We start from the raw sequence: 513,542 nt of genomic DNA on the forward strand, positions 1-513,542 counted from the left end.
ATTTGAAACGAGAGAATTTAGCTGTTTCAATAAAGATGGCCCTAAGTATTCCTTGTTTTAGATACAGAATACAAACAGAGGTGGAAATGTCTCTCTGAAGCAGTGGAAGTTATCAGAGAAACACAGGCCTCAAAATGAGAAAAATCCCAATCAAAATGCCATTGTTATTACCTTTACAGAAAAGCAAGCATGGATTCCTAAAAAAGAAGAATCTGTCTTGTGAATTGGGCTGCAGCAATCTATTACAAATAGATGAAATTAACAAAAAAAATAATATCTGAGCTAATTCAAGTATTAGTTATGAGAACATTTTGACTCACTTTAAAAACTGACTAATCTTTTTTCTGCAATTATGCATTTGCTGATGTTCTCTAATACTTCAGGAACTGCTCAGTTACCATCAGCATCCAAACCTTTCTGAATTGTGTAGCAGTTTGGTACTTAGGTCTTCTGAAAATTTCAACCTTAAATCAACATCTCAATGGTTTAAAGGAAAGTTATTTTTCTGAAATAAAGCAAGTATTGTAAGAGTGCTTCCGGCAGCATTATAAAGAGGAATGGATGCAACCTTGGGAGGTGATCTAATCAATCCCTCTGAACAGAACAGGAATATTGTGCCAGGTCTCCTGCAGTCTTTATTGTTGTTAATTGATTCTACTGTGATATTTGGCTTTTTCATAGCAGCATGAAACTGCCAACTCATGCTTACTTTCTAACAGGATATAACTCCTAGCTCTTGTTTCAAATTTACTTAACTGAAATACTGTATTTTTGCACTCTTCTTGCCCAAACATAGTATTTGTACTTGTATTTCATCTTTTTTTTTTCTCTGCTAATCTCTCAATAGGAATTTTGAGTTTTGATCTTCTGCTTCAGCATACCTATGGCTCCTTTTAGGTCTGTTTTTCCTCAGATATAATAACTCCATTCCCTCAGGTCCTTTCACTGGTCCCCACAGAGAAGAGAACAGTGCTTGCCCTTCCTCGACGATGAAGTTGTAACTGCAATGAAGTCTCTCCTCAGTCTCATTTACTCCAAGTGCCCTCAGTTGCTCCTTGCATGGCTTCCCCTCAAGGCCCTTCACCATCTTTGGTGCCCTCCTTTGGACACTCTCTAACAGTTCAATGTCTTTTTTATGTTGTAGCACCCAAAACTGCCCCCAGCACTTGAGGTGAGGCCGCCCCAGCTCAAAGCAGAGCCGGACAGTCCCGTCCCTTGCCTGGCTGGCCATGCTGTGCCTGATGCTCTCCAGGACAGGGTTGGCTCTCCTGGCTGCCAGGGCACTGCTGGCTCATATTCAACCTAACAGCAACCAGGACACCTAGGACCCTTTCCTGGCCCTGCTCTCCAGCAGCTCATTCCCCAGTCTGTCTGTACGTCCAGGGTTGACCTGTCCCAGTTGCAGAATCTGGTGCTTGCCCCTGTTTAACCTCATATGATTGGTGTGAAGCATTCCCCACCCAATTCAATTTACTTATGTAAAAAGCCACAAGAACTGAACTGCTTGCTTATTCCTCACTGCATCACTTATTCATGTGTGTGAAATTCAATCTTTAGACAGATCTAATGTCTTGTGGAAAATGCACATTGGATTACTGCACAGTGTTGCTACATTCGTGTAGTGTTCATTTCAGAATGTGTTTTACTTTAGGTAAACTCCCCTATCCTGAGTTATTTTGTTCATGGAGCTAAACATTACAGAAGAAGTCTTCTGAGAAAACAACAATGAATGGTACCATTTAGGCAAATGGTTAATTTTATCTTTGTTTTGCCAAGTCACAATTCATTGTCCTTCTTGATGGTGCACAACTAATTGGCTTTTATCACAGTTACATTACCTCCAAAGGCACATAAAATTAATGCAAAATAAACATCACCATGATCAAAGACAGACTGATTAAAAAGGAAATAGATTCACATGAAGCTGATGTTGAAACCTAGAACAGGCTGTCTCAGAATTATAAATCAAAAAGTTTTTTAGGTTATAAGCTATGGCTCCAGTTTATAATTTTGCATTTGCTTTAACCTTGGAACACCCTTAATGCATCTACTCTGCAGTGATTGATATGACTGATGAAAACAAACTATGGAAGAGCAATGTTATATTGCATGACTAATTACTGTATCAGGTTACTTGTTTACAGCTTTTAAAATGTTTTTGTTCATATAAATAAATCGAAGCCTGTTGAGCTCTGTGTTGTATGTGAAACACAACCATATATGACTGTGATACTTCCAAGGGTAGTCTGTCATTTCTAAGAAATTATACTTTGAACTGCAAAATCTGCAGCCTTTTATTTTCCTCCATTCAATCCCTCTTGTATTTGCTGTGTTTGCAGGAAGATCCTGTTTGAATATGTGAGTAATGTAATTTCTCACCTCAGAGTTCACATTGGAACAAATTTGTATATTAAATTCCTTCTAAAAAATCTCAAATAACTTTGGCAGTTGCTATTGAGTCTGAATGAAAGAAGGCTTATTAGGCATGACCACTGAGGGGCCAGGATCATAATTTCACTTTTTAAATTTAAAAATCAAAATGCCAGTGACTTTATGTAATCCCAGTCTTCAAAGAAGAGTGCAGAAACATTCTTGGAAAAACAAACATTTCAACTTGAAGGAAATAAGTTATATTTAATCAAAAGTGGCAATTAGTTTTATGTAAAGCAAGTAAAATTCAAGAAAAGTTGAAGAAAGATATATATTTATATGTGATTTGTATTTGAAGATTTGACAGTTACTCTGTACAGGATAATTGATTTAAAAAATATGATTCTTAATTAAATTGAATGGCTTAGAGACTGTTATTGGGGAAAATGTCAAAGAGCTGTTAAACCTCACACAGAAGTAGGATAAGTTCAGAAATCATTGTGGTCTACAAATTCATACACTGACACTTAACAACCAGACAAATATGTAGAAGACCACAGTAAAGAGGAAAGAAATTAATTATTCCTCACATGCACTGGTGATTGTACAGGGAGTCTGGAACTTACTTAAACTCTGAGAATGTACTCATTCCTGGAAAACAGGGGAAAGAGGAGCTTCTCTTCGAATTATTTCTGGTAGGGAGTCTGGAACTTACTTAAACTCTATTCCTGGAAAACAGGGGAAAGAGGAGCTTCTCTTCGAATTATTTCTGGAGAAGGAAAAGCCTTATCACCTTCATCACAGAGGATCCAAACAGGACATGTTGTTATCCAGTAAAGAATATATTGGAGATTACAGGCTTAATTAGATGCATCTACATTTAACGTTTTCTATAATACATAATATGTGTGATATTAAATACCTCAAAGGGAATTGATGTGGGTGCCTGAGTGAATCTCAAAATTAGGAAAAATGTGGATTCAGAGCTTCCATTATGTGTGTGACTGTAGGGAGCAATGGGGAGAAAGACAGAATCTGGGGAATGAAGAAGTTACACAAGGAATTCCAATATCCATATGCAATTTTCCAGAAGAACAGCCTGTAATTATTTTCAGTGAGTTCTGTTTATTTTATATACAGTTTTTCATTTCCAATGCTTCAAACCACAACTGAGGTATGCAGTTTTTTATGTTGTTTTACCAACAGCTATATCTATTTTCATATAACAAGGTGAGTGGGTTATGTTGCCATCAGTAAACCAATTGTGTTCTGTATTATCAAAGACAGAATTAATTCATAAATTGTGTGCAGGCAACCTGGACACAACTAAATTGTAGGGGTTATGCTTTCTAAGCTGATGGTCTGCACAGGATTCACTCATAGTTCCCAGAAAATCAGCATAGAGGTTACTTGGTCAGATAGTGACTTTGAGGTTCGTTTTTTTTGTTTTGGTTTGGTTTTTTTTTTGTTTTTGTTTTTTTTTTTGTTTTTTTTTTCTAGGCAAAAAGAATTGTTGCTTTTGTAGGTAACACTGAGTCACCAAACTGCCTCAACCCTCCTGCAAAGCAGAAGCAGAGAAAGTTTAAATTAGACAGGGCCACTCTTGTGGTAAGGATTACTAAGTACTGAAATAGATGCCATGGGAGGTTGTGTAAGCTTCTCCTTTAGAGGTTTTCGAGAGCAATGATAAAGTAAAATCTCTCTCAAGTCTGACAAGACACAGCTGACTTGTTTTTTCTGCCATAACTATTTTATTTTCTAAAATCCAGCACATACAACATTTTACAGAAAACAAAATGCATTACATTTAATATTGGTAACATGGGGCATTCAAAATACTCACTTCCAGTTCATTGCCTTTCTCATAAAACCATGAGCATGTGATAAATATCAACTGAGCTCTTGTATCCATTTAACTATTTTTCAAATAAATAGTCTAATCTTAGAGAGAAAAACTGCAGAACAGAATTAATTTGTTGCCTGTGTATTTGTATAGTCATCTTTTTATAGTCACAGAGCATGAACATCACGGTCTTTAAGAACAATAAACAATCACAGCTGCATTCCCTGCAGTTGAATCAGTAAACAGAAGGTAAAACTTTTCTCAAACAGCATCTAAGCCATCCTGTAATGAGGAAATTAATGTGGAACAAACGTAATTGAGGAACATAGCCATTTGAGATAAATATGTTTTCATCTAAGTGCTTGTAAATCTCTTATTGGCCCATTCCAAATCCGAAAATATTATTGTTGTCTTTTTGACATATTTCCCAGTTCTTTGGCTCTTCTACAGCACACTTGTAAGGATTAGAGAGCAAACCTTTCAGTCCCTTTCCATCAAGGTCAGCTCTTTATCTCACATAGAGAAGCTTTCTTGCAAGAACCAAGCACCAAAGCAGACCTTCCTATCGCCCTCCTAACAGACAGCTGAAGCCAGGTCCTCTGTGCTCCTCTCGTGGCCATCAGCCTGCTGGCACCATTTCACTTAAAGTTAGGGTCTTTGTATCATAGCAACACAAGGGAATGCAAAGCACAAATAATACAGCGGTGTTTTGTTACAAAGAATTGGATAGAATAGAATTGGAAAAGAATAATTGGAGAATTCCTGAATTGACTTTTATTTTTGAATGATTTTTATGTACAAATTCATGAAGTAAGTTTGATATCAGATACATAAATAATGGCATTCCAGCAGTAAGCCAGCTCATAGATGGTTGAAGCGGCCTCTTTTTTTCTTAAAATGTATGGCTGTGTCACCTGCTCCTCAGTCACTCAAGGAGAAACAAGTTCCACAATGTTACTGTGATGAGGGCAGGTCAGCTGGTTATTTTTAGCTTGAACAAACTCCCACAAGAGGAAACATTCTTTACCTACAGCTTATTAGCATGCAGAGCTGCACAACTCCATCCATTTGAGCATCAAAACAGCTATTTTAGTCTCATTTTTACAACCAAATGCTTGCTGTTCCATATTAAGGAAAAGGTGACTCAGAAAAAAAAGAGCATAATATGTTTCTGATCTCAAAAGCAAAATGCAAAGACTGATTACTAAAGTCTCTGGCAATGGAGTAATTAGCATATAAACATAAGGACAGCTACTAGCAGATGTTAATGACTATAGCCATTATGCTAAATAATTAAAATTCCCCATGAGTAGGGAATGGAATATTCATTGCATTTTTTTTTTTTTATTTTTCACATCTATGTACTCAAAATTTTGATGGAAGCTAGCATTTAGGTTCAAACCCCTTTATTTAGGTCTAGCGAGGATGATATTTTAGAATAGGCAGGATCTTTTCTATTGTGCTGCTTGACCTGGCTGCATAGGTTCACAGACCTAAGAGTTTATCTTTCTACTTTGCTAACTAGGCACAGGTACTCCAGAGGGAATTCCAAATTAGCACCTGGAAAGGTTTGGAAGTATGATGTACATTTTAATACTAATTCCATACTTATACAAAATCAGGTGTGGGAATGTTCTCAGAAGGAACAGCTCAAAAACTCCTGTTTGCTGTCATCGCCTGGATGTATTCCCACTGCAAGGTTAGATACTGCCTGATTTAGTAGACATATACAAGGAATCATAAAAAAAAAAGACAGAGTAAAAATACAATGCTTTCTTTAATACTATACAGCACTGGTGTTACAGTTGATTAGAAATATAAACTTCAGTCAAATTTTTAAGTTGTTCATTGTTTACCGGTAGAGAGCAGAACTTTCCTTGCTTCCAAAAGAAAGACAACTTTCTTAAAATTTATAAAAGATCTCCTTTTTAAAAAAAATTACCTTCAATTCTCCTTGTGGATATTTGCTGATAATACTTCTGACCATAAATTCCAACCTGACATCAAAGGGGCTCTGTCATTCAATTTGAATTTGCTGAAAATTCTGAGCATTGCATTTATCACAGACATCTTGAGGTCCTAGGTGATTCTTTCTTACCCTCATCCCACAGAAAATACTTCAGTTCCCTCATCTTTTACTAAGATTTCTCTTTTCCAGCTTCCCTCTACCAATTTTATTTGTTAGGTCGTTCAGGATGCCAGTGTTTACAAGCTGCATAGTACAGATCAATAGAGAGAAGATGAAACAGTTTCTCTGGAAGAGTTTACTAGCTGGCAAAACCTGAGGCATCCCTCTGTTTTCAGCTGCAAAGGCATTTGGAGCTGCTGCAAATCTGATCACAATGTCAGTATCTAAATTTGTCCTTTATTTTTAATATTTTCTCCTCCAGCTTCCATTGACCCCGGTAAGCCACTCAGGGGCAGAACTGAAAAGTTCTGTTACATTATGTACAATGGAGGAATCGGAGCATGTAGGTAGGAGACTGGCTTTGCTTAGCAAGCAACATCACTGCAACACAAGAATGTTGAGAAGTTCTCAGCACAGAAGGGATATACAATCTGAGACAAAAGGAAAAGAAACAACCCCACCCAACACCCTCATTATTAATTTCTTCAATTGAGTCTGGTTTATGGGCAGATATTAACTTTAAGCCAATCTAAATGAACCAGAAGTAGTAATTTTGTATGCCAACATGAATAGATCAAATAAACAGATAAACCTGAATCAGTTACTTTCTTCATGAAATAAGCTTTCCATTTTTTAAGGAGGAAATATACTGGTTGTCAGTATCTCAGTGTAAACTCATAAAAGCCAATAGAGACATCAATTGGTTTTCTTCCTTTAAGCATCTGATGTTGTATCAAATGCCTCACCGCAGTTGTGGATGTTGAAGATGTTGGATTGTCCTTTCCAGTCACATTTAAGGAAATGCATTTGGTTAATAGCAGTTAATAGTTTGTGAGGCTTTTCCTGTTTCTTTGGTGTCAGATTATTATTTTATGAGTTGTTTGATCTGAAACTGAGCTTTAGATGGACTACACAGTGAGGCCATTCTACCTCTCATTCAGGATTGTAGTGTGGCGTCGCTGTGGACACCCATTATGGTCAATTAACTGTGTAAGAAGGAGCCAGTAATGGTTGTAATTCGAGAGTAAGAGACTCTGAACTGGCAGTTAAAGAATATAATGTGTAGGAGTCTTGCAATTAGAATGGAACAGGTGGAGAAAGTTGCTCAATGCAAGCTTGTGCTCTTACTTGTCCAGCAAATCTTTTTCTTTTGGCTTCCAAATCCATTTCTTAGGCAAACTGCAGTCAGGAGGAAATGTTTAGCACATTATTGACCCCTCTAGCTAACAGAGGAGGAGTTTACAGTGTTCTTCCTCAAATGTCCCATGACTGCACAGTACAGATGTGCCAGGTGACAAACAATTCTCACCAACAGGGCACCTGGCAAGGGCAGGCCAGGCAAGAATGAGCAGGTCAGGACGGAGGATCCCCAGGACTTCTTTGTATGCAGCTCTGCTGCCATGTCTCCACTGCAGCCACCATGTATTAAGAAGTACCAGTTCTAGTAACCACACTTTCCAAAGTACAGATTGTTGTTGAATTTTGTCAATGATCCTGTTAATAAAACTTGATTGCTGGATTGTTTTCGGTGAATAAACACAGAAGAGCCATGTGTGCTGCCAGAGTGAGTTGAAGCAATACTGCCAGGGAGTGTCCGCTGTAGCAGCGGGGAGTTTTAGTGCCCTGTACTTCAAGAAAGTGCGTTTTAGTCATAGACCTGGTAACAGCTTGTGTACTACTGATCCATTAGGGCAGTTAATTGGTTATGCATTGGTTGCAATCCTGACTGCATGCCCAAGAGACAGGTCTCATTTCCCTCATCCAAAATGTTCTTTTAATTCTCAGGCCAACAGTTCACATTATGGGATGGAGGCATATCATCAACAGCTCCCATCTCTATCTTGTACAAATGTTTATGGTCATATTAAGATGACTATATGCACAGATTAATACTATGTAACATTTATCCAGAGTAACAGAATGGCAAATATTGGGGTACTCTTCTCCCTTTTTGACCTCAGTTCATCTTGTGATATTCAGAAGAGTGCTTATCAAAACCAGCTTGACATTCAGAAATTTTCAGTGGTGTCAGTAAACATCCTTTCTGTTAAATTGCTGTTGGTTTCCTCAAGCTAATCATTTTTTTAGTCTGAAAAGTTCTAACTGCTGTCACTGTAAAAAAACTGAAAAGAAAAAATGAACAAAAAAAATCCTTAAATCTGACTTGCAACCCCTAATGAGAAAAGAAAAAAAAAATCTGTCATCTCATTCAGAAGAAAGAAAAAATGCTAGCTTTTTTAAAGTGAAATAAATGCTTTCTCTAAACATGATCGCAGTTGACAAAATGCTGGATGTTTAGGTGGCAATTATAGCCCTTTCAGAGTCTGTCAAATCTTGTCACAACACTTGTTATAAATGAGGACAGATTTAGACATCCTTTCTGACAGTTATGTGTAGGATGTGGATGGTTGGCAGTTAAATTTCAAATGCAGGGAAATTTTCCTTCCAATAAATCTTTGCTTGTTTATTAAGAGGGAGTTGCCGTGCACTGAATCTTGTATCTACCATGTGCAGCTTTTCATCCTTACAGCTTTTGACATTTCACTTTAACTTTCTTTGTGACAGCCATCTGAACATTGTTTTAGGTAAAAAGTAACCTACGGTGCTCTGGAGATGTAAGAATTCTTTTGGTGTTTTCATATTGCGATGAGAGTAAGAAACATGTTGGATTATACACGGATGGATAGATAGCAAGAAAGCAAATAACTGAGATTGCAACTATGCTGATTGAAGGGAGCAGCTTCATGATGCACACAGAAAATGGGATAAGGTGCTAGCCCACATTCATCATGTGAGATGTGCAAAATGTTGACGAAGTATTAGTAATAATACTGTGCATCACAAAGCACAATTCATGTGATGATAAACTACTTCATGTGTCATTAAAGGCCAGACCTGACGTGGATTTCAAAATGTTTTTGATGGTAAGAGGACAAAGAGCATGGGGAAAAGAGAGGTAAGAGGAAACATATTGCCATGGACAAAAATCCTGGCTGGGTCAGGGAGAGCTTTTTTGGAAGCTCTGAAGGTGAGGGTGCTGGAGCAGCCTCAACGTTGCGATGAGTACAGCATAAGCCTTGTCAACTGCCACTGCCTAAATCTGCTAACTAGCACAGATAGTGAAAAGCTATGCATTCACCCTTTCTGCAAAGGCTGATAAAGAGGTGAGAAAGAGAGAGGCAACATCTCTCATTTAGGTGATGTCCAGCATATATTGCATTATATACCATTAATGGAGAGAAGGCGGCTACAGCTCCTTTAGTACCTGCTCCAAATGCCAATAATACCTTCAAGCTCCCAGAGGCATCTCCTTCTGGAAGAAACTGGTAAGAGGAAAAAAAATCTGCTTAGCCATTTTGTAGTCCTCTCTCACTGGAATATGACATGTTATAGCCTAACTTTTATGAATGGTAGTATAAAACCCCAGTCAATTAGGTAAGTGCAAAGCTAACGTTTCATAGAGACAGTGAGCAAGAGATGTAATCTATGATATCAGGACCTTGTGATTCTCTTATTTAGCTGTAGTAGCAGTTTAACATAAGACAGTTACTCACGTGCAAAGTGTTAAGCAGATCTATGAGTTGTTTGCTGGACCAGGACCAAAGTGCTCATTGCGTTGGAGGATGGAACCCATAAACTGGAACACTGTGGGCAGCTATACCTTTTGCAGAGCTCAAGTTTTAGCACTTTCTATTTTCATAAGAGTGACAGTGTTATGTAACTAGCATATAGATGAACTTGTGTTCATTTGTAAAGATCATAAAATATTCAAGAATATTTGTGGGATTCTATCTTGAGTGATACAGCTTAAGACCTTGAATTCTGAATGGGTTGCTCTCCTGTTTTTGTCTGGTTACAGACCATTCACTTAGCCTTAATGACATGCATTCAAATAAATGCTTGCTATTTCACAAATGTGAAAATAAATTTACTGTTTCTGTGCTCCAAGACATCAGCATTTATTACCTCATTTGGGAAAACAACCGAGTTACTTGCTTCATTTATACTCTATTCAAATACTGCTTTGAGAACAGGGACTATCATCGTGCTTCTCAGAGCTTTTCATGAATAGGGATATATATTCCCAGGTATCTTCCCTTCTATTCACTTGTATGAAAAAATCTTAGGGGGTAAAAGATTACAGGATGTCTCAGGTATGGATAATTAATTTGCTCATAAACTACTGAAATGTAACATGTCAACTTTTTTTTTTAAAATTTGTTCAGTTCCTAACTCAGCTGAGCTGGTATGTCTCTACTTGACTTAATGGGTTAATTTACTATGTGTGAATAAACTCTATGTGACTATGTGTGAATAAATTATGGTGTCTCTTCTTCACAATCATTTAACCCATGAATCTTAGTTGGCAATAAAATACTGCAAAATGTTTGCCTGTTCAAGAAATATTTCTGACTCTTTTTAAGGAAATGTCATATTTGCATGTATGCATTAAGAAATAACAAAAAAAGAATTAGCTACTTCAGAAGTAATCTTCACATTATTGGATTGCTACGGGAGTACACCATCTAATTTTACAGCTTTAAGCAGTAATACTGATTGTTATGAAGCTTATCAGAAAATTAGAAGCATCAACAATTTCAACTCTTTTTAGTGTCAGAAAAGTAATCTTTAGGATTATAATTGTTAGAGGTTTGTCTGACTTGTTCTCCTGTATCTACTCACATATTTCTAATTACAGTAAAAATAAGGAAAAAATATCCCATCAGGATAAAACAACAAACATGTTCTCACATAATGTCTATAAGGGAGCCACTGACTGGACCTAAGAAAAATTAAAATGCAATAACAAAGCATTCATGTTTAGATGGAAACATTTTAAGGCTCTTTTCAATAAATATCTTTTCTTCAAGGCAAATAGATCTGCTGAGGGATATAGGTATTTCTGTACTATACCTGTTCAAAATCCTGAGCTTTTCTTCAAGGCAAATAGATCTTTCACTGCTGAGGGATATAGGTATTTCTGTACTATACCTGTTCAAAATCCTGACCTCCAAATTCTTACGCTGGAGAACCACATAGGCCAGTTAATGGCACTGCTGTTGATGCTGAGGAGGGAAAAGGATATTGTGCCATTCTGTCACTATGTCTGCTCTGAGTGTCACAGGGGCCACATAGATCAAGATGGTACTCTTCAATGAGAGGGAAAAACAACTTAGGTGGGTACAAGTTCCTTGAAGTTAGTGCTACCATAATTAAATACACAGGTGTGTGGCAGTCCTGTTCTATTTTCAGGCACTACCAAACCTTACTGACTCTGCTTTCCCTCCCGTGGAGCTCACCTCAGCCTAACCATAACCCCATTTCAGCCACTTCTGAGGCTGTCATTCCTTTAACCCATGAGGAAATTACATGTTGTTCTGTGCTGTCACAGCCCTGCCATCAACTCCACTCCCCCCAGCTTTATCCCCAGGAGCCTGCAGCCCAGAGAGACCTCAGCCCATATGTCCATAAGGTTCCCTCCATTATGCAAAAAAATCCCAAAGGTGAAGGATCAGCAGCATGAGGAATCACATCTGGTCTCTGGCAAGCTCTATGTGAGCTACATGATGAAACCATAGAAAAAATGATCTGAACTAAAGTCACTGTATTTCATTGACATCAGACAGAAAAACATGTAACTGTCAATTTGGGTGCTTAGTTCTATGTTCCTGTATTTGAAAGGATAAATCACAAGATCATCACTCTGTATTGAAAAAATGACAGGATATCTCCTCCCGCTCCAGCTGCTGACAGCTGGAATTTGAAAGTTGCTTCTCAGCCTACCATTCAAAACTACCTGCAATTGCAGGTTTGTGCTTCATTGGCCAAAGCACTGGCCCAAACTTCCAGAGAATGTAAGATATTCATGTCCAGTATACAATCAAATGTTAATGAGTTGTTGTTTAGTATTCTGCAAGATTTGGGTAAAAATGTAGCAGCCATTCCTTATAGTGTACTGGGGGAGGCCAACAACTAAACATGATGCTTCTAGGTGATTTCTGGTAAAGAGAAGGTAAAGAGCAGTAGAGAAAACACCAGAAAATATGGTCGGGATGATTTGATTGAGACAGAGCAAAGAGAAAAAAGCAAATTCTTTGGACCTAATGATTGCCAAAGATAACCATGTTTGAATTGTTCTATTGGTCACTGTTTGAGGTGTCACAGGCAGATCTGACACATTTTGTATACTTTTACAGGGACTATTACTGATCACTTTTCATTAACAGTGAGAGACAGTCAATAATATGAAGAACCATTGAGATGCTAATTTGATACCAGTCCTCAGTTCCTGCTAAAAAAGTACTTTTCTACATGTACCAAAATAATTTACATTCAGATGGTTCTATTGGCACTGGAGTTCTGATGGGGTTCTAAAAAAAAAATGATTTTTGCATGGACTGATGATAAGGATCATCCCCTTCAAACTCAGGAGTGGTGCATCAACAAAGAGGAAGTCAAACAGAAACACCCAGAGAGATGCATGGATGAACAAGGAGCTCCTGGACAAACTCACTCTACAGAGGGTGGAAGCATGGACAAAGAACCTGAGGAGAATACAGAGAAATTGTTCAAGCAGACAGGGATCAGGTTGGACAGCTAATAGATTTAAAAATAGAATTAAATCTGGCCAGGAGCATCAAGGGCAACAAGAAAAACTACTATGGGTATGTCAGTGATAAGAGAAAGACCAGGGGAAAATGTGTCCTCCCAGATGGAAACAGGAGATGTGATTACTTGGCAGCTGGAGAAGGCTGAGGTACTCAATGACTTTTTTTGCCTCAGTCTTGACTGGCAAGTGCTCCAGCCACACCAGCCAAGTCACAGAAACCAAAGACAAGGACTGGGAGAATGAAAAACCACCTGCTGTAGGAGAAGATAGGTTCAAGGCCATGTAAAAAACCTGGAGGTGCACAAGTCCATGGGACCTGATGAGATGCCTCTGCAGGTCCTAAGGGAACCGAGAGATTAGGTGACTATGCCACTGTGCACCATATTTGAGAAGTTTTTGAGTCTGGTGAAGTTGCCAATGACTGGAAAAGGAGAAATGTAACCCTTACTTGCAACATAAAAAGGGCACAGACCTGTTGGAGTGAGTCAGGGGAGAGCCACAAAGATGACCAGAAGGCTGGAGCATCTCTCCTAAAAGGAAAGGCTGAGAGAGTTGGGTTTGTTCATCCTGGTGAAAAGAGTGCTCCAGGGAGACCTTACAGCACCTTCCAGTACCTAAAGGGGACCTATAGGAGAGCTGGAGACTGACTTTTTACAAGAGCATATAGGGACAGGACAAGGGGTAATGGCCTTAAACTGAATGAGGGTAGGTTTAGAGTAGATATTAGGAAGAAATTCTTTCCTATGGAGGGTGGAAATTGGAACAGTGAAACAGGTTGTCCATAAAATTTGTGGAAGCTCCACTGGAGGTGTACAAAGCCAGGCTGGATGGACCCTAAGCAACCTGGTGTAGTGGGTGGCATCCATGACAAAAGCAGGGAGTTTGGAAGAACATGATCATTAAGGTCTCTTCCTACTCAAACCTTTCTATGATTCTACAATTCTATGATTTTCCGTTCTTTGTCTGCTACCAGGAATAATGCTTCATCATTCTGTTTCAGCAGTGCTGACAGTATTTAGCTTTGTACTAAATCCTGCCAGACATCAGCCATGGCTACAGGCACAGACACAGAATTATAATAGCATGACAATTTTTATAGGATACAATAGTGAAAAAAACTCCTTTTAATTCAAGATAATCAAAAGTTTGGTCATTGCTGACCAGTACAACACCTTTAAAGACAAAATTGGTTTGAGTCATCATCATGAAGTAGTTTCCTCATAGATTTTTTTATTATGCCAAGAACTGTTTGTACTCCAAAATTTTAATGGTAGAACATGTAACAACCATCAAAAAAATGCACAAGTACCTTTGTGAGGCATTGGCAAATGACCGAATTGTGGCATTCTAGAGAATGGACAATTGTCCTGCTTTGTATCCTAGACAAGAAGCTGTACAAATTCAAACTTACTAGGGTAGGTTTGGAGAGAAAACTGGGAAACAGAGTACTTGAATTTTGTCTTACATATATGCTACTGACAAATAAGTAAGATAATAATTGTTTCATATTGTAATAGCTTTGACACTTTATGTCATATATAGCCAGCACATTGACATAGAAATAGGTACATATTATTGTTGCATATAGATAAAACCTTGCAAAAGGAAGACCTTGTAAAATCAGCTAAGCAGAAAAGGACTATGGGAAAGTGACTCAGCTGAATTAGAGGTAGAGAAACAAGTTATGTAACCATTGTGTGTTCACCCTGGTGTATGGTGATTGATTGAATCCTGTTTGCTATGATTTAAATTATGTAACTGATAACCAGCTAATTGCTTAAAAAGGCTGGGTTCTGGGAAGAAAATGGCTCTCCTTTGCACCTGCATGGGGACTCTGCATCACTACAGGCCCTCACCTCACATATTATGTTTTGCAAATAACAGTAAATAAATAGAAACTTTTAAAGTAATAAATCCTTACTTAATATGAATCTTTATAGGTGAGTTTAAGATTTTCTAGGGTTTTGGTTATAGTGATTACTTAGGTTGCATGGTCTTAACCCTCAAGAAAGACTGTCATAACACTTTTCATTTGAACAGACTTACACAAATAAATGTGTGCGTTAAAGGAATTCTGTAACAAATAATATTACTACTATTTCATTAGTCTCACTTTTTAAAGTAATTGAATGCTCTCTAGTAGCTACATTGTATGCAGAAAAGATTTAGGGCAGAGATCAGAGTTCCTCTCCCTTACATATAAAGACAGAAATCCAGAAAGAACAGCCTTTGTCTACTTCTTTTCATATATAATTCTAGTACTGTGACTCAGTGGAATAGAAGGAGTTCCAAAGGTTATGTACAGGTGAAGTTTGTTATAATCCTAAATTCTTTTTATACAATAAAAAGACTGCAGGAAGTTGAAATAAAATTTTTCACTTTGTGTAGGGGGATGAAGAGGTAGCTTTCAGCTATAACCTGGAATATATCTGTATGTTCATGCTTAAATATTATACATATGTTTATACATACTTATGTATAAATATGATACACCATTTACATGATACACCTATATGCTAGAGATCATATGCAGACATGCATATATATTTATATTTATGTATGTAAGGTCTTATGCTGTACTGCATAATTTTTTAATAACCATTAACACAAAAAATGTATAAGGCTCCAAAATGTAGAATATGTCACTCCTACAGAATAGGTGGTATTCAGTGAACAAGTACTTTTTTTTTCTTTAGGGTACAACAGATTGTGTGAAAGCTTTCAAAAACTGGGAATTCATTCAGTAAAGTGACCTCAACAAAGTTATTCAGTTACATGAGAAAGAAATAGTAGGCTCTTTTCAGCAACATTTCCCCAATTTCTGTAGCTGAGAGATAATAATCATAAAGACTGATGAAAAAGAAAAGAATGAAATTGTGGAGGACACATAAAAAACCACAGTGGAATATTTGAAACAGACTAATTACTAATAGGATTTTTTTTAAGTAAAAGTAACCCCTTGTTAAATCCCATTTCTGACTCTTCCCCTGAAATCACCCTCAGATTTTTTCAGGACCCTATCAATTTAGAGACCCTGTCTCTAAATCAAATGTATTAGCATTGTTGATGTCCACTTCATCCTGTAGTGTTAAAATTGCAAAACACTACAATTTTAGAAGGAATATCTGATATTCTTGAACACAATACATCACCTTGATGGCACATGAATTTGTAAACTAATAATAACTACAAATCCAGAATTTATGCAAGAGTAGACATGTGTCTCCTTGGTTGTCTGCAAATAAAATTTTTTCTGGCTGCTTGACTGGTAAAAACTCCCCTGTAAGACATAATTTAATAAAAAAGAAACCTGTAAAGACTGAGTAATAGACAGTAGACACTGCAGATGTGTTGAATGCAGTGACACACCGACAGTTGAATGAAAAGTTGTTCCCTGAAACTATTTCTCCCTATTGCTTGAACAGGGAGCTGAGAGCATGCAGTCACCTAAGTTAGGGCAAAAGAGTTTCACTCCTCTGAAAGCAGGATGCCAATACATATTGTGGTTTGGAGGATGCATCTGTTGGAGTATGCTGATCCAGTGTGATAGAGAAAAAAAATTGGTTTTTTTGCATTCGTTGGAGAATGAAAGGTTTGATGCTGCAGGCATTGAGGCTCTGTGACTCCCATTGGCTTGGATGAGTAGGGATGGTGTTTTTCCCCTCACATGACTACCGTGTCACCTCTCTGGGGTGTGCTGAGATCTGCTGTGAGGTGCTGAGCAACCTCAAACCTCATTAAAGTCATTGGATAGAGCCCTGAGCTATCTCATGAGATGAAGTTGCACTATTTATACTCTGAGAACATATGTATACTGTACTATTAGTGCTAATATTTTTGTCAGAACACTTTCTTAAAGCAAAATGTGAGAACATTTGTGGGCAGTAATCACAAAACAGGGTTGACAGCTCCTTCCTTCTCTTACTCAGTCACAAACGTTTTTCCTTTCAACAGATGATGAAATGTAAAAGGAACTGGTCATTTTCAGAGACTGGTGTTATTTTATTGATAATACATGAACATCAAAAGGGAGCTGGCAAGGCTGTTGCCAAGTAGAACTCATAATTGTAGGGTGTCTGTGGCCCTACCTTAAATTGAAAGAGGAGTTACACAGCCTGACAGTAATACCTGTAAGCAGGAACTGCATACTGCATTTGCAAAAGTTCATAAAAGACAGGGGGACTAAGCCCATCTCTTCCATTTCCACCAGATTAGCAGTTACATGTCAAATTTTATTTTACCAATAGCCTTCCATATCACAGAAGTCTATCCCTGTCTGAAAATCCAAGACCTTTCCTTTTGGCTGAAAACTGCAGGAAAAGCTCTCTTTCTGTAAACATCATGGTTCACACTGCCCTGGTACTAAGATGTGGGATTTCAGGCAAGAAACAATACTGGAAATTAGCAATTCAGAACAAGAAATTACAGGAAGTAATAATAATGTCACCAAATTGTTTTGTACCCCAGGAAATGGCTTGCTCAGATTCTTTCATGGAATTGTTTGTTGCACTTGATCATCAGTGAATCATCATCAGGTCCAGGCTGCCTGCATCAAGCTTTTGACAAAAGCTCCCAGCAGTAACTTCTGCCTGTTCTTCATCCCACCTCTGTCATCACTACAGAGTGTGGGATAATAACAACAAAAAAAAGATAAATCAGAAAGCTGAAACAAATCCTACCTGATGAATCATTATAGTGAGGAAGATTTGTGTGATTTCAGACTCACTCTTTCATTCAGAAGCACATATTATCTGTTATTGCATTAATTGTAATAAATGCATAACCAAACCTGACACAAGCATCCATTTGAACAAGCATGATCTGGACAGGTTTAATGACAGGGTGTTTCTCAAAGAGTTCCTGTTCCCAACCTAAACACAGTTTGTTCAGTTAGAGACTTAAGAAATTCACCTCTATAACATTCTTTACCCTCTAACAATGATTATGAACAAAAAATAAAACACATCAAGCGCAAACATCAGTCATTTTATTTTTGAAATTATTAAGCACTTTTGCAAAGACTAATGTATCTGGAATTTTATAAGCTAGATATATTTATTATCTGTGGGCAGTTCTTGATGTAGTTGTTATCTATCCTTCCATCCATGTTTTGTTTAGGGTGACTAAAGAAAACTTTAATGCCTGCTAGCTTAGTAACAGCAAAGAATACAAACTACCTTCCAAATTAGATCAACATAAGACAGAAAAAGGTGCTCAGTCTGTAAGCCAAGATAAGGTGTGAATACAAATGCACTCTTTTGCTGGAACTGTACATATTTATGCCAGGAAGAAGCAAGGACATCAGAATATCAAGGAGACAGTAAGAAAACACCAAGAATATGTAAACAGGGATGAAGTGACAGAATTTGCTGCTCTCCCTGAGCAAGACTCCAGATAAGATTATCGCTGGAGTCTATTGTCAGATGACTTTGAGAAAGACACCTTTATTCTTCAGAATGAGTAGAAGACAAGGTCAGAGATCAGAGCAGGGTTAGGATAACTGAGAGGTCCCTTGCACCAGTGTAATGGGACATACCAATGTCTTCAAACCAAAGTTCGGATAGTTAGGCAACATCAAAAATAGGAAAAAAGGATTTGGACAAAAAGTAGGCAAAACTGCAACAGACAGAGGTGTTTGTGATATGGGCAGAAGAGGATTCAGGATCAAGAGCAGTATAGGAAAGCAAGGACAGGACTCAGCTTCAGCTCCAGTTAGCCCAAAAACTAATGGCAAATCTTCCAACAGACACCCAAGCACTGTATTTAGATCCCCTTTTTATATGAATGTTAGTGAGTTCTGCGCTGCTCACCACAGCATTAGGGGGCACTTAAACACGCTGCTTGTGTGAGTAAAAGAACTACTTTGGGGGCATGACTGTGTTGCATTCTTGTCATTATGAGTGAGCAGCCCAGTATGGTCACTCATTTCATGACTTACTGCATTCACAGGAACAAGGTATGTCTACATTCTCTGCATACAAATAGGTCAGGGTCAAACACCACTTGACTTTATCAGGTTTTTTTTAAAAAAGCCCACAAATTTCCAAATATTGGCTAACCACTGGCACTAAAACAAATGTGTAATAACATGTTTAATTTTAACCACCTGAATAGTCCTGTTGAGTGTAGGTCTGTGTACACATTCCTGAAAGCCCAGGCACTGAAGAAGCTAATCACACATTAAATTATCTCCAATGTGTGGGAAATATATTATCATAATACATTTAAATATATATAAAACAATTCTTTTTTTTTAATGTTAGTCTGAAAAGTCCTATTGTCTTTAAAATGTTGGCATCTGTGTTAATTTACTTAGATTGCAATTAACTGTGGCAGTTAAGAGATTATTTAGGAAGCGTGTAAATCCAATCAGCTAAATGGCTGATCTTTTCCCAGGAAAAAGAACCCAACCTCTTTCTGTAAACAAAATCAACAATTATACCCAATCTAAAACATGTAAAAATGTTTATGAGCTACTGAGCAAGGTACTTGCTAAAAGACTGGAAGATGCACTCAAAAGAGCTTTTAATTAATTCTCAGTCTAACAGGCATGACAAGTAAGTTACACCCCTTCACCTCACCAAATTTTGGTGGTCTTCTTAAGGAAGACAAATCTTGAAATTTTAAAGGACTTAATACAAATTGTTTTAGTAAAAGAGTCTTACTCAGACCCACAATTTAATAAGCACATGTACATTGGAAGTCCAGTTTGGTCTTGTTGAATGTCCAGTGGTTTTTCTGTTCATCTTGATTGGTTTCACTTTTTGTGAACTGGATTGGAAAGGGATATAGCTGAATATCATCTTAATTTTTAATGGTCACACAGTACAGAACATCCTAGGTGCTCTCTTTCAATATCATGGTGAGAGAATTGCTCACCACTTGATGTGTCTTGGGTACTGCTTGATGAGCTGCTATACCTCAGGACCTTTTTAATACCTAAGTTAGTTTCCAGTGAAAGAACAGAATTTCCAAAAGCTATCTCTCCACAGTATTAACCGTATTAAAATATGTTTGTTACATATGAATGAATGTTACAGTGTTTTATGTATATTAGTTTTAAATATTTTCAGTGTTTCTATTTGACTGGGGAACAAAAGAGAAAAAAATGTTTATGTTTTTTCTCCTAGTGATTTCACTAGGCACTATGTAAAGTAAGGAAACATGGGGAAGACAATTTTTCTTTTTCAGTGTGGTTTCCAACACTGTGGCCCTCCCAGAAAATGACCATTCTAATGATCTGTGTGATAAATATGCAAGTTTTTTCCATTAAAAAAATCTGGTAATTATTGTAAATTAGAGAATATATGAAGGGCACTGTGGCCTTTAAAGTCAGCAGAGACCAGTTCACAATGTGGCAGAGATGAAGCTTCAAGGATGATGTGTGTCTCTTTTTAGGGATACAAATCTTTTAAAGATTTCAGCACCCCATCTCAAGTTTTATAAATTAAGCTTATAATGCAGGCACAGCACATTCTTTTGTCATCCCCATGACTTTCAGTAAGTGTTTGTAATAACTCAGAAAGACAGTGATAACATAGGGAATGCAACATTTGAATGAAGAACTGCACATATTCACTCCAGCAAGTCAGTCAAGCCTATAAATCATTTTTTGGTCTGTAGGACTAGAAGTAGATAATGAAGAAATGGAACAGCATGAGTAGATATAGCATAAGCAAGATAAAGACTGGTGAATGTAACTACAATGCATCACCACTTTATTATATTTATTAGCACTGAGTGGAAATAAGTGGGGCAAGCACAGCAGCATCCAAACATGGAGGTGTCTCAGAGATGCCTGTTATTTTCCAAAATAAATTCAGGAGTTCTAAATATAGCATTAGAATGGTGACTAGTCTTTTAAAACCTAATTATAATGCTGATGCTTCCTTTGAGTAGACAGAGGGCAAGAGTATATAATGAAACAAAAGTTATGGATCAGTTTGAAGTGTATTGATCTGTCAAGGAAACAGCGCTGTGTGATTTCATTAGCCAGTCTGGACTTGGGTCTGTCACACGGCACTCCATGACTTAACATCCAGCAATACCACTGAAACTGACTCCCAAACTAAAACACAAACCAAAACAAACTAATGAGATTCCTCTCCAAGTAGAAACATACTCAGACACAGTTCTATTTCTAGTTTTGAGAAGTGAGATTTATTTTGAAGGTCACAAAAACCACTGCTTGAGTTTTCACCTGTTTTATTCCTTGAGCAATAAATGACATTCAGGCCCAAATTCCAAACCTCATTTTTTATCAGCTTTACCTTCTTTCTAGCTTAACTAGTTCTTCACCGGTCTTGGAAACAACAATTTGAAGCACTTGTTTCAGAAAAGTACATCTGAAAATGATACAATCTAGAAAGAATAAATACAATCAATCTCAAAAAAAAAAAAAATCAATTAAAATGCAACATAAAGCTTCTAAAGACTTTAAGTGGAAGACCGATTTTTTTTTCTTTCTTTTTCCTTTGATTCCTTAGATATCCAAGAACTAAACTCCTAATCTTTCCCTAGAAGGGGAGAAATAAAAGGTGACACTTTCTCTCCTGAGAAATTAAAAGATCTATCAAAAAATTTAGATTAGAAATAAACGTGGCTAAGAGAGATTCCATTGACCGAAGTGCAATAAAAACACTATAAAGCTGTATAAAGCAATATAAAGCTGTATTAGGAAAAGAGAATTCTGGAGACTCTTGATCGCTACCAAAGCGACTGAGTGTGCATTCAGAAAGGTGGGTATCCTCTAGGTGAAGATACTAAGAAATATTGAGACCGATAAGAAGACCATGAGAGGAAGGCAGCACTAGAGAAACGTGCAGTCATCCCGGGCTGCGACAGCCCAGGGGAACAGAATCCCATTCACAGCCCGTAACACCTCCTTCCTCCCTGCGCCGAAAGCCGGGACGCGGTGGAAGCGGCGCGGTGCCGTCCCAGACGCGTGTCCCCGCTCCACCCCTGCGGGCCCGCAGCCTCGGCGCCGTCCCTGGGCCGGCGGGGCAGGCAGGTGTGTCCCCTGCTCCGAGGGCTGGCAGGGACCACCGGCGGCAAGGGTGCCGTGGAATAACCCAGGGCTCCGCCGCCAGCCGGTCCCTCGGCGGGCCCGCCTCCCCCCCCTCCCCCCGCGCCGCGCCGAGCCGAGCGAGCCGCTATTTTTAGCAAATCCTCCCCGCGTCGCCACGGGCGGCGATCGCAGCGCGCAGCCCCGCGCCAGCTGCCGCCGCCGCCCCGCCCGCCCGCCGCGCTCGGCACAGGCTCGCCCCGCCGGCGCGATGGCCACCTAATCACTACCTATTCGCCACCTAATCGCCACCTCATCGCCACCTAGTCGCCGCCTCATCGCCGCCGCGGCCGCCGCGGCCGCAACTTTTTCTCCCCGCGCCGCGCCGCTCCTTCCCCCGTCGCTCCGGTGGAAGATGGCAGTTGGGGGAAGCGCTGGAAGTTGCAGCCCGAGAGCGAAGAGATAAGGCGGAGGAGCGGGAAGGTGAGTGGCACCGGCCGGCTGCCCCTCCGCTCCGCCCCGCCCGGCTGCGGCGGGCTGCGAGTGCGGGGCCGGCCGGTCCCGCCACCCGGACGTTGTCCTCGACCTGCCGGGGCGGTATTTTTGGGACCTTCGGGGAGGTTTCGGGAAGTTGGACCGTGTAAAGGCTGGCGAGGTGGCGGGAGAGGGAGGACACAGCCGCCCCTGGCAAGTTTTACTTCGCGGGAGGGTGAGTGGAACAGCAGTTCCCCGAGCGCTTGCCCTGCCGGGCGGGTGGTGCGTTTCTGGGGCCGGGGGATCCTCTGCGACCCCCGCGCCCTGCGGGGCCGTGGGCGAGTCGCGGGTGCCGGCCGGAGAACGGCTGCTGGAGCTCAGCGGGCCGTGCCAGCTCCCCGCGGTCGGCTGGGACTGCCGAGCTCCGGAGGGCGCCGGGGGAGCTGCCCCGTGGCGGCCGAACAGGTGGGCGACGCCGGGGTGCGCCCTCCTCGGGCACCGCCACCGGGCCGGTGTCGGACTGCCCGGAGCAGGCGGCAGCCGGAGGGCGGGTGCGTCCCGTCCCGTCCCGTCCCGTCCCGTCCCGTTCCCGTGCCGGGTGGGTGGCCATAATTTTGTATAATTGTGTTTACTGTGCCAAAGCGGTGTGTGCATCCCGGCCGGCAGCTTCCCGTTTGGCAGCGCAGGGCATGAGGAAGGTAGTTGCCAGCAAAGGTACAGTTGTTTTTGACTCATCTAAAATGCCTGAGTTTTGATATGAAATGGAGCATAATAGCAATCAGAAATCATTCATGCTTATCACTCTTATAGAAAAAAAAGCAGGTATTACTCGTAATGCACAAAATGTGTATTCATCTTTTAATATCTACCCCGAGCCCACAGCAGTTTATATTTTTAAGCGCTCTGATGAGGTCTAAACCCACTGTTAAACAACATGAGAATTTAAGTGTAGACAAATACTTAAAGCAAGCCGATCTTTGAAGAAGAAGCAGTGCGGTGGATTGTGGAGACCTTTTGACATATGAAAATGCATGAATGTGCTTTTTTGATGCAAAAGTTGTTGAGATTTTCTGTCACAAACAGCACAGAACAAGCGCTGACACAGAAACCAAGGGATTTTAAACATTTGTCTTTCAACATTGTCAGCTTTAGTTCTTTGACATTTTGTTTTCTGTGACAGAAGAATAGTTTTGTGACAGTTATTCAGGATTTAATTTGCAAGCTCACAAAGGCCTGTAGCTGTGATGAGAACTCAAGAACAAAAAAAGGAAGGTATTTCACTTTAAGTTTTTCAAATGTCCTATCCTACTCAAATGTCTTGTCCTACTCCTATCTTCTCTCCCCACACACCTAGCTCAGCAACAGCATCTCTATATCTTTTGAAGTTATCTTGTGGCTTAGTGTCTCTAAATTTTCTCTCATGTCCATTTCTGTGTCAGTGGCCCCAGCTCATATGTGTTTTGTACCAGGAATACCTACTTTGTTCAGAAAGAGATGCCAGCTTGTTCTCTGTCATAACACCAGAGCAATCTTGGAAGGCAATTCCATCCCTTCATACACTTAAGTTGCATTGTTATTTGTGTGAAATAGCTGTGCCTCAACTATATAGAACTTGCTACCATGAACGATGCAAATAATATACTATTTTAACACCTCCTTGTCATGGAAAAGATGTGATCCAAAACACTGGGAATAAACATGTCATGGCTCCAGAGAGAAGCTGCAGGCAGTCATGTTTGTGTACCACTGGTGCAAGTTTCTCCATATAAATATTGAAATAGCTGTCTTTTAAACAAAAATGTAATTGTCAGTTCAGAACTCCAAAAAAGCAGAAAAACATGCCATTATACTTCTTGGTGACCAGCGTGATGCAAACACAGCACCATAGTTCAGCCTACCCAAAGCACTGGTCTCAGTGTCAGATTCCTCTGTAGGTCTGTGTAAATGTGTAATACGCCCAAATGTTTTGAATCTGACTTTAAAATGTTAGTTTTGAAAACAGTAGTGTTTGGTTTTCCATTAAATTGCTTTTCCACAAATGAAGCTTGGTCTACATGACTAAATGGGAACAGCAATTTGTAAGCTGTTGTGTATCTTCAGTTTACCAGCATCGTCCTGCTCCCAGGGCAGTTTAAAACCAAAAGCGAAATAGTGTCTTCACTGCTGGAAGTCAATACATGCTTCATTTAGAGCAGTTGTTCCTATTAGAATTTATTTCTGTGGAAAAAAAAAAAAAAAGATAATACTATAATTAAATGGCATATGTATATTCTAATTTCTTGATAAAAATAATATTAAAAAGAGATTCAGTTATAAAAATGATATACTTTCTAAAAAGCATGTAAACCGGAAAATAATTTTCAGTTCTTCATCTCACTACCTCAAGCCCCATAGAACTTGCTGTTAGAAATATTACTTGCATACTGAAAATATGTATCAAATTTAACTTTGCCTGTCCTGGAAATTGTATGAATCCTGGTATGAATTACCATGAGTACTGATGGTACATAAATGTAGTTGCAGTAGTTAGTTTCTTAGTATTCAGCTAATGGTTAGTAGGCGAAATGTAGCTTTGAAAGTAATCAAATCCTGTTGTGAATGAACAACTATAACCAATGAAAAATGACAAAAGAATTGGGATGTAGTCTAATCATCTCCAAATTGGTAAATTAACTACATATTTACCAGAGTGTTTGTAATATTGTTCATTTATATTCACCAGTATTCAGACTAGCTAATTTAAAGCTACTTAGGGTATGTGTGTTGAAACTGCAATAGAAAGTATTGTGGCTTGCAGCATACTCATAGCTGAGCCATTTAGCTGAAGAGCTTAGTGCATCACAGGAGTGAGGCCTTTTCCCTTTTACAAAAGAGTTCTGGGCCAGATTTGTTGAGGATTATGTGCTGTGTCCTATAAGCATGCTGTTTACATGAACTTTCCATATAAATTCAAATTAAAGGAATAAGTATTCATCAGAGTTTTCCAGTCTCCTCAAAAGTAAGAAAATGTTCTTTAAGTTGCTGTAATTAAGTAGAAGGTACATAATGCATCTGTTGAGTTAAATTAAAGATAGCTCTCATGTAAAGACAGAACATTAGGCTATTCTATGATAAAACATATTTGTCATCCTTCAAAGCCTCAGTAATGATTTCCAGATAAATAGGCAGAGAATGTTGCATTGCTGAATCACTTAATGTTATATTGTTTGTTGAAACTGATAGATGAGTAAGGCAATTTAGAGCTAGAATTACTTGATGAAATCACCTCTCATTTTCTCCTTTTGGTTTTGAGTTTTTAAATTAGGATAATCATACATGACCAAAGAATTTTCCCCTTACCCAATGTAACTTGTAATGAATGCATTATGTTGTGAACATCAGTGTGTGCTGGGTAAGACTGTGCTAGTGTTGAATTTATTGTTACAACTTTAATAATAAATTACAAAGTTTTTTTGTGCTGCATAGACTCATCTTCAAGCAGCTAAAAAAACACAGTGAAGTAGTGCTTAACTACTACTCAAAACTAATGTTTCAATACTTTGAGGCCAGCTTAGACCTTTCCTGTGAGGATATACCCACACGTCTCCATACTCACACTTCTCCATACTTCTCCATTTTTGTACAATAGATAGTTGTATAACTTTCTGCCAAAGAAGTTTGTCAATGCAAAAAGTTAACATGAGTTCAAAAAAAGATTTGGACCAATTCCTAGATAAAAAAAAAAGAAAAAAAGGAAAAAAAAAAACCCAAACAAAGTCTAGAAAGCAGAAATATAAAGCTTCTGAATCAGAATATCCCTAACCAGCAAATGTTCAGGAGGCTTCAGTGCATTTCAAGAAGGTACCATTCACATGGTTGCATTGCACTTCCTCACTTTTCCTTATGCATGTGCTGTTGGGCATCTGGGGAAAAGGTGTTGGATTTTGAACAGGTCTTTGCTTTGGTTAGATCCTACAATTCATGCATTCTTACCCAGTCAAGGTGGACAAGGTGATATGCAATTTAGACATTCCTTTATGGGGAAAAGTGATTGAAAACTTTTATTACTCAACATTCAAGCAGATGTTTACTTGCATTAATTAGCATTAACTCAATGTATGATGTTGATTATGAGATGGAAAGGTAATAGAAAGCAAATATTTGTTCCTATTTTCCAGTAATTTATTGTTAATGGTATTTTTCAATATATGTTAATGTTGGTCATTCACAAATCATGATACATTGTTGAAGTTTGTTTATGATATGTAGCAACTCTCCAGATAGTTTGTTTTAAATCTATTGCATAACTGTAAACTATTTTTTTTTAAGAAAATGAAATGCTTTTCAGTCAAAGTAGCTAAGAAGTGCCAGTAAGATGACTCCTTACAGTATGTCTTTTATTTGTCCCAGTTCCTTAGTTTTGAAGGCGATGGATTCTATATTTCTTCATTTGATTTCTGCTCTGAGACAGGCTTTTAGCTCATCTCTGTTCAATATACAGAGTGCTCCTTCTCTAGAATGGATGACTGTCACTCTTGGGGTTTTATTCAGACTTGAGTCTGGTTTTCTGGTTTAGTCTGAGCATGCATGAGCCTCTATTGTCACATTCACTGAGTCCAGCTTTTGTTTCCATGCTCTATTAACCTGCAAGAGACGTGAAGACCTGGTCTAAAGAGTATTTTGGAAAGGTGATGTCCAGTGCACAAGAGAAATTGGCAGCCATGAAGGATGCCAATCTTGTGTGCATACAAGATACGTGAACACTTGAGCCCGAACTTATCCATAAATGAAGTGGTGCTGCACAATGCCTTTGGTGTTTCAGCCTTTTACCTCACCAAGGATCTTCCATTTGCAGCTGCCTTTCCATTGCAGTTGTGTCACCTTTCACCAAAGCTTCTAGGGCAGTGGTTGCCTTCCTGTCCTCATGCTCTTGGTCTCACACTGTTATTGTACTGGCCTCGTACCTCCATACTGGGCTACTACTGTTATGTCACAGAGGGGATTGACACTGCTGTAAGAGTCCAGCCCTTTCACCAGCCTTTTCTTGAACAGTTTTTTGCAGCTTTTAGTTTGCATTAGGAGGAAGACAAGTGTTTGTCCAGCGTTCCCCAATAGCAGCTAGTTAGTTTGCAACACCAGCCTCTGATCAAAAACTACTTCATTTAGGGCTAATGGCATCATAAGGGGGGGACAGGCAATAGGGAATTTGAACAGATCATAGGGAAATTTATGTGGTTTCTGTGGAAAGGTAGTATGGAGAGGACACCTGGGAGAGGATGCTTAATGGGGAAACCTTGACTAGCCACAGGAGCTTTCCCTTTCCCCTTTTAATTTTCTCCCTTTGCTTTTCCAGTTACCTTTCTGATTTTTCAATGTTTTTATCTCACTCCCTGCCTTCTTTTTCCCTAAAGAAACTTTTATTGTTGGCTTTGATGCTTGTCACCAGCTATAAACTCTGCAAGTAAATCAGGAAGGGATATAGAGATGTTTATATAGGAGAAGTTTAGGTAAATGTGTGAATAGATTGGTACATGGTCAGTTTATACCTATGTAAATAGAAATTGTCTGATAACTTTCCTGATTTTAATTCTTGGTCAAAGAGAAGTCATACATCTGCTGAGTATTTACTTAGTTGGCCTGAATTTACTCTTCTGGTTTATTATCATGGGAGAATATCTCTATTCCATCAGATATCTCTGTTTCTTCTCTGTATCCTTTTCAGTTTGAATTTAGGTTTTTTCAGTAAATGTGATCAAAATAATAGTCTGTGCCCACAGAAGTCCAAAGGTCATAATACTTCATCTCCTTTTTTGAAAAGCTTCAGTGATGTGTCCTAGGTTGTATTAAGCTCAATCTGAAAATTTAATTTCCTGTTGCTTTTTGTAATGCTCATAATTACACTAGATCACAGAAGTTGGAAGGGACCTGTTGGTCAAAATACATAGAATTTAGGCTGTGTTGTTTAGGGGTTAGTTCAATTCTACCCTTGGAGCCTGGAAAAGCTCCAAGGAAAGCAATTCCACTACTTCTCTGAACAACCATACCCAATCCTTAGTTATCCTGACAGTACTTTTTCTTCTTTATGTTGAGTCATAACCTCCCAGTTTCAATTCATGAGTATTTTCTCTCATTTTTGTGCCTTGCATGGCTGTGAAGAGCCTGGCTCCATCTGTTTGGTAAAGCTCTGATAGGCTGGTGTTAGGTCCCTGCTAAGGCTGCCTCATCTTCAGGATGAACAGGTCCAGCTCTCTCAGCTTTCAACAGGGCAAGTCCTCCAGCCCTTTCCTACTTTGACAGACTCTGGAGGAAGCTTCATTCAGTTATTTGGAACACCAAGACTGGATGCAATGTTCCAGATGAGGTCTAGTGCTTGAGTAAACTGGAAACATGAAACTTCATCTTGGTAAATCTACCAAGTAGTAAATAGCACCAAATTCTAACAGTCCAGGAATGAGACATTCGGCAGCACTTTACTGTCTTGTAACCATAAAATGAATTCAAGATACTGTACGCTTTTAAGAATTTGTTATTGCATCTTACATGAAAACAAAGTTAATTTGATATTTCTTCTCAGGAAAGTAATTGAATCATGCTATTTTGGAGTAGGGAAATAATGTGATATTAGAATTTTATTTAAAAACACTTTCTGTGCATTATTATATCTCCCTTATAGAAGTGTATGAAGAAAATTATATGACACAGACATTCTGTATGTCTAGGCATTTAATGATACAAAATTCTAATTACTCAAGTTTTTGACATCAAGTTAACGTTAAGTCTCCAGGGAACCTAACTATTGAACTAAACCTTGCTTTGACAAGAGATGAGTGAACTGCAGGCATGAATGTAAGATTTACAAGGAAAAAAATTAACCTAACTCAAAATAGGAAATAAGCAACATGCACATAGTAACCATTTGGTGCATAAAATGTGTAAATTATTCATTTGTTTCATAGATGGATAGCTCTTCAGTTTTCCATATATAGGTTAAAACCAAAGGAATGTGTGGACAATATGAAATTGTTCACATATGGTTGCCATTCCAATCTTTTGTGTTTCCTCTTTTGGCAGTCAATACAATCAACATTGATTAAAAAGTCATAGTATTAGTTAAGCAGATTTTTGATATTTCATTTGGAGTTGAAGCTGTTTTAATTGGGATATAAATAATTACTCTATATATTCTCTGAAAAAGTGAATAGTTCAGGGAGGGAATCCAAGCCAAGGTATGAATCAGAGAAAGGTATTTTCATTTGTAAATTACATTTGTAGGTTTAATTTATGGGCACCCACTGCAGTACCAGCCTAGCAGTTCCTTCCTCTTGCATGTGTACATTCCATGCTTGAAGGTGGACAGTCTGCTCAGAGCACCAAGTACTGTGGAGCAGAGTGTAACAAAGAGAAGATAAGTAAAAACTTTAAGGGGTTCTAGCTCTCCTATTTCAAACATATTAATCTCTTATGAAGACTGTGAATGAAGAAATCACCTAAGAGAACATTCAACTGCTCTCAGTGTATCCAGGTTGCTTACTCAGAGTCTCTTGGAAGACTGTGAAGTGTTTATATTTGTTCTCTGCCATCACATACACCTTGTCTTCCACTCCATCTGGCTATATGCTTTCACCCCCCTCCAAAAAAAGAAATTCTGTTATGAAAAAGTTGTTAAGTATTGCTATCTTTTGAACAGTTGGAGCAAAAGTTCAAGGCTTCCTTTTGACTGGAAAATGAAGTTAGCAAGTAGATTTTTTGGTGCAGAGGCTTTCTTCAGAAACTAGTGAAAAAAGAGACAGGTTTAATGTGATTAAGGGGTGTTTAACCCTAGGTTTTTGTAGCATTTTAGTGAGATACATATGACTGGATCAGTATCAGCCTATTTATGTGATGAGACTTCCTTCAGGACTTCTGAGAGCTGATCAAGCATTCGTCTTCCTTGTGCTAATAATGCATGTCATTTATACTGATCCAAATTATGAAGAAAATGCAGATTTCAAAAGAAGGTGAAAGGAAATGACATCTTCTAAAAATTTGCTGAGGGTGACACTAACATTAACAGTATTAGGACCTTGATTGAAGAGGTCAAGGATTTGACTTGTCTGTGAGGAGTTGTGCAATTGACTGTAATGAGATCAGGATGTCACCTTTGCATGTGAAATTTTCACCTCTTTGATAGGCTGTTTGTTGTTTGTTGTTGAAACAGATCAGAGAAAGAGAAGAGCTTGTGAAAGCCCTGTTCAAGGTTGAGATCTACTGAAGACCTGCATGGAAGACTGTAGTATACTCATTTCCTTCCCAGCCAGAGCAGAAATGGCATGGAGCATGGAATCTGGGACTGGAGCTAGCAGCAGTGGATTGTTCTTTAATTCATTAGGGCAAACCATGGAAGCTGATTCAATTTAGACAGGCAGGCAAAGCAGTGGAGGATCTAGAAATGTGTATAAAAGATAATTCCTGATTATTCTTTGCTGCCATCTTTTCCAAATTACCTTTAAATAAATTTAGCAGATTTTGGCATGCACTCTGGGTACATTTTCCCTACATCAAACTGTCTGCATGCTTTTATTCCCTCCATCACTAGTTTTCCTTAGTGATGCCTAAATATAAGTTTGTAGCTTCTTCAGTGTACTCTGATTACATGCAAACAGAGTGTGCTGGTATGCGTAGGAGATTTTTCTGGGCGTCTGGCAAATGAAATAGTTTTTCTTTAGGCCACAGAGTAGCAACTGAGCTACTTCCACAATTTCACTGCAATTTTTATGGGGAGTCTGTATACAATGCCTGTGAGAAATCTGGAAGCGTTTTGTTGTATTGAATTTGTAGTGACAAATCAACTGTCATTTCTGACACAGCTTCACATGTACTTATCCTCAGAATGGTCATCCATGCTTTTGAAGAGAGTTGCTGGGATGTTGGCTGCCTGTGGAGTGCCTATGCATCATCTTTCCTCACTCTTTTTATTTCTGTGGAGTGTTTGTATTGTGTTTTTGTAAAAAGAGACTGAGCTGGGAGAGACAGCAGGAGACACAACTGCGAGTCTTTTTCAGCTGACATTTGGACCATAATTTAGGTTTTATGCATAGAAATGTCAGCTCAAAAGACACTTCTGTGTAGATAATGAAGCAACATAATAAATCCATTATCCTGTTAAGACAAAAAGATATGGATTTTTTTGAATGATTTCAGTCTAAGTATTTCAGGAGAGAGAATTTAAAAAGGCATATTTTTTGTATTTTAAGGCCATAAATGTAATCAAAACAAATTAAAAGTAAACCACATTTTAAAAAGGTTTTAAATTCTTACTCTGATTGAGGGTGATTATCTTGCATACAACTGATTAACTATGTGATATGTAACCTAAAGTAGTTTTCTTAAAATATCGTAGGATTGCCTCATCTTTAGGTTGCCATTGCTGTGTTATGTATATGGTCATTTTATATTACTCACCTCTGTGAAAAATAACACTATATATCTTCCTGCTCCAAGTAAGTTGAAATCAATATGATGAAAATAGCAACATCTGTCATTTATGGTACGTGAATGAGAAGAGTGAATTCCAGAGTGAATCGGAAATGCATAGATAGGCAAGGCCAGAACTGGGGTCTAATATATGTATCTTTTTTTGTTCATAATTGGGTTTTAAGTCCAACATCATAACGAGATGTGGGCTATGTGTTAAGCACACATAAAGCAAAGCAAAGACAATTATTTTTCACCCTTAAAGCAGTTACTGTACATCAGTGCAATGATCCGTCAGATTTCGTATGCAGGCTGTTATCCTCTTGTCTAGAGATTTTTTCCAGTGGTGTTGGTGCTTCAGTTAGGCAAAGGCATAATTAACTATACTGATCTTAACAGAACTGTTATTGCTGACACATATCAAGGGAAAAAAAAAGAGAAAATCTGACTTGCGTCAGGTTGAAAATGTGTTAGCTATTGGCTCAGTCTAATTATACTGAATTAAATCTAATTGCATACCATCATCCAGGCTCCAGAATTTTAATAGTAAATGAATTCTTGTAAAGTTATAAGGGTGCTTTAAAAAATAATGTAAATTCCATGGTACTTTCTCTGTAAAATTTAAATTTCTGAAAAAAACAAACACTGTTTAAAGAAAATATTTTGGTGAGGAAGTTTTTGTCGGAAACCAGTAATTAAGTATAGGGAATTAACATGAAGAGAAAATAAACCTCAAGGTTTTTCACCTGTTTTATTTTATTATCTAATGCAATAATTTATTATGTAATACTGAATTAGAGAAGTTTCGTTGTTTGTTATGAAAGAAGGTACTACTAACAATATTTCTGTTTTGAAAGATGAATGCTACAGCTGAATTCTCTACATTTACCCTGGTACAGAATAGTGTTGGCTATGGCATTCCTAGAAGTAGAAATGTAGATACAGCATTTGTGTAGTAGATAGCTGAAGAAGCAATCCTCTCTGAAGGAGGATTTCACTTGGTTCTGACCATTTTGCAGCTGGTTAATTGTTTAAAATGAAAGAATGCTGTAATGCATATGGGCAGACATAGCAGTTGGTACTTGAAACCAGTTACGTTTCATTCTGCATCATTTATTAGACAATAAAACCAGTGCTGCTAGAAGAAATAAAGGGTAGGTTGAGGAAAAAAAAAAAAAAAAAAAAAGTTCAACTTGCAATAGATGAGGAGACTCCTTAGTTTAGTCTTTAGTTTAGTAACTGCAATGTTATTCAATGCTGTGGTTCTCATTTCCTAATAGTAATAAATTAGAATTCTTTATTTCAGTTTACATTGATTTTTCTTTTGCAATGCATCTGAAAATTAATAGAAGCTTTGTCTATTTTGTCACAGTTCTGCAAAAAAAGGATGAGAAATAAAAATTGCATGTGAGGATAAAGCCAGTAAAATCTTAATGTTTTAAATGGAAGCATTTCTGGGAAGCAAGTGGAAGCTGTGGAGTTGAATATAAAGGCTAACACAGGCAATTGGATTAGGCAAGTTCATGTTGGCTGATGGCAGCTAGAATCACTGCCTCTAATAGAGAATTATCACTGGAGAGCAATGGGAAGTGAATATGCCATCAAAGAACTCTCTATCTCCATCCTGCCTGCCATACCAACACCTTTGGTACCACAGAAGAAAACATCCCTTTCACATAGTTATGAGATGTATGAGATGTACCATGAGTGAGAAAAATATTGAAAAAACTAATAAAGGCAGCCTCAAAGTGAAAAATAAGAAACCCAAACAAAAAAAAAAAAAATCACATTTTTGTTATTTGAATACCCATATGCCAACTGTGCTGGAAATGTATACAATATACAGACTTGAATAATTTATGCTTGGATAGACAATTGCATCAAATAATAGCAAAGCCTGACTGTTTCATTTTTTTTTTTTTTTGAAGGCCCACTCTATTTTGGTGCTGAGTTCAGAATTAGAAGGAAAAATCTTTCATGTTCTAATGGAAATAAATCAGTTTTAGTATTATAATAGAATTTATTCACTATTGAGTGCATAATTCCTGGAACAAGAAAGCATTGACAGGAGAGTCCTCCATTCTGTGTAAGGTTGTAAAATTTGCCATTTTGTTATGGAATGGGTGTGTTTTCCTTTTTTTCTTATTACTGGCTCACAGAAGGTAATTGCAGATTTTGTGTATAAGCACTGGGGACAGTTTGGGTAACTGAATTAAATAACTGAAGTAAAGAAGCTGAAAGAAAGAAGGCACATTCAACAGTTCACTTTTTGGAATAGTGAATTAGAGAGAAGCTGTGCCCTTATAGAACCTATAAGAGACCTAAACTCTTCATTCCTCTCTACAATAATTTCAATCTGCTGTTTCAGCAGCATGATTCATGCAGAAAGAATGTTTGTTTCTTACTCAGACTCCAGTAACCCTCTAGTTACTGTGTCCAGTGGGCATAAATTCTATTTAGGTAAAGTGGAGTACTGTGACTGTGTTTAAGACATAGAATTCTATGCATGATTGTTCATAAAGACTGGAATACATTTTCCTGCATGGAGAAATTTAGATGCCACTCTTAAATTGCGAATCTGAGTTTATTTGTGGGGAAATTGTTCTTGATGATTACACCAAGTAGGAACTTGCGTACAACTTTATATCCTCTAGATGCCCAGGCTTACATCCCAAGTTGTGACAGCTCCCTGTAGGCACATCAAGATGGCTAAACATTTTTAAGCATGCAAGGTGCTGGCTATATTGTCCAATAATCCAATCAATTTTCTACTTATTTTCTTTCTTCTTCTGTGCTGAGAGAACACAGCTGGCTGCTATATTGGCCTGGTGACTTTGAAGCTATGGGTAATCACAATGGTATTACCCATCCACAATTAGGGGACAACACTGAGCCAATATTGATACAGTCTTTGCTGATACAAGACCTTCCAATGCATGATGGTTCTTCCTTTTGTGAGTAAGGATGTTCTTCCTTACATTTTTTCCCATAGCTCTTTCCCACTCCCTGTGGCAGCCTGAGTTCCAGTCAGTCTCACAGCTCTGAATAGAAAGTCCTCTACCAACTACAGGTGGACAAGTCTTAGCTTAATTTTTTTCCTTAGACCAGGAGAATAGGTCTAAACATTGCCTGAGTTGTTTAAAATATGAGGAAGTGAGCAGGTGTTAAGAGGCAGTAGTTGAGATGTTTGGCTTTTCAGACTGATGAGCACACTGGATAGGAGATCTAGAGAGAAAAATAATTTAAAGCAACTTGGTAATGCTCCGTCTTTATTGTGTATATTTCTAGACTGAACTGAATAAGTGGCTTGAAACACTCAAGTTCCCTCCTTCACCCTGGAGTGGACACTTGAAATGAACAGTTGTGTGCTCTGTTTGTTCATTTCAATGATGCTTCCCTTGATAATCTGTCCCAGTCATAGCCAGGAGAGAGCTGTCATAGCCACACCATTAGTAGGAGGACTGTGTTTGGTCTGAAATCAAGCCTGGATGTCCTGCAGTGTAAGAAGTGTTCAGTTTTTTTTCCTTTTTCAAGTAGCTAAGTATCTACTGAGCAACAGACAACAATTTGAGTAGAGAACAAGAGTGTTGGGAGAGCTGGAGTGTCTAGGGCTGTGCTCTAGAGGCCGTGGTGGTACCTGAGTGCAGGGCTTAGTTGCCTGTCTAGCATGGTGGAATTACAAGTGATTATTTGTAGGTACCACAGTTTGTGGTAATTGGGAGTGCGGCGGAACCTCATCCCCAGTGAGCTACAGCTGTGAAAAGCAGGGGAAAATTATTAAAGGTAATGAGCCATGGAGTGCCCAGGTGCACTGACCAATCACCTGAGGGAACAGAAGGCACACAGGTGCAATGCCTGAACATGAGGGGTATAAAAGGCTGGGCTAAAGAATAAGAAGGGCAGATGCCTGTAGCCTTCTGAAGTGGTATGCTGTAATTTCTGTGTGTAGATGCTTGAAGTCCTCTGATGAGGTGTGGTGATACTCTGTGTATCATGGCCATCTCAAATATGGCATATGCTGCTACAATTATCTTCCTCTTATCTTGAAGCTGGGGAAAGCTTGTGTCTGCTCCTGTTGGATGCAGGTGGTATGATAGATCTGAATTCCCCTAATTCTCGGGGCTGGCTACTGGGTATACATAGCATGTCACATCTGGCTTTTTATTCTGCTGAATCAGATTAAGTTACTTTTATGTGAATCTAGCCTGAAATTTGGGCATTTTGGAGATGATTGTCATGTAAGAGCAAGTTTGGGAGTGATGAGTGGAAAGGGACTGTTCTGACTTCTTCAGGTGTCAGCTTCCATGTTTTTACTGCTTAGTAAGGTTCTCTAGGAGATATCTAAAAAAAAATAGGTTCTATCCTCTAGGCAGAACATATCTATCTTTATTCTCCAATTTCCTTTTTGCCCAGCTAGCAAAAATTAGTAGCTGTAGATGCAAACCTTATTTAGTTCTTCCTTGATATCTTAGGGGAAATCAGTGAGATCCAGGAAACTTGTCTGATGGTGCTGTGAATTTGTTTTTAGGATGTGCCTCTGGTATGGGTCTGGAAGAAGGTCCTGAGGCAGGAAGAGGTTATCTGAAAGTAATTCTTGTGCTTCACTGAAGATGACCCTAGGATACACTACTAGGGTTTGTGGCAGCTTCTCCATGCTCTTCATAGAAGAAGCAGGTGTTACATGAAGTACTCACAGTTTCTGGATACAGAACTTTTATAGACTTCAATTTGAATGTTTCCTTCTCCTGGAACACCTGGCATTATTCATGATCCTGATGCATGACCATGAAATCTTACTGTTAGCAGAATGATAAATGCAAATGTGGTCACATATGACTCCCAGACCTCCCCTTGCTATATAATCTGCAGTACCCAGACCTGTGCCAAGGGATTTCCTTTAGAAATGAAATGGCTGTTTGTCTCATTTTCATACACTACTTTTGGTAGAGGCTTGCTAAGGTGGGGGGGTGAAGTATGATGGCTTGGCAGTGTGATTGCTAACATTTGCAGTCTTGTTCCTTGAATGTGTTTTTAGAAAGTTGCCTTTTAAATGATATGTATTTCTTCTCAAATTGAACATTTGAGAAATTAGGGGAACACAAAATATTTGACAAGTGCTATGGAAAGTCTCACATCCATGAGAACATCAGTGAAGAGCTTGTTAATGTCACTGCTGCTTCTCTGTAGTTCCAAGGGGGTGGACACTGCTGTCTTGAAGAGATCACTTCTTTTCTTTGTTCAGAGTTATAACAAATAATCCTTTCTCCTGTGACATTTATGGATGCCTTCTGTCAGCTCTCATTTAGATTTGATACACCATCAAATGCTGATATGCGAGTTGTGATATGAAAAAAGACCACAATTTAGCCTCTAAAAATGGCATAGATAAGTGACAGCACAAAGCTTTCTGGGCTTAAGTCAGACTTATGCCTCTAAATAATTTAAGATTCTTCTTAACAGTTTTCTTAGATTTATAAGAGAAAATTAACCTACAGTTGCTAGAAAATTAACAGTAAGCATATAACTAGATTAAAAAGAAAAGTGCTGCTTTACCTCTTTCCTCCAAATGAACTTTTAATTTTCTGGATGAATGCTTTTTCTAGAATACAACTTTTGTCTTTCAAATTCCTATTTCTAACTACCTGTTTTAGAAAGTATCTTTCTGCCAAGTCATTTCTCCTTTGTGCTGTGTTGTTTCTTGAAAGGATTGTAAAAGAACTCATGCTGTGGTCACAGTTCCGTAGAGCAATTTCCATGGCATTTTGCCTTTATATCACAGTTGTTTCTCTGAGTTGTTGCACCAAGCTGGATTACTTTTTCAGTACTTGTGGCTTAAATACTCATAGAGATTTCACTTTTCTTCTTGGGTGCTCTACAAGGCCGTGAAGACTTTTTTTTCCTTCAGAATTAGTAAACCCAGTATTTTCTATGAAACTCTTTAGATATCTGCAGTTTTGAATACTGCATATTTTGTACTTGATTTATAAAAGTCACAGATCTATAAAATGGTTAGGGTTGGAAGGGACCTTAAAGATCATCTGTTCCAACCCCTCTGCCATGGTCAGGGACTCCTTCCACTAGACCAGGTTGCTCAGAGCCCCATCCAGCCTGGCCTTGAGCACTTCCAGGGTTGGGGCATCCACAGCTTCTCTGGGCAACCTGCTCCAGTGCCTCACCACCCTCACAGTAAAGAATTTCTTCCTAATATCTAATGTAAACCTATGCTCTTTCAGTTTGAACCCATTCCCTCTTGTCCTGTCACTGTGTGTTCATGGGAAAAGTCCCTCTCCATCTTATAGACTCCCTTCAGGCACTGGCAGGCCACAATTAGGTTACCCTGAAGCCTTCTCTTCTCCAGGCTGAGCAATCCCAATTCTCCCAGCCTTTCCTTATAGGAGATGTCTTCTGATGCCTCAAGTTTTAGCTTTCATATACTTCAGACTCTGTGCTGCCTGGGGGTGTAGCTCTGAGCTTCATATTAAGTGTTAGTAGGTTCTCTTCACAGGGTAAGTAGATAAAACAATCCTTTTCCAGCTTGAGACTAAGGACAACCCTTGGCAGCTTCACGTCCAGAAGTATAAACAACAGGTAACTGAAGAAGAGGCAAACAAGGAGGATGGGACTTCATAACCTAAAGCTATAATTGGACAATTAACTGCAATATGCAAATGAGCCAAAACTTATAAAAGTGTGAAACCTTGTGATTGGTCATCCATTTTGGGTCCATCTTGAGTGTAGCCCTGGCCAGGCTCTTGTACTGCCCAAGGTGTGTCCTTTAAGGCCTTTTAATAAGTACCTATTTTATTCTCTTAGCTCTGTCTGTGTTCCAGGTCAGCCTCCCAAGACATCACTTCCTTCTTTCTAATCATCTTCTTGGGCCTCCTCTAGACTCATTGCATCAGATCAATGTCCTCCCTGTGCTGAGCATCCCAGAAATGAATGCAGTATTCCAGTATTTCAGATCGGGTCTTATGAGACTGAAAGGAAGGGGCAGAATCACCTCCACTGACCTGCTGGCAATGCTTCTTTGGATTGATTTCACAGGCCTTTAAACTGACCTTTCTTCTTTCTAAGACACAAGTCATACCTGTTAAAAATCAAATTAATGTTATGGAAAGTAACAGTCTCAATAGCAAAGTATGCCTAAAACTGTGTTCATCAAAGCCACTTTTGCTAAATAAAATTTTTAAGCTGTTATTTATTAAAACATGTGGTGAGAAGCATTTTGTGGAAAGGATTAAATACATTATTACAATACATTGTATTAAAAAATATTGCATGTGTTTGTTTGTATGTACAGATCTTAATTTCTTCTCTGTACAATTTATTTTCGTGTATTTTTGCATTTATTTTAAATGCTTACATAGGTGAACGGTGTCATGCACCTAGCACCGGCAAATGGTATGCAGTAAGCAAGTTATAGTCAGGAAGTAAATTTCTTGTATACTGTGAGTTGATGTTATCAGAAATAAATGTCTGTTAAACCTAGGCATATACTCTGAAATTTGATCCTTAAAAATTTCATAATTTAAAATCTCAGTCCTGCTCAGTGTACATTAAAGTAACACAAAGACAAGCTACAGGCTGGTGCCTTTCAAAGTACCTGTGCAAGATACTAGACTTCAGCTCTCTGTAGAAGTAGAACTGTTCCTGCCTAAATTTAAAGATACTTTCCCTGCTGGTTTTGATCTTTTCCTGTCATTTTGATTATAGTGGTATTCTTTGAAGGCTTACTCAGTGATTTTGTTTTTTTTTAACTGTCGAGAAATTAAATGCATTTTCTCTAATAATCTTGGTAGAAAGTGTGTGCTCAAAGCAGAGACTGCACTGTTTGAGAATTTTTTTCTGTTTTTTCAAGTGACAAAGACCTGTTGAAGAGAACAATGATGACTTATCTAGATGGAAAGGTCTTAGATTTACGTTTTGGATTTCAGTTTTCTTTTATGCTTTTTCTTTTAGTTTAAGTGATGAATGTGACTCATGTGAGATGAAGGAATCCTTTTAATATTTCTATGTTTTGGCAACAATGGAAGTACAGTAGTGAATAAAAAAAAACATAGATGGGGCGAGGCAATTCTTAATGTTTGGTGACAGCAATAGTCAATGTTGAAGTGAGAGGATTTTTAAAAATCAGAATAACAGATTGGCAGCTGGGAAACACATCTAAAGGGGACTGTCTTAGTTGTATTATTAGCAAATAAATAGATGGTCAGATATCTGAAAATATTATAAGAAAAAATTATGTGAATATACAGATTTACTTCTTTACCATAGATGGACCTAGGTTGACATAGATAACGAGGCAAAATATTATCATGCTTGAAACAGATTAGAGAAGCCCAGGTATAAAGTGATGCTGGATGAATGCCTGGGACACTCAGCTGTTTGGATACATATAATCTATGAATAGATATGTGCCAAAGTAGAGAGAGGAATTAGGGAAAGTTGTTAAAGCATGACCTGAGGAACAACATTATCAAAATTAATTGATTGTGTATAAGGCTAAAGTTCTTTTTCATTTTGAGAAAATGGAGCTGTAGCTTTATATGCCACTTTTCCAGGATGGAGGTTTCGCTCTGGCCAGAAATAGTAAAATAGGAAACAGTAACAGTATGTATTTTTCATCAAAGCAGCTCCTGTAGTTTGTAATGCACTTTCTTTGGCAGATGCTGACATTTAATTGTGACTTCTGTGCCTAAACATAGGTAGTGAAAACATCTTCATTCCAAAGAAAAGGTGTCCTTTTCACTGACAGTACTGGCAGATATTCCTGACCTGAAAAAAGTCAAGAAATCCTATCATTTTTCTTTCTGAACATCATGCCCAATTTCCTTGCTATATGCAGTATATCATGAAAAAAAGGCCCATGATTGTAGTATCTTATCAGTATCAGGAGGAAAGACAAAGAACTTCTTCCTGGGTCTTGGCACATTGGCTGGTTTTTTTTGTCTGCATATGAAAATATTTTATTTTTGTTAAGGTAAGAATAAAAAAAGTGAACCTTTGAAAGAGGTACTGCTACTTTATTTTTTAATTGTCCAGCATTTGAACTCTGTCAATAAATATTAAAATGTTAGTAAATGGAAGCAGAAGGACACTCCTATAGATTTCAGCAGGACTGAATTTTTATTATTACATTGATAAATATATTTGGCACTTTCTTCTTGCAGAAATGGAAATGTTTGCTATCTTACATACATAGCATACAGCTATATGTATGCTGTATTTCAACTTAAAGTACATGATACTGAGAGTTCTTTGACTTTGATTTTCCTACTTCATGAGTTGCCTTGCAGCTCTCTTTTTATTTTCTATTTTTCTGTTCCTCTTGCCGCAAGCTGATGCTTTCAAACTTACATTTATTTCTGAATGGAAGTTCGGCTTTTCTGAAAAGGATTCTAACTTTTACTTAATGTTTCTTTTCCTTGTCTCTCTATCATAGTAATTGGCTATTTTTGCTGAAGGCATGTCTTGGGGTAAAGTTCAGTTCCTTACATCATCTTCTGGCAGCCTAGCAAATTCTCTTAACCTTTTCCATGTCTTGTTCTTTCTCCTGTTCTGTTTATCAGCTCCTGGGCAGTTCTTTCTTGACTGGCTATAACTGAACCTTTTTGCCTGCCTCTGGGAAACTGATATTCTTCCTACTTCTGCTAAAAAAGAGGAGTTGAATGCATATCATGCCAGTTTTATAAGGCTTTGTCAGTTATAGTGAGAGAGAAGCTTCTTTTTGATTTTCCTAGCCATTAATAAACCCCTAAAACCTTGCAGGGTGATTAAACTGAGCAGTGTTCATGGGCTAGTGCAATGCATGTGCTGCATAGCTGCAGCATCCGTACAGCTTTTTCTTAGCCCTGAAAAGTGAAAAGGCTGCGTGCTGTTGACTTTCATCTGGATAGGTTCAGTTGTGTGCTTATGGAGTTTCTTGTAGCAGTGCAGAAAAACAATGAACAACTAATAAGTCTTTTCTTTGCTTCACATTAGTAGCTGTTTTATCAATATTTAGGCATTTTTTTCTAAAAAACAAAAAAACCTAAATCTCAAGCCAACATCTATAACAACTTCAGATTTTTAGTGGAAGCGTCAACTGGTCTTTTTCTTTGCATACTCAAAAATATATGTAAATGTGAGCTTATAATCATTGAATGGTTTGAGTTGGAAGTGGTCCTTGAAGATCATCTGGTTCCAACCCTTGTGACATGGGCAGGGGCATCTTTCACTAGATCAGGTTGCTCAAAGCCTCATTCAGCTGGATTTTGAACACTTTAATGATGGGGCATCCACAACCCCCCTGGACCATCTCTTCCAGCATCTTATTACCCTTATTCTAAAGAACTTTTTTCCTTGTGTCCAACCTACCCTCTTTCAGTTTCAAACCACTGTCCATTTGCTGTCACTACATGTCTTGGTAAAAAGCTCTTCTGATTATCCTCATAAGTCTCCCTTAGATATACTGAAGGTCTACAGTAAGGTTTATCTTAATTTACTTGTATGTTATATCAATTCTGTGAAGCCAATTCTTCATTTTACTGGGAAGTCAGGTTGTGTACTAGTGCTAAAATAGCTGAATGCTCATTAATTGTTTCTCTATTGGCAAGCAGAAGGTAACTTTTCATTATTATTTTGGTTTCAATTTCACTACATCACTCATTTTTTTTTAATTGATAGAAAAATCTTTAGTCACAAATGCTGACTATTGCTTCCTAGTCTTACTGAATGTTTTGCTAGTCTAGAGATCCTTGAAAATAAAACTACATTTGCCTGGTTGCTGTTTTTGGAGCCTGAGATTTGGCTCAGGCAAAATTTGAGTGGGTTCTGAAAGGAGGTGACGTGACTACACTCATTTTTTGGGAAACCTCATCCGGTTTTATACAGGCGATTTTAGCCACAAGTTTATGGTCAGGGTTTTTTATGTTCATGAGGAAAGTAGCTTCTTCCAGCTGTGGGACAGTGGAGTTGTTCTATAATTACTTGCTTTAAGCTCAAATTTTATATTGCCAATAAAACACAGTTGAACTGAGAGCTTTCTTATTGTAAAAGCTCTTTTACAATTTATTGTCTGTGCCTTTATTTAAGTTGTCTGTCTTTATTAAATAAATGGTTTTAATTATTTAGTAACTAATTAGGTTAGGCATTTTTTATGTGGCACAGTAGAATTTTTTTTCTGTTTTGCTTTCTTTCAAATTTTGTTAGGTCTTATTTTGTGTAGCTCTGTTTAGACAAATCTAACCATGAGGATGTTCAAGTGTCTGAAAGTCAAGAGAAATTTAATTACTATGCTATTAAAGTTTAAAAATAAAATAAAAATTATAATAGCATCTTTATACTAAGTAAGAAAACCCTTGGTTATGCTGGAAAATATTTCAATGTGATGTCTATTTACCAGTCTGTGGTATGGCATGCATAATGTCCTCAAGCATAATGATGCAGCTTGTGTTGAAATTGTTTCTAGTTGAGTTTTCAGTATGGTTGGTGTTGTAACAAAAAAAAATGAATTAGGTATCTGCAGTAAGGAGTCTGCAGCAGGAAGTATGCAGCTGTATGAGCAGTCATGGAATGTGGACAGGTTGTTGGGATTTTGCCAGTAAAAATAACATAAAATCTTTTCCTGTTTGTGTATCTGGGCTTACTTGCTAAAAGAATTTGGCAGCAAATCCAAATGTAACAATACAATTTAAATTATATTCTCTTATGCTTCTTGTTGTGGGAAAAAAAATCTAAGGCTGCTTTCATTAACATCTCTTTTACTGTGGAAATATGGTTACCTAAGTGGCTTTTGCTTGAATGGGAGGTGACAGTTCATTTGGATACATGTGATTTCTGTACAGAAAAAGAGTGGAAGTTGTATTTCTCTCAGTTTAAAACTTGAGTTTTCTTAAAAGTGGACAGTTAAATTCTATACTGAATAGCTTGTAAATTCCTAAACCCCCTTTACTTTCTGGTGTACTCACAAGCACTGTATATGTACTTTTCTCTTAATTTCAGTGCATTCATAATGTACTAATATTTGTACTTGGAATGACAGTCTGTAACTCCTGTTTTGGTGGGACTTTTTTCTTTGGTTGGGGTTGTTTTTTTTTTCCCTACTACTGGAAGATTGCTCTTGCTCAAAGTTACATAAATGTAGAAAAGCTGCCTTTCACGTTCATTCCTTACCCCAACCATGTGCTGGAAGCCCAGTTCTGTTCCACTTCCCTCATTTATTGCGTCCCTTCCTGCCTCCCTGCCTTTGCTGAGCCATCTGTGCACTTTCTTTTGAGTCTCAAAGGCTTAAGAAATGTCCTATTTTATTTGACATTAGTTTCGCTTATATTAGTTTGACAAGTGATGGTTGGACTTAGAATTGCTTCTGCAACCTGAAAATATTTTTATAGGATCACATATTTTTCAGTTTCAAATTCTATTTGCCTCTTAATTTTATGCAGCAGTAATTAAAAATACTGCATTATCTAAGGTTTGTGATTAACATGATAGATTTGGATAAGTCACAGGCTTAGTGCTGTGTAACTTCCCTGCTAAGACAGGGATGAAATATTCATTTTTATGTGTAAGAAAATAGGTTTTGCTATTCTTTTACCTATTTCAGAGGTAGCAGCAAGAGAAATAGTCTCATTGGAGCATGAAATGAGTTCTGTGATTGTTTGACATCTGCATTTTCTGCATCTGGCTGACTGGTTGGCATCTGCATCTTCTCCAAGCTGAACAAACCAAGTGACCTCAGCTGCTCTTGCAAGGCAAGATTTACAAAGTCTTGCCCTCAAGGTCTTTTACCATCTTGGTCCCCTCCTCTACAGATATTTTAATACCTCGTTGTCTTTCTTATATTGAGATACTTAAATCAGCACACAGTGCAGAGCTTCATGAGCACCATTAACTTTTCCCATTATTTTGTCCTGCTACTAAATGACAATACACACTTGCAGCAGAGGTCAGAATTTTCTTAAAAGTTCTGATTTGTGAGTTGACTTGATCACCCAAGTGCATTAAGAAGTCTCTTGAATTACTGTCAAGTTCCAGTAGGAAAGATGTACTATAATATTAATTTATAAATGATCAAAAATATAGTGGTTTTTTTTTTTCCCCAGTGACCTTGGTGAAATCACAGAAAACAAACTGAGCATGAAAATAATTTTCAGTCTTCAACCTGTGAACCAATTTAACTGCCTAATACAGGGAGTCTGTTTTCTTGGTTTGTATTCCACTGCTGAAGATGCTGAAGTATTAATCAAACTTCCTTGTATCATTTAGTCTCTGCCGAATCCTACTCTTAAAACATTTCAGTTTAGAATTAATCCTTGTCTTGTGAAAACAAGGAAGGCTCTACAGTAAAGAAATCAATTGTAAAAGGACATTCAGTGTAAATGTTCTTCAAAGCATCATTGGCAGGGAAAGGTTTATTTTCTTGTAAGACAAGCTTTACAACATTTGTTACTTATCAAACACTGCAAATAACCATTTCAACTATTAAAGACTTTGTGATAATAGTTCTTTAGAATTGGAAAGACAAAATTGAAGCCTAATGTATCTAGAAGTTAGTGTAAAAGAACTTGTCAAATCTTTGATAAATTTCAATGGCAGCAAAAAAAAAGTTTTTCTTTTGGGGTAAGTTTTCATAAAAGAATTAAGCTTATATGTTCTTTGGCCATCTATATGCTCTTCCTGAGGAAAATTTGACTGAAGCTTTTTCTTTAATGAACAGAAAACTGCTTGGGTGTTTAGCAACAGAAGCCTATGGAATCTTGATGTTTATGAAGACAAAAATCATTTTGCTGCTAAGCAGATAAACCACTTTTCTGTCATAGATTTAAATGGAAGATTTTGACTCATCTCAGTTACTTTTAATGCATGAAATAACACTGGACATCAATCATCTCGTGTAATGAATCACAAATATGAAAGTTTTACATGGAGAGGTTTCTTCTACTTCCTTGCTGACAGCTTCTGTGTACCTCTAGACCCTCTCCTGTGTCAATTCTCTTATTAATATGACTTTATTACTTTGTAAAAATCTTAAAGATATCAGTCTCCACTCATCACTGTGCCTGGTGCTGCACTAAGCCCTGTTTCCCTCTTTGTCCTGTTTGCAAGGTCTTTGCAGGAGGAATTCCCATAAGTGCTACATAAACACATGATGGTGTTCTCACATGGGGTCTCTGTGTGTTACATAATGGAAGTAGCTGACTGATTCCTGTAGGTGATTGTCATGATTCCTGGCTTGTGTTTCACCTGTTTGTAGGTGTGTATGTTTCTTTGTATGCTGGGGATTCGTGACCTAAAATTAAGTTGTTGTGGGTGTGTATTTTCCGTGTCTTACTCCTGTCTAATGTTTGGTTTTGTGGAAAATCGTCCATCATGTACAAGTCAGAATTACAAACAGTCTAAATATACCTGCAGGTTTCAAGTTCTCTGCTATGTGTCTTCAAATATTTGTTTCTCAGATTTTAAGGTAACTGATAAAATTCAGAAACCATTTAAAAATATTTTTTTTTTTTCTTAAAATGGTTCCTCATATAGTGGCTAAGCCTTTCCCAAAATCAGAAATACATGTGTGCATAGGAGAGTAAAGTTACTTACCTGTAAATGATGTAACACTTCTACAGCTTTTTGAGTATACCTGTGTCACTGGAGTAATGCATCTGAGACTGGATACTCTTTCTTTAGAGAAGAAAATGGTACACATGAGAAGGTCATGTTTGAGACCTGTGTTTTGAAGTCCATAGAAATTTACTAATTCAAGGTCATTGAGGCATGCTGTTTCATATTTGACATTTGAAAAAAGTTTTGATAACTTTTAGAAGTCAGTTAAATAACAGAGCGTTGAATGTCTTATTAGATGTTTTGAAGCGTGGATGGGACATCTAGGTCCTAATTTAATGGAAGTAGCAATAGCGATTCAGAAGAAACCGAAGAGTTTTGTAGCCTCTGTGGAAGGGCTGGAGAGCAGCAGAATATTATGATGATTCACCTTGAGGTCTGTCTGGGTTTATCCAAACCAAGTGTCAAAGCAAAGCTTACAGAGACATATTGTGTTCTAAAAATATGAGCATTTTGCAAATCAGGTGCTCTTGAATATGATTATCCATGCTAATATCTATGTATAAGCACACAATCTAACAAGATTATGGGTTTTTCAAGGGTATTTTGTTATAACTTCACTCTAGCCTTTTAAAGGCAGTGATGATATTTCTAAGTGTTTTTGATCACATCAAAATGATTAATGATTGCATATTAAGGAAGGCAAAGTCAGTGAGGGGGAGTATGTCCTTTTGCTGTAAAATCAGAAAAAAATTATCAAATTCAAACAACTTTACTGGCAGTAAATTTTTGGGGATTCCAAATCAAACTTTTACAACGTCAGAGGAAGTTTATACATGAAGTTGCTCTTCTAAAATTTTATTGCATTTTTTCCTTTTAACTTAATCATCACATGCTCTCAAGTTTTCTTTAAGAGCTGGAAAGGAAATCTAGACTGATTCCTTCACAGAACCATTCAGATCACAGGGCAAGCATCTGAAACTGCCTTTGGAGGCTTTCCCTTCTAGATAAGTATTCTCTTCTTGTTGAGTCTGTCTAAAACAGACAAACTTCCATAGGGAGGCTGATAATTCTTGTTTCATGAGAGGTGTTCTGTTATTCTAAATAAGTACGATGTTGCAGAAATGCAAAAGTGGTTTTTTGCATGAAGGAGGTTTTGATGTTCTGATATGTTCTAGTTACAGAGTCCTGCTGTGGTAAATATTCAGGTGCTGTGCATCTCAGATTAAATTCAAAACATAAAAACCATAAAATAGTTGCTATACTGCCCTTCATGTGAAAAGACAGAGTAAAAAATAGGAATAGGGGAAAATTGTGTTGCTATCTCTCATTTTTTATGGGTGGCTATATATCAGTTACCACACTGTGCAACAAGGTCAATAACAGCTGAAATACAATTCAGTTTAAGAAAAAAGAAGGGGGAGTGGTTGAGAGAAAGTTAGTTTTCATCTGGTGAAAAGGCAAACATAAACCAAAGCTGAAGTACCGTGAACTACGTATTATAGGCTCAAAGGGTTTCGGAAGCGTTCTGTTCAAGGTCTGCTTCTTGTTCCTTTGAAAGAACAAGTTTGTAGTTCTAGTGCACTGAACTATATTGGTTTACCTGATCCCATGGGAAGTTATAATGTAAATTCTAATGTAATGTTTACCTACTTAATTTTTTGTTCCTGTATACAGCGATTTACTAAGAATGTTTTGTAGCATTTTTAAATTATTCCAATTATTCTGTGTATACAGACATATAATAAAGAGTCCACCTCCTTCTCTCCTTCCCTCTCCTGTGACACATTGTTAATAGTTTTCATGGGTTAAAATTACATTGTTAATTGTTTTCATGGGTTGAATTTACACTTAATCTCAAGCATTTTTAGAGAAATGGATGTTCTTGGATACACAGCAGATAGAGGTGGCTAAGAGTATGCACAGCAGGGTTGTTTCTTTTCACATTACTTGAAAGGGTGGGTTTGGGGGTTTTGATTTCTTTTTTGTTTTAGTTACCAGTGACTAAGTTATTAATGATGATTGATAATAAATTAATGGTTATTGAAGTGTGGCCTCCCTGAAATTAGGCACAGTATAGTTCCATAGTGCTGAGCTCACAGCGCTCCTGTAAATCTGTGTTCCAGCTGCCACTTAACTTTGCCTTTGCTCACCACAGAAGCTCATTTAAATTTTTTCAAAGGAAAATTTAGGAATTTGGAAAGCATTTCTAAATTGAGTGCATGAGTTGTCTGATGGTTTCTTACCAGGAGCTTGGATAATTAGTTTTCATAGTGCTGAGTAAGAGAGTCAAAATAAAAGAAACCTAGAATTTGTGATTTCCTTCAAAGTAATCTGGACTCTGTAATTTCTTGTTGTGGCTCACTTTGTCCAGCTTTTTGAGAAGTTTTAAGAGACATTCTTTCTTCCAGTTGTATTCCTCTAGGGGAAGTTTCTTCACAGCCTTGCGTAAGGGGAGAGGACTGTACCCACTTTCATGTGACCTACAAAGACTGTTCTTTGTGTGTCTTGTGTGTTCTTCAGTGTCTTGTGGCAGAATGGCTGAGACTGGAAAGCATCTCTAGAGATTTTCTAATTCACTCAGATGAAGAAAGCAAAGTCAGCTACAGTAGACTGGCCAAGGCCATTTTCATTTGGGTTTTGAATATCTCTAAGGATGGAGATGACGTCTGGACAACCTGTTGGTTTGAACGAAAAAGGGTTTTATTTCTTTCTTATGTGCTTCAATGAACTCTGAATTTTAAGTTTGATTTTTCCCTATAAGAAGTTTTTGTTTTCAGTACTGATTAAAAACTGGCATAATTAAAGAAAAAAATCAAAATGAGGACCTAAATAGGCCTGTCTCATATTTTCTTTTCCTGCTATGAAAGCACCATATAGGCCAGTTCCTCACCTGCTGTGGTGTCTGCTACTGCCTGGTTGTGTTTGATACAAGCCAAACCTTGTATGTCAGCTCTGCTTTGGGAGGGCACATCTGGATGTGCACCCTTTCAAATTCAGACAAGGGGCTGGCATGACAGAGGAAGACAGGACAACTTAAGCTGAAGAAGTAGTATTTCTGCAGTATTTCTGTGGTGAAAAAGTTCCAAATCCTGATTGAGGCTGAAAGAAAAAAAGGTTGTTTGGCTCTTTTTTTTTGAGCTATATTGTATTTCTAACTGATTTCAATGGGAAACAGGGCAGAAGCTTGTGCCAATTTGTTGTAACTGGCATAGCAGAAGTCCAGCCAGCAGCTTAGCAGCACATTATTTAATCCTGTTGATTGAGGCCTTGGATTCTTTTTTGGTGAAAGACATCTCTTGATTTTTAGAAAACTTATTTGCTTCATCTCTGTAGTAGGCAGTGAATGTAAAAGAGGTTGTTGAAATAGCGGTACGGCTTTACTGCTTGCTTTAAAGAGTTTCAGGAAGGAGGATTTGCTTTACTGGACAGAAGTCTGAGCCTCTCACAACTGTGTGAGCCATGTGCTCTCACAGCATGTGTGAAGTCTAACACTGCTTAATATTGCATATGAGTAATTGCTAAAGCGTGGTGATTTGACTTATTGGTCAAAATAAATATTTGCATGTTAGAAGTATAGCTGAGAATTCTTTACAGATTCTGCAAGACGTACTTTTCTGTTAGGCACGTTAAAAATTACTTTGTTGGAGAAATACAAAGAGTATGAAATTCCAGTACCTGCTGCTGGAGTGGTTCTTTAATATATTACCTTCAAAGGTATGTACTACAAAATTGTTACAGACTTCAGAAAGTCTTTAAGTAGATACCTAATTAAGAATAAGATGCCTGAATACCTTATGGCAAAATACTTAATCTTGCACTGAGCTCTGGATTCTGAAGGCTTTGCTGTGAAACCACTAAATTCCCACCGAAAGCAGTTATATAGCCCAGTGTCTATTGGACTAGGCTTTGGTCTTTTTACAGCACGTAAATCTGCACTGTATTTGCATATAAAGGTCACTGCTTAATTGCATGTGCTGCTAATGTTTTGGCTTAGCTTCCACTTATGGTACCTTTTTAAACCAATTATATAATTTGGTCTAAAATATAAATGAAACCAATTTTTTGAACTGATGTCTTTAAGTACTTTGTCTTGGAATTCACACCATTCCTTAACACTTTACCACCTTTTCCATATGCCAGCTTACCTCCTAATCAAATTTAGATGTTTGATAGAACGTTAGAAGGGTTTGATTTGGCACTCTGGCTTTGGCTTACATGGGTGCAAATCACTTCAGTAAGAGTTCATTGTGATTTGTCTTCCAGTCGTTATGTCATAGTGGATTTATGATTATTTTTTCTAATATCCATAGCTTGTTGTCTTTTTATTGTGATTTTCATTAGATCCTGTATGGATACCTATTTTGAAAAATATCTTTTTTTAAGTATCCTGCTGTTCATATTTTAGAGAGAACAACTATTGTTCTTTTGGGTTTTTTTTTGCTTTTAAGCTTTCATATGTCTTTTAATTGAGATTTTTGCTGAACTGTTCATTGGAAAACAGAATTTTTACTAACTTGTACAGCTGTTTTATATGTTTGGTTTAACATACGAGCTGCTAAGTGTGAGAAGTGAACTTGAACACTTGTGGCACTTAATGGCCTCCAGCATTTTAATCTCAATTCCAAACAACAATTTTGTTTCTAAGTAACTGAAAACTATTTTGAAACAATATATGCACCAGAGAAACAACTAGGTGTATTATTAAGGGTACTGACCTGTCATGTTTAGAATTTAATGAAGCGTATAATTCTATGTTTTTATCCACAAAATCTTTCATAATGATTTTCTAGACCCCTTTGCAAACAGAGGTATTTTAGGTAAAAAAATCCTCCTAGAAGAGAAAGATCTGAAAGATACCTCCAGGATGTAGTTGAGAAAACTATGGATTCATTTCAGAAGTTCTCATGAAAAATTCATTTTGGGCACAGGGAAAATAGAAGTAGAAATATATTTTTCATCTGAATTCTGTTAATTTTTATTCATTGCATCCTCTCTCAGAAACTCAATTCCCAGAAGAATTTTGAAGTATAGGCACAAGATAGAAAAAAATGTAGTCAGTGAATATAGTCTTGGGACAACATAGTGAGATGACAGTTTAAAGGGGTAGTGTTAACTTGAAATGCTTATTTGTGTTAGAAAATACTGTACCTACAAAGAAATCAGGAGAAACATAAGGTTTGTGGTACCTGGTGGGCATGAAAACCTACATTCCATCTTGCAGTCTTGCTTTGTAGCCATTTCAAAGGTGCATCAGTTGTTGAAGCATATGAACTGTTGAATTTCCTTTGAAGAAAAAGGGGAAGGTTTATGGTTTCTGGATGAGCAAATACAAGTTGCTAATGTGTAGCATCACCTCCAGTGATATGCATGAAGGTAGAAATTAATTTACTGTATATTCTGCTGTAGACTAAAATGCCAGCTTGATAATGAGTAAAGGATTAATTATCTTTCAGTTAAAATGTAGTAAAACAAACAAAAACCAAACCCTTAGAATTGTGAAATGTTCAAGTGTAATGCCTTAGGAAGTGCACTTAGTCTATCCTAAATCCTGGAGCCCCTTGCTGTACCTTAGCTTAGTATCTTCAGGATCTGACCGATCAGGAATTGTTTGCTGTTTTTTGTGGGTGGAGATGGAGCACTCATTCATCTCCCAATGAACAAAGCACCCCTCATGAAATTTTAATGCCTGTGCTGTGTTTTTTTAATTTTCAGAGCTAACATTAAGAAAAATGTGGCACTGTAGTTCATGGTGTCTAATTTGCACTTTGACATTCCTTCAGAAAAAGACAAGAAATGAAGGACTGTCAGCTTATCAGTAGAAGTGCATTTGAATGAGAGTGTCTGTGAATAGAGTGTTGTGAATATAATTCTGTACATGGTGATGTGGAATTTTTTGTGTTCTAAATGGGAGCTTTGACAATGTGAGCCTTGTATCATATTTACAAGGAGTTGTTAAAACTGAACCTGAACAACAACATTCAGCTTAGTGAAAGCTTTGCATTTACATGGCATATATGGAAATAGAGTATCAGGAAGGATGCCAGCTGCCACCTCATTAAATAAGACTACCAGTACAGTTAAATTTACAAAATTCCTTAACAGAAATCTTTTTGTGGGAATCACAGCAGAACACTTTCTTATACTAGAATTATTCTCACTGGGTTTAACTGGATTGAATATTCAATGCTGATGCTGTCTTTGGTGATCTTGAAAATGAAAAATCATGTAATAACAAGAGTATCTCCAGACCTGTGGCGGAGGTACCTAGTCTACCCCTCTTCTAGGCTAGGCCAGCTACAGCAAGTTGTGCAAGGCTGTGTACAATCTTCAAGGATGGAAACACAAAACTTACTGGGAAGCCTATTTCTTAGATGTTTGGCCTCAATAACAGGGGAAAAGTACCTTCTAATGTTTAAAGGGATTTGCCCATATTTCAGTTTGTGTACATTGCCTCTTCTGTCTTTGGGGATCACTGAGAACAGTCTTGGTCTGTCTTCTTTGCTGCTCTTTACCTAGCTACTCTGCAATAAAGCACTTCATTTTCCTCTGGTCTTGGGGCTTTTTCTGTTTCTCACTTTGCTCCCTGCCACCCACCCCAGCCTTGGCACACACATTCAGTAGATCCAGTTTCTCTAGCCCATTGAAGTCCCTCTGAATGACAGCAGAACCATCTGCTCTGTCAACCACTCCTTCCAATTGTGAATCATCTGTGGAATTGTTGAGGTTATGCTCTGTACCATGAGCCAGGTCCTTAATGAAAAGCAGTGCTGGCACCAGCATTGACCCCTGGGGGCTCCATTGAAGGGACTGGCCTCCAGCTGGACCTTGGCCTGCAGATCACAACCCTTAGAGCTTGGCAGCACAGACTGTTTTCAGCCACCTTGCTGTCCGCTTTTCTGTGTTTCACAGTTTGGGTGGGTGTTCTGGAGAACAGTGCTGAAAGCTTTTCTTTATTCAAGATAAACAATATTCTCATCTCTCCCCCCATCTATTTTCTAACTATTTAATTGTAGAAAACTATCATGTGGGCCAAGCATGATTTTCCTTCATAAACAGAGGCTGCCTATTTCCCACCACCTTCCTGTCCTTCACATGCTTGGAAATTGTTTCCAGGATTATTTGGCCCATCACCTTCCAAAACATTGAGTTGAGGTGGACTGGCCTTTGATTCTCTGTATTCTCCTTGTCCTTCTTGAAGTCAGGAGAGATGTTTCTTACAGTCTATTTGAACCTGCCTTAATAGTCATGACCTTTCAAAGCTGTTCTGGGAGTGGCTTTGCAGTGATGCTGTCCAGGTCCCTCATGACTTGTTGGGAGCATCCATCCCCTCAGGTCACATGAACTGATGTATAGCCAGCTTGTTTAAATCTTTCCTAACCTGATTTTTCTCCAAGGGTTAAGTGTTCCTTGCTCCAGAAGAGCAGGGAAGAACTAGGAAGCAGCTTCTTTGTACAGTTTCAGCACAGCTGGTATCCATGGCCCAGTACAGGGCTGGTGGGACCATGGTTTTGGGTACAGATTGTCACTCAAATGGAATATTTGCACTGACAGGAGTATGCCAGTCGTGTCTACTGATCTGTCTCACACACACAACTATCCCAATTATTAGAAGTTATCTTTATTGAGTGAAAAAAAGTGAAGTATTTTTGCGAGGAGAAAGCTTACCCATTTGAGAGTGCAGTCAGAACTGACCATGTGTTCTCTGCTCTCATATGAGCTTCAAATGTTTGCTTAGATGGGAGGTGTACATAAAGCAAACTTACACAAAATTATAGTTTTAGTTATGGGGATTATAAGTGAATTTTAAATATTAGAATATTCAAATCCTAATGCCCAGACTTTTCCAAATGCTCAAAAATGCTATGTTTACCTTAACTGCATGCTGAAAATTGACTCAAGTAAAGCCCACAGTCATGCATCAATATCCATTTTCTGCTTTCTGAGAGAAACCATATCATTCCAGCTGTGTCTAGACACCGAATGAATGGATGTTGGATTCACTGGAAAGTATTTTTTCATGATCTGTGTAACTGGTAGGATAATAACGAGATCAGTGAAATTAAGTAGAATCTTAGAACTCTTGAATTGTGTACTGGTTGTACTTTTATTAATAAATCTTACACCTCTAAGCCTGCTGCAGTAGATCCTTACTTGTCCAAAGTAAGGATCTGCCCAAACACATGTTTTGGATAGGGCTTAATGGTAGAGTCTGTTCAGTTTTATAGTGGTTCCATCTGATATTTCATGAATTTTACTGCATGAGGCAAGCAAGGGAAAGTAGGATTTTCATCAAGTATTTTGATGAAATTTTGGTTTTACAGGTGCTGCCTGCTGGAGTGCTGGTAGTGTCCAAATATCATGCCTCTTTGAGCAGTGTATGTCCAGCTTGCTTTAGGGGGCATAAAAGCAGAAGTTACTTATCTAAATGTGTGATTTTCCTTCCTTGAATGATAATGCTGCTAAACTTAAATGATTATACTTGGTTAAAATTTAATTTACTATCTCGAATTTGGCTGAGCTCAGCTTGAAACTAAATGTGCAGTTGGTAGTTTAAAAAAAGTGACAAAAGCTGCTAAAATATTCAGCACTAAGAATATCTTTGACTACTTAGATACTTCAGGAGCAGTGGCTGAATAGGATAGTCAGTCATAATGCACTACAACCTTCTCTCTCATTATACTGTTTATATCATGCTTGAATGAAAATATATTTTACTTCCCTGAAAGCTTCTCTATAGCTTTAAACTTTCAGCAGATGGGAGTATTAGAGGAACATTTTTGCCTCTGCTTCTGTATTGAACTGAGAATGCCACAGGACGGTGAAAGAATTTCAGCCAAATTGCAGAACCTTCCTTTCCCTACTCTCGAGCAGCCCACGCCATTAGCAGCTCTCTTTGTGGTGTCAGAGATGTCATTAGCTTGTCATGGGAGATCCCTTCAGCTGTGCTAATTATTTCAACTAGCTCTATTCATGAGCTGCTCAAACATTGGAGCTTTAGGAAGTAGTAGCTATTCCTGAAAGACTTTTCAATGCAGATCAGTTTCTGCACATTCATGTTTCGATGCTGACTGCAGTAAAACTGAGAATTGGCTGCTTATATATAAGGATGTAATCCAGATATTTGTGGAAGGAAACAATTCATCCTTTAATGTCTGGTATTCCTATGTGACTGTAGATGGGCTGTAATGCAAATTTCTAGTTGAGCTGCTTGGAAGCTTTAGGATTTCTGAGTTTTAGTCTTGTTTTCAGTGGTCATCGGTACTTGAATTTGCAGCAAAAAAATACACTATAGAAAGAACCTTTGGGGTGAGAAATTTCAAATGTTCTTCTGTCTAAGTGTGTTTGATGTAATTAAATTCTCTTAAAAATATTATATTGTCAACAAATAGTGAAAGGTGCTTCTTTATTTTACTCAGATTCACCCCACTTCCAGAAGAATCTCAAAATCTGGACAACTTCTGCCACAGTTTGCTTCACACTTGAACAGGATATCATTCCATTAAGAACAATGAGCTCCACAACACCAGGTCAGTTTGTTTATATTTATACCTCACTCTTGCATAAAACTGTGCCTTCTTAGGAAATGCATAATCCTTTGTGTTATGAAATGAATTTGGCAAATGAGTGATATGCAACACTTCTTATAGAACAGGACAATGGCTGTATAGGCAGAAAAGGCAATTTTGGGGGTACCTTATCACGTTTGAATTTTAAAGCCAGGATAATCCTACAGTACATTTAAAATATTTTTTTTGTTTTTTCTTAAGAAACTGATTAGTCATGATCTGACATGAATGGGCATTTTGTAACATTTTAGTTCTTAATATGTGTAATTAGACATTAATTTATTTTCTGCCTTTGCAAAGATTCTTCCTTTAAAGAAAGACTTCAAATGCTATTCTGTTATTTTTCTGTTTAGCTCCAATGCCATCTTTACCCATAACAGGTATTCTTTGCAGAGCTTCCTCCTTTAAATATGTGTAATTAGCAATGCTCTCTGAACCTACTTTATCCAATGCCTGCAAAATGAGTCACTGAACTGCAGGTTCACTTGATAGAAAGCGAACTATCAGTAGCTGTTAAAACTTCCAAGAAAACAGAATGCTGCATATGGAACATGCCTTGACTTCAGTTCTTTTGAGGAGTGAGAGTCCCCAATTCAAATCTCTGCAAAGTCCCATATGGTTCACACTTTGTTCACCCACACTTGAAGTATCTATTCCTAGTACTGTTGGTAAAATAACCCTTTACAGGTGGCTTATTTTATGACTGCTTTGGTTTTGTGCGAACGGCTTATAAAAGCATCAGGGGAAACACTGTAATACATTGTGAGCTGTATTTATCTGTATATACCCTATTGCATAGAAATTTAATTCAGTGAGCATTTTTTGAGAATTGTTGGTTGTAGTATTAAAAACTGGGAGCAGCTTTTGTATCAAATGGAGTCAAACATAGCTGTTTCACACTTGGCCTCTTTCTCTTACAGTGCAATTTGGTGCATGCAGTGAATTATCCATACAGAGCACAACAGGGCATTCAGCAGAAAGGCACATCTTTATCTTATCACAGTGGTGCTTAATAGGAAATAATCTTGTACTTCCCTAAGCATGCAGTTCAAATGCCAAGATACTCCAGCTGATTTGGTATCTTTCTAATGTTTCTTCTTTTGTGCTAAGTGCAGGCTGTGGAAAGAGCCAGAAATTAAATTGGCTCTCACAAAAAGAAAGTAAAATTTCCACTATCCTTATTGACATGAAGGAAGAAGATAACTAATGTGAATGCATATTTGTCTGTTTCTGTAGGTTACATCTAATGCAAGAGAGGGGAACCATTCAGTATAATCACATTACTTGTAAAGGTATTTAGATACTTCAGGAGCGTCACTTTTGGTAGGAGTTAGATGCCTAAATATCTTCAAATCTACTCCTTAGTGTCTCCCATCATTAGAGTTTGCCTCTGAAAACTGAGTCACTTCACCAACCATTTTAATATACCTCTGTGGCATGTACAGAAATGCAGTATTCAAGGGTAGTGTCGGCCTTGGAATCCTCATTTTTCTTTCCTTCAGTGAAACAAGAGGGAGGCAGTATTTATTTTTACTTTAGTCTTGCATTCCGCTTAAAGCTAATGCCATGAACTGGAGGAGGATGAGCATCTCCATGTGACATCTCTTCTGTCCCCCAACTGAGTGAGGCTGAGATGCATTTTGTGCAGTGCTTTGTCACCTTTTGGAAGTCACTGAAATTTCTGGTTCCAGTGCAGTCCCAGTAATAGTGGCAGGAGAAGCCTGCCATTTCTCTGAGCAGTTAACTTTTGATTGGAATTTCTTAGAAGATAAACTTCGGATGAAATAGGAAAATTTCAGCATAGTGACTGAGTTCCCCTTTTCCAGTCCTCTTCAAGTGCATAATTTTTCATACATGGCCAATGTCTTTGTCCCGTTGCAGTTGTTATTGCTACTTTTCCTTTTTCACTGAGTTTTTTTTTTTTAAATGAAGGTTAATCTTATGAGACAAAGAGATGGAAGGGCAATTCCATCCAACTTTAAATGTCCCTTCCAACCAAAATTATTTTGACTCTGTGATTCCTATGATTCAGCTTTCAACTTAGGTCTAAAATATGTATCAGGTTGTAAATTTTTCACCTGTAAGATGGTCCAGTAGTTGCAAGTGTCCCTAGTATTCCAAAAGAAAAATTAATGAATTGCCGGTGACATGACCAGCTTCTTCCTGTGATGGTGAGCCTCTGGTAGGCAGTTCATATATTTATGGCTTGTAATTAAAATGGCAAAAGCCTGAATGTTCAGTAGTGTTAGAGTTGGGAGTTTTGTGCTTTTTCTTTTTAATTCCTGATAGTCTTGAATTTCTTCAGGGAATAGGTTTCTATATTATGTTACATCCAGTAGTTAGGGCAGTTTGGAATAATTTTTAATCAGGACACTTTAAGCACATATGGTATACAGACAGTATTTATAACCCTTTTTTCCATGGTGTAACACCAGGATGCTATCTCATTTGAATACCAATCTGTGTGTCTTGTACATAAGACCTGTGAAAATCTTCATAATGTATGGTAAATGTTGATATTTTGGGTCATGGTTGTAAGTTACAACAAAATGGTGAATGTACTTTTTTTTTTTTTTTACAATATATCTAGCCTGCATATATATAGCTTGTGTATGTACATTCTTACATGCTGTTCACAAAGAAGATAAATATATTTAAAAAAAAAGCAAGAGGCCAACTGGTAAAGCAGTACTACTCTATAGATGAATGGTACAGGCCAGCCCACTTTGTGGATGGCTTCTGTCAATGAAAAACTCTGAAATGCTGTAGAAAGGATTGTGTGCACTGTGCTAAATTTCTGTGGTTTTATGATGAGATATGCTAAGTGAAAAACAAATGTTTTTTAGAATTGCTTTCCCTTCAAACCTAAATAGTCTGAATAACTTTATGTGGAACAAGTGAAAATGATGCATGTTTTATTCAACCACTACCTGAAGAATCTCTTTGGATAGAGTTTGTCTGTAAAACTAAAACACGTGAGTATTTCCTTATATTGTATGATGCAATGACTGAGGAGCCTCCAGCATAACAACATCTACTTGCAACAGCTCTGTAGCCTATTAAATTGATCCCAGCTCTTTGAACCTTCAGGGACCAGGCCCTTGCTAATCTGTAAAGCTATTAGGTGAATGCTGAATCACAACAGGGAGATTTTTTTTTTTGCTTTGCTTGTTATGAATGGTTAGATCATTAAGGAAATGTTTACATTCTGTAGCCATTGCATGTTCTGAACTGATTACTGTGCATAAAAAGCACTGGTCAGAAAAAGAAAATATTTATTTACAGAATCACAGAATTAGGATGGGAAGTGACATCTGGAGATAACCATGCAAATTCCTCTGCCAAGGCAGAGTCATGTAGAGCAGGTTACATAGGAACTCATCCAGATGGGTTTTGAATGTCTCCAGAGGGGGAGACTCCATGACCTGCAGCCTGTTCCAGTGCTCTGCCATACTCAACACAAAGAATTTCTTCCCCATGCTGAGGTGAAACTTCTTGTGTTATAGTTTATGGCCCTTGTTCCCCATCCTATAGCTGGGCACCACTAAAGAGTCTGGCTCTAATCTCTTGGCACTTGCCTTTAAGGTATTTGTATACTTTCATGAGATCCCCTCCCAGCCTTCTCTTCTCTGGACTAAACTGGCCAAGCACCTGCCCTTATAGAAAATAGTTAGCATCAGGTTTTGAGAGAGACTTTGTTTTTTTTAAATACTAATGCTTTCTAGAGTTGAATTAACATACTCACAGGTGTATTTTGGAGTTATGTCTCTCTGTCTACTATTTTGAAATACATCTTCTATTAACGTGGTGGTGTATTTGGAGATTGTGTCTATTGTATGCCTACCTGCTCAGTTTCCAAGGATTCCAGCCCTTGGAAAGGATGCTACTTATATACCCTGCTACTTATGAACGGGAGAGAAATTGCTTCATTTAAAGCATGCGTTGGTTTAATACAGTATTTTTTACTCAGATTTTTTGGAAGAAAAACAGCATCTATGGGGAACAGTAGATTATAAATATTTCTGTGAGGATACAGATCACAAGTTTTCTTTTTGTAACCTGAGGAGGGGAATGACTCCATAGAGATCTCATTTCTTCTCCCTTTTGCTTCTCCTGTCACCCAGATCTTTCAGATTTTATGCTCTCTTTATTGCTTAAAATTATAAGCAATATCAGAATAGTTAAATGAAAAAAAATTCTACTAAGAAACCAAAACACCAAAACCACTAAAGTTGGTCATGGAATAATTTCCTGTTAGGGTAGACAAGTTCTATTAATTCATGGTACTAATAAATCATGAAGAATGGAAAATACCTGAAACTCTTCATCTTTATGGAAGTTTTCCAGATGCTGCAACTATTGCTAAAATAGCAGTGTTTGGTAGCACAGTTTCCTGGTGGAAAATCACACAACCAGTTTATCCAGTTTGTTGCTTTTAATATTGCAAACAGGTGAAAAGCTGTTGTGGAAAGCTGGTCAGAGAGCTTTTACTGTCCCTGGTTTTCAGCAGCATTTCAACATGCCTGCTGCTGAAGATAAGTTCAAAATGTGTGTGGTTTACTTACAGGCACCCAGGTGAAATCAGCTCTTCAATCTCTCTGTAGTTACTGAACTGAAATTCAAATGTGGTATATAATATTTGGGAAATCGCTGTCCAAGTGTCTTTCTGCTCTTTAACAACATTACATATTTTTTCAGGTCTTTAGAGTCTTCTAAGAGCTGCTATAGTCAACAGAAAGTGATATTTCTTAGTAAACTGAGTGGGAGAGAAAGGAGCTGTATGCTAAATTCTGCCGGCTTCTACTTTTGAATCATTTTTCTGTCATCTTGATTCTGAATTTCTTTGATAGGCATTTGTTTGTTCCTCATGAGAAATAGCTTGTTTTTCCTTACTGCAAAGCTGATTCCCCCTGTTTTCTTGTTCTGCTTTTCTCTGCATTTTTAGAAATCATTTTCCTCATATTGGTAAATACTAAATATACAAAAAGTTCCAAAGTGCAATTTTCACTACTGTTTTAAAATGAAAATGCATTGAATGTTTATATTGCAGTCCTGTAACCATCTCTTCACCAGCGGTAGATGCTGTGAACAGATCAATATTTTGATGAATAATCATGTGTCTTACTTTAAAATGTATTTTGTCAACTTTTTGGTAAAAAGATGTAAGAGAACTTTGAGTCCAAAACAAAGAAGTAAATTAAATACCAGAAGGGTAAAACCTCTTCTTCACCCATAGGTCTGTTTTGTAGTGTTTCAGTTCCATTGAAGTCAAGTGTATGGATCTTTTTCAGGTTTCTGACTGTAGACTGAAGGAGTCAAATACATTTGTTCCTTGTGATGACTTTGTGATGAATTTTCCTTAGCCTAAAAAAGAATTGTGTGACAGGCTGGATTAGATATATATACAGAATTCACTGAATATGGCCCAATAAGATCCAGGATTAATAGATGTGTTATCTATATCTGTCTGTGTATGACAGAGTACTGCAGCTCTTTAAAAATCTCGAAAAGGAAAAAGAAAATCTACAAGCTCAGTCTTAATATAATGTGTGTAAAAGGAGTCTTGCCTCACAGCACTCCCTGCTCTTTTTAACTTTTAATGCAGAGCATGACTGAGAGGTGCAGCTTTGCAGATTTTGACCTCTTGAATCTCCTTACAGAACTCCAAAATAGCTTCAGTCTGACATAAATCTTAAGTTTGCCTTTATAAAATGTAAAAGATGTTGCTGTTTAGAGACTCTCTCTGTATTTTTCTCATAATAATTTAAACCTGACATCTTTATCTAGGTATTTCTAAGTAAAATCCCACACATTTGAATAAAAAATTTGGATTCAAAATGTGTTCTGCCACAGGGGATTTAATGTACAACACTACCAAATAATGAGTAAAATGCTCTGTGCATGCATTAGATAAGAAAGCACCATCTTGTTCACTTGCTATAATTAAAGTTTGTAAATACATTGAGCTACTTACTATGCTTTTTTTCTTCCTCTCAGAAGTAATTTGCCCTATTTACAATGAAAATTGGTAATTATAGCATTGAAATGTCATGGTTCTATTCTTATTTGTGCTTTCATACTTGCACATGTTCATGGAGTTCTATTATTTTGCATGCTAATTCTTCAGATTTTAAGTGAATAAATAATGACAACAACTAGACAGCGGGTTGTGGGATCAGTTAGTGCTTTCAGCAGATTTGGGTTAACTCAAGCAAAGAAATCTGAAGTGTATTTTTGGTATAACTTTGTGGCACTTTAAAATGATACATACAAACTTTAACCTATACTTGCATAAAAGATTCCTGTCTCTTCAAACAGATACTGTTCTTGACAATTAGAACTACAGTGCTGTTTTCTTTCAGGAGTCAGTTGTTAATGTTGGCTGCTGAATGGTTTTTGACTGGGAATTTGTCTTTCAAAATAACTATTTTTGTTCTGTATAGCTAAAGCACAGGTCTGACTTTTTGACCATTAGTACCTTAAAAGATAAATTAGTTTTCTGGAAATAAATCTTGAAATGTTTATAAAGCATGTAAAGATTCTTTAGAGTGGCTGTTTAAATTAGAGGTGAAAACTTTTTCTCATTTTAAGTATGTAATTTATCCTCAGTGCTCACTTAGAACATGTACCACTAGAAAGAGCCATCAAATTTATTGTCCAGGGGCAAAACACAGAATTCCACTGTCCCTTTTGCTTATTAGTAGTTCATTAAACCAAGGTGGCACAGTTATACTTGCATTGGAGTCTAGTGAACTTTAAATAGGTAAATGTGTATGTTTATATTTTCAGTGACCTTAGACAAGCAAATCAGAAGCTGGCATTCTCTCTGGAGAGTGAATATATGATGTGTTATAACAGTGTTGATAATTAACCACTGAAATATGCTGGAAAATAGTGGAGAGGCTGATTCCTCCTGTGGCTCATCATTACAAACTATGACTCCCAACAGCCACCTAGAAGTTGCTTTGTCACCAAGTGTATGACAAAATTTTCATGTGTTGTTACTGAATAAAGTCTGCTATCACTCTGACTGAGTTTGGAAAGCCTCCAAATTCAGAAGTTTGGATTCCTATCGCACAGGAAATATTTAACCAACTCTGCTTTTATTACTTTGCTCTCTGTAATCCTGAAGTCATTGTGCTTGCTGGAAGCTTACACGATGAGAGCATCCTGCATTTCCTTACGAAAGCTTGCTTTTACTTGAAGCAAACTCTTTAGCATAACCTGTAAAGCCTTTCCTAAGTATAGGAATTTTCTCTAGGAACAAAAATTGTGTGTAATTCTAAATCAAGTCAGAATCTGAACCTCAGCTCAAGAGATGTCCCTTCCCCATCTCATTTTAGCAGCTGACATGTGTCTTCCTGTGCTCTAATTCCATATGGTCCAAGCCTAGATTTTCATAGTATTGGAGGAAGGAGGGTTTCACTACTCTCTCTGAATTTCCTGTCTAGGCAGCTGGACTGTCATACATGCAGAGTATTCCTTGGACTGTGCCAAGTATAAGAAATCCTAGTGGGTGAGACCAGTCCTGGATAATTGCATCTACTTTTGTTGTTATTTTTAATTTTTTTTTAACTTTTTTTTTGTTTTGTTTATACTTCTCTCCTTCTCCCCAGCATTTGAATTCCATTCTTAGTCTTGTCATACCAAATAATCTGTTCTTCTACAGATGATATTTACTTTAATGTACTAACATGTTGTTTAAGGAGTGTGGCATTGGGGGGGAAAGTTCAGGGTTTTGTTGTGTTTGCAGTAAGACCAATATAGTTCCAAGACTATAAATAAAAAGTTTTGCCTCTGCAGGTGGTTCATTGCTGTACTCTATTTGGCAGATCAGTTGGTTTTCCTAATTCTTGTCTCAATCAATTCTCACATTTCTGTGTGGAGAATTGCTGTTGCAATAAGAAATCTGTTTACAATGTCATTATTAGCAGGGTTCTTTATATCTGAAAACACAAGTAGTGTGGAAGATGTTAATGCTTCCTGCTTTGCTGCAAACACAATTTACCTCCTGAGTCTTTTGGCTCATCAGATAACTCTTTCACTTCAATTACTAGGTGATGCGGTGCCAAGACTCATTGCTGTGTGTTTGTGTGTTTGTTTTCGTGGGGGAAGAAGACAGGACAGTGTCACCTCCAGGACAGGAGAGGCAGTGGAGCTGCACGGTTCAAAGAGCCGCCAGGGGTTGGTTACATTTTGGGAAGTCTTTTTCAGTAGCAGTGCCAGAATAAGCAACTCTGGTGACTGGCTGCCTGTTGTTCTCACTCCTCTCATCGACTGCTCAGCTGTGCCAGGTATACTTATTTGTGTGGCCACAGGATGAGATGGATTCAGGAATTAATCCAGGCTCAGCTGTTCCCAAAAGTAAGGGCTGTTTTTAGCCTGGATTTGTTTCTCAGTGTGGTTTACTACATAGCCACACAATGGTCCTGGCAAAGTTAGGAAGGAAGAGGGAAGAGAAAAAGCACATTTAACTCAAGTCCTACATTGGAAAGAAAGGATCACAAGTCATCCTTGAACAAGAGAAGCATGGTCAGCCTCAATAACTGTGGGGCTGCTTAACCGTAGGTAAAGCTGGAGAGAAGTGCTAGGACTTCCTCACACTTCTTCACTTTACAGGTCATTTCTTGTTTATGGATATTAAGAATTACCTGGTCTGCCCATGCAGAATTTGAAGCCTCAGTGAACATTTTTATAACTGAATGAAATGACCAACCAAGTCACATCATCAGTCACATTATACAGCATACCACTTTTAAAGTGATAGTTCAGCCTCTGGCTGCCAGGCATTCTTTCATATGCATCAAGACATATGCAATGCAAAGCAGTTAGACATATGTGAAATGTGCTTTGTTAAAAGAATGTAAATTTAGTATTTACCTATATGAATTTATAACATCTACAGTTTGTAAGGCTGTGTTTCTAAAATGTTGCATAATACAGAAAGTTAGATTAAACTCCATTAATAAAAAGTTCTTGGTTCTTCATGTATTAGGTTAGCTGTATGAACACTGGTTATGTTGAATACCCTAAAAAAGGCATGTTTGCTAACTTTTAATGTTTTCACACCCACACACCATCTCCTAATTTTGTCTCTGGCAGATGTGTTTCTACAGAATAAGTGTTTCTGCAGTGATAATTATAACACTTATAACAGGTAATTTGCAGATTTGGAAACTCACAAAAAGCAAGACTATTTTGTTGCACCTTAATTTTGAAGCTGGTAGCAATTTCAAAACTTCATTACAAAATCTAAAATGTTGGAGTGTATGGAATGTCTTAATCTAGAAATAAGGCACTGATTTGTAGCATTTAGTAAATTAATGTCTAAAGGGAGCTCAAGGTATGATTTAAATTGGGGTGGGGTGTGTATCATACTTTACTTCAGATGATGGTGTGCACAGTGTGGGTGGATCCAAGCCCTGCTAGACCAATGAAACTCATGCTTTGAACCTACCTCAGGGTTTGTTTTTTCTTCTTAAATTATCTCTAAGAAGACAAGATGATTTTCAGTTTTAAAAGCTAACTCCACAATAAGTTCCACAGTCCCCCTTGTTGACCCATTTCCATGTGTGATTTAGAAAAATACTTAATATATATTTATTTATATTTCTACTAGCTAAATCTATTTCTGTTTCACACTGCAGTTTAGATATGCAAGATTTGTAAACTCTGAGAATATCTTGTGGAAGTTGAGTGAGGCCTGAAACAGATTAACACAAATGATGTGGTTTTGGAGTGCTATTCTCTGCAGAGGAGGATTTTGATGTAATGTAATGCCTAGATGTTTGTTTTGGTTTGTTTGTTTGTTTTTAATAATGAGAAAGCTGGGCATCTGTCAGAGGTCCTGAAGTAATACCTAATTTTTGTGATGACTGTAGTTGGGCTGTGATGTGGGGTGTTGATGTTGTCAACCTCTATGTCTGTTCCAGAAGGGAGTCTCCTTCAGGTACTGACCTCTGGCAGGAAATTCTGACAGAAAGAGATGGTTTGAGGAAACTCCCATTAGTTAAACATAAGATATTTTGAGTTCAAAATTTCTGCTTTAACATTTTGGCAGTTTCTGACAAAGCAAAGCGCTGAGCTATTTCAGGATCCCTGAATTCCTGCCCAAGGTTCCCTTTGTTATCAATTGTAGTTAACAGCTGACCTGAAGACAAGAGAACTGGTGACCTCTGCCATGCTATTTTATCCTCTAACTTTTTCAATCTTCTTCTCCTAGGATATCATTAGTTGTTCCTTCCAGTCTTCTCTTAACTAAATTGTAAAAAATCTGTTACTTTAACCTTTTTTTAATAGATAACAATTTTAAATCTCTCCATGTTTTTTCTCTTAGATTTTTAAGATGCCACCTGGAAGTGAAAGTTTCTCTCCCATAAAATTAAAATTATGCAAGTACTTATTGTTTATTCATCTCCCATTGCTTTGTAACCCTCAATCTGACATTGTCAATTGTTTGGATTTTGATATAGATATTGATATAGACATTCTCATAGATAATTGATATAGACACTCTTAATTGTCTGGATTATGGATTAATAAAGGTTTGAACCCCTCAATGCTTGACTGTATGATATTGTCCTTATATGAGTAGTGGAGATGACCATTCCTTGCACGTGGCTTCCTCTGTGTACTGCTCTTTAAGGCTGCTTTGCAAGACTGCAGATTTTTCAAAATTCAATGTTGATGTCATTCATTTGCACAAGTTTCATGTTGTCTATATTTTTGATTTTCCTGTGTTGGGAAATGGAAAATTCACAGAGAAATTCACCATGGATTACTGACTTGGGGCATGGTAGAGCAAAAAAAGGTTTTTTGTAGGTATAGAGACAACGAGGTGTTGTGTGTGCTCTGTATTATGTGACTCACATCACTTCTATTAAAAAAGCATCCACTCTGTATTTTAAAACAGTGCTATTTTGAGGCAGTACCCCACAATAAAGGCCAGTACACAATACACAAACTTTAGGCTTCACGAAGAAAGCAGACATCAGATATCTTTCATGGCACCCCCTAAGGTGCTTGCAGCTGTTTCTCTAGCCTTGAAGTATATCTTTAGTGACTCAAAGTGAATACAGCTCATTTAGATATCCCCAACTCAGCTTTCAGTAGTTGCTGTGGGTGCAAAGAGCACTCTTTTATATTGCTCAAAAGCTGCCTCAGATCCTGATGAATATCTTTTTTTCTGTATTGAAGCATTCAGCAGTTGCCCTAGACAATTTTTTTTGTGGACAAATTCATGAGTATGTGTAAGCTAAGTCAGGAAGATCCTGAAATAGCCACTGAGCACTTTGTCTTTTCTGTTCAGCTATTTTTAAAGAGTAGAAGAAGAGAGAGGAACTCAAAACTCAGTGCTCCTATGTGAAATACTGCATCACCTTTCCTATGTGTTATTTTTGTGACTTCATAAATGTTTTAGCTTTTCAGTCTGGTACATTAGAACATGCCTTGCACCATGTTATTGGACACATCTGAGGGGTCTACTTGCCTTTCCTCGCAAACCACACAAGAAAGCTTGTTCCTTTGTGCACTCCTAAAGCCATTACCATCCAAGGAATCTGTGCTAGATGAAAAATAATGTTTTGATTTAAAATACTTGATAAGGAGTGCCTATAGACTTGTGGAGGCACCATTCATTTCTCTGGCAGGGAGACTAAACTGCAGTGGCTGTTTTGGGGTGCAGACCCCCAAAAATATATTGGCATTTAATAAATCAGTATTATCCTTTACAAATCTTTTCAGTAAGAAACTCACCAGCCAGGAAACTGAAAAATTAAGCAAGCTCAGCACTAGTATGCAGAGGATTTGGAAGAAAGGCAGTGACACAGGGGCTTGAAAGCAGCATAGAGAAGGGAAATTGAGATAGAGTGAAGATGTGAAGAGCCATGGAGGTGGGAAGCACTGGCCTTAGATGAAAAGAATCTAAGAACAAGAATGTAAGAACAAGGTATATAGAGAAGAGGTATGCAGAAACCTAAGAATACATGAGAATAAGTGTGTCTAAAGTGTTAGTGAGGAAAAGAAATTTTTTGAAAGAACTTCCTGGGGAAATAGCCTCCCTTCCTTTTGGCACTGGTCCTTAGTGTCACAAGGGAACTGGGACTAGCTTCAGTAGTGTTCTGCATGCCTAGATGCTGAAATGGAGATTTGTTTCAAAGTTCACTAAGATTTTACAGCTAGTCAGTACTTTATGGTGCTGAAAGCATTCTCACTGATAGGTTTCTAAGGTGTTTATCTGGCACTACTTTCAAGGCTGGTTATATTAGTGATGTAGCACAGTGGATATGGACTGGAAGAGCAAATTCCTTTAATGGCATGCTAAAAGGAAATCTGAATTACTTTTGCTGTGTTTTGTATTTTCTTACCTCTGGGAAGTGTTTCTGGAAGAAGTAAAAACCTTTTACATTTGGGATTAATAGTCCTTTTGGTATAACTTCCCAGAACTGCTTGGGAAGAGCAAAGATCTGAGATAGAGGGTGTCCCATATAAACACTGCTCTATGCAATACGGTAAGTTGCAAGTTAATGCAAAATGGAATTAATAATCAAAAAATTGAACATGAATTAGCTTTAGATTAGCTGTATTTGACTTCACTGTACCAGTTTATTTGTCTTAGCCTCCCTTCACTCCCCAGTTATCGTGTGGCAATTAAATTATACCATGGAATGAAAAAATAAGATACCTTAAAAAAACCCACAAAACATATTCTACATTTAACCTTTCTGGTGCATGTCTTTACCATTCTTTTGAGAGGGTTGTACAAGAATTATCTGATATTTTCCAGTCAAAAATCAGGTATAAACTCTGTGTGCATGTGTGTCTGTAAAAGACAGAAATATGATAATGCTGCCTGGACTTGCAGCATCCACTGTTCTGACATTTTCAGGGCTTTAGCAGCAGATTTCAGTCATCTTGAATTGTACATTGATAACTATTTCACATTAAAAAAAAAAAAAAGCTCTGGTTGGGATTGGGTATGCCACCTAATGTTACTTGGGAAATAAATCATCCTGTTGTCCTTCACTGTCTTCTTCCTGCTGTTCCAGCTGTCCAGGGGTGCTTTCTGCAGTCCTGTAGAGAGGCAGGAGGTGCACAAGGTCTCTTTAGTTAGAACACATGATGTTTTATTTAACCATCCATCTATGTTGCGCAGTGACTGTGCCACAAGAATTGCACAAAGATTTTAACTGTAGGCGGTTGTTCATTTATTAATGTAAACACCATGTGCCTTGGATGTGCGAGCACTAAAAATAAAGTTGCAGAGTTAAAAATAGATCTCTGGGAGTACTGAGATGCTGTTTAATCAGAACCAGCTGCAAGCTGTCTAGAAAATGTAAGTTATATGGAGCCAGATGGCTTTTGCCCTTTTTGCTTTAGACAGCATGTAATTTGGGTAACTGCAGCTACAGTAATGTATTTTCCTAGTCAAACTGTTTGATAAACATATTTGTTTCGAAGAGACACTTCCAATTACAGAGCCAGTAAAATGTTAATTTATTTTAATATTTCTCCATGTGGGTAAGCCAAAGGAAGGTTACATAATAACAAACTCAAAGGCATGCACAATTACTTCTCACAGCTGTATTCAGCAGGAGCTGGATTATGACTATGCATCTTTGTACAGGAAAGCTCTTATTCTGGGAACAATCCCACTAAAAGCAAGGGAAGAAGGATATGAATTAAATTAATAGTGAAGTGATCAGTGGGAGCTGTGTGAAGTCGGTTTGCAGGAGTAAGACATTACACAAAGTAGAGGAAGTGTGTCAGAATGAGATCTGGCAATTCCACGTCAAACAACAGCCCGTATGATTTCAGGAAGGCTTTCTTGCACCCTTGCTTAACTGACAGTATTAAAACCAAAACCTCTTCTGAGGCTTGGCAGTTTCCACAATTAACCAGCCTGCTGTTAGGGTCCTGTGTTCAGGCTGCATCTAGGCATCTCAGTGACTAGTCTGGGAAGTGGGAAACGGAAGCTCAAGTCTGCTTTCTTTGATTTGAAACCACTTGGCCTGGGGGATTATGCTTTGATTGGGAGGCTCAAAGGCAAATACCTCAAACTGCAGCATCATCCTAACTCTGTTCTTGAGGTCTACTGGTCTGCATCTGGAGGAGCTTAGTGAAATTGCCGTCTCAGATCATTGGAGCCACATGGGTATAAATTGCTGTTCAGTCTCATACTTCTATAGCTGGACTGGTGTTATGATTTTAGGAAAACCTGGGGGAAGCAGGTGGGATACATTTGAAGAAGTAGCCTCTTTTAGGTATTATTGTAACAAAAGCCAAGCCCTACAAACCTGAGAAGCAAGTGACCACCTTTCATCCTTTTCAAGCAAGGATGTCAGATGAAGTTGTTTGTGCAGAAGATTCAGAAAACAAGTCTTGGTTTAAGCAAAGGCTTTTGATAAACGGGATTTATTAAGGTGCCTGTTTAACAGGCAGATGATGCAAATTACTTGCAGTTGGCATAGTCATACTGAGTGATTAAATCTCTCCATGTCCTTCTCCCATCAGTGTTTTAAATTTTCTGTGAAAACTGGATTTAGTTACGGTGTTGATGTTCCTTTGATATTCTAGGTTTTTTTTTCCCCCAATCTTAGCACTATTAGGTGTAATTAAATGAATAATTGAATTTTTTGAATGAAATGCCTTTTTCTCTGTAATGTTTTCATTCTATTCAATAAAAATTTTTCTTTCTCTGCTGTATCCAACCTCCCAGATTCAATCTCTTCTATGCAAATTATCATCATCTTACAAATTTAAGCCTCCTATGAGGAACCACACAAAAATTCCAACCTGTTTCTGAAGGTAGCACTAGCTGCCTGAACTAGCTTAGTGGTGGGTTGGTAAGATGTGTTTGTTTTATTTTCCTAAATGCTTATATTTAATTGCATTTACAATGCAAATCTGTCTGAAATTGGTATGTGGCATTCTCTCCTCGACTTTAATTCTTTTGCACCTGTCATACCCATGAGTCATGAGATTTTTTTTTTAGCTGCAAGAAGTAGTTTAATCAGTTCTTTGTGGCCTGAAATTTTTTGTACTAATTGATGCCAAGCAGAGTTCTAGGTTACAAGGTTTTTTGGACACATTTCAGTATCAAAATGACTTTTTAAAGTGCTTTGAAAATACAATTATTGACTTTAAAAAAAATTGCTCCTGTTTGGTCTGTTTGATTATTGGCTGAAACTACTAACAATTTAAGAACTTGCAAATCTGTCCTTGTCTGAGTATGATTGCAGGTTCAATTTACAAGTGGTTCTTAAAATAGTAACACGTAGAGTCAGTTTCGAAGATGTTTTAGGCTGAAATCAAATGATAAGAATTTACTAGTTTTTGACAGCAGAAGTGATAAAGCTGTGCAGATGAATTTTTAAGTAGCTGTATACATGACATTCAGTCTTAAATTGATGAGTGCCTGGATTTAGATCATCCCAGCTGTAGGAAAAGCTTTGTGATGATCTGATTATTCCAGGCTTTCTTACTTAAATATTTTGTCAGTGACCTAAAAATGATTACTACTCTATTTGGGATAATTATGACCCACTCCTAAGGAGGAGAGCAAGAAAGGAAGGGGAAATAAGATTGCTTGAGCCCCTTGGCTAACACTTCAGTGTTTCCTTTGTTAGGAATATGGTAGAAGAGATAATGCATTGCTTATCTACTATTTTCCTCCCTTTCACACCTACCTGTGGAGGAGATTAAGATTGGACGCAGAATTACCTTTACATTGGTTGTGCTGTTCAGCAGAATGGGTATAAGCAAAGATGTCTGTTGTACCAGTAAAGATATTAGCAGTACCTAATGGGAGATAGTTATTTTTAAGGGAAAGAAAAGCAGGCAGTCATTCTTTGACCAAAGTTAGAGCAAATAATTGACTTCTGAATTTGGTGATCTGCTCTAACTTCTAAAATTTCAAGTAATTTCCTTTACAAATGCCTCATTAAATATCTAAATATTTCACTTAAATGGCATCACAAGGAAGAATTTTTCATTCCAATGTATTTAGCACAGGACACCTTCCACTAGACTGGAAAGCCGTATCCAAACTGCCTTGAACACTTCCAGGGATCCACACCCCTCTGGGCAACCTGTTCTAGTGCCTCACCGCCCTCTCAGTAAATAATTTCTTCCTAATACCTAATCTGAACCTGTCCTCTTTTGGTTTAAGCTGTTAACCCTTGTCCTATCACTGCATGCCTTTTCAGAAGATTGCTGTCAATAGTTTCAATATTAGGGTTTTGCTAATCTGGTACACTTTGACTGGAATAGCCTCAGAAGCATTTGTAGGAGCAGCCCACCATGCACCCAGTTAGGGGATGTAAGCCCCATCCTGAAAGGATCATGCCTGGAGCACAAGTGCAGACAGGTTACTAGGAGGTAGTGCTACCCTTCCTTTGCAGTCAGAATCCTCTGTTCCTCCTTTACTTCTTGCTGTGCACGGCCTGAGAGTTATCGTAAACCAGGTAATCTTGGTTTTCCCTGTAAAAGATGGATAATTTTAGAATATCTTACGATCTGCTTGAATTTGCACATTAAATGAAATGAACATATTAATTTGCCAGGTTTACGATTGTTTTATGCCTACGTATAAATAAGGGTTGAACACTGAATACAGCAAATGAGCACGTTATCAAAGGTTTCACATACTATCTGCTTGAATTTGCACATTAATGAACATATTAATTTGCCAGGTTTACGATTGTTTTATGCCTACATGTAAATAACACTGAATACAGCAAATGAGCACGTTATCAAAGGTTTCACATACTGCACCCTTTCTTTTTAGATTTTAAGAGTAAAAAACTGTGTTTTCCTGGAAAATGCTGAATTTCCTATATAAAAATAAACTTTCTTAAATGTGGAAATGCTGGTTTATTATGAAAATTTCTAGGCTTAGTTGGAAATCTTCCTCCGTGATTACTTTTAGTATTGGTCTAAAAGTAGATCTTTGTCCTCATTTTAACACTCCTACTAGAAGAGGGAAATTGGTTTACTACAGGAAAAAAAATACAAATTTAATAATTTAAACTCAAATGTCCCCTTTGGAAAAAAAAAATAGGCAGAGAAAAAAAAATAAAGCTGAAGAATAAAAATAAGAATAAAAACAAGAATATAAGAATAAGAATAAAAAATAAGGCTTACACTTGTTATAGAGGATCTTGCATACATTATGAGGTGTGGTCTTAAACCTACCACCAGGTTTTCCTGCAGGATAACATTTCCAGGATGTTTGGGTTGGTTTACACAAGGACAGGCAAAAAATTAATATACACTAACCAGATTTGAAGCAGATTCATTAAATTGCATTAAATCCTTGTTCAGAATGCTTTTAAAATTAGCTTCCTTAATTTAATTTATATAATTTTTTTTGGAGGTGACCTAAACTGTGTGGAGCTAATTTAATAATGAATGAGTATCCATAATGGGGTCGAACTAGTTTAACCATGCCTTTTTAAAAGTAAGTCTGGATTGTTTTCAAATATTTTGATATTGCTTTGAATTTCTTCTTCATTTTTAACATGAAATGTCTAGAATTGCTTTTGTACATGCATTTTTTTGGTGGCTGTGTTGTTTGGACTTTTTGGATTGTTTTCAACTCACTATGTTACTGTAAGCAAAACCATAATTTTTTGATTTAAAGTATGTTGGTATTTGTAAGCAAGAGGACCCATTATATTTATTCATAGCTAATGACCGGGAGACAGATATGAGAGTCTCTGGCTAGTTCTTGGAAAAGTGCTGAGCTTTTAATTCCATCTGGTAATATATTCCCTCCTGTGCAATGTGTCGGTTGAAGTGTATGGTTGTCTCCTTTTTTCTAGCTTTCCTTACAATCTTTAAACTCATACATTTCCCCTTTTGTGTTTGAAAGGATGTTGATCTTATGGCAGAATTTGTTGAGTGATTTTCATATCATTTGTCACAAAAAAAAAAATTAGGAAAAGGAAAAATAGATCTGTAAGGTTCAGTAAATGAAACTATTTTAATATTACTTTGGGTGGATGTATAGCTACTAATTACTCTCCAAACTAATTAACAGTGAAATAAATTTTTAATTAATCAGAGTCTTTCTCAAATATGTATCTTCAAGCCAAAAAAAAACCAAAAAACCAAAAAATTCCCCATACTTGTTTAATAGTATTAAATTTTTTAAACAAGTAAATACCACAAAAAAATCAGTGTGGACTTTTTCTTTGTTACCTCTGAGAATAAAGATACTATGTTTGTGATGGATGAGGAAAGTGTCATCCCTTTTCTGGCCTTTTCTATATGTGCTAAATAATTAAATTTTCAGCAATTTTATTTTGGTATTTTAATATTTGATTTGTAGCTAATTTCATTAATTGTGATGCTCTCTGTGAACATATTAATTCTGTGTGTACTGAAAGCAGTAGTTTTTAGTTCTAGGTTTGCTTCTGAGTGCTCTTCCACTCTGTATATCTTTATGTTATAAAAAGCTTAATGTATTTGAATAAATGATTGTTGCCACTTTTCCTGTCGGACAGAAATAAAATGACTGATGCATCTGCCAGATCTTTTTTCTTTTTTTACATAAAGTACGTCTCTGAGGAAAGAGAAAGGGGTAAAAGGAAGGTGCATGAAAGCTCACACATTTGTAGCACACACAAACTCTTCTCAGTCCTGAGTACACTAAGACATACCTGTGGCCCTCATCTTTCTTACATCATAAATACTTTATAATTTTAATTTTTTAAATCCCATGTTATTGTGTATTTGGCTTGTTGATGAAAAAGTTGTAATGTTTTGTTTATTTTCTGATACTTGAAAATTATTGTTGCTATTCCTGGACAGAAAGGCATTGTTACCCCTGTTGGTGCTTATCTGACCCCTGTATCCTTAGAAATTCTCATTTCCAAGCTGCTACACTAATATTTCTCTACATTCTCCCTCACGTTATAATAATCATATTGAAGTCTCATTGCAATTTTCTGTGCTCAGTATGTGTTCAAAAGATTTATTTGAATTTTTATCCTGAATAAATTAAAATAATTTTGTTGGAAAATGGTTTCATAGGGCTTGAGTTTTCATATCTTTCAATTCCTGCATACTTATATTTTAATCTGCTGGAAATGCCAAAAATTTAAAGGTAAAAGAAATGCAAATACTTCTTAAACATGCATTTAACATGTCTCCTGGATGCTTGAAGAGATAAACTACTTATTAAATTATGCTCATAATCAAACTCAAATATTTGAATTTTGTCACACCAATGTACTCTTTTTTTTTCTATTGATAGATTTCTTTACCAAAAAAATGCAAGACTTGCAAGAGTTAACAGTATTGATCAGGGTTCTATAACAGTTGAATATGAATTTACAAAAAGTTAGTTCTCTCTAGCTGGAAAACTAAATCTATTTTATGATGTAGAAATATACACTTAGAATGAATATATTCATACTTTATCAATAAATGTGTCATTCAAACTCCTAATACTTCTTTGCATGCCAAACTATGTTTCTGGTATCTGCTGAATAGTTTGTGATTGACAAATTCTTGGATTATTTCAGTGTGAATGTAGGACTGTGAGAAAGATTCTTTCCTTAATAAGCAATATTAATTTCCTGAAACATTTGTTTTACGTTACAAGCTTTTTAAAAAATATGTGCAAGAAATGTAAAGTACCTTGGGTTTGTGGTTAGATTTTTTTTACAGCATAAGAGATGTAATTACAATAACGTGTAACATAGGGGTTGAAACAGTACATATCTTAGTTATGGGATACATCAGGCTTTAATCTGAAGAATAGTTCATTTTCATAGCAGGCCAAAATTCATGTAAAGTCAAAGATCCTGAAGTGCTGTCTTGCAAGAATCAGAAAGTTTTGCTGTATTTTCAGAATTTTAAAGTGCCAGCAGAGCTGGCAAACAAAATCACTGAGGATCAGTTCTAGTAAACCAGGAGAGTGAGTCCCAGACAGGTGAATTAAATAATTATTAAAATATTCTAATGAGTTGTTGTTGTTGTTGTTTGAGTTTTTTATTAGTTTCTTTTGTTTGGCTTTGTTTGATAATTCAAGTACATGGAATTAGTCAGCTCTGGAGGTATTTTACAGTCTGGTTTTGGTCAAATTAACATTTCAGGTGTCAGATGTCAGGGTTTTGACTGGCACCCATAAACACAGCCAGGTCCTTTGCCAGTTGTGGTGAGTAGATCCTTACTGGGATACCAGGTGCCCAGCAAAGCTGCTCTATCCCTCCCCTCCTCAGCTTTGTCAGGAGAGGGAAAATATGGTGAAAGGCTGGTGCACAGAGATAAAGGCAGGGAGAGATCACTCACTAATGACTGTCACAGTCAAAATAGACTCACTTGGAGAAATTAAATTATTCCCAGTCACATCAGAATAGAATAATGAGAAAGTAAACCCCAAACCTTTAAAATACCTTTCTGTCACCCATCCCTTCTTCCAGGCTTAGTTTCACTCCTAATTTTCTTTTTCATGTGGGTACCTTCGCCCTGGGTGCTGTCCTTCAGGAATAGGCTGCTCCAGCTTGGCTCCTCTCTCCATGGCTCCCCAGGTGCTGCCAGGAGCCTGCTCCAACATGGGCTTCCCGTGGGTACTTAAGGGTATCAAGGGAAGCTGCTAGGGAACGGGTTCAAAATAAAATAAAGGATGCCTTTTTTAAAATTTTTAAAAAATTTTTTAAAATAACCTGAGTCTACAGGGATTGTAAACAAGTACTTAAGGAGAAATGCCTGAAGGTTTCTAAGCATACCAAAATCATATCTGCCTCAAAAAGTTCCTTGGTAAGGGTTTGGAGCACTTGAAGACTATTTGGGGGAACATCGTATATGTTCTGTTGTTACTTTTCCCTGGACATCTCCTTGAGAATACTGATAAAGCTAAGATATTGGTCATACCTTATATTTCATCTAACAACCAGCTGAAGTTGTAGCATGTTTCTGTTGACTTCCTAATTCTTAAATTAAGAAGTTTTGTGATTTTTTTTTTTTAAAGAAAAAAACTTGGCTCATCTTCACTTAATGCAAAGTGACAAAGTATTATCAAGGTATTTGAAGGTTCTGTTAGAAGCACAGCTTCATGTCTTTTGAATAATGAGTAGTATCAATGGCTGAACATTAGCTCTTTCAAGCTATGGACCAGAATACTTTAAAAAAAATGCAATCAGAAATGTCAGTCTAGAATTTTTTTTATTATATTTTTTCCATCAAATGCACTAAATTCAAACCAAGCTTTGATCCAAGCATGTCTGATGCATACTGAGGTAACATTGCTCAATTATTTTCCCTATTTTTAATCTTATATGAATTTACAGGAGAACCCATTCCAGTCTACAAGATCATTCGTGTACATGTAGACAAATATCTGCTGCTAAATGGATTTTTGAGTTCCCTTTTTGTTGGTAAAGTATTTCTTCATCATAATATGACCAACAAAGACAGCAGTGTTAAAGTTTCTCTTAGCTACCTATTAATATCTAGTACTGAAGAGACTTACTCTGCTAGCCAGCACTGCTACAGCAGCAAAACCATATTGTGTTAACCTTATGCTTCTGTGTGAACAGGATAATTTCCCAGTGGGAGACAGAGAGGGGCAAGGAATACTCCAGCTTAGCCATGTCTGTGTGGCTGCATGTGGTTTAATGATAGTGATTAAGTGATAGTGGCCCTGCTGTGCTGGGATGTGTCGCAGCTGACTCCCAGGCAGAAAAATTGCTACAATAGGTTTGTAGGAGAGAGTGGATTTCTGATGACTAAATCAACATGATAACTACACTTTTTTTGCTTTTGTTCTGATGGCTTTAAGTAAGCCAAGTAATTTACTTACCAGCAGCATGTGGAATGCCGTGGAGTATGGAAGAGGAAAACAGAAGGTCAGTACATTACTGCTGTCCCTCCCTGCCTCCCAGTGAGCAGCCTCAGCTTCCTTCTGAGAGCTTCTTGCATCCACACTGTGTAACGTGAAGCTCTCCTGAGCAGGAGTCATGTAGCAAATGTGGAAAACTCTGCAAAAGTAGCTTCTAGAACAGCTAATGTTGATAGGACAAACTAATGACAGGACATCTTTAAAAGTATAGTTTTATTTCTGGCGAATGTGGGCCTAACACCTACACTGGTCAGACCTTCTTGTGTTATTCCTCTTGGAGCAGTTGAAGACATGTTCCTGCTTCCAGGTCTTTTAGTGCTCCCCAGCTGGAGGTTGCTTCCCTTACAACTCATTTGTGTCCTGGCAGTTTTACTTAATGGCCACAAACAATTTAGGATCATTTTTCCATGGATAGATACACACATTTTGCCATATCTGAGGATTACAGGGAAAATAGATTAAAAACCTCTGATATTAAAAAGTGGCAAGATGTGCTCAAGGAAAAGTAAGTTCACAGCGTTTAGTAGATTGTTTATTCATGTTGGATGTCCAGAAACAGCATTCACTGTGTGATGAAGCAACTTCATTTGCGCTCAATTTTTAGACTTCCAAAACAATTTTTTTTCCCTGTAGCTTTAAGCAGTTCTTGAAAGTAGTGTGTTGCCTCTCAGAAAGTCCCCAGATAAATGAATTTATCAGGGCAGAGATTTTATAGCTTCCTGAGGGAGGAGTTACAGAGGAAGGTCAGTGGCCCAAATTCACCAAGCTTAGCAAGTCCATTTTAAGCTAAAAGTATTATAAAATTAGAATTCAATACATTTATGGGTTTAAAATTATATTTATAGAATTTCAAACTTTAATTTTTTTTAGATTAGAAAATATTTACCTCCCTGTATGATAAATTTCTGAGTCTGTAGATTTTAGCATTATTGAGTAGAATATATACAAATAATGTGATTAAACAAATGAGATTTTTTTTTTTCCATGAGGATGTATTACTTTATATGGTTAAACTCCATGTAATGTGGTTTAAAATAGTTTTCTAGGACAGGAAAGAAGGCCATAAATGTTTGGTAAGAAATTTATGCATACTTAGAATGAAAATCAACTAGGTTTTAGCCAGTACTAAGTTATCCTGCTCAATTCCTGTTTTTTCCCTATCTTTACAAATTTGAATCTATCATGATGATCAAAATGGAGAGGAAGACTGTCAATTTGTTTTTTACAGCTCTTAGGAAACAAGCTGCTGCTTCATTTTGAAGAATACCAAAATATTTTATTTCTATATGAAGTGTGTGGGGTGTCTCTATTTTAAGAAATACGTAGCAAACCCCACATATCTCTGTGATTGCAATAAGATACTTCTAAAGATAAAATAAGACTTTTTGTTGCTGAATTGTATGTCTTGTACAGTCATATTTTTGATTGAGGGAGGGAAGTGGCATTGGTGTGCTAATGATAACAGCTGATGCAAAAATGTTCTGGAAGAGGTAGTACTGTAGCATGGCTAAAAAATTTAAAACATGCAGAACATCTGAATAGCAATTGGTAAGGAAATGGTAATTAATTGAAAACATTTGAAATTTTAAGTTGCTGTAGCTGAGTGTGTCATATCAAAGCTTAGAAAGATGCCTATCATATTTGTGAACAGTGCTGTTAAATCTTGTGAATGTTTAACAATCTCTTTCATCCACCCTTTGATGAGACAATTGTGTGATTTGGACCACTACTATTTTCCATTCAGAAATACTTAAAATAACAGAAGAAGTCATCAGAGTTACTGAGAGGTCGGATATGATACTGTTCCTGTCTGAAGGACTTCTACCAGAGGGGAAACGTGCAAAAACTTGTGTTTTTTCCTCCCCTCCATCCCCTCTAGTCAATTGGGGACTGATAAACAACTGGTTTTGTTGCTCTCACCCAAAGCAAGCCCACGTTCAGTGGAGGAGGTACAGGTTTCATTAAGTAGTTTTTTTCTCTGTCATTAAAGTAACATGGAAACTAGCCAAAAAGGCACTAAGTTTATCTGAAGTAACACTTGCAGCTTTGTGGAAGTATGCAGCTGAGTAATAGTACAAAAATAGCAAGTTATTTTGAGGAAGAGCATATGTTCTGTAACAATGCGAAATTGGTATACAGATAAAAGAAATTATGTAGCTAAATATAAATTTCAGATGAGAAAGATCTGTAGCTTAATGCCCCAAAGTTTTCTGTAGATGCAGCCATTAAAAGTTGTTAATGCTCATTTTTCTAACATAGTTATTTAAAGACGTGGCATCATTGGTAAATTGCAGTACTGCCTTAGGGGTGCATATTTCATTGTCTGTAGCAGTACAGATAATAGGTACCTTTTATATTCCAGTGCACACTGATATACAGGGTACCACACAGTGATAATTGCAGGGGTTTTTTTCTTACAAGAAAGGTGCATTGCAGAGCCATGGTGTTTGCTTACTATTTAAAGGCACTGGCAGCCAAATGCAGCTGTCTCCTGTTAGAATTAAAAATTAAGACAACACTGACAGATTTTCAGGTGACTTGAGGAAGCAGTTAGGTATATAAGCCTAGACACAGGAAAACAATTCCAGTATCATCATTTGTGCAGCATCATTTAAAAGTTTTTATGGTTTGTCAAATAATAGCAAAGTTTGTTTAGAAGTTAAAAAGTATTGCTTTGAGGATTAAAACTTTCCCTCATAGAAGTTGCTCTATTTCATGGAAGAGATTAGCTTCCTTATAAAAATATGAAGTGTGCATCAGGTCCCTCAAAGTCTTTACCTTTAAATGCTTCTGCATCTGCATTTTTTGTTTAAGCTTCCCCTTAAACAATTAGAGATTAGCATATGTAAAAGTCATAGTGATGAGCAGAACAAGAGATTAGAAGAAGCTGCAGTTAGATGTTGAATAACTAGCACCTAAGGCATTACCAAATAAAATCTACATCAAACTCTGCATAATGTAAAGCTGACTGAATAGACTGAGCTGATTGGGCTTTGAAAGCCTCAAAAGTATTACATAAAATAAAATCTTCTTTGTTAAAATTCTACTTTTCAGGAGGTACCAGTCAGAAAATATTAGACCTTAAGATAGTCTTGGCAAAACAAAAATCAGTTCTTATTGGGTTGTCGGTAAGTATTTTTTGTCTTTTCTGAGCCACTTGCACTTCAAAAATCTACGTGCTATTTGCTGTCTGTAAGAAAGGCATGATCACGCACAATTTCTGTTTCAGAAGAGGAAAAGTGTTGGCAAAGGAGAAACATAAAGAATTTAGGAGTCATATAATCACACAATGTATGTATTTTTAACCTGTTTGTCTTCCTCCCTCTCTCCTAATCATTGAATAACCAGCCTTATCTCACTGTACTACAAAGTACCTGTGTTGTTGTTCCTGGGGAGGAATGAGAAAATGTTCCAAAATGAGAAGGTTCCAAAACTGAGACAAAAAATTATTGAGAAATGAAGAGAAAATGCTAAGAGAGAAATCCTTATGAGATTTTTATCCTCTGGATTTTTTTTCCCTATATGTTTTCTCTGTACTGCTGAAAGTATTGAGACTAAGTAAATATAGTAGCTTTAGCTCTTGCCTTTACAATTTCCTGAAAAAGAGGGATCACTTTCCTCTGAGCCAGCAGGCATCACTACACCTAAAATAGTGCCAAAAAAGGGAAGTATAGGAGGTAAGGTAGTATTTCTGCTGTTAAAACTTTAATGCACAAATTTGTATTTGGTGCTTGGAGCTGATTTCTAGAAATAAAAGCTAAAGTAAAAACAAAAAAATCCTAGTGATTTTCATGATCTTTCTGTATGTCTGGGATCTGTTTCATGGGTACTTACTGGTATGTTCTGCAGCTCCTGGTGGCCTACATACCCTGGTTTATTTTCTGTGTAACTAAGTATGCAGAGGAATAGCTCATACGTGTCCAGATCTCATCCTAATACTTCAGATAGAGCCTGGAAACTTAAATGATAGGTAAATTATAGACAAGAAGGCAAGAGAATACAAAAATATCACCAGCCACTACAATTGTGAAATCTGGGTGTTTAGGGAGCAGTCCTGTTGAGTCCAAAATCTGGCCTCAAATTCTGGCCAAAATCAACAGTTGGAATATTGAGTCTGGAGAGAAATTGGAACACACTTGTCTTTAATGAAGGAGAACAGTGTTTTGTATGGTGCTCCCTTTGTAGAGACGTTCCTAGTACTCTATTTTACTTGTTTATTCCTGTGATTTTAAAAAAAGCTCCTCACAAAATGCTTCTCATTTGGAGCTTTGTGCATCCATTCCATATGTTAAAAACATGATAAAGGGTAGTTGTAGAGCCACTTCAGCAACACTTATCCTTTATCTTTCTCTTCACCCACACTGAGACAACAGACTTATAGTCTGTTATTTTCTGCATCATTTTTTCCTCCTGCAGACATAAACTTTCTGGCTATACCAGGTCAACACTTTTCAAATTGACCAGAGAGTTTATATTTCTATTTTATTTTTCTGACTCAAGTTTTGAGAATCTATATTTAGGTTCTTTAAAGCACTGGACTGGTTATAAACTCAGAATTGAAGCCTTAATAGTGACTAAAAGTGAGTACAAAAAAAATCACTATGAATTTTTTGAAGTACTGCCACAAGCACCAGTTCTGTAACACATTTTATGCCATTTTTCATATTTTCAGCGTGTCATTTAGAAGTGAAAGGAAATTCTAAGAGGGTTTTGGGAGCCAACTTCAGTACTTCTGAATTTGTTTGAAAAGTGTAGTCTTCAGGCAGAAATAATGCCCAGTTTGACTTATACATGCTAATATCTTGGCTTTTTTCCATATCTACTGCATATTCCAAAATGTGAAAGAGAGAAAAGGTTCTTATCCTGCTTGATCTAATTTTGGTTAAATTTTTTTCTACTTTGAGCATCCTGTGACAGTCATTTTTAGCAATGGAATCACAGATGGACTTATTGCTTGATTTTTTTCATAGTGACATAAAAGGAAGTGTCTAGATCATGTGTCATGAAGTTCAATGTGTGTTTAAGCATGGAGAGCACAGAGCTGTTACACGAAATGTTACAAAAGGTGGTATAATTTCACATGAAAATGCCTGAGGGCAAATATGAAACTAATAATTTTTATTTTATTGCAAAAGTAATTATCACAGCATGTTAGGTAGAGCATGTCATCAGTGGTATGTCCTTGTACATAAGGTGCTAATCTCACTGTGTTTTGATCCATGTGTGAGAAAATATCCCCAAAAAGTATGTTTTGTAAATGAGTAGTAAATTTCACTGAAGACTTTTATTTCTGGTGTCAATCCTTTGTGACAGCTTCATTTATCTTGCTTTGGTCATCTTGTCTTTAAGTAAAACTGTGAAAAATGGCCCAGATCACATAATCAAAGGTGATGGAATATTGGACTCTAAGAGAAAACATTATCTAGGAAAGACGTAAAATCACTTTGGAAGGTCCAGCATGCTCAGAGTCTTTTCACATAGCGAGGATCCATGAGGTAAGAACAAATATGTACAAAATGAGTTTCTTTTCTGGCTTTGAACATGGGTAACATCAGAACGTAGAGAGATGCTGCTTTGTGACTATCACTCATGGAGGAGGCAGTGCTGAACCTTCTTGGAGTGACTCCATCCAGGAACAGCTTGAGGGGCCTGTACCAGCAGTGATCCAGACGTAAGTGGCATTTATCTCCTAGACTCTGAAACTAAGCCATCTTTTTAAAATAAATTTGCTCCTTGTGTAACCCTACACAGGATAAAGAGCATTCTCCTTTAATTTAGTGTTTGTTTAGTCACAGAGTCTTTGTGTGCTGAAGAAGCCTCAAGGTGTTCCCAAAAAGGAAAGCTGGCATTGATTCTCCTGTGATATGTATCATTCTCAAGCTTTCCTCTGATGGAGCTCTTGGCCTCAGGATGCCTGGACTCTGGGAACAGGGAAACTGGAAGGGTTTTGCTATTCAAAAAGAAACTTTGAGAAAACCAAAGTCCTCTGGGTAGCTGAAGGGCTACACTGTAGCATGTACTACCTTGGGATGTGCAGTCCTGGCATTGTAAAATTAATTAGAAGTGTTTTCAGTCCATTGAATAGACCAAATGTGTTCGGGTCAGTTTTTAAAAGATGCCATTTCTGTTTTATCCGTATCAGGACTTTTTTTAGATTCTGCTCTCCCCCCCCACCCCCGCCATGAAAAGATGTTTCAAAGAAACAGCTTAGGGAAATGAAACAAACTGTCCATATTTGTAAAAGTTACACTTCCTCATGGAATTTCAGTAATGTATAACAACCGGTCTAAATGGGGATCATAGTGGTTTAGATTTATTTATTTATATTTTTTTTTTGCTATTTTACATACAAGGAGGACTGTAATAATTTCCCACGAGAGCAAGGATGACATAGTTAACAATCATGCTGGAAGAAAAATAGATACCTAATGTATATAAAAAGTCTGAGTTTATAACGTTTTGTCATTTAAAGTGAAACATGTAGCTATTTTTTCTGCTGCAATGGTGTTCACCTACTAGAAACATCTGACCAAACAGAGCAACATTTGAACCATGTAGAAGTAGATTGACTGGGGTAGTAGACACTGTAGCTGATTATTCCAAAATGTGTGAGTTGCCTGGATGTCTGGCATGTTTGCCATGTGGTATACATATTAGTTGTGCATGTTGTGACCAATGGAAGAGCTTTTTGCGCTAGCTCTGGTACAGTAATTTTTATTTGCTATCAATATTTAAAGTTTACTGTTTCTTGATACGCCACTGTACAAATGAATGATGAGATTTCAGCAGATACCGAAAGGGGTTTTTAATTTATTCTTCTAGAGCTGAAGGTAGTATTTTCTTTATATGATGCAATCTGGCAATTTATCTCTGTTTTGTTATTTAAGTAACTATCTCATGCTGTCCTATAATCTGCAGAAAGGCACAAGCAGATTGAGAGGAGACTCACAGTGTGTGCTAATAGAATCTCCTACATGGTTTCTCTGATGAGTCCTAAGGACCCTGAATTTGTGGATTTTCATAAGAAATGTTGAAAGCTTTTCATGGAAGCTTGAATAATAGGTTTTTTATTTAGTAGCTAAAGATAGTTGCAGGCTGAGAGTTGGGGCTGTTCAGCCTGGTGGAGAGAAGACTCCAGGGAGATTTTAGAGCAGCTTTCCAGTATGTAAAAGAGATTGACAAGAAGGCTGGAGAGGGACTTTTTCAAGAGCATATAGTGATAGGAGAAGGGGGAATGGATGTGAGCTGAAGGAGAGCAGATTTAGATTAGGTGTTAGGAAGAAATTCTTTACTGTGAGGGTGATGAGGCACTGGAGCATGTTGCCCACAGAAGTTGTGGACGCCCATCCTGGCAGTGTTCAGGGCAAGGTTGAATGAAGCTCTGAGCAACCTGATCAAGTGAAAGGTGACCCTGGATAAAAACACATCCACTTGCCCACACCCAGTTTCCCTGAATATGTGTAGGGGAAAGCTGCCAAAGATGCTCCACAGCCTAAGATTCCTTTGCACCAGTGCAGTCATTACAAGTGAGGGAAAATCTGTCCTTAAGCTAAAGTTTGAGCATTAAGATGCAGTGATTACAGATGAGCTATGAATGGCCTGTGTGAACTACTCCAATGTATATGTTGAAATTCCATAAATGTTTTGACCCTCAGGTAAGTAAAACTATGGGGACAGTATCTTCATAGAGAGATAGGGGAAACGTACAGCAGTTATAATGTGATGTGTTTATCAACGTGATATATTTGCTTAATATACAAGGAAATTGCATTAAAAATAGGTAGCATCACCTAGCCCACATTTCTACTCCTGCTGAGTAAAGACTTTTTTAATAACCTACACAAGTTACATTTTTGCCAGGTTTTGGAGGATCATGTTTTCTCCTTTTTTTTTCTGTTTTCTTTTCCTCCCAGGGGAAAGGACATGATTCTAGAGTCTGCTTGGTAACTAAATATTGTAGAAATTAATACTATTATTGTAAAGTCTTTTGTGCTATCAAGCTACAGCAAATGGGGCTTGGTGATATCCAGTTGAATGCCAAGTTACTGGGAAGGTGCAACAATAATGATGTTAGAATTGACCTGTGGAAGAAGATGGCAATATTTCTGTCATAGACTTTTGTGGGTACATTCAAAGCTCTTACAAAATGTAGCTTCTCTGTAGGGTTAGATGGGCAATCCTTGTGGATGGGAGAAAGAAATGCAAAAGAAAGTGAAGTATGGTATGTTCTTACTGCTGTGTGGCCAGGTCATTCTTTCATGGAAGCAGGAGAGCTTCTGTAGCCTGCTGACTGGGAATGGTGTCTGGATCTTGGAGAGGGACACAGAGAGTGCAGTTCCTTCTGGCCTCAGTCACATGTTGGCTTTTGGATGTGAGAGTGGTTTTTTTTCGTAGGGAGAGAAGTTGAACTTTAGTCTAGTTTATGATTTATCTCAAGTATGCAAACCTCTGGGTGTAGACACTAAATCTCTGATGTACTTTACAAACACCACAGGAAAACACTGAGTAAACCATAAGACCACAAATGTAAAGATAACTTGGGCTCTTTCTGTGGCTCAGCTTTAATCAACTCATCTTAATCCATTTTATTCTGTTGCGCAGAAACAAAATGAAATATCTTATTTGTTTTTTCCACTGCTGCTAAAAGTGGAAATTCTTGGTGTTTAAGGAGCTTACTAAAGGAGGACACTGAGATAGTGTTAATTCTTTCAGAGTTCCTTTAATGTGTGGCGTTAAAAATCATGTATTAGAAAAAAAAATCATGACTCAGCAGTGAAATTGAAATGTGAAATAAGTTCAACAGGACCTGATTGTAAATTGAAACAAAGAAGCATGCAGTATATGCATGAAAATATGTTAGCAAATATGGCTTTATGGTAAAAATTAAACATATTAATTTTTAAAAAGTATGTAATTTTTGCTTCTTTTCTGTCTCTTGTTACCCTTGGTCACTTGAAGTGACTATAAAATACTGATTTTTCTGTTAGATAGCATGCTCTATTCAGGAACAGATGCATAAGAACCTGAAGTCCCTTGACTAAAAATCAGCTTGACGGAGGGTGTTAGTAACTTGACTGATGATATGTAGAGAATTTATTCTTCCCACTAATGCAGAATGTTATTATCTTCAGTCAAAGCAGCAATGAGAAAAACTATTGTAAGTAGATTTTTGATTGTGATTTTTTTAAAAAAAATTCCCTTTAATAAACAGAGATTGCCACTGTTTGGATGTGGAATCAAGTATTTATTATGAATATAGGTATTGAACATCTGGTTTGAAACACGAATAATCCTGCAAAGGTGGCATCATACTTCTTTTGGTTTTGTTTTTTAAAAAATAAACAAAATTAAGAACTGGGATAGTGAGCTGAATTATGACCCCACAGAGGTAGGTACTGCTGTAAGAAGTGGGAGGGAATAACAGAACCAGCTAGTTGACTAACCACTTCCCTTCATTGTTGCATTTGATATCAGAGCAGCCTTGCTAGCTTTCTAAACCACCATGAGTTACGTTAGAGAGACCATGTACACCCTAACTGGTAAGTTCCTTTCATTTTATATCTAAATTGAAAGTTGAATTGAAAGCGATCCTCAGTGGTTAAAAATTGAGTAAGATGTATTGCTTGGAGTTATTATAATCATTAAAAATTATCTTCTGTGTTGTTAAAAGTAAATCTGGATACATACCTGCCTTAGCAACAAACTTCATGCAGGGTCAGAAGGATATATTCACCCGACAAATTATAAGCTAATTACCAAAATAATAATAACAGTTGAAAAAATAGTGTAAGTTTGTAAGGTCTGCAAAGGGGGTTGATCGATGTTTTTTGAATGAGTTGAGAAATGAATGTCCATTTCTCTCACAAGTACTATATCTTGTGCTCTGCTGTCCTTCACAAGCTAAAGCCATTTATGTTGGTTGCTACTGCTATTTGGAAGATTTGTCTTTGAGGGTTTCTGTTACAGGTTCTGGTAGTAATAATTATTACACTTTAAGGTCTTAAATAATAGGCTAAATAAACAAGCAAATGCATTTTAGTATGGTGTAGTTTCATTTTTAAATACACTAAATAACCCGAAGTGAGGATTCTTACCGTGGAGATGTAAAGTCAAGGCTAAAATAAGCTTGGTTTATGATTGTTGTGCTCAAAAAGCTGTCAACCAGCCATGAAGTCTGTATCAAGTTCAAGCCTGGTGTCTTGGCAGCAGTACAATGGAAGGTTCTAGCCTGTATTTACTGGCCTGAATGGGAATTAGATTGGGTTCTTAGTATGCAGCCAAAAGTTGTAACAGGGGTTTTACTTGCTACAGCTACTTCTTTTTATTGTACTGATCATGTGTCTGATGTGGCTAAATATATCCCAAGACTAGGGAAGGGCACATCAGTTCAGAATCTGCTTTATTGCAGTCATTCAGTGGGATGAGCTAACTTCTGTTGTCAGTACATTTTTTTTACTTAATGGCTTTACTTGAAATGTATTAGAAGATTTTCAATGATGATTTCCCTAGCTATAGAAGCCCAAGACCAAGCAAGCAAGCAAAAAAACCCCAGTAATGGGTGTTATGGGAAGGCATAATTAAAAAGTTGTCAATATATCTTGGGTTCTTAATGAATATATTTTATTTTATTGCAAGCGTCTATCCACATTAGCACTCTACAGTTTCTACAGTATGTATTTAAGGAGTGGCTGCTATGTATTCTTTTTGTATTTGGATATTTACTTTAGAAAGATGAAAACATTAAGCCAAATGTTTGAGGAGCTCCATGAGGTTCACAAAGAGTAAGGATTTGAAATTATAGTTTTATTTATAATCTCACACTGAAAAACATTACAAGTAATTCCATTTGAATCACACAGAAGAAAGCATGCTGAACTGTGGATCATTCAGCTGGGAGTGACCTTGTGGCTGCCAGCCACTAGTGCTCTAAGATATGGCTGTGCTGTGATGAAAAGGCTTCCACATAACTTACCTTTAATGCTGATGCCTTTTAACAACCATCAAAGAGTAATTCTTTTTCTTCTTACAGAACTTACTGGATGTTAAGTCTAGCAAAGTGTTAGAGCAGTAAAAACGTTAGAGCAGTAATACCTGCAGGAAGTGTTGCTTTTTGAGGCCATCCACATCTCTCATCTGAGCAAAGTGAGCATAATTAGCAAGTAATTTTGTCTTACTAAGTGAAAAAAAAAAAAGCTTGTTTTGCAGACATTTTAAAGCTTAATATTGCCCTCTGCTTCTGTATACCAAATTTTGTTATTATTGTTATTCTTTTACCTGGTTCTCCAGCTACAGGAGATCCCCTTGGAGTTTTTCAAATGTTTCCCTCATTCAAGTAATTAACAAATTTCACCCCTTGCTTCAGCCTTTACTGCATTGCAATGCCTGCTGCTGGATCCTCAGCAAATTTACATAGTTCTTCAAAGCCTTGGTGGGCCTGTAACAAGATACATTTTAGTGAGGCATTTGGTCAATGCTACGTTCGTTTCCAACTGAGCAGGAATCATGAAAATATATGATCATCCCAGCTGTCATTAAAGGAAGCAGGACACTCAGACAAAACCAGTCTTGTCATTTCCCCACTCCACCTGGACCCTTGAGCAGCACAACTGCAGCAGCCTGGTCTCAGAGAGGGCAGGGACGAGCTCCTCTGTGTTGTCCCTGATGGCTAGCAAAGGCAGCTCCACAGTGGGAGTGCTACTGACATTCCCTTTCCTCTCTGCCATTTTTGGGAATCTAATATGTTTCACACCCTGTCAGACCTGGCAGAAATCACTCCATGAATTCAGAAGTTATTGTGATGAGGGCCTAACGGATAAGTTTCATTTCCTTAGGAAACCAGGCTAAAAATATCTTCTTAGCTCTTCTGTGTGCAGAGGAAAATTTTTTGAATGTTAGTACCAAGTTTGTTGCAAAATGGGAGGCAAGAAGTGATTAAAAAATGACATTTTAGTCAACCAGTGTGAGGAATCTGTTGTTGAATTTTTAAGGCATTGGGTTATCAATTATTTTTCCTTTTCTCTCTAGCATGGAAATATGCTTAGTGCTATTCCTGAGACCATCTATTTTTGGTCTTAGAAGAAGCCATTGTGTAATTATATGTGTTACCAGAGCTTAACTCCAGGGATCCTAATTCTGTCCAGTGTTTCAAATCAACGTTCCCAATCCAGTATTTAATCTCAAAGCAGTTGTTCTTTTATTCATTCCAAAATCTGTGGTGTTAAGAGTCATAACAAGTGTAGACTTGTTGTTCATATTATTATCTGTTCAACTGACTATCAGTGAAATTAATGAACTTCATTGGATCTTGAATACTGGGGTAGAGGAATCCTTTCAAGTCAAGAACCCCCCTTTTGTGAGATCTGTTTTCAAGTATAGCTTTCTCTTAGACAGCTTATTTTTTTTTTTCTCTTGCAGTTTGTTATAAGCAAAAGGGTGTGCCAGCAAATGTAAAATAATTCCAGAGAAACTTTCCGTGTCATTTCTGTGCTATGTGGCGTTAATGTTATGGAAAAGGTTGCTGCACACCCCCCACCCCTTCCCAGATACGTTTTTCTAATTAAAACAGTACTGTTTCTGTATCCACAACAGAGGCAAAATGAATAATGTTACAAAAAAGCCAGGTCAGGCCTTAAAATCAAGCTGCTGACTAGAAAATACATAGCGCTCAGCTACATTAAATGTCGTGCGAGTCACCACACTTAATATATGGTGAGGTGTATATATATATATGCTGGATATTTTAGCTAATGTTTTTAAAATCTGATCCCATAATACTTCTATAGGAAAGAGAAAGTCAGAAGGAGGAATGGTTGAGGGAGTCTTTGGTATCGCATTATCTATGTAGTTGTTTCTGGGGGCATGTGGAAGAAATGAAGCTGTCTCAGGTTTCACAGTTTATAGAAGAAGAGACTTAGCAGCTCCATCAGAATGTGTCCATGGCAGTTGCACATTCCTTTGTTTCATCTGTCTATAACCTCCCTGCCCATCATAGGTACTTGCAAGGTCCAGCCTGCATTTTTCATCTTCTGTAGTTACTGTGGAGAGCAAAGGACACGTGGGCAATGATTAGAATTTGAAATAATTTCCATGGTGCATTCCCGCCTTCAGTGTCTGGGTGCTTATAGGAAATGAAACTTCAGTTGAGTTTAGAGGAATGATGGGGTTTGACGGTTCCCAGCACTTCTTTTTTAATCCAAAACAATGATTATGGTTATGAAACCTAAAATAGATTTGAAGGGCTCATAGCTTATAGGAAGTAGCAGCATTTTAAAGCTTCTCTGAACCTTCTAAGTTGTGTCCTGTGTATCTCAGATAATGGCAGCATCATCCTGACAGTCTAAGTTCCAAGAGTTAATGGAGAATTTTGAATAATACAATTCACTGTATAGTATGATTTAAAAAAAAAAATCTAATTGTCTACCCAGTGTTGCTGGAAGATGAAATGAAATAGAATTGGTTTGAAGACTATATGGGAATTCTGTAGGAACAGAGCTGAAATTGTTGAGTAACAACTTGAGAATGTTTTAATAGGGGCTGGAAAACATTTGCCCTATTTGATTTTCTGTTTAAAGTAGCACCAATTGTGTCGTAAATATTAGTAAGTAATTTTGTTTTTAATCCTCATTTTTTCATCAATTATTCTTGTATGAAGCATGATTATTACACATCAGTGTTTGATAGCAGAGGAGGCAGGAGAGTGTACAAGTCTGTGAGAAAGCTCAAAAAGCCCCATATTTGCAGCTGATTTGATGTACTGTTGCAGTGAAATAGCAGATGCTGCCAATTATCATCACTCTGATGGCTCTTTAGTGCTGTTACATTTTTCAAATTATTCTCAGCTCGCTAATTTGATACTCTTACCAAGGCTGTTACTAGAGCTCTCTTATTTCATTATTTATAATTACTTTTGGCTTTGTAAATGAAAACAATCCTACTGCTGATTCTGTAATTTATAATTCAAGTAATTGTAGATTTTCATTAATTTCTTATTATTTGCTAAATCTTTGTTGTGCAAAAGACTGTTATTGCTGCCATTTATTTAAGAAATGGTCTTGGGAGATTTCTTTCTTTCACCTAGGATCTATTTGCAAATTATATGCATTTTTTAAGAAATAAGACACAAAATGGCAGGAATTAATACGTTGTTTCCATACAGAAGAAAATACTGAATAAAATTTGGGAGTAAGCAGTACAATTAAAGGAAAAATTGTGAACAGCATTATTCATTTCGTATTTGGTATTATGATTCAAGTTTCTTTCTTATCTGTCTTTATAGGGAGAGGGGCAAAGAAAAGAGGTCGTCAAGCAAACTATCTTAGGCAGATGAGCAGAGTATTTAGGAATAAACAAAACACTGAATTTTAAAAGTGTGAGGTCATAAAAATGTTTGGGAGATCACAACCATTTTTTACTCTTTTACAGATTTCTGTTTGCAGATATTCTAGCAAGATTGTTAGCTGAGTCTAACATGATGATTTGAAAGGATGAACTTTTATATCAAAACGTATAGCAAAGTGGGAGTAAAGTTTTGAAGTTATGCCAGGAGAATCTTTGAGTGACAGATGAAGATTCTTTTTCTTATGATTTTTTTTTTCCCTGTTGTAGTGTTTTCCCAGACTGTGAAGAAGATTTTAGACTGTGTGAACCAGATTTATCCTTTCATGTACTCACTCACTCAGAATTGCTGCATTTAGAAATGTTACAGACAGTTGAATGGTGTTTAATAATAAATTGGCAAAAGTTCTAAAGAAGATAATCTTTTCTCAGACATGTATTTTTCTGAAAAGGCCATGCAGTAGTTCCTTAATGAATATTTATAGTTTATAACCAAAACCTTCTCTCTCCAATGTCACACATGTCTACTAAGAATACTTAGTGTGAAGATTGAATTAGGAGAGCTGCTTTATTTTCCATGAAGGTATGGCAAAGCTTTGAGTCTGTCTGCTGAAGACTGTTCTCCCTTAAGTTAGTTATTTGCTAATTAACTTAGGTTATTTTTCTTGCGTGAACACATACTTGTAGACCAGAACAAATGGAAGACTACGTACTATTTTACAAAACCACATTTGGTGCCTTGAATTAACTCAAAATAAGTTAACTTGAGGGGGAAATAAAGAATCATTCCAGACTTTGATTTGGGCTTAAAAATAACATTTTATGTTATTGCTGTGTGACTCAGACACAAAGCCTATAGTCAGGTACAGACTGCAGGTTATGTATGTGAAGAAATATAAATATATATAATATATATATATATATATAATATATATAATATAAAGCAAACCTTCACTTGGACAGTAATGTTGAGTTGTGTGTGTAGGTAGGATGCACTTCTTTTCAATAACCCTCTTCCCTCAAGTACTCTTCACTGCAAGAAACTGCTCCTTCTGCAAGATAGCATTCTAGACTCTGTCACTAGTTCTATGTGACTCTGTGAGGGTCTTGCTTATGTACTCTCTGATTTGTTTGTAATTACATTAATAGTGACACAGGATGTATGCATGAAAGTGTGGTATTCTATTGCATTTTCCAGAAGACGCATCCTCTTTGACAAGCTATTTTCTTGTCCAGAATTTTTCTTTATTCTTGGAAACAAAAAAATACCCCAAAGCCCTGAAACCCTTCTGAAATAATAGACCTATCTTTCCAAATTATAGACCAAGAAAATCCCTCCAAACCCGTGCACAGAGTAAAAAATATCTTTCATTTATGTGAAGCCCTTGCTAAAGCACAGTTTGCAGCAGTTTGGCTATAGCACATTGCTAAATTTCTATTATTTTTTTTGGGTGGTAAAGGTGCAAATTCCTCTTGGGCCTTTCTAAATCTCGCCTGGTTTAGGAGATACTTTGGCCCTATTTTTAATTCCAAAATATAGTCCTGCTCTCCCCAGGAAGTTACCCAATTCTCTCCATCCATCCTGTTTTAATAAGTCATCCTTTTACATATTTTGTCTGTTTTCCAATTTGATTCTGCTAGTTCCAATCATCATTCCCCATTCAGCAAGATTTATAATCCTAATTCTGATTTTATAGCTCTAACATCAGTAAGTCAATATGTCCTTTTTGGACAGATGCTAGTTTACTGTTTCCATGATGCAAACAGCTGGGAGATGAGTCTTGCTGCATCCTGAGATTACAGAAAGCTGTGTTGGTACTATGCCCAAGCTAATTGAGCCTATTTCTTAGCAGCAAGGGTTCCATGGTGTTCTAATTGCAGTTAAACCCCTATCTGTTAGCCCAGGAGGCACACAGAGATTTATTGATATGTCTTCAGAGAGGTTAATGGTATTCCCATTCAAATCCATGGCAACTCCTCTCTTCTGTACCCATCCACATCTGTTCTTTGATTCTGAATTTTAAAAGAAGGCATGAAGATAATAATGGATATAATCTTCAGTTAGGCTTTAGAATAACGACCAGGAAACACACTTTACCAAGGAGATTCTTAATTTGGGAATTTGCAAAGTTATGGACAGGACAGAACATGCAGAACAGTGTGTAACTGGTGTTTGCTGGAACCTGAATCAGAATTGTCTGTTCTGAAGTTTGGCAGCAAAGCTATTTCTCCTTTTGTTTTGCTAATTCCTTCACTGTCCTTCCCCATGATGCCTCATTCTCCATCAAATCTACTCAAAGGTGTAATACACCTGTTGTAAATAAAACCAGAAAAAACAAGCAAACCTTGTTTTGTCTTATTGATGTTCTTCTAAACAAAGAACAAAATCTGAAGTCTAAGTATGCCTGTCCATTTGGAACTGGGGAGGTTTTGAATTCTGAAAAAAAAAAAATTAAACAAGTCAATCTTTGTGAAGTTAAACAACTACATATGCAAATAAAGGCATTTTTCTAATTAAAATACATTTGGTTTTTACAGACTGAATTAAAATGACAGTGAAAGAACAGCCTCAGGTGTATGACTGTGCATTTTAAAGTGCTACATTTAATGTTTATGCAGAAGGTTTTTATATTTTAGAAAGTGATTAGCACCTTGGCTGTACTACTTTTGGGAGATTTTTCTTTTTTTTTTTTTAACAGTGCATATGATTTCAAGATTTTCTTTCAACATTTGACCTACTTAGGAAAAAAGTTCTGATTAGCACCATGTAATATACTCCCTCAGTTTTGGAAGTGCCTTTGGGTAATGTATTGTAGAGAAAAGTAATCTCATCTAGTAAATGGACCCTATCACATTTTAAGATATAGATTTTTTTTCTCCCATCTATTCCCTGTGCCTAATTTAGTCCTCAGATGCAGCTCTGTTTAATGAATCCATGTTCAACTGTTGTGCTTTACTGATAGCTTAATTCTGTTTGCATACAAATTCTTTTCTTCCGTGGCTGATTAAAAAGAATCCTTCTCTTTGAAGTCAGGTGGCACAAAAAGAGACTAAAAAGTTTATTACAAAATTAGGTTCTTGGATATTTGTTATTTTCTTTATTTTATGAGTTCTGTAAAGCACTTTGTACTTAGCAGGGCTTAAGCAACTGTGTCCCCAAAAGGTAAAAGTGACCCATGACTGTGGATTATGATCCTAGTTAGGGAAAACCTGTGGGCAAACAGAACACAAATTGGCTGTAGCCTTCCATCTAGACTGAAGTGGGAGCAGGATAGTTTGGAAAGGACTCCACACTTCCCATTTCTTCTTTTACCTGATTCCCATAATGTGGAGCATTTGTTAATGAGGTAGTCTGCATTCATCTGGGAATTGTTGAGGGAGTTCCTAAATATTTCTCATCCCGTGTATTCAATAGCTGCTTCCCTGGAAATACATTTCAGCACCAAACATTTGCAGTTATTACATTTCTTTCCTTGAATTACAGGGCTGACAAGAGGAATAACTAATGACTTAAAAAACCCGAAAAAAAGCTATCTTCTGCACTGCTTTGCTGCTTCAGCTGAGGTTAACAAATGGGCATTGGTAGGTGAGAACCTGACTATTCCCACCAGAATTTGCCTGAGATGAGACTGGATAAATCCCTGTTAATGAATAGGTCATGTAAAGAGTCATAAAGTTTTATGTAATAAATACATGATGGTTCCTTTTGTAATTTGTGGCTTTAGAGGCTTATGAAGCTACAAAAGTGGAAACTAATTTTTAATGGTGTGAGATTCTGCCCAGCCCCTTTCTGAATTCAGGTGCCAGATGTGCTTATAACAATGTGGGGTAGGGGTAGTAAAGGATGAATGTGCTTAATACCAAAGCCAGAGTGAAGGCTTGGCAAAATTGAGTAAGTCAAAGTTGATGATGTAAAATAGAATGCTGCCCCTTCAGTCCTTGGTCTGTTTAAAGCAATGATTTCCAGTTTTCCCTGAATAATGAGTACCATTTTGGAATGAATAACACATTGTGGGCAGCCCTGTGCTTTGCTCTCTGTGTTAAATTGGTGGGGAACCCTGGGCACTTGCAGGACTTGGGTTTGTGTCCTGCTAGCTGAAGTCTCTTTTCTCTGCAGCATCAGCTTGATTATATTTTCTTGTGTATTCAGTGTGCTGCCTTCAAATATTCATTTCCATAATTATTTTAGTAATTAGTAACTTTTAAATGAGACATTACTTATAATTTTTAACATTAAAAAGTATTTTCAGTGTTGCATAGAGTTGATGCTTTTATCATTGGCTCAGAAAATTGTAGGTTGATTTACTTGTACTTTTTGGTCTAGCTGTCTATTTGTGTGTGGTGAAGGAATACTTCTAAAAGTTTCTAGATCACGTTCCTGATTCAATGTTTCTAAGAGTACCATCTTCCAGATTTTTAAAGCTGGTTGATAGCAATCATACATAGATATATTTGGCAATTTTTCCTCAAATTTGCTTCTTGCACTACTGTGATCAGAGTCAGATGGCAGATGTTTGGAATTCATATCACTACTCCTTAGAAGAGCTGTCTTAGTCACACCAAAGGAGTAGCAGCCTGCACAGAAGGGTTTTTATTTTTGGTTTGCTGTCTTTCTCCTTTATTCCCTTCATGTACTAAGGTGGATAATGCAATACTGGATTACAGTTATTCATACATCTTAATAAATCACATCTGTGTTTAACAAGTATTTCTTTGCATTGTGTTTGTCTGCTCTGAATCCCAGATTAATATTACAATTTTGGTCATTCTAATGATAAAGTAAGGAACATTCTTTCCTATGGGGCCTTTCTGTCATTTCATTTTGCCCTAATCATTTTACCATACTTAAAAATGCCACTTTGGTCACACCTACTTATTTTCTTCCTCAGTTTAATTGCATTTAACAGGAACTGATGTTGTAAGTGACTGTCATTTGTTCAAAAACCTGACAGTAAGCAACAAAAGTCTTATCTGGTTTGGAGAAGTTAATGAGCACAATGTCAAAGCATTTGAATATAGTATTACATGCTTCATGTTTATATTACAAAAATATTCTGAACAATGTCATGATTTTCGTGACTTCGACTATTTGTCAAAATAGTTTGTCATTTAGTAAAACTGCATTTTCCTTAATAGAATAACTAAGCCCATGCCAACAGGATTGGAATGCATGAACTGGTGTTCAAGTCTTGAAGTACGTCTGAAGGACTATCTAATTAATTCTGTTCTCTTGTAAAGTCATGTTCAGCAATAAATGTCTAAATGTTAGGCTTTATCAGAAAGTTTTTGTTTTCATGTGCTAGGTAGAGATTTTTCTAAATGTGGATCCATGCAGCTATTCAATAACTATTTATTGTAATGTCTTTTCAGTATTCAGAGTTGTAATTTCATAAAGCAATTTGCACAACTGAAAAAAGAGTTGAAATATTGTAAGAATCATCCGAATGCTGCCCCAACCACTAATTTTTTAATCTATTTGGGTTGTATAGCACAAGATAATGAAAGTGGTGGAAGAAGGTGAAAGAATTGGAATTTACAAAAATATTCTTTATACTGATTGTATTAAATTTGTGCATCTCTGGATTCAGTGTGTGTGAACAAGCATTTTTACTCTTTGGTACCTCACAATGTAGCTGGTCTGCCTTTTTTTTATAGTTTTCTTTTTTGCTGTAATTTGTTTTGAATTCACGTTTGTGAAGGAAATGTTAGATAGATACCAAATTAATTATTTCAAGTAATATACTAAGATTATCAAGATAGATTGCTACAATAACATGTTCCTGAATTATTTTATAAGCTAATTTACTACACAGATATTTTTCAAAAATGGAGACCTAAACTTTATGGAGGGCTTTTCAATTACTTAATAGAAGTGAAATATGCCTACCTATGGCAACCCATGTTGAAATCTGTCTGTGTATGCTGCTACCAATTAAAAATATGTGTGGAATGTTTACAGAATTATTTGTTACACAATATTTTTTGTGTGTCAGCATTATAATGAGTAAAGGAGGAAAAGATGCACTCATGCAAAAGAAATGGCATTGTATGCAGAACTTTTAAAGTATATATTTATATTTATATATACTTTATAATATATTTATGTGCTTTTAAAGTATATATTTGTGTAATAATTGTAGTGTTTCTTTAGTTGCCTATTTTCTTCAGGTTGTCACCTATCAAGTTTTTAGTCCTTTTTCAACATAAGTGCCATATTGGTGGTATCTGTGGGGCTTTTTATCAATGGCAGTGATCTGCTTATGTTCCCTCATTGAAAAATGAGATTTGTAGTATTTAAGTGCATGCTTTTTAAGTGTATGTTTAAAGTATTTTGTATGCTTATCTTAATTTCCACATCAACATAGTAGTGTAGGTGTATAAATGCATAACACAGAAAGAAATGTTACTTTAGAAGTAGGTATGCAATTAATTAATTATAAATGCAAATTATGATCACTTTTTTTTGTGGCTTACTGATGCAGTAGCAGTTTCTAAATCAAGTGGCTATATTTCAGTTGCTTTATTGACATTACAGGTGCCTACAAGGTATTGATAATGGTAAATAAACAGAAATAATTTAATGATGAAGAATTTGTGATTGAGGATGGCTTTTCAAGTCATGGACTCTCACAGTGAAAAGAAACAAATATGCTTTGGTAGTGTCCCATAATAGAAGAACGCTACACAGAACTTCCACAACAATTAGATCTCCTGAACAAAGCAGTCAGGTGCTGATCTGAATGGTGGGTTCTTGCAACAGTGTTTTCATCTGGATTGCATGAGACTCCCCAAACCATAGTTCTGCTGAATTCTTGCAACCCAGCTGACTCATGCTCTTGTGTGATCTCCCTGGCATGTGTGTGGTCATTGCTAGAGAGTATCTTAAACTATGTACAAATGATCTCCTAAGTAATCTTAACTTCAGAAAATATTGTATGTGACCATTTCTACATCCAGAGGAACAGGTTACTGTCTGTTTGCTAAAGTGTCTTATCTGTGTGCAGTTTGGTTAATTCTGCTGCAGAAACTGCATCTCTCTGAAATGGTTAGAGACTCCATTCAGGATGATAATCAGCACACTGAAACAGATGAGTTTATCAAGACGCAACAGGACCTGCCTGGGGGAATCATTTGAACCATCCAAAATTCCCACATGGCGAGCTCCTTTGGTAATTAGTCAAAATACATATTTGCAGGAAGAGTTGTAAATAGGTCCTTTTATTTCATCCCTGTAGAGAACTCCCTGGGGAGCTCCTGTGCCACCCAGGGAATTAAGGACTTACGTGCACAGGATGTGTGCACAGGCACAGCCCTGTTACAAAGCTGTGCAACAATTAGAATGGGTAAGGGCCTGGAGAGGAGAGGCATCAAGAAGTGCTGGTTGATTTCTCAAGGATCTCCCCATGCAAGCTCCATCCTGATGTGTAGACAGTCAAGCAAAACTGCTGGCAGGCCTGCATGGATAAACAAAGAGGTCCTAGCAGAAATCTGACATTAAAAGGAAGCATAAGGGAAGCCTAAACGTGGACAGGTGATTCTGGTGGAAAAGGGACATACAGGCTTTGCAAAGCCAAAGCTCACTTGGAGTTCATCTGGCAAGAGACATTAAGAACAAGAGCGATGAGAAGTACTTCTGCAGATGTATCAGCCACAAAAGGGAGATTATTGAAAATGCCATCCCACTTCTGATTGGCACAGGGAACTTGGTGACAGGGAACATGGAGCATGCCGAGATATTCAATATCTTCTCCATCCTGTCTTTTTTGCTGACCTTCAGGACTCAGGTGCATGGGACCTTTCTGGATTACATTAGACTTATCCTCAACAGAAGAAGATTGAGGCACAAAAACTGGACAGGCAGAAGTCCATGGGAGCTGGTGGGGTGCACCCATGAGTGTTCAGGGAGCTGGCCCATGTCTTTGTGAGGGCCACTCTTGATTATCCTTGAAAGAATGTGGTATTTGGGAGAAAGGAAATGTCATTCCTGCCTTCATGAAGGGCAAGGAGAAGAATACAGGGAACTACAGTCTGGTCATCTCTGACGTGATTCCTGTGAGAGTGAGGGACCAAACAGCAGAGGAAATCACTTCCAGACGTAAGAAGGAAAAGAAGGTAGTTTGTGATAGTCAGTGTGGACTTAGAAAGGAGAACCATGCTTCACCAATGTCATAGCCTTCTGCAGGGGAGAAGGGTGGGTGTTGTATATTATATACTGCAGAAATCTTTGCAGTGCAGTCTCCTATAACATTCCCATGGATGAAGTATGTGATAAGTGAGCAGGGAGGTGGACTACAAACAGGCTGAGCTGCCAGCCTCAAAGGTTTTGTGAACTGCAGCCCATGGTCCAGCTGGAGGCCAGTAACTAATAGAGATCCCCAGGGGCTGATAACTGGTGCCAGAACTGCTTAGCAGCTTCATTAGGGCCCTTGGCAGGTTGGAGAGATGCACCAACAGCAATCTCATGCAGGACTTTGCATTTCTCTTGGTTGAACATCAGCCTTGGGAGGAATAAACACATGCACCAATTCTGACGGGGGCCAACTGGCTGGAAAGCAGATTGCAGAAAAAGACCTGGAGATCTTGGTGGAAAAGTTGGAAGAGGGAGCCAGCAAGTGTGTCATTGCAGCAAGGGAGGCCAGCAGCCTCCTAGGCTGCACTAGGTAGTTTGCTGCTCAGATGTCTCCCTTTGAGAACAATGCAATACTATTAGTAATAGTATAAATACATAGTATTTAAAAAAAAATTGAATATCTATATAAGATGGGGTTTTCCTAATATAGCTGAAAGACTAACATGATGGTCTGTATGTTGTTTTAGTCCTGGTAGATTTTTTTTTTTTTTTTTTTTTAAGAATTATATAGCTATAAGCAGCTTTTCCAAGAGCTTAAATTCTGACTGCTTTCAGGGAAATTGAGCTTCTTGATTCAGTCAGTTATACTTCCCATTCCTCTTCTTCCCTCAAATATTATTCACAGAAATTAATGTGTAAGAATTAATAAGTTTAACAGAAAAAACAGTGTTTGTTGTAAGTTGCAAAAACAGATTAGCTTTATTGCATTTCTTCAAAATCTGCTGTATTAGATAAGTTATGCGTCAGTAGCAAAAATCCTTGTCATTTTTTGTACTGTTATAGTGAAATACTGGGAAAAGGCTAATCTAAATGACAGCTTCCATAGCTTGAAGGTCAAAGCCTGTTTCCATGGACCTTACAGTGTGTGGTACAGATTCTGTCTTCCTGCAGTCACTGAAAATGAAAGCATTGTTGGGCATGTACAAGCTGCAGTTCTCAGAGTGCCTGTTTGGCATGAATAACCTCAGCCTTTTTTTGGCTTTCTTTATTACTATGCTTCCCCCATACCCTCTGAGTGTGAAAGAAAACCCACAAATCCATACCCCTGGCACAGAGATTATGTGGAACAGTGCATGTAGAGATATGCACCATTAGATGTATTTCTGAAAAAGGGTCATGTGTAAGTTGTATCATCCAGAAGCTTTTTTTTTTTTTTCATAGTGCAATTAACGAGAGAACATCTTCTCAGTAGTGTTTCTCAAAGCCAAACCTGAGAATCCAACCTTTTTTTCTTGGCAGATTTTTCTTTACCCTTCAGGTACTTTCACAGATGCTTGTTAGAGACGCTGAGTATGTAACTATAGCAGTAAAAATACAGGGAAAGTTAAAAAATAGTTTCTAAAAGAAGAAAAAGATTATATGGGAAATCATACTGTATGAAATGGCCCTCTGTATGGAGGTTCAGGGAATGACTTTCACATCTACCCTGCCCGTCTTGACACATGGAAAAAGCTTTTGTAAAGTCCAGACTTAGAGATGTCTGAGGATTTCTTTGTCTTCAACAAAGCAAAAAAGTAGTTCTTCAATGACCATTTCACTCTCCAGTTTAGTTCTGAGGTGAATTCAAATGAGGTATTGATGTTTCAAGATCTGAAACAGGACTTCTATACAATTCTAAGGTATATGAAACAAATTGGGGAAATTTCTATTTCTTGGAGAGGACCTTTGAGGCCCATTTAAATGGCGTGCAGTAACTCCCAACCCTGCAATATTACATGGGAACTAAAAAGTCCTGCAGGATCCCAGGTCCACATAGGACCTGCTTTAGGCATGCTGGGCAGTCTCTGAGGTTTTTTTTTTTTCAATTTTTTTAAAATTTTTTTCTTTTTTTTTTTTTATTTTTTAGAATTTTTGGTTTGTTTTTTTTTTTTTTTTTTTTTTTTTGGTTGGTTGGTTTTTAGGTTTTTTTTGTATTTTATATTGCATTTTCCATCTTAGAAAAAAACTTGCTATTTGGAGAAGCAATAGCCTCAGCTGAGTAAAATTTTAGTGGAACAACTGACAGGTAGAGAGACATGGTCTGTTAACTAGACATGCTAACATAGCATCCACAGGGAACTGAGGCAACACCACATGGATTATTAAGATTGTTAGCTTTGGAAGCTGGTGGAGGTACTGGCTAGACATGGATATTAGCACAGGAGAGAATTGTAGTGAAACTGGGGTTAGTGGAACTTACCAGCAAAAGGGAGAAAACTGCTCTGCAAAGCAAGGTGGTCGCTCCTCTCCATAGTGTAGAAGATTCTCTCATATTAAAGGGATGTTGAAAAGGTAAAACATATTTCAAAGTTATTTTCTTCACCATTTTAGGGAGCTCATTGAAGAAGCGAATAATTTTGTTTTCAAAGGAGGATGTAGGTAATGTTTGATAAACTGCTTTTGGAACCTGAATCAGTGAATAAGGTGAATAAAGTATAAAAGCTTTTTGTTAAATGAGTAACATTCATCCCTTCTGTGAGGATCCTAAGAAGCATAGAAGCACTTAATTAAAATTTTTGCTATAATCCATGTAAGAACAGCAACCAAATTAATATGTCAAAGGCAACCCTAATCCAAAGTTTTGTAATTTCAAAATGCTGAATTTCGCAGCCTTAATATTCTTTAAGCGTTTTATGCTTGTAAAATATGTATATCAAAATCTGAAAGTAATGAAATGGTGTAATTCTGATTTTTGCTTTCTCCTAGTGGATAGCTGTTGAAAATCTTAATGGATAGGGTTTTTTATGGTTTTCTTTCCCGGGATTTTTTTTCTTTTGGTTTTGGTCATGGGGTTTTCTTTGGTGTGTGTGAGTGTTTTCTGTTGTTGTTGTCAGGTAGGTTTTCTGTTTGTTTGTTTTGTTTGTATTCTTTTCCTCAGGAGATGTAAATGAAAGGAGGAAGTCTGTCTAGAAGTATATATAGCTTCCATGAAGCACTTATTGTAATTTTCATTATCTAAGTTATATATGGTAAACCAGCTTTAGGCACAAAATGGGATCTCAGTTTTAACTGCCTATATATTTTGCGACTTGCATTAATCTATTGCTTGAACGGTTCTATCATGAATATAGCTAAATCCTTCAAACTCTTCTGGAAACATTTTGTCTCTTTGACAGCATATTCTAAGGAGCTCAGGGAGTTGGGTTTGATTTTAACATCATTTTTGCAATTAAATATTTTGACAAATTACTACCAGCTTTATTCTGCTGGCAATATTTTGACAGATGGGAGAAAATGTTTCAATTTTAGAAAAGTATTTTAAGGTAACAAAAAAATTGGAAAGACTTAGAGGTACCATCTTTGAAAACACTGCATTCAGACTTCCCTAATACTGGAATGAACTGGAACTAAGACTCAATATGCTTATTGTTTTGTAGAAATATATCATCTACTCAGAATAATTTAAAAAGAGAGAATGAAAGTAATTTTAAAAACTTAGATCTATGTGAACAACCTAGAAAAATCTGTAAGGTTGGTCTTGGAGATACCTCTGAGTGAAAAAAACTTATGTTGTTGTTTTTTTTCCTGACTGATACCCAGAAATGTGTACAACATACAATACATATACAATATATGTAGAATACACATATTATAGAATTATACACATAGAATACACAATACAATATAGCCTTTGTGTCAAGTGTAGGGAACAATGTCCTGTGGGATGCATAAACTTTTATTTACCTTAGCATTACTAGAAGCAAAGCCCACTGTGTTTGTGACATTTTGTTAGTAGCTTTGAGCATTAGATTTCTTTTCCCAGGTGGTAGCTATATTAGACAATGTAGTGAAAATTAGGTCACAAGAGGCAAGAAGCTGATGCTTATTTGTGGAACTGCTGTTGCTGACAGAATGGGCTTCCTGCTTGTGAAAGGTAGATGGTATAAGACTGCTAAATAAATATGTGTGTCCAAAGATCACATTGTTGTCTCATTAGTGCTTCACAGCTTCCTTTGCAAGGCACTAAAATAAGCCTTTTAAAATGGCCAGTTTCACCTGGCAACTGCTGAAAAGAAAAAAAATCTCTCGTAAGTAGTATTGCTACAAAAGCTAATGAATTCAAGTGTCTTTTTTTTTTTTTTTTTTTTTTTTGTTCTCCAAGAATCAATATTTCTTGATTTAATTTTAATTTGGTTTCAAATCCAAATTGGTGTATTTCCATATGGTTACTAGGATTACAGTTTCACTGTCTTCGTGAGCAATGTAGTAGATAAAATGGGTTAACCAGCCTTTCACAGGTCATTTTTTAACTTGGGTTAGAAGTGCAAAGCTAAGTGTGATATTATTGTAGAAGGCTCCTGAGGCATTCAGGTTCTCAACTTACCACTTCCTCAAATATCAGCATGCTCAATAGTTTTCAGCAATGAAGATATCTTTGCAACATGTGGTTTATAAGCTCCTGGGCCAAAAAAAAAAAAAGAAAAAAAAAAGTTACCATGATTTATCTTGTATTAAGAGAACAATACAAGATTGCTTTTCTCTTAATACAAGAGAAAAACATTTCCCTCATTTCCCTCCCTCTTTGATCACTTTCTGTATCTTTAGACAGAATTAGGTATTTTTTTAATTTAACAAATGGTTGAGACCTGCAGTAAAAAGTTGCAAGGAACCAGCCAAGCCTAAAATAGGTCTGCCACCAGCTCCTTATAGAACTGTTTCCCAGTACTCTTCTTTCAATGCTTTTTTGTAATATTTTGTTTCAGAGCCACGCGTGGGTGTCTGAAATAGTCATTCAGTACTGCCCTGGTTTAGATGAGAGTATTTAGCTACTTCATAATGGGCAAACTCTGGTTCCTGTACTTAGGAAATGAAGACAGCATTTATGCTTTTATAACATGGTTTCTTCTGAAGCTGTGCCTTTGCTGAGTGGCTTTTTGCTTCCAGGCAGCTTTCCAAGCACTCTTTGGGCTCTCGCTGCTCTGTGAACAAGCCATGTAATAGCAGCAACCCATACTTGATGCAGTATTTGCAAATGTTGTGTTAAATCCATGGATTGCATGAACAAAAGGGTTAGCTAAGTTCCAGGAAAAGGGATCTGATTAGCAAAGTCCAGTAAAAGAGGAATTTTAGAAGGGCAGATAAGAAAGTTGGGAAGACGATAGAGCTGGGCCTTGGCATGGCTGAGGGTCGGCCTCTGCGAGCATGGGGGGACCAGAGAGCAAGTGACAGGAACACATGACGTGCTGTAACTTACTTTTCTGTATAATCTAAAGAATGAGAAGAGCAGTCTTTTTTTTTTTTTTTTTTTTTCCTGATCACTTGTGTTTTCTTTGTCCTGAGTGAGTAATGCCCTGCTCTGGTGCTGTCCTTTGGCTGCAGTGATGGGCTAGGACGTGGCTCATCCTGACAAAAGGTGTTGGATCCTTGCCCAGTCCTCTTGAGTCTCCCTTATTTGATGTGACAGTCATTCTCTTCAGCTGGCTGTCCTTCTGCTCTATGCTGTGCTGCCCTCACACCCTTCTTGGCTATGGAGAAGGAGAGTCTCCAGTCTAGCTCTGTTCCCTCAGCGCTTCTGTACATTGAAAGGACTGGAGTCATTCCAGCATGTTGCTGTCTGTGGGATCAAGGTGTGCTAACTCACAACAAAACCAAAGCCAGATTTTTTTTTGTGTCTTTTATTGTTATGGTCATGGACTTGAATGGGAAAAGCAGAGGAAAGAGGAAAATTTATAGTTTTGTAAGTGTTGAGACTTCTTTTTTCCTACTTGAGCTGATCTTTGCTTACTACACAAAAAAAAAAATGAATGCTGGTGCTGAAGTAGCAGCGGCATAGAGTAAATGCCCTTATCTGTGTGTTCTAACTTAGAATTATAAGTCCTGTTTTCTAAAAAATCAGGCTGAAAATGGTATTTAGTTGCAGAACATTCTGGACAAATGGCAAAAATAATAATTTAATGATAGGAATTCTGAGGAACTGTCACAAAAATACTGGCCCATATTTTATGTATGATTGAGGAAGACATGTTTTAAGCAACGAATGAAAGTGTTTTGAATCTTTTAGAATCACACGTTTGTGGAATCAAATACTTTAATTTTGTTAAACTTTTATTATTTTAAAACTAAGAACACAAGAAAGTGAATTTACTGGCAAACCCCCTTGACCTGTGATTAAAAAAAAACCCACAAGAACCACCAGAGTTTTTTAATTGGAAATTTGTTAGTACAACAAGAAAAAGCTGAATGTATTTTTTTTTGAGTTCTGAAGCTCCTTTTATATAGGTTTTATCAAAAAGTAGGATATATGTAAACACTTCAATTTCCAAGGGTATTAGCCTAGTTTTTAAAGAGGAATTTAACACTTCCAGCTGGTAAGATTAGTGTGTGTGCATCTTTTCACCTTCTCAGAGGCTATGATTTATCTTCAAGTTTAGGGTTGAAAAGAGCATTTAGCATCTGACTTTTAAGTGTCTTTAAGAATTGCAACACATTTACTTGGTTTTAATTACCAAAGCGATCATTTAACAAAGATTTGCTTTCTTGCCAACAATAAGATTAAAAAAATCCCAAACAAGCAGAAATTAGACTCAGCATCTGAAGAGCTGGGACGGTAATAACTCTTCAGCCACTATTCTGCCGAATTCTATCCTACTATGACTAAATAAATGTGCAGGTAGCAGTGTTTGTATTTCAGCTGCACCTAATGGTTTCAGGATGTTGTGCCTGGTGCTAGGTGAGCATAGAAATGAAGTTTCCAAACAGTGAGCTCTTTAAGCACTTCTGGCTGCACAGATCTGTAAGGGTTGGCTGGAATTGCCATGTTGTCAATATCTCTATTTACTAGCATTGCTTTAGTATGAAAAAAGGATGCTGAAAGTGGCATAAATGTACTGCTGCTCTTCAATAAAAGGATCTGATGTATTTATTGCATTTATATGCCATGTAATTATTTGGTATGTCTACTGCTTTCCCATTTGTGCTAGATATATGATCAAATACTAAAGTGAAAACAATTCATACTTTTCATCATATATGTATATACATATATATATATTTCACTTACATTGCAAAAAGTATCTGGAAGCAACTAAAGGTTTCTATTACCACTCCACACTAGGAATTTTAAGTATGCAAACTGGAACTGTGCTAGGAGCAGCAGATCTCAGCAGTGCTGGCAGTTTTCTTCAACAGAGAACATGAGAAGGAAGAATCATGTTCTCTTTGGGATGCTTGCTGTAGACTACTCTAGGAAATGACAGAACCAAACAGAAATCCCAATGCTTTGTATCCCCATCTCTTACTACCTTCAAGCTAGGGCAAGGCTGCTGTATTTGTTGCTGTGTAATGATACAGTGTGAAAGTCTTAGAGCTATGGCACTCACTTTTCCTTAGGCCTAGGAATAGTAGCAAAGATGTTTTTGTGTGAGGTACATTAGCCAATGTGAATATCCTTAAGCAAGTGAATAACTCAGATCTTAATGACATTCAAAGACAAATCTATTCTCGTTTCATCTTCCATTTGAAATTGGAGGGTCTGGTGACCATTTATATATATATATATATAAAAAAAATAACAAAGGTGTAAAAAAACCAGTTTGTACTGGAACTTGCATAGCAAAGACAGTAAAAGTATATCATTTGGAGTGTCAACAGTAGTAGCACTGTGCAATACTCAGATATATCTAAGTTCAGTGCTACTCAAACCAGTTTTGGTAGAAGTATTAGGTATATGTCATAAATCAGCCACTTCTAATGAATTTTCCCATATACAGACTTTTTTTCCATTTTTATACAAGTTTGTCCAGCACTAGCTTGGCAGAGGATGAACCATTGTGTGAAGAGTGAAGAAACTCTTCTGCATATCAGCTTGTAAATATTTGGGAGTTATGAGGATGATAAGAACTTTTACCTCGCAGCTCCAAGCCTTATATTGACTGGCTCTGTGTTACAAAGAGAGAGACAAAGCAACTTGGAACATTTGGAACTAACGACTTTTTTTCCTTAAAATTTCTCTGACTCTGTTGACTTTTTATATCAACCTCCACATTCTGAGTATTTGCAAAATAATAATAAAGAACCTATCATATCACCTTTTCTTTGTTTAATTTTTTTTTTGCTGGTTGTGTTCTGATTCTGCAAGGAATGTTGAAACAAAAAGATGTCTCTAAAGAAATTTAGATTGTAGTTGCTAGAGATTATATTACAAGTGGTTGTGGACATGTGTATAGACCAGATACAAAAAATGTCTCCCACTTTTAACAGAGGTATTGCTATAGTATCAGTTTCTCTGGGTCTGCATTGAAGGCCCTTGAGACAATAGTTCATGTTTGGACTCAGTGTTTATTATTTCTCATCAGTAAAACAGTCTCACAACCATGACTTTAGAAGCTTTTCATTAGAAGGCACAAAATGGCTAACTATCTCTTGTTACAATGTCTTTTAAGACTAAACTATCTAATTAAGAATTGACACCTAGATTATTTTCCCTTTTAACCCAATAACTGATCCCAAAGAGCCTGCAGTGTGGACTTTTCTGCCCAATTACACAATGCCACCCAAACCTATGAAGAGGGAGGAAGAAGAAGCATGAAGAAGAAACTCAGGATGACACCCTGTGCTCTCCATCTTGCTTCCATCCACAACACACTAAAAGTCCCAAAACCTAAATTTCTCACCAAGTGATACACCTACACTACTCTCTGTAATCTATTTCACACATCTGTGGATTCTAGTCTATCTTGAAGTCTAGGAACCTTTCTCCATGAATGAGGGTCTAAGTCAGTGCTCCCCTGGGGGTCAGGACACCAGAGCAGACAGAGAAATATTCCCTGTGCCCTGGGTTCCCACACTATAGAAATTGTACTAGTTTCTGCATGTATTTGGTGCACTGTTTCTATTATTAGAGCCTTTATTTCTACACAGCACGTGGATTTTAGTACTATTCTGGAAGCAGTCAGCTTGCTTCCAGAATAACAAAAGACAGATTGGTGTGTGGTCTGAAGCATAAGTTTGTTTATGAGTAAATTCTGTTTGCCCTGAAGGGAGACTTTGCCAAATTCTAACCCTGAATTCAAGAGTTTCAGTCTCCATAGCTAACGTGTTCTTGAACCTGTTTTGTTTTTTGTTTTGAAATTCACCTAGTGTGTTAAGTCACAAGATAATATTTGAAAAATCTGTTTTCTGTGTCATATCTAGCTAGACAGAGTTTTGTCAGCTTTTGATGAAAATTGTGAAGTGCCTTGAGACTTGTAATGTGACAGACTCCATTTGTGTTGTACTATATTAAAAACTGTTGTTTTTTAGAGAAAAATAAATCACATTTTAATTCCAGATCTGCTTGAATGCGTTTTTAGCAGAAAGCAGACTAGAATTTTCTTTAACTTATTTTCTGGATTTAGAAGTCATAATTCATAAGCATTCAGTGCTGTCAAAAGATGTGCATATTACTGAAAGAGTAAGTTCTCCCAAATGTGCCTTTGCCTCTAATGGGTGCTGTAGATGTATGTTGTAGTCACGTGAGTCTACATGAAATAGGTAAAAACCAAGTGGATTGTGAATTTTGGGAGGGAGATAGGAGGTGATTTTGAAATCTGTTAACTGAGGGGGGAGCATATTTGAGTAGAAGGATAAACTCAGTTTAGGAAATAAGACTGGGAAATTATCTGGGTCTGCTTTTTCCTGTTGTGTTTCTGTTGTTGAGTGGTATTTAGTTTTGGAGTAGATTTTTCAGTACTTTATCAAAAGGTACAATTTAACATAAGTGTTCTGTACTGTGTATGTATATTTCATTTGCATGAAGCTATATCAAGTTTCTGTATTCATTTCTGCATTATGGAGAAACAATTTTTCATAGCTTAAAATCATTCACTAACCTAAGAAAACTGAAAAAAAACCAAACTCAAAACCAGACTGACAGCTGTCAACTTTTACTTTCAACTTTCTCAAAGAGATTATTCAAGTTTTTTTTTTTTTTTTTTTCCTGAAAACCAGGCCTCTAACTGCTATAATTTTCATTCAGTTTAAAATAACTTGTCAAAATTACTCATCTTCAGACTGCTGGAGCTTTAGACTAGAAACCCATACAATATTTTTTGCACTATCATTCTGCCAAGCCTTGTTGGACAAAGATTCTGTGCACTCACATGAAATCCAGACCAAAAAGACTGTTTCTATAATTTGCTAATTTCTTAATAGTAGGATTCTTTTACTCAAATAATTTAAAATTCTTTTTGAAATGAAGGTTAAGCACTAGACAAAAAAAAAGAATAATTGACTATTATTAAAAAAATATATACAGCATTTAATTTGGATCACTAAAATAATAATTCTGGCAAGATTTAAAATGCAGAAGAAACCAAATTCATTAGTAAAATGAAACATTTGCAAACTTTGTTTAAAGATAATTCTAAAAGGAAGAATATAGAATAAAGTGAATGTCAAAATCTCAATATTTGAAATAATGAGATGAGAGAGAAGTGAACGATAACATTATGTTATATTGTATTAATAATGCTTGGATTATATGATTTGTCTTCATGTATTTTAAAATTAGAGTGAGAGTGTACCAGATTGCTTCCAAAAATCTGCCCAGAATTAGGACTTTCTTCCTGAGGCCATAGGGAAGAATGAACTAAACATTAGTGTAGCCTTAGCATTGAAATTATTTCTTATGCCTGCTTGGACCCTTGCTTCTAATATCGAATTCTAATGCTCTGCATAAAAGAGAACATAGGAGTGTTGCAATTGCTTGATTTTTTAATTTAATCTGGCTGATGGGGCAGATCTGTCAAGCCAGATGAAAACAACTGGGGTTTGTGCAGCTGCCCTTTAAACCTTGGCTGCTGAGAATGGCAAAACCATTTTCCACTCACAAAAATAAACCAGTGTCACAGGAGGAAGAGGAGTAGAAGTAGTTCATCAATACAAGATCATTTATTTGTGGATTAAAATTGTGCTTTGTTGTACTGCCATACTTATGAACGTTGTGCTTTGCTTGAATTTTAGCTTTAAATGTTTTTCAGATCAATTGCTGAAACTTCAATTGAGTTCATCTTTCAAAGCAGTCTGCATCGTAGCTCTCAGAAATACATTTTATTATCCAAACCTTTCAATTTCATTAGTTTAGGTCTGTTTTCAGGAATTTGTTTTGTACATGCAATTTTTACATGGGTAGAGAAAAGTATTCATGTGACTGTGAAAACCCTTCAGTCCTGCATTTTTTAAAACACTCAGGAGAATTTTTCTGTCCTAATTATTGCTATGCTAGTGGCTAAGGAGTACATTCAGAAACCTGTAAATCTGCAGTCCAGCTTACCCTGCTTTGCTGTGAGCTAAACTATCTAGAAACTGGTGCTTGTGGCATTAAATACTTGAAAATTTTCCCCTGGGTATTTGACTTTAATCTTTCTGGCCTGAGGCTTTCCTGTGTTCTCTTAGCTTTCCAGAAAATACATGACTGAAATCAGTATGAGCTTTTCACTTGCCTTCTTGGCTTAAGCACAAATACCAGTAGGTAAGTAGGTGGGTTGGCATGTAAACATTTATTTTGAGGATGCTTTGCAGTTCATGTGAGCTAGGAATATTTCACACTTTAATGCTTGCTTCCTTTTTTTTTTTTTTTTTTTTTTTTTTTTAATCATATGGCTTCATTTGGGAGTTTAAATAAAGTGTGTGTGAGAAAGTGACCACACAAAGTTTAGTCTGAATGTCTCTGGTTAGGTTAACTGAAGAGACATATGGTTGTTTTGTATGAACCTACTACACAGTCTTGTTCTTATTGCACAAAGATCTCTGGAGAGCCAGGTGGATGTTATTCAATATTGATTCCTTTGGGGTTTTTCGGTTTGTTTCCAGCAAAGGTAGTGTTTTTGGTGTGAAGAATCAAAATTCCCTGTTGTCCTACAGGCCTTAAAATGAATCTCTATTGATATGGAAATCCCGCAAAGTTTCCCTTGTACAAAGAATAGGAAAAATAAATCCTTTGTGAGAAAAGATTTGTTGACAAAAATGGAATGCACCGAAGCTTGGAAACAAATGTTACAAAACTATATGCGTGCACCAGGAAATACAAAGAAAAATAGCTGTACAATAATAATTTAAATGTTTTGTTTCAACCATGAAGAAAATCCATTAAGTACTGAAAGCTTTTTCTTAACATATATGCTGCCAAACTGCATAAAGTTAAGCACTGCTCAAAGTACCAGATATAGTCCATTAACTGGGATGCAGTGGTGGTGAGTCTCATTCTTTATAGCACTTCCTTAGTTGTGTTTGATGTGTTAACTATTACTGCTAATAACTTTGTGGTGTATTTTTCATGCCTTCAAGTATAGGGTTCATTTAAAACACCTTTACAAAGGTGGTGCTGGTGCGAAGGTTATTTGCAGGGAATGTGAGAATTGTCTGTAGAATCTCAGTTGACAAAATTGCTTGCCAAATCTAAAGTATTAGACTGTCTTGAAGCTGAGTCAACTCAGGCTTGACATCACACTGACAGTTCAGAAGCAGAGGAAGAAGGAGGCTTTCCCATATTATGCCATGTGAATGTAGCCTGGGATTGTAGTGGAAACAGTTATATCTTTGTAAAATTTTAATTATGCATTCTAAATGTGCACATTGACACCACATCTGAATTACGATTTCATTGTCTAATTATTACCTTTCTTTCAGTTTTCTCGCTTTCCCCCCATATGTGCAACAAAAATAATAACAAAAATACCCTTAATTTCCATTGTTTTTAGGTACAGGGTTAGATTGAGGCCTATGAAAACCATAAGCAAAATTTAACTTTGCACCCCCAAGGCTGCCAGAGAGTAAGCATTTTTTTGTTTTTCTCTGTGACAGAAAATGTCAGAACCCTTGAGCTCAGCACCCTGTGCTAGGGTCTGGCTGCCTGAGCTCAGTGCCAGTTTTGACAATGTAGTTAATTGTGTGAAGTGATAGTGAGTCTGGAAGCCTTGCTTTGATGTGGGAGGAAAGTGAGGTTGATTGGTTGGTTGGTTTTCAAGGAGTCTTTCAGGGCATCATTCCTCTTCATTGATGCTCATTCTTTTCAGTGGCTGCCCTGGCCTGGCATCAGTGTGCACCAGCTTCTCAGAGTGCAGAATGCCTTCGGGGTCTGATCAAGGATTAAGGGACTCAAATTACTTAAAGTAGAGCAATAAAAAGGTTGTGGAATTTTAATCAGTGGGAGTTAGTGTCCCTGTGTATTGAGTCTTGGCTTTCCTGGGACTGAAGGACCTTTAAGACTGTGGGGCATGAAGGTAATTCAAAAGAGGTAGCATATAATAATAGATGAAAAGTCTGTAGGACCTTGCTCAGGAATGCTTTTGGGTGAGGGGGTCAGGAAGTATTCTTATGACACTGATAATGTTTTAGATTTTATGATGTCATTAGTGTGTGATCACTGGCTATGAGTCCTGAAATTAGAAAATTTTTTTGAACGGGCAAATCCCTACAAAATAGCTCAAATGCTTTTAAAAAATCCTGATGATATTTAATCACAGAAAACCAATCTTTCTAAACAAAATTAATTGTTGATGTCAGTTTTTAATTCTTAAGCATCCCAAACCAAAGGGCAGAATATGCATTACTTCCCTAAAAACAGAACAAACAGATTCTTAAGCTCTAAGAAATGCTCTAAAAATGTCTATCTTCTATTTGTGTTTTGCATTCCTATAGGTTAATATAGCCCAAATTATTTTCCTCCTGATGTTCTGTTAACTGAATTTCATCTGAGGCACTGTGTTCTGGTATACGCTATATTTTATCTCAGAGTAGATTTTTACATGCAAACTATAACTCTCATAAGCACACTCTGTTGACACCACTTTAAGTACACTTGCACTGGCAGTAATAGATCTGCATGGGAAGAATCCACTAAACAATAAAATTATGTAAATCAGACTATAGGAAGATTATTCATAAGCAAATGCCTAGATATAAGCTTAGCATCTCGTCTGTGGTTCATGGATTTTGTTAAAGTATGACAAACAATCCTGGCAGAAATCACAAGAGAAATTAAGATCAAAGCCTAAGCACAAACTAAAAGAAATGAAGAATTTTCTGCTGATCAATTAACAATGTGCTTTGCTGCCAGCCTGCAGTCATAAACCAAAGAGGAAATTACATTAGGCTGCTTATATAATCAGGAATAGAAAGAGCACTTATGTATAAAAAGAGAAAAACTCATTAAGTTTATCTCTGTATTGTTTTTTAATTGTTTTTTCCCCCCATCAGTGTTATTCCTCATCATTCATATTCAGATTAGATACCTAATTTTAGATGAGCGACCAAGTGTGTAATAAATGCATGAATTCCATTTGGTTTAAATATCCCCATCTAATTACCCTGTGCTTTTGTTATCAATCTCAGATGTTAACAGTCTAATGGCAAAAGGGGTTTTAGTAATTAAATTGTTAGTAGAATTATTGTAGAGCACACTGACATACCAAACACATGGAATCATAACTATAAATAGTCCGTAAAGGCTCTCAGTGGGAGCGAGATTAAAAAGCAAAAGAATAGCAATCCAATATTATATTTCATGTTCTCTCCCTGTGTTTGAAACTGCCCTATTCTTGTCTCCAGCCTTGTTTACCATTTTATGGGGTATTGAGCTTTTCCTATTCTGAATTTCTTTAGCATGTCTTAGATGCTGAAGAATAGGAAGGTCCTGCTGGAAATTGCATAGTAGAGCACAGAAGACTCTTTTCCATTTGCTCCTGTAAACCAACACTACAATAGTGGTAAATGCAAGTATTAAGTGACAATTGCTTTCTAAATATGGCTTTTTTTTTCTCTCTCAGAAGATGTTTTATTGAAAGAAAGATGTGGGAAGCTATGCTGTTGAAAGGACAGCCATGGTGTCCTTTCTTGTAGGATGGTAATGTCAGTATGTGTTTTTGAATGAGATGTGTGGAGTTACACCCAGTTATAAATGGTTGTATTGATTTCCATAGCAGCAGGGGACAAGTATGTTCCTTCTCATCTTCAGAATGAATATAGTGAGTTGAGTTGTGTCTTAGTTTTTCAAGTAGGAGGTGTAAGGAAAGAAAAAATAAATGTCTTCAGGCCAATGTAATTAGGAAGGTTTTTTTTTCCCCTCTGCTAGGCTCTAGCAGGCAGCTCTTCTGCTTTCCCTGCAGTTAAAAACAGACAAGAGAAAGAGAAACAAGGGATAAACTTTAGTGGCCGTGGCTCAAAGAGTGATATGAAGTCACTTCCCCATCTGCTGCCAGTCGTTTGCTGTGTAAATGTTCTGTAGGTAAAACTGGATGTCTTCCATGAAGTGCAGTCTTGCTGCTGTCATTTCAATCTCTGTGCCTGCCCCATCCTGCTACTGCCTCCCTCTGCACCTCTTCTTTGCACACCTTTTTCTCCCAGGGCTGTTTCATTCTCACATCCCTGCCCTGCCTGCCCTTCCTTGCCCTGCCCTTGGTCAGTGTGCTGTCAGAGGGTGGGCCAAGTCAGCAAGCTCAGTTTAGCTGCAGATCTGGCTAGGAAAAGTTAATGCCAAGGCTGGGTTTTGCTGAATGAGAACTGATGGTGTAAATCCTGAGTGCCAGGAATGTGGTGGTGGTTGAATAAACAGATAAGCTGAGGGACTTTTCCAAGAGAAGGGAGAGGAGGAAAGGCCAGGATCTGAAGATACTTGGCTGAATGGCAAGTCAGGGTAGACGAATTGTTTGGTTTTTGGGATAGGAAGGAATTTTCCTCTGAGTCATATTAGCAGAAATGAATGTGGTTCTTTTTCCTTCCTTTACAGCACAGTCTTGTTCATTTGTGAGGGTCACCAGGTTTGTTTTACCTAATAAAATTTCTTCAAGGCTATTGCACCTCCTTTTTTTTTCTCCTCCTTCCTTCTCTGTTTCCTGCTCTCCCTCTGTCTCTTTCTTCCACTAGTTCCTTTTCAGTGTACCACTGTTTTGAGGCTCATGGATCTATTCTGTGAAAACTCTGGTACTTGTTCTAAGTATTTTGAGGAAAATTCTGGAAAAAAAAATTAAATTATATTTTCCTTCTGATTTTTGGCATGTTGAAGGGCTGCATTAGTTTGGGTGTGCACCTACTTGGAAATAAGCTTCCATTAAATCAGTCTTTTTAGTTGTAAAGAACAGAATCAAGCCACCCAGGTGTCTATCTTGGATTCCTGTTAGCTACTTTTAGGCTGTTTCTTGCTCACTGCACCAATTTTGTGGTTTGTCCTCTGAGGTAACTAATTTTTCCATTACCTGGAATGCTCTGTAATGACAGAAGAGGGACTTAACACTGTGTTTTGCATTTGAGTCTGTTTACTGCACAAAATCTAGCTGTTACAATATTATTTTTTTAAATTGAGTTTGTCCTTGAATTTACTTGTTTTTCTTAGGTGTATATATAAAGTGAAATCAGAGAGAGGATGCTACCATACACATGGCATATCAAAAGCTTTTGATTTTGAAGACTTTATTTCAAACAGGAATACAAGAGTTACATTTTTGTCCCCTTTTTTGTTCAATTAAAAAAAATCTGGCTGATATGGTAGGAGTTGCTTCTCAATGTGTACAAAATGTACTATAGCTTACACCAAGGCATAAATCTGTCATAAATCCTAAAATCACAACAGCTGTTGAGTTGATTGAAATGTTCACTTCATGTTTGTTAGGACTTTTATAGTTATATTTCCTAATTGTTCATCATTAATGAAGTTCCCACATCTTGTAGAGGTCACTTCAGTGCCTGCATCAGGAGATGTTCAAATGGAGTTAGATCATGTTTTTCAGTGGGCTTTGAAATCTAATTAGGCAGTTAAATTCCACAGCTCAAAATAAACGGAGCTCCATCTTTCCTGTGAGCTATTTTCAAACAATGAAACCTGCTGAGTGCAGACTAACTACAACGTGCAATGCACAGATTTTGTTCATCAAGAATAAAAATGGTGCTGAAGTATGCTGTTACAGCCTGAGAAATGTTAGGGCCATGGTTTAAAAAATTGACGTTTAGCAGTGAAATGTATTGTATATGCACCGTGTAGACAGGGAGGTCATGTATTTTGTGCAGACTGCCATTTGTACTTGCAGGTGAATTATTATTATTATTTGCCATGAAGAATGGCAAAGTTTAAAAGAGTGTTTCACTTGCTCACTAAAGCAGGATTTTAGAGAGATTAATTTAAGAGATTAACTGCTGTAAATGAAACAATCTGTCTTGCAGAAATGTGAAGTAGGCGATTGCCTTGCCTTGACCTGTAAGTACCCAGAAACTTTAGCCTCTAAGGATACTTTTTAGCATTTTTTCTAAAGCTTACTAGCTTTTAAGGCTTATTAAAGTGCTAAGATAGACACTGGTGTTTTGGCAAATGCGAAGTCATTTAGGTTGTGTTTGGGTGTGTGTGCCCTGCCGTTGTGAAGGCACTGATGGACCTTGCCTGGTTGTGGTCACGGGCAGGCTTCACTTGTAATGAGCCTAAAATTCTTGCTTGCGTTTTGTTCATGTTCAGCTGTAGGGGAAAAATGTGTGCTAAGCACTGTGCTAGAAGGGTGATCTGTCTCTACCACAGTCCACTTGGAAACCACTGCTCAGCAGTGAGAACATTCTGCTCCAGGGCTGGAAGCTATCCAAGCTGCACCCGAGTGCCAGCTGTATTTCCATGTGGCAACAGAACTGGGTAGGCTCTCCTGTGAAGAAGCAGTAACTTTTGGTACTTCCAAGCTGTTAACCAGAGTAGCCATTGCAATGAAGTGGTGCTAGAAATTTCTCCCCATCCTTTTGCATCTAGAATAATTTCAAGGTGCACAGCTTTAAAATAAAAATGGAATTTCAGGAATAAATCATTAAAGATTTTTAGTTCTAGACTAAATTTGCATTGGCCCTGAAAAATCCCCAGATTTTTTTCCAGATGATGTTGTGCAAATTTGGATGAGGGACAGTTAGCGCAGCAAGCTTTCAAATGTCCTCCTTTTCATAGTTCTGTAATGTATTTATAAAATTGTTTCTCGCTTGATCCTTTTGCTAATGGGTGCCACTGAAAATGACCAAAACCAGCTTGGTACAATTTCTGCTACTACCAACCATGCTAGTCTCTCTCTTCTCTGACAGATCCTGCTAGATTCAGCTGAATGCATCACAAAAGCATATTTATTTCTAAAAAAAAAAAAAAAATACACAGAGAAACAGATATTGTCCAGTATAGAATTTCAGTATACTGTAAAGCTATGCCAGTCCAAATAACTTCATTATCCACAAGAAATTAAAATGGTGGGGTTTATATTTCTTCTTATTTAAGGAATTCTATGTGTTTTAGTTGTATGAAAGTGGCCTAACCTTTCTCATTCTGCCAAAATGCTCCAGTCACACAAATGGGCTATTCCTTTTAGGTGTAAAATCTTTTGAGAAGAAATTCATTGCATTTTTACACTCACTTGCATATTTGGATCATCTTTCTCTTTCCCATCCTTATTTCCTTGATTTTTTGTTTCCTATGGCACATCAGTCTCTCACTTTTAAATGTCAAAGAAGTTCTGCCTCTTGATTCCTCTTTAAAGTATGCTGGTTTAGTCTAGAAATTAGCTGTCTATCCCAAACCTCTCACCACTGACTGTTGAAGTATTGCATTATGTTGAGTGTATTCATGTAGGTAGCTGATTGAGAATTAATGCATCTTCAGTCTTCAGCAAAATTGCCAAATAATGAAGAGAAGGCTACAGATGGTGCTTTAAATTAGTATTGATATGATATTGAAAAAAAAATCTGGAGCACTGAGATTACTTTTGAGACTTCTCATTATCACCTAAAATCTCCAAAATTATAAAAAGATATTTTCTTTCCCACCTCCTCCTCCTTCAAAGCAACATCTACACAGATAATCTAGAGGTGAGGCTTAGTGCCGAGGTGGCCAAGAAGGCAGCTGGCATCCTTGCCTGCACCAGCCATAGCGTGGTCAGCAGGACCAGGGCAGTGATTGTCCCCTTGTACCCGGCACAGGTGAGGCCACACCTCAAATCCTGTGTTCAGTTTTAGGTCTCTCACTACAAGAAAGACTTGGAGGTTCTGGAGTTTGTCCAGAGAATGACAACGAGGAGCAGCTGAGAGAGCTGAGGGTGTTTAATTTGGGGAAAAGGAGGCTCAGGGGAGACCTTATTGCTCTCTACAATTCCCTGAAAGGAGGCTGTAGCCAGGTGGGGGTCATTCTCTTCTCCCAAGTAACAAGTGACAGGACAAGAAGAAACAGCCTTCAGTTGCTGGGCAGGAAGTTTAGATTGGATATTGGGAAAAACTTCTCCAAAAGGGTGGCCAGGCACTGGAGTCATCTGGACAGTGAAGTGGTGGAGTCACCATCCCTGGAGATATTTTCAAGATGTGTAGATGTGGTGCTTAGGACCATAGTTTGATGGTGGACTTGGCAGTGCTGGTCTAACTATTGGACTGGATGACCTTAGAGGTCTCTTCCAACCTAAACAATTCTGTGATTCTGTGATGGATTCATACTAGTGGGAGGCTTTGATTTTAAATATTTAGAGGCAGATTTTGGACTAGTCCTTTCTATGGCATGAGTTGTATGTGTTACTTCAGTTATTCTGATTGACTAAGTCAAGTATTTGGTGATGGCATTTTTAAGCCTCTTAAGAATGAGTGAAATCATGTTTACTAAATAGGATGTCTCCTGCTTAGCTTTAAGCCCTCCGTATTCAAAGATATAGTTTCTTTTTCTTATATAGTAAACCAAACAACTGTCTTATTTTCTTCCCTCTGCAAAACTTCACAAACACTTTTCTAAGTAGCTTTTCATGTTCTATTGAAATTTTGATTCCCTCTGAAATGACTACTGTGGAGATAAATTCTTAGCATATCTCATCTTGCTTTGTTTAAAAGAGCTTAATATGGCAAAGAAAAGAAAGAAAGAATGAAGTTCTGAGGTTTGTGAAAACTCCTTCCAGTAACTTTTAAATCCCTTTGCAAAATAAAGTCATAATATGGTAGTAATAAATCAAGAAAATGCTTGTTCTTTGAGACTGTGTATTTCAGCATAATTCCATTTGAAAAATCTTGTCTGTGTTAACAAGTTACTGAAAAAAAAAATTATTTCCCCAGCTTTTTTAGATCAGCACACCAAAATCTATTATTGCTGAGGTATTTTTTGTTTGTTTATTTAGTAGTTTAATCTCTGGCTTTTAGGACAGAGAGTTATTGTCACGCCTTACACTCTCTGGTTATCATTACACATTCTAGAGTCCCCTGCCCAGTCCCACAGAACCTGTGGTAGGTTTTGCCTGCAGTGCTCTGGCTGCTTGGGCAAGTGGTAAGACAAGGGATGCAGCAATGCCACAATGGTTAGTACTATAGGCACTATTTTGAGGAAAAAAGGCAAAAATATGATGGTGATGGAGTGATTGATGTCTTCCTGGTAATTTTGGAAAATATTTGCTGGAGAAGCTTTCTTAGCTTTCTTTCTCTCTTTTCCTATGTTTAGGCATTTTTCAATATATTGGAAAATATCTTCTCACCATTTCATATATGAAATAAAACAAAGTCAAACAGAAACTGCCCACCTTGAAAGATTTCTCTGCTATCTCAATGGTAAAGTGCCATCCAGTTTTTAATATTCCTCTGTTTGTAATTTATTTCAATAGATCTATGTCAAATACCATAATGTGGGCTTTTTTCCCCCTAATATCTCCAAAATACCTTCCAATACAGACTCCATCCATATCAGAACTTCTTCTAGGGAAGGTATTTTAGTAGTGCTAAAGTTTTTCTCTTGCTTGATCTGCCTACTTTTTGATTATATCATTATTCTTTTAGAATTAGTTGTCATATGTTTGTATGCAATTTTTTTTTTATTTTTCCTCTCTTCATTTTTTTAAAATGTCATTGAATATTCACTGAATATTTGCATTTTATTTACATTTAATAGTTATACCTGGTTTTCTTGTAAAAGAAAATTAGTTAGATGCAGCCACAAATCTGAGAAAATAGTGCAAGCAGCATTGGACAGAAATGTATTACTGGTGAGAACCCTTCTCAGATAGTGGGTTCTCAATATAGACTGGTTCCCTTTGCCATCTCCCTGATACTATTGCCAAGCAAAGTGGTAGCAGCCCCAGCTGTGGTGCTGACACTGCCAGATGAATAGTCTGCAGTCCTTAACTCCAGAGAAGAGACGACAGAGCTTGTTTAGGAGTCCCAGAACTGTTTGACCAGTCTGAAGAGTTCTATGATAGACTTTGGAGGCATCTATCAACAAAGAAGAGGAGGAGGGATAAAAGCATTATCTGCATTGTTCTTTAAAATGAAAATAAATTTTTTAAAGTTCCTTCTGCATTAAATGGCATTAAGGCAACTGCTAAAACAGCAGCCACACTTGCTATCTCATGAATTGTCATAGGAACCATAAGTGTTAATTATAATTGCCATTCATAGTGTTGAATTAACAGTCAGTATCAGAAACCACAAACATATGAGTTCAGTGTAACTGTAAATGTTGTGACCTTTAAAAATGCATCCCTCTTCTCTCTCCCCTCCAGTCTTTTTAACATTTTTGTTAGTGTTGACCTTAGCCGTAGGAGCATATACTTAAAATAAAGGAGGGAACCTCAGCAATCATTCTGCCTACTGCTGCCATCTCCTGGCTGGAATCGGCCGCACGTACGGACAATTCCTTCTGCGGTGCGAGAAAGCTCAGTCAGTTCAACCTCATGTGTTTGAGGAACTAAAGGCTGTATGGTATTTCCATGCCATATGTATGTGGGCAGTTGATGCTAATGGTGTAAGTGCAGCCACAGACAGTTAATTTGCTTTACATACCAGTGCCGCAATTCTACATTTTATTAAATATTCAAATTAAAAAAAAAAAAGGCAAACAAAAAGCAGCCAGATCCTTCCAATTTATTTGCATTGCTGTAGTCTTTTCCTTGAACAAAAGCTGTGATCAAGCAAAATGCTGGTTTTCATTTCCTTTTTAATTTCCATGGTTCTTGTTCCCACCAACAAACTTTACCAATTCGATCAGAAGAGAAGGTCATCTTTATCAAATATGTGTTTCTAGAATAAATATATACAACTTTCTGTATATTTATAACTATGTATGTAGGAGTGTTTTTTGAACAAAATCCTGTTGAGGCAGATGTCTGGAACTTTCTTTAGTTTTATGTCAAAGACACATGGCTCATACCTCATCTAAATTTGCGCTATCCAATTTACATTGATCCATCTACAAGGATCTGGTCAAAAGGTGTTGCTAGAACTCACAATGGCATTAGTATGGGAAATTTCTGATGACTACTAGTTATGGGATCACTATGGGGATTTAGTTCAGCCACACAGATATTACAGAAAAGCTATAAATTAATTTCCAAACTAGCAGTGTTGCTTCAAAAAGAAATTAAGATAAATATTACTTAAGGGATGTACCATAAAGGTCCAGTAATGATTGTTACAGTAAAAAGGAGAGAACAAGTTACAAGTCAGTTGCGACAGATTAAAATCATAAAGTAGCCTGTATATTATTGCTCCCCTCTCTTTTTCATTCATCTCTCTTTTGCACAACATTGAGGAGTTTTCTCCAGCATGGCCTGAAACTGCAAACTAACTCTGCATTCACTGCCAGCTAGCCTAGCATTTGGAGACTCTGTTTGAAGCACTTTGTTCATGGCTATTTGCTAAAATTCCAGTGTCCAGTTCAACTGCAGTGCGGGATGCTATTGGGAGTCAGTATTGACACAAATTAAAAATTTGTCGCATTAGTGACATTTAGTGGTCAAGCTAGGAGCTGAAGCAGCAAATATTACCTAATACCTTGTACTGAATTCTCATAATGAACTGACAAGTTCAATTTTGTCACTAGAAATGCAGATTATTGCTCATTGTTATAATAAAATAAAGGAGTATTGAGGTAGGGCTTTTTCTTTCTTAAATGGCTTTGATCTGATTAGGTGTTGCTTTGCCTTGATGGGCTCACTCAGTCTTTCTATTGTGCTTTTGCCTTCTCATTTCCTGGGATGCTACTGTGAAAGCATCAGGAGAAAGTTGCTGTCTACAACTTCCTCACGAGGGGAAGCAGAGGAGCAGGCACTGATCTCTTCTCTGGGGTGACAGGACTCTAGGAAATGGCCTGCGGTTGTATCAGAAGGGGTTTAGGTTGGATATTAGAAAAAGGTTCTTCACCCAGAGTATGGCTGAGCACTGGAACAGCTCCCCAGGGAAGTGGTCACAGCACCAGCCTGACAGAGCTCAGGAAGTGTTTGGACAATGCTCTCAGGCACATGATGGGATTCTTGGGGCCGTCCTGTGCAGGGCCAAAAGCTGGGCCTTGATGATCCTTGTGGGTCTCTTCCAACTCAGGATATTCTATGATTCTATGTGAGACTGATGTTTTCCAGCTGCTCTCTTGCATTGACTAGTGGGTAAGAAACACCAGGTCTGATCAGTGGAGATAAAACTAGTTAAACATTATTTTTTCAAAAGCAGTTTGAAAGGAGCCAGTTTAGAGAAGGTGACCACCTGACATCTTCCCTTTTACCAACTAGCCTCTGGTGGCACAAGTCCTTTGTCCTGCTGCCAAAACTGACACCGGACAGCAAGCCCACCCTCCAGCCATCCTTGGTCGCCCTGCTTCCCAGGCTGGCTGGTTAAGCAGGAATGGCAGCAGTGAGGGAGAATGGAATAAAAATAATCCACTTCAGAACAACAGCACAAGGCAGTGGGCAATGCACTTAAACATCCCTGTACTGGGCAGTGCACTTAAAGATCTGCAGGCCGTGGGAAGCCCTTGGGAAGGGAGCACATAGTGAAAAACTCCTGATGACCATTCTCAAACTGCCCTCTAAGCAGAAAGTTCTTGCAATTGCAGAACCGTGTGGCTGTTCCTGCCTTGTGGGTCCCTCTGCTGGCCTTAGTTGAGTGAATATTTTCAAATAAAACACCAATTTAGTTTTCTTTGTATTATCATCATTAGAGCTCCGGGCATGGTCAGACCAAACCCCAGCTGGCAGCTCCCCAGTCTCTTCTCCAGGTTCAGCTCCCTGGGTAGAAGGCTCCCTACAGTGCCTTTGGGAATCAGGGAGGAAACAGCAGGTCCCCACCAGTCAGTGGTTACATGATGGAGGTGTTAACAGAAGTACACGACACTTTGTTGAAGTACTTCTGTGTGTTAGGCCAGGAAGAAGATACCATTTTCTCAAACCAATCCAAATGAGTTTCACTACTATATAGAAAAATTTTGAAATACATTGGAGTTATTGTTTATTAAAGTTTAAGCTTATTCTGTTTGCCAAATGCATATTTATATCAGTGCACAAATGTGTGTGTGGCAGAGCGGGATGGAAATATTCTTTTGGAACTAATTAAATTCTGAAGATGAAAAAATGTAGTACACAATCTGTAGATTTTTTCTGGTAGGTCTGGGGGGGTGTTGGGGTTTTTTTTTACTTCCTTCTGTTCTCTTGTTATATTGATGATTATTTATTCGTTTTACATCTCAGTTCAGGAGTTGTATTGCTTCTTAATTTTTTTTCAAGTTTATATCTGAAGCTGGTGTCATAATTCTAGAATCTTCCATTTATGAAGTTTTCTTTACTCTTTTTCACTGTCAACCTGGATTGCATTCCTCTTTTCTACAGCTGAACAAACAGAAGGCCATATCCATCAAAAACATAGTCTTGTACCAAGTGAGCTCATATAAACTAGATACCTACACAGTACTGAATTAAAATTGATTTTTACTTATGGGATGAGAAGTAATTTCAGTTTTTCTATTCATCTTCTGGCATAGTTTATTAGTTACTTAAATTTAGTTTATATGAGAATGGCCTTAGCAAACTGAGTTATAAACAAGAAATTCCTGCCAGAAATAGTCGTGGTGTTTTGGTTTTTTGTCTTGGATGATGTTGGTTTATTTGGGTCTGGGGATTTTTGGGGTGTTTTTTTTGGTCTGTGTTTTTTTTCCACTTTTGCTCTTAAATCTTTCTGTAAAACTGAGGTGAGGAAATCCTGTCAGATCTATCTTCAAATAAGAGCATTGGGAAAAATCCAGAACTCAATCCCACAACTTTTGCCTTAGAAAACCTTTAGCATGTCTGTCACTTTTTCATTTTTATCAGTAAAACCACCGTCTGAGCTGATTCATATAGACTGCTGCAAATACATTTCAGTTGCCAAATTCTGATTAAAACCAACTCATGCCTGAAGGTAGGTTGAGATTTTCAGATTATCAGCTATCCTCGTGCTTTTCGTTTCGTGCTACTTTGCTTTCAATCTAATTTCAAGGAAATCTTGTAGAAAGAAAAAAGAAAAGTGGAAAGAAAAACCCTGTGACATTAAGGTGGTTTTAATGGAGCAAAGTAGGCTTCAGTGATGTAATGACAGGTCCCATTTTACATATACTGTTTATTTATCTAATAAAACAGCAATATCACTGCCTTGTGTTTAAATCCAATAGTTGAATTTGCATTCCCAATAATGCTGCAGTTCAGAAGGATCTCAGACAAGTAATTTTACCTCTTCATACCAAATCTCTCAGGATTCTGATTGTGCTCAGGTTTGTGTTCTCCTCCTTTGTCCTGCTTGTGGGGAGGATCTGGGCCTTTCCTATAAACAATTCACTGTCTGCTGCTCCACTAAGCCAAGATATTGTGCAAGCAAGCATTGGTAGTTCTCGAATACAGTGTGGATTTCTAAACTTCAAAGTGAAATTAAATCCCATGCACCAAAGAAACCTGAATATATTTCACTCCAGTCTTGTTTCACAGCTGAATTTTCATGAGAAAACAAGATTCTCATTGGTTAATATGGGCAGTAAAATATATTGATTTTGAAATTAATTATAGTAATCTTACATTCACCTTGCTGTACTTTCATTTATGTAATTATACAGCATATTCAAGATCTAATTTTTACACCCTTATTATGTAGAAATGATGAATGGAATTTATTTCTTAATTGAGAATTTTTTTCTCAGTTTGAAAAGCTGGCATTATATTTTAAAGCAGCCTTTTAATTTTATTTCTAATTATTAAATCATTTTATTTGCTATTTAATGTATTACATATTTTCTGTTATTTATATTATTTTGCCATAAATGTTCTGGCTATGCGAGAAACACACTTCATAAAACATATTATGTGTTTATTACACATCAATAGTGTTGATTATTAAAATGAATGGATTTTTTTTCCAGTTCCTTCTTGGCTTAGATATCTGAAGTTATTTAAAATCTCCTAGATGTCATAAAAGGATTCTACAGTTAGCTAGGGCACTACACTATGTCCCTGCAGTACATACAATATAAATTAACAGAAAAATATCAGATTAGTTATTGGGTGTTCCCCCACCTCATCCAAAAAGCTATTTTTCTAGATGCATGGCTCACAAGATACTGATTTACAGAATCTATTGTAAAATTATAATTCAAAAGACCCAGATTATTTCGATATGAAGTTTTAGTTCTATATTCCCCCCATTAAGATTAAGCATTTCTTAACTTCTGAATGATGCCCTCTAAGGAGAAAAGATATTTGAGAAACTATTGCTATTTTTAAGGCACGGTAAATAGTATTATTTCTAGTAACAGTTCTAGTAATTTTATGAAAAATACTATTATTATACAAATACGTTTGTATATTTGGTGTTTTCAAGTTTATGGTAAAGAATAAATAACTGTTTTTATACTGTGTTTTCATATAGATCAAACCTGTAATTGGGATCTGAGCATGAGTTTAAAGGAAATGTTGAGTAGAGTATATACAAGCTGTGGCAGGCAAGAATGCACTGCCTGTCCTTGTATTATAAAGAAAGATGAAAAGCTCGTGTCCTTCCTGAATCAGACCTGTGGTTTGGAGATTTTTGGTATTATACCATAAATATCTAATGAGGCATTTCTTACTGTAGTTCTAGCTGTGTAATCCATACATACAGTCTGCTATATTTTTTTAAGGTTCCTTATTTCACACTTCTTAAAGTCCCTGCTACTTCTTAAGGATTAAAAAAAAAACCAAAAAAACTTTATTGGTATAGCAGCTTTGAATTTCATTTCTACTTAAAACAGGAGAGAGACGTCCTGCCAGCAGTGGTTAGCTGAGCATGGTCTATTGCCATAAAGATAAACTGCATAGGTTTCCCAGCAATGAAGGTCAAAGGACACATGCACAGCTATTTATTTGCTTTTAAAACAGAAGGAATATGATTTATGCAGGATATTAGCTAATGTCATAGCGTTGAGCTTTGCAGGTGCGGCCATGGGAGCCTGACCCCCGCTAATCCCTCTCAGTGCAGCGGGCACGCATGCAATGGCTTTGTTGTTGCCGTGCTGCCCTGTGGCTCACTTTGTTCACTGGTTTGGGAGGTGAGGCTGCATTTCCCTGGACAGGCTTCCAAACTTTTGGTTAGATTCTAACTGAGCAGGTTACGGATTTTTGGGCAACGCATTTGGACAGAAGCGCTGGTACCCGGAGCTGCTTTTAGTCTCACTGCACGGGTTGGGTTGGAAGCTGCTTCTGCTGAGTTTTGCACTAAACTTTTGCTGCAAGTGCGTCATACTCACCCAGCCATCTGCTGATAGAAAGGCTGCTAAACACCCTCAGCTGATGGGCTCTATGAGGGATTCTCACAAACGGGCTGGGCTTGATCCACACACACTCGCTTTTCAGGGAGGGAGGTGAGCCAGTGCTGACATTTCCAAGAGCTGACTGTAACTGTCAGAAATGCCCTAATAATGCATCTAATAATTCAGAGTTTCTTTTAATTATGCATCATTACCCTGTCTTACCTGCATTCTGTAAGTTGCAAAGCGTAAATAGCAAGACCAGCACAGGGAAGAGGTGCACAGATTTTTGGGCCTTGTTACCTTGTTTAGCATATAAGTAGAGAGCATAAATGTTTTGTAAAACATTACAAAGAGCAATCTTATTGCCTCTCTTTCAAACTGTTTTTTCTTATTTCTTGTTACTCTTGGGCTTAATTTGAAGTGGAGAGCGTATTCCTTGTGTGCTAGCAGTGTGTAAACAGTCTTTATAGTTTCAAGCACAAGAATAAGCTGCAATTTTACTTTGAAACATTAAGTAAATAATGATGTTTTAACACCATTCAGAATAATAGTAATTAAAAAAAACCCCTGGAAGTGAGGAAGTGTGTAAATATATGACTGATGATTTTACTTAAAGAAAAAATAATGAATGATGGTTCACATCAGAGCTTGTCAGAAAATTATTATTATGAAGATTTGGACATAATTGCTCTGATTTGAAATATTTTCTCACAAACGTGTAGGAGGTTATGGTATTTTAAGAACAAATTCCTGCTGTATTTTTGCACTTAGGACATAGAAAAAGAGGGCTAATTATACATTTTACCTTTCCACAGAGGGACAGAAGAAACACCTTTTCCCCAAAATGGTTACGTGTATTATTTGCATGTGTAATTATTTCAGAATCATATACTTCATCTATACTTCATACCTACCAGATATAAGAAAGAAATGTTTGTATAGGTTATGTTTAAAAAGTGTGTTCTGTAAAGACAGACCTAGAAACCCCTAGAGGGAGCCAGAAGCCTTCCTTAGAACTGAAGAAGCAAACTTACATTGAGTTGTAAATTTTTTTTTCTCTTCTAATACAGTATTTATCCCTACTTTTTTAGTCTGAGTTTTAAGCATACTGTTTTGTGTGCTACTCAGAAATATACTTGAAAATTTACATGTCGAATTTCATAGCTATTAACCATGATAAGTGGGGGAATTTGCAGTAGCAATATTCACTGAATGAGGGAGGGGGCTGTGAGTGTGTCCTGCTGTCCTGGCATAGCAGTTACTGGTGGATGTGTGCTGCTTTGGATAGTGCTGAGGGAGATGTTCCCCTTCCTACCACAAATCACATCTGTTTCAGTTTTGAAATACAGTAGTAACACATTTCCTTCATTGCCTTACTTCTTTTCAGAAACTAAAGATAGTATGATTTGTGAATGTTTATAGTTTCTGTTTAGTCCAGAAATGATGAAAAAATAATATATTTCACCTTTTCCCTCATATATTTCACCTTTTCCCTCTCTATATAAGCAGAAGCAGAGGGGGACAAAGCAGTTCCGTCTTTCTACTTCTTTCCACCTTTCATAGTTAGCATCTCAATCCTCACAACCTGTTCACATGCTCTTTCTTGTGCTGAGAGTTTATCTCATGAATAAGTTTGTTGACAAGTTCACTATAAAATGTGTCTCCTTCTGGGAATGCCAAGCTATGCACTCAGCAAAAGTCTCCCAATACCCTAGCAAATCAGCAAAATATTTTAATAAATGCTTTACTTCTCTGAACTGAATACCCTGATGGTTATTGGATTTGTCACAGGATATAGGATTTCTCCTCTAGCCATACTGACCTTCATAAGCTATTGTGTTGCAAACCAAATCTTAATGTAATCAAATAATGAAAAAAAAATGCTTAATTAACAATAAATGACCCCACCTTCAAAAACAAGTAACTAATTTTGTGGGCCATATTAAATTTTGTTTTGTTTTTTAAAAATTGAGTTAGTTTAGCATTTTCATCTGTGTTTTGAAAGCACAACTGAATGTTGAACTATTTTTAATCAAAAAGGTATCAAACTCCTTTCAGCAGGACATCACATTTATGACTAGACTTAGATCTTGTAACTCCTGATTGCCACAGAAATGAGCAGGTCATGAAAGGCTTTTCTCCTGGGGAAAAAAATATATATACTATGCAGCCATAAATTCTGATATACTCTCATTATAGCACAAAGAATTGAAGAACACTAAGTAAATTACTTTTTCCCTCCTTCTGTGTGCTCCTGAGTCATGTTATAAATGCTGGATTCTGTTGTTGAGCTATGCAAAAGCTACTGTCACAGCCTTTTATTACCTGGGTGCTAAGCAGTCCTTTGCAATGTAAACAAAGGACATCAATGGCATTTTTTTTTTTTTTGCTGTATGATGCCTATCAAGAGCATAGAAGCAGGGGGAGGTGCACAGAACCAGTAACCTGAATGCTGAACTCCGATTGTGTGAAGGCTCATGTCAGTGAAGATGTAAGTAATTATTTAGTTTGGGAACCCCTTTGCACTGTTATAGTATTCTAACTATCGTTGTATGATGCTTAACATTATATAGTGTGTTTCTATCCTAAGCAAAGTAAAAATTCAAGATTTAAAAGACGAAAACATATTTCCAGAAGTGAGTGAGGCCAATACAAATTTAATTGAATTGAGTGTAAACTTTAAAATGACTTTAAATATGGGAGAACAATTTTTAATAATTTTTGCATTGGAAGTTCTCTAACTTGCATAAATTCCTTCAGATACTTGATACCAGCTCTGAATTAATAGTGCCTTGATTCAGTGGCTGGGCTCTGCTCTTCAGCAAACAAACTCGCAACATGTGATGTGGATGCTAGAGGGGAAATAGCCAGATTTGGAGTATAGCAATATGTTAGTCTGCATTTCAGGTATATAAATTATACTTCTAGCTTGAAAGCACTGTGCAAATGTATATTTTATAAAGACAGATGAAAACCTACCAGATAGTAAGAAAAAACAAGACACAAAAATACCCTAAATTAGAAGAAAATACAGTGATTTATAAAGCATGCTTTTAGCAACATTTCTAAGTTTCATGTGCTAAACACCTACTCTTGACCTCGAATTGACCTTGAAGTTTATGAGCTAAAGGTAACAATTATGCAATGGCTAAAATATGCAGACAGGACTTTACTACCTAAAAAGAATTGCTGTCCTGTGTTTTGTTTGAATTAGCACGCTTTGCTGTTTATGAATATTTGTCCTTTTGGGAAGCCAGGGTAAAGAAGCGCTGGTAGCCAGGGTGCAGAAACCTCAGAACAGAGTGGGAGGGTGAGCACAGGAGGGTGGCACAGGGATTGGGTTAGGTCACTTCTGCAGGAGAAGTCACCATCTCTTTCTTTGTGCCATTTCTGAAAGAGAGAAGTTATCCCACTGAGTGTCTCCCAACAGAGATTTAATGCTGGAAAAGCTCGGTTGCGATGCACTTTCAAGCAGGGTGAAATGAGCCTTTTTTTATACAAAGCACTCACTCAGAATAAAATAGCCTTGTCAGAGGCTTGGCTTTATTAATTTTTATCAATCTTACAGCTTCTAAAAGTTGTCATGGAACTTTAGCTTTTGAGTCCTGGTGCATTCATGCAGCGGTAAATGACTACTGCATCTGCTCCACGTTGCAGCTCTTTTTCTGAACACAGAAATTAGATGGAAGAAATAATGTGTTTAGACTGTTACTTGCACAGTAATCACAGGTATCCCTTATAACTTAAAAGGATGTCTCTGGTTTTTATCCTTTTGTAAATAGAAAGCTCATTTTTTTCTGTTTAAAAGGAAAAAAAAAAACAACCCAAACAAAACCACCTCCAAATCTATTGCTTTGTTCTTCTGTTCCTTTGAATAATGCAATAGACAATGATGTCACATTTGGAAAGTAGAGGCACCTAGACATATATGAGTAGTTTTACAAATAAGCTTTATTGTTTTTTCTACTTTCTAGCAGCATGAAATCTCAAAGTAATACAGGCTTTTCATGACATGCATGCATGCCACTAATTTTGGCAATAAATGAAGGATTCCTCAGATCCTATTTTACTCTTTGTGTTAGCCACAACCATCTCCTTTGTCATGAGAGGCCTGCTGAAGGTGCAGTTTCAATTTTACTACTGTTTTTCATCCTGTAAGACCTTGGAGCAAGTCACACAGTGTATTCATCAAGTGCACAGTGGCATTTTTATCTACTTTTCCTGTAGATGAGTTTAGGGAAGATAATGCTGTTTGAAGAGTATTTGTAAGATATAAAGGGCTGGAACCTCACAGTCTTTTCATCTCAGGTAAAATAAAATGTACTCTCTGCTGCTCCAGCTCTGCAACAAGGAATGAGAAATTCCAGGGCATTGCTTTGAACAGCAGGTGTTAGGTTGCTGTGTCTTTCCCAAACAGATGTTTTAGCTGCAAAAGAAACAGACCAAATGCACACACTCCAACTCTGGAAAAAATTAAATCTGTATTTTTAAATGCATGGAGTTATTATATGAAAACTAAAAGTACTTGAGAACTAATTATTATTGAAGCTGTGAAGTCCCTTGGGCATATTACTTATGTTTAGTGATAAATTTCCCTAAAAGCATGGGACAGCATTTTCCTTCACAATTTCTTTAATGCAGAGGTTTCTAATGGCTGCAAAATCCTCTAAGTAGTAATGATTCCTCTTTTTTTTATATTTTCTGAAAAAATATGTGTAAACTTGAATATTCATTAGAAAATTATGATAAAATGAGTCCCTTTTCCCAGCTGGCTTTCCTGGGAAGTAAAGGAGGTTTTTTAGACAGAATGAAATTGTTCACTCCAGTAGTGCCAGTGTGAAGTGCTGTACATCATTCTTGCTACCTTAAAAATATGTTACACTTCTGTTCTAGGCTTCATGGACCTTGAAGTAAATTATGACATATCAGATACCCTCCTTTTTCACAATTCCTATAAAAATATCTAGTTAACTATGTATGAAAGAATTTTCAATGGGAACAAAAAAAAAAAAAAAAAAAAAAAAAAAAAAAAAAAAAAAAAAAAAACCAAAAAAAAAAAAAAAAAAAAAACCTTTTTAGGCTCCTATTGGGGTGTATTCTAATAAGCTGTGAGACCATCTCTGACCACTGCAGGTTAAAGAGACTCCTCACAGCACAATGGGCATGCTTTAAATCAAACCCTATGCGCCAATTTTACTCTAGTGGACTACCTAGGAAATAACTTTCTTATTATAGAAGACGTATCTAAATGCAGTGATGACCCTCTACGTTATTTTTATGACTTTCTGCCTGCATCTCTTATTTGATAGATCTAGTAGGTGACTTTCATCCAGTGCTTCAGGTGTTCTCATGGATCCAGTACAAACTTTCTGTTTCAAAAGAACTAATTTAACTAACCCAAAACAAATCCTCAATTGGAAAGGTTTATGTTACATATTGGAGAAATGAAGGTTCAGGAGCCCCTTTGGCTGTGGTTACATCTGGGGCTGGCACTACAGTGTCCAGCTGTGCAGCTGCTCGACAGTTTGAGTCTGACTTTCTTTTTTTTTCCCTTTAAATGCTTCCATTTAATCCCTGGAACAAAGTGGGAAATATTTTTGAAGTCTAATAATTTGACAGTATGGCAAAATGCTATTTTTCCCCAGGAGAAGGTCTGCAAGGCTCTTCTCATTTGCACAGGAACTGTGTTTCAGAGAGGACCCCAGAGCCCTTTGCTCAGCAGCATCTGGCAGGCTTCAGTGAGGTTCAGAAGCCATTCTGCTGAGCCTTGGTCTTGTAATGCATCACTTATGCTCTTTAAGGCAGTCTCATAAATTATTAGTACACTGTGTGTAGATGGTGTTTCTTGTCCTTAAATCTTTAAGTCATTTACTGTCCTGGCTCTCCAGAACACATCATGTTTTTTTCATAGTTGAGAGTGGGGAACTTAGACATAATGTCAGTATGCTGTACTGAGTTTTACTAATATTGTAAAGCTGATGTACTAAACTAATAGTTTAAATTGGTACTATCTACAGTAAAATGCAGAACTTAGAGTTGCCACACTTATGTTTTCCATGTGAATGCTGCAACCTTGGCTTCATAAAGCCCAAAATTCCTTGCTGGCCCCAGGGCTAACTCCTTCCGTTTGTTGAGCATGATGACAATGAAACACATCCTGCAATTCCTTATTCAGAGGGCTTAGGGGAACGGGCTAGGCATTGGGAATTAAGATCAGTGCATCACCTACTCCAAGTAGATTGTAGGAGTGTACACTTCTGTGTGGGAAAAGCAATAAAATGTGCATCTAGACACCACCAGGTATAAAAGTATGTACAGATGAATAACATATATAGCAGCTATAGGGTTTCACATTTGTGTCCTCTGTTTTTCACAATAATGTTTTCATCTGCTGAAAAGCAATAATCTCAGTGCTTAAAATGGCATTTAGGAGCATGAATATAGTTTAGGGTTTGGGGTTTTTTTTATTGTGTATGTCAACTTGTTTTCTCAGCTTCACATATGATATAGCCTTAGTTTCTACTGCATATTAATATCACCACATGCAAGAAATAAAAGCCAGAGAAAGGATAAGGTTTTCCAAGACCACACAACAAGTCAGTAGCAGAACTGGAATGAAACCACAAGAATTTCTGGCTCCTTATTAGATTTTTAAGGCATTTTGGAGGGCCTCATCCAGACAAGTAGAGAACAGTTTATGTAGAAAAATAAATTTTAAACATGTCCAAAGGGTGATTTACATTAAGCTGTGTTCTATGCTATGGTATAAACAGGTGTTTGATGGTGCTGTCTACCTGCTGGCACTCTTCTGATTGATTTTTCCAGCCATTTGGTGGTACTGTGCTTCTGGTAATAAAGAAAGCCAAGGTAAAGAGGTCAGTAGTAGCTACAGTAAATGGTTAAAACACATGTCCTTAGTAGCATTCTCACAATTTGGTTTTTTAGAGGGGTTACTGTGAAAGATAGGACACAAAATCCAGCCACATGCAGTCCTGTGGTATCAGGTAGGTGGTACAGAGAATAAGTTATTTCATAACTACATTGAGCAAGTAATGGGCATTGCATCTCAGAAGCAGAAATGAACATAGATGCTGCTGGAGTTGCAGTTGTTTATTGAAACAAAGGATGATGAAAACAGCTCGTTCAAAACTTTTAATCACCTTTGATCTTCTTGAATGAGAATAATAGATTTGTGGGTGGGCCATAGTAGAAGTAAATGCTCAGCAACTTATGCCTTAGAAAAATATTTATTGTGCTTTCAAAAGCCTTCTATTTCTAATCTAAAACACTTGCATTCATTTACATCAGCACAAAATGATATAAAAAGTGATAGCTGTCTTTTTTATCCACTAAGGAGAATTAGCCCTATAATTTCTTTCTTTCTTGCTACTGAGTTCTTAAAGCAGTGTTATACAGGACTCCCCTAATTAAAAGCAAATAAATACACAGAGAACTGAATTGATGGCACCATTTGGAGTATCCCTGTGATTTGGAAAGCAGATTGTTCATAACCCAATGGAAAGTTTAATGAACTGGCCTCTTCCTCAGTCTGCTGCACAAGCAGCCTGGGAACTGGTGTGCTGTCACGACAGAACCTGGCACTGTTGTGTGCTTGGCCAGATTCACTGAATACTGAATTTATGCCTTACAGCTACTCTTTTTCTTTTTTTTTTCTTTTTTTCCTTTTGTAACAGCAGCAGCAAATTTAAACTGCATCCTAAAGTCTGAGACAGTCAAGCATGAGATTCTTCCTGCTGCACTTTTTACAGACTCTTAACTCAGATGCCTTTCAGCTGGGAAAAGGAAATCGTATGTTGTTTCTGGCCTGGCCTACCTGGCAGCAACGAAAACGAGGTCAGAGAACTCAACATATGTAATAATAGATGGATTTTAAGTAGTTGATACCTACTTTTTGCTTTTTAACTGAGTTTTGATTGTTAATTGAGCAAAATAATTTAATCAAGCTACTAAAAGCAATACTGCTCCCAGGATTTTTAGTTTGTCTATATTTCACATGGGCATTTTAATATGTGATTTCCTTTGCTATGCATAGAGAGAGGATTTTTTTTATCTATGCCAGTCCTTTACTGGGAGAGCTCTGAGCCAACTTCTCTTTATTCTTGAAAGACTGACTCCCTTCTCCAGCTGCTTTAGTCCCGGTGCAAATGCTAGCTCAGCGCTGGCAGGCTCCCCTTCGCGGGAATGCATTCCTTCCTTTGCGGGATTTGACACTGGGAGAGCAACTGGCGCTCTGGGCTCATCCCAGGGGATCCATAGCTCTTTCAGGGGGATGCACTTTGATGGTGAGAAAGTAGCCTGCTGTGTTAAGCTGTCCAGATGATCTGGTCAGAGTCTGGATTGCTCAGCCCACTGTTCATCAGGCCAAATACCTGCTTCTCAAAACCCTGACCAAAAAAAGTGGAAGAAATTTTTCCTGTCAGAAAAAATATTCAGAGAGTTATGGAAAATTTTGCGTGAGAAGTTATTTGTGTCCATAAACCTAAGCTTTATCAATATCTCTTCGGGAATTAGTATTTTTTCTTGGTGAGAGGTCATGATCTTTTGTGCCAACAGTAAGTCCTGTGAAGTGAATGATGAAGATGAGGAGCTATGCAGTAATTGAAATCATAAAGAATTTGCTTTCATGCATTTGGGAAGTTTTTATCTAATTTAATCTAGAAATAAAGAGAACTTACAGGAAGTAGAAGTAGCTGCTGTAGCTAAAATGTCAGTTGTTCCAGTTACTTCATCGTAGAAAAAGAAAATTTCATACTTCCTTGACTTCAATACTGAAGTAAGTATCTGAAATATTTTTTTTCTGTTGCTTCTTTTTTTAATTGGAATGTCAAGTCAAGAGTCTTGTATGACTGGAACAAACTGTTTCAGTATAATCGCATTGCAAGCTATATTTATCCCCTTCTTTGACTGTTGAGATTTTATAGCAACCAAAGTTTCCCTGCTCAAAATCCTAACAAATGTTCAAAAGATGTATGATACAAGATTTTAAATATGTGTTACAATTTTTTTTTAAGAAAGAAAACTGTAAGCCTGTTATAGGGCTGTGACAGTTTTTGAACTTCCTATGAAATAGTAAAAATAAAATAATCTTGAGGTTAGACATCAGGACCTAGATCTTCCCTCACCAGTCAGCCAGAGCCAGGTACCATTTTTTGCTTGCTTTTTACCTTGTGATAGCCAAACTCTCAAACTGTCTGAATTCAAGTAGGTCAGAAAGAAGTTGTTACATGTGGGACCTCCTCCAGCTGAAAAGCAAACTGGATCTACTGCTTCCTGCTAAACTGGGCTTTCAGGGGAAGCTTGGCCAGGATCTGCAAGCTGTACTACTTTTCTGGGACATCTATGCCTTGAAAAGAAAGCTGTTATGTCTGCATTTTGAGAGAAACCTAATTTTGTTGGGGCAGTTTAGTCATGCACAGAGCACAGCTACCCTAAGGGTGGTTGGGGTGCTGTTCTGCCTAGTGTCCAGGCTGGCCAGGGCTCGAGAGCAACTGAAGCTCTGCAAACCTTGGACCAAAGATGTGGTTTACACACAGACTGACTTCTGTGCACCTGCAGCATCCTCACCCAAAGGAAAGCACTTGGTGAGCTTTGGTGCTGCTTAGACTGTATGGCAGTTCAAGAAAACTTGCTTTGGAGATCTGAAATTTGAAAAACTTTAGTTATTTATATTCTGATCTGTGATATGGCTGAGTATTGGATTTCCCATATTGTGCAAAATAATTACTTGTGGAACCATATCCTGAAGTATTATGTACCCCCTTACCTCTTAAGTAGTTTTTATACCAGCTTGGGGATGAATTTCTGCAATTGCTGTCTCTTCCTGACCCAATATTCTTACAACAATATAATCTCCATGAACTGTGACTGCAGAGTTCAGAAGTTTTGCTGTGCCTCTGGAATGCCTTCTTAAAGCAGACTAGAAAATGCATCATATGATTACTGCAATTTCAATTAATGTCACTGTGTTTGGGATATTTTGGATCTGATACTTATTTTCTATGGATTCATGAAGTTCAGGACTAGAAGGGGTAAATTTATCACCACATTCAACTGCACAAATAAGAAGGTCAATGTATGTTGCTGTAAAGCATTTTCTCCAGCATGCCTATAATTTTCAGCACATAATTGTGCACATATTACCTTACCTGAGCTAATGCTAGTTTTGCTGTAAGGAAGTTATGTCACTTTGAAATGAGAAGTAACTGTTAGGTTGGGGACAGATGTGCATTGTGGCCTTCAATATTGCTGCAAACTTACTGAGAAGGCAGGCTGGACTGCAGTAGGCTTACTTGCATTCAAAGTTGCTCTGATATTTCTTTTTAGAGTGAAGCATAGAAAGACTTGCACTCCCAGTTTTTGCATTTTAGATAGGCTGGATAGAGCTCTTTTTAAAGGCAGGCAGAAGATGATGTCTTGTACTCTGTGGGTATTGAGAGATATTGTGGGTCAGCTGTGCTGGGTGGGAGTACATTGCTAGACTTATTTTGTCTTGCTGGCAATATACATGAAGTTGCTTGGCACATTTTACATAAAGATTGTATTTAGCCCACAATGGTTTGGCTGGTAAACCATCAGTCCTGTGGTAGGTGATGTTTTAAGCCCTTTAGTGAGATGTCAGGTGAATTGCAGTGGTTGGCACTGATGGATGGGGATGCTGAAGCACTGGTGAGGTGCTGGGGCAGGGCTGCTAAGGTAAAGGCCTTCTTCAGAGCTTCCTTTCGTTTAAGCAACAAAGCTGTAATTACATAAACAGAACTGCTTCAGCCAGCACAACGTGTCATTATGGATTTTCCAGCTAATCTGTCCATTCATCTTAATGGTGCAGAACTTGTGCTTCGTGTCACTCTCTGCCTTTGTTCCACTCCTTCATCTCTTGAAACGTCTGTCATGAAGAAAGTGTTTATCTTGAATTATGTGTTGAAGAAGGTTAGAGAGCACACTTCTGAAGCTTGGCATGAAATTTCCTAAACAAACCTTGCCGGTTGCTTTGTGAAAATAACAGAGGTATGGATTTCAGATTAACATTGCACATTAATGTTTTTGGAAGCACTTAAAAATAACGGCTGTGGTGTTGGTGACTAAAGGAATCCCGTTGAAGTGCATGTGACATATGCATTATTAACAAATCAGCTTATTCATTGTAATGAATATTATTATGATAAATGTTATCTTAATGCCCAATGATTAACAGTTATTACAGAGACTTTTTATTAACTGAAACATTTACTTGTATTATATTTAATTTAATACAGCACAAGATTTAAACACTTTTCTACTTGGATGTTTTTGTATTGGGCTAATGCTGGTATTGTGTTGCTGTACAAACACTTTCAGAACACACGTATGTGGGGAAGTGGAGAGTGCAGTGTGAAGGCTCAGGGACCTGCTGGAGCTTGAGGCATAAAAAAGATTATATTAGAAACAGCAAAGAGTCTCTGAGTCACAAGCAGCTCACAGCTGTGGAATGAAATTATTTCACCTTAGCCTCTCTGCTTCTCTTTTTCCAATAGCAGTCTTCAATTTAGGGTGTGATCTTTTCCTTACCCTTCAGTAAGAGATGGTCTCTGATGAATTTTTTTGAGTTACATGTAAGATTTCAATTTTTTTCTTCAGCCAATTATGCCTATTCTGACACTTTTTTTTCCCCTAAATTTGAGATATATATATATATATATTTATATTTATGTATATATAAAAATTTATATTAACTATATATATGAGTATTTTAAATATATATCTTGAATTAAAATGCTTGGACAATTTGTCATAGGGAATGAAAAAGCAGCTAAATAAAATCTGAAATGTATTCAGGAGACCATATGGATTTTTAAGATTGTTTTTACCATATTAGTGTATACAAACAAATAAAAGAGAACAGGTTTATTATATGCATCTGCCTAGTTTACTTTCTTAGAAGTGAGGATGCTGTGTTTTCACGTCACTTAAGATCTCTGGTGTTCAGTTTTCAGCAATTTATGGAAGTATATACTAAATCTTAAGAATATGAATACTTCTGTATGAATCAATAGAACCACTCATGCTCAGAACTGAAACTCTGTCTATGCACCATTCTCACAGGACCCTAAAAGGTATCATCCAATTAGCAATCATCTACTTTTTTCCTCACACTTTGTTTTTTCATTTCAGAAATAACATTATTTTTCCAGGGAATTAAGAATTTCTGAATGGTTATTATCAATACTAAAGTGAATTTGGAAGTGCAGGAAGTAATTTGTAATTCAGCTAGACATGGCAGAATTCATTAATGGAATACTCACAGTTTAAGTTTGGTTAAAATCTAGTCGATGATTCCTCTTTTTGAATGAATTTCTTACAATCCTGTTAAGTACAGTGGAATTGTCATCTTATATTTAAACTCAGAACTGGTTTTCTTTAGGGTTCAATGTTAAATTAAGCAGAATATGTGTAAGTTCTGCACCTACTCTAAAAATAATATCAGGGTCTTACAAATCCTCATTAAACCAAAAAAATTGATTAGACATTTGTGAGTTTTGAAATGTTCACAGTTTTTCCAGTCTTGAAATGTAATATTATGCAAAGCATGGAGTAAAACCAAGTGGTTTTTATCAACACCCTCTTTATATAAAACTAAACTGCATAAACAGCAGCAGAAGGCATAAATAATTACCCTCCTTTTTGTCAAAGGAAAAGTATTAAGAAAGACAGAACTGGAATTGTTTTCTGTAATAGAGTAGCCAACATCTAATAGCCAACATCAACATTGCTAATATCTAGGTATATTCAGGAAGTATAACGGTGTATTACTTTGGGATTTTTAGGTTTATTTGGATGTTTATGGAGCACTTCTGCTTAAGAGAATTAAAAGGGCAGGAACAGATGCTTTACAGGATGCTCAGGTGCCAATACTTGTCAAGAGACTTGATAACAAGATTTCTCACAAAAATTTGTGTATCTTTGTCATGTGTCATATGATTATTTTTGTTTGCTTTTTATTTCTTTGAGAAAATTGGTGAATTGTATAATTGCTTAGGAAATACACTGCTGCTGTAGTATTTGAAATGTCAATTTCAAATTTTATTTGGCACTAGACTGCTTGTGAGTGAAAAGTAAGAGAGAACTAGGGTGCCGTAAATGACATTTGAATAATCCAGGTCACTGACACAACATTAGATCTGAAAGGGATGTATTTGGTACTGCTCCCAAACTTTGAACTGTTGAAGTAAATCTCTTTTATTGATCACTAACATTCCTCAGCTGTTCCTTGAAATTCCAGTTATCTCTGGGTGAGAAAGATAGGAAATACATTATTTTTATTTTAGGATTATAGAACTTGCAAATAAACTTCCAAAACTGTTAACACATTTACTGTTGTCCATTGAGCTTCACTGGGCTACATTTCCTGGAAATTAACACATCATCTTTTTTTATACTTAGTATGAGAATCATTCTAAATAGTTACAAATCTAATATAAACCAAAACTTTAGAATTAAAAAAATAGTGAACGGCTTTGGCAGATTTCATGCTGCAGAATTCTCCATTCTGTGTGCTGCAGCACTTATCACTGAAATCCTTCTCTCAGCTGCTGCATACCAAATTAGATCTTCAACATAGTACTGAATTAAATGTTTATTAGACTAGGTTTTCCCCATGGCAATTAAGCATTGAAGCTGACCATTAAAAAAAAGGCCTGCATTTTGAGTACACTTTAGACTTAACAGTTTTTTTTTTGCTTTCTATTTTAGTCCATTTATTTGTGATATCATAGTAAATATGTTAGTGACAAGTGCCAAGTCTGTGTCATGAATAGCATATGAAAAAAGTGCTAAGTCCATGATGCTTGCTTATTAAAATACCTCCTGTACATGAAAACAGTTCTGTTGAAAGCTAGCTTACTAATAAAATCGAGGCTGTTTATAGCAGCTATCGTGCACTGCCTTTGCTACACCCTCACTCAGTGTGGATGACTTCACTGATTACCTTGGATGGGGAGTTCCCGTGTCTTTAGGACACGAAAATTTGCATTTACATATTTACATTGAATAGACACCTATCCTTACTATTCATAGTCCAGCCCATGTAAACACTGTCTCTTTGTTGACTTAGACTAATCATGTTCACTTTTTCTTGTGAAATTTTCTAGAATGTATTTCAACAAAACATGAATGTTCACTATGTTTTATCACAGAACAAGAGATCATACAATTTGAAATTGGTTTCAAATTAGTTAATGATTGTGTTAGCAAAATGAAATCACATTTGAGAAGGATCTGTTGGGTGTGGTGAGCAGGGACTGAGCTGTAGACTGAACAGTACTAAGAGGGCTGTCAGTAGTACTCTGCAGTTGTAGCAGCAGTAACCCAAGTGCTGCCAGTACCCATGCCTAATGCTGTCCGGGTCCCAGGTGTGCAAGTCACCAAAACAAACCTCTCTCAACCTGTGGATGGAATGAGATCTGTTGTAGTTTAACACTAGCCAGAAACAAAGCTGTTGCTGGCAGGTGTCAAAGCCCCACACAGCTGTTTGCTCACTCACCCCACAGTGGGGTCGGGGAGAGAACCACAGAATCTTGTCTTGGATTGGAAGGGACTATAAAGAACATTTCGTTCCAACCCTCCTGCCATGGGCAGGAACACTTTCCACTACACCAGGCTACTCAGAGCCCCATCTGGCCTGGTCTTGAACACTTGAATGATGGGGCATTCGCAAGTTTTCTGGGCAATCTGTTCCAGTGCCTCACCACTGTCACAGTCATAATTTCTTCTTAATATCTAATGTAAGCCTACTCTCAGTTTGAGGCCATTCCCTTTGTCATGTGTTTACATGCTCTTGTAAATAGTCCCTCTCCATCTTCCTGTATCTCCCTTCAGCTACTGGAAAGCTGCAGTCAGGTCACCCTGAGGCCTTCTCTTTTCCAAGCTGAGCAATCCCAGTTCTCTGAGATTTGCCTCACAGGAGAGGTGCTTCACCCCCCTAATCATCTTTATAGCTATTCTCTGGACTCGTTTCAACAGGTAAAAGTCCTTCCTGTGCTGAGGACACACAGGAAGGACATCAGTGAGAAAACTTGTGGCTTGAGATAAAAACTTGTGGCTTGAGATGGTTTCCCTATTAAAAATATATCTATTTTTAATAGGTAAAGCAAAAGCCATGCATACACAAGCAAATTAAAACAATGAATTCATTCACAAATGAATTAATTCACCACTTTCTATTGTCTTGCTGGTGTTCAGCCATCCTCAGGAGAGCAGGACTCCATCAAGTCACAGCAGGCTGTGGACCTTGGGGCTCCCAGGTGCAGGGAATGGCAAAGTTGGGCTCTGTGGGGCAGCAGATGGACCATGGAGCATGTGGGCTGGGACAGCTCCTGCTCTTCACAGGGCTTTAAATGTTTGTGCTGTGGCTGGTTCATATTTACTGTTTGGAAATGAGGGACTACAAATAAAACTGTATGACTAATGATGGTTTATTTTCTGTATGTTTAATGCATGAAAGTAACTAGCAGGTGACTAGAAAGAGTTTTGTTCTCTCCCTCATGTTGATTTACTATTATGAAAGCAAACATAGATTTCCTCTCTTGTAGACTTGGTGCTTGAGACTGCACACAGGGTTTTGTACAGCATTCCTGAGATGCCTGAATAAATGTGTGGACTGTCTTATATAAATAAGAGTGCACATACAGTAATATATGCATATATAAGATTTTTTTTTTTCTACATAGATTTTGTGAAAGGCAAAAAGAAATACAACATAATGCAAGCACAAGTGGAGAACTTTGCTTTTTGGTGAAAGATTTTAAGAGTAAGATGATCAGAAGATAATGTCTAATTAGAATAGAAAAAGTTGTTTCTCCCCATGATGGAGTTTCCTAAAAGATAGATTAAATGGCATCTATCTACAGGTACATGATTAAATATCTATTTGTAGGAATGTAGAATATTTTTGATTTATTGTTAGTACCTAATGAACTGTAATAAATGGGTTTTGAGGCCCTGCATTTGACCAATTTACAAGTGTAAGTCAAAGGGCAATAAGTTGTTGTCAAGCGTCTCTTGTACTTGGAAAAGCTGAACTGTAAACCTATCAGTGATTCACTTACATGAGTGAGGAAAAGGTTAATCTTTAGCTGCATTTAAAATTGGAGGTTTTCAAATGCTATGGCTTTAGCCACATAGGATCAATCAAAAATGTTGTGTGAGTTGAAGGAAAACTTGCTCAAACACTTAGAGCAAGTTTCTGATGTCCAGTTGAATGAATTCCAGCATGAATATGGTACAATATTTAGGGGGAATATGCTACAATAATTGCTCATACATGGGAACCTGGGAACTGGTTTCTTTAGGGTTATAATTATGTGTCAGTCTGTGCTGTATAGAAATGGCATGTGGCAGTAAATATGAATCTAAAATTTACATACAGAATATCTATGAGTATTTTTGGAGCACCAGTTTCAGGTATAGATAAGATTTTTCAAGGAAAAGGCAACAAACAAATTACACACAGCTTTTTTTTTTTCTTCAAGAAGGCTGTTAAAATCTTTAAATCACTCCATTTCACTGTTGAGTATTTTATATACTGACCAAGTATTAGGGAAACCAATAAACATTTTAGAAGGCTTTAAATGGTATTAGAGGTATTATTTTTGTGCTTATATAAGGTATAAGTACCTAAGTTCAAAGGTAAGGCTTAGAGAGTGTCATAAATATAATCCTAAAGGAACTAAAATAGATTTCTGACTCATAAGCATATAACAACTTTTAGAATCAACATAGTCAATCTTCTTAAGCATTCAAAATACCTATTTGCGCCTTTCACTGAGAAGTTTGGGAATGTCACATTTTCAGATGCAAAATTCATGCTTTGGGCTTGCTGCTGTTACACTGTACTATTAATACATCCTTTCAAAGTCAGGGCATATAACCATATGTGGGTGGATAAGGGAAACAGTTGGTGGAAAGCAGAGAAAAACATTTTGATTAAACATTTGAGTGTTTTGTTGGGCTTTGGTGATTTTTTTTTGTTGTTTTGTGGTTTTGGTGCTTGCGGTTTTTGTTGTTTTGTTAGGTTTTTTTTTTTAAGGAAGGAATGCAAATGGCCCTTTGAAGCTGCTCAGATTGTTGAAAAATATTTCAGAACTGGAAACCTCTGCACAAATCACAGATGAAATGCTTACAAAATATGAGATGCCCTATTGGTATGCTGAATAGATATGCGTGCACAAGACAGGTAGATTTATCTATGTACCGTGTAACACACGTAAGCCAACTCAGACGTCTGGAGATGTCTGTGTGATGGATCACACAGCCTCATGATAAATGAGTTCTCTCTCTGTGTGTAGCTGAATGCAAACAATGTGTGTGTTGTGTGTCCAAAAAAAACCATTGTAAGTTGCCCTTGAGACTTACTTTTAGTTAAATGGATTTCACAAAGGTAGGAATATAAGTGGGAATAGCAGCCTTCTGATACATCTAAGGAGGATGTTGCCATGAAGGTGGAGCTAGGATTTTATGGAGATGTCCAGCAAGATAACAAGAAAGAGTTGTCATAAATTTAAAATAAAAGGGAAAAAATCTAAATGAGGATAATTAAGCAAAGAGATTATTCAGGGAGGTTATGGAGCCTCTACCCTTGGAGATTTTCAGTGCCCAATGGGACTAAGCCCTAAACAATGTAATCCAAATTCAGTGTTGATCTGGCAGAGCAGAAGGTTTGGCTGGCAGTGTCCCAAGGTCCTTTTGAACCCAAGTGCTTCTGGGAATCTGCAATACTTACCATAAACTCAGTCATCATCTGCCTCCAAATGTATGCCTTTTCCTGCTGCAGAAGCTGATGATTTACCTTTCAACACAGCTTAAATAAAAGGTAGCTCTCATATTATAAAACAAAATACAAAACCTTTATCTTCTAGATTTAAGCATCACATTGAAGATAAATCCAGTATTTTTTCAGTGACTTGTCAGACGCACCCTGTTGAGACATAGTCTGTGGTATCAGGTTCTTTTTCATCAGAAAAATCTGCGCATGTATTAAAATGTTCCTTCTATCACTGGACAACTTACCTTTTAGTTCACCGTGCTTTTGAATTCTAAACTCTTTTTATGCTTCTCTTGATTGTCTTTGAATTGGCTGGTAGGGGGAGCTGTTGGTCGGAGTTCAGTCCATCCGGTTAGTATTGTTTTTCTTGGTATTATTATTCACTAGAGGACTGACTGTTTAAATGCTTGAGTGGAAAGACCATTTTTTCCCGTTACTGTGTTCAGAAAATATCCATTTGGGTACAGAAAATGAGAAACCAGGAAACATGAACAAGAATCTCTGATGTTCAGCTCCAAACTGCTACAACTTAATCCTTGGGAAGAAGTCATTACTAGTGTGTTTACCTAGTATTATCATAGCCCCTGAAAGGCTGGAGTGCTGTATCTGTAAACAGGGTGTAGCATTGAACTGATACCTCGATAAAGTTCATTGTGCAGATCATAAACCCAGCAGGGTTCATTTGTATTTAGGATTGTTCTCTGTTCCAGCATTTGGAAAGTGTTTGATTTGGCTGCAGTATCCTTCCCTGATCCCACCCTGGTTTAAATTGTGCTTTTTCTCCTTTCTTTTCTGTGCTGGATAGTGCAGCTGAAGCAGTCCTTCGCTTTCCATGCTGGGCTGAGAGCAGAATGAGAGGGTTGTTTCTTCCCTTAGGGCTGGTGTGGGAAGGAGTCAGAAATGCCTTTCAAAGAGTCTTTCAAAGTCAGGAGTAATTGATGCTTTTTGAATTCTCCAGACTGTGGTCTGTAGCTTACCAGTAGACATGTTATGTGGTTTTGTCCCCATCTGCTTGTTCCTGGCAGTTTCTAGGAGTTTATATGATCTTCACAACCAAGAAGTCTGTTGTCTTTTATGAAAACGTGGAAACTAGGAGAAAAAGGCCAAGGAATGCCAATATTCAGGACTCATAATACAAAACTTTCATTCAGCTCCTGTTCTGGTGCTGTTTCTAGTGTGTCACAATATAAAGGCAGGTCTGGAAGAAGCCTGAGTGCAATACCCAAGGAAGGCATCTGTGCATGTTAGATGTGCCTCACCAGGCTTGTGCAAAGGGGGAACAACTGATTTTCAGGGGTGCTGTTGAAGATAGCTTATCTTATTCATTCACAAACTATTCATGCCTCAGTCAAACCACCGACCTGTTTTAAGAAGTGCAGATACTTCTTAATATACAGGGTCTTCTTTATGGCAAGGTTCCAAATTGCTGCCGCCACATCGACACTAAAAATGCAAGCACTTCAGATAATGTAATTGGGTTAAAGAGAAAAAAAACCCACCCAAAATAAGAGATTTGTCTTAGCTTTATTTCCTAGCCATTAGAAGTGATCTGCTGTCTCGTGAATTTGTTTCCCACTCAGACACAGGGATTACATGCAATTATAAACTCCGAGGGTGAAATCTGCTGGCCAGAATTGCAGCCAGACCCCTGCAGAGGGAGCTGGCGCAGAGGACTTAACGCACTCCCTTCCCTGCTACCTTGGACTGCTGGAAAGATTTGGACTGTGAACAGATGAGCCTTTTCTGTTCCTATTTCCTCAATTTGAAATGTTGATTCTTTGCTTGCAGATAATCTTTCGATCCTTTTTTGTCTGGCCCGCAAACTTGTAAATCATGTCATTCATGTCCTCATGGTTGCCAACTGTATTAATCTTTAAAAATAAAGCAAGCCACTATATTTTCTTATGGCAGACATCCTGGAGCCCTCTGTTTTGGATGTTACAGGCATCATGCTACACAAGGGCCAACAGAAAATTCCTCAGCATAAAGCGATGGAAACAAATTTTTATATAAGATATTCAGTTTTAAAAAAGGGAGAAAAAAAGAGAATAAAGAAGGAAAGAAGACTTTTGCAAATTAGGAGACATTTTTGGGCAACAGACCTTCAAATAAATGGCCTTGATTCAACCAAAACTGCAGTGACTCATAATCGCATCAGTATAACATTTCTGCCTCCCACTGGGAGGTTTTGGCTTTTCCAACTGATTAATAAGAGTATCTGACAGTCGTCTTTATTTCTGACATACTGGAAATGTACTCAAGGATTTCCAAAAACATTTTTAATACAGGCATAGTATTATCAAAGAGCTCATGGGACCCAGATGCTATTTGCTGAACTATTTCTTTCCCCCGCTGTTTAAAAAAGAGCAACAAAGTATTTGAAATTAATTTCAGTCACTTGAAAGTATTTGACAGGCACTCTGCTGTTGAAACTCAACTAATTATTGATAATTTATTTTTCAAGGATTGTTTATTTTCAATTCTGAAACAGGAATTTATAAAAAAAGTAAGTATGATAACATATTTCTCTGTATCTATGTATGTATGTGTGTACAGATGTGAAATTCTGGATTGAACTGTTGGAGCCTCTATTGTTGGGTTGCCCTACTCTTCCCATTGAATATAATTCCACAGTACATTTTGCTTTGAAAAGCTCTTATACATCCCTTGCTTGCAACATTCTTTAAAGCTGTGCCAGACAAACATACTCATTTTTCTTTTAGCATTATTGACACTCTAAAGTATCAAAAATTACCTCTTGCTTTCTGCCAGCTTTAATGCTAAGGAAAACTGTGGGTGATTGAATAAATGGTAATTGCATGTAAGCATTCCAGAAGCCGAGGTCCAAACTGCTTTAGCAGTAGGAAGACCGTGCTGGAAGCAACTGGGAGCATGGAGCCACAGAAGTGATTGGGTAAAAGGAAAAGACAGCTAGCCAACCCATGTCTCTTACTACCCTCAATACCTGAGTATATCAGAGGTCTGCCTCTTCTTGGGGAGGGCACTTGGGACGTGACCTGTCCTCATTTCTGGGTTGTGAACAGAAAGCCATAACAGGCTTCCTGATTATTCTTTCAAATTCAGCAATTCATAGCTGTGGTGCATCCTCTTTGACCTGTGAAAGGACAGTTTTCAGTTGCAGGCCAGCTTTCTGCTCAGCCCCAGTGCTGCTGCGTGGCAGTGCGCTGAAGGGCTGACTACTCAGCTGGGTGGTATTTAGTGGGGTAAGGTAGCATGGCTGCATAAACCAGGGTTTATTTTTCCTTTTATTTCTGTAAACACATTCTTCCACATTTCATTTTGCTGTTTTAAAATGTGTTGTTTGCATTGTGAACTCATGCATGCAAACTGAGGATATGCAAGTTTTCAGGAGCTGCCAGAACCTTATATATGTTTACATATTAGATTGGTCTTTAAATGTATAAATATGCACTAAGGTTTCTGGAGGAATTACACTCTGTTCAGAGCACAGGGGAATGTAAATAGCTGTTACACATCTTTACATGTTGTGGTAATTTCACTTGCATAAATATCTAGTAGTGGACTCATAATTAACAAGATAAACTTACTGGAGTGTGCAAGTTGCTCCTGCACAAGTAAGTAATTGCAGACTAAGCTTACTAAATGTGCATTTAATTTAACTGTTATATGGTATGTGCGTAATTGAGAGTTGCAGGAGAGAGGAATATCCCTGTGAAAGTTTATTTCAGAAAACTGGGATTTGAAGGATAACTGCTTGGTTGAATCAATCATGACCTCATCAGATCAAAAACATATTTGTAGGATGTCTTGATTCACTGAGTGCATAGCCATGTGCAACAAAACCTGTAAAAATATTCCTAAACTTACTGCAATTTTTGTTGTCTTAGTAGCTTGTATTTGGATTTTGGACTACATTTCATGTACCCAGAACAATTAGAAAATGTTGCTCCTAGGACAGTTTTTACACAGTTGTAAAAGGTGCTTTTTCTGAAGCAGCATCTTCCAGTCTGTGACACTGTGATAGGATGTTTGGTTAGAGAGGAATCAAAATTGAAGGTTATTGAGTGTGATATTCTAATTAAAACAGGAGCATTATCTACTTCACTTCTACTTTCAGGTTCTTTCCCAGGCATCAGTTGAAAACTTAGGCTGGCTCTTGGCCTAAGTACCCTCTGCCCTCTGTAGATTCTTACTACTGCTTTAGTTAAGCCATCTCATCTCTGTGTTTCAGTTCTTTGCTTTTATTACAGAGCTAACATGCTGCTTCTCCCATTCTTTGACTTCTATGTCTGTTTTATCTCCATTCAACAGGGGCCTGAGTTTTCTGCCCCTGCTTTGTTTTATAAAGAGCCTTGGTGGTAATCACATCTCAGGTGGGGCCTCTAACTATTGCCATTATAAATCCATCTCACAATAAATAATCATATTTTAAAGCCACAATCCTCAATATCTACAGGATTTTACACTGTATCTGTGCACCCTACAGTGCAAAAAGAAAAAAGATCCTGCTTGCAATATTTCAACTAACTCATAAACATTTAATCACAATTTATGGCCATAACCATAACCATGGTGTAGTCTAAGACGTTTCTGCTGTGAATTCATTCAGTTAATAGTATTTCATTGTAGGTTTTACAGAAGTCTCATATAACTTAAAAATTGATTATTTAAAGATGAAAATAGATTATCTTCACCATATTATATTCAGTTTATTTTTTATGTGGGTGTTTTTTGTTTTTTGGAGGTTTTTTTTTGACTGCCCATGCATTTTCTGTTCCCAGTATGTCAGACTTTTCTGTGGCTGGACATAAGTGCTGCAAGTGCATTGTTGGGAGGCTCAATGCCTTGACTTTGTTGACAAAGCCTTCAGCAATGGGCCAGGATGTGGTTGGGTGTGGTGGCTGAGGCGGGGAGCGAGGTGAGGGTGGCAGGTGTCTCCCTGCTGGCCACCTGCAGAGCAGGGCACCATGCCAGCCTCCAGGGGCATGGAAGGTGCAGGCTGGCAGTGGTGAAGCCACAGCAGCTGCCTCAGGCACCTCTCATGCTCAAGAACATGCTGGGGAATTTCCAGCATGCTTTCAATAGGTGAGGCAAGTCAGCAAGTTAAAAATATTTATGTTTTCAGTTGAACTCTGCCTGGAATGAGGTGTCAAGTAAAGAATCCTGCCCACTGGTGGGCTTTCTGCCAAGGACAAGCTGCACAAGTATAGCTGGTAGATGAGCTTGGTCCTTCCACAGAGAAGGTAGACATGCCCATCCCCTAAGGCTCTTGTCATTCACCCTTACCCTAAGGCTCTTGTCATTCACATGACTCCTGGTCAATCCCAGGTGTCTGCTGAGCCAGGCTGGGCACTTTGTGTAGATCCAAGATTCTTTGCTGATCTGAAAGAATGACCTTATCAGGACTCTGGAACCACCCAAAAGACCCTCTCTCCTCCTTCTGTCAAAGGCAGTTTTGTTCCTCTTGAGCTCAAGCTGTTCCTGCAACCTGTCCCTGCAGAAATACTTACAGTTGTGGCATGATGGGGTGGACAATTCCACTGAAGGAATTCTGGGCGTGCCAATTTATTTTAAATTTGCTTCTCTGATATTAGCTGCTGAGTGCTTATTCATTTCATAGCACCATGATGAAGGCAGGTTGCATTTTTACCAGTGGAAATCATGCTTAATAGTGCTGCTTTCTGAGAGGTGCATGGTGAAAATCAGCATGAGGACATCATCGCTTTATTATCACTAGATAATTGAAAGAGCAACAAATAATTCTCTTTTTAAATGAATTATATTTTTACTCCTCCAGGCTTAATTAACCAATCAAATCTAACTGCCATTTCATTTGTGGTTTAATCCAAAACAATGACATGGAGATGCAATCTGTAGGGTAGATGAATTCTGGTTTCCACTGGCATCAGTGAAACTCCTACTAATTTAGTGGAGATACCATATGGTCCATGGCTTTACTTTCCTTCTTGGAGAGAATAATGTAGTTTTGCAAGAACAATGGGGATTTTGAATGGATGGAAGACAGCTCAGAGAACTGAAGTGTTTAATGAATTTAAATGTGAAACTGAAGAAAAATAATAAGCTGAGCATGCATAATAAATGAAACTTCTTTAAAAAAAAAAAAAAACCTGTTTTCCTGAATTATAGCAAAAAAAAAATAAAATTGTAATCCTATCGTGTCAAGGGCAACCAAACTAGTTTTAAATACAGTAATTTTGGCCTTCATTCTTGAGGCAACAGGGCTAAAATGGTAACACCCTCTATCTTTTCCCATCAAGCTTTAAATCTCATTGGAAAATTTCAGCCAGATTTAGCAGAAGAGCAGAAATCTAGAATTCACAATAGAAAGTCTGCAGTGCAATGGCTGTGTGACAGCTTGTCTTGCTAATTTTTTCCTGAAATCATTAGGATTTATAAAGCCATTAAGTGTTAGTTTTTTCTATAAGATTTCAATTAGTTCTTTTTTCAAGCATAAATCAATTTTCCCTACTCTTTTTCTAAAGTTCATAGATACACACAAGCCAAAGTAGCACGTATAGTTGGTACAATTAGAAACTAGTCTGGAAAAGAAAATTAATAATTTTTATGCGTATTTTTTCTTGCAAGTGGGGACCTGTATTCCTTTTTGCTTACGGTATTCTGATTATGTATATTTTGAAAGGAAAAAGAATATGCATGACGTACATAGCAATTTTGCCAATTTGTTTTCATGAATCTTAGGTAGATAATCATCCTGCCCTCTGTTGACACTGAAGTATACTGCAAACTCAGAAATTCATACCAGGTAACAACTTGGGGATTTCTTGCCTAAATGTATAAGTTACTTCTTGCTACTTCCAGCTGCTGAGAGCAGTGTGCAGAACTTCTTTCATGTTAATCATTAAAGAGAAAATAATATGTTTCATTTCTTTGGACCTAAGCATTAGTCAATTTGAACAGAAAATCACTATTGTATGCCTAGCTTCTAACTCAATTTTTAATTCTCCTCATTCGCATCAGTAACACAGTAATTCTTCTTGAAGAGTATTACTTTGGGTTTTTTTCTGAAAGTGCAGTACTTCAGTCTACAGGAATAAATTTTTATGTCATTATGAATGAGAGCTATTAAACAAAGATACTGAAGTATTTTTCTCTGGTATTAAAAATTTGGTTTTTGTACTAAAAAATTATATCTATTTTTTTTTACTCAACAGACATTCCACACAACATGTGTGTCATAAATATATCCCAGTACATCTAAACAGACAGTTCCAGTCACTAATTTGCATAGTTGCAGTCAAAACATTTCCCAGTTTGGTACAGATATTACTAACTAGTATCACTCTCTCTTATAAAAATATTTTGTTGCTATCAACTGACACACTCCTTTTGCTGCACATTTGCATTCTGAAAGCCTCTGTCTTATTTACTCCTAATTGTATGATGTGTTTTCTAAACTATTGTTTATAAACTGGAGTTTATCGAAAGATTTAATGACTTCTAAATAGTAAGAGATAGTAATGCTTTGTTAATATCCTCTAAACTAGTTTATACTTGTAGATTTTTTATACCAGTGATGAACCACAGAATAGCTAGGGTGATGCAAAACAATATACAGTATGAGGAAGTACTTATGCTTTATTTTTACTTCTTACGGATTTCTGTAAAGCTCAAATTATCCCTTGACTAGTGGAAGACAATCTGTTAATTGAAACCTAGGGTACTTTTCTCTTTCTCAAGGCCCAATTTAGACTAGATTTCAAAAACTAAATAAACAACAGTCTGCCTGCCCATTAAAAAGAAGTGTCTCAGGTTTCTGTGTAATTAAGTCTTTTAAATAATCTCCACTTAACCGTTCACAAGGGGCCATGTAATCTTTAAGGATTTACATTGCCATCCCCTTTTGTCCCAGAATGATGGGGATATGTTTGGGTGTTGCAGGGTGGGAAGGATTTGCTCACTGAAATACAGCTGCAGGTAAATCATCAGCATGTACTGTATGGCACCAGCACTATGTGCAATAAGGAACATTTAAAAATTGTTAGGGAGAGGTTTTGTCTACACTGACATTTTAGTTAATGCTAAATAGCAGATGCACTGACTAGTTAAACACAGGGTTTAAGTGGGATAAGCTGTCCCTCTGCAATTTTTCTGCATTGCAATGGTTACTTTAGTAAAAGCACTGCAAATGCTGGTGCATGGAGGATGTGTGACCCCTGTGCATTACAGCTTTGCCCTGCTCTGTTCCCCGAATCACAGGGGCAGGCAGGACTCTCCTGCCATTGTGGTCCTGCTGCCTCTGGTGACCACTTTGGTCATCTGGATGGGAAATGACAGTATGGGTTTACAGGGAGAAAAATCTGTACAGGGTGGCTTTCTGAACACACTGAAAAGAATCTAGAGCAGGGAAGATTAACAGACCTCACAGTGCACAAGCTGATACCCAAAGGGCTAGAAGGAGCAAGACATTTGATGAAGGGGAGCAGAGGTGTCACAGTGATCTCCTGGGCAGGAACACTGGCACTGTGACTGCAGGATTGCAGCTTGGCACAGAATAGATGAGGAGACTGGGACAGAAGAAAAATCCTCTGCAACACTTCACTGCGGGTGAAATGAAAAGCAACTGTACTTGGAATGCTGCAAGTGCCATGCAATGCTAACCACTGCTTGAGGACAAAGGAAATGTCACGTGTCTCGTCCCACATAGGCAACCAAGTGGCTCATCTAGTCTTCTAGTGCTGCATTGCTGCTTCAGTGGATCAGTACCCTGCTCCACATCTTATCAGACTTCACAAAACTAAAAATTGAGCATGTTGCTGCAGTGTGAATTGGAGGAAAACCTGTAAGGAAGTGTCAAGAGCCTGCAAAAAAAGTTTTTATATCTACATTGCTGTTCCATGCAAAGAATAAGCTGTGAGTATAGATTACATAATGATCAAAGAGGAGAGAGAAAAAGGTGTGATAGAGCAATGACTGCTGTGAGCAAATGTGTCAGAAGTTCTGTGGAAAAAGCCAGCGCACAGAGGTGTGGTTAGAAGTTTGGTTACAGCAGCCATGCACAAGGATGTTAAAATGAAAGTTGTGCCCTTGAGATTAATCTGGTATTTCCTGCCTTTTTAATCTTTAATCAAACCTTTTAAAGTTTGTTTGGATTACTGTCTATGTGTGGTCATATACTGGTGCACCTGCATATAGCATTCTCTCAATGTACCTGTACTGAATTATTATAAATCATTAGCATTTTTTGTGCAAAACCCAAAAAATGTATTCACAGGATCAAAATTTCCAGACAAAATTATTGAATATTTTACATGAAATTTTTAGTCTTGGAATGGTTTAAATATATTAGAAACACTGGCTCAAGGAGTTGAGCTGAAAATAGTTGGAGGCTGGGAAAACAGTATGTTTGTTCTATTCTTACCCTTTCCTATGTGCTAACGAGTTACTGCATCAGGCTGGGTGCAGAGCTAAACAAACCTGTACTCCGACCCAGGACTTCTGCTCCTGCATCACTATAACTTAATCATATAAATTAAGTAATAACAAATTCATTGAAATAGATTTTAAGCTTTAATGCAGGAACTATTGGTATCTTAAAAAAAAATTGTGCTTCTCAAAGTGGAACATGCATTTCTTTTTCTGTAAACAAGCTAGAAAAGTACATTTTAATTTAATTGCAGTTTTGAAAAATATGAAAGGAGGAATATTTGAGAGAAGATTCAAATATTCATGATGGTTTCTGAAAAGAGCAGTTTTTGAAGACAGTGCTGTGGTGCTTAGGCTGCCATAATACTATTTCTGGTTCTGCTTTGTCATGGGGGAGTACTGGGCTTGGTCAGGCAGATGGTCACTGAAGAGATTATTTAGATTATTTTTGGCTTTTGGGGTCAGTACTTCAGATCCAGGCTCAAATCTTTGCAGGTGTGGAATTTCTTTGAATGTCTGAAATGTTACTAAGTTAAAAATAGCTAACATGAGTGTTTGGTGGTTTTTTCTCCTTAAATATTCATTGAAAAAAATGCTTCTGAGTTTAGTCTTTACATGCCATATTCCAAGCAGATCTTTATGGCTGAATAATAAATCCCTGGAAATGGGGGTTTTAATGGAAAATTCAGCTTAACCTTTAGTAGAACAGCACCTTTCAAAAACACTTTTTTGGAATCTACAAAGTCCCTTGCTTCCAAGGGTAATGTTACAGTGAAAAGGAGTTCAATATCAATTCAATTTACCATAAATACATAGCATATTTTATGATTATTTGATTGTGTTAAAAAATTTCATCTTATAGATTTCAATAAAGCAACCTACTGGTAAACTTATTGCAGTTGCTTTTCTTTGACACAGATTCTCAGCAGAGTGAGTCATAAATGACTTCATGTTAGAAACTGGTTAATAAAAGGTAGATTTATTTTTCCTTTGACTTGTTTATGAAGCTGAAAAATGACGAGGCACATCACTGGTGTGTGGCAAGCTAATTTCTACAGTTATTAAACTGGCCATGTTATGGTCAAGCTGAATAACCCATTTTCCTTTGTGGACATGAAACACAATAAATGATCCAAGATATGCATATCAAAATCAGAAAATCCCCATCTTCAGCAAAACAGAGGAAACACATAAGTGTAAAAGGTGCTACCTTTGGGCAGACTGGTCCCTGGGAGTGACCCATACCAGGCATAGATCAGTCTCTCTTCCTTAATTTGCAGTTTTACATCGAGAGCTGCGTTTCTTGGCCATACTCTGCCTAAACTGAAGTGGTATCAAGGACTGCCACAAATCAAACCAGAATTCAGGTAGATGGTTTCCTTTCCAGGTAAATTCATGGTATCTTCCTAATGAAATAAGGATTATTGAATTTTCAGTTTTGTTTACCTTCCCATTCTGTGTAATGTCTAAATTAGAAATTGAGAAATAGAAGGTAGAAGTTAGGTTTTTATTTTACTCCACAATGTTGTATTTCACTACTATATTTGTATTCTCTAAGTTGTTTTAATTTAGAGGAAATAAAGGTGTTATTTGGCATATTTTTTCAGCATTGTTTGGTATACATTAGGATTGTTTCAATTAAACTTGGGAGGACTTCTGAATCAAGCATATGTTCTACACTGACACTGTAAATCGAAAATAATAAAAAGAATGGTAATAAATACTTTGTATGTAGAGTTATGGTGGTTACAGGTGAAGCTTAATACTGTATACCAAGCCCTTAAAACTTGAGAAAAAATTATCTAAAATTACTCGAATAAGCAGGGTAGTTCTGAATTAAGACTCTTATTGAACATTTAGGGAATCGGAAATAAATAGTATTGCTGGTGCCTTTTTAATCATTCTTCTGAGAGCTCTTTCCTGAGAAGCCAAGAATCTCTCCAAGCAATTCTTAAAATACCATTCCTACAAAGTGGGAATGCATAGCGATTTTTGTTGTTTTTACTGGAATGTGAATTGACCTGATGACTAGTAGTGGAGTAAGTGATTGATATTATAGTGTAGATCTAGAATCAAGTTATAAATTAGATATTTCCAGAATGTCCCTTGTGTTTTTTGTTGTATTGTTTTAATCTGCACTTGTAAATTACTTTGATCCCCTTTTCTCTATAATAATGAAATGAAAATTACAGTAGATAAAAATAACATGAAGTCAATATGTTTTCAGTTAGGGTTTATAGCCTATGTCTGAAAATGTTTGGCCTATGGACTTTGACAGAGATTTTTTAGTTTGTTTTGGTTGGAGTTTCTTTTCATTATAAATATTGATTTTATTGTAATCTTCACAAACACAGACACAAAGAATTAAGTAAAAAAAACTAAGTGGCTAGTCAGGAGTTAGATTTTGTTGTAGCTGGTTTTTGTTTTGGTTTGGGTTTTTTTTGTCTTAAAAAACTGGATAATGCTTTGATTATGCCATAAAGTCCACAGCTATTTCTTCAGTTAGTTTGTGATCAGGCAAGGGAGCACAAATGTGTTTCTGGGCAGTATTTCAGTTAATATTTCTTTTCAGTGGTAATGGATGGTGTTCTTCTGAGAAGTGATCTTTTAGAAGTCGATGCACAGTAACCTGCAGACCTAGACTGTAAATTGATCTGACAAAAATCACAGGAGTTTGAAAACTACTAACAATGCAATCTGTCAGATTGCTTGGTAGTTCATCATTGCCAAACACTTATCAGGTTCTGAAGCTTTATATATTTATTTTCTGCAAAAGCAGAAAAAATGGGGGAAAAGGGATAGAAAGAGGAAGAAAAAACCCAAGTTGAGATTCCTGTACAGTAGAATTAGTTCAAAGCTAAAATTCTAAGAAATCTTTGTTTACATTTGTCCCAATATGGGACTTCATGGAAAAAAAAGTAATTGCACCTCTTTTATAATGTAAATTTGGTATTTTTAGATTAATAGTGTTTATGTAAATTCTATGTGCCTTTCCTTCCTCAAGTTGACTGGAGCATTAGAAATCACATGAACCTTCATTCAGGGTGTTTCCAGGACTTGTGTAGGGCTATTAATTAGCTTCTCTGCATTGCATACACTAGTTTTGCATTTTATCAGCATTTTTGACAACCTGGATTCAAGTAATTTTTGACCCCAAGTCAAGGTGTAACTGCAACATTTGAACTTGAAGATTCCTTGTGAATGCAGCCACGTGCTCCATGGTAACCCTGCAGTCATTCTGCAGTATCTGCATCCCTGTGGTAGGAAGATCTCATGTAAATGCAACCCCTTTTCAATTTGTTGTTTAGTTTCATCCCATTGCCTGTAGGAGCTATTTTTTTGTTTTGTTTTGGTCGTTTTTTTTGCTTTGCTTTATTTTTTGGTTTGGTTGATTTTGTTTGTTTGGTTTGATTTTTGTTTTCTTTTGTTTTGCAAGTTATTTCACTTATGTCCTAAGCAGTCTATGGCTTCTTTCCTCTCTCAGCTCCCTTTTTGTCATTTGTTTTCATACTCTTCTTGGATAGCTCCCCAAATAACTTGTGTTAATTTCATGCAGTTCCAGGCTTGCAGTTCTAGCCACGTTCCACTAACTTAGAATTTCTCCTTTATCCCACTTATTCATGACATCCGTTCTCCAGTAGCAAAAATGTATTCTCACTTTGTTCAACAGCTTTGTTTACCAACTTGTTTTCTTCCAGATGGACATCTCTATCCTGTCTCTTTATGCTTTTCATATTTAGGAGATTAAGCACCAGTGATGGAAATGAGTTGCTGCCTATTACAGCTGGTGAACAATATTGTCTGTGACCTCTTTCCTGCTAATTTGCTTTAGAATTTCTTACTTTATCATTAAAGTTGTCAGAATTGGATCTAGGTTTTTTGGGTTTTTTATTGTTGTGGGATTTTATTGTGTTCTAGACTTATTTGAGGTATTCCTCAGTGCTAAAGATCTGTGATTAGCAATGGTAGTGCCAAAATATGTATACTTTGGTATGTACCTGCCAGTCCAGATCTACATAACTATTTTGCACTACAATTTGCATATTCCTGAAAATTATTCAAAAGCTGATACATTCTTAGCTGTTTTTTAAAGAATTGCTGAAAACAAAGGTAATGTTATTTTACGTCATTATCTTTTTAATGGAGTGTCATAAAATACAGTGAAAACTATTGCACTGTACTTCACACCTTGATTAACTCTTATTGAATAGGTGAGTTCTGCCCTTAATTTCTCTCTCTCCCTTGAGAGGAAGTATTAGAATGAAAGTCTCTAATTTTTTTCTTTAATCCCCACCCCTTCATCTTCTCTTAACAAATAACTGTTTTTTATCCAGAGCTGGATTTGGCAGGTCTACTGTCATACTAAGGAATTGATGAAATTTTTTATATAAAATATATTTATATTTTTCTCCTACTACCCAATTTTTTTTGTAGATTAGATTAAAACTCTGGCTAGAAATGTTGTGGAAATATTTTCTGTATTTTGTGAAAAACTCTTGGAAGTAATCAAAATATTCAGCAAGGCTGGAACTTTACCCAGTTGTTAATTGGCAGGTTAAACTTTTATGGGTTTCTGGTACCCTGGCGATACATGACTATTAAAAATTGCAGGTGGTTCAGGAGAAAGGGGGAGGTGAGTTCCTGTGCTAGTAATATATTATAAAACTATATATTTCATGTGCCTGTTGTGAAAGTGGGGACTTTAATACTTTTTCACCATATAAGCTGATTAAACAATTTTTATGGATCTCATTAACTAAAGTTTTTCTCTGTGAACATTGAAAAATGTAATGCTTATGGATAAGAACAGCAAAAATAATTAGCCTCTGTGGCACCTCCTTTGGTTTAACAAAAGCAATGTGGTATCAAATGTGCTTATTTGCTCTGAGCTTAAGTTTGCCCTTTTACACAAAACACTGTCAATTATTTGGCCATTTTCCATAATACTGGTATGATCAAGCATAGGAAGTGAAAGGCTAGGATTGTTGCATGCTCCAACTACAATAAAATACTACAACGTGTTTCACAGAGTCACAAAATCATGAAACTGTTGAGTTTGGAAAGAACCTCTGGAGATCATATACTCTCACCTCCCCGCTCAGAACAGGGCTGGCTACCACAGGTTGGTCTGGGCCAAGTCCAATAAGGTTTTGAATGTGTCCAGATATGGGGGCTTACAAACCTCTGTGGGACACCATGTCCCACTGTTTGGCCACCCTCGCTCGCAGGAAAAAAAGGTGTATTCTTATCTTCTACTGGAACTTCCTGTACTTAATGTCCTTCCACTGCTACTACCTAGATGAGTCCATCTCCATCCTTACAACACCATCCCTGCTCAGACTTTTGCAGACATTCATGTTTCCCCTGAGGCATCTCACCTCCAGGCTGAACAGTCCCAGATCTCTGTCTCTCATAGGAGAGGCTCCAGGCCCTTTGTAGACTGTTGCTGGATTTACTCCAGTGTGTCCCTGTCTCTCCCATTCTGAGGAACTTTATCCTCAGAACTGGACACAGCCTTCCAGATGTATCTCACCAATGTGGAGCAGAGTAAAAGGATCACCTCCCTCAACATTGTCCACCTCCCTCAGAGCTCCTGGGTGTATCCTATCAGGTCTTGTGGTAATGTTTGGCCTTTCCCTATCCTGATCCTCTTCTAGGATTGGTTGGTCTTTGCTCCAGACTTTCCCAATGGTCTCAGTGGTTCTCCTCTCCTGAACTCCATGATTTCGTGGTCACTGCAGCCAGAGTTTCCCATGATCTTTACCATCCTGACCTGTTTGTAAGTATGAGGTCCAGCAGAGCCCCTGCCTTTGTCATTCCTCAATTGCCTGTGTTAAGAAGTGACCACCAGTGCCCTCCAGAAACCTCCTGGATTTCTTGTGTCTCTTGCTGCTGTCCTCCAGCAGATTACAGGTGGTTAAAGTCTTCCCCCTCAAGGGTCAAGACGTAGCAATTTGAGGCTTATTCAAAGCCCAAAGTTGCCCAAAGATGACCTTATCTACTTCTTCAGCTGATGATTTCAGAAACTGTTTTGTTCTGCTTTAAATGAACACAGTCTTAATGTCTCATTCAGCTTTCTAATTCAGATTTTACATCACTTGCAGTGTTAAGGATAAAAATAGTGAATAGCATTTGCAATGACCTTACTGGACCTCTTTTATATAAAATACTGTTTAATAGCAATTTATATAAAATATTGTTTAATAGCAATTAAGGTTTCATCTTAAGAGATGGCTTTATGTCTGTTGCATGGTGTTTAATTAAATTAGTGTTACATTCGGTCAGATATATAAATTCTAATTAAGATAGAACAAAGATAGGCATCCAGTTTTTTCCACTCACAGTTTCATCTTATCTAGGATATGGCTGGTACATTTCTTCTCATCTAAGACAGATATCCTTAGAGATATTTCCTCTACTATGTAGCATAGGTATTCAGTGGAAACTATATCCCACATATTTTTCTTGAGAGTATTGGTATTGTTATTTTCTAATATTAATTTTGTTCCTGGTGTCAAGACCAAGACGTGTTTGTTTGGAGCAGTTCACAAAGACCACAGTGGTCTTGCCAATATTAGCCCACCTTCAGGGGACAGGTAGGTGTTTACTGGCAAAGGCTACAGAGGTTTATGCTTCAATTTTTAGAATGTTCTTGTTTTGTTGTGTTAGTCCTGGGGCTGCACAGCCCCTTTTGCAGAACACAGGATGTTTCCACTTGTGAAGAGGTGCACCAGGAAGCAAGACAGCCCTGAGCTTTAAAACTCCTCTAGCAGGCCTGCACTGAGCCCTGCTCATCTAAATTTGTCAATTTCTGAAACTTAGGGCAGGATCTCCCCAGAGGAGAGGATCTCCAAGGATCTCTTTCTCACTGAGGTGCCTGAGCCTTCTTGACATCCCTTCACGACCCATTGAGTCTGGGAGTATCCCAGGTTGGCTGGCAGAAAGATTCGGTTGAGAGAAGTATCAGTGTTTGGCTTTGTCTCCTCCAATAGGGAAGATGTCTTTGAAGTCAGAAAAAGTGTCTTGTACCTGTCTAGATAAGCATACGTATCCATCAGGACAGCCTTTTATAAAAAATTGTGGGATTTGTACACGTATTTCCTTCTTCTCTCCCTAATTACATTGAAATAAACACCCACAATCCTAACATGAAAACTTGAAATCCTGGTTGGTGTTTTTACACATCACTCTGCCCATCAACTTCTATGAATTAATTCACCTTTCTGATCCCAATACAGAGGGTGTCATGGGAAGTTTGCTGGGAAAACTCTTCGTGTCACTGAACCAACTCTGAAATTTAGTTTGTTCCTGTTTGTCTTTACTGAAATTCTGGTGATGAATATTGGAAACAGTAACCTGGAATGTGAAGAATGGCAATTCCAGAATGAAATAAGAATACTTTGATGGAAATATCAAGATATTTTGGTTATAGAAAAGATCTTGATCTTTCTCTCCTTTTCAAAACTTTTAGTATTTTAAATGCAGTAAAGACTTAAACTGTGTGTCTCCAAATACCCTTTGAAAACAAAAAAGAGAAAAGATAATTTATATTTAAAAATAGCTTTATTTATAAATCATAGCTTTTCTCTCATTCAAATTCAAATGCAAGATTAATATTCTGTTTTCATAATTTTAATGTTACTTAGTAATTTAAAATTCAATGACTACAAACCAAAAAGCAAGAAACTTATTGAAACATATCTGTGAGCTGTTACTGTATTGGAAGGAGAGTTCTCATGCATTAGCACAAAGAATCTCTACAAAATACAGCTACATGTTTATTTCTTGTTCTGTGATCTTCAGAAAAGCACGAGCAAGGAGTACAGTTAAAAATATAAAAAATTAAGGAAACCAATATCTCAATGCAGAATATCTCAATGCAATATGCTTGTGAAACACCATCAAGATACAAAAATATAGAGAATTACCTCAATACAAAAAGATAAGTTGCAAGGATGACCCTATAGGTATGTGCTTCTTCATGCAAATAAAAAATTTGAGCATAATGTTTTTACTTCAGAAAGAAACTATATACTTTTCATGGCATAAATATAAGAACAACTCCCAATATTACATGAATGGGTTCCAGAAATTTCAAAGTGTGCCACCAACAAAGCACTGGCTTTCATAGACAGAAAGAATAAAGCGGTTATTCAACAACTAGACACTCCTCAGCTATATTTAATACTAAAAAATAAATACCACTTTCACATTTATTCCATAGGGCCTCATTCCAGAAAACACTTCCATGAATAGAACTCAAAAGCACTGCCTATACACATGAAGGTGCTTATGAGTGTTTCCAAGAATTGTATTTGCTATCTCTGTATTTGAAAAGCTACAAGAGTTTAATTCATTCCATTTTGAATTATTATAAAAGCCATGCAAATGTCCCTAAATCTTGCCTGGCTTAATTAAATAATTATCAATGTAATTTTAATTTCATAAAAGAACTTTAAATAAGCCTTAAATTTATAATTTATTGATTTAAGTAATTATCAAACAAGTAATAAGTGAAAATGTATTATCTTTGTTGAGTTCAACCAGCTAATAGTTAAAAGATTTGGGATTTTTTTCCCCTTGATAATTAGATATTCCTTACAAAATCAGGGTCAAGTAAAAGAAATATGTATTCCATGTACACTTGCTTTCACTTAATATATGTTGAAATTATAAGGGCTGTAAAAGTAATTATAAGAATTTCAAATATGGGTAATGTTGGAACAGGAACGATAGTTCTAGGATCCTTATAAATGCTATTATTTGAGCAGTAAAATTTCCTCCTTGAATGATAAATGGCTGCATAGACTATGAAGGAGGAACACATTTGTATCTTGGTCTTTCACTAATAGCTTTCAGCTTGTTGTCCTTCAGATTGCTTTCAGTAGCAGCATTATAATTTCAATAGTGTGTAAAATCAGTCCTTCATTACAAAAAACGCTCTTAGGCAAGTGTAATGACACCTGCACATTACCAGCAAAGAACACCAAGCAAATTTGTAATGAAAGAGATCTTCTTGTGCTGCCACACATCAACAATCCTGGCTTGTTTCCCTGATTTTTTTTGCTGTTTAAATTCTCAGCATCAAGTCCCGAATGCTTTTGTTTCTTCATACCCATACAGAAATTACTCTTCTTGTTCCACATGTCAGTGCTGTGAATTTAAATGGGCTGTGAACTAAGTTCTTGGCTCCTTTGTCAGGTGATTTCATTCTGTTCATAATGAACTGTGCTATTTCTACATGATGGACTGCAGTACTGGAGGACCAGGGGAGAAATGATGACAGTCTGAGAGGGGACTTTCTGTCTCCTCTGTTTTGTCCTCTGATGCATGAGATGTATGCACAGCAGGCTGTGTGTTGCAGTTTTTACATCTGCTGATCCATCCAAGGAGTAGGAAAAATTTTTGCTGTCCGTGCTGCTCACTATTCGCCCCTCTGCTTAAGAGCTGGAAATGGAGGGTAGTTGTAGGATTAATAGGTAGTGATTCTCTTCTTTGAAAAACCAGAATAGGTAAGACACAGCTGGCATGCAGCTCATCACTGGAGTAGATTCAGTCTAAGTGAATTGCACATATATTCTTTATGTGTAACATCTTTAACAGTAGTCAGTTTTGTTTTTAATATGATTGGAAAGCAGAATTTTGTCTTCTGAGTCAGAAGAACAAGTGAAAAAAGTGGCATTAAGACACACAGAGCACAATTCAACTTGCATCACTTCAGCCATCTAAAAAAAGGCATCTGCTCCAGGATAGTCTGCTATGTTTTCCTTCACTAGTCATTGAAACTGGTGGTCTGAATCACACTCTGAGTGTACCTACCTCATCCCTCTTTGTGCTGTCTTGTGAAGGCATTTGGTGAGACTTATGGTCACCCTCCAAAATGGTGTACGTGTAATTCTCTGGTAATAGCACTGTAACTGTCGTATTGCTTTGCTTTCATCCTTTTAATTATCTGACAGTGTGAAGTTACCAGCAGCACATATGCTCATATACTGACTCCTAGAGATCAGTGTTTTAATTCTATGCAATTCATTAATAACCTGGTAGCTCTATGAAGGAAGTAAAAAATTACACACATTTACTGTAGCAGTCTAGTCCTTAATGAGATTTTTTTCAAGCAGATTGGGCTGTAGTCTGCTGTGGAAAGGTACAGGATCTCTGAGTACCTTAAACAGAAGAATGCTTTTCAAGAACATGGCTGTGATGGAGATCTCCTGAGTCTTAGGAGTATCAAGTTTTCATAATAAACTCATGTCTGGCATTCCTGTTTATATCTTTAGAAAACCACCCTTCAATTTCTGCCTGTATTTTGGCACCTCCAGGCAGTTATGTATAATATTATATGTTAGAACAAATGCTGGATAAAGCCATTGACATTCTGACAATCTTGTAAGAGGAGAGCTCTTAGGAAATTTAATAGCCTCACCCCAGAACAGGAAAAGTAATCTTCCAGGTTTCAGGAGATGGATGGCTGTATACTCTATTTTATTTTTCTACATTGAGCTCAACAGTTCTAACTATCATTAATCATTTCAGAATCTCTGCATTGCTATTTTTAGAAGCATAAAGAATTTCAGTATTATAACATGATATGTTCTAGAAAGATGTCAAATAAATGGTCAGCAGTGGAGATTTGCTGCTAGAAGTTTATCGGAATAAATCTGAAAATAACTTTATAGTGCAGAACTACTGGGTGAGTGTAAAGAAATTTACTAAATTACAGATTTCAGCTGCTGAAACATTTTAAAATAATATTCCTATTTAGTTTTTCAATCTGGTAACCTCAGAACACTGCAGTTTATTCAAAACAGGTATCCTGGATTTAACTTCTAAAAAATATTTTCTAATTTTTATGCATGTTTAAAACCCAGGTGCTAAAAACTATATATAGGTATTATGGCTTTCTCCCTTTTTGTCACCTATTATGAGACTGCACAAATTATGTCAGATCACTGAATGGAGGCAGCTCTGATTAGGGAGCAAGTTCTACTTTCTCTGTGGGAACTGGTCTTTTCAAGACCATGTACAAGAGGACTTCAGCTGGTGTCCCTCATTTGCATCCAGATGTGTCCATTTCTTAAGAAATTAACATCAGCCAGAGATAAATTTAGAGCTCTAGCTTTCATGAATTTACCTAAGAGCATCATGTATGTAAAACACATTATATGTAATATGATGAGACTAAGCATGTTCTTATAGTGTCTTAAGGCCAAGGGTAGCTCATTAAAAACTGGAGTTTGAGTGTAAAGACATCTTTGCAATGCAGAATTTAACTGCAGAAAACATGTTTTTAACCAGAGCATTACAAGTTAACTAACTCCAGGTACTTTTTGTACAGTTTAATAGTCAGGGGAAAAAAAATCACAGTGGTAAAAACCAAAACAAAACACCATAAATTTCTGCCTTGCTAACAGATATCTTTTGGGCTTGGATTGGGTCAACTGACCAGCTTTCTTCTCTTCTTTTCATCTAACTTTTTCTTCAGTACCAATCCTGCTGCTTCTATCACATTGCCATAAGTGGCAGTAGAGTCTTCTAGACTAGCAGTGCCTTATGCCTGTGTGAGTTGAATATACAATAAGATTTAGGAAAAAAAAGAGTCTGTGCATGTTGTTATTATTTTTATCACCTTAACAATATATGGATGGTAGCTAAGCATACAGATGCACTTATTGTCTTCATTAAATAAATCAAAAGCATTTTCTCCCTGAATGCAGTCCTTGGACAGTCTGTGCCTTTTTGATGATGTAATGAAGAACAGAACAATTCTGGGAAGGTGGCAGATACACTTGGACAGGGATATAGAGAAAGTCTTAATTTATCTTGAGTTGGGAGATCATTTTCTTGAGTAGCTTATATTCATAATGACTGTGTAAAATAAAAATAAACTAAAAGTTTATTTTAAAAGTTAAAAAAGTTATTTAAAATTTGTGTGTCAACACACACTTCAGCTGTGATGCTGTTAGACGTCATAAGTGAAAATGGCTTGGGATTGTGTTCAAATTCAGGGGCTGATCTAGTAATTGTTTTTCTGAAAGGTGGTATTTTGCTCTTTTGGGTCCCCACTAAAGCAGTGTTTGATCACATTACAGCTGCAGTTCTAGACATGCTTTTAGTTCTGCTGTAAAACAGAAACAAGGTGATAAATGTTTGGGACAATTAAGTGATCTCAGGAGTTGAAATCCTGACATAATAAAGTCAATAGCAGAACTTCCATTAACTGTAATGGGGCCAGGGATCTGAATCGTCATTTGGGACTTTGATCAAGGGTCATGACATTTAACCCCATTTTCATTGTAGGTAAAGCTACCAAGAAATAAGGTGATTCCTCATTGCTAATTGTTCAGAGCCCTGTTCATGGCTTGGAAAAGTAACATGTAGGCGTTTCAAGAATCTATTGAATTCTTTATATATGTCATGTTTTGAGATCTGCTGAAATGTCTCACAAGGGAAGAGAGGGAAAGCTGTTCATTGTTTCCCATATTGTTAGCAGCTATAGCTGTTATCACATGTATACATTAACATACAGAAATAGTATTCTAGACGTAAATGGATGTGTTATATTTTTTTCCTTTTCCCCCTGCTGTAATATGGTGTATTTAGGCTTTCAAGCTCAGATATTTTAAGCAGAAAAACAAAAGTGCATCAACAAACCTTACTGAAATGGCAAATCATAGGCTGCTAAAATATTTAAGATGCTGGGAATTTTAGTTCTAAAAACAACAGAAAAGCTCTTGCTATTGCCTTTGTTTACCATCCATGTCTTTATTTTAACTGTATGCTTTATAAATCTACAGATTATTGCCTTTATTGAAAAGTTTGTGTGTTATTCAAGATGACTTGTAAACTTGACTCAATCTTCCCTAGCAAGGGAAACAGGAAATACCAGAGAACACTAGACTCAGTAAACCTATAAAATTTGAGAATGCAGCCCATTATTTCTAGAGACTTTTCACATAACACTTTGGGAAGCAATGACTAATTAGTTTTTGGCTTTAACAATAACAGTTTGAGGGGATTTTTGGTTTTGTTTTTATAGCTTTCATATTAGGTAGAGGAGGGAAAGTGACTCTGAATGATGAAATATTGGCAGTGTATACACTTGCTTCTCAGTAGGAGCTCAGCTCTTTGATCCCTAGTACAATTACATTCATTGCCCAGGTTTTATTGCCATGCTGGAGAGTTAACAAGCAGCCGCTACGCTCATGACAGCATCCTAATAGATTTTTGTTCAATAGGTAATTGAATATTTAAAATTAATGTCTTAGATTCTCTGGATTCTTGGTAGTAATTAAATGTTCACAGCATTTTTTCTTGACTGCTTCACAGCAGTAAATAGAGTATTTATATTGATCGGATCCATCCAACACTTCAACAATTCCTCTGCGTGTTAACTGCAGCTAGAGAAACACTTTAGTTATTGTTCCTTTTTTCCTGTCTGAATGCTTTGTTGGGTGTTATTCTTAGAACTGATAAAAAGGCAAAGCTCAACTGGCATAAAGCTCCCCAGCTTCCTGAAGAATATTTAAATTTGTACTCATTTTGGGTTCTTCCTGTAAGAATGGACTTCTTATCAAGTACTAGTGAAATTTAAAAGTTACAAATATGATGAAGGTATATGCAAATGACAATTGATAATTTTCTTTCTTGTTATTAACTTCTGTTATTCATTTATTCCTTAATGATCCTTCAATATTTTAGTTGATAATTCAGCTAACTATAGGAAACATTCCATGGGTAGCTTTCTGAAATGGAGTGAAGGAATTATTATCCAGTAAATAGAACAAATGACTGGAAATCAGAAATACCTGATTTCATTTGCATTTTCTCCTATTTTGCTAAGTGGTCTTGGGAAAATGGAAAAACTACACCAGTTAAACTACAGTCAACATGCAGTTTTGTTCTTTTTAAATAAAGCTTTACATTCCAGAATATCTGAAAAAGTTTTCATGATTTTCCTTTCTATTATAAACTCATAATGGGACAATGTAAAAACGTGCATGAGCTAAAATATAAATAATTGCCCATGAATGTGAAGGGTTTTATCTGCCAAGTAAATTATGTAATGTCATGAAGAATAGGGTGCTGGAATTTATGCTACTAGATATAACTTGTGTCATAAGTAGAAGTGCAAAGAACTACCTTTGTGACAGAAGCTTTTTATACCATCCCAAACCAACAACATTTTCTTGTTTCCAGGTTCAACAGGCCTTACTGGAATAGACTTCTCTGCAGATGGTTTTCATTTTCAGGGTAGTCTAATGGATTGTGCTTTTCTGTGTTCTCCAAATCATCCCAGCATGATTATCATACCTTTTGGGGAAGAAAAAGAAAAGTAATATGCATATGACTGTATTAAAGAGATGCACTTTCTATTACAATGCTAAACCAAGCTAAAGCAAGACTGAGTAATATTCCATATGTTCTATTTGATCAAGATTTGTTTGATCAGTTGACAAGAAGAGATTCAAGGAAGGCAGTTAGCATCAATACAAACTCCTTTCTCCCAGATTAAAGGAAGTGATTGCATAATGTCAAGTTTCTTTGTGTTTTGATTATATGGAAACTGATTGCTTGATTATGACAATGGAAATATAAAAGCAGGCCTTGAAAAAAGGCCTCTCAGAACAATTTCTTTGCCTATCCTAACAAACCTTCATTTTGGCAAGTGAGGAGGATCACTCATGATACTGAACATGGTTTCAAAAGGCACAAGAAGATGTGGACTCCAGCTAATCAGCTGAGTCCATTTAAACCTGGGTAGGTTCAGAAGCAGTTTCTGATCAGTATATAAATCAGTGACTTCATTGCTGTATTAGATAGTGTTTAGAGCAGAGCTTACCAGCTGTGAATGCCCTAAATTGGTGCTGCCTAACCTTGGTCACCTGCAGAACTGCAGGACGCAGGTAATGGGCTACTCACAGTTTCCTCTTCCTGTTGGCTTTAAGGTCTTGGTTTTCTACAAACAGATTTAATAAATGTCTTAGTCAGGATGTTGTGCATATATTATGACTAAGTGGGATGACTGAGGTGGTAAAATTCCCTGACAGTAGCACTGTGGCAGGCCTTCAAAAAATTAATGTGTTCAGATTCAGCGATCGATATCTGCCTTATATTTCATTCCTGTATTTTACCCATTTTAAGATAAACACTTGGAGCTTAGCCCAAGTAATCTTTGTCCTGATGACTAATCCAATAATGCTGTTACAAATTACAAGTAGTGTTGAAATACTTTATGTCACATGTCATAGAAACAAAGAAATAACAGTTTTCGGTAATGAAACATTTTCTGATTTAAGATACTGTCAAAACGAGTTTCTCTGGGTAACAGCAGAGATAACTGAATAAGTAATAAAACTGAGTCATGCCTGTTTAGATGTATACTGAGAAAGAAAAGTGATTTTAAAAAGCCTTAGTTGTTTAAAGATTCCTCTGTCTGGTTTTATGTTTGTAATTTGCCTGTAGAATTACAGGAGCAAGAGTACAGGATGCTTGAAGTTTCTGAACTCCTATATGTTTGTAAGGATGAGATACCCCCTGTACTGAGAGCATGTCTGTCTTGTAATTCAAAACCTATATGGTTGAGCTTAGTTTCTGGATGCTGCCTAAAAACCCTGTCCTGTTTGCTGCACAAAGTTATTGAAATGCAGTCTGTTCCTGTGAAACCTGCTACATATCTAGAGCAGTTTACTTAGGAAACTACTGAGGTATTTATTTTTGTGGAACGTGAGAGGTAAAGCTGACATGATGGAAGTGAGTGGCTCCCTCATTCTGAAACCTTAGACCAGTTTGTGCTAATTCACTGATGGGTGTGCCTAAACAGCATTAATAAGGCTAAAATAGACAGAGGCACCAATGACGCATGCTGGGCTGGGGATAATGGACTAGCAGAGGGGTTTACTGAGGATCTGTTCCACTGGGAACAGAGCCTTTATATCCTAATTAGAGCCCTGTAAGCCTCCATTTAGTACTGGAAATCCAGTATCAGGTTTACTGAGCTGATTTTAATTAAAACTGATGTTATCCTCAACTTCATGTGGGTTTCTGGCCAAAATAAACTGGTGTAAGTAATGTGTGTGTGCATATCTACGTGTGTACATACATGTGTTTGTTGCAGAGTACTTGTGCTGGTGTTTATATTCTGTTGTGTTGGAATCTTCCATAATTTAGAACAGATCGTCCCTGTTTTTAAGCTAGTAATTGTCTGACTTTGAAGGAAATACTGACAAGTTATTTTTACTTCTGTTATCACCTGTCATGTTGAATCTAGTACCAGGTGAGGTCTCTGTGACACTCTGGCAGAGGTGGGAGGGACGTTTGTGCTTCCCTGGTCTATAAATAACAATCTTTGTGTAACCATTGCAGAACCAGGTGTCATGTTGTAGATGAATAGAGCACTACTCCTACATATAGAGAGGACTGTAATACCACAACAAAGGAAATAGGGTTAGGGGTTTTTTTTTAGCTTGATTTTAGAAACCTGGTGTATGAACACAGATTTAAAAAAAAGACGCCTATAAAATCTGAGGGAAGACAGCTGCTTTTTAATTTCTAGTTAGGTAGAATGGGAAATTCTTAATTAGAAAATGTATTTTATATATTTCAGTATTGAAAGTGTGTGTGAGAGATACCCACATGGAATTGAGGATAAAAAAAAAAGGGAGAGAAAAAGAGAGATAAAATAACGGCATGTTGAAACAGAAGGATAAGTCTGCAATTAGATTGTCTATATACCCTTAATTTTCCTTCTTTTCTCTTTGTGCACATTTCACTTTCATTGGCATGACTTTTTTTTTCCTCCCCTATGGAATGTGGCTTGTTTGGTAATACTTGATAGATGATCTAGCTGTATAGGTGGTTCTGTAAAGATGTCTCATTCTTTCTTTTTTGGGCAAAGCTCTAACTTTATTTTGCACCTTCCCTTCAATCCTGCACTGGATACAGAATTTTGTGTGTTTTCTAGCATTTTTGATAGTTGCTATTGACAATTTTATCTAGGTGTTTCACAGATTATTTTTGTCACATAATGGCCTTAAAAGATGAGACTGTGTTATTTGTATATTTCAATTTATAGCTAGAAAACTCAAACTCAGGACACTGCTGGTGAGTTACTCTGACTAGTTCTGGTTGATCTAGGTAGTACACCAAGAGCTGTATAATCAGATGTTCTGCACTGTGCTTCCCAACTTGTCCTGAGAGAAGAATATGTTTGTGCTATATTAAGACAGGATAGCTCTGACTTGCAGAGCATTCTGCTGTTCAGACATATCCTCAGAGGTTAGCTAAAATAGCAATATAGCTACCCAACTTGAAAAATTCTGCTTCTAAAAGTACTCAGTAATAGCATCACTATGTATCAGGCCAGATCCATTCTGCTTCCAGGCCAGGTATTCTGTAAATATCTCCTTCAGCAGAAAATCAAAACTTAAACCCCAGGGAAATGATATCAGAAAATTTGCTGGAAAACAACAAAAAACCCAGGTGCTGCTTGGCATAAATTTGGCTTGAAGCTTGCGTCCCAGAGAGATCCCATGCTGTTAAAGCTGCTGACTGTGCCGTCCAGCTCCAGAGCTCTCACAGCAGCATCCTGGGCACACAGACTTTGTTGTCTCCAGGGGAGACAGGAGTCCCAGCACAGGTACCTGAGGAGCAGGGAGCTCTGTAATGGGCTTCTCCCAGTTACCTACTGAGAAATACTAGTGTTAGGCATGCAATATCTGTTCCTCTCTCCTGCATTAGCACCTTATTTGATAATTCAAAAGCCTGCCTCAATCCACTGGGCAACCACAACACTGAGGTAGATGTCCAGACTCCGTCCTTCCTTATTGAGGATAATTTTGTTATTTCAAAGGAGAACCATGGTTAAAGGCTGATGTCTCACATAACAGTGGCAGCTTTCCTGAGGAAACATGAGCTCCCTTCCTGCAATCGACCTAAATAATAAACCTAGTGCAAACCCCAACAATTAACAGCTCAAAGGCAGAGCTGTTAGTTATTCTCTTCTTGCTGTGTGTTAATAGTTGTGCAAACAGCTAGCTTAAACCACCTTTAATTTAGTCTAAGAGTAAGCTTCCTCTCTTAGGAAGCCTACCCTTGGAATTTGTTAGGGTGGGGGTTACATTGTGGTGCTGCCACCACCAGAGAGACAGCTGGCAACAGGGAGGAGTCCTGTTGATCCTCACTGCTTAGCTGGAGAGTGCTGCATATCACATCAGATTTTCACTCTACTCAGTGTCATGCCAGTGTAAAGGGAATGGAAAGATCATTAATTTTCCTTTTCCCTCTAGAGAGAGAAGTTCTTACAGCCTGCTCCAGTCGGCAAATGGCAACCTGCAAACGCCACAGGAGAGGCTCCCTAGGTCCTGGGCATAGGCTTGACCCAACAACCTGTGTCAACTTGACTTTAGTCTTTCACACAGAGGGGAAGTGTCTCACATGGAAGCTATGGGGTGCTGAGCCATAGCTCTTTCCTTCCCTGGGACTTCAGGAGTCGCTGGTCAATGACTTTAGCAGCACCTGTGTAAAAGAGCAAGGAGAGAATTCAGATCTCATGAAGTGTTTAGCTTCTGTAATCCAGAGGAAGACTTGCAGTTTTTTCCCTCGTTCACATAAAATTTCCTAACTCAGTAAAAACACAAGGAAGTGTTCTTCAGGTGACATTCTCCAAGCTGAGCATGAGTAATGGGGAATTTGGAAAAGAAAAATTCTGTCTAGCACAATGCTCTGGCTTCAGACTGGCTAGACCTTGCCAGGGCCTGTGTTAATTTACCCATGCTGAACTCCACCAGTTGACAGCCAGCAGCCTGTAGCCCATGGACATTCTTATGGTCTGGTTCACATTTCTGGCAGCATTGCCAAACAGTAAGCTCAAGGAGAGTTCCAGTCAGCTGTGGGCTAGGTGAGCCTTTTTCAAACAACAGAAACAGTGAAAAATACACATTGGGAGGGACCTCCAGAGGTCTTCTGTGCTCATATCTGTCTTAAAGCATGTCTACTTTAGTATATGATCAACAAATAATTTTCTTATTGGTCCACTGAAAGCAGGTTTTTTTTTTCCTTTGCATCTTATTTAAATGGTGCTAGTCAGATCCATTCAACAAAAGATCGATTAGGTGGGAGCAGTAAAAGACACTTCTCTGGTGAAGTAATATCTTCTCTGGCAAGTTGTGTTATCTATTTCTAAGACTGTAGTAGTGTTGATTCTAAGGTAGTAAAATTGTTAGTGATAGGGATTTTATCTGGGCAAAATAATTTTTCCTTTTGTCCAGATTTTCCCTCCAAAATAGCTTTCTTAGCTGGCTCAGTTGTTTTATTTATTTTTTTCCTCCCCCATACCTTGAAAATTATGGGAGGCAAACAGCTGAGGTAAGGAACAGATAAAGTTATTTTGCAACTGTGAGAGCTAAATACAGGATAATATAATGAAACCACTGGATAACCTGAATGGTAGATTCTTCACTGGCTCTATTCCTCCAATATGGTTTAACATCATGGTTTAATTGGAGTTGTAGTCAGTCTCTGGTAAAGTCATTGGGAGTTGAAGGGGCTGAAGCCTCTCTTTATTGACATGGGGTCAGTTCTGAAATGGCTTAGGAAGAGGAAAATCTGTTTTGATTTACTGCAATCTACGTCATGCCTGTAAAAATGATCCTGAAATGTATTATTCAGAATGCATTTTCACATGACACAGCATGTACAGACTTTTTTACAGGGGGCTGCAAGGCATATGGATAGTATGGAACTCTCAAACTCTGAAACTTGTTTTTGACTCTTGTTTTAAAAACACATAAAAACATAATGTAATAGTCTGGACTCCATTACAAACTGATACATCTCAGGTAACTTTATGAACTACATTAGAATAACTGGCTGTATATTGTAAAAAAGACTAGCATGTGGGCTAACAACTTTAATGTTCATTTGTTGAAAAGCCTGGAAGAATTTTATCTGTGTGATATGGAATGCTGACCTAACTGCTACATCCAAGATCAAAGCTTGCTTGCTGTGCTAGATCAGCCTGATAAGAGTACAATATTTTTAATGATTATTAGATTATATATTCAGTTTATTTTACATAATAATAATAATAATAATAATCAGTAGATGTTTAAGGTTATAGTATGGTGTTTTGAGGTTTGTATTGTAGGGCTCCAGCAGATGGCAGAGGAGGCAGACTTTGTATAGGTGAAGGTCTCAGGTACCCTGTTAAATTAGTACAAGAAAATAAGTTTTATTTAAGCTTCAGCAAACCTGCCTGTTTCCCTTCATTTCACGCAAGTGGAACTAGTGTGTAGGGTTTATGGGGGCTCACATGCCCTTCATGGTTGTTGGACCTTAGTTTGTGAAAATAAAACTTACTGTAATAGGGGTTGACCATTTGGGATCTGGAAAGATTACAAAGGTCTTTTTTCTCCTGTAAATTTCAGTCATTGATTTTAGATTCAGCACCTGAAGGAAAAATAGCCTATGGGGACAGTTCTGCTTTCTAACTTAAAAATATTTCATAAAGGAAGCATAAACATAAGGGGCTCTGATGTTTGTAGGCAGGAGCCAAGGCCTGTCACTGTTCTCGTTTAAATCACAGTAAACCCCAAATAATAAAACTGACATAGTCCATATGCATTATTAAGAGACTCCATTTGGTCAAGATTCCCTGTCTAATTCCATAGAACACTCAATAAAGCAGCTGTAGAAATCTCTAGGTAAGTAAGAAATTGCCACATAAATTAGTAGCCCATACACAGCCCTAGGTAAAACTTAGAAAAGCAAAGAATTTTTCCTCTTTTGAAATGGTTTTTTAACATGATGTGTGCACACCTGAATGAGAATTACAAACCTGTTACCTGTAGGAAGAACAGCACAGACAGAAGTGTGAACATAACAGCTTGTGAATTGTAGTCTAAATTCTCTGAAACTTAGCATGAGGAGATGTGAAAAAAAAAAAAAAAAAAAAAAAAAAAAAAAAAAAAAAAAAAAAAAAAAAAAAAAAAAAAAAAGAGAACACTGAGAGAAAAGAAAAAATATTACAACAGTTATCATATTTTTCTGGAAGAACCATTTGTCAGTGAGATAAGAGAATCCATATTAGGTCATGCTGATATGAGAAATTACATCCTCAGTGTGTCCCCTGGTATATCTCCACTTTCTCACTTAGCTTCCTCATTAAATAACTATAAATGGTTCTGCATCTCCTGTGATCTTTTTTGCAAAGCAAGATCTGTGGCTGCGGCAGCGTTTTTCTGGAGGGCGCTCCCTTCCCAGGGAAGTTACTTTATTCATCAACTTGACAGCTAAGTTAGCAAGTTTGTCCTTGGGAGATTCTCTGCTACTTTAAAAAGAGAACAACAGAGCAACTCTGTTGAATTTTTTCAGGGACCATCGTTAAATAGGAAGTGCTGTTCAGGAGAATAGAATTGCTCCCCCTTATGTCAAGAGCTGAATTAGTTTTATCATTTTATTAGTTTTATCAGTTTTATGAAATGTTAACTTTAAATGAACAAAGAGAGGACTAACTTTTTCTGATGCATGCTGCACAAACAAGGCAAAGCTTGCCTTGTTTACTGAGGCCTTGCATTGTAGAAGCCTTACAATGATGGTGGAGAATTCCTGGCAATATTTAGCTGAAGAAATTGTTGTGCTGCTGGTAACCATATAGTGAATAAACAACATGCACAAGCAGAAAATTTAGTTGAAGGAACTACAGCTGCCACCTTCCTCAAGAACATAATATCTTAATTAAACTATTTCAAGTCTTTCTTTCTCTCTGTTAATTCTGATTGAACTTGTTAGTCTTTATTCAGTTAGTAAAACCATTTGTGAGGAACTTTGTTGCATGTTCTCAATGGGGAATTGCTGTCTAATCACTGTGGGGTGCCAGGGGTTTGTCAAAGATCCTTTGGACAGTAGATGTCATCAGCCCTTCCTGAACTGCTCTAAAGATCCATCTGTCTTATTTATCTGCTGCTATGTCTAATCTTCATTCATGTTTCAGTCTGAGCAATCAAATAATTTGTTATGTGAGTGAATGAAATTAAATGGAATTGTGTCTAGGTAATTTCACAGTTACCATATTTACCTACATCTTTCACAATACTTTAGTATCAAGGGAAGCCTCTGGAACTTTTTATTTTCACGTATTTTTGTGGTATTTTTGACTGAGATTGTGAAAATGTGAGTTTACTTTATAGTTACATGTGCTATGTTTGAGAACATAGATCCAAAATCCAGTTTTTCAGTCCTTCACAGAATTCAGTCCACAATGAGCAATGACAAAAATTCTTGAACTCTACACATGAGTTTTGCACATTATAGGAAAGTATAATAATGGATAAGTAATGGAATGCTTGGCAGTGTTGCTGACCATACCTGCTAAACAGAAATCTGTAGCTGCAGCAGAACTAATTAGGCATTTTTCAGAAGGACAATAATCGTGTCAGAGCCAGCAGATAACATACTTACTTCTAATCAGCTTTCACTAATCACAGAAGGTAAAATTAGTTATTAGTGTTGAAACACATCTTTCCTTAATTAGCAGTCTAAATCTAATTACCCTAAGTTACTTTACTTTCCACTTAATACTTTATTGTTGTCCACAAAGGTTTTGGTGAACCAGAGGCTATTTATACCTGAATTGATGATGTGCTGTCTTTTTCTTCAGTATATTGGACCAATTGATGTGGAGTGATCAGATACTAATTCAGATACTGATTTTGCAGCTGAAAAGCTCATGACTCTTATTAGAGTGAAGTCTGGCATCTTGATTAATCATTTGATGTATTTTGAGGTTGGTTTCAAATTTGTGTAAACTGGCATGGCCTCATGATTTTCCAAATTCAGTGAAACTCGTATCATTCACATTTGTAGGAAAAGAGGATTAAGCAAGAAGGGAAGAAAAAAAAAACAGTATTAAATTACTGAATTTTATTTCAGCAATGTATTTAATTTTTGAATTATTAAGGTGGCACAGCTTGAGAGTATGTCACCTTCTACCAGGTTCCTGTTGTCTTCAATAATGCTATGACTGTAGAGTCTTTAGAATAGCAGAACTGAAGTCAGTGGAAACAGAATTAGACCAATGCTGAAATCTTCCAAAAATTCTGTCCTAAAAATACTTGTGGTGTCTTATGAGTTCATTCATGTGGTGAGGTCATACATTTGAACTTGAACTCAATGCTCAATGCCTTCAGCTCTCTAACTGGGAGTGTTGGAGAGCTCACAGAAGAGGCTGCCTGACGGAGCTGTTGGTCTCCACCACACGCACACACACATCCTCCAGGATGGGCGGCTCACCCTGGCCTGGAGAAGCCTCTGTACCTGCAGTGCAGAGACTGCAGTGTGACAGGGTGGGAGCCTGGGACCCTGGGCTGTCTCTGCCAGCAGCTGCTGCCCAGCTGTGCTGATGGAGGCAGCTGTGCTATGTTGGGTACTGCAGCATGTGTTGGACTCCAAGTGGCATCTAAAGCCTGCAGTCCTAGGGAATGGGATACAAATAGACAGATCTGCTGCCAAGTCTATGCTGGGGATGGAAACCAGCTCCAGGCCTTTTAACTTTGGTGATTCTGGAGCAAAATCAAGATCCCCAATGTGTGACAGAGCCATGGCCTTGCATAATTCTGCTGCTGACACATTTGGACAAAATGAGCAGGTCTAGTTCAGACTGAGGGGTGGTGGGCTGAGGGGATGACAACAGTACTGAGATTTTCAGTTTTCCTACCTTTCATCTAATGTACATGACTTCAAAAGAACTTGGTATGTATTTGTAGTTCTGGCAGCAAGTGGACAATTTATCCCTAGATGTTACAGTGACATAAAGTAAATAAAACAATTTTATGGTTCTTAGCGTGGCTGTAGTAAATATATGCTGGACAAAACCTAGAAAGAAATATAAACTTTAAAAAAATTTTTTTTCTCCCCAAAATGAGATTGTGTATAGAAGTTCCAAAATAATTTTTTTTTTTTCCCCCAAGTATTTAATGGAAATTTGTTGGCTTTTGTTTTCTGGTTTCTTTTTTTCTTTCTCTCCAAAAAGCAATTTGTACTTTACATTTGAATATTACTTGTGCCAGCATTTGTATAAAAGAAGGTTAATATTGCTCATAAGTTGTGAGAACAGACACTTCCTGCATCAGTTCAGAAAATTGCTGAGCATTTCTCCTCCAGTCTTTGTGAACTTTATATGAAGTTGTATTATTGTAAGATTGCAAGCTCTGATCCCCACACATAGTTTACAAAAGCATGCTTCAACCCAGCTCAAGAAAAGTGACTATCCATGTGGCAATTTCTTCACTGAAGTGCAAAGGGTCTGGGTTTAGGTCTGTAGAGTAAAAAGGGTCTTTAAACCTGAACTTATCCTGAATTTAAACCTCTGAGATGTTGTTTGGCTTGAGATTTTTTAGTTTAACTGTTGCCCATGGTGCCCATGTCTGCTCTACAGGACACTGTGCTGGTTGAAGGCCACTTTATCTGTGCCAGAGACTTGTAACTTTCCATCTGGGGCTCATTATTTTCAAAACTTTGCCAGAATAAGGGCTTGTGCAACTTCTGCACTGAAGGCAAAAGCATCTAAGACATTCCAGTAGATCATGTGACTGGTGTTCTCCTCAAATGAAAATATCTTCTGCTAGCAGAGTTCTGCAGGCTGTGGACACCAGTGGCTGGATTGCAATGGGAGCACCCATACATCAATACCAGCAGGTAGTCTATTAATCGTTTGAATTTATTAGCCATGTGTTTAAATTCACCAAAATAGGCTGCTTAAATAAACCTGTCTACGTTTGACCTACCATCACAAATTACTTACGAAATAAATTATAAAACCCATGAACTTGTAAGTGTAGATGTCAGGCATAAGTCTTGCACTGAAAGGTGTTCAGGTGATTTCCTGACTCATGTGGGGCACCACAAAAGATGGAGAAATCTCAGTGTGAGCACAAAGGACCATTCATGCATGGGGTGTATCAGTAAGCTCTGATTTCATCACAGAAGTTTCATTTTTCCCATTAAAAAAAAAATATATATATATATATACACATATATTTATACATTGTCAGTTGCAACAGGTTGCCAGGAGTGTGTCCAGTCAGGTTTTGAATATCTCCCCAGATGGAGAATACACCAGCTGTCCTGACAAGCTGTTCTACTGTTTGATAAACTTTGCAGTATATGGAGGATATATTTTTTATTTCTAGACAGAATTGGCTGTATTTCAATTTGTGCTCATTGCCTCGTCCTTTCACTGAGCACCTCCATCTCCTTCTTTACTAAGGTATTTATATACATTCACAAGATCTCCCTAATCCTTCTTTTTCTCCAGACTAAACATTCCCAGCTCTCTCAGCCTCTTTTTGAATGACAGATGCCCTACAGTGTGACCCAAACTGTACTTGTAAATAGCAGACATTTTAATCAGCTACTAGGTAATAGGGTTTTACCTAAACTCTGCTTAAAAGGACTTACTGTTAAAAATTATTTAATTCAGTCAAAATAAACTACATTCTTTGAAGAGCAGAAGTCTGTGTGCTATTATTTCTGGTAAGACTTTTTTTTTATTCATTCTGTTTTCTTGTTTTTTGTATTTTTTTTTTAATTTACGTATTATTTTATTTAGTTTTACCTGTTGGTAAAAAGCTACAATAAACAGGAGAAAATTGTACCTGTTTTGCTAGTCCTCACCTTCATTCCTGGACAAGTGTGAGAAAATCTTTCATTGCTCAGTTCTGACTTCATAGTCCAGTTAAGGAAATGCATGAGAGAGGGTGAGGCTGTATTGCCACCCAGAAGAAAAGTCATGAGTCAGTCCCCAAAACTCAGTAAGCTCAGAAGCTATTTACTGAATAATTATATGTTGTTTGAGTATCTTTAGGACAGTCCTATGTTTGCCTTCTTTTTTTTAGGCTGAAGATTAATGTCATGTTCTCAGGCATGTCAAGTTCATTTGAACTTGTGAGAGTAAAGTAATTATACATATTACAAACAACATTTTTAAGCACTGCATTTTTTATTTCTGTATGTTTATATATGCATATATACACACATATATGTGCATATGAGGAAGTAAATTCTTAACTAAAGTTCTAACTGTTCAATTTAGGTATGTAGGGAAAAACAGAGATACTATGCAAGGAATCTGTGATAAGCTTGTATGACATTAAGTACTGCATGATGGATGCAATTCCATCAGCCAAAAGATGCAATAGCCAAATGTAATTATTTTGCTTCAAGATTATTTGTCATGGGACATTTTGTGGAATTTGTCTCCTTTTTAGGTTAAGTAATCCACTAAGTACAACTTTGTGGATTTTATTATTTGAGAAAATTTTGCTTACTTTCATGTCTTTTAGATTTGATTATATGCAGGTGTATATGAGGCATAATTTATCCCTCTAAACTCAGTGGTACAACTCTGAGCAGAATAAAACCAAGTGATTTCTCTGTCATAATCTGCACTTATATCCCCTTATCTCACCTTAGAGTATTATAAACCATGCTAATATTTTACAACCAAGAAATGCAGAGTAGAGAGGTAATTCTTTACTAACACCCAGTAGAAATTCAACAAGTCCCTGAATTACATTTAAGGGATTACAAAGGAGCATTTTTGATTTGTTTTATTTTTATTTGGTCTTTAATATTTTCCTTGTAATTATTTTGCAGGAGATGTGAGCATCCTTGCTACCAAGCAACTATTTTTTCTGGCTAGAATGTAAATGCACAATTCATTGTCCCTATGGAGCCTCAAGCACAAGCCTTTAATAGCATCACAGTTAATTATTAGTATAATGTTATGGTGACAGAGTTTTCCTTTTGTTGGTTGGGGATGCCATTAAATGAATGGGGATGGCTCACTTAGCAAAACTTGTTGAATGTTAATTTACTTTGTCTTAGGACATAGCTTATCTGAAAGGTGACATTGCAAACACTTCATTCAGATTACATTAGATTTATTGCATTTGTGAGGTTTTGAAATGCTACATACAGGTTGAACAAACAGAGCCAAATATAGCTGTATTTCAGATAAAAAAAAATCTTCCTTTCTTTTTCTTGATTTACACGTACATACACACACACACACATATATACATGTGTAGATATATAGATATTTTTTTTAATCAGACTGTAAATATTAGGTCATCAGCCCACATACTTTTTTATTTTTTGGCATGTGCTATGCATGTGATTTTTTGGCTGTACCAGATTTTGCAGCATGTAGACCTGTCCAGAGCCCACTGCATCACTGCATCCTTGGGAAAAATGAAATAAGGCAGGTGGGAGTGGACAGTCCCTAATGGACTAAGTAATCTATGGAAAGGAGATGCTTCTGTGTTTGAAGGCAGAATTAATATGTCAATATGCTAGCTAATTGTTATACTTTTTGTTGTGGGAAGGTCAATTATTGTCTTCCTCTATTTAATTTACTCTGTGATTTTCATCTGGACACACCTTCAGCTTACTGAAGGATGTTTTTGAGTTCTCAAGATCCCCTTACTAGGTGAGATTCATTAGTAGTGTGTTTTCTGGTGGGTGTTTTTCCATGTAATCTCTCTACAGCCTCTGAGGATTTAGCACTTTTTAGTGTCTCATTTATAGCTCATCTGTTCTTATCCTTTAACATAAATATCACATTGGAAAAAAAACCTAACAAAACAGGAAGAGGGAGAAAAAAAAAAATCTACTCTGTTGCCTTTGGCAGTAGTGTAGTTGGATCAGGTCCAGCCAGGACCTGGCTGCTCAGATCAGACAATTACTGTTTGTAGTTGCATCTGCTTTTGTGAAGTTTTGGTGTACCAGACTTTATACTTCTGTCTTTGCAAAAGCCACAGCTTTTTATGTTTAGGAATTCATAATATCCTTACATGGTGCTCTTCTACAAGGGATTCCCTGCAATGAAACTGTTCATAGGTGCAAGCAACAGTGGGACATTTTATGAGAGGTGAACTCTTAGATTACTTGGATGAAAAATGTGTTTTTCAATAACATATGTAATGTTTAAATGGTGCAGTGCCAGCTCCTACCATGGCATTTGCAGCTATGAGAAAATAAGTAGTGTATACAAGAAATGGCAGAAATATTTGATTCATTAGACTGAGAAAATAAGTAGTGTATACAAGAAATGGCAGAAATATTTGATTCATTAGAGATGGTGAAAGGCATGAAATTCAGCAGATGAGTCAAAATGGTAGGCAATCCATACATCCATTGCTTGGTTTTAGTGGCCTTTTTCTTATACTTGGATGGAGAATTGTAAATTGGCTGCATGGTAAAAATATGAAGAAGAGCTAGCTCTGTGGTCTGGCAGATGTTGTAAGTCTTTGTCACATTTTTTCCACTTTCAGGGATCCACCTGGTACTGAACTCGTGATACTGAGGTTTGGTCACTGGCTGCAGGTGACTGGCTTTCACCACACATTGCACCTCCAAGACCTGTATAGCCAGCCATGTAACCAAACCTGAATGCCAGGCTGCAGTGCTTTTACCTCAGTGGGTATCAGAGCTCAAGCCCATGACACTGGGTGTGTGATCACTTTTTATGGCTTGAGGCTATACTGCAGAAAATTTTGGATATAATTTTAAGGAAATAATATATAATTGGAAGTGTGTTGTTTTCTTATAACAAAAGAGGATTGTGCCTTGAGTTTGTGTTATGCTTTCTTATAGTAAGAAGGCCGTTATATCTGACACAAACAGCTCTTTTACCCAGACATATATTTTCCATATGGAGTCCTCTGTGGGACCCCAAGGCAGCCCTGCTGAAAAGGACTTGGGGGTGCTCGTGGCTGAGAGGCTGGACATGACCCTGCAAAGTGCATTCACAGCCCACAAAGCCAAATGTGTCCTGCCCTACACCAAAAGCAGCATGGCCATCACAAGAAGGGAGGGGATTCTGCCCCTCTGTTCTGCTCTGGTGAGACCCCACCTGTAGTGCTGCATCAGCTCTGGGGTCCCCAGCATAGGAGGAACGTGTATCAATTGGAGTGAGTCCAGAGGAGGGCCAACAGGATGATTAGAGGGATGTAGCGCCTCTTGTATGAGGAAAGGATGAGAGAATTGAGATTGCTCAGCCTGAAGAGGAGAAGGCTGTGAGGAGACCTAATTGTGACCTTCCAGCACCTGAAGGGTACGGGAAAGATGGAGAGGGACTTTTTGCAAGAGCATGTGAAAGGACAAGGGTGAATAGCTTCACACTGAAAGAAAGTAGGTTTAGATTAGATATTAGGATGAAATTTTCACTCTGAAGATTGTCAGAACAGCTGGAACAGGCCACCCTGCAAACATGTGAATGCCCCATCCCTGGGAGTGTTCAAGGCTAGGTTAGATGGGGCTCTGAGGAACCTGGCTCAGGAACCTGTGTCTCTCTCCATGGCATGGGGGTTGGAACTGAATGATCTTTAAAGCCTCTTCCAACCCAAACCATTCTATGATTCTATGATTTTGAAATGCCATAGCGTGGTAAAATCAGGCTCATACATTCCTTCTACTTCGTTTTAGTAATAAATTGTCAAGTTGGGTTTTAGCGGTTTTGATAAGCTTCTGAAACAGTAAGAGAAATTTACTTTTTTTCATTTATAACAGAACAGTTTATGTGGCAGAATTTATTGAAGCAGTAATTCAACTAACAATTGCTCTGTCAACTCTTATCTCTAGGTAGGAAAACAAAAGCAGTTATTTGTATTGAACACATATTTCATTGCTAAGTGTTATGTGAATTTTAATTTGTAACCTCTCAAAGGAAATAAATAACTTTTTTTCTCTTTTTCCTTGATTCCCCCTCCCAACCAATCAAATTTTCCCTTTGACATAAATTTTATTTTATTTTTGGAGCTATCAATTGTGGGTGGCAGCAGGCAATTTCCTATGGGTTCGATAGATGTGAAGTCTTTATCCTTTAAGTCGAATTGCAAGTGCAGGGAGGAGACTGAAGAATTTGCACCTTTTTCTTGGGAAAGCTCAAACAGTTAGTATTTGATACTTGACTCCATCTTGTCTGTGCCACTTTTAAGCTGGAACAGAAACATCTTCACCAAAGCTTCTCCCCTGCAGGTTCCTCTTCCCTAGCAGTGCACACCATGAGATAAATTCAGATAAATCCCCAACATTAGTACAAGAAGCTTTATAGTTTGAATGAAAGCTCAGATCTTGCCATAGTTGTGAGCCAAATCCTCTGAGAATATAGTTCAAATAACATATCTTTATGAAATATGTATTCTGATAAGTAATTAAATTTGTTGATTTTTCAAGTTTTCCTTCTTTGTCCGTATTGCAACTACTTTGAGCGCTTCTCACTATTCACTGTGATAACAGTTATCATAAATATTCACTAAAGTAAAATAAAAGAGATGTGTCCTGATTTTTCACTGGGCCTCAAGCTGTGAGACAGACATGTACTTCCCTTGGCTGTACGTGCCCTTTTGCATGGGATGCAGGGGTGGACTGCAGAGCTGCTTGAGCCAGTGGCAGGAAAGTCCAGTGACTCTACCAGGAAAAACAACTCAGGCCATGTACTCAGGCCATGTATCAGATACAGCTGCAACTTTCACAGTTTCTCCTGGAAGTCAGACATTTTCAGCTTTGGACATATGATATTCAACTTCTTGTCAGAAAGTGTATACTAATTACATTTGAAAGGCTTTGATGCAGTGTAATCTGAAGTAAACAAACTTTATAAAAAGAGTGATGGTAAGATGTGTTGCACATCTTATGTATGGCAAAAATGTTGTATGTCATAAATGTTCCATCAGTATATGTTTTCAAAAGAAATTTCATGCTTCATGCAACCACACATCCCCACTTAAACATAAGTAAATAAAATTTCTTTCCCCACAACTGTAGACAATTTAACTTGCTTTAAAATTGATACTGATAAAGATTTAAGTTTAGTGAAATATCAGTTTTCCTTTATTAATGATATTATGGTTATGAATTATTATATATATTTTTAATCTGTTGTATTGATCATACTGAGTAATTTGCAAATGGGGTTAGTTACTGAGGTGTGTGAAAAATTTTTATTTGAAGTGGAAAGACAACAGAAAGTAATGTGAAGTGTAACTCAAGCAATTGCAAAATAGCTGGAATTAGGAAGTGTTTTGTTTGTTTCATAGTTTTGACTTTGTTATTTTTTTCATATTTCAATGTTTCCCCCTCCCCCCCTTACCTTTGTGCTCTGGGATAATTTAGAAATAGCTAGTGATCTCATCGATCCTGTCAGGTGGTATAGTGAAGTAAATAAGGTCATTTAAGGCTTATCTTTAATATGCAATGTCATTATTTTTTCTGTGAGTCAAATCTGCAGGGCTTAATATAATTTGAAGCAGGTTTAGTCCTGTCAGCCACTGGCTTAGATTTTGAATAGAACTTTAAAAACTAAGAGTACATTAGTCTTTAAAAAAACATTCCCCAAGTATTGTATATAAATGGATAGCACTAATCCTGCCACTTTCTACTCTGTTTTTCCACAGTACCTTTCCTAAATTGATCTCTATTTTTTTTGCTTTTTTTTTTTTTTTTTTTGGGGGGGGGGTGCCTTTGGATGGCATGTTTGTTATTTTTTTCTATTTTGCTGCTTTTAATTTGCTATTCTGCATGCGAAATCTGTATATTGCCGAGAACCCTCAAACTCATTTTCCTGCACCTCTTGGAAGGCACTCAGCATTTCTCAAGGTTAGACTCAGTGTTAAAATCATCACAGTTGAGATTTGTTTCTAATTTTAGATGTGACACCATCTTTTGTGACATGATGTGACCATATATGTGAGGAAGAGGTTAGGACAGCAAGAGCCATATCTGTAGCCTTGTATTTAATATAAAAACAACAAAGATGAGAAAATCTCAAAAGAGGTGATTTTGCTGTCTCTTTAGTCTCATATAAATAAGAAAAAACACAGCAGTCCAGGAACTTTTGCAACTAAACTGTCAGGATTTCCCCAAAATAAGGATAGAGTGGAAAATCTACATAATATAAAGTTAATATGTGGAAATATGGAAAACAAGGGGACAGTTTGCGAGATGGCTGGTTTAGTGATGATGCTTTTCACACCAGCTCCACTAGTGTACTTGTAGAGCTCATAAAGGAGATCTTACAGCTGAAGGTAATGGTACGTTGTAGGCATTAACCAATCTTCACTGCATACCCCTAACATTAGCTCACTACAGTTATTTTAAGCTTTACTTTTTATATAACCTAGTAATTTATTTGCTATTTTTTGCTTAGTTGGTATAAAGCACCTGTAAACACCAGGACTCGACGTCCTGGTAGAATGGTAGACGTCACTCTCCTTTGTTATTGTTACTTCTAGAAAGTTTATTTTATCATGAAAACAAACTGAGTCACTCAGACGAGCTTTGTTTAGAAAAAATCCTTGTATGCTGATGTTATATCTTCTCCTTGAGCAGTTTAGCTTTCTACTGCTTGATATTTGTCAAGATTCAGCTAATAAGGGAAGGCTGGTGCCAGTCTTGAGATCCATGGATGACAAGTTCTGTGAGTTCTTTTCAGTCGTGTGTCAGTGTAAGTGCAAAGGTAAAAGCTGCTTCAAAATAGTCTCCTATTGTCTCCGTAGCACCATCCATGCACGTTGTCCTTAAAGTGAAAATAGAAAGTGCCCCTCCACAAGAAAAGACTCTTGAAATGAAAGTGTAGAGTTTAGTAGATTTTGATAGGAAAGAATCCATAAAAATGATGAAACTGTTGAAATTTGGAGACCTAGCTATGTTCAGAAAGCTTTGCTGTATACTTTGCAAGCTCATCCTCTTTGGTGACATTGAATATATGCTTTTAAGTCATTGTATCTTGTTCAGTCTCAGACTGATAAACAATGTGGTTTTTCCCAAAGTGCCATTTTTCTATGTTTGTTTTTCTAGCAGAATTCCAAGTTGCACAGTAACTGTCCCTCTTCTGCAAACACCTTCCACTCCTCCTTTTCTATTCACGGTGCAACTGCCTTTCTGTGCACAGCGGAAAGAGTGTTTTCTGTTATGGAATAAGAAGCCTACCTTTGTTTCATGTTTGCCAAAAATACAGTTTTATACCTCTGTTTTCCATATAACAAAGGTTAAAGCTGCCTCTGGAGAGATTACAAATGGTGAAAATTAAGTATACAGGCTTTATAGTATGTTGTCAGTGTGCTTACATCTACTTTGACATGGTGAGCCAAAAGGAAATTACACTTTTTGGATGCTTTCCTTTTCAGTTGGGATTGCACCAATTTATGACATGAAAATGCTGAATTCAAGAATAAACTCTGTTATTTTAGTGGGCGAACAGGAAAGGTTTCTACCAGTTTATTGGCTTTTAAAGAGCTAGACATTTCCAGGGGAAAAGAGACATAAGGTAAAGAGCAATGAAACTTAAAATGTGAAATGATTTCTGAATACTACAGCCACCATTGTCCTCTCCATAAAAAAAAAAAAAAAAAAAAAAAAAAAAAAAAGGATGTGACAAAATTGGACAAAATTGTCTGTGTTTGAAGTTTACTTTGAATTTGAGGACTCAGAGGGAGAATTTCAGTAGTTGAGACAACAAATCCTGCAGCATCTCTATAGACAGAGGAAAGATGAAAGTTTACAAGTACAATAAGAAAACAAGCAGTAAAGAACACATTCTGAATTAGATTTAATGAAGAATGTCCAGGCTGTTAATAGGTAAAGAAATTGCAGTGCACAATGACTATTAAAGGATCAAAGAGGAAGAAGCAAAGGTGTGAAATATAGTGATAAATATAGACTGATGAAGATTAAAACAAAAAATTAGTGATCAGAAGCTTCTGGGAGAAGAGATTGTGGAACACTCTTTGCAGAAACTATAGAAAGTAAATACAAGAGAAAAAAACGAAAATGAGAGAGGCATTCATCTATGCATGAAAAGAATGGCAGAGCTGATAAATGCTTGACATGAGCCATTTTTCAAGGAATGCTTTGCATCTCTTCTTGAGTTCAATATTCAGCAGAGATTATGGCAGTTAAAACCTTGTGAAGTGAATTCTGAATTACTGGGTTTGGAATAAATATGAATTGTAATGATTACAGGGTATTTTTTTTAGCTGGTAGCAGACCAGTGGAAGAATTTTTCTTGTAGAAACGCAGGCTGTTGGCAAATCTGTGAAATATCTCCCAGCACCTGGCAGTACAGGAAAGGAGCAATGGCAATGGTAGTACAATGCCGCAACCCCTTCTTTTATCTGATGGGAGGCACTTTATGTTTATCATCACCACAACAAGCCTCTTCCAAGTAATTTTTTCAGCCTGGTTGGAAATATCTTGGCTGTATGTATAAATCCATGCTCCGTCACATTGGGAAGAAAAGAACCATATTACCTGGTAATGCCAGTGATTTTCTGAGCAAAGGAGCTGAAATCCTTGTATTGACCTATGGAGGAGAGTTTTAAGCCATCTTTTGGGAGACTTCTTCACAAACAAGAGAATAACATGGTAGAAACCTCAGAAGTGTATTTTGTCTGAGAGTTTAGTAAGTGAAGCATGGAGGGAGTCACCATTTTATCAGTGAATGAAAGGTGGAGTTAAAGGAGAACAGTAGGATAGCCATGTTTGTGCAATAATGAACAAAGACTAATACAAGAAAGGAAAACTGTAGATTAGATGGTCCTCAGTTATTGTTTTTTCCCTTGGAAAACACCAGCCTTTTTGATGGGAGTAGCAAACAAAGAAGGAAAGGATTGCATTTATAAATGGGTCCCACAATACAAAGACTGTTCTGGTCAGTTTGAAAAGAACATGCTAACAGAAATATTTACCCTATTTGCAAATGAGATTTCCAGACTCATGAGAAAGGTATCAAGAGGACTGGTTAATTCAATGTTGATGAGAGCAGAGACAATTTATCATGGTCAATCATTGTTTAAATATTTTTATTCCAAAAATAGACCAAAGCTATCTGACCATGCCAGGTCTGGGCTGGAGATGAAATAAAAGGAGCAGGGTGTGTATGGCCACAGTTTCAGCTGAATGCAATTTTATTTTGGTAATAATCAGCTATCTAAAGTAATGTAGGCTCTACAAAACATTGACAGCCATGGGTAGTAATCAGTGTTGCCAATTCTCTGTGGAAGGATGCAGATTAGCAGTTGCTAACTGTGTGCTGAAGAAATAGTTTGGCAAAAGTATTTTAGCCTAGAGAAAGTGTATGTTCTCCACTTCCATCATGTCTGAGCATCCTTAAAGCACTTGTGTTCTAAAGAGTAATGTGAAACATACTGCTGTTTATTCCCATTGGACGGATTGGGAACTGAAACAGGCTGTATGGGATCTCTGATCACTGGAAATCTGTGATCAGCAATTGCAACTCAAGACCTCTCAACCCTAGTTCCCTAACAATTTTGGGGTTTTTTAAACGTTCATTAACCATCCCTCATGGGCACTTTTAACAAATATATGATGAATAAATACATAGATGTAAAAATGTCACATCTTTTTGAATGTTACCACAAGAAAAGTAGAAATCTGTAAGAAAGAAAAATAGTTAAAAAAAGTCCAGTAGTGTTTTGTATATATCTGGTAGCTACATGAATGAAAAGCAAATTTTCTTCTTGGCACTGCCAAACTACAACTGCTGCAGGTCTCGCTTTCTGCCAGTGAAAAATTACATTGCTTCAGGTAGAGGAAAAAAGGTTACTTTTTCAAATATGGGAACTGGTCATCCATGAGAGTCAGAAATAGATTATTTCATGCCCTGAATGACAGTAAATGGCACAAGCCATGTTCAGGCTGGTTTGCTGTGTTGTATGTGAAATCAGGTTATGATATTGTACTTTCCATACAGTACCCTCTTACAGATTAGGTAAGATATTATCACATCTTGCCTGTAAATTGAAAATCTGAAAACTATATTATTAATTTTAATGATGGACAAAATTAATGCTCTTCAAGTCTGTGTATTGAGCAGAATAGCACATAACAAGCCTTCCTGTGTATCGCTTTTCTCTTCCAGAGACAATAAAAACAAATGTGAACCTTATTAAATGGGGTGGCCAGATGATATGGATTGTTTATCAGCCTCTCCTGTGATGCCAGCAGTGTTGAGAATGTCCCTTTGTCTGCTCAGTGCATAAATGGCACACTGATTGCTGCCTCCTCTGAGACAGGAAAATTACAGGCTGGTAGGGGAGTTTTGCACACAAGTGTTTAAGATGCAGAGGAAACCAGAGTCCATTAGCTTCGTCTAAGTCCTAAGGTAACCTAAATTTCATCTGAATTTCTATGAAAAGCAAAGGCATCAGCTGAAGTCTTGTAGAAATTGTCTAACCCAATATTCCTTTTTCTGCATCATCAGAAAATAGTGTGGTCTGTATAGAAACTAATTAAAGAATACTGTTCTCCTTTTCAAAGGAGACCTTAATTGTTTCTTTTCCTAATGAAATTTAGATCGATACCAGCATGGCTACAAATTGTTAGAGCCTTGAGGCTCTAAAAAAAACCTGGTTTGAGTTCTAAGTTTTTCGGAGTTTTATATATATATATATATATATATATATAATATATATGTATTTATGTATGTATAAATATATATAGATATATATGTGTGTGTACATATATATGTATATGTGTGTGTGTGTGTATGTATATATATTAGCATGGCCATATAGGTTTTTAGGTTTTCTGTGATTCATCAATGTCTTTGATATGCAAATCTTCTTGAATACCTGTCATATCAGTTAGTAATAAGACTTCTGCATTAGTATAGCACTGTCAGGAGTCCTTTGAACTTCTGCCACTGTGCTTGGGGCTTGATGAGGCAGAGAGAGGATCTCATAAGGATAAAAAGTTCTTGCTTTTTGTGATTGGGCTTTTGGGGTCTTGTTTTTTTTTTTTTTTTTGTTTGTGCTTTTTGAGCCATACTGGAAAACTGATCTGATTTCCTTTCAAATAACATGTATAAATACGTGTAAAATCCTGCCATAAGAACAAGGACAGCAAAGTAGCAGGAGCACATAAGGAACTCCTTAACATGATTTTGCCACTGAAACCTGCATCCCATCCAAATAAACACCATTCTACTGATCAGCAGTGCAGCCATGCCAAGACTGCATTAATAGCTGTTTTGATTTAAATGTTCCAAAAATATATTGTTTAGCACACGTAGTCTTCTTTAGAGGATGGTCATATTCAGGATGCTGGAGAAATGGCTGTCCTCAGATTGATGCACAAGAAATACATTCTTTCCCAATGCCACTTGAGAAGGAGTTACTATGATCATTTGATCCAGCCCTCCACAGTTGCAGGTCACTCTGAAGGAGGTACATAGCCACTAATGATCTACTGATCACCTCTGTCCTTTCCTTCTCCTCACACTGCACAAACCCCTTTGTGGCATCCTGTGACAAGCCTGTGGTCTTTGGATCAGAAGGCAAAGTATCATAAGACAGCTGAGTTCCAGAAAAAGCATGTGAGAAATGAAGGCACATCTCAAACTTGTATGTTGTTGGTGCCTGCAGTGCTAAATAAGTTGGCAAAAAAAATGAAATGGGAGCCATGGACTGTAAAAGATTGACTGATGAAATATTTCTGTTGGCAACCATCCTGGTGTATTTCCAGCCTCACATTCTTTTTGGTAGGTAAGCCTTGGAGATTTCCCCTTACAAATATAGTTAGTTGCTCAACTTCTCAACTTATTCATTCTCTGTTGGGTCCCGGAATAGCACACTGTCTCTCTGAATTGCTGGCGGCTTTCTGCTTCATCTGAGAGGACAGTAAATGAACAAGAGTACATACAATGATTTAGGGCTCAAATCAATAAAATAGTCAATCATCACATGTTTTAAACGAGACATTTGCTTAGGTACCTTTTAGATTTTTTGTTGTTGTTGTTTACATTAATGTACTCACACTTTAGTATTTCAACTGTGGCGTGTGACACCAGTAGCTGAAAGTACTTTAAATCTGTTTAAATTTTTATACACACACACACACACACACACACACACATACATAGGAGGTTTATACATATAATGTCTTTATGAGAAATGTGCTTTGTATGCCTGTAAATAGTGATTGAAAGAAAACCGTGTGATTAAATAGTTTACAGTAGCATTTTATTTGAAGTTTCTGAATAAAACCAGCTCTGCTGTGTTACTTCAAGTAAATTATTCCTTAAATGCAAAGTTGTCACATTTCTGTACAGTCCAAAAATGAAGACAAGCATTTCTTTAGAATGGTAAGCAAATTAATATTATAAAACACAAGGATGTTATTTTTAGAAACATTCTTACTGGCAATTAAAATAAAAAATAAAGCTTGACCAAACTGAAGCCTGTTTCATCACACTGGTAATTAACTCATGTGGGGTTTTTCAACCCTATTATTACAGCACATCTATTTTTAGTTAAGGCGGTGCCCAATTTTGCTGCACCCCTTTTTCAGATAACACGAAACCAGTCTCATGGCTTTAGTTATCATCCTTTGTCTTCTGAGATGTGGAAAGCTGCTAAGTCACGGCAAGTAAACCATTTGCTGACTGTATGTTCAATTTTTAGTTGCCCAAGTTTTCTGCCTCCAGCTTTTTAGCTTTTCTTTTTTTCTGGAATTCTGGCAGAGGTAAGGAGTGAAGATGGAGAATAATATGAAAGACAATCTGGGTTGTGATTTCTTTACTCATTCCTGTGGACTAAGTCCACGGGTGATACATGCCATCTTGATCTGTCTAGCTTTTGTCCCTGGATACTTTTAGCCAAGACTGCCATTTGTCCTGCATATAGCATGATTTTGTGGGCTGCTGAAAATGGACTCTTTTTTTTTTTTTTTTTCATAGACTAATCAAAACACTTTGTTTGGATTATATTCAGATTAAAAAAAAAAATCCAAAGCTCTGTACTTAGTACTGAAATGTACCTAGCAGTTGATTTCACTGGCAAGTGCTTTAACAAGAGGAGAAGGGGCTGGAAATAAAGTGCACAGACCAGCCCATCTGTGACCGACAACTTGTGTGAGACCTGGCTTGTGGCAGTGCAGATCCTTGGATTTGTTGGCTGAAAGGTGTTATTTTCCTGCCATTATCACCTGCCCTGTCACCCTGTTCTCTCAACTACCAATCAGGAAGGTATGAAGTGCATGGAGGACTGCTATGATATATTTAGAACAGGCCTTGAGCCCAAGTTTGATCCGACATTTTGAATGGTCAGAAGCTTAAGGTCATCGAAAATAGTCTGTCTTCTCTGCTCGTGGCATTGGGAATCCAGCACTAGCTAGTTATCTTTCAGTTTTTACTTCATTTTTGGACTGCCCTTTCCCAGCAGCAATTAGGGTTGAAGCTATTACAAGAGCCTTCCCCTTCCAGATTCTTTGCAAGACATAAATATATCTGATTGAATTTTATTAGAATGGGAGTATTGTCTGAACCTGGATTCAGGGTATTGTCTTCAGGCTCCCCCACACTTTTAATGCAAATTATCAGTTCTGACCTGTGCAAGTTTTTAGCCATTGCACAATGGTTTGAGGCTCAGAAGAGTCTGGGAGGTGAACAGTTCTCATTCTAGGAAACTAGAGCTTGGGACCAGCCTTGTCCCTTGTCCTTGAGAGCTCGAGCACCCACATCTTTCTCCTTTAAGCCAGAGATGGGGCAGATGAGGGACACATGGAAGCAGCAGCTGCCCAAATCTGCCTGCTGAATTGGGAATTTTCTGGGAATTTGCTGTGGCTTCCCCCTCCATTCTGTGGGATCAAGTGCCTAGCAAACTGAACATTGCAAGATTTGGCTAAATCAGCTTGAAGGATGGATAAAAGTCTTCTTAGGGGTGGTTTGGCCTTAGGATTACCAGTTGGATGCCTGTATTTACAAAAATCGAGTTTGTGGCACATTTTGGCAGTGCCATAGTATGTACTGTACATAGCACATACTGCCTTTACATAGTGTAAAGGTATTTTCAGTTGCAGTAAGTAGCTGTATTAAGATTTTCAAAGGATTTTCACAGTGGTTTGCTCAGCTAAAGGGAGAGGTTATATTTACTTGGAAAGTGTTGTAATTTTCATTTCAGAGTTATGAAACCTTGCTTTCAATTGTATTTTGATTTTTCCTCCTCTTTTGCAATCTATAAATTTGTTACAGAAAATTAAGATCATATTGCTCCTCAGAAGGAATGCTGGTTCTGCTGAAGTCAGGCAAAATATTTACAGTTTACCCAATGAAGTCACAGTTTCATCCTTTTAACATTGCCCCAAATTCACCAGCAGTGTAAAATCAGCTCCCAAGCTGGTGAATATTGATTCCATTTTGGGTTGCAGATCTATTCCTTATGAAAGTTCAAGAGCATAAAGAAAATTAGATGAAAACTGGATCTGGGTTCACTGAAACATTTTGAAAAAAACCCAGAAGAGGATTGTTGCCATCCTGGCCCAGCTAACCGTGAGGATTTTGTGAGGTTTCATAACAGCATTATTGACCAGTATGAGACATGACCTTTTCAGAGCGCAGCAGTGGTCAATTTGTTACTGCTCTCAGGGGCATGTTTGTGCATCCAACGCTGTTTCTCCATGTGCTTGAATGCTCCCCTGTGAGGGGTGGAGATGCTGGCAGAGGAAGGAAATCCAAGCAGGCAGCACAGTGGGAGAAACTGGTGCGTGCCCACAGCCAAGCACATGGTCTGCTATCTCAGGTCCATTCTTTGGCCCACACTTTAAAGGAGACCCTTTGTAGTGCTGTATGTAAAATGTTTTTTTCTTGGCCAAGCTTCCAGTGGCTTGTAGTGACAGTTGTCTGACTTAATTTTAACTTATTTTAAATTTAAGAAAACATCTTTTTAAAAAAAAATTAAAAGAGTAATTGTTCCAGTCTACAAATTGGTATCTATCTGCTATAAATCTGCTATAAATCTGCTATAGCTTTATAATCTGCTTGTAATATATTATGTAAAGCCACCTCATCACTTCATTAATCCAAGCCTGTATTTAGAAAGACCCTATTTTTGAAATCTAATTATTTGATGTAAAAGGGCAGCTTTGAATAGCAAAATGAAACAAACATTTTGTGGGTTCTTTTTTTTCCCCTTAAAGCCTTTTTTCCCAAGTAATTTACAGTGCACTCCATTTTTCTACTCTTGTAAAAATTTTTCCAGTATCATAGGAAAGTGAACATAGTTTGGATAAAAATAAAAAAAAAGGACAAAACAAAAATTAAGCTTCTGCTTTTCAGGAGAGGATGATTTAAAATAATAATTTTTTTTCTGATGTAGGAATAATTAGTTTAGATTCCTATATATTACTATGGAATGTATTATTCCATCAATTTCATCAATTCAGCAATATTTAGTAGTTCTTACTAGTGTTGAAGGTACCTGAAGTGGGAACTGGCTGGTGGACTTGGACATATTTACCTTAATGATTGGACTCAATGATCTTAGAGATCTTTTTAAAGCAAAGCAATTCTATAATTCTACCCACATGATCTGACCTTTTTACACTCATGAGATAAAACCTGTCTTGGAGTTCTACAACAAAAGTTGCCTTAAGCTTGACATACAGAACTGTTAAAGTTTCTTTTCAGAGACATGGTCAATACTGATGTCAAGCTCATTTGGAAGTTGCTGCAGTGTTTGAAGCATACTTAAAATGCATGTCCACCTCTGGCTTGAATTTTTCTAATCAATGGATTTTTCTTAAGGCCTTATTTCTTAAAAGAAAGAACATTTTACTATCCCACTGGACATCTTGCCCTGTGTATTGTAGACAATGCCAAGCCACCCCTGAGCTTCATCAATAAATTTAGTATCACAGGTCTTTAGGTTTCCAGTTTTCATAGGTTTTCCAAACCTATTTTATGCATGTGGCATGCCTTGCCATACTCAGTTTTTCAGCATTCTTTTTCAAGTATTTATACTGGGAGAAGTTACAGTACCCCAAGATATTCTGTGATATCTATATAATCTTACTGCTGTTATTCAGTACAAACTTGTTATATTTCCAAGTATTTTATTAGCCTTTTTTGTCCTGGTGTAATCCTAGGAGTTTGTATTTGGTTGGCTGTCTTCTGCTATGATTCCAAATCCTTTGCATAGCCATTGGTTTCCACAATTCTCCAGGCAGCATGCATGGCCTATATTTCTTGTCTTAAATCCAAAAAAAAAAAATCACTCAAACCCGGGCATATATTACAAGCTAGAGATGGTGTTCGTATTGGTTTTCCAGCAATAGGGATTTAGTAGCCTATTGTCCAGGAACAGTGACCAGGAGATCTGACCTGCCAGACTACCCATGATTACCCATGCAGTAAAAAACCCTGCATGGAGGCACAGATTGTCTGCTCATCAGGTGTGCAACAAGCTTGAAACGCCTCGAGGATGCTGAACATATTGGCAGCTGTCCCAGGTGATGTGCTCCAGGGTTCCTTAGTGCATGTGCACCCAGGTGTGCCTGGTGGAGCCAGGAGCAGCAGGCACGGCTCTAGTGTCTCTCTAAGGAAGGTGGGCATAGCCATGAAGAGATAGGAAATCTCATATTGCTCATATCTTCTCTAAACTCATTAATGGCATAAAAGGGACAAAGTGCTTTGCTGGTCTGAGGCATTTATTTGTCATTTATCTGATGTTGCTTTGCCTTGTGTTGTTTATGTGCAATTTACCTCAGTCTTGCCACAAAATATGGAGATTTTTAGTTCCAACCTGATAAACAACTTTGTCAACAGAATAAATTAATTTTGTATGTTTTCCCTAACTTAAATATTTATTTACTACATAGCTCTATATTAGTGTAAAATGGTCTTTTTATTACTTGAGCTTTGTGATTCAGAAAGGTTTAATTTATGAAGCCATTAAGCATATGCTTAACTCAAGCCTTGTGCTTATAATAAACTATGTGCTGTTGAGGTGTCCTGAGTCTAAGACTTAATTTCTAGTAAATTTCTTTTTTTATGTGAACAAAAAATTGTACTTTGAGGAGAAAGAAGTGATGTCATCAACTAGTTACAAAACCCCTGAGCTAATTTGCATGAGAAAGATGCAAGACTCTTTGTATTCTTATACAAGAGATGATAAGAAAGCCATACATTTATCTTACATAGCACTTCTTATCCTCAGAACTTTGTGAAGTTTTACTCTCCCATTGTTTGTCACAAAATCCCCTAAAGCTACAGATATGCCTTTCTTTGTCCCAGAAAATTCCTTTGAAGCTTGAATTGAGCTAAAACACTAGAATTGCAGTTTTCTCCTCACTTAAAAAATGTCTATCACATGGTTTCCCAGCCCTGCAAAGAAAAGCACCATGTATTCCTGCACAGGCAATGCCAAGGCTTGCTACACAGAGAATTGGTTGGAAACATTCCTGTACTTGGTATTTCTAACCAAAGCACATGGATTAAGCAATCCATTTTAACTCCTCCAGGCACTTGGAATATGGTCCCTTAGTTCCAAGAGGGAGCAGGACCAGGCCATTACAGCATCTCCCTTGATTTCTTGCTGCTCCCAAACCATCTGCTTCTCTGTGGTAATAGTCTTTTGCTGTTCGTTAACATGGTTAATCCTCTAGCATAAGCTGTAGTAATTTATGCTGGATGTTTGGGTTTCACGTGGTACTAATGGTATCTAATGAACTGTGGCTTCAGAAACATCTGTTCTGTACAATAGTTAATTTTTTTCTTCCTTTTTTTTTTTTTTTTTTTTTAATCCCAGTGATTGGATACACAAAAATAGTTAGGAAGTCTTTAGGCTGCAAAGATTAGAACTCAAACCTTCAGTACTGAAATAGGCCAAATTTAATTCTACTCATGCAACCTTAATTTAGCTCCCACTTGTTTATGAATTGTTTGACATTGATGCATGTTATTACTCCCTGCCTTTTCACTTGCCAAATGAAAAGCAGGCTGAAAAAAGGTTGAATGGGACACCTGTAAGACTGCAATGTCCTCATTTAAGCATATGACTAGAAGCTAGAGAACATCTCTTTTTTTAATGTGTTCAATATTTATGTGTTACAATTGAGCAATATGATAAAATAACCTATGCAAGTATTCATTTACAATTAAGAAAACTGCAAAAGTTGAAACTAAATTATTAATATCAATGAAGGCAATGCTCCAGAATAACATGTGAGAAATGAGATATGGTAAAAACAATCAGTAATTTACTGTTTGTACTTTGAAAGGAAAATAAAAATTTAGAAAAAAGACAAAAGTATTACTTAATTATACTGTTGCAGAGTTAATAATGCAGTAGAAATCCTAGCTCTTTCAAATTGGACTGCTTCATTTCTTAGTCTTAATGTTGCAGTAATGTGGTTTCCAGATTTAATTTCCTTATATTTATTTGTTTTTAACAACTCAGAGGGAAAATAAGAGAAACACATTGTGAAAATGCTATAATGAGATCAGAGTGCTACTAACATGCCTTAAGTTTTCTATAAAGTGGCTGATTGCATTTAGAGTCACCTCAGCAGCACTCAATCATTTCAGCAGTTTACCTTTACCGCCAGCGTCATTAAACTTCTCCAAGTTTAGGAAATGCATTTGAAAAAACAGAAAAAATCCCCTTATGTTCCTGTATGAAAATGTCACCTTATAACGTCCATAGCTTTAAAAATAAAACCCAGATTTTCTTCAGGCATGAACCCTTTATCCTTCCCCTGTGGGACTCTTAAGGAGCTCTTTAAATTCACGTGATTGTGCAGTTAAAGTCTGGGCTGACTCAGCAAAGTGTTTAACTATGTGTTTAAATTCTATTGCAATCAGTAGAATTTGAGCATGTGCTTAAATATTATGTTGAAAAGAAATGGATTTACACGTGTGTTTTAAACCTAAGGACATACCAAAGTAGGCTTATACTATGTCAAAATAAGTCGGAAGAATTCAGGTTGTAAAAACCCTACCTTTGTGGTGACTGATTTCATAAGTAAAATATTTTTATATAGTTTTTATGTATCATCTAAAATGTAAAGCATAATGCTGTAGTTATTATGGTCTGTGAATTAGTGAGCATAAGACAGTTTATGTGTCTGTCAGTTTAAAATATATACGTCAGGATTAAGAACACTTGCAGCTAAATATCTAAATGTACATTTTCTGCTCTTGAATACAGTTTGCTTTTAGTTACTGAAGTATTTGAAGTCATTTAGAGCTGTGAACACTATCTTTTAAAACGCAGCTGCATATATAAGAAGTTATAAACACATATGGGTACCTAATACCAGATCCCACACTCCACAGTTTTCCATGTTCTGACCTGTTTTTAACTTATTCCTCCCGTGTTTCCCTGTAATATGAAACTTGATTATTTTGAGGCGCTGAATCACCAAACAGCGTCATGTTCTGTTTGGCTGAAGGGCATAAGCAATTCCACTTTTTCTATTTACTTCTGTCTATAAAAAGCTTTTTTTTCATTAGAGGAGATTTCTGTTTCTGCCAGTGATGCCTCTTGCACTGTGTTAAACTGCTCTGTACCGTGGAAAGGCCGCATATTTCCCACAAAACATTGGGGTATTTTTATTTTCCAGAGAAAATGTTTATGATACCAAACTGTCAGCAACTAATTATGCAATGGTAAGTGTTGTGCTCACCTGAAATCTTGCACTGTAACGCCCTACCTGCCACTGTGCTGCCAGTGCCCCTGCCCCTGCTCATGGCCCTTTGCAGAGCTGGGTGCAATGCCGTCTGCAGGGCCTCATGCTTCCTCAGTAGGGAAGAGAGCTGCCAAGGACAGCAGGGTAGCAAGAAGTGATAGGTACTAACTTGAGGATTCTGCAGGGAAAACCCAGCTGCTGCCAGCTGCTGCGGTCTCTCCCTGTCCAGGGGGCAGGACTTAACTCTCCGGTTAAGTCTCAGGACCAGATGATTTGGCACATGGAAGAAGAAAAGGTTTGGGTTGATGGGAAGACTTGAGCCACAGACTTCCTAGGTGCCATCAAGTAGCCAAACACCGCAGGAGTGTCACAGTACTTTGTTATTGGGAATCTTTTATTCGGTAACACAGTTGTGAGAAGTGTATTAAAAAATGTACTGCCCTTAGCTTTGATCTGCCATGTAAGCATACAGAAGATTCTTCACCAAAAGGCATAAGAGAGCCCCAGATACCGGGAGAATTCTTGTGTCTTCAGGAGCAAAATATTATGTTGATAGTTGAGAATTCTGTGGATTTCTAGAAAGCTCCAACACAGCTTCTGTGCTGGTTTCTTGATTATGGTGAGGAATCACATCCCAGTGGCCACTGTTGCTCCCATAGAGCAGGAACATGGGAGCAGACTTATAATTCTGGTAGGAGAGTAGTCAAGCTGCTGTAGCAATAGGCAGCAATAGGCTTTGGTCACTGTGTAAAAAGGGTTGTAAGGCAGAGTAGGACTCTGAGAAGTAAAGTACTGTCTGTAACACTGAAATGAAAGTTATCTGTGTATAGGTATATTAATGATCAAATGAGATGCAACTTTTGAAATACCAGTATGAAAAACGGGCTTCACATGTGTGAAACTTGTCAAACCACAGAGGAGCATGGTGCTGTTGTCTGATACGCTGTCAAAAGCTGCTCTTCTGAAACCACATCATCTTGAAGAACTGAAAAAGACGCTGTGTAAATTGCCTAATGCTTCTAAAAATAAGTGCGAACTACTCAGCCTCTCTCCAAATTTTAGCAAGTCAACCAAATAGTGCATAGTCGGTAAGCGTGTCTAACATGCTGTGCCAGAACCGGTGACTTACTATAAGAATTACATGAAGCATGCTAAATACGGAAAGGCTGCTTATAGCCGCACGTCCAAAACCCGGTCCGCACGGACCTCTGCCCCCGCCTCCTGCTCCCCCCGGCCCGATTAGCTGCAGAATCGCCTCTCCGGCGGCGGCTGCGGGTCCTGCCGGGAGCTGGCGGCCGCCTGGCTCCCTCCCCTGCCAAAGCCAACTGTGGCGTAGCCAGAGAAACGGGCAGCAAAAATAGAACAGCAGGATGGCTGCGCGTGGGCGAGGCAGAAACCACATCGCCAGCAAAACCTCCCAGCGTTATTTTAGGACCGATACGGGCAGAGGCCGTGGCGTTTTGCTCTCTTTTCACCAAACACTCCCCGGGGGAGGGTGAGGAGGGAGAGGGGCGCAAGTCCCGGGCGAGGACCATCCCTGTCCCACTCCTGCCTCCCCTGCCCCTTCCCTGGCGTATCCCCACTGACACGGGCTGGGAAGGGGGAAGGGGTTAATTGAGCCCGGGGCCGGGCGGCGCGCAGAGGACGGGCGGCAGTTTGAAAGACGGAGACTGGACAGCTGTGTTTGCTGTGGTATTTTTAAACGCATTAATGCAGGCTCCAATCACCCGGCCATGCTTGACCTATTTTTGGCTCAGGCCGGCCATTGTTCTATTTCTGCCGCCGCTGGGCCACGAGGGTGTCAATTCAAATGCAAATGAGTTATCGCTGCTGCTCCCGCCAACTTCGCCCAGCCGCCTGGCCGAGGGACAGCCGGCCGGGAGCGGAGAGGGGCGCGGGCACGGCAACGCGGGGCTAGCCTGGGGTCAGCTCGGTTAAACCCTCCGCGGCTCCGGGTCCCTGGAAAGGTGGCTTATTCGGTTTGATGGTTTGTTAGAGGCAGTTTCCCCCCCTCCCCGCCCTGCCAGGAAGCCCAAAGCGCAGAGATATTTCTTCATTTCTTCTTCCACCTGCCGCTGGCTGCCCGAACGCAACTGCTCAAACTCGGCAGCGCTCAGCCCCCCGCACGCTCACCGCTCCCTTCCTGCGGGCGGGGGCTGCCGACGGTGGATTTGGGCTTTTCCTTCTCCTCATAGATACTTGTGCAAATGCTTAAACACTGCTAATTGCTGAAGCGTATTATCTCACGACCCTCGCTGAAGGAGGTAGGACCGCAGAGGGTCGTGCCCGAAGCCTATGTGCAAGTGCAGTGATGAATCTCTTGTGTAGCTGAAGTGCAGACCAGTTGGAATATGCTGCAGACAATTTACGAGAGTGAATCGTGTTTTTCCTCAGATGGGGTTTCTGGACGTGAACAGCTCTTGGCTCAGCAAAGAATGCACAGTATGATCAGCTCAGGTAAGAGACAGCTCCGTGCCTTAGACTTGAGTGGCTGACCGGGAACATATAGCCTAGTATGACAAGAAAAAAACCCTTCCTTTCAAGAAGTGACTTTATTTTTGTGTGTTTTATCCAAGTTGTTGTTATATAATTTTGGAAGCATTTTAGATTGCAGTTGCTGCTGCTTTTGCGAGGAGTTTGTCTCCTTTGGTCTGCTGCTTTCCAGATGCAGCAAAATGCTCACAACTGAAGTCGAGTTTGGGTTTCCTTGTTTGTTTTGTTGCGTGATTGCAAAATGGGGCTCATGGTGGAGGCTTGTTCACAGGAAGAGGCTTCCTCAGACAGACCTTGTCAGGAGGCTGCATTTAGAGCCCCTCATAAGCAATTCTAGTCATATGTCTGTTGTAAACAGGATTTGCTCTTTCTGTGAGTTTCCTTTTCTCTAGTTTGCATATGAAGGGTGTTTTATAACAATACCTTTCTCCTTTCATTACAGTGCTATTGCAAAATGTCTTTAAACTGCATGGTTTATTTTGTTACTTTAAAAATATTTGTGAACCTGGCAATGCTAGTTACAGGTAACGACTCACTGAGATGTGAATTGGATGTGTTTTTTCATGGAGGTATTTCAAAGCTGCTCTGAAAGAGCACTGCATGTTTCCTCTTGTATGTTTCCTCACAGCTACCCCTGTGTTTTCTAGTTTCTTTCCTAGCTGTGTTTGACACCTGCTACTGAGGATAAATTGACTTGAAAGAATCATTGTCATTCAATTTAGATGGGCTAAATACATCAACATTTCAGGTTGTCTACTCTTGCCTATTCTCTCCTAAAGTTAATTCCAGTACAGTTTTCATTGGGATGGAACTCTTATATATTGAGGCACAGTGTTTTCCAGTTTATGTCTATTTAAACCTAGGTTTCTTACTTTGTTTTTCAGAAAGTGCTAGTTTTATAGCAGATCCATATGTGGAATGCAGGATGAATTATTTGCATGTATTTTAGTCTTAGTTTGTGCCTCTTTTTCTTTTTCTTTTTTCTTTTTCTTTTCTTTTTTTCTTCTTTCCTAAAACTTGAATGACCTCAATTTATAAAGATAATTATGTGTGTAGACCATACCTTTCTTCACATATTACCTCTCTCAGTACACTGAGCCTATGTCTGTTCATTTTTAAACTGTTTATTTTCCTCCTTTGTAGGAAAAGAGCTAGAAGTTTTACTTGTTCTCCTTTCTGACATATAATTTTAGGTTGTTGATCACCAATTTCAGCTCCTTTGTCAGGGACACAAATCAGATGAAGGCATGTTTATAATTTTGAACAGCAAAGCTCTAGCAAAGACTGTGGGTAAGAGCAAAAGTTTTTCTGGAAGTGTTACAGTTCTTCTGCAAAGCCATCTACAGTGTCAACCTCTTGTTCAAGAATTGTTGCTTTGCTTTGTTTTGTTTCCTTAGTTTTCCTGAACAGCTCAACAGGTGTCCAGTGCTTTTAAATTGGTTAGAGATAAGGCTGATTGCATCCTGTCCCTCCTGTTTTCCTTTTTTTTTTTTTATTGTTGTTGGGTCTTTTTTAGTACTAAGTCAAGTTGAAATTAATGGTTCACAAGCGAAAATTTGGGAGGTTTGTCTCACTATGCTACCCTCTAACTGCCAACTAATATAATAGCAATTTTTTAATTTGAAACTCAGGAAAAGGAGGTGATTTTCTGCAAGTTTATATCTCTGCTTGTCTTCATTGGAAATAGGAATATCATGTAACAGTTGATTTGTGTCTGATAACACATTAAGTAAGTCCATATAGCATACACAATTTCACCTGTAGTGCCAAGTAGAGTGGAGGGGAGGTTTAGACGAAAAGAAATCCTCACAAAACCTTATTCAATATTATCCAGATAAAAAAATGTTTAAGTATATATATATATACTCTGTGGAACATAAAACATTCCTCTGTGTTTCAGTTGGTCTTTAAAATATGCAGCTAGACTACAAGTAGTTGACATAGTCTGCAGTTTCAGTTCATGTCATATGAAACCTGCTCTTGGTTACCTTCATCTCCCGCATGTTCAGCATCTTACAGGATCAGTTCTGGTAACTTTTCATTGTTTCCATTTATGATACATATAGGGAAGAAAGAAATAGCTTTGGTATGACAGTATGCACTAGCATTTGGAGAAGCCAGAAACAGTCATTTGAATTTTCCTTTTCACAATGCTCTTACTTTAAAGTTATCTTCTCTTAAATGTACGTGATTTATACTCAGCTTAAAAGGTAACACGGAGTTAAGAAAATAACAGATCCATAAAAGTTTGTGATTTGCACCATCGATGTGCTTGCTCCAAAGTCTTCAAGAATAAGTTAAAACAGAAAACAACAGTCAGATTTTTAGTTTTGCTGGTATCCAGATACAATGCACATATATTATGCAACTGATTTTAAGCTGGGCTGGAGAGATCCTCAAAGAGGACAAGTTCACTGCTTAATGAATTGGATTTGCAAAGCAAGATGTCTAAGAAATTTCTGACAAGAGCAGACATAGGAAATACTTCTGACATGAGACTCAGTTCTCCTGGTATTCCCTCAATTACTGCCTTTCCTGTCTGTCTCCATCCTTGCTTGTAAGTCATACTATGAATGAGATGATCTGGATAGGTACCAATCAAAAGTCTAATTATGAATGGAGCAATCTAGATCAGCGCTGACTCAAGAAGCTGTGTAATTTGCAGACACCTACACCTTACTGCAGAGAGCAGTTTCAGTTGTCTTGAGAAGACTGAACTAAATTCTCCCATATGGTACTGTTGCTGTAAAATGCAGCAGCAAGCGCTCTGCATCTTTATATGAGAAAGTGATGTTAATGTATTCTTATTTGGTACCATAGTTATTGTAACTTCACATTTACAATATAAATCTGGTATCTAAACCCTCTTATTTACCTGGAATTAATATTTATCTATTATGTCCCTTTTACCTTACACAAAAAAGACTGAATTTGCATGTGTGTTCAGTGCCACAGTGGATTCTAACAATCAGTCTCTGGCTCATGGCCTCTGATCTTTTCACAGTACAAATAATAAACTGAAAGTCCTTGAAAAAAAGCATTTGGTGCAGCACAGTCCATGGGAAAAACACTCATTAAAATGTAGTTAATAAATAACTGATGCAAGACTATATTTCTTAAATAAATGGTAGTTGTGTGAAGGAGAAGGAAGGACCTACCCGATGCTGCTATCTGTAGGTGTGGGACTTCAGGAAGTAATGCCAACTTTTGGTGATTTAATATACAGCTCTGATTTTTCAAAGGGTAAGGTTGTTAAGTCTTCCCCACTGGCCATATCTTCATGCACAGCCTTGCAGTACCCTGCCTGAATTCCTCCTTATTGGATAAGGCATCCTCTGCTTCCTGCCCAAAGCTGTTCCGTTGAAAAACCAAGAGTTCAAGGAGACAGTGAGCTTAATGCTTGTCTTGTCAATGAGCTGACAGGTGACCTGAGCAAGTTACACAATCCTGCTTATGTCAGCTAATCCTTCTGTGAAACACAGTAAATGATACCAGTCAGAACCATGAATCAATAGAGCAAAACTATTCTGAAGGGGATGTAATGGTTCAGAATGATTAATTTGATTGGCTTCATCTACCTACAAGCTTGTAAAATACCTTCAATTTCACAGGTGTCGCAAGTGAATGTAGTGAGTGTTTATTCTCTGCGCCAGTGAGGAAATGTAAACTGTGTCACTTGAATATAAATGACAGAATTACTGCTGCATGCATCGTGCTGTACGTGGGTTGACAGGAGCTCATGAGCAATCTTCCCTCAGTAAACCCCAGTGCGCACAGTTTGTCCTGTATGTTCTCTCTGTCATGTGTCTGCATGACCTTGCATGCATGGGGTTTGCTTTACACATGGATTTATATTGCCTTCAGGGAAAGTTCTTTGGTATCTGCTCTCCCATATTTTTCTTCTTTTTTTTTTTTTTTTCCTGAACAAAACCTTTACCTGCTCACCTTTTCCTGTGGAGAACCTGGAAAAAGCAAGTTCATTTAAAGTTTTGCTCTGATACTCATGAAAAACTTGACATATTTGTGTATCTGAATCAGGTAACATAAACTTCTTACGGATACCAAATGTTTCATTTATGGTATCTCAGGCAGTAACACTTTGGAGAGAGCAGGAAGAATGAGAATAGATGTGCTGAGCTCCAGAGTAATGAAAAAATTGAGTGTGGAAATTCAGCATAGGGAAGTTTTGGATAACAACCAGAGCAGCTTTTTCAATGCCTTTTGTAAAGGCAAGGTACAAGATAATCTGGTTGGTCATAATAGTAGCAGAAATATTTTAATTAATTGTTAGGGAAGTGTAAGGCCTTAGCCATTACAGTCAATACAATGAGAAGAAACAAGCAACATAGACCTGCAGGTCTTGTGTAGTTACAGTCTCAGTTACAGTCTCACTGATTCTGAGTAAAGGCTTTGCCCTGCAATGTATGCTGGACAAAACTTTAGTTGTGAATTCAGTTGAACAAAAACATGCTAAAATGGAAGTAAGCTGCTTTTTCTGTTTTGTGTTTGAGACAACATTGAATACAGGCCAATGTTTCCAATTTCATGTGTCTAATGCTGTAAGAACTAATGTTATAACATTGCCTTTTCCTACTTTTGTGTTGGTTGCAGCTTCTGATGTTATGTGGTTACCTGATGGTCTTGCTTTGTATTAGGAGGTATATTTATAGGTTGTGAGAAAAGCCTGAAATTCAAAGTACAAGACTGACAAGAATAGCAAATTAGAAGAGCTGGAAAGTAAATAAAAAACTATGCAAAACATTGCTTCAAAACCTCTCTCAGTGCTTTTCAGAGACCATTAAACACTGCATTTTGTACAGATGTTCTCTAGTGCTGGTGCTAGGACACTAGCTCTCCTCTCTTCAGTGTGTTGAAATAAATCTCTTTTTTGGAAAACAGCTTTTTACTTCAGTCGTTTATTGCTTTAGCTGTTTGGCTTTATAACATGTATTGGTTTGCAGTGCACTCAAACACACAGCTCCAGCCAGTCTTCCCTTCTATAAAACTGTGTGCAGAATACATTTAGTTCATTAAGGTTGCACTCGATATTTGGAATGCCTGTAATTCTTCTACTGCCAGACCCATGTTTCTGTGCTGACTTTCCAGCCCCTCTCTTCTGCACTGTCTGCAGAGAAAGCAAAAGCTGGGAGAATGCAGAATAGATAGATAGCCTGCAAAATATGCACATTCATTTCAGCTTTTGGTGTAGATGATGGGGGAGATTTCGGATGTTGCATTTTAACCTTTCCCAACTACTGCTGGGGGGTAGAGTTTTACATGCTGGGTAAAAAATACCGTAGAGAAAGCAGTCGGCAGATATTATTGTTAAACACATGAAAATCTAAAATGCCCTGTTCTGTGGATCTCTTTAACAGGCTGACTCCTCTGGGTCAGTTATTCTTAGCCTAGTTATTTTCATCTTATGGCATTACAGGTCTAAGATTAGCCTGTTAGGCGTTATCATGCCATCTGAGTTACCTCCTAATATAACTGTACACCGGAATGATTATTTATAGACAGAGCATTCTGTCATTTTTGCTTTATTTCTGGTAGTTTAAATAAAGAAGAGCAACATTCAAGAAAAACCACAGATTCCTTCCTGCTGCCAAAACAACATGATAACTGCCTGCTGAGGGGCAGGGATATTGTTTAAAATGTGTGCTCACAGCAGATGCAAACATCTTACCTCTCCTACAACAAGATACCTCAGGGTACCACTGCTTCTGTCTGTTCTGGAGGAGGGAGAGGGGTGCCAGATTGATGCACCAAATGACAGAGCTGAGATGGGCTTGTGGCTGCTGGTGAGAACAAGGATAACCAGGTGCTATTTTTAGAGGTCGGCTCTGTCAAGCTCCGTGTTCAGTGTGAACATGTCACATATGCACAAAGCTCCTCCAAAATGGACCCATCTAGTTTTGTTACATAAAAGTGATATCTGCTGTACAAGTAGCCTTCTATGTGATTTTCACAAGACTTAACAGGAAGCTTCAGTAAATCAGCAAATTTTATTGAAGTGCTCTTCATGATTGCTACACAAACATTTCTTCTCAGTAGAAAAGCTTCAAACCTAAAACAGAGTTGTTGTTCAAGCACACAGTGACTCTCCTAAGAAAGTTTGCTGGGATCTTTGTGTTTGTGTATAACTAGGAGGAAGCTTTTAGCTTTTAGTGGCAGTTGAGTAAAGAGCAGCAAAAATAGGAAAGCAGCAGATCTTCAGCTGCGTGTCAGTGCAGCCTCTGCCTGCAGTTGTTGCTCAGGAAGCAGGCAGCTGACATAAAAGGGAAATATTAATGGATAATAATTATCTAATGAATTCCATCTTTTTTAGCTTTCTGCTGTATAAAAATGGCATGTTTCTGTCTTCGTGCAGATTTTGTGTGTAATCAGGGGGCACCTGATTTGTTCTGCTTTAAAATGTTACAGGTGTAAAAAGGCTGGCAAAATCGGTGGCAGCCTCTGCATGGTTGAACCAGTGCTGGTTTAACTCCCATTATATAATAAACAGGTGTTTTTGGTTTTTTTTGGGTTTTTTTTTTTTTTTTTTTGGCAGCCTGGCAGTTCTCTGCATGACTGTAAAGGTACTTTGGCATTTAGTATAATCTGAGCATAGCCAACACATCTGTTTTAATTGTTTTATGTCTCATGGTTGTAAACTCCTTCCAGCTTGTGGAGTATACAAACATGATGAGCTCCACGAATTCAATCCTTTTTGCAGATGAATGTGCTAAAAATGCAGGTTGCTTTATTCTAATGATAACATGCTCTTTCTAGTAATAAGACTGAATACCATCAAAAGGAGACATAAGAAGTAATGGAATGAATTCTTTGAAAATGCCAAATATATAAATCATGTTTTTACAATCAAAGACTATTGTTCCTCTTTCATGATCCCTGTGGTCAAAGGTATGCATGCCACAGGGAGGAACCACAGTTATTCAATTTAAGTGAAATCTGGAATGGAATAATGAGCGGGCTTAATGTTAATTTAATAATTTCCCCCAATTGTTCTGTTCTTAATCCAAGTTTCCTTTTTCTTTCTTGGTGCCCAAGGCCACCTCCTTGTTGGTGTTGTGCAGTAACAATATGAGAGAAAGCAGGGAAAACAGACTGTTAGTTCTTAATCTTACACAGAGACTCTTTTTGGAATTTTGTACTCATTTAGTAAAATGTTAGTGTTGGCCTTTTTATTTACCTGTTCATAACTCCATTTTTTGCAGAGCCAGTAAGTTCTTACTTCTCTACTTATACTTCCTTGATCTCTAGATAAATATCCCGGCTGAAAATGTGTATTTTTCCTAAGCCTTCTGAAGTCTTTTTTTTACAGACACAAAATGTAAAACTTCTGGACTCTTCAAATTTTTTGTATTCTAATTTGAATTTGACCCTGAAGTTTTGAAGTGCTTAAAAGGATATATGTATTGCAATATTACAAAGAATCATAAAGTAAAATACCTAGATTTTTTGAGACTTTATGCTAACATAAATAGTGATGGAATTAGCATGAGGCACAGAATGGTGTTAGAAATAGCAAAAAGAAAATCATCAGTATTCGTATTTTTACTGTCTTTATATTAGCATTTATTTATTTCATGTAGGCACATAATGCTAAAGGACTATATAGAAATTTCTAGGATGCTTCAGAAGGCTCATCCTAAAAAACCTTGCACAGCAGCTGCTGAAATCTAGTGGGACCTAAATTCAGGAGAGCATTTTACCTTGGTCTAGTAGCTCTCCAGCCTGTGTCATGCATATGCTCAAAACTGCTCCAGGCTCCAGAGAGACATCCACTCGTTCCCATGCACACATGTGAAAGTTTGCGTCCTTTTATTTGCTGTCAGTTTTTTCGTACAGGATCTATTTCAGAAGAGGAAGAAAGCTTTACTCAATTGTTTCTATTAAGTACTGTCTGTAGTTATCACAGTAATAATTTCATAGGATATACTTACTTTTGCTTAGGTTTTTTTCAAGGAATATGAAAGAAGGACTGGCAGAAGAGAAAGGTTTGAATAAATGATGAGGGAATTTTATAAATGGAGTAGTAGGGCAGAAATGAGCTATACAAGCACTTCCTATGTTAAAATGCTGTTGTGAGGGAGGGTGGGAAAGGCTCTGAAGATGTAAGAGAACTATGTGGGAGGTGGAAACCAGGGGATTTTGAAGCACAGTTCTAACTGTCCATGAACACAGGAAAAATATAGTTGAAAACAGTTAAGAAAACAAATCAACTGAGATGAGAGAAGTTTCTGTCAAAGAAATCTCTAATGCCATCATGAAGAATACATGAGAAAGTATGAATATTTTAGAATCAACAACCCAGCTTGTCTCTAAAAACAACCCAGGGCTGTGTTACTCTTGTAATGACACATAAGCTAGTATTCAGGGATTTCTTTTGCCATTATAGAGATTATTTTTCTGTTTTCTTGGTCTGAGAATGAGGTTTGTGAGAGGGAGTGGTATAGAACACCGATTTTGTTTATGCACATACTACAAATTCTGCTGCATCTCACTATCCTGAAGTCCTTCGTTCCAAATGTAGCTCAGCTTTCCTGGAGAACCTGCAGAACAATCTCAGCAGAGCTTTGCCAAAAATTTCCATCCCTGTGTCAGCTGCACCATTCCTGTCCTGCCTTTTCTTCTTGACCTAGTAGGCAATTTTCTGAGCTCTTTGCTGATTTTCTGGTTTGTTTGGTTTTTTTCTCCTTGTGCCAGTGTATACAGGGTGATAATGGGGCATCTGGAGAACTTACTAAGAAGGGAAATTACAAATGCCAAAATCAAAAGGACATAGGCAAAGAAATAAAGAAGGAGTGCTAATGTAGCTGAATTAAGTAATGGTGGTGCTACGAATGACTAAGGATACTAATATTGACACAGCTATTTTATTTAGAAAATATATGGTTAGAAATGGGAATATTTAAAAAAAATTACCCTTTGCCTAAGCATTTTAAACCTCATCTAAGAAAGAATGCCTCTCTCTGGTTACTGGTCATGCATATTTACTTGTCACTGGTATGCATTTAAATATATATATACATATATCTATATCTATATATATATGTATATATATATATGTATATATCCTTTTCACCAGGCTTACTCTGCCTCTCCTCCCTGAGGACACTGATATGGCTATATTAAAACCTGTCAAAAATTTTGGGAACTCTGGGTTTAACAAGTGAGTTGAGGTAGCCTTGAATGAGTGCCTGAGCCAAAGTGGTTTTCCTTCTGCAGGCCTAGTAGCCCACCAGAGGCAGATGCACATTCCATAAACCTCCTCATCTGTCTGCTGTTCTTCATCTGCAGATACCCAACGTTGTGCAGCAGCACGTTTGTTCCCAAGACCTCAGAAACTCATTCTTAAGGACCTGTCTTTGTTATTTCTTCTAGAGAGTACTGTTGCAGGTCTGTCCTGGTAGTGCTTAGGAGATCTAGGTGTAGGGCTGGTTTTAAAACATTAGCAGCCAAATAGTCTTTAATGTTGTCCTGTAGACTCAGAAAGACATGAGTGCAGAAATCTGGACTATTCCTTTCTTCCTTTCTTCTGGGCCCTCATTCTTCTGCTGGACAGTCACATCACTTGTACCAACACAGGTATTCATGTGTCCATTGGGGCTGGAGGAATGAAGAGCAGGTCTTGGTTAAAAATGTGACCCCCAGGCCCCTGTGCCACTGCAGTGGGTGCTGCAGTGTGAGAAAGGAGGGCATCATCCCTGGGGTCAGAGGGGCCATGAGCGGGGAAGGGAGGCACAACCATTCCTCTCAGCTTTGGCTATGGCATACAGCCGCCTCAAAATATGTTTAACTGCTGCCTGGGAATCTTCTGCAGACTTCATCTTGCTTCTCTCAGCATTTTGCACGACAGAGACTAAAATTTCCCACTTAATTAACACGCCATTAAACTCCAGTGAACTACATAGCACTTTACCATTAAGTATAATTTCTGCTAATTTTGTCCCTGTGAAGCTGTCAATAACTTACCTTTCATCATCCACAGGGTACATTTTATCTGCTAATGTGAAAGGAAAATCCCCTAAAAATGTACATTGTTTTGCATTAAGTAGAGTATTATATCTGTTTACCTTAGCAACCTGCACCAAAAGTGAATGTACTGGGACCAGTAGCTGTCTTCAACTCAAAGCTGTATGAGTACCAGTGCAGTGTCTGTTCCAGAAGAACCTTCATCGCTCTTGCACTCAATTTCTGGTCCATTCTTTATTTGTGGAGAAAATGTTTTGCCAAACATTTTCCCACTGTAGTCCCTCCTATCCTCTAGTTTTGTAACCTAAGTGTGCTTTGGTATGTCCTTAGACTTCCTAGACAATGTGGAAATCAGTAAAATTCAAGTTATGGGAGAAAAAATTTTCCTGATTGCTACTTAGGTACTGTTATCAAATACTTCCCAATGTAAACCAAAACCATAAAATAACTAACTGACGTGCTGACATGTTAGCAAACACAGATCAAAAGGACCATATAATTTTCCCAGTTGTTGCTATAAATTTCTTACTGAGTGCAGTTTCAAGTTGAAGGCACAGTTTGAGTCTTGTGGCTGGCACGAGGCTGTACAGACATTTTTTGGATCAGAACTCTTCAAAACGGCTGTGCTCTCCGCAGTAACAGCCAGAGTAGAAGATGCCAGATCTGAAAGGAGAGAAATTTTTCGCTGCTCTTGCTTTGCTGTGAAAGTCTGTGCATCTGAGCTGGTGACAGCCACAAACCGTGCCCCCAGTGGGGGGAACCAGAAGCATTAGTTAGTGACAATCATGTAGGAAATAACATGTTGTGTCCAGCTCTCAGGAGGTGGTGTTTGACTAGTCATCCAAACCCCCAGTACAGAGAAGAAAACTCATCTTTCTCCTTAGATAACATGGTCAGATGCTTAAACTTCATGATTCTGAATGCAATTAAAATGTCTACCTGAAAGATAGTAGTTACTTTCTGCAGGAGGAAGGCTGTATATATTAATCTTACATTTCTGCACTAAATCTACTTTGTTTTTATGTAACCCTTACTTGCACTCCCCAGAAGGCCCGTAGTTATGCAGATAATTCTCATTTATAATATGACTTTCCTCTTCCAGTATAGATGGATGGATGTTTAGGTGGATATAAATAGTATCTGTTCCATGCAGAAAAAGCGTAGTAGCACAAATGAAAATCAGACCCTTTCTACTTATGGAAGTCTTCCCAAGCTCTTAATCATCTTAAATCCAATTAGTGTTTTCCTGTTTCTGGCATGGCTCCCTTTGAGATGGGATAACGGAACTGGAATAATCCCAATGGCAAAGCCTCATTGATGAATATGGAAACTTACTTTTATCCTGCTTTCAGCACTTTTCAGTTTTGGATCTTGCTGTACATTGACCACATGTTGTCACTGAGCTCTCTGCAATGACAGCCATCTGTTTTTAAGGTTATATTAAGGTTAATGAAGCACAGTAAGGTATATTCAGCTCATTCCTCCCAGTAGAAATTACTGTGCACATGCAAAATATGAGTGAACTCTTGTATTTTGTTTCGATATCACAAAGCTTTATTAGGACCTCTGGCATTCCTCAGAGCCTTCCATGAAATATCCTGAAGAGATTTGTTGCATCTGTGGTTTTAACCCAATCAATCTTTTTTCCATTATTCTTCTTTCCAGACCTCTATTAAAATAGCAATTACTGTTGCCTCACTGCACTATCAACCTTTTCTGAAATTCAAAAAGAATATTTATTTCCCTTCTGCTTTTCATGTTTAAAACCATTTCTGATCAGCTGTAGAGTTCTTGTAACTTCACATAAAGTTACAGAACAGGACACAAATTCCAGTGAGACACCTTGTGAAGGACATTTTGTAAGTCCAGATAAGTCAGTGGACCAGATCCTTCACTGGTACCAAGTGTCACAGCACCAGTAAAATCCAGGTCCTTTTTCTGCCACCATCTTGTTAACCCTTTGAAAGAATTTTTTATGCTTTTGTATTTCAAAGTATGCATGCAATTAGAATTCAAAGCTCATAAATGCGTCTTAAAAAAATCAGTTTTCATCACACTTGATTTGTTCTCTAAATGTCTAAGATTAAAACAAATCAAGTTTAAACAAAAATTGGCTCAGTTGTGGATGTTAATGGGGGATATAGTTTCTTAAAGAACATGTGAGAAAAGAATATCTCTTTCCCTTTTTTCTCTTAAAATTACATGCATGGCTCTCATTTGCTTGAATAATTTTTGCTAAGAAAAAACATAAGAAATTTTAAATTCAATGTACCTAATTTTAAAAGTATTGTGAGATTAAAGCAATTACAGTAGTTTATGCATTTCAATCATCACTTGTGTGTTCACAATTATAGCAGTATAAACAGATCATATTTTAAATGAACATTTTTTTGTTTGTTTCACCACTTATTTGCAATCCTGTCTGTAGCTGTGGTCCAAAGAGTTTAAAATAAAAGAAAATATAAAGATTACAAATCTGATGTAAATACTAGAGGATAAAACATATGAAAAGGGATTAAGGGAGCTATATTTATAGCCTATAACAGAGAGCTCAAGGGACGTGGGCACTGGCTATAAATAACTTCAAGGTAATAATATAAATGAAGGAAGGGAATTATTTGTTCTCAAAAGATGGTAAAGCATGGAATAGTAGCCTGAAGCAAAGAAAAGAATAGTTTAGATGTTAGAACTTTTTTATCTCGGTAAGAGCTATGGAGAGCAGAGACATAAATAACTAAGGTAGGAGGCTGAACCAGAAGCACCAACTGCAGCTATTTGGCTACAGATTAAAATTACTCGTAGAGGAGTTGTGTTAGGGGCTAGACTTAGTGATGCAAGCATTTTTTTCTATTTTCTTACCTGTTACATTTTATAATGCCCACATTTCATGGTATGTATTAATTTCTCATGAACATTCCTTCCAAGATTATTGAGCGTCTTTAACTGGATTAAGGGTGAAAAATGTTATTATTCAATTATAACCTAATTTATTAGTAGAATTTAAAGCTGTATTGTTTTCACCAAAGTAGAGGAGTTTCCTGTTGTAATTTCTTCTGGACTGAAGGAAGAAGTCCTCTGTTCTCAACAGTCCCTAGATGAGATGGTGGCTGTTGAACACTGTAACCTCAATTTGCTGGGCAGGCAAAACAGCTTCTGTGAATTGTACATCATGGTGTCAGAACATAGGGCATTTGCTGGGTACTGCTGACTTCACTAGCATGCAGTAGGTTGGGTGCTGGCATGCTCCAAAGTGAGCTCTTGATACAGCCAGGACAGAATTAAGGAGACGTGGCACAAACCTCAGCATGAACTGGAGTGTTGTGACTATCCCATTGCTTACAGCGGTAGACCTCTCAAAACAATATGATTCTAGTCTAGGTCATCACTTGGGCATATTTTTCTTGTTCCTCCATTATTTCAATGTGTCTGAGGGGCTTCTTCATGCTGGACATTTTATTTTTCAATTTAAAAAATTTGGATGAGATTGTTTCAGTGTAACCCAGCCAAAAGAAGTCATATCACACCTGTCATCAAGGACAATGCAGGAGACTTGAAATACTGCAATTCTTTCAAGGTGGTGCCAGATATGCTTGATAATATGTAAGTGAGAGAGAGTGAGGGAGAAATCAATTGAGTGAGATAAACTGCACAGGTATATTTGGACCTCTACAAATGACATATCACTTTCTTGGTCTAACTTAGTTTGGCTTTTTCAGTGCTCAATAGGCATGAGAAATGCCTATGAGAAAAGTATGTCATGAGAACAATACAAAAAAACAAAGTGTTGTGTTGTTAAATGAATATGGCAGCTGTCTTTATCTCTGCTTGTCTTGCATGTAATCCACTGGGCAATTATAGTTTTGAGGGACTTACAGTTTTAGCTATTATGTGCAATATCCATACAAAATATTGTCTGAGTTAATATTGATCAAGTAATACAGATGTGTTTAGCATGCATACCTTCAATAAGTGTCTGTATTTTTGCAAGAAGAGGAATACAATGTCTACTCATTCCTGCCCAGGATGTCATACTCAATAGCCTTATACTCTTGTATTGTTGGCATTACTAGGCATTCCCGCTGCTGTTAAATCAGGCAGGGTCTCCTCTTGAATAACAGGCTTTTAGGCACACACCTGAGCCTGAGGTTTTTAACTATTATTGGATTGCATTCAATGTATAGTAGCTCAAAACGTGTCTGAAATTTCTCAGGCATTTAGTCAATATTTAGCTCTTTTCCCTCTCTTTCGTCTGTACCTCTTAGCTGTTCATTTTTGCAGCTTTGAAAAAAATCTGTCTTAATAAGGTAATTAATAATATTATTTCATGTGGACAATAGAGATAAAAAATGAAGATCCTGTATGGTAGAGGACAGCATTTGATTCATACCTACCACCTCTTTTTATCATCCCTTTTGTACCACACTCATACCCATGTTCCCTCTTGGCTAGATGAAGCACTGGAAGAATAACTTCTCACTCAGGGGCCAGTCTTTGAAATCTGGCGTGCCCCACATGCAAGGTGGCTCTGGAAGTACAGTGCTGTTAGGAAGACCTGTCATCTTCCTGGATTTGAGATATGTTTTTAAGAGAATACTTGTTGTAGCTCATGAATCAGTGGAAGTCACCTGTCACCTCTGCAGAGCGGGCACCAGCTACCTTCAGGAACAATTTGCCTCATTTCACTCCGTGGCCTTTGGATTGTACATGCCAGTGTCTGAATATTGGCAATTGTCTGGGTACCAATAATTTCACTTAAATGAAACAAATGTGCTTTGGGAAAGATCCAGCTTTTCTAGGAGATTAGACTTCTAGGAAACAAGAGATCTGGTTTAATTTATGAAAACTTCAGTATAGAGTTGTATGTTTGCAGTCTATGCAAAATATTGGATTTCTAAAATTTTCTTTCTTCATGTGGCTTGTCATGATCTTTTTCTCCGTCACCTTTGAGTCTGTTGTTCTTCTTGGGGAGGTTGCCGCTCATGTGCCATAAATGGTGTTTCTCATGGTTTTCCTTTACATGACCCATATAGTTGACAGCAGAGCTGCCTGATGTCTCTGCTTGGACTTCCCTGAATTGCATTGCTTTATTCTGTCAGAAAAACTCAGTAGTGTTGGGACATGATGACAGCTACACAATGGTCCTTGTACGAACAAATGTTCTCCCATAGTGAAGGAAATAAGGTGAAAGTGTTAATAATCTGTCTGGCTTGGGATTCTTTGGCCTGAAGAATGTCTTCTGTGTGTAGCATTTCTGTTAGTTATGAGGCCTCTATGCATTAAATTAACTTTGACGCCTGTTGAATATTGGAGTGGACTAAATTAAAAAGAAAATATTACTCTTAATTTCCCAAGATTATTAAGATGGCACTTGCATGCTTACTTTGATTTTCAGATAAAAGAATAAAGGAAGCAATCTGCAGCCCATCAGATTTCAATGAGTGAAAATGGCACTATGATGAAAAGTCTAGTTATTTGGCATGCATAGTGTCACATTTCAGTATTTAATGTTTGTTATGTTTTGAATGCACTGGCCATAAATACTTTAATACAGTTTTCTGCCAAAAGGCATCTGTCTTACACTGTAAAAGTCCTTCTCATTTTATTTCATCTTCTTGACTGACAGTATCCTAGTTTCCTGATGACTTTTTCAAAGTTAAATAAAATTTAAGTCAACTTTTTTCTTAATTTTGACTTCTACTGTCGTTTTCCCTTTGTTCTTTCTCCATTCATGCCAAGCTATGAATTTAATCACAAGACCTTTGAAAGGCTTGGATTCTGCCTTAGCATGGCATGTTTTTTGAGGGGAGAAATCACCAAATGAGAAAAAAAAATAGGAAATAATGTATGTTTTGGGACAAAATTATTTGCATTTTGTGTATGCAGATTGTGGCATTAATTCAAATTACTTGGATAATTTTTCAGAAAACGTGAACTGCTCTCAATTATACTGGTAACAGTAACTTTCTCACAGTGTTCCTTAGGGCATGTTTTTTGCTTGATAAAATGTATAGAAAAACTGTCTGTTTAGTAGATGAATGTCAGTTTCTGTCCACTTTGTATTTTGACTTTTATTTGGCTAAATAATGCAAAAATGTTTATTACTTATTCACCATGACATGAATAAATATCCAACTTGTCCAAAATCTAAACATTTGTTGCTGTTCCAAAATTAAGGATCTTAATTTCTATCTGATGCCAGTTGGTAAAGTCTGGGATTAAATTGCCATTTTGTTTCAATTGCTTGTCTTTATATATGGAAAAATATTCAGAAAAAGTTACTCTCTGATTTGAAGTTTCATTTGCTTGTACGTGGGCCAAAAGCAAATGTTACGCATCTGTGAAGGCTTACATACTTTTATGAACTTGAAAAGGGAAGCATGAAATTAAGTATTATTCTTACTTATTATAGAAAGAACAAAATCACATGCTGATGTTCTTCAGTCTTTCAGGAAATATTTTATCTTTAGAATGGAGGCCCCACGGCTGCCGTGCACAGCTGAGCCTGAGGCCTCTGCAGAACTATATATTCTTATGCATTTTTTTCTGGCACCTGTGCCTACACTGCCGTTGTTTTTGCTTGAGAAGTGAGAAAGTGATACAGGCAGTAAGGCTTTGCTGAGCTCCCTCCTGCTGAAGCTACTTGGCTATAAGTGAGCAGGGAAGTAAATGAAAGCTGTTGTCCCAGTTTCATTACTGCAGTGGGATCACGCCATTGTCAGGAGCCCCAGGACACCCAGAGATCATTGTGGGGAGAGAGACTTGATTCAGTTTTATTAGTCTGAAAATAAGTTATTGATAAGTAAAGCTATTAATACAATATGGTGTTATGCCTGTTTAACATTGTAAGCTAAACAGCAAGCTGCTGAGTCTTTGGGGTCTGATCCAAGAAGGCCTTATGTATAAAGCTCTGATGCTTAGACACACATGCCTTTTTTCACCAATATGCGTGTATTATACCTGGACTTCACCCCATAAGTTTGTTATAAAGAAGACCTTTTGCTGACAGATTCTGGAAGCATCAGGTAAAGAAAAAGTTCCTTATTATTAAAGATCTAGGTGAAATTAAAAGACTATCTAATAGTTTTTTAATGATTACTTTCTAAGAATGATTACAATGGCTATGAAAACTATGAAGTCTTACACTTCAGCTGTCATAATAAATGTCACTAGATCTTTACCTTAGCATGTTGAAAAGTTTTGTGTAGCCATAAGTATTCAAGATTTCAAATTAATGAGGGCTTTATCCAGTGGCATTGGTAGTTGGTTGGATGTTCATCTCCATCTTAAAATTGATTACAGCCTTTCAAAGTGCTTTATAAAACTTATGTGCCTTAAAGCAGAGGCAAATTTTTTGAGGAACTACCTTAGGTAGGAGAGGAAATGAAATTTTGGTTTCACGCTAACAAAGAACTTAGTGAAATTAATTTAGTGTTATGAAATGACAGGACTCACAAGTTTGTATGAGGTTTAACCTGAGTAGACTTGTGGTCAGTTACCTGGAACTAGATTACCCAAGCTTTTCAACAGGCAAGGGAAAATCCATTTTAGGATAGCCAGGTGAAATGATTATCAAGTCCCTGAATTTATGTTCTCTTTTATTTTTAACTATCTGTTTGTATGAAAGAACTAGTAACTCTTTTCTTTCATTGCAGGTAACTCTTTCATTCTTACCATTCAGTATTTTTTCCTTGTCTGCATGCCACATTTTATACCAGAATAGAGCAGAATCCTCATTGTAGTGGTGGTCAAAAATTATAAGGCTTATTTTAAACCAGTGTATCTTTGGGATTTTCAGACTAGTTTGATGTGCTATCAACATTTATACTTTTGTAGGAAATAGCATTAAATATTTGTGAAGCTTCTGGCAATGCTACTCAGCTGTCTGCTAAAATGTGACCTTTTTTTTTTTCCTCCTGTTATTTTTGGCTGAAACTATTCAATCATTTTTGAGAAAGGAGCTGGATGAAAATAAATCATTCTGTCCTTGAAAAGTTCTACCTGCCTTATTCTAGAGCATGAAACTCTGATGCTCTGGTGCTTTAGATCAGGAACTTAGCATGTGATACTTGTGGCTGAAAGATGAATTTTCATTTTCACTGTGCGAATCTATTTTGGTTGGCCAAATTTAAATTGCAGATTAAGTTTTACTTTGTGTCAAGGTCTTCTGTCTTCAATTAGCATGCTGTGTTCTTGTCCTTTTTATTCATCTTGGTTTTCAAGGCAGAGCAGCCAAAAGTGGCCCTGGTGCAATTCCAGGTGCCTCAAGCAAAGGCAGGACCTTGTTGTATCCCTCAGCTTGTCTTGCAGACTCCTCCACCTCCATCACCAAGCATGGTAACAAGTGGACTTTGATGAAAGGTCAGTTGGAAACTTGAAGCATAAGGGAGAGAAAGGGGAAAAAAGAAAGCTGAATAGGGAGGAACTGACTGATCAACCAAGGAGGCCATGTCTGGTTGAAAACCACAGGGAAGATGGAACAGGCTGGGAAAGATGGGGCTGGATGGAAGGTGGGAAAGATAGGAGCCAGGGACAGCTTGGATGGAAGTGGTAAAGGATGAATAAAGGACCTGAGAAAGGACAAAGTGCAAGAAGTCAGTAGGATTTAGGAGCTGTGTAATCCCATCACATTTTCTTCTTACAGAAGAAACTTTCATCTATGTGGATGAAAGATGAAAATGTTTCCATAACTTCATGCTGTTTGTACCCTGCTCAGGATGCTAAGTTTATTAAATTCTTCCTGAGCCCACTTTATAGAACTTTTCTAAATATGAATATATTCACACAACACCTTCTGTAAAACATAAGGAGTTGTTGTTGCTGTGTTATGGGTAGGAACTAAAGCAAACATTTAAAATACAAGCATACTGAATATCTGTGAATTCATGGTGGCCTCATTAAAAAGATAAGGGCGTGAGGTTTCAGCATGCTTACTTTATATAGAACTGTTATTCAAGGCAGGGTTTGGGGCTTAATTTTTAGTCTGACTAGTGTTTTAGTTTAATATAAAAGTGTTTCATTCATTTATTCATCTTTAAAAAACATAATATTTTTGTGAGGTAAAAGATTTTTCTTATCTTTATGCAGAGTGAATTGAGCTTCACTGCAGGCAAGGAATAATTACCTGAGCCCTCTGTCAGTCTTTGTGAAAGTGTTATATATGATTTCTCAGAGTCATAACATTTTCTTCCAGCATATCAGTCCTTTGGATTTTGCTAAAGCCTGTTCAGCTAAAAATTGCTGAGAGTGAGCAACTGATACAAAACAAGTTGGTGCTATAATATTTCTGAGAAATACTGTCAGTTCTTGTGAACTATCTTTAGTGCTACTTCTTTGTTTCTAGTGGCTTTTCTCCAACATTCAAGCTGTTGTTTTGCTGACTCACTGTTACAATTTCAGAAATATCCTGGATACAAATAGTATCACTCTGTATTCATTCACATGTTCTCCTTTGTTTTAGAATATCTTTGGGTAAATTATTGAAATGTCTATGGATACTTTGCCTTTGAATCCATAATTATCTGGCAATAGAGTAAAAACACCTAAAAAGAATCTTGAAGCTTATGAAGCTTGCAAAATTGGGAACTTGGGATATGTCAGAACTAAGCTACCAGTGCAGATGGGTGAAATTTATGCACCTGTTCCCGTGAGCTCCTAGAGCTTAAAGAAAGAGCAAGCATTAACCATGATATGAAGTTTGCCAAACACTCTAAACTTTGATTACAATGGCCACAGGTTTATCCCACACCTGCTACCTTAGGATAACAAAAGCTGTCCTTCCAGTGTTTTTGGGGTGACTACCATATTTCTGATTCATTCTGCAAGAACCCAGGAATTAGAAAATTCTAATCTCTCAGTGGCATTTCTTGGTAGCTTCCCAAGTTTCAACAAGAATGAAAAAAACAGCAGCTTAAGTATAATATCTATCAGTTATCAGCTGATAGCAGCCTGGACAGAGCTGTAATAACAGGGTAATGCTGAAGTGGAGTGAATGAGGAAGGGAGGAAAGGAGAAGGAGGAAGCTGTAACACTTCTCCTGTGAGTCTTTGGTGAAAATTTTCAAACAGTAATGAGGAAACTATTTACTGTCAGCCTCTCCCCAGTTAATCAGCTCAGTTTTCAGTGTACTGCCTGTGTTTGTAACTATTTTATGTTGCTCATAGTCAGGAGAACAGAGAAACAGAGGTTCACTATATATGCAGTTCTGATAGGTAGAAAATTTTTCTACTTTAGTAAATAAAATGGCAGCTGTCTACATTACCAAGATGTAAATACTGTTTATATATCTTAGAATTACTAATTAATGGAAGCTGGACCCTCAAAATCTTCCTCTGGAGCTCAGCAGTCATTTTTACAGTAAGGCAGAACAGAGGAACTCAGAGTGCTTCGGTGCTCCTCCAGAACACCAAGCTGACACTTCTCTGTCCCCTCTCCCTGAATGCTGTGGAGAGATCAGGCTTTCTTGCAGCAAAAACACTTAGTCTGGTAAATATAGATGTTAAGGTGTTGTGGAGGGATAAGGATAAAGAGATTTTGCTTATCTAGTTTTTGTTGGTTATTTGTCTTTTTTAAAACTTCTCTGTCTCCTTAGTTTCATGCAGAACATTGAAGCTTTGGGCTTACACATGGCTTACCTGGAGCCAGGAAAGTACTCATTCAAATGAGTGTGAGTGGAAACTCAGTGAAATGTTCCTTATTAGTGATGCTCATGCCAGGGGTAATAAAATACATTTGCTTTACAGCCACAGGTGTTCTGTTGCGGTCACTGTTCAAAGGTGCTTTGCTTTCTGAATTAAATTGAACTGTGCAATGAAGTTACCAGATTAAATTCACCCCTCTAAATTCTCTGATCACCTACTGAAATTATTAACTAAATGTAATGAAATCAATGCTTCCTATTAGCCAAGTGTATAATTTATTGATATGTGGAAGAGCCTTGGCTCACTCCTTCACTTGCTCATCCTTGAAACATTTACATTGGCACAAAGATTCCTGTAATGGCTGTGACATAAGAGTGACTATTCTAGACAACATGTTTGGAATCAATAAAATATATAATTCTACATCTAACTTAAGCATACAAATAAGCTATTTTATAACCCATATACTAAAATTTCTCCCTGATATTTGGACTACAGGGATGTCTCATAGCTTTACACAGGTCAGCTTAATTTATGGACAATTCTCCTCTTTCAAAGCAAAGCAATCAGACTGACAAATCCTTTTATAAACTGCAGTTTGAGTAATTCTTGACTTGGGGAATTAATTCATGTATTTATATCCCGCATGATTAGAATTTTACTTTAAGTTCCTGATATTTGTAATTTCAAAGGAATTTCAACAGCCATCACCAATTTGAATTCCTGATGTAGACTACAGTCATGATGCCTTATGATAATTACACCTTCTGAGCTGCAAAGGAAAGATAAGAGACATGGAGGGAAAGAAACTTCATTTTGTTCTTTCCCTCCCTTTCACATTCAGGTAACTTTCCACTGGGGCATAAACTAGTTATTAGTTTGTACAATTTTTGTAGTATGAAAGTATTTATTAATAGCGATGATAACAATATTAATAACCACAGTAGAAATAGTAATAGAAGCAGTAATAAATTTGGACTGTGTTGCTCTTCCCAATGGTAATAAGCCACAGGTATGAAAGGTAGAAAGAGAGGCAGGATAATGTTTGGGTGGATTCTAACTTGGAAGAGCAGTTGGAACTCATAAGCAGTTCTGTTAGCATCAGCTCCTTGTTGTGTACTTTGTGGCACACAGTGCAGAATGGAAAGTCAGTGTGAAAGACACTGAAGGTTAAGAGAGAGAACAAGGTGGGAGACAGGCTTCATTAGTGGGCAAAAATGAGAAAGTGAGAATGGAAAGAAAGGAACATTGCGGAAAGTAGTGTGTAGGTGGAGGTAGCTGATTGAAACTATGAGCAACCTCAAGCCCTTTTTCAGGAGGATGAGAAGACATGAAAGAAAATGAATTATTTCTAGTGAGTTGCAAACATCAGACTGGCAAAAAAGGGTTAATTAAGTTATATTCTGGCAATAGAAAATCAAATGTGAGATGACATTTTAACTGTGAGGCCCACCTTAGGCTGTTGAAAAATAGTGGAGTACTAACAATGTTCTATTTTTTCCACAGCCTCGAGAAAACCTCATGGCTGCAGTGTCGCTGCTAATTTGCTTTTACATTTCATCACACGTTAGTTTTACAAAGTGTGTTGCATGCCCTCCCAAAGCTCTTGTTAACATTTTCAAGTTATATTTTTCCCATTTTAAGGATGAATGGTGTTTGCACCTTCTTTATATTGTTAGTGTAACAGCTTACATCATGATTAACTGCCTTAGCAGAATTAAGAGTAAAGTCTATCTCCATAGAATTAATTCTGTAACTTACTGGAATTTTACTGAAACAAATACCACTAACAAAGCTGCAGAGCTAAATGGAAACATGTGCTCTGAGCTTGCTGTTAGGTAACTCGAGGGCACATCACTGCTGTTACGTTATCTCTTCTCTTGCATTTGGGTACAGGATTGTTTTCCTTATTCATTTAAAAATAAATGAGAGAGAGAAGGACGTGGCCATACTGAGCCTGTATTGTTTCTACAAGGGTAGCTTATAAACAGATTATCAAAACAAACATTTGTGCCACACTTCATTCCACAAATAGAGAGCTGTCTGATAGTAGTCAGCATGGTGTATCTCATGGAGAACTTGAATTTAATACCAGTGTTAGGCTTTATGTAAGAAGATAGCCTATAAAACTGGAGCCCTGCTTTGCTGTGTCGACATGTCTGGAGCTCAGAATAAAATTGAGTTTCCTGCTTTAGCTGTAGCTTGATCTTAAAATAACCTGCAGAAATTATAGTTCTGATTACAGGGAAAGTGAAGGACTTAGAATATTCTCCTAATAAAGTCACAGATGACACAAGTCTTAGTCATCTGTAGTCTGTCTGTAATGGGCATTTCAGAGAGGGGAAAAAAGCTTTTGAAATTAGATAATTTGATTTTCAATCAGGCCTAATTATTTTAGGAACACTGAAAACCTTTGTTTTTGTCAAAAATAACAATCTGGAATCCAATTAGAGTAGAACAAGCCATTTAAAATATAATGGATATCACACATAATCTATAGGAAAACTGCTGTCTTAGGGGAGAGCATTATGTTTGAAATGAACTCCACCTGTCATTTTTCTTATTGTCTTTTCTGAAATAAACAATTGAGCTCAAAGGACACATAACCCTAAAGGATAAATAAAATGCTTGTAACTGAAAGTACACTCAAACCCAATGCATGACAGACAGTAATTTACAAGTCCTAAGGAAGTCTTTCCATCCTATTTTGAATATTATGTAACTTTACAGCTGCAGAAAACACTTTGGAAAAGTAATAAATACTAGAAGAAAACCTGGCTATCCTCATAAAAAATGCAGATTTGAGAACACCACTAGTGAACTGAAAACCAATGTATAATTTGGAGTTAAGACAGTTTGTGTTAGCTAATATCATTAAAAGACCTTAGTCTTTTTTCTGGGGTTTCTTATTGCTTTGTATAAATTTGTTAAATATTTATAAATTAATAGCAATATTTAAAAGCTTAATCATTCAGCTTTCTGTGCTTGTAAATGAGTGTATGAAATACTGAGATGCAATCCAATTAATTGATCCTACTCTTCTTATGGATTCAACATGGGGGAAAGCCAGTGCTGCTTTGGGCCTAGATAAGAATCAGTATCCAGTACAAGCCTGAAGATTTTTTTGCCTATATAGTTTTGCTGGAGGGGGGCCAAAGCGCTGTATTATTTACAGAGTGAATAAGCTTTCCTCATTTGCTCCACTAAATGTGGATAATTATCATTCATTTTAGGTTTTTCAGTATAAATGACACAGATGTCCAGACAACATATTTATAATTTCACCCCATCTGTGCTAATTTTTCTATAAATGTCCTTTCAGTACAGCAAGTATTCTGTTTTATCAACAATATCTGCAGTGTTGAACAACATTCAAAGATGTGACTAATATTCAGCCCTCATTAAAAGAAAGCATACCCACCCCATCCCAGAGTCACAGCACAGTTGGAAATTCACTGGAGTTCCTTGTTTTCTTTTGCTCTTTTGGTTTTCTTGGTCCATCCCAGACTGACAGTGGTGCCAGAGGGCCACAGAAAACAAATCCCCACAGTTTATGTTCAAGGCATTGTGCAGCTAAATGTATTTGGTTATTCACGAAGAAAGAAATCACAGAAATGTGTATGCATTTCTTCTGAAAGAAGGGGTTTTCTTTAGAGCCCTTAATTACAGCCCCTTCCTCTACACATTGCTGGGTGAAGCGAGCTAGCTGGCCAGTGTGGCTCAAATCCTCAGACTGGGACCCAGCTTTGCATGGCTCAGACAGGGAGAGTGTAGTGTATGTAGGGACTGCTAAGCTGTCATTTGCTTCTAATGTGCTCTAGGTGGTTGTTTTTCCCCTCTTCTCAAAAATGTTTGCAGTTCACCACTTCAGAGGCAAACTTGCATTGGAGAAGACCCCGCAGTGTTAAGCATGAGACCTTTTTGAGGTCTGCTTTCATAAATCACCTCAAATTCATCAACCTTGCTCAGGCTCACCTATACAAATATTGTGTATATGTAATTATTTAGGAAATTTATGTAGGAAGTAATTAATGGTCATTCAGGGACAGTGTATTTTTAAATGAAACAACTTGGTCATTTATAATTTTTCTCATTGTGTTCCCCAATTCCTGAAAGTGACCAGTGCAGTTTACAGTTTAATGATTTAGGAAAATAATATTTCCAGAAGCATATTAAACAATTGAAGCAAAAGAAAATAATCCAGAATTACAAAACTGCTTCATATTCCCAGTCCCAATCTCAAAAAATTCTCTCTCAAATTTGCAAAAACAGTAGAGAAAAGAGGTCAAGACCTCCAAACTCACTCTTACTTAAAAGAAAAAACATCTGAGCAATAGAAATTCTAAGTAGGATAGAGCTTAAAATGGAAACAGTGTTATCAGAATCACAGGCGTCTGAATACCCTGCTACATAAAGATGTATTGAAATACTTCAAAGTAGCATTAAAGTACGCTTTTCAAGAAAAGTAGTAACAAGCTTTATAAGGTAAATTCCTTCTGCAGATTTTGAGGTTATTTGGTCTATTATGTATTCCAGCAGGTTCACTAGCACTAGCTCCTGTTTCCTCAGGAAGGAGTAAAGATAGGGTGGTTCAATCTGGTAAATAGTCACTCCACATAAATGAAGCAGTAGTAAAGAAAGCACGATTTTTTCCAACAACTAGGGTTGTGTTTGCACATTTCCAGTGTATTCTGAGCACTTACAGAAGAGCTCTACATATACCACCTTTTAACAGCCCCTGTGGAATCAGAAGGTTATAGGAATTCCTTCTCTAGGTATAGTAGCAAACTTGTTTTTTTAACACATATTACTGTGATAAAATAGCACTTAAACACTGCAGTTTCTTCATTACTTAAGATCCACATTTCAAAATTATTGAAGCATAAAGAAAATTGTGTAAGAAGGACCTTAGGATTCTCAAAAACACTTGGAAGGCAAATGACTGCTGACTCCTGACTGTTTATCCAAGGTCTTTTAAGGAACTAAAACTTTTTAAAAACCACCTCAAATTCTAATATATTATCTCTGTGTTGCTGCAAGTGAATTAAAAGTCCCAGTTTGTAAAATCAAACTAGTTTTTTGCATCCTGATACAACTCCTGTAAGCTGGTGCTTGTATACCAGTAAGATATCCAGCTTCTGCTTGATCTGAGTGCTAGAGGCATATTGCTGGAAGGGTAAAACTGCTTCTTCCTATTGTATCAAAAAAGCCCCCTTTCTATCAGAAAGTTTTGGTCTGCAATGGGGTCAGAGGAAATTAAAGTAGCCTTTCATTCTCTGTTATAGGAACTTCCTCTGAAGTTTCAGACTACCAGACTAGCAGGCTAAATTCAGCAGCAGGGATGCCTTCAATTAACTGTATCTGTTCTATTTGTAGAACAAAGGATATGAACAGCCTACATAGCTTAAAAGAAAGGAGGCTAAATAGAATTTAAAGAGGCATCCTGCATATAGCACTCTCAAAGGAAAGGAATGGGATCTCTGCCAGTCAGCAGTTTAAGATCATGGCTTATGCAAAGACCTGGCTTGAATTTATACAGGTGTGCTTTCTAGTCAATAAGACATCCAGGAAGAATTTCTCTAGAAGTTGCTCATAACGTAAAGCAAACTGCTGAAAATAGTGCCAAAGTGAGCAATGTGAATGTGTTTTAGGCAGAAATAGTAAATTCATTTTAGAGGAATGCATGGTTAGCTCAGGGGATTGGTAGTAATCTTGAGATCTTCATCACTTGAATGCCATTATGAATTTAACCTGGTTGTTGATGCCAATCAAAATACACTGTTATTTGATTGTCTGTGAAATGACTTTCCAGTGTCCTTGGAAGAAAATCCAGAACCTGCAATTTGCATATAAAAATACTAAGATAAAAAAATTTGACATAAAGATAATTGACAAAAATATTGAATGAGCATCATGGTGGTTAAATTACTACTTACTTTCTGCAGACTGACTCAGAGGATGGACCTCTTGCAGGGAGGCTGGCACAGACTGTGGGGAATATCATGTTCCTTACCTCTCTCAACTAGCATAGGTCTTCGTGCTGTAATCTGACAGTGGAGTGAACAGCTACTGAGCTCTTAATGAAAGAGAAAGGAAAATTAATGAAAGGAGTAGCTGTATATTTTGTCATCATTAGAATATCTAGAATCATCAGGAAGTGTAAAACCTCACTACAGTTCTCTCAATGATTGTTCCAAATTCCCTTGAAAGCATTTCTAGATTTGAGACTCTGGGATCTCTTACACCTTTTTGTATCAGAATAATATTAAAACAAGGTTACTCGGCTTCAAGTGGCATTAATACTTAGTGCCCCAGGTATCTTGGTGCTGAACTGTCATCTACTTTAGGATCATGGCAGAAGTAATTATTCATGATCTGGTGGTGTTTACTGGTGGTAAATGTAGATAGGGAAGACAAGAGATTTTATTTTGTGTGGGCTTATTCTACCCCAGAAGGTCAAAAACCCAAGGAGAACTCTTAGTTCATAAAGCAGAGAAAAGGCTGGCATGTAGTCAAAGTGCAAAACAGGACCACAGTACTCAAGCTTTAAATTTATTTCATTTTGTCAGACATCACTCACCAGCACTAGTGGTTTTGGAAGCCATTTAATATTGCTGCAAAGTGGAGGGATTGTGGATTCCAGTTTGTTTTCCTTTATCTAGCAAAATATTAAAGGTGGCACAGATTGGCAAAGTTTCCTTTTCAGTCAGCAGAGCTACTCTGTCATCTGGCTCTAGGCAACTAGATATTCACTGATGTCATTAGTTCTGACACATGATAAATATGCAGTAAATTTTCTGTGTATTCTGTAACTGAGTAAGGTGGGGTTTCACTCCAGGGTAAAATGATCCAAGATTAAATTAGCTCTCCATCAGAAAATATAAAAAGACCTTAAAATTTTTATTTAAACAGGTTAATATGACTATACTGAAAATAATTTTGCTTTGGAATAGTATTGGAATAGTATCATAAAGTGAAACCAACATTGTGTGTCTCCTTGCTTGGGAAACTCCCTTAAGTAAGTTTTGTCTATAGATGCCACTCATTTCAACTAAAACAATTGTCAGTTGATTTTAGTCCTTTGAAGAGTAGACTTCTCCCAAAATATTATTTTTCACTAGATCTCTGTTTTTCAGAAGTGCAGAGCTTTATCTTTGTGTAGGAGGAGGAAATGATTACCCATATCTGTTGAAAATGCAAGCTCTTACTGTCAACATCTTGGGAGAAAATGCACTGATGCTGCAAACTTTCATCTGATGCAGGCTAATTCCAAAGATTTATGCCAGCTAAATTCTCACTACAAAAGAGGAGAACTTTGGCATCCTACGTTGCCAAGCATTTCATTCTTAGAAGCAAAATTGCTTGTAACAAGTTACGCGATTTTGTAACTTGATGCCATGTATTAACTTGTATCCACAGAGATCTAATAAATGTTTCTTAAGAGCAGCTTTGTTTCAATTGCATTGCCAATACAATCCATTTCCTCTGCATTTTTTTTTTTCTGTTGATGTGTGCTTTTGGAAAAAAAAAATACCCTTAGTTTTTTAGTTGAGGATATTTGAAGGATTTAATTACATTCAAAATTCAATCCAAAATAAGTGTTAATATTAAGGGATATGTACATAGAGATTTTAAATATGTTGGATTTTGCTTCTCTGTATCACATTGGAATTTACTTTTTATTTTAACCGATGACAAAGATTTTCCCAAAGGAATAGATTAATGTATATTGCAAGAGAATTTCAGGAATTATGCAAATCAGATTTTCATCTAGACTAAGCACATCTACCTCCATATAGCAATTACAAAATTTAGGTTAAAAAACCAAATATATTTCTCTGGTGTTCTCATCTCACCTACTATACAATTCATCTTCCCCAGTGAAAGGGTTTCACTGAATTCAATGAAGCGTGACTTTTGCCAAATCAAGATCTCTGAATCTCAGTGGCATCTGAATTACATTCATTAGTCAATTATTCTGAGTCTTTTAATTTCTTTTACTCTGTTCCTTGATTTGAGATCATCTGCTTAGTCAAAGACTGATTTGCAGTAGCTCGCCCCTACATTCAGCAACAGTACAAACGACAGATGAGCATGGAGCTAAACAAATAATGATAAGCTACTAGGGACTGATGATATTACAATGGCAGGGGAAGAACAAAGTAAACCCATAAAGGGCCACCTTACCTGCTTTGCTGCCATGGCTCATATACACTGTTCATATTAAAATTTCTGCTGATCTTTAAGAGCATGCGGCCTGTACAGATTCAGGGGCAAAAGTTTTGGAAGTTGTTGTGGTGGTAACATGCTATTAGTATTATCACACTAGAAAATACATTTTATCTACTTATTCTGTTAAGATCTGGCCAATATAAAGATTTTGATAAAACTACAGTTTCTGTGTGATAGAAGTTGTAGAGCTGTGTAGATAACCTGAAGATTTCATCACATCTACATTTGAATGTGCTCCATTTCAGAGCTCAGCTGCTTTGGTTCTTGGCTGCTGTAGGCTGAATCTGAACCTGGATCCAAGTACTCAAAGGACATCTGTCATTCCTGTGCTCAGTTACTCTCCTTGCTTTCCCTGGGTAGGAAAGAGAAAAACCTGACAGGATAAACTGGAACACTGAGCTTGTATTGATGGCTAGGAACTGAGAATTAGAAGATGAGTGCAGGGAATGTGGTGAGAGTTGGGGAACAGATGAGAGAAAAAAGCGCTTTGGAAAAAACAAGCACTTGTGATTCAATGTTTGATGTAGACTAACAGCCATAAAACTACTTTTTCCTGTTCTTGAGTGTCTACTTGAAGTTAGTGCCAATTTAAAATCTAATTTAATAACCATATCCTATTTAAATATATATCTGTGCAGCTGATTAACATTTTCTGTTACATTCTCAATACCAGTTCACTTCTCAGGAAATAAAATGTTAAGATGATTAGCAGTATGAATAGTTAGTAGTGATAGCCAAAAAAGCCAATATATTGCATTAAATGGAATTATTCCAGATGTCAAAGAATTCTGTTGAAGAGTCTTTTAAAGCACATCAGCTGGATTCCACATGAATGAAGATACATTTCTGAAGGAAAATACTGTGTCTCCATGTGTTTTCAACTGGCAATTGATCTTTGGCAGTATTTATTATTTCTTAGTTCTCGTGTATGGTCTTCTTCTGAGGATTGTGGCTGTGGCATTTTGGCCAGTGACTGAAACCCATGAGGAGAATCTTTTTATTCTTTCAAGAGGTGTGCCTAATGGGGACTGTTCTGTGAATTCATATGAATCTGTGATAGCAGTCAATCTAGAAGATATTTCAACTGGTTATTAGGAATTTTAGGTGTAAATTAGACATCTGTTGAGACTTAGTTCTCTGGAAAACACTGATTTCTTGATGCTCTGCATATTCTCTCCCTATTTTCTTCCTGACGAAGCAAAACAAAACAAAAACAAACCAAAGGAGAATCAAGTTATATTATACTCTGAGTCCAAATCTTTGGTTTCTCCTCTGGAAGTCTGTCTATGTATGCTACATTGGACATTGGACACTGCAGTGGTAGAAAGTAGTTTGTACAGGTTTCCCACCCTTCTCCCTTTCTTTCTGCCTTACAGAAAGCAAAAGCAGAAGGAATGAGGAATAACTTACTAACTTTTGAAGCTCTGTGACTGAGAGAAGCAAGGGTTTGATATATGTAATATTTTCCAAGATTATCAAGATATTGAACTTTATGGCATGGTAAGATCTTTAGAACTATTAAAGACAGTGCCATCCGTAAGAAGTGTGGCGAGTATGTGAGTGTTTTCCTGTGGTTGGTTTGGCACCATACCCTCCTGTCTTAGTGTTTCCTTTAAAGAGAACTGGCAAGACAAGGACTGAAGAATGCTGTGTCCAAAAGATGAATCCCAGGAGGAAGCAGACAGCCAGGATGGTTCTTCTGTTACGCCTTTCAGGAAAGCAGTTGGCAATCTTTGGTGGACAGTGGTGGTCATAACTTATTTGGTGCCCATGCCAATCCAGATAGATGAAGAAGAGCTGTGCAATTAGGGTTCTCAAGAGCATCCAACCACACTGGGCTCTTTGGCATTTTCCTTGGAAAATTTGCCCTATTGTATACCTGAATTTTCCTAGTTGTGACTGTTTTCTAGGAATAGCAAGTCTCTTTTCTGTATAGTTTCTCAGCCAGTACCAGTAGTTATCAGGAATATGCAGTCTTCTTTTATTATAGGCACACATCACAGGTCTATTCACACAACTCACATTAAAAATGTTTCTGTTTTCTGACTTATTAGTCCCTTGAGATGGAAATATCTCAAGGAAGGCAACAGATCTGTGTCAAAGATTCATGCTGTGCTCTGAAATGACATGAGCTCATTCAGCACTGGTGGCAGCTGATTTGTATTGATGGAGACTTCCTACATGTTGAACACAGACATAATCTGTATTTGTGCCAGAAATCATTGTTTCCCACCTGTACAGTATAATCTGCTTCTAATGCCTATGACCTATTTTTAAATCTATTTCTTTATAGCTGCTCATGTGCCATATTTATAGAAACACTGCTGAAATGGTCAGTAAAGAGTGCAGATACCAGCCATGTACTTCTCCATATTTTGTGGTACATTCTTAAAAAAACCACAAACCAAACAGTGGTACAGCTATTTGTTATGCATACTTACCACTCACTGGAAGAAATGATATCTTTCATCATTTATCCACAAAGAGCTGTTGTGCTCTGAATTGTACATAACTTCTGCTGTCTCTGCATACCTGTCTAAGCAGAAAATATCTGCTCTGTGTCTTTACTTTCATGTAGAGCTGACTGCTCTGTTATCTGTAGTTTGCCATCAAAATTACAAACAAAAATGTGGCAGGGAAATACTGACTGCAGATGAAAGTGCTTATAAATTAAACATGCCATGCAACAGGACTTTCAGATTAAAGACCATTTTTTTAAGCTTTGAAAGCATTTTGTAATGGAGATGATATTAAATTGTACACAAACTGCATGGAAGTTAGTAAGACCCAGCAGTTTGCTAACAGCATAACAAATAACAAATGATAGCAGTTTAATCCAATGATGGATTCATTAATATGATCTGAAAAGCAAATTGTATGGTGGTTTACAGAAGGGAAAGTGGCATTGGAGAAGACTGTCAAAAGTAACACCACATTGTAGCATTTCTGACTAAAGGATTACATGATACTCACAAAAACTGCAGCACTAACACATTAATAGATTAAAATGGTAGCTGAAAGGTGCAGTTTAACATCCAGAAAGACGTTTCAGAAGATGATTTTAAGAGGTGGTAAATTCTTATTTATCAATCTAAATATTAAGATGTAGTAGCAGAGAGATTTCCAGTGTAATCAATCAGGTTTTATTATGTGTGTGCTCAAATATACGTTCCCAGATAAGAGAGATTGTAAGATGTCCATATGAGGGTGAGTATGCTCACAGTGTGAATAACTAATGGCTTCTGCCTGTAGATTTGTCACTGTCTTTCCCTACTCTGTCCCTGAAGAGTGTGGAGAGCAGAAAAGAGGCTCCAGCTTGGCCATGTGGCACATGCCAGTCCCCCTTTTCTGAACATGCCGAGTAGCATTACTTTTAGGGGACTGCCATGCCTGGAAAGTAGTGGCAGACTGACTCTAAGCAGGACTCTGCTGAAAGCATGGGTCAAAGGAGGCAGGAGAAAGCTTAGGAATTAACATGAAAGGCACAGTTTCTTTTGAATGCTTTTTATCTCTGTAAATACTCTAAAAACTTACAGATCTCTGGACATCCATTTTTTAAGGCAGTGTGGTTAAATGCATGACTTCCCTCAGTGCCTTTTCACCCATTTAAGATTTTCTCTCTGAAATTACCTGCTCTGTCATAGGTCAGCAAAATAATGTGAAATGCTTGTTGGGCTAAGAGAACTATTGTACAGGTGAGTAGTCTGGTAAGGTTTACCAGCCATTCGATGTTGACCAACAAAATCTGTAAGAAAATGAAAGCAACAGGTATTTACTTGTGATCCTTAGTTACATAGTTAGACTGAAGAGAGAATTAAAACTACTTGTCCTTTAAGGTGTGTAAAAGTCATAACAGAAAGATATTGGCAACAAGGCCATGGGTATTGGTAAACGGTTGGCAGACAATGGATTGTTTCAGTCCAGACCCAGACTTCTACCACAGTGCAGAGGTTCATTAGAGCTATCAGCTTTAGACCTGGAGTTGGCACCCCTTTTTCATTATTCTATCGTATTAAAATCTATGAGGTTCTCATGCTCCCTTCTTCTCCACCACACTGTTTTTATTGTATGCCAATATGAATCATGAAGGAAATGAAGAAATTATCTTGGTCATTCCTCTGTCTTACTACGTGTGCTGGTGCCACAAAGCCATCTGTAAACAGGAAAGTACGGGGAGAGGACCAAAAGCAGCCTTAGCAAGACCAAGAGCATGATTTCCACTGCTCTGTCCTTACCTGGCTGTTTCTGCCCCATATTGCATCCACTCATCCAGTGGGGAATGGCAGAAAAGAGGGTTCAACAGGAAAACCAGTGTGTCAGTGGGGGAGCAGAGCTTTGTTTAGCAGTGCAGACCCCCTTCTCACCCCACTGGCTCTAGTACACAACCCCAGTGGCAGACAGCCCCAGGAAAGCAGTTTAGCAGCCCTGTGGCTGTCTGGCTGAGTTTTCTTGTCATATGGTTTTCTTTACTTAGTTTGCAACTAGCTGAAGATTATTAGCTTCATGTTGGTAGTTCTGTGTTTGAGAGGTCACTGAGATGGCTGGAGGCTGCAAATGGAAGTTGTCAATATCAGTTATCATGGGCTATTTTTTGTTCTGAAGTGGTCCTCCTCTGCTGCAAGAGTTCTGCTTAATGTAAGAGTGGTTTTGTCATTGCTAAGTGAAGGCTGTTCCCAAGGCGCTGGGCTGTCCAACTTGACAAGTTTTTAAATAGTGTTCATATGGTGTTAATTGGCTTAATTTTATTAAATGCAGGATTATGTTATACTAGCTAAGAGTGGGGTGTAGGATTCATAATCATCCATGAAGAAATAATTCTTTGCAGTCCCTGCTTACTCAGCTTCTGCTTGTTTCACAGCTCTTGCACTTGCCTCTCATGGACTCTGATTACAAATACTGATATTTTAAGGCAATCAGGACTATCACTGGCTGTTTCTCATGTGACTTTAAGTCTCAAACAGCACATACACAGAGTGACTTCAGCCTGTGTCTCATCTCCTTCCCTAAAGCAAGACGAGGGAGCTCTTCCTTTCCTCTGGGGAGAGGATTATGGCAGCAGATCTGTTACAGCGTGCACCCTGCTTGGGAGGGCTGCCGGGAACTGCTGCGAGAGGAGATGTGCAGCTTATGCACAGCGTGAAGCAGCTTAGCTCCCTGAGGTGTAATTTTAAGCTCTTCTTGGGTTTAATAATGGTTATACTTGAACCATTTTTCTCTAGCTTTCCATACTAACCCTTAACTGGAGCATTATGTAAGAAGAAATACTCTTTTCTAGTATGATCCAAATGGTTCTTTATTTTGCAGCTCTTGGCGGGCCTTAGAGTGTCTGTTTCGTAGTCTAGCTCTCTTTGTATATCAATAGATATTTATATTTATATATAAAATGAAAATGTAAACTTCAAATTAAGTCAATGTTACTTTTTTCTTAGTTTTTCTTTTTTACTTTAATTGATTTATGATAGCAGAACCCAATGTTTCTATAGTTTTTGAATAAAATGTTTGTAGCATGTTTTAATGGCAAAATAAAATAGGATTAATATTAAAATTAAGATCAATATAAAAATATTTGTAGTTTAAAAAAAAAATCTAAATGGAACAAAATTTCAAGGGTTTCCCTTTTCCAAGATACTTTTCACTTAATATCGCTTTCACCTTAATGGCATTCAGGGATGCAATGGAGTTCATGTTGTGGCCAAAAAGGTGTTTTGAGAAGAAACCTTTGTGGGTTTTGTTTTATTCTAATCTTTTATTGCAAGCTACAGATTCCAAAAAGCCTAAGAAAATGGTTAGGAACATACTGTAGCAAATGCAGGTATTTCAATACATCAATCATTTCACTCAGCAACTCCAGGAGCATGTTGATACATCTGTACTCAAGAGACTGTGGTCAGTCCCTGGTGCCCTAGGTTGGGCTGAAGAGTAGAACCACAGTCATTTTGCAGGAAGTTTATACTGGTTCAGGCTGTGCCTTGGAATATTGGGTAGCCTACTGTGGGAAAGGAAACCACAGGGAAGGGATCAGAACAGCTCTACCTGCCCATGCCAACGTACACTCCTGTTTCAATGACCCTACCAGTGAAGTTCCACAGCAGAAGGAGGCACTAGCAAATGTTCCATAGTCAAAAGTAGTACCTGGAGACGATGGTGAAGAGCTTATAAAGTGCATGGGAAGGATCAAATACACACCATCTGTTCAAAGCATGCACAAAAAAAAAAAAAAAAATCTGAATTTCACTACATGATCTCCTTAAATATGGTTGTGTTTGGCTGGAGTTTTTTCCGCAGTTCCATTGCTCTTTTTACTGTCTGTGCTGTGATCTTCATATTCTTTCAGCAGGTTTCTATGTATTTGAAGGTTTTTTTCTCTGAAAATATTGCAGTATGGAAGAGGACGTAGGTAATTCAGTTTAAGCAGAAAATAATGAGACAAGATTAATAACTATGCACAGAGTGAATTTGTGGAAAGTGGATTCCTTTCACTCCGCTGGATATTTTTTTTTTTTTGAAAATACCATATATCATCTTGAAATTACTTTAACATGATGTCCGCTGTATTACAGGAAGGAAGAAGTGCTTGTAATCCAATGTGACAATAATGGTGAACAGACAATCATTTATCATGAAATAGTTACAGATCTGTTTCTTGGAAGAAGGTCAGTTTTGACCTTTGTTTATGAATAATAAATTGGAAGCCATTTATAGCACAATACATTTATCTACAATTACTAATTTTATCTTAAACACCTTTATACTTTGCTCTTTTTCAGCAAGATTAGAAAGTCTTGAAAAGTAAATTGCATTGAGGCCCATCTTTGAAGGTTTTGGAATTTTTTTCCCTCTGGAAAAACCACTGTACCTACATTAGAAAAAACAGCCTTGGTTTTGTTAGTCATGTTTGTGTCTTTCTAGCCTTTGCTAATATGATTCTCATTTAGAAACAGGAACTGTGAATTGTGGTGAGGAATAAATAGATCTCTTCTAAATAGACATTGTCAAGGAAGAGCTAAGGAAGTGAATTGTGCAAATTCTTAGAATCGAGTAACGCTTTTTTCAGAAAAAGACATATTTCTCTGCTCTCTATCAGAATGTTCTCTAAGATAAGGTGGAGCAAACTCTGTACAAGATGGTACAGATTCTGGAAATGGATGAATAAAGATGATAATGGACTGTAACATTTGGTTGTTGTCACATTTTTTTAAGAAAGATCATACACTAATTTTTTTAATAATCTCTGGTGTGGAAGTTGAACCATTCATTTTAACTGAATTTAAAAGGCAGTTAAGGTCAGAAGCTGTTTTACATGTGTGTTGACTAGCAACTTCAGTTTTCTTTTTTGTCTGGCAGATGTAGATGTGATTGGAAATGAAATGGAATTTTATGGCTGCATAAGCTAGCTCTTTCTAAACTAAGAGCATTCATTGGTCACTTTAGGACTCTGATTTATTGAAAAAGATAATTGCACTGGGTATCAGCTTTTCTCTGAGGTGTTTCATCAGGTGCATAGCTCTCAATTGACAGAATAGTACTCACAGAGTTGGAATCAGTGAAATCAGTGTCATCTCCATCGGCTGCATTTCCAGACATCCTTTCCTGCACATGGGCTGACACTTGGTCATTCTCTCCCTATTTATGCTGTGTCCAGACCCTACTGTTACTGTGAGTTCTGCAGAGTGCTTCTGTCCACAGTGATGAGTAGCTAGTGATTGTGTAGATTTTGTGTTAGTTCTGGGACGTGGTGGTTTATGCTGGTGAGCAGGGGGAAGTTCAGCTTCATGGGGTGTATTAATCACCTTCAGTTCCTAGGACATGGTGTGAAGCATGCTTTATGGATGTTACCATGGTCTAAGCATTCATTTAATCACTTGAATGTTACAGTCAGCAGAGAGAGTGCTTGGCTAAGGCTGGCTATTGGGAAATCCGTAATAGTGTAAAAATTTCAGTTCAGGTATGCACTATCAGATCCTAATTGAGGGGAAAAAGCCCAAACACAAGCACATCTAAAAATCAGTGAAAATAACCTCATTTGCTGAAATAAACTCCTGTTTCTTAGCAGCATAACTCTAAGATATAAGTGTGCATGGCACAAATATAAAAACCATAAGAAGGGAAGCAGTCAGGAAGAATTTTCACATTTCTGAGAAAAAAACCACCATTTTTCTGAAAGAAGAACTTACTAAGGTACGCTGCTGCTAGTGCAGCCTTTTACAGTACCTTGATGAGGGTAGAACCTTGATGTGGATGATTCAGGCTAGATTCCAGTTTGTCTCATGTCTAAGTGAACACATTAATAAATTCTTTATGGTAACAAGCCTACTCTCAGTGCTTTACCTTAAAATTAGTACTAGAGTTTTCCATGGGAAACCTTCAATTGGTTGTGCTGCCTTTTTCTTCCATTCCTTAATATGCAATGCCTGGTGCAATAATTCCATAACATGGAATGCCATCTCATTGATCACAAAAAGTTCTGCTTAGAGTGCAGAATTTAAGCACTTACTTAGTGTAATTTAGGCACTTGCAAGTTGCCTCTTGTATTGCAGAATTTTATCTTGTTGTAATGATGTTTCCAGCCAGGTTCAAAAGCTCAGTCAACAGGACTAAATGTGCTGAGAGTTGTTCATCTTAGGTCTGGTGAGAGGGAACTTCTGCTCTGAGTGATTGATGTGTTAAGTGGAGGGTGGGAGTTTCCATATGACTAGGATTTATTTAGATGATTAGGCTGAGATTCTCAAAGGACCCAGAGAGTTTCTTGAGGAGTAATTTCTAGTGCTTGACTCCGTTAGTCTAGTGTTCCAAACCTGATCTGTGGGTTTCCAAACCTTGAGTTTGAAATTTGAGAAGAATTCCCACTGATTTTTGTAGACTTCTTAGTAGGAAATTTCATTTCTTGCAAAACTTACTTGAGAAAGACTCTCATTTGAAACGGAAGAAATGCCCATCAGACTTTCTGCGCATCAGATGACATGAAGAGAGAAAAAACCAACCCACTAGAAAGAAAAATGGACCTGCTGAAATGTGGAAAAACAGATATGGGTAATAACTTTTGGCTTTTTCAGTTTTCTGAACTGCACTTGCTAAGTGGCATCAGAATTGCGTAGAAATTTTCAATATCTGTTGTTTTTTTGACATTCCAGATGATTTTTTAAAAGTGTTATATTAGTGTCTGGAATATTACAGAATGCAGAGCTATTTTTTCAGTGTTTATTTAAAATAATAGTCAGCGAAAATATCTCCAGCTAATGTACTGGGAAAGTTGCTGTCTTCGTAATAATTTCTATGGTTTGCTTTTCCAGTTCTTAAAAATTACAAAGGCAAATGTATATCAGAGTAAGGAGTAAATGTCTGTTTGTTTCCTATACTACCCATAGTAAATCCATAACTTTATTTACTGATTAAGTTGACTGAACCATATATAAATTGAAGAAAACTGTATTTTTACCAGCTATATTTACAGCTGGTAAAAAGACTTTTGAGTACAGCAGTATCTTGAACTTAAGAAAGAGTAGTAGCTTGAGTATAAATATAAGTATTGTTCTTACATAAAATATTATATTTTTATTTCTTAAAATGTTATTAAATGAAGTCATAAAAGAAAAGTATACTAGTAGGAATTTTGTTAATGAGCACTTGAAGTGAAAAAGGTGATTTTCTTATCTCACTGAAAAGAACCCAAATTAAACTCTATCTTCATTATGTGTGGTATCCACATACATTTGGACTAAATAGTGGTATTTGTTTATACTTTTTCTGTTCATTCTGATTTTGTAGTTGTCCTGAAACATCATATTGACTCCCTCTGGTGGTTGTAACCAACTCTCTGTATTCCAAAGAGACCTTTCAGAGATCCCTCCATTCTGGACAGGACAAATCATGAATAATATATTCTAAGTTTAGTGTTATATCATTATGTAAAACCATAGAAATAGTTTTAGTTGCTCTCATATACAGTGTGGCATTAGTAGTAGGTTGGTATTGCTATGTTTTGAATTTCAAGCACAGATTTACAGCCCTTTTTCAAGAAATCAAAGTAGATTGTCAAAATAAAGTAAACACAGAGATGGACAAAGTAGGCTTGACATAATTTACTATGGTGCAAAGTGAAAAAAAATTGGAAAGGTAAAATTTAGATAAGTAGTGTAATAGTAATGACACTAAGTGCGTCACACGATTACATGAACAAGGTCTTTTATACCTAGCTTGGGATTTTTTTCAGCTTGAGAACATTATTTGATTTTAAAAGTAAACATCTGAGGGTTTATCTTTGCCAAGACACCCTTTTAGTATAAAAGGAATAATTCTTCAATATTTGGGTTGCAGCTCTGAACCTGAGATGTCTGTCTCTGTTTTTCAAGTAATTCCCCCAAATCTCAAATGGCAAAATATGAGAGAGACTTCTTGTGATTACTTACTGCAAATGATTATGGTTTGGATCTATATTCTACAAAACCACAACTGTCTTCACATTAATGGGACAAAAATATAAGAAAGCATCCTAGAAGACTGGCATTTCCTTGCTTGTGAGTTCATAATACTTTTCATATATTTTATGTAATCTCTTTTACTGGAGTCCCTGCCTTATGTAAGGCCTAAGTAATGGAAATGAGGCCATCTGCACAGTAGTCAAAGTTGTTTTGTGAAAAACATACTCTATCTGCAGCAGAAAATAAATTGGATGAAAACCTTTAAAACTTTCACAGCCCTTTCATCAAGCTGAAAGGGACTTTCCTCAGTAACTCCTCCTTAACTTTCTGTAGAGCAGCCTGTCTTCTTTGCCTACTGATGTCATTATCCATCCAGCTTTGGGGTTTGACTGCTGCCTAATGTTCCCATCAGCTGTATTAGCATTGTTTCTACTTTACACGTTCTGACACTCCTGACTGAAAGCCAGCATCTAATAAACCCTACCTTTCCTTTGCTTTGCAGTCACTGGGACTGCATCTTTGCCACTCATTTTCCCTGCCATACCAACAGTGTTTTCTCTATGCATGGTGTCAACTCTTCTGCTGCTGGGTATCAGTAATCCAGCAGGCAGGCTTCTGAAAAACAGCAAGCCAGTGATTTAGTGTTATCTATTAATTTTATTTCAGTCCCTGTGCAAATATGCTTGGTGTTCTGTGTGAGCAGAGGGAGACAGAGTCCCCTGAGTGTGCTGCAGTTCAAGGCAATGTGGTACAAAGGGGAGCAGAGTAGGAAAAAATGTGTAATACAAACAGATGCATCTTTGCTAATAAATTTCTGCAACTGTTAATTCCGCATAGAATACGTAAGAGCTTTATTTCTGAGCTAGCACTGTAAGTAATACTGTGTTGCCACTTTCCAACTGGCATGACATTTACTATCTCATTAGAAAGGTTCTTTAAAAGGTATTCATATCCTTGTGTTGGATTTTTCCCCTTCCTCTGGGGGAGGTTTCTGTTCAGTCCTCCCTGTTTCTGTGCTTAGGATCAACACCATTTTTAGGCCACTGCTTGTCCAAGATCAAAATGTTCCATAAATATCTATAAGAAACATTGGAATAATACAAGGTCTTTCTTGATTTCCTGGGTATAATGTGCAGGTTGTAAGCCTAAGAAGTTATGTGCAAATGCTAGATTTTGTTATGCAATAAAAATGAGAAAAACCAAACCCCTAATTATTGTAGTGTTTTGGGGAGCACATACTTCCACAACAACAACAACAAAAGGAACTCGAAGGTACTGTTTTCAACACATTTTTGGGGAGAGTTGTCTTTTTTCCTAAAAAAACAAAGTTGCCAACAGTTCCTTGAAAGACTTGCCCTACATCTTGCCTTCCAAGGGTTTTGTTTGGAGCACTGGCTGTCACACCCCTGAAATAGCAACGCTATTTGGGGATACTTGTTTAGCAAACCTCCACCCACTGTCTTATTTGCTTGGAGCATGCTGTCCTATGATACTTCAGGACATACCTGCTGGCATGCCCAAATGGTAGCTGTTTTGATACCTCACTTCAAGGAAGAGCTTTTTCCCCCCCCTCTCCTCTCTCTCTGTCATCACCTTGAGATTAGAATAGTGGTAGCCTCATTGCTGTGAATTATTCAGCAAGTGTAAATTCAACAGTGTCACAAATGTGCCTGCAGCATTCACGGGTGGAGAAGAGATGAAAGAAAAGTAAGTGAAATCCTAAGTTCTGAATGTATTTGGTACCCTTTGTAGCAGCCTCGTATTGCTTACAGATCAGTGATGAGGCAAACACTGCAGGTCTCTAGAACCTTCCATGGTGCTATTTCAGTCATCCCTAGCAACCTGGGGGACTTGGTACACTGTCTTTTTATGTGGAATGATACTGATACAATTGAAAACATTGCCTTTCTCATGTGGGTGTGGCATTATAGGTGTTTTTAAAAGGGAGGTGAGAGGAACCTTTTGTACCATGTCTGCTCCATGATTTTTCTTAACATTTCAGGATATGATGCAAGAATTGTGTATGTATGCAAGTGCACAGACACAGTTATGTCACATATGCTTTCAATTCAAATAGTTAATTTTAAGTTTATATTGAAGTGACTGGAAGATACTGATAAACTGCTACTTGCCGACTTGGAGACATTGTACCTACATATTTCTTTAATCAGTTAAATGGTGCTGCCAAACTCTACTTGAGTTGGTATCTTCACAGTGCTCTCACTAGCAGTGATACTGATTTTTGCACAGAAGATCCACAGCCAAAAGAATGCTGTTTTACATTCTTCCCTGACGTTTTTTGTGCATGGATACCATGCAAAGGGCACAATAGTGTCTAATTGGTTAACCTGATTGCATAACTAACACTGATTTATTATCATTATCTAACGGAATCATCAGTATTTCATAGATTTTGGAACTGAGAATAAAGTTACATACAAATTATACATTTTAACTATATGTGCATTTATCTTTGTCCTGTTTTTATCTTGCCTGCAGCAGTAGTATCTAGAATTTAGGGTATTCATGTTCCTTATATCAAAAAGGCTTATTCTGGAAAGTGGAGATATGCCTGTGTGCTGATGGGTGTAGAGAAATGTGTATGTAAGGGTTCTTCTAGGTGAAATATAAATAAAGTAACTCAGAACCCCAAATATAGCTCAGCTTGGATTTCTTGATAACAGATCATCCCAGGTTTGAGTTTAAAAGTGTTTCGTGTTCTGATATGATTTACTGGGCACATTTGCCTTTATTCGTGTGACAAAGTGGTTGGTCTGATATTTGCATGAACTCTGGCAGGCTCATAAGTGGAACTTTCACTCATGTATTCAGTATAGAAGAAACAACAAACACTAACATTTAAAAATTTTCTGGAGATAACAAATGGCATTTATGTTTGTGCTTGTTACGAGTGTTTGATTCAAAAGCCTATTTGGAGAGAAGGAATCTGATTTTAGTAAATCAATATAATAAAGCCTTTGATTTTTTACAAAAGCCAGCTAACTGTAACTTCAGTGTTGGTATTTCAAGGCCTCTCACTGATATTTTAGAACTTTGTGGTTGTTTGAGCTTCCTTTCCAGGCCCTGGGGAAATAAGAGTATGGTAAATCAAAGCCTAGATCGCTGTTTGCATTTATTTTACTTCTCATTATGACATGTATGCAAACACTTAAAAGAAATAGGAAAAAGGTATAATCATGATAAGATCCCTTTTTTCTGAACAAAGGGGAATACTTTTCTAGTTTAATTTATTACACTTCTCCTTAATACTATAAACTGAATTGAGTGCCTCATCAAGTTTGACAGTTCACTTATACTTCTGATTCAGTGATAGTACTTTTTAAAATAATTACTGACTCTTGAGAGATAATCCAAGAAAATAACTCTGGAAAATACTTTCTCTGTTCTGAAATGTGTCTTAATTTCTTGCTTTTTTTTTTTTTTTTTCCCAAGTGAGGAAGTTTTAAAACTGCAAAATGCAGTTGAGTACTTAACTGCCAAAAAAAAGTTATTGTGCTACCTTTGAAAGAAATTTTCCATTTTCATTTGCAGTTTTTCTACTTTCCTTGCCCATGACAACCAAAATCCAGTGTAAGATTGAGGATATATAATGAGTCAAAAATATTTAATAGCATTCAGTGAAATATAGGTGACACCTTTTTCATTTTGATGCACTCTCCAACGTAACTGAGAGAGTGGAGAAAGAAACTGCTGATTTTATATATTGCAAAAAAGTTCTAGAGGTGTCATCCTAAATCTGGATGCTTTTGTCCTCATGCTAAAATGAGATGCTCTGAAGGCTGTCTTCTTTCATCCCTGTTCTCTTGAGGGAGGCTCTCTCTGCATCTAGCTTCTCAGGTGGCGTAAAGAAGCTTTGCCTATATTGAAGTTAACAGAGGAATGACAGATTATGCCAGCTGAGAATTGAGGTACAAGACTTTAGCTACCAGAGCTGAAATGATAAAAACATCCCATGGGAGGTAACCTAACCTTTCACAGTTTATTGATCATCTGACTTGTACTTCTGATGTCACTATTTATTCTTAACATTTCAGCTTCTCGTTCCTGCTGTCTGCCACGCAGGTCTTGCTGTGGCACCGCTTCCCCCAGGAAGCCGCCAGCCACCTCTCCTCCAGGGAACAGGCTCCAGATTAGGGCATTTTCTGCACTCTTGAACACTGAACAATTGCTGTTCAGTGGCAGTTTTCATGCCAGTCTCAGTCCTCTTTAGTCATGGCTATTCAAAACCACTTTGCTCTCTTTCCCAGCATCCTCACCATGGACACATCGCTCCAGTGTTAGCTCCTTATTTACACTGTGGCCTCCCTGCCACCTTATCACTGTGCCAGGGCTGCTCTTAGATTACAGCGTGAGCTGTGTCCCTCTAATGCAGCTTCTCAGAGCAGAAATTTAACTCCTTTTCCTGTGTTTCATCCTCTGCTCATGTCTTACTGCCTGGCTATTCCTTCTCTGTCCCATCTCCTGCCAGTTACTTTGTGGTTCACATGGCTGCCAAAATTTCCCTCTTACCCTCTGTTCTTTATCCCTGAAACTTTCAGCCTCCTACAGTATTTAATCTTTTCAGACTTTTCAAAGATTTTTTTCAATCTGCTTCAAAGACACTGTTATAGCTTTTCAGGTATCTGTGCTTTTCAAGTCCTGAATGAGTTGGCACATAAATCTGGTTAAAGAAATTCTAGGTTTAAATTGTAGAGTAAATTTAAAGTATTATCTTTATTGGTGAGGGGGTGAATCTTCCACTATTCTCGGCATTTAGGGCTCTTTCTTATAAATTTCTTAGTGCTCTGATTGTCATGACTGACTGATGGCTAATTCTGCAATAAGTGTTTTTAATTTCTTTATATGGAGAGACCAAATGGAGCCAGTTTCTTTTACACTAAAATGTGCAAAATTATTCTGGTTTTTTTTTCATTTTATGAAAAGCATATCAAAACTATGTAAAGTACTGTACAAGTTAATAATAACTTTGGGCTCTTTTTTGTAGAGCATAGTTCAAAAGAGTAGCACTGGTATGAACTCTCTTTTATTTGTAATACTTCACTAAGATTCTCTCTGGTAAGGTGTGGTTATTTCTTTTCATACTGGTTCTTCTAGATTTTACTTGGGTTTTGTGTGTTTTCAGGAATATGTTTTTATTACCTAATACTGCTGGTTGGAAAAGCTTGTCGTCTTTTGTCAGATATAGTTTTATTTTAGTGTTCCAACTTCTGTAGTCTTCCTTGTTTACTTTATAAACCTTAACTGCTTCTTCTGTATAAGTCTGCCTTGAACAACCACAGCAGGAGAAGGAGGCTCACCAGCTTTGTGCCGTGTTCTTGTCTCGAGCCTTTTTTACTGTCCCAGCCCAACAGTGTAACTGAGACTTTCCTTTGGGAAAAGGTTAACTTGGATCCCTGCAGTCCCAGCATTCCACACAGTTCCTCTTATGTAAGAATCATAAATGTACTAGACAAGATGGTTTATAAGCAAGTTGACTGGAATTCTTCTTGATTGCATCTCAAGTCAGGAATGATGACAGCATTCCTTGTTTCAATTCCTGGATTTAAAGGTGGCAGAAATGTTTGCCAAGAAAGGTAACTGCCAACAAAAAAAGGAATATTGCAAATCTTGGGAGATGGTGGTAAGAAAGCAGGCTGTTTTATTTTCTGATGTTTTCTTTTAGCATTTGTGATTTGGAAGATTTGTGTTCCTAATACATCAGGAATTGAAACCAGTCACCAGAAACACAGATTGAAATGCCATCTCTTAGTGGAAGACTTAAAAGTTTTTCAGTGTTCCCATTGTAAGGAATGGTTTCAAAATGCAAAGCCTGAGGGTTAAACCAAGCTCCTTTACCTCTTTTTACACATGCTCCAAGCATCTAAATCACTCAACAAGCATGCCATTTTTCAAGTGTCTTATTTTCTTTCCACAGAATTTCAAAAGCCCTGTGGGAAGTGCCATCTATGGAGTATAATTGATATGGACACTCTTTTGAGACTATTTTTGTTGTTATGTTTCAAGATAAAGGCAATTGAGTATTTATAGGAAAAATAAATACATATGCCTTTTGCAATGTGTTGTAACTGAAAATTAAATATTTTTCTACTCAAATTTTGGCATATTTCCTGGAATCACAGAGCTTTCAGGAACGTTTTTAGTTAATATTCTGCAGCCTACTGTTGTATTCACCACAGCTGACTTGAGCTCAGAGAGTTTGTCTTTATTTAACCTTAGAGAGGAATCCTAGGCTTGCTATGTAGTTGGCAGAGCTGTTGGGAAGGATCTGCTGTGGACTGCAGTGGAGAGAGTTGAGGACAGGGTCTGAACTGTGCCTGCTACAGCTTTACTCCATTGGTGATATGAAAATCCTGAAGAATAAGTGAAGTTAGCCTTTACCAAACTCTGATTAATATTTGCTTTCATTATCAATCCCTTTCCTTCTTTGTCTAGTATCTTTATGAACCCTGTTGCTTAGATCCTGCATCCCACGTATCCTTGTAATGTATGAAGTTGAGGGCATTGATTAGGACATCAATTTTTTACCTGTAGAATATATATATATATATTTGTGTAGAGGGGGTTAAAAAACATAAAAAGCCCCAATGAGAGTAATCATTCTGCATCACCTTTGCTCTCCAGACACTTAAAATTGCAGTGGTGTGGTGATGAAGGGAAGATGCTTCAGCTAAAAGTCAAAGCTTTTAAATTCTAATTCTAATTAAGTTCTAATTCTCTTCTCCATTACACATTTTCCACGCTGACATAGCTCCACAGAACTGCTTTGTGTCTTTCTTGTCAGCTAGTAACGAGTAAGAATGTAAAGGGCCTGTGGCATTAGGACTGTGAAACAGACAGTAGCAAACCATTCAGTTTGATTGGTGATCTTACAGTTACTTGTTTAAAATAATTTCACTGTTGAGGTTGACTACTGCTTAGTTCAGTTTTAAGACAGTGATTACCCCTAAAAGTTAATATTTGCTATGTCAGCAGTTACTAGAAGTATTGGTGGTAACATTTCTGTTAGCAATATTTATGACAGGAAATAAATGTTTGTGTTTATTTGTCAGTAAACATTGGCACTGAAATTATATTAAATATTATGTATTGGTTTCTATGGATTTAAGTCTAGAACTACCCTAATACCTTTTTTTCCCACATTAAGGGATGAGGTTAAGGTCAGCTTGGTGAAGTAGATATTCCAGTGCTAGATTTATTATTCGAGTGTGTGAAAATTCTAGAAAATGTTTAGCTTACCGAACAGCCTGGTTTCAGTTGCAGATTTTACTAATAGTGAAAGGAAATTTCCATTGTTAAAAAAATCAGAAGGCCTGCCCTCATGCTACGTTCTCTGAAAATGAAGAAACGCGATGCTGGTCCAAGATGGGAAGTATAATCAGCCTGAATCACCGTGCAGATCTGCAGAGGTTGATTTTCAGCTAGTATCTGGAAAATAAGCTGCAGGGTTCAGTTTGCAAACACTATTGTGAACCAAGCCCTGCGGGGCTCAGTTTGCAAACACTATTGTGAACCAGACCCTGCAGGGTTTGCTGAGCTCCAGTTACTGCTCCTAGTAAGGCTTATTATCCTGTCACAGAAGATGTAAGAAAATCCATCTCTCCCCTTTAAACCTGATAAACCTTTGTCACCTACAATGCAATTAATGTTAAAAATAGAAGAGTGCTGATGATAAGATTGTGACTTGCAGGCAATGAGCCATTGTCCAAGTACAGGAGACTTATCTGGCGGGCCAGTCAGCCTACACGGTTTGCTGTCAGTTTGCTGATTGCCATTTCTATCCGGGTTTGATGAAATATTCATGTCTTTGCTCTGCTCTCTGCAAGCACTATTGATTTCTTGTATAAACGTGGCTATATTTAGTCTAGACAAATGGAATGTGGATTGCTGCTGAATAAATGGGATGAAAGGCTGGGGGTTTGCCTGTCCGTTTCTCTTGGCAATTATTTATAATCAAGAGCAGTTTTTGTAAGTTAAAGGTGATTTTTTATAATTTAGTGATTAGTTTCAGAACAAAAGTAAGCACTTAAACACAATCATTCTGTTGGGATAGTGGGTTAAGAAGCAAAATTATGCTGCGAGGTTTACAATCACAGTTATTAGGACTTAAAAAAAAAAAGAGCCCAGAAAAGTGTATGTTTTCAGAATTTTGAGAATAAAAGTGCAATCAGTAGAAAAGATGTTATGCCTTTTCTCTTATTTTTATAAAATCTTTTACTAATAGATCATTTTACTAATGATCATACAGTTAGAATTCAGTCCTCTCCATTTGCTGCAGTTTCAACTTTTACTGCTCCAATTTTGCTGTCACTGCTTACTAGAATATTTCTATTTCATTTTGGATTTCTCCTTGGAAACAAATACAGCTGCAGCAGAGAAAAAGGAGAAAATATGCTTAAAATCTTGTTCCCGAGTCATTTCCGACAGCATGTTTGTTTTCAGTTAATAATCTTATTTTCCAGTGAAGATAGAGGAGGAATGGGAACTAGGGTGAATGTGTTTGTGTTTCACTGTCCTCTTGTGGATGGAATCAGAACTGCTGGGCTTTAGCAGAGACCTTCAGCTGCTATTTATTTTCCTCCTGTAGATATGCTGCTTGTTAGTCTTTTGTTCTTTTGAAATAGTTAAAGTTACACTCACTCTCTTCACTTGATGTGAAAAACAGAGCTTTACAAGTATTGTAGTGGAAGTGATCAAGTCACTCCGTTCTTCTGCCTTGTAGTCCCTTTGAATTAAATTAGGAGATAGAAAATACAGGATCCTCCATCAAGTACTTTAATGCTGGATTAAGAATTTATAACATCGCTACAACAAATCGAAGTAATTAATATTCTTAGTGGCCATATATAGTGTGCTATGCATACTGGTCACTTTCACAAAGGCTGCATTAAATCTTCTCATTTTGTGTGTCAAATTATTTCTCCATGTTATGTGTTATTCCTCTGTGTTTGCCAGGTATATTTATATGCAGTAGCCATGTAGCACTGAGTAGCTTTTCATGTGTAGCAGTATCCTGAGAAAAATCTACACATTAGCTTTGCAAAATCTCTTGAAGTGCAGTGTGAACTGCAACACTTTCATCTTATGCTGAGCAAGTGCCCTGAGTGTTTATTGTGTAGCATCAATAGTGCCTAGGAGATTTTCACTAAATATTGCTCCACTGGGCTATGACATGGTTTTAGAACCTGGGTCGTGTGTTGACCTGTTTAGCAGAATATTAATTTGGGAGTATTTTCGCAGAGAATGGAAAGGAAGTGCTGAAGATTGCATACAGCATAGATTGCATTAAATGTTTTGAAAGGTCTGTACATTGAAGCAGTCTTTGAGTGAAACGGGTATTTTTCCCTGTAGGAATGCTCTCTATTCTCCTTCTCCTGTTATATTTAATATGTCTACATTTTGTTGTTTTCTTCCCACAGTGGATGTGAAGTCGGAGGTTCCCGTGGGCCTGGAGCCGATCTCACCGTTAGACTTGCGAACGGATCTCAGGATGATGGTTCCCATGGTGGACCCGATTATGCGCGAAAAGCAGCTACAGCAGGAGCTGCTCCTGATCCAGCAGCAGCAGCAGATTCAGAAACAACTGCTCATTGCAGAGTTCCAGAAGCAGCATGAAAACCTGACCCGCCAGCATCAGGCCCAGCTCCAGGAGCACATTAAGGTAGCAACATTTTTCATTTATCCCTTACTTTATCTGCAAAGTCAATATGCTTAAGCAGACACAGAAAGGGAACATGCCTGAATAGTTTGCTGTGACTGAGAGATGGTGTTTGAGTGCTCTTTTCTCTGTATTGGGGTGATAAAAGCCTTCTAAGGCAAAACTGCTGGCAGTGACTTGCTCACAGCAGACCAAGGCAATACTGTGAGAATCATTGAGCTCATGAAGCCACCACATCCTCAAAAGATCGAACTACCTATTTCACCACCTGGATTTTCAGCTGAACTTCAATACAGCTGGTTTTTCGGTATATACTCTTTTCCGTATATTAAAATACTTCTTTTTTGGACTACTGTTTGAGTTTGACCCCAAATCAAATTGATAGGCAAGGGCATAATTTTTGCATTTGTAAAATGGAGGCAGACCCCGATAGTGTTGTGTTTTCACTCTTTGAGCTGCCTCGTATAATACAAAAAGAAAATGATTTATAGGATTGTATGAACTATGGCAGGATTGCTATAATGGATTTTGACTGGGAATTTATGATCTTGCCTTTCATTTCATTTTTCCCTCTTATCTACTTGCCATTGTGCTGCTGCACTAAGCTTCCACTCGACAGAGCTGACAAATGTTGCAGAGCACAGCAACCAGAGTTGGGTGATGCACAGGCAATGAACAGTCTGAAGTTTCCAGGCATCTTTGCCAAAAGAGAAAGAAGTGAAACCAGAGCAGCAGGCTGCTACCTGACACTAGAGTTCAATTTGGTGACAGCCAGTAATGCACTGTGCCGCTTAAAAGTCAGTTAAAAGATGAAAAGAAGTTTAAGCATAAAAGCAAGCACTGGTCCTCAGTTACTCAAGGGGGTTGTTTTAACCTGGACTGACCTAGAAAACATTGCAAACTGCACTTTCTCATGTCTTTTTGTTCTGTGCAAGTTACAACAGGAACTACTAGCCATTAAACAACAGCAAGAACTCCTTGAAAAAGAGCAGAAACTGGAGCAGCAAAGACAAGAGCAGGAACTGGAGAGGCATCGCAGGGAGCAGCAGCTTCCTCCCCTCCGAGGCAAAGAAAGAGGACGAGAAAGTAAGAGCCAATGTACCATGAATCCTAATAAGAAATGAATCTATTCCCCTTTGCATTCTCCCAGCCAAAATGAACTATGAACAGGAACCTGAAGGAAGCCTATTCCTGTGTGAAATACGCAGGTCGAGAAGTCAAGACTGTGCTTTGAGAAGGGCAGGGCCACCCACTGTACCTACAGAAACACATTTCTGGTTTGTGCGCAGACTTGGAAGACTGCAGGAAAGCACAGTTTGACAGACTCGTAGATATGCATCTCAAGAGTCAAGCTCTTTGTATAAAAAAAAGAAAAAATTTGAAAGCATAAAGCTTCACACGAGAACTTTCTGAAGAACTTATTTCTCAATACAGAAAGCACTACAAAACAGCCAAAAATTAAATTAGTTGCTGAGATTTGTTTCAAGACTGAAAATAAAATGAAATATTTAAGAATATCTTAGGATGAACTTCTAAATATTTTGCTAGGACTTTTTCAAACTGTCTTGTGTTTGTACTTGATGACATTTCTTGAGGCGTAACCAAGAGTTTTCTCTAGTTTACATATAGCTATAAAGAAAATAACTATAAATGTTTGTTAGGATTTGGTGCTCACTAGAGGGAGACAGATACAAATAATTCTCTTTAATGAGGTCAGTTGGAAAATCAGGTTGAAGTACAGTGTGAAGCTATTCAAAATGAAGCTGCCAGAAACAGACACTGTTACTTGCCCTACTAAATGAGCACAAGAATTAACTGAAAAAGACTGAAGAAGAAAAGAGCTTTTTTTTCCTTGGTTGGAAAAAGATATCACTTCAAGAGCTGTAGGTATACCACGTTGTAGGCTTTAGAAATTAAGGTGTCCATGGTGCTTCTAGTTCTTTGAAGAACAATGAGCCCATAAAAAAATTTCCATCTTACAGACCTAGAAATGTGAGGGTGTGGGAACTGCAGGAACGAAAGGTTCCTCTAAGTAGTATTAAAAAAAAAATCAGCCTCCATATGAACAGTTAGGCTTTATTAGTGCTCCTGCCAGAGGAAGAGCAGAGATGTGACCTCAATGGTTCCCTTCTCAATTTGAGCTTGCTGGGTGGCTGTTCAGGATGTAACAGCCAGCCAAGCAGCTTGTGACCCCTCCAGGCCCAGCTCCAGCCCCAGAGTTTGTTGGTGGTGATTATCTTTTTAATGAGTAGAGGAGGGAAGGGAGGTGTGGGCAGGGGAGCCAGGGTATGAAGCAGAGCAGTAGTAGAGGTATTTTGTGGGCAATGGGTCACAAGGGACATGCTCAGCATCTCAGCTGTGGTATGTCAGGGCTGGGTAACCAAATACTTAGAGTATCAAATAGTGCTGCACCTTTGAAAGAAATGAGGTTTCATCCATTTTTTTGTCACTGATTGTGGAACACCAAAATATTTTTTGTTTTCATACTTTTTTTTCCCTCAATGAACACTATTTTGGCTATGAGTAAAGAATCATGTCCCATGCTGCAGGCTTGAATTGGCAGTTTAACATTACAATGACATGCTCTACTTTTTGTTCTCTTTTGAGCCGGCCACCAAGAGAGTTCAAAATGCAGTGTCTCCTGTCTTCCAGACTTCGCACGTAGAGGCTCTTGAGGGGCTCCAATTAAAAGCCTCACTGCTGGCTCTTTCTGCAGTGTTCTGTTTGTAACCAAGGCAGTGTTCAGAGGACAATTTTGCTGTGTTACTACTACTACTACTTTATTAAAAGCAAAAAAATTCATTACTGAAAAAATGCATTACTCAAAGTGACCTTTTGTTACTGTCTTTTTAGTATCTATTGTTGGTTTTGTATTTGGATTGTTGGAAATTATCAGGAAATAATTTAAATTCTTTAGATACATCTGGCCCTGGATAAATGGCCTCATCTACTGTTGAAATATTCCTTATGACTTCACTGGATTTTTGGATCATGGCCAACTTCAGGCTTCCACAGACAAGCATTTAATCCAAATGTTATCTCATTTTGACTTTTTCTACCCATAGCTAGTTTATAGTTTACAAAACTTCCAGCAATAAGGCACAGACTCTGTTTTCGGGTTTGTTTTCTTTAAAAAGGTAATTTTTTTAAAGTTAAGATAAGATGCATTTAGCTCTGTGTTTCTTAGGGGCAGTGGCCAGTACGGAAGTGAAGCAGAAACTTCAAGAGTTCCTGTTAAGTAAATCAGCTACAAAAGACTCTCCAGCAAATGGGAAGAATCATTCCATGAGCCGTCACCCCAAGCTCTGGTACACGTATGTTCAGTATTAAGCTGCTTCCTTGTCTCCTTGAGGTATCAGCTAAAACTTGGCAGAATGCTTTTCCAGCAGGGGTGTTGAGAGTCTGCCTCCAGAGCAAGGCAGAAGTTCAACTCAAAGATTAGAAGAAAGGCAGAAGTGTTATATTTCTGGTTGAACTGAGGAGTATTTGGTGTTCAGTGATGAGAACTGTACAGAACAAGACTCTCTCAAAAATCTGTATAATTGTTTTTATTTCAGCTGCTTCATCTGTAGCATCTATATATGTTGCTATCACAAATTTTACAACTATACCTGTAATTTTTCCAAGTATCTCAATTTTTTGCAGTTAGAACAACTTTGTGTTTGAATTACTTGGATTTTGAATCAATCACGAAACATTTCCTCTTGAAGAGATGCTGCTTTGCTTCCAGTGAAGTTGCTTGAATTGTGTTAGTAATTCACAAGGGTTTTGAGAAAGACTGTGGTCATTTAACTCTTCTGACTCATGGATTTTAGTATCCAAACAGCATATTCTTATGATAACTTGGCCTTGACGAGAATCTGCGTAGACCATGGAAGCAAGTAATTCTGTTGAGTCCTTCAAATGGTCTATTGACATGTTAAGAGTTTACAGTTTTGCGGTTTTTATTCCCCACATAAATGAATCCAACAAGATGAACTCCATCTGTGTTTCTGAAAGACTTCAATGTCATGCCCGCATTGACCTTCAATAGGACAAACAGAAATGCATATGATACACGAGATTTCCATCTTTTACTTATTCTTTTTAAAAAGAATTGCTGAAGGTTGGCCCTTGGAGTTTGCATTCTGAGCTAAGCAGAGCATTTTGGTAAAATGATTTAATATATAGTTACATTGTGTTTGGTGGAGATAAAGTAATTAATTTTTTTTTTCCTTCCAAATAATGTGTAAACGTCTTTTGACTATGTAAGATTTCTGGACTAGTAATCTGAGCTTCATATGACTGAGTATGAGGAGCTCTGCAGAGGATGCCTTCTGCTACACTACAGAAAGTAGTACTTCCTCTCACGACAGAGACATATTATTGATTAACCACACTGTGTTGGAAAGACAAGGAGATTCTGTAAAAGGCCAAGTCAAATAATATTTAGATAAACACAAAGTTTTTTCTCCTTTCCCTCTCTTCCTCTAGAATAAAAAAATCAACCAAACCCCCTCCTCAACAAACAAAAAGCAAAAAACCCAACCCCTGTTTCTGAGCCACATGATGCAATTTCTACAGTTGTTCACAAATCTCTGCCCACATTTCTTTCATCCAGCAATTCTCAGAAAGCACTCTTCAGCTTGAAGTTTCTCTGCTGACATGAATGCTATGTGCTGCAGAGTGGTGTGTTCACAAAATTTACAAATTGAACTTAAAGTCAAGGTTTCAATTACCTTGTCTGCTAAAGAATTTTGGGGAGGGGGGTATCCAAGAGATAACAATTCAATATTTCTGGTTATTTTAATCAAGCCCTCCTGCCCTGAAAATCCCTCAAATTTTGACAGATAAGGCTTGATCAATACACATCTATTTGTACATGATAAACAAGCCTTAAATGGCTTTTGCTCTGTGTCAGCTGATTCATATTAAAAAGCAACCGCCTGAAATGGTCAATTCCTCAAACAGGAGACAGACCCTGTCTGTAGATCAACATGAATCTTATCCTATGTGACTTCTGTAGGGAGTGCAAAAAATGCATTTTTGGGAATCCCAAGGAGTTCCATAACTTATTGTAAGAGTGAAATTGGTTACATGAGCCTGTGGTTTGTGCACACTTATACGAACAAGAACATAAACACAGCTGAGACGTGTACAACATGTGTGGATAGTTACTGCTGGTCACCTCAGTGACAGCTAATTTGTGACCTCTGTGTCTGCTGCAGGGCTGCCCACCATACCTCACTGGATCAAAGCTCTCCACCCCTGAGTGGGGCCTCGCCACCATACAAATATACTTTACCAGGAGCACAGGATGCTAAGGATGATTTTCCACTTCGTAAAACGGGTGAGTTAGCGTTGTTTATTCGAGCCCCCTTGCCCAGCAATTCTCCCACCCTTTATTTTAACCAGGCTGTCCATCAGCAAGGCATATATCATATTCCATAAGTTTAAGATGATACTATGAGTAAGTTCAAAGTTCCAGACTGTATGTTTCCAAGGTCAGCCTGGCCACGTGGTACCAAGAGTCGGTGTTTCCTAGTGCTGACAGTTAATGCGGGCTTCAGTTCTGATAAATTTTGTTTCTAAACAGATCATCATTTCATGGATCTTTATTTTCTTTGCCTTTCTTCTGGCTTTAATAACTCTCTCTGCCCTGCTTGGTGGATAAAGTATCTTCAGATGGTATTCTGCTTTTAGACAATGTTTTTCAGGGCATTTTGAGGGGAAATCATGGGAAGAGGAGAAATCAGATTAATATTATATTTTGTGTCATTGATTGTCAGAGTTTGTATGCATATCATAGAATGTTCTGAGCTGGAAGAGACCCAGAAAGATCATGGAGTCCCACACTTCAGTGAATAGCCCATACAGGGATCGAACCTGTGACCTTGCCATTACTAGCACTATGCTGTGTCCATTTTGCATGTCTTCTGACACATAGAAAATGTTCTTTTGAAGGTTTTAGAATATTTTAGAAGCTCTAACAATTGAATATATTATCTTGACAGCAGGTGAACTGTAGACTTAGCTTTTTCTGCACCATAAAGAAAGCTAGAATGGCAGTGGAGTCCATGTGGCTGTTGCCTCAGGACCTTGGTGCAGTGACTGGTATCCTGGAATGCAGGGAGACACTCAGAGGAGGGGGGAAAAAGGAAAAGAAAACATTAGATCGCTTATTGCATGAGTCTGCTGTTGAGTGATATAGTTACGTTCAGAGAGAAAGTCTGACCCCCTACTGTGCTAACAGCCTTTGAATGCGATTTTGCCACTGGGAGATTGAAAACTAACTGCAAAACTGACTTGAAAAGAAGTGGCATTTGGAACCAGAAGATATTCAGAGAGAAAATCCAGCCTGTATCTAATACTTTGGGGCAGACTGTCTAAGCTCATATTATATCCCCAAATGTTTTCAAAGCAATGGAAGCATGAAAAGCAAAATGCTAATTTATTCTAGCTGAATTACTCTTTGTACAATATGGTGGCAATATAACAAGATTCTATGAAATCTTGTTCAGGCTGTTCAACGTAATAAACCCTTATGTGGTTCTCTGCTTAATACCACTGTATAACATATATTTTCTATGCCAGTAGATTATGCGTTTTCATTTTTTGAACAAAATGATAGATTCTACATTTAAATGCTGTGAATTCATCTACATGTATTTGAAATGCAAGCTTTAATTTTTCTTCCATGTTTATGTATCTTAAACATTATGATTGATATTTATGATGTGTCAGCCTGTTGATCTGTAAAACAAAACATTTTCAAACTTTGTAACAGTAAAGTTCTCGTGCAGCTGCTAATACTTTTATATCTCTGTGGGGGTTTCAAAATATTCCTTAATTCAATTCCCATTGTCTGCATAAGAGGACTATAATATAATTAAATCCAGATGTTTTCTATATGTTATTCCAAATATTTGGGCATGAAGTGCATCAGTTCCAAAATTGAACAAAGGACATGATGACTCTCTGAAAAGATATCTACAGAACAAATAGACAAATACTAATATAATCATTAATATAAACGTTTCTATGACATTGACATAGTGATTCTGATAAGCAAATATAAATGAAGTGTACAGCATGTTGTATGTTACCAACAGAGGATATTTGATATGTCTCCATATCCGTGAAAATAGCAACTGTTAATATCCTGTTTACACATCCAGTCTCTCTGTGTGCTAGAGATGTTTAATTCCAGTCTTAGCAACATCCCCACAAAGTTTTCAATGATTGTTCATCAGGTTGAGTGTAAAAGCAACAGGAACCAAATCGACACAAGTCAAATGACCCTAAACTGATCTGGGTGCCTATAGGGCCATCCTCCAGGCAGAGGGGACATTGTGGAGCCTGTGTCATCCTCACGGGACCTTACTAGACAAAGATGTCCCACGAACACTCATGTATGTGGACAGGCTGTAAGCCTGCAGAAATCTGACCTTTGCCATGAGGGGTGAACCTCTTTTCCTTCCCTTTAGGCTATGAACTCTTATTGCCACTGGCTCCTGGCAAACCCTCTGTGGTGCTGAACCTGAGTGAAGTCAGCAATTCATATGAAAGCAGACCCCACATTCCTTTCAGCCTTAAGAAAAGAATACCTGTTGTGACTTTTAATTACAGCTTTGTTTTGATTTTTATGTTACTTTTTCTTTTTTTAAAATATTTATAATAGAAGATACAGAGGTATATTTCTCTTCTTCAACTTTGTTAAAATGCTCTTGTAAGATAATTCTGATTGAATCAGGTACTCTGAGATGAGATTTAACGGGAAACAAAGCTGAATGATTCTTCCCTGACATCCTAATGTGTTTTTCAGTGCTAAGGGAGCACCAAGTGTCACACCGGCATGGTAAATCATGAATTTTGCTTGCTTACTTTTTTGTTCAGTAATCCATTTAATCTTTGCTTAATTAGTCCTGAAGTGACATCTTCTTTTTAACCTTCTAAAAATTAACTCCGAAAGAATAGTACAAAGGAAAACATTTTCTGCAGCTTTTACTCTTCTAGTATCTAGAATGGTGGAATGCTTAGATAACTAGGGAAAGACCTAAGAGTCTTGCTCTGTCAGTGTTTAGGTACCACAGTTAACGTCCTAGTGCAGTGACTGTGGTTACTCAACAAATCTCAGTGATGTGGATATTCCTTTCTGTACAAGATGCAGCAGAAGTTGTCAGCAGTGGGCTTCAGAAAGTTTAGCTGCATGGAGGATTGGGACTGTCCTAGGGGCTAGAGGCCAGGATATGCAACTCTTTGCACAGCTGCATTCAGATGCTTGGTGTTGACAGACTTTGAAAAGAGCAGAGCAAGGGGAGCTATTGCTTCACTGGATATAGATAAATACACCATGAGAAGCTACACATCTGTAGCTACAAGCAGAATTTAGTGTAAACAGCATAAGATCAAATTTTTAAAATCCCCAAAACTTGCACCATGGTTACTAGTTGTAATGTGTTTTTTGCAAGCACCCAAAAGCCTGAGCAGCACATGGCTCATTAACTTTCAATGAGACTAATGTGTCTAAATTACCCAGAGAGGTTTGAAAATACCTCCCTATTACTGAACACTTTTGAAATTCATACTGACTGTTTTAAGAGCTCTGATGGGAGCCGTGTACTTTTGAAAATCTGATCATTTAATAAGGGAAACTTTTGCTTGTTGAGCTCCTCTATTCTGTGACTATCTGTCCAGGAAAATATTATCCTCATTATGAGGTTACTCTAAAAATAACAAAAACACGATAAGCAACATGGTAGGGTAGAAGAGCTTTTCAAAAAAATTTTTTTTCTATTTTTTCTTTTACCTTTTCAAAATGCAGAAATTCTGGCAAATGGCTCTAACATTTGCACTTTCTCCAGTCTTAAAAATTTAATTTTTTGTATGCAAGTGTTGATAGAAACCAACAAAAGCCAGTAAGTTCCAACAAAGGTTAGCTCTCTGGCCAAAGCTGTATACTTTTTTAAAATGTTGCTGTAGGTGGAATTTCTGCATTTTGTTTCATGTTTTGGCTTTTTTTGGAAGAAATTCCTGGGGACATCATCATATCAAGTATGAACTGTTTTTTCTTTTCTGAGTTTAGCACAATCATGGAAGAATGGGAATGTCAATCAGTATTTCTATTTATTTTGATTTTGTGCCAGTTGAATCTTTCTTTGCAGATGGAGCTGTATGCTTACGACTTGCATTGTGCTTAGGGATCTGAAGATCTCTCACAATGTAACAATTTGAGAAGATGTTTGTAGCTCACTTTCCAAAAATTGGAAGTATATTCAATGGAAACATAGCATGGGGTTTTTTTTAATAACAAATAGTATGAGGTTCTTCCTTGGATGGGAGAAGTTGTGTAATTCCATACAGGAAAAAAGAGGAGATGAAGGATTGTTTAATATTGTGATGAAAGAGAGGAAGAAGGCTGTCCTGCACAGCCATGAAGATCACTCTGTAAAACCCACATTAAGTTAACCTGATTAGGCAGTAAAATAACAGTGCAGCTCTTGTGGAAATGACAGTGAAAGATTCCTGAATGAGAACTCGGCAGATGTCATTTTTTAAGAAAAGAAATTGATTAGAATATTTCCTTACAGTTCTTTGTGCACTTAGTGACTCAGTAATTTACTGGAGCAGTTGAAAATCAGAAGAAAAACATTTCATGTGTGATGGTTTTTCTCCTTCCCCCTTTTGTGCCACCAAATTTTATTTCTGTTCGCATTTTCTAGGAAAACACTCTTTTGTGATGTAACAGTATATGAAAAAGCTGGATTTCTTTAGGTTTTCATTTAAAAAAAAAGGCTTAGAGTATCCCAAACCCTCAATTACCATGTCTGCCAAAATGAGGAAGTCCAGCTCAGTGGAGAGAAGTGCTATTTTTTCTGAATTTATGAGGAAAACAATAAATGTCAGAGGCACTTTGTTTATTGAAGCAGGGAAATCAGGCAAACATATGATTGTCCTAATTTTATCCCATTTTCCAGGGATGCTAAGCATTCCTGCCTCTCCAGAGTCCTTGTTTTCCTGGGTTGGTGAACCATCTCGACACATTTGGACTAGATAATGTGCCCAGAAGAAATCAGTAACCTATCACAGTGAGAAGGAGGAAAGGTACCCTGATCTTGACTCCTCTTCACCAAACATTTTCAGCCTGCCCAAATTCAGTATCAATAACTTCAGAGCACGTAATTAGTTGTAGGAATTTTTAGAAAGAGAAAAAGCTTCCACCTGCAATTGCAGAGTGAATCAGAGGCAAAGCTTCCGAATTCACGTAATGAACAGGCCAAGCCAGTGTCCAGGCCCTGGAAGCCAGCAGCTCCAAGGAAATGTGATGTGGTTGTAGCTACTGTGTGGGGCTTCTCTTGTCTCCAGCCCATCAGAGCACTGCAGCCTCCCAAGCTGGGGCCAAGGAGCGATGTCCTGTCATTCTGATTGAGCTCAAGTTTGAGAAGAATTTATTTGACATATCTTAAAACTGAATAAAAATGAATGCTAGGATAGGCTTAATGACACTGTCAAAGAGAAAGGAACTTGTGTAGGTATGCTTTGGTGTCACGAAAGCTGCCAGGGCCTGCACCAGGGTTCAGCAAGAGTCATCCCCAGAATGATTTTCATGAAGACCATTATAGTCTTCCCACCAGTGGAAGGTTATTCCTCTAATGTATTTTATTTAACACTTACTTTTAATTGCAGAAAGCAAATTTTTTGTAAAAAATTTACTCAGTTTCTGGATTCAATATCTTTCTCTTTTAGCAAAAATCCCACCCCCTGTATACATATCATGTTCTGTTTTGCCAGTAATTATTCTATGATGCTACCAACCCTTCTTCATAATGAAACTAATTGTTCAGTCTTGATCAAAATACTGTCCTAGTTCTTTTACTGACCAGTGTGTAAGCAAAATTGAATTACAAAGTTCTGCTTCATGTGAGTACATAAAAGCTTTCTTACACTGTAGGTTTTCAAAAATGCTTTATAAATTAGCATTAAGAAGTACCTTGCATAGCTTTTTGATAAGCAAGTAATCAGATACTAGACACCTTTTTGACTTTTAAACTGAAAGAAACCCCCTCAATAAGCAACAAGGAGCAGTCCTAAATTCTAAAGCATTTTAAGAGCATAACATCCATTGAAAACAAAATGGAATGTTTTTAATGGGTATTTCAAAGCTTATTCCCTCTAGAAAAATAAGTTACAAAATACTGCATATAAAATTTGAGACTCTTTGAAGTCAGTAGAAACTGTACTGTTTGATTTCAGTAGGACTCGGATTTTTCTTCCGCTCTATCTAGAGCAGGGACAGTTGAAAACTTTTAGAAAAGTAAACAAGAACATCTAAAGATGAAAAACAGAGAAGAGAAAAGTGGAAATCACATGGTATGGGAACATCCAAAATAGAAGATATCTCAGTCAGTAAAGACTGCACTTCTCCAAAATCCTGCAAAACATAGTTTCACTGAAAAATCTATTCAAACCCACAACTCTAATTAAGGGGTTTAGCTGCCAAATAACATGTTGTGGCTAAAGCCAAGTGAGTATTACAGAGCCATTCATGAGCAAAGGCATAAGCTTTGTACTTTGCTTTTGATTTTCTCATGGGAAAGTAATATAAATGAGAGTGATACCTCCCTGTTGGCTTTAACTGTTAGAAATGCAAAGCATGCTGAAATTGTACATAATTCTCTTCCAAAGGAAAGGAAATAGCATTTCAATGGTTTTCCTCAGTGTCTCGTTCAGTTATGGTGGTGCACAATTATTCTTGTTAAATTACTCTACCAGATGGAAGGTTACATTGTGTATTTAGCTAATTAAGTTGTAGGGCACTGGAATTATATCCCAGAGCATAAAGAATCTATCAAAAAGTAAATTTATTTTAATTCCGTATGGTTGTGAAGGTGTAGTATGGATGTCCAACTAAGACTTCAAACGTGGGGATTTTCTTCTCACTTTGCTTAACATGAGGAGATGCTTTCACAAAGTTGGCCTTGCCTACAGAAGTTCAAGAAGACAAATGTGTCTTGAATGTCCAAACAACTTTGGAGCCAATTTTATCTTCATTTTTCTTCAGTGGGGCTGAATTGCCTGCCTGCTTTTGAGATGAACTTGGCCAATGGTTTTCTTCTGCTAGGAGAGCAAGATACACTGTGTTTTGTTTGCTTTTGTTTTCTTGGCACCCTCTTGCCTTTGGACAACTCCAGAGTACAATTCAGCAGTCTAGACCTAACCAGCTCACATTTACTGATGACACTGATGCCCTGTTAAACTGGGGGAGAAGATGATAGTGTTTCATCATGAATTTCTGAAGGTTGATGAAATATTGGACTGTACTTTTTGCCTGATGTCAGTGAGTTATCACTGCTGGATATTTTCCTAGATTAAAATCTGTGGGATTTAAACACCCTATGAACTAGTTCCTTCTTTATGGGGCTTGGGGAACAACATAATCATGAACATAATTATTCTGTAAAAAATAAATTGTGTATCTAGGGGTCAAATGGTGACCATGGCAAAAGCTTTGACTCTGGGGGCTAGGGGATTGTCTGTGACAGTTCTTAACTGAACAGAATATTTTTTCTTGGGATTCAGTGGATTTGGAAGGAGGATTTAAACTGAAGAGTGGGATTTGCTGTATTTGCAGAAAGTAGGATATTGTATTCCCATTACTTCTTTCCAGCTAGAACTGACTGGTGTAGATGGTCAGAAGAAAGGGTAAGAGTTACCAGTGGAGACCTAACCAGAATGACTGCCAGTCATGCATATCTTAATTTATTTATTGAATTATTAGCATTCAAATGAGGGATACCCTCTATACAAGCACCCGTTTCATCTTCTTTTCTCCTCTACATCTCCTGAGAACTCAGATGTGAGTTGACTCCAGAAAGTGCTATAAAGGTGTAATAAAATTACAAAATTTGATGACATGGAGAGAAGATGACAATTAATTTTAAACTGTCCTTATTCCTTAATTCTGTGGTTCAAGCCAGTATAATAGTATTTGCTTTTTAACCCCCTACTTATTATCAGAAAAGGATGTTATTTTACATGTAAAAAGATTAAGATGAACCAGACATAGTAGTGAAATGTCATGGTTTCAGCAGACTTGAGCTGTAACGAGGATTCATAAGGCCCAGTAAAACCACGGCCTTCTTGAAACTGCTGTAGAACCCTGTGGTGCAAATGCAAGGAGATGCTGTTTCTTTGCTAAAATCCAGAATTTATTAAAAATTTTATCAAGAGACCTGTTCTTTTGCCTTATAGGTTACATGAAGAACATGTATCAACAGGAAATAATACTGTTCAGATAGTCAAGATCTCCGATTTTAGCTAAATCCAAGCAGTACAATAAGTAATTTCTACATCTAACTCAATAAATTGTGCCTAGAAAGATAACACTTGTTTGCATGGATAATGAAACAAATATTTTGTGTTTCATACAGACTGCAGTGAATAACAAAGAAAAGTTAGATATTTAAAGTAACTTCAGGGACTATTTAATTTTTGAACCTGCTTTAGAAAATTAATGAGAATTTTCTAATCTTCTTAAATTGGTTTCCTTAGCCTGAAGAGAGCAGAAGGGCTTCAAGATCCCCTCTAATCTAATTAGCTCTTTTACCATGTGTTTCACTAAACCTGTTTTTTTATTTAGGGCATGGATATTTACCTTAGTCTGAAAAAATAAAGCATTCTACCTTTTACAGAAGTAAAATAAAGCAAGGACTAAAGGGTTTCACATATGACCAGCACTCCCCATAAAGTGAATGGTTGTACAGGAAACAGTTTCAGTAGATCCTGAAAACACATTAGGTGATGCAAGCCAGAAAAACAAAGCATCTCCATCCTGTACTGCTGTATCTGGTTCTCCTGCCTTATTGGGACCACCCAGCAGTCAGGTCCATGTAGTTCTTGGAAGAGCTTTAGAGGGCATGTGTAAATAACTTTCACTCTCATTAATCTAATTTAAAACTCTTTCGGAAGTGGCATTTTCAATCACCAGAATTGAGAAGTCATTGAACCCACAGAATTATACTACATACAGATTACTGCCATCTTCTAGTCTGTCATCCAGTGGGGAGAATGTCCATGTGTACATTGTCCAATATTGTCTTCCACTGAGATATGGCCTTATACAGCAAATGTCAGTCAGTCATGTATGAGGACAAAGAGGCTCTGCTCATCTTGCTTTATATAATCATGTGGAGGTGGCTGAAACACTGTGGCTGCCTACAGGAAGCCAGAGCAGTAATCAGAAACTTCATTCAGAGCAGGGAATAGTTACATGATTGTGAGAACCATGCACTGTAAAGGTTGTGAGACCACCAGATCTCTCAGGACTCATTCACAGCTCTTCACAAAGCAGCTTAGGAAGCTGGAAGCAGCTTCTGTCCCTGACCTGTGTCTCTCTCTGCCTCTCTAGCTTTCTGCCAGGCTTTGTTTGCATCCATGGTTTTGCTGAGGAAGCCCAGATTATCTTCATGTTTATCTTTTCTGGTGGTACTTAGGGCTGTCTTGTGCATTTGATTCTGTCTACCTCAATTGAAGGGGAAACTGAGAAGTTTCTCCTTAGTCCACAACTTTCAGACCAGCTTCTTAGGAACCTAAGATAGGACTGTTCTGGTTGGTTTTCTTGCAGTATTAATGTGGGATTTAATATTTTCCTTGGTCTCCAGACCCTGGCATAACATAGGCAGGCAGGCTGTTTTATTGTTTATGTACATTGCCAGGGTGACTGGGAGCCCACAGCACCCAAGAACCTGTTGAGCTATGCAATGGACCTGACAAAATGAGGATCTCTTCACAGTGGGGTTTTTTCCCAGTTCTGCCCCTCCTGCTTCAGGATAAATCACAACAAAAATCTCCAAGTTATCTCATTATCCATATGCAGCATCTTCTTGAAGATATTCAATTGCCAGAGTGCTAGAAAGAAACTTGACAAAGGATAAACTAGTGGTGTGCTGGCAATACCCTCATTGTGCTAACCAGTGCCATCTTAATGCTTGTTTTGCAGTTCTGATAGCTTGTACCCATGCATCATCATTTTGTGCTGTGACTTTGAGCTATCTTAGGCATGGAGTGTTATGGTTGTGTGCTGTACAGCACAAAATCCTTGTCTGTACATGAGTCTCGAGTACAATAGTATTTAAAAAAAAAGCAACCTGTATGGTGTGAAACAGATTTCTTGACTATGTATTCAATTACTGATACCTGTTAGATATGAGCCAGAAAAAAACCCCAAACTCCTGCATAGAGCACAGTGCAGAATATATTCAAGTCAGTACATATGACTCTCCACAGCTTAAAAAAACTATGGCTAAAGAAATAGAGAATACCTGTGAAGATTTGCTTGAAGATCTTGAAGTTTTTTGGTTTTAATTGATTCTGGTGACCTAATGATGTTAGGAAAGTTCAGGTTGCTGTTTTAAAAGTGATCTTAGTGACAACAGCTGATGCCTGGGCAACGGTGGACAATTGATCTTTCTTGAGTAGGGTGTCAGTTTTGCCACTGTTACTCATGCTGGCATTGGAATCTTTTTAGCCAGATTTAGCATTATTTACCTCGACTGCCCCACAGCTTTTCTAAGCCAGCCTGCTTGTGAGGAAGAGGAAATGCTTTCACTTTAGAGCCTTTAGGAATCTGGACAAAAGCTCACTTTCTGTTCTTCAGGCTTGCTATACAGGGCTTTAGCCTCAAGATGAGGACCTGCTTGCTATGCACCCTCTCCCATCCCCCATTTCCTGCCTGGCTTCATTAAATGCTGATTTGAAGTTGGCATACACTCTTCTGATACAAAAGTACTAGTGTGTTCCAGGAACCATCGGAAAGTAATGCATTATTGTCTTTTACATTCTCTTCATATATGTCTTCTCCCATGCGTAAAAAGGATTTTCATTCCTTCTTCTTAAACATCTCTGTATGTTTAATAAAAAGAAACAATGAAGAAAAGCCCTGTCAAGAAAACCTCAGCTCATTTGGGAGCAATCTGGCCCCAGGCTATATTATTTAATGCTAGTATCTGCAAATTGCTAATATTAAGCAAAGTGGAGTATAGGACGTAATGACTTCACTGAATCATTTTCCTATCTCTTGTGCTTATATTTGAGCTTCATGTTTTTTAGGAGAGACTAGCTTGTTTCACCTATCAGTGATAGCTCATGTGATGAAATTAATGTGTACCTACATAGAAGCCTGTATATTTTCTGTTTTTAACAGTGCAGTTACTTTATTCTTTCTTCTTCTATGAAGCCACTGTAAAGTATGAGAAAATTAATTCAGACAGTTTCTCCCCTTCACCTACAGCCAAAGCTCTGTAGACCTAATTACAAGTCATGGCAAAATGTTAGATAACCTATTCTTTGATTGCCTGTGGTATCTTCTGCTGTTGTTTAAACTAATTCTTTCTGTGTCTTTCATATCTGTTTCCCACTTAGAATAATTTAAAGATCAACACCAGTCCATAATTACCAGCACTAAAAAGAGAATAAGCCAGGTAATAGCAATAAAACTGAACAAGCCATATTACTGCAACATTTCATTATTCCAAATTATGCTACATCTACATAAAAAAAAAGTAATTTTCAGATTAGTCTTTCCTGAAATCCTCTGAAGTGGATCAATCAAATGGAGACCAGCTGATTCCTGTTGAGAGCAATGACATGGGCTTTGACGGCCTTCAGAGAAAATAGCTGTGTCTTTTTGTTTTCTTTGCAACTAAACACTTTCAAATAATGTATGTTCTCTTTCTCCATGTGTAAATTGATTTTTAGTTGTTCCAAAATGCAAAATATAATAGTGTAAAGTGTAATAATAATATGAAAGTGTAAAGATTTGTGGAGCAAAGACGTTAGCTAAACAGAGACCAACTAAACCAATATCAGCTGTATACCATTTCTTAGTAAGATTTTAGAAGCACGGCCCAACCAATCAGACTGCTGCCATGAAAATTTGCCATACTGTGTTCCTCGTCCTCATGGCCACATTCCTGGCCACGTGCTCTAGTTTTTCTCTTGTCTGTGGCATTTGGGCTCCTTGGTCAGATGTTTCAGTCCTCTACAGCTGGAGTAGTCAAACACAGCAAAACCCATACCATTCCATACCTCCAGCACTTAGAGAGGCCTCTTTTCCACAGGAAGGTGAGATACAGGATGTCTGCTATATGGGATAGAATTAATCTAATTTTGAGTTCTGGACCCCAATGAGATGGTTAGCGTATAGCAAGTTAGCCATGTGCATTAATTTTCTTGCTGTGTCAGTGTCTTAGTTCATGGTTGAATCACCATATATATTCCCTGATGGTCTTTTCAATAATTTTGTGGTATTACTGTAGCAAAAAAAGTTACTTCTTAGGGTCTTGTATTTGTTACTCTGCAGCAAGCTGGGGAGTAAATCTTTAAGCCTCAAAAGTTTTTTGGCATCAGCTCCCCATATGACAGTTTTCCCCATAGAGAATGCCTTTGTGTGATGAACATAGTCAGCTGTGGCAATGGATTAATTAAGCTGAGCAAAGGAACAAATAATGTGCAGTAAAAATACTTACAGGGTGGCTAATGCAAAACAGTTATTTTGAACATTACCCCTCTGTAGAAAAACTTCTAAGAGCCACTAGTTAAAGTATTGAGCCAAATACTCATTTGAAACATAAGGCAAATTAATTATAATAATTCTGGGCCATTTGCTACTAAGACTTTCCAAGTTTCTTGCAAATACTATGGAAATAATCTAATTAAAAAAAAAAAATTGAAAAAATTATTTTCACTTTTTTCACATTGCTAATGATCACATTTCAGAGTTTAAAGGACTAAACCAGTTTCTAATAGATCTTACTTATGTGCTTTAAGGCAGTCAGTGTGTATATATATGTATATGTTTATAATTGCAATCCACAGCTCCGTATTTGAAGATTAAATACTTAATTTTGCCTTTTTAACTGTCAGAAGAGAGTTGACAGTTATAGTTGTCTTATTACTGCCCTCATGCAGGAATGCACTGAAGCACATAGGTTTGCTGTGGTGATCCATACCTCTTGCAGTGAATGATAATTCTGCCCCAGCCTTGGTGGAGCAGGGTGGATCAGTGTTCTCTACACTCACACACCAAGCCAATGCCTCAGCCACTGCTGGGAATCAAGAAACCAGTGTTTGGTTCTACATTTCTTTCATTGCAGCAGATATCCTTAAATTGCTTAGAATTGTATGTTTTGTCCACTGAAACCAGAATTCATTTTGCTAGCTATTGCGTCTTAGTAAGTACCACGTTAGGTGTTAGGTTAGTGTTTCAGGGAGAAAATTCAGGAAAGCCAGAATTTGAAGCAAACACTCTTCAAACATTAGCTTTGATTTGTATTGTGGAGTTTATTTTATAATTTTAAAACCACTATTCTCCATGCCATTTAATATTAAAATTATTTCCATTTTTAAATTATTGCTGTTTTTCATGCATCTTCTCAATGGGTCATAAATTCATACACTGACTTTAAAATTTGTTTTCTGTGCTTATATGATGCATTCAGATGCAGAATATGATGGGAATTTGGTAAAAAAAGAAAGGGAATTGCTGTGACTAAGCATGAAACATTTAAATAGGAGTGGAGAATTTTTCCAGTGAGTCTTGCAGAGGATTTGTGTCACATTCATCTGTCATGGATGCACAGACAGAATATGTACAGACATATCTCTTCATTTTAAAAAGTACTGAATAGTAGAACTGGAAATAAATGTAAGTGCAAAAGGAGTGAGTGCCTTTTCTTTTAAATGTCATCACACCGGGTGAGATCTGTGGTGATAGCATATACTGAAGTCATAGCACATTATGGTATTTTATATTTTCAATTTCATTGCAAATGGTATCTGAGATAGTAAACAAGTCATCTGTACTTTATTGTTAGAACCATCCATCTTAACAGTGGTAATAGGTGATAGAAATAAATTTCTAGTTAATAGGTTTATTATTAAAGATTTCCAGTGCTGCTCCAGCCTATGTATCTTGGTCTGAAATGTATTTAAGGCACAGAGTTTTCAGAGGGTGGCCCTTGCCATGTGCAATGCAGAGCATGACAAAGGTCAGCGTGTGACAGCAGGTACTGCTGGTCACAGCAGCTCTGCAGTGACGTGCAGCCCCCTCGCCTTCCCACCCCTGAGGGAACAGGTGGGACAGAAGGAAAAAGGTTGTGCAGTATGACATGAGGAAAGGGACTAGTATTAGAAGTATAGGATTGAGTTCCTGCCCCACAGTGACAAATGGTATAATTCTGAATTGAGTAAATATGTAATGTATATTGGTTTTCTGCTAACTCTTGCTTTTTCTTTTAGGCCGGGTTTAAGTCTGTGCATAGGAGAGAGAGCTGACCCCAGTTTTTAGCTCTGTTTTGAGATATTGCTTAGCCAATCCTCAGTTCCAGAAAGGGAAATACAAACAAATTCTATTCCACAATTTTCTTTCACTAGCTCTTAGCAGTCTGTTTGATATAGGGTTTATTTGAAGAATAAATCAATGACTACATGGAACACTTTATCATGCTAAAAATACTACAAAATAAAAAGCACAGCAGAGCTGGCCTTCATATGAAAGGACTGTATCCATTAAGGAAACAAAGGTGGAACTTGCCCAATGTGCATTAAATATAATCCTAGGTTTTCTGGGAATCAACCCTACTTCTTCATTTTCAGAGCATATATTTTTCTCTGTAAATGTTCTTAGGACACTGCCATAAATCTAGCTGTTTGGTGTGTTACTCAGAAAACACTAAAGTTCTGGGCCTAAAATCGCTGACCAAGAAATGTTCTGCCAGCAGGGCTTGTCGTAATTTATATTTCTCAGAGAAATCAAAAGGCACCAGTGAAGGCTAATCTCTGTTTCTGCAATTAACCTTAATCCGGTTATAACATTCTAAGTTCCAAGATGTGTTTTCCAAGTTTTCACCTACAGGAGAGATAAAAATAATGTAAATTAGATTTGCATTCATTTGTTATTAATACATATGATAGTAACAATTATTAATGGGTAACTTCAAAGTTGCAATGGAATGAGAAAAATGCTGGGATCCCAAGCACTTCAGCTCTCTTCAACTCTTTCCTAACTTGCAATCTAAAATGAAGTTGTATGAGGAGCAACAGGATGACTGAGAAGGTTGGGCAGTAAAATCTCTGCCTCCAAGTCCTCCTTGGATCAGATGAGGTCCTACAGGGTCAGTGGTGTCTGACACAAGCCAGGAATTGGGTTTGTAGTCACATATTTTCTTCTCTTCATTTCCAGCTTCAGAGCCCAACTTGAAGGTACGTTCAAGATTAAAACAAAAGGTGACAGAAAGGAGAAGCAGTCCTTTACTCAGGAGGAAGGATGGAAACGTCAGTTCATTCAAGAAGCGTCTTTTCGAGGTGACAGGTGAGTAAGGATGGGGAAATCCTGTATCAGTTGCCACAGCTCACAGAATAGTGGTGTTACTTCAGAATTGAAACTGTTTGCTAAACAAAATGGGCATTTGCAGTATTTGGCCTCATCCTGAAAATTCTTGCTTTGACTTTGCATTGATATTTAGTAGATTCTTGGCTTTTTCAGTTGATCAGGCCATATCTTTATGCAATCAACGGTTACTAGTCTATAAGACATAAATCTGAATTCACTTGATATATCAGAATTATGTCACACCAAGATGGAATTAAAATACAGCTTGAATAAACACATTGATGTCCCTGTCATGTGTGAAACTGGAAGAGAGATGTGAATGTAAGCATGAAAGTTACTATTTTCCTGATAAATTACTTCCAGATTATAATTTTTCTACAGCTAATTTATTAATTCCATTTACTGAAGCCTCTATGAGATTCTTGATGTCCACTTCCTTAATTATAGCTGATTTCTTTACAGTTTGCATACTTACAAATAAGGTATAATGTGAAATATTTATCACTGGATGTATTTTCCTGATGACATTGAAGGAGCAGAAACATTAAAATAGATGCCTTCTTTTCGTAGCTCTGACAATAACTTGAAGCCTTTCAGGTTGCCGTTATAATTATTAATATTGGCTATATGATATTTTAGACCTTTCATAACCCTGGTTAAACATTGTTACCTGAAATCTTTTTCCCCTTGCTTTTTATTCTCTTAACTGAAAATGGCCCCTTATTTAAATGCCTATTTATAAAAAAATGCTATTTTAATTTTCAAAAAATGAGAAAAAAAGATTGTGTGTCTCTGCTTCTCTGATACAGATTGAAAATACAATGCAAGAACTTCTACATGGCCAGTTAGTATAGCTGGGTCTTGGAGTCACTTCAGTAAATCAAAGAGTGAGGGATCCAAGTAACAGCTAGGAAGCCTCCTGTCATGTCAGTCAAAGTGAAAACATATTTTTCCATATGAACTAAGGCAAAAAGAGTAAATAAGCAAAGAGGTAGCTATAGAATATTTGCTGCCACATTTAGATATTAACTACTTCAACTACTTGAGTGCTTTAATTTGAAAGCTATCCTTTGAAAGAGGTTTACCTCCACTAGTAGGTTAGTCTTCCATCTTTAACCTTCTTAATTGTTTCCATTACATATATATAATTTATATTAGTGTAGAATTAGAATAACTCAAAAAATAACATACAATGAGGTCATCCTCTCCCCCTTTGTCTTAGACAGATCTTGGGACTTTTTAAATCAAGATAGCATGCAGCCTTTGAAATACTATTTTAATGTCTTTACATACTGTAAATATTCCTTCATATTTGTGCCAAAGATGTAATGAAGATGTGTATTTTGCCATTAGTACTGTGTATATAATGACTGGTCCACAATGGGCTCATCCCCTTCCTAGACAGAAGGGATGGCAGTAGGCCTCGTCTCTCACAGAGCCAGGACTCTTTACAATTAAACAGGATAGAGTTTCTTTTCTTTAGTCATTACAAGCTCTGTGTTGGTGTCTCTGCCTGATACTGAGTATCATAACCATCTTTGTGGGAAAAACAAATACTAAATTCTTCTTATGTGACACAGACAGATCAGAAGGGGATAGATCAAGCATATCTTTCCTTCTTAGTTGTAAAAAGAAAACCAAAGAAATGGAAGATGAATCAAGAGTCTTTAATGTACGTAAATAGTGTAACCAATAGATATTTTTCAACAGCAAAAAAAGCCTTGTGCTATAAAGATTATACAATTAATCAAGATGATGTGTACCTTTCCAGAGTTAAATTCATGTATGTTTAATCTGTTTTTCAGAATCCTCCGTCAGTAGCAGCTCCCCTGGATCAGGTCCCAGTTCCCCAAGCAATGGCCCTACCAGCAGTACAACAGAAAATGACACCTCAGTTTTGTCATCTAACATTCAAGCTGAGGTAAGAGTCATTATTGTGTATTGTGCTTGGGTACCTAGACTGAAGAGGATGGAAAATTTGATTTGATCTTACTCACAAGCAGAGTAATTGGGATACCAGGACACTACAGGCTGACACCTCAGTATGTCATATATGAGATATATTTTTATGTATGAGATGCATGTTCAGTAGACTCTATGGTAACAAAAGTTCAGGGAAAAGCAGCAGTAGTGCTACTGGAAAAGTGGAGGGAGCTGTGAAAGGAACTTGGTTACAGAATATTACCTTCTGGGATGACCTGAAAGAGGTGCTCACTGCTGAATGCTGATACAGAGCTCCTGCATACAAAACAGTGGTTTAGGCATTGGTGATCCTAACACATAAGAGCTAAGGTGGTTCTAGGTTCAGGTGAATGCTGAAGTATATTTCTTTCATCACCGTATTTGAGTTAGGTGACTAAATACTTGTCACATCTCCCTTTTATTTTACTGTATCTCAGTTTCCTTATCAGGGCAGTACTTAACCGCCGTAAATGTCATGCCACAATTCTTGAATACTTGTTTTGTAAAGTGAGATTGTAAACGGAAGGAATCTTAACTACTCCTTATTCTGTTTCATACATACGTGCCTGTAACAACAGGAATGCAGATGGTAAATCAGTTGTGATAAACCTCATTTAGCACAGATGACATGCCCAAGTCATGCTTTCCATGGCAATATTGTAAAGGGACAGTAAACTAATTTGACTAAGAGAGACTCAAATGTACTACATCCAGCCTATAATTACTACAGTTCCTGCTTTGGTGGCAAGGTTTTCTATTAATTGTTTTATGCTGTTTATGTTAGAAAAATTGCATAAGAAAATGTGATTCAACAGAGTTTTAGTTAATGGAGCTGTTTCTCCAGGTCAGTGGCAGGACATTCACCTAAAAAAAGCCCTGGAATGGGCAGTTCAACCTCCAGCAGTGACTTTTCCCCATAATGAATTAATTGTGTGTGTGAACTATGATCCAGGGGGCAGGTGGGTGACCTCTGCACACTGATTAGTAGCCTCTCTCTGGCCCGTAACCAAAAAGAAAAAAAAAATTGCATTGATGGCTAACATGTGGTCTTGTCTCATAGCCCCCCATATGTGATTGCAAAGAAATTTAAATGAGGCAGAGTAAGATCCATCATTAGGATTAGATCAGATCCTAGTTGAGTGGAATGGTGTGTTTTAATACTGAGAATGTTTTAGATAGCAGTTGGTAGTATGTGGGTGTTATTATGGGCTGTATAAAACAGAAAATCTTATCCAATTGGATCTTTTATTGACTTGAGGATTCTATGGAAGGGCTAATGTCTCAGACTGATACTTGGTGCTCATGACTTTGCATGTTACAGTTTCTGAATACTCGCACCATCAGAAATACATCCAGGCCTGTCAGGCTGGTGGTCTCTGGGGAGATTTGGAAAGGTTGTAGCAAGAGCCAGCAGTTATATTCTGTTTGCTAGTAGAACATTACATTGCATATTATTTGCCACTTCTGTGCCAGACATCCAAAATTATAACCCCAACCTAGATTCAAAGAAGCTCAAAGGAGCCTAAAGCGTTCCTTTAGAAGTTGAGCTCTGCATGCTGGCGTCTGTCACTTGACTTGCTGAAATGTGCTAAGAAGCTGAAACTACAGGCTTCCACTTCTGGATCCAGTTGGAGATTTCTTTACCTCTCTGGTTACTTGACTGTCAGTACTGTGGTCCTGTGGGTTCAAACATTTTCCATAAATCTCAGCTTCAGTGATTTTTATTTCAGTGGGATTTTCTTTGTTAGTTTAACAGCAGCCAAATTTCTACATATCTCTTTCCTAGTTTAGTGTTAGCCAGCTCTCAAAGGCTATACAGCTAATCAATTTTTAATCCAATTCACAAAGTACAGAAGTTTCTAATAATAGTTGAGTGTTCCAAAATCACCCAAAATATCACTTGTTTTTCTGTAATCCCATATGACTCACATGGCTGTTGTTTCATAATCGTTGTTGTGACATTTGCAGTAAGTGTTGTGCTCATATCTGAGTGGGTGGATGGCCGCGGTTTTCATGGCAGCAAATAAAACACTTTTTGCTGGGGAAAAACAGGTTGCTATGACAGAGTCATTTACCAGTAAAACATGAGTCAGTACCGTAAATGATTACACTGCAGTGCAGGGACGGAATTAGAGCATTATCAGTAATGAAACTGCTTTTTAAAGTATTTTTACCACATCCATTGGAATAGTGAGACTTTTAAGTGGTTTACTCTCTGGAGCAGACCGTCTGGTGGGTAGACGGTTACAATTTTTTGAATGAACAAAGGTGCACTGCACATGCTGCAGCTTTGCTGATAATCTTTTACTATCACAGTTCCCTTAATGGTACTTTCACTACCATTTGTTAAAACACTGGTCTCATTATGTGAAACTTGAAAGTTGAACTCAGGATTTTAATTGCACCTTATAAATAAAATCCTGTTTTTATTAGGCACAGTTGTCTCCAGTATCATCAAGGTTCACCGCAGTAGCTATTTGTCTCCTGTAGCATGCCATACTCTTTCAGGTCACCTGCTGTGCTGGGGCTAAATCATACTTGCCTGAGAAATGCAAGCAGAATTGAGCCCCTGCACAGCATGTCCCTTGAGTTCAGAGGGACAACCTGCTTTAGTCATGTGAAATGATTAATTTTAGGCATTCATGGTCTGGTCAAAAGCCATTGAAGGCAATGGAAAGTTTCCAGTTGGTGTTACTGGGCTTCAGATCAATTTCTTTCTTCTATTTGTGATTTGGAAAGCAGTATTTCCTAGAATAACACCTGATTATACAGGAGAATAAATTACATAAGTGACAGATAAATGCGTATTTGCCTCAAGAAATACCAATGTAAGTAATTGTGAATACTGAAAGCTGTGACAATTAGCTCTGCAATTGACAAGTATTAAAGCTAAACCATTTTGTCTTCCCCCCTTAATCTATAAATGTGCATATAAACATGCACATGTAGGAGTTCCTGCCTCTCAACAGGTCCCACAGCACAACTGAAGCACGGTTGCTCGTGGTTACTTGTTGATCATCGTGCACTGTTACACTGAGTTCTTGTACTCTATTTTAAGAAAAAGGATAACTCTGTTGACAGGCTATTTTAAGCATCAGTAAGCAGGATCTATGGACCCAAGGAGCAGGTATGTGGAGGAGCAAGTAGGGCATGTTTCTCTTTGGGGTAATTTAGGTGCCAGTCCAAACCACCATGTCTGTGTGTAGGACGAGGACATGGCTTAGCCATTGTGCTGCCAAATGACTCTCTTAGCAGCTCCTGCATGTGCCACCATTGCAAGGTGTTGTTGACTGTGTAAAAAGAAAAGCTGCAGCTGGGATCACAAATTTCTGCCTCTGGGAGACCCTGCTTGAGCAGGGTGGTTGGATTTGATGACATCCAGTGGTCCCTTTGAACCCTACCCATTCTGGGATTCTGTGATGCACAGAGGGCCCTAATCTATGCAGGTGGGCTACTGCATTTATTTTGGGAGATGAGGTTAAACTGATGCTTGGGATAATATTACCTGAAAATATTTTTAAAAATCAATCACTTATCCAAATGAAAACTACAGGCTATTATCAGTATTAGACATTAAAGTAAGATGTTTTTACTAATAAACTCCTGTTTTCAACATTAAACTGTTGTGGTAGATAACATCACTGCTTCTGCCTGATGAAACAATCATGCCTGACCTTAGTGTGGTAGTGTGTTTTACTCTATACACCCTTCCATTGTTATTTTTATTAATTCAGATCTTAGAAGGTAATAGTGGCAAACCAAAAACCAAATATTAAACATAAATCTTTCGAGTGGCTCTGTAACAATGCTGCAGTTGCTACAAATTTGATTATATTCTAGGAGGCACATTGGAATGTCCTTTTTCAATTAAATATTTGTTGACTCCCTCCATAATATCTCCATAGTTTTGATACTAAATCCATACTTGGATTTATTCATGGTCAAAGGTGGATGTTATTGAGGCAAGACACTGTTAGCCAGGAATTAATGTAATATACAAGTGGAGCTTCTTTGTTTTCTACACTATCTGTTGACATTCCCTAGGTACCAAAAGAAAATTACAGGGATAGACTTCTACTGTTATTGTCTCAGTGATAGGTCGTATCTCCAAACAAACTGTATGAGGAAGGTTATATTTTGGAATAACATCCTGTGTTTTTGTGCTTAACCACTTTTCATTGATGGTCTGAAGTTGCATTGTATTAGCACGAAGTATTTTACAGAGTTAATTGATATTCCAGGTTTGTCTGGGGGAAAATCTACAGCTCCCCACAACATGCTTGACAAGTTATTATATTTACTTTAGTCAAAGCCCGAGTGTGCAGTATCCCTCTTGGAGGTGGTCTATTATTGGAGTCCCATATGCTTTTTGTTTGGGAAGAAAGCAGTCACTGTGTCATACTGTTACACAGGGTATTCTTTTTCAAGGATGTTGTTCCCTTGGGGACCATATCATGCCAGAGTTCCTAAGTCTAATAAGACCTTTGTAGCTCTTATTGAGTCAAAGTTCTGGGAGGGAAGCAAGAGTTAAACAGAAAATATATTTCAAGCAACTATACTAGACCACATGTTGAAAAATATCACTGTTCAAGCAGAAAGGCAAAGGCTTCAAAAAGATTCCTGATGTGGTAATCTTGTTATGTTTCTTCCCAATTAATCTATGGAAATAGAAAGGGTGATCTTTGTAGAATGTCTGTTTTTATTTTATAGTAATTAAAAATATATCAGCAGTTCCATGTCCCTGAAAACTATATCACAAGTCTTCAAAAGAAGTGTTAAAAATTTTAACTTGAATGGATTAGGAAAGCTGTGAGGGGTATCCCATTATCAAAGAATGACAGGGTGCTGGTTTTGTATATATGCAGACAGAGAGAGAAAGAGAGTCTATTATTTTAAATGGCAGATGCCATAATTTCTACACAGAATTTCCATGTTAATGGATGTAAATAATGTACCTGAAACATACCCATATCATAATCTGGCTAACAAAGTATACGGACTAGTTAAAAACCACATTTTGTACCTTACAGCTGAAGTCATAACAACCCTGGTGAAGGTTTAATACATCCATAGTCATGATTCAGCTGGATATAATCCTGAATTCACTGGATAAATTCCCACTGAATTTGTTGGAGTGACTGTCCAGTTGATGAAAAGAACTGACGTTGAGTTGAGGAGAAGTTGATAAGATGATCTAGGAATCCTCAAGATTTCAGCTTTCCATAGAAATTTGATTTACTAACCAAGGAATAATCTCAGACACATATCAGCTGTTTTCTTAAGAAAAAAACTATCAAGAGTGTTTTCACAGGGACAGTAAGTTTCCATATCTGAACTCCATTGGGTTGCAAACCAATGACTGGGACATAATTGGCTTTCTGTGTATTGGGATAAAAGCATAAAATAACCAAGATAAAAAGATTGGAGATTAACTTTCATTGGTTTTCCCCTTTATTCCAGCGCCTGGTTTCCCAGCAACGCCTTTTGATACAGGATGAATCAGTGAACTTGTTGAGTCTGTACACATCCCCTTCTCTGCCCAACATTACCTTGGGACTTCCAGCAATACAACCTCAAATCAGTGTAAGTGACCAGTCTCAAGCCTTTGTGCATATGTTTGCTTCCAGAAAACCTACTTTCTGATTGTTCTCTTTATATTTTTAGCATTTTGGAGCACAGGCAATTCAGAGCAGGAACCAGACCTCTCTATGCATTGGGAACAACTTGAAAGCAATATTCATTCTTGATCTCAAATAAACAAGTGCCAGTGTGGATCTTAGCTAAGTACAGGTCACATGCATTACATTTATGCCAGATAACAAATTTCAGATGTGGCAAGAAGTATGTGAGGATTATTTAGTATAAAATTTAAATTATATGATAATTTCTACCTGTAGCTTTTTTATGAGATTCCAGTAATGACCTAAACTGAGTTGGAACATTGTAGGAGAAGAATGTAGTATTTCTCTAGCTCAGTAAAACACCCGAAAATTTTTGCTACTTGCAAAATTTACAGCAGATCAAAATTTACCTGCTTTCCAACAGCAACAACAAAGTAAAAATACTGATATGTGGTGGTTCTATACAATAGTATGAGAATTGGTAACTTCTATGAAGAAATTAGGAGTTATAAGCACGGGTTTCCATGGATGTAAAAAAAAAAAAAAAAAAAAAAAAAAAAAAAAAAAAAAAAACAAAAAAAACCCAAAGGTGTTTATAAAAAAAAAAAAATTAAATCTATACAATCCACAATGGTTTGTAATAATGCTACTTAATTCCAGTGCTAAATGTAGTTTCAAGTCAAAGTTCCATGTTATTTTATGCTTTTTCAATACATTTACCATTCTTAGCAGTAATATATTGTTCCAGTCTAACATTTTAACATCAGGTACAGAACTCTGCAAAGAAAATTATGTAAGCCTGAAATCAGTTCTCTAGAAATATAAGCAAATTGTTGGTTTTGAAGGATGAAAAAATTGAACTTCATGAAAAGTAATGCTTACTTTCTCAAAAAGTAAGCATCATCAAAAATTTCTTAGCTATTTCACAAAAATATAACTAGCTTCAACTAGCTTCAAAGTAAATTTGTAACATTAAAAATAAATGAAAATATGTTTCATTTGCTCACTCAAATCTTATAAGCTTTTGATGTGGCCAACTAGCACCAAATATTACTTTTGGCATTAGAAAAAACAAAGGGATTGATTTATACAAGTAATGTTTATTTCTGTTACTAGAACAAGCAGTTGCAAATTGAAAGTAAAGCTTACTTTGGTGTTTGTTTTTCAGGGGAGGGAGATAGCGGTGTGAAGTAAGCACAAACCAAAAGAAAAAAAAGAAAAAAAATTGGTGAAAACGTTATTTTAGAATTTGCTGGAATTCACATTATCAGAGATACTGTTTTTACTATGACTTACCATAAGTGGTTATCTGCAAGCCTGCATATTTCTGTTGGGTTATTATTCTTGTTGTAAGAATTGTTATTCTGCTTGAACTACCATTGCAAGGTTTTTTGGTTTGTTTTTTTGTTTTTTTTTTTTTTTTAAATAGGCAAAGAACAAAGTAATATAAAGTACATTTGCTATGATGAAGGGCCAAAACTTCCAAAATATTTAAATGAATAACTGTGCAATTTATAAGGCACTTCAAAATGCCTCACACATAAAACATCTCTTGATGATTCTGTAGATGAGAATTTAACCGTATAAGTTTGCTTTGCAAAGGGTAAAACTTACATTTGTGCTGTCCTTCAGGGAGTCAGGGAGTGCTCCAGGAAAAGTAATAGCTTCCCACTACTACAGGTAACTATTTTGTTTTGCTGATTGGCTTGCTGTGTGATGGAAAGTTATGTGAAAAACCAAGCCTTGCCTATTTCAAACTCAATGCAAACTATTTCCTCTGATCCTCTAGTTTCCTGTGCAGGAGGCTGTGCAAAGTCTTTAGGAATTTTAAGGACAGGTCCCGTTCTTGTATTAGTAATGTTCTAACTAGTAATTCCTTATGCTTTGGCTTTTATTGCTGACTTTTTTTCAACTGGTTTCAGTAGTCAGTTTCTCACAGCATTATATTTAACTGGCATGTTCTTCCTTTTCATCTCATGGTCAAAGTGTAAGATAGGGATGTTAACCTTTCCTTCTATATGTGTTCATGAAGACATGAGACCATCTAATCAAGCAGAGTTATAAATGGCCACTTACTTCTCTGGAAAGCAGTTACCAATGCTGTTGTTCTTTGACAGGCTTCAACGTCATTCAAAGAAAAGCAGAAGGGGGAGACCCCACCACTTAGACAAGGTGTGGCCTTGGCTGGACAGTATGGAGGAAACATCGCTCCATCATCAACTCATCCTCACATTGCTTTGGAGGGAAAGCCAAACAGCAGCCACCAAGCTCTCTTGCAGCATCTGTTACTGAAAGAGCAAATGAGACAGCAAAAACTTCTTGTGACTGGTAATGACCAAAGCTCCAGCAGTACTGATTTAAGATGTTTTTAATGACACTAGTGTTCAGTTTAAACTAAATGCAGTAATAAAAATACCGCACATCCTAACTCTTGGGAAATGTGGAAGGGTGGAAGACAAAAGGACAGCATCTTTGTTTTCCCTTTTAGTGATTCTGTTCCAGTCTGTTAGCCTGAATGAATTCAATGATTACAGAAAAGAGAAAATGATTACTTCATCACATTCTTTTGTAGCAGCTGAACTTCCCAGCATGGTGAGGCACGTGATACACGTTCCACTGCATCAGTGCAGATGCAGAGTTCTGCAATATACACCCCTCTTCTCTCTGAAAATTTTCTTTCCTGTTAAAACTATTAGTTTGCTGTTTTTCGCAGGGGAGTGAAATGTCCCTGTTTTGCAGGAGCGGTTCCTCTTCATCCACAGTCTCCTTTAGCAGCAAAGGAGAGAGTCTCACCGGGCATAAGAGCTGCCCACAAACTGCCTCGTCACAGGCCTCTGAACAGAACCCAGTCTGCTCCTCTTCCTCAGAGTACTTTGGCCCAGTTGGTCATCCAGCAGCAACATCAGCAATTTTTGGAGAAGCAGAAACAGTACCAGCAGCAGATCCACATGAATAAGGTGAGTTCCCAAAGTAAAGAATTTCCAGTAAATTTAATGGTGAAAACTAACAACGAAGATTAGTTATTGGCACCATGTCATCATGGACAATAAGAGAGGTTCTTGCAGGAGTATCTTGTTTTTTGTTTATGCATAGTTGATTCATACATTTAGTAAGGATCTTAATTTTAAAGTTCTGAAATAGGCTACAATTCGACAAAATAGAGTTGCTTACAGTTTTACTTGACAGGTGTTTTCCTGTTGAATGGTAAATTATGTCTTAAAAATTGATGTGTACTTCTGAGCTGCAACAATGACTCCACTTGCTGCTTTTGAATTGTATTAAAACTTTTCTTATTGTGGACTAGAATGTTGCATCAATAGGTAACTCATTTGAACCCAAATCAGCTTATTAAATTGATGGGCTTATATATGAAGCTTACTAAACATCTGGAGAAATTTTTAATCAGTGTTTATCAAACTGACTTTTTCCCTGTGAGTAACACCAAAGTTTTTTACCTGTATGGTGATATAAAATGACCATATAAGGAGAAAGAGAAAAATTCCTGTTGCTGGTATCTGGCACAGAGTTGAATGGTGTCGTACAAGATTCCCTGTACAGTTACATCTTATTCTGAGCAGGGGCAAGGGAAAGAAGAAAAGGGACCATCCATTAATAAACAAAAAACAGATTCTAAATAGATTTATCAGGAAGCAATAATTCTACAACAAAATCAAGTTGCTACCTGCTCTGAAGTTAAGATATGCAAGTAATTGCATGTTTTTATTTGGAGAGCATTTTCTGCACTGAGTACACAGCTTTCCAAAATTTGTTTGCTGAAGCTCCACTAGTATTACAAAGATTTAATTACATATCTTTAGTTCTCTTCTTTTGTTTAAGTATTACTCAATAACTATACATAAGAGGCAATGTGAAACAAGAAAAGATGAAAACTGGACATGCAGTCTTTGTACCTAAGGAAAAAAAAAATCAATCCACCTTACTTACTGGGTGAATTTCCCAGGGGTTACTGATTCTTTGGAATCTACTAAGAATTCCCAACAAAATTAGAAACAAACCTGGAGTTTAAGTACATACTTTGTACAGTGGTTTGGTTATTAAATCTTGTCTTAATTAGGAAAAATGAAGACCAGAAAACTTCAAAGTTCAGAGCTGATCCTTGCATGTTAACCCCTCTCAGCTTGGGTGTTTTGATTACTCAACTAGGACTCCAGTTGGCTTTTCTTTGAGTATGCATTCCATATGTTTAATCAAGATGGCATATGTATATCTCGTAGCCTCAGGTTTTGAAAATATTTCACCTTCCCTCAATTGTCTAAAAAGACTTTTTAACTACTAATGTGCTGAGTCTTTGTACTACAAACCCATCAATTCATGCATTCCTCACAAAGCAAAGAACCCCACTGACGTACTTTTCTTAGATAATATGGTTATTCATATAAATTCTACCATAGCCTTTGGGGGTATGTGATGTGGCATTATAAGCGTTTGTCCCCAGCATGAAAATGAAACTTGAGGCACATAACCGTATATTTCTAGTCATGTAGGACTAGGAATGTGTTGCATCTTACTATAGATAGATGGGATAAGGAAGGAAAAAGATTGGAGTTGATTCATAATAATGCTTGTTTCAGTAATTTTTTTTTTCAGCTGAACTACAGTAAAAGTACACTCTAATGAGGATAATTCCCTCTCATATTTGAAATCTGCATTCATTCTCACATGGTTCTTTGTGATGAAGAGACAAAACTGGTGAATCTAGCTTTTATTCTGTACAGTGTAGTCCATATAGATATGCAGAGTGGCCCTACCCTAGGGCCTCTCTCTGCCTTGAACCTCCATAACCTATTTTTCCCCCAAGAGCTTCTCAGGCTCCTTTACTCCTACTCCCAGAGCAACCAGGCTTTCAGGAGCACAGTAACTCCTCAGAGCAGCAACTGCCTGAGGAGGAATGAGATCATGTTGCAGCCAGAGAAGCAGTGGGTTTTCTGAGGATGCATGTGTTTTATCAGACTTTAAGGTTTGGAGCATCTAGATTCTTCTCCATGCTCAGAAGAACCGTTTTGAAGAATAGTACTGAAAAATGTCAATGCTCTAACCACGCGTCTGTCCTCTGCAAGCACACAGAAAGCCAGGGGGCTTTGTTATGTACTTGCAGAACCTGAATTTATAAACTGGAATTTAAGGGTAGCCAATAGACAAGATCATGAAAAAAGACATAGTAGTTTTTAAATAGTAAATTTAAAGACATCTTCTTTAACCTTTTAGCTAAAGGTTCAGATTAAACTCCTGTGACTACATAAGGTTTTTGAACTCTGCTAGAGTGGTAGAATATACTTTGTTCAGTCTTAAAACTTGCCTTTCTTTGCAGCTGAAGTTATTTTTTCATTACATAATTTGCACAGCTTTACAATCAAACTCTGCAAAGCAGAGTTATAGTTATTTGAACCTTTAAATAGTAGATATTCTAGACCAGATAGGAAAGCAGCTAAATATTTTATTACTTAGGATAAGTTTGGGCATGTATGGAGTGACCTTGATTTTTCTGTTGTTCTGTCCTTTACTATTCATGGGCTGTATAATGAAATCTGCACACAGATATAAGTCCTGCCTTTTCAGTCATGGGAAATGCAGAGGTTTCATTTAATAAGGAATACTCAAGGACCCTAAAAGTTTTGGCAATAAAAGACCAGAACCATTTTAAACTGTTAAGACTGTGAAATGCTAGTTGACCAAGATCTTAGAGCAAATTAATGTCTTCTTTTTTGTTTTCTATTTCCCTTAGGATTTTTTTAAGGTTCCTGTGTTTAGGTCTTCAAATACTTAAGTCCTTAGTATTCAGCTGAACCCAAAATTTGAGTATTTGCCCTGAGCTAAGATGACAAGGCAAGTGTCAGCACTCCAGGGAGTTTAACCAGTAACTGGTTTTGGACTGATCTCTTTGGCTGACTTATAGGTGCAACAACAAAAAAAGGAAGAGAACCACCTTTCCTCACCTCATTGTTCTTGTATTTATGTTGTATTAAAAAAAAAAAAAACAACCCAAAAAAACCAAAAAAACAAAAACCACTTTTCTATTTCTCTCTCTCTTTTTTTTTTTTTTTTTTTTTTTTTTTTTTTTTTTTTTTTTTGTGAGGTAAAAATACACTTCAGCAGCAAGCCAGTGCTGCTGTGAGGGTGATAACAAGCAAAATCTAACATAGGTCAGAGGTAAAGGATTCCCCTGGATCATTTACATTCTGAAAAGAAACAAATCATTGCCAAAAGGTGTGCCTCTGTCCTTACTAGCAAAGAGGAGATCCCCTAAGGATTATTTCTGGTCAGCTGTCAGATGCCTGGCTTTTGATGTGGGAAATGGTATATGTCTCCACTGAAGTCTGACATTTATACCTGTGGGATCTAGTACACTGACCTTCTGAAAACATTCTGCAAATGTTGACATCTCTTCCAAAAGTAGGTAAAAACCCTTGTCCCAGAATTAATAATGAATGTGAAGTAACCTGAACTCAGCTTGTCTTAGGGAAGACCAGCTTTGCCATTGTCAGCTTTAATATACTTCTGTCCAAATGACAGCTTATTTCTTCATAACACCCTTTGATCACCATTGCAGATCTTCATTCTGCTCAATAAAGGCAGACCAAAGTCCAAAACCCCCAGTTAAAATTAGTGCAATTGGATACCAAAAGACCACTACTACAATAAAAAAAACTAAAATTTTGATATTGTTGTGTATATCTGTATCTAGAAAGCTTTGACCCAGCCACTTGAAGAAAAAAAATGAGGACTGATTTAACTAATCTAAATGTAAAGCCCCTAGCAGAAAAAGAAAAATCTCAGAAATCTACTGTGAAGAGTACATGAACAAAGCCATCTATCTTTAGAAGTTATTTTTGCCATATATGATTAATAAGGCCTGCCTCTATTGAAGCTGAAGTCTTCACTGGGGCCAAGATTTTATTTGATCAATGCAGGAATCCTATTTGTGTTCTTAAGTTGTGTATTCATAGCATTTTGGCAATTTGTTTTGTCTTGTAAAATTCTCTGTATTGGAGAAGTAAAGGGTAAAATAATGGGGCAGTTGGTATGTGGTCTAAAGTATGGGAGGTATATGGGTAATGGTAAGGCTTATATAAGAAACACCTGAATTTCAGTTTTCATTCTAGGATGTCAGTTGATTTAAAGCATCTCTGTATAGGGAATCAGTGATCAGGAAAGCCTGTGAAGTAAAAAAATATATAGGAAGTGAATATTCATTAGTACTTGGATGGTGTTCTCAGTTTACCAATATCTCTTAACAAAAAAATGAAAAATAATAAAGAAATTTATGTTGATGGAAAAATAGAAGTATTATTTCTTGCCAGTAGCAATATTAAAAAGATACCGTTAACCCCAGATTAACCATTCACTTCTCTGAATGATGTTTAATGGAATGTGGAAGACCAGGTTCAGCAGTAGTAAATCAATCTAGCTTCATTAAACATATTACACTGAGGTTTTGGCTTTACAACTTGCAAATCTGATTAGCATCTTCTATACGTGAGAGATAATCTTTCAAATATTTCTAATAACAGGGGATTATTTGGGAAAAATCTAAAACTGTTGTCTGTTTGGAACTGGACAACGCCCAGAGCATTTCTCCTTTATTGAGAGCTAATGTTTAAGTCATAATGCAGAAGAATGATTCTGAAAGATAAATACATCCCTTAGAAATATTGGTACTACATGAATAACAGAGACAGCAGAAAGCAAGTGCCAAGTTGTTTTCAGTGCAGCTAACAATGTACATACAACACAATAGCTGGTAGTCTGACTGCCATAGGGGAGAAGGGGAAAAAGGTGTCTTGTAAGAATATACATGAGCTCTTAGAAATTACTGCCATGTATTTAAAATGAACAGTTAATCAAGGATGGAAATGTGTTGTTTGGCTGCTGCAGGACTTTGTGATTTTGTCTCTTTGTAAAGACATCTTATTTAAAACACTGTATTTTAAAGGACATATAATTTCAAAGGAGAAAATGACAGGGTCTGCAGATGAAGGACATATAAAATGGTCTTTTGCAGTGTCCAGATTATTTAGTCTTCCATTTTTTTTTGTACAACCAAGCAGGTTAGGTTATGTTAGATGTCTTTTTCTTTGATCATACTCTTGCAGTTATACAATGGAGTTGATATCTGTAAATACTTCTCCTGCTGATATTATTTACTTTGAATCACGCATATCCCTTACAGCTTAATTTCCTGAGGATAAAAGCAAAAAATATATAGGTTATATTAGCATTAACATTTTTTTAGTGACCACTTAAATTGGAATAAGTAATAGCAGTAAAGTATACTGGTAAAATATAACCAATTTCCTTAATTTATTAGGGAAATAAATGATGGTTTTGTTATTATTTTTAAACACAATCCCACTAAAACTCAGATTTGGAAAAGCAATTACTTTTCTAAAATAAAAAGAGATGCATTAAAATTAGGAGGAATTCCTTCATGTAGCTACAGATAAAGCCAGAAAAAAAAAGGGAAGTGGGGGTTTAAAGTGAAAGATTTAAACATTAAGTGTGAGCAGAGGTATCCAGCTGTGCAGTGAAAGGACCTGAGCAGGATTTAATTCAGAACATTTTCTGTTGCGTAACCCATCTTTAGATAGAGAAGATAGAAGTACTGACTCTAAAATGCTATCTTCACATGTTTCCAGATACAGTAGTATCACTAAGAGATATAATTTAAAATGAGATGTGTCTGACTTAGGAGAAGTGTCCAGTAATGCAACTAGTATAATTACTGCAATAGGATTGGGCCAAGCTGTCTTTAAATAAAACGTCAACAAATATAAAAGCATTGTGGTGATACAGAGAAAGCAGTCAGCTGTGGCCTTGCAGTCTGAGCAATACAAGGGATTTTCAGGTTTTGGGTCATGTCCCCTCCATTCCATCCATGCAATTTGATCATGCTCCATCATATGAGAAGACATGACTGTAATGCCTCATAGCCCCTTGCCCGAGGCTTAGTTAAAATCACAGTGGAAAGGAAGTTTTTAATAAAATTTTGTAGTAAAGAAGGTAATATAAATGCACAAACTCTATTGAGTAAATATATAAAGACTTTAATTTCACAGAGCTTTAGAAAATTTAATTTGCTTATCTCCTCCTGTTGCTGACATCTAGAGCAAATCGTCTGCTGAGTTCCACAGCATGGGAGAAGGGTCCAAAACAGGAACAGCAAACTGAAATGCACACAAAATCCACTCTAAGTCTCTGCAGCCCCCTTAGGTGTGGTTGTTCTCTTCACTGATTGCATGCAAGAAGTGTCTGAAGGTGATCCATATATAATTTCTATACTACAGTCCTTAATGTGCTGCCTCAGAAAGCTCAGCAGCAGATCTGTACCCATACAGCAGTGTAAAGAAGAAAGAGCCTGACATAAAAGTGAAAAAGCATAAAAGAAAGGAGAGCAGTAATGAGCTAAATATGTGTCTTAACTTTGCTGTGGGGATGCACTCATTTTCTCTTGGCTTCCCCTGCAGAAAAACCCACCTGGTGTCAAGTAACTGGCACAGGGAATGGTTTACAGATGGATCAGCCTCAGTGATTCTTGTGGTTTATATGATTATCTGTCACACAGATGTTTCAGCTTGTATTTGCTCACTTGCAGCCAGCCATGCAGCCTTACCTGCTTTTCTCTTCCTGCCTGAGGAGTGGGGAAGGCTCCCCACAAATGGTAAACTAATTAACAGTAATAATAGTGATAATAATAACAAGTGAAAGGAGTGTACCTGAGCTGATTACATGCAGTTAGCTTTAGTACCTTCTTGGTCAGTGTCATCCCCTGAGAAACAACTGGAAAAGATTTGTAAGTTTGATCTGAGAAATTTTTCAGACACTGCGTAACGAAAGGAGACTCCACATCAGCTGAAGTAGTAAGGGCATGCCACCTGCAGCATGCAGGCTACTCATGTTGTGATTTGCCAGTTACTACAGTAATGAAGAGGGATTTTTTTATTTGTTTCTTTTTAGTAAGCCATTAAACTCCCATTACACCTCAGAAATGAAGGTTTGCTGTGACAATGGCGAGACAGGTTTCCTCTGAGGAATTTGTTTCTCCACTGATGTGAGGCATACGCATCAGAGCATCAATTGGAACTGTATAAATTGATCTTTCAACTCTCTTTGTTGACTTCATTGGATTTCCTAAATCCAGCTGCAGCTTCTTGAACACAGTTTACATGACAACCCAGCATTTTTCTATATGCATTAGCAAGCTGAGTGAAACTGTATGGTGCATGGTTTGGGACAAAACCAGACATCCTGCAGCCATTCATATACTCAGTAATTGAGTATATATCAGTAGTTAAAACTCGGTCTGGAAGAAGAAAGTATGTAAGAGTAGAGGTAAAAGGTGTTTTTACCCCTCTCAGAATATTTAATTTAAATGATACAAAACAGTATTTACTGAAATCGAGTGGGCCAGTTGAATAAATGATAATTAGTCACTGGACCCTGCAACTTCTTACTCACATGTCTGCCTTCTGGCTCTTTCAACAAAGTCGGGTTTTTTTCAGTTTAACTTTTTGGACTACATTTGGAGAATTTTGGAACGCATTGGCTTCATCTCAAACAGCAAAACACAAAGTGCACATGATTGCAACACTCAGGCATCCAGCACTTCTGCAGAGTTTTAAAATTGCAGTTACAGGGCTAGAGCTGGTGTTGCCTTGGGAGCTGTGTTATGTCATCACTGCTGGGACTGGGATAGCTGTACAGTGCACCACAAAGGCTGTAGTCCTTTCAGTCATGGGCAGACATGCTTGTAGTATCCTTGTGCCACGGGATAGGGGACGGACACCTGCTCTTTGTCACTTTGCCTTTGTTGTGTTTCAGTGCCTTCATGCTTTAATTGATAGAGATGTTTGTGTGAAAATTCTCTAATTTGCCTATAACAAAATGTTGACCAGATTACTAGTTTGCTTAGTGTTCCTTTATTATTTTGTGTTGTGGGTAATTAACTGTAAGATGGTATTTCTGCATTCAAGTTTGAAGAAAGACTAAGGAAGATTAATATCTCTAGTTTACCAGCTGTAACAATCTAACAGATGTGTCATGTTTTTCATTATCTATAAACATGGCATTTTCTGCTGCAGAATAAGAAGTGCCCTTTTGCTTAGGAACTTCTGTTCTTTTTTTCTGGATACATCAGTGTTTTGATGGTGCACGGCTACACGGGTATGCTGTGGACACTTTCATTTCATCCATGCAGATCTAGTACTTCTTCATGTTTGGCATCAGTGAAAGGAGTCAGTACTTGTTCTCTTCTCGTTCCAGATGCTCTCTAAGTCCATTGAGCAGCTCAAGCAGCCTGGCAGTCACCTGGAGGAAGCTGAAGAAGAGCTTCATGGAGATCACTCGATGCAGGAAGAGCGAGCTCCCGCCAGCAGTGCCAGCATTAGGGCTGAGAGCAGCAGTGCTGGTGTGGATGAAAGAATAGGACAGCAGGTGGGGGCTGTGAAAGTCAAAGAGGAGCCACTGGACAGTGATGAGGATGTTCAAACCCAGCAAATGGAATCTGGGGAGCAAGCTGCTTTTATGCAACAGGTAATAGGCAAAGATTTAGCTCCAGGATTTGTAATTAAGGTTATTATCTGAACATCACATGCATTTTCTAGGCTTTGATAAGCAATTGTGTTTTGATTCACTGAGCTAGGAAATCCTGATTTATTGTTTGAAGAATTTAACAAATGCAGAAGTGTTGTATGTACACTTGAAAACATAGTGAAGCTCATCCTTATGGCCACTAATTGAGAAAATATCTGTTGCAACCAATTATGCTACATAAATCTTTGAGTAATAGCTGATAGACGTTTTATTAGCCCAGAATTACCTTACATCGCTTAGTGCTAGTGAAAGAGAACTCGTGTCACCTAGCCTGTTGAGATCAGCAATTGATGGAATTAGTTTCCAGACCTGATTGATGAAACATTCTTCTGATTTTGAATCCTCTGACTTCTGCTTTCAGCTGTCTGTATATATTGTATCATACTATAGTCTTGAACACTGTTAATGTTAGGGTATTCTTTTCCCCAGTAGACAGGTACTGACTGCTATCTTGGTGGTCTCAGGCTCGTGTATAAAGTTAATTTAGAGAAAAGTACAAGGTGGATATAAAGAGGCAAGGCAAGGCACTGTTTTAAAATTGCGTTGTTTTCTTTTTTGCACTGCTTGGTTAATTTTTCATTTTGTCTTATTTGATGATAATGTCCGCAGAGACTTCCTTAAGTGCAGCAGATGCAAGTACATGGTGAGAAGCAAAATGCAGCATTAGGTGGTTCCAGTCAGTTATTAGGACTTTGCACGGCAAGCACAGAACTCTTATTGTTATCATCTGATATCCAATCACTTCTTTGTTGTTTTCAAATGATGACTAATTTTGCAATATCGCATAACCTTTACAACACAGTCTCATGGACAAATCCTAAAATAACAACTGTGCATTAAATGCCACCTTGACAAAAGGCAGGTTCAGCTAGTCTAGGAGCTTTAGGTGGAGTTGAAAGGCGCAGCCGTGTGAAAGCCTACGAGCTGCATCCCGGCCCGTCCCTCAGAGTCAGCAGAGCAAGGCTGGGTGCAGTGCAAGGCCCTGTTTATTTAAGTCGATACTTTGTCAGGTCCCTGCTGTTCTCCTGCAGAAAAGTGATTTTGGGAGGGGGGGGGCAGGAAATGCCTTATGGAAACAGGAAGCCCAAGTGATTCATGTGCTGAGGAATGCGGGGCAGGGGGGACGGGGCAGCGCTCCCTCTGTTTTTAAAGGCACTCTATGAATTGATTTATTGTCAAAGAAAATAACAAAGCGAGTAGGGAAATTGTTAAGGAAGCTTTCCAGTGAAACATTTCCTTCATATTCCCTTTTGATATGTTTACCTTGTTTTATAGGTTTACTTTTGTTAAGCTAGTTAAAGATTCATTGTATTAAGATCCCCTTTAATATGGATAATCCCAAACTGACCTGGACTCCTTGTCAGGTTTTTTTTCTATTAAAAATATTTATATTTCTAAAGCTGAAAGTATTTTAAGGTGCAGTATCCGGTTTCAAAAGAGATAGTTGTTTTGCCAAATGTAGAAATTGCTCTAAAATATGTTATTAGCATGTGTTGTTTACATTATGTTCCAATGCTATTCAATCTCTTCTAAAATGTTGCAACTTCTAAAGATACATTATCCTTTTTCCTAGAAGATCTCCAAACAAACTTCTAAATAGTTGCTTTTAACATAAAAGGCCTCAATAGATAGAAAAAGATTTAATTGAGAAAAACACAGGTGATTTTTATGTGGGCTTCATATTTGAAGAGAAATCTTTCTCCATCCTGGATAAAAAAAATTACATTTACGTTCAAAAAGTGAAGGCTATAAAAGTGAAATTATATGTGTTTCCCATTCTGTATATTTTTAATTTTCTTTTAAAACTGACTTTAGCTTCATCAAAAAGGGATAGTGCATCTTTTAAAATACATTTGGGGAGAAATTTGCAATTGAGAAGAGTTTTGTACAATATCACTTGAAAGACATGTGTATTCACAGAAGACAAAAGATATTTTTATAATGTCATTCAGGTGAGAAACCCCGATACATTAGTGTACTTTAATTTCAGAATCTTTCAAATTTGGATACAATTAAAATAAGAGAAACTACCTGGAACCAGTGAAAAGGAAAACTGGGTTTAAACAACCACATTTCTAATTGATTATTGTCTCTTACATTTTAAATCTACTGTATTTATTATAATTTACACCCTTAGAGGTGGTCTCGTTTTGTGTTGTAAATATATTCTGTTTGTATGTTCCCTTTTTTTGCCTTCTGATATAAGTCTTTTCCTTTCTCAAATAAAGTTTTTTTTTAAAAGATCCCCTTCCAGATATTTGACTTTGTGTAAATTTGGTAACTTAGTGGTGCTTTTGCTTTGTATGATCAAATATGTTTGCTACACAAATTGTCAAAACAATTTAAACTTTCAGGAGCAAGGTTTTTTATTACACTATTCTTACAATAATTACACAAAGTCTTTCTTTTTGGTCTCTTGTTTTATCCTACATCAGCCATTATAAGTTTTAGTGAATGTGGAATAGTATTGATGCATGCTCATTTTCCCATCACGGCATCTGTCTTGAACGTGTGATCATACCATACAGGAAAGGTAAAAGTGAATCCCAGTTCCTCAGCTTCTAATTACCCAAAATTCAAACAAACTGTAATCATTTACCTGACATTTCTAAAACCTGCCTGGACCCCTCATCTGAAAATGTGCTTGTACTCACCTCTTTGGTATTCATGAAGACCTTTGCAAAACCAAAGTCCACCTGTAAATAAGCTGCGAGAGAGGGAATCCATGAACTTGGCAGACTTTAAAGCAACTGCATGAGGCAGTGAAGTCCCAATGTAGAGAATTTCCATGAAGATGTTACATAACTTCGGGACATTTCCTGAACTTTGCTTAAGATCTACAGAGAGAGAGCTCGTAGTGCATAACAATCTCTGTTGCTACAGTACATGAGTTATTACTACCAAAAGAGTTTAGAAGATTATTGCATTGTAGTTCTTATAACTGTTCATTTTATTTCCAAATGCTTTATGCAGTTTTGATTCTGGTATAATTTTAACTAAAATAAAATCTATGTTTCAACAACATAAGTGTGTAAGAACAAATAGTTCTGTAAATCAAATTCAATTATTTTCACTGCTATAGCAGCAGTGTAATGTTTCATCAGTAATACAACCCCCAAAAATAGATAAAAGGTCAAGTTGTAACTGAGGATTAAAACTGCTAAAACAAGCATTAACAGTATAAGGTTGTACTTCTTGCCTTATTTTTTATAGTGTATTTAGAACTGTATGTCTTCAAGTAAATCATGCTTTCATAACAGGGCTTTTATTTAGTACCCTTTTGTTTAAATACCTGTGTTAGAATTAGAAGACTAGCCATAAATTTTTTTTTAATTTACAACATTCCTGTGTAGGAGACTGCACCTAGATTTCTTTTTGCTGAATTATTTACCATGCATCAAAGCACCCTTAATGAAGAAAATAATCATAATAAAATACAATTCACATATCTTATTTTCTTCCCAGGATGAAGTGCAACTCTTGTTTTTTTAACCATATGCTTTTATTCTGTCCCATTGTCCCAAAAAATAAAGCCAGTATAGCTGATAGGTGACAATTTAGAAGTAATTGCTAATAAATGAAGGAAAATCCATCATAATATTTGTATACTCAGACACACATTACTGGACTATAGATACTGTAACATTAGCCTTTTTGTCATCTTCTGGCATTAAAAAAATAGGATTAAAAGCTGAATGCCTCACCAAAGCACGAGCACTTCAGACACTACCACAACTCATTTGTGCACTATCTTCATTCCATCTTCATTATCATCAAGATCACTAAGACTTACTCCATGTTACTTAAGACAACTATACCCTGTTTTTATCTTCACTGGAATTCTGAGGTAAAAATCTATAAACATTAGTCCCAAGCAGCAATCTAAAATTGTTTACTTATTTCTCCCCCTTATGAACACTTCACAATTTGCAGCCAAAATTAGCTAAGCCGACTTAATTTCCTTATTGTATTCTGTCCTGCTAGCAGCATGTCCTACTTATCCACTTAAGAAATGTTTGTTTGATTTTCATTTATTTGTTTAGTTTCTGATTTCCTTATGCCGTTCCCATCATCTGGGTGGCAATGGAGCTTCTGTACCTCATTTCTCGGTGGAAGAATATAGTTTAGAACACCATCTGCTGAATTACTGGTTAGGCAAACAGAAGAAAAGCATCCTGGATGAAATTATCTTCCCTGAGCTAGAACAATAATACAAGTTATTTTTGTGGAATTTTACTGCTCTATTTTATAGGCTTTGTGCTTTGCATTTGCTATTTTTTTCTCCTCTAATTCAGGTTCATTTAGATTAAGATTTAAAGGTAAAAAATGGGATTAGCTGAAACTGCCTAGCCAGCAGAAAATCTGGGTTTCTCAGCCATGCTCTCACTCTCACACACACACACAGGACTGTGAAGGTGCATCCTTAGGCATGTCCCAGTTTCTGGTCCCCAGTTGCTGAGCTTGAGTGTCACACTCCTGCTTGTTTTGATTGTGGCCCCATAGCTCATTTAGCCTGTACAGGACAACTTCCCTGGCTACCTGTGGGTACACACATCTGTTTCAGCCACACAAGGATTACTTAGGCAGCAGCTGAGAGTTAAAAGGAGACCTTTTAGTAACTTGAAATCATTCAGCAATGTGATTTGCTTTGATAATGGGGGCCTTAGTCACTAGAGTTGTTTTGACAGACCAGATACTTATTTGTAAGTGATCCACTGCCTTAATTCACTGAATAAGATATTTGAATGTGGTTATGGAGTTTTTGTTGCATTTGATTTTATTTTCTATAGCTGTCTTGAAGTAACTGTGTTGATTGTTAATGGTACAGAACCCTGAAATACGAGGGAGATGGTTTGGAGGATATAATGTTAAAAGTATCCCTCTTTACACTCGCTCCTTCCAGGATGGTTACAGCATTTTTGCCCTTGAGAAGTGCTGGGAAGGGCAGGATAAATGGAAATGTAAGTTTTGAACAATGTCAGACTTATAAATAAACCTGCTCTCCCCTCTCCTCCCACCTAAATTGGTTTGCCACTGCAGTCTTAGCTCACTTCATCTCTTTTTTTTGTAGGCTGCCTTAGCTGTTTCCTTTAACTTTGCAGCCAGTAAGAGACACTAACCTTGCACCTTCCTGCCCTTCCTCAAGTCTGTGAGTGCACAGTCCCAATATAACTCCTACACAACACAAGCTGGCTCTGTGATTTCTGGGATCAAACATAGTGTAGATGGAGCAAGGAGGTGGAGTGCTGCATAGCTGGATTTGTTTTGCGAAAATTTTTCATTTATCTACAAGCAGGGAAGCCTCTTAATATTTAGCCTGCTTGTTCTCAACCTTATTCTTAAGGGCCTGTTCATTTCTATCAAGTTTCTAACTGTGGTCTTTAAAAACTGTGTTACAGGAAGAATAATTATTTTTTGTATGCTAATTCTATGTGAAAGTGCACAATAATGTGAATAATTACAAGTAACTATACTTTCCCATCCCCAGTTAGATGGGAAAATGATTTCTTTTTTTTAAGAAAGCCTCAAATCTATTAACTTCCCATTCCCAGTTAGATGGGAAAATGATTTTTTTTTTTTTTAAGAAAGCCTCAAATCTATTAACCTTAATAATTACCAATATTTTTTTTCTCCTATTGTAAACTTCCAGTTACAGAAGGCAACAACACTTATTTTATCATAAAACTAATTAACTGAATTGCCTGCCTGAATATGTAGTGTTAGAGTGTAAGAAAATTTAAAATTTAAAATTTAATTTTATTGATACCTTCATGGACTAATGTTGACACTTCTTTATTTTTATTTTTAGATCCAAGATTTTATGCTTCTTTTCCTCTTTCAAATACTTAAGATATAGCACCTTGATACTTTTCTTATTGCTCCCATTTGTCAGAGAAAGCAAATGTCAGGACATTTGTGTCAGTGGGGCAACACTAGGCAAAATTCATTAATCAGGGCTACATAACTAGCGTGAATCAAAAGCCTCCAAGTCCATACCCCAGTAATTTTCACTGCATATTTTGACAGTTAGATGATACTAATTTCAAACCTTTGGGCAATTTATAATTTCCTGTGTTCTACAGCACAGAATTTCATTAATATTGTCATTGAAGAGGATTATGTGTTCTTGGAAGGTTGCTTCTTTAAATGCTTCATTTTGGAAAGAATTCTGTTTGACCTCAGAATGTGCTTCTCACTGTTAGACATTTGTATGTGTGCACGCACGAGTTTTCATTTTTTCTCCTTCCTTTAAAATACGAGAGTGAGTTAATGCACTCCTCAGTATATTGCTGGCTAAATCTTCATGCAGCTACGTTGTTTAATGTCCTGGAAGTGCAGCTCAGCCCAAATGCCTTGCAGACATTGCTCTAATGCAGAAAGCAGTGCATAATCTGTCTCCTCTCATGTTCTGGCCTGTGATCCTTAGATCCCCAAGAGACCAAGGAAGTGTTTCTGTTCATCCTGTATTTCCTCAGCAAAGGGGCTTGTGAAAGTTACAGCCATGAGACTGCAGCAATGCAGCAACATCAAGGGCTTGAGAAGGCTTTGCTCAGGTTCTCTGTAAAGCAGCTAGTCCAGCATGGAGGAATCAGTCTCATACTCCTTCCTTAGTCTTTTCCTTTTGCTCCCATCAATAAGAGCAGCATGATAGTTTTTAGGTGGCAGCCTGCAGGTCTCTGTTACTGAAGAGACCCAGAATGAGCACAGGGCAGAAGCACTCTTGGGAAATGCTCTCCTGCTGTGCACAGAGGGACACCTATTGAGACAAGCTTCTTCTAAGGCTTGTTCTCCTAGATCTTGCTCTACTGAAAATAGAACCTGAAGAGTTACTACACATCAGAGACCATAATTCCACCACTCAACTACCTGACTCCACACAGGGACAGGTGGTGACTGCTTTCCCTCATTTCTCAGCTATTTTGACACCTTGTCTTAGGGTATCAAAGGCACCCAAACCCAATAGCACATCTCTTGGCACCTTCCTTATTTTCTAAAACTTCTTGGCTTTCACCATTTATCTAAATTTGTAGAGGTATTTTGTCATAGTTTCCCATAAGTTTCTGCATATATTTCAGTTTTCTGAAGCTACTGACTTTTTTCTGTTTTTACAGAGAGCTTCAAATCTCCTACCATTTCTGGCAGAAATTAAAATGGGAGTGCTCAATACAGGTGCCATCAGCCCAGGTTCAGTTCAGGGACACCTGACATCCATAGTTCTGATTTGGCCCTTTCTGCATGTAATTTGGTCTCATTGCTAATTATGCTAATTATTCATTTAAATGAATGCTAATTATTCATTTAAAATATGCACAGCATTACACTTTGTGCTCTCTGAGCAATTTTTTTTTTCATAACAATCCCTTCTCAGGCAGGCTCTGAACACAGAAACACAGGCAGCTCAGGACCAGCAAGAAAAAAGAAACAGGAGGAAGATCTGTTCCCACAGCAAAAGACAGAATGAGCATGGGGACTGTTCCTCACCTGTGTTGATGGATAAGGCACTAACTGTGCAGGCTGCTCATTTTCCCAAGTCCATTGACTGCTTTCAAGTAGATACCATTATATGTTACTGTTATAGTAGCTTGGACCCTCCTGTAAAAGAATAAATCCTTTCTTTCACCTCTCTGGCCCTTTCCCTCCATCTTTTAATGAAAGAAAATTACTCAAAGCCCATCAAGTCATTTTAATTCTCAAGTTGTTCTTTTAGTGGCTTTCAAAATGCTTTCAGGCTGCAAAATCAGTTGGCATGGAATGCGTGGGTTCAGCCTGGTGGGATGTCAGACCCACAGGAGCACAGCATTTGTGAAGCTGTTGCTGTAAAAGTGAGATGCAGGTGGTCACCACTGAGAAACAGTTCCACAACACAGTTTCCTTCATAATTTTGGTCATCAGAACCCAATCCTAGAGGCAACAAGTGAGTGGATCATCGAAAGGACAGGTGAGTTTGAAAGGATACTGTGAAACTTAGCTGGAAAGTGATTGAAGTGAGTGTTTGGTCTATCTTACTATGTGCACATTTAGTGTCAACCCAAAAGGCTGAATATGAACTAATAGACAGCTACTTAGAGTGTGTTAGGTATATTAGATAAGAAAAAGTTTTGAAGCTCTTTACCAGGATCAGGATCTTTACCAGTATCTTTACCAAGACCTTTACTAAGCTGTTTTACCAGGATCAGCTCTACTGTGCATGATTACTTCAGCCAGTACTTAAGGAAATCACAAGACAGGGCACTTAATATTTGATGCATAGCAACTTCTTGTTAATGAAGTTGTTCTGACATTTCCTTTTTTTTCCTTTCTTCTGCTTTAATATGTATGTTAAGTATTGAAAAGATTTTTCTGATGAGGGCTTTATAACTGGAGGAGGATTTGGCAATTTGGAAAGTAGGGACACAATTCCACTGAGATCAGTTGCATTAATCCTGTAAATGAAACAGAAATTGATGTCAAGAAGGACCTATATATATGTGTGTGTGTGTGTATGTATGTATTTTGCTCTTCTGTGTTAAAAAGTTCATCCATTAAACTAAGAATTTGGGTCTAACAAAGCAAGGAGATTTTAAGTCATGCAGCTGACTGCACAGCAGAGGTACTCTGTGCAAAAGGAGAAGCTGGAAAGCAGCACCACAACTTGACTCCTGTTAGAAACCAGACTCACTCCTCAGGCATTGCCTTCTCCACAGATCTCTGTTACAGTGCTCTGGCATCATCAGTGAACAACTAGCAGTCAATACTGGTGCTGCGCTCAATCCCTGTTTTGTATAGATTATGAGAAGTGCTGTGCTGGAGGAGGTCCTCAAGGCTTACAGCAGCTCTTTGGAACAAGGAATAAGAGCTAGAACAGAAAAAAATGAAACTGTCCAAACCCTTTGGTCTGAGTAGTTCACCAAGGGCATCGACAAGGGCAAAACTGAGTTTCTTTAATGTTGACAGAATCCACTGGACTGGATTTCATAGGTCTAAGTACAGGATAGCATTATAAGAGCAAAGAAATGCTACCAAGCTCTCTCCAAAGGCTTTATCTCCTCTATGCCACTGAAGCAGCTGTGGTGGTTCACAGGGATGGAGGCTCCTCACAGTATAAAGCTTGTGTCCCTAGAAGGGGTAATGCTGGAAAAGCACCAAAAGGTGAAAGGCAGAGCTGCAAAATCAAAAGAACAATTATACCAAATGCTACCACAGTGTTTCTCCCCTTCAGTGATTAAGTCCTACCCAGAAGTTTCTCCAGCTCCTTTTCCCTCCCATTTCTTCCAGAAGTTTCTCCAGCTCCTTTTCCCTCCCATGCCTATCCATGTAGGAATCCCCTGGGGTACCAGCCCAGAACTCTGGCAAGTTCTCCAGATTTGTCCCATTTCTGACACTCAGAAGGTGCAAGGGAAGGGCTGTGAGCCTTTAGCTACCGTTGCTTCACACGTGCTTGGCCAAGCCCTGGTGGGGCTGGCTCCAGGCAGGGAAGGTGCAGGGACTGGAGGCCAAAGGCCGGTTGTGGAGTGAGGAGGGCAGATGCAAGGGTGTCCTCCTTTCTCAGGCGATGCTGTGGGATGGCATGGTGAGGACTGCTGATGGGAGATAGAAGAGGTGAAGCAGCAGCAGTAAAACATGTTACAGACATCTGGTAGTTGGACTTGAGAGCCCTCCTCCGCTCAGAGAGCAACTCTGTCCTCTCCTGGGAAGGATGACATTACTTCAGCCAGAGGCTCCAGATTTCTACCTGCTACAAAGTACTTTTCCATTGTCCTTGTTCTCAGAAGGCAGCATGGTAGGAGGGTTTAACGTCTTTGCCTTTTAACTGATTGGTTTAACCCATTGTATAGAAACCAGGCGAAATAAGTTGAAGTGCACTGATCCTTTCAGGGAAGAGTTCAGACAGTTAAAGAATGGTTAAAAAAAAAGCTCTCTCAGCTACTACCAAAATGAGTTGTTAGTCTTTGCTGTCCTGCCATTGTTGTCTCCTTTAATTAGATTCACTGTTAATAAAAATTTTCCTGATCAAACAACAGAAATTAATTACTAAAGAGTGTATTCAAAGGAACAGAAGAAAAAAGTCTCAGTTTCTAATTCTCCATTATGACTACATCTTGAATCACACTTTAATAACTTGAGAAATACCATAACTGCTAAAGATTGAACCAAGAGTATCAATGCTTTATCATCTTTTACACTACTTTTCAAAAATAAAATTGGCATTTATTTTTCCATCTGGATGCTCTTATTTTGATTTAATTGAATAGAATCAATTAATAAACTTAATACCATAGCTCAGTGGTGGTTCTCAGATCAGAAACATTGAAGTTATCATTGTTTCATCTCTGCATTTTCTGGGTTAAGGAGAAAGATACAGGGAAGATGGAATATCTAAAATGCTTATGAAATTATCCAATATATATTTCATCAGAAAATAATGAGTTACATTTTTAATTTACTTTCAATGGACATCTTTTTGCTGAAATGGTTTTCTCTGAATTCTTAATAATCTTCATGTTAAGAGCATTTTTCAGTCTTCAGAGTTTCTCATTTATAGGAAGTGTTCTGTATGTCATCCCCTAAAAATCCCGAGGATTGAGCATTTAAATAACAGCTTCGATTAACAGCTCTTCCAAAGTGATTTGTGGCCTTTTCCCTATTGTACAAAATCATTTCACAGCAGAAATATCAGAGATTTGATTTGGCATTGTCAACCACTGAAAGATGAGTCGGAAATAGATTAGCAAATGTTCTAGTTGATCTTAATAGTGTAGTGACAAGTAAATTCAAGGATGACAGATGATCCCACTGACTAGCAATTCTTTTGACTATATGATGGCATGGATAAACATGTTGGCTTTTCTAACAGCTGGCCATGAAAACAAAGAAATTTGAGTTGATACTGCTGTGGAGAATAAAACTGAAACAAAAATTCCTTTTTAATGCATGACTTTAGTATGCACAGCTTGCCTAACTCTTGTAAAACACTGACAGGGATATGCTAGGATCTCAATGTTGAAGATAACCAAAATGTTCACTTCACTTAACTGGGAGGATTTTTTTTTTCCCCTGATTTGGAGCATCAGCACTGCCCTCCACTGTAAATCCAGTAAGATATCCCAAATGTTCACATGCTCAGGGCATTTTAAGCTGCACCTTCAGTAATAAATAAATAAGGAATCAACTTCTTTGACACTTTAGACCAGTGACCAAAACCAGGGAGCCTGTTGAATATGCTACTATATCCTTTTTATTTTTGTGGGCATCATGCATTTTTAGAATGGTTATACATTTCCCTGAACCAATGTAATATAAAAGATTTACTGTTACAGTTTGTGTGTGGCCAGGCAATGGCATATGGAAAACATGTTTCCTGCTATTTAATTTAATTACTCTAATCACGTGCCAGCCCGAGGCATGTCATTCTGGACCTCTGAGGCTCTTTGTCTGTCAAAGAGATGGACAATATCTTGGCTTTGTTTAGTTGCTCTGCAGGCTGCAGATAAAACCACTGAAATACTGACTGTTTGTTTAACCAAAACTTTGCATTTTAACCATTTGGCTTTGATTTTTTGTTTTACAAGAAAAGATGACATTTTGGCCTTGGTGAGCTGAAAAGGAAATATTAGGGATATGAAGAAGAACTGTCACTTTCAGGGCTTAATAGATGAAAAAGAATACTCTAGCCTTCTGGTCAGAAATCAGCTTTGTTAACAGAAACCTAAGACACACATCACTGTTATTTTAGAATTGCCTATTAGCAAGGGCAGCTGGAAAAGTCCTGTTTATAACTGCTCCTTTCTAATATGGTTAGCCCTTCATTCAGCAGTTTTCAGTAGATTTTTGTTTCTTTCATCTCAATAGATGAAACTGTTATGGGTGAAATTAATTAAGATTCCATGGCAAATACTTATACCAGTACTGTTGCAGCCAGGTATAAGTTAGCTTTTATGTTAACACTATACTGTTATTTTTATGTAAGAAATATCTGCAAGTGACACCTTTAAGTCTTTAGTCAAACATTGAAGAGCAGATAGAGTACTCCATTCATGTTATAAACCCCAAATCTACAGAGAAATTAATCACACACTTAGCTTTAAGTATATGCTTAACACCACCACTTCCTTCACTTGGTAAGCGAGTACTCTACCTTTTCCTGCAACCAGAAGTGATGCTAAAAGTATTTAGGTCTGTATGAGGATGCTATTTCTAAAAATCATGTTGTCAGAAGAGGAAAGAATAAGAACCATCTTTTAAAGAAATTCCTTCATATTACTAGATACAGAACGACTTGCCAACTCATATTTTTGGAAACCATTGAATAAACTTCAGTTAGTATGTTTACTAACATCAATAAATTAATGTACTTCTTTAAACAGTAGTGTGCCAGCATCCTGCCACAGTAGTTTTTGAATTATATAATGTGGAAGAGGGTGGGTAGATGGCCTATGAATATGCTCTGAAGAAGTCTGCATCATCAGAGGGTAACATTCATGGGATGACATGGGATAAACATTTGCATAAAAGCAAAATGTCCACTTAACAGTTTAATTAGTTCTGATATTTCTCCATCTGGCTTTAATTTTCTCTGTTTTCTAGCTGAATCAATGAGATATAATAGGTAACTCTTATTTCCTCTAAGGTGCACAGTACAGCAATGCAAGAATTAAAAATGTTGTTTACTATGTGCTGAATTACAGCTCTTGTCCCCTTCAGCTTTGAGCTAACCACTAGATGACACTACTTCCCACTTACTTAACAGGTGTGGGCATATCCACAGTCTCCTCATGTAAAGTTCACATACTTCTCAACCAAAGGACTTCAAAAAGAACATTATACAGAATTACCTTCACTACTATACATTTTGATGAATTTTGTTTAGATACACATAGGTATTTAGGTGTGTACATGAAGGTGTACACAAGCAGCACATGTGTCTTTGCATTTATAAGAAAAACATAACTCACTGTGTGAATCTTTAGATTGTTGTAACTTAGCAAGTGTCGATGACAGCTCTACATAAAAGAAATCAGAGGAAGTCCAAGAAAAACTTAAGAGGCTGGACTTTGTGGACAACATTCGCCTTATCCCCTATCTCCTCCCCTCCCCCCAAAAAAAGATAGTGTACTGGGTTTAGTAGTGTGATTCTGGAAAGACTGGGCAGGGAGAAAAATATCCCACTGAGAAGTCATGCAAGAGTATGCTGCACTATTCAAGTCCCAAAATGACAAAGTGTGAGGAGGAGAGAGACAGAGAAGCGCTGTCATGCATATCCATAAAGCAGCGTCTGCTGCGGTTTTGAATGAGGAAGAATGAACTTTCCAGAAGGATGTGTGGAAAGAATCCCATGTTTTTAAAAGCCTGATTTCCAGAAATCCAGAAGCTCCAGACTACTTGAAAAACAGATCCTCCAAGGTTACATTTATGCTTCTAAATTGCATGTATGAGAGAGCATGAGGATGTGTAAGTCGAGTAATAGCACTTCAGATACATTTTTATTTGTGCCTGTGTCAACAAGCATCTTGCTTTCTTAAGATTCATTTCAATGATTTATAACCCATTTTCTCTATATGTGCTATAACTCTAACACGTGTTGTGTGATATACTTAAAGATTAATTTAGAGGGCTATACTAAAGCTTGTCTTCAAAATCAGTTTGTCAACTGTTAGTGTGCCAATGCACTACCTAAATTCAAATTAAAAATAAGAATTACTTTTTGGTTTAATAATCTAAATGTGAAATATTATACATCTTCTTCATTTTCCACCTATTTTAATCCTGATCTCCCGCAGCTGTAGCAATGTAGGTTGGCTCCATCTTTATCTCCTATCGCATTAGCCATGTACTTCTGTACTCCTGTTGAAGGTGCTCTGGAAGCAGGGAAAGTGAGACTCCTTGCTTTGGAATTATGCCCTTCTCCATTTCCATTTCAAATTCTATCACAACTAATTTTTTTAGCCTTATTTTTTCTGTTTTAATACAAAAAACTGCTAGTAAATTGTACTGACATTTTAGAGTCATACGAAGTCTATTTAGTGTCTATCTAGCACTAGATCAGTGAGAAGGTATTTTTGCTAATAAGCTATTTATGTTATATCATAAGTATATTTCATAAGATACAGAAGTCAGATTGCTGATTTGTAGGGTTTCAAGAAGTTCCATGGCCTTAAGTGTCAGTTTTGCTGTCTCTGTGCAATAGTTCAGTTCATGCAATGTTTCCTGTAGTTCTGTTGAATGTTTTAGAATTGAATTTACAAATAAAACCACTCCCACTTACAAGTAATTTCTTCCAGCTTACAACAGTACAAGTCCATGCTCCCTATAAAAGAGTAACAATATACCATAAACAGCACTATACTTGCAAAATTATGTTTTTAAGTAATTTGTCAACAAAAAAGAGATATGTTTATCTGTTTGCAGCCAACAACCTAACTAGATCCATGGAAGAATTCAGATTTTTTCTCCACAGTTTAAGCATGCTCAAGTCCACAGAAACAGCAATGGCTGGAATCAAGGCTACCTAAATTGCAACCATAAGCAAAGTAATCAAAATCAAAGATATGGTTTTATCCTGCACATGTGCTATTTAGACAGGTTAATTTATTGGGGATTATGGATTTGAGGAGAAAATATAACTAATTTTAAACATAAAATAAGAGAAAGGCTGAGAAGTAAGATGTTAGCCAAAGGTTTTGCTTGTTTATTAAAATGCTGTCTTGCATTTAATCTAAACAAGTGTAATTGCTTTTTCAGACTTTGATTTCCTCTGCAAATCTGGTGCTTTTACATTTCATTTAAACAGGACATTTATGTGAATTGCTTCTTTTTCACCAATTTCCTACAGTTTCTTAAATTTGTCAGTGAATATGTTTGAGCAAAGCCTGCTTAGGAAGGGAAAAAGTTCTCTGCTATATTTTTGGTTAAGCATGAGCTACAGGAATTTTAGCTAGAGCATACAAAAGCAGGCAAGACAAGAAAGCAGCTTATCTTCAGACCAGAATCTGGAGCTTGCTGCAGTAAAAACACCCTGTTGATGCATGTGCTGCTTGAGAAGGGAAAAGTTCCCTGCTCAGTCTGATTATAAAAGCACACAGTGTGAACTTTTGTATTGCTTTTGAAGGGGGAGAGATAAAAAGCTGTTTCATGGCACTTTTGTTCTCTCCTTCGGACAAAAGGGCTTTAAGTTATAGTGACCCAAGAAATGCAGTACTGGGGCTAGTCTCTTCCCTTTTTCAGGGCTGGGAAGGGAAAGCTTAGGAGGAAAGCAGCTTGGTTATACCTGCTATGCTTGTGGAAAAGAAATTATGATTTAATGATGTTTCATTCTTGCCCTTTAGCAAAGGAATTCTTGTTAGCTGGATCTGACATGGAGCAGAAAAAATACCTTGCCCCAAGTAACTAGAAAGTAACAAAGTACAAAGTGTGCGACTAATCAAATGGATGTGAGGCAGATTCAGAAAGTGGAAAGTAACCTATGCAGCTTTGCACAGCCCTGGAAATGAGATATTAATAAAGTCCCCCCTCCTCTCTCACTCACATGTGTGACTGAGGCAGCAGGAGCAAGCATTTTGGAGCAGTGCAAATGCTGGTGGAGGGTATGAACAGCCAAATACACCTTTGTTGTGAAGCTTCTTCATGGCTGGAAGGACACTAGTGTGCCTTTTGACAGCTGCTGTGAAAGCTCTGGTCTCATAATCCAAAGTCACTGGATTCAGGTTATCATTTTAATTGCCTTGCTGAAACTTCTGGTTCCATACTAACATATTAGAAAAGTCTACCATGTTACAGACTTTATCATACTCTCAACTCTAATGTATAGTCTAGAGCAATGTAGTTCAGAAACACAGGTTTAAATGGAGCATATACCAGTGAAGTAGAAGTCAGTTTTATTTTCAGTAAGGAGAAAAAAAAAAAAAAAGTTATCCTTCTGTACACAGGTATTCAGGCAATTTATAGCAAGGAGTTGTTAGAAGGAGTTACTACTTCCCCACACCTTTTAAAATAATCTGAAGACAACACCATTCAGGATTAAAGAAAGCTCTATGATAATTCAGTGGGATTTTGTTCTCAATAGATATTAATTTTGTCTGCCATTTTCAAACCTACTTTTTACCTAAGACAGCAATGGTTAGGTTCTTCCTCTACGTAGAACCATGTGGTGATGTTTCTTGCAATGGTAAGGCATGTTTCTTAGCTCACAAGGAATGTCAAAGACCACACAGGAAAAACAAACAAACAAAACCATGAAAAAACCCTAAACCAACACCAACAAATTATCAAGAAAGAAAAAAAGCAAAGATACAGAAACAGAAAAAACATCAGCAGATACAAAAAAAAAAAAAAAGAAATGGCTTCAAGCTTGCTAGAGAGAAGCTTTTGAGTGTTGAAAAATAAAAGTTGGAGCTATATGAAACTATTTCTGTGAAATGTGTTACATCTACAGCACAATCCCTTTCTAGCAGTTGCTCATTTTACCAAGATCGTTGTAAGAGCTGGTTTTATGCACTTGAGGTAGCCAGTAGAGTCCAAGGCAAAAGATTTATCGTTTGCTCTGGGTATAATGGTATGAGAGGAACTAGCTGCCAGAAGGGACTGTGATTTGAAGAGGGCGCCTTTGGTTTGGTAGGTGGTGTATTTCTTCTGTGGCTGGAGTTCAGTAGACAAGTTGTTTGATGCACTGGCCAAAGATAACTATCTTGGGAGTGGGAGAAACCCAAATCCTCCAAGTTTCAAGGAGAGAGGAGAATGAAGTACTTAGGTATGTGGAAAAAAAAAAGGAGATGACAAACTCCATGGCAACATGAAGTAGATCAATTCATGGGGCACTTTGTGGTCTATCATTTAAAAAATTAAGATTTATTGACCCCCAAACCATGGTAATTTTTAGTATTAAATGGACTTCTTTTGAAGACTAAGCTGCTTGAGAAAAGGAGACAGTAGTTTTGGAATGGAGCCCTCAGCCTTAGAAATAACACTGCTGGTTTGGCTCTGCTTCCAATATTGTTGCCTAGTTTTAAAGCTTTTCAGCAGGACTTCGCTTCAGTCTGATGACCAGCATGAATCACTGTGGAGCAGATTAACACAGTGTTTTCCCAAGTGTCTAATCTCATTTTGAAATCAGAATACAAACAGCAACAAAGCATCCTTAAAACCCATGGAGTCCTAGGAGCAACCTGAAATTTAGCCCCAGTAGGCACTTACATTAACTCGGGCTCCAGGGCATCACTTGGACCAAAATTCTTGGAAAGTTCTGACATTTCTGCCTTGACCTAAAGTGTTACCTTTGCATGCTGAGTGCAGCTCTTGGCTTGCCTGTAAGAGTGGTGTTATATGTATAACATCTTATCCTCTAAATCCTGCCTGCTGAGTGGATTCTTCCTTTCAAGCTCGCTTTTTATTGCTAGAGGGAAAGTTTTTGGAGGAGCTGTGTCTCTGTTCCTTCTCTTTTGCTCCATGTTTTTTCTGCTATTTTAGCACTCCTGAAATCAGGGAAGAGCTTTGCACTTTTGAACCAGCGTCAATCCTTCCAAGAGGCAAAGCCTGAGAGACACAGATTGAAAGTTTGCTAAACAGTTTGCATACCTCTACAAGGAAACCAGGCTAGGCAAATGCAGATTAAAGTATTTTCAAGTTAACCAGAAAATTTTCTTCCTGTTTCTGGATTTGGCATTTTTTACATCAAGAGATTAATCAATATAATTTAAACAAACAAACAAACAAATCTGTGGTCTGTGTATGAAGATTAGGAGCTACAAAAAGAATTAGGAACTATAGCAATAAGTGATTTGAAATCACTGATACTAAAGAGAATGTGTGCAAAAAGGGACAAAGGTAAATTATGTGGCAGCAAAAAATAAAGCATGTGTGGATATGGAGAAGCAGAATTTAGGCATTAAGCGTGCTTCAACACAGTTCAGGTCATTGACCACCACAACAGACAGAAACCTCTGTGAAGTAATCTTAAGTAAAACCACAAAAATGCTCAGGCCTCTATTTTGAAGACACGTACTTGCCTGTAAGTGTGGGGGTCACTACCTCGGAGGTCCATGCAGGTGATGCAAATGCATTCTCTGGGATCTAACAAAAACATTTGTTTGTTTACTTCAGTATGCAAAAACAACAACAAAAGAGCTCATGTTTGAGAGGAGCCTGTGTAACTGCTGGGGGGGACTGCAGGCCCACAGACTGAGGGTGGAGGTGCATCACTATCCCAAAGGTACTTTATAGACTGAGGATTATTATATAGTTCTCCGTGTATTAAAGGTTGATAGATTTGTTTAAACAAGAAGCAACAATACTAAAATCATTATGAAAAATTCCTACCCTTCTGTAACAAAAGAATAAAGTGAGAGTTCCTTAAAAACATATAATATGAAAAATTACCAACAGTATTTTGAATGTATTATAAATTAAAATGAGCACAAATCTTTTGCATGTCACTCCACTGCCTCTTCTCATGTCACAGTTAGGTCAGAACTAAAAAAGATACAGGGACTGTAGTAAGTACCGTAATATAAAATTATATGTTGATTTTTCCATGGGCTATTAATATCTTGTTACTGTGAGACTGTACTGGTTGGTGGTTTCTGGCTTAGTGGTGTTTGGCTTCTAGGTAAAGGAAAAAAAGGAAAAAAAAATTAGAACAAGACCACCTCTGACATGAATACTGACCTCCAACTGCTATTTTATGTAACTTGTTTTTGGTTATTTCCACATTTTTACATTTAACAGAAATTAAATAGCACTATATTTTCTTAGTCTGTACACATTTTTGTGCATGCTCAAAATAATATGTGGGAAGTACTTTTATCTTGCTTACAAATTTCACCAGTATTAAGATCAAGACTATCTTAACTTCTGGATCCTGGCTGGAATTCCAAGGGACATTCCAGTGGGTGAGAAAGTAGAAGATGTACAATTGCAGGTAAAAAGGAAGAGAATAATTTTCTCTCACAATCAGTCACAAGGGAGTGTGGAGAAAGTAGTGTAGGAGTGGTGCCCAATGTGCTCTCCTAGGGCAATGCCTCTTAGACACTCCGAACACACAGTCATTATCCAGCCTGCTCTTCTTCTCCTCTCTAAAATATCTGAATTCCTAAATATCTAACAACAAAATGTTGAAGAAAGTCCACTTTAATCTTTAAGATAAACTCAAATTTCCATTTGAATGGGAAATGACTCAGAATTAGGAGACTGGAAATGTTACCATGTAGCTTGTAAAGGTTAGTGGTATTTAGTTATTGATATAAAATCCTTGGTGAGGGACTGCATTTGCAGGGGGTTGCTAATAGAATACAGAACATTTTGCCTTTGGGTCACTGGATCAAATCTGTCTCTTGTAGATAGTGACCAAAGTTCGCTACAATTTTAGTTTTCAGTGCCCTATATAAATTACATATGTAGAAACTAGAGATGGAAAAGATTTGTTACACCTTGCAGCCTATCCCCCTGCCAGTACAGAACTGTTCCCTCTAATGTATTTGCCTATCACAGATTTTCCAGTTCCTAGTTTGTCCTGTCCACCCTGCAGAGTAAAGCTGCTGGTATTAATTGATATCTGAGTTTAAATGGGTCCTGGTGAACTCCCCGCTCTGACACTGCAGCTGCAGGAGGAATTTGGCAAACACCCCTCTGCTACCTGCCTCCATGGGAGCACTGCGTGGGCAGCAGCCCAGCGAGCTCCCAGAGCCCCCGCTGCTGCCTGGCATGGGGGAAGTGAGCAAAAGTCTCAGTTCCTTCCCACCCTGTGCAAAATACCTGGAAATACAGGAGGATTACTGAATCTCATTTTCACTGCCTCGCTTATCCCTCTTTAAAGCCCTACCAGTGTCCCTTCCACAACCAAACAGCTGCAGGTCATAGTTCTAAATTGTCAGGCTGATGGATTAGTTCGGGTAGCTAAAGGGAAGGCCAGATATTAGTTTAGACATTGATATGGACTAAAATTTTCCCAAAGTTTGGAAGAGATTTGGAAGCTTGAGTAGGGCTTCTTTTTGATTTAAATGAAAAGGTTTGAACCCTATAATCTTTTACAGCTTCCATTTGCAAGTGATTAACTATGTTGCAGAATGCTCATTATGAAGTGCTAGGAACTGGGTACTGACAATATTAAGGTTAGTCTTGTGGGGTATTTAATGTCTACTGCTGGTTATAGTGTCATAGATGTACATAGTCTTTGAAGGCTTAAAAAATACAACAAAAACACACTAAAAAAGAAACCCAAACGAACCAACAAGAACCCCACAAAACCCAGTACACTGACCCATTCCAAAGCAAAATAGACATGTAATAATTAAAACAGTTTTTACTGTCTAAAAAAGAGTCCAAATGGGGTTACTTCTGGCTACTAAACTTGCCCAGCATTGAGTGCCTCAAGGTGCAAGTTGCAACACTGATACATCTAGAATTTAAGTGGGATTTCCTCAGCACTTCTAATTTTGGCCATATGTGCCTGTCCCACAAACTTTATAATCCAATGCTTCCTGCTAAAATTCTAGTAGTATAACTGCAGCCTTTAAAGTATCAGAGTATTTTTAGAAAAAAACCCTGAACTTTGTTGCTGTTGTTCCCTCGGTGCCCCAAATCCTGAAATGCCAGCGAGGGTGACGTGCTGGAGCTGCCCCCACACCCCAAAGTGCTGCTGCTGGCAGGTGCTGTTGGAGCTGGAGGAGCACAGCTTGCTGCTGCTGCATGGTCACAGCTCAGGACTCCCAAGTACCCCATAAAACACCAGTTTCTCCATTCACAGTGCAGCTAACAACTGCTCTGTTACCAGAGTTAACTTATTTCTGTTATTCACAGTGCCAAGGTTTCAGCTGCTGAAAAGTTCAAGCGATCCTAAAGAAAAATCCTTTGGGATTCAGAAAGTTTATCATCAGGTGGTTTAAAAGAGAAGAATTTAAAACAAAAGAACACCAAACAGGAACACAAGTAGTACCACAAAAATGGCAGTGAATCTACAAAAGGGACACTCCACATTTTTTTCCTAGGTAAAAAAAACCCCTCAATCCTGTGTTGTGAAATGTCTTCTTAAAGACAGATTTAGAGAATGAAATTGAGGGTTATAAACTTGTAGCCAACAAAAGCAAGAAAGGCTGGAATGTTGGTAACCAATTGCAAGCACAGGATCCAAGCAAAACATCTTGAATTGCTGGTATTGTAATAAATTACAGTTTTCTCTTTTGTATTCTGCAAGTGAAAACAGCACTAAGTCAAGCCTGAGAGAGGGAAAGCAAAGGATGACCTTTTTAATTCACCCTCACCCATTACAAGAAGAGGAACTGCAACATGGAGCAGTGAGAAATTAAAATACAACACCCATCATTGTGTGAAGGGAGAGATTCGGCTCCCATGAAATGGGGTTTCTGTGTTGCTGAAGAGTTAATTGTCAGGTAGCAGTAGATGAAAGCCAAACCAGGCTCTGGGATGGTCTGCTGTGGTGGCTGTTATCTCATTTTCTTCCACGGATTAATTTTCCCCTCTTTAACTTTAATTAGATAAAAGTCGAGGGGCGGGAGGTGGCCCTGGAGTGCTCAAAGGGCAAGAAATGGTCAAGAGCTGTTTTCTCTCAAACTTTGATTAGCCTATTTGATAAGTGATACTAAGCACCCCAATTGGTTAATGAATGAGGGGTGCCCTGAGGTAAGTGGCTGGGAAATTTAGCCTCCCCCACAAGGATGGTGAGTATGTAAACTTCTGTCCTTCAGTTAGGTGTCTACCGTGGTTAGCAGTAAGGGTGATTTATATCCTATCTGGGTCCTGGAGTGTATCTACATTGATTGACTCTCTTGATCTTGACATCAGTCACTTCAGCTTTCAGAGAAAGGGGGAACATAGGAGATAATGAAAGCTACATTAAAGAAGGCCTTAACATTTATGTAAACGTTATTCTATCTTCAAAGGCAGAACTATCTTTCAACAGAAAGGAGATTTATTTTCTAGTTGAAAATATTAGAAAGTGGCAATATATTTAATATTGAACCACTAACATTGTTGCTGGTCTCAGCCTTTAGGCTTTGTCTCTTATTTCTTGACTAAACTACATTATAGTCAATATTTTAGTGCATACTGCTTGCAAGTACTGATGCAGGCACACTAATGACTTGTGCAAAGATACACCATCCTCTCCCAGTGGAGAGAATAGGGAAGAAGAGAAAGACAAAATTAAGAATTTGAAAAATAGAAGCAGAAGTGTAGAGGAAATAATTTGGAAAACTCATATGTTACTTTGGATTGAATGTGGAGCTTTTATACAGGTAAACCCATGGCAGTATAAACCAGAAACATTTAAACATTTAAATAAAACTAAAATGCACTTCTCAAATGCTCTCCTAGGGAATATCACCTAAACAGTAAGATTTTCCTGTCTGATTGCCAGCCTCCCCTAGGCCTGGAGAAGAGATGTTGGATTTGGGGCATGCTGGGGCAAGGGAGCCTGGCAGGAGCTGGCAGTGTCCTCTCTCCACTGAGCATGTCATCTACCAGGCAGCTGCAGCACAAACACTAATCAAAGGACCATTTTCAACAATGCTGAGCAGAAAGGTAGCTTGTACAACTAAGAACCAAGGCCACATTATCACCATGAGAGGCTGAAAAAGTGCACAGACCCTGCTGGGTAAACATGTCTAACTCTGCTACAGAATACCATGACATTCACAACATCAGGAGGGCAGCAGGCAAAGTGGATGAGAAACTGTTATCCAGCAAATCCTGCTATATTAGATTTGAGAACTTTTGCTGAAATTATGAGGAGATCAGTTGAAAACATGCAACATCTTGGTGTGATGGGTTTTTTAGGTTTGTTTTTTTTTTTTTGGTTTTTTGGTTTTTTTCCTTTGCACCATGAGTAGTGAAATTCTGAAATTTGCTGCCATGGAAGATTTGAGAACGAGCAGTACAAAATAGGATTAGACAAATTCACAGACAACAGGGTCATAAGCAGATATTCAAGGAAAGAGGGATGTGCCTCTAACATCTACAACTTAGAAATTCTGGATGCTGGGAGGGTATGAGGGGAATAAATTAGAAAGAGTAACAATGCTCATGTGCTCTCACTAAATAGCATCTCCTATTGTCTGAGACATTATTGGCCATGATAGACTGGCCTAATGCAATAAGGCATTTCTTATGTTCTTATCATCATAAATCTGAGGGTCATCTCTTCCTTCAGTCATAGCCAAACTTAGATTCTTCGATTAAATTTGTGTACTAGTTTTCTATCTAGCTTTAGGGTAAAACACATTTCTGTTTCCTTTTCCTTAAGCCATGAATTATCTTATCTTTATCAACCAAATAGCCAACAACACAAGCCTTTTCTGTTTTTAGCTGTGGGTCCCAAAAAGCTTCAAATCTATCTTCACAACGTGCAAAATGCACTAGTATTCCTGAGTAAAATACTTTTGTTAAACACAACCTAAAAGTGCAATGAAGTGGTAACTTACAGAAAATTAAGAGATAAAGAATTTATAGCCCAGCATCCTCTTATTAAATATGCCAAGAACTAGGACTACTACGTAAGGCTGAGTAATTAAGGGGAAAAAATATATCTGTGGAAAGTTTTTGTATTAACTAGTATGGATACAGGCAGAGGGCATGCAAATAAAGCCTTAGTTGCTAAATCCTCTCTGTGATGTTTGGTAACCAGCAGATATAAGACATAACATTTGCACTCTAAGTGGAATATGATCCTCTGTCTGGGAGAAGTGGTTATTAATATGCAACCTGCAGAGCTGGGATATTTCTGTGGTAGTGAATAATTTCTTTAGTACAAAAAATACACAGCAAGGTGAGAAGGAAGAGGAAGTTGTCTTTCACTCAAACACAGAAATGCAGAATTACACAATCTAAATGAAAAACTTTATCAGTAATAAGAGGTCATGGAATGGGAAGTATGCTAATCAATAAAAGTATGGTCTTCACAATCTATAAACCATATATTTTACTCAGATAAAGGAAAACGAAAGGGCTGGTATCTTGCCTAAATCCAAAATGACATTACATTAAAACACCTGGTCAGAACAAGGTAGCAGGAAGTACAAGTTGTTTCTTGGACAGTATTTCTGGACAGATAACATCTACTGAGTTATATCTCTAACATTATGCTAGTTCTACTATATTCCTTCACACTCTTTTTTCTGCAGAACTCAAACAAAGCTGGAAGTGCTAACCTCTACACCTAAAAGCACCTTTAAAAAATAAACCTATGAATCAAAGCACAGTCAAGATGGCAGGAAAAAAATCCTCTGCAAGGAGCTGCTGCTGAGGTGTCTCCCCTGTGTTAAGGGGGTTGAGCTGTACTTGGCTTTGAGGTTTCAGCACTCCCACTTCCTCAGTCTTAAATAAGCAGTTCGTTCTGGCAAATCAAAGAAAACCACACATGACTTTACATTCATACCTGTAATTTCCTCAGGTCCACAGTGTTATTCTGAGAGAATAGGCAGCTCATGAGCAGAACTACCCAAAGGATTTATTGACTTATTCTTAGAGAAATAAAGAACCCTGATTCCTTCACTGGAGCTGCTGAGCTGAGAGATTGTATTTGTGCAGACATTACCAGCATCTAGATCAGATTTTTGATTCTTCGCTTAGTGATCAAAAGTCCAGACTCATAGAGCAATTCCTAAATTACAGTCCCAAAGACTCTTAATTGCTTGCTACAGAGCAGGCAAATCCCTGTCACCAGCCATCAGGACATCCACTGGGCAAACAGCCCAGCTAAGCAAATAGTTTGGCTTAACATACACACAAGCCCACAGCATTAGATGAGAACCACACATGTGCATAAAATCTGCTCTAGATGAAAATGCCTACAGAAAACTGTGTTCATGCTTTGTTAGGGTGTAGCAAGTACTCAAGGTGATAAATCATCTCTGTTTCTCCACCCATCCTCCCCCAGCTGCACAGTGACTAAATACCTCTATCAACCAAGCTTTAAGTCAAATCAAGCTTTTAAAAATTCCTCTTTCTTAATGCTCTAACATGCATGGGTTCACAAAATTAAATTACAAAATTTTTATCTGTTTGGGATCAGCCCTGTTTCCTCCTCCTTGTGTTTACTTTCCTTCAGTAGCTGACATCAAAATGTTTTCTGGAATGCTGAGACTAAGTAAGTTATGCTTAACTCAATATCTAATATAAATAGCCCTGGGGAAGCTCCAGCAGCACAATCATAAAAGCTACAGTTTCTTTTAATAGCTTGCCACACTTTGCTGATATAGTATTTCTCTAATCACCAATCTTTACGTGCCTTCCTGACCTTGGAGCTCCCTGTCCAACTGACTTTGTTGTATCAAAGGCTTGTGTCATTGGAAGAGTGAATGGCTTTCATTTTTCTCCCTGAAACTTCCGGTTCCTGGCATCTGCAAAGAATTATTCCAACCAGTGTTTTGCTGCCTTGCGGCCACTGCCCTGTAGTGGCCTGACTGATGGAAGTGACTTTTCCCAAAAAGGTTAGTGATTGTGGCGGTGACGGGCAGGCGCTGCAGCTGGTGCACAACCAGCCCTGCTTTCTCAGCTGATTTGGTCTGACCATGGGGCTACCACAACCACACATTACAGTAATTCATTTCTGGGGAGTTTTGGGAGGAATTGAATAAATAGGGTATGTAATATACTGCTTTATAGTGGACTAGAGCAGTAAACAAAAGCTTTCCAAAGCAACCACAGATTTCAAAAGCTTTCATATTACAACAAAGGTAATCTAAATTTAAAAGCTTTTATAGAAGTTATCATTGCACAGTGACATCAGAGTTTTCTTAACTGAACATCACACTGTATGCATATCCAAAACCCACACTTGTGGTGCTCTATTTCCAGGTGAGAAGAATCTTGGTGCCTGGATCCACAGTCTGAGTTATGATTTGTCTTTTTAAAGCTGGATTCTTGTTCTCTCTAGACCTCTCCCATCTTGTTTTCCTTCTCTCACTTTTTCTCCTTTTGCTCTTATTCCTTTTATTTACCTCTTTTTTCTTTTTTTTTTTTTTTTTAATAAGAAATGTAATTGGACCCATACATACTATGCCAAAACAAACTAAAAGAAACTCATCAGTTTTTCCTTTGGTAAGGAAGAGAATTTTTGAGGTAAGTTTTCATTAAGTATTATGTGCCTTAACTCCACAACTGCAGTCAAGCATCCCTAGTGTTGAGCACTGAACTGTCTCATTGCAAAGTGAGAACTGCCTGAGATCTCCATGGTTAGAAGAGATAAAGCCAGGATGAGATAAGGTGACTCAAAGGCTCAGAGACATTAGAAGACTGGTTGTTAGCTCATGCAGCTGATCAGTAACAGATAAAATTTGAAAATCCTGCTTTTTCTTCTAAGAGACAAGATCAGGACAACATTCCTCAGAGACGGATTATGTATTCTAATTACTTAAATTAAATTTTAATTCAAAGAATGAAAACAAAACATCTTCAGAGATCCAAATCCTCCCAAAGCAACCTAACTTGACCCAAACCTCTCTCGGGACTTTCAGGCCCTGGTGCAGCTCTTTCGGCAGCATGGCCCTGTAACCCTTCTTAAATGAAAAGGAGAGGCTCTCACACCCCCTGTGCCCCTGGGGAGAAGAGAGCCCCTAGGGACACTAACATTTCACAGCTGCAAAGAGCCAGCCATGGGCCCCTGCTCAGGGCTTTTCACTCCCTTCTTTCTCATTAAAATACAAACACTAGGTGAGACAACTCACACCTCTGGTTTAGAGTATGTGCATTGGTCACCCCAAGCTGTCTCCATGGGAATGTGCTGCCCACAACAGCACGGACAGTCGGTATTCCCTCTCCTGGCCAGGGTTACCTAGGCACCAACAGATGCCTGTGATGTTGTCATGCTTTAATCTCAGCTGGCAACTAACTACCACGCAGTTCCTTGCTCAGTCCTTCCCAGTGGGATGGGAGAGAAATCAGGGGAAAAAAATAAAACTCCTTGGTTGAAATCATAACAGTTAAATAAGTGAAGGAAACTAAAATGTAATGATAACTAGCTTTTGCCTTGGGTATTCCCTCGGTCTTTTTTGATTCAATGGGCCAAAAATCTCACTGCCTTCTGGTGGCAGCTACTCATAAATTAGCACAGCGTTTTCCTTCCTACCACATGAAGTTGGAGTGTATGACTTACATTGTAACATGATGAATTTTGCTCTTAGCAATCATTGCACAAGTAACAAAACTGTTTTCGAAAGAGTTTTGGCCATATCAACTTGGGTAACTCTACATAACACATTTTGTACCACGTCGAATCTCCAGGTTTTACAGATATTAGCCCAGAAATACATCCAGCTCTGAAAGGGAGCTCAGTAACCATTTACTGTCACACACACAAAAGGCTGGAGATTAAATGAGGTAGCAGATGCTTCTACCTGAATTTATATTGAAACCAGATTTTCAAAGCATTTTCTGGGGTTTTGTATCTGGTGAAACTCCTGGATGTACCTAAAATCACAATTCTCCAGCTAATTAAAAGTTTTATATAAAATATACTCAAGTCTTGCAACTTCATGATTCCTTCTCCCAGAGAGAATGAGGCCCAGGAACTTCTTAAGGGTGCAATAACACATAGGGTGTGCTGTACTATGACACTGGTGAATATTGCTATATGAAAGAAACAGTCACCAGGGCTTAAATCCAGGCTGGGGAAAAAAAAAAAAAGACAAAAAAAGAACCTGGTCATAGGTTAGATTGATGCCTCACAATGCACATGAGAAAAACAATCCTGTCTCTTATTTCCAACTGTACACTAAAAGCCTTTTAAGTTTTCTGTAGACTGATTAAAAATAAGCAAAGAAGGCCAGGTAGCAGCTGTCAGATTCTTATGAATTAAATTATATCCAAATGTAAAGTAAATTTCAATGGCCAAAGAGCAACTTGGATATTGAATCTGAACTTTTATGATGAAAACCAGGGATATTTCTAAAATTGTCAGAAAAAGACAAAAGCTCGGCCCCAGCCTCACATATTTTCTCCATATTTTTGAATGTTGCTATTGTTTAATTGCTCTAATTACATTTTTGTACCAAGAGTAGCAAAGAGAAATCCCAATACCCATAGTCAGAAGAGGATTTGGAAAGGGAGAGAGAGAAGGAGTTGAGAAGCTCACTGCCTGTGCCTGGGCCTCTGGACAGCATTAGGTTCTGTGGCTGGGCTCAGGGCTAAATCTCTCATTTTTAGCATATCTGTTGATACTGCAATCAGGTCGGGTTTAACCCCTGTGGTTCCTGGGAAGAAACCTTCAACATGCCTTGTCTTGTAGAGATCCAACAGGAACTGCTGGGCTGGCAGCACCCAGTGCCTTGAGCCCTGCCTCAAAGCTTTCAGCCCACCTTTGCAGCTCTGCCAAGGGTCTGAGATATATTTCTGATATATATTTGTCTGAGATATATTCACAGCATCCATTCCTTTTCAGAAGGTGCCTTGTGGCCAGCAGGGCTTCCTGGCATATCTCTTGGGACTCGCAGTGACCCCAAAAGTTGGCTGTGGCATGATGTGCACGCACATCATGATGTGTGCACCCACTTATGTGACTGCCATTCCTCCTGGTTTCTCTGAGTAGGTTTAATGCTTCCAGAGGTTGGTAAGAAAATGGACTGGATGTTCCCAGCAAGACTAAGGACCACAATGACCCCAAAGACACAGAAGCTGCGAAGTTCCATGAGCTCTTTCATTGTGGGTGATAGGGGTGATCAGCCTCCCTCTCCTCACCCAGTCTGCTCAGAGCCCTTTTGTACCCAGCTTAAAGACTTAGAGTAGGGATGCTTTAGTTTGTCTGAGCAGTACCTAAAAGCTGTGCTATTGTACAATTGCTCCAACCTCTTTTTCCTACCCTTTGTCAAATCCAGCACCATCAAACCAAAACAGCTTCTGACCATACCTCCACGGCTGTCAGTTGTAATAAGAAACACAGAAAGCCACAGTGCTGCATTATTTCATAATTAAACCAGATGGAAATCCAGAAATTGAGAATATTATAGATACAATGCAATTATTACTGATCCAGTAGTTAAAGAAAGGACTTAAAAATCAGGATTTCCAATCCTTGAGCACTTTGGATCTGTAATGTCTACACCTTAGCTTCTCCACACAAGAATACTGTCTATGTAGCAGATGAATTACAGAATATTTTCATTATAACTTCTAATAGGATAGTATCATGCCAGGTATATTTATATATGCATCATATACATCAAATTTATTACTGAGCAGGAAAAATAACATTCCTAGCAAAAACAAAAACTACAAAAAAAAATCTTAAGGACAATACATTACATTATAAATCTGTCTGAAGAAAAAAATGGACATTTACAAAATTATATCAGAGAAAATTTGTAACACCTACTAACCCACTGTCAGACAATAAACAAGCACGGCTTTGTTTTCAGCATGTTAATAGCTACACTTCTGCAAGAGAGGGAAAAAAATTATTCCAGGCACTGAAAGATTTCATTTGTCACAGGCCCCAAATGGAGAGCATTTGGGGACAGCTATAATGTTATCTTGAGTGAACACAGGGCCAACATAATTACGAATAAAGAGGTAAGAAGCAAGGGGAATTGTCTGCATAACTTCACTTGGTAAAATCCTCCCATAGAAGGTGGCAGGTAGGAAATCTGCATAATAACAAACTTGTCACAACACAAGGCCAACTAAATACAACAATTAGAATTAACATTTTGTTTTGACTGGTTCTCAGGATTCCTCCACTCTGTTCTCCTGGATTTCACTAGATAAAGTTATGGCTATTTATTTGGTGCAATATTCTCCAGTATATATATTTTTATGAGTGTTGTGTGGCTGCAAGAATTCTGTCTCCCTCCTTTGTGGGCAATGCTTTAAGATGCAGTTATTGAAGTGACAAATCCTTCTCTCAGATATCCCAGTGAAAACCCACAATAAATTTCTTGGTTCCCCTTTAGTTTATCCACTTACATCTGTGTAAATAATCCAAAACAGAGCTGGATGTTTTATAACTTATGATTGAAGGAGGTTGCTTTCTTCACTGACTCTCAGGTCCTTCCTTTTGAGTTACTGGAAGGCCTCTGCTCGAGGACTGCACCCAGACAGTTCTCAGGATGCTGTATTTGTGCATCCCAGCTGGCTCATCTGCCTCTTCCCCACTGCTTCTGGTCTTCCTGCTCAGCCACTAACTCCAAGACAATTTCCAGCACATGGATGTCCTCCCAAGCTGCCCTCAGACCACAGTTAGGGAGGTGCTTTAAGGGACTTCACCAGCCATGGAGTTGATCTTCAGGGCTGCCTTCCCCAACATAGGAATTGAGACACCACTATCTCAGCTGGCCTTTAAAACAAAGAGATAGTAATTCTAAATACTAAGCAGTTTTCCTTAAAAAAAAAAAAAAAAAATAAAAGATCCACTGGAATTAGTTGCACAAAATTTATCCTTCCCCTGAAACACAACAGGTAATATGGTATCTACTGAAAGTTACTTTGCACTTTAAGTTTGGAGGTTTACTTAAGGAATAAGAAATTGCATAATTTATCTTGCAGTCTGCATTATACAATCCGTGCTATGCTAGCATATAACATTTTCCTTTTTTCTTTTTAACCTTCTATTTGTTCTTAAATCACTAAACATAAGGATTTTTTCCTCCATTTTAAATCTACCCATTCTGGCAATTCTCCCACTTGTTAATAGCAGCAAACCCTAGGCTGAGAAAACAAAATGGGAAATATTTGTAAGTAAACTTTTGATGTTCAGTTCAATTTTTGTTCAAATTACAAATAAATGGATCTTATCCCAAATAAAACTAAAAAAAAAAAAATACAAGCTGTACTTGTTGCAGAAATATATTTATTCTACAAATGCATAGAGCATTCTACAACTATGTAAAACTCTAAGTATATAGAACAGATCTGAAAGGATTTTTGTGACAGTTTCTTTTTCCATCTGCAGCATACTTCCTATATTCAAATCCTTTATTCTGTAGTCTCAAGTTATATCACCATTTCCTTGCATGTCCCTATTTCCTTGTGTTCCAAAATCTGAAAAGTGTTGCACCGAAGAGAGAAAAATGTTTTTAAAATATCTTGTGATATCTGCAGATATGCATGTGTACATATACAATTTTCTAAGAAACTCTTATTTCTTACTACGTATGTGTTGGAGAAAGGAAGTCTGTGGGCATTTTAATCACACTGAAATAAGGTGTGAGATTTGGCAATATATCTCTCTGAAATCTTCAGAGAGGTAAAAGTCACAGACCCACAGAATGGCTTGGGTTGAAATGGAACTTGGAGGTCATCTAGTTCCAAACTCCCTGCCATGGAGAAGGACTTCTTCCTCTAGACCAGATTGCTTGGAGCCCCATCCAGCCTGGCCTTTAACACACCCAGGGATGGCGCATCCACAGTTTTGTGCAACTTATTCTGGTGTCTCACCACCCTCACAGTACAGATTTTTTTTCTGATATCAAATCTAAAGTTACTTTTTTTTTTTTTTTTTTTTTTTTTTTTTAAACATTTCCCCTTCTTTTTTAAATTCTTTTTGAAACAAAATTAAAATTTTTTTTTTTTTTTTTTTTTTTTTTTCAGTTTGAAGCCATTCCCTGCTGTTCTTACATGCTCTTGTGAATAGTCCCTCTCCATCTTTCTTGTAGGCTTCCTCCAGTTACCGGAAGGCTGCAATTAACTCACCCTGAAGCCATCTCTTTTCCAGGCTAAACAATCCCAATTGTCTCAGCCTTTCCTCACAGGAGAGGGGCTTCAACCTTCTGATCATCTTGGCAGCCCTCCTCTGGATACACTCCAACAGCTCCCTGTCCTTCCTGTGCTGGGACCCCAGAGCTGATGCAGCACTGTGGGTGGGGTCTCTCCAGAGCAGAGCAGAGGGGCAGAATCCCCTCCCTCACCTGCTGCCCACACTGCTTTGGATGCAGCCCAGGACACATTTGTCTCTCTGGGCTGGGAGTGCACATTGTTGGGTCATGTCCAGCCTCTCATCCACCAGCACCCCAAGTCCTTTTTGGCAGGGTTGCTCTGGATCTGCTCATCCCCAGCCCTGTGCATTAGACACAGGGACCTGCACTAATGCTCTGTAGAGAGAGAACAGATTTGGTCAAACACCCCAGTGATGGCTCTAATGTTTACTGACCATATGGTCCACTGGTGTTCCCCATTCTGACTTCACTGTACTTCCACAGAAGGAAGGAGGCATCTATACACCCTCATGATTTTATACTTAGGCACTGATGTGTTAGTGTGTCTCAACTCTATATTGAAGAGCAGGGCTTTCCAAGATTTTCTCCTTATATATCAGATCCAAGTAATTTTCATTAATTCTACAATAAAACATGAACTCAGAAGAATTGTCTATAAAGCCAAAGCAGAATCTGTTGAAATATGCAGAAAACACAGATCTTCAGCAGAACTGCTAATGAATTTAGCCTGGAGAATATTATTTTTCTGTGTGAAGGCCAAAGTAATGATTCTTCACTTAAATCATACAAGTCTGCTAAGAAAAGTAGTTCTGTTGAAGAGCAGAAAAATGGAAGTGGCTGAAATGATCTGCGTAAACTAACACCAAACTGATTTGCCAATACTGTTGAAGAGAGTTGGGTGACATTTCCCAGAGCAATGAAATATGTGGGACAGGTGATGTTATCATTAATTAGTTTTGGCCAACATATCAACTTATGGATTTCAGAAAGCTACTAGGATTAGGTGATTGTAACCATTAAATGTTATTATAGAGCCTACCTATTCTTTATGTGAAAGTAAAAGAAGAAAATACTTGTTAATTCTGAAAGCTGGGGCAAGACGTGAACAATTGTATTTTCCTTTTGCATTTATTCTTCCCTGCATTCTTTTTTTGGAAAGCACCAAGTGACTTCTGGAAAGTCATGTTTTTTCAGTAATAGCAATAAAGTAACAAGAAACCTCTTCAGAGGTTTCCTCGAAGAACAAAAAAAAAAAAAAAAAAAAAAAAAAAAAAAAAAGACCCGCAAGATATTCAGGTGGTCTGTTTTCCCCTTTATTGTACCCCCAATTACTTATACATTTGTATTAAGTATCTGGGAGAGTCAAAAAGTGAGGAAGAGATTCAGCCAGGAGTGAAGCTTTTGAGGAGGTGCTGCATTTTCTTTGGATGAGTGCTGTGCACACTGCAGTCAGCACTTTACCAGGAGTGACAGAAGTCAAGTACCTGCCAATGTCGGGAGCAGAGAAGGCAGGTCTCACAGGAGCAGGAACCAGGAGTGAATCCAGAAGCTCAGTTGGACTCCTGGAATTTCCCTTCAGTAGAAGTGCTCTGACTTTAGGGCAACCTTTTCTGTCACTCCTATAATTCCTTTCTTCTTAATCAAGCCAGGCTTCAACATAATGATTGCTTGGTTCATATTTCTTAACAAAGACAGCTGAAAACTTCTCAAACCCTGTGACCACCTTGATTCCTCACTTACATAGGACCAACATGGATCACATTTAGATGGTCAGGCTTCTGGAAACTTTCTGTCCAAGAGAGGTAATTTTTAACCTCTCTCCCTTTAAAAACACAGGTCAGCAGCCCATCCACCTCCTCATGCAACAGCAGAGGTAAAATGGAGGGTCCCAACTCTGCTATGACATCCTGCAGCCAGAGGCAAGGGGTGTGACTCCAGCCTGGACTTGCACATCCAAAATGCATCTTCTCCCATGTGCCTCGATAAAGGAGCACGCTCTGGTTATCCCATTAGGAGTCTTTGCTCTTCCCCTGTTTCATGGCCTAAAATTGTTGTAGTTTTTATAACATTTTTTGTCACCCCAAAGGCGCTCCTGCGCTAGAAGGGAAGGATGGTAGGAGAAGGACAGGGACCTCTACAGCAGCAGCTCTGCAGCTCCAGGAACGGAGGGGGAAAACAAAACTGGTTGAGGGCGATAACCATTCCTTGGGCTGTCACTGCAGCAGGACCCAGCCCTAGTAAGGCCCCCTAAGTACTAAGCTCTACCTTGGCAGCAGCTGGAATAAGCCATTCCCCAGTCCTTCAGAAGGGAAGGGGAAGACACAGGGCATGGGCTTATTTTGCTGTGAGAAGCAAAGGCAAATTTCTGCCTGGGACTCCAGGCAGTTTTGGGTTATAGCTTCCATCCCACTGCTCTGTATCTGCACCTAAGATTCAGTTGATAAGACTTCATTTCTGTTTACTGATTTTGTAGTCAATACTGTCCTCCTTGGATTACAGCAAGAGAAATCCAAATTCTATAAACATCCTGATAATATGTGACCTAATATATCCAGATGCCTCAAGGCTAACTGTCCTGTTTTTTCCCATCTATGCTTTTGCTTGCTCTAAATCCATTTCTACCTATTCAATCTATGTGTCTGCAACCATACTAGTAATTTACTTACTTTTCATAAAAATGCTGATTCTGAGTTTGTGGTTGACTGTATTTCAGATGGAGATACTGGGGTTTTTTTGAAAGTGATGACCATGGAAGTTGGTGGCTGCACATGTGATTTGGTCAAAAATAGAAACTGGTAGGGCTTCTTGGTGATGTGTTTTCTCCAAGTGACAGAGCAGTTAAAATATGTCTCAACACATTCATTTTCAAGGATATCTCAGACCAATTTCTATTTTAGGTTGTATATATTGACAGAGACACCTTTCCTACACTTTCACATTTGTTCACACACTTTTTTTTTTTGGAAGACCTCAGGACCTATTTTTGCTTGGTTTCTGAAGGCAACTAGTTATAGTTCTGTTTGAGGACAGTAGGCAAAACAGTACTTCACAAAACTTCTGTGTGAAAATTGCTAAAAAATCCACTTACCCACAGTTTTTTATCCCAAGGAACAAAACTCCTTTGTACATGCATTCACTGCTTTCTATGTTTTTTTTTTTTCTGTCACTTCTGAGTATAATCAAGGTCAAGCCTATTAATCTAGCCTATTATATCATATATTGTATGATATTTCTGAAGGACTGTTAACTACCTACATCTGCGTTGAAGGAGAAGTTTCTGGGAGACCAGAATTTCTGACTCAGTCAGACTTTGGATGATGCTGTCTTAGTTTGGGCCAAGACTGCCTTCACAGGGACCTTAAAGCAGGACTGAGCTCTGTTTGTTGCAAGCTGAGCCCTTTTTGCTGGATGCAGTCACTGGCTGGCCCTTGGATTCATTCAGCTACAACTGCACTGGGAAGGTGGAAAGCCTAGGAGGGTGGTAGAGAAGACAAGTGGCAGGATCTGAAGTTGCTCTGCTCCCATGTTGCTACAGTGGTCTGGACAGGGCTGAGGACTAGGGTCTCCAGCAGGAGCCATGGGGTGAGACGAGGCAGCAGAGCAGGCATCAGAAATATCCTTCAAAAGAAGGAGAGAGAGGAAGGTCTGAAAGGCAGCAGGTCTTGTTTTCATCCTTACTTAGGGCAAAACTTTCTTAGGCATTTGCATGTAGGTTTCCCCTTCAGGAAATTACCCATCCTTTGGGTAATTTTTCTGAAAACAATGTGGAAATTAGCAAAGAGACCACCAAAAATGCTTTGAGAGGAAAAGCTTTCTAAGATTAGAAGTGCTTAAGGTCTTTTGGGAGAGACAGGCAAAACATGAATAACTTTTACCAGTTAATAGACATTAGCACACACTTCAGCAGAATGCATCAAAGGCACAACAACAGAGGGATATAAACCTGGCCACAAATATATGAGAGTAGTAATCTTATTATTAAGAAATGTAAAATTTGCTATCCCTAGGAGGAAAAAAAAGCTCTCTACCACAATGAAAAAAGCCAAAGTACAAACCCTGAAGAGAGGTGTGAATATGCCCTTACACATGCAGGATTATGGTAAAGAAATACAAATATTTGGATTTATTTAGCTGTGACTAAACTAAATATTAACATATTAAATTAAAAAACAGACTGCTAAGAGGCAAAAAAGCTTTTATAGGTGAATCCCACATATTTTTTTTTCCTCTGCACAAAACATAACAGTTCAAAGGACTGTTAATATATATACAACTCACCTATGCTTTATTCTCCAACACTGACCATCTAATAATCCAACAGAATGTACTCATGATTTATCAGGTCTCACAGCCAATAAAAATAAGTAAACAGATCTCATTAAAATCCTTAGAATTTACAAAATGTCATGCTCTAAAATGTACAAATCACACATCTACATGAAAAGAATATTCACATCAACCCAGATGAATTCAAAGCCCTGCTAAACAAACCTTACACTAATACTAGGAGAACAACAAATATTTACCTCCCATGCTCCCAAAAGGCTCATCTTCTCTTTAGATACTGATTCTAAAATTCCTCCCCAAAATAATTACGGAGGGCTAGAGCTCATTTCTGTGGAAGGGGATGGATGGCCCTCCACTAGCTCCAGCAGAGGCCCTAATTGCTTGCCTCTACTAATAAACTAATCTCAGGCACCTGGAACTAGCAGGCTCCATGCCGGGCAGACAGGGCTCAGGTTACCTAAGAAATGCTCCAAATATATTCACACAAATCACTAGCCCTGCAGATGTGCAAATACTGCTTTTGTCATATTGCTGGAGAGATGGACATGTGTTTGCAGGGCTGTAACACATAAAACCTGAAGATGAATTCATTGTGTTCCTTTAATCCCTTCCAGAGGCCAGGTGGGCATTTGGGGAGCCAGATAAGTGTGTTGATTATCCACATTACTCATTGCATTAATCCACTTGTCTGTGACTCAGAGTACCAGAAATGCTCACAGCATAAATATGTAGGTGGCTAGAAAAAAATATATGTATTTCATGAGTGGCTGTTGTCTGTAAAATAAAACCTAATCAGGAAGTTAGCCTAAAACTTTGACTAAAATCTAAACAAGTCTAAACTTTGCTGATGTCTACAGTTTGTAATATTACAGTTAAAGGATCTGGATGCCATGAGAGGATGTAAGCCTTGGTGTAAGCCTCGTGAGACAAACTACTTTTAAGAAATTTTAAAAGATTTTCACATGCAAATGTTTTCTGTGTCCTCAGAAATTAAAGCAGGTGTCATGCAATGTCCATGGAACCTTCCACAAATTTCTTCTTCTTCCCTGAACAGATTATGTTGACAAACATGTGTCAAACACAGTATGTGCCTGGTTTCAATTGAGGAGGGGAGAATGATATAAACAGGACACACTTTAACCTGTAAATGGAGCAGAGAAAGAATAGGCTGTATTCCTGGTCTCCAACAAAGTGTTGAAATAGATGTCTAGTTTAGGTGATGTTCACACAGGTTGATTGATCTTAAAAAAGATTTCTCAATTTGTTCATCTGCATGAAAAATATTCTTACTATTGACTACGTAGACACAAACACAAAATCATTTTAGAAACAAAGTCAGGAACATCTTCCAAAGTTATCTATGTTATGTGATGTTCCAGAATTTTTTTTCCCTCTTCTTCAAGACACTGTAAAAATACCCCAAACCCACAAATCAAACAAACAACCTAGAAAAATAAACCAAAACAAAAACATCAAAAAAAACCAAACCAAACCAACAAACAATAAAATCCACAAACAAACCAAAAGCCCACTTAAATTGACTTTTTTACATCAGAGACGTGGAAAGATTATGTTTTAGATATTGACTGAATGGCAAACTTGCAGCTTTGCTGAAAAAAAAAAAAAGTGCAGATATTGCAAAACTGAAGTTCAGGTCTGGAAGTAAAAGGCAAACAAGGCAGCTCTAAATCCTCAGAGCTCAGAGTAAACCAGCACTGAGAAGAGTCCTAACAGAGATAGCATCAATCTGCCCTCACTGACAACTGAATTTCCAAGACTTCTTTAAGAAATTTGTTACAGTAACAATATTTGAAGAAGACTACCACAATCCACTGATGCACCTTTACTAGCTTGAAGAACATGCCAATAGGGAACAAATCCTTCTGTACTCTAATGATTATCAAAAAAGTGAACTCAATTAATGAATTATCAAGGGTTAGCATGAACATTGAAAGAAAAATCAGAAAATCCCTTGCTCAAAGATCTACACAGACAGCATCTATTTAATTAAGTAGAGGAGAGCAGCAGAAATAACAGTATTCCACTAATTTCCTGTCTGAACGCAACATTCTGTGCCATGAATGGGTCCTGCAGGCAGGAGTTTGGCTTCTTCCAAACTCCTCAGCTGGGAGTTTAGAAGAGTAGGTAGAAGATTGTGAATACATGAGCATCAGACAGACTGCTGCCATCACTTGATCCTAGGATGCAGGGAGTAATCATGCCACAGATAGCAAAATACCTCCTGTGTCTACTTTATTGACCACTAAGCCAGCATTGAGGAAAGTGAATAGTAAATTCTCACAAAGGAATGTATCTACTTCTGCTCTCCATAGGAAGAATATTCAACACAATAGTGTCCATGCATTCTTCACTCATCTCCAATCACACAATCTCCCAGAAAAGGTTGTAAAATATATATATACCTATGAGGCCAAAAAAAACCAAACAAACAAAAAAAACTCCTCTGAAAATTAAACACAATCAAAATTATTAGCAAAACTAAACAAAAAGAGATTTCAGGAAAAAATTCCTGAATGTTAAGTTTTATTATGTTCATAGATGGATACATAGACCTCTTCAGATAGCTCAAGATATTTCCTGGAATATGTAACATTATCCTGTAATTGAACATTAAAAAAACAATAAGAAAAGTTGGGGACTGTATTTAAAGGAAGAAAAATGGTTCAATGACTCTAAACCAAGACAATTCTTGTAAAACCTCTTTTCACCTACTCATACTTTTTTTCGTCATTTAGTCACTTATGACAAGGTCCCATGTGATTTACCTTTCCCATGACCTTATGTCATTTCACCAAAGTAGTGACCCTAAATATTAATGTGGGTTTTGGTGCTGCCTTTTAAAGCATTTATTCTCATTTCAGCTGTTATTGATGAGCACTTGTTTGCATAAAAGCCTCTTTTATTACATGCAGGGTAGACATTCTCACATCCTATGAGCTGCCGATTTATTTTGCAGTGTGTGATGGGCTGGGGTACTCCCACCTGCCTTCCCACACAGCCTGAACTCAGCTTCACCTCTCTAAGCAGCCAGAAATCTCTCCTTGACCAAGCCAGGCCTCCGAGCTGCAGTCCCAAGCAACCACACACAGCAATGCTAATTGTTATTGGGTTTATAAAAAAAAAAATAGAAAAGAAAAAGCCACACGTATATATATATTCCTGCATTTATGTATATTGAGCCCAGGTGAGGATAAACAGAGCCTGCAGTTGTAAGTCACAAGTGTGAATTTCAACTGAATTCATATTAAGTGGTTTGAAAATATTTCTCTTGCATCCATTTTTGGTTGAGGTTCTGGGACTATATGCACAGAAAAAAGAAAAACAGAAAGAAAAGGGTTTGAGAAGCAATCCTACTCTGTGGAGTGAGCCAGGTTCCTACTGGCTTCACAGGGTTTTAGCCTTTGTCATGTCAGCAAAAGTGACCATGTGTTGACAAAGCAGAAGAGAAAATCTTCTTTTCTGCTCTGTTATACTCTTTTCACACATGCCTATTTCCCTGAAGTGTTTGCCTATGCCTACAGCCATCAGCAGTTATGACAAAAAAAGATGGTTCCTAAGTGGGATCTCATGTAACAATTCCTGAATTTCTAAATGATTTGTGAAAACTTATATGCAAATCATTGCTACTTTCCAGGGAGCTCTGGGAACTGAGTTAACTGCAGAAACTTGACTCTCAGTTTCTCAGTGCATTTGGTACTGAGTAGTAAGAACACCACTTTTCACTTTCAGTGCTGTGAGAAAATTTAAATTCTATTTGTGTACAGTCATAAAATTCTAAAATTTAAATTCTAATGTTCTAACATCATATTATGTATTCAATATATTAGAAAAACTGTGTGTTTTGTAAGCCTTTGCATGTGAAGCTGTTTTTCCTGTCAGGGAGAACTGACAGGTTGCCTGCCATCACCTACTCTTCAGCAAAGTCAGTAGCCCACACTGTCAGCGTGAAAACATCTGTTGAATGGATTTATTGAGTGAGTCTTAGGTACAAGTTGGGGGTGGGGGTCCCCACTGTTTATTACAGCCCTGACCTAATGAACTTAATTTGTTGACATGTTTCCCACAGTGTTTTACTTGATCCCATCTCACATTTCTTTCTACTGTGCTGTTTTCTTGGAAACAGGAGTTCCTGGCACATCGGCATGTCCACCAGTTGCAAATCTACCAGGCTCAGATGGCTACAGTTGGCATGGCAGGATCAGATAAACATCGACCACTTTCCAGGACCCCATCTTCCCCCACTGACTCCACATTACCTCACCCAGACATGGACCAGCCCAGCCAGCATGTCTACACAACTGGTAGGGTTCCCTGAAGACTGCTTTTAATAGGCAGGGCAAATGCATTTGTTCATGTGGGATCAACAGACTTAAATACCTCAAATAGCTCCTGCAGCAATGTGTTCAGTTTTAGCCCTATTGCTCCTCTGTTTTATGATGCTATACTGGCACCAACTCAACCAGTGCAGCTGATAAATCACAGGGTTAATATTCACACAGTCATAAATTATTATCATTGACTAGCTCTAGCAATACAGAAACAGGTGCATTTTTGGTACCTTTAAGTCATTTATAGCTTTTTCTTTCATTTCTCTATTCTCTGGTTCTTTTCTTTGTGTTCTCGTTGCCTGTTTTGTAAAGAGACCACCAATACGTTGAAGAAAGACCACCAGTAAGGAGGAAAACTGATGTAATTCTCAATGTCTTCATCTGACAAAGCAGTCTTTGCTTCAAGGTCTCTTTCTCTACAGAAAGAGCAAAGCTGTAGGCATGATTAAGTGCTGATGGCTACAACTTCTGTGTCATTCAATGGTTGCGTGGAGTCTACAGAGGCAGGTTTTATGCTTAGGTGCTGGGCATTCCAGTCACTCAGGGAGAATGCACTGTCCAAAGAAAAGTGATTAGAACCTCAAAAATCTTCAGTCAAAGGAAGGAAAATGACCACAGAAACCTCATTTCTTATTGTGGGTAATCTAACCTTGCATGAGGGTCCATCTTTTTAAAAGCCTGAATGTCAGTATCACATTAGAGCATGGCCAGAAGTGAAGATTCACTTTGTGTGCAAAGAAAAATAAAAGAGGGGGAAATAAATACTTGCAGTTACTGTTTATGAAGATTTATGCCAGAAGTATATTTCCTTCAGCTGGCAGAACTTCCCATGCCTTGAAAGTCTGCATTTTTTCAAGCCATGACCATGAGTTTATTAAGGATGGAGTCCTTAATGGTCATTGTACGTAGCTGTGTGAGACAGTGTTCTCTCCCATCTTTCCAATCAGAATGTGACCTTGGCATAAATAAAAATGTTTTATTATTTTTGGGTAACAAACATTTGGGTTGTACAGAAACAAACATACTAATTCACTTTCCATGACTTTCTCCATAAAGAAAAGCCAAGTATAGACAGGATTTTTAAACCAGACCACTGTATTTCTAGTTGTATTCATAGAGTCCCGAAAACATTGTAAACTCATTCTGATTTGCAGAGCACATCAAAAGTGAGCTCACTGTGTGTAGACTTCACTGTCCCTTTCAAAAATCTGCAGTTTCAAAAAAAAAAAAAAATCTGCAGTCCCTTTCAAAAAGTTGCTGCTTCAGCCTAATTGCTAAGGTTTACTGACACCTCGTTTTATAATCCCCAGAAAGGGGAGTAGGGTCAAGGGGGTTACATAGATCTGTGGACTTGTGGCATTGGTGGAACTAATCAAGAAAGAAAGTGTGAAGTTGAGATGGAAAAATGAGAAAAGGGATGAAAATGTGTACAACAAACATAGAATGGAGATGGTGATGGGAAGAGGACATCCCTGGCATAAAGTGCTCGAGATGTGACACAGAGAAACCCGATATGTTCAGCAGCGGAAATGCAGACAGTCAGATTAGGTAGAGAGTCAAAATTTACCATTTTAGTAATTGCTACATGGACACCAGTGCAAAGAGAGAGAGAGAAAAAGAGAGAAAAAGAGAGAGGAAAGAAGGACAGAGAGTCAAAATTTACCTTTTTAGTAATTGATACATGAACACCAGTGGAAAGAGAGAGAGAAAAAGAGAGAGGAAGGAAGGAAGGAAGGAAGGAAGGAAGGAAGGAAGGAAGGAAGGAAGGAAGGCCAACTTATTGCAACTGAGATTATCAGACCACTGAATTCCTTTTTCAAAATATGAAACATCTTTTTCTTGAATCCCTGATTCTTGTTTTACTGAATTTTTTTTCCCTCCCTTCACTGCTCATTCAAGGTAAGCTCTACTTATTACTGAAAAAAAATTAAATCCTCTTATTTTCATCTGCCGTACAACTTTATGCTTCTTTTTCTCCACCTCTGCTCTGTACTCTCAGTGCTTCTATATCCTCTAGGTACAGGCAGTGTGGTGCTGTACCTGCTTGCAAGCTGTATCTATGCTAATATCCAGTACCCCCTGGCTGATTGACCAGGTCTTGCAGAGCACATAGCTCTGCAGTTAAGCCTTTCCTTTCTGCTCAAAGAAATCTATTTCCCTGACATGTGTCTAGGCTTACAGACTTACACATATAACCTTGTCACTCCAGCTTTTGAGTGCATAAAAAATAGAGATTTTTATTTTTTATGTTATGAGATTTATACCTTTGGAGTGACAATGAACAGAAACTTTGCAACACCAACAGTTCTAATACAGTGTCTGTGAGGAAAAAAAAAAAAAAAACAAACCAATCTGTGTATTATTAACATATCTGATGTTATGGTATAGAATGACTTTATCTGTGCATGCTCTTTCCTGGATCTGGATGATGCCATATCATTTATTCATTGATCACTTGAAAGAAAGAAACTCAGATCTGGTTTTAATTTATTCTTATATGGCCTTTAGAAAATCCTTTAGGATGAAAGTCCTGTTCTAAGCAGAGATGGGCTACAAACCTCTGGAGGTCCCTGCCCACCTGAGCTATCCTATGGTTCTGTGATTTTCTCCCTTAAGAGAGCACAAGATGCAACCAGCAATTGTCTACAGCAGTTGCAACATTAGCATTTGTAAAAGCACAGAAGGAAGGAATGGGTGTGTGGAAAGGGAGAAAATTCTGGTCCACCATAAAGCAAGGGCAAATTCAGACTCTAAAAATTAATGTAATAACATGTCCCTGCCTTGAGTTATTATTTACTGTTAGGGTTTTTTTTTTTTCCCCTATTTAAAGACAATATATGTTCTTGGAAGAGAAAAAAAGTTAGGAGGAAAACAGTTGTAGCAGATTATTACAGGGGCATCAAATTGAGCCTATATTTTTGTGAGTCACAAGAAAAATGCTTTTAGCCAAATATCTGAAGGGAATCAGAACAGTGACTGTTGCAAGAGTTAAGCAATATATACACAGTAAATGCACAAGATAATGAGTTAAAGGTGGAAAAAAAGAAAGTCTATTTAATTTTCACTTAGGCAGTTTACAGAATACTTGTCATTATTTAGTTCAGATTTTTTTGTTGGAATAATTTATTAGATATTCTTCCCTTGGGTTTTCTTATTGGTACTGTTATTCTCCAGGGCAATTAATCTTCTTCAAAGCATGCTGTTAGCCAATGATTTTTAGGTCTCTAGTTCTCCCCTCTGTTTAAAATATTATTAAAAGAAACTGACCCGAATAAAGTATTTTGGAAATGAATGAGTGTTAGGGAGTCCCCACCAGGAAAATCTCGGTTTTACTGACTTAAAGCAAATTCAGTTTCTTTTGTCCTGTGTCCCCTATCATTATATGGTTCAGTGGTGGCACCATTCCCATCTGTCTTCAGGGCCACATTCTGACCTCAGTAATATTGGTGTAAATCCAGAATAAATCCACCAGTCTCAGTGGAGCTGCTCAGATTTACACAAGGAATCTGAGAGCAGAATCTGGCTGTAGGCATTTGTTCTGGAGAGACAGAATAACCATCTTTTATTAATATTTCACAGCAGTTTGCAATTGAAAACAGTTGTCTGCCTCTCTTCTTCTTTTTTTTTTTTTTTTTTATGTGGGAGTGGGGAGATTATTGGCTGAATCCTGTTAGGGAAATCCTACAGGCTATTTTTAGCAGTAAGCTCTACTGCTGCATTCTGGTATTGTACCGAGCACATGTGCTGTATGACCAGCAGCCATACATCTGAATCACTTGCACATCCTAAATCAATTTAAATGCTTGCAATAAATGAAAACATATATTTCAGTCTTTTCTTAAGTCAATTAATCCTCCTAAAAACAAATTTTACACTCAGTGGTGTGAATATCTTGATATTTAAAAGTTTGGAGCAGATGCTTCTGCCATGCAATAGTGACCTGGCCTTATTAAACTGATTTTTGATTCAGACAAACTAACTCACATACAATAAAATTACACTTTTAGCTGTACTCTATTTCTGGAAAAGTGCTAAGAAAAGAAGTTTATGTCAACCAGAGGAGGCATCCTGAATACACAGTTTCAGTGTTTCACTTTGAAATTGGTTGCAACCCTGATACAGGTAGTAAAAACAGTGTCATTATTACTCCTGACTCTGTATAACCAAAACACAGTAATATGTTTTTTATTTATTAATATCATTCCCATTACTTGCTATCTGGACTATTCAAGTAAGAAGAATAAAAAATTAATTGAAAGATTGGCAGGTAGAAGCAACTTTCAACTTTCAGCTAATTTTTCTTAATGTTTAACAAGCATTTCTATTCAAATCCATTTGATATAACAGCCTGTCCTACCTGAAAGCACCTGAAAGTCCTGATGCCTGTACAGTTGGCACATAAACAGTTCCCTGTGGGTCAGGGGGATGGGAAGAAATGTTTTCTTTTTTGTTGGTATAATGGCCACTGCCAAACTGGACAGGCTGAGTAGCCAACAGACTGCAAAAGTTAAAACTGTGAGTGCCAAGAAAAGGAAAGTGAGGTATGTGAGCATGCCCTTTTTTGTGTGCATGCTTCCAAGTAACTTACAAAACCTGATGATAGAGCAGTGAGGAACAGCAGAGAAGGGAAATTATTAACTGCTTTGACAATGCCAGCAGATATTTTAAGCTGCATTAGCTTATTAGCTCCAGGTTTTCACTGGTTCTTTCTTTCTTTAAAAGAAAACAAGACAAGAAAGTAAATTAAAAAATTTATTGCTAATGAACTATTATGTTTGCTAGATAATCATTTAGCATAAACTTAGTCATACTGCAGTTAGGTATTATATTTGCGTTCTCCTTACGCTTAACATAAGTGTATTCTCATTTTGGCTTAAATACCAAGATCCCAAAGGATCAGTTCTAAAGTGCATGAGCTAAGAAATATGGCAGCATAAATATTTCTAGAGCAGCATAACTTCTGGCTGGCTTCTAACTGAATTATCTCAGAAACTTAACTTTGAATCACCCACGATGTACACAGGCTCTCATTCAGAAGAGCTTTTAAAGACTTTATTGATGTTCAATACCCATTAGAGGACTTTGTTAAATAAAGTTGGTGTTGAGAATTTTGTTGAATCTGGACTTAAATTTTGTATTCAGTAGCAGGTGAATACAATTTTCCCAGAACTGTGTTGGCATCCCCAGTAATGGTGGCACATAAGATGTTTTGAATGCTAAGTATTGCAGCTTGGAGAAATAGTTAATTTGAGTCCCTTTCAACTGCAAGGGAAAGAAAAAGGCCAAAATATTTCCCAAATGAAAATGGCCCACATAGGGGTAAGGAAAATAATTTTTGTTCCAGACATGTCTAGGAGAAATGCAAAGAACAAGTAAATACAGAAAATCATTTTTCAGTGTTTCAGACTTGGTTTGAAAGCCTTGAAAATTGAATTTAGCTTGAGCCTACTCACTAAAATTTCTCTTTTTTTCCCAATACACAGCTACAGAGCAATGTGATATTGATAGCTTTTTTTTGTATAAAGCTGTTCTGTTCTTGCATAAATAACCATAGAAAATTCAAAAGGTACCTTGCACTTGCAGTCAAACAAGAGGATTTGACCCTAATTGAATAGTGGGTGGAACTTTTCTTTTTCATGAAAAAAAAACTCTGGCTGCCACTGTTTTGACTGTCTGAAACATTCATTTGATTTGCTTTGAGATCTGGAATTAATATAGTATTAGTTAAGCAGTAAAACTGCTGAGTGCCACTGGCATTTCGTAATTTATTTTTAAAGGTTTCTCTAAATTATATTCTTTACACTTCTATGCATAACATTTTCTTGTTGCATATAGGTTAACAGCCTTAACTAACTTTACCCACTAGAGAAAGAGAAAACAAGTGATTCAGTAAGACTTTTTTTTCCTAGCCATAAAATCTTTCAAAAGACATCACCCAATTCTCCTTCTTCTTTACAGTTAATTGTATATATTAATATAATTTCGTGAGAAATAATCTTTGCTTTATCGCTAGCATAAGATTCATCTCATAAATCAAAATTCAGAGTCTCACAAAGGAAAAAGAAATTTAGGTCCAAAGAAAGGTGACAAAGCTGGTGAAGGGTCTAGAAAGTGACTCCCATAAGGAGCATCTGAGTGAGCTGCAGGTGTTTAACCTGGAGAAAAGGAGGCTCAGGGGAGACCTTACTGCTCTCTACAACTGCCTGAAAGAAGGCTCTAACCAGGTGGGGATTGGTCTCTTCTCCCAGACAAACAGCAACAGGACATGAGGACACGGCCTCAGGCTTTGTCAGGGGTGGTTCAGGTTCAGGTTGGACATCAGGAAGAATTTCTTTCCAGGGAGGTGGTGGAGTGACCATCCCAGGAGATCTTCAAGAAACAACTGTGCATGGCACTCAGTGGTCTGGTCTAGTTGACAAGGTGGAGATGTCAAAGATTTGATCCAACGATCTTGGAGATCTTTTCCAACCCAAATAATTCAGTAGGAATTTCCTCTTGCTGTAATTGCCAAATAAAACCAAATTTTGCTAAAGCATGCATGACAGGGAACAGTATAACTTGCATTTGTTTCATTTGTTTCTTATTGTGCTGTCTTTGTGCTGCAGGTGTTGTGTATGACAGTCTGATGCTGAAGCACCAGTGCATGTGTGGGAACTATGCCAATCACCCTGAACACGCTGGAAGAATCCAAAGCATCTGGTCAAGGCTGCAAGAAACTGGGTTGCTAAACAAATGTGAGGTAATTAAAAATTAAGACCAGATACCTGACTTGCTAAAGTAAATAGCAAATTTATTAATTCCAAAACATGTCTTCTGCAATAAGAAAGTAATTTGTTTTAGGAATTATTTGGTCTTAACTGATGATACTAAAATAATGAATTACAGGAAAAGACACTTCCCAATCAGAAAATAAAGAATTTACACAGTCTCATGCATTCACATACATCAGAATATAAAACCCTGACATGATTATTCCTCACCTTTGTAAAGGAATGTAGACAAGCAGTAGTCAAACAGTAAGTGCAGTCCTCCCATCAGAATGGTTCTTAACTTTTTCAAGCAGCTAAGGATTTTACTTCTGTAGCATAGAACATTTTTTCAAAATATAGTTTGTACCATTCTGTAAGCATATTGCATCTTGTCTTTCTTCAGACTTTAAAGTCTGTTTTCATAGCATGATCCTTTACCTGGTACTCAATAGATCCCATGTGAAGCCCCAAGACATTCAAGAACAATGTTATAGGTAATAGCAAATTTGCAATTCTTTTTCTGCTATAATTTCCCTCAAAAAATTGCATATTAAATGATGCTTCAATCAAATATGGTCTGTGAGGCTCATATATGATTTCGGTTAGTTAAAGGTAGCTTTTTCTTACCAATCCCTGCTTCCTGTGAATTGTGAAGCACTGTCAACTTCAGAAGCCTGGGGCAATCACAGGTGTTTACTGCACTGCAGCACAAGTTAAAAAAGTTCAGCAAAAATTTGCTAGTGTTCTGCAGGATCCCAAAATTTCCATGGCTCTCATGTTCTGTTTAATTACTTTTTTTTAAATCCTTACGTTTTTACAAACCCCAAGGAACTGGTTCAATAGATCCCTTTGAATAGCTATTAATGACTGTCCCTAAAGATTTTCTGTAGGTAGCTCAGTGTCTTGGTCAGTGAGATATTGCAAGCACTGTAAATGGATTTGTTGTATACACTCATCTAACTAGATGGCAGCACTCTAACAGGCTAATTCTCTTTTTTAGCTTAGATAATTTTTTCGGTGCTCAAGAAGACTTTCTTTCAGCAAGGCCCTTAAGGCCACCTATCACAAGAGTGGATTCACTGGGGAATCACATACTTCAAGATTAAGTTAAACATGCAGCTGAGTGTTTTACTAAAACAAAGCCTGGTTACCTTCTTGACTCAGGACTCCATATTATAAGAAAAGACAAAAAAGGAAAAAGAAGTAAAATGCAGTGTGCTACTATGTACTGCTTTCTTCACTAACAAACAGCTGTTGTTGAACAGTAAATTGTGTGGCTCCGTGAAAGGTGTAAAATGAAAAAGTGGTATGTGTTAGCTTGAGATGCATGCAGCGTAAGAATTTCCTGGATTATTTAGTTTCCTCTTGCAACTCTAAAATTTCAAAACCTGAAACACAGCTTATTAGGTCTTGCATAATTAAGTGAGGGGGGAGAGAGGAAAAAAGTCACTTCATGTTGAACTGCATTCAGCTAATTTTGACCCCAACTGTGTGCTTTGAAATGAGGCTGGAATGTGAAATGAGCTGTCAAAATGTAAACCCTGATGATAAAATTAAGGAGTCTCAGTGTGAAGCTGGTGCATAGATCTGGTGTTTATCTAGATCCTCTTATGTAGCTAGAGACAGAATTATATTTGGTGATGCAAATTGTCATTTGTTTCACTAAATTATCTAGCATGTGCCTGACATCAAACAAGTGCTTAAAACTGCTCAATTTCCAAAATAAGAAAGGCTACAGTGATGCACTTAATTGGTGCTCTGTTTCTTCAGAAAATCATTCAGCTGAATAGATAACTTGTGTCACTAAAGGAGTGGTTATTGCATTATCCAAGATATAAAAAGCTACAATCAAGTTGCTTTCTGAAATATACCACACCAGGAGTGCGTAGTGAAAGGATCATGGGCAACTTCACCATCACTTCTGCTGAATTCTGAATGCCCCTTCATGGATACTACCATTTCTTAATATAATTTCTCAGCATAATTTCCCATAGTTTTTGTCAGGAGTAGGGAGATCACTGGCCAGGTTTTGCCACATGCATTACCTCATACCCCAGGTCTAAAGGGCACGTTAGCAACAGCAACCTGCAGCAGCCACTTAGGAAATCCTCTGCAGTTAATGTGAACTTTTTTTTTTCTTTCTAACTAAAACAGTAGTCCCACAGGAGGGTTGCAGTCCCACTCTGTCTGATAAGGAGTTTTAGGATCAACACTAGTTCAGTCAGAGGTAGCTCAATTTTTTTTTACCTTGCACTCTATGTATACATGGGCACAGGCTTGTTTCGGGGGCCCTCCCTGTTTTCATAATCTAACAAGAAACCCGTATGAAAATTAACAGCTTGTATCTCTATGACCCTTGTTATCTACAGCAGGGAGCTTTATGTGGTTCCTAAATCCTTTAGTGTGGATTAAGTCCTCTCACACAGCTCAGGTCTTTGGCCATAGAGAAATGACTGGCTGAGTGTTCAGAACTAACCTGGCACAGGATGATGAAAGTCATACAGACCAAGGCTAACACCATGCTTGCTGCAGTTCATAGATTAATTTAGGTTGGCTAATTTAAGCTTAATATATTTCCTTTATATATACCTGCACATATTACTCATGCTGACCCCAAATTATTTTTAAACTACAACTTGGCAAAATAATAACTAGGTTTGAGTGGGGTACACAAGCTGTGGATCTGCTACAAAATAAAATGTCTCTGAGACTTTTCTCTACCCCTGCAGCCAACTGGCATGGAAAGGCCCATGTTCATACTACCAGGAATGCTTCTTGGCCCATGCCAGTGACCAAACCATGTCTGGGAGTTGTTTGGGAGAGTGCTAGCTGCTGCTCAGCCAAAACAGTATGAAGGACCACTTTAGCTATTTAATAGTACAGATGATTGTGTTACTCTGCCTGGGAATGTTTCCTGGCACTGCTTAGTTTACTGCTGCAGACACAGCCAGGAGGACTTGCTTTTCCAGACTGTATTTTGTCTTTCTAGCCATAGGTACTTGTACTCTAGAATTATTCAAACAACAGTTTGGGGGACTTTTCCTAAATCAAAAAATTCGTTTTAGCTCTCCGATTATTTTTTAAATCATATCCTACTTCCAAATAGATAGATTAATTCCTCCAATCGGATTCCTCAAGACAAGGAAAAAATACATTAGACCATTGCCAGTCACAGAGAGGCAGATTTGAGAGACCGGTCCCTGACTGAGTTCAGGGCAGGAGAGTGGAGTAATTCACACACATCCACACATATATCCATGGTGAACTTTTTTATAGTCCTGGTATGTATGTATTGGAAAAACAAAATTAATACACAATATTTTTGCATTAGTTTCAAAGTTTTACATATGTTTGATGAAAAGCCTGTTTGGTGTTTGTTAAAGGTTGACAGTTGTCAAATGCAGACAGGGGCAGCTAAAAGATGCGAAGATGGGTATAAAAACCTCCATTATGGCTTTTTTTTTTTTTTTTTACAATTTTCCCTTGGTAAACAGCAATGCCTGTCTGCCCTACCTTTGGGACAATAAAAGGACTGAATTATGTTTTGGTAGGGGTGCCTACTTTCCACTTGTTTTAGGGAGAGGAAGTATTCAAATAACTCCTTGGGGGCTGTAATTTATGCACACATGACTGACATTAGGCTGCAGTGATCAGCACACTTTCAGAAGAGAAAAGAAAATGGAGCCATGGTCCTGCTTCGTGGCCCCACCTTTAGTTCCTGTAGGGACTGTGGTCCAGCAACACTTTTCCGCCTAGAACTTGTTCTGAATTTTGTTAGTTTTCTGGATTAGGGAGGCATCTTATACCTCCTGCTGTCCACATCTCATGGACTGAAGGGGAGGGAAGGAAAGAATTTAAAGCTGAGTCTGCCAGATCACATAAACTGAAACATTTGAAAAATTCCACTCTTTGAACCTCAATTTTCCACTAAAGATAAAATAATGCAGGAAAAGTTTGTCCTTTTTAAAGAGCAAAAATATTTAGAGTGTTTAACATGTTCTAAATCACTCTAAGTCTTAGCAGTCTTAGGCACTAGATGACCAAAATACGTGAAGAGAATAAATGCATCTCTATGTGGGTGCATGTGTGTCAGAGACATGCTTGAAATTCCCACATGGTGCAGAGAGAGCAAGCGATGTGTGTATACTGACTGGCACAAGACATGTTATCTGTGAGAAAACAAGAGAAAATTTAACAACTATGAGAAATCTCACGAAAGCAGGAAAAGATCTGGAGACCTTGTTTACAAACTTGATAGCCTAAGGGAATTTCATACAAAAAACTGCAATACAGGCAATGGACACAGTACACTAAGAGACCCAAGTGAGAAATAGCTTTAATCTGTGTAACAATTCATGTTAGTTTAGCAGAGAGAAACAGCCAGCATCACTTTTGTCCTTTTGAATCTCTGTCTGTGCATGAGTTTACTCTGCTGATAGTCTAACCAAAATCTTCAGGTTAATGGAGGTTGTCTGTGTGAAAATGTAATAGTCTCTTTTAAAAAGAAGATCAGACATTGACCTTAAATTCTGTGAAAGGTGAAAACATTTTCCCTTTGTGGGGACAATGGATTTCTAGTTTTAGACTGACGTTTTCAAAGCACTCAGGTGCAAGTGTTTTGCTCTCCTGAGATGTATAAATGTTTCTGTTCATGAGGGAACCACATATGTCAGAGAACAAAGCCAACAAATTGTCATACACATTAGAAAAGGATGACTTGCCTTCTATTAAGGATGTAGTAGATGGGTAGATGTATTGTTCAAATTCTCTGTAATGAAACAAATATTGTTAATCTGTCTTCCTGTGTTAGTTCTCCTTTTTTGTTGGCTTTATGCCAATTTTCTGCTACATTTTATAATTTTGATACTACCATGGTCCATGAAAATTAAGAAAGACACTTCCAAATTAAAAAAAAAAAAAAAAATGTGGCTAGAAGTGTAGGTGTAAAGTTATATAAATGCATATGTTCTGTTTTCTGATAACTTTCTGATAGTGAGAGCCAAAAGTGAGCACTTTGCATAACTGAAGTTACATGAGAGACTCTGGCAACAGACTTAGGACAAAAGCTTGTGTAGATTTGTTAAATCCTGACATCATTGTGTGAAAACTATTCTTAGAAATTATTACAGGTAATTTTTAATGCACTTTTTTCCCTCTGTGTAGAGCCTTAGATAGTTGAGATTGATATGCAGAGATACTGCAAGGATGGGGTGAAAGGAACATGAAATGAGGAGATGGGAATGCAGAAACAGCATAGACATGTGCACAGTTTACCCTTCCCTTTTCTCCTGCCATCGACAGTGTAAATGTCCTTGCTGATGTTAGAGCTGGAGAAGCCATGGAGAAAGAGCAGCTCTGGGCTCTGCCAGCCCAGCTGATGGCTACATTCCAAGGATCTCACTGGGGAAAGCTGCCCCAGTGGGGTGTCCTCCTCAGTGCTACTTGATTTCTGCACCAAACTGGTTTCTGCATGACCTGTTTCTACCCTAGAGAATTTGACTGGTGATACTGGGTAGGAGGTATGTTGGCAGAACATTTTGGGAGACCACTTCCAGACCAGATATTGCAGAGCACCCATTGTAAAAATAATTGGCTGTGTGGTTTGTTATAGTTAAAGGGATATGGCATTCCATTTAACAACACTTAAAAAAAAAGCCAGACAATTAACTGTCTTAAACATGTCTGAGAGTTTTTGTGTACTTTGTAGAAAATATGTGGCCAGAGAGTATTTTGCTCAGGGTTCTTTGGCATGACCTTTATAAAATTCCTCTTTACTTTTCTTATGCATTTATTTTATCTGTCTTAAAAGCCGACTCCCTTCCCAATTTTGCCGTGGAGAATTGGGTATATACATTTTAAAGCAGCTTGTTAGAAACATGGACCTTAATGAGAATGGATGAAGGAATAAATGTTACCAGTCACCTCACTTGTGAAGAAAAATATTTTATCTGACCCAGAAGAACCATTACAGAGTTTACTGACTCCATGAAGTAACATAATGTGCTGATTTTGATTGTGCAACTGTGTGTTAAAAGGATGTGAGTGCACTGCTACAAATTCTCATGTGAGACTGGGAGAGGCTTGAAGGAATTAGAGATGAAAAAGGGTTTATTAAATCATTTAGTTCTTGGATCATACCCTAAAATGTTCTTTCCACTGCTGTGTCTAGTCAAGTTTTAAACACTGCGAAAAATAGGGCTTCCACCATTTCCCTGAGGGGGAGCTTGTTCCACAGTCATCTAGCTCTAACTCAAAGGATATTTTTCCTGATTAGTCAGAAAAAATTCCCACTGCTTAACTCAATATAAATTGGGCATGGTTCTTCTGACCCTCCATCCCCCAGGCATCTCCTCTTTTCTGCAGTGCACATTCTCTTTAATAGTCATAATATTGTTTTCCTCTCCTAGTGCAGAGGTTGGTGCTTTCCAATGTGTATGACCAGGTATTGGATACAATAAGAATTTAACCTCCAAGAAAACTAGAACTAAATGCATTTCTGCAAAAGATAAATCAGTCTAGTTGAAAAGTGGGTAGTCTATTTCGATAACTGCTGTACCTGTGTATCTGTAGACCTTAAGAGTCAGACAGACCCAGTCTAAGCTCTGAGAGAGATGGCTCTCAGTGTTCATAAGGACCAGGTCTGCAAACAGGGTCCAAGACCTTACAATCAAGATGTGTTCTCTTCACTTTATCCAAGGTCAACAGGAATATTGGGTCCAGAACTTTCTTGACAGTGCTGTTTATTATGCCCAATCCTAAAGAAAATGTGATTCATGTTGCTGTATCTGCAAAGGCTGTGCAGCACTAGCACAAGAAGAGAAATAAATATTTTTATGATATGCTGTAAGTCCAAATACACACAAGGAACAGATATGCCAAATAAGAAAGTGTTAGTTTTATCTTTCCTTTCCTGTTTTTCTTCCTTCCTAAACTGATTTCTAGAAAGAGGTCCCAGATTTTTTACATCTTACTATGGGGCAAGTACAGGCTGGAGACCCAGTTAACGAGACAAACTTCACTTACAAAAATGTAAGAAAGCGAGTCATCATGTGTAACAGCAAAAATATTAATCACACATGATCACAAGTGTGTATATCGGTATTGATCACACATTAAACATTTTAAAACATACACAAATATGTTACTAAAGCATTTAAAGTTTAGTTTTCTTTTTCTCCCTGTCTCTCCTCACTATGATCATGTTCCTCCTAGCAGTATAAATCACAAGTAGCAGTAATGATGCAAAACACATTAATCCTCATTCCAAACACATCTGCAGCTTACAGGTGTGAAAAATATTTTGCTATCTAAATCAGGTTTTTTTCTAGCCAGATTTCTTACTTTAAAAATATTTCATCTTTTGGTTTGTATCTCTTAATAAATTATGTAGAAAAGAGAATCTTTTTTCTTTCTTTTATGTGAAACCCTGTATTAAGATAACTCTCCTAAAGTTAAAGTGAAGCATTTTGTGATAAAGGACATACGCATTTGTTTTTCATATAGCATTACTTTAATAAACAAATCAGTGTCACATTCCTGCATGACGCAATTTCAACCCATTATTAATCATACTAAGTGTTATTTCGGACCTTTACTTTTTTTTTTTTTTTCTCCCTAAATATTGTCAGTGGAATATTGTAGGCCTCTGCTGTTTTCTTTCAGCGAATTCGAGGTCGAAAAGCCAGTCTGGAGGAAATACAGCTGGTTCACTCTGAACATCATTCACTGCTGTATGGCACCAGCCCACTGAACAGACAGAAGCTGGACCCCAGGAAACTCCTAGGTCTGTACAGGCCTCTCTATTCTACTGAGAACAGCACATTCCAGCACTGTCATTAGTCATAGCTGGTGTCAGTTTAAAACACTTGGCAAGCAGTGTGACAAAAATTCACTTTTTCCAAATGCATTGCTATGTGCAAGGAGAATGTTACAATGGAAGCCAAATATAGATTAGCAAAATCCACCGGCTGGAAAGCAGCGATACGAGTTTCTCCTCATTTGCTTCAAAAATCATCAGTGTTAACCTTTTACTGTAACTTGCTCTCCACTGGAGGTCAGTGGTAAATTTGAACACAGCTGGTTTTCTACCTCCTTGTATTCTTTGATTTGAAATTAGGAATTTAAGATACACTTGCTTGTCAGAATTGTTTGTTTGCTGTTCTCATTTGCTTTATTTTAACTATTTCAGCCCTGTCTGCAGATACTATGCCTAAGTTTTGCTAATAAGTGAACTTTATTTTAATGCCTTCTCATTATGCAGGATATATCTTTCTGAACAACATGGGGGAAGATACATTAACATACTAAATGCACCTATGGTTGTACAGAATAGCAGAAAACTGACAGTAAAATATCTTCATGTCCAGCCAATGCTCAGTGTATGTCTTTTATAACACAAAACTAGGGTTAAAATGAGCTCTTCCATTAGTGTAGCATGAAGCAAGTCTACTTGTCAGAAGCACACAAAAAACTAGTGCATGAAAATCCATGAGTGAAATCTTTACGTCCCAGCACACTGGATGCAACACTCTAATTCTCAGTTATTTTTATAACGCTTCTTATAAGATGTGGAGCTTTTCCTAAATGTAATCAAACCTAACCCAAACAAAAATAACATTAGCCATCAAAAGAAATTGCTGCCACAATTCTAGTAATACACAGCAATTATTTTGCTTTGGAAACTTATGCGGTTTCTTCTGTAAGACAGACTGTTGCTTCAGGAAGTCCTAAGATCATAATGTTATATAGGTTTATACATTTTCTTAGCCAAGACAACATCAAAACTGAAAAATATTTACAGTTTAATAGATTCTCAAGAGCTTGAATTTCTAAGTAGGAAATCCTCCTTTTAATAAAGATGCTGCCAAGAAAAAGTTCTAAATTCCTGCAATTCCAATTAAATTAAATTTCCAATTAAATTGGAAACATTTTTATTTGATTTCATCAACATTGTTAAATTGTTCCTTTTTGATACAGCATAGCATTTAATTTAAATTTTGTTGGGTTTAATTACTTTTATTTTCTTTTTTAGATTGTTTAATATAATATACATTGATACAAAATATTGTTCCAATTTAGGATCTCAGTGGTTGAGCAGCCTCTGGGATGCTGTGTGCAGTTGCAGGTACAAGGTTAAGAAGGAATGGACCTGACTGTGTTTCTGCTGATCTACTCAGAATGCAGAAAGCTTTGTTTATCCAATCTCAGAAAACCATTTATTGGCCCAGTTTCTTACTGGACATGTTTTGCCTTTTTTATTAGACCCTTAGTCCAAAACATTTACTCTCTAAGTTTATATCAAGATCACAGTCTTAGAACATATTCCGAGTGTATCCTTGGCTCACTGCCCTTTCCTCTCTCTGTTTCTAGGATATTTTCTTGTTGCATCTCACATGGCCTTTTACCAAGACAAAAGTCAATAAAACACCCTTCCCACATGCTTTTGCATATGCCTGTTTTCTGGCTGGAAGCTCTAATCATTTGGGCTTCCAGACTCTTGGATAAAGGAAACTAATTGTCTCTTACATTTTTGTCCTGATTTTCCTGTTCCCATTTCAGCTGAGGTTAAACCTAACCTATCCTGACATTAAAATTAACATCTTTGTATATTACAGAAATTCAATATACATGTAGGGAAACATACCTAAAGAAAATATTTTTTATAAAAAATGTAATCAAAACAACATTTTCTCAGAAAATATTTCTATTTCAATGAAAGTGTATAATTTTTTTTCTACAGAAACATGTAGAAATCAAATCCATCAAATGATGGCTTTGCATCCTAATGAAAAGTAGTACCTAACCTCTCTTTCTTTACTGCTCTACCCATCCAAAAAGACAGAAGCACCATTTGCTCACCACTTATGCTCCAGAAAATGTTTGTATTTCCTGTTCCTTATTGGAGGAGTGCATCTGCCTTCTCTGAAGCTCTTTTTCTTTTGAAAGTGAGCTTTTACTCATCATTTTTCCTCAGTTTATCAGACTCTTAGTCCCCAGTCATCAATCTCCCAATCAACTTCCTTGACTTCTGTAGGGGCCTGACCTCAGTCAGTGATGGGTGCCTCAGCACCTAATTTGACAAACTAGCTTCTATGCCTTTGTGCATTGATATTCTAGAATATAAATCTTGGAACATTTCTAGTTCTATCAGTAAACAGTTGTACTGAATTTAAAGTGCTGGTGACTACAAACTCTGCCCTAGCACAAAAAATTTTATTATTTAGACTTTGCCTTCTACCTTACTTAAAGTATCATAATATCTTCTGGGACATCAACTTCAAACACCATGGGAAATTCTCACTCCAATTCATTTTCAGAGTAGCTTTTTGCTATTGATTTTCATTTATGGCAGGCTGTTATGAGCTTTCCTTTTTCGTCAGGCTAGCTAAGCAATGATCTCACTTTCTCTTAGTCCAACATTTCCCCTCTGTTCTTTGCATGAAATCTCAATGTTTTTCTTGTTCTTCAGAGTTTGGCAACTACAATTTTTTAAGCCATCATGCAATAAGGAGTATTCCAGCAAGCTTCTTGATACACTGAAAAGGCTTCCATGCTTGTTTTCCCCAGTTTTAGTACTATCTTCTGATTGATTTTAGTGTCCTTCCTTACCATTTGCTTTTCTGTTTTTACTTTATGTTTATTGTTTTTAATAGTGTTTGCCATGCACAATGTGCCTGGCTGCAGGGAGAAAAATGGGAATTCATCTGTTGTCTCTTATGTGCCAACTCTGCCATGAAATTTAAGAAAAAATGTCTAGTCATTCAATAATCTAAAATGCCTTCTTTTATCTCAAATTACATCTTATGTTTCCATTAATGTCTTCTTTCACTTTAACAGCACTAATTTTTTTAGTTATCTGCTTGTGACTTTTTCATCTTCCCCATAGTAAAAAGTGAAAAATTGGTCCCTGGGTCTGCTTAGCAAGATCTGGAAACTCCAACTTGCACCTCTGACAATCTCCTGCAGCCAACATTTCCTTGCATGTCTGGGGCCATTAGGACTCACAGTATGAGAATACTCTGCATAGTTGCTGCACCTGCATTTCCCCTGGTAGCTCCACAGGAGGTTTTGTTTGGCTTCTCTCGCACACTGTGCAAACTGATCAAAGGCCTCTAGTCGGATAAAAATGCATCTTGGATTTTACTCAAAGTGTAAAGCACTTTCCTCATCCCAGACCTTGCAATCTGGTCTCTCTCATACTTCAAAGATGATGGCTTATAGTTGTCTTTATGCATTTCATTGGCACCTGCTAAACATGAGTAACTGCAGCATTCTCCCCCTCCATAAGAATGGGTGACTCCTCTAGGTAACTCCAGTGATTCACTATCTAATGTTTCCTCCAGATGGCAAAGTTACAAAGCCGGTGATATGGCAGGGGAAAAGCTTATGTTCTCTTCCACAGCTGCCTTAGGATCAGATTACACACTGGGATAGGAACTGCATCAAATCCTGAGATCCTCACCCGGTTTTCATACTGTCAGTATCAAGATAAACTGTGAGTTTAGTAGTACCAAAAAACAAACAAACAAAAAAAACCAACCAAACAAAAAAAAATTAATAAAATTTGAGTATAAATATTAAGGTAAACCCTATCATATTAGCTAATGTACAGAGTAGATTAGCTAGAAATTAAATTCTAAGGCCTAATAAGTTTTTGTTCCCTTTAGTATAATGTATTTACTGAATAATACTGAAAAAATAGTATTTCAAGTTATGTTTTCAAAATATTGATCCAATCATTGATGTAATGTAAATGAAGAAAAAAGCATTTTTACATAGATAGAAAGACTAAGTCTGCAATTTTCAAAGGAGAAACTCTTTTGAAGCCAAGAAGCTGAGAAATGAGTTATCAGTTTTACGTAAACTTAATGTAGTTCCCTCTGTTGTCAGTGAAAAGAAACAGGTACTTCTCAAGCATATTTCATCCCATCAGTCATGTAAGCTGGATGGAGGTGCCTGCCTCACTCCTTTAGCTGGAAAAGAAGCTGAGATGAGTAGCATAGTCAAACTGCTTATCAGCTATAGATATCAGGATGATTAGTCACCCTAGTTCAGAGCGATCTTCTGTGGAATTTTGATCATTATATTTCTTTGAAATTACCATTTCCCAGTCTTAAGATTTTTCACTGTTGCATGACAGCACCTTAAAAGTCCCATGGCTGATTTGATTTCTAAGTATTATGATTATTTTTTGTACTATTATCTGGCACTTTCATAGTGATAATAATACTGGAATCTGAATTACTGTAAAGAATAAGGAAATACTGTTCCAGTATTTAAATGTCTTTTTTAATAAATGATGCTTATTATTTCTTTTTTTCTTTAATATATAGGAAACGTGTCTCAAAAACTCTTTTCCTTGTTGCCGTGTGGGGGACTTGGGGTAAGTAGATGTTTGTTTTTTCACGAAAGGGACAGCACACAACATATGGGCTCTCTGGTTAATTCTTTAGCACTATCAGTTCAAAGTCTTCAGAAGCTGATAAAAATGTAGAGATGAAACATGAGCCATAATTGCACTGTGTTTTAAGACATTACAAGAGGCATATGGAAGAGTTAGGAACAAATTTTGTGTAAATGTGCCCATTTCTAGTTATCCCACTTTGGATTTTTTATATGAACTCTTTTCTTGAGGAAAGTTAACACGGGCACAATTGTTATAGCACAATGAGCTTTTGAGAAGCTGTTTCATGTACTCTTGAAAAGTAAATATGCTTCCACACTTCTCTGAAAGACAAAAAAGTTGCCAATGCTAACATTTAGCATGAAAAGGGCTCACTAGATGCTAGCCAATAACTTGGGTACTAAAATAATGAATTATGTGAGCATTTTTATGCCCTTGTTTTGAAACAGATTCATCCTGAAAGACAAACTTGTATTAGGACACAGTAGACAAAAATCTGCAGAAAGAAACATGTTGCAACACTAGATAAAAGAGTAAAGCTAAATTAGTGAAAACCATGTAGGACTTCTACTGATACTGGTATCATGCTCCTATTAAATTGTAGTGAACATAATGCCAAGGAGAAATAAATTTTCACATAAATGAGTTTTTCACACAAAAGTATTTCATGCTTTCGGTCCAGCTGGATCCATTATTTACTAATGTCACCAATATCAAAGTGAAATGGTAATATTCTAGATATCAGTGGGCTGGATGGTTGATGTATATTTTACTTCCCTTTTACTGCTTCTCAGTGAATTCTCCAAGTGTCTTCTCTGAAAAGTCTGAGCAGACATAAAGGCATAATCTCTCGAGGTCAACTTTCGCTGCTACCTTATACAGTTTTATTTACCTTTATTCTTCACAAAGGATAGATTCCACACCATACTAGTATATTTATTAATTTTGTAAGGTTTTAACACACTCAAGAAAAAAATGCATTTTAACCTTCAGTATTTTGTAATTTTGGTGGATTTCTGAACTATGAGTTTAAAAAAAAATAATCAGGAAGTCGTAATCATTCCAGCTCCTCCACCTTGGTCTTAGCTTGCTGAAGATCCTGCCTAAAATTTGGAAGTTGGTGACCAGCAACTTGCCAATCTGGAAACTTGGGTATCATTTCTATATGTGGTTCAGCTAACATTACACATTGACATGTCGATGTGTTTGCACGTGCACCTCTGTAAACTGCTGTGTGCACGCATGCACACATACATGCACACACTGGTGTGTAAAAAAGGTAAATTTTCACACTGCTGATGCAGATAAAATTGAACAAAAAATTAGTAAAGTTGAGAAGGGATGTTCAGACTCCTGAGTAAAAAAGGAGATTATGTAAATTTCTTGAAAAAATCTATTTGAGGGCCTTGGATATTAAAATAGACTATGGCATTTAAATAGTAAAGGATAAGACTTCTCTATGAAACAGATTGTTGTGACCAGAGATGACCAGAGATGTGCTTTGAAATGCTTCTACTAATGACAATATGTTTCATTCTAAAGCTAACACAAGTCAGAATTGCTCAGTACAACTTCATTGTTTTAAGCATTTAAATTCATCTACACTTTTTTTTTTCCAGTCTGTTTCATTTATTTCTTATTTAAATTCATGGAAATTGGATTAAAGAGCATGTTGTAGAAATGGATCTTTTATTTATTTATTTTCTAGTTGGTCTGCTTTTCTATATATGATTACTGTCAGGCTTGCTGTGGGGCTCTTTTAAAGGAATGGGTTATGACCTTTTTCAAGGTAAATAATCAGATTAGGAGCTTTCTTTCAGCAATATTTAGCTGTCGATTGGTTAAGATGAGCTCCGGGAAAGGGAGCTGCTTCTAACTATGTGGAAAACAATTCTTAAGCTTACTTTCAGAAATGATGGTGGAAATGAGCAAGAAATATTGCTACTTAGTAGCTTTCAATTTAAATGAAAGGTATAAAGCAGTAATCAATGTAAAGCAGGAAGTGTAATTCATGTAAAGATTTCAGGGAAGGATGGAAGAATTTTATCTTTTTTATGTTTGTTGTATATTTTTTCTTCCTTGCTTGTATCATTACTTATTTGCTACAGAATATAACACATTGTTAAGAAAAAAATCCATTCTTGCAGGAGACTTTATGATTGCCTTTTGAGTGAGGGTTTTCAGAGGTCTTTGATCCTATTATTTTCTAACCATCCGGGGACCTTGCTGTTATTACACAGCTCTGTCATTAAATAGATTAGTGTTTCAACGACTCATACAGGGGATGGGAAACTTAGGCTCAGTTCTGTCCACTCCCAGGCTGGATTTAATATCAGAGATCCCATTTCTTAGTGAGTGTTGCTACCACACAAGAGATCAAATATTATTTCTCGTTGGGGACCCCCACAACATGCACTGAAGTGAAAAAAAAAATGCACTGTTGGAAAGAGCACTGGACAACTAAGGCTTTATCCATAACTAGGATAAAGCCCATCTATCTAAGGCTATGATCTACCTATTGCATATCATTATAAATACTGCCAAGACCTAGTTCTGAGGCCTTGTTCCACAAACAGCTTATAAATTTGATGTGAAAGAATCACTGAACATAATTAAAACTACTCTTGGATTAAGGAATGGAAGCTAGGACTTCCTAAACACTGAAGACATGATCACTTGATGGGCTTATATTGTTCACAAACAAAACTCAAGTAATTTCTGTAACCCTGAATTCCACTCTATTACTGATTTTCTTATCTCTGTTCTAAAACTTCAGCCAACATCTGGCATCCTCTTTGGACATTACTTACAGTTACAGTGAAAGAAAGTTTGTTTCAAGAATTTTGAAAAACAAATAAGAGGCAGTCTGTGTCCATAACTAGTATTTTCTGATCCTTTGCCATCACTCCACTAAATCTTTTGTAGCAATGAAAAATATGTAAAACTACAGTTTACTCATTTTGTAAACACTTTTCATCCATATGAATTTTCTTTTAAGTAGTGCTAGGGATTGCTTATGTCAGAGTCATTGGCTTAGTATATGTTATGCTTTCAGGAGAAATCAAATAAATTTTTTAGTTTCATAAAGAACTATGTAAGTAGTAATTAGCTCTCCTATCTAAGAGCAGAAATCTATTTCATCTGTACAGCTAAATTGAACATATCTCACAAAGAGACAAAAAAAATTGTCTAAACTAGCATCCTAAATTTGCCCACAACAGGTTTTCTTTCAGTGATGGTTAATATTTTATCAAAGGACTATCCAGGGTCAGGAGTACAAAATCCACTGAAGTATGGGATCTCCCTCCTGCAATAATGCTTTTTATGGCTTTTTTTTTTTCCTTTCAAGCTTAACCTTGTTCCAGAACCAACTGTTGTTAAAGAATTCTAATACCAGGGGGATGAAATTCTTTGTGTTGGGGAGAGACTAGCAGCTCTATGGCCAGCAGTTTTAATAAAAAGAGATGGTTTCTTGCAGCTGGTCAGAGGTTTGGAATGTGAAAAGTTTTCCAGGAGAGGTGGGTAGATTGCAGGTGAAGTGGCCAAATGGGGAGAATAATCACAAATTACATTTTGGTTCTGTGGATTGTCAGACCGTTCCACAATTTTTCATCTGTAAACAGCCACTAGAGCTGTAACTGATCATTTGACCAATGTATCCATCTATTGCAATTCCTCTCCTGTTGTGCTGTGAAATGACAATAAGAGAAGCAGAAATCTACTTTTAATGGGAGTAAGTTTCATCTCCTTGTCTCAGTCTGTCACTAAAAATAGTGATTGTTTTCTTGCCTATTTGACCTGCTGCTGTGTGAAGAAATCTTGAAGTCATTTCTCAGCCATATTTTTTTGTCTAGTTGATAGGCAAAAAACCCCACAAAAGCAAAGAAGAGCAGGCTTTTATGATAATGTCATCATCGGCTCCCAGCTTCAAACACTTCTGCGGCTTTTGAATTGTCATTTATAACTTGGAACTGAACCGACCCATAATTCCCTTGATGCATTTAGAGAAATTGATAACAGACTGCTTCTTTTATGGCTCAGAGGAGGCAACTCCCATCACATCACTATTGGCAGTCAATATTATTTTCTGACATGGTTGTAAAAGTATAAAGGGGCTTATGGCATTTGTTTAGATGAGGAATGGGCTCTCAAGCTGTGCTGGGGTTTATGGGTCCAGATTACTGAGAAGCAAAGGGAATATGATGTTTGCAAACAGGATATGATTTTATTTAAGTTTGGGTTTCATACGTTGTTCCCTGGGGATTGTCCTGCAGACAGAAGAGAATTTCACTTTTATCATATGAAATTGGGCAGTTATCCAATCCCCCCTGCTCTCCCCCCATCCTCCCCACCAAAGACACTGCTCCAAACCTGTAACGCATAGTCAGAACTTAAAATTGCAAGAGAAGGAGCTGGGGGAGAACACTGTCCTGCAAAAAATCAGACTTCAGAAGAATTAATGTTTAGTGAGCTGAACAGAGTGGCTCCTGGGCTAAATATCAAGCCATCTGAATGGCTAAGTATGGCTTGTACTTAATATGGAATGTCCATTGCATTTCCTCTAATTTTGCTGTTACAGCAGCAAAGAGAGACAATATCTTGTGGTGGGATAAGCTGGTCTTGTTTTGAAAACTGAAGTGTAACTTGGATCTTTCATATCAGAAAACAATTTGGCCTGTAATTACTAAGGGAAGAACTTTATAGTTATAAAATCTCTCAACATATTTACAAAACTTACAAAACATTCATATTTTCTTTATGTTAAATTCCTTCCCGCCATTCCTTGCTGTGGCAGCTGACAGTGCTACTTTTTGTCCTGACCACACAGGAAGAAAAGCAATAAGAAAGGCAAGATTTTTCTAGTACACAAGTTTAGTAAGTCATCCAGGAAACAAATTGGTTTTTGCTGCTTCTCATTCTTCCCTTGATCTTGAGTCTGTGCCCAGGAAGAATTTTCAGCCTTTACATATTATGACTCTTCATTCCTCTTATTTCTGTAAGAGCTAATGGCACCAAACTGGTTCCATTACCATGGTACAACAGTGTAAAAATCAAGAAAATGTTGGCAGTGGCATTGCCTTCTTGTGCTAAGTGTAGGTTCCAGGCTGTCTAGGTATCTCTCTTTATACCTGCACACAAATCTGTCAGTAAAGAAATTAGACTGCCTATAGTTTAGGCACTCAAATGAGCCATCACCCAACACAAGTTAGAATTAACTTGTGCCTTTTCCCTCTATTCCAGGCTGTACCACAATAGACATAGTCCTCTGAACAAAAAGTGTGTCTGTTTCCTAGTTTTGGGAAAGCAATCTGTAATTCCTATAAGCTCATCTACTCAATATTAAGTCTTCCATTGCGAAATCATTAATATACCATGCTGCCAATATATTCACCAAATACTTTAAGTTACTTACCTGACTCATTAACCTACTGAAATCTGCCAGTACAACATATCTTTACAACATTTTGGAGTACACTGCAGAAGGCTCCCAGGAATGAAGGACTCGATTACCTCCTAAAACTGTCAGCTATACCACCCCTAAAGAAATACCAAGATTTAATCAAAAGACCAGGCCAATTATACTTCAATTGACATATTTTGCAGACTATTTAGGACTCACAGTTACACAGTGTTGACTGTAATATTTTCTACAGAGGTCAACAAAAATGTGTGATCAATAAGCCCACCCTGCTATCACCCCAAGGCAATTTAAGGCCTTAAGGGTGATTAATTAACATTTAATTAACTTGCAGTCCAGAACAACAGATCTCTGAAGATTCCCTTGTCCAGCTTTATGTACTGGCATTAGAAAGCCACATTCATTAGTAGAGCAGGAGTCATTCTCCACCCCAAGGCAATTTAAGGCCACTGGGGATGGAACCATTGCTGAACTGGGAGTTTGTCTAAAGAAAAAATAGTGAATAGATAGAATTAATTTAATTAACATTTAATTAACTTGCAGTCCAGAACAACAGATCTCTGAAGATTCCCTTGTCCAGCTTTATGTACTGGCATTAGAAAGCCACATTCATTAGTAGAGCAGGAGTCATTCTACCTAAGATCAGAAGAACTGACTGGAGGTCCTTGATTTCCTTTATTGACAGAGACTTGAAACAACTAAGTTTCAAATTTTATGCACATTGATTTTAGAAAAAAACCAAACAAGTGTGATAAGGTGAATCTTGATGATCACAGCAGGAAACAGCCAGCCTTCCTTTACTGAGGTACACAGATTTCATCTCTGATTCTGGGAAGTGCATCCATGTCTCCTGGGCAGGGAGAGAATGCCACATTTATCATATCAACACCATGGCCACAAAAAAAATTCTTCACATTACAGGGCAGATACTTCATCCCATTCTTATTCTTTCATGGCACTGATGTGGCCCTGTGCCAGCTACCACAGAGCTTGATGTTTTGTGAGAGGTGAAACTGTTTAGCTGAGAGACATGGTTCCTTGATATTGCTGCAGGCACAATGCAGTGTTCTAGAATAGTCCCAGACTGCTTTTACTTGCAGCAGGCAAGGATAAAAACCTCAGATGTGGTAATCTCACAACATGTCAAATACACAATTTGGTCTCTCAAACTATTTTCTTTACCCTTTTTAACAAAGGATGGTACTTGCTACTCAAGCAGGTAGCCTCAAAGGATGGGACCCTTGCTACTCAACCAGATTAGATTTTTAAACAAATACACATTATATGGAACACAGAAAATTATTGGGAAGTCAATGAACTACTGTAAAGCCAAAATTTTAGAGGTCTTACCTAATTTTCTGCATTTTCTAATATCTATAGTGTTGCCAAAGGCAAATATTATGCAAAGAACCTTCTTATTTGCCAGAATAGAAAACATTGATATAGATACAGATATAGACAAATATGCACAGGTATGTTAAATGTAAATAGTGGACTAGTATCATATCCAATCTACTACTACTCTTCCCAGACTTTATCACATACACACATTTGACATTTGACAGTAATTCCGTAATTAAAGAAGAATTCACATTTGCACTTTAAAAACATATTGTGTGTTCATTGACAGAATTTAAGCCCTGGATGGACAGAAGGGCTCCCTGAAGAGTAAATGTTAATGTGTTGTTTATCTGAATGAACATCAGGTTCTAGTGTAGTCCCACAGTGGCCTCTAACATAAAGATCATCTACATACAGGGGGAAAGCTGAAATGTTATGTTTTAATAAAAATGTGTTCAGCTGTAAATGATGAAACTTTTCAAAACTAAGGCCTGAATATTGCACAAAGAAGCTGCATTTTCTGTAACTGTATGCATTGCAACCAACTATACATTATTGTATCTCCTTGTCTACAAACTCCTGGAAACTGCAAGATCAAACATAAGAAGGCAGTTGCACAAGCATTTTCACACACTAACCCATTAAATACTAAAACAAATGTCAAGTTAAATTAATAGACTACTTAGGGCTAGGCCTGAAAGTGCAGTAACATTTTTTACAAGCATCTGGTGATATACGCCACATATCTGAGACTTGAATCTGGGCCTAAGTGTTTTATTTATGAGTTTTTTCTAAAAACAAGATCTAATCCACATCTAATCCATGCTATCCTCCCTCCATTGCCCCTAACAATGATCCACACATCACTGTTTCACTAAGGTTTTGAGATCCTTTACAGTGTCTAATGTATGCTTTATGAGACCTTGAGATTCTGGATGTCTGTCATAAAAGTTAGTTTAAGAGAGAAACCAAGTAAAACTTTTTCTTTTTGAGATATTTCTGTATTCAGGCTTCAGCTTGATTTAACCTGATGTTTTTCTGCGTCTCATTTTGAATACAAAGCTATTTCTTTTCCAATACTGACCTCGCATATATAATTTTTTTTACAAACTTTAAGATGAATTTCATTTTTACAGAGGTGATGCTGCATTTAAATCACGGGATGACTACCGACATCAGTAACTCTGCTAGGCATTCAATAATTAATTAATAATTAAATTTTTTACTGAATATTTTCTGAAAATTGACTTTGATTGGCTTTTCATGTCACTTCACTATTGGCAGGTAGAACTTGAAAGACATTACGTATTCTACATACAACCGGTTTGTGTATTGCTCACATTCCTTGTTCTTGAAGAAAGCTTGGAACGATGCTTTTGGGGTCAGAATTAATAGCCTATGAAACTATTTTTAGAAGTCCTTTTCCATAAATATTATCACTGATAAATTCTCCTACTAGAATTATTCAAACACAAAAGTCAATGCAAGACTAAGGGAGTTCCATGGTTTTTGTTTAAGCAATGATTTGTGGTGGTTGTTTGAACTATTCATCTTGCTGGAGCCTAAAGATCACATACTCTTCACAAATTACTTGTAAATCACACTGGTAGGCAAGAAAATATGTAAAGCTGCTATTCTGGATACTCTTTATGGTAGGCATTTTACATCAAAATAGTTGGAAATGCCTTTGACAGAAAAAAATCTTTCATACAGCTGCAATAGCAGTAAAAATAAAGGAAGCTCACTGTACATATTTTTCCTAAAGTAGTACACTTTTACACACTTCCTGTATCTGGAATTTATGGAAAAGACGTCAGCCATGTAAACCTTTTCTCCTTTGTTCCTTAACGAGTGACATGGCTGACAGGCCATTCATTAGAAGTTGTTCCTTGGAGATGATGTGCGCACCTTCCCTTCTTTAGTCATGGTGAGATGAAACAGCAGCTGAGAAGCACGTTGAGGACCTTTGCTTCCTGGTGGAAATCACAGAGGTGATGAATGATCACCAGGACATCTGTAAGAGTGGGAGGTGAGAGCTATGAGCGTGACACCTGGGAAGATGCACTGCTCACGGTCAGGAGCAAAATATTACAAACTTATGTGGTAGCGTTAGCTGGCACCAACTCTCTAAGAATGACAGACTCCTTGCTGGAAGTGATACTGAAATGCCACACAATTTTTAGATATTGAAACGCTTCAGAAAAATATTTAATTTCTGTTTTCACGCCAGTATATTAAAAAAATCCAGCGATGGAAACACATTTGCTCTGGCATAAGTGGAAGAGTGTAAGACTCTGAATGCTTTTAAAGGTAAAACACAGGAATTCACTCTGAAATATCTAAATTTTAATTTAATTCAGTATCACTGAGGAGGCCAGTACTCTCCAGTATTATTTGTTACAATACTTAATCAGTTTGTTTACTGCATATAGCTACACTATTGCAAGCTGAACAGACTTCATTTACTTCTCAGTGTTAGAACCACTTATATCAAAGGACAGAAGTTTTTTAACAGAGTTGTTTTTTCTAGATTGGTGTTGAAATATATCCTTTTGAAATGCACAACTTCCATCCAAGAACAGTTGAGCCCAATCTCTACTCTTTAAAAGGCAAAGAATCCTTTCAAACTACTGCAAAGAACGTCTTGTTGTCCAGAATATTGTACACATAGAATATGACTGCTATCCAAGGAGCATCACAGGTCAAAGTTTCCATGAACAACTAGATGACAAATTGCATTTTTGGCCTGTTGTCAGAAAATTAGTATCTCTTGTGGGGATGTGTGGTATCTTTTTGAGGACTGGTTTTGATTTTAATGATGGCAAAAACTGTGCAGAGAATCCAGAGCAGTGTACTTTTAATTCCTCTCAGGAGTAAAATCAGAATTCCACTCCAGAAAATGAATTTACATTAAATCCCAAGTTGTGTGTTTGTGGGTGGGAGGAGGAGTGGAGAGAGAAAAATTCTAAGATTTTTTTAATTCATCCCAAAGCAGCAGCTTAGGCTCTCTTTTATATTGTCATCAGTGGGGATGTATTCAAGTCAACTTCAGAGTTAACAATAATTTAGGAAAGATAACTTGCACAGATGAATACATCATGCAGGGTGTAAAACAATGCAATGTTCGTCAGATTGTGAGCAGCATTTCTGGTATCTCTGTGATACAATGACCACTTGGCAGATCCCAGGAGATTTCTGGAAAAGAGAGAACTGAAATAGAAGGTGAGGAGTAAAGAGGTGTTGTAGCCAGGAAGGACAGGTAAAACAAAACACAGTTATTATCTTAGAAATGCTTTAGCATTATTAATCACACTCCTTTTTTGCCCCCCTGAGGTAGGTTGCAGATAAATTTAAATAGCAGGACGAGGAACATTTACAGTTTTGTCAACTGTAGTGATTTCAGAAAGATATTGAAGGAACCTCTCCCTCAGGTATACTGCCGTATCTTTCCTCACCATTTTCACATATGCCACAACCTGAGCACAGCATAAGGAGCTGGTAACTTTCAAACTTTACAGCCAGTCTTCCTTAAAATTAAATTTTCCAGCTCAAAAGGGGTTATAGTACAAGCTTTCTATGTGTTGAAGTATCTCTGCTGTAAGGCTTCTTTCTTAGCTTGCTTTGAGTATGCTTAAAGTCTTCATTGCTGAAGTGGCATTATCACATAGATATTTCTTACACAAAGCATTCATATAAAGTTTTTTTCTGCAGTGCAAAGAAGAGAATTTTTAGATACGGGGCTTGAAATATTAATTCATTCAGTCAGGAGAAGTTACCTACATTTCTTTTCACTTAAGTCATTCCCTTCCTCTTTAATGCCTCCACATCCACTTCAGGGACAGGTAGCTTAATTTCTATCATCTGTAGCTTTGCAGAGTATTAGCTTTGCTACACATGCCAATGATTGAGCTACACTAGATGTGCTTGAAAAAGCCTGCAACCTACAGTGCTCATTCAGGAAACTGGGAGTGAAGTAAATCCATATGTGTGTTAGGAAGTCAGCGTTCATGGGGCTCATGTCCTCTGGCTCTTGGCGCTATCATGCACAATTCTGCTTTGAAGAGCTGTAGCAGTGATAGGATTTTTGGTAACAAAATGTGCAGTATGCTCATAGTTCAACACTGACCTTTTGATGCTTTAAAAAAATGGTTTTTTCATTCGGTTCAATTCAGAACATTCTCCTATCCTGACAATTTTTAAAGCACTCCTAAATAAAAAAAAAAAAAAAAAAAAGTATTTAAATATTAAACATAATTAAACAGAAAAAAGGCTAAGATTCTGGGTTAGAATTCAGCCAAAAATGCTGTATTTTCTGTAAATTTTGTTTAACGTTGTCTGAAAAATGATCCTAATCCAGACAGGTTTTTCACTGAATTCCTTGGCTGCTCCAAAGCACTTGAACAAAAATAACCGCTTATAAAATTCCATCTGACTTCGTCATAGTCTGTGATTCAGAAAGCATCACATTTGTCACAAATTCATGCACAGTCAGCATATAGATGAGCTGTCAGATATATGTGATATATACATGCACTAGAACCAGAAACCACAGTGTCTAATCCTATTCCCTTTACTTGTACAAAACCCAACCATTTCATCTCACAGGAATATAGAAAAGCATATCAGTAGGATTTTAGAGCTTCATTTCCTATACAGTCTGACAACTGGGCCAGCCAGTAGTTGTAATTTTAATGGGTTTGCCATTTTTACCACTGTATTTCAACAGCAATTTACAAAGTAAACACTGAGTAACACTAAAAGAAAATCTCTGTTTAAACACCTGAAACATTTAAGGAAATACATACAATTAATAGAGATACAAAATGGAGTGAGATGGCATTTTGTAGTCGTTACAGCTAAAGCATTGGCTGTGTGACGCTAGTTCTTCTGGGCTGTTCATCATGAGATGTTCCTCAGAAATTCAATCTTGATTTTGCAAGAATATTAAATAGTATTTACACCTACATTTGTAATACTGTGCCTTTTCAAGGTAAATATTCATGTATTTATGTTGCTTTTCTTGTATTATAGTAACAGTACATGAAAGTATGAGGCTTCAGTTGGCTACCCATAGCTTTAAGACTTTACCACTCATTACAGGTACCATGCCCAAGAGATCAGCTAAAATATCCTGAATTTCCTGTGTTCATTTAGGTGGTAATTTTTGAAAAATTTCTCAGGAAACACTGTTCTGTTTCCTGATTGCCCATTTTTTTCTGATTTCTCAGGAAACACTGTTCTGTTTCCTGATTGCCCATTTACCAGTCCAGGTAAATTAAGGTAGCAGTCATTCAAGTGGTCTGAGGGAAATTTTTCAGTGGGAGATACTTGGTCTTACTGTCCCAGTTCAGTCTCCTCACACTCAGCTGAAAGCAGAAAATGATATATGCTGTACCTTGGCCAATGCTCAGCATTCAGCAGAGGGAGAGACTGCAGTCTCATGTGTCAGAGCAGACAACTGTCTTAAGGGTGGGTACTCTCAAGCTGTGGTTACAATTTTAACTTAATCAGCCTTCCTGGAAATGAATCATAGTCCCTTTGAGGATGCAGGTTGCTCCTGCTCATGCCCTGCTGTACAGAGCAGCTGCCATTGAATCATTTTCATCAGCCACTCCTTCACATTAAGCTTAATTTGCTGGCTATAAAAATGGTAAGAAAGTACTCCCTCCCACCTCTCTTGCTGATACTTCCTTTTTTAAAATACTGCACAGTATTTTTCAAACTTTATTATGGTTTGATTAAATTGATTTAACCAATGACCTCTACTTATTTATCTCCTGATTAGCTTTAAAAGTGAAATTTGATTCACAGTTCCTCTAAAGCAACAGAGAGCTAACTTAAAGGTCTGCCTAATGTTACTTATATCATTACTTTTTTACTTCTTGGTTTCTTTCTTGTTTCTTGTTACCTATTGATCAGCATGCATCTTTCCAAAACCTACTTTCATTTCTTTAAATCTCAAGCTACCAATAAACAAATCAAGAACAATGAATCATCCCATATCAAGCTGATGATGCTTAATTGTGCTTGCACACATTTGAGTTTCTCAGATGAAAACAGTGTGCTGTCTCTACTGTTATTCTAAACTTTGCAAGCAAAATCCAGTTTTCTTATTCAGGTCTACTGCAAATACGAACTATTTTCATTAGTTCTGCTGCATGCACACAAAACTGATCAAAATGATAGAAGAATCAGGTCCAGAATACTGAAAAACTAAGATAATTTTAATAGCTTGAAATATAATATTATTGTAACAGTAATGGCAAAGACATTTGACAGGTGTAGAGAAGATCAAGCTTAGATCAAGCTTCTTTCTGTTTCAAATGACTAATCAGAGAAATTCCTCTGAACTTTCAGAGTCAAGTAGCAGTTGCATCCATTTTCAATTACTTGATTTCTTTCTTTCTTTCTTTCCTTTCCTTTTTTTTTTTTTCTTAATGGAATTAGGAACAGAAGCTTCTGGTTCAAACTGAAAACATGTCTCAGTGTGCTTGGAAGTCATCCAAATAGCATCTGCCACAGTATTTTGTCTACTTCTAAACGTTTTTCTTTTCATGATAAATTTGTACGGTATGCTACAATTAAATGCACTTCCCATGCAGCATCAAGGAAGTCTGGCTGTCTCTTTGGATAACTTTTTCAGACTATTTAACACCATCTTGTCTGTTTTACATAATACGTAATAGGTATAGGGATATACAACATTTCACTTATGTGTTTTGGTATGTTTCTGTAAATAAATACTTATTAAAAATAGATTTCAAAAGTAAAGTTTTAGCACACTGATTGAAACTGTAGAGCAGTGCTACTCAGACACCTTTACAGTATGTTCTTTATAATGCAATGTATCACACATCACACTTTCTCATTTAGAAGGTGCAAAAGATAACTTTCTCCACTTCAAAATCCATCGTTCTTCTGTTACAAAATAAAGCCTTCCAGCCAAAAATTTATTGTTCCTCAAAACAGGAGATACAGCAAGGGTCTTGCTATATGTAATTCCATTTTCTGTCTATGGCAAGAGTGACTCCTGAAATTATTTAAAACAATTAATTGTTCCAATTTCAGTCACTTATGAACAACCCCCTGGGAAGGAGAAACGAAGGGTTACTACTCTGTTTAAGAAAAGGGCCATCGATGTGCCATTTGGTGGCACGGGCCGCCCGTGCCTCTGCTGCGGCAGCAGCGGCTCTTCATTCCCGACGGCCATTCCCGACGGCCATTAGCTAGTTCTATTCCCGATGGTCCCGATGCTGGCAGGTCCCCGTCACCTCGCCAGCCAGCTTGAGGAGCGTCTGGCGAGCAGGCCGGGCCCGGCCGATGTAACACTGTTTGTAATGAGAAATCTAAACAGGGAATGGCAGCGAGGCATGACAGGAATGTGTTTCCATTGGAGAAGCCCGTGCAGAGAAAAAGCATAAGCAAAGCCATGTCCAGAAGGCCTTTCAGCTGGCCAGCACGGAAGACTGATGTTATTGTACACGGGCTGTCACGCTGCCAGCCCTCCCTCACGGGTTTGTTTTCTCTCATGCTCTCCCTCTCCCTCTCCCTCTCCCCTCTCCGCCGCCTTCCTCCCGGGGCCGGCTGTTTGCTCAGGTGGACAGTGACACCGTTTGGAACGAGCTGCACTCGGCCGGGGCGGCACGCATGGCGGTGGGCTGTGTCATCGAGCTGGCGGCCCGCGTGGCCTCCCGGGAGCTGAAGGTGAGGTCCGGGCCGCGCCGTGGGTGGGAGCGCCGGGCGGGCCGGGAGCGCGGGGGGCTCCAGGGCGGCGGTGTTCCAGCGCTCGGCTCCGGGGAGGGCGGCGGGACGAGAGCCGGGAGCGCGTCCGCGAAGGTGTGGCAGTGCAGGGGCGGCAGCGGCCCGGGCTAGTGCCAGCGCTGAGGAGCTGCAGCCCGAGGTGAAGTTAGTGCACATCTCCGGCCAGTGGCCCCGGCGCTCCCTTTCAAGTCAAGTTTTATTTATTTTTTATTTTTTAAATGTGGTTGTTGAGTCACGTGCGCAATCTCAGGATACCACCCAGCGAGAGGGGCGGCCAGGCGGCGCGGCTGGCGATGGGCAGGCGGTGCCCGGCTGCCAGCCCGCCCGTACCCCTGCTTCTCCCGGGCCCCTTCCCGCTCCTGTCTCCGTGCCGCCGATCTGCAAGGCATGATGTACGAAACCCAAATTATCCCCAGTCTAAACAATTTATAAAAGCTCCAGACCTGACAGACTTTGACATTTTATTTGGTATTTTAACGGCCCTATTTAAAGGTACACCATATGCAGCCAGAGTGCAGGCTTGCCCCAATAAACATTGTTGGAGCTAACATGTCTCCTTAATGAAACTGTTTATTCGCTTTCCAGTCCACATACTAATGGATTCAGTCCTATTTCCAGAATCAAGATGGAAATAAATATTTTTAAATTAACACTGCATGATGATTTTTAAAATTACAAATTCTGTTTGGAAAATTTTCTTCCTGTATATTTCTCTTATTTCAATCAAAACATGTTAGCTACTTATTTGGGAATGGATACATATATTTATGTATATATTTAGATAGATACAGAATGTATCAGGGTATAAGTGAGAGCACAGTCAGGTGAAATTCAGTACTATAGCTCTGAAATAATAAAATGCAGTTTTATGTTTTTATGTTTATCTGAATTTTTATGTTCAAGTACTGAAATCATTAGCCAGGGATCACTAAAAATGTACAATTTTTGAAATCTCAGATCAGGGGCAGGGTGCATTATATGGGATCCTGTTGTGTATCCTTTCTGATGGGTTCTTCATCCCTTTTAAGATTTTTTGGGCATAGTAAAGTGTGTAACTCTCTATGCATTGTTCCACACACAGGAATAATGAACATGAAGAAGGATTTTTTAGCTAGTTCTTATCTTTAGAAACTGTAGGACACACACCAATGTCTAAGACAATTTAAAAGCATGTTTTGGTAAGAATACTGATATATGTCCTGTGTGCACTTGACATGAGCGAGGTCCCCTGCAGAATCTTTACCACTTACCTCTGTACATTTGTGATGTGCCTCACACAGTGTGAATGCTCTTGCTTAAATAAGTGTGTGATAGACAGCTGAAGAGAATCAGCCATTGTGAGACTTGTCCTGCTACTGGTGTTGCAGAAGTCTGTAAACAAATGTTTTATATTTAGTACTAGGTATTCTATATTTAGAACTAGTTTGTAGTTTAATGTAACATTATTGTTGATCTAAATAGAATATTTTCTACAATGCAGAGAACTGAAGTCTCATGCAACTTGCAAGTTGAGACATAGGAAAGGCAATTTTTCAATAGTTGATTTAAACCAAATCTTCAGAAAAACAGAAATGGAAGAGATTTGCTGTGAAAGAGATTTGTGAATATTCCTGCCATTCCTTGTAGGTGTTTATGTAACCTGCTCCTAGACTTCCAGCATGAAGGCCAGTGATTTACATGCCTATGGCATCTGTATGAACTATCAATCTGCATGTGGTATTATTCATTCAAGGCTATGGAAAGGTTATTAATGCCTGACTGTCAGTAGGAAAGCATAGTAGCAGAAGTTCTGTAAGTGCAACAGTCCTGACATTAGCTATTTTAGCACAGTCTTCCTGTGTGCATTGTCTGCATCCATTCAAACCCAGGGTTTGCTACCAGGTTGCTCTCAATACTCTCATATCGTAAATTGCACTAGGGAGGGTTTTGCAGTTGTTTCTGGAGTTTCTACAATCTCCATATGACTGTAGACCAATATGAGTCTGTGTGTTCCAGTCTACACTTTTACTTGTTCCTTTTCCATCTTCCTGCATTTTATCTGTAGAAAAATAAGTTGATCAGATGTTTATGTTAGGGAAAATACCAATTTTGTGGTGTGCTTTTGAAAATCTAAGGGGAAGAAGATGAACTTGACTACTTTCATGTGCATTCATTGAGCAGATATGCATGTGAAGCAACCATTTGGGGGCTGTACTGTGAGCAGAGTGGGAGGATTAAGCTCTGTTGGGAATCTGGAATGATCTGCTACAGTCTCAGAATTTTTGGATGGCAGAAAAAGCACCTTCCAAGAATTGCATGCAATCTGTAACAGCTCTACAACATGTTAACAGCAAGATGAGAAGCACACCAAAGTAGTTCCCTGGATGTTTACCACTGTGGATTGCTATCAGATGGTGTACTGGCAGTTTGGCGTCAATTCAGTCAATTTAAACCCCACATTTTTTTACAACAGTGCTGGGCTAGAGTGTGGAAACAAGCATCAAGTGCCCTGTATGGATGGGGATCTGACATATAAAGTTCATTTCAGGAAGGACATTTCAATGTCTATGCTTATTCCATGGTCTCTACTGATATTGCTTGCTATGGCACAAAGTGATAGTTGTGGGTTGGAGCTATGTTGCTAAGAAAAGAGATGAGACTGAAAAATAAACCATGAAAGTCTGCAGAACAATTGGGAGATTCATTACAGAGCTGGGCATGAGACAAACTCATATACAAGGCAAAAAGTTCTTTACTTTATTTTGAATTTCCTGAGACATCAGTCCCATTGCACACAAGTCTCATTGAGAACAGCAAGATGTTGTTCATCTGATTTGAACAGTGTTCAAAAACTGACAAGGAATTAAGAGGAATTCTCTTTGCTGTAGTTCAAACCCCTTGTGAGACATCAGATTTCTTTGATCTCCTTGATCACTGGGAAAAACATCAGTATGGCAGTACTAGGGATGTAAAACAATAGCCACAATAGTAATTAACAGTGGTGTGGGTTTTTCAGGGGAGGTTGGTGTGGGGTTTTGGGGGGCTTTTTGTTGGTTTGTTGTTGTTGTTTTGTTTGTTTGGTTTGTTTTTATTTTTTTAAAATTAAGACAAATTGTTGCTTCTCTGGGAAGTCTTAATCTGGATTTTTAAAATTTAATTATATACAATTGTTAAAGCATTCTGTGGATCTGCTTAATAATATAATAAGCAGTCTTTCATATCCATTTGATATACTTTTGAGGTAGTATTTAATAGAGAATAAAGAATCACACCACTACTGAAATATATAGTACTATAAATGTGATGTTATACTGAGTCAAATGCTATGCTTTTCCTTTTTTCATTAATTTATTTACATGTTTGATGAATGTGTTCTTGGCAATTTTACAGTAGGAGATGAGCCTAATTATTGCATGAAGGTTACCTTTTTTTGAGCTGTTTATAATTAGGAAAGCTGCTGATGCACAATGAGGTATTTATGTTATATGGAATAAGAGCCACACCTCTCCTGTCTGTTTTTATAAATCTATGTTTGGTCATTTCTCGTTTCCTGAACAAATTTATGTCAAAAACTTCTAAAAGTCTGCTGCCTGACTACAGGTTTTTAGAAGAGGGGAGTATGTGGATCTGAATGAATAGAATTCCACCACAGTCCTTAGCTGTGTCCAATAAATCATTTTATCAGATAAGAGAAGTCCAATGATACATTCCTTAGTGCTTGTGGAAGAAACAGAGGTGGTGCCCAGCATATGATTTCTTGCATGCAGTGTATCTCATGAACCTGGAAATCATTGTCTCTAGCCTCTACTTAATGACCTCACCTTCGGAAAGAGGGCCCAAAAAGATGCAGACAGAGATAATTTATTTCCTGGAAGTGTCTCCTGAGGGTCCCAGTGCTCTCTTTCTTTGCTGCAGGATGTGGCACTGTAAGGTGCTCTCCTGCCCTCCCTTCTCATTTGCTGCCCGGCCCTGTGCTTCCCTTGCATCCATTGTGATGCTCAGCTCAGTGCACCTTCCCTCCCTGCTGCTGTGCTACTTCCCTCACAAGCAGCTGTGCACCAGAGACTCTTCCCTTGCCTCTGCATCTGTCACCTGCCTCTACACAGCAGGCACATCCCTCCTGCTGCCCAACTGGACAAGTACAGAGGTTCTCCAAACCACACATTAGACAAGTCTTGGAGAAAAATAAGGAGAGTTTCTGCATCTGTGGTCTTTTGAGTTTCAGATTTCATTTGTAACTGTTAGAATTTGCAAAGAATCTTATCTTTAGGACTTAGCTTGTGAAATTGATTTTTATTTTTCCTGAAAGAGTTTAGGTTGCTGATGTTTTCATTTTTTAACCATATTATTCATGTTGATGCCAGCACCTGTTTTGTTGCTGCATATTAGGTGTTTATGAAGTGGTTAATGCTACATTTAAAAAACTGGAGTTCAGTTAGGTTAGTATGATAATTTTGCAGTGATGATACTTCATTGAATAATTAAGTCCTCCAAAATTTTATTTGTTCTTGTGGTAGTTGTTTTATTTTGTGTTGCTTTGTGAACATTAAATGTGTTTTAATTTATTTTCTGATAACAAATTGTGCATTTCTCTTTCTGTTCTCAATATCTTTAAATTGACTGGCAGGAATAAAAATTATACAGGTGAAAAATATAATTTTAAAAAAGTATACCTAATAAAAACCTCTTTTTGGAAGAGGTTACCAAATGGGAGATGGGAGTTATTCTCCCAGTGGGAGATGACTTTCAATCATCATAGATAACTCACTGCCAGAGCAGAACATGTAGCTGTTGAAAATACAAAGGAACATTGCTGAAACATTTTTCTTCAGCCTCAGATGACCCCTTCAGTACTATTATAAGGTAGGATTAAGTATTTTAAATACAGAATAAGGATTACTGTCTAGTTTACTTTGCATATCCTTTAAATATGTAAATCTTGGTGATGGTAGCACTGTTCTCTATGATAGAAACATTTAGTGCTGTATATTTTTTTAATGTGGCAAACTTGAAACAGAAGAGATCTACACAAAATACTGTCAAGAGCTGGTAGGATTTGTGTGATTATTCCCTGCTTAAAAAAAAAAAAAAAAATTGAGTGAATTAAGAAGCAACTTTTCAAAAGAACACTCAAGAAGAAAGGCACATAAGTTAAAAGTATGGTCTGTCGTAAGTATCCATTTCGGCTGAATCAAGTGAAGCAAAAGCCATTTTTCTACCTTATCATGTGTGGGTGTGCACATGCACACACACACAAACAAACATGTAAATTTGCCCTGTTGGTAACTAAGGGTCATTTAACAGAATGAAAGCAATTGAAATGAGTTTCCCCTGAACCAGAATCTGATACATGCTTGGGATTGTTCTTTCTGATATGTCAGGTTGAATCAATACCAAAATTAACCTCCTGAATTTGGTCATTGCTATTCTGGTGTCTTTGTACAATCCATAGATGACTTAAATTGAACTTGAAGCTATCATACCAAATAAGCCTGGTTTTTACTGGTCTCAAGGCCTTTGTCACCCAGGGCTATGGAGGAATCATCATGTGGTAAGTAGTACTAATCTAGTGGATAAACAGAATTAGCTTAATCAGCCTCCTCTTCCCCCCAAGTTCTTAGTTTTCTAGTTTTAAAATTATTCTAAATAAAAATCTTTCAGCCATATTTCACAGCTCTATTGCTAGGTTTTCTTGAAACAACAACAACAACAAAAATTATCATTCTAAAGACAAAATAATCAAAAAGAGCAGAAAAGAAATGTCTCTTTAGTGTCCTTCTCTCCATAGTGTCCTTCCTCTAGTGGAGCTTTAGGCCAGCAACACAAAACCCCACAGAGCTCCTTTGGTTGCCTACAGAAATCTCCTTTCCTGAAATGTCCACTGTGCCCAGGTGCCTCCTGGACAGTATTTCTCCTGCAAGCTCTTCCCTACCTTTGTTTCTACCTTTTCACCCTCTGCCCTATAAAAATCTCCCTTTGCTTGAAAAAAAATTCTGAGTGATGTGAGACAGCCACAAAAAGAGGCCTTTTTTCCACAGCGTTTTGAACAATGCCTGCGTGTAAGAAACAGTAACAAATGAATACTTATTTTACTACTGTTAAAGATATGATTGATAAAAGCTTTCAATCAAAGTTACCAATGAAATCTTTTAGATAGTAGTTTGTATTTGCTTTTACAAAGTTAGAAAAATTGCAAAATTTCATATTAAACCATTTCTTAGATACTGTATCCCAGCAATTATGGTTATATTTATAGCTGGATGACTGTTATTATTTCATATAATCAGACAACTTTAATTATATGTGTGGTACATGGCTTACCTCCATGACCACTCTGTACTAAAACTCTTTTGTCTGCTTTCTTCTCCAATATAGTTAACACTACTTGTGGCTAAACAGTCTGTCATGGTTGTATCTGAGCTAGTCTGCAAGCACCAGCTTTTCATGTGTATTTTCTGATGCTATCCACTTAGGCCTTCAGGAAAGCAGACAGGGAGCTCTTTGTTTCCATCAAAGTTAAGTCCATTAATTAGTGTCCATTTAAGTCCAAAATTAATGTCCATTTCTGTGTACTCAGCCTCTACTAGCCTCCTCTGCAAGACAAAATAGTATTCCCTCATGTCCATTAGTGGTTTTTTTTTTGGCAAATCTACATCCTGCTACTACTGCTGTGTTAAATCACAGGTTCTTTTTCACTGCATTCGTAGACCCCCGGGGCCAAGAGCTGACTCCTGCTCTGGCTGTATGAGTAGCTTGTAAAATTGTCCCAAACAGGTGCCCAAGGATTGTCTCAGCCTTACACCACTCACTGTCATGCTTACCCTCCCTGATGGATGGCATAGCATGTTGAGATTGTGTTACAGGCTGTGGCACTGATAAGAATATGGTTCTCTTCTTCCTGGTAGCAATTGCAAGTGGATTCTTGTAGGCAGCCAAGACTGAAAGCAGCCCTGATGTTTGTTATTGTAGGTCTTGACTATACCAGAGAAGGCAGAGGTAAGGATGGCACTAAGGCCACTTTAGATATTAGACCTGTGAGCTACACTTTATGGACCACTTTTTAAATATAATGAAATTGGTTTTTTATATGACTTTATAAGGATACGAGTGTGTATGTGTATATATATATATATAACTCGGGGAATGTAAATTCTGACAGGACAAACACATACATATCTGTATAATGATGTATTATACATTTCTGTATAATTCTCATTCTGAAACGTGCACATTGAAGCAAAAATAGAACCTTTCCATTAAAAACAAGTGCATGCCCAAGACTGCCTTGTTTAAGCACTGGTAGTTTTAAGAGTTAACTGTGAGATAGGTTAAGGGATTTAGACAAGTAGAAATTAAAAACTTCCATCACCTAACCTTAGGAGCAAGTTTGAGCTTCAAGTGTGAAATTCAGACCCCCAGTTAGTTACCTGGTCTCCCTCTCAAGTACAGAGCAGGTGAAGTTGGAAGTGACCTCAGGAGGTCATTCTATCCACCTCCCTTGCTCAAACACAGCTGCCGAGAGCTAGTTGCCTAGGTGTATGTCCAGATGGATTTTGTATATATCCAGGAATGGAGAGTCTACAACTTTTCTGGGCAAGCTGTTGTATTGCTTGCTCACCCACACAGTAAAAGGGTTTTTTCGTATGAAGCCTCTGCTCTTTCAGTGCCTCTTCCCTCTTGAATAGATGACACAGATGTCATTGCTAATTCCTACAGGGGTTTACAGCTTAAAATACAAGAAGACCTTCAGTTTATAATATTAATTAACAATTTTTTGTGTTTGAATAAAAGCTGAGGAACAGCATGACTCCAGACCTATTGTTAGAAAACTTAGACTGAAAAGATGTGTGTCAATATCTATTTTATGGACCACATAATCTAAATACACAAAGTGGTGTGGGAAAAAAGATTACAAATTCATCCCCATGTTCAAGAAATTGAACCTGAGTCTTCTCCTACTTCAGTAAGTGCACTTGGAGTACCTGCTGTGGTTTATTGCTACTTTTTGCATGGCACTGGCTTTTCTCAAAGTCTACAAAAAGCCAGATAATTTTTCTAGGGCAGTACTAGGCTGAAACTACTATGCACTGCTTTCCAGTGAGGCTTCTCACCATACCTGGAGTACCTGACTGTCCAGGTAACTCTTGGTTCACTTGGAATCTAGGCAGAACAAGCTCCTCAAGACTGTCATGTGAATGGAAGAATCATTCACACCTTGCCACAATGACCACATATTGCCTAGAGAAAAATTGTCTGCGTCTAGTTTTACCTCCTGTGTGGAGGTAATGTAATAGAAACACCAGTGGAACTCTGCAATAGATGGTCACTTCTAAGCCCTGAATTGTTCACTTATGTTATGGTATTGTCTTGAGTACTTGTTTTGGAAAGGTTAATTGAGAGGCACAGTAGATGCCCAAGCTTGATGTAGACCAACACTGTAACCGAGAACACTAGAGAAAGGGATTAACTTGACCACCAAAGACAAGAAGGCCACAGTAGGATGTACACCTCTGTTCTTTGGAAATCAAGCATCCATCTACCTATTTAGACTCATGAAAGAGTTTTCTTAGTTTTTATTTTTCTTAGTTTTTATTAAAGGTCCAACTCAGCAGGTTTATCTGCAGTCGATCTTCTGTGTAAATTGAGTCTGGGCAGACTTCTCTTCCTTTGTTGTTCAAATATGCACAGATTTTAGAATATCTCTATTCAGGCTTTATTCTTAATCCTCAAATTTAAATAAAGGTAATCACATAATGGCACAGACATGAATAGTTTTTCTAATGTTCATGTCTGTCAGTCAGTTTTATGTTCTGTCTACTTATAAAGGTGTCTGTATCCTACTATAAATAAGGCTCTGTACAAAAACGCTTTGAATTTATGTGTGTTGGCTTCATTTTCAACATATTGCTCTGTGTTAGTCTTTCTGTCTTTAAAGCAGATTTTTGCTTTTCCATCTACTGTCCTACAGTCTACTGAGCTTACTGTCTGGTATTTAAAAACTGCCTAAATAGAAAAAAATATTAATGTTACATTGTAGTAATGTATGCTGTGTTCATGCAAAGTTTGAAAGTAGGAGAAATTAAGTGTTTTATCAATTGCACAAAAGTTGCCAGTAATTCTGTGTGGTAACTAGTTTTCAGTGTTTGGTATAATTCAACTATGTATTTTATCATCAGTGTAATATATGCACAGTATTTCTTAAAATATTCAGTATTTCTCAAAATAAGAAAGTTTCCCATGTGAATACTGAACCTTTTGTGATGTATAAAACTCATAAAAAGTGGTCACAACCCTGTTGTGAATATCCTGTGTGCTGATGGAGAACTGTAAGAGTTAAGCTCTGATTCCAGAAATTACCTAGATGTAATAAAACAGGGCTTCCAAAGAGTCTCAGCAAAGAGAACAGAAGAGAAGCCTACACTGGAACTGTCATATTGTCAAAAACAGCACTGCTGATATTTTCTGTCTCTATATTGCCCCATGAAATCCTCCTAGAGATAATCATCTTAATTATATTGATCTTTTGGGAATACCGATAAAGTTGGATGATAATGAGCTGTTAGCTGAGCAGGGGCAGCTGTAAGCCTTTCATGGACTTTTTCCAAATGCCTAAAAATATCAAGAGAAGAAAATGCAGGTAGCATCATGCTCTTTCTCTAGTAATACCCTCTTTGCTGAGTCTTTTTTCAGCTCATTATCCCGACATTCATCTCATTATCCCGACATTCATCAGCATACTTTGTTTTTTCATAAGGGCTACAAAAGAGTTCTTTACCAAATTCTTCTCTAAGTCATGTTTTGTGTGAAAAGAAAATGTTAAAAAATCCTCAGAAGGATAGAGAATACAGTTTCAGCTGAGAGTCTAAAGCTGGTTTAGTTCTGCAAATTAGTGCAGTCCATATTGCCTTTTTTTTTTTTTTCTTTTTTTTTTTTTTCTGGTGTGCTTGATCTATAGGAAATTTATATCCCATCTTCAGGAATGCCTGCATGAATACTAACATATATCGTTTTTGTGCCTTTAATTATTGGGTTGTTGTGTGTTGTTTGTTTGGGTTTGTATTTTTAGTTTGGACACAATACAAAATAAGTCATGATGTCAAATCCCTCAGATTCTTTAAATGGTGGCCAGAAGAACTGCTGTTACACATGCGCTCCCTTGGTATTGTACTTAATACTTACTTAAGTTTACTGTATTCTGATAGAACTTTGGCCATGCTCCACAAAACTTGGCAGCTGTCTGCTTGGATTACATATAGCAGCAAATTAAATAAGACAACATGGTAGTATTTGTTTATAAATATATGCCAGTGAAGCAACATAGGTAGACAATTCCACAGGTACACACAAGCCATACAATCATATTATTGTAAATAACAGATTCACAGGAACCAATGTAACTATTAACTGCCATGTTCTTCTGTATTTACACCAGCGTGAGTGAAAGTTTAATGATTGTTCAGGTAAGAGAAGACTGAAACATTTACATTTGTCAAGTTTTAGTATATAAAATTAGAATACTTTGATATTGATGAATAAAATACAGAAGTATTACAACTTTTTCTTCCTGTCCCCTCCTCCCTGAGAATACAATGCTTGATTGGTCATGCAGGCATACATACACATCCAGTATTTGTGTGAAGCTGTGTGAAAATACAAGATATCTCATGGGCAGATATCTCACGTACAGATTATAATTTCTTATTTTTATGTATATGGTAATTGTCTTACCCACACTGGAAGGATGGAAATTCCATTTTTCTTTTATGTTCAGTGACTCCAGAGGTAAAAAAATTCCTTGATCATCACTGATCCTAGTGCTGTACTTCATGAAATGTACATACAGTTCCAGAAAGTGTGTTAGAAATTGACTTCAGGGAATCTATTAACTTGCAAGCATGGCAGGCTCCCAAGTGTAATTTATGGTTTGCAGAAATATGGGATGTTCATTGTCATCCTTTTTCTACTGTTAGAAATTATGTGTGTGTGTGGGTCTGAATTTATCATTTAGTCTATATAGAGGTAAGGTCAACAATGGCTAAACATGTAAAATATATACCTTAAACTAGTTCTGTTTTGAAGCATCTCAAGATAGAGCAAATTAAGATTATGTGATCTTAGATTACCTGCATTTTAAATGCGAATTCTAAACAGCAGAATTCATAACAGGGCTTTATCATCATGCCTTTTTCCTCCTCTTTAGATCATGTTGTGTGTGTATGTATGTATGCACATGTGTGTATTTGTATAGCTTATTTGCCATTATTCTCAACAGTATTGTTTCTGGCAGTACTATGAAAGTGATTGGATAGAAAAAGTGCTCAAGAAGCTCTAATAGATTTCAATCCCATCTGCCTGCTGCTCTGTTTTGCTCTGAGTCAAGTATTTTTTCAAGCTGATAATTGAAAACCTATCTTGTTCTTACAGAATGGCTTTGCTGTTGTAAGGCCCCCAGGCCATCATGCTGAAGAATCAACAGCCATGTAAGTACCAGGGAATATTGCCCATCTTGGAGCACTAAGGTTACTGGCAATCACCTGCATTGTGCATGTCTCTGAAGAACTGTAATTGCTAGCAGATGACTGAAAAGGCTTTCTAGGTACTCCCAGAAGCAGATTTATGGCCTCAGAGATCATATAGCATTTTTTTAAATGCTCTGAACATTATTTATAGCTGTTTTCCTGACTGATTTGCTTTCTTATTTCTGTTCTTCTCTATTCCACAGGGGGTTCTGCTTTTTTAATTCGATTGCAATTACTGCCAAATACTTGAGAGACAAGCTAAATATAGGCAAGATATTGATTGTAGATCTGGTATGTATTCTTGGCAAGCATCACACTCGAAGTGCATCTAGATGAAAGATAATGAATTTGTATTTATAAGTCCGACTTTCCTGCTTTTAATACCTACAAGTTATAAAGGTGTGCATTTCCTCTGATTTTGGGAACTCATTAAAGCCAGGATGGCAGTACTGAAGCTATAAACATCTATGTTTCACTTTAATGGTGTTAACTGCAATTTAATGAGAAGAAGGCACAGATCAGGGCAATTTTTATGGTCCTTAAATGAATTGATACTTCCACTGTTAAAATAACCCTACAGAACCCAAGTTTACTCTTCCCTACAGAATAGAAACTTTAAGTAGTCAAATATTCTTTAAAGAATGTTGTTGCATTGGTAACAAAATTGACCACTTTCCCCAGTTCGCTATGATTTGACTTGTTGTGTGACTTTGATATTATTAAACAATTGATGGGTCATTCCCCCCAAGAAATTTTCTAGTCATGTATTCCAGGTTTTGGTGGTTCCCTGAAGAAAACCTATGTGATTAAAAATCCACTTCATTGGATTAGTCTTGTATTTTAATAAAAGGCATTTTTACACAATACTTAATACGTTTAACAAATGGATTATTTAAATGCAGATGACATTTGGCATGTTGGCTATATTATTTTCATGAATAATGAATTGGAGCTCTGCCTTGCACTCAAAGGATCAGCCCAACGCACAGCCCAAGGAAAGTTGAATGCTGATTTATGAGCACCATTTTTGTTTTCCTACAGTTCATGACGAGGTGTAATAGGGTGTCTGACAAAGCATAGACAGGAAATGAACCCTGGCATCAAAACCTAACCTGTTACATCTGCACTTAATTAATTTTTGCAGGTGATAAAAGATTTAAAGACAAAATATGTTAAAGGGTTTTTGAAGTGCAGGGCTTAATAGTCTAAATCTTGTTCATATCTGCACTCATAATTAAATCTTATTGTGGAGTCATGGCCTTACCATCTAGCACTTTTGTTCAGTTAAATATGCGTACTGACTGTTGAAGAGAAGCAGAGAAAGGGGGAGTGTGGGAGAAGGAATGGTAAGTGAAAAATGAGTGGCAGACTAAGTATATGTGTAGATTAAATATTCTTAGAATGTTTTTGAAATATTTCTCAAATTGTTCTACTGTCATTTAGAAACATAATTATAAGCTGCCAGAAACTATTATTTCTGAAAAATTCACTTCTACTATATGTTATGTCTGTTTGCTGACTTGAATCTTTCAGTTCATTGCTGTAAATTCTGGTCAAAAGTGAACTCTCTGTTTGTTCTCACTTTTTAATAGGAAAATTCTACTCAAAGTTTGTGAATGTTTTTAAGTCTTTTTGCCTGTAAATGTTATATCTGCCTTGTTGAGAAAAAAAGCCAAAACACTTCACTTGGATACACTTAGCCAATAAGCACTTAGAAATTCAGCTTCAGTTTTTCAAGGCGAGGTTAAATGTGCAAATCATTACCTGTGCAAATGATTACCTGTGAAGCTGCCTATCTTTACCCAGGAAAGTAGATGGGGAATTTTCAGCCTTTCTGCAACTGTCTCATTGACCAGAATAACTCAGCGGGTGAAAAGGAAGAAATATATGGCTGACACAGATGCCTTCATTCCTGGAGCAATTGCAGTCCAGTCCCTAGTCTGCTCCATGATAGAGCAATGATACACAAAAAATTCGTATGGAAAATTCCTTATGCATGCAAACTATGGATAAATCACAGGCCAAACTGAATGAATGAACAAGTTAATAGTGACATCTTTATTCCCACCAACAGAGTTTGGGGCATCTGAGGAAAGAATGGAATTACAGATGTTAGACTTGAAATTAACCTTTAAGATTATATTTTGATAGTGACTAGCACAGCAGGAACTCATGCAAGTTGGCAAGCTGTACATGTTGCTGCAATATCAATATTAAAAAGTAATATCCAGACAGTACACTAAAATGTACTCTAGTTACAAATTAAGTGTAGTCTTCATATCTCCTACATGTCTTCATATATAAATTTTTGACTTTTTAATTTTCAATCTTCCCTTCATCTATTTAGTCTATTTATATAGTAAAATAAAAGACCTATCTGACAGGATTTTTTCCTCATTCCGCCATTTGCATAAATCTCTGGTTTTGAACTGAGTTACATACCCTGAATACATTTGATCTACTAAGGGCAGAATACAAACTGATTTCCCTCATGCTAACATCCGCAGTCTTAAAGAAAACATTCCTTTGTCTAATTGGAGACGTTACTGCTCTTCAAAAAAGAGCTCTTAGTGGAATCAAAGTTTAAACAAGAAAGCTAGCTTGATATTTGAATAATTTTAAAGAAAATAATAATAACAAAAAAAAAATCTCTATCCCTCTTTAACACTTTTCCTTCTGTTTTGGAAACTGTAACAGAAAGAATATATCTAAAGCCCCACATATGTATGGAAAAGAAAGACTAATTAAAATAACAAAGTGAAGTCCTATTGTGTCCCTGCAGATCTATCTATGAGACCAGCATAGCTTGTCAGATTGTTGAAATCTTCATTCCAGGATCATCCATACTTGCATTTATGCTAGTAGAATTTGAGTCTATTTTGGAGTAAACCAATTAACTCTGTCACAGGTGAAGACTGAATGGGATTCTGGGATTAGTCTGCATGTCAGATTTTACTTCATTTGCCAGTCAGAACCATCTAACACTAGACTGGCTGCCTTGAAATCTTCAACAGCCTCATACCAGTGTGTTCTTTGCACGTCTCACATGTTACATTTAACCTTGGTATTAAGTCACAGCTCGGCTGTAACTCCATCCGTGTGTTGTTTCAAGTACTTTCAACATAGAAAAGAAAAGAAACTCTTATAGTACTACCCTACAGAGGTCCCAGAGGAGGTCCAAGTCAAGCACAATGCAGTACAAGTAAGACTCAATCAATGTAGAGAGTTCTGAACAATGTGGGTGAAACTCATGGGCTGCTTCAGCTGGCAAGGAGGACAAGCAATGTTCAGTGCTTGCTGTGCTATTGGTGGTGCACACCTTGAGGTACAACTTGAGCCCTCCTGGAGTAGGCATAGTGAGGAGCATGTGACTTCTGTTTTGCGGACACTAAATTGGATTTAGATCTCATAACATTTGTAAACCAAATACAGACTGGGTGACAGTGACAGTGTTGCCATTCAGCATACTTTGTCTGTCCCCCTTAATTCTCTAAATCAGAAATTTGGGATGGCTTAAAGGAGGAAAAGAAAAAATATCTCTAACTTTTCAGCTTCTTAGAAATGTCAGTGAAGAAACATTTTTTTAAACTTTTACTGAAAGACAAGTGGATTTTCCATTTTCACTTGTAAAATTTTTAAGTGTCTAACCACATAGAATAGTAGCGAACTGTGAAAACAAACTAAAAAAAAAGGAAATGTCTGCATCATCAGCCTTTGTTTTATAGATACACTGTCAGCATTTCTTTGCCAGCCTTTTATTTAAAGACAGATTTTTATTCACTGTCATTATATAATGTTTGAAATATGGAGACTGACCAAGGTCACTCCTTGATTGTGGAAGGCACCATCCTATCTGCCAGATGATTTAATAGCTAATGAGATCATATTCCTATGTCTTCAACTGTTGCCGTCATGATTTTGCCAAAATGAAGTATGAAGTCCTTTCTGCATCTGGCATCTCTTTTGATGTGGATCTAACTGCTGAGGGACTGAACAGAACTGAATGTTTCAAGAAAGCCAATTTACTCAGCTGGTCGCAGAGCCTTTGACCTCAATAGTGGAACTTGGCAAATCAATGAATACTCTTATGTTTAGTGTTCTGTCAAGAATTGTGAAAAAGCTCTGTAAACCATAGATCCTTCTGCAAAATACTAGTTTGTAGTTTAAACATTAGTCTTTCTTCAGAGGCCAATGAGGCTAGTTAATTAAGCCTGAGGGGTTATGAACTGTTGGCAGTTAATAAGTCATAAAATTCCTCCATAAAACAGGATGCTAGATTCCATCACTGAGGCAAGGAGTACAAAGAGCCGGTGTATAAATATCTAATTGTACAAAAGGACTGGGATTTCTCAATGACTGCTCATCTGGAGTCTCCAGGGCACGCTCGCTATGGTTTCCTGATTTTTAGAAGCCAGTTTAAAAAATGAGTGCATTAAAGAGTAATTTGCCTGAAAGTTCAGGAAGTATGGGGTGGTGAAGGGAGGGGGAAAGGGAAAGACAAAAGGAGGGCAAGGGAGAGGGAGAGAAACTGAGAGAGAGAGAGAGGAGGGGGGTGTAAAATAAAGCAGAACTGAGCTCTCTACACTGAGTTGGACATTATTACATTTGTCATCTGTTTTCTTTCTCCTTTAGGATGTTCACCATGGCAACGGTACACAGCAGGCTTTTTATGCTGACCCCAGCATCCTGTATGTTTCCCTCCATCGCTATGATGAAGGCAACTTCTTCCCCGGCAGTGGAGCCCCAAATGAGGTTAGGTTTATTTCTTTAGAGCCCCATTTTTATTTGTATCTTTCAGGTAATTGCGTTGCATGATTACCCCTAATTTTCTTGTCCTTCTCTGGTTCTCTAAATTACACCAGATTACCAAATTGTCTACTGGGAGCAGGGGACCAGTGGAGAACAAGTGCATAACCCAGAGCAGTCCTTGTCAAACAAGGCTGATCTGACATGTTGTTTGATGTTTGTTTCTAATGCACATTTGAGAAATTTTTTCTTCTCCCGTTTCCCTCTCTCTTTTCCTTCTCCTTTTTCCGCTTTTTCTCTGTTTTTGGCATTTTATTTCTTTTTTTTCAGGTTGGAAGTGGCCCTGGTGAAGGGTATAACATAAATATTGCTTGGACAGGTGGCTTGGATCCTCCTATGGGTGATGTTGAGTATCTCACAGCATTCAGGTTGGTACCACTTAAGAGTCTTGAAAACTGTTGGTAGAGCAAAAGTGCATGAATAATAGCTAATGTAATAGTGAAAGTCAGGAGAATAATCCATGATGAAAAATAAATTAATCCTGGAATCCCCGTATATGAGAGTTTAGTAAATTTTAAAAATGGTAATTTTATAGTTGTGATCATCCATGCAGAATCAACAAAAAATTTCTAATTATTTAATGGATCACTTGTGTTTTCATCATTATGCCATGCCAGTAAAATTACTTTGAGCGTGCTTACTTCTCTATCTATAAAATTTAAATGTAAGTATTTATGCCAGGCAAAAGAAAACTACTGCTCACATTCACATTGATTGCAGTTACATGCCAGTAGAGCAGACAAAAAGCAATATGAAGTATGGTCCAAATCCAGTGTTCTTCACTCACTTAAAAGACTCATTATGATGCTCACAGATTTGACAATTCGTGTTTTTTTCTAAAAATTGCAGTAAAGTGTTATTTAAATAAAATAAATAATTTTTATATACTGCAATAAGAATGATAGGAAATGTTGCATGCTGTATTTCTCTTCGCTCGCTCTTTGAATATTCTCAATAGCTCATTCATAAATGAAATTTTATTCCTTCATAGGTGATGCTTCATTATCTATTAAGTCTTATTTTCATGGGACCAGAGGAGATAAGAACAGGCCAAAACACTATCTTTAGAGTTTCAGTGCCCTGTCTTAGATACACCATTTCCTTTCACTGTAAAACAATCCAGTGGAAGGATTTAGTGAAGTTTAGGGAAGGTGTAGGGCTCATCTTTCAAATTTGGGCAAATGCTACACCTCTGAGTTTCATTTGAAAAAGAATGATATGCCAGAAAGGCAATGAGAAAACCAACATGTATCTCTAATGTATTTCAAGACATTTAGTTTAAAGTACTGCAATTACCTTATACAGTTTTTGACTATACTCTATTGAAAATGCACCACAAAAACCCATCAAACTCTTGTTTTGTTTGTTGGAGATTTTGTTTGTGTGTTTTTTGGTTTTTTTCCAAAGAATTTCTGTGCAGCCCATGAAATAATATGCAGAATTTCTAATAAACAACACACCTGAAACAGAGAAATACCCTTACATACTCACAGTATCCCACTGTTATTGTGGAAAAAGTTTTAATTTTATTTACATTTGTCTGTATCTAAAAAGAGTCTAAACAAATGGTAAGTGTCGGGCTCCAAATTTTCTACACTCAGTAGTGCCTCAAGCTCTTTCCAAGATATTTCCTATACTTCCATAAGATTTTTACATAAGTTAAGGAACTGAATGGTTCAAATCACTGGTATTAGTGTCTGATACTAATATATCTGGTATTTCCACCCCAACATTCTTGGTTTGGATCCAAACCGTCCCACTAATGATATAGGTAATGTGGCCATCTAATGATGCAGAGAATGGTGGTCCCAGTTTATTCAACAGAAGACTCACATACTGAGACTGTAACCATAATTGGTACCGCTGTTATCCTGATGAAAAATACCTGGGCTTAATAGTGCATTTACAAATATGTACTTCACAGTTCTATTTTTAGGCACACTCGTAAATTGTTTGGAGCAGCTAGTGTTGCTGCTATTCCTGTTACTCTGCTTCAGAGTTAGAGGAATTTTCAGTCTCTGTTCCTAAGCAAAGCAACACTATTCAGGAAAATAAAATTTGTGTAACTTACTACACTCTTACTAATCATTTGCATAAACTTAACTATATTTTTTTAAGGCAAAGAAATTCAAATTTAAGTTTAGAATCTCCTTTTTGAAAAAAAAAACTGCTGAAATTTAATGTTGCTATTTTAAATGCATCCATTTAACTTTGTGATTAATGTTGTAATGAATGTGAATGTTTTTCTCCAAGCAACAACAGGAAATGTTTCCCTACACTCTCAGCCCCTTTTGACCTGATCACAGGCTTTGTGCCCTCTGTAGGTCTTGCAGAGATGGATTTAGTATTACTGGGATGACAGTTTTGAATGGGGATCATTGAAGTAAAAAGCATGTAACTTAGAAGGGTAGATACAAAAATTTGTGAATTACTTAGGACAGACCAGGTAGCTGTTTCTGTAGATCTGGTCTGAGTGGTAGGTAAATTTACAGCTGCTAGTAAAGAGATGCTTCATCCATGGGCCAGAATCTATCCTTGCTATTATCCAAAACATCATGGATAATAGCAAGGATATTAGCATCATGATGTAGCCTAAGTTGTCTGTTTGGCCAGAACAGAATTGTGAGACTGGCAAGCGTCCAGAAAAGTCCAGAAAATCAATAGAAGAGTTGTCATGCTCTCCCAACAAATCAGCTGTTGTTCTGGAGTTTCTGTCTACACTGAGTAAATTTTAAAGAAAATAAGTGAATTTCAGAGATAGAAAAATGTGATTTGGTTTTTTATATTAGATTACATGCGTTTATAGACAGACTTACAGAGAAAGTCCAAACTATGGTGTGGAGCAAATTTTCAACATCTTCAAATTTAAGAAAAAAATAAGGGGGAAATAGAGATATTTTCTCTTCATACCTACCAGTAGACAGAGAGGTTGGGCAATATTCATTCCCAAGTCAAGGCAGAAGTAGATACTGGTGAAGGTCCTCTCCACTGTAACCAAGGTGTGAGTAAGTTTGCAGATGGGTGAAGCCTGTTTGGAGAGAAGCCAAGGCTTCCTGCTGGTTCCAGAGCCTAACCCTTTGAGATCTTAGGAACTGAAAAATTTGCATTAAAATAATCTAAAACTCTCCAGCCAGTAGCTGGAGACATAGCTTTCACTTTCTCGCCAACAGAGCCCTAATTTCATCCTAGAATTGCGCCAAAGCACATATTTGAAGTGCCAGCCTTGACACTAGGTAGCTTGTTATTACTTGATTGACTGTCAAATTTCACAGCAGAGATCCTTCTAAATTATAATGTCCACAGAAAAAGAGACCAAGGCTGTTTTTTCTGTCTCCAGAGTTCAGCTCATAACCAGGTATTATATATGACGATGTACTTGATATCAGTTTTCAGGTCAGAATATATTTGTAGAAGCATTTACACACATACCTATACATATGCAGGTAGCAGAATACTAGTTATTTCCCACAGAATAAATTACTAGATAAATCTATTTCATGTAAATTCTTCTAGGACTGAATAACATTCCGCTTCACTCTGCATCCAAACTGTTTGACAAAATATTTCTATTTCTTCCGGAGAAAACAACTTTTCATGTGTGAAAATGCAGAAAAATTTGAGCACAGAGTAATCACTTCAGAGGCATGCTGAGTGAGTCACTGTGCTGGGACTGTAGTGGAAAACAGGAAAAATTAGGGTGCTGGTTTGTGTCTGCCATTTTGATTTCAGCGCTACATGAAAAGTTTATATCTTTGAACTAACTCTTTCTATTGCAAAATCAAATTTAAGTGGCTGAAGATGAAGACTGCTCATTCATTTATAAAAATGACATGTTTTCATGTCTTTCTCATTTCTAGTAAGAAAATAAGTTTGCATGTGTTAACTACAAGGAGGTAGTAGAAAATGTAGGATACAGAACTTTCTGTAGAATGGAAAATAATTGCAGTAATCAAATCAATATGCCATTTAATTTTGCCAGAAAAGTGTTGTTTTATGTTTACCATAGTTAAGGAACTGGCCTAGCTACAAAAAAATCCTTGAAATAATGACAGTTTTCTAAAGGACAGGCATTCTTCTTTTCTCCTAAGATAACAAAAATGTACAGCTCTTTTCCATTATTTTTAAGCTCTGAAGTATCCCTCTAGAGAATTTGTTTCATCATTTACTTCCACCTATTCAGGTTAAATTTGCTTTAATCTCTTTGAAAGCCAGAGGATATGGTGGCTGTTTTCTAGGAGGATGATTTTACACTCGAGTTTATGAGGATGTAATCCACTCTCTTCTGCCAACAGTTCTAAAAAAAAAATAAGAGCAATGGTTGACTAGTAATGTTCAAATAATCATTTTCATAAGCTCCACATTACACCAGATGTGCTCAGTAAAGCAGGCAGCAGAATGAGGCTCAGGCCTGTGTTGTACATGCACATATGTCTCTGCATGTACTTGGAGCTTGCAAGGGACAGGAGAGATGTGTTTCTGTAGAGTGGAATACAGAAGATGCAGGAGGCGGTGGAAACAAATGAGAGTGCTCACAAGAGTGAAGGAGAAGCAAGAGACAGAAGGAAACTGGGCTGTACCTTCCAGCTGCTTTGCACTGCTTTTATTCAACAAAGGAGTTGTAAATTTAGCTGAACCAGCCAGTATGCTCTGGCTGCTTTGCACTACTCCAGAGTAGCATAAAACAGCCACAGCATATTAATGAAGCTGGCCATAAAAGCTTGCATAAAATGAAACATGTATGTGTGTGTGATTCTTGGAATGATTAGCAAGAGCTCATGATATTATCTTTTAGCAGTTATGTGTTTGATTTTAATTTAAGAAGGGGAGCAAATTCAAAAGAAATAGGTGGCAATAAGGCAGAGTTAAGGATGAGCTTTATCCATTATTTAATTTAAAATACATTTGTAATTACCCCCAAAATATAATTTTAAACCAAGTTCAAAACTAAAATCATGGTTGAAATTACGTGTGTTAAAATGTAAAAATGAAAGAAAACAAAGGTGTGCAGAAAATCTTCATCCTGTCTTGCAGTCCTTAGTGGTTGTTTTGGGAGAAAATTAATATGTTTAAAACTGTCTGTATTCTAGTCTGTGCTCAAAAATATTAACAAAAATATTCCTTGTCATCTTGTGGCCATACAGGGCACAATTAAGTTCATTTGAAATCTTGTATTGATGTACACAATTTGGTTTTTTTCCATAGTTTTGCATTTCCAGATCTCATGGAATTTAATTTTGACATTTCAAATGAAAAACTCTGTAAAAAGTACTTTTGATGTTTTTGTATATATTGTCCTGGTTAACTCTGTTTCAGCATAGATATTGACTGTAGTTTTTCTTTACTATTTACGTTAGAATTAAACTCATAAATGCTAAGAAGAACACTCTATTGCTATATATGCCATATGTTTTTTAATAGAAGTGTACATAGCTTGCATTTTTATTTATTAATTTAATTTTACTGTAAATTTTACTTTTAAAACTTTTTTGTTGACTAAGGAATTTGAGATAACTTTTAGAAGTTCCATTTATCCTGTTGGTGCTGAATTTCGTGATTTTAAGTATGTGTGTCTGAAAAAGAAAAATTCTTTGTTTTAGCTCAAATCACTAGTCTTCCACTTTCATTAAATGTCTATTTGTTTATGTGTTACATGTGTAGATGAAACTTACATTCTTCCCTATCTACATTTATTATTTTAAGTACATTTGTATGATCTGTGTAATGTCCTTTCCTATTTTTCTTCTCACAAAACACAGTATTTCTGGTCTATTTCAATCTCTCTCCACTTAGAAATGTATCCAGTTGCCAAATCACTTTAATTGCTCAATGCTGAGGCTTAGCTATTTTCTGGAAATGAGCTAAATACACCACATGAGGGCGAACCATCGATTTTTATGATTTTTGAATATTATTATGGCTGTCTTTGGCATCACTGCTCTGCAGTGTTGTATAACTCTCTGAGTAGAAACCTTGGTTTCTGATCAACATAACAAAAGAATGTAAAAGACAAAAATTGGCATTTCCTAGCTGTAGCTAACTGAAAGTGAGTCATAGTACAGTGCTGCATTGTGATGTTTAATGAATTCCACCAAGACTAGATTTTGAGTATAAAGTTCTTTTAAATAATGATTCTTAATACCCATAACTTAATGCTATTAATTTTCTATGACTGTAATTTCCAGAGGCTGCTGCTGAGGCTATATGATACTAGATGAGGTCTAAAAACTACAATAAGACTAAGTTTCTGATTCAAATGTTTGATAATGTTTGATATCTCTTCAAAGAGATAAAAAGACAAAAGTGTGGAAGGAGTTAAAAAAAAGTCATCTGCTCAGCCTCATGAGTCAATGAAAGAAGGAGAAGTAAACTCCAGTAACATCTTCAGAACTTTAACCTATTGTGTTACCAGTGAACTCCATTCACAATAGCCTCAGAACTAGCCAAATGCCATCCTTATCTTTAGTAATGGGAACTAATTATTCTCAATATATTGCTTTTTAATAACTGCTAAAAGTTATCTCAACTATAGTTATTTCTCTTGTCCAATTGTTGGCAGAAATACATTCAGCATTTTACTGTGTATAGAGGAAAGCAGAATCTCTGAGTAGTGTATGACAGGCAAATAATGATTTACCCAAATGCAGGTGGACATTATTGAGACTTCTTGTTATCCACAGTCCTTCTGCATTGTCAAGGACAATGCATTTAGGAAGAAAAATGTGACTGAACAGAACACAGTTATGGAAGCTCTAAGAAATCTAAACAATGGTTTCTGTATGAATGTATATGGTTTGATTTCAGACACCCATAGCATTCTGCAGTTATAAGTTACTCTTTCAATCACTTTTTAAATTCCTGACCTTGTCTCTTCTACCAGGCATCTTTAAAATATGCTTATGTCAACCAGAGATGTCTCTCTTTCCCCTTCTGTCACAGAAAATGTCTTAGGAGAAATCAAATAAAGGTGTACCATCAGCTATTGAAAGATAACTTAGGAGTGCCTGAGCAGTTTCTTTTGAAGAAGTTTGAAGAAGGTAGAAGTCTGCTTGGAATAATTTTTAAATCTGCTTTGAGTTTAAGTTTCATATGTAAACATTCAGTAGTCCTGATGATTTGTGACTTTAGAATTCTTTTTTGAGTGTGGTAATGAAGGTTTTGTAACAATAGTAAATTTTCATGTTTTTTTTTTCTCCAAATGTTTTGAGCATTGAGTCTTTAAGAAAGGGAGAAGCAGAGTTAAAAGCATTTGAAACACTGGTATAAACAGCTTTTCAGCATTTTGTTATACTTCAAAGTTCACCATAAAACTAAAACTGGCAACAGTGTTTATAACCTACAACCTCTTGTTCTTCCTACTTCTTTACTTTTATTTGGAAAATCTAACTTCTTCTGACTGAATACCCTAAATTTTCACCTTTACTGTACTGGGATTTTTAAAACTGTATATGGTGCTCCTTTAATTCACTGGAACTACAAAAGTGAAACCGTTCATTACAGAAATTAATTAGTGTTGGCTTACTTTTCTACAGATGCACAGTTTCTTTTATTGACATGGCAGAGTAGGGGGTGGAGGAGAAAGGATAATAAAATATGGCATGTGTCAGGTTTATGTGCTTCAGGTTGAAAACTATTTGATTAAAACCCCAAGCCATACATGGTCTGTAGTTTCAAAGTACTGGAAAGTATCTAAACTCTTTTCCAATATAACCATTTTCCAATTTTTGTTAAGCCAGAAAGATGAAAGAATAGAGGTGTATGGATAAAGAATTGCCATATTGTCAAATACTTTGATTGAAAAGTTGAGAAATATCACCAAAAACATCCTGGAAGAAATAAAACAGCAATAAGAGCGGAGAAGATACTTTTACCCCAAAAATCAAAATATCTGTGGTCTTTACATGAAGATAAATTTCAGATCAGAATTAAAAGTCCTACAGCAACACTGAGTGATTGTATAGATGTCCAGTCCCAATTTAAACGTTGTTGCTTTATAATAACTTTTGAGAACTACACTGCAGCCTGTAAAAAATATCCACATGTTCTCTGCTGGAACAGCTCCAGACTGTAACAGAACCACTAGATTGCACCCTGGTGCTTTATGTATTGTTTAATTGTTTTCCTTTGGTGGATATTTTTATTAAAAGCCCATTATGCAGAATCAGACAGAAGTGTTGTTTCAAGAACAGCAGAAACAGAGGCCTTTTAGCTGCACAGTTCTTATTCATGCTTTCTTTAGCTAGCTTAGCTAATGAGATCTCCACTATTCTTCTTTTAATACTTAAAGAAGACAAAGAAATGGGAGTTTTTATTTTGTTGCTTTCAATTCTAAGCAGGATTGCAAAGAAGTATTGTGAGGTTCTGGTGTGCTCACACACCTGTGTCTCAGTGTGAGTTTGTGTGAGTACCTCCAGGGCATGTCTGTGCTTATAGATGTTCTCATGCTTTTGCACAAATAATTCCTTGGAGATATATTTTTTATCCCAATAATTTTGTGTGTCTGTGCTACACTTTACCTGTACAATAATTGCACAAAAGGAATAAGCATTTTTCATAGAATATTCTAGAAAATAAAGCTGCAGTACTTCTAAAGAAAAATAAAAAAATCTGGTAAGAGTCAGATTATAAAATTGTGACATGCTGCACTGTGCTCAGTGCTGCAAGATCTTATGAGGATTTTTGTTACTGGATATGTTGGAGCCCTAACTCCAAGTATTTCATTACTTTTAGAAGTCAGCCTTTAGTCCTGTGGAGAGATGTTTGAAACTATGAAAACATAAATGTCTCAAAAATAGATGTCTAATGAATAAGTTCAGGGAGGTCTATGACTCATCATTATGTGGTATTAGCAGTACTACTTGGGCCATCAGTAATCCATTAAATCAGTGCAGCTTCTTGGATAGTAAGTCATTACCCAGTGTGAGGGAATCCATCAGACTTCAATCTCTGCGACATTAATTTTACAAGCAGTATAAGAAAAATGCTTAGTTGAAGGGTGACTTACCATTGTGTATATTTTTATTCAGGCAAAGTGGGGTCTTTGTCCTGTGATCAAATGTACTAGGGTTGCGATTTAGAAGGCAGTTGATCATTTGTTTCATTAGTTTATGCAGACCTCAGTTGTACACAACACCATAATTCATAGCTAGGATATAGAGCTGTTACTTACATAAAATAGTAGCTTCTTGCAAAAATCGTTGTTAAGAGACTTTGTGAAATCAGAGGCTTTTCACTGAGTAAGTGTGGCAGGATTTTATCTTAAATACTGTGACTGCATTTAACCTAATTAAGCAGTCAAATTTTTAAGATTATATACAAGCAGTTTCATGAGTTGTTATGCCTTGAAACAAAGTAAGCTTTTAAAAGATCTTATTAGCTGATTCATATGCTTACCTACCACAAGCCTTTCAGTGGTATTTATATCAGCTGTTAAAATAAAGTTACCAAGATTATTAATTTATTAAAAAAAAAAAAGAAGAAAATGAAAGCAAACAAATTACAGCACGGGATAAACCAGGTAGAAAATAGCTGTGTTTGGAATGCATTTCTCCTGTGTCATGCATGTAGGAGTGTACATGCTTATCAGAAGATAGAAGGCTGAAGGGATGATACAGCTTATTTGGTTCTTTTTCTCACTGTCAGTAACTTCACCAGACTCTGGTGCTGTGTCCCTCCTGTTCAGGGGGTGCATTACTAAAGGAGAGATGACTAAAGACAGCACTTCCAGTAAGCAGCAACTGTCCGTGGTTATGACATGTGATTTTCTTCTACACTGGAACAAAACCAAAACTATTGGAAGTTTCCAAGAAAACAACTAAGCATTTGTGTTTCAAATCCTTTTATGACAGTGTTCATGTCTAACCTCTTAGTGAGGACATCACTCTAGGAAGCTAGAAAATTTTAAGTGAAAAATCCCAATGCTTTGGGATTGGATTTGGCCTTAAATTGCTCCAGGGGAGGTTCAGATTAGAGATTAGGAGGTGAAAAAAAAAATCACTCAGTGAGTGGTTTGGCATTGGAATAATTTGCCCAGGGAGGCAGTAGAGTCACTGTCTCTGGAAGTGTTCAAGAGGTGTCTGGATGTGGCACTTGGAGATATGGTTTAGGGGTAGTTATGGTGGTGTGGGGATCACAGTTGGACAAGCTGGTCTTGAAGTTCTCTTCCAACTTGAAGATTCTGTGACACTGTAAAAGAGTGAAGACAATTTCTTGTCCTGCATTCCTACAAATCAGGATTGAACCTTACCTCATCACTTCTGGAATTTATGCCTTTGCTGTCAGATTATTTGGAATGTTCTGGGTTTTGGTTTTTGTTTTTTTCTTCATGCTTAAAAGAAGCGTCCCTCTGAAAAATATCAAGGAGATGCAAATATACCAAAAGATTATGTCTTAGTAAAAAGTACATTTCTAGAAAAAGTTAGTGTTCCAGTTCTGAATTACTAGGCTAGTAGGAGAGTGGGAGCTAATTACCACCCTATCCAGTCTAACCTTCCTACCTCTTCAATCAAGATGTTTACAGATTAAGAATGTATTGCTAAGAATATATTGTTAAACCTCAGAAAGTGCTTCAATGCCTGTCACAGGGATTTTTCATTCCTTATGCTTCATTAACATGAGCTTCACTTTCTGTGTGATGAACTCGCTGTGGAAACTGATTCCCTCTGGAACTGAAAATTACAATTTGTTACCTGATCATTTGCCTCATTTTTGTAATAAAGAAAAAAAAAAAATTCAAAAAGTTGCCCATCATTTTCAGTGTAATTCTTATCAGAAACTGCAAACACAGCAAAATAAATGCAGAGTTTGTAATAGCTTGAAGATCCTTTAATTTCCAAACTAAAATCAAAAATGCAGTGATTTCATTCTCATTCTGTTCCATCAGATGGGCCACTGCTAAGTATTAACCGCCCCTGAAACTAAAACCATGACATAGATGAGTGTTCTTCAGTCAGTTTTGATTTGCTCTGTGTTAAGTTCAGTCATTGGCCTCTATGTAAAAACTTGCTGAACATACCCAGAATTTTTTATGCTGTCTTTTGTCATCTTGCAAAGCAAATTTTGGGTTGGAGATACTTGGAATGTAGTAGACTGGAAGAGATCAGAAAGATCCAAAAATTGGAAATTCATTTCCAATAGTACCAAGCAGTATAATTTTCTAAGATTGCTAATACTCCCTTTTCCTCTCCTCCACCTTTATTCCCACTTTCACATTTCTCTCTTGGAGTCGTAATTTGATCATTTATCGTGTTCTCCATAGCATCTGTAACATCACTTTTCTTCCCACAGTTCAGTCATATGCCTCTGATCACAAAGTTGCTCCTCATCTGTTATTCTCAGATGCTCAGAAGTATCTGAGTTTTCTCAAAATTCTTTTGCATGTTATCAAGCCCTCATGCTCTTTCATCTATTGATCTACCTGGGACATAAGCTTTTCTCTTCCCTTATTTGTCTAGTTAACCTCTCATTAGCCTCACAAGAGGCTCTTGTCCCTTGTAATACAATCATGATTCATTATAAAGAAAAAGTGCTGCTAAGCTCTCCATCTTCCTCTTTCCTTTCTTCCTTTCTCTCCCCAAGACCACTGAGTGTACATATTGCTGTCTGTCCTCTGATTTTAGACCTCCTCCAAAAGAGCATCTCAGTCTTCCTCTGAAACCATTCTTAACATAAATCCCTCCTAGAGCCAAAGCTCAGGGTCTATATTTTACCCTCAAGTTTTCCTAGCCTGTGTGTCATCCGCTTTTATTTATCCCTATGATCTTTTTCTTGAAAACTCATCTTTCCCTGACTTCCATGTTTGATAGTCCTTGGCCTCCACCCACACTTGAACATAGAACATCTTTAACTTGTCTTTTGGAAGAATCAACATTTGCCTCTTTGATCCTTCTTCAGTTATTCCATGACATTCTGCTTTTGGTCTTGGCATCTTCTACTTCGTGGTTTTCTGCAGGGCACTTTGTCCACAATGCAGATTGAATTATTATTTGTCGACCAGTGGCTTCTCCATTCCAGGTATGCTTCCTCTGTACATCATGAAATTTTATAGTAACTTTATTATATACTAGTTGAAGAAATCTGCATTTAGTTGAAACTCAACTTTACCAAACTTTTATCCTCAAGCCATTACTAATGCCACACTCTATAGGCAAAACCATTTTTCTGCCTGTCAGTCAGGCAAGTTCTTGTGTAACCTTTGACCTTCTCTGTTGGAAGTCACAACACAGCAATGTCTAAATTTTGCAAATTCTTTCTGTAGCATGTCTTTGAAATACAGAATGTATTACCATTCCAACCACCTAAAGTGATTTCTAGGTTTCAGCCATTTTGTTTATTATTGCAGTGTCATTCTCAGAATGCTCTTATGAATTTCATTTTCCATATGATACCAGGTACAGGTTTTCTGATTTTTTTGTGAGATAAAGTTCATACTTGTAGAGTATTCTCACAGACAGCTACAAGGCTGGTTCATTAACTTCCTTGAAATATTTCATTACATTTCTGTTTTGCTATATCACCTCACACAAAACTGGATAGTGATTAAATTCCTGTACTGTTAAGACTGCTTCTATTTTTCTGGCATGTACAGCTTCTGCCTGTTGTTCACCAAGTCTCTATAGAATACATAAATATGAGCCATCTTTGTATTCATTCTGTGCAATGTTTTATGCGATGATTGGCTTTGGTTCATGACAGTACCTCCAATGCATTTTGCTGATATAAATGTGTTTGGTCCTGTTGTTAAAAATAATTGTAAGATGTAAGGAGTTAAGAAGTTAGTTTGGGAGATATAAGTTGTTTCTCCCCCCATCACGTTGCATGTTGCATGAGATACTCATGCATGCTTGATACTGGTGACATTGGCCACATGTGAGGTACAGGATGACTTGAGGTGGAGCACCGTGTGGTACCAAGGCTAGAACCAAGCTAGAATCAGGTTCTCTGATCTCATCCAAAAGGCAGTGTCTTCCCAGGGTTTGAGAAAGGGAGATAGAGGGAGTGAGTTCTCTAGCTCAGATGTCTTTCATGGAAATTATAGTTACCAGAATTTATCTGGGACACGGTGACATGGATCTGTATTCTGGAGCTGTTCTTCAGTTCGAAAAGTAAGCTGCTGGTAGGATTCAGTCTTTTCCAAACAGGCTTTTGAAGTGTGATGCAGCCTCTCAGAAGAGTCAATGCATCTCAGAAGCACAGTTACCTCTCAGCATCACATCTGCAGCATCTGTGATCTCATGAAGCCCATGAGCATACATATCTTGTTGACATCTGAGGAAACATGATGATTATCAACAAAACGTAGGGCCTGTTGTACACTGTATCGCTTCAAACACAATGAGGTTATTAAGGCTTAATTACATAAGAAACAGTAGATATATTGTGCAAGCTTGTAGAATGCCACTTGCAGAAGTTAGGCAAGATATAAGAGTTTCCTAAGTTTCTATTATAGTTTTATTTCCAGCAGTATTCTTTGACAAACTAAATAAATTACTGCATGTATTGGACCTCTGAGGCTTGGGGCAAAGAATGGAAAAATTATTTACAAAAGCTTGAAAATATTTAATCACTAGAGGCAGGGGGCAACTGTGTTTTAATTAGAGGTTCCTCAGGCCATTGGCTGGCTGGAGGCTTTCTCAAACAACCACACAAATGCACTGAATAGCTGTTTGCCAGCCTTAGGGTCAGGCCTGAGATGAAACAGATAAGATAATTGGCTCTAATGAAATCCAGAAGGCCTTGGCTTTCTTGTTTGAGCTTGGATTTGAAAAGTGCGTGTGGAAGTGAGGCTTAATTCAAACCAGTCCTGAACTAGGCCCGTTTTTCAGTGACTTTGATATTGTTTGAAGTTCTGAAAGTGTTCGCCACACCACTAGCCTGCTGGGCTGGGCCTCCCCAGTCACCTTAATTACTGAGCTTTATTGCTGACTTTACTACACAGGAAAGGAGCCATTATATGTTCCATCAACATCAGCTCTCCTCAGATTGGAGGAAAGGGCAGGGTGAAAGGCCACTGTAGGAAGGCAAAACCTTCACTTTGAGGTAGTCAGATCATTTACCCGTGTTAAATTTCACTGTGCTATGTGTGTACATTCCTCACAACACAGAAGCCCAATTTCCATTTTTTTTAGCAAGTGATTACTTTTCAAAACATTTTGTTTGTGTCTGATTAGCAGAAGGGTACATTTATTCTTAGAGGTGGAAAGAAAGCAAATTGTAACAAACGCCTAATTAATCATCACAGGGGAAAGAAATCTAGTTAAAAACTGTAATAAAGAGAAATTGTTCTTAATGCTTCTTTGAAGTGGGCATAAGTGAGGAAACCCCTATGGTGTGTTTGCAGACCTGACACCCTACGGAACTGACTCCTTACAACCAGCCTGATATCTTCAGGGTACCTTGTAACGGGTCCTCCAAAAACAGAAAAGATCCTGTGAAGTACTGTTAGAGCAAGCAACAATTGAGGTATTTTAGCAATGTTCGTTCTGAATTACTCTCTTCAAGATAATTGCTTTCAGAATTTGGTCCTAATCTCTTTAGCTGCTCCAGCTGGTGGTGCTGCTGGAAAAAGGAGAAGCTGAACTTCAGTGCATGAATTGGTTTTCAGATCTAGACACCCTGTAGCAGGAGGGGTGTCTCTCAGGCTTCAGGATCCATAGTCTGGGGCCACCGAGGTGCCTGGGAAGACTGCAACTGCTTAAATGAATGTATTTACATATTAACTCATTAATAAGTCAATTAGGCTACCAGCCAGGGTAAAGTTACACGTGTGCATTCATGTTTGCAGGATTGGGCCTCCTGAGACTAATGAAAGCGTATAATATTGGTCAATTTGTGCCAGATCCCGTATTACCAACACTAGCACTTAATAAAAGAAATATTGATGAAAAGTAGTTTCTAGTGGAACCATAATTCAGATCAAGATAAGAAGCATTTTTTTTCAATGAGCTCAGGAGGCAAATTAAAAAGGACTGAAAAATCAGTCCTGTTAATATCTAGTCGGTGAGATTTTTTTTGGATTTTAGTTTGTACATATTTTGTGAAATTTTGTTTGTTTTTTTTGTTTATTTTCATGGAACTAGTGTTTCTGTTTTTCTTAAATCTTGAAAATGTCTGGGAATCCTTCATAAAAATTAGAATCATACATTCCACAGAGTATTCAGTCCTTTCCTTAAAGGCAGCTATTTTTCATAAAGAAGGCTTCTGTAGATCAAGATAGTTCCACCTTGTGTTATTTTATAAATAATATAAATATATTATTTAGATTTATAAATATATTTATAAGTATATAATAAATATAAAGTATATTTATAAATATAAGTATATAATATTTGTTTAAAAAATTAATTGCATGTATATGTAGCTCAAAAATTTTTTACACAAAGGACTCATATTTAAGAACCCTGAAGGCTTCTTGTTTTTCTTCTCTTTCATATGGCCTGTCACTTTGACATGTTTTATGTTAGTAGAATGGCAAATTGGTTATATGCTTTAAAGAGAAGCAGCAGGTTTTAATATTTTTATCATCATTTTGTGAAATTTTAACCTGTTAAACTCATAGCCAGCATCACAGGGAGCTGGTTATTTCTCGATGTGTATTTTATTAGCACTAATTAATCTCTTTCTGAGCTGAGAAAATAACTTTTGAAATCATCATAATTCATCACAATTATTGGAAAACAATAATTTCCCTTCTAATACAAAAGATTGTTTTGTGAGAAAACAGTGGTGTAAGTATCATAGTGGGAGAGGATGAGGGTTCCTATAAGCAATATTTCCAGATGGGCAGACATTCTGATCTTTATTAAACATAAGATTTTGTTTGCTCTCATTTTTTATTATGTATAAGGCAAGACACAAATGTCCTTTTTGATACTGTGCTTTCTAAGAGGTAGTTTGGACTATTAATCATAGCCCATCATTGTAAATCATGATCCTTGTCTGACTGTACTTTCAGCTGCAATCACATTTTAGAGAGGCTAATGTGATTGAGAGGATCATATAGGATGGTATAATAATATTATAGTATATTGGAAAAGACTTTTTGACTGGCAGAAGTGAGATTAGGTGATCTATTGGTGATATAGTGGATACCTTGCACATATGCCTAATGATCTTTTCAATAAAAGAAATAAAATTATAAAATCTACTGGTGATTTAATTTGACCTTTTCACATCTGCCCACAAACTTTGTAAAGTTAAGGTCACATGGATGGTGTAAATCAAGCAGGGGATAGTGACTGAGGAAACATTTTATTGCAGGAAAAAATTCCCTGAATGCTTAAATAACTTATTTCCAAAGTTTCCAATCATGTTTTTAAGGTAGTACAATGTTTATTAATAAAAAAGGTCTTTTTTTTTTTTTATGTGGGGAACTGAGGACTATGCAGTTTCACAATTTCCACCTTGCTTATAATTGATTTTTAATCTGCAATTTAATAAAAGGAAGCCTAACAAAAATATTCATAAAGTAGCCATTATCTGATGTAATGGTGTTCTGTTGTGTATTTTTCAAACACTATATAGACCACACAGGAAATCACTGGCTGGGCAAAGAGTAAATGTTGGGTTTCATTACTTTCACTACTTCTGTGAATTTGCTGCATCTTTAAAATGAAAGATCTTTAAAAATGACTGTTAGATGTCATCCCTGTATGTACCCATCTGCTCTCCTGTAAATGTTTTCAGATAGAAAATCCATCTGCTTTCTCTAAGATTTAAAAGTAGTGTTTCATTCTGCTTTTCATTATTTTTCCTTTGTATCATTTTAGAATGTGTAAAGAAGAGGTAAATTGAACCACTTGGGTTCAGTAAGTCACTTTTAGATGCAACAACCACGACACACGTTTTGGCAGGACTATGTTCTGTTGTTCATTACCTGGTTTTTTACACTCTTTAATAAAAAGAGGGTAACTTGAAGATAAATGCCATAAAAAACATTTATTTGGATGCTGGCTGCTTTAACTGCTTATATAATTATAGATGGCTTTTAGACATTTTTTACCCTGGTAAAGAATAGAGAGAGTTAATAAGGACATTACCTACCTAAGGTATATACATGTGGCTGTTTGACAGTGCCTTTTCATTGCTATACTCAGTAACAACAGTAGGCATAATTCACTGCAGAGAACTTTCACACAGGATGCCATAGGTACATAATTCTTTTGACTAAGGAATTCAACTGGGATACATTTCTCATACTGTGGCATATGCTATATTCTCATAGATTACTTTTGTGTGATGTGAGAGATCAAAGGATTGTACTCCTATTTCCATGACTACAATAAACTTGAAAAGAACAAAAGGTAATACTGGTGAATATCGCATAGAACCAATGGGAACTACCATGATTTAGAGAAAAGGACAATTAGAGGAAAAATGAGGACAGCATGCTTCTTTATTGTTCTTGGTTATAGTGTGAAGTCTTGCACCTGCTTGTTAACAAGGTCAGATATAGGATTAAGAAAAACTGAGTGGGTTTAGTTGCATGTTTTCTCCTAATAGCTCAGTTTCCTTAATTTAATTCATGTGTACAGTATTCTGAAATAACTACACTGCTTGGTAGTGTTGTAATAAAACACAGGAAAATACACACAAATTCAATGTTTCTTTAAAAATTTAAAACACTTCCCATTTTATTCTATTTATTATTGTGCTTAAAATATTTTTTTCAGAAGTGAAATTCAATTCTAATGGTAACATGAAGCATTATTTTAAATTAGCAGTCAATCCTGTCCTGGATGTCTTAAAAAATGAACTAATGTGTACAAAACTTAAATGAAAAAACACATATATTTTTATTTAATGGACTCTATTGTGTAACTACAATTTGTGGCATATCAAGTTGTGTAAAGATTGTGGAATTAATGAAGTGCTAAGTCCTGTATTGCCCATGTTGTTTGTGAAAGCTCTTATTAGTAAACTCTAGATAATTATTGTTATAACTTAGTATAATAGTATTAGCTCCCCAGATCAGACTGTGACTTTTGCTCTGAAAAGTAGCAATGTACAAGCTTGTTGAAAGGAAACAAAAGGTTCAGACTGCTGTGTAGAAATAATTTGCTTTAGTACCCTAAAGGAAATGCAGCCATATATTTTCAGATCTTATTTCAAAAATTTGATTACACTTCCCTGTGTCCTTTCTGCTCTGAAAATGAAGAGTGATGACTTTATGTTTGAAAAAAGAAGCTTGAGTTCCTGTGCTCTGTACCCAGTACGCCTTCTCTGCCCCAGTACCCTAAGACCGAATGGAGAATAGTGTTAATAGAAGGCTTCCTAGAATGTTTTTTTCTGTGGGAGCTTTTAGCTTGAATGACTGAATAATATTGAAGAAATTGTGATTTTTGGCTTCTCATTTCACACTGGGTTATGGCTAAAAACTACTATGTAAACAGAGAGAAGTTCAGGATCAAATTCAGAAACCCAACTGCATCCCTGCAATGTAGGTGTCTGCATGTCAGCAAGGTGTCTGCTTTCCCACTATGCAGCTCTGGGTGACACAGCTTGGTTGGGTCAGCCCAGCTGAGACAGCTGTGTGGCCCACCCTTAGCCAGGGATATGCATTGGTTGTCTGAATAACTTCCTAGATTTCACAGTCTATGCTAACTAGGTCCTTGATCCAGTTCCCAAAACCTTACAAGTTGTGCCACAGGAGGTGCGCTGGAGGAGCTGAAATTTAATGCTGTGGATGACACAGAAGAGGATCTCTGGGACATTGTGCCAGGAAGGGTTCCCCAAATTCCCAAAAGCCACTAGATATCTTTATGTAGGTAACTGAACTGAATATTTGCCTCCATGCAACTCAGTAGGAGTTTAGACCCTCAGCTCCCATAGAGACTCCTACAGTATATTGTTAGCTGTCGGCATCTGGATTTGGATGCTGTTCCTGGTTAGATGTATCTCTATTCTAGTTAATGTTTATTTACATACTTGAGGGAAAACTCAGTTAATCATGGTTTCATCCATATATGGTTAGGAATGTTCTAAGCCAGTTTCAGAACATGATTATACTTCTATACCTGCAAAGAAAGTGTAAACATGTCCAGTCCAGCTTTAAGCTACCTATGCAATGTCTGAAGATTTCTCATGAGCTACCCATGCTGATTGATTTTGTCTTTACTGAACAGTGACAAAACATAAACACACACATTGTAAGTAAGTCTGTCTGTCCCCAGACTAGTCTTTCAGGCTAGAAGAAGCTTTATAGAGGCAAATATACTGTGCTGACATAAATTCCTGTTTCTTAGGAGTATGAAATAGCCTGTCCAAACCTGAGTCCCCCTGACAAGAGTTTTTCATTCCACTTTGACTCATTTCAAACCCACACATCTTGACATCTAGCTGCAGTATGCCTAGTCATATCCCTAGGCAAGGTTTCTCCTTCAGTTTATTGATGAAGTGGGAGGTTTACCACTTCAGTTGTACACTTCCTGTTATATCCTTGCATTGCACCTTCCGTAGACAGGATTGTTGGCTGCACTTAGACCAAAATACATGAGAACAAGAACCTCGGATGAGATTGTGTTTTAGTTAGGTTGTACTGTATGATCCTGAAGGGACTACCTCTCAACAGGGACCCTTTCCAGAAATTTAGAGTTGATAATATTTATGAGAGTCCAGAGCAGTTGAAACACTGGCTAGAGATCTTTTAAATGGCTAAATTTCAACACACTCCCTGAGGAGATGGGATGGAGATCATTTCAGACCTGTCAGAGAAAGATCATGCCTTAATTGTACTTCATTGTACTATGAAAAATGAGACCTCTCCACTAGATTTAAGAGCCTGTGATATTGTGATCTGTGCAAAATCTTCAGGGAACTCATCTAGGATCTTACAGTGTATGTGAAATAAGCTTGTGTCAGTAACAATGGTAGAAACAGTCATATAAATATAATGGTTTCTGTAACTGATCTTTTCTAAAAGTATCTCCAACTTGACAGGATGCATCTTTTCACTGTGATTTATTCTGTAATATAGTACACTCCAGTGGCTGTGTTCCAAAAATGCTGTCTTGAGTACCTACTTATGAACAGAGCAGCCCCAAATCACTCAGCTTCGTGACTCTGGTGTTTCATTGAAAGATGAACACTGCTTTGGCTGTGGCACAGATGCCAGCCTTTAGAACGGAGCGTCTCTGGAAGCATGAAGGACAAGTTACATCTTCCAGCAGCAGCTCTTACCATGACAGAGGTCCACATTAAGCATCTCAGTTTTAAATGTTTTACTCTTCAAAAACAAGTTTGATATGTCATGGAGTGTGAAATGACATGGTGTAACATGGCTACTTATATTTATTAAAATTAAAATCAGCTAATATCTGCCAGAGATAGGGTCCTTTCTCCAGTCTTTGATTCAAATCTTTTGCAATTGTAGGATAGAGACAGAGACAATGTACTTAGGCAACAGGCAAACTATGTCTTTAAACCTCGTTTCTATCCTCCCTGAAGTTGTATAAATCTCTGAAGTTTCCAGAAATTTCTTTCACAGCACCCCTCTGATTTGTAGGGAGTTTTCTCTTCCACTCACATTGGGAAGACCAAGAACGTTACTGTTTGTCTCTGCTTGGGGGAGTGCTTGAAAATAGTTCCTTGGATGGCATGAGGAGAAAAGCAGAGTTTGAGAAATGAAAGCTTTGACTGATGCAGTTCTCTGCTGGCACAAGGGCAGAGGTGGTAAGATAAATGGGGTTTTCCTACTTTAGGAATGTTCAACTGGAAGACATTACTTTTACTGTAAGTGGAAGCTGTCCCAAGGGAAAAGGACTTGGCATAGGGGACTTCACTGGAGCTGGTAGTTCAGTTAAGTGTCCAGCCAGTGTTTCCAAGTCTGAGACATAGAAATGTGCAAGTAATTCTGTGAATTATGCTGAATGCACCCTTTGAATGATGGACCTGATGCTGAGGTGATCGTGTTGCCTGAGTGCCTTTGGCATTGCATCTTTGGATGGACCACAGAGATGGCAAGGTAAAATGCACAAATGTGAGAAATTATGAAGGCTGAGGAAGTGAGACCATAAGCTCACTTCTGGAAGATCAGTAACTTGCTGTACTGTTATGGACATTTGTGGGTAGTTTTTCTTTATTAAGAAGGAAAAAAAATAGCTACAAGCTGGAAGTTTCTGTCTGAATTCAATTTAAGAATTAATGATTATCTCTGATCATCAGTGTCTAGATTTCTGCTTTGGAACAGGGAGTTGTGTCATTCATGTTGTCACAAAGATAGCTGTAGGGTATTAAGCCTCCATGTTAAGCCATTTTCAGTGATGGAATAATGTATATATTTGACTCGTGATTCTAAAAGGTTTTAAATGTGTGTCTAACTTTTTTTCATGAGTATTCTTCAACAGATACAATAAGATGCAAAAATAAAATATTTGGAGTTTCCCTTCAGACATTAGTAAACTAGGTGACATTGTGCTAACCTGTGAGCAGGCAGGACACTAGAGAGTTACAGTTTTCTGTGAAAAGCACAAATGAGTGTGTAGAAATTTATGCTTCCAGGAATAACATCACAATGTACCTTAGACAACATTCAGAGAAGTAACATGCTTAGGTCAGTGAAGACATCCAGGACAGTCTTAAAACTACATTAAAAGGAAAGCAATTAAAGATTGCAGGTCAAAAAGAGAAGTTAAAGTGGTCAGCATCTCTCAGAATGAAGCTCTTGGGTCTCATACATTCTCTCCTCTTTGAGATAACTGGGAAGTAAAGGGGATAATAGAGGGTTGGACTAACAGTAATGAGCAAGCAGATGAGAGAAACCAGAGTAGAAAGAGAATGTAGATGAGGCAGAGTAAGAGAAAAGATGAGAGAAAACAGATGGAAGCCAAAAAGCCAATGAAGTGAGAGAGACAAGACTACAATGATTTACACAAGACATGGTGGAACTCCTCTGGATAAAACACTGAAAGAAACTTATAGCCTCAGTCCAGCTTTGGAATAAACAGAAAAAAAACAACTTTTAACATGGTTTTAAATGGGTTCAGGCAGAACTTTGTGAATCTTTTCACCCTGACATTAGAAACAGATTCTACAACAGGATATTCTGATAGTATTGGTGACCTTGCATAGATTAGATTGAAATAAACATCAAAAATTTTACATGTTTATTTGAACCAAACTTCAAATTCCTTGAGGTCTATTCTTTGCTAATATATATTTCCTTTTAAATCTGTAAAGAGAGTACAATTGAATCTATATTAAATATGCATGTATAACATTAATTGATAACAAGAATGCATGTAAAACAAGTTAAGCTTGGAACAAGTTAAGCTAAGGCTGGAACACTATTTTTTCCTCAAATTCGCATGATCTAATAATCTTCATTCCCTCAATAGTAAATCATTATTTACAATTATTTGGGATTGTGAATTTAAAAAAATTCTAATTGAATTTCTTAACTTATGGAAAGAGAATGTAGGAGTGTTCAAGGGAGCAGAAGTCTGAAGAAATTTCTTATCAGGATTTTGATTTATTTGCAATTAGAAACAGAGCCAAATCGGAAGTTGTATGTGTACCCTGTAGCTGTTGAAATAACAGTGGTTTTCAATTCTAAATGCTTTTTAGCTGCACAATATCGCATGAATTGTAGAAATACTTAGTATTCTAGAATTGCAGTAGCTTTTTTAAACACTCTTGACCTGTATTAAGCAATAGTTAGCAATCCTGCTAAAAGGAGATCTTAGATTACAAGCTAGAGTACTTTTAATTTGTTGATTTAGTCACCACTTTTTCTTTTTTTTTTTTTTTTTTTTCATTATCTGACTAGGGTTTTTTGGTGATTCAATGGAATTTAAAGAGAATGGAGTACAGCCAGAGGGAGATGAATGTAACAGCCTTGGCAGGATGAGCTTATTTTTAAGCACTCTTTTATCTTTGATACTCCTCATCTCTATCATTGGTTTTCTTGAGAGAAAAAGCGCTGCAACGAGGTGATGGGAAAGCTGGCTTACTTTTTATTGTAGCAAGTAAGATTTACCAGTTCTCATTCCACAATCAAGTCTCTTCAAAGATAACTATTTCCTTCCTGACTGGGTTTTCACTTGGACTGACAGGTTGCCAGTATTCCCAGTGTCAGAGCACCAGCTGATGTCTGAGGTTGGAATTAATTTTAAAGATTTCCAATTAAAAGCTCAGATTTTTTAGATTTCAAGATATGCAATAAAATGAAGACATTGTTAACAATTTAACAGCTATGACATGAAATTAAAAATTATATTTTTGCCCCTTTAACATCTTTTTGAATCTAACTTGGGTAAATAATATAAAAAATACAAATTATTTATTTGATGTTAGAGGGAACTCATTGAAAAACTACTCAACTAATAGTATCCATGAGGTGTGCAGAGCTGGATTAAAAAAAATAGGACAAAGACCTGAAGTATCCAATAAGTGAGAAAACAAAATTAGATTTTAGATATGATTTGATTGATCTTATGAATTAAAAAAGTCAAAAACTGTTGGAAAGAACTGCAGCTTGAGTGATTATAAAAACAGCCATTCTGTATATTCCCTTGACATTATACTAACTTAGGATTCTGTTTTTTCTTCCAAAGTCTGAACTATCTTACAGCAACGCGGTACAAAAAGTACAGATTTTAGTAAGTAATTTTTTCCTTAGCTGTTCATGCTGAAAGGCTGACAAATTCTTTTTGCTTAGGTGCCAAGAGTCTTCTAACCTTTCTTGAGGGGGTCACAACTTAAAAATCTACTGGATCACCTCCCATGTATTAGCAATGATAAAAACTTCCTCCTGTTCTCTGTAATTGCACATCTCCCTATGGCAGGTTTGGAAATTTCATGTTGGAAAGGTTATTTTAAAGAAGAGTAGATGAGAATAGTATGCCAAATTTCTCAGTTGGTGTAAAATTCCTAATATTTAAATCTAGATTGGCAATTGAAATTGAGGAACTCACTGCCAAAAGTTATTGTTGAGTGTTTTGGAGACTGTTGGTAATTCAAAAGTAATGGCTCTTAACTAGTCCCTTGAACACTTTACAAGATCTGTTGACAATTTCAAGTAAAGAAATAACAAAAGTATTTCCTAAAGTAATGGTAACTTAATTGCAGTAAGGACACTAAAGCTGACTAAAGTCAGATCCTTAGGAGAGAAATGATTATGAAGTCCTGACAGGGTTTTTAAAATACTTAGAAAGTTAATGCTTTATTAAATATATTTTGACCTCAGTAAGAGGTCCAGTTTCTGGACAAAGCGAAGAATTTGAGTTGCATGATACCTATATATTGTGTCATCTAGATATCAAACCTGGAAGAACTATTTTATTTTATGTTTAAGTGAGATAGATTTGAATGTACATTTTACTTACATTGATTTATTTCAATGTTTTCTGAAACTTCACAGTTATTTTACTGAAGTTTCCAGTCTAAGTTATTATATTGTTTTGATTGTCACTGTGAGAGAGAAGTGCAACAAAAATAAATCTAGAACTGGAAATCATGCTTAGGGATGTTTTTGTTGCTAGTTCCAACACTGTAAATTGAGATGGACATTGAGAGAAGGAACTATGTGACTCAGTTCATTCTTACATTTTCTTGAAGTTAGAATCAATCTCAGTTTCCAAGACAACTGACTATATGAGGATGGACCAGCCAATAATGAGAAACAGCTTTCTTTTTTATTGCTGTAGCATATGGTAGAAAAAGTATTTTTTGTTTCATGCTGTTGAGGAGACTATCCAATTTATCACTCCAAAGAGGATCCAAAAATTATTAAAGGAGGTGTGAGCACTTCAGTTTTTCAGGAGAAGGATAGGGACATAAGTTCATTGGGGAAAGGCAAATTCAGAAATGTCAAAATGTAATTTTTAGATGCTTTTCAGTTAAATCCCAAACTTCATCTTGAATTTTTTCTCAGTCTTTCTTCAGAAGTCCTGACAACATGAAGAGTTGGTGTGAGTGAGTGTATTGGCAAATGGAATAGCAATGTGTCAATATGACTCTCTTGGGCTGAGTGCGATTGCCTTTCTGCTGTAAAATGCCTGGCACAGATAAAAGGCTTAGTCCATATACACCACTGAAAGTGTTATGATGGATCTAGGACCACAAGACTGCAATTCTTTTGCAGATGTCAAATAAAAACTGCTAGGAGTAATGTTGGTTCCATATAGACAATGGAAGCCTAAAGAAAATATTAAGTCACATTGCAGTATACCTGCAATTTCATATTTTGTTTTTCAGTGTGAGATTCCAAGTGCTTTGCTGTTCGCTATTCCTTCCTTGCAAAAAAAACCCACAAAACCAAAAAACCAAAAACAAAAAACAAAAACAAAAAACCAACCAACCAAAAAAAACCCAAAAAAAAAAAAAAAAAACCCAACAAAATAACGAAAAAAACCTAGCTAAAAAAAAACAAGTGAAACCTTTATGCAGGAGTCATGTTATTCCTGAACTCTGTGGTGTTGTGTGCAGTCCTTTTTTAGAGCTTTTTAGTTTTCTATTTTTCTGTATCCTTTTTTCCTCATTGTGCCTATGAATGGAATATATATCCTTTTGTACTATTATTACTTGAGTTTCTCTGAAGCTGATACAGTATCTGTGATCATCTTGGGTTTTGTTTCAGATATTGTTTTAATGAAGATTCTTTTACTATTTTTGTATTTTATTAAACTTCTTATTTGTGATATTGATTCCTTAATATTTAAAGTTCTTTCTGCATGAAAATGCTTCCCTTTGAATTTTATGTATAAAACCTTTTTTTTTCATATTACTGAAACCAGAAAAAAAATCCTGTTCTCAACATGTCATATTTGGTTTCATATTTCCCTTAGCTTTAGTTCTCTCCAACCCTTTCTTTGGCTTCAGTCTTTAAGTTATAAGAGTAACCCTCTTGCAGGAGAGTGTTTCTCATTTTAAAACAGCCTACCTGATGATTCTCCCTGAACAAGTCTGGTACTTTTATTTGTGAACTGAGTCCTTCCAGTCACGTTCAATTCAGTTGATCTCTAAGTGCTGACATCCAATTTTCTCTGTCTTCGAAGTCTATCAGATTTCCTCTATTTTGTTGAGTAAAATGAGTGTAAAGGAAGAACAGGGATAGAGTAATATAAAAGAGACTGGATTCCTCCAAGCTACACAGAGCCAACACCAGATCACATTTCTAACTAAACAGTAGCTGAAACTGCACCAGAAAAAGTTGTAGTTTCTAACACCATGTGGTACCTTGGGATTAGTGCATTAGTGAGTGTTCCCTCAGGTCCCACAAATATCTCCTCTCTTTCTCTCTGAGAATTTTGTGGGAGAGTGGGAGGGAAGAGGGAGGAGGAAAGGGCAGGGATTGAAAAGTGCTCTTCTGGGTTACCTTACATTATCTGTAAGTGTTTATTCTAAATCTTCAATAAAACTATATCAGTATGGGTTCCATTAACTGGCATTCGATTTAGGTAAAGTGAGAAGACTTGAAGTTTTTGCACTACATTGTTACATTTTTAATAAGCCTTATTATATGAGGGAAACTGTCTTTTTGGCCATCAGAAAGAAGGCCAGCTGGTCTGTTCAAATACCTGCTAGATATATTGAGTTGGTCCAAATGAGTTTGACTAATGAGTTGGTCCAAAGTGGCCCCAGCTCCAATGACAAGGCTCTGGCAAGCACAAAGCAGACAAACATACCTGTGTTTACTTATACAGAAGTGGTGAATGCTGGTGCTGCCTGTAGCATCAATATCCTGCCTGTAGTATCAATTAAGATCAGGGGCACTTCTTGTTGGTTAATTTGGTTTGGGTGTAAGAAAATGTCTATATGTTCCTTGTCTACCAGTGTATGTTGTTCTTCAGCAAAAAACAGGAGGAAATAACACATGTCCGCATTGTCCCTTCAGAACATCAGAAAAATACTAGTCATATGAACAATTTTCTGAATAATATTACTTAAAAGGAAAAGTGACAATACAGACTAAAATGGCAGTTGCTATCCAGACAATTGTGAATTTCCTGCTTAATGATAAACTATAGAACCAGAGAGAAAATACCATTAAAAGTAGTTATAAGTATATGGAAGAAAATATAAGACAGAGCAAGAAAGCATCTGTATGAGAAAGTATGTAGAGAACTCTGAGAAAAAAATCAAGACAACTTCATGTACTTTTTATTCACAACCATGTTGATGAATACAGCAGGTGGAAAATTATCGTTTTTCAAATGGCTATGACCTTGATAAATAATTTGATTTCTGGATAATGTTTTTTTTTTCTTTTCATTTAAATGCACTTTTCAGAAATTAAGAAAATTTCTTGGTGAAAGTGCTTTTTCCAGGGGATCTCTGTGTCTTTTTATCCACTCAACCTATTCCTCTCCTGAAAAACACAACCACTCCAGTTCTTCTGTCCAGGCATTTTTAAATAAGATTTACCTTTCTTTCCCTCCCTTTCTTCCACATCTCACTTTTGCAAGAGCTGAAAACTACTTTACAATTGTCAAGTAATAATAATTTGTGGTGACATGAGATTGTTGGCATTGCAAACTAAGCTGTTGTATAATCATGAAAAGTAAATTTTAGGTAGTGTATGTTCTTTCTTCCTGCTGTGCATCGAAGTGTATGCTATACCCCCAGCAAGGAGTGTAGAGACAAACTCATACTCTAGAGCCTTCTTCTTTTAATTTTTTCAAAACAGCACCTTATTTTCCCCAATTCTACAATTCCTGTGGAATGTCAGTAAAATAGGCACTAGACTTTCCTTTCTCTTCTACTATTCTTAGAGGGCTAAGTAATTTCAAAAATTTCAAGTACTGTATACTGAAATGTAGAATATTCTCAAAATAATGAGCTTTTCTGTAGATGTAAGAAGTTTCTTGGAGGTTATGTCATGCTGTCATTTATTTTGTGAAATGTGACACATCAAGGCAAGTTTTTACCTCTGTATTTAAGTATTTCTGATACTACAGCACTTTCTTATGAGCAATCTTATTGAGATTACTGGCAGCAGTGAACTGTTTTAGAAGGATTATTAGTTTATTTTGCTAACATTTCAAGCCAAGTCTTTTATGATAAAATACTGCTGAGACAAATTACTTAGTCAAAAGGCAAAACTGATAGTTATTTTGTTATAGAAAATACTGTAGTATTTTCAGCCTTGATAAGAATGTAGTATGTTTTCTAAACAATTATACAAATTTTAAAACAGAAGAGGTACCCCTAAATGTGGTTATTATATTTATGGCAGAAAAGCTTCTAGTTATTTACTTTCTTTTTCTTCCACAGAACAGAGTAATGAGCGTTGAATTGATTTTTCTGGCAGAAACATGTTACACCACGAAAGCTAAATGATATCCTAAACAATACTTGGTGGTAAAATTTGGCAGTGTATATGCATGTGTCAGTACCATTTCCCATATAAGTTAGAATGGCTTTGATAGAAAAATAATTGGCTTTAAATGGTGGAATTCCATATTTATAGCATTTTGCTTTCTCAGTGTTGGAGATACTATTTATACTATTTTAGGTTATTCTGTGTTTTATTTTAAACTCTGTCTTGCAAATTAAATCTCTACTTCCTCTGTCTCATATATCATCTTCAGTTGTGCAGCTCTTGGAAGCCACATCAGTCCTTTAGCTAACAACTGGAATTTAGTAAACAAATTGTTCACAAGAATGGCATGTTACCAACCAGTTTTATTTGAGATCTGAGAAGTAACTAAAAGATTTTTTGTTTTGGGGTTTTTTTTGTGTATGTGGGTTTTTTTGTTTTTTGGGGGGGTGGGGGGTTTGGGTCTTTTTTTATTTGTTTGTTTGGTTGGTTGGTTTTTGTGTTTTGTTTTTTTGGGGTTTTTTTTGTCATGTAAGTGCTTCCACAAGAGTCTGAGAAGACAGAGAAATATTTAATAGAAAATGCAGATTTTCTGAACTCTGTTTTTCAGGGTAAAAGTGTTCTGTGTCCTGCTGCTGTTGGTATTATCTTGGCCTATATTTCCATAGAAGGCTTTATATTTGTAAGCTTTCCTTTGATACTTGCAAACTTGCCTTTTAATCTAACCTTTTCTTTAAAGCTGTATTCATTTGAGACATGCTTAGGCCCATGATTTTTGAACAAGCTCGTTTACCATGATCTTTAGCCAATCCCTTTACCTATTACCACTTGACTTTGAATTTTGCTCTGTTTTGAATCTGGACATGAACTTGCATAGTACATGTAGATAAGCTTTTGCCCATGTTTCAAGAAGTTGGATAATTTTACTTGACTATGCTATTAAATTTTAAGTGCTTTCTGGAAAACACAAAGTAATAGTTTTCATAGTTTTTCTGTCTGTTAACTTTTCCTTATTTTAGTCCTTTTTATACTAGTTTAGAGGCTCTGACTGAGCCATATTATAGATCAAATGTAGAAGAATCCTTATAATTACATTGAATCCACTTTTCTAAATTAAAAAAAATAGAAGGGTAAGCAGATATTTTAGACAATATATCATATACTTTTTGACTGCATAAGATCTTGCAGTTCTAGCTGCAAGAATTCAGGAAGGTTACGTGAAGGATGCCAAAATAATTATTCATTTAAAAAGGCACCCACAAATAGTAGCCTTAGGCTCTGAAAATGTCTTTAAAAAATGCAAGAAAGCAAGCAAGCAAGCAAGCAAGAAAAAAACCCAAAAAAACTGGTGCTTCTAAAACTTTTTGATCAGTGGCACTTAGATACTCCTACAATTATAGCATTTAAAATCGCTAAATTTATAAATGATCTTTAAATGGGTGCGTCCATGGAAGACCTTTAGCCTTTAAACATTTTGGCATGTGATTAAATTCAAAAGCATATGCAAATCCCAGTGACATGAACATGCTGTACAGTACTGAGGACTTTGTATTGATGTGGTACCTTTTGCCCCTTGAAAAAAATAAAGAAAAATATATTTTGTATCTCCAGACAACAAGTAAGGTAACTATAAAATAAAAGTAAGGACAGGAATGTTGACTGTTCTTAAAAAAGAAATAGGGAAGAAATACAATTATTAAAAAAGATAGAAGAATAAAAGAAAACATATGAAAATAAAGGCTGTAAAGATAAAACTTCTGTAAAATATATGTCTTAAACTAATGCAGATAAAATTGGCAGAATTTTGGTATGCCTTCGAGGATAAATCCAGGACAAAGCTGATGGCCAGATGATAATCATCAAGGAGTTTTGGGGGAATGTTCTCAAGTTTGGCCTTGATGAACTTGGGCTGACAACAGAACTGGCACAAAGGAATGTTGTGAAATTAAGCCAAAATTTTAGTGAGAGACACTACTATGGAGTCAATTGATGCAGAAAAAAGTATTAGGCATGAGTTGTACAGAAATTCTATGTAGCTTTCTGTGAGAACAGACATTACTTGATACTGTGTTATATTAAAACATGTGCAAACAACACGTAAAAATAATAGATACTGTACGTTCCATACACCTATAGGGGCAATCCTTTAAATGCTTTCTGATCTGTTTTTATCAGGGAACATTCAGCAACTTTGCCTTCTGTAATTTTAAGGTAGGACAACATGGTGATTGATTGGTATACTATTTTATTTACATGATGTGATACTGAGAAACTGTAGGCAGACCTACAATCTTTCAAACAGCAGACTGAGTCTCCAATTGGTGGCTAAATCCCCACCACAATAGCACTAATGCATTGTAGATATCTATATTCTTTCAAAATATCAGTCTGGTATAACTGAACAAATAATTGTGCATTTATAGTTTTCTTCCCCACTTGTAGAAGTTATGGACTTTAGAGTCTTCTGCATTTTCTCTCAAGGTTTTTCAAGAGACAACTGGGTAATTTATTCAAGGCTTTTACCAGCTTTTAGTTTTAGCTGATTCATGTGTGACGTGGGTAAAGAAATGCCTCTTTAGAGGAGTATGCAATCAGAAACAGCTATACTGATTTATCCCAGCTGAAGATATGAACCTTTCTATTTTTCAGTGTTCTCAAAGTACTTTGAGATCACTGAATAAAAGCACTGGAGGATTTTAGGGAATGAGCAAATAATTTATGTTACTCAGCAATTCCAATCTGCAGTTTTAGAACAGCACGGATTATTTTTCTGTTACATAAATTATTGTCCTGCACTGTTATTCCTGCTTGTTTCCTTTTTAAACTAACACAGCAAAAGAATTGTAGCTATTTGCATAAGTTTAGCTTTCTTTGGAGATTTCCAGCTCTGTGTTGTGGTGCTTAGAGAGTTGTTTCTGCTTTGGGTACTTCTCTGCAATCTCTTCTGGGAGAACAAATGTTTGGTAGCATCCTAGCCATGTGCTTTGAATGTACAAAAATAGAATAGAATAAAAGAAACAGAGTCCCTTGGTAGAATCACTTTAATGTCTTGCATCTGATGTTCAGATTGGTGGGGAGGGGAAGATCACATGCCTGATGTTTTCTCTAGAATTACACCCAACTGGAAGCCATCCCTTGGCTTCTCTGCAGCCAGCAGCATACCCAAATGGAACATATTAATTCTTTGGGGAAATCTCCCTAGTCTGACAAAAAGAAATCTTTTTAGCTTCCCAGATACATGCTCTGTTCCCAGTACCATCAGACTGAAAGAAGAATCTGCATTACGTTGTTCTGGAAGACACAGTTTCACTCTAACTGCAAAGTTTAGATAAATAACTTCTGCGATGCAGCTGCTCAAGCTTTCAGGTTTTGACATGTTTATTAATGAAAATGAATGAGAAAAGAAGGAAACAGTCAGCCAGACAAGATGCCCCTGTAACTCTGCTGTCATCATTAGGTGATTATGGTATACCAAATATTTATGCTTCTATATGATTCAGATCACAGAAAATAAATATCACTTTTATGTGTTTTATTTTCTTTGGAGAAGGAAGTGGAGGAGAGTGTGAGTCATAGCAGAAGAATAAAATCTATTTCTCTTCTGACAAAAGCTGCTTTTTTTGTCAGAAAAGGATCCTAGCATTAAGTTCAGTTTGCTGATAAGCTCTGGAGCCTGACTGGCTTCAAAAAGAAGTGATGGCCTGCCAGTCCCCAGTCTGTACCTGTCTGGTGACCCATGGCCAGAAGTCAAATCATATTTCTTACTCCTGCTGGGCATATGATAATCAGTGTTCCTAGCAGGGTCTGAATGCAGGCTGCTGGTGCACCCTTGCAAAGATTTCTGGTGAGTAGAATTTTGACCCTTTGCACCGTAACAAATCCTGCCAGCTGCAGCCTAACTTCTGAGCATAGAGCTACTCTGAGGAATCTGGGAAGGTTCACATTAATATGTATTAGTGTATGACCAATATTATTTGTCTGCTTTAAAAAAAAAAAAAAAACACCCCATCATATTTTCTGTTATGATCAGATTCAGAGGATTCTCTTCTTAGGCAGCTGAGAAGGGAAGTAATGTGATTACAGGAGCTCCTGAGGAAGCAGCCAGTGTATGATTCCTCCTGTTTACTACTTGCTGTGCCCTCCAGAATATAGAAGAGATAGAAAACATGCAAGATACAGGCTCTGATAATTCTGTGCTCCCAAGAGATAGTGAAGGATCAGGAACCTGCCTGTCCAACAATCCTGAGGTAGGAAAAGATTGTTTGCAAGGGAGAAATAATCATGTTGCTTTCTGTAGGCTTTCCTTACAACTACCAAGCTCAAAACATTTTTTGCCCCTGCCCGTGGCAGGCTGGGTGGGCTAGATGATCTTTAAAAGTCCCTTCCAACCCAAGCTATACTATGGTTCTATGATTCTGTGATTTTCTTAAAGACAGATACTCACTCATATGAAGGTGCTAAAGCCTGAGCGGTGACAAATGACAAAAGGTTTTATGTATGTCCTGGTGAAATTAAGACTATATTTAAAAATGTGTGTGTGTATCATTCCTTATAGAACTTCATAGGATAGGAAAGTATCTGTCATTTTTGTGAAAGAATTTTCATGTGTGTTTCTTGCCACAAAACAAGACAAACATTCCAGACAAACATTACAGATGTCCTACCTACATAAACTCCAAACCAAAATGCTGTTTTCCAGATGTTAAGTTTCTCTTTTTTGAATGGATCTATCATAGAATTTATTCAAAAGAGTAACCACCTAAATGTCTGTAGATTAATGTAGAAGACTGGATTAGAAATTTAGGAACCAAAGGCCTATGTGGTCTTTGCAATTGAGAGACTTGTGGCTGTCATCTTTTTGAAAGACCAAACCATAGCCTTGACTCCTGTAATGAGGACCAGGGACACTGAGATGTTTAAGAGAGGAGTCAAGCTTACTGTTCCAGTACAGAGATTTTTATAATTTTCTTTTTATTATTTTTTTTTTTTTTTTTTTAGTTTTCCATGATATCTTTCAAAAAGAAAAGTCCATAGAGGTTCTTCTGTATTAAATGATGAACAGTATAAGATGGATGAACTCTGAAATTCCACTTTCCTCAATACTATGGAGGATAAAAAAGAAATAACACAGGGCATACGGGTTAGCTCTTCTGGTACATAGTGTGGAAAGTTGCAGTAGCAAAGTTATGTCTTAGTTATGTCTTAGTTTATGAGACAATAATACAGAAAAAGTAGGGTGCTATTTTTCTGGTGAAATGTAACAGACACTGTGTACATTTTTAAAAGAAAATATTATTTCTTTCAGAAAAAAAACCCTCTTAGCTATTATTTTGGTAAAGTGAATTCAGGTAATACTGAAAGCATTAACAGAACACTGAATTCTAAATGTCACCTCCAGTTATTTGCGTTATAGTCTTCTCAGTCTTGACCTGAGATTCCTATATATCATTTCTGTAGAGATTTATGAATATGCTACTATTTCCTGTTCAGCACTATTAAAGATGGTGTTAATAGCTATTCCTGTTCTTTGTGTCAAAAGACCTTGCTTTCACTATTTAATAATTTTCCTATTGCTACTCAGTATGGCTGTCGGTTTTAGTGTCAGACATATTTATTTGACAAAAAATTGAATAAACTGTCTAAACAATTTTTGCTGCTTCTATGAATGAGATTAAGGGTCAAATGCACTGTTTTGCCCCATTGTTATTAAAAAATGTGCTGACATCTTTACGCTTAAGAGCAAGATCTTGAAATGTGGTGGAAGTGTGGTAGATTTTCCCAATGTTCCAAATTATAAGACTCTCAAAAATTTCTTTGTGTGTTAGACTGGTGAGGCTTGTTACTGCTCAGCAACTTGAGCTTGCAGAGCTTCTCTGCACTGAACACACTCCATTGTCTGACTCCTGAGCTTAGTCTGTGCTGTACTCTGTGGTGCTGCCACTTTGACATGAAGAAATAAAAAGCAGAGCCTGACTTGAATTTGAGGAAATATGAATGGAGAGGAGGAGGGCAAAAGCTCAAGTGGCTGCAGATAGGGAGGGTTCTTCATAGGATCCCTCCTTCTTTCAGTCTATAAGATGTATAGTGCTATGGGGACAGATCAAGATTGTTTATCAACCACAGTCCTCATCAGTGATCAGGATCCATGCCACATGTGTTGCAGACGTGGGGAAGTTTGGGAAGTATGTGTTGCTTCAGACAATGAATTTGTAATTAGAGTATCAGAAGGTATGTACATAAGATAAGACGCTGCATAGGAGACCTTTATTCCTGATATTGTTCCCTAGCTTTGTGGAAATTAGCCTGCAAAAGCTTGGTCACTGTAATGTCTAATGTAAGTATTCATATGTGTACTTTGTGTGTTAGAGAGTTCTACATCGTGGAACAATAGGAAAAAAAGCCCAGAGGAGGAGTGATTGACTGCCTGCCTCCAGGGCATGTCAGCTCGAACCTATAGCAACCTTGGTGGATATTTGTTTCAGCTATTATAAAAAATAAATAATAAATAATAAAAAATAGCTGAAACAAATACATTATTAAAAAGTCCAAGAGATAGAGAGTCTCCAATTTTCTTAAGCATTTTATTTATATTATTATTTATCCTTAGTATTTAAAAGTTTGTTCTGGTCTCTGAAGTACATGTTTCCTGCTGCAGCTGCTTCAGGTCCTGTCCACAGGGTACAGAACAGGTTATTTCTTTCCTCTTGCAATGACTTACATATTCGTGCACTTTTATCATGTTTGCTCCCATGTTATGCAAATCAAGTAATTATAGTTATGTTATTTATCCACTTAAGTTATGTTTTTTAAAAGTTTTTTCTTCACTTTTGATCTCTCCAGTTGGTCTAGGTCCTTCTTGAAGTGCAATGCTCAATATTGGATCCATATTTCAGCAGAGGCCTACTAATAACTTGCAAAAAAAGGAATATTTCACAATTTATATCACTTTGCCTGTAGATATTTGTGGTGCAATTCCAGCAAAATCACCAAAAAAAAATTTTTTTCAGCAAAACCACCAAAAAATTTTTAGGTGATCTCTATCCTTTTTTTAATGTAGAACTGTATTCATTGAAATGATGCATGCTCTGACAAAGACTTTTTGCTTCATCTGAATTCTCTTTTTTTGTGATTAACAAGTAAAATGAACATTTTCCTAATACTAAAATTAAGAATAGGCTAACAAAACAAAATAAAGTTTATAATGCATAGATCAAGAACTAAATTAAAGAAAAACCTAGAGAATTGTTAATATCATTAATGTGTCTTTTTCCTGCAGAAAACCTAAACCTTTCAACAAAAATATGGTTTCTTTGGACTAAGTTGTTTATCCAATAAACAATAAACATTGAACTTAAACAAATAGCATTACACATGCACAAAATTAATCTTCACATTCTGACCAGTGTAGACCAATTGGGGTTTTCTAGAGTTAGTTTTCTAGAACATTCATATATGTATTTGCCTTTTAATGTTAGCCATGTCCCCCTGATTTAGTACAGCCATTACAGGCTCAGTGTTTCTCAAACTAGTGCAAAAGGCATCCTTACTCCTTCCCTTTGGAGTCAGCCTGAAAGAACACATCTGCAAGTGCAGAGCAAAGGGGCTTATCTTCTCCTTCAATACAGCTTTCAGGCTTTCAGATTGGCGAAGGGCAAAATCCAAGTGATAAAATATCCACATATAAGTTTGTCAAGGAAGGGGTTAAAAAAGTGGAATCTTTGTGACTGTAAAGGGCTGAATTATCTTCCTGACACCAGCAGGGGTTGCTGTCACTAGTTTGTGGTTGTCACATTCCTGTTGTGCTTGACCTTGGAAAGGCTTGACAACATAGTCTGGATTTGATTAAGGGAATTTCATGTTTTTCCTTTGCTAGAGTCACCCCCCACCTCGACAAACATTTAAAAATGTTAAGGAGTAAAAAAAAAAAAAGTTTGGAAAGCAAACATTTTCCCAAAAGAAATTTATAGTTCAAATTTACACCAAGTTCACACTAACTGGAGCAGTCCGGGTTTCCAGTCAGGCTTTGAGAGCTCTCTGTAAACCATTAGTCACTTCCCTGGAAGAGGCAGCTTTTTATAGGCAGCAGGATAAAACAGACACAGATGTGTAAGTAATATTAGAGGCTTTCACATGTACCTGCCTTTTTTTTCTCAGTCATACAAAAGAAAAAAAGAGTGATTATAGAAAGAAATTCATTGAAGCCTTGGACTTGAACAGCTACCATGGAGATAAGTTTAACGAAAATAAAATATCTTGTGTTGTGGGTTTTTTCTGATTGTGACAATTTATATAATGAAGATGGAAGTTCTTTTAATTTTTTCACATTGGGTTTTTTGCATTCCACAGGACTGTGATTATGCCAGCTGCCAATGAGTTTGATCCTGAAATTGTCCTGGTGTCAGCCGGATTCGATGCTGTGGAAGGCCACGACCCTCCGCTGGGCGGGTACAAAGTCACAGCTAAATGTAGGTATTGCCATTGGCACGTGTTTCTGAGTTGGTATTTTTCCTAGTCAGGAATATAAATCCAGTTCACATCTATGTTTCTGTTTTGTGAGATGACAGCTGTGTCACTGAGGGCAGGGACTGTCCAGCAGTTAATACCCAGAGATGCCTGGAGAACTGCAGTACTTGCCCAACTCATGGATAGGATGGAAGCAAACATGTTAGAGTTCCTGGCTCACTCCTTTTTGTTCCTCTTGGCATTTTTGTGTTGACTTTCTAAGGTATTACTTTTCTGGCATTCAAATAACATTTTAGAGGTTTCATGCTTTTCAATAGGCCCCAATTTCCAAATGCTGGAGTAAGTTACTTCTATTTAAATATATATTGGAGATTTTAGACTTTGGATGCCTAAATCCAATCTCATATTGCTCTTTTGTTATTGTAATCTTTTCAGCTCCATGGCATTAATCCTGAATTACATCAGTGTTTATGAAGGCCAAATTTTTCTAAAGTACTACTCTTCTGGGTCTCAATATTTGTATGTCCATTTCAGTCTTTCAAAATGTGTGCTTATGGCAGAGATTTAATACTTTCTGAAAGACAGGTCTGCCTGACACATCTCATTTGTAGCACTCCAAAATCCCTAGGTCTTACCAGACATTGTGGCCAAACTGATTCTGAGCCTGGGATGTTAAGCAAGGCTGGGTGATGTAGTAACTCTCTCTACAGAATGTGCATTGTAACATTGCTTTATATCAATTGCTTTACATGAGGCAACACAAAATGGCTTCCTAATGCAATGCTGTGAATAATTTTCCTCAGTATATCTACTTTTATTCCATGTATTCAGTCTATAATATCACTTCAGCCATTATTAAATGTGGACCTCTGCTGCTAATGGTAAATGCCTTGGGAAAAGTCTGGAGAAGTCAATGAGACTTAATGGCATTTAAAACACAGGAGAAATGGACTCTAGTTCAGAGGATTTTGTCCTTCTAACTTCTGCCTTTTGTTACAGATCAATAGACCAAAGCTGTTGTTTACCTCAGGAGGTTCAGGGCAGATATGCATTTTTTTATTTTAATTTTCCCTGCATGCTAAACAGGCTCCCCTGAATACCAATGAAAGTGATGGAGGAACAGAGTGAGTGTCCATAGGGGTGTGCTGTGGAAAGGGAGAATGCAGAGAGCAGTGCAGGGGTCTACCCAAAGACGCTTACACAGGTGCTAATGCACAAATGGGCTGGAAATGGAATATCCCTCTGGCTGCAAGTTAGACATACTGAGTTTTAGCACAGCTTTTCAGCTTAATGCAGTGGCTACACTGGAGAGGAAAGAAACATAGCAGGCAGTGTGCATGTTTGAGTATCATTTCCCTGTGTATTATGATTTTTAGTAAAACATTTTGCAGGAAGAGGTGAGTGATTTACTCGCTGGTTTTTTTCCATGTGTGGTTCCTGGTCAGCAGCACCATCCCATGAGCTTGTGTGGCAGGGAGGTGAACTTTCAGCTGGTACTAAATTAGATATTTTGTTGAACCATTGTATAGCTATCTGTATTTAGCTGCTGAGAAGGTATTCTGTGTGTCCCTTAAGGATGCAAGATGCTTTGGCATATATAATATTTTGGCATAGCAACTTCAACAATTTAACTAGAAATTGCAGCAAAGGAAAACTGACATTAGAATTAGTGTTAATTTTCATTAATTAATTAATTAGCTCTTCATAACTTTTTAAAATAAATCTTAATACATTTTCTAATATAAGAGGCTGCACACTACTTCTGCATATGTGTCTGTAAGCAAAAAAAAGGTGATTTTTTGCTTACAGACAAAGAAAAAAAAAAAAAAAAGCCAGTGTAGGTGGCTCTTGTTTAAATTAAGAGAAAAGCTGGGATAGAGTCAGATAATGATCATGCACCTGAGGGATGAATAAAGCCATTTTTACAGAGCAAAGGAATTTATTATTTCCTCAAAACAAAATTCTCCACATTCCACCATTCTATTTTAGAACATAACATACTATATGTGGAATGTAGGAAAATGAACATTCTATTAAGAAAAAAAAGGTCCAAAGGGAAACTTTCATATTGAACATTAAAATAGATACTTGTGCAAAATTTTAATATAATTGGTATGCAATAATTAGGAATTGTTTGCCAAGAAGTAAAGCTGAACCTGTAAATATTCTTTCTTTATAAATCTTTGTACTTTGTGTGCACTTAATACATTGAATTTTCTGATTTCTATGATTTAATACAAGCTTTACAAATTAGATAAAGATTGAGGTTAAAGGAGAGAAGATAGATCCTTAGCTACTAACCTTGCTCTTAAAGAGCATTTAGAAGCCACTAGATACTTGGTAATGAATTTTTTATGTCTTTCCCTCAGAGTACAATCTAAGAGAAAAAATTAAAATTTATTAACCAATCATTCAACCCAAGTTATAAAGTAAAAATCATTGGATGAAGATAGTAGATTGAACTAATTGGAGTAACCATATAGCAGGCAATTATCTTCAACAAAAAATGGTCTGGTAATTTGCACAGTTTGAGAAATGTAAACTGTAATCTGCTTTAACTCAGAATTTGAATTTTTTTTCTATATTATCATACAATCTTATTTAATGAGGAGTTGCCGTTTCTTATTAGTAAAGAAACATGTCAGCAACAAAATAATCATATATATATATATATATATACAAAGCTGATTTTAAATCTGTGAGTCTGTTGTGCATGTCAGGATTTCTCACAGTGAGGTGACTCTCAACTCCTCTAGAAGGCTGTAGAGCGGAATTTGGCCAACTGAGATCAGTGACGATGGCAGAGCTTGGAGATATCTCACTTCCTAATTTATCTCTAGTTGTATTAAGGAATGAAATCACTAATGGTCTTTTTCCCATTAAAAAAAAAAAAGAAAAAGATAGTGTTTAAAAAAAGATTGGAAGGGAAGAAGTTTGAATCTTTCCTATCTTATTGCACTTTTCAGATCACTTTCCCTATTTTTACAAAGTGGCTTTGCAATTCCTCCTCATCTGTTGATTAGTTTTCACTAAACTAAGCAATATTTAACTAAGTTTTACCTGTCTGTGAAACAGATTTGTTTGGTGCAATGTAGAATTGAAAATGAACATTAAGTAAAACATTTGTTTCAACCCCAACTTTGAGGATTTCATAGGCACATTTTTCTTTATGTTAGCTCTTTGTGCCAATCCTCTCTCTTAATGATGTGCTATGATTTCAAGAGGTGCTTGTATAATACACCTACATACACATACACATCTTGAAATTTATACTCAACCCATGTGCATAAACTTTGTGATGGATTTTATACTATTTTAAGAACAAAAAGGGCTTCAAAGATTTGATATGACTGGTGGCATATGGCAGAACTTGTTGCTGCTGGGAAGTTCTCAGTCCTTTGGTACAAGCTACATTCCTAATATCTTAGTAAGGAAAGGCAAGCTTTATTGACAACACTGATGAAAGGCCACCTAGCGTAATTAGAAACAGGTATACTTTTAAATTCACAATCGCTTTGCCCTGAAGAAGGTCTTCCCCCCTCAAAAGGGTTTGTGTCAGAAAAGGACTTTGTTTTCCAAATAAAAACTTTCTGTCTGCTAAAAATATTATCTTTACTCACAGACACTGCCTTGCCTGTGGCATTATGCTATGGGAACTGCACCAAGTTTAACATCAAAAAGCAAAGAGAAGAAAGTGAGGCAATTACCATGTTAAATTTCACTGTTAGTCCTCTTGGCCCAGGGTCTTGCATCAGTTAAAGGTGCCAACTCTTGCGCAGGAGCTTCTTTAATATCTGCTATGTTCTGTCAGGAATATTCAGGCAACTTATCTTAGATTTTGCTTTCTGTGCCCCTTCTGTAGCGACTCAAGTTTAACTTCATTAGCTGAAATAGAGGAATACCTTTTGCAGTGTCAAGTCTATCTTCAGTACTAGCATGGCTCTGTCCCTGTCGCTTGGCTAAGTGGTTCCCCGAGATGTACGGTGAAGGTGGGTGCAGCAGCTGGAACTCGCATACACATCTCTTATGCAGAGTAACTATTGATGTGTTTGGGATCTCTTTGTTTAGATCAGAGACTGTAAAAGTGCTTTGTTTTTATTATAAAATGTAATCAGGTGAGAGGAAAACATGTCTCAGTTCCTGACTAGTCCAATGGTTTCTTTTTATTATTAGAAATTTTTTTCATAAGATAACACAAAATACCAGCACCATGTAACACTTATTATCAAAACACATTTCTATCAAATTCACTTTTTGTACTGGAGTAATAAAAGTTGTATTGACAATAAAATATAAGAAAAATAATGGTAGAAGAAGTAAAGGGAATTTTATATTTAGAATAGTAAGGATATGCTTAAAGAGTATGACTCTACTCTTTCCTGTTATCCTGATGATTCTTAGATAGAACTACTGGAGATAGAATTGGTACATTTTGTGCTTTATTTTACTGTTAATTTTTGCATTGTCTGCTGAAATATATAGTAATATCACACAATTTGTTGTGTAGTGAGCAAGTCTGAAGAAGATCTGTCAGATCTGATCACAAATTTGCAAGTTGTTAGATCTAGTAAGGGAACTATTTTTAAATTTAGCTCTGCTGGCTGAAGGTCTCCATGTAACTTTATCCTGAGGTGAAGTACTTTCTCTTTGTTTTATAGAACAACCCTTAGAATAATGCTTGCTAAAGCCACTAAGATCACTTTGCTGTTCAAGTAAATATTCTACATAATTGCTCATTAAATCATGACCATTCCATAAAAAGAATAAAGTAAATAGAGAAGTGTCAGGAAAGAATGAAGACCTTTTTCAAGGTACTAAACTTCCTGAAGCACTGCATTTGTTAAGAGCTACGACGATTTACTAGAGTTTTCCTGTTGTTTTACTCTCCTATTCCAGAGATGCTATTTGACACCAGAGTGCAAAACAGAATCAGCAATTAGCAGTAGGAAAGGATACCACTGTGGGCATTTAAAGAGTAAATTATATTTTGTCTGTTGGAATATTTGTCTTCTGTTACGCCAGATTTGTAATGACAAGTTGATCCAGTGCCTGAAATATGACTGATTCTATCTAAGCTGATTTGCAACTTGTAATATTTTTATTTGAGAAAATTGCAATATCTCCCTTAACCCATCAAAAGCTGCATTATGTTGTAATACACTTCATTCAAGTGGGACCAATGAAAAAAATGCTGAACTTATTAACAGTTTTCCTTCTCTTGAGCCCTGGTATTTCCAAAGTATATGTCAGCATAAGTGGTAGAAATTAATGTATAAGAAAGACTGCTGACTTACACATAGCCAACAGCTCTTCTGTGAGGAATCTCTTCTCATGGCTGGAACTGATACTTTGCAGGATACAAATAAGAGCAACCAGGTTGAACTTGGGGGCCTGTTGGTTTCCTGTTGCTTTGCCCTTCACATTTCAGTTCCAATTCCCACTGAGAGTAATGAGTTTTGATAAAAAGATCTCTGAATGTAACATGAAATGTTATAAAAGCTAAAATACCTAGCATCTTGGTACAAACAAATTCAGAAGTAATGGGCACAGTTGTAGTAAAGAGATGACTGATTGCTGAAACAAATGATCTAGCATGGTGTACCAGCTGTCACTGGAAGACTTTAAAGGAGACTTATAAATAGCTGGCATCCTTAGAATTAGGTATGCCATAGCACACTCAAGACACCAAAGGCTTCATGCAAAAGTTTTTATTCAGTGACTTGTCTTGTCTTGAGCCTTCACAACTGTCCTGCTGTATCTTGGAATTCTTCTCAGTTTCCCACTGTGTTTTGGGCATAGTATATGGGTTAGAAACAGACCAAAGGCAAATACTAGAATGACATATCACTGAATTCAAATGCAGAACTCCTCAGGGTCAAAGCCTGGTACTTCAGATATGTTTCATGGATGAAGTTTCCCATGTGCCAACTTTAGTATTTCTAAAACATTCTATGTGACTATTCTGAGTATTTCAAGTACTTAAAAGGCTATATATGTTCATTGTTTGGGGGTTTGTTTTTTTCCTGGAAGTACTTCGTTTCTAAAGGAGTCCCCAGATAATAATGTTACTCTCTATGGACTTGGACAGCCTTAGACTGGCTGTGAGTTTTTTGGGTAGCATGTCTTTGGGTAAGAACTTCACTTTCTTGTGATTGTCTGAAAGTCTTCTCTGACTTTTGACTCCAAGAAAGAGTCTTGACTGAGACTTCTGGGGCTAATGTAATAGGTATATGTTAAAGGAAGGCAGGAAAAAGGAGCCCCTGAAAATTGACAGCTGACTAAAGAGAATAGTAGTAGCTTGGTAGCTCTTTTAACACAGTTTGATTTTCTAAAAATAGCATTGTAGGCTTTTATAATGCCACGTCTAATCTCTTCACAAGTAAGAAAGTCTTTTTGACTCAGCTACAAGAAGCTGTGATCTTGGTAAGTCTGGCACTGACTGCTTCTGACTGCAGTTTCATAGCTGGCATAGCTGCTCCGAGCAGCTCCTTGCCATACAAAAGGTGGTTGCACACCACTTCCCCTAGTGACTTGTCCGTTGCTTACCTTGCACCAGGTCAGCTTCTTGTCAGTCTCTCTGTAAGCACCTGGAGCATTAACTCATCAACCCATCAGAAAACAATGTCAAAAAAGTGAAGAGACTTCTATTGGGCTGAAGTTGAATCAGTCATGGAAGGACCAATGTGTGCCAGAGGGAGCAGAGAAGGGGAGAGATTGCATAAGATAATTTATGGTAGCAGTAAGCAGTTAAATTACTTCAGTTGCCACAGCTGCCTTCTTTTCTGAACTCTCCTGAGTTCAGATATTTGATTATTTTTTACATAATTTGGTTATCTATGTGGTACTTGAACTTGTAGACTGATTATCCAGTAGGATAGATCTTCAGCTTTTGACTCAGAGCTAACAGCATTGGAGATGGGTTGGAGCAATGATCATTGATAGTTTTTCACTGGGGAGTGTCCTCGTTGGTATCAGATATTTTCTTTCTGTCCCTTTTGTCTCTTGGAAACTACAGGATACGCAATGCCTGACAGCAAGAAAATGTAGAACCAAGACTTTGCTTCCAGTTATTCACTTCTGAAAGCAAAGTTTGGGTTTTCTCTGGGGTCATTTCTTGTATACTAAATAAATGATAGTTTGGTATCAAACATCAAAATAGATGACAAATTAATTGGTGACAAACCCTTAGACATGATTATTTTCACAGGATTCGCTGTAAGAAGTATTTTGGTTCCTTTTTCCTTGTAACCCACAGCACTCATTGCTGTATCATATCCTATAGTTTGGACATAGCCACTGGATTGCCCAGCCTCCTAAATCAGTTTATGTTTATTTACTCTTGCATTTGCACTCCTTAGAGTTGCTTTTGCAATACAGATATCGGTGACTTATTTGTCACTGATTCCAGGACCTGGTACATTATTGGCTTGTACATCACATTTACATTTATAAATAAGAAATGTAGAAAATTCCAGAAATCCTGTTCTCTGAGTAGTCTGTTGGCTTCTGTGGAAGAGAGATTGGAGTTCACTGTATATAATTAGTGTCCTCTCTAGGACACAGCATATAAAGGCAAATGTGAAGATGTAAGAGGAAAAGTCCTTTTTTTAAAATTATTTCATTTAAAGAAGGGATTAGTGCTTGGGGAAATTCAGAAAAAATATGATGTTTGGTTGAAGAACCTGCTTTCACATACTGGCAAGCAAGCATATGTCAATGGCTTGGGCTATGGGCTTGAGACGTGAGAAAACTGAATAATTCACCTCATTTACTGAGACTAGGTAAACCCTCATCTTCAGACTTTGGGGCACCCATGTCTAACTGGACAATAAAACTCATCTGAAGGATTTAGAAATCTTAGTACTGATTTTGTTATTGCCCAGTGTTTTTCATGCTGTCTGGCTAACTGGTGTGTCTTCCAGAAAGGGTTTACCTAAGCAGAAAAGGAGTGAAATTACAAATATTAATAAATAAGCATTGATTTCACCTGCTTTTTCACTTTTACTTGGCCTTTCTTTCTGCAAATGAGCCAGGAGAGATTTCTGTTTCCATTCCCACTCCTGCCTCTCAAAGAGATCTGTCTGCTGGCTAGTTAACTAATTGGTACGAGTGAAAAACCACCTGTACAGCATGTTCAGCTATGCAGTGTCAATCCATCTGCAGAAAGCATCAGGTGCCCATTCCCTTTTATTCCTTGATTTAGGGCAGTTGCTGGGGAGACGGCAGAGGATAGATTACAATGGGAAAAAAAAGAGAATCTAGAGAACGATTAAGAATTATATTCCCTTTTTGGTCATCTTCCCTCATCTCTTCACCTACCTCTTGATGTTTTTTTTCTTTCATGCTACAGTAGCAACATTGGCTAATGACAATAGCTTATGTGAGGAATGCAAAAAAGGTAAAGTTGGTCATATCTTCTCTCAGTTTTGAAATTAAATTTACAAAATAATTTTCCTTATTGAAACAAAGATGTTGCCATTTAGTAGAAGAAAGGAAAGAACAAAGTCTTTTTTTTTTTTGCTTAGGCAGTATTAATCATGTCAGATTACAATTTAAATAGGGCAAATTAAATATAAGTTTTTAGGGCCATTTTGAAACTAATGGAGCTTGACACAGTGTTCAGCAACTTGCCTGTGCCTTTTAGAGGATTGGGTCCTGAGAGAACATTGTTGAAAGGCATCTCCAAATGTGGATTTCTGCATAACAAAGCGTCTGATCTTTTATAGCATCGTTGCATTGGGAATTAGTCTTGTCTTTGGGAATTTGTAGTCTTTAGTAGAAGAGCATGATTTATGTCTTAGAATTTAACCATTCTCTGTAATAAATAGACATGTGCCACAAGTATTTACTTGGTTGCGCCATGGGAAAATTTTTAACATATTGTTCACAGCTTCAAAATGCTATAAAAGAAGGCATGTAATTTGAAGACCAACTATCCTTTGTGATTTCTGACCAATAGATTGATTAATATCTTTCAAAAGAGACAGCAGCCAAAATGTTTACATCTCATTAGTCAGAGAAGAAGAGAGCACACACAATTTTGATTATGAGCTTGGATGGTTCATTTCTTTGGGCTTCACATCCCCACTACTTAAGGCAGACTGTAACTTTAAGATGTTATCTCTTGCCTGCACAAATAAACAGCCAGTTATGCTTTTTATGGCAGGCAGTTCTCAAACCAACAGGGGATTAAATGATATTAGCTGCAGTTTGTGGTTCCCTGCTGAACTATCACGGGCTCCATGGATTCCTGTCCTGAATATTTCACAGAGCAAACACCTCTTATCTGAGGTGATATTCTCACACTGGCCTCTTGGCCATGGACTTCAAAAGCTGATCACAGGGAGGGCTTGAGAGGCAATAACCCTTAGTATAACAGTCCCTCCTGATAGGGATAGACAAGGTAAAGGTAAGGCGTCTCTGAAGTTTGCTCTTGTGTGTTTAGCCCCATGGGGTGATAAGGGGCCATCTGTTTTTTCAGTCTGCAAACTCATCTTTTTCACACTATCCCAGTATCAAGTACACTTTAGGTCTGAGGGGTATCAGCACCAGCAATTCTTTAGTAATCTGAAGAGATTTTTGTGGCATTTTTAGCTTTGATCCCAGAAATTGTCTTAGTTGCTGTTGTGTTGGGATATTTTACCCAAGCAAATATATTAAATAAAATTTAAAACATTATGTTCAAGGTACTGTTGTCACAAAGAAAGTAAGTTATTGAAATAGGTGTTATAAAAGGTATGTTAATTATGTGTGGGTAAAGAGAAACTTTTGTGCTTACCTATGTAATTAACCTCAAACATTAATTCATGGTGGTAGTTTCAAAAAGTCACATCACCACACCTTATTAATTGTTGAAATAGAATATCAGTACTACCAGTTCTAAAAGTTAAAAACACACTGCTTCAAGCCTCATAACTATAGTAAGAGTTAGTAAAATGCTGCTCAGCTTTCTTTATTTGTGGAACTCCTATAATATCTTCCTTCATCTTTTAAGCTTTTCTTTGCAGCCATTTTTTATCAGTGAAACATTCAGATTCAATTGCAGTCTCCTGATTATAATAGCTTTATATGCGAACAATGAATACTATGAAATCTGCAATAAAATGATGCAAGTTGCCAACACTGGCACATGAAAAAAAAATCCCTAATTTTTATTACGTTCATTTGTTGTTTTGTGGGGTGGGGGTGGTGGCTGTCTCTGAAGAAATTGTTCTTGCTTATACCAACTAATTGCCATAAAATTTCTGGAAATGCAAGAATGTAGATCCTAATCCCACAAGCTTTTATTCACTTTGAGCAGTCCTGTTGATTGGGATTACCCCACAAACCTGATTAAGATTTACTAAAATAAGTAATGTTTACAGGGACAGAGATTGTAAATATTATTGTGGTAAAAAACACATCCTAAAAACTCTTCAAAAGCATATTTACATGAGAACACTGTTATTTGAATACTTCCTGAAATCTTATAGAATTAAATTGAAAAGAAATAAAAATTGTTCTATGGTAAAATATGTCCATTTGAAGTGAATTTACTAATAACTTATTTGCTTCAGATTCATTCTTTTCTCCCCATCATCAATTATGATTCATGTACACTGAAATGGACTAAGGGAAAGATCTTGAAAGATCTTATTTGAAAGAAGAAACTAAAATAAGATAACTGTCCAGAACGACAAAGTATTGTTAGTTAATAAAAATTCACTTACTTAATATTTTCTGTTTATGATGGCAAATTAATCACATATTTGTTTCCTTTGAGCCATAGTCTTATGCCTTTTCCTTAAATTCCTCTCAGTAAAAAAAAAAAAGTTCTCTTTTTGATGTCTGACATTGCATCCATTCAGAAGTAATTTGTTTGTGAGAGCTGTTCTCTAAATGTTTTTTACTTACTTAAAACAGATTAGCGTTCTCTAAAGGCAAAATAAAACAAAGCAGTTCCATTTAATAGTGGAATGTGTCCTTTAATGAAATGTCTGGGTTTTAAATGTGCTAGCTTTCAGAATTATTTCCCTAATATGATTAATTAACATCAGATATTAATTCAGTGATTTATTTGTATAGAAACCAGATGACTGACATGTATTGCCATATAATTTATGATTTTATTTATGATTGCAGCCAGGCATAATTTGTTTGTTCTTGTTCATCATTTTCTTATTAAGCAAAGTTGGTTAGCAAAGAATAATTTGAATTGCTTTGCATAGTATTTTTATGCTGTCAAGAGAAATCACCAATTTAAAATTTGAGATATATATGAATCTCAGTAAAAATTTGTATATCTTCCCAAGATTGTTTGGTTTTTTAAATTTTTATATAATATATTTCTTTTTAAAGTAAACAAAATTATTATTTATTCCCATTAAAGTGTTTAATTTATCCAAAACTGTGGAAAAATTTACAGAATATCTTTAATTAGTTTGGGGGTTTTTTCTTGTAAACAAGGGGTATTGACTAAAAGATCAAATCCAGTTGTTATTATTTGTATCTATTTTTATTTTTATTTTAAAAAGTAGTATCGGTAGTCTCAGAAATCCGCTGTTTTCACTGAAAGTTGTAGTAGCATCTTTTATGATTCCTACAGGAATAGCTTTTTAGTAAAATTGTTTTTCAATATGACTGGTCTGTATCCCAGAAATTTTACCATGAATTTCAAGAAATTTTGTCAAATCATCTTTGAAATAGTTGCATAATTAAGTGCAGTGTTTTGAAGCATGTTAGCACAGAAGTAAAAGTGGCGGAGTGGAACCCATTTTGTTGAAATTTCCAAAACCAACTTGAGCATATAAAAATAATTTTTCATTCACTTAAATATTTGAGTAAGCAGCATTCTTAAACCTGCATCAAATCCTGGGGAAGACGGTAAAGAAAATCCATTTATCAAGTGATGTGATGCTGTTTCAAAATTGTAATTTAATTAACAAATGTGTTACATCAAAGGAATTAGTTATCCAAAAATAATTGTGGTATTTATGTCACCATGTGAATAAAACATTGTTTTTCTAGTGGTGTTAACTGCCCCGACAGTAGCTATGTAGAACATACATGTAGACAGTGCATATGTCCTGAACCATGTACTTTTTTTCTTTTGGCTCTTTTTGGGTGCATCTATTCCCACACACAGTGGACACCTCTGGGATTTTCCCAGCATGCTTTTTGAAGAAAAACTTCCAGGTCACAAAAGCTGAAGATCTTTAAGGGATCTTTAAGTGAAAAATTAGTAGTTCTGAAATGTTTCATGTTTTCATCCACCAGGAGTTTCCTTCCAATTCTGAGGATTGCTGAAGGTTTTTTTCCAAATCACATTACAAATTTGAAGATTATCTAAATGAAGACTATTTTTATAATGATTTGGTTACAGATTGGGAGTAAAGAAGATTACTTTAAAAAACACTTAAAAGGGTCTGTGCAGTTTTAATGGCTTGAGTGAAACAAAACACCAAACAGGATGTCCTTGTCCCCTTTGAACTTGAGGCATCACATTGACATGAAGCTACTGAATTCTCTCATTAGTTATGTGGTGCTGGAATCCCAGTGGCACTTAATGAAGATAAGTTTTTATGTAGTGCTTTCAAAAAAGAATTGGAAATTGAGTCTGATCAAATTTAGTACTCTATCACAGAAATAATAAAGTTGGGAAATCAAGAGAAAATAAAGGAAGAAAAGATAAAGAAAGAAGAAAATAGAAAAAAAGAAAGAAAAGAAAAGAAAAGAAAAGAAAAGAAAAGAAAGAAAAATGTTAAAATCTAGAACATAAAATAAGAAGTGTCTTTCATTCAAACAAAATAAGATTTTCCTTGTTGTAATTTGCATTATATAGCTAAAAGAAAAGTAAGAAATATACTATTCATTTGCATTTTTGCATAAAATTTTCAAAAATACTTTTAAATTATTTACCTGCTTTTTTATTATGTTTTGTTATATTGGAAGAAAAATTTGTAATTTATTTTAATTGAACTAGCCATCTTACACCATAACAAGGTACTTACAGCATAATCACTTTAGCATGGTGTTCACTGACCATCAGAACTTGTCAGACCTAAACTCAGTGTTTTTGAGAGAAAGTAGAAATAAAATCTTCTATTCCAAGGTGGGACATGTACTTCAGGAAGAAGCTGGGAGAATATATTTAGTTCAGTAAACAGTCAGCACTGTTGTAGATATATTTCATCTGAAAGACAATAGCAGTCTTTTGGCTTTGGCTGACTACTGACAATTAGAGCATCATAAACCAGATGTCAAACATTATGTCTTGAGTAACTTTTTCTTCAGAATTTGCCCATCCCACTTGTCATCATGTTTCAACTATCTAATTTAGTCCATTGGATAACACTGTCCTTACTCAGCACCTGGTTTTATTTTATTAAAACTAATGAAAGAAAGAGTATCTGTAAAATATTTTGATTTGCTCTGAATGTTTCCTTAGCTTTTAAGAAAACTGATGCACAATTAGTAGACTCAGAAATAAACATAAAATGAAAAAAAGTTCAGCTAAAAGACCTCTCGTTACTACAGGAATATTTCCTGATCAATTTTATTATATCACTATGTCACTGAACTCTTCCTTCTCTGTTAGTTTCAGCTCAGTGACTTTTATCACTTACTGTCTTTGGGAGATTGATCTGTGGACATTTCATTCTTGAAGCGTGTCTCTTGAGATTTGATTTTCATTTGCTCCAATTTATCCCTCTAAAGTAGGCAATATTTTCCCTCTTTCATGTCTCACTTTTGAAGCAATATAGATATTTATGGCAGCACTGTTTATACATACGTCAACTGCTAATCTGAAAGAAAGGGCTTGAGAGCAGCAAATTAATTCATGATGGAGGAGGACATTTTCCAGTGTTTCAGCCTGGGAAATCCCAGGTGTGAGGATGGGAAGGCTGGACATCAGACATCCTAGCTGGAATGATTCTTTTGACCAGGTTGTTTAACTGCTAAAACACCAGGACAAATGGTCAAATTCCCTTCTTTTTCTGGGATATCTAAAAGACACCCTGGTAAACGCTTACCACTTACCAAGTTTTTGTCATGTTATTAGCAGAGAAGTGCCAGTATATTCAAGGGAAGAGGACACTGAACTAAAAGGGTGTTAGGAGAGCTTGACCTAAGTACTGAGCAGAGCTTTAAAGAAGAGATGATTTCTGTCTTGGACAAAGAAAGCAAGGTGTGTAGTGGGTTGGTAGGATAGCAGATGTTTTGTGTAGTCTGAGGAATTATCACTGGGTTTAATGGAACAAATTTGGTATTGAAATTCTCTGTGCGTACAATTATTTTCAATTTTTATGAATCAGTAAATGATACTAGACATTCATAGATTAATAGGCTCTAAAGCAAAGAAGATTATTATTATTATGACACACTAATGTGTACTGTAAGTAGAGCAAACATAATTTCTATATAATTTCCATGGTTTCTGTATAAAAATACCTGTTAGCTTGAAATTTGAATGATTGTTAGAAATATATTAAGTACTATTATTACATAGAACATACTTTCTAAATAATTTCCTAGTAAGTACATAATTAATATACTAATATTGTATGATAATATTCGTATTATAACTTGTTTAAATTATACAAAGATTTGAAAGTAGGTCTCCATAACCTACAAAATCTATATCAAGAGTAATTTTTATTGAGGCACTAATGGAAGCATAGATTACTTAACTAAAATGCATTCATCTTTAATTTCATATTTACCTGAGAAGCTTCTCACTGAGGATGCTGTATTCACAATGCATGACCTTGGTAGATTCAAGTATATTTTATCTGCCTGGGTGTAAATAGTCTTTTGGAGCCATAAATGAGCTTTCTCTCTCAAAGTTTGGCTTTCTGGACATTAAACATCTTATTAAGTCTAGATTTGTCCGTGACAGGCAGTATAGAGAGGTGCTTAATCCCAAAAAGACCATCTTTTAAGAAAATTTAAGAAGATCGGTGCAACCGATCTTCCTGGGGATATTCCTCTCTTCCTACTGAGTAGCAAATAGACTGGAGGAGTAGCAGAGGCAGGACAGCTAACTTTTCCTTAATTAAAGGTAGGAAAGAAGAGTCTTGACAAATATGAAAATGAAGGTTTTTTTTCCCATCCATTTTCAATATGTAGTAAGGTCATAAATTGAATATGAAATTAAATTAAATTAAATGATAAATGAGATTTTTTTAATACAGATCAAGTTGCTAAAATGGGTAGTTAAATTCCCTAAAAATAAAATGAACTGCAGAATCTTCAATATTAAGAAAAACTTTTACACAAGTTCTTTACATGGATTTTAAGAGTGGTATTGTGGAATTCAGAGGTGTCTTTGCAGTAAGCTTACCGCTACACTTCACTGGGAAAAACCATTTTGACATAAACTCAGCTGTCAGTGTTGGTGATAGGAGATTCTGTTGTTTTTGTTATTTTGCACTAACACATGAATGATCTGCAATAGAAAAAGAACTTTCACCTCAGATGCAGCTGTCATTTGACTGTTAGCAGTAAGCAGTAGTTTAGAAGGGGTGCAGATATGGATACGTGATGTTGAATGTCAGGGAAGAGATACAGTGAGTGAGGAGATCCCCAGCAAACTCCCAACATGCACGTGTTAAGCTTTCTCCAAGTCCAGCTGCCTTTGCTAGTCCCTCCTTCTCCAGCTCTTTCAGCTATCATAAATACCCTCCACTTACCCTTCTACATATACAGATTGGTAATGTGCACCCATATATTTGGGCTGCCAGTTAAGAATTATGATGGGAGTGAGGTTAACATTCTTCAAACCTCTGGACACCTTCAGGATTTGATTGGTCCATCTAAAAACTGTTTTTCAGGTAAACTGCAATTAAAATCCTTCTTTGCAGCACCTGGTGTTGGTACCTTTAGGTGACACTACTAATGCAATAAAATTTTCCAAGGAATGGAAGACCCTGAGAAGAAAGACTATAAAGCAAATTGTGGTGGTTTTGTTGTTGTGTCAACAATTTGGTCCCTGAGCTGAAAGGGAGAGAAAAAAAACAGGAAGAAGATGGCCACAGAACAAATAAATATGGCATTGGCTCATATTCATTACAACACATTGGATAAAAATGAACAATGGCAACTATCAGCTTTCATACACTTCCTTGGAAAAAACCACTGTTGTGCAACTTGGCCAAAATGACGACGACATGTACCAGTGCACATATACAGCCCAGAAGGGGAGTCAAACAAGCACCAGCAGAACATAGCTGTTTTATTTAGAGGTCCTGTTTACTTGGAATATTTATTACTTTCATCAAAAAATATCAGTTTAGCATATCACTTGCACAATTTCTACTCTTTTGGTTTTCATAAGAATTCCAATAAACTCATTTTGCTACTGAATGGGAAAGATATTAGAAAGATTCAGAGACTTGGGAGGATAGAAAGAAGAAAGGTCAGCACAGAAGAAAAGGCTTAGATGAAAGTATGTCAGAGCAAAGCTTGTCATGAAAGATTATTGAGAATAAAGCTTTTTCTTTAAACAGACATAAAAAACAATATATAAATCAAGAGCACAAAAGCCCTGTTTTATTATTTTTTTTCTGGTGCTGTTTAATTTTTTTATATCTTTTTTTGCCATTGTTAAAAAACAGCCAAAACTTCAAAGGCATGCTGCATGTGTTCTAAATCAGGACTTCAGTGCTGATGTATGACAGCACAAAAATTAAAACGAAATAAATGTGCTGTCTAAACTACCATATTTCTCCAAAAATTACTTTAAAGGCTTTAAAAAATTAGAATTATTGATTGATCTTACTTTACCAACCATAATGTTTTCACCAGAGTAAAGGACAGAATATTATATTAAAAAGAGAGAAAGAAAAAAGAGCATTGTCTGAACATATCTGAACACCTGTATTTGGCTGTCTCGCAGTTTTGTCAGACAGGCAAGGGGGAAAATGAAACTTTCCAGTGATTTTTCAGATATGTTGGTATGGACTACATAATTTTTCAGTTTATTCACTGTTTTCTGGAAGACTCCTTTACAGTCAGGGTAAATTGATAAAAATAAGGCCGTATATCTGTGAAGGAAAGAATAACATTTCTGGTCTGTCACATAAAAATGGTTGTAGAACAAATGTATTATCATGAAAATAGTTTGTGCAAGTTTTTTTTACTATTTCCTTTTCAAAATATGAACTTTTTAAAATGTTGAGCTAGCATTCCATTTTAATTTACCTACTTTGCGTAGGATCTTGCTGTTTTCTCTTAGAAATGGCATGTCTGACTCTAAAGGTGTCTGGCTACAGCACACCCATTAAATCTGCTTGCAAAAAAAAATTGCATGACTGGGGTGTTTGTGGCGTCCCTTTTCCTCTGGCCTCTACTTTTACAATGGCCATTTGCTGTTCTTCCACTAAGTCATCTTGATTTGTATTGACTCACTTGTTTTATCAGGTTACAAAAGGGTCAAGTGGCCCAGGCAAATAGGAATGCAAATGCTGTTCTTTTTCATAAACATTTCTTTTAGGACTCATTCATCCCATCCCTGATAGTGTTCTTTTTCAAATTCTTTTTAAGAAATAGTCACCAGCTCTAATTTATATTCTTGTTTAAGTCTGAGGAGTGGTATTTCTTTGCAAAGGTTCCTGGATATTTATGTGATCAAGAGAACTGGTTATTTACTTGTTATCATTTTATCTTATTTAATCCCTGCTCTGTTCTGTTCAGTTGCTTCAGTTATACATTAAGAGATGAGATACAATAGGATCTCAATTTATGAGCACTAGTAAGAAATAGATAATTAAGTTTAGGAAATCAAAGTATGCAGCATGCTGGGAGTCTCTAAGCTGAACATATCGTCTGGCAAATACTAACATATGTTTACAAACAGTGTTACAAACACAAAACAGGGCTACACTACCTGACCTATTAATTTACTATTACTTTGATCAGTTCTATTACTGTATAAAAGATTGACCATACTTAGATGTAATAGAAGGACAGTGATAACATCCTAGGGAGTTCGAGGTACTCTGGGCTGCCCCAGCTTTAACCACCTGACCCTGCTATCTCAACTGAAAGCCCAGATCTCTGAGATTGTTAGTGGTGCCTCCAGAGGCTGACTCAAGAGTTCCAGAGCCCTCCAGGAGTGGCTAACCCCAGAAGAATCTCTCAGGGTTAATTGCAGATTTTTTGGTATATACTAAGTGCTAAAGTTGCCCCTCTGACATGTGGAATTCAGTTTGCCAAAATTCATCTTGGAGCCGGTCACTCTGAGATTTTTAATGAGCACTGCTCATATAGATAACACTTTTTTTTTTTTTGGATAAATTTTTTAATAAAGGCTTTACAGTGTTTCATCAAGGAAAGGGTTCATCACTGTTTCCATATAGACGTCACCTAGAGCACATGTATGGAAGTGATATGTGTGCTTTTCATACTGAACTTTTCAAGATGTGGCCTGAAATTTTGTTTATAGAAAAAAGAAAGATCAAGAATTTAAGATACCACAGAATTATAGTGGGAACAAGTAGAAGTTACATTTATGTTGTCTATGTTTCTGCTTCTGCCTTTTTCTTGCAGAGGTCCTCAGAATTTTTAATTAGTGGCAGTCATTTGATGACTGACAAGGGAATGCTCTTGGACTGGCAAAGCGTAACTACCTTTCCCTATAATACTCTCTGCTGTCCAATGAACTGCTAAAACCTGTCATTTCTCGTCTCCTCATTTCATTCCTAATTAACATAGTATCAGCACATAAAATCAAATAAATGAAAAATTTGAATCTGGAACCACTGAAAGTAGCATCAGTAGAGACTCTTTCCAGAACGGGTTTTCCAGTTTGGCACAAACATTTATCCATATGTGGGATGAATGAGTTGCTCACTTCAGTCTTGCCTGAAATTGTTTACACACTCCTTTTTTAGAGCAGTGAATCTAGAAATTGCATACAAAACTGTGCATAAAGGAACATTATTTGGGTTGTAAGGTCAATTTCTCTGAAGTTAGACCAAGAGAGATTTATGACTGCTTGCATAATGGACCCGTTTTGCGTATGCTGTAAGATAGAGATGTTAATCAAATGAACATCTACTATTCTGGACCTTTGCCTTTCTCTGCCTAGAGAGAGCCAGGTTTGGGTTTTAACTATAAGACAGCAGTAAATGCTAATTTTTAAATTTCTACCTAAAGCTAAAAACTGTAGGAAATAAATGTTCCTCTATCTGTCCTCTGTGTATCAGGTTTTTTTTCTGTTACCCACTTTCCAATAAATAAAAGCAACCTTAAAACCCAACAAGTTCTGTGGTTGATTAAAAAAATTGGCACTGTGGTACCCTAAATTTCTTGTTTCTTAAATCTTAATTTCACATTAAATGATTTTTTTTATTATTTTTATGTCTTCCAATGTGTAACATCAGCTATCAGGTCACTTATGCATTGCAACTGCCCATGAAAAGACACAGCCAGAAATTTGAGCCAAACTCAGATATAAATATTTGCTTGCTTGCATTATATAATAGTCCCACAGAACAGGTAATAGCCATGTCAAAGCAGATTTCTCTCGAGCATTTCCAGATGTAGTGAGAATACAGGAAGACCCAGTACAGACTGTGGAAGTAGAAAAATTCCTAGCCTGAAGGGGTCATAATGACTATTCCTGCCTGTTTCTTGGGTATCTGAAACAGGATAGGGAAAAAAAAATTGGTTTTTTTACAACCTTTTTTGCCTGTAACCACACACAACCTGCTCAATCACACCTGTATTAGCCCTGCTGGCTGCATGTGTTGGATTTCACACCTTTTGAATAGACAACATCCAGATCTTGCTCTGATTTATATAGATTTTAGCACTAAAGAAATGGTTTTTGTTAATATCTATCACTGCCAAAAATCATCTTAAGTTTGGAAATGGCTTTTTTGTTTATCTATGTGCAAGCACTTGTCTTCAGACATGTTTTCTTCTGAGATCTGAGCATTCAGTCCTTGCAAGAGTTATAATAAATACAAAGATTTACTGTTTGAGTTCACATTGGGTACATGGAAAAGAAAAGAAATTTCTTTGTTTGTTATCTTTGTTTAAAAGACTTCCAGGCCAGACTTTGAGCTATTCTAGGTTAGACTAGCTATATGCCAAGGCTCATCAGCTTGAGATGGAGTTATACATCACTTGGGAAAGAGATAGAATCCACCTTCTCCACTGCTACTAAGGATTTGTATTTATGGAAAGGTAGTTTGAGTTTATTTGTGAGGACCTATTAGAAGAAGACATGGTCTGGGAAGATGTATAAGTAGCTAAAAGGTTAGAAGGAGCAACTGCTATTGGTTCCTCAAGTCCAGATGAGTTCAGGAAACTTGTGCATTCACTTAAAATTTCTGTTCTGGTTGATAAAATGTGTATCTCCAAATATGCATTTTGAGCTTCAATGTGTATTTAGTTCACAATTTCTAAACTTACTTTACTATAGTTAAGAGAAGAAAATGTCTGCTTTTAATAGGCCAAGTTTTGATCACAGTTCCAGAAATATAAATCCCTTGCAGCCATTGGATTACTTCAGATTTTGCCTCTGTGACAGTGTGGTACTATGTCTGAATAAATGGCAAGTGACGTGATTGCTCCTAGGGAGACCAGCCTGTTGTCAAGTACCTGGTTATTTCAATGTTTTCATTGCTTTGAGTGTTATCACTAACACTTTTAGCCACACATACAAACCTGTCACCCAACACTGTGCCAGCTGCCTGTGTTTAGACCTCTTTTTGGTTAGCAACTTATCACTGAGGAGTCCAGAGTTCACTGAATTATTTCCATGTTAATATTACTGGGGCACTTTCTCACCTTTCTCTGCAAATAAAGGATACAAAAATATATCCCTGGGGAAAATTCAGAAATGCTGTGCATCCCCTTGTAAAAATAAGACCATAAACTTACTCTGCTCTCTTTACTTTCTGACCCTTTCTAATGGTTATAAGAAAATCTGTTTCCTTGACAGTGTTTAGCTTCATGCTCACATTCATTTTTTTCTTGCTCATCATTCCATGCCTTTATTGTCTATTAGCCACAAGTATATTTATTTGTCCTCTTATGAGGACAACAGTCTCTTTTATTAGCAAAACACTTTTATCCTTTCCCCAATTCTCTTATGTCCCTTTTATTACTTCATCTTTATCTCTCATAGGTAATTAATATTAATAATTAATTAATTAATTCCCCCCAACAGAAATTTTAGCACTAAAATCTAGGTAAAAACAGTGAGAATATGCTACAATTTTGGTCCATGGCCATTTATTTTATGAAATTAAATCAGCAATTTGACAAAACTGAGAATGACTAAAAAGTTTATCCTCTGCTGGTAACCACTTCATGTCCTAATGAGTGGAACTGGATTCTGAATTTTATATTTTTCCCTGTTTATCTGTATTTATTTGTAGTGAGAGAATTTAATGCCTTTCTTTTCTATCGTTTCTAAGTGACTTCGCTATGAAGTTTGGATAATTTTTGCCCAAACTCTCAGCCACTATAGCTCTTCAGCTTTCATCAGAGCAAAGAGTAAATTCACCCCTAATGTTGCAATTTGATTTACCTTATCTGCTAAGATTCTAGAGCCACTAGAGAGCTTTGAGCCATTGCAGCAGGTTATTTTGCTTCTAGCTGTTAAAACTCTGGAGGGAGAAACAGTAGCTATTCTGGTAGTCGATTTTCAGTGACTCCAGCTAAAAAAGCTGATGTACTGTTTTCCCTTGAAGAAGAAATAACTGTTGCTGCTGAAGAAACAGTATCTCAATGTGGAAGGAATGGGTTTTGCCCTGTTGTGAACTTCCCACTTTTAAGGAGAATGACTAAGATGACTGTTGCAGCTGCAACAACATCTGGAGTCCTCAAATTACCTTGACACTAGTTAGCTCGATTTAGGTCTGAGTGTAGCACAAGAATACCATTGTTTGTCTTGATGTTTCTATTGTTCAATGAAGATTGCCATTTATTTTAGGTTTTCCAGCTTCCCTTAATACTGCTGTCATGCTATGGTAACAGCAAGAGATGGTGGTAATTTTCTTATATATGGATTCTGCAGAATCAGGAGCGATTGTGCTCCTCACTCTGAGAAAATCCAGAAGGTAGTGCTCCTTGACTGCTCAGGCACCTGAAGGCATCTTTCACCCATGTCAGCTTATTGCTTTAACTTTCTCTAGGAAAAGGCAAAAAACCACTGGGTAAAGAACTCCATAAGGCTTCTGAACCACTGATTCTCAAGCAGTAATTGGTGGGTCACCATTTGGCTGCAGAATCTCACAGAAAGACTCTTTCAGATAACTGTATGTTGGACAACTGGAAAGACAGGGATGAGATATCCAAAATTCTAAGAAAATATTTTATTCTCATATGTTTTTCTTGGGGGATTTGGTGGGGGTGGGGAGCATCAGGGCTGGAGGGGGAGAGAGGGGTGGTGTGATAGAATTTTTGTGGAAACAAAGAGACCAGAAAATAAAAATGTCTTCTACGTATTTCCACCTGCTGTGCATGACAACAAAGTGCCATCAGTCCTGCCTTCACTTGAAGCCTGGGCAGCTCCCTGCCACCTTTTCTTGTGCTCCCAGCAGGTTAAGGCTCCTGCAAACTCTGCTGTGTAATAACATGACTGACAAGGTTCTGACATAACTTCTCTATTAATGGAGAGGGCTGGATAGAGTCACCTATGTCATTCAAATGGTAGCTACAGCTGCTTTTACAATTCCACCATTTCATGGCATTTCTGTGTCCTTTTAATAGTATGAAAAGGTACATAAGGGCTGTTGTCTGGGTTGAAATCACATCCTTAATTCTTACATGTTTTTGTAACAGAGCAACATAATGGAAAGCTGCTCAATGTATTTTACTTGGAAATTGCAATTAAACAGAAGACTGTAAGGAGTCAGACCCCAAACCTAGTTTCAATACCATTTCCTCTAGCAAGTTTTACACATTACCTTTTCAATAGGTGGTGACAAGCAGTGCATTTCTGGGTGATTATAGCATGTGTCAGGTGGGGTTAACAGGCACAGGGCCAGAGGGAGAGTGAATAACTGTATGAGATGTACAGTAATCCCTTAGAAACGCAGTGCCTTAGTCCCTTCTGATTTCATAAAATTATGTTTATTAAACAATGTGATCCAAATCCTGAGGGGCACTAGACCTCTGATACTAATACTGAGTTCACCAGGAAACTTGTTGCCAAATTGGTCAGGAAATAGAGTGTTTACTTCAAGTCTATCCACCTACAAGAACCTCTCCCTGATGTGCTTATTGTATGTATGTCACTAGCCTTGGAATGATAAATGGTCCACATCTGGAGGCTAGGTCTTTAGATAGTGGTATATGCTGATTAACACTGGCTAAGGAACGAGCTTTTAATTTAATCTGATATGTTGATGTGGTAGGGTCAGTAAATGACTGAAAATAAAGTGAGAACCTTAATTTGTATCCTCTGAGAAACTGTGTAAGTTGGAAAGATCCTTTAGTGCATGTTGATTTTCTTGGCAGAATATATTAGACCATCTTCAGAAAATGGCAGTCAGTTCTTAGCTTCTGAGTGATGGGGTTTAAATCAGATCCTTTGTGTTAGCCTCCTGGGTCAATTCAGCATTAACTGACTTGGCTTTTCATCAGTTAGAAAAAGAAATAAGGCTAGATCTTCCCATCAGATTGTTTTCAGTTGTAACTCAGTGCCCACATTTCAGCTGTATAACAGCAGAAACTTTGCCCCACATATTTTAAAAATGTGTCAAGTTGATTTTATAGGCAGTAGCATTATGATAAACTTCTCCAAACTTAATCAAGCTTACTGATTTATTTGGATAGTCAATAGTAGTATCTGATTTTCATTCCAGCGTGGATTAGAAACAAATTCCTCATACTATGAATTATTTTTTTATCAGATGTCTTGTTTTTTAGCCAACCCCTTACTGAGTCTAGAGTCAGATTTGGAGATACAATCATCTGTAACTTGTAACATCAGATGTATATATTGTATATCAGTTTAATCAGGCAACTTGATCAGATTTGGAAGAAGTTATTATGATAACAGTAATACCACATGCTCTATCAGCTTGGCAGATTTCACAGTATGTGGGACAGATTTTCACAGATAATTATTAGTCTGATTAATCTATCTCCACAGAATCCTTTTAAAGGATTTTTAGTCTCCAGGAAAAAGGAAAAAAGAAAAAACTCTCCAAACTCCATGGAGAATCTCCTCACCTCACAGATGAAGCAACAGCCTTTTTCAGGGAGATCTGAATCCAAGTTTCTGAAATACCGCCTTGCTATATGAAGTCCTACAGCTTCTCTCTTCTGGCTTCTGCTTTCTGAGGCAGAACAACTACTTGTTTTTGAAAAAACAGGGAAGATCTCTGTTGAACGGATCATCTTGCATCCTGTCTGGCTTCACTTAGTAGAGGATTTTCTAAATAGAAAGCAAAATAAAAAAAAAGAGAGGAAGGATAGCAGGACAGTGAAGAAATTTTTGCTTGGGCCAGCTATAAGAAAGGGCAGACATTACAGAAATGTAAGGAAACGGAGAAGAAAGGGAGGCACAGAGCAAAGTGCTATTAAGAACAGGGCTAAAAAACATCCAGCCTGTTTTGGGAATATCCAGAGATCCCTGCTTTGACTTTGGCAGCTGAAATCTGTGGTTGAATATTTTCCCTCTGAATCCACATACAGCACTTTAACAGTTCTAAAAGCTTCATAATTATTTTGTACATTACCATGACTTTTCCTGGAGGCTGCAGAATCCCTAAAGCTTGATAATGCAAGTTACAAAATAAATGCCGTCCTTTTATTTTTACCATGAATTAACTGCAAGAAAAGTTTGGGGGGTGTTCTTCTTCCATATGTTTTCTCTAAGGAACATTTTGTCTGGCGGTCAGTGCTGCCTTGTGTGGTGAAGGTAGAAAAGTTCCTCCCTCGTGAAGGACTAAGTAAATGCTATGGACTGTATGACACACTTGGATACATCCATATCTCAAGTCAGTTGAAAATACCATCTTACTGAGCATTGCAGGGCCACCTGCCACCTCTTCCTGTAGGAAGACAGGTTTGCAGTATTTGACTTCCAAAGAGGTATCCTATGTATCCCTGAATATATATTGAGATTTAGTAAGTTATGTTCTGTGTAACAGCTAAAGAGCAGCTAATTAAGAAAAACATATTACTGTAGACCTAACAGGCATGCAATAAAAATATCTATTACATAAATTGTTATTCCATAAAAATGTGTTCCTGAGACTATTAGTATTTATTTAACATACAATTACTGTCTAATTTAATATAAATTAAATGCCTGCTTGAGACATGTAATTTGAAGTGTTACTGAGCTTCCCTCTCCTGTATTAAAAGCAAGAAATCAGCAGCTAATGCCTGGAGGCCAAATGTACCATTTAAATTCAGGTACCTCAACACTAACATTTGTAATTTCAGCCATTTGGAAAATGTTTTTCATAAGAATGTATTTGGCGTTAAAATCTCCTTTTCTCCCTCACTCAAGACCATGTCCTGCCGAGTGAGTCAAGTCTCTGACTTCATCCAAATGAAGTTTTGATTGAATAAAAGGTCCTGAATTAAGAGCTGAGAATAAAATATGTTCTCTTATCATAGAACACAAACTTTATAAAATATCCCAGCCCCTGCTAGTGCTGTAAGGGTAAATTATCATTTGACTCCTGTATGGACATATTTATTTAGGACACGTAGCCTGGTGACTCAGGAAGTTATGTAAAAACTGACCCAGTTAATTTTAGATGCTATTGTTGGAAAAATATCAATGAAAATTAATCAAATAGTCACGAAGGAGCCACAGGGAAGGAGCACGGAACACTGGTGGGTAGAATTTTGGCACCGATCATTGCAACAGTTTTAATGAGAGGAAAACACATTGTCAAGTAAATTAGAGAGTAATGACATGATTAAATGGTAATAATAGTTAAATACATGCTTGGAGGTCCAGGACAGAGACTGTGGAGGTTTTGTGTTTTTCATGTATTCCTCTCCAGGCTGCTCTTAGTATCCAGAGGAGCTCACCAGGGCTCTGCCTGTAATTTAGGGTTGGGTTGTAGCCTTTAAGACACGGAAGCCAAAAGAGCTGTTGGGGCCCTGCTGCTGAGGCTGAAAAAGCTGATGCTTTCTCCATAACGCTACAGCTTCTGCAACCTTTTGGTTGTCGATGTGTCCTTGTTCCTTCACCAGCCATCTCCAGTGACCAAGGGCCAGCACCATGGCTTTGTTCAGCTTGCCATCACCCAAAAATGACTGTACAGGACATATCTGCTCTCCTTATGCACAGTGTGGAGAGGGAAGGGGGCTCTCTTCTGCTGAGGCAGGTTTAGTCCCCAGTAATTTAGTGTTTGCACATTTGCTGGCAAGCAAATTGAGTTGCATACATGGCTGTTTATGCAAACAAGGAGTGCTGCGGTGCTGGCTGGGAGTTCACCCCATCCACATGGTTCCTTTCCCCGTCTGCTGAGGAAAGGATGCAAAAAGAATAATGTTCACAAATTGTCTTCATTCTCAAATGCTTCTTTTGCAAAATGAGAAGTTGTCCATATGAACTCTGACTGGTTAGCTTTAATTCAAGCACACGTAACACAACACACAGCTGTGTAAGGGGCCTGTCAGAGGGGAACTGGCCTGGATAAGAGGTGTCTTACCTGCCTTCTGCTTGCCACTATCCATTTCAGGTTATCACAGTAAGGATACCTCAAAAATAAAACAAGAAAACTGAAATAACTCTGGATTTTCTCTTTACAGGATTTTTTTTTTTTTTTTTGGTTTTCAGTAAGTCCAGGTAAAGTACCGCTGCTCCACTGACTTTGGTCAAATAAGGCTTCAGAAACCTCACCCATGGCATTCCTTGCTGCTTAGCAGAACTAAAAAGACTGTGGGGGGAGCTTGTCTGTTACGAACAGAAAAAAACTCACAGGATCCTTACTGGGGCATCAGTTCACTAAAAGATGAATTACTTTCTTAGATGGTAATTCAAGTGATCAGCACACTGTGTCCTTCAATAACAGCCTAACAGCTTGCTCATTAGTATAATAGAATAATAATTTTCTCTCTTTCCACCTTCCTACACTAGAATAATTTCTTACAAAAGTCTGAGTATTTTATCTCCTTCAATAAAGTACTGCAGGAGGGGAAAAGGTATAATTAAAAATTACACTTTATGTTTTTGGTTTGAAATTTTGTATTTTTACTTCAAAGGTTGGCAAATAACGACTCATATACAGGTTATCTCTCCAATGCATAACATGGTTTATAATGGTTACAGTCTTAATCTAGTCTTCTCTGCTTGGATGTACATTTTGCACCCTGGAGTTTTTTTTGTGAAGAAAGTATAAAAGACCTGATGAGTAGGAATATCAGAATTACTTTGTAGTGTTTTGTTTCTTGTGGAAATCAAAGGTTAATTATAGTATTTAATAGGATGATAGCAAATGAATATTAAATGCATTTGCAAGTTCTACCCAGGATACCCAAACGTTGGATCTGTTGATGAAGCAAGTTGTTTCATCTGTTGATGAAACTTTTCATGTTTAAGTTACAGAAATGATGAACATAATAGTTGGCGCAAAACCATTTTCACAATTCCCTGGCACACTGCATGAGCCTAATTTTAAAAAATGCTGCACTTGTCTGAAGTGCAAAATCATTGAGCACATTTACAAGATTTCAGCAGGTACAGTCGAAGGGCCAAGAACTGCTGCTGATTTCTAAATATTCATGTGAGTTGGAAGGCCCAGATTCAAAATACTTGTCTGACTCCTTTCTCACCTTAAGTTGGCAAGGTCTTGATCTCCTTATATCAGGGGAGATGACGGATTCTTTTAAAGGTGCTTGTTACTATTTTCTTCTTGTTTTCATTAATTATTTGGCATGAACTACAGCCCATCTTAAAACTATTACTTCACTGGGATTCCTTTCTTTCCATTTTCTTACTTCTGCACTCCAGGGGATTTCCTTGAGGAAGCTAACATCTTTCCTATGTTGCTGCAGTGACACAGGATCCAAGTTTCTTTGTTAAGAATTTCCATAACTCATTCAGTCATTGGCAATGTTGACTAAAGTTATTTCTTCACTTTCTAGCAAGCCACCTTTACTTTCTCATGGCAGTTATGCTGAAGAAAAGCCCTATCATGTTAATTTGGGTTGAAACAGTTTATCCTGTTACCGTGATCTCTGTTTCGAAAGATGCTTTCTGAGTAGCTCATTGTATCCTCATTCAGTCAGAACTGACTATTGTAGCACTGATACTAGGAAAATCATCAGGAAACCAGGCAGACAAACTAATATTGTAACAATGATGGTGGGTTATATTATGTATGGTTGTCTAAATGAAGAAAAGGAATAGCAAGAGTCTTTACGTTTATTGCCCTACAAACCTCAGAAGATTACGATGTGGAGATAGCAATATTTGCAGTAATACAAAATTCTCCAGTGTGCAGGAGACACATGGTAGAGCTTTTCCTTCACAGAATCTGTGTAACACAAAGGATAATATCTTAAAAGTGCTGTTGGATTCCTCACACACTCCAAGGGTAAATTATAGATGTGGGGAGTCTGTGCCTGTTCATTCTTCTTCATTTCCTGTAAATGTTCTATCTTTGACTCACTTTACACTGTTGGCACTCTCTTCTTATAGATCTAAAGAACTCGTGTAACATGCAGACAGAAATGATTTTTGTAGGTAAAAGACAGCAGAAATTGGCTAAAGATCAAAGGATACCCTCATTCCACTCCTTCCTTCACTTTTATTTTCCTGTCTGAATCTGGTCTTTTGGGGGGGGTGGGGGGGGACGACCTGTTTTGGTTTGTTTGGGTTTTTTTTGTTTGTTTGTGGGTTTTTTGTTGTTGTTGTTGTTTTGTTTTGTTTTGTTTTGTTTTTTTCAGGAGGGAAGGCTGCATTTAAATGGGAGTTTAGGTTTTATTTATTGTTCAGCCCTTTGTGTAACTGGAACCACGGTGTAGTTACTTTGATAGAATCAAAACTGCAGTATTTTTAGGGCACAGAAGATCGGGCAGTGGCTCAAGGAAACAGTATTTCACCTCAAATGTTTCTATGATCATCTATATGTTAAGTGGCAAGCAGAGGATTTTTCTTGTGTTGGGGTTTTTACGTCTGTACAGCTAATCCAGATTTGATATAGTTAGAGTTCCTATTGTAAAAACAGTTGGACATGTGCTTAACAAAGTTGTCCATTTTGCATCCCAAGATGAAAACAGAGCTAAACATGAATTTGGAAAACTTCTCTGGAAAATATGCTTGTAATATTCACAGTTTTAATTTTTGGTGGTCTTCTTCACTGGAACACAGTAAAAAGATGTTGATTTTCCTGTCTTTATAGAACTCCAGGGTTTAGCAGGTACCTTCTAATGCTTTATTTAAGGAAATGAAATGCACTGGAATGAGTAGTGATGACCATCAATGGAGCAACTAGTACAGATCAAGTGGAAAAGTTAAGAACAAAATGTGATGTTTACTTAATGTCAATAGTTTCAAATCTTTATTTATCATTTCTTACTTGAAAGAGATTAAACAAAAACAATAGCTGTCCTAGGAAACTACCACAAAAATTTTTCCAAAAATCTTCACTCCAAATTGACATATTTCGTGCAATTTTTCTTGTCATTAAAAATGTAATAACTTTACTTGAATCACAGATGAAAACTTTGTGGTAATGTCTGTGTAGTTACAGATCACCACAGAAAATGGAGTACCATCATTTTTGGCTATGGTGCAGAGTTTCTTAGAGTACTCTTGGTCAGGAGTGAGCGATGCTGGTAGAGATAGCTACAAAGTTCTAGACAGTTTCAACTTATTCCAAAACCCTGAATTAGAGTTGTTAGTGCTGCTTCTAAAAATACTTCAGGATGGAGCTAAGAGGTAACATATGTTTCCACTATCTCTCAGTCCATGATTTTATATAATTCTCAAACCTCAAATAAAAAGTAATTTTTAAATAAAAAACCCTTCATCATCCCATTTGGAAAGCACAATTATTTTTAATTATAGCACCATAGTTTAACTACAAACATTATTTGTCATATCAATGCCATAAGTGACCAGAGTTATGTCAAATCTCTCTAAATAATATGGCTATATGTCCACTGATATGCAAATAGGAAGAGAATCCAAGGTGATAATGGTTAACAAAGTTAAGAAGAGAGACATCCTTGTGTTTCAACTAATCTCCAGCAATCAGGGATCAGCATGAGGGATATTTTCTCACATGTACCTCATAAAAAATTCCACATACTAACTCCAAATCATCTGGTGAGGGCCATGGTCAGAAACAGGATACTGGACTAAGTATATCCTATGCTCCTTGTACAGTATTCCAGAGCTTTCTACATTCTTGTGTGCAGCAGATGTGAAACACGCCTGCAATGCCTGTTCTGCTTTAATTGTTTGCACTCCTGTATTTGAATGCCAGGTTTTGGTCACCTAACCAAGCAATTGCTGAAGCTGGCGGACGGCCGTGTGGTGCTGGCACTGGAGGGAGGACATGACCTTACTGCCATCTGCGATGCCTCTGAAGCCTGTATAAATGCCCTCCTAGGAAATGAGGTAAAACATAAATTGTAGGAGGTGGAGAGAATGAGCACCATTTTCTGAAGCTGCTAGCTGTGGTATTCTTTTAGTAGCAATGGTGTCAGTCCTTTTTTTGTTTGGTATAAAAAGCATGGAATTTGAATATGTCTTAGAAATGAACAGGCCTGGCTGCATAAATACCTCTAAATTAGATGATTATACAAATTCTTTAGTTTATACCTAAATTATTCCCAGTTCTAAGTAATATTTAAAACCTCCAAACTGCTTTTAATGATGTGCTGAATACCAGACTTGACATCACTGGTAGTCATTGGTGCACATATCATCTACTAGGAATGGACCTTTTAGGCATTGATCATAGGAAAAAAAGCACCTTTTTCAAGGTAACTGATAATCTCAGAAATTGTATATTGCAAAGGCACATATTTTGCAGTATTTTGACACTTCACTTCTGAAACATTAATAAAAATGTGTACAAGATTAAAAAAAAATGAATGAAGATTCAGGTTGATCTGTATGCAGTTGAAATGGATTTTTCAAGAGTTATCACTGTATATATTAACAACTTTTGAGAAGAGACTATAAGGCTAAGTAACTATGAGTATGTGCTATTTATGTATACAAATGCAAGATAAGGATTCCTATTAGTGAAAATATTTCTACTGTCCATTAAAAAGTATGTTTTATCCTATAAATACAGTGAGAAGGAAAAAAAAATGCTGAAGGTGCAGCCAAAATAATTTATGAAGGGACAAAAGCCTTTACCATAAATTGTGAATTTTGCAAGATCTTGTTATAAAATGGAGTGTTCTACTTTGTTTCCCCCTCAGGGGAAGTCTTAATAGCTACATAATCTCTCCAATCAGATGTTTTAGTGCCAAATTGCAGGCTAGTCTGCCAGTTCCCTTCCACTTCAAGGTTTCCTACCTATGTGAATAAGGTGAAGTAACGTGTCTTCTGATGGATGTTGGGTAGAAGAATTTTCTAAGTGTTGTTTTAAACCTTTGCTTTTCATCCTTATGACACATCAACAATGCTTAGTATTTTTTTTTTTTACATTATACATACAATGAATAAACTGTTAGCTTTTTCAAAAATATTCTCAGAAATGTTAAACAGACACCTTGACAAAATCCATAAGGAAAGTTGTCCAGTATGGTGATATATGCTACTAAAAAAGCTGTTCGGCTCAGTGTTAGTTCTTTTATTTAGGTACTGAAATATGAATTATGTAACCCAGCTTGAGGCATTTGAAAACCTTAGTAATGCAACATTGCCTTCCTGATCAGCTGCCATTCCAGGGCACTCTCATTGATATTCTGTTGTCATCTTCCCTGTGATAGTAACTTACAACACCAATGGCTTTTCATAGCATTTCTAAACCTGTTCCCTGAAGTTTTCACCCTTATGGGACTAATGTGAATGGTTCTATGCTGATGGTGTGATGTATCCTCCCCTGTGTAGGTGCCTGGGTCCTTCTATCCAGTTATGACCATTTGGTGGTGCTACCCATTTATGAAAACTGCCTTATTTTGTTTTACCACTGTATCAAACACAACTACTATTTCTGCTATCACTGAATGAGAATGAATACAAAAATCCACATGCAGTCATTTTTAATTTTAGGTTAAATAATTAAGTTTGTAAAAGAACATAGTCCTTAAAAACTTGAAACATCTCAGGCAATAACAATTTTTCTCATGTCGTTTTGCTAACAACATTGTCTTCTAGGACGTGCATCAAGTGGTTTGGGGCAGCAGAATTTCAGACAAAATATGCTATGGCTGTGAAGAAAAGTACTCTAGAGAGGATCTCGCTACCAAGAGTACCACAAGAGCCCAACTTGTACTAAAAAGAATAAGTAAAGGTGCTGCCAAGGAACAGACACTAATGAGGAGTCTGATACCTAGTTAGCAGTTAGAAATAGATTTATGGCAATGTGTACCACATGGCCCACAGCATATATGAACTTGCACAGCAGACTCCAACCGTGTTCTGCCAAGGACAGAGTTTTTTGTTTTTTTTTTTCTTTAAACAACCAATTACTATAATTTCAGGATGCATTGTTCTCTGAATGCAATTCTTTACAGGTGATTAATAGGATAATTATAACTTATCTGCCTTTCACTTTTACAAATAATGGTATATGCTGCACCCCTAGTTTAAAAATATTGGCAAGATTAACTTCAGTTCTAAACACTACACATGTATTTGAACTCAAATTAGAAAGGTTGGGAAAGGCCTTTGTGAGGTACCCTGCAGTTTGTCAGATGTATTTATTCATGTGCTGAGGATTAGAATTCATAAACATTTTGCAGAGCTTTTTGAAAACTTTTTCTTTTCTCTTGTTGTTTTTGGCCAGGACTTTTCAATACAGAAATTCACTGCTTCATGTGTCCTATTACCAACAGAATAACACTTTAAAAAATTCTAAAACTAGCACAACTTACAACTTTCAACTTTCAGGGACTGCTGGTCTGATATGTTACCTAAGAGGTAACATTAAATTTACAAGTGCAAAATGCCTTCTTTTCTAAGTTTCTCTCTGAGAACCAAGGAAAACAGCTTGGCATCCAAAATAGATATATTTTTATTTATACATGGCTTATAGCTTAGTGATTTGTTAAGATAACTTCTCACTCCTCTCTTAGAAAAAAGTGAGTGAAAACACTAGGAAAATAGTACTCTCTCAAAATTGTCTTCTTTAAATAATTTGAGCATGGAAGGACTGGTGTAAGTAATAGAGTATTTTGAGGAGATCCACATCCTTTCTGACAGCAACTGGAAAGAAGGCAAGAAACCCTATGGTATCTGAAATGGCTCAGTTTGGTTTGGTTTGTGAATACCTTCTTACATAATAAACAAACTAAAAAGGAAATTATAGAATTAAGGATAAACTTCATAAAGATCAGTTTTTGCTTAGAAAGTTTACATGTAAAAGTACTTTAAAAACATTTTGATATCTTAGGTTTTTTTCTCCATGCTTGTGTTTACAAGCAGAAAGTTTCCATGTCACTTTGAGAAAAATCCATTTGACCATTTGCAGACCTAATTAGAAGCACTGTAGGTTATCTCCTTGGAAGGAAATCTTCCTAAGAGGTGAGAAGAGATTAAACAGCTGGGTTCCCTTGAAATCTAAAATGTAAACATGGAAAACCTTCTGGAAGGTGAAAAGGCAAGATGGCCATCAGTTGCCTTAAAATATCCCTGAATTTTCTCAACATGATTTGGGAACTGGTCCATTAAAAGAGCATCTGTCAAAACAAAGGAGAAGATGGATTCAGATAATTCCAAAAGAATCTTTGCTTTTAAGCCTTTCTGAGATTATGATATGCATGCTAAAAATTAAATTCTTTCACTTATTGTGATACTCTTTGAAATATTCTAGTTTTTCACACATGTTTATATAGATTTAAACCTCATTTTTAAAGTGTATATAGATATACATGTTACTTCATTTAAGAAAGCCATTGAATATTAAGATTTATATTTTATTCCAAGCGGTCTGTGCAAATTGAATATTGAGATTCTCCCCCAAAATTTTAATTATGGAGTATGGAAATTCCACCTGTTTTGCCCATCTTAGCTTTGGTGCTATAAAGAGCTCTGCTATGACTTTGAGATTGAATATTGAGATTCTCCCCCAAATTTTGAATATTGAGAATTGAGTTGAATATTGAGATTCTCCCCCAAAATTTTAATTATGGAGTATGGAAATTCCACCTGTTTTGCCCATCTTAGCTTTGGTGCTATAAAGAGCTCTGCTATGACTTTTGGTCCCTCGTAGTGGTGAGTAATGTTGCTTTAGACATGTTAGGGTGCGTGTTCTGCTTTCTTCCCTCCACATTATTTTTGAAGAGGCACTACTTGGATTTAAGAAATCCTTGGGCATCGGCTTTCCTTGAGTCCAGTATGCTAAAGCCTACATTTTATTTCCAACATAACTGAACTCATATGGGGGTTCTTCTGCAACCAGAAAGAGTAGGGAAGTATTCTTTCAAGCAGGAAACTGTTTGAATCAAAACCTAAGGATTTAGCTTTTCCTTCATCCCATCCCTTTTAAAGCAGCCAGGTGTGATATCTCCACAGGACACAGAAGTCAGTCTAACATCATAGTCCCTCTGATCTGCCTACAGGTTTGGGCAGTGTCTCTTAGCTCCCCGTGGCACAGCAGTTTTCTGTGGTCTGTAACAAGTGATAATTAGTCACAGATGGGGTCGTGCTCTTCTTTGCACAGAGGAAGCAGAGAAGTGCAGTCCACAGCGCCTCTGCCCAGCGGGACCCTGCTACAAAGGCGCAGAGAGGATGCACGTCTGCTCTCATTGACTCTGGCGGCCAAGGCTGAATTTGGCCCCAAGTGTGAAAACATTTTTAAGTGACTAAATTTAACATCTTCTAGTAAATATTCTTCTGGCTTGAATTTCAGTCTGAAGCAGAATTTCACAAAACATTGTGATTGGTTGGCTCCCAAGTGTGCTTGAAAACTTACACCGGACAATTTTCTTGCAGAGTGTGAAGTATGTGCTTCTTTCTTGCAATCTGTTGAGCTGGCATTTAGGAGGGGATGGTAATTTAAGTGGAAAGCTTGTACTCTGCAGCTTTCCTGCTGATGATGAAAAGTTGGCATTTTCTCCATTGTGGAATTCAGTGTCAATCTGGGGCTGCTTGCCAGCCAGGCAGTGAGCTCTGCCAAGAGGGCATTAAAAAAAGGTTATTTACCAGAACAGGTAAGCATTTCTCTCTCCAAAATGAAAATATTCATAGAAGTGAATATGGCCTTGGATCAATTTTAAATTGCATGGTAAACTTGCTCACAATCTCACATCCTCATTGTTAATCTGACTCTAATGCTAGAAAAAAATTAACACAGAGTCTAAAACACCTGTTAGCTGCTGCTTGCAAAAACCCAGAGTCTAGAAATAGAGAGCTGGATGGGATAAGAAGCAGGAGCAATGTGTGTGCCAGAGGTCAGCGTGGTGACATCAAAGTTCCCAAGGTGAGCAGTGCTTCTCAGGAAGTGGTTTGGCCAAGGAAGCAGAGAATATTCTGATTCCAAAGTTACATAATTCCAAGGTATTGCTTGGTTTTCAGGGACTGACAGGTGCTAATGACCCTAATTACCCTTTGTGTCTTTGAGCTTATTCCCTGATGAAATCTGATTTGTTTATTTACTGCATTTTTTTTTGTAACCCTTGATCACAAAAATACCTGCCTGAAGTTCATATATGTAAACAGAGAGTGCAGAAGCTCTGAGAAAATTGCTAATATGAGAACATATAAGATCTTTGAACTCGCTCTTCTGTAATCATAGGCAACATTAAGAGCCACAAAGCTCAGTCTTTATGCTGATAGGTTTTTACATATGTAACCAAGAAAGGGTGGTTGTGATTCTTCCCTCTGCAGCCCTAGCATCCCTGAGGAGCCTGCCTGCCTCCTCCCCTTCCTCTGCTTCTGGCAGGCTCTCCTTGCTCCTTACCTTCTGCTTACACTTGCCTCACTTGTCAGTAATCTGTAACTGCACTCTGCACCATTCTTCAGTCAAGCCAGGCTTGATACTTTAAAGCATGACAGTGCTAAAGACAACACAGATATTTCTAGAATTTTCAGCTCAATACAGACTGCTGTAGTTTCAGATTCTTACCACATTCCCAAGGATCAATTCAGATCCCTTTCTGGGCACATGAAATTTCCATCATTAATTCCTTTTTCAAACATTTGTTGATATGCCTCTGGCAAATTTTGGCATACCAAGTGATTTTTTTGCCCATTTACATTGTTTTTCCTATTTTGAGAAAGATTAGTGGACTCAGTTTCTACATTAATCTTCTGCTTTGGACACAAAAGCTCGATTCAGCCATGGAAAAGCTTTGAAAATGTGACCCTTTGTGTCTGGTCCAAACTGCCTCTCCAGTGGTTTGGTTATTTCTGCAGACTTGAGCTGTTCTTCTCTGAAAGATGTCTTTCCTGGTGGTGTATTTCCAGTGCTCTTTTCAGCTTCTTTTCTGTTAGTCTCCTTTTTAATAGTCTTCATGATCTGAATGCCAGTAAGTGTAGGAGGGAAGGTGATGATGCCATATATGCCAGGTGTAGAGTAATTTCTTTTGTTCAGTTGGGTCTAACTGCTGATATTTTCCAGGGACACCTCTGTGTCTATACAGTTGTATGCAGCCAGTGGATAACTGCCAAAAGAATCCTCCTTTTGAATGCAGACAGTCTCATTTCAAAGGGTATAGAAATAGCTGCCATAACCCACTGACTTTATTTCTGCAGTGATTTTGTAATGGAACATCATTTTGGCCTATGCAGAATGTATGATGCAATGAACTCACTTGTGGAGCCTGATAAACTTTCCCTGATATGAAAGAGGGTCCAAAGTCTGTTGGGCTGTACTTAAGGATGAGGAGACAGAAAGGCTTAGGAGCCTGTCTCAACCAAGCTTGTAATACAAAATGAAAGTCTTGTGGAAAAAAAAAGTTAAGGAAATGATTCAACATGCCTATTATACTCACATCACCTACAAAACTGTTAGTAGTGCTAACAGACAGAGTAATGATTGGGATAGGTGTTGGATGTTTTACCCTTTTTCTTCTTTTAGGGATTCATTGGCTTATTCTGATTTCTAAAAACACATCTGCCATTTCTAAATATTCATCTGATATGTCTAGATATTCAAATGCAGCCTACTTGTTTTAAGAAAAATTCTATACTGATAAATAAAGAGGTGGTTTTGATATATTAGGGAAAATCAAACCCTTTGGGTTTTGGCTCTTGCAAAAATCCAGCCTTAAGGAGGCAACAAAATATCCACCTTTTAATAGAAAATCTCCTCTAACTGTCTCTACATCAGTTGTTCCCATCTTAATAATTAGTACAAAGCATTTGCATGTAATTAGTACAAAAGGTCTACCTAAATAATCTTATATTCAAGGGGCAAAGCAAGACACAGCTCTCACATATTGCACTCTGGCAATTTCATACCTTTTACTATTATTTCTACTGCTACGGCCTGGAGCTATTTTGTTCTGTTTCAGGGAAGTGAATTGGTCATCAAAGTCTTAGGAATTCGAAAATTGACAAAAAAGAACCTTAAACTATTTTTTGCCCCAGTATGACCAAAGAGAACTTCAGGATTTTGTATTCTTCCTGGCCAAATGATAGATTATTTTAAACAGAAAATGACTAGTGATAAAGCAAATGCTTTTTATCTGCGTAAGTCAAGGTATGGATTATTAAGGTTATTATATGGATTATTGCTCTAAAACCTGTAAAGCTTGATCACTTGGTTGGCATTTTCATAAATACCAGTTTCCCCCCAGGTACTTGAAAGAATTTCCCCCCAGTTACCTGAAAGAGTAAATAAACAAATAGAGCCACCTATGAAGATGATAAAGTAGATGTGGTTCAAGGATTGCAGAAGTACCTGAAATATTATTTGTATTGTAATTGCCGTCTTTTGTGCTAATCCACGATACATACTAGAGAGGAGCAATCTTTCTTTGCACTTTTCCCTCTCTGTTAACCAAGTAGCGCTGGGATACGGTCAGGTCCTACCAGCACTTCTCTGCATACTTGATCACTGAGCAGAATGGACTGATTTAAGCTTTGTGAAAACAAAACGTAGTGCTATTGTTTCTAGCCAGAAGAAAATCTTCCAGCTGCAATCCCATATGGGCTTCTAAGGAAATAATGACATGAACAGACCTATTCATTTTAGTTACCAAGACTCCAAAGGACTGGTGATATTTGCAATGTCTTTATTGCTGACAGGCATTCACTGCTGATTGTAGTGGCAGGATCCCAGAAGTTTTGGGATTTGTAGCTGAGCTTGCTTAAAATAGCACCACTGAGGGAGTATCCACACTGCAGTTACTTCCCACTGTGTGTGCTTGGATGAAAGTTGATTTTATCTATCTGGTGAGTAGCCATGCAGCAGTAGCAACCTAGAGGACAGTATATGATGGCTACTGAACTATTAACTTTGCAAAGGAAGCTCCTTGGGTGGGCTTCACTTGACCTAGTTTAAAATAGACCCAGGCACACTTAAGAAAGGAGTTTTGTCTGCAGTACAGATGTCTCCTGTCAACAGTGGTTGAACTTCCTTAGCTTTAGAGAGGAGAGATTGGTATTGATATTGCTGGTTTTTGTCCGCCTTGGCACAGTTGCTACTCCTCAGGACGCAAGCCTGCACTCCCAGCCATGGCCGTTTAGGTGGGGAAGCAGAAGAGTTTCATGACTCTTAGCATAGTTCTAGGAGAATATAGTTATTACCGTGCAAGGAGAAGCCTTTAGCCCAAACAAGCTTTTACTTTTTTCCTAGGAGAAAATGTGTGGAGTGTGGACAAAAAAGCAGATGTGGGTGACATTCAAAATACAATTTATTTTTTATATTTATCCACTGCAAAAATGACTATGCAGTAACTGAACACTTCTTTCTGCTAGTGCAGTCCTACTCAAAGAATATACAATTAAAACTAGGAAATTAAAATGCAGCCTATTCTGTAAAAAAACTCAGGGAAATTTACTTCTAATCTGCATGACCATTTTTTTATTTACTGCTTTATTTGAAATTAATGTTAAGCTAGTAAAAGCAGCTGTGTTTTATGATTTTCCCATATAAACCTTAAAATGTGAAAGATGGTTAGATGAAATAACACCAGAAAAATAAAGATAATAGAGTGCACACTTTGGTTCCAGTGTGGCTTCAGCAAGGTTTTGTTTGGAGTGCCCAGCTGCGTACACAGACGCAGTGGAATTTGGTTTGTGAGGAACCTACAAAAATTACACAAATAACTAGCATTTTTTAATGAATAATACACAGACATGCACCTGCTTCAGAGACTCCATAGATTAGTCTTGCAGCCAATAGAAAAGCCCCTTGGAATTCAATTACATGGCTGGAAAACAGAAAACAAAATCATGACTATACATTTAGAACTGATACCAGCAACATATTAACCAGTTCTTGGGCTGAGCTTTTCCTGAGGATTAGATCATTTCAGTTTGTTTTATGTCCCTGTGGCTTATTGAATATTTATATTATTCTATTCTATTCTTTCAGCTGGAGCCTCTCCCGGAAGATATTGTGCACCAAATCCCCAATATGAATGCAATAGCTTCTTTAAAAAAGACCACTGAAATTCAAAGTATGTTTCTCAGTTTGAGTTGGTGGGTTAGTGGGCTTGGGGTTATTTTTTATTATTAATTAATGTCATGAAATGAAATGAGTGGGAAAACGTTTTATGTATAAATTGACATGCAGTGTCTAATATTTATATACATATATGTATATGCTTTTATTTTTTTCTTCAGCATCTCTTTGTTTCTGCCACATACTTAGCCTTGAAAAAGTAACCCATTAAATTATTTAAACATTTCTGATTCCTGAATATTCCCAAATCTTTTCTTTCCAGAGCAGCTTGGATGAAATAGATGTTTGTCAGTGAGGGACAGGAACAGAGAGGTAAATTAAAGCTCTAACAAATAGTTGTCAGATTCTGTTTTTGCAGCCCTTTAGAAGGTACTCACTTTGAGATTCGCATGAGCTTGAGATAAAGCTAAAAAGCTCCAACTGGGCACTGATCTATGGAACAGTGCTAAAAAATGCATTATTTTATTGTTTCTGAGACAGAGGATACATTATTTCTTCACTTATGGGCTTAGACCCCAACCCTTAATTACCCAGATGCTTTAGGGCATTTGCTTACTGAAGAACTTTATGCCATCAATTGCTTTAGTCCAACTGAGCACACATCCCTTAAATTCTCTAATCTTCTTGTCTCTGCCATTTTACTGAGCCAGTGGGAGCTTCCTGACTTCTACTGTTTGCTGGCTCCTTTAGAATAACAAATGAATAACAAATGTTTTCCTTCATTTGAGATGAACCACAAGTGGTTGGGATTCATCTACGTAAAATAAATGCAGTTTTTAAAAGAAACACCATGCCCAATTCACTGTTCATGCAGTATTTATCCATCTGATTTTAGTTGCAAGGTGACAAAGAAAATATATTGTAAGTATATAATTCATCATGCATATCCAGTAGACACCTAGATATGGAAAAGCTCTAATTAAACAGCTATATATAATATGTTCCAATAAGTCCTTCGTGCTGAGTGGTATGTCCCTGGGTAGCTCATGAGTTAAAATTCCCTGCTAATAATCTCTTAATAATCTGGAAGGAGTCAGCAGGTTAAGGAGATTCATGTATTGCACAAGATAGAACAGATTTGCAAATGATAATAAGGGCAGAATGCTACACGCAGACCAGAGACACAAGGAAAAGAGATGCAATTCTGTTTGAAATAAAACATGTATGTAATGGAAAATGGATCTGAAACCACAAAAAGGGTGAATTGAGAAACAGACAAACAGAAGAGTAGGAATACACACAAATGATGGCTGTTGAGAGAGAAGGTGTGGATTTAAGAAGAAATATACAGTGTAAATCTGAGAACATAGTCCAGAGCTCTGCAGAATGACTCAATTTTAACACAATTACATTTCAGCTGAACTGGTACAGTCATGCAGTCCAGTGGACTCTTCTGAAACCTTAGTCAGCCTGCTCTGGGTTTAGATTTACTTAAATACAGCATTCTGCCTTTTCTTGCAACTACCTAAAAACTTATCTTTACCTCATTTTGTCTGGAGAGAGACCAAGTATTAGAAAGGAGTATGCTTGGATGACAGAAAGGAGCCCTGAGGAAGTTCAGTGTAGCTTTGTGATGCATATTTAGATCTAAGAATAGCAAGTACCTATTCAATATTTTAGAGAGTTAGACAGGCTGGAGAGTATTAGGCTGCTGAGTAGCACCTCAAGAGGTACTGAGAAAGCTTGGTTTGTTTGGATCATGGCATTGCCTTTGGATATTGGGTTTGGATTTCTATGATCCAACTTTCATAATGAATATTAGCAACATTTTATACCAAATAAGCCCCTCCTGTGTGTGGTTGTTTTTTTGGTTTTTTTTTTGTTTGTTTTTTTTTTTGTTTTTTTTTTTTTTTTTTTTTTTTTTTTTTTTTTTTTTTTTTGCAAAACCTTGAAGCTACAATACTTAGAAACTAAGAGACAACTTTTTTTCTAACTAGAATAGAATTTCTATTAACGTTCTGTGTTGACAGTGATCCAAAGCTCCTTTGAAAATGTAATAAATTTGAAATTAGTAATTCCCACACCCAAGTAATAAGCTAGTTCTAAACAATCCTGTCCAGTAGCAGAATACCCTAAGCATTGTTTTTTCAAGCAAGCCAAGGTATGTCCTGTCCAAATCTTTGAAAGGCAATTACAAATGCCTATAGGAGTGACAGAAACATTCCCTCTTATTATTTCCTGGTAATAGTCAGTGCTCACACAAATCTTTGAGGGAGGTTTAAGCACATTTTCATGCCGAAAGCCAAAGCATACCTAGAAGACTGTTTTGGCTTTATTGTTTTTTCCTTGCAATCCATGATTGCTCAATTTTGTATGAATGAAACCAACAGTATGCTTCCTTCTTTCTCTTGAGCTCCCCAAGTTCTTGTCAATGAGTGTAACGGCACTCGTAGAATTTCACTTTCCAGTAGAGCACAGTAGAAATGGCATTTTCAGAGTGGTTTGAGGCTAATACTTTTTGACTTCTAATTGTCAATCCACAGCATACCTACTAACAAAGCTCCTTAGCAGCTGTGTGCTGTGATTGACTCCCCATTCCATAACTCTTTGCCTGCAAATCTTTTGGCTGAACATGCATTCAAGGCCTGTAGGTTTTGTGTGCAGCAAATAAATGTTGTCCTGGATAAAAAGAAGCTTGCAAAGTTCTTCTGGTTACCCAAGGTGTTTGTAAAATACATTTTTCTGATTTCAGGGAAAAATCTATCCTTGTTTTTTTGCAAGCATCACAGAGCTTTCTTTTCCTGAGGTACCTGCTGCTACCTGGATGCTATTTCTAATCGTGACTGCTTAAACGTTTTTCCCACAAACCACAAACACCCTGCCAGGTAGTTCCTGTCTCCAGGACCCTCCACTGCAGTATATGGGCTGCCACCTGCCTCCTGGCCTGACTCTGCTCCCTCTATGGCTGAAGCCCCTCTCGTAACACAGCTCTCAATGTGGGGAAACAAAGAACACCAATCTTGGAGTGAAGGGCAGTTAAATGGGCGCAGAGAGCCCACTAATATGCTTGAATTGGCCCTGGGTTTTAATGTTACAAGAAAGTCAGGATTCAGGGCGCAGCTGGTGTGCAAGCCTGTGTGTGAATGAATGAATGTGATGCAGCAATCCTCACTGATGCTGTTTTATTGTTGCTGCAGGAGAGCAACACAGTGGTAGCTGGGTACTTATATTTTATTTTATGAATAAAAGCCCTTGAAAACTCCAGCAGTGAACATGGGTTCATTTCTTTTATAGGCAAGAGGGGGTATTATTCCCATGCCAACAGATTTGATTTTCTTGCACATCTGTTTCTGCAACAAAAGCCCCACCCACTCTGTGAACATTTAGCTCATAAATTATAGGGTTTGAATTGGGTGTATATTGCAAAGACTGACTTTTGTACATAGGATCTGTGAGAACACTGTGGAATGCTCATATAACTTTTTTGTTTGTTTTTAGTGTATTTTTTAATGAATAGAGAATATGGTCTCTGAGCACAGTAATAATAGAGAATATTTTTGTCTTGTTTTTATAAAATTTGCCAGGCTCCAATCATTGAGCCTACTGTTATGTACATAACTTTTTAGCTCTGTCTTTCATGTTTTTGGAGCAAAGCCAACCTCCTAACACTTAATCTCAACTTTGTAGGATACTTAATACACTTTACATTTTATCCCCAGAAGGTCCCTGTTATTTAAAGATTCTGCTAACTACTCAAACGTGCTCACTATTAGAGTTCAAAGAAACACTCCGGCCATGCTCACTTGTTGTTCTTGAAGATTGACTTGGGCTTTCATCTTGCAATGATGTTTTTGAATAAAGACATTTTTAGGCTTTATTGACAGCTGCTTTCTCACTGGAGGGAAAAGTTCATCCTTCCAAAAGCCTGAAACTGTGTTGAGAGCTGTGTTACCAAAGAGGGAGTTTTCAGCAGCCTTTCTTCAGCACAGGCAGCACCACTGCTGGCCTGGCCTCCCAGCTGTCAAAGCCTCCAGCTACCCTCTGGATAAGCACCTCAGCTCAGCCTGCTGCCCAGCTGCCAAAATCCTCCTTTTAGTCCTTGGAAAGGTCCCCTACTTGATCCCCTCTCTTTCACAGCTGTTGAAACCCTCTGTCTAATTCTCAGATAAGTACCCTGATCCAACCTCTGCAGCAGCTGCTGAAAGCTTCTTGCTAAACACTGAGTAAGCTCTGGTCCAGAGCTCCCAGACTTCTCGAAGCTCCTAATCCCCAGGTGTCATCCACCTGGCAATTAATGAGTGCTCAGTGTTTTACTGGACTGTTTAGAAATATGTATGTAAATTCGTACTTATTCATGTGGTTTCTAATAATCAAACAGTTTTTTAATAGCCATGCTGCTACTTCTTAATAGCAGATCATTTTATATGTTTAGGATGAGTCACCTGCCATTATTTTTTGCATTGCTTGATGAGGTTCTTGTGTTGCAGGCAGAAATCTGAAAATACTCATGCTTTTAATCCACTGCTGTATTTTTACATAGCAGACCAGAAAGCTCTATCCCTTATGATACCTGGCAGCTTTCCAGCAACAGCCAGTTCATATATGAAAGTTTTAACTAAATTATTGTTCTAGTATACGCCCTGAGGTTGGAGGAGAAAGAACATCCAGGACTAACAAACCTGATTGTTCTGGCAGCACCACTTCTGAGCTGGAATTTCTGACTTCTTTCCTTTTCAAGACAGTGCTGTGTGAGCACTTTGTACATTTTTTTATTTTGCACAATGTACATTTTTTTACATTTTGCTGTCTCTGCATCAACTGTGTGCCATATCAGAACTTCTAGTTATTAACCCTGCTCTGAACTCCCATCACCTTGTGTAGATAAAGCCAATAGCCTTCCTGACAATCTGTGTTCATTAGTCTGTGTGTTACTCCTCCAGTTTATTACCTTCTGGGGAAGGGTGTGACACAGCTCTTGGAAAGAAAGCACTTTCCAACTTGGCATTCTTAGGCTCAGAAATAGACCTCTTCACTGCAGTCTGAAATTTCAACTGTACTGCTTACACCACAGAGATTTTAAACTATAATCACTCAGTGTTGAACTAAGTGATTACTGTTCTTGTACCACCATGCTAGCTAAAATTCCCATAAATTATTATGTGTGTTTTCCTTAGGCAAGTACTGGAAGTCAGTGGAGCCATACTCTGTGCCAGTGGATTGTGCTCTGGCTGAGTCTCAAAAGCAAGAGAGGGAGGAGACAGAAACAGTATCAGCTATGGCCTCTCTTTCAGTGGATGTTGAGCAGTGTATTCCTCAGGAAGGCAGCAGGTAAGTGCATGAAATTATTACAGACAACAAGGCTTTCGCTCCAGCCAAGTAAAACGAAGAAGAAAGGAGGACTAAGGGTTGTTTCAAAATTACCTGTTAATTGAGATACCTGGAATTTTTCATGCCTGGATTTCAGTTCTCTCACTTAGCCACTGAAAGCAGAGATATTAGCATTTTTTAGGGTTTGTTGTCTCTATTTCTGCACTAAAATTCGTAATTAATACAAGAACCTTCTTTTCTTCTCATGTCTACTTCTTGCTACTTCATAAAAACTGCAGTATCTATATGAAGTAAATAGACATGGTCAAGTGTAATCAACTGTATTCTTCTCATTAGAAGCTTTTAAAATGTCTTTTAATTTTCTAGGAAGGGGTTCAACAAATAGTCAGATAAATTTAGTAACGATGGACTTAAATCACTATTAAGTGATATTAGACAGGCATTAGAAGTTATTTCCCTGGAAGAAATGTGAACAGTGCCAGTATAAAACTTAAAGCTATCCTGACCAGGATTAAGTCCAGCATTTTCTATGTACTAAGATCAAGGTAGACCAGCAAAGAATGAGAGTGCTGGTTTTTCCAGCTTTTCATCTGTTTTTTACATTAATGAAAATTTCTTTCAACTTGCAAATTAAGAAAATGATGCAGTAAATGCTATTGTGTGCTTTGCCAATTACACGTAAAAAACCCACAGTAGCCACTGAATATTGTGTCATCTATAATCAGAAAAGCCACTGGAGAAGTTTTTGGAGTTTCCTTTTTTTTTTTTGTTTTGTTTTAAGGACAAATACTTCTGGTCTTCACCAGTAGAGAAAGACATAAAATGTAGTGGAACTACTTGCATTCCATCTTACACAGGAAAGAGGAGAAGGGGGAGGAATGATGAAAAAAGCCTTATAAGGAGACTCATCAGCTCATCAGGCTGTGGAACAACAGTAGAGAAAGGAGGGAGCTGTGGTAGGGACAGCAGTGGTGGGAGTGGAGCCAGAAAGATCCATGGCTCCCACATTGTGACTGCTTCTTAGTTGCTTCAGTTCTTTCCTCCTGTGTTGTGTCTTTTAATCAGAACTGAACTGATAGGCACCCAGGGGAATAGTGCAATGCTCAAAGCTGTGGATGTGTTTGGCAATGAACATCCCTCACAACAGTGGCAACACTCATCTGTCAGAGAATTGAGGCATGGCTCAAAGGGACACACAGGGAGTGGAGCTAGCTAATAAAGTTCACAGTATTTTCATAATAACCTTTCCAATTGTAATTATATTTAATATGCCATGGCTATTCTTGTGCTAGGATTATTGCAGACAACTTCATAAAAGCTTAGAGAAGAATACATGATGAACACAAGATGTATTTTAGATTTGTGACTGTGGTAAGCAGTGCTCAACTAAGGAATAATGTAGTTTTTCATATAAGTTTCTGACAGTTACAAGACACTTCAGCTAGCTAGGGACAGAAAAAAATCCCACTTGTGTGTGCATAGCTCTGAAATATAAATAATTTTAGTTAAAGTACTGGAAATAATGCAGTGAAGCAAATTAAAGCTATAAATTGTCTGGAAAAGGGCATGGTTAATTTTGTGTATTTATACATTGCTGAGAATAACCAAAAATTTTATTTGTTATGTGCCTCCACTCAAAACTACAACTACCAAGAGCAACTACTACTCCTACATGATTTGAACAAAATAACCCTTTGACTAACACTGCACTTAATTACTGTACTTATTACTTACCAACTGATAACCTGTGACAGTTTCCACCCATTCTGAAAACAGAATTTCAGGGCAGCTCTGAGACACATGGCAAAAAATGGATGTACTGAAATGTGCACAAGTGGAATTCATGTGGCTGCCAGATTCATTACACTTCATCAGTTCTGGACTCTTGTAGGGATGACTCCATTGTGATGAATTGTTTTGTGGAAAAATGACTTCGTTTGGAATATCTTCTGTGGTGCTGCAGATATTTGTCAGCCGCACAAAAAAAAACCTACGCACGCATGCATCCTGAAATCTCTTTCTATACTTTTAACCCTCAAAGAAGTCACATGAAGCCAGGTTGCCTTTAGAGAGTGACAGGACAAGGAAGGTGGTGTCCTACTGGACCAAAATTGATAGTTAGGTTTTCTGAGGCTTCTGAGCATCATTATCTTTGTTTTCTTCCTGATGAATGTAAGGAACAATATGGAATCAAAAGTGATCCCCCTGAAAGTTGGAATTTGAGGGTCCTCAGCTGTGAGGAAACCTGAGAGGACCTGCCTGCTCTTTGAGTGTGAATGAAAATCCATCATGGAATGTCCAGAGAGTGAGTCTGTGACATTGCATTCTTTGGGTTCTGTATAATTTATTTCATTTCACAGAAGCACACCATCCATTTCATAGGTACATACCAACACAAACAGCAGGAATGTAGAGACAATTCAGCTTTGCTTTTTCATGTTTTATAATGTTTGTTGTAATAAAGGACCATGTATGCAATGCACCTACTCCAGACACTTCCTACGGCAAACAGAGGGCAGCAGGGATGTGGCGAGTCAAGTAGGGTCTCAAGCTCTGTTAGAAGGTGTTCCTTTCCTCCTACTGGTGTAGATGGGATCACCTTCTGAAGACCTGTTGCAAGCTTTTGCATTGAGTGTTCATTTGGGAAAGTTGCTTGTGACAGGTAGGGTAGGAGCAGAACAGGAAGTGCTGTGGTTGACAGGGCAGCCTCAAAGGTTCCTTCCTTACACCAGGAGTCAGTTTGCTTCCTCTTAATTCCCACCACGGTCAGCCAGGCTGATAGTTCTGGCCTGCAACTCTAAGCCTGTTTCACTGATTCGATGGCAGAGATCCTGTCGACTTCAGCTCTGGATGGTCAGGCCTCCAGATGAAGAGCAGCAGCAAGAGTCTCTTTGTGGGAAACTCTGGCCAGTTATGTTGGAGGATATATTGGTGTTGGAGTGAGATGACTCACTTTAAACTCAGATTTTGGGCAAAGCAGTTCTTTTCCTGGCCAACTCATATCTGACTCATTTACCACTGATGGATAAAATGCTCCTGGCTAAGGCCCATATAAAGTATTTTTATTTCTTTCTTCTCTCTTTCTTTTCTTCAAGTGACAGTGCCGATTATTTTTTTACTTGATTTTCTCTGGCAGGGCAAATGAAGAAAAATGTGTAAAGCTGCTACGCTTTTGGTGTTTTATTTTACCAAAGCATAACTCTGCATCTTAAGGTCCAATTGAATCTCAATTATAGCCTTTGGAAGAGTAAAGATACAGAAAAAAGAGTTTGTGGATAGGATAGGAAAGATGTATGGTACTGACGGGGAGTTAAATAGAGATGCAATTAGAGGAACAGGCATGCCCTATAAAACATCTCTAACTACCAGAACTTTTGTGTGTTGATAACTGTTTATTCCCTATGTGAGATACAGATTTAGCTGATTAGAATTTTGCTTTGGCCAGACATCTGTTTCAGAAATTGTGCTGTGAAATATTCAGTGCACTGCTGTCCTGATACCTTGGAGCTTCTGTATGTTTCTTCTTAAAATGGAAAAAGAAAAGGGTGTGGAGGGAGATCTTTTGCACTTACTATTTTTACAGGAAGCAGTAAATCTTGAGAATGACATTTATCAGAATTTGACTTTATGGCTCTGGTTTAGCTGAGCATAGATTTTACTCAAATGGAAATGAAAACAAAGTATAATTTTTATTCTTAGTGTTACAGAGCTACCAGTTGCAGTTTCTGTCAAATTGCATTATATTACGTACTAGAGCAAATCTGGTTGAATTGTGGGGTGCAGCTAGCTGGGTCACTTGCCATATTTAGGGTCACTTGCCATATTTGTCTGGCATAAAGCTTTGCTTGGCATTTCACTATTCGGATATCCACCTCAGCTGTCCTGAGTACACAGCACATACCTGGCCATACCTCACAGGTCTTACAATCCCCCCCAGGCTCAGGAGCTGCAGAACAGCTTTCCCAGGTCAACCTACACCCTTATCTTGCTCACCTTCTTGTCCTTTGATGGTGGGTTCATAAGGAAGAGAATCAGGAGTAGAAGAGGCTGAGAGCCAGCCTTGCCCTGGTGAGTTGATAGATCTTAACTGCTCTATCTGACCCATCCTGTGTAAAAGCCTTGAGGATACATACACAGGCGTAAACTTTTCAAAACCTTTTGGAACCAGCTTACACCTCTGGGTGAGCACTTGGGTAGTGAACCCCACAGCCTCATCAGGCATCACACTGCTTTTACTAATTAACCAATAAAATCACTGGGAAACCCCTAGGTCTTGTATTGTGAGAAAGAAAACCACCTCTTTTCTTACCTATAATCTTTGACCCATATCTGGTTTTAAAGGTTTGAACTTCTCAAGACTCTGTGTTCCTGCTGGTATGGAAATAATTTCTTACCTTTGATGATTTTTGCTCCTCTCTGTGCTTTTTGTAGTTTCTTTGAGATGGAGTAAAAGCTGCATGCAGGACTCCAGGTCCTGGGCATATTGTGAATTTACACAGTAGCTAATACTGGGGATGTTTTGTTTCTGTGGCTTTCTGCTCCTCTGCCATTAACTCCAAGCTCTCGGTCATAGCCATCACTGTTAAAACAGTTAAAGCTGTCCTCCCTCATTTTGTGTATTCTGTGTTTGCGTTGCTTGCCTTCTTCTCCATACAGAAATGCTGCTGTGGGCCTTAGAGCTGAGTAGTATTGGCGATTTGGTGTCATCACCAAACATTTTCACCTAAATCTACTCATAGTCTGCCTAGTCTTTTTGAGATGCTCTGGAGAATTCCTCCATGGTAAAAATTCACCAATATTATTCTGTGTTACCTGCTTTTGATGCACTGTTAATCTGTGAAAGGACCTTCTTTCAACAACTAAGGTTCTTCTAAGCACTTGGATAAAATTGTTGGAAGACCTTCTTTGCAGGGGAAAATCACTTGATCCCCCTTCCCTAATTTCTTTCAGAAACTTTTAATAAATTTGAAAGGATTGCCATCTTTATAAGTGTTAAGACCTAACTCTTACCCAAATGACTGTTACCTAAATGCCTGCTAATTCCATCTCTGATTGTAGCTGCTTTCAATTTTGCCCTACAGGCTTACTGTACCTCAGGTGGTTTCCAAAAGGGGAATTGCTTTTCTTGCCTTCTCTACCTCTTGCTGAGTTAAGCTGTAGAATATGCTCAATAACTATTTCTTTAACAGCATCCTAATCATATTCCCCTGGAACTTAGCAACAGATATCATCTGCTCTTAGAAATTTGGCAATGTTTGGTGTATCAGTTTGTTCTAGCACTGATTCAGTTCAGGATAATTCATCTGCAAGTAATAAAATCTCACTGACACATCTCTAGTGAACCCAGATATAAATAGTTCATTTTACTTTTGTGGTCTACCTTCCTTGATGCTCCTTTTATGCTTTGATCATTTCCTCTGATGTATTTTGAAAGATCTTTTTATTATTAGCTTTTATGCCTTTAATATATTGCTTTTCAGACTTTCCTTTAGTTTGCTTCATTGAGGATTTACATTTAACTTGCCAGAGTTTATATTTTATTTAATTTACCTTTTTCGGATGTTACTTCCTCTTTTGACAGTATATATGTAGTTACCTTATTCTGCTCTTAAAACTAGGATGGTTTTACTTTTAGTTCCTTTCTCTTTGATCCATACTAAGTCCATTTTTACTAGGATATACACTTACTCAGGATGTCTTATATAATGTCTTTAGACACTCCCCAAATCACCTTCATGATATAGAAATGTATCTCTTTTTCCCCAGCTCTTTGCTACCAGAGGATCACTTTTCAATTACAACGATCTTCCCTGAGACAGCTGAGTTAAATTAGGAACAGATTATGGCATAAAATAGCCATACCATGCCAGAAAAATCTATCATTTGTTCAGTTTCTACCTTGGAAACATACCTTGACTTTTTATTTTTTGTGTGTCTGATAATTTAGCTAAGAGGACTCTCTGTAATGCTCATTTAAAAAATAAGGTAAGAGAAACATTTTCTTTTTTGGGTGATGTACAGAGTTTATCTACATTCTTAAATACTACTTTTTAAAAAAAATTGTAGATGTCAATTACTCTTAATATTTTTATTATAAATAACTTTTATTCTTAATTGCCACAGAACAATATTTAAGATATCACATGTTTTGCCAAATTTTATCCATATGGTAGGATTTTTGACTCATCTATTTATTTTGCTTGAAGGCTTAAACAACATCATTTTATTTAGCATTAATTGCAAAGAGATTATTTAATTCTGCCATAGTCAGAATTCTACATATAGAGAGCTAGAGATGAGAACTCTTTACAGCACACCAAAGAAAAGTGAATGCAGGAGGGCTCAGCTCCTAGGAACTTGCAGTTTAAATGAGCCACCGTGAAGCCTTAGAGAAAAATCACAGTTGTGGTTCTATAATCATTGCAATCTCAATTGGTGACTTTCTGAATTTGCTGACTGCATGGAATTGGTTGAGATCAGACCTGAGTTCACAGCTGCATCTCGAGGAACTGCTCCGAGCACACAATGTGGGATGGGGGTTCTGCCTGTTTTATGTTTTTATGCCAACTTCCTGTCAGCCACGGGAGAACTGACTGAACTGATGTAACTCACAGTGACAAAGCTGAAGTAACACAAATTTGGCCTGTCAGACTCTGCCCCCTCGATTTTTCTTTTGACAACTTTTGATTTTGTCAGAATGGGTATAGATTGATTCTCTGCTCAGTGCTATAGGATTTACAGTGTTTTTCTCTCTGTCCTTTGGCCCCAAAACAATACTGGCTCTCACACAAAACTCTAGCCTGAGGCCTGAGCCGTTATCTCATAAAAATATATGTTTTTAATGATAAACCACGGGATAAGTCCGGTGACTTCTCTGACACTAATAAAATGAAGGTAAAACATAAACATAAGTCTTCAAAAGGAGATTGAAGAAGACTATGAGAGTACCCACACTGTGAGAAAGCAGCTGGATTGCATGGAGTTCTAACCTTATCTCCTTTCCTAAAATGGACCTTGCATCTGGCACTTATATATAAAAATTATTTTTGGTGCTTATGCTCTGGCTGGTGAAGAATTTTGGCCTATTGTTGGAATATATTGGAATATATTAGAATATAGCACTGAAGATCAGTGAGGGCCACTCCTGCCCCTCAGAAGCACCTTTGTCAGTGAAAACTTTCCCTGTGAAAAAAGTCCTAAGATCCTCAGTTGTACTTTGTCAGTCCCAGAAGTCAAACACATGTGAACAGACTGTTGCGTGTACTGCTTCCCTAGGTTCTTATGAATAGTCCAAGCCCCTACTCTCCCTTCCAGAGGTTTTCCTTCACTCCTTCCTGATCTGCCAATCACCACCTGCAATCTATTGACACATATTGTTTCTGATTTGCAGAACCTAAAAACTGAGCTGTCATATGCTTCCATATTATCTTCTTTCCAGACAGACCCATAAAGTTCTGGATGTTTAACAAGGGCTTATTGACCCTCTGTGTTATGCCAGAGGACTTTCAGGTCTCCCACAAGTGGCTGGAGAAAGTGGAAGTGTGTGGTTGGCACAACAGCAACACACCCTATGAATTCCTCACCTGGTGTGAGATCTTTTAATTGCACCTGAGCACCTCAGAGCAGGCAGGGCTCCATCTCACCCTGGCTGCCACTGTGTGCTCTCTGCTGCAAGCCAGAACAAAGGAAAAGGGGGAAAAGAGGGAGTGCAAAGGGGCTTCCCCTCACTGCTCAGGAATGAGGGAGCTGCAGTGATTACTGTACATAGGAAACATCCTCCACCATGTGGTGAGGAACGAAAGATTTATTAATCATCTTTTAGAGTTTATACCCTTTGGAAAGTGATTAGTCTGAAAAAGATCGTCTTTTTCACATGTCATTCACCTGACATATTTTTCAACATACTATCATTGATCATTCCAAAGCAGAAAGGAATAACCTGTATAAAATAATTTGAAGACATACTGCTGATTTTTTCATTGGGAAAGTCTTTAATAAATTCCAGATTAATTTAAAATTCTCTGGCTTCCTTGCTGAATAAATTAACAAAGCCCAAGCAAGCCCCCCCCCCCTTTTTTTTTTTTCCATGGGATCTCATGAATTTGTACTTTCTGAGGAATGTTTTACTGAAGCCAGTTATTATACTGGCTTAGAAGAATTAACTGGTAAACACCTAATTTATTAATTTACATTTACTTTTCTCTCCTGATTTCAAAATTGATTAAAGTTACTATTTTAAATAGTTCTTAAGGCTGAAAGACTGAGATGAAAAATTATTCTCCCCAAATTATTTGCCCTTCAATAGTGAAGTCTCTCCAATATCTCAGAAGCTTCCCATTTTATAATTGCTATCATATTCATCAGGTGCAATAGATTGTCAGATACGAGGAATTGCAAGACTTGACATCAACTCATCATATATGTCCTCATCATTTTCTTATTGGTTCTCTTAGAGAGCTCATCTTTCCTAAGCTGATAATTTCCCAGAGGTTTCCATATGAAAGACAGAGATATAATCTGATTTGATATAATTATTACATCCTTTTTCTTTGATAGCAATCTGCTGATCAGGTTCAGTTGCAAGCAGGCAGGCAATATGTTTATGAAAACACAAAATCAAAAACTAAGGGACTGGAGAAGAACCTCAGAGGCAACACTACTTGGCTACTAGTGAGCAATTTTCTTTAATGGTGTGCACTTGAAAAAAATAAATGCATGTATTTTTAGCTGCAAAAGCTTGTAAAATATAAGTATCACAGCTATTTTTTTCATTAAATTATTTGATTCTGTTGACACAAAGCATGTACATTTCTGGACAAAATGTTATAAAATATTCTGACATATTTTAATATAAACAGGAACATTTTCGGTGATTGCTTGGATCTAAAATGTTTTTCCACTTGACATTTGTTTATACTTCCTAGGAAAGAAACTCTATTTATGGATAGCTGAATAACACAAATAAACATCTGAGAGAGCTGAAAAATCAGCTTTGATTATGCATGGAAATCTACAATGTCATTGTGTACTCTTGTGCCGTATTCTGATTGCCTGTTTATTTTTACAGAGCTGCTGGTGAGCCCATGGAAGAAGAGCCAGCCTTGTGAAGTGCCAAGTCCTCCCTGATATTTCCTGTGGGTGACATCATTGTGTATCCCCCAAAGCACCCTCAGACATGTCTTGTCTGCTTCTTGGGTGGCACAGATCAGATGGAACATAAACACTGGGCACCAAACTCAGAGTAGCAGCTTCACTTGTTCTTTGGATGGAGTTGAAAGAGCCTGAAAGATTCCTTAAATGTAACCGACACAATTCTAGAGTTACAGTAAAACGGACTTGGGAGAAAGAGCCCAGAGCATGCTTTTTTAATGCTGTTTGACCCACTCACCAACACAAATTGTGAAATAGAGTATTGCAAAATCCTACATGATAGATTATAGATATGAGAAATGCAACAGCCAGCAACATACTCTGTGAACTCCGTGAATCACTTTCTGACACTTTTTACTGGATAATTTTTTTCATACCGTGTTAAATTGTTAATAGAATTTGTTTTCTTTGCTCTGTGTAATGAAGGAAAAAAAAAAAAAAAACCCACCCTTATTTTATGTGCCATTTTTTAACCTCCTGTAATGAATTCTTAGCTGAATAAGTGAAAAGCATTTAAATTATGATGAGGGATTTTAGCTAAAGGGAAAGCACTTCTTATTGTACTATAAATCCCCTGAAGTACTGTGCTTGGTGGTGCTTTATTTTCTCTTCCCTGTTCCTGGTCATCCCTCCCCATTTCATGTAATCTTTTCTATCATAAAAACACATTCATGATTCTCTAAAATGATCTTTTGCCTTTAAGAAAAAGTGCTGTACCCTCTGTAGTTGACAGTAGCGTTCACCATATGTGCAGCAGAGATCAAGTATGGATAGTTTTTCAGATGTGTTTTTGGTTTGTTCTGAAATGTTTCTGCGTTCTGACTCCAAGCAGCGACCTTCAGTAACTGCGTGCAGCTCATTTGAAGCTCAGGTGTTTCTGTGGAGGCTGTGTGGGGGTGTTTTTTACAGGTCGTGTTGTGAATACGCACTGATTCTTTTATGTAGTCCTGCACCAAGAGAACTGATGTTGCTTAAGAAGCTTCAAAGGGTTTAGGCTTTATTTTAGATCCCCGAAGTGCAGCAAGATCTCCCTGCAATGTGACTTTAGCTGTTTAATTCCATGTTTGAGAACGTAACATAGAGTTGTGCCTTTAGCTGAAAATGAACGCTTAAACTGTTACACGTGTTGCCTTACTGTCAGAGAGAGAGAGAGAGATGGGGCATGTATGTAAGAGTACTTCAAATGAACAAAACTCTGCTACAGTAACTTTTATTTTGTTTACAACCTTCTCACCTAATGAACCCCAGGAGATACCTTGAAGTATTCAGCTCGCAGTATTTGATAGCTTGCTCGACGTTTAAAAGCAAGTGATGTTCGTTTTTTTTATATTTGCCAAATTCAAAAAAGAAAAAAAAAAAAGGATATATATTAAAGCCATAAGTGAAGACTGTCATGCTTTTTATTCTGAAATCTGAAAGGAACCTTAATTAAAACAAGATTTTGTGGAAGGCCATGATATGAAAGATATGGAACAATATGGTTTCAGTTATAGGCAGACTCAAACCTGTAAATCAAAGATGAAAGATTTCACTCAAATAGAATTATATAATTCTCTTTTGTTATGCAGTCAGACTATATCTTTCATGCATTTGGGTTTGTTTACGATTAGCATTTTAATTTTAAAGACTTTTATTACTTATACCAAAGCTCTCCACTACAAGTTAGAAATCTGAGGCATGCTTTGAAAAGGGAAATCTAAAAAAAAGGGATGTCATTTCCTATAATGTGGAGTAAACTTTTATTCTGAAAGGTTTACTCTGAAATGAATGTATGCCCCTTAGAAAGGGAAATAAAATTCTGACCCTCAGAAAGTGAAATAAAATTCTACCCCCCATTTACAAGCCAAAACCATGCTCGTTTTGCAAAGAGTCCCATCAGGCTAAATTAACTCCTGGTGTAAGCCACCTTGCCTGACTCTGGGCTGCTCTGAAGGGGTTGTTCACATGACTAAAGCAATCAGGAGTTCCTCCTGCATTTTCAGCAGACTTCTGATGGCAATCTTACTTGCCATTTACTGCGATTTTGTTATGGTCATCAAAGAACTTTCCCTTCAAGAAAACCAAGGGCTATAGCTGATGAGTTGGGTAATTTGTAGAGCTTTTCACATTTTGAAATCATGGCTGCAAAATTTTAATTGAGTGCAGAGTAACATCGTTTTAAAATTAACCCTAAAATCTGTTTGTGTCCTTAGCTTGCATGAACTTGTATATGAATTGCAACCTGAAATGTGAGTTACAAGTTTTTCCAAAGTATGTCTTCTGAGGTGCAAATCAGCTAAAGCTGTCTTTTTTAGCTGGAACTGCTTTTAAAATGCCAGAATTATTTGAATTAAACCACATTATAAACTCACACTTATACATTTGTACAGATGTAGTCCCAGGCAGATCTCTAGACATGCTGCTGAAGTTAGGATCGTTTGGATAAACAAGTGTGGTAATAAACTGCACACAGATTGTGTCCAGAACTCTGTTCTGACTGAAGTCAATAGCAAAGTCCTCTTTGATTTCCATGGGAGATGGATCAGGCCCTGCTTTTCTTTTCCCCTTTAAGTCAAGAACGCCATTGCTTTTTGATTATGTCATTCCAAGGCATCTTACAGCCCTCTGGGAAATGATTGAGGCTTATGGTGAATATCAACACTTCCTTCAAAGCAGACCTGGGCTTTCTGAGAGGGCAGTTTCACTTGCTGCTGTTTTCTTCTCACAGTATTTTTTTATTACTGTCAATAGCTCCCCATGGACTGGAGTTAAAATATCTTCCAGCAATTTTAGTCATAGTTCTAGGGAAATATTCGCATAGACACTCTTTAAAATGCCCAGTTTTAACTGGATTCAACAACAGATTGCAAGAATTTCATAAAGATGCATGAACTGTGTGTTTGAAGTGTAAAAATTCAGATTTTTGAGGAGACATCAAAGTCTCATGTCTCCCACAGACCTTTCCCACTAGGCTAGAGAGATTGACAACTCTGAAAATTCAGTCCCAGATATTTCAAGTTGGCTGCCAGATATCTATGTCTGAGCTTAGATTACATCTAAAATTGAGCTGAAATGCATAAACAAGTTGGGGTGGTTTCTGTGTGTGATTCCATGGGGAAGGTGAGGCTGAGGAGGCAGCAGGGAGCACGCAGAGCCAGGGTGACCCTCTGCCTTGTCCTGGTGGTACGAGGGCTGCAGGCAGGCAGGACATCCCACGGTACCTCCACCCCAGGCTGCCACTGCCATTTGTAGCAAATCTTTGCCTCATGGGGGAATCCTGAAGTAATTTGTGCTCTGCCCCTGCACCAGTCACCAACCACCAGAAAGAGATGCCTGAGCAGCACCTCCCAGTAACATTGCTCCAGTTCATTTTCTTCTCTAGCATTAGGAATGAAGTATTAACCTCAGTTGAGCTTTTCTTTTATTACTATGCTTTTCTTGTACTTTTCTTGTATTCTTAGGTCCTTCAGTTCGTAGTACAAACTGAAACCTAAAAATAGACATGACTCGGGAGATCAAGAAAAGAATGATTTCTATCCAGCTTAAGGCTCTTACCTGGGCTGGAGTAAGATCAGCAATGAACAGCAAATCTCAGAGCTGCTGAAATCTTCATGAGTGTCTTGCACTTCATTTTTGGACTCTGTGGAGGAATTCTGCCTATGCTCATTTGGTTTTAATATAATTTGCAGCTTGATTATATGATCTCTTTTCAGGCAACATTTCTAGTGGGTAATCAGTTTGTGGGAATTTTGCCAGTGTAAAGATGATAGAATTATTCCCCTTTTCTAACCTTCCTAATTTTTCTTTCAGTGCAAATGAAGTAACTAATTCCAAGTGAGTGAATCTGAAAAAAGTAAAATCATTAAGCTATCTTAAATAAATATCATAAAAGAAATGGAAAATGTTCTGCAAATAAAGATGGCTATGCCTTTACTTTGCAAAAAAGTCAACAACATGCTGCAGGCTGAATATAAGTGGCAAAACAAACTCCTCTCTGGAATATGTGGTATTTTAGTTGGTGTCTTATCTAAGTGCAGCCTCTCTGAAAAGCTGAGAGTCATAATGGGAGATGAAATATTAGAAAGGTTTTGCTGCAGCCAACACCAGAGGTCCTGTAGAGAACAAGAATGTAGAGATTGACTAATTTTTGTAGACAGACAGCAGGACACTTTCAGGGCAATGTGTCTGGGACAAAGAATTAGAGGGAACTTTTCCAAAGGCACTGATGGCTGTAAAACAGCTAATCCTGGTTAGCTTGCAGGGGCAAGGAGGTGCTCAGCAAGCACTTATTCTTTGGGAAATGCCACCCCTGTCCCACCAGCATGCCCAAACTCATGCAGATGTGAACCTGGCTTGGCTATTTTCTCTCCTAAGCAGCAGCAGCAGCGGCAGCAGCAGCCACCATGTGTGCTGATGTGTGTGCTGTGCATTTGCCCAAGAAGTTCTCTGCCCCCAGCAGACACTTCATAACATGACTGATAGGGGAATTATTTTTTTCCTCAACAGTGGCCTTTCCAGAAGCATAGCAGTGCATGGTTGTTTTATTTTTAAAGGTCACAATAGAGCTTTGTGAACTACTATATCTTTTTTTTTTTTTTTTTTTTTTTTTTTTTACAGACTCCATGTGGAAGTAAAACAGAATATGTACCTGGGGAGGGGGGATGTGGTGTGTGGAACCTGCCACAGGAAAGGATCTCTCTTAAATCAAGTTTCTGCTACTTTCTTTTTATCCTGGATTTGAAGGAGTTTGGGTTCTAAATTATCATTTAAGATCTTTCTTTGTCATGTCACTTGCTTTGGTTTTGTACCTGTAATTGAATTCATTCTTGTAACACATAGAAAACCATTTGAAAAAAGTCTGGTTTCTGACAGATTCCCCTGCCCTTGGTGTGGGAATGAGAATGCTTATCTTTGTCACTTCTTGTAGCAATTAAATGCTTCATTTTTGTAACAGATCCAAACTGCAGCAGTATTTTAAGAGTACTATTTATCTGGCTGTCTGCTGACTGTTAAAAAAAGAAATTGTGAAACTTACATTCCTCTCTAACCTCAAAAGAAACCCATTTTGATTTTAACAATGTCATTTTTTCACTTGATCTGAAAGGGTTTTGTCCCCTGAGATCTTGTTACTAGCTCAGTTCTAATCACTAGTAAATCACACACTACAGAAAGTGAAGACCAAAAAGGATGAATGTTCCAGCAACTCTCAGTTATGTCTCTTCTGCACAATCCTTCATCCTGCTCCAGTGCCATGCTCTGTGGTTAAGAATGTTAGCATAGATTACAGCAAAATATAAATTGTTCTGCACCATCAAAGATACTGCTCTTTGGATGTCAATTAGCACTCTGTGAGTTGGGCTGTCATTTACAGGAGCTGTGATTTGTGACACAGACATGCTTCTGTGGGGATGGTCTAAAGACAAGTGCTGCATACAAGCAGTGGCACTGGGACTGTGTGGTCAGAAGGATTCTGTGCCAACATCTCCGCAAATTCCCCCTTTTTCTCCAATGCCTGCATGGCCAGGGGCACATGTGGAGTAGCAGAGCCATGGGATGTCCTGATTCAAAGACCACTTAAGTCCCTCCTCTAACAGGCTTTGGGTAATTGGGAGGCAGCTAGAGGGGGAACCCAAACTCTGCACTCAGACACACATAAGTGTATAAAAATTCCAGGTAAAAGATCTGAGCTTGCCCTCACATAATTTTTTTTCTGGTATGAAGTGCTAGTTCTGCTCCTAGAAAAGTGTGTCTGAAAGAAAATTGACTCTGCTGGATCTATTCTACCGGCTTCCTGAGCGTGTAAACGTCATGTGTTAGGGGAACAGGTTCATACTCATGTCTATTGCTGTTTAGTTTACTGCTATTTTAAATTTCATGATTGGTTTAATATTCCAAGTTAGGATGCAGTAGGAAAGCATAAAGCAATACCTGGTGAAGTCATAACTGAGGCTTTCAAAGCAAGCTTACTGCCATGGGTTTTTACAAGACTGGTCTAGGGATACACAGCTGAAATGTCTATTTTTTTTCGTAGGAAATTGATGTTGCTATCTGTTTCCATGATAAAAACCAGTCCTTTTGCTCAGAGTTCTGAAAGTTTATCTGTAATTTGTCTTTCTGGGCAGAGCAGATTCTAAGGGATAAAACACCAATGGGACTGACCCAAAGGGCAACATTTTTAAAGGTCAATAGTAATATTTACATAAGAGTAAAAGGAACCATTGTTATTATTCCTGATACATTTTTGTATCTGCAAGTATCCAATGAGTAATGTTAAGTAATATTGTGCTCCAGAACTTTGTTGATTATAGATATATGAGCATTGGATTGGCGTGAAATAGTCTTCAACCAAGTTGTTAAAATCCCTTTTGTTTTGTGTTTTGTATAATTCTTTGGCTATAGTCTTGTCCTAGTGTTAATAAAAGCTATTTGAAGTAAGCTAGTTCAATACTCTGAGGAGTTTTTTTTTTTGCCTGTTTTATTTTTTAATCAGTGTGAAAAAGAAGTGGAGCTTTGAACATGCCACCCTGGTTGGATCATAGGATTCTGATTGTTAAAATATAAAGAGGGAAGCATGGTGAAGCTGGAGTGCATAAAAAAGGAACCACAAATGTTAATGTAAAAGTAATGTTACATAGCAGGCTAAAACACACACAAAGCAGAGCATTGCAGAACTCCAGCCCTAACACCAAGCTCATATTCTATAGTTCCTTTGGCTCATTGTCCTGAGGCGTTGCAGAACACATAATTCTCCTCCCAGTGAAGCAATTTAAATAGTACATGCACTGTTTGGAAAGCTGCAAGGCCCCTGCTTTGTGGGCGGTGGGGAATACCCAGCACGCTGCAGCAATGCTCTGGGTCGCGGTATTGCTCCAGCACTGCTGCTGTAAAACTCAGAGCTGTTACCTTGATAGAACAGACCTGTTTTGGGAAAAACACCCACAAAAGCAAGGGAGTGAGGAGGGAGTGTGTTTGCCGTGAGCACATTTTGATCACTTGCACGCTGTTAAAAGTAGCTCACAGCAGATTGAAATTGCTCCTGTATGTGGACCTTCATGCACCTGAACTTGAAAACTGAGCAGAGAGGAGGGTAGCTGGGAAGTACAGGCTCTTTGTTTGCACATGGAAACCCCTACCTCCTGGCACATAGCCAGTGCTGCTCCAGAAGGAGATTAAAACCAAAGTGAAGAAAAACAGCATCCTATAATTTTAGCCTTTTTCATTCTTCACAATAACACATCTTTTCTGGGGAAAAGGACCCCAAACCTACAAACACACAGCTCTATTCCATTAATAAAATACTGTTTAAAAATCTGAACATGTAACATGTGATCTCCTTGGCATATTTCAAAGAAGTTCCATGCACACAGAATCTCAGTCTATCCAGTCTATCTATCTACTTCCCTGTTTTGCTTGTTTCCTGTGATTCCATTGTGATAAATTGCAGAGCCCTGGGATAAATTGCATTCATCATGTCTTTCTGGCTGCCTCACCTGCATTTTGTACATTAAAAGCTCTCTCCTGGGTCTACTTCTAACATTCCAACCTTGTGAGAGATTCCAGCTAGACACCACTGCTGCTTTAAAATCAACCTGCCAGAATTGACCTTGCCTTTGAGAAGTGGAGTGGGTTTTTTTGAAAGCTTCAGACTGAAAATGCTTCTAGGAATCTCCTGTAGATGGGTGGGAGGGAATTCTTTCAGATTCCTCCTCTCATGTTTTTTCACTGCTTCCCCTGGAGATCCTCCTCCCCAGGAAAAATCTTTCTTTCCATTGGCAGCTTTGAAAGGCATAGCAAGAGTTGGATGGCTCTTTGTCAGAAAGGGTAAACAGCAAGATAAATCTGAGTGAATAGGTGCTGAGCTACTACTCTTCTCCCTTATTTCCTTCTGTTTTTCTTGACAAATAAAAGGAAAAGGATATTAAAATTATGGAATTTGGTTTCAGTGTGCTGGAAATACTTTTTGTTTATTTTTCTCTTTTTAAAGAGAAAAGTTTCATTTTTACCTTTGCTATCACAAGTGCAGGTACAGTACTTTATTCATATAGGCCTCCTGGAGACTTGTAAAGTAGGGTTTCACAATTCTTGTTCACAATTCCTTTTCTGGGGTTGCCTGTAAAAGGGAACAGGTTCAACAAAAACCCAAAATGAAATTCTGTACTTTACTAGAAGCTGAATAAGGGCATTGATCCAGGATTTTGTGCAAAATTTATATTCTTAGCTTGTATGCTGCTTCTGGCTGAACTTCTCTGTCCACATATCACTGAAAAATATCCAGCCCGTTAATGGCTGTCACAGGAAAGTCTTCATAGATTGTTAATAACTGAACAGAACATTCCTGGTAAGATCCTAAATTACCTCTCCTGTGGTATATTTTATGTACAAACATCATTTTACACCATTCAGATTGTTATAGCATTTGAATGCATAGTTCTTTAGCTATCTAATTTAATTAAAGATTAGTCTGTGATAAAGTTATTAGTTGTTATCAAAACAAAATACCAATCAATCAATCAATCAATCAGGGTAAAAGCATACATTAAAAATATTTATATTGCCTCAAGGCAGTACAGGTTTGTTTTCCATATTCAGAGTATCTACATGAGCTGCCTTACTGCATGCAATTCTGCCAGACTCTACACAGGAACAAAAAGTAGGAGGACAATTGCCATAATTTGTAATAATTTCTTCTCAACTTTCTATTCATTGTCTAAATTCTGCTCTTCAACTTTGGCTGTGTTAAGCAACACAACCACTGAAAGTCTAATATTTTTCTCTGTATTTTAGGTAATCTAGTCTTGAAAACCTTATTGGAACATCTGTAGATAATCTAGTCTAGTCTATAATTTATCTAGTCTTGTTAAATTTGACCTACATGCAGGGATAAATCAGACAATTCTTTGTTCTACCTACTAAATACAGCAGAAAAAACAACAACTGATTCTTAGAAAACAAACCCATAAATAATCCTGTGCTTGATTTCTCTAATTCTCTGCTGCCTCGCTTTCTCCCTTCAAAATTGTGTTATAGAAATACATATTATGTCAGCTGAAATGTAAATGTGTTTTGTCTGTCACCACATCTGATGTGTAGCAGTTCTGTCTCTGCCACCTGAGCCAGAAGGAACCAGTCCTGGCTCCTTTTGAGCCATGCCTGGAGCGGGTGTTTGGATTCATACTGGAAGTTGAGCACATAATTTAACAGCTGCAGAAACATCTGTAAAAAGAAAGAAGTGCTGAAAAACTTCTAAAATGAAAATGTGTACTCCAGTTCTCCTTAAAAATGTCCAACAAATTATTTCATGAGAAGTGTCATCACAGTGTAGTGTTGTTATCTTGCAATGAAATCTTTCCATCTTCATTGACCTACGATAGCTCATGTTAGAGCCTGTATCTGAACCAGAAATGTAAATCTCGAGTGGCATCAGACAGCTTCACCTGAATCCTCTTTGTAATACCAAGATTTGTCCATAGCCATGGTTGCTGTCCTTTTCTCCACTGCAGGTGTAAGTCACTCTCTCTCTGGTTACTGCTTGATGCATCACGTAAGAGCAGTCCTGGTCACAGGCTCTTAATAGAACTTGCTGCTTCTTGCTGCTGCTGAACATGTATTCTATGATTTCTATGGGAATGTAAGTGGTTTATTGATTGAGCTGGTAAGGTCTGCTGAGAATTGATCATGGCTAGCAAGCATCTGCTGTGCAGAACTTTTTTTTAAGTTAGGAGAAAAAATCTGTGACAAAAAAGTTTTATTGATACTGAAGTGCTGACAAATGGTCAGTACTAGGGTACACCATGTCTCTTCGTCTTTGATTTCAGTTGGAAATAGACCTACTCTGAATAGCAAAATGGCTCAAAGTGAATTGCTCTTGAGCGCTTTTTACGGCTGAGTGGTTTGAAGAAATAATTTTATTTCAGTGGCACTCAACACGAAAATCCAAGTTTCTTGTAAACACCCAGGGTTTTATACTCACAACAGCCACAGAAGCAGTCCAGTCATTGCCTCTTTTCACAGATATGTTTAAAAGTGTTGTTTGAGGATCCTTGAAGAGCTTGTAGCTGACGGAAAAATCTTCAGAGCTACAATCCTTATGCCAGCACCCAGACTGTCCATGTGACTATATTTCTTCCAGATGCCTTCACATTATAAAGTTAGAGTTTGTGTATTTGTGACTTCAGATGCTGAATCTGCCTCTTCTAATTTTAGCTCATTGTTTTGAGCTTGCTTTTTCTCTGGCATGTGTGTTACTTACTGGAACATTACTAAACAACAAAACCTTTTATTTATTTTTTCAAAGAAGACTGTATGAGCATATAGAGGAGATGTGGGATTTTTATGAATCACATCCTGTAGTTTCTTTGTGTTTTTGCTTCTGTTATTCACTCCTCATTTTTAAATGACCTTCAAAAAACAGAGGACAATTTGGGTTGTATAACAATCCATGCACAGGAACTAGACCTTTTCTTTACCCTGCTAGATGTGCTGGCTGGTGTGATTTTGGGTTTAGATTGCAAAGAAGAAAAAAAAGTCAATAAATACTGCACTTGTGTAAGGGATAACAGTTGACCCATTTTAGATGAGGCTTCAGGGAATGTGGAAGGAATTTATCTGAAGACTTGCAATGATTGTAAGTATAAGTTGTTGTGGTTCTTATTTTCAAGCAATAGGGATTCAGGGAATAGACAGGTGAGAACAGGCACAGGCTGCATGCACTAAGCCCTCACAAACACATATAAAGCAAAGCCCTATACCACATTTCAAGCTGAGCTGTAAAAACCTGCTTCAACAAGTGGTTTCTCAAATTTGCTTCAATCTTCTGCCTACTTAGAATTCCTCTGAGCAGTGTTAATGACTTTTCAAGGTACATTTTTTAGATCCTCCTGTATACAGTTGTTTAAGCATCTTAATGAATGCATGAAGGAAGGAGGTGGTATGTGTCACAGATTATCTGTTGTTTAGCTGTAAATTTAGATTTCATCTTCCTTTAAAACTCTCTTAGGAAGTCTAAGGTGTTATGCTCAGAATACATGCTCTTACCTGTGGGAAGCCAAGAAAATGAAGACGAGTGTGACCATATTTCAAGCATAATGAGCCTTGCATGGATGCTATGCACCATGTCCCCATAGGATCCATGGAGATAGGGCCATCAAAGTTTAGAGCAGTAGGACATGATTCAAAATGGTCTGGGACATCCTTCACCCCTTTGCAAAATCAGAATAAGCTGAAGGAGAGAACCCTCTAAAAAAATCTAAGAAAAAAATCTCAGAAAAATCAAGCCCAGCCTCACACACTGTAAATCCCAGAGGTGAGGGGGAAAGGACCAGAAAACTCCACAGTTGCCCCTACTAATGGATCACGAACTGTGATATGAACAGCAGCTAGTATTTGAAAAGCTCAGAGGAAATTTTAAAATCAGATCACAGTAAAATGTGTCTGCTGAGGTCCAACCTCATATACCCATCTTTGGTTCAAGCGAGGCATGATATAGGAGGAATTATCCCAACTATGTATTACCTATCACCTCCACATATTCTGCATATGTCTCCACGAAAGGTATGTTAAGGGCATTGTAAACTATGTCTAGAAATTGAGAGGAAATTATGCTTCAGGGGTGACTGCCCTGTGTGCTGTACAATTCCATGACTGGCTTCCTAGGTGACACAGCCTTTGCTAAAGGAGGTGTGCTAGGTCAGGCAAAGATGTCATAGGGGAAAAACACATTGATCACATTGGCTCTCCCATTTCCTTTTTTTGCACACAGTAATAACTGTGCAAACTCTCCATAGCAGTGTGCTAATGCTGAACCTCCTGACAGCAGTCTGTGAGAGTTATAATGCAGGAAGTCAGGCAATCCTGACATGGCTGGGACTCTGTCAGGAATGCAGGCAGCAGCACGTCTGTTCACTTTGCAGACTTTTAGACCAAATTAATGTGCATGTGAGGGACAGTAGACTGACTTCATAAGAAAGATAAGATTTGAAACACATGCAGTATGTTGTCTGATGCTGGGATATATTTCCTCTGGTTTCTGTTTTCAGTTGTGTCCATGCCTATAGCATCTATATCTAGCATCTATTTTCGCATCTATATCCCTGACTCACAGCAGAACCAAACCTGTGTAAGGTCTGGAGGGTGTCTATATACTATCCAAGGCAATTTTTTTATGGTAGACATAATAGTATTAAGCTGACTGAATAGTAATGAATCTAAACATGTAAATAATGATGATTTTTGAGGGATACTACCTGTAGAAACAGAGTCAGGCTATTGTTAAAATAAGGGTTCAGTATATCCCTTTGCTGGTGATCAAATGCATTTTAAAAATTATGATGAATATTTCTCTGCTTCTTGCTCACCAGTCACAAAATATAATCATAATTTCGCTGTATCTGGAGATGCTGTTAATCACAGAAGGACTCTGTGAAGTGCACTGAAGATAACAGATAAGATGTCCAGAATTATGTGGAAAATATAGATTTTTATAACTACAACACTACCTTCTTTAAAATCCTATGTTAACTGTACTTTAGGCATTTATGACATTTTCTTGAAGACCGTGCTTTTAGAGGATGTTTTAATTGGTCACAGGACATCAGTGCTGCAAAGACCAGACTCCTTGAATCCAGCATCGCCATTGCCTGAAACCCTGCTGGCTGCCAGCTTCTGGGCTCCTCTGCTACCCAAGCTCCACTATGATCCTCAGGGGATGAATTTTCAGAGATTGTCACCTTGCTCGTGCACCACACAGGCTTTTGTGCTGTGTCAGCATTCCTCCCCTCTGTACCCATGCTTTGGGCATTCCACCATTTTCCTGGGAAGGCATGCCAGTGGCAATTTTAGGCATGTTCACCTGCAGTCTGCTTGGTTTGGTAGATGTGTTCCTTCTTCTCCTGCCCAGACACTCCCTTTCCTGCCGAGACCTTAGTCTTCAGGACATTAAGCAGAGCTGGGCAGAATTTTTCAAAAGCTGTTTTCATTCTTCTTCAGAACAAATTACTTTATCTTTTCTTTTTCAAATCCAAGAGTATAAAACCTTGTGGAATGGGGACAAAGGGAAGTATTTAGTCCTTTTTTTGTTCTTATTGTTTTTTTCACTTGGTTTGGGAAACATGGCCATGTGGTTATTCCCAGGATGAAATGTATTCCCCAGTACCCTGTCAGCTGCTGATGGTGTCCAATAGTCCTGTCAGCTCCACAGCTGCTGTTAATAGCCATACCCTGCTTGCTGTGGCACTGCACCCCTGCCTCCTGGGGCAGTGTGTAACCACTGAGCCACATGGCCATGCCTGATCCCTCTCTCACTCTCCTGATGATAATTAACCAGCATGCATTTAAGCAACATGCAAATTGAAGCTACTCTTAGTGCCCCCAGATTTCAGTTTTCTCACGTCTGCTTTGACTTGTCATTCCCCTCCAGGCAAGGAACAGAGCTGTGTCTTTCTCAAACCCTTGCTGATCTAAGCATAGGAGAAAAGACAGAAGCATGTTGCTCCAGCTGGTTTTGTGCATGACCTGATCCTGGAGATATGATTGGAGAAAATCTGGCATAATGGGTCCTGTGGATTGGCATAGGTTTCAGCCAGTTACCTGGGCCTATAGGTCCTAAATCAGGATGTTGCTCTAGACTAGCACTATAAAAGCCAAAGGCAGTTTGAGGAAACAGACTGAAGTTTTCCTCCTAAATTTCAGCAAAAAAAGTCTATCACTAAAATGACCCAACACAAATACTTGTGTAAACTATATTTTGGCCCAGTTGGGATCCAGATCTCAATTCAGAGCCACTGTGATACACTAGCACTGCAATATGCCAAGGGAGTGAACTGTTCCCAAGGATCAAACAATCAATACTTTTCCAGTGTTCTCTTCCCTTTGATTCCTGATATATCTTCAAATATGTTTTACAAAGGAGACAGGGGTGCAGCAGCCAGGGAGGAGCAAGAGAGTTATTTGTGATGATGTGCACAGCCATCTTCTGGGCAGGCAACTCCCAAAGTGTGAGCAACAGCAAGCTGGGCAAAAAGATTCTGGCTTCAGGGGTAAATACTACTACAGCTGATATCTTCCATGGACTGGACACACAGGAGAGCCAGGGACAAATATATTCTGTGCTGTGAATTAAAACAGCAACAGGTGGGACTTCTGATGGTGTTTTGGGTCGTTCTTATAAGAGTAAAAATGTTTTTTCTTATCCTTGGGCCAAGTAATAAAGTGTGAGGAAGTCCTCACTGCCTGTTGTAGAGCAAACTTTTTTTGGCTGCAGAATTGTTCTCTTTCTTACCCCCTGTCTACTTCCCCCTTATCTCACAAATTTCCTGTTTTGTTGTAGCCCACTTGAATAAAAGTTCATATAGAAATAAAATATTTTCATTAGCTGTATATGTTCTAAGAGGGCAAATATACAAAGAGAAGTTCATTGAGCTAACAGAACAAGACAATCATTTAAGTGCCATGTTCCTCTTAACAATTAATTGATGTTAAGAATGAGAATAAAGTATTGAGATTGAAACTTGTCCTTCTAGACGCAGCTTTTATTCCCATTTGACTACATTTATTTTACTACCATAACCTTTGGCTCATTTGGGTTATTGTTTCCCACAATCAAATATGTTAGTGTAATAGTAAAGATTTCCAGAAGGACTTTTTTCCCTCTGCTACTTTGGGAAAGGCTCTGCATGTAAACTGCTGTATGACTTCATGCTAAGTATGCACACTAAACTTGATACGTTTATTTTATCATTTGTAGCTAAAGAGACGTAATTATTTAAGTGGGTGTAATTTAGTGTTATGGCATCCCTCAAATTGCAGTCCTGAAATTACTTTAATCTATACTTTGGCTGGGGAAATATATGAAAAATTGAAAAGCTAAACAAAAACCCTGAAGCCCAGAAAGGAGTTGTTTCTGGGGGTTGCATAGATGTTCTTGTGACATCTTTTCAGGAAGCAGTCCTACTTTTGCAAGAGTGTTGTTATCCATTGAACTCTTCATGGACTACTTGTCAGTCATCACTGGTGGTGGCTCACCACCAGCAGGCTTATGTGTCAAACTAAAAATGGGTGCTCTAGGCAAGCTACATCACATCCTGTGCCTTTACACCTGTGGAAAGAGTGAGGGACTAAGCTGTCCTTCCTTTCAGGGACACAGAACTCTGAACTTTTGCTGCTTTTAGTCTTAACAATAGTCTGTTAATTAGAACTTTTGAATCTTTCCCCATTGTTTACATGCAACTTGCAAAGCCAGCAGCAATAGCAACACACTGAGTTATGTGGAAACAGCAACAACAGACTACTGTCTTCTGATTTTTAAATAAACATTTTGCACGAAAACCTCTCCAGATTCATGCCTGTGCTTTCTAGCAACTAGTCCTCTCTGTGAAAATCAGTCTGAGCTCTTTAAAGAGTGGTTTCATTAAGAATCTGTGCTTTATAACCTGGGTGTGGTATCCTGGGTTTTTTAATGACTTAAGCACATTTTGAGCTAAGTAGAATAGCTGTCTAATACTTTTGCTAGAATGGAAATATCAAAGTCAGCTCTTACTATTACCGGAATCTCTTCTATGAAAAGCCATTTCAAACAGAAGCTTGTAATATCTGCATTTAAATATATTTAGCCTCTTAGTAATTCTCTAATGACTTTGGGCTACCTCCTGTTCCCATTGAAGTCAGTGGGAATGTTGCCATTGACTTCACTGAGCTTGGGACTTGGTTTCTTTTCATCAAAGATCGTTCTAAATGTAGATCCCTGCAGCCTCAGTTAGGTATACATCTCCATCCCAGTTTAGCACAAAATTAAAAGGACTCTTGCAATAAACTAAAGTATTTTACTTCCTTTTAGAACCACCTCCTGCTACCACCCGTTGAGACTAGGAGAGCTGCCCTGGTTTTTTGGGTTTATGAGTATGTTTCTTTTTCCACTGTGGATGACTATGTTAACTGCTCCAAGGTTATTCCTCCAAAACCACAGAACCTCTGTGGCAGTAGACCTGGAGTGGTTTGTTCCTAGTCTGTTATTCTGCCTCTAAAACAATCATGAAGGGAAAGTTCCATTTTCTCTCTAGGTACCTGGCACCAGTAACAGCTAATGTAAGTTGTTAAAGAAATAAGCAGACCCTGTGAATTTAAGTTAAGAGCTCATCTGTGTGAATTTTACCTACAAATAACAAGCTGCTCATAGATAAATCTTCCATTAATTTTTATAGTCCTGGAACAGAGGTAATTTTTTCTTATTTTTATTCTGTTTTCATATCTACCAAAAGAGATAATCAAACTTTTGCTCAGACAGTGAAATAGCAGTTAAAAGAACCTGAATAAAAAAATCTCTGTTTTCATCAGTGCAGCTTTGCCCAATGTTACTATTTCTATCGTTGCAGAAGATACTAATTAATCTATCTCTCAAATCATATTTTGTACCAATTTTGGATAGAGAAATAGAACCTTAAAGAAGTCTGTTTATTCAATTAATGACAAGGAGGAAAGAAAGTTGACTCAAAGCTAGTAAAAAATATTGTGAACAGGAATAGGGAAAAAGAAGAAAACAGCTATATAAACTGATCTTCAAAACAGAAACATACAGACAAGGTAGACCAATCAACCAGAGCAGAATGAAAGCATCTGGAAAAGAACCTTAATTAAACTGATGCCTTCTGCAGTACCTCTAGAGCAGAGCATCCCATCCTGTCTGCATACATGCTCTTGAGGGCTTTTGCTATGATTAGCAAAAATCCCTTACCTTTTTGTTAGGAGACTTTTGTTTAGGAGACTCATATCTAAACAGCTCCTTTACATTCCATGGCCTAGTGGACTGAAAACAGGTTATAAAGGAGCGAAGTTTTAGTTAGAATAAGTGTTCATGATTTTTAGTTGTAATTATTGTTCATGCAGTATGCAGCATTTCAGGAGCCTGACCAAAACCTACTGAAACAGAAATAGTTCTATATTTATTGCACTCATCTGTGAATAAGATATCCAGAGGACTGAGAATTTAAATGTCCAAACTCTGAGGATGCCTACCTCTCCCACAGGGACTTATTATTGAAACAAAAGCATGCTACTGAAGGCTGCTATCACAGGCATGTTAATATGCTTGAGTTATTACCGAAGGTGTTTGATTGAGTGTTTGTATGCGTGTCTGTAATAGGTGTTTTTAATGCCTGCAGGAGAGGAGTGAGCAGTGACTCTTAACAGCGGGAACACAAATCTCCATGGGAACCTAACAAACATGGTGCACAACAGTGATGCTTGCATTTCTAGGTATGTATCTGTTTCTTGGTGCATTTCTATCATTCTATTACCTGGATAATACATTCAGTTGCACTGTTAGCATCATTACTGGCCCACTTTTCTGCCTGCTTTCTTCATTTTGTCTAATTAGGATCTACCCCTATCCCCTATGATAAAATTGTTCCATATATTCTAGGTTTGTACTTTTATTGTTTATATTTCTGTGTATCATTTTGCCACAAAATGTGTTTATAATGTCTTCAGTGATTTCTTGCAGAAAATGTGAAGAGCAGACTTCATCCACGGTTACATTTTGTCAAATGTTATTGCTCCATTGAAATTGCTTTGAAATTGTTTTGACAATGTAAAATAAGGATGGGAACACAATACATACTTTGAGGTCAGGGAACAGTTCAGGGAAGGTAACTCATGGAGATGTTCTGGAAAGTGTTCTGTGCTTTAATATAAGAAAGGTTATTTTCTTTGTCCTTTCTGATTATTGAACCAATGTGTGTTTTTCTGCAGGTGTGAGGTGACTGCTCATTGTGTTTGAAGCTCAGTTTTGCTCAGAAATTGCTTACCACTGTCACTTGTGGCAAGCACACCTGTAAGTTATGGAGCAGCGTTCTCCACTCCTTTGAGCACTGTTTAAAATGTTGTTCATGGTGCTCAGCAGAGCACAAGGCAGTTCTGTAGGTGTTTTAGCCAGAGGACAGGCTGTGATCATTTCATTCCTGCCAAAGAGTAGTTTCTCAAATAAAAATGTCATTGAAGAGAGCAGAAGTGTAAGTCATTTACTTGTGTGAATAATTTATTACATTTTTTGTTCTGATTTGGCTTTTTTCTTACATATGATCCATTGCAAGAAATAAGTTTTTCTTTTCGCACTAGGAAGCTGAACCTACAGAGGTAATGAGGTGTGTGGAGGGGTTTCCAATCGCTTGTGAATTTACCTAAAAATTACTGAGCTAGCTACAGAGATCTTCTCAAAGGGCTACTTCTACAGGCTTATTTCTTCTTCAGAGTACAGGAAGAACTGTCAATAGCTTGATTGGCAAAAATGAACTCCAGTCGTTAAAGTAAGTAGCTAAGCCACCATGCACCCACAGAAGATGAGCTCATTGAGTCAGAAGATGCCACTATAATGAAGTAGTTTTAAGACCAAAATTGTATTTTGAGACAGATTAGATGACTATCTGCCAAACTACCACGGCTGTATTTAGGTTGGCTACTCATCCAAATTATGTGAGCATAAAGAACTATAATGTACCATATATGTCTATCTCTAGCACTGTACATGCATACCACAGCTCTGAATATATGTACCATCATGGAATTGAAACAATAGGGGAGCTAATTCTTAGCTGTATATAGCATTTTAGCTCCACAGAATGTAAAGTGTGAGGATGATTTTCCCCCAGGGAGCATCTTGCCCTCCCTGAATTTAGAGTTCAGTAATTGTATGAACCAGTCCTGGGAAGGTCCAGCCACACTCCTGGGGTGTGCCCTCTGTCCAGGAAGCCTGAGCTGAGGCATAACCATGCTGCGGCTGGCTCATGAAGAGATCTCTTTGCTCAAGCACTCTTGGCAGTTTAACATGCCACCAGTACACACGAGGCCGTTCAGGGGCAGGCAGGTGTGAAGAATGGCAGTCTGATGATCCCTGTGGACTTTCCAGCAAATAGCCATCAGCACAGAGGCTGTCACTTCACACTTCAGCATTGCATTTTTTTAATCCAGTCTCTAATCCATTTATTTTATGAAGTGAAACATTCCAAAATTACAAAAGGTTTTGTATTTTGTGAACATGTGTGAGCCGGCTGGGAAGATTTGTGAATTCTTCATGCCTTTCTCTATAGCTAACTCTTGGGTCCGTCTTCACAGATGATTAACCTGCATTTCACTCACCTCTTTAAAACTTCAATTTCAGGTTGCTTTCTGAGATAAGTGATACCCAATGCAAATGGGTTTTCTTAAAAGGATTTTGCAATAGAAATGTTAAAACATGAGGGTAAAGACAGGGGAAAAACATGCTTAAACCTGTGCCAAGAACTAACTCACAGAAGCTGAGCAAGTTTTCATAAAGAATGTTGACCCTGGCAGCAGGGTGGTGATTTTTCTCACTGCTAGCATTACTAAAAAGTCCATAAAGTAGCAAGAACAATTAAATAAATACACTAGCAAATGGTGCTAACCAGGATAGGTAGTGATAGCCATTGTTACCATGCTTATTGTGTTACATTGGCTTAGCCAAGAAAAACCTTATCTGATTAAAACAATAGTTCCCAAAATGAACTCCTTTTAGAGAAATTGATTTTATTCAACACAGAATTCCAAAATAAATATAACACAATATTTTAAATTTACTTATGCAAATCTTTCAGGATGCTCCAGCCAAGCAATAACCCAAATCAAGGTAACCCTGATTAGTATGTTACCCTTTAGCTATGAAGCTATTGTGAGTTCCACTTCTGGTATGGCTCCATATATACAAGTGCAGCATGCCTGAAGTCTCTCTCTTTGAGTTGTCTTTTTTTACAAAAGAGCTGGAAAGAATGTTTATCACCAAAAGGAGTACATTCCATGAGTGATGGATTTCTATTACAAAGTTATGATTTTGAAAAGGATTGCTACCTCCCATTGAACAGGCCCCAGAATTTATGTACTTTCTTTGGCCGACATTTGAATCTGGCTTTGGAGCCAAATATGAGAAGCAAAGCTTGCAGGAAAATTTTCTTTCTTTTCATAGTTTCTTAGCTATGCATATGCACTTACTGCACAGAGGAAAACACATGTAATTTGTTCATTTGACAGCTTTCTTCCCTTTAGATGCCTTTCCTGACCTTTCCTCTATCTGTATTCCCTTCACACACCTTCTAAGCATCTTAGGATGTCACGTAGTAAAAGAAATATATTTTATATGATACAGGAAAATAGTTCATATTCTTTTTTCATCTAATAATGTGAAAACCTAAGATCCAAACACACCTCTTTCCTCATCTGCCTCAGCACCTCTGAAAATACTAAAATATTCTTATTGTGAGATTAAACATTTACATAGACATCTCAAAGTTTCAGACTACCATTGGTACAGGAAAATGTGTTGATCAATTCTTTAATTTCTTCTCCAATCAAAGTTCAGTTCCAAATGCAAGTCAAAGAGCTTTGGAGAGCTCTCACCAGAAGTAAGCTTACCTATTTCAAAAGCTGGAATGGACTCACCAGAAGTAACCTTACTTATTTCTCACCAGAAGTAACCTTACTAACTTCAAAAGCTGGAATGGACTAAGTCTTTCCTACTTCACTCTAGGGGAAGTTTCCTTCATTTAGTAATTTTGATACTCTCTGTACTTTTATAAGAATCCCTGGAGGTCCATCAGCCCCTTTAAAAGACAGAAAGAATAAACTGATAGTAGCCTTTAATCTTTAAAAATATTAAAGTTAACTTCAACATGCAAATTAAAGTTTCAAATTCAGCCACAGTGTCTCGAGTCCATTTCTTGAGTTATATATTTTTATATGACACCTGGAAATACAATGCAAATTTAATTAAGTTTGTAGTTTCCATGTTATGTTTATCCCATTTACTTAAATCTGTTTTATGTATTTCTTCAGTGTTTTCTTGAATGAAAAGTACTTTTTTCCTAGGACACTGAAAATGAGTCAGAATTTTAGTAGTAGTTAAGGCATCTGTGAGATGGTTTCAGCATCTCCAAAGGCAGCTCAGCAGAAGAGTTTCAAAACTGGTAATTGAAGTTTTTCTAGACTAGACATACCCCAGAGGACAATAGGATAGTCTGCTCTTCCTCAAGGACACCTCATCTATTGAAAATGCCCCATGGGTTACTGGGTAGGGGTACAACTGCTGCTTTGGGACATAAAAAGGTGATTGTGTTAAAAGTCAAAGTGCAAAAGGAAGTAAAATATGCTAGGTTATTAGAGCTAGAGCTGGGATGGCTCTGGTTCACATCAGAGAAAACCCCCTGGGAAGGAGCTATGCCCAGCAAACCTTCAGGCTGGTCCAAGAAAACTTCATTTATACAAAGAGTTCAATGCCTTCAAATTCTTTCCCATGCAAGCAGTAGATCAAAGCCTTTGCTGCTTTACTGCACAACATAGTGGCCAGGCTCTTGACACAGGCCAAATCAAAGAAATTTGGGGTGGGATCTAATGTAAGGTCATGCCCCTTGTCTAGCTGGAAAAGCATTGGCTTCTTCAGCAGGACTGTGGAAAGAAATCTTGTGAGTAGTCTGCAGCTCTCTTAAACATCTGCCTGCCTCACATTTAGGCACTGGAACCTGGTGGGGGCTTAATCACGCTGTTCCCTGTGGCAGGACACAGCTTGTCTGCTTGTGACAGCTTTCCATGCACTCCCTCACACCAGCTGTGTGATGCAGAGGTGGAGGGGGATCAGTCATGGTAGTTATGGTCCTATCCAACTTCCCCAGCAGGGTTCATCTTGGCTTTCCCTGTACTCCCAGTCAGTGCCTGGACTCCTCCCACGCTGGGGTGGGACACTGGGTTGTTCAGAAGCACACTGGCCCTTCAGCACTGGACACCCTGAGCACCCTCATGGGGTGAGACCACAGTCTTACAGGCAACAAGCTTTTTTCACTAAGAAACTGGGGTGTAACTTTAATGTCAAAGGAAATTACAACCTTCTACTCTGTGTTTTTGTTTAGAGTAGTGAGAGGAAATGAAAGCACTGTCAGCAGCTCTGAGCAGGCCAGGGAGGTGGGCTCTTGAGACTGATCAGAGATGGAATGAAGAGATGGGAACTTTAAACAAAGGAGGAGTTTCCATTGAAATTTCCACTGTCTAATATGAACAGAAATGCTTTTTCACAGCATCCTCTTTTAATATGGAAACCTTCAGATTTATTAACTAATAATCCTATAAGACAGTGATCAATAAAATGATATAATAAAAAGAATGTAAAATTTTATTCGTTTTCAGTCAGATACAGCTTTTCTAGTCAGGGCTACAGGGATATAAATTGTCAAGTGAAATGATTTATCTTCAACACCTGTTTCATTTAAGGGATTCCTTTGCTTAAAGTGGGTCTCTGGAATGATTCTAGCATACCCAGTATCAATGGGGAAAGGAAGCTTACTGTAACCTCCAAATTCAGCCAGGTGCATGAGTAAGGTTGCTGCAGCAACCTCCAACAAAAGTGGACCCCAGGGCTGGAAATGTACTTTTCTTACCTGAAGTGCTGGGGAAAATGTAAACCTGCAATGCTGTATAGGCTTGCATTTCCCTCTCTTTCTATGTATTGCATTCATAATGTTTTACGTCACTACTTTAGTTGAAAATAATGAAAAAGGTTTTTCTCAGTTTCCTCTGCATTAGACATCTGACCACCAGTGATACCAGTGATACCCTGGATATTGAAGATAAATATTTCAAATGAACTCTTCAGTGCATGCTTGGTGCTTTGCTCTACAAGACATTTCCCATACTACAATGAAGAACACAATGAAGAAGACAATGAAGAACATTAAGTAGGGATATTACAGCGATACCCCAGGGTTAGGAAATTATTTCTGTTTTTCTCACAGTTTTTATATCTATCTCTAATCACTGTGAATTCTAGTGTAAACTCAAGGTGTTGTGAGATACGCTCTTCAGGCGTTTAAATAAAAAAATACTGAAATCAAATAAGTTACATCAAATCACCTCTCAACTTCCTCTCAGACTAAGGTGAGTGAGAACAAAGAGTCACACTGACTACCCTGAAGAAAGGGGTCATCATTCTGAGGTCACCCACTACTAATGGACCTTGGTCCTACAGCTTCATTAGGGGAAAAAATGGAAAATGGTGTTATTACAGAAACACTGGGTCCTGCTATGGATTGAGCTGTGAGTCTTACCTTGCATCTGTATAAACTGTATAAACATCTGTATAAACAAGCTGTAGTCTGCTTGCATTCACACAGTGCTCACTGTTACTACCTGTTCACCTTCTGTTTGAGTGTTGGGACAAAAGAAGGCATTAGTTATAATAGCAAAATAACCTAAATCCAGCAAAAACTCGGAAGATGAATGAGAATCAATGATGCCCATGACTGCTCTTGAGCAAGTTGAAAAAAGGAGGACTTGCAGTAGAGTGAACAAGATAAAATGCACTTGAAGAGGACTTGTGGCAATCTGGGGCGCAGGAGGTAAGATTAAGGCTGAAGGCTGTGAGAGAAAACTTGGAGGATACCAGGGTTCAATAGTTAAGGAAGTGGGGATTTATGAGAGCTGATAGCCCTGAATTCCTCACTTCCTAAGGGCGTTCCTTGCTTGGGGGAGATTTTAATGTTTCACTCTCTGTTCTACCAGGTTATGCAAAGTATGAAAGGTCCATGCTCCACTTCTTACTGAGGCACACATCAATATTCCTGTCCTTTTTTTGTGGGGAAGGGAAGGGAAGGGAAGGGAAGGGAAGGGAAGGGAAGGGAAGGGAAGGGAAGGGAAGGGAAGGGAAGGGAGACCTACTGTTCCAGTGGCTATTTAGGATGTGTGGTGTACTTCATCTCATATGAGTTCTGATGCCCTGCTCATCAAAGCTCTCTTTGTTTCTGCCATCTCATGTAGCCTCTTATAACTGAAGGAGGATTGGGTCTTTTTTCTATGCCTCCATCTGCCTCTGAAACTAGAACTGAAACTGCAAAGAGAAGGGTGCTGCAGGGAAAAACTATGATCCTTAACCACTCTCCAGAGCTAGGATTAACATACTCCTTCTATTTGAGTAATTGAGGAAGAGCATCCTCAGTGCATGGTAGATACTCTAAAGTATTGGCGCTGGTGCCAAGGAGTTCAAATGCTCACTAGAATGAATATTCTCATGTCTATGTAAATGTTTTCAGGTCTTGTTTTGTTGGTTTTTTTGTTTGTTTTGTTTGTGGTTTTTTTTTTGGTGTTTTTTTTTTTTTTTTTTTGTTTGTTTGTTTTGTTGGGTTTTTTTTGTTTGTTTTGGTTTTTTTTTTGTTTTTTGGTTTTTTTTTATGGAAAGGCTGAATTTTTTGTATGTTCTAAATTAAGCATATTTGGGCAGATTTCTTTGGTATCTAGCATGCTTGCAGAGGTTCAGAATAGGGTTAATAGGGCAGCATATAAGCCACAACAATGCAAAACAACTCTTCAAGAAAACATTCCTTAAACTAAATTAAACAAAACCAGGAAAAAGCAAAGAAAGTCAATAAAGCCCATTCATTTCTTTAAGCTTCTTGTGTATAGGTCCATGGTACTAAATTCTGTCTCTGCATGGAATGCAAAGCTTTATCCTAGCTAGTGTTACCCTTTGGGGAAACAGCACTGAACCTGGGATACATGAAAAATTAAGTTCTGAGAATGACAGAAGTCCAATACTTCACATCTGGGATGTTGAACCCTTTCCCAGGCAGGCTGGAGAAAGAGACATAGCAGATCTTTCTGGTGTTTTGATCAGCGTGTTCTACAACTTTGAAATACACCCAGTCCTCTGCACTGGTTCTGTCTCACCCAGAGATTTCCTCCCCCTCAGTAGAGGTGTCACACACTGGCCACCATCACAAAGGATGCTCATGTACCTACAGAGAACTGCATGAGAGAGGTTGCACCCAACCACCTTTTGGAAAGTGGGACCAAAGTTGCACCAGCTTGTGTCCAGACAGGGAATGTCTCTAGCACTGCCTTCAGCTGTTTGGCTTCTCTCTCTGCCACAGACACCCAAGGCTAGGTCACTGTTATTACCTGCAGGTGACAGATTCTGAATGTTCTACACGTGTAATCAGTTTAGATATTTTCTAGATCTTCCTTTGATGCCTAATAACTCTTCTGATTCTGTTTCCTCAAATGGAAAAACAGACAATACCACAAAGGATTTGGATTTGGGATGCTCACCAATAAGAGAAGCAGGATAGATTGACTATTCTTAATTGATCTGCTTTAGCTGACAGTTCAAAAGTAAGAAATGCAGTTTTTCATCACAACAAAAAGAGAAGGTTCAGATATTAAAAAAAAAAACCGTGCTGTTAAAAAGAAAGTATTTTTGCTCCTGTAAAGAAGGAACAAAATGTTTAACTAAAAAATGGCAAAAACTTTTTTGCACAATCAAGGAAAGGTGTATAACATGTCAAATTCTTCCAGTCTCAAAATCAAATGTGAGGGTGAAGGGTGGGAGCCAAACACACATCAAAGGTTGCAATATTTAAAATAGACAAAAAGTAAGACAACAGAATTACCAAGATCTTTTTGTCTTTCTGCAGCACCCAACAGAAAGTACAGTTATGTCCCCTTTTCCTTAGGCTGCATATATACACGTATATACACACATACACACTTCAGTTCTAATGTGAAACATTCTATTCTGTTCTTTCACAAGTTCTCATCACTGAGTCTTGAAATCTTGGATAAATTCATATTTACATTTATTTCCAAGAAAACATCTTGTTTGCCCTAACTTTTAGCAGGGTTTAATGTGAAGTCAGCATCACAGGATCAGCTCCTCCTCCCTCCAGTGTCAGTGGGAATACATCCAGGGCCAGTGTGAGATGTGCTGTGCCTTCTATAACCCAGTGAACCAGAAGCTAGAAATGAAGCTGTAGTCAAGTCTGCTACTACAGCTGTTCCTGAGTCTATGCCCAGCTTCTCTTCCTTCCATTTCCCAGAGGTATTGCTCCCTAAAATATGCTCCCACAACTGTGTATAAAGTCTTTCTGATGTGTCTATAAAAAAAAAGAATCTATTCACTTGGACACTTTTGATCCATTAATATTTTTAACCCATCATTTGTTGCCTCCTCCAAGCACAATGAGAGAGCAAAGAAGTAAACGATGGTAGCCTAAGAACTGAGGGAAGTGGATGAAGATGAACAGGAAGAGGTAGTCTGTGGCTGAGCTCAGCTGTGATGAGAAATGCCTAAGTGCAACCTGAATATAGCTCCCTTCGTTCCTTTCCTCACCAAAAAATGCCCATATCAAACATAATAATTGGGTCAAGAAGAACCCCAATCTGAGCTAGAGATTTAAACTACTAGAAAACTATAAAATCTCCCACATCATACCTGTCATTCCTAAATGATAAAGGAATGTCATCCTAAAAAAATGTTAAATACTTTTTCCACAAAAGCAGAGCCACTGCTATCCCCACAGCCAGAGCTAATTATGCATTAGCTCTGAGGGAGTCCTGGAACCACTCTTAAGTTATCTCCTTTATGTGCAGACTCAGTGTTGCCAATCTCATTTAGGGATGGACAGCAAGTATCATGCTACCACAGGCTGTTCATTCCACTTCAATTTCTTCTCCCAAAACCAGGAGGAATTGGCAAATTAAGCTTGTGGTGTTTTCAGGCCTGATTACTTTTGCCTATAGGCAAATTCCACTGTAAGGAGTTTTAAACAGAGCAGGTACACCAACAAGCAAAGAACTATTGAGAGAAATGATGGATGTGTCTCTTTCAGGTAACTCACTAAATCATAGGAACTGGCTGTTCCAGCAGACTTCAAGGAGTGATGCACTTCAGCACAGGGTAGATGGGTTTTGCAAACCCATCCTTTGCAAACTTATTTCACTGCCCAGTAGAAAGAATGAATGGTATCCCTCATTCATGGTCATTTCCAAGTATGATTCAGGATGGTAGAAAACTGCCTCCCTATACTTTGAAGGATAAAGCTCAAAGCATGTGCTTCCAAACTAGTTCAAACACTGTCCAAGAGTAAGAAAAAAAAATGAAAGAATAGGGTCCAGCAACAATACTTTCTTGCATTATTCATCAATTAATCAATGCTGCTATCGGCAGTGGGAGTTGATGGGAGTCCTATTAGTGACTTGTTAGTTCAGGATTTCGTTCTTAGCCTGCTGGATAGGTCAAGTAAAGAGCAGGTAAAGTAGAACCACATAGTCTTGAAGAACTTACTTTGAACATCAGGCGCAGCTGTTATTTCACAATGCACTTTAACAAAAACATCATTATTTAGCCACTTCCCAGAAATCCTACTTGAAAAAGGCAAGTTGGAGATTGGGTTTGGAAGGAGAGAATTACCTTCCAAGAAATTTCAGAAAAAACAGTTGGAGTGACTTCATGGAGTAGTGTACAAAACTATTTTGCAAATAAGTGGCACTAGCAATAGTAAAGGTTATAACTGCAGGCTGCTCCTATGTCTGTGTGAATTCATGATGCCTACTGCCTCTGAAAAGATTTATTTTCCAAGATGTCCTTTTTGTTTTTTTAACCAAGGGATATTTCCAGATCTTATCAGTTCTCACCTCCTTGCCACATTTCTGTTCCACTTGTAATTTAAATAGGGGCAGAGATAGTCCTATGCCAGTACCATGTGTTCCTTCAGAGATTCCACCTCCACATCTGTTGTTCTATATAAATCTAGCTGCTAAATTTTTGGCTGAAGTTCAACAGAGTCTATTCATTTCCCCAATTAAACTATCAGTTAACAATTCCCAATTGGTGATCTTGATGTGCCTTGTGGATAAAAAGCTCCAAAACTTTTTCTGATCTGAGCAAAATGGGGGGAGCAGGAGTGTGTGTGTACCCACATGAAACACTATTAATAATATTCCAGCTGTGAGCAACCATACATTTGCAGGCCACGGTGAACATATGAACCTGTTAAAATTATAAGCAGTTTCTACATCGACTAATGCCTGTTTCTTTATGCTAATGCACCAGCCAATTAGTTGACATTCACAATTAATGCTTCTTTCTCTGTCACCTAGTTAGCATTGAATGAGGTTGGTGTGTACTTGAATTCTCCTGTGATTCTTGATTGCATTGTAGAACATGATCAAAAGGCTCTGTTTGAATGTGAATGATTGTGTTGCTTGCTGTACTTGATGGCAATTTACTTAAATATGATACTCTGCAGGAGAACTTGTTCAAAGTAAAGTCACAACCAGCACTTTATTGTTTCCATGCACAGTATTTCAGAATATTGCCTCTTGAAAGCCTTAAAAAAAAACCCACAAGAAGACAATGCCAAGAGGAAAAATTAAAGCACCGGTATGACCATAATCTTTATTATCAGTGTGGGGCAAAATGTATAAGCCTTAAATTAATCAAGTGAATACCTAAAGCCTAATAATGAGCAGCCCCCTTGTCTGAGAGAGCACAGAGGTAATGTCTTTAATAGAAAATGTATTTGATAGCACAGATTCTTCCAGACCTGATACATTCCATGCACTAATCTCAACTGATCTCAGCATCCAAATCTCTCACACCTGGTGACTTCCATGAAGACTTGCAGTCTGCAGACACAAGCCTTGGAATTATTGTCAAACACCTGACAAATTTACACTATTATGTAATGAAGCTTCACGCAATTTTTATTGTCACAGCTAAGTGGCTGAAGCATAAGGACAAATATACTACAGAATATAAATGTTGTAAAATACTAGAGTTTTATTTACTAATTGTCAGCTCTACTGTTTCTCCCACACTTTTCACTTCATTATCAGAATAATGTTTCACTGTCAATAAAGTCACAGGTAGGATATTAGTTATAATATTCTACTGGTACAGAATACTGTGGTCACAGCATAACATTTGTCCCTGACATAACTATTATAGGCCTAGAGAGAGATATATATGTCATTTAACAGCTTCTGCTGGTCCTTATAAAGAAGACAGTGAGTCTCAGCTCGCATCAATGTTTCCTTTGCTATATCCATGTTTTTTAAAAGGAGCTTTCTATTCAGTTGAGACTTTTCTCCCATCTAGCAGTACATTAAAGTTGGTTACAGTTCAAGACCTGTTCAAGACCTCCAAAACCATCTCATTGTCTTTCGATGAACCTACTCAGTTCATCTAAGCCACCCAGTGAACTGGTGGTTTCAATAATGAAAAAGAGAATACAAACAGAGCTCCTATTATAGGTCCAGACAAGCTGTTACCCTGAAACAGCTGTCTCAAGTACTTCATGGTGGTTCCCACTTTGGATGTTTTCCTCTGGCTGACTGGCAAAGAAAGAAGATGCAAAGCACCTCTTTGTTGCTGCCTCTCTCCTTGTTGTAGAGGAGAAAAGCTGAAATACATAGCAGGACAGGACTGTGCTGCACCCTGCTATAAATATAAAGTAGATTGAGCAAGGTAGTATTTCTTCAGCACGAGAAGAGGAACACAGACCACATACTCTTTTCCTTGTGGCACAGCTCCTGAGGCAGAGCAATGCTGTGAAAGGTCTTGCTCAATAGTTCAGACTGAGGTTTGAACTAGCAAAAAGAAAAAGTCTTTCCCAAGTGAAATTAGAAGAATAAATAAGAATTAAGGACGGAACTGTCATTTATTACCATTTTGGACAGTTAAACAATAAGAACATGAGTAAAACACTTTTGGGTCAACATTCTTTTGATATCAGAGAAAACAGAACTGTGAATCTGGCATATATGATGTCTTACACATCTTCAGCATCCACAGCTGTTATTAGATATCCTAGAAGTAGACCACTCACTAGGTTTTTGCTTACCAGCACATTGTCCATGAGTTGGTCTAATTCTTTTGAAACTACTGTTACTGCCTTCTTCCACAGCTTCCTGCGTCAGCAAACTCCACAACGCAAGTTAGGCTGGAGAGACAAAAATCCTTTCTGAAGTTGATAATTTCTCAGGTGAGAAGGGACCTTGAACTTTTCTCCTCCTTTTTAACAATAACCATCTGTCCTGTTAGAAATCTAAAGATATGCCAAAAGATATCACCTGGTCAGGTGCTTCTCGTTGACTGATAGTGGTGTTCAGCTGGTGAGAAAAGACCAGGGAGTGACATGAGCACCCAGGCAACCAAGATTTGTCTCCCACTCCCCTCACTGGAGACACCTATACCCTATGAGGTAAATTAAGGTTGGAGTATCAGATCAGAGTTTCAGCTTAAAGTCTCAATTTCCTGGCTTTTTGTGGGTTTTAGGCAGACCCTTAATGTTACTTTAATGTAGGGGGTTTCTTGTGGTTTAATATTTCTAAAGTCAGTAAATTATTTCCAGCATATGTAAAAACGACAAATTTCTCCTGTGGTTAGTGACCACAAAGCAAAACAAGAAACAGAAATACTCAAGAGTAGTGTTCTTGAGAAGAGGTTATAGAGCTTTAAACCTCTCTTTTGATGTTATGTGCAGAGAAAAGTGCAAAGCTCAGTACAAGGCTGATGATTAGTACCTTTACAACGCATAATAGCAAATAAACACAACCTGTGCCCACCATCTCTGCAGATCAGTACAAAATGTTTTTGTCTGCTGTGTTAGCAAACACTTTGAAACAATGTCTCCACTCTCTTATATTCATCCCCTAAAAATGTACTGCTGAACAATAAATGTATCCCAGCTTCTGAGGAGAAGTACCAAACTGCCAAGCAATGAAGAGAAAATGTTGTATCAAATAATGGTTTATTTCCACTAGTGAATGATTATTCTTCCTTAGCCTTTCCTATGGAGGGGAAAGAGAGGTGAGCTGATGTCTGAAATTGAACTAGAATTATTGCTACTGTTGAACGGAGAGAAACTGTGACAATCTGACCGATATTTTCAGAAAAAATCCATAAAGTTTAGGAAATCCCAATCTGTGTTGCTGGGTAATAGCTAGAGCCATTATCCCAGGCCAGCCTCCTCCTGTAACTCTTTTGACTGCGAAGTTTGAGAGCCCTGATTGCAGATTTTGTGGGACAGATGACCACACAGGCACTGGTACCCCATGGCCTTTGGAGCCCCTGGTCCGGCAGTGGTGTGCTCCTGGTGCCTGCTGTGCACACACACAAAGCCAGCGGATCATTTCCCTTCAGGTCCCCTAGGCCTGGCTGGCTGACTTGGGGCAGGTGGCAGTGGCAAACCTCCTGCCCATATCTCTAAGCCAGGCTTGTGCAATGAAAAGAAGCTGTCATTGATTCACCATAGCCTCAGGGAAGAGCTGGGAATAGCAAAGTTTCTGTTTGCTTACTTGTGAACATTTGAGTACAAAAATTAAGTGTTGAGAAAACAGGATTTTTTTCAAGAAGATCTTTTGACAGTACTGACAGTCAGATATACTGGGGATTGTTCATATTAGCTTTGTTCTCAGCACCATTTAAAAACTCTGGTTGCATCACTGGCAGGATGCCTCCATGAGTGCTGAGAATGCTGGCAAAGACATTGCGAGGCCGCTCACAATCATCTTCAAAAGGTCATGGAGATCAGGAGAGGTCCCTGAGGATTGGAAGAAAGCAAATATCACCCCAGTCTTCAGAAAGGGCAAGAAGGAGAACCTAGGGAGCTACTACCATCCAGACAGTCCCACCTCCATCACTGGAAAAGTGAAGGAGCACCTTATTCTGGAGGCGCCCATCTCTCTCCACATGGATGACATGAAGGCAATTTTTAATGTACTTTCTGGGGTAGTATGAGAGGGAATGCTGGTTCAATGTCATCTTCAGGAGCAGTTTTGTAGGCTACTCACTACAGAAATGTTGCCATAAATTAAAGGAGATGTAAGAATGGAGGAAGAGATTGGTTGCACTGTTCTCCCATGCATTCAGCTGGCGCTGAAAGAAATAAAGTTGTGCTGCGTATTAGAGGATGAAGAAAGCTATACCTTGCCTTGAGATTATGGTTCTTCTCAACACAGCTGTGCTTGACCCTAACAGTGGCAATGACAAGAGGTTTAGAACAGAAAAAAGTGGCTGAAGTCTCAAATAAACACCAGGCCATATCTCTCAGCTACAGTGTTTGAGAGGGATGTTCTTCTGTTAATACAGCTGGGAAATCTACAGTCCGCACTGGAAAACACTATATTTGATAATGCTGAAAACCATTCATGCTAGAAAGTTACTTAAATGTCATTTCAATTAATTCTTCAAGATTTCCCAAGAGAAACTGCTAAATTGATTAGAATTAGCAGTTAATTTAAAGTTAATTTCATGGACAATTAGCTCCAATATTGCTGACTAACTGGCCATATCCTTCTTTTGCTTGAAAAAATTTTAAAAGGTCACAGTCTCTCTTGCTACATCATGGTTTGGAAAAATTATTCATGTAATGCTATGACATGAAGACATTATTACTGACTATATGTGGTACAAAATTGACTCAACAAATCACATAGTGCTTTGTGAATCCCTTTTTTCTGTTACATTGGAATTCTGTTCCTTGTCAAAAGCCTACCAATCCTTGCAGATATTAATACCTCTTTTCTTAAACAAGAATTATTACTGGCAGCTGTGAGATCCCAGCTCATGGTGAGTAACTTCTTACTTCTGTAACAGCTCCATTTGCTTTGGTGGGACTGTTTAGAGTGAAGTGCTACTCAATGAAAGTAAAAGGGCCAATGCTTGACCCAGTAAACACAGCATTCAGCTTGACTGTTCCCATAAAAATCTAGGCATAAAATTCCATATTTTCTTGGAAACATTAAGTTATATTTAATTTACAAGCAATACAAATGAAGGTAACCTTAATAGAGTCTTAAAAGACTGAAATAGGTTTTGTTGTGTCCTAAGAGAAAATACATAATTAAATATTGCAAATTTTATGGCAACACATTCACTATTCTTAATATAATATTAATCTAGAGGTATCCAGTTTTCATAATATCTCTATAATAATTGGAAATAAAAGGCAGTCACACTCTTCTTCATGGTCTTTGAACATCTGTTAAGACTTCCTGGTTTAAATCCTGTTCATACATTACATCAGTGGGATTATAACCAATGGTGTAAATGTATATGTATTCCATAGAGATGCAATGATATGCAGTTAAATAGTAGGGAATGTATAATGCCATATACTGAGCTAAGGAATAAAATACATTGTACTTAGGTAACATCTTCCATTTAATATACTCGGATGTGAAGAGGTTAATGAAGTAAGTCCTCCTATAAAGTGGGTGAGTATTATTAATCTCCAAGAACTTTCCTGTATTCTGCAGGAAGTACAGGACACAACTTTGAAAAAGCTTTTTTTTCCTGACTGATGTCACTGCTGTCTCTGCCATTACAGGGCACAAAACACACAAAACCTTATATAGGTGGTATAGACTGGCATTCATCTGGCATGTCTACATTACTTAGTGATGTGCACAAATAAGGTAAAAGGTCAAAAATTAATACAAATAAATCCTTTAAACCACATCCTGACATTAATTTGGGATGGAGGAAACAAATGGATTAATAATACACAGGGGGGAAAAAAACCTACAGAAAAAAGGAGTTAATTTTTTTTACCTTTTACAGGAGCTTTGCTTTTAGCAAAGCTCCTGTAAAACCAAAATCTTCTAATTACCCTGACTCCAGCTGCATAAGTATCTGTGGAATAGAAAGCTGATAACCAATTAGTAGTAGCCAATGTTCTTTCTAGATAGACATCACTGTTCAAACAACTGCTTTTCAGGCCCTGTGAATACTAGAGGCAGGTGGTATATTTGGACAAAAAAAACCCAACAGCAACAAAAAACACCCTGTATTTTTTACCCTCATTTGACTCAAATCTAGCTCTGATTCAGAACTGGGGTTTTTTTAGAACTTGGGTTCATGAGCTCTTCTGCATTGAGTTTAAAGAAAAAGGGAAAACAGGAAAAGTTGGTTTTCACATATGAAGGCAGGAAAAAATCTTTCTGAAGAAGACTGACTGGTGATCAAAGAGTCAGTGTGTTCAACAAAGAAAATGAACAAAAGTTGAGTATTATTTGAATATAGGACTACATTTGGGTTAGACAGACACACAGGGTGTAAATTAAATTATATTGGTTTAGGTACCCTATACAGTTGTAGATACCTTACATACTTATTCTCCTTAATTAAAATAATGAAAATGACAGCATGGATGTGTGATTTTATTTCAGTAGAATCTGATATATAACACCTGATACAGTGATGTCATGTTTAAAACTGTCCCTGCCTAGATCTAAATTTTAGTCAAGTCTTGCTAGGAGCTGTGTGTGGCAATAATAGAAAGGCCTTCTCAGGGTTTTCCATTTCAGTCTTCTACCTGTGCAGATTGAATTCCCATTTATCTAAGAGCTAGTTTGGGATATGTTAAAATAACACAGTGGTAACCTGGGTCATTGCCCCAAAAACTAAATTGAAGGACTCCCACAGAGCTGATCCTGCTAGATAAAGCCATATAAGGAGTGTTCCTCTGCATGATGTTGTTAATGATTGATATATTAAAGCTATCTTTATCTTTTAAATTGGGGATTTCCCTTGTGTTTCTTCAGAAAAATATTTGGGATTTTTTCTCTATTACCACAGCTGCATATTCCAGTGGAGATAACTCATTTCAGACAACAAGAAACTTATCAATAAAAATATTCTTTCTTGTTTGCAGTGAAAAAAAGGGAAGATAGCTGCATGTTTTTCCCTGCATATAAATCTTTAACACAACTCTATCATTATGAGATATGCAGGTAATAACCTCCTTGATCACCAACCTATTATGTGCTAGTTTTACAAACTATTAATTAATTAGAATTAAATGCAGTTTTGAGGGGTTATGTTGCCTTTTGGTGGGGGCATTGTCTTGACCAGGAAATGTGAAAGTATGTTGTTGAGCTTTTTCCCAATGCCAAGATACAGTAACACGTTATTGGTGTTGTAAGTTCTCCCATATGCTTCAGAAATAATTAAATTTTTATTGACTTTTTGGCCTGGTTCCTAAAGATGAATATCCTTCAGATGCTAAACATTTGATACCTTTGGAATTTGGGGAAGCTTCTTTTCACTCCACGGGAAATATGGTTGCAGCAGAACTAAGGCAATCCTAGTCTCTTTATATGGCTGGCCAACAAAGGACAGGAGAGAGAAGCAAGATTCTTTAAAAGAGCTGCCAGTCTTATATCAACTTTTCTGTTGAGATTCTGATCAGGATTCAAAGAAAGAGGACCAGTTACACAAAAAAAAAAAAAAAAAAAAAAAAAAAAAAAAATTAAAAGATAGATTGATCCATTTATCATCTAGAGAAAGTAGATACACTTATAAATTGAAATAACATGGATGCAAGCAGAGGGGTCTATTTTCTTCTCCACATTAATCTCATTAACATGGGCAACATGAATTATCTGAGAATTTTCACCAGACACATCTAATTCTGTATATAGGAAAAATTCTTAAAAGTTTTTCTTTCTTTCTTTCTTTCTTTTTCTCATTGTTTTTTTATTCCATATGGCATAAATTTATCACAGCAATGAAGAATCTTTAAAAAATCAGCCTTATTAGATGATATTGACATTCCACAGAGGAAGTGGTCAGATGACAGCTGTTGTTGCAATGCTAACTCTAACATGATGGTAGTTCTTTTCCCACCTAGTCCTAGCCAAGATCAATGTTGATTTCTTTTGCATTCAGTTTGAGAGGAGGGGCTATTTCGATTTCAGATGGAAAACTGTCTCTTAGTGAGATCAAACATCTGAGTCCACCTGCCAAGTAGTGCAGGGAAGAAGTCAACACACAGTGAATTTTGATCTATTTTTGTTTTTATTTCCTGCTGTTCATGAGAACCAGGAATGCAGATCTGACTCCACCATCCATCGAGAGGCATGTGTTTGCAAGGCTTCCGCTACTTTTTGGAGAACACCCATCCCCTTGCAGCTTTTGGCCAAACCTTTTGTTCTCTGTCGGCCTTGGGTAATTTATCTGTGACTCATCTCTGGCAAGGGAATCCCAGGCTTGTTGGAGTAGCCTGGAAGAGTTCATGGTGATTTATGGACTCTGAAGATGAATGCCCCCTGTTTGCCTGTCTCAAATTCTCACTCCATATTTGCCCTCTGTTCAGCGAAATCTCTGAAAGCCTTGTATTAAAAGGAGTTTCAGAGTCTCTTGATGATTCGGCTGGTCAAATGACAGAGCAGAGAAAGGTTTGCAAGCTGGCTGAAGTCCAAATTAAGGCAATCTGAAGGAACGATGTGCTCAGAGAAAAGGTGATATGCATTCCTCTGGAGGGATAGGACAGGTTCAGTGTTGCATGTCAGTGGATAGCCTGGATGCTGGAAGGAGACTGTAGAAACCATTTGAACCCCTGGCAAACCTCATAAAAAGTTCCTTACTGGGCTTGCCTGCCACCTTATTACCCCAGAGCAGCTGTTTTAAAGAGCAGGCATAAACTCACCCCAGCTCTTGCAAGCATGATTTCTGCAAGGTGAAAGGTTTGGCATCTGGAAGTGTCAGAAAGGAGCCTCTTGCCATAAATCACACCAGAAAGCACTCAAATTTGACAAGTGCCTTGAGAGCACTTATACGTTCACCCCTAAATTCCAATATCAAAGAGCAGCCCTTCAGTCTGTAAACTCCTACAATAGACCACATCTGACATAGGAAAATGCACTAGCTGAATGGCAGGAGTGTCCTTGACACCTGAGGACTGCTCACAGACTGCTCACTGGCACACACTAGGCTGCATTAATTCCCTGTGCTCTGCTCCAAGAATGAAGAGACTTTGCCTTCACTCAGATGCAAAATCCTTTTCTCTTCTGCTTTTCCCCCTCCATCTCTCCCTTTCACTGCTCAGGTCCTAGCAGTGGAACCAGCTGAGAGCAGAGCCAGGAGCTGCTGGGTATGAGCTCTCTGCTCTGTGCTCAGGGCTGACCAGGGCTGAGGCCAGCACAGGTAATCAGACACTTCATGCTCTTTCTTAAGGGTAAGGGAAATATTTTTTGTCACTATTTCCTCAGCATTAAGCATTTTTTCTCTAATCAGAAAAGAAAATATTGTAGCACCTCTGTTCCTGGGATAGTCACCAATGGTCACGAACTCCTTCCATATTTTTTTTCTTACTGAAATGCTTCCATAAATAAACAAACCTCCATAAAACAGCAGGAAAAGTCCACTCCCAGTGAAACTCCGTGGAGGCAGTGTGAGAGGATGACAGTGTCTGAAAAGTGGGGATAAGAAACTGCCCCCCGCTTGCTCACACAGACAGCTGTCTCTGCCCAGTGCACTTCTCCTGGTGATTTATGAAGCCCTTTGATCAGAATCGAGTTTTAATTGCCTGAACTGCAGAATCTGACACGTGCTTCATCAAGTCAAAGGCAGAGCCTCTTCCTGATGCCCTGCTCTTCTCTTCTTTTCCATGGATCCAAGCCCTATAGGATTTTAAGAATCTACCCAATTCCTAAGTCCATCTTTCCAACAGCCATCAGCTCAGAAACTGACAGAGGAAGAGAAAGAAAGAGAGAGAGAGAAGACAGAGAGAAAGAGAGGGAGAAAGAAAGAGAGAAAGAAAGAAAGAAAAGAAAAGAAAAGAAAAGAAAAGAAAAGAAAAGAAAAGAAAAGAAAAGAAAAGAAAAGAAAAGAAAAGAAAAGAAAAGAAAAGAAAAGAAAAGAAAAGAAAAGTTAGTTTTCTGTCTTATATACCCTCAAGTTCCCCTACCCATCCATCCCAAATTCTCAAGGGGAAGAAGGGGAAAACCCTCTTGATCTGGTGCTTGGGGGAGCCCTTCCATCAGGCACGGACCTCGGGAAAGCCCACCTCGGGAACAGATGCTAGGGGATCACTCCCGGTGGGATCGGACCCTGGGGAAACCCTCCCTGCATCGGAGCAGCCGTCCAGCAGAGCTGGGTCCCGGCAGGGGCTGGGTGCCCAGCCCGGGCCCGGCCATCCCTGGGGGAGCAGGTATCATGTTACTGCCGGGCAGGCAGAAGAAAGGCGAGTGTCAGGCACTGTCACGTATCATTAGTAGTGTTTCTCCCCATTAAAGCCATGCCTTTGAGCAAAGGGGTTTCTTTCATGTTCTCCCCCACCAATACTCTGACAGAACTCCTAAAACTCAGGAATTTTCCAAATCAAAGACCTAATCATTATTCTTCTGTCCATTTCCTCCCTCTCTGCCACACACACTATATCCCAAACTGCTTTAACTGTCATTATCCCCAGCACAGATGCCTGTTTAAATTCTTGATTCAAGCTGGAGGACATTTAATAGCTGACTGGATTAAATATTGCAGACTCCAGCCCAAAATCTCTTTGAAAGTACAGGTCGAGGAACTATGTCTAAATTTGCTGGATGAAAACTGATCTATGATATATGTTTTAAGTTCAGATCTGAGGACGGGGAGAAGGGGGGAAGGGAGTCTGTTCTGGATCTGGTTTATATTGGTGTTAAAACCTTGAAGTTGAAAGGTGTTTCAGGATGCTTAGAGAGGGAGAAAGACAGAAAGCGAGAGAGGAAGGAAGGAAGGAAGAAAGGAAGGAAGGAAGGATGGAAGGAAGGAAGGAAGAAAGGAAGGAAGGAAGGATGGAAGGAAGGAAGGAAGAAAGGAAGGAAGGAAGGATGGAAGGAAGGAAGGAAGAAAGGAAGGAAGGAAGGATGGAAGGAAGGAAGGAAGAAAGGAAGGAAGGAAGGAAGGAAGGAAGGAAAAGAAAGAAAGAAAGAAAAGAGAACCTCCCTCATCAATCAGCTAATCTTTCTTCATGGGAAATGGATATATTTTCCATTTCAAATAATTAAATATGAAGCATTGCAAAGCACTTTGAATGTGCTGAGGTTCCGTGGAAGAATTAGCTGCCTGTTTGAAATTAACATTAATTTAGCTCTTACATCAACAACCCCTTCATAGACAGCATCTCACTCCCTCAAACATGTTTGATAGCTCTGTGGTTCAGAAGCGAGTGTGTGTTTGTTTCTGGCTGTGTCCAGAATTTATACATTTTCACACACAATGGAAAGCCTTACTCCTCTTCAAATTCTGAAACAAACGTAAAAGACATTTTCCCTTTGTTTTCTAAATTGCATTAAAAATACAATACCAATCGGCATTTGCTGAAAATCTTGAGATCAGCTGACTATCCTGAGTCTGTCATTTATAGCATTAATAGATAAGAAATGAAGGGGGGAGGAGAGGGGGGAAGGACTCCACTCCTTTAATAAAAGGGGTCCTTTATTTGAAAAAACTTTAAGCATTTTTGCAAAATCATGTGATTGGGACGCAAAGGCAACAAATCTAGATTAAGAATCCCTAGGGATCTTTAGACTGATGCTATCTATTATGGATAGCACCTCAGTCTATTTATCTATGTTATATACTCCTGCATTGTCATTCTAAAAGCTAACGTGCTTGATGTCAGCTTTTTTGCCTTTTAAAATATTTGCAAAAAAAGAAAAATAATGACAATAATTTCTGTCTAGCAAAATTAATTGAAAACTCGTCTATTATTTAATAGGGGTACCTATTATAAAAGCCTCCACCGCAGTTCAAAATTAATATGTCAAATCCACTTGTAGAAACAGATGTGCAGAAATAAGCAAGGCATATCTACAGCTCATCGAAATGGTCTGTGAATGAAACATAGGCAGGCTGTTTGCAAGATTCCACAGCCCTCGGCCTGCCTCTGGCTGCAGCGGGGGTCTTTCCCTTGGCATTCCTGATCCGCTGGGGCTGGGCTGGCAGAGGGAACACCTTCCGCCCCACCACCTGCCAGCACCGCCGCACTGATAACCGCGGCCACCGGGGGTCTAACGCAGATTTTACACTAAAGTACCAGAAGACCTTCCGGAAAACAGCAATAAGCGTACAAAAGGAAAAGGAAAAAAAACAAACAAACAAACAAAAAAAAAAAAAAAAAAAAAAAAAACCCACCCCGGAACGCTGGTCTGGCATCTACGGAGGGACGGACGGACTGCGCCTTGCCGCGAACGTCGAAAGGAGGAGAGCTTTTAATTTCTTGGAGAGCCGTGGCTCTGCCGCCCGCCCGCACAGGGGCCGGGCCGGAGCGGGCAGGGCAGGGGGTCCCTCGCCCTCGGACCCCTCTGCCGGGGGCCGGGAGCGCCGGCAGAGCCGGGCCGAGCCGGGCAGGGCCGGGCAGAGCCACCCGCCTTCGCCACGCCCGAAGCGCTGGGGGCTGCCAGCCCAGGCTTTCCTCTGTGCTCTTAGGAGCTCCTACCCACCTTCAAATAGAAGGCAATTGATTAGTTTCAGTTTCTCCTCCCAGGAGAGATCCGATACTTTCCCTGGGATCAAACGGACCCGAGAATAAAGGAGGGGGTCAACGGGCGGGAAAGAAAGAATGAAAAAAGAGAGAGAGAGAAAGAGAGAGAAAGACAGAGAAAGAAAGAACAAGAGTAAGTGATAGAGGGGGAAGGAAGAAAGATAAAAAGAAAGAAAAAGGAAGGAAGGAAGGAAGGAAGGAAGGAAGGAAGGAAGGAAGGAAGGAAGGAAGGAAGGAAGGAAGGAAAGAAACTGGTTAGGCGCACTGGAAGAGGATGGCAAGCTTGGACAAAACGGCTGCTTTTTTTTTTTTTTTACACAAACAAATAAAAAGCAGTTTGCACATTTCTGTGCAAATACACACATATAGAAAAAGGAGGAATGTTTTATGCTTGAATTTCTGTGAGCCTTTCTCTTCCCAGTGTTTACAAGGCGGGGCTCTATTTGCAAGTTGTACATCTGTTCGCTTCACGTGACATTTTCATAAAAGCTCTAACATCTGGTCAAAATAAACCTCCTTCAGGTACCTGCTTAACTTTTCACATGTCAAAATCCCTTCCCCTCTGAAGCCCTCCTTTCCTCCACGGCTGCAGTCGCGTGTATTGCTCCTTTCTTGACTGCTTGTTTAATGACTCTGCCTTTGCCCGAAAAGAACAAAGCAACACTAATCATGAGGGGGCGACCCCGACCCTTCCCAAGAGCATCCTTCCTCATGTCGCCCCCTCCCATCTCCAGATTTCCCCGCATTAGGAGGGCAGAGCGGGTCTTCTTCCCGCCGCAATAGTTCGCTTTGGGATTTCTGCAGCCCAGCAAAGAGGATTTGCTTCCCACTCCCTCCCCTCCCCTCCCCTC

General features: G+C 37.6%; 1 protein-coding gene across 6 annotated transcripts; it reads left to right on the forward strand.

Moving 5' to 3' along the window:
- Window positions 1-22,469: 22,469 nt before the first annotated feature.
- On the forward strand, window positions 22,470-473,073 carry HDAC9 (histone deacetylase 9). 6 transcript variants are annotated; one of them, XM_041466346.1, is made up of 27 exons: window positions 22,470-22,664; window positions 55,813-55,923; window positions 203,006-203,068; window positions 251,807-252,048; window positions 252,981-253,131; window positions 255,233-255,359; window positions 257,253-257,374; window positions 272,264-272,392; window positions 274,219-274,334; window positions 279,836-279,958; window positions 282,114-282,324; window positions 282,736-282,953; window positions 291,274-291,543; window positions 331,663-331,840; window positions 338,473-338,606; window positions 346,279-346,399; window positions 350,949-350,998; window positions 365,376-365,483; window positions 376,944-376,999; window positions 377,242-377,329; window positions 381,671-381,790; window positions 382,115-382,212; window positions 418,443-418,561; window positions 448,964-449,097; window positions 458,141-458,225; window positions 463,345-463,498; window positions 472,566-473,073. In XM_041466346.1, the coding sequence occupies exons 2-27, from the start codon at window positions 55,905-55,907 to the stop codon at window positions 472,603-472,605; spliced, it is 3,276 nt and encodes a 1,091-aa protein (XP_041322280.1). In that variant the 5' UTR covers window positions 22,470-22,664; window positions 55,813-55,904; the 3' UTR covers window positions 472,606-473,073. The 6 variants fall into 6 exon arrangements, with proteins under 6 accessions (XP_041322280.1, XP_041322279.1, XP_041322274.1 ...); XM_041466340.1 differs by lacking the exons at window positions 22,470-22,664; window positions 55,813-55,923 and having other exon boundaries at window positions 202,123-203,068; window positions 252,990-253,131; XM_041466345.1 differs by lacking the exons at window positions 331,663-331,840; window positions 338,473-338,606; window positions 346,279-346,399; ... (9 more) ...; window positions 463,345-463,498; window positions 472,566-473,073 and having other exon boundaries at window positions 22,516-22,664; window positions 291,274-293,844.
- The last annotated feature ends 40,469 nt before the right edge of the window (window positions 473,074-513,542 follow it).

The sequence above is a fragment of the Pyrgilauda ruficollis genome, unplaced genomic scaffold (assembly GCF_017590135.1).
Source record: "Pyrgilauda ruficollis isolate IOZ18807 unplaced genomic scaffold, ASM1759013v1 scaffold2, whole genome shotgun sequence".
NCBI classification, from domain to species: Eukaryota; Metazoa; Chordata; class Aves; order Passeriformes; family Passeridae; genus Pyrgilauda; species Pyrgilauda ruficollis.

Coding starts and splice junctions, on each gene's coding strand:
- HDAC9 (XM_041466340.1), top strand. CDS start 202,963: ATGCTGCAGACAATTTACGAGAGTGAATCGTGTTTTTCCTCAGATGGG. Junction 274,335..279,835: donor CATCTAACATTCAAGCTGAG/GTAAGAGTCATT, acceptor CCTTTATTCCAG/CGCCTGGTTTCCCAGCAACG. Junction 346,400..350,948: donor GGACCCCAGGAAACTCCTAG/GTCTGTACAGGC, acceptor TTTAATATATAG/GAAACGTGTCTCAAAAACTC.